General features: G+C 46.7%; 2 protein-coding genes across 2 annotated transcripts; one reads left to right on the top strand and one right to left on the bottom strand.

The window, feature by feature from the left end:
- Nucleotides 1–105,772: 105,772 nt before the first annotated feature.
- Nucleotides 105,773–569,222, top strand: LOC119957898 (ryanodine receptor 1-like). Its single transcript, XM_038786087.1, has 108 exons — nucleotides 105,773–105,873; nucleotides 148,363–148,482; nucleotides 157,225–157,329; nucleotides 167,656–167,676; nucleotides 182,202–182,276; nucleotides 186,502–186,580; nucleotides 189,090–189,202; nucleotides 192,367–192,466; nucleotides 198,511–198,607; nucleotides 202,539–202,613; nucleotides 203,529–203,685; nucleotides 205,770–205,934; nucleotides 208,521–208,642; nucleotides 210,397–210,583; nucleotides 212,259–212,394; nucleotides 216,335–216,430; nucleotides 217,982–218,100; nucleotides 218,679–218,812; nucleotides 220,502–220,743; nucleotides 226,099–226,291; nucleotides 228,560–228,776; nucleotides 231,879–231,983; nucleotides 235,070–235,173; nucleotides 235,274–235,357; nucleotides 240,898–241,057; nucleotides 246,732–246,879; nucleotides 247,662–247,867; nucleotides 249,408–249,582; nucleotides 250,868–251,076; nucleotides 254,928–255,289; nucleotides 256,069–256,195; nucleotides 258,429–258,589; nucleotides 262,273–262,438; nucleotides 266,678–266,764; nucleotides 274,661–274,887; nucleotides 276,569–277,478; nucleotides 283,853–284,053; nucleotides 285,413–285,524; nucleotides 287,504–287,647; nucleotides 303,195–303,468; nucleotides 307,209–307,323; nucleotides 310,343–310,475; nucleotides 340,897–340,991; nucleotides 345,418–345,553; nucleotides 352,046–352,232; nucleotides 357,120–357,228; nucleotides 359,160–359,280; nucleotides 363,129–363,298; nucleotides 365,018–365,238; nucleotides 369,208–369,298; nucleotides 373,031–373,171; nucleotides 375,806–375,969; nucleotides 381,188–381,266; nucleotides 387,147–387,236; nucleotides 387,383–387,526; nucleotides 388,807–388,884; nucleotides 390,490–390,565; nucleotides 396,609–396,732; nucleotides 397,967–398,082; nucleotides 400,587–400,654; nucleotides 406,488–406,609; nucleotides 411,234–411,283; nucleotides 414,050–414,110; nucleotides 414,451–414,689; nucleotides 420,117–420,198; nucleotides 423,083–423,213; nucleotides 427,642–427,962; nucleotides 429,207–429,447; nucleotides 431,443–431,530; nucleotides 435,247–435,339; nucleotides 440,652–440,669; nucleotides 449,402–449,572; nucleotides 450,749–450,808; nucleotides 452,468–452,605; nucleotides 453,665–453,777; nucleotides 458,639–458,735; nucleotides 468,813–468,919; nucleotides 471,634–471,685; nucleotides 474,448–474,513; nucleotides 476,881–476,980; nucleotides 478,273–478,352; nucleotides 478,862–478,938; nucleotides 484,048–484,121; nucleotides 484,472–484,489; nucleotides 488,836–488,856; nucleotides 494,235–494,315; nucleotides 499,749–499,837; nucleotides 500,375–500,503; nucleotides 500,784–500,888; nucleotides 502,963–502,992; nucleotides 507,284–507,313; nucleotides 512,954–513,035; nucleotides 516,036–517,330; nucleotides 518,145–518,212; nucleotides 522,607–522,892; nucleotides 524,376–524,462; nucleotides 529,132–529,374; nucleotides 532,462–532,592; nucleotides 538,510–538,552; nucleotides 539,447–539,577; nucleotides 541,018–541,078; nucleotides 542,044–542,190; nucleotides 542,328–542,462; nucleotides 552,797–552,953; nucleotides 556,453–556,517; nucleotides 561,542–561,642; nucleotides 564,720–564,771; nucleotides 567,218–569,222. The coding sequence occupies exons 1-108, from the start codon at nucleotides 105,826–105,828 to the stop codon at nucleotides 567,311–567,313; spliced, it is 15,285 nt and encodes a 5,094-aa protein (XP_038642015.1). The 5' UTR covers nucleotides 105,773–105,825; the 3' UTR covers nucleotides 567,314–569,222.
- msantd1 (Myb/SANT-like DNA-binding domain containing 1) lies at nucleotides 317,209–337,394 on the bottom strand. Its single transcript, XM_038786088.1, has 3 exons — nucleotides 336,830–337,394; nucleotides 321,602–321,880; nucleotides 317,209–317,960 (listed from the first exon to the last, which is right to left on the bottom strand). The coding sequence occupies exons 1-3, from the start codon at nucleotides 337,084–337,086 to the stop codon at nucleotides 317,702–317,704; spliced, it is 795 nt and encodes a 264-aa protein (XP_038642016.1). The 5' UTR covers nucleotides 337,087–337,394; the 3' UTR covers nucleotides 317,209–317,701.
- Nucleotides 569,223–576,716: the final 7,494 nt, after the last annotated feature.

Here is a 576,716-nt window from a genome sequence, read left to right as displayed (position 1 = left end):
AACTGGTTTCTTAAATACGACTAAGCTACTCGTGGCCAGAGCTTGAAATATACACTCCCACCCGGCAGGTATTGAGCCGGGGGTGGGGGTCGATGGGGAGTGGGGGAGGGGGGTGGGGGGGCGGGGGTGAAGGAGCGTGAAGTTTGAATGGAGAGGATTCCCTCAAGGATCCCACCCGCCCCCAACCTGGATGCGATTTTACAGTGGAACGGGTGGGGTTTTGGACAGGAAGCCCACCCTCGCTTCAGTTAAAGTCCTTAAGCGGCATTTAATAGCCTAGGCCCAATAGCCTAGGGGTGGGGGTGGCGGGGGGGCCGCCGCGATCAGAAGCCCCCTAGTGTCTACTCCATCTAATGCGTAATTGACTTCACGAGTCCTTTATCTTTCTGTTAGGGATACAATGCTGAAATCCCTCTTTTTAATGTTTCAGTACAATGCTGAGGAAGTGCTGCTCTGTCAGATGTGAGGCGACACTAAGGCCCATATTTTCCAGCCCCGCCCACCACAGGAATCGTCGCAGGCGGAACGGATAATTTTGTTTAAATACATTTAGAGTACCCAATGCATTTTTCCAATTAAGGGGCAATTTAGCGTGTTCAATCCACCTACCTTGCACATCTTTGGGTTGTGGGGGCGAGACCCACGCAAACACGGGGAGCATGTGCAGGGACGGATAATTTGACAGGTCAGCGAAAGGGCTTTTGACCCCAGGTGGGGATTTCTGGTCAAAACCCCGCCCGAGGTTGCCCCTGCCCCCATCCTCCCGTACCATCCTCCCCGGACAGGCGCCGGAATGTGGCGACTAGGGGCTTTTCACAGTAACTTCATTGAAGCCCTACTCGTGACAATAAGCCATTTTCATTTTCATTTTTCACCTCCTGCCCTTTCAGGTGAATGTCAAAGCCCGCAAGGGGTCAGAACAAGCGGATCCTTCGGGGCGCCTTGACCATTATTTATCACATTGCTGTATGTGTGAGTTTGCTGTGTGCAAATTGGTTGCTGCATTTTCTACATACCAGTGGCTACATTTCCAAGCGACTAAATTGACTCAAAAACACCTTGAGACCTGAGGTCACGAAATGTGCTTAATAAATGCAAATCTTTCTTTTGTTACAATGGGAATCTTTCTTTGCCTCTCAGTCACAATCATAAACGGAGGGTCTTATCGAGGTACATTATGTGCGCAACATTTGCAAAGCATTCCAAAGTGAGATTTTAATTGGCACCAAAAAAAAACTACTGGGGTAGGAACATGTTCCAAAGTAAGTTGCCCTGCTTCTGTCACATGTGAGTTCATTGTCAGCGCTGCTAATCTTTATTTATTTAAAAAGGGTCACATGTGTTTGCTATTGAATCAGAGTGTATTGCAAGATATTGAAACAATAAACTTCATAGTAATAGAAGTCAGCGTCTGCCTCACTGCCGGTGAGTGTGCGGGTGAGATCTCATACGCCTGAGTGCAGACTTATTCAGCTGCATCATGTTAGCACCTTGTTTAATCCATAATGAATGGCTGCCAGAGCATTCCTCCATGGCCGGATCACTGCGATCTGTTCCACTCATCATGGGCCCTGATTTTCATTTCTTTCACCTGGTGGAAATTGGGTGGCGAGTAGTTAAAATGGTGGGAGTCCCTCACCCCCACCCTTTTTTATTGATCTTGCCTCCACCTCGTATAAATCTGGGGCGGGATTCTCCACCCATCCCCCCCCCCTCCCCCCAGCCCCGTTTTCCAGCGCGGTGCGCCCCTGCCGGTGGCGAGATTCTCCATTCCCGCAGCCGGCCAAGGGGCTTCCCATTGACGCCACCCCCTCGCCGCGGGGAAAACTCACCATGGGTGCGCTGCCGGCAAAGCGGCGGGTCCCACCGGCAGAGAATTCCGCAGCTTTTCTTTTTCAGGACGCCCGCAAAAGGGAAGCAGTGTCTTGCTTTAAAGATGCACCTTCCTGCCTCCTAGTCAGCACCGGTCAGGAAAGCAGATGCTGTACTGACGCACTCTCAGAGATTTCATTATCGAACAACCAGGAGACTTCATTATTAACAAGTCATGCAAAACAATGCATGCTCTACAATAGCTCTGCCTTATGTGAGGTCCTCCCCCTGGGGTGATTCCCCCGCTCTGAGTCCCGACTGGTTACCCAGGCCAGGTCAGGTGACCTTACTCTGCTGTGTTGCCCTTAAAAAGGGACAATCACCTCAGATCCCCGCTCACACGATTTAAAGGAATCCCTTGCAGGTTCCTGGATGTTTTTTACTCTTCCCGTTAATGAAATCTGGAAGAGTTCCTTCAGTCGCGATTCTCAGATCCAAACCTTTAAACCTTTCACACAGAAATTGGTGAAAATACATCAGCCCTCACTTACCTCCTGATAATTCACAGAATCACAGAATAATACAGTGCAGAAGAGGCCCTTCGGCCCATCGAGTCTGCACCAACACATGAAGGACACCTGATCTGCCCACCTAATCCCATTTGCCAGCACTTGAATTTTCCTGGCATTTCAGCATATATTATAGAAGATAATTTTGTTGAAAAATAAGTTTGGAAAAATAAACAAAAGTAGCAACCAGGCGAATAAGCCATGTAACACATGTAATGTCCACCTACCAGTCTTCTAGATAACGTGCTCGTGCTCGTGCACTTACAATGCATCGTCTCCCATGGGCAAGCAGGACTCTGAAGCTAAAAGTGAGCAGCACCCAGAGAATATCACTGACCTACTTTCTCGAGCACAGATAGATATCCCGTTACTGAGGGGTGGAGCATTAGCACTGGTGCAGCAAAGGGTCTAGCCGGGTGAGAGCCTTTTTCCTTGGATGGTGATGTCCAGCACGAGGGGGCATAGCTTTAAATTGAGGGGAGATAGATATTGGACAGATGTCAGAGGTAGGTTCTTTACTCAGAGAGTAGTAAGGGCGTGGAATGCCCTGCCTGCAACAGGAGGGGACTCGCCAACACTAAGGGCATTCAAATGGTCATTGGATAGGCATATGGACGATAAGGGAATAGTGTAGATGGGCTTTAGAGTGGTTGATGCGCGATCAATAAGCACAGAAACGAAGGAGTTGTCCGAATCGAAGGCTTTAATCTACAAGAAGTGTGCCCAGCAGCTTGAGTACAGAAAGAACGACGGCTGCTGGGAAACACGGGTTCTTATACTCCACCTCATGGGCGGAGCTACCTTCATCTCGACCAATGGGAAAGCAACACTTGGGCCAATGGGCAGCGAGCCTTCGCCACCAATAGCAGCTCACACTCCCAGGTACCGTAGTATCTCTAGTCATACTACCACAGTGATTTCACAGGTCGGCGCAACATCGAGGGCCGAAGGGCCTGTACTGCGCTGTAATGTTCTATGTTCTAGGAGTGGTTGAAGTTAAAAGGATCGCAGACCTCAATGAACTTAGCATATTGAGGCACTTGCACCTAGGTGGCCATCACTACCGAAGTCTGTCATTGAGAGAATTGTTACAGGTAACAGTGAAGGGGCTTATTATTGCTCAAACTCATTCCCGGGTGCTTAATTTATGAAGAAAGGTTGGACAGGTTAGCACTACACCTATTGGAGTTTAGGAAAATGAGGGACAATGTTAATGATCCTGAGGGGATTTGACAGGGTGGGATCCCTGGGGGGGGGAGTTACCTCTTGTGGGGGAGACTACAAATAGTTTAAAAGTAAGCGGTCCCCATTTTAAGACGGAGGTGAGGAGAATTCTTTTCTCACAGAGTGTTGTTAGTCTGTAGAATTATTTTCCCCAGAGAGCAGCGGCGGCTGGCTCATTGAATATACTCAATACAGACAGTGTTAGACAGATTTCTGAGAGCCAAGGGAATCAATGACGGGCAGATGGAGTTAAGCCTACAAAGATCAGCCATGATCTTATTGGATGGTGGAGCAGGCTCGAGGGGCCGAATGGCTTACTCCTGCGCCTATTATGTTCCTAGATATCAGTTTGAGAAGACCCCCCCGGATGATTGATACGTGCGGAATGGCAGATGAGTAGTTTTTTCAAAGTATTTTTATCCAGCAAATCTTTTAACGATTTTACAATGCAGAACAACCCCAAACAAACTCCCCCCCCCAGCACACCCCACCCCCTCAGCAGGCAACGGTAACCAACTTCCGAAAGAGCATGATGAACAAACCCCACAAATTGTAGAACCCCTCACACACGCCCCCCCCCCCCCCCCCCCCCCCCATAACGCAAACTTCACCGTCTCCAGAGTCCAAAACTCCAGCAAGTCCTCCCGCCACGCCCAGGCACAGGGTGGAGAAGCTGTCAAGACCCCACCCCGCACCCGTCTGGGCAGATGAGCAGTTGATCGATATTCCAATCAGTGGCAAATCTGTGTTGACAGAGGAACCCTGTACAAATGACAATAGGTCCCGCATCTAAAAACAATACGTCCACCAGGAAATTGGGCCTGATGCATTTATGGAGAGGAATTGGATGTCATAAATGGATGCTGTCATGAACCGCAGCTGCCAGGGATATCAGCCTGTTAAATTCCCTTTTTTGTTTGATTGATGACAGAATGCTGGTACAGCGACACCATTAACAAAGCTGTCTGAGCAGTGACTCGCTGTGCTGACGGCAGTAAACAAGCTCAGCCTTCCTACCAGGAAAGCCTTCCTCTTCAAACAGCGGGTAGGATTGCCAATGGAGTTTCGAAGCTCCACCGTTTTCCACACTGTGGCTACTGGAGGTTGATGGCGTGATTGGCAGAGGGGCTGAAGGCTGCCAGTCCATTTTCACCGCAGCCTGAGAAGAGCCCTTAGATGCAGGGGGCATCAGGGTAGCATGGGGGGGCAGCAGGGTAGCACGGTGGTTAGCATAAATGCTTCACAGCTCCAGGGTCCCAGGTTCGATTCCCGGCTGGGTCACTGTCTGTGTGGAGTCTGCACGTCCTCCCCCTGTGTGCGTGGGTTTCCTCCGGGTGCTCCGGTTTCCTCCCACAGTCCAAAGATGTGCGGGTTAGGTGGATTGGCCATGCTAAATTGCCCGTAGTGTCCTAATAAAAGTAAGGTTAAGGGGGGGTTGTTGGGTTACAGGTATAGGGTGGATATGTGGGTTTGAGTAGGGTGATCATGGCTCGGCACAACATTGAGGGCCGAAGGGCCTGTTCTGTGCTGTACTGTTCTATGTTCTATGTTCTATGCAGCAGGCAAAATGGCGCACCCCCCCCCCCCCGGCCCCCGGCCCCCAAATCTCCCGGAGATGGAGGAGAATGCACTCGCCGCTGGGTCAAGCCATTCTTCCTCCCGACTGCCTGAATACCATCCAGGCTGAGTTCCATTGTGAAAGCCACATGGCCTCAGCATATGAAATGAAATGAAAATCGGTTATTGTCACGAGTAGGCTTCAATGAAGTTACTGTGAAAATCCCCTAGTCGCCACATTCCGGCGCCTGTCCGACGAGGCTGGTACAGGAATCGAACCGTGCTGCTGGCCTGCCTGGTCTGCTTTAACAGCCAGCGATTTAGCCCAGTGAGCTAAACCAGCCCCTAACCCAGCATATAGTTACACTCGCCCTGGCTTTCGGCACTGCACCTAGGTGTGCTGCTGGAGGTGGCTGGTAGGGTTAGCTAAGTCCTCTCCAGGACTGAAGATATCCCCCCAGTTAGAGCTAATTGTATCGGGTTTTTATTTTTTTTATGACTTTGAATTTTGAGAATCGTGCTTATCTCCTTTGAAAGCCCGGACGGTGTGTTTGTCTCTGTTCAGGCAATGTTCTCTTGTCCCCTGGTATACTCTTTAGAATGGCATTCAGTGCTGATCTGTGGCTAATGTTCCTGGGCTAGCACGGATGTTCCTCTCTTCGAGGGATTCTTTATTTCTTCTGGACAGCACGGTAGCTCAAGTGGATAGCACTGTGGCTTCACAGCGCCAGGGTCCCAGGTTTGAATCCCCCGCTGGGTCACTGTCTGTGCGGAGTCTGCACGTTCTCCCCGTGTCTGCGTGGGTTTCCTCCGGGTGCTCCGGTTTCCTCCCACAGTCCAAAGACGTGCAGATTAGGTGGATTGGCCATGATAAATTGTCCTTAGTGACCAAAAAGGTGAGGAGAATGTTATTGGGTTACGGGGATAGGGTTTAAGTGAGGGCTTAAGTGGGTCGGTGCAGACTCGATGGGCCGAATGGCCTCCTTCTGCACTGTATGTTCTATGTCTATGTCATGTGCTACTTGCAACACCTTCTTTCTGTACTCTACCGTCTGATGATCTTCTGCCCACTTTTAATCCCCTGAATATGTAAAGGCCACCATTTTCTCATCAAGACATCTTTTTCTACGGTAATAACACTCCGGTATACACTCAGATTCCTCTTCCGTATATGCTTTCTGATACATCGTTTCATTTCTATATCTTTCTGTTGTAACCTGGGTGAGCAGCGTGCTGTAATAAACACTGGTTTGGTTCAATAGGTTAAGAGGGGTGGGGAGGTTCCCTTATTGTTCCAGCTGGGGAGAGAATTGGCCCTCCTGCCAAGACATCCAAATGGGTGTCTTGATGATTCTTCTTCACTTCAGTGGTGTGGTCTCCTCGGTTCAGGTTGGAGTGAGTTTTCTACTGTTAGCAGGGTTGGTGCACTACCCTGGGTGTGGTTGATGACGTGCATGGCCGGCTGGGTGGTAGATCTTGGCGTGTGCTCGGTGTGTGGGAGGCACTGACTCCTGTGTGTCAGAGTATTGTTGCAACACCCTGGGCAAGTCAATTCCAGCCCCTCTCTACCCAGAGTCACAATACAAGTGAAGCAACCAATAATTCTTATAAAAGTCTCCAAGTCTTTGGCCTGTGGCTGCTCAATAACTAGCGACTGGATTTTTAAGTTGAAACACAATTACTGTTTATTTGCAACGAGAATGATGATGAAATATGCAGTAAATACAACTGGATCACAACAAGCCAACATACTACCCACTTTAACTATCCTACCCAATTCCCGCACACACAAGACAAACAAACATGGAAGGGGGGGGAAGGGGTAAATATAATAAGGACAAGGGTAGGGCCATCTAAAATGGCCTCCCGCAAAGAATGCTGGGAAATTTGGCCAAGCTTGAACACAGATAGGTTGCTGTCTGCAAACAGCAGGTCAGATTATGCAGAAACTAACACAGTAGTTTCAGTCACAGTAACAATAGAACTACCCTGTCAATCACATAGATACATAGATACATAGATACATAGAATTAACAGTGCGGAAGGAAGCCATTTGGCCCATCGAGTCTGCACCGGCTCTTGGAAAGAGCATCCTACCCAAGGTCAACACCTCCACCCTATCCCCATAACGCAGTAGTCCCACCCAACACGAAGGACAATTTTGGACACTAAGGACAAGTTGGCATGGCCAATCCACCTAACCTGCACATCTTTGGACTGTGGGAGGAAACCGGACTACCCGGAGGAAACCCACGCAAACACGGGGAGAATGTGCAGACTCCGCACAGACAGTGACCCAGAACCGGGATCGAACCTGGGACCTCGGCGCCGTGAGGCTGCAGTGCTAACCCACTGCGCCACCGTGCTGCCCTACTGTTATCTAATCTTAATTAGATAGACTAATCTTAATTAGTCCCTGAGCTGTGTTCAATCTCTCTCTTCTGCTAATACTTAACTGACTACCCGAGATTCCCTGAGCTCTTATATCTATACTGGGAACTGATGGTGCACTCCAGTGTTTGTAATACACTGAGATGTAACAATTAACCCTTTACTTCTATGCACATATACATATCATTACATTGCCGACAAGTGCAGTTTCTACAGGAAATACTATGAGCTGGATTCTTCCTCCCCGTCCACCGCAGGATTGCCACGGACGGGACGCGGACTATGTAAAGATCCATTCACCTCGTGCCGGGAATATCAGGTCACCAGGTGGACACGGATGGAGAATCCCACCTTACAGCTCTTGAAATATTTTGAAAGAAAAAAAAAAGAAAATTTCTATATTTTCTGGCTAGATTTACCAAAACAGTTCTGGTGACGAGAGATTTTAGCTGCAAGATTAGGCTGGAGAAACTGGGATTATTCTCCTTAAAGAAAAGGAGGTTGAGGGGAGATTTGATAGAGGTGTGCAATATTATGATGGGCTTAGATATAATAATCTTTAGTAGTGTCACAAGTGGGCTTACATTAACACTGCCTGGAGCTGGTTCAGCACAGGGCTAAATCGCTGGCTTTGAAAGCAGACCAAGGCAGGCCAGCAGCGCGGTTCGATTCCCGTACCAGCCTCCCCGAACAGGCGCCGGAATGTGGCGACTAGGGGCTTTTCACGTAACTTCATTTGAAGCCTACTCGTGACAATAAGCGATTTTCATTTTTCATTTTTCAATGAAGTTACTGTGAAAAGCTCCTAGTCACCCCATTCCACCGCCTGTTCGGGTACACAGAGAGAGAATTCAGGATGTCCAATTCACCTTGCAAACACGTCTTTTGGGACTGTGGGTGGAAAACGGAGTACCCGGAGGAAACCCACGCAGACACGGGGAGAACGTGCAGATTCCGCACAGACAGTGACCCAAGCCAGGAATTGAACCTGGGACCCTGGTGCTGTGAAGCAACAGTGCTACTCATTGTGCTACCGGGCTGCCAATGAAACGCTGATGTTCAAGGTTGAGGGAGTCAGTGATGTGAGGTTTTGGGCAAGCGATGAAGGGGGAATTTGAGAAAGAGCCTTTTACACAGTGAATAGTAATTGGATTTGGGAATTGCTGTCCATGAGGGTGGTGGAAGCAGAGACGATTGATTGTTTCAAGTTGAAACTGGATGGGCACTTGAAGGGAAATAAACTTGCTGGGTTACGGGGATAGAGTGGGAGAATGGATCTGATTGGATTAGTCTACAAAAAACCAGCATGGATTTGATAGGCCGAATGTCCTCCTTCTCTGCCGTAATGACTTTATTTCTTTCCTACTAGCAAAAGAGCTGCGGAGTTATCCTTGGTGTCATGGCCTATATTCATCCCTCGTTCAATGTCACAAACAAACTACCTGGTCGTTATCACATTGCTCTTTGTATCATAGAATTTACAGTGCAGAAGGAGGCCATTCGGCCCATCGAGTCACCACCGGCTCTTGGAAAGGGCACCCTACCCAAGGTCAACACCTCCACCCTATCCCCATAACCCAGTAACCCCACCCAACACTAAGGGCAATTCTGGACACTAAGGGCAATTCTGGACACTAAGGGCAATTTATCATGGCCAATCCGCCTAACCTGCACATATTTGGACTGTGGGAGGAAACCGGAGCACCCGGAGGAAACCCACGCAGACACGGGGAGGATGTGCAGACTCCGCACAGACAGTGACCCAAGCCGGAATCGAACCTCTGACCCTGGAGCTGTGAAGCGATTGTGCTATCCACAATGCTACCGTGCATTGCTGTGTGCAAATTGGTTGTAGCTTTTCCCGCGGCAGCTACATTGAGCCAGTAAGAATGAGAGGCGGTCTTATTGAAACCTACAAAATATATAAAGAGATAGACGGGGGTGGGGGGGGGGGGGGGGGGGGGGGGGGGGGGCGGGGGGAAGGTGATGCAGGTAAGATTGGCCTTGACTGGGTGCACAATTTCAAACTAAGGGAGAAGCCACTTGGAACAGAGCAGAGGAGGAATTTCTCCCCACAGAGGGTGGTGAATCTTTGGAATTCTCTAATCCAGAGGGCTGTGGAAGCTCAGTCATTGAGTACGTCTAAAATAGAGATTGATAGTGTGGGTGCAAGGCATTTAAATGTGCAACCAGCCATGATCGTTTTGAGTAGTGGGCAGTCTCGACGGGCTGAATGGCTTGCTCGTATCTCTATATTCCTATTTCAAAAGCACTTCTTTGGTGGCAAACTACTTTGCACCATCCTGAGTTTGTGAAAGGTAAAGACAATTTTTTTTTGAGATATCAACTAATTGTTTTGCTCCAAATACAGCTAAATTATATGTAAAATCAAGATCATTCAATTAATTCAATGTTTCCATATTGTTATAACCTGCCTGCTTACCATTGGCTGGGGACTAATGACAATCCCACAATCCTGTGGGAGTATGAGCTTCCCCAACGAGGGGGGCGGAGAAATCATTAGCAGACTCCCTGCATAAATAAAGCTGGCCAGTTTGGAACCAGCAGAGAGAGAGGAGTGAGCAGCAAGGGATGTTGTTGCTGTTGCTGTTGCTGTTGCCTTTTGGGTGCTCCGGTTTCCTTCGATAGTCCAAGTTCATAGAATCATAGACTTTACAGTGCAGATGAAGGCCATTTGGCCTATCGGGTCTGCACTACATAGATTTACATAGAACATACAGTGAAAATGGAGGCCATTCAGCCCATTGAGACTGTACCAACCCACTTAAGCCCTCACTTCCACCCTATCCCCGTAACCCCTCCTAACCTTTTATGGTCACGAAGGGCAATTTATCACGGCCAATCCACCTAACCTGCACGTCTTTGGACCCTTGGAAAGAGCACCCTACGTCTCCACCCTATCCTAATAGCCCCACCTAAGATGTGCAGGTTAGGTGGATTGGCCAGGCTAAAATTGCTCCTAAGTGTCCAAAGGTTGGGTGGGGTTACAGGGGTAGGGCGGAGGAATTGGGCCGAGGCAGGGTGCTCTTTCGAAGGGTGGGTGCAGATTCGATGGGCCGAATGGCCTCCTTCTGCACTGCGGGGATTCTAATCGGGAATGAAAAGCACTTAGAACTTGAAATATTTGGAATTATTCTGCAATAAAATGTACTCGACTACTCAAGAAAGATAAAGAGAAGCTAAACTCAGCTGCATAGTTAGACAAAGGTACCCAACCCGAATTAAAGTCCCTCACGACTGAATTCTATTGAACTTGTTTGATTTTAAACAGAAATGACACTGCATGGTTTAGACAGCAGTAATTTCAACGGCAGGAGTTTTGTAACTTAACCTGCAAATGTCTGTAACAGTGAAAGAAGATAAAACAGATTTTATCTCACACCTTTAATGAATAGGATTAAGGACCTAGAGGTTTCAGAATATATTACACTACAGTATCGCGTAGAGTGATGAAAACCGTACTCAGTCAGGGAAGCTATTTAAACCATATTCTGTCTACAGGTGCTCGTGCAAGGCAGAAGGTGCTACACACAGGCATATTGTTGCAATTGTTATTTTTATTGCAACCCCTGAAATTCTAATTTAGCCCGATAAAGTTTATTTTAATATATTCTCCCGTGCTCTTTATAAATTGTTCTCCATTCGATAATTGACACAAAACATAACAGTGTGTGGGGAAAGTTAGCGCTGTGCTTTTCAGAGCATGTAAGCTTTCTGCAATTCACTGCAAATGATTTCTCTATTAACAAGCTGAAAGAGCTGATAGACTGGTGCAAACCTTTGTTGCAAAATTTTCTTTGCAAAACTAATTGCCTTGCTTCACTTTGCTTTCATGTTACATCAGGTGTGCTCAGCTGGGTCAGAACTGGGAAACCACGATTGTTCGTGGTGTCTCCGGCTTTTTTGGAAAGGAAATTCATCGCCATGGTTGGAAAGTGTGGAGGGGACCACTTCCGCCCTGTTTGCGGTGTCATCTCCCAGGCCACCAGCCCACCTTGGAGAATGGAGCTGCTTGCCGGGGCCCTGGAGCCGGGTCGCTCACAACAGGAGCCGCATGACTTTGATGGGAGCTCAAATAGCTGCCACGCAACTGATCCCGGGGTCTGAGCTCCACCTCGGAGAGAGCGGTGGAGTAAACGGAGAGGGGCTTTGAAAGCTTCACTCATCTCCCACAGATCAGTGGAGAAGGGCTGAGCTCTCGCCCCATAGGAGTGGCTGCAGGAACAGGAGAGGCTGCCCGCTCTCAGGAGGTCAACGCATCCTTTCTCGCGCCATACTTTTACCCTGTGCCAGGTGCCATGAGGCCTGCTGGGCATGACTGCCTCAGTCACGGGGGGGGGAGGGGGGTCAGGGGGGTTGGGGGGGGGGTGGTTAGGGGGGTTGGGGGGGGGTCAGGGGGGTCGGGAGGGGTCGGGTCGGGGGGGGGGGACTTCATAACAATCGCAGTGTAGATACAAATCTTAAATAAAAACAGAAAATACTGGACAAACCCAGCAGGGTCTGGCAATATCTGTGGAGAGAGATAAACAGAGTTCCCATTTCAAGTCTACGAGCCCCTTCTACAGAACTGAAGAGAATTAGAAATGTGATTAATTATATTGTCGAAGAGGTGGGGCAGATATATAGATATAGAGAAATACAGCACAGAACAGGCCCTTCGGCCCACAATGTTGTGCTGAACTTTTGTCCTAGGTTAATCATAGATCATAGAATTTTGGGCACTAAGGGCAATTTATCGAGGCCAATCCACCCAACCTGTACATATTTGGACTGTGGGAGGAAACCGGAGCACCCGGAGGAAATCCACGTAGACACGGGGAGGACGTGCAGACTCCGCATAGACAGTGACCCAAGCCGAAATCGAACCTGGGACCCTGTAGCTGTGAAGCAATTGTGCTATTCACAATGCTACCGTGCTGCCCTTAAGAACAAATTAATCTACACTCCATTATTCTACCGTAATCCATGTACCTATCCAATAGATGCCTCAATGCTCAACGCAAACTGGAGGAACAACACCTCATCTTCCGATTAGGACATTACAGCCTTCTGGACTCAACATTGAGTCTGACAACTTCAGACTGTGAACTTTTCCCACCATCATTACCCAACCCCTTTCTGTTTTTGTTTTTTCGGTTCTCTTGGCTTTGCCAACCCCGGCGCTGTGAGGCAGCGATGCTAACCACTGTGCCATCGTGCCGCCCCAAGTTGGAGGTTGTACTTCAATGATATATGGGGTCATTGGGCAGCACGATAGCACAAGTGATTAGCACTGTGGCTTCACAGCACCAGGGTCCCAGGTTCGGTTCCCGGCTGGGTCACTGTCTATGCGGAGTCTGCACGTTCTCTCCGTGTCTGCGTGGGTTTCCTCCGGGTGCTCCGGTTTCCTTCCACAGTCCAAAGACGCGCAGGTTACGTGGATTGGCCATGGTAAATTGCCCTTCGTGACCAAACAAGGTTAGGAGAGGTTATTGGATTACGGGGATAGGGTGGAAGTGAGGGCTTAAGTGGGTCGGTGCAGTCTCGATGGGGCGAATGGCCTCCTTCTGCACTGTATGTTCGTATGTTCCCACCTCTCCCCCACAGGGCCACCTGTCACTTGTTTTTCGGTATTGCTCCAACTGAGCACTAATCTTTGTTCTCCTAGTAACGCATTCTGTTGTCTTCCCTCTTGCCACTCTTCAATGCTTAACGACACCGTTAACACCCCCTTTGCCTTACGTCCATGACACTTTTTGTCGACCTCTCCTTTGCTCTCGCCTACCCCGTCACCTCCTCCACTCACCTCCCCAACATTATCGTCCATTACATTTCCACCTCTCTTCAGTTCTGAAGGAACTCGATTACGGACTCGAAACATTTACCCTGTTTCGCTCTCCACAGACGCTGCCAGACCTGCTGAGTTTACCCAGTACTTTCTGATTTATTTCAGATTTCTGGCTTCAGCAGTATTTTGCTTTTATTAGATATAAATCTTTATTGGGAACAAACTGCAGCTGTAAAATTTGAGAACAACTAAAGTGATATTTGTTAAGATTACAAGAGGGGTCAGACAGGGTTGTGTTTTCTTCCCTGATTTATCCAAATTGTTTGATGAAAATATTTTTCAGAGAGATTTAATACCTTTCTGGATTATTATAGAATCGCTATTGTCCAGAAGGAGGCTATTCAGTCCTTTGAGTCTACGCCAACTCTCTGAATGAGCACCCTACCTAGGCCCCGTCTCCCACCCTATCCCTTTAACCCCATAACCCCACCTAACCTTTTGGACGCCAAGGGGCAACTTTATCCTGGCCAATTAGGGGCAGCACGGTAGCATGGTGGCTAGCATAAATGCTTCACAGCTCCAGGGTCCCAGGTTCGATTCCCGGCTGGGTCACTGTCTGTGTGGAGTCTGCACGTCCTCCCCGTGTGTGCGTGGGTTTCCTCCGGGTGCTCCGGTTTCCTCCCACAGTCCAAAGATGTGCGGGTTAGGTGGATTGGCCATGCTAAATTGCCCGTAGTGTAAGGTTAATGGGGGGGTTGTTGGGTTACGGGTTGATACGTGGGTTTGAGTAGGGTGATCATTGCTCGGCACAACATCGAGGGCCGAAGGGCCTGTTCTGTGCTGTACTGTTCTATGTTCTATGTTCAATCCACCTAACCTGCACATCTTTGGACTGTGGGAGGAAACCAGAGCACCCGGAAACCAGAAACCCACGCACACACGGGGGAGAACCCGGGTCCCTGGCACTGTGTGGCAGCAGTGCTAACCGCTGTGCCACCGTGCCGCCCCAAGTTGGAGGTTGCAACTTCAATAATATAAGACACGCCGATGATGCCGTTCTTACTCCCAACGCTGAAGAGAAACTGCGTAAAATTATGGATAGAGCAGCGAGTGAAAGTGAGAAGAAAGGGCTGAGCAGAAACTGTGAGGAAACATCGGGCGGGATTCTCCAGTCTCATCCGTGGCGGGATCTGTAACGAGTGAGAACGGAAAAACTGGCATTCCAGTCAAAACTCCATTCACTTTCGGCAGCGCCGGAAAATCCCAACCGCGGACGAGGGCGGAAAAACCTCACCCAAAATGTCCGGTGTAGTCCGAGAAGAAGCTCCTATCAGAATGTAAGATCACAGTGAAGAACGAAAGGGTCAATCAGGCAGACAAATTATTGCTGCTTGGGAAGTGTGTTAACAAGGGACGGAAAGTGTGAGCAGGAATAAGACGGAGCGTTGGAGTGGCCAAAAAGAATGAAAAAGGTTATGATCAACTCAGAATTGGCCATGAAAGCTGAGCGTCTTGGAAAGCTACATAACACTAATTCTGACATGCGGAAGTGAGTGTTGGACGATCAGCGAAGCAATGAGGAGAAGAATTAGTTATTGGTTTTGAGGCAAAGTAGGGGCTGGTTTAGCTCACTGGGCTAAATCGCTGGCTTTTAAAGCAGGCCAGCAGCGCGGGTTCGATTCCCGTACCGGCCTCCCCGGACAGGCGCTGGAATGTGGCGACTAGGGGCTTTTCACAGTAACTTCATTGAAGCCTACTCGTGACAATAAGCGATTTTTCATTTCAATTTCATAATGAAAATACCTCGGGCAAGTCGCACCACCAATGAGTAGAATCCAAGAGCAACACAATTCTCCTGGCCAAGCTCGGGAAGAGGCAGTTGGAATTTCACGGGCACTTAATATGGGCGGCACGGTAGCACAGAGGTTCACAGAGCCAGGATTCCAGGTTTGATTCCCGGCTAGGGTCACTGACTGTGCGGAGTCTGCACGTTCTTCCTGTGTCTGTGTTAGTTTCCTCCGGGTGCTCCGGTTTCCTCCCACAAGTCCCGAAAGACGTGCTGTTAGGTGAATTGGACATTCTGAATTCTCCCTCTGTGTACCCAAACAGGCGCCGGAATGTGGCGACTAGGGGAATTTCACAGTAACTTCATTGCAGTGTTAATGTAAGCCTAACTTCTGACAATAAAGATTATTATTATAATGGAAAATCATGGTTTAGAACAGGGGGCAGGATTCTCCCATTCGGCGGCAGAGTGTCCATGCCGTAGGAAACACCGTCGAGTTTCACGGCAACGTGAACGGGCCGCTGGGCGTACCGATTCTGGCCCCGACAGGGAGCCACCGCGGCGCTGGAGCGGCTCGCGCTGCTCCAGCCTGCCATCCCAGCGCAAACTGTGCACCGCGCCAACCCACGCATGCACAGTGGCACCGGCATCAATGAGGACATGCGCGGTGGCCTCCCTCAACGTGCCGGCCTCAACGCAATGTGGCGCGGGAATTCAGGGGCCGGCATGTAAGAAAATAGGCCCGGGCAACGGCAATCGGTGGGCCCCGATTGCGGGCCAGGCCCCACCGGAGGGCCTCTTCTCCCCCCCCCAGGGTCAGGCCCCCCCTCTCCCGAACACAGGCCGCCCCCCCCCCCCCCCGACCCTGCCCGCAGAGTTCCCGCCGGCTGCGACCAGGTGTGGATGGCGGGACTCTGCCTTTGCAGAGCGGAGAATCGTCAGCTCGGCTGCGTAGAGCGGCCCACAACCAGTGCCGCGCCAAACACACCGGTGCCAATGGCGCCAATTCTCCACTTTGCGGAGACTAGCGTGCCGGCGTCGGGCGGCGAGGCGCGGTTGCGTGGATTCTCCAGCCCGGCGTGAAACTGGGAGAATCCCGCCCAGGGTTTTTCACAGTGCGTGTCGCGACCGACCTGGGCGGGTCACAGAGCGATCAGTCGCGGTGTTAGAACATAGAACAGTACAGCACAGAACAGGCCCTTCGGCCCTCGATGTTGTGCCGAGCAATGATCACCCTACTCAAACCCACGTATCCACCTTACACCCGTAACCCAACAACCCCCCCCTTAACCTTACTTTTTAGGACACTATGGGCAATTTAGCATGGCCAATCCACCTAACCCGCACATCTTTGGACTGTGGGAGGAAACCGGAGCACCCGGAGGAAACCCACGCACACAGGGGGAGGACGTGCAGACTCCGCACAGACAGTGACCCAAGCCGGAATCGAACCTGGGACCCTGGAGTTGTGAAGCATTTATGCTAACCACGATGCTACCGTGGTAGTCTCGATCGTGGGAGAAGTACGATCTTTATAAAATGAGAACAAAATAAGGCTACGTGCAGTCTTCTGAGCATAAGCGGCAGCAGTGATCTGGTCAGTGTGTCCTGCACGTACACTTGACCTATATGTGCACAAATGCCCTGTATATAGGTGCTTTTGGCACAAAATCACAGAGGAGAGCTTCCCTTTTCTAGCTGCTAGCGAGAAAGGCAAGAGGACTGTGAAGATGGATCATTTTGTTGGAAGGAAGAAGCAGCCAGAGGCACAAATCGGCAGTACACCTGCTGGTTGGGATCTCACACCTAAATCTGCTGGAGAGAGCTGCCCAGGAGAATCCATGGCAGGGCAAGTAGTGCTAGTGTTAGCTCTGTACAGAGCTCCTGGCCCTGGGGTGAACAGCCTCCAAAGAAGAAACTTAACTTGGAACCGAAGCAGTATGGAGATAACTTCTTGCAGTATAGTTTTTTCAATTGTACCAATACAAATAAGAATGCAATGCCCATGTGTGTTATTTGCAGGGAAGTACTGGTGAATGAGAGGAGAGGTTTCAGATTTTGAAAGAGAAGGGGTGGGTGAAAAATTCTTTTTAAGGTTGAGACCCCAGGGTCAGTTATTAACTTACAGCCGACTCTAAATGAGGAGCCTAAGCTGCTGTACCTGACTTGTGCCAGCACATTAAAAACATGCCATGCTATCAGCTTCCTGGAGTAGCAGCTCTCAGGTCGCTACTCCAGTGCTGAGTAAAACAAGCATTTTGATGCTATTGCCCTTCACGACAACCTATATGTGCAAGGTTGGATTTTCCATTCTCATATAGATGAAGATGGCACAAAAGAATTGGCTGAAATCTTCGCCTGGTATGCACATTGTCCTCTCCTCCTGTGAACCTGATTGGACTGAGATCATGAGACTAAGTAGGCTCCCTTTTTGCATTAAATGTAAACAAACAGCCAGGGGCTGGTTTAGCTCACCAGGCTAAATCGCTGGCTTTTAAAGCAGACCAAGCAGGCCAGCAGCACGGTTCGATTCCCGTACCAGCCTCCCCGGACAGGCGCCAGAATGTGGCGACTAGGGGCTTTTCACAGTAACTTCATTGAAGCCTACTTGTGACAATAAGCAATTTTCATTTTCATTTCAAACGTAGCGTGTGTTGCGAAGGTTAGCTGGCGTGGGGCCTGAAAATAGAAAAGGAGAGAATCTCTGGGGGAGTAATCTGTAAGTCGCCCAATAGTAGTTCCACGTGGGGCACAGCATAAATCAGGAAATACTGGAGGCTTGTAAAAAAGGTACAACAATGTTCGTGGGGGATTTTAATATGCATATCGACTGAATTGATCAAATTGGCAAGGGAAGCCTCAAGGGAGAATTGATTGAATGTATCAGAGATTATTTCTTGGAGCAATATGTTGTGAAACCAGCCAGGCAGCAGGCTACGCTGGATTTGATATTGTAGAATCATATCTTCATAGAATTTACTGTGCAGAAGGAGGCCATTCAGCCCATCGAGTGAATTAACCTGAGGATCACCACACCTCAGGCGAGGGGCAAGGTTGAGAAGGCGGGGCCTTTATGAATAACCTCAGCCGGTACGGGAATTGAACCCGTGATTCTGGCCTCGCTCTGCATCACGAACCAGCTGTCTAGCTAAGTGAGCTAAACCGGCTGATCACTCTTCCCCTAACTATGAGGTCATGAATTAATCCCTCCTCATGACACCGGCCTTTGGAAAGAGCACCCCACTTAAGCCCACACCTCCACCCTATCCCCATAACCCAGTAACCCCACCTAACCTTTTTGGACACTAAGGGAAATTTATCATGGCCAATCCGCCCTAACCTGCACATCTTTGGACTGTGGGAGGAAACCGGAGCACCCGGGGGAAACCCACGCAGTCACGGGGAGAATGTGCAGACACCGCACAGAGTGACCCAAGCCAGGAATCGAACTTGGGGACCCTGGAGCTGTGAAGCAACAGTGCTAACCACTGTGCTACCGTGCCGCCCTTCATTGTGTCATGAGGAGGGATTAATTCATGACCTCATAGTTAGGGGAAGAGTGATCAGCCGGTTTAGCTCACTTAGCTAGACAGCTGGTTCGTGATGCAGAGCGAGGCCAGCAGCGTGGGTTCAATTCCCGTACCGGCTGAGGTTATTCATGAAGGCTCCGCCTTCTCAACCTTGCTCCTCTCCTGAGGTGTGGTGATCCTCAGGTTAATTCACCACCAGTCAGCTCTCCCCCCTCAAAGGGGAAAGCAGCCTCTGGTCATCTGGGACTATGACGACTTTACGATAGAATTTCGAACTCAATGTGAGAGAGAGAATCCCACACCAGCATTCTGGCATTAAACAAAGTTAATTACGTAGGCCTGAGTACAGATTTGGCCCTCGTGGACTGGGCAGGAAGATTGAAAGGTAGTTGATGAGCAGTGGCTTGTTTAAGGAGATATTCAATTCCTCCTAACTGAGATGTATTCCAGAGAGGAAGAAAGATGGTAAGAGGGGGAAGAAACATCAATTGAAGATAACATAAAGACAAAAACAGAGGCATACTATATTGCAAAAATTGCATACTATAGTGACAAGCTGGAAAATTTTAAAGATCAACAAAGGATCATGAAAAATCCCCCAAAAAGAGCAAAAGAGAACTATGAAAGTAAACTAGTGCATGATGTACCATCAATTGTAAGCGAGGCGAGTGATTTACCAAAGTCTGGCTTTAATTGACTAGAACACAGCTCTGCGATCGTCTACAATGGAAAGGGACAATCGTCAGGCGTCTGACCATTTATACCTCGTTAATAGAGGCGTGGTTAACTCAGCCTCTCGGCCAATCGGTCGAGAGGCACATGACCGACCAGGGCCAATGGTAAGCCGACGTTCTGGCCCAAGACGAGTATGCAGATCATATCACCACAGTGCAAAATATAAATAAAGGACAGCAAAAGCTTCAATAAGTGTATAAAAAGGAAGAGAGTAGCTAAAATGAATGATGGGCCCTTATTCAAAAAGGCGGGGAGGCAGAAAGTAGGAAACTGGAGACCGGTTAGTTTAGCTTCTGTCGTTGGGAAATTGTTCAAATCCATTATGAAGGAAGTAATAGGAGGGCATTTGGAAAGTCAAAACACAATCCATCAGCATGGTTTTATGACGGGTAAATTGTGTTGGACTAATTTTCTTGCATTCTTTGAAGATGTCACAAGCTGAGTCGACAATGGGGATCCTGTAGGTATTGTATATCTGGACTTCCAGAAGGCATTCGATAAGGTGCCACACAAAAGGTTATTAGACAAGGTAAGATCACATGAGATTTGGGGTACTTCATTAGCTTGGCTAGACGACTGGCTAACCCCCCGACGGCAGAGAGTCAGGATAAATGGGTGTTTTTCTGGTTGACGAGCCGTAACTAGTGGTGTGCCACAGGGGTCAGTGCTCGGGCCCCAACTATTTACAATCTATATTAATAACTTGGATGCAGGGATAGAAGGTACCACAGCCAAATTTTAAGATAGATGACACTAAAATAGGTGGGACAGGAAGTTGCAATGAGGAAATAAGAAATGGATAGGATGGGTAAGTGGGCCAAAATTTGAAAAACAAAAATGAAAATCGCTTATTGTCACGAGTAGGCTTCAAATGAAGTTACCGTGAAAAGCCCCTAGTCGCCACATTCCGGCGCCTGTCCGGGGAGGCTGGTACGGGAATTGAACCGTGCTGCCGGCCTGCCTTGGTCTGCTTTAAAAGCCAGCAATTTAGCTCAGTGTGCTAAACCAGCCCCTTTGGCCAATGGAGTTTAACGTGGATAAGTGCAAGGTTATCCATTTTGGTCGGAAAAATGGAACGGCAACTTATTATCTGAGTGAAGAGAAATTTCAGAGTACTTCAATGCAGAGGGATCTGTCTGCCCTCCTTTTCCAATCGCAGAAAACCCATAATAACAAAAGCAAATGGAATGTTGGTCTTTATAGCTAAAGGGACAGAATATAAAAGCAGGGAAGTATTGCTGCAACTGTACAAGGCTTTGATGAGACCGCACCTGGAGTACGGTGCACAGTTTTGGGTCCCTTATTTGAGGAGGGATGTAGTTGCATTAGAAGCAGTTCAGAGGAGGTTCACTAAATTGATTCCACAGATGAGGGTTTGTCTTCTGAAGAGAGAGCGAACAGTTTAGGCCGATACTCTCTCCAGTTTAGAAGAATGAGAGGCGATCTAATTGAGGCGAATAATAGGGGCACAGTGGTTAGCACTGCTGCCTCACAGCACCGGCGGCCCAGGTTCAATTCCAGCCATGGGTGCCTGTGCGGGGTCTGCACGTCCTCCCCCGTGTCTGCGTGGGTTTCCTCCGGGTGCTCCAGTTTCCTCCCACAGTCCAAAGATGTGCGGGTTAGGTGGATTGGCCGTGATAAATTGTCCAAAAGGTTAGGTGGGGTTACTGGGATAGGGTGAGGATGTGTGCTTAGATAGGGTGCTTTTTCAGAGTGTCGGTGCAGACTCGATGGGCTGAATGGCTTCCTTATGCACTGGAAGGATTTTACGAGATGCATAAGATGATAAAAGGTATTGACAAAGCAGACATAGAACGGATATTTCCTGTTGCGGGAGAATCTAGAACAAGAGCTCATAGTTTTAGAAGGGATAGTAGATTTTAAACAGAGATGGGGAGAAATTACTTCTCTCAAAGGGTCATGAATCTGTGGATGCTGGAACATTGAGTAAATTTAAGGGGTAGATAGACAGATTTTTAATTGAGACCCAGAGGAGATCAGTCGTGATTAAATTGAATGGCGGAGAGGGCCCGAGGGGCTGATTTGCCGACTCCTATGGGGGTAATAATGGAATTATAAATTGACAGGATGCGATAAAGTCGGGTTAGGAGGCGGCTCAAGTGTTGCATAAATATCCTCATTGACTTGTTGGGCAGAATGGCTTGTTTCTGTGCTGTAAACCTTTATGTAATTCAACGTCTTCCATGCAAAAGAATTTGAAACCGTGCAATGTTATTGCAGCAATGATATTGTCCCACTTACTGGTTCACTGATGGATGTACTGAATTGAACAGATGATGCAAGAAACATGGCTGAGATTCAACCCACAACCTCTGCACAATGTACAGTGCAAAGCAAAGGATCATAAATCTGACAATGAAATTGGAGCTCCACATTTGGAACTTTAATCCTGAGGGATATCAGTGTTCAAAGCTGGTTAGTATGGAAATTTACGTCAAATCTAGGAACTGATAACTTCGAACCAGAGGCTTCAACTCAATCTCTTTCCGTGAGATTAAAACATCATTCCGATTTTGGGGATCGAACATAGACACATGGAAAATCGGAACAGGAGAAGGCCATTCTGCCCTTCGAGCCTGCTCTGCCATACTTCATGATCATGGCTGGTTATCTAAGTCGGTAACCTAATTCCGCTCCCCCCCCCCCCCCCCCCCCCCCCCCCCCCCACCCCCCCATATCCTTTGATCTATTTTGCCGCAAGAGCTACATCTAACTCCTTGTAAACATACAGGGCTTGAACTCTTCCGCCCGGCCCACCGCAAGATCGCCATGGGCGGGACACGGACCATGTAAAGGTCCATTAACCTCAGGCGGAAATTTCCATTTGCTGGGCGGGCGTGGCCGGAGAATTGACGTCTACTTTGTCAATACCTTTTATCATCTTACGTACCTCAATTAGATCTTCTCTCATTTTTCTAAACTCAAAAGAGTTTAGGCCTAAACTGTTCAATCTTTCTACATAAGACAAACCGCTCGTCTCCGGAATCAATCTAGTGGACATCCCCTGAACTGTCTCAATGCAATAAGTAATAAGTAATGTTAATAAGAATTGATAAGTAATCTACAGGCCCAAGCTAATGCCATGGGGACACAAGGATATAATGTCAGCTGGTAGAATTTAAATTCAATTAATAAAATCTGGAATTGAAAGCTAGCTTCAGTAATAGTGACCATGGAACTATCATTAACAACCCACGTGGTTCAATAATGTCCTTAACAGGAAGGAAATCATAGATCATAGAATTTACAGTGCAGAAGGAGGCCATTCAGCCATCGAGTCTGCACCGGCTCTTGGAAAGAGCACCCTTCCCAAGGTCAACACCTCCACCCTATCCCCATATCCCAGTAACCCCACCCAACACTAAGGGCAATTTTGGACACTAAGGGCAATTTATCATGGCCAATCCACCTAACCTGCACATCTTTGGACTGTGGGAGGAAACCGGAGCACCCGGAGGAAACCCACGCACACACGGGGAGGATATGCAGACTCCGCACAGACAGTGACCCAAGCCGGAATCGAACCTGGGACCCTGGAGCTGTGAAGCGATTGTGCTATCCACAATGCTACCGTGCTGCCCCGACCAGAAATCTGCCGTCCTTATCTGGTCTTGCCTACATGTGACTACAATCGCTTCGCAATGTGGTTGATTTTAACTGGCCCTCTGAAGTGGCCGAGCGAGACACTCAGTTCAGGGGCAATTGGGGATGGACAACAAATGCCGGCCCAGCCCAGCGATGCACACATCCCATGAGTCATTTTTTCAAAAGATTCTCATTTGAGTAAAGAGGTTTTCCCTCAATTTTGTATTGGATTTATGAAGGACTGCCCTTCCTATACTTGTGGCCCTCAGTTTTGGATTTAAGATAGAGTGGTCATTTGAGACCAAAGGAGCTGGTTTCCCTTGCACCTTTTCAAATTGCCCCAGGCCCAAATAAGGGCCCCATGTTCAAGGGTTGGAGCCGTGGCCAACGGCAGAAGGAGCGGATTTTTGGAGGTGATAGCAGAAGAATTAAAACCCGACGAGACGACAGCTGATTACAGCTTTCAAGAAGAGGTCTTTAAGCACACATGAATAGAGCAATGGGAAACCACCTCATGGATTCTTTTCCTTAATCACAAGGGATCAGGGGAAGGCAGGAATGTGGGGTTGAGGCCACAATCAGATCAGCCATGATCTTATTGAATGGCGGTATAGGCTCGAGGGACCAAAAGCCCTAGTCTTGCTCCTAATTCATCTGTTTGTATGTGCGGTGATTGTCCCTTTAAGGGCAACACAGCAGAGTAAGGGTGATCTGGTCTGGGCAAGAGATGAGGACTTATAGCTGGGAATCACCTCAGAGTGAGGAGCTTCCTTGGTGCAGACGTATTCTGGAATTAGCCAAATGTGCAAGTGGAGATCACCTGTAAATAAATCCCTTTTTGTTCACTGCTTATGTCTCCGAAAGTGCATCATTAGGGGACTCATCGCCACTCACTTTCCTGTGACTAAAAAAAAGGACCCTTTTCTTTTCATAGAATTTACAGTACAGAAGGAGGCCATTCGGCCCGTCGAGTCTGCACCGGGCCTTGGAAAGAGCACCCAGGCTTCCACCCTGCCCCGTAACCCAGTAACCCAACCTAATCTTTTGGAGACTAAGGGGAAATTTAGCGTGGCTAACCCACCTAACCTGCACATCTTTGGACTGTGGTAGGAAACCGGAGCACCCGGAGGAAACCCACGCAGACACGGGGAGGACGTGCAGACTCCAAACAGACAGTCACCCGAGGCCGGAATTGAACCTGGGACCCTGGAGCTGTGGGGCAACGGTGCTAGCCACTGTGCCACCCTTCTCTCTCCTTCAACGTCCTGCACACTAATGTTTTCCAGCCTCCGTCATTTAGCCCACAGCAGCCAATCACACTATCACTCTGAACTGAAGGGGCAAAACAGTTCTGCCTGTGGAGGTGTCCGAACAGTGTGGGAAACGGCTTATCCCTCCCTAATTCAATTTTTCCTTTTAAACCTCAACCCACTCAGACAGCCTGGATGAGAATGCCAAATCTGCTCCGTGTTTGAACAAACAACCCATTTACAAATAATGCCCTTTGTTTTATGTGCAATAAAAAAAAGACTCAAGTTAATCGAGTCTCTGCAATGTCCAATAAAACAGGCATGTCTCAGATTTTGGTCCAGGAATCAGAGTATTCGGCAATGCGTTGAGGCTAAAATGATTTTTAATGGCCTAGATTATTAGTCATCAAGCCTTGCGCACTGACAGTTTTTTCAATATGGAAATAATAACTTGACTGAGAAGATTCACAATGCTGGCAGGGTTGAGTGGAGCAAAGGCATTTTATTCAGCTTTATTTCCAACTCTTAAAGGTTAGTTAAATATTTAGCTTAGTAAGTGATAAGTGGCTTTTCCAAATAATGTGTCAAAGACCAAGTAAATATATCCTTCTAACAGAGAGCGAAATGGTGCAAAATATTGACAGAGCGGGATTTTGTGTTGTGATGAGGGAGTAAGAAAGTCTGTGTTATTAATGATTTATTGGTAAATGTTTATATCTGCCAAACAATTAAGAATGGATGTAATGTGGAATTATTTGCCCAAATCTTCCTCGGCCAGCCTTTTGCATTATTAGAAAACATTGTATCGAGCTACGGTCTGGTGCCATGAAACTGGGCAGTCCAAATTGGTGCGTACATTTCAATAAAAATATATATGATTAAAAGCTCCCTCTCATTTTCGCCTCTTCTTTGATTCACAAATCCTTGTCAGCGACGGTGGTGTTTGCCGTGAGTTTGCCTCTGATTCATTGCCCCTGGTTTTGTTCATGATCAGGATGCTGCGAAGATCTCTTGAAGCCCTTCCCCGGACCTGTCCCTCCGAGACCCCAGCTCTCTAAGGTCCCTGTGTCAATTTCCCATTCCCGATCAAACTGACATCGGGGGCCAAGGATGCGGAAGGGGAAGGGTCGGGGCGGGGAGGGTATGAGGTAGTGCTGCGATATTTAAATGTGTTTCATGGGGCAGCAGGGTAGCATGGTGGTTAGCATAAATGCTTCACAGCTCCAGGGTCCCAGGTTCGATTCCCGGCTGGGTCACTGTCTGTGTGGAGTCTGCACGTCCTCCCCGTGTGTGCGTGGGTTTCCTCCGGGTGCTCCGGTTTCCTCCCACAGTCCAAAGATGTGCGGGTTAGGTGGATTGGCCATGCTAAATTGCCCGTAGTGTCCTAATAAAAGTAAGGTTAAGGGGGGGTTGTTGGGTTACGGGTATTGGGTGGATACGTGGGTTTGAGTAGGGTGATCATGGCTCGGCACAACATTGAGGGCCGAAGGGCCTGTTCTGTGCTGTACTGTTCTATGTTCTATGTTCTAGGTGGAGATGTCCCTCCCAACCATCTCAAAAGCACCCCCCAGTAAAAATTGGGGGCAGTGTTCCAACGTATCAACTCCATCTCCTGCCACGCCATCAAACACAGCCATCTAATTCGGCTGGTCTGTGTAGTGATATCATGGTTGTGTTGTAATTCACCGACTGACCACTAGGAGTCTCATTAGTATAAAAGTGAATGTTAGAGTCAGGTGACCTCATACTGACTGAAGAGCTGAAAGAGAGGTTGCTTGTGCATGGTCATACTGTTGTTCCTCTGTTGTTTTGTACATATCTGACCCACAGTTTAATGTTAATAAATCATTTGTAGCTTTAGCTACACGCATTTTTGGAATATACATCAGGCCATCCGACAAGAACATTACATTCTGGACAAGGTGAATCAGCTTGTCTCGTACCTTTGCAACAATCATATCACCCAACTCGCGAACTCCTTTCCCGTGAGAACATTTCTCTAACAGCACTTTCCAAACCGGTGACCTCTACTATAAGACCATAAGACATAGGAGCAGAAGAAGTAGGCCATTCAGCCCATTGACTCTGCTCCACCATTCAAGGAGATTATGGCTGATCTAATTCGTCCACTGCTCCACTTTCCCGCCTTATACTGTGGCACTGGAGACAGACTGACAGACAGAGAACGACATATAGGCCAAAATAGGAACTATTGAATAAGGCCCTGGCCGTAATCGGTATTGGCTGCCTGCCAGACCACTCAAGTCAACTCAGAACTTCATTATCACTAAACAGAACTTTATGATTACCCAGTTGCAGTTACCATGTTAACACAAAATAACAAAGACCATGCTACGAATATGTAAGTAGCTTTGAGGCTTTGCAGCAGGAAGAATGATAAACAAAGAGGCCATTGGACTCCGTAATGGGTTAATAGCTGGTCAGACATCAGTGTGCCAGAGGACAATGAATCTTGATTAAATTATCCTGGCTAAACAGCTGTATTTTGTTCATTTCTATTAATGAGTTTAAGGGCATGATTCAACGGCCTCGTCGTGCCCAACTTGGTGTCAGGACTAGACTGTTGAATCTCGCGAGAGGCACCTCGCGAAATTTGGGATGTTCGGAACGTCTCGTGAAATTCAACATATTCTCGGCAGACGTCGCAATGTGGATTTTTCTCTCACTGGCGTGACCCAGATCAGTGTATGCATTCGACCGATTTATCTGGCACCGGGTGCTCAACGACCATGCCTGCGAGACCTCACCAGGGCGCCATTTAGTACTGGTCCACACAAACATGGACCAGGCGTAACAGCAACGTGGGTGTCTCCCAGGTGGTCAGGTTCAGGGCAGGTTAGTACCTTGGCTCTTCCTCTGGCACCCTGGCAGTGCCACATCATCACCCTGGCAATACCACATTGGTACTGCCAGGGTGCCAGGCTAGTTCCAGGATGCCCGGGTGCCAGCTTGGCAATGCCAGGAATCGGGGCCTTACCAGGTACAAGGGTGTTCCTGGGGGCCAGCCCAAGGTTGGGGGGGGTTTGAAAGGAAGGGGGGGGGTGGGGGGAAGATCGGGGTGACATTCCAAAAAGATGCCCAATTAGCGAGGAGCCTTTCCTGCTGGTGAGTTTCAGCCTGCCAGCAGGAAATCGCTCTAAGTGTGGCCGCGGCAAAGAAAATCTCCACCAGGCCAAAAAAAAAACACCAAAGTAACATTGAATAGCGAGATCTTTCTGGGTGCTGCAGCCGCCGAGAATCATCCCAGCAAACGGGCCCAAAACTGGACATAAAATATTTTGGGTGAATCACACCCACAGTCTCAACAAGACAATAGCACTCAGACCAGGTATGTGTGTGTATATCATGTCTCAGCACTGGCAGAACCTGGATAAAAGAAGGAACGTCTGCACACATCATTACCGACAACCGAGGAGCAACCATCACGGAGAAACCACCCTCAGCTCGGTATTGCGCCAACAATCTCCTCATGAAGGTCACACCGTCACAATTTCCGGCCTACACATTCACCTGCACCACGAGGGTATTTTCCAGCGACCCACTGCCTATCACGTACCCACCTCCCACAACCCCTCCCGCAAGAAAATGCACCCTTTTATCAATTAACATTGCTTTCCCCTCCCCTGGAGACCTGCTATAGAACATAGAACAGCGCAGAACGTGCCCTTCGGCCCTTGATGTTGCGCTGACCCGTGAAACCATCTGAAGCTATCTGACCTACACTATTCCATTTTCATCCATATGTCTATCCAATGACCACTTAAATGCCCTTAAATTTGGCGAGTCTACTACTGTTGCAGGCAGGGCGTTCCACGCCCCTACTACTCTCTGAGTAAAGAAACTGCCTCTGACACCTGTCCTATATCTACCACCCCTCAATTTAAAGCTATGTCCCCTCGTGTTGGTCATCACCATCCGAGGAAAAAGACTCTCACTGTTCACCCTATCTAACCCTCTGACTATCTTATATGTCTCTATTAAGTCACCTCTCAGCCTTCTCCTCTCTAACGAAAACAACCTCAAGTCCCTGAGCTTTTCCTCGTAAGACCTTCCCTCCATACCGGGCAACATCCTACTAAATCTCCTCTGAACCCTTTCCAAAGCTTCCACATCCTTTCTATAATGTGGTGACCAGAACTGCACGCAGTACTCCAGGAGCGGCCGCACCAGAGTTTTGTACAGCTGCAGCATGACCTCGTGGCTCCGAAACTCAATCCCCCTACTGATAAAGGCTAGCACACCGTATGCCTTCTTAACAGCCCTATTAACCTGGGTGGCAACTTTCAGGGATTTATGTACCTGGATGCCGAGATCTCTCTGTTCATCTACACTGCCAAGAATCTTGCCATTAGCCCAGTACTCTGCATTCCTGTTACTCCTTCCAAAGTGAACCACCTCACACTTTTCCGCATTAAACTCCATCTGCCACCTCTCAGCCCAGCTCTGCAGCTTATCTATGTCCCTCTGTAATCTATAACATCCTTCAGCACTGTCCACAACTCCACCGACCTTCGTGTCATCTGCAAATTTATTAACCCAAAATCTAAGCCCGAGTGAAATACCTGGCTCATCCAGCCCTTTTGAAATGAAATGAAAATGAAAATCGCTTATTGTCACGAATAGGCTTCAATGAAGTTACTGTGAAAAGCCCCTAGTCGCCAAATTCCGGCGCCTGTCCGGGGAGGCTGGTACGGGAATCGAACCGTGCTGCTGGCCTGCTTGGTCTGCTTTAAAAGCCAGCGATTTAGCCCAGTGAGCTAAACCAGCCCCTGGGGCCTAGTCTGATCCCTCAGGTGGTCTCCTGCAGAGGCCCCACATTGGCCCTTAAATTCTCTAAATGAGAGAAAACTCTCCATTGTTTCACCGGGCCTCCCAGACCTCTAACGTTCCAAGTGACTGTTCCAATCGGGGGTCTCTCACAACCCACCCCCCCACCCCACCCCCCCCCCCCCACCCCCACCTCCTCCCCGATCCTTTCAAGTCAGCCATTTCCACCATGAGGAATTATCACATTCTAATCCCAAATTCCCAGAGCCAAGGCCCACCCAAGATGGCCACCAGCCCCGCCTATAATGTGAGACAAAGAAAAACCCCTGCTGACCATCAGCATTCTACCCTCCTACACACACCCCCACCCACCTCAAGAACCTTCAAACTACCTCCCACCGAATAATGCTCCCTTCTGACCATCTCCGTCCACACAGCAAACCAACACACTGGGAACATCGAAACCTGGCCAAACACGTCCAAGACGCCGCAGCCACTTCCCCCCCACCTCACTCCCATTCTCGTAACTCTAACTGTTAGTGCGGTAGCCCGTTGTCAGGGCTCATACCCAAAGAACAAAGAAAATAGCTCGAAACTCCCTCAGCCACCCCCGCTGCAACAGAATAACCAAAACCAAAGCCTCTACATTTCTCAACATCCCAACTTGGCCCACATATTGTCCACATTACCCTCGACTACCTTGCCCCTCCCCCCCATACTCCCCCCATACACTCCAATACGGAACAATAAACCCCAGTTAACCAAACGTATATACAAAAAACTGAAACATCACCAAAGAATCCCATCCCATCAACACCCATTAAAGTCCCATTCAATTCAGTCCACGTCCTTGTCCCTTGACCAAAACCTCCGCCTCCTCTACCGTGTCTGGAGAGAGGCCATCACGGTAGCATTGTGGATAGCACAATCGCTTAACCGCTCCAGGGTCCCAGGTTCGATTCCGGCTTGGGTCACTGTCTGTGCGGAGTCTGCACGTTCTCCCCGTGTGTGCATGGGTTTCCTCCGGGTGCTCCGGTTTCCTCCCACAGTCCAAAGGTGTGCAGGTTAGGTGGATTGGCCGTGATAAATTGCCCCTTAGTGTCCAAAATTGCCCTTAGTGTTGGGTGGGGTTACTGGGTTATGGGGATAGGGTGGAGGTGTTAACCTTGGGTAGGGTGCCCTTTCCAGGAGCCGGTGCAGACTCGATGGGCCGAATGGCCTCCTTCTGCACTGTAAATTCTATGATCTGTGATCCACGTGCTTTGAGTTTGGCAGAAGATTCGTTATTTCAGCCCACCAGCTGACTCACCAGAGAGTTCACACTGCCGAGCGACCTTTTAAATGCCCAGAGTCCAGGAGCGTTAGAAATGTTCTTGGGAACTGATGTCCCATCAACGTGTTCACTTTTGAGTTATGTGTAACTCTCAACCTCGCTGGGCACACCGCACCAAATCGCACTGCTCTTTTAAGGAGCACTGACTTATTAAAGGCCACACGCCTCTTTGCAAGCTCTGCCGCGACATCTTGATCAATTCGGATGCTGCTTCCTTCCCACCTCACATCCCGGTTCTCTTTGGCCAATTTCCAGACCTGTTCCATCTTCTGATAGTTGTGGAAATGAACCATCACCGCCTGCGGTGGCTAATTTGCTCACGGCCGCTGCCGGAGGGTTCGGTAGGCCCTAACCAGCTCAGGAACGGACATCCGGTCATCCCCCCAACAACTTTGCAAACATCTGGGCAAAATACTCGGTTGGTCTCGGGCCCTTCACCCCCTTCGGCAACCACGCAACCCTGAGGTTCCGCCTCCTCGACCTATCCTACAGGTTCTCGGCCTTTGCCCTCAGAGCCTCATTCCTCTCCTCCACCACCAGCATCTCAACTTCCAGGGAGTCTATCTGGTCGCTATGCCGCGACAAGATCTCACCCACCCCCTATAGTGCCTCTCTATTGTCTTTCACAGCCTCCGAGGTCCTTCCCAACTTTTCTCCTCTTGAGCCCAGTGGTCCTTAATGGACTGCGTGAGGGTCTCCATCATCTCCTTTCCTTGCCTTTCAAAGTCTTTGCCAAATCGTTTCTCTAATTTGAGTGTCATTGCCCAGTTAGCATTTGTACTGTGATAGGAGCGGCCCCACCCATCGAGGTCGCCTCCGCCATCTTTTCTCCGAGTGAGTTTGATGCACGATCAATAGTACAAAGACTTGAGTTGGGTACAACTGAGGCTTTATTGCTCTAAGATGTGTGGCCTCCCACAGCAGCTGGCAAAATGGCTGCAGCATGGGGGACACACATATTTATACTCCGCCGACTGGGCGGAGCCAGCAGGCAGGGACTACCAACGTACCTGTAGTACAGGTCCTACCATACACCACCTAATAGAGGTTCATCAGTGGTTTACCACAGAGCTTTCACTCTCTCAGTCCCGTCGAAGGACGACCACTCATACCCTTCTTTCCAACCATCTTTTTCAAGACTTTCCACATCCTTTTGTCAAATACAATTCGATGGGTTGGCTTTTTGTCAGCCAATTTCCACCACGAACCAAGCCAAAAGGACCAGAAACAAGGACTCTGGCGGGTGTTAACGTATGTGCAGCCTTCTGCTACACTCCACTGCCGGAAGTCATTAAAAGGCCTATGAAGACTGCCGATCACAAGCCGCAATGTAGAAAGGTTCTCTTTCCACAATGGTGGTTTGGCAACTGCGGCTATTTCTTTTATGAGGCTTGAGGCACCCCCTCCCCCCTGACCTGCGCGGCAACTCACAGCTCTTTGAGTGCTGGAGCATCTCCCATTGGCCCTCCGGAGTTCGAGCCCACCCGTCTTCTTTAATTGGACAGCGGTCATGCCTTCTGACCGTTAATTGGTTGTTCCTGCAAAACATTGTGTTGGGTAATTACCCCGACATGGTGTGGGCTTGGGAACGGGATTCAATCGTGATGTTGGTGGTCCCAACCCCAAATGGAAAATTCAGTCCCGGTATTCTAAATGCAGTCAAAGCAATAAAAGTGACAGGATTACCTCACTACTTTGGCTTTCTGTTGACCTTTTAATTCTTCCAAACATCTGATTTGTTTTAGTGCATCCCCACATTTGTTTCAACTTTATAGGATTAGTAAATTCGGAACTATGCAAGTAGGTTCCAGGCACAAAGAGTGAAATGGGGTAGAAAACATTGGCAGAGAAAGAATTCTTTTCTCGGGGCCTTTGATGAGTGACCAGGCGGAGGTCAGAATGAAAATGAGTGTATTATTGCCCACTTTTTGTACCTAAGAGTCAGTAGAGATGAAATTGTAGAAAATGTGTTGGTTGGTTCCACCACGTCCACTTGACTCCATTTAAATATGGTGGAGCTGCCTCCCAGGTGATCTTAAATGGATTTTGTGATGGTTTTAGATTCTCCAGGAGCGAAAGGTAACTGTTTTGGACAAGCCTCCAAGCATAGAGAGGCATTGGAAAAAATATATGCTTCTCTTAAATTACTTTTCTTGAAACATTTTTATCTTATCATTGTATGAATATTGAAGATGTTCGATTGGCCAATCAAGAAATAATTCAGGTGGGTCAGTAAATGTCTGCCTGCGATCCAATTAGTGTGGAAGAAGGTGTGGCATGAGGATGGTTGTTTTTGGAAGCCAATCGTGGGTGCAATGGGGCAAGACGGGGGTGGAGGTTGGTAGTGCGAGGTCATGTGATGAAACCCTCTGGTCTACGGGTGGTGCAACGTCACAGTGGTCAACACTGCTGTCTCGCGGCCAGCACAGTGGGTTAGCACTGCGGCCTCACGGCGCCGAGGTCCCAGGTTCGATCCCGGCTCTGGGTCACTGTCCGTGTGAAGTTTGCACATTCTCCCTGCGTTTGCGTGGGTTCTTTCCGGATGCACCGGATTCCACAGTCTAAAGATGTGCAGGTTAGGTGGATTGATCATTCTAAGATTGCCCCTTAGTGTCGAAAGATTTTGGGCCTCACGGTAGCATGGTGGTTAGCATCAATGCTTCACAGCTCCAGGGTCCCAGGTTCGATTCCCGGCTGGGTCACTGTCTGTGTGGAGTCTGCACGTCCTCCCCGTGTGTGCGTGGGTTTCCTCCGGGTGCTCCGGTTTCCTCCCACAGTCCAAGATGTGCGGGTTAGGTGGATTGGCCATGCTAAATTGCCCGTAGTGTAAGGTTAATGGGGGGATTGTTGGGTTACGGGTATACGGGTTACGTGGGTTTAAGTAGGGTGATCATTGCTCGGCACAACATCGAGGGCCGAAGGGCCTGTTCTGTGCTGTACTGTTCTACTAATGTGCCAGTTAGGTGGATTGGTCAGGTTAACGTTGTCTCTTAGTGTCCAAAGATGTGCCGGTTAGGTGGATTGGTCAGGCTAACGTTGTCTCTTAGTGTCCAAAGATGTGCCGGTTAGGTGGCGTTCTGGGGGAGCGGGCCTAAGTAGGGTGCTCTTTTGGAGAGTGAGTGCAGACTCGATGGGCCGAATGGCCTCCTCCTGCACTGTAGGAAATCTATGATTCTATACACCTAACTCTACTAGAATGGTTGTTAGCTTAAAGGACTTCTGGTGCACTGGACAAGGAGCGAGAGTGGGTCCGAGATGGGGAAGGAAGAGGTTAGAGGAGATCTGGAGAGGGCTAATGTATTGCTTTGCAGTACACGCACCACAGTTTAAACAAGGAGCTGAAAGGGCCACTCCAACCGAGACAAGGAAAATTTCCTTTCAGTCTGTCAGAAGGGCGGATTGGCCTTCCACAGAAAGCAGTGGAGGCTGAGTCATTGAATGATTGGAACAGACTCATAGGGCTGAATGACCTAATCTTGTTCCTCGGAATATAATATTCCCGTATTCCTCCTGGCTCCATATTTCAGTCAACCTTTTTTTTTTACAGTTTTCCTTTTTGGTGGAAGTCTCCAGTTTTCACTTTAAAAGCTCCTGGTTCAGTCTCATTTATCGTGACTAGCCCTGCTGTATACAGGGCAAACCAATTTCTAGATTGTGTCCTAAAACCATTGGCTCCTTCTTAGTGCAATCATGGACCAGTGACTGTTTGAGACATCTGCCAGGGCTCAAACCTATTTCTAACATCATTTGAGCACGTGAGGTTGGGCCTCTTTGAGAGGCATCTTGCAGCGGGGGAGGGGCGGAATGTGGGGGGAGGGGGGGTGCTCCGTCCCCGGGGGGGGGGTGGGGCCTCCGATGGGGTCTGACCTGCGATCGAGGCCCACCGATTGGCTGGCCGGCCACCCCCCCCCGGGCCTACTTTGTTGCGCATCCGGCCCCAGAATCCCCGAGCCATGTAGCGTTGAGCCGGCGCATTCCGTAAAGCCACCGCGCATGCGCGGGTTGCCACGATGCCACTGTGCATGCGCCCAGTGCGCCAGGAGGTGAGGCTGGAGCGGCATGAACTGCTCCCCCTGTGGGGGCCAGAATCACCAGTGCCCACGCCCGTTTCGCGCCATCGTGAAACGCGACGGTGTTCACGACGGCGCGGACACTCTGTCCCGCGATCGGAGAATCGCGCCCCCAGTTTGTGGTTTTGCACACAACCCTGATATTTCCGCAGGGAACACGCCCATGCTTTTAGCAGTTCCCAACCCAGTGGGTCGCACTCTCACCTCTGGGTTAGAGGTTGTGGGTTCAGATCCGTCTCCAGGGCGGCACTCCAGTGTGACACGGAGGGAGCGCTGCATTCCCAGAGGTGCCACCTTTCAGGTGAAACATGGAACTGTTCCTCGAGTGTGAACATAAAAGATCTCATGGTACAATTAAGAAACACCAGGGGAGTTCATGGGAAATTCTAGAATCGAACGCCGGGAATTCGGGATTCTCTATTCTCCGCCGCTGTGATCGGGAATTCTGATCAGGCAAAGAATGGAGCAACGGCTGAAAAATGGGATCAGCGCTGGGAGGCAGACCGGCCTCCCAGTCTCTCCGAAAGAGGTACGTTGGGTGAACTGGGGGTGAAAGAGGGTGAGGAGAGTGGTGAAGACCAGTCTGTGGCTGATGTGCCATCGATTAACACAAGACGAGTAGTGAACAAAACTGTGGCTTTAATAAGCTAAACAGAAAGCCTCCTGGCCACTGATCCCGAACTGGGGCAGGGTCGGAGGTCAGCCACCTTTATACCGAGCCCGAGGGGAGGCGGAGCCATCAGACAGTGGTTTACCACAATACATGTAGTACAGGAACAGTTTGCCACAATACATATCATACACTAACAGTGGTTTACCACAGTGGCTTCAAAGCAGATGGACATCACACTGAGAAAATTCAAGTAGGCCATCAGAGAGAAACAGGTAAGAGATTGGTTGGTAAGTAGAACATAGAACATAGAAAAATATAGCACAGAACAGGCCCTTCGGCCCATCGTGTCTTTGTCCGAACCTTTGATCTAAATTAATCATAGATTATCATAGAATTTACAGTGCAGAAGGAGGCCTTTCGGCCCATCGAGTCTGCACCAGCTCTTGGAAAGAGCACCCTACCCAAGGTCAACACCTCCACCCTATCCCCATAACCCAGTAACCCCACCCAACACTAAGGGCAATTTTGGACACTAAGGGAAATTTTTTTTTTTTTTTTTATAAATTTAGAGTGCCCAATTAATTTTTTCCAATTAAGGGGCAATTTAGCATGGCCAATCCACCTACTCTGCACATCTTTGGGTTGTGGGGGTGAAACCCACGCAAACAAGGGGAGAATGTGAAAACTCCACACAGACAGTGACCCAGAGGCGGGATCGAACCTGGTACCTCGGCGCCGTGAGGCAACATGGCTAACCCACTGCGCCACCGTGCTGCCCCTAAGGGAAATTTATCATGGCCAATCCACCTAACCTGCACATCTTTGGACTGTGGGAGGAAACCGGAGTACCCGGAGGAAACCCACGCACACACGGGGAGGATGTGCAGACTCCGCACAGACAGTGACCCAAGCTGGAATCGAACCTGGGACCCTGGAGCTGTGAAGCAATTGTGCTATCCACAATGCTACCGTGCTGCCCTTAAGAACAAATTAATCTACACTCCATTATTCTACCCTAATCCATGTACCTATCCAATAGCCGCTTGAAGGTCCCTAATGTTTCCGACTCAACTACTTCCACAGGGGGGATTCCATGCCCCCACTACTTTCTGGGCAAAGAACCTACCTCTGACATCCCCCCTATATCTTCCACCATTCACCTTAAATTTATGTCCCCTTGTAAGTATTTTTCCCAGTGCTCTTTTTTTGAAACTTGGGACAATGTATTAGTAATTGTAAGGTTTATTAGTAGTGTTAAGGTTTACCAGCAGTAGTAAAAGCTTTAGAAGTAGTAAGGTTTGCCAATTATAAATTAATTAAGAAAATATAAATTAATTAACATTTAAATAAGATGGCAGGGCAGGGGATGTGTTGTAGATGCAGTACTCGGGAGGTGAAGAAGGCCAGAAGTTTCAGAGAAACCACCTCTGCAATCAATGTCTACGTCTTGACGAACTTTGGCTCAGAGTCATCAAGCTGGAGGCCGAGCTGCGGACACTGAAAAACACCTGGGAGTTACCTGGACACTTTGTTCCAGGACGCACTCACACCCCTTAAGCTGGTGTCTCCAGATTTGGTCAGTAGTCAGGGACAAGGGGATGTGATGGTGAGTGAGGCAGATAAGGGGATCGAGGGGGTTGAATTGGAGGAGCCTCCGCCCTTGTAATTGACCAACGGGTTCAAGGTTCTTGCAGCTTGTTTGGATCAGAGCAGGAGGTGCAAGGTGGATGAACGAAATGACCATGGCAACGCGGTACGGGAAGCCAATCAAGAGGGGGAGTAAATAGGAATATTGTGCTGGCAGTGCCCAGTATAGTCAGGGGATAGGGACAGTACTTTGTAGCTGAGAGCATGAGCCCAGACTGTCATGTGAGAGTACCTTTAAGAAATAGATGTTTAAGCAATGTACCTTTAAGAAATGGAGCAGCACATATTACTGAAGTGATGTCAGAGAAGGCGGGGGGGGGGGGGGGGGGGGGGAGCTGAGCTCATATCACTTCTGCTTTTTCTGTTTTAATTTCAGTTTGAGAAAGCAGCTGAAAAGTGCCTGGCTAATTTGCTGTGAGCTGTTTTGAAAGGAGAAAGCCAGTTCTGAGAAAAGAGCTTGGGTGTGTCTGTGTTTGCAGGGAGCTGGATCTGCTGTGATCTCTGCCATGAAAGACTATCTCTGAATCATTTGGGTGATTTAAACTCATAATAGTAATGTCTTTAACCTGATGTGTTTCTGTTTAAAGGTGTTAAGTCTTTTGGAGGTTTGAAGGAACATTTTGAGGGATTAATTAGTGTTGTATTATTTTTGGGGTTATCTTTGAAGTCAGGGGTGTTAAGGGATCCAATGTTTATTTAAGAAGGTTAAGTTGAATTCATGGAATAAACATTGTTTTATGTTTAAAAACCCACATGTCCATAATTGTAATACCACACCTGGAGAACAAGCCGTGTGCTTCAAAAGCAACAACATATTCAAGTGGGGGTTGGTTGAACTCCATGATACATTTTGGGGTTGTGAAAACGCCCCTCCCATAACAAGATGGCTGTGCTGCCTACCCAATATCAGGGTTCAGGATACCTACTCGGGGTACCTGAAGTGGGAGGATCCTGTTGTCATTGTCCACATGGGTGCCAAGGACATAGATAGGACAAAGAAGGAGATTTTTCTTCGAGATTTCGAGCAACTAGGGACTTAATTAAAACAGAGAGAAAATTGGCTGGGGTGAATTGGATTTGAAAGTTGATTGTGCTGCTCACATACTGGCGTGATGAAAATTGGTTTCAATTCATGCCACCAGGGGGAAAGTGAGAGCAGTATCATTGGGACAGTTGTCACCTGGACCATGCTGGGGCCAATGTTCTGGTAAGTCATTTAACTAGGGAGGTAGAGACTTCCGGTTGCGGCTATGACTAGCTAAGTCGCACGTTTGGCGGCTCCTGCTACAAAGGTGTTTTCGGGCCGACTGGAGGGCCCCAACGGCGCTGGAAGGACAAATCCCGGTGGGGGAAGGCTCCCTGAGGAGAACCAGTCCAATTTTATGGTCGGTACCCGGAGTGGGGTGGCAAAGAAAGCAACAGCAGCTCCCCAAAAAAAGCGGGGGAAGAAGACCAAAATGGCGGCCGGTGGCGCACCCGAGGAATGGAGGAAATGGGCGGAGGAGCAGCAGGCCGCTCTCCTGCGCTTCTTTACGGAGCTGAAAGTGGAGCTCCTGGAGTCAATGAATGCGACGACCACCAGGCTGATGGGAGCCCAGGCGACCCAAGAGGTGTCGATTCGGGAGCTGCAGCAGGAGATGACTGCGAGGGAGGAGGAGGCCACGGTCCTCGTGGGAAAGGTAGAGGTGCACGAGGCACTCCACCTGAAATGGCAGAGCCGTTTTGAGGAGCTGGATACCCGAATGAGGCGGAAGAACCTGAGGATCTTGGGCCTGGCAGAAGGCCTGGAGGGGTCAGACCTCCCGGGATACGTAGCAGAAATGCTGAGCTCCCTGATGGGGGCAGGGGCCGTCCCTTCGCCCCTGGAGCTGGAAGAGGCCTACAGGGTCATGGCTAGGAGGCCAAGAGCAAATGAGCCCCCGAGGGCGGTGCTGGTGCGGTTCCAGCGACTCAGCGATCGTGAGAGAGTGCTGGAGTGGGCCAAGAGGGAAAGGAGCAGCAAGTGGGAGAACTCGACGGTGAGGGTGTACCAGGACTGGAGTGCGGAGGTGGCAAAGCGGCGGGCCCGGTACAACCGGACGAAGGCGGTGCTGCATGCAAAACGGATCAGGTTCGGAATGCTGCAGCCAGCGCGCTTGTGGGTCACCTACAAGAACCAACACCACTATTTTGAGTCCCCAGAGGAGGCGTGGGCCTTTGTACAGGAAGAGAAACTGGACTCGAATTAGACCCAGGGGATACTTGGCGGCCGTAGCCGCTTGGGTACTTTCAGCTGAACAAGCGGTTCTTTTTCGGCTGGGTCGGAACTGGGCAACCCTTATTGGAACGGTTTCCCTTTTTTTTTTTCTCTTTCTTTGTTTGGATCTTGAACTCTTGCTTTGGTTTTTCGTCGGAGGTTTTTCCCCCCTTTGCCAACTTCCCTTAGTTATTGTTATTGTGGTTATTCATGGTTATTTATGGTTATTTATAGTGTTTGGTAGAGGGCGACTGTTAAGTACATTGTTATTTGTTATTTATCTGTTATTTATAATGTTAAGTTGGGGAGGTGGGACGGGGGGGGAGAGCAGATCGGGGATATGGGCTCCTAGGGGGGGTTCTTTTACAGGCATGGGCGGGGACGGGGGTGGAACTGAAGATGGCGGGGTGGGGTGTGGCAGGGCGAAAGCGCGGGCTTTCCTCTGTTTTCCCGCGCGCGGGGCAGAGGAGGGGGGGAGGGGAGGAGCGCGGGGCGTGGCTAGCAATGGCGACCTTTCCCGCGTTGGAGCGGGGCCAGGGAGGAGTGGCAAGGGGGGGGAGGCCCCCCCCCCCCCGAGCCGGGAGGAGTCGGAGTGTGGCAGGAGCAGCCGGGTCAGCGTAAACTAGCTGACTTACGGGAGTACGATGGAGGGTACATCGCGGCTAGGAGGGGTCCTAGCCTGGGGGGGGGGGGGGGGGGGGGGGGGGGGGGCTAGGGAGGGACACCGGGTTGCTGCTGGAAAGACCAGGAACGGGAAGTGGAGGACTGGAGGGGTGGGGGGAGGGGGCCATCGCCATGGGGAGCGGGTCAGAGGGGGAGGGTCGACCCGGGGCGAGCAGGGAACAGGACATGGCTAATCGGCAGGGGAAGGGGGCGGGTCGTCCCGTGACCCGGCTGATCACTTGGAACGTGAGGGGGCTGAATGGGCCGGTCAAGAGATCAAGGGTATTCTCACACCTGAAGGGACTGAAGGCTGATGTAGCAATGTTACAGGAGACCCATTTGAAGGTAGTGGACCAGGTTCGCCTGAGAAGGGGGTGGGTGGGACAGGTGTTCCACTCTGGATTGGACGCAAAGAACCGGGGGGTGGCGATGCTGGTGGGAAAGAGGGTGTCGTTCGTGGCGGAGGAGGTGGTGGCGGATAAGGAGGGTAGGTATGTGATGGTGAAGGGTAAGCTGCAGGGGGAGAAAGTGGTGATGGTCAACGTATATGCCCCGAACTGGGATGACGCGGGTTTTATGAGGCGCCTATTGGGCCTCATTCCGGGACTGGAGGCAGGGGGCTTGATCATGGAGGGGGACTTTAACACAGTGCTGGACCCCGGGCTAGACAGATCGAGCTCAAGGACCAATAGGAGGCCGGCAGCGGCAGAAGTGCTGAGGGGGTACATGGAGCAGATGGGAGGAGTAGACCCATGGAGGTTTGGTAGGCCGAGGGCGAGGGAGTATTCCTTTTTCTCCCACGTCCATAGAGTGTACTCCAGAATCGATTTCTTCGTGTTGAGCAGGGGGTTGATCCCGAGGGTACGGGAAGCTGAGTACTCGGCCATTGCGATCTCTGATCATGCACCACATTGGGTGGATGTGGAAATGGGGGAGGCGCGGGACCAGCGCCCGCTGTGGTGGCTGGATGTGGGGCTGTTAGCGGACGACGAGGTGTGTAAAAGGGTCCGGAAGAGCATTGAGAGCTATCTGGACTTGAATGACACGGGTGAGGTGCAGGTGGGGATGGTCTGGGAGGCCCTGAAGGCAGTGATCAGGGGAGAGCTGATCTCCATAAGGGCACACAGAGAAAGAAAGGAGAGGCAGGAGAGGGAGAGGCTGGTGGGGGAGCTATTGGAAGTGGATAGGAGATATGCGGAGGCACCAGAGGAGGGGCTGCTGGGAGAACGGCGCAGCCTGCAGGCCAAGTTCGACCTGCTGACCACCAGGAAGGCAGAGACGCAGTGGAGAAGGGCGCAGGGCGCGGTCTATGAGTATGGGGAAAAGGCGAGCAGGATGCTGGCACACCAGCTTCGCAAACGAGATGCGGCTAGGGAGATTGGGGGAGTGAAGGAGAGGGGCGGGAAGGTAGTGCAGAAGGGGCAAGAAGTGAACGGGGTCTTCAGGGATTTTTACAAGGAGTTGTATCGGTCTGAGCCGCCGACAAGGAGAGGGGGAATGGAGGACTTCCTAAACAAATTGAGGTTCCCAAGGGTCCAGGAGGGGCTGGTAGAAGGGCTGGGGGCGCCAATAGGGCTAGAGGAGCTAGTCAAGGGAATAGGTCAGATGCAGGCGGGGAAGGCGCCGGGGCCAGATGGGTTCCCGGTGGAATTCTATAAGAAAAATGTGGACTTGGTGGGACCGGTACTGGTACGAGCCTTTAATGAGGCGCGAGAGGGGGGGTTCTGCCCCCGACAATGTCGCAGGCTCTGATCTCCCTGATATTGAAGCGGGATAAAGACCCCGTGCAGTGCGGGTCCTACAGGCCTATCTCGCTTCTGAACGTGGATGCCAAGTTGCTGGCAAGATCCTGGCAGCTAGAATAGAGGATTGTGTGCCAGGGGTAATCCATGAGGACCAGACGGGGTTCGTGAAGGGGCGGCAGCTCAACACGAACGTGCGGAGATTGCTGAATGTAATTATGATGCCGGCAGTGGAGGGGGAGGCTGAGATAGTGGTAGCGCTGGACGCGGAGAAGGCATTCGATAGGGTGGAGTGGGGGTACCTGTGGGAGACGTTGGAACGGTTTGGGTTTGGGGAAGGGTTTATTAAGTGGGTGAAGTTGCTCTACTCGGCCCCGACGGCGAGTGTAGTGACAAACGGGAGGAGGTCGGAGTATTTCGGGCTCCACCGAGGGACCAGGCAGGGATGTCCCCTATCCCCCTTACTTTTCGCACTGGCGATTGAACCGTTGGCGATGGCACTGAGGGGTTCAGGGGGGTGGAGAGGACTGACTAGGGGAGGGGAGGAACATCGGGTATCGCTGTATGCGGATGATCTACTGCTGTACGTGGCAGACCCAGAAGGGAGAATGCCGGAGATAATGGAACTATTAGCAGAGTTTGGGGACTTTTCGGGGTACAAACTAAATTTGGGCAAAAGCGAGGTTTTGTGATACACCCGGGGGACCAGGGAGAGGGTATTGGGAGACTCCCCTTCAAGCGAGCAGGAAAGAGCTTTAGGTACTTAGGGGTGCAGGTGGCAAGGAACTGGGGGACCCTCCACAAGTTGAACTTTTCCAGGCTGGTGGAACAGATGGAGGAGGAATTTAAGAGGTGGGACATGGTACCGCTGTCGCTGGCGGGGAGGGTGCAGTCAATCAAAATGACGGTCCTTCCAAGGTTCTTGTTTCTATTTCAGTGCTTGCCCATCTTCCTCCCTAGGGCCTTCTTCAAAAAGGTGACGAGTAGCATCATGAGCTACGTGTGGGCGCACGGCACCCCAAGGGTGAGGAGGGTCTTTTTGGAGCGGAGTAGGGACAGTGGAGGGCTGGCACTACCCAATCTCTCGGGGTATTACTGGGCGGCAAATGTGTCAATGGTGCGCAAGTGGATGATGGAAGGGGAGGGGGCAGCTTGGAAACGAATGGAGAGGGCGTCCTGTGGCAACACAAGCCTGGGGGCCCTAGTAACGGCACCATGGCCGCTCCCCCCCACGAGGTACACCACGAGCCCGGTGGTGGCGGCCACCCTCAAGATATGGGGGCAGTGGAGGCGACACAGGGGGGAAATGGGAGGTCTGTTGGCGGCGCCAATAAGAGGGAACCATAGATTCATCCCGGGGAACATCGACGGGGGATTTCAGAGCTGGTACAGGGTGGGCATACGGCAGCTGAAGGACCTGTTTATAGAGGGGAGGTTTGCGAGCCTGGGAGGGCTGGAGGAGAAGTTTGAGCTCCCCCCGGGAAACATGTTCAGATATTTACAAGTGAAGGCATTTGCTAGGCGGCAGGTGGGGGGTTCCCTCTGCTCCCCAGTAAGGGGGCGAGTGATAGGGTGCTCTCGGGGGTCTGGGTCGGAGGGGGGAAGATATCAGACATCTACAAGATAATGCAGGAGGCGGAAGAAGCATCAGGGGAGGAGCTGAAAGCCAAGTGGGAAGGGGAGCTGGGAGAGCAGATAGAAGACGGGACGTGGGCGGATGCACTGGAGAAGGTCAATTCTTCCTCCTCGTGTGCGAGGCTGAGCCTCATTCAATTTAAGGTGCTGCATAGAGCTCACATGACGGGGACAAGGATGAGCCGGTTCTTTGGGGGTGAGGACAGGTGTGTCAGATGTCTGGGAAACCCAGCGAACCATGTGCATATGTTCTGGGCATGTCCGGTGCTGGAAGGGTTCTGGAAGGGGGTGGCAAGGACGGTGTCGAAGGTGGTGGGGTCCAGGGTCAAACCAGGATGGGGGCTTGCGATCTTTGGGGTCGGGGTAGAACCGGGGGTACAGGAGGCTAGGGAGGCCGGAATACTGGCCTTTGCGTCCCTAGTGGCTCGACGAAGGATACTAATTCAATGGAAGGACGCGAGGCCTCCAAGCGTTGAAACTTGGATTAACGATATGGCTAGCTATATTCGGCTAGAAAGGATCAAATTTGCCCTGAGAGGGTCGGTACAGGGATTCTCCAGGCGGTGGCAACCTTTCCTTGACTTTTTAGATCAGAGATAGGCGTTCGGGGTCGTGGCAGCAGCAACCCGGGGGGGGGGGGGGGGAGGGGGGGGGGGGGCAGCAATGGTCGTGGGGGGACATGCACGACTGTAACGCGGGCAAGTCTGCTCGCTGCTCATGTCTGTAACTGTAGGCTGCCTTGTTGGTTAAGTTGTTGCTTGGGGGGGGGGGGTGGGGGGGAGGAATGGTGCGCGCGAGAGGGCGGGCGAGGGAGGGATATTTGCCTAGAGGGATTGTGTTGTAAATAATTTAAAAATTAGTATGGGTAAATGTCTGTATGGAAAAACTCTTTCAATAAAAATTATTTTAAAAAATCTAGGGAGGTAGAGAGGGATTTTAATGAAAACAGTGGGGGGAAGGGATAATGTGAGAGGGAATGCTGTAAGTCGAAGGGAAACAAAGATATACTAGAGCAGGGTAGCAGTTTGGGCAATAGGAACCCGCGCGTGACAGGAAGAGACAGGATGTACCACACATAAGAGAACACCAGGAGATAAAGCCAGAATTTGCAAAAAATGGTAAAAAGTCACAAAGGCTCTGTATCTGAATGTGTGCAACATTCATAACAAAATGGGTAAATTGCCAGGACAAATGGAAATAAATATATGCATGACCTGATAGCCATTACAGAAACATGGTAGCAAGGTGACCAAGGCTGGGACCTGAATATTCAGGGATATTTGACACTTTCGAAGGACAGGAAGCTAGACAAAGGTGGGGAGGTAACTATGTTAATTGAGGATGTCATTCGGTCAGTAGTGCAAAGAACAACGAACAAAGAAAAGTACAGCACAGGAACAGGCCCTTCAGCCCTTCAAGCCTGTGCCGACCATGCTGCCTGTCTGAACTAAAATCTTCTACACTTCCGGTGTCCGTATCCCTCTATTCCCATCCAATTCATGTATTTGTCAAGATGCCCACTAAACGTCACTATCGTGCCTGCTTCCACCACCTCCTCTGGCAGCGAGTACCAGGCACCCACTACCCTCTGTGTAAAAAACCTGCCTCGTACATCTCCTCTAAACCTTGCCCCTTGCACCTTAAACCTATGTCCGCCCCCCCCCCAATCTAGGTTCTTCAGTTCCCACCTAATATTGTTATAATTAGCCTTCCTCCAATTTCGCACATTCATCCTAGGACCACTCTTATCCTTGTCCACCAGCTCTTTAAAACTTACTGAATTGAGGTCACTGTTCCCGAAATGCTCCCCTACTGAAACTTCTACCACCTGGCTGGGCTCATTCCCCAATACCAGGTCCAGTACAGCCCCTTCCCTCGTTCGACTATCGACATATTGTTTTAAGAAGCCCTCCTGGATGCTCCTTACAAACTCTGCCCCGTCCAGGCCCCTAGCACTAAGTGAGTCCCAGTCAATATTGGGGAAGTTAAAGTCTCCCATTACAACAAACCTGTTGCTTTTACTCCTTTCCAAAATCTGTCTACCTTCAGCAGTGGGTCTACAAACTACTCATGCAATTTACCTCCCCCACCATTTTGGACACTGAGGGCAATTTATCATGGCCAATCCACGTAACCTGCACATCTTTGGACTGTGGGAGGAAACCGGAGTACCCGGAGGGAACGCACGCAGACTCCGTACAGACGTTGACCCAAGCCGGGAATCGAACCTGCGACCCTGGAGCTGTGAAGCAACTGTACTAACCACTGTGCTACTCTGCTGGAAGATACGTTCATAGACTGTATTTGGGACACTTTCCAAGAACAATACGATGCACAGTAGCACAGTGGTTAGCATTGTTGCTTCACAGCTCCAGGGTCCCAGGTTCGATTCCCGGCTTGGGTCACTGTCGGTGCAGAGTCTGCAGGTTCTCACTGTGTCTGCGTGTGTTTCCTCCGGGTGCTCCGGTTTCCTTCCACAAGTCCCGAAAGACGTGCTGTTAGGTGAATTGGACATTCTGAATTCTCCCTCTGTGTACCCGAAGAGGCGCCGGAGTGTGGCGACTAGGGGGATTTTCATAGTAACGTCATTGCAGTGTTAATGTAAGCCTACTTGTGATAATAAAGATTATTATTATTTGCACCAACGAAGGAACAGGCTATCTTAGACCTGGTATTTTGCAATGAGGCAGGTTTGTAATGAAGGCCCTCGGTGACAGCAATGACATCAGTTTGAAGCTGAGAAGTGTAAATCTAAGTCTCGGCAACTGTCAGCCATCATTTAACTGGTGCGTTCTCCATGGCAACGCCTCTACCAAGCTGAGCCGACCAAGCAGCAATGTCTCCTCGTGAAGCTAGCGGGGGACATAAAAAGTGACTAAAAGTTTCTATAGGTATGTAAAGATCGATAAAAACTAATGTAGGCCCCTTTCAGTCAGAAACAGGGGAATTCCTCACAGGGAACAAAGAAATGGCTGAGGAACTCGGGGCAGAATTCTCCGACCCCACCGTCGGGTCGGAGAATCGGCGCGGCGCTGCGCGAATTGGGCCACGCTGCCCCAGTGCCGGGACGCAACTCTCCGCAATGCGGAGAATCGGCACCATTGGTGCCGGCGTGGTCGGCGCGGTGCAGGTCGGGGTATGCGGCGACCCTCCGGCCCGGGCCAGCATGGGCCGGAGCGCCGATTCTCCGGGCCAGATGGGCAGAGCGGCCGTCAACAAAAAGCCGCGGCGCACCGGCGCCGTTCTAACATCCTCTGAGCCAGCAGGACCTCGGCGTTGAAGGGTGCGGGTGTGGGGGGGGAGGGAGGGTCTGACCCAGTGGGGGGGGGGGCCTCCTTAGTGGCCTGGCCCGCGATCGAGTGCCAACGATCGGCGGGCCGGCCTCTCTTCCCCCCCCCGGCCTCCTTTCCTCTGCGCTGGCTCCTGTAGCCCTGCGCCATTTGGCATCAGGGCCGGCCGGGGAAGAAGGCCACTGCGCACACGCTAGTTGACGCCGGCCCAACTGCTCATGCGCGGACCCTGCGGCGCTTGGATCGGCAGCTGGGGCGGCGGAGGCCGCTCCAGCATCGTTCTAGCCCCCTGTGGGCCGCAGAATGGGTCCCATAACGGGTGCCGACGCCGGAGTAAAACACTCCCGTTTTTTACTCCGCCGTCAGCACTTAGCTGCCCGTTGGGCGAATCCCGCCCTAAGTTCGTACTTTGCTTCAGTCTTCACAAAGGAAGACATGAGTAATGTACCGGAGGTTCAGTGAGGAGCTGAAGGAAATTAGCATGAGTAAAGAAATGGTTTGGGGAAAATTAATGGGATTGAAGGCAGATAAATCTCCAGGGCCTGATAATTTTTATACCAGAGTACTTAAGGGAGTGGCCCTAGAATTAGTAGATCCATTGATGGTCATTTTTCAAAATTCTTTGGACTCTGGAATTGTTCCTACAATTGGAGGGAGCGAATATAACGCCACTATTCAAAAAGGGATGTAGGGAGAAACAGGGAACTATAGACCAGTGAGCCTAACGTCGGTAGTAGGGAAGTTGCTCGAGTCCATTATCAAGCACAGCGTTTGGAAAGCAGTGGTTTAATCAGACAAAGTCAGCATGGATTTACGAAAGGGAATTCATGCTTGACGAATCTACTAGAATTCTTTGAAGATGTAGCTGGTCGAGTTGACCAGGGAGAACCAGTAGATGTGGTTAATTTAGACTTTCACAAGGCTTTCGACAAGGTCTCACAAAGCAGATTACTAATAATAATAACGATCTTTTATTGTCACAAGCATGTGAAAAGTCCCTAGTCGCCACATTCTGGCTCCTGTTCGGGTAAGCTGGTACGTGAATTGAACCCGCGCTGCTGGCCTTGTTCTGTATTACAAACCAGCTGAATAGCCCACTGAGCTAAACCAACCCTATGCAACATTAAAGCACATGGGATTGCAGGTAGAGTCTTGAGATGGACAGAAAGCTGGTTAACAGATAGGAAGCAAAAAGAGCAATTGGCAGGCGATGACAATTGGGTACCACAGGGATCTGTGCTAGGACCCCATCTGTTCACATTATATATTAGTGGTTTGGACGAGGGAAGTAAATGTATTATCTCCAGATTTGCAGATGATACAAAGTATCAGGGAGGGTGAGCTGTGAGGAGGATGCAGAGATATTTCAGCGGGATTTGGACAGGCTGAGTGAATGGGCATATGCATGGCAGATGCAGTATAATGTGGATAAATGGGAGTGTAGCGAGAGATCGGGATGCCATTCAAAAATGGCATCCCAATTTCTGGAGCACTCAAAGAGTTCCCCGAACCCCCCCCCCCCCCCCCCCCCCCCCCAAGCCCCAAAGCACTATGAGACGGTCGGGGATGGGCCCTGCCGCAGTACATGCCCTCTTCAACACCCGCGCAGGACACCCCCAGCCGGATCGCCACCGTGTGCAAAATGCTGGCGTAGCATCTTGGCAGTGCCAGGCTGGCAGCCAGGTGGCAGAGTGCCAGGTTGGCAGTGTCAGGGTGCCTGGGTGGCAGCGAGAGTGCCAGGGTAGCACCCTGTCTCCAATCCCCTGACAGACTCCCACAAGTGCCACCGCGTGTTTTATAGTGGCGGAGGTACCAGCCATTGACTGGTAGTTGGATTTTCCCGTCCCCATTGTCAATGCGGTTTCCTGTTGAATGCGCCCATCGCCGCCGGGAAACCTGCGGCCGGGTGCACCGCCCAGCAGGTCTGGAAGATCCCGCCGACAAGAATGGCCAGAAAATCCTGGCCTATAAATGAGAAGTAGAGGTTGAAGCACTTCATCATGTCAGCACCATGGGGCATTTTGCTGTGTTCAAAGCCTCCATAACAAATGCAAGTTGTTGTTGTTGGGAACACTTCTCTTGAGAAATATGGTGACGACTAGCTCTGATTGACTAATAAATGTCAGCAAGTTACTAATTATAGTCAGAAACATCCTTGATTGTGTCCGGAATTCTCTTTTCCCGCTGGCAGCCAACCCCTGCCCGTGGGTTTCCTGGTGGCATGGGGGGGGGGACATCAATGGGAAATCCCATTGACAAGCGGCAGGAAAAGAGAATCCTGCATCAGCGAACGGCGAGAAACAGGCGGCTGGGGGAGTGGAGACTCCCGCCCAGCCCACCAGGAATAATTTTTTATTCTACCAGTCCAAAGATGTGCGGGTTAGGTGGATTGGCCATGCTAAAAAATTGCCCGTGGTGTCCTAATAAAAGTAAGGTTAAGGGGGGGGTTGTTGGGTTACGGGTATAGGGTGGATATGTGGGTTTGAGTAGGGTGATCATGGCTCGGCACAACATTGAGGGCCGAAGGGCCTGTTCTGTGCTGTACTGTTCTATGTTCTATGTTCTACCATCGGGAACTGAAGACTTGTGCTTCAGAACGAGCTGCACTCCTGGCTAAGCTGTTCCAGTCCAGCTACAACACTGGCATCCACCCAGGGATGTGGAAACCGCACGGGTGTATCCTATCCACAAAAACGACAAATCCAACCTGGCCAATTACCACCCCATCAGTCTACCCTCGATCATCAGCAAAGTGTGGAAGGGTCATCGACAGCGCTATCAAGCAGCGCTTACTCAGCAATGCTCATGGACGCTCAGTTTGGGTCCTGCCAGGGCCACTCAGCTCCTGATCTCATTGCAGTCTTCACGCAAACATGGATAAAAGAGCTGAACTCCAGAGGTGAGGCAAATGTGACTGCTCTTTACATTATTTGACCGAGTGTGGCATCAAGGAGCCCGAGCAAAACTGGAGTCAATGGGAATCAGGCGGGAAAACTCTCCGCTGGTTGGAATCATACGTAGCACGAGGCAGATGGTTGTTGGAGGTCAATCATCTCAGTCCCAGGACATCACTGCAGGAGTTCCTCAGGGCCCACCCATCTTCTGTTGCTTCATCAACATCCTTCCCTCCAACACAAGTTCAGAAGTGGGGATATTCCCCGATGATTGCACAATATTCAGCAGCATTCATGACTCCTCAGAAACTGAAGCAGTCTGCGCAGCAAGACCTGGACAACATTCAGGCATGGGCTGACAGGCAGCAAGTAACATTTGGGCCACACAAGTGCCAGGCAATAACCATCTCCCACAAAAGAGAAACTAAGGGGCCTCACGGTAGCATGGTGGTTAGCATCAATGCTTCACAGCTCCAGGGTCCCAGGTTCGATTCCCGGCTGGGTCACTGTCTGTGCGGAGTCTGCACGTCCTCCCCGTGTGTGCGTGGGTTTGCTCCGGTTTCCTCCCACAGTCCAAAGATGTGCGGGTTAGGTGGATTGGCCATGCTAAATTGCCCGTAGTGTAAGGTTAATGGGGGGATTGTTGGGTTACGGGTATACGGGTTACGTGGGTTTAAGTAGGGTGATCATTGCTCGGCACAATATCGAGGGCCGTACTGTTCTATGTAACGATCTCCCTTTGACATTCAATAGCACTACCATCGCTGAATCGACATCCGGGGTGTTCCATTGACCAGAAACTGAACTGGACCAGCCATACAAATAACGCAGCTGCAAGAGCAGGTCAGAGGCTGGGAATTTTTCAGAGTACCTGACCTTTTGACTCCCCAAAGCTTGTCCACCATCTATTATGTACAAGTTAGGGTGCGATGGAATACTCTCCAGTTGCCTGGATGAGTGCAGTTCTAACAACACTCAAAAGGCTCGACACCATCCAAGACAAAACAGCCCGCTTGATTGGCACATCTTCCACTCCCTTTGACATCCACTCCATCTACTACTGACACACAGTGGGAACTGTGTTTGCCAGCTCAATGATGCACCGCAACAACTCACCATGGATTCTTTGACAACACTTTCCAAACCCACAAACACCTCCAAGAAAGACGAGGCCAGCAAGGTGTATGGGAACACCTGTAGCTAGGAGTTCCCCTCTGAGCCACTCACAATCCTGACGCGGAAGTACATCGCCGTTCCTTCACTGTCACTGGGTCAAAATCCTGTAACTCCCTCCCTAACAGCACCACGGCTCAAGAACATAGAACATAGAACATTACAGCGCAGTACAGGCCCTTCGGCCCTCGATGTTGCACCGACCTGTGAAACCCCTCTAAAGCCCATCTACACTATTCCCTTATCGTCCATATGCCTATCCAATGACCATTTGAATGCGTTTAGTGTTGGCGAGTCCACTACTGTTGCAGGCAGGGCATTCCACGCCCTTACTACTCTCTGAGTAAAGAACCTACCTCTGACATCTGTCCTATATCTATCTCTCCTCAATTTAAAGCTATGTCCCCTCGTGCTGGACATCACCATCCGATGAAAAAGGCTCTTAATGTCCACCCTATCTAATCCTCTGATCATCTTGTATGCCTGAATTAAGTCACCTCTTAACCTTCTTCTCTCTAATGAAAACAGCCTCAAGTCCCTCAGCCTTCCCTCATAAGATCTTCCCTCAGGCGACTTACCGCCACCTTCTCAAGGGGCAGTTAGGGGTGGGCAATAAAAATGCCAGACAAGCCAGCCACGATCACGTCCCACAGGAAAAATATTTTTAAAAGGTGGAATCGATTTAACTCCTCCAGCTGGTGATAACCTCCCCACTCCATTCCCATCCAATCTGCAGTTGAAGTGAATATAACGACAGCTGCGCAGGCATGACGTGCGGCTTTTTAGTACAATCATCGCTTGTGAGCGTTGGGCATTCCAGATGATGGCTGACGATCTGGAAGGCACTGGCTGCTTCCTGGGAAATAATGGTGAAGCGTTGAAGCATCGGTTTCGAACAGCGTGAGGGAAGGTCAACACAAGTTGACACAAGGCCAACACTGAGCAGACTCGATATTGGACCTTGGTCTCTATTTCAACATGTGCGTGGTGTCAATGAATTTCCAGGCCATAATCTCTCCAAGAGGGAACCCTGAAGCGCTGGGAAGTGTTGTAAACAGAAGGTCAAAGCAACACATTGATGTCACCATGGGCAACGTCAGACGCAGCCAATACAGCAGCTGCAGGCAATCCTTTATTTAATATCAGAGGCATCTTTCAAGGAATGTCAGCCTTATTGTCTGGAGCATGGCGCCTTCCTTTGCTTTCACATATGGAGGCTTGGACTTGTTTCATTTTGCTTTGAAGTTATTTTTTTTTTCTGTTCGGGATCCTGCTCTATATTCAGACAGATTTATCGCTCTCTTGTGCGATGAGCATTAGACACTTCAAAACAGATTTGGAGAATTATGCTGAGGAAATAAAACCGTCAAAAAACATCATTCGCACGTTAGATATCTCCTCTGCAGTTGGTCCCTGTGCAAAGTAGGGGACTGCAAGTCTTCTTTCTGAAATGATCAGACGAGCCTGTTTCTCGAGTTAAAATGAGCTCTTAACGTTAATGTTTTGCAGGAAAAAGGCTCATTAGCGATATGACAAACGATCAAAATTATGTACCTGCAAAAATGATTCTTTAATATTTTTTAAACGAATGCACGTCCTCCCCGTGTGTGCGTGGGTTTCCTCCGGGTGCTCCGGTTTCCTCCCACAGTCCAAAGATGTGCGGGTTAGGTGGATTGGCCATGCTAAATTGCACGTAGTGTCCTAAAAAGTAAGGTTAAGGGGGGGGGGGGTTGTTGGGTTACGGGTATAGGGTGGATACGTGGGTTTGAGTAGGGTGATCATGGCTCGGCACAACATCGAGAGCCGAAGGGCCTGTTCTGTGCTGTACTGTTCTATGTTCTATGACTAATTGAACAGTTTTTGCTGGTGGAAATGGAGCAAGAAATATCAGCCGGGACCCCAAGGGAACCTCCTGCCCATCTTCAAATAACAATCATTTACTTTTCCTGACTCCAAGATGGGACCTTGGTTTAACATCTCACCCTAAAGATCAATAGCTCAGTCCTGTACTTGGAGGATCCTAGATTACACGCTCACATCCTGGAGTGCGCCTCTGTGTACAGCTTTCTGCCTCAGATTGAAGAGAGTTTTTACCAGATGAATCTATCTGAAACTTGGTCGACAGGGCGGGCCACAAAAGAGGCGAATGGGTTTCTGGGTCTCACATATAGGAGTACTACATACAAAAACAAAGAAGTGATTTGGATTCATACAAGATATTGGTTAAACTAGTTGGACTATTGCTTGCGCATATGGGAGCCTCATTATGGAAAGGCCAGAGTGAGGACTTATTATAATACCAGGAATATTAAGTATGGACTAAGATACTTCCAGAATTAGCAAAGGGTTTGAGAGTGTTTGAGATCAGGAATGGTTGTTTCCATTATTGGCGATCGTGAACATTAAGGCCGAAACCATTGCCACTAAATGGTGGAAGGGGGAGTTTTTTTACACAGGGTTTAGAGGACGTGGCTAGCATTTTCAAAATATTTATTGAGGCAGATACTTTAGGTCAATTAAAAGGGAATGGGTTCAGTCTTTTAAAAGAAAGAGTACAAAAGAGCATGCAATAGACTAAATGACCTCCTGTGCAATCATTTCTAAGATTCTACAGCCTGTCAGCTCCTTTCAGTGTTAAAGGGTGAATTATGCAGGTCTCATGGACCTTTTCAATCTTGCCACCTCTCACTCATTGATTTAAGTTGATTTAAGTAGGGCAGCACGGTAGCATAGTGGTTAGCATAAATGCTTCACAGCTCCAGGGTCCCAGGTTCGATTCCCGGCTGGGTCACTGTCTGTGCGGAGTCTGCACATCCTCCCCGTGTGTGCGTGAGTTTCCTCCGGGTGCTCCGGTTTCCTCCGGGTGCTCCGGTTTCCTCCCACAGTCCAAAGATGTGCAGGTTAGGTGGATTGGCCATGCTAAATTGCCCGTAGTGTCCTAAAAAGTAATGTTTGTTTTGGGGGGGGGGGGGGGGGGGGGGGGGGGTGGGGTTGTTCGGTTAGGGTGGATACGTGGGTTTGAGTAGGGTGATCATTGCTCGGCACAACATCGAGGGCCAAAGGGCCTGTTCTGTGCTGTACTGTTCTATGTTCTATCTCAGCTGCTTGGACACTAACAATTCTACAATTTTTCACTCATGGCAACTCCTCATGATAGACTGAGACAATGGGGGGGGATTCTCCGCCAACGGCATGCTCCATTTTGTCGTCAGGCCCGAGGGTTTCCCAATGGCGTGGGGTTGCCCCCACAACGGGAAACCTCATTGGCAGGCCGGCATAACGGAGCATCCCGCCGGCGGGGTGAAGCAGAAACGTGTGCGTGGCTGGATGGAGCATCCCGCCCAATGAGTATCAACAAGCAGTTGCAATATGGAAAGATAATCCTTTCTTAAGCAAAATCAATGCTCAGAAGGGTTACTGTTTGTGGTGAATGTAACTTAGTAATTCACACTGTATTTACCAATACCATTGTAAGCGCAGTAGCGTTATCCGACCACTAGGGGGAGTAGATCTGGGAATGCTCAGGAGTTTGTACAGGGCTCCACCCTTGGTTCCGCCCACGACTCCTCCCTCTGGACTGCTGTATAAATACCCTTGTCCAGAGCCAGCCTGCAGTTCATCGAGAGTTCAACGGGTAACAGGCTGGCTCTGTAGTAAGTAGATTAAAACCACTGTTCATATCTTAAAGCACGTGTCTAGTGAATTGATGGTTCCATCACTGTTACTGAAGGTTACTGAATTCCTAAAACAGCCCCGATGAGCGGACTAATTGTAGTGACCAAAATTTTGATCAACTCCCCGAGTAACTAATCAGCTAAGTCAAGGCACCTATTGTCACGAAGCAGACTGACCTTATCTGCGAGGGTATCCCAACTTGGAAGACTAGTTTGTAGATATGTATAGTTTTGTTTTTGTAATGGAGTGAGGGGGACAAGGGAAACCCCAGTGAGATTAAGTAGCCCAGTCGTTGTGTAACAATTGTTAAAGATTATTTATTGAAGTAAGGACACATACACACGAACAGGAGTACTCTACACTAAGACAATTCATGGTATATGAATTACTAAACACAGACCCAGTTTATGTAGAATGTTCCCCGTGTTCCAAAATACATCTATGATTCCTGAAATCCTCAAGAGTTTCCTGCTTCCCCAAACATCATTCAAATTAAATAAATCTATGGGTTGAAACCAGCTTATAGTTACCATACAATTCTACTCAAGTCTGAGAAACGTCTTGGTTCGGAGAAGATATTTAAACTGCCTTTTACAAAGGTTTTCTGAACTGCTTTGACTCTAAGACTTTGAAGCTATTGGATGCAAAACCTGGCCTTCAGTCTTGGTGCTGGTAACTGGTTGGACTGCTTCTGAGCCTGCTAGGTGTTAATTGGCCTCCCTCACCACTAAGAGGCTGGCCAATTATACCTTTGTTCCACTTTGATATTGCGTTCTGTGCATTTGGCTGTCTGCACCTATCAAATTCCTTGACTCAAGACTTTATCATATATACATATATACACCTCATTGATCTTCCCAATCGTCTAAATTGTAAATAGTTTCTGCTCAGAATTATTCACATCTGATTTTATCTAAGATGCCTTCTCGTTACTGGGAGAGTCACATCCTATCCGGCCTTTTGAAAACTGGCTACTGCTGTCTCTAGGCAGATTTCTACCCGGTGCCGGGCAAGTTGCATCCCAGTATGTTCTGTTAAATTTGTTTTGCTGCTGTTGCTAGGCATGTTCATGACACTATCCTGAAATCTTCTGATCTCTATTGCTGATGATCCAGCAGAGAGTGGGCGGGATTTCCAGCCTTTTCCATCTGCCCAGTGTCTTGGCTGACGAGTCCAACTGGAAACGCTTTGAATCTAATTACAAATACGATAAAGTAAAAATGATTCATATATCAGCGTTCAATATTGAGTTAGCAATATTAGCGGTGTCAAGAGGTACCATTTTCAGGTGAGACTCAAACTGAGCATTTTCAGTAAAATATTCCACAGCACTGCTTCGAAGAAGAGAAAGGGAAGTTGTCCCAGGTGTCCTGATAAATATTTATCCCTTAACCCACATCACTAAAATAGCTTATCTAGTCATTATTACATGGCTGTGAGATGGACCTTGCTGTATGGAAGTTAGCTAGCGACTACACATTACACAAGAGACTGCATTTCAAACGAATAGAATTGGCTGAAAAACCTACGTCCTTTGGACATTTAGAATTTAGAACAGTACAGCACAGAACAGGCCCTTCGGCCCTCGATGTTGTGCCGAGCAATGATCACCCTACTCAAATCCACGTATCCACCCTATACCCGTAACCCAACAACTCCCCCCCCCTTAACCTTACTATTAGGACACTACGGGCAATTTAGCATGGCCAATCCACCTAACCCGCACATCTTTGGACTGTGGGAGGAAACCGGAGCACCCGGAGGAAACCCACGCACACAAGGGGAGGACGTGCAGACTCCACACAGACAGTGACCCAGCCGGGAATCGAACCTGGGACCCTGGAGCTGTGAAGCATTGATGCTAACCACCATGCTACCATGCTGCCCTACATGTTTGGAAGTCATCCTGAAGTCATGAAAGATGCTATATAAATAGAAGTAGTTATTTTCCTCAGCATTTAGGTTTTGTTTAAGTTGCCATAATGTGCGTTATTTATTGCCCCATTGTAACCACGGGGAACTACATGTAACAAATGTTATAAATTTATGTTGGGCACCACAGTATTCTATTGATTCGCCTTAATCAATTCATTGTTATATCCTTTATTCAGTCTGACTGAATCACAATGGAAGTGCTGTTTCTGGATATAATTGTGGAAAAATCCAACATTATGTCAAACTAGTCAGAGACAGGGTGGAAGTACTTTATGACTTTCCATTGTTCTTTCAGAATAATAAGATTGAAAAATGAAGAAACCCCCTCCATTTCGCTGGAAAGCAAAATATTCTGAAAATAATATGCAAAAATGAGTCCAAGATGTTTGGCAAGAGCAAGGCAAAAAAAAAGTTGAACCCCAGGGCTAAATTGAAGATCTGACAGGAGATTGCAAATAAGGCGAACTTGCTTCTTCAACCTGTCAGAGTGGTCCAGTGCTTAGAGTGACTTACTGTGGTCTGAGATACGGGGCCAACCCAATACAAGGCCGGAATGCCGCTTTGGACAGGGGGGAAACCACTGGAAATTTAACTTCCCACAATTTTTCCATGGAGTTCCAGATTATTGTGTTGCGGGGGATTACCTGCAGGAAGAAGCCACAGCCAGAGCATGTTCCACCACAAGCCTCAAGATGGACTGCAAATGCAACTTCCATTGGCAAGCAGGAGCAAATGCAAATGCAGCCTTCCCAGGACAGTATTGTTCAAAAATTTTCCATTTACTTTTTAAAAAGTGACAGCAAGGCAAGTTTTACAGCACAGGTGAGGCACAGTAAGCTGTGTCGATGGAAGAGGGATTTGCACAGGGATATGGACAGAGTGAATGTGGGAGATGGAATTCAATAAACTCAGGTCATCCACTTTGGATTCAAGGGAGACAAACTGGAATATTTTTTTCAATGGCAAGGGACTTAGGACTGTGGTGGAGCTAAGTAATATGGGTGTCTAGGTACACTAAAAGCTACGGTACAGATTTCTTTTAAAAAACGTACTGTATTTGCTGCTCCATTCTTTTTGCGCCTTGCATCTTACAGGCTGAAGATTATACCCGAATATTTCCTAAATAGTTCTTCTTAAAATCCTGGTAATCTTACAGTACGGTAAATAGAGTCATCAACAGGATAATGGAAATTTGGTCATTATTTCAAAGGGGCTGGAATACAAATGGAAGAAAGTTATGCTTCAGTTGCACAAAGCCTTGGTCAGATCCCGGGATGTGGGATTTTTCCGGGACGAGGTCCCGTGGTGAGGGAGGGGATGGAGAGTGTTTCACGCTGCGGCGGCCGCTGAGCAACCCGAGCCTTGGGCGCGATTCTCCGCCCCCCCCCCCCCCCCGCAATGCCGGGTGGGAGAATCGCGGGGGGGACGGGCGAGACCCGCCACGCCGCCCCGGCACCCGCACGCGATTCTCCCACCCCACCCAAAACGGGGCGCCGAGATTTCCGACAGGCCGCTCGGAGAATCGCCGCTCGCCGTTGGTAACGGGCGAGCGGCGATTCTCCGGCCCAATTGGGCCGAGCGGCCTGCCCAATACGACGGGTTCACGCCGGCGCCAACCACACCTGGTCGCTGCTGGCGTGAACAGTACGTGAACGTTGCGTGGGCGGCCTGTGGAGGGGTCAGGGAGGATCGAGCACCGGGGGGTGCTCAGAAAGGGTCTGGCCCACGATCGGTGCCCACCGATCGGCAGGCCGGCGTCTCTGAAGGACGCACTCTTTTACTCCGCCGCCCCGCAAGATCAATCCTCCATGTCTTGCGGGGCGCCCGTGGGGAGGACGGCAACCGTGTATGCGCAGGTTGGCGCCGGCCAACCTGCGCATGCGCCGGTGACGTCATTTACACGGCGCCAAGGCCTGGCGCGCATAAATGACGCAGTGCCGCCCCTAGGCCCCGGGGGGTGGGAGAATAGGGGGCGAGGAGCGGCCTCTGACGCCGGAGTGAAACACTCCGGTTTTCACTCCGACGTCGGCACTCAGTCTCCCGTTGGGAGAATCCCGCCCCTTATTCATTATGCAGTTGGGTGTTTCTTTGAGGGGGGGGGGGGGCAGACTGGATAGCCTCCTCGTCATTTCCAGGCACCATATTTAAAAGGCGCCCAGGCGGTAACCTACCCACAACACTGATTGAGGAGATGGTCAGAAGAGGGACACAGAGCCCCGGCACCCAAATTCAGCGATACCTCATTGGGCATTCTGCTGACCAAGTGGAAACCAGGAAGGATATCCTCTTTCCACCAGATGGGAGGAGGAGGCAAAGCTGGGATACTAACCACGCATGGCCGCATGTCTCCAGGGCAGTCAGTGCCCAGGGTCTATAGTAAAGGCCTGCCCTGCAATACCAAAAAAAGGATGAATGGCCTCATGCGCCCCACCAGGGTAGCATGGTGGTTAGCATAAATGCTTCACAGCTCCAGGGTCCCAGGTTCGATTCCCGGCTGGGTCACTGTCTGTGCGGAGTCTGCACGTCCTCCCCCTGTGTGCGTGGGTTTCCTCCGGGTGCTCCGGTTTCCTCCCACAGTCCAAAGATGTGCGGGTTAGGTGGATTGGCCATGCTAAATTGCCCGTAGTGTCCTAAAAAGTAAGGTTAAGGGGGGGTTGTTGGGTTACGGGTATAGGGTGGATACGTGGGTTTGAGTAGGGTGATCATGGCTCGGCACAACATTGAGGGCCGAAGGGCCTGTTCTATGTTTTATGTTCTAAGTGAGCCCTCAACTGCTCACAGCCATCTCAATGAATGGTGCAAGGGACACGGGTCTCAGTGGTACCATGATAAGGTCATGCCTCAGAGTGTCACTGCAATCCATCCACACTGCAAGTGGAGAGGCCTCTGCGGATCCCTCACCCTTCCACACAGAGTAGGGGGGGGGAGGGCGTGTTGTAGTCAGTGGGGGGGTGGGAAGGAGCTTAGGCATCAGGGGCACCTGCAAGGATGGGGTCACAGTGGCATAGTGGTATTATCCCGACACCCAGGGTAATGTTCTGGGGACCCGGGTTCAAATCCCACCTGGGCAGATGGCGAGGAATTTGAACTGAATAAAAATTTAAAGGCTAATGGTGACCATGAAGCCATTGTCGATTGTCGTAAAAACCCATCTGGTTCAGTAATGTCCTTCAGGGAAGGACATCTGCCATCCTTACCCGGTCTGGGCGACATGTGACTCCAGATCCAGCGATGCGGTTGACTCTTTTTTTTAAAAAATAAGTTTTATTGAAAAATTTTGAATTTATACAACAATAACGCACCATAGTAAAATACCAAAAATAACAATAATATTAACAATCATAAACATTCGCCCCACCTCCATGAACAACACAGCATTTTAACAACAACGCAAATTAACACAATATAAAGTTACAGAATAGACACTACAATACGGAACACCCCCCCCCCCCCCCCCCCCCCCCCCGGGTTACGATGCGGTTGACTCTTCACTACACACCACTGAAATGGCCTCGTAAGCCACTCAGTTCAAGGGCAACTAGGGATGGGCAACAAATGCTGGCCCAGCCCAGCGATGCTTGTATCCCAAGAACGAATTTAAAAAAGCCCACTCCCCCAGCCCAATCCCCATAACCCCACCTAACCGCGGGGCACTAGGGGGAATTTAGCATGGCGAGTCCATCTAACCTGCACACCTTTTGGACATCAGGGATTACTGTAGGATTCCCTCAAAGGGATGGATGTTCAGCACGTTGCAAAGTTATTCACCTATAGTTTCTTGTTATGAGGAGATCAAGTTTCTTTCAAGGTAATCTTGGAATAGGAATCAGGGTGGGAGACCTTTGAGATGTAACATTCTCCAGGGTTTTAAAAAGGCTTTTACTGACTTTGGCTGATGCTAATGTTCTCTTCACACAGTGTTCTTGTGTAGGCCGACTAATTGGTTCTTGGAATAGTCAAAGATTTGGTATCAGAAGTTAATTTCAGTCACGTGATGCCAACTCCAGGGCCTTCCATTGCCCACATCATGGGTGGTTGATACACAATGGGGAATGACTGGTAGCACGTTAACATACGAGCCGCAATTCATAGAATCGCTACAGTGCAGAAGGAGGCCATTCGGCCCATCGACTCTGCACCAACCCTTGGGGATCACTCCGTGTGCTCAAGCTTGTTCTGCATGAAGACAGTTTACGAGACAGGACGCGCATGCCAAACCAGATGATAAGGATGCCTGGCACGTGTGTGTGATGAATGGAGCCGTGGACGGAATGAGGAGGCGAGCCCGAGAGGATATGAGGCTGATGGAGATGTGAAGGCATGTGTGAGAGTGACCGGTGATGTTCCTTGAGGTGGTAGTGTATGAGATGAATGTGAATTTGTGATGGGCTGGTGACACCATGAGGTAAGAGTAATGGATGGACTTACCCTGAGGGCACTCATCCTCTTTCTGCACTGGGTGGTGGACCTCTTGTGCGGCAAGTTGATACCCACCATTGTTGTCACTGCCTCCCAAGCCAGAGTGGTGAGGCTGGTGGAGCTATGGCTGGAGCGGGAGTAGAGAACATCATGGTAGATCTCAACCACATTCAGCAGATAGCCCAGGGAGGCGTCACTGAACTTGAGGGCAGCAATCGTCTTTGGCTTTGGGCCATCTCCTTGCTGTGCATCAGTCCTGGTGTATCCAGTTGCACATGGTGCCTGGGGCAGGGCAGCGACGAGATCATGGTATGATGTTCCGGCATGTTTCCCATGGATCGATGGTTAATGAGCGGAGCAGTGGTATGGCACGAAAAGCCGCCATTGTGACTGGCGGGAAACTGACCATTTTCCATTATCGCTGTGGCACAACGTGCGCAAATTGGAAAATTCCTCCTGAAGGTTGGTGGTGGAGAGAGTGAATGTCTAAGGTGGTGAATGAGGTGCTAAACAAGTGGGGCTGCTTGGTCCTGGATGGTGTCGAGCTTCTTGAGTGTTGCCGGAGCTGCGCTCATCCAGGTAAGTGGAGAGTATTCCATCTCACTCCGGACTTGTACCTTGTAGCTGGTGGACAGATTCCAATTGATTTGGCATGTGGAAATAGCTTCTGACATATTGGGACAGATTCTCTGATTCTCAGGCTAAATGCGGAGGATCTCTGGGGCGCGATTCTCCCGAGTCACGAAGACTCGGGAAGCTGGCATCAAAAACGGGCGGGTTTGACGCCAGCATCCGCCCCCCCCGATCGGGAACCGATTCAGCTCCCCGGTCGGGGCTAGCATCGCGCGGCCGTGAACTCCGGCATAGCGGGCTTAACGAATTTCGTTAAGCCCGCTAGCCAGAGTTAGCGACGGCTGACGCGTCAGATGACGTCAGCCGCGCATGCGCGGATTGGACGACTCCAACCCGCGTATGCGCGGATGACATCATCACGCATATGTGTGAAACCCGCGCATGCGCGGGCCGGTATGCCCCTCAGCCGCCCCGCGAATGGATACAGCGGGGCGGCGGAGGAAGAAAGAGTGCGCGGGGTAAGTACCCGCTGCCCGCGATCGGTGCCCACCGATCGCGGGCCCATGGCACCCTTGGCACGGCCGTGGTATTACCGTGCCAATCGGTGCCATGGTTCACCAGATCGGGACTTTACGGCCGTTTTTACGAATGGTCAGACCAGGTGTGTTTTACGTTCATAAAATCGGCCGTAAAGGACTTGGAAATCGGCCCATCGGCCAGGGGTGATTTGCTGCTCGCCGTAAAAAAACGGCGGGCAGCGATTCGTGTCGGGAGGCGGGCGTGGGGGGGGGGGGGGGGAGAATAGCGGGAGGGCGTCGGACCAGCGTGGCCGTAAAAATTTACACCGCCCGCTATTCTCCGCCCCGTCGTGAGTGCGGAGAATCGCGCCCATGGCGTTTTACATGGAAATAATCCGATGCTGCTGCTGGTGAGGGGCTACCAGCCTCGACACGTAAAACCCCCGGCCTCCGCTAAATAAACAGCCGGAGAATGACCGGGTCCGTGGCCGTGCATGCGCACGGTGACGACCGACAGCGGACCCGACCTGCCAGATAGTGCCCCCCCCCCCCCCCCCCCCCCCCCCCCCGGGCCACCCCCACCAGCCCTCGTGGAAGCCTCCCCAACCAGCAGCATGGCTCCCACCCAACTGTGGCGGCACTGGACAGAGTCCGCAGCCGCCACGCCGGGTTCCCGCACGGCTGAGACCACAAGTGAACCGCTCTGTCGGGAACTCGGCCCATCGGGAAGGAGCGTCAGGGGACGGCCTTCAGGTGGCGCACTGAGGCCGACTAAAACGGCTTGCGGAGCGTGCTGCGATGACTCCGTTTCGGAGGGAATGGAGCATATGAAACAGGCACCGACCCCAATATCGGAGTCAAAAGTGATTCCCCGCCCAATCGGGGAACGGAGAATGCCACCCATGATTTACCACAATCATTAAAGTGAGTCATTAATCAAAGATTATTTCCAAAATGTATGCAATTCTCCAGGCAGTCTTTTTCTGCCAATGAACTCTCTTTCATGTAGTTTGTGGTGATGCCCCTGCAGATGGTGGAGTTTGCACAGTAACATTTTGGACTTTCAGAGATATGGGTTTCATGGTAGGGTGGGCTATGGGATGGCACAATGGTTAGCACTGCTGCCTCACAGCGCCAGGGAACTGGGTTCAATTCCGGCCTTGGTTGACTGTCTGTGTGGAGTCTGCACGTTCTCCCCGTGTGTGCGTGGGCTTCCTCCGGGCGCTCCGGTTTCCTCCCACAGTCCAAAGATGCGCAGGTTAGGTGGATTGGCCATGCCATGGAAAATTGCCCTTTAGTGTCCAATGGTTAAATGGGGTTATGGGGATAGGGTGGGGGAGTGGGCCTGGGTAGGGTGCTCTTTCGTAGGTCGGTGCATACTTGATGGGCCAAATGGCCTCCTTCTGCACTTCTATGATTCTATGAAGAGCTGTTACTGCAATAACTCCTGAAATTGTTTAGGAATCAGAACATCAACTGTAAACTCCCAATATTTTGCCCTAATACAATCCGGATTATGGAAACAATGGATATAAAAAATAGACCGTTTCTATAGCAGCGACAAACCCACAGTGCCAATCTTATGGCCAGCTGGCAAGGGGAAAACCTAGCCCAAAGTTCCCCGGCGAGCTCCCAAACCTGTTACTTCCTTTCTTAAAGGACAGGAGGCTGCCCAGGCCAACTTCACTCCAGTTTCAATGATTGATCGATGCCCGAACCTGGGATTTTAAAACAAGCCCCATTTTAAAAGCTGGTCTGTTTCCTCGTATTGTAGTCAACCCTGTTTCCTCCTTGACAGCGAAATATGCCACTTGATAGAAAGTTGTTGAGTCAAGTGTTGGTGATTAACATGCTTAAATTCTTGGTTGAAAGTTTGGTTTTTTTACTCATGTCCCGGGATTATACAGCTCATGACACTCTCGGGATTATGACTCATATTCAGCGGTTTAAAAAGTCCAACTATAATTTAAGTATTTTCCCGATACCTCAAATGCTACGTCAAATTGTTTCAGTGTGGATTATTGTAAATGGTTCTTCACAGCAAATAACCACAAGAGGGCACTGTGAATAAGCCACCTTGTTGAAAAAACACTTAAAACGGAACAGCAACTCCCAGTCTGAGACATCTGATTGGCAGGTGCCCGCCCTGTTACCTCTGGGATCTCTCAGCACCGCTCAAAACAACTGTCGCTATTACAGTCGTGGCAGCAGAAATGGAGGGCTGCCACCATGTGGCTGTTTAGCATCGCTGGCTTTGAAAGCAGACCGAAGCAGGCCAGCAGCACGGTTCAATTCCCGGAACAGCCTCCCCGAACAGGCGCCGGAATGTGGCGACGAGGGGCTTTTCACAGTAACTTCATTTGATGCCTACTTGTGACAATAAGTGATTTTCATTTCATTTCATGTCTGATGCCTCCTTGAAGATTTTTGGAGAGGAGGTCAGGCCAAGGATTGAAGTGTTGTTACCCCAGCACCAGCCGGAGCGCCCCATGGACCAGAATTATGCACTTCTGGACAGAGGTGGTTAGCGTGGTCGGTGTCTGCTGTATCAAATCCAGCACTTAGCTTCGGTGCTGGGAGAGTTGTATCCAAACTAAAGCCCTCGTCCAACATCCTGGGGGTTACCATTGACAGGAACCTGAACTGGACCAACCATTTAAACATTGCGGCTACAAAACAGGTCAAAGGATGGGAATCCTGCAGCGAGTAACCTCCTGACTCCTCAAATCCTGCCCACCATCTACAAGGCGCAAGTCAGGAGTGTGATGGAACACTCTCCACTTGCCTGGATGAATGCAGCTCCAACAATACTCAAAAAGCTCAACACCATCCAGGGCAAAGCAGCCCCGCTTGATTGGCACCTCTTCCACCGCCTTCAACATTCACTCCCTCCACTGCCAACCCACGGTGGCAGCCGTGTGCACCATCTACAAGATGCACGTCAGCACCTTCCAAACCCACAACCTCTCCCACCTGGAAGAACAAGGGCAGAAGATGCATGGGCACACTCCCACCTGCATATTCCCCTCCAAGCCACGCACCAACCTAACTTGGAGATATATCGCTGTTCATTCACGGTCGCTGGGTTAAAATCCTAGAACTCCCTTCCTTTTTTAAAAAAAATATTTTTTTATTCTCCTCCTTTTTCATATTTTCTCCCAAATTTACACCCAGAAATAAACAATAATCAGAAATGAATGTAATGTCAATCCCCATATCAATAACAACGATCCCATCCTTCCACCAAGCCCCAAATATTAGACCACATGTTCACACAAACAAATGACAAACAGGAATCACGAATCACCCATAGTCACCATTAACACATACAGTCCCCTTCCCCCCAACCCTCCCAGCCCCCAACCCCCCTAATGTTTGATGTGATCCAATTCTCGAAAGTGCATAATGAATAATGCCCATGAATTGTAAAACCCCTCCATCCTTCCCCTCAGTTCAAATTTGACCTATAAGAATTCCAGCAGATCCCCCCGCCACGCCAGGTCACAGGGTTGAGAGGTTGATCTCCCACCCTAACAGGAACCGCCCTCGGGCGATCAACGAGGCGAAGGCTACAACATCTGCCTCCATACCCGTTTCCAACCCCGGCTGGTCCGACACCCCGAATATGGCCTCCCGGGGGCCCGGATCGAGTTTCACATGCACCACTTTAGAGATTACCCTAAACACCTCCTTTCAGTAATCCTCCAGCTTTGGACATGACCAAAACATATGAACGTGGTTTGCGGGGTGTCCCCCGCAACGTTCACACACATCTTCTACCCCCTCAAAGAGCCGGCTCATCCTCGCCCTTGTGAGGTGCGCTCTGTACACCACCTTCAGCGGTATCAGCCCCAACCTCGCACATGAGGTGGAGGCATTCACCCTCCGGAGCACCTCACACCAGAACCCCTCCTCCATACCCTCTCCCAACTCCCACTTTGCCTTGAGCCCTTCAAGTGGCACCTTTTCCTCCTCCAAAATAGCCCTGTAAACTGCCGATACCAACCCCTTCTCCAGTCCCCCTGTCGTCAGCTCCTCCTCCAGCAATGTGGAAGCCGGCTCTACTGGGAAGCTCTGTATCTCCTTTCTGGCAAAGTCTCGAACCTCTAAATTCTCTAAAAGTAAAACCTCTAAAGTATCTAAATATTTCCCCCTGCTCCATTCCATACTTCACTCCCAGCTCCTTCAATCCCGCAAAATGACCCCCAAGAAATAATCGTTTAGTGTTCTAATTCCTTTCTTCTCCCATCTCCGAAAATTTCCATCCCACTTCCCTGGCTCAAATCTATGGTTCCCCCGAATCGGCATTTCCCTTGACCCTGCCCCCAACCCGAAGTGCTGTCGAAACAACCTCTAAATTCTCAACAAAGCTATTACTACCGGACTCCCTGAGTATCTCCCCGGGGCCGTCGGGAGCGACGCTGTTGCTAGCACCTGCAATCCCGACCCCCTACTCCAACTCTCCTCCATTCTGACCCATTGGGAGTCAACTCCTCTGACCCAGCTCCGTACCTTCTCCACATTCGCCGCCCAGTAATAATACATCAGGTTAGGAATACCCAAACCCCCTGCCTGCCTTCCTCTCTGTAGTAGCACCTTTTTAATTCTGGCCACCTTCCCTCCCCTTCGTCACTGTCACTGTCTGTGCGGAGTCTGCATGATCTCCCGGTGTCTGTGCGGGTTTCCTCCGGGTGCTCCGGTTTCCTCTCACAGTCCAAAGACGTGCAGGTGAGGTGGATATGCCATGCTAAATTGCCCTGTGTCCAAAAAAAGGTTAGATGGGGTTATTGGGTTATGGGGAGAGGGTGGAAGTGAGGGCTTAAGTGGGTCGGTGCAGACTCAATGGGCCGAATGGCCTCCTTCTGCACTGTATGTTCTATGTCTATGTCATGTGCTACTTGCAACACCTTCTTTCTGTACTCTACCGTCTGATGATCTTCTGCCCACTTTTAATCCCCTGAATATGTAAAGGCCACCATTTTCTCATCAAGACATCTTTTTTTACGGTAATAACACTCCGGTATACACTCAGATTCCTCTTCCGTATATGCTTCCTGATACATCGTTTCATTTCTATATCTTTCTGTTGTAACTCCACCAATTTTCCTGAACTAAAATTTTTAATCTGAGGTACACTCTCCTTATTATGTCCCATCAGGTCACCTTTACCTTTACCACTTGAGTATTTCTCTTTTCCCCAGTTTCTGTCCCTCACAGGCTGAATCTGATGTCGGAAACCAAGCTTTGATTTATGAACTAATTCATAATCATCTGCAATTTCTGCTGCTAACCTCGCAGTTTTAACCATTTGCTCTTCCACATGAGTTCTCACTACATCAGGAATTGAATATTTAAACTCCTCCAAAAGTATAATTTCTCTGAGAGCTTCATACGTTTGGTCTATTTTCAAAGCCCTTATCCACCTATCAAAATTACTCTGTTTGATCCTTTCAAACTCCATGTATGTTTGACCAGGTTCTTTCCTTAAATTCCTAAACCTTTGTCTGTAGGCTTCAGGCACTAGTTCATATGCACCTAAGATGTATTTTATCACCTCCTCATACGTCCCAGATACCTCCTCCGGTAGTGATGCAAACACTTCACTAGCTCTACCTTCCAGCTTTGTTTGAATCAGTGATACCCACATGTCCTGTGGCCATTTCATTAGTTTAGCTACCTTCTCAAATGAAATGAAAAAGGCTTCTATCTCCTTCTCATCAAATCATGGCAATGCTTGGACATATTAAAATAGATCCCCACCAAGCCTTCGACTTTGACGCTCTTTCTCTTTATCCTCGTCACTATCCTCAAACTGTACGTTTATCTCCGCCAATTTTAACTGATTGTCATGTTTCACGGCCATTTTCTGAAGTTCAAACTCTGTCTCTTTTTCCCTTTCCTCTCTCACTCTCTTTCCCTTCCTCTCTCTCTTTTTCTTTTTACTCACTCTCTCTTTTTCTTTTTCTTCTCTATCTCTTTCTCGCTCTTTTTCTTTCTCCCTAATCTGTACCTCCATTTCTCTTTCTTGTTGTTCTGCTAGGGCTATTCTTTCTCTTTCCCTCATTTTGTATTAAAGCTGCTTTAATTCTTTTTCATGTTCAAGTTGTTTAATCTGTAACTGAATTTTTACCATTTCTAATGAATCAGACTCCATCTCAGGCAATTTTAAATACTCAGCTATCACAGTAAGTACCTCTTCTTTTCGTATGTTGTCAGGTAATGCTAACTGCAATGTTTTTGCCAAATCTAAAAGCCTTTTTTTAGTCTCTGTCTGTAAGGTACTGCGTGTGACCTTCTCCACCCCCAAAAACTTCAGAGCCTCTGAAAGAGCCATTGTCCACAACACACTCCCTACTTTAACTGGAAAACCTCACCTGAAAAGCACCCACAATATGCTCACCCCTCACTGTCTTTAAGTTCACTAAGCCAACCCAATCACAAAGGATAGTCTTTTACCCCACAAGCCCGCAATTTATTACGGGCCAGGGTTTAGAGAACACCAAAGTATATCATGGAGTTCACCTGACCCACAACTTTTAATAGATTGTGGTGATGGGGTGCACAAGTCCAGTGGCTCTGACATCCATCATCATGAAGTGCTTCAAAAGGTTATTAATGGCACGAATCAACTCCAGCCTCCCGGATTGCCTTGATCCACTACAGTTCGCCTACCGCTGCAATAGGTCCACAGCAGAAGCTATCTCCATGGCCCTGCACTCTACCCTGGAACACCTAGATAGCAAAGACACATATTCCAAAACCATTATTCCTCCGAAACTCATCTCCAAACTCCGTGGCCTTGGCCTCGGCTCCTCCCTCTGCGACTAGATCCTGAACTTTCTAACCCACAGACCACAATCAGTAAAGATAGGCAACAACACCTCCTCCACGATCATCCTCAACACCGCTGCCCCACAAGGCTGTGTCCTCAGCCCCCTACTATACTTATAGACCTATGACTGTGTGGCCAAATTCCCTTCCAACTCGATTTTCAAATTTGCTGATGACACCACCGTAGTGGGTCGGATTTCAAACAATGACGAGACAGAGTACAGGAATGAGATAGGGAATCGTGGCAGGTGCGATGACAGTAATCGCTCCCTCAATGTCAACAAAACGAAGGAGATTGTCATCGACTTCAGGAAGCGTAGTGGAGAACATGCCCCTGTCTACATCAATGGGAACGAAGTAGAAAGGGTCGAGAGCTTCAAGTTTCAGATCACCAACAGCCTGTCCTGGTCCCCCCCATGCCGACACTATAGTTAAGAAAGCCCACCAACGACTCTAGTTTCTCAGAAGACTAAGGAAATTTGGCATGTCACCTACGACTCTCACCAACTTCTACAGATGCACCATAGAAAGCATTCTTTCTGGTTGTTTCACAGCTTGGTATTGAGCCTACTCTGCCCAAGACCGCAGGAAACTACAAAAGGTTGTGAATGTAGCCCAATCCATCACGCAAACCAGACTCCCATCCATCGACTCTATCTATAATTCCCGCTGCCTCAGAAAGGCAGCCAGCATAATTAAGGACCCCACGCACCCCGGACATACTCTCTTCCACCTTCTTCCATCAGGAAAAAGATACCAAAGTTTGAGGTCACGTACCATCCGACTCAAGAACAGCTTCTTCCCTGCTGCCATCAGACTTTTGAATGGACCTACCTCGTATTAAGTTGATCTTTTCTCTACACGTTGCTATAACTGTAACATCATATTCTGCAGTCTCTCCTTTCTTCCCTATGTACGGTATGCATTGTTTGTACAGCATGCAAGAAACAATACTTTTCACTCTATACTAATACATGTGACAATAATAAATCAAATCAAATCAAATCAAGGGCCCATTTTACAGGTGTGATGCAACAAAGATCTGAAGAATGTTTCAACAAAAACAATGTTTATTCTATGAATCCAGATAACATTTTATAAACACACAGGAAACATATTATAAACTACCAACACTGATAATCCCCACAGATACAATACTCTATAGGTAACCCTTAATAACTTTTATAACCACTTCCATAAGTCAAAAACCCTTTTCAACAAAGACAGTAGGTTTGCATTCCTTACAGAAACAGGTATTACTTTGAAATCATCAAGTGATCTGGAGACATTCTGTAGTAGGCAGAGAGAGAGAGACCTAAACACCTCCTTGGTTTCAATGCAGCTCCCCATCTGAAAATGAAACTAAAACTCAGAGCCAAAAAACTGCTTCCAGCTCAAACCAAAAGTAAAAAGCCAGAAACACAGCTCAGCTCGACCCACACAATGACATGACTGCAGCTATTTGATGAACACACTTTTCTTAAAGGGACCCTCACATGGCACCATGAAAATAGTTGATGTGTGGTTTTTATCTTTCAAAATTCTGTAGATTCGGGAATAGTTTCTGTAGATTGGATGGTGGCAAATGTAACCCCACTATTGTAAAAAAATAAGGGAGGTTGAAAAGAAGGAATTACAGACCGGTTAGCCTAGCCTAGACCACCACAGCGCGGTGGTTTCCTGACGGCGTGGGGTTTCCCCACAATGGGAAACTCCATTGAGCGGCCAGCGTAACGGAGAATCCCGCCGGCAGGTCGAGGCAGAAATGTGGCGCGGTGGGGCGGAGAATCCAGCCCCTGAACTCAAGGGGTGTGGTGAAAGTGGCTGCTCTTGATAGCAAGGCAGCACTTTGACCAGGTGTGGCATCAAGGAGCCCTGGTCAAACTGGAGTCAAAAGGAATCAGGGGAAAACCCCCCACTGTCATATAGCACAAAAGAAGATGGTTGTGGTTGTTGAAGGTGAACAATGTCAACACCAAGACAACACTGCAGGAGTTCCTCAAGGAAGGAGCGACCATCTTCATCTTCATCAATTACCTTCCCTCCATTATAAGGTCGGAAGTGGGAACGTTTGCTGATGATTGCACAATGTTCAGCACCATTCGCAACTCCTCAGATATTGAAGCAGTCCGTGCAGAAAAAGCTGCACAACATCCAGGCTTGCACTGATAATTGGCAAATAAAATTTGCGCCCCACAAGTGCCAAGCAACGACCATATCCAACAACAGAGAATCCAATTAATCTCCCCTTGACATTGGATGGCATTACATTCGCTGAATCTTCCACTGTCAACATCCTGGAGGTTACCATTGATCAGAAACGGAACTGGACCAGCCATATAAACGCTGTGGCATCAAGAGCAGATGCAAAGCTGTGAATACTTCAGAGGCAGCACGGTGGCATAGTGGTTAGCACAATTGCTTCACAGCTCCAGAGTCCCAGGTTCGATTCCCGGCTTGGGTCACTGTCTGTGCGGAGTCTGCACATCCTCCCCGTGTGTGTGCGTGGGTTTCCTCCGGGTGCTCCGGTTTCCTCCCACAGTCCAAAGATGTGCGGGTTAGGTGGATTGGCCATGATAAATTGCCCTTAGTGTCCAAAATTGCCCTTAGTGTTGGGTGGGGTTACTGGGTTATGGGGATAGGGTGGGGTTGTGGGCTTGGGAAGGGTGCTCTTTCCAAGAGCCAGTGCAGACTCGATGGGCCAAATGGCCTCCTTCTGCACTGTAAATTCTATGAAAAGATAACTCACCTCCTGACTCTCCAAAGTCCATCCACCATCTACAAGTCAAGCGTGTGATGGAATACTCTCCACTTGCCTGGATGAGTACAGTTCCAACAACACTCATCACGTACAACGGCAGCAGTGTGCAACATCTACAAGGTGCACTGCAGCAACTCACCCAGGGTTCTTCGACAGCACCAAACACGTGACCTCGACCACCCAGGACAGGGACAACAGATGCATAAAAACACTATCGCCTGCAGGTTCGCCCGCCAAGTCGCACACCATCCTGGAACATATGATGAATGTTATCAGTAGCTGATATAATGGTACCTTACCTTTAATTCATTGGCCCTTTAAGATCGGGCTTGGAACCCTGGGGGACTCCGCCTCTGGATCCGCCCCCAGGAAACGGTATATAAGATAAGGCTCACTCAGGCAACATGTGATGAGCACACTTCTCGGCTGCTGTACAGTTCTCAGGTGATTAAAGCCTTTGAATCATCTATCTTCTCTCCTGTGTCGTGATTGAGGGTATCTCAAAACTGTATCGCCATTCCTTCAACGTTGTTTGATCGAATCTGAACTTCATTCTCGAACAGCACTGTGGGTGTACCTACACCTCATGGACTGCAGCGGTTGAAGAAGGCAGCTCACCACCACCTTCTCAAGGGGCAATTAGGGGCGGACAATGAATGCTAGGGTAGGCAGCATTGCTCATGTCCCATGAAAATACATTTCAAACATTGTGTGACTGCTGGGGTTAACATACGAAATAGAGAGGTAACACAGAAATATGTTAAGTTTTTCAATGTCATTGCTATCATTCAAGTTGTAAGTAGTTACTGCAACAATTTAAAGAGGAATTTTAAGCAAGACAATAATAATGTGCCTTTTGATAATTTTGCTCCTTCTCTTTCGATATTAAAATTCAGGTCCATTCTTTTTCATGAGGGGATGAGCTCAGTCAATTGGGATCACGAATCCCTAGAGTGCAGAAGGAGACCATTCGGCCCATCGCGTGTGCACCGACCCTCTGAAACAGCACAGTATCCAGGCTCACTCCCCCCCACCCAACCCTACCCCTGTAATCTAACCTGCACATCCCTGTAAACTAAGGGGCAATTTAGCACGGCCAATCCAACTAAGCTGCACATCTTTGGCCTGTGGGAGGAAACCGGAGCACCCGGAGGAAACCCACACAGACACGGGGCGAATGTGCAGACTCCACACAGACAGTGACCCAAGCCGGGGATCAAACCTGGATCTCTGGCGCTGTGAGGCTGCAGTGCTAGCCACTGCGCCACTGCACTGCCCGTAATTATCCATAATTGCGTAGGTAGCTTCTTCCTGACTTTACCCGTGCTGCAGCAGGAAGTGACTATAAGGTGGAACACCTGTTTTGCCACTTCATGGACAGGTGACCAGAATGAAAATAACCTGCCAACCACCAGCCAAATGATGCCCATAATCAGAAACCCAAGGGGGAACACAGAATGAAATAAAAAGGTTATGGCATTCCGCTAATTTTTAAATATTCTTTCACGGGGTTTGAGCGTCACTGGCTCGGTCAGTATTTATTTCCCATCTTCAGTTGCCCTTGAGAAGGCGGTGGAGCAACTGAATGACTTGTTCAGCCATTTTAGAGGGCAGATCAGAGTCAAGCAGACTGCTGTGTGTCCGAGGAAGGACAAAAAAGGAAATTAATGAGCCTGATGGGTTTTTATGGTAATTATTCAATTTACTTGTTATCATTACTGACACTTTCTTTTCATTCCAAATTTAAATTGCCCAGCTGCCTAGGTGGGATTTGAACTCTTATCCCTGGATATTTTGTAAGCAGGGATGGGAGTGGAGGGACAAAGTGGCCATTTGATTATAGGTGATGTTTGAATGGAATTGCTCCTGTTAATTTCATAAACCCTGGTTCACTTTGGTACTTGATGGCGGTTTGTGCAGTTGGTTAGGAATCAGCTGGAAGAAAAACTGCCCCTCTTTACCTGGTGCTTCTGTGTCTTCTGGTTAAGCCCGTACTTTACAGGAGGCTTGTCCAACAGGAGGCCTACGGGACATAACCTAGCTTGCTAGGATATAATCTGGACCCAGAGGTGGAATGGGGCCCAGAGATGGAGCAGGGCCCAGAGATGGAGGAGGGCCTGGAGATGGTGCTGGGACCGGAGATGGAGCTGGGCCCGGAGATGGAGCTGGGCCCGGAGATGGAGCTGGGCCCGGAGATGGTGCTGGGCCCGGAGGTGGAGCTGGGCCCGGAGATGGAGCGGGGCCCGGAGATGGAGCGGGGCACGGAGATGGAGCAGGGCCCGGAGATGGAGCGGGGCCCGGAGATGGAGCGGTGCCCGGAGATGGAGCGGGGCCCGGAGATGGAGCAGGGCCTGGAGATGGAGCAGGGCCCGGAGATGGAGCAGGGCCCAGAGATGGAGCGGGGCCCGGAGATGGAGCGGGGCCCGGAGATGGAGCGGGGCCCGGAGATGGAGCGGGGCCCGGAGATGGAGTGGGGCCCGGAGATGGAGCTGGGCCCGGAGATGGAGCGGGGCACGGAGATGGAGCGGGGCCCGGAGATGGAGCAGGGCCCGGGGATGGAGCGGGGCCCGGAGATGGAGCGGGGCCCGGAGATGGAGCGGGGCCCGGAGATGGAGTGGGGCCCGGAGATGGAGCTGGGCCCGGAGATGGAGCTGGGACCGGAGATGGAGCGGGGCCCGGAGATGGAGCGGGGTCCGGAGATGGAGCGGGGCCCGGAGATGGAGCGGGGCCCGGAGATGGAGCGGGGCCCGGAGATGGAGCGGGGCCCGGAGATGGAGCGGGGCCCGGAGATGGAGCTGGGACCGGAGATGGAGCGGGGCCCGGAGATGGAGCTGGGACCGGAGATGGAACGGGGCCCGGAGATGGAGCAGGGCCTGGAGTTGAATCCACCAGGGGCTGGAGAAATGTGGGAGAGGACCACCAAAGTGGAGTAAGTGTATGTATGAGAGAGAAAGAGCAAGTGAGTGCGAATGTGTTGTTGCTCCTTTTACTGAGTGGAATACAATCCCACTAGCGCCCCCAATAATGTTGCCAATTAATAATGATGCTCTTTACAGTCACCAGGTATCAAATGATACCACCACAAGGTTCAACCAGATATTGATCAAAGACCCAACAACCAGTCAGTTAGTTCAAGTTCAATAATAGTTTATTTACACACAGGATTAACTCACACATGCAACATAAAAACACTACAAGCTAAATTATACCTAACGATACAACAACCTGTACTTAACTTCAGGCACCCGGCTTTGGCAGAGGAACAAGACCTTTGTTCGGATCTGGAGTGGCTGGGTCGGGAGAAGTAACTTCTGTTCTGCTGGGCTCATCCGTCTGGTAGCGATCGTTGATCTTGAACTTGCTTCTGGTCGTGGTTGGCTGCAGTTGGCTTCAGGTATCGACCGGGCCGAAGAGTGCCGGTGTGCCAGGACCAAAAGAGATCGAACACATGGCAGTGTCTCTCTTTTATCCTTTGGGGTTTCACGCTCACTTGGGCGGTCCTGAGCTTTGGACCCAATAATTCGGCAGGCTTCGATTACTGCCTTCGATTTGAGCCAATAAAGGGGCGGATGCCCTGATGGCAGGGCGTGTCCTGAGCGGTCATTGACATTGGCTGTTTGGGCTTCCTGGGTGAAGGGAGTGGCACCGATGTGTCTGGAATTGTATCTGATACCTGAGTACCAGTCCTTTGTCCTGGGGAAATGGGCGATTAGAATGTAAATCGGCTGGCTGTTTCGATACTGTCTGGTTCTCTGTCAGCAAATATACATTCAGGCTCTGAGTTTGCCTGAATCCTGTATTGGCCATATTTCCCTTGAATCTTTGCAAGTATCCATGTTTCCTTTGTAAGTGGCCATCCCAGATGGCTACAGTGTGAGAAAGATTGAGGGCATGTGTGTGAGAGTGTAAGCGTGTGTTTTTTTATATAAATTTAGAGTATCCAATTCTTTTTTTCCAATTAAGGAGCAATTTAGCGTGGCCAATCTACCTACCCTGCACACCTTTGGGTTGAGAGGGTAGGACCCACAAACACACGGGATCGAACCGGGTCCTCAGTGCCGTAGGCAGCAGTGCCGCCCCGAGCGTAAGTGTGATTGTGTGTGTGTTGGAACCAACAATTCTACGGACACGTGCTTGTAGGATTAGAATAGCGGTTTTAATATACTTACAACAGAGCCAGCCGGTTAGCCATTGAACTTTCGGTGAACTGGCCGGCTGACCATGTGGCACGGATCTTTATACAGCAGCTCCAGGGGGGAGGAGTCCTGGGCGGAACCAAGGGAGAAGCCCAGTACAATTCTCGAGCATTCCCAGAGCTACTCCCCCTGGTGGTCAGGTAGTGCAACTGCACTTACAATATAGACACATGTATATACAGATTATAATCCGGTGTGAATCACATTCACCACAGTGTGATAGGGAATGCATGTGTGATAGAGAGAGGGTCCGCGTGAGAGACAATGTATGTGTGGCTGTGAAAGAGTGTGTGCTTGTGTGTGTGAGAAAGAGTGAGGCTGTGTGTGAGAGAGAAAGAGGAGAGTGTCTGTGTGTGAGAGAGGATGTGTGTGTTAGAGAGAGGGAGTGAGAGGTGTGTATGAGCGTTTGTGTGATAGAGAACGGGAGCATGTATGTGAGACAGTGAGAATGGAGAGCATATATGTGTGGGTGAGAGAGAGAGGAGTAAATATATGTGTGTGAGTCTGCCTCACTCATAATCTCAGGGTTTACACTCTCTCTCAGCCCCACACACACCAACACATACACACCCACTCACACAGTGGGGTGAGGGCGAGTGAGCAAACACCCTCAGACTGGGAGTGAGCTGGCCACACACATACTCACACTCTCATGGCCATCTTTATTTATTACTCTTTTTAAATGATCAGTTTATTGCTTTTACGTTGTTTTATTTACTCAGCAAGTTGTTTTTTTTTAACATATCTTAATTTTTTCTTTGAAATTCAGTTTAATGTTGTGCCAAAGATTATCTGACTGAAATTTGCTCATCGGCCCCTCGGATGAGAAAAAAATGGAAATGAGGCCCCCGCATCTGAAAAGGTTGGCCGAGCCTGGTTTACAAAGTCAGATTTCAATCCAAGTGAACATCATACATTTGCATCGGTGCTGTACGTGAAGATGTCCATACAGATTTACTCACTGTCTTTGAAATGTTCACGCCGCTGGCTTGGACATCTCCAGTTAAGGTACTATTAAGAAATGTTCTCCAAAGCAAGTTTTCAAGATGGGTTCCAAGATAAAAACCGACCCATTTATCTCTCAGTAGCTTTGGGATGTTTAATCTCTTTACTAACAAACAAATTGCAGCGAGTGCCACAAAAAGGGGCAATTGGCTTCTGCACGGCTTCCCATCGCCGAGGTATCTTCCAATCACGACGATGGGCGGCAAGGTGGAACAGTGGTTAGCACTGCTGTCTCACAGCGCCAGGGACCGGGGTTCAATTCTGGCCTTGGCTGACTGTCGGTGTTGAATTTGCACAATCTCCCCGTGTCTTGCGTGGGTTTCCTCCGGGTGCTCCGGTTTCCTCCGCAAGTCCAAAGGCGTGCAGGTCAGGTGGATTGGCCGTGCTAAATTGCCCACCCGTGTCCAAAAAGGATTGGTGGGGTTACAGGGGTAGAGTGGGGGAGTGGGCCTCGGTAGGGTGTTCTTTCAAAGAGGGTCGGTGCAGGCTCGATGGGCCGAATGGCACTATGACTGCGTTCTGTCGGATCCTCCATTGGAAGATTGTCCAGAAAGATCGGAGGGAGTTAAATTATTTTTTTCTTGTCTGATCGGGGTTGGAAATAGGGGGCGGGATTCTCGCCGGTTCGCGCCGCTCCAGCTGCCGATCCCAGCACGAACCGGGCGCCGCGGGATCAGCGCAGGCGCAGTTGCGCCGGCGCCAGCGCGCACATCCGCAGTGGCCTCCTTCATCACGCCGGCCCCAACGCAACATGGCGCAGGGCAACAGGCGCAAAGGGAAAGGAGGCCCCCAGCCACAGAGGCCGGCCCGCCGATTGGTGGGCCCCAATCGTGGGCCAGGCCACATAGGAGGCCCCCCCCCCCGGGGTCGGACCCCCCCCCCCTCCCCTCGCCCCTCCACACACCGCCACCCGACCCTTCAACGCCGCAATCCCGCCGGCCCAGAGCAAGTTAAAACGGCGCCGGCGGGACTCGGTTCTTTACTTACGGCCATCCGGGCCGGAGAATCGGCGGGCAGGCTGCGTAGAGTGGACCACGACCGGCGCCGCGCCAACCACGCCGGCGCCAATGGCGCCGATTCTCCGCAGAGCGGAGAATCGCGTGCCGGCGTCGGTGCGGCTTGGCCCGTTCGCGGGGAATCTCCGGCCGGCGCAGGGCTGGGAGAATCCCGCCCAGGGTTCTGACCTTGATCGGAAGATTTGAGCCAATGCTTTGAAAAATGCAACAGGACTGAACCTGGTATGAGAGGGACATCTGTTGGAACATTCGCTGCACTGCATTCCTCCGAAAAGGAAGGGAGCATTGCCTAAATTACCCTCGCACACTGATATTGTGGGACTGCACTGTCCAGTCAAAGGTCGGTCATTTTTTTTCAAAATGCTTACGGACCGTTTGCTTTTATCACAAACGGTCTGAAGTACAAAGAGTTAGAAGTTATGCTGCATTAAATTGAACACTAGTTAGACGACGGGCTGGATTCTCATGCTTACGGTGACGGAAACACAAATCGCGATCGGGCGGAGAATCAAGGGTCTAGCAATAATTGAGGTTCGCGCCGGGCGTCGATCCGTGTTTTATGGCATGGCCGCTGCAGGTCATCGCCATGCGCATGAGTGGCCACGGACCCAGCCATTCGCCAGCCGTTATTGTCGTGGAGGCAGGCTCGGAGAGGCTTTCTGCCCCTCACCGGTCACAGGATGAGTGAGGGTTCGGCGCCGATGTTTCAGTCATAAAACGCCACAGTTCCTCCGCTGGCGTCAACACTTAGCCTCAAATGCAGTGAATCCAGCCCTTAGTCTCCCTAACAGAGAATCCTGCCCGACATTTGGGGTTCCGCAATCAGTTCTGACGACCGATTTGGATGGGGTGCAATGCAGATTTACCTGAAAGATATGAGGCTGAAAGGATAAAATGATGGTGACAGGTCGCCTAGGCTATCGGCGGGATTTTCCAGCGCATCGCCCCCCCCCCCTCCCCCCCCACGGCGTGTTTACCGGCAGCAGAGGCAGCGTGCCATTGGCTGCTAACGGGATCTTTCTGTTCCGCTGATGTCAACAGTGCTTGAAAGGTAAACTTTCAACATACAAATAACAGTAAAAATAGAAAACATTCTTGTTGTTTCGTATAGCAGAAGAATCATTTTGGTGGCAGGACTGATGATTCACAGATTAGATCAAACTTCTATATCACCGTATGCTAACTTTCCTTTTCATTTCTCTAGGTTTGCAGGGTTATATGAAGGCTGAGGAGGAGTATATGTGGCCAGTATGATGCTGGTGCTATTAGAAGAGTGACTTTGGCGTAAAACAGTGCCTCCCAAACTTTTTCACAACGTGACCCCACTTTAATACCTCAGACTTTGCCTGACTCCTGTTATAACTACAGCCAACATTCATTGCTGAGCAAGCCAGAACCCAGAGTGAGGAGTGTCTCACTAATCATAAACCTTTTCTTTTTCATTGTGAAAACAAAGAGGAAACACTACTGACCCCAAAAGCATAGAACCCGAGTAACACCTTTACAAATTAAAAAATAAAAAGAATTATTAAAAAGAAGAACAAATGTAAGCACACAAGATTAAAGTTACACAGTCAAACAGTCTTACAGAACAATTGCACCCCACCCCCCCAAAATAAATCTGCTTGGTCAGCAGTACACAAGTAAAATAACTTCTAGGCAACAACCTGTTATAGATTTTTAATCATAAAAATCCACTAATATTATCATGAGAATGTCACTTTAAGAAATGTTTGTCTGCTCAAGTTACTGCAGTGATGTCAGAGTGTGGGTGGAGCTGAGGTCTGGCTCTGTTTTTTTTTAGTTTCGCTTTGAGAGAAGCTTGGGTGTGTCTGTGTTTTGTTTTCATTTTGTTTTAGTGTTGCAGCTAGCCAAAGAAGGTGTAATGCCGTTCTCTCATCCATGTAAAGACTATCTCTTGATCATTTGGTGAATTCAGAGTGATAACTGTTCTCAGTAGAAAATTTAAACCTGATGTGCTTCTGTTAAAAGGTTTTTTTTATGTCTTATGGGTGTTAAAAGGAAAGTTTAAGGGTTACTTAGTGTTGTATTCTTTGGGGGTTGTATTTGAATTAATGGTTGCTAAGATGTTCACTATGTTTTAAAAAGGATAACTTGAGTTCATAGAATAAACATTGTTTTGCTTTAAAAATTACTGTTAGCTGTCTGCTGCACCACACCCGTAGAGTGGGCCGTGTGCTCCCCATACCACAATCTATTAAAAGTTGTGGGTCAGGTGAACTCCATGATACATTTTGGTGTTCTCTAAACCCTGGCCCATAACAATATTAAGCAAGTCAAGAAACTGTTGGTCTCTTTAATGGCGATATACCACACAACTTCTCCAGCACTTCCACACTGATGTGGAGGTTGAGAAACAAGCCGTTTTTAAAATACAAAGACTCTTCTGGCTTAGCGCTGGGTGGCTGTCGCAAATTCAAAACTTTCTTTTTTTAAAAATAAATGTAGAGTACCCAAATCTTTTTTTTTTCCAATTAAGGGGCAATTTAGCGTGGCCAATTTACCTACCCTGCACATCTTTTGGGTTTTGGGGGTGAAACCCACGCAGACACGGGGAGAATGTGCAAACTCCACACGGGCAGTGACCCAGGGCCAGGATTCAAACACGTTCCTCAGCGTAGTAGGCAGCAGTGCTAACCACTGCGCCACGTGCCGCCCTCAATTAAAAACTTTCACAACACCTCATACATAAAGGAGCTGGTCTTCAGAGCTTTCTCCCACAGCCACACCACTTAGGTAAACATCCCTCCTTAAATATCTTTTTCCCCTTTTATCTCAGGTTCCATTGTCCTCAACACCACTTTGAACTTAACGTCTTTAAATTTAAAAATCTTTCATGTTACTTTTTTGCCTCTACTTTAGAGTCAATAAAATTAAATACATTTTGACTTGTTTATTCATGTAAGATTGCTCTGTGGGATACAAATGTTCATTTTCTCCTCTGAACTCTGTTTGGAATTCAACAGCTGAAAACCAAGTTTTCCACTTATCTCACAATGCAAATTTTAGATCCAATTTATTTATTTGTAACTCAAACTCAAATAAATGTGGCTACGAGGGGATTTTCACAGTAACTTCATTGCAGTGTTAATGTAAGTCTGCTTGTGACAATAATAAAGATTATCATCGTTAGAAATTCATCATAACCTCTCATTACAAATGCATCAACCTAACACTTTTAACCTTTTATCTCTTAGACCTCACAGACATCCCATCTCTAGTTACCCACCACTGTTTAATTAACCCTGGACACACACAGGGATTTTCTTTACCTACACCTACCAAAATGGAGAAAGGTGACTAGTGGTGTTCCACAGGGATCCGTGCTCGGACCACTGTTGTTTGTGATATACATAAATGATCTGGACAAAGGTATAGGTGGTCTGATGAGCAAGTTTGCAGATGATACTAAGATTGGTGGAGTTGCAGATAGCGAGGAGGACTGTCAGAGAATTCAGCAACATATAGATAGATTGGAGAGTTGGGCAGAGAAATGGCAGATGGAGTTCAATCCAGGCAAATGCGAGGTTCTGCATTTTGGAAGATCTAATTCAAGAGCGGACTATATGGTCAATGGAAGAGTCCTGGGGAAAATTAATGTTCAGAGAGATCTGGGAGTTCAGGTCCATTGTACCCTGAAGGTGGCAACGCAGGTCGAGAGAGTGGTCAAGAAGGCATACAGCATGCTTGCCTTCATCGGACGGGGTATTGAGTACAAGAGTCGGCAGGTTATGTTACAGTTGTATAGGACTTTGGTTAGGCCACATTTGGAATACTGCGTGCAGTTCTGGTCGCCACATTACCAGAAGGATGTGGCTGCTTTAGAGAGGGTGCAGAGGAGGTTCACCAGGATGTTGCCTGGTATGGAGGGTGCTAGTTATGAAGAAAGATTGAGTAGATTAGGATTGTTTTCGTTGGAAAGACGGAGGTTGAGGGGGGACCTGATTGAGGTCTACAAAATTATGAGAGGTATGGACAGGGTGGATAGCAACAAGCTTTTCCCAAGAGTGGGGATGTCAGTTACAAGGGGTCACGATTTCAAGGTGAGAGGGGGAAAGTTTAAGGGAGATATGCGTGGAAAGTTTTTTACACAGAGGGTGGTGGGTGCCTGGAACGCTTTGCCAGCGGAGGTGGTAGAGGCGGGCACGATAGCATCATTTAAGATGCATCTGGACAGATTTATGAACGGGCGGGGAACAGAGGGACGTAGATCCTTGGAAAATAGGCGACAAGTTTAGATAAAGGATCTGGATCGGCGCAGGCTGGGAGGGCCGAAGGGCCTGTTCCTGTGCTGTAATTATCTTTGTTCTTTGTACACAGAATACCATACTAACATAATCCCATAAAAATGTTTTTAAAAATCTCACATCACACCCTTGGTGAAAACTGGGGCTGGGAGCTTTGTTGATCAGAGTTGGCACCGTTCCCGAGGAGAGTGAGGTGGGCTGGTGGAAAAAACAAAGACACCCTTATATGGCCTGCGATTATAGCAGCCATCAGGTCTCAGAAACTAGGTGATGAATCCACACCCATTGACGGGAAAGGACATAAATATTTAAAAGTGACACTCAGCTGTCAAATCTCAGTCCAACTCCATGGCTGTAATTGCTGTCCTGAGGGTCCACTAGGGGTCATGATCCAGAGTTTTGGAAGCCCTGGCATAAAAGTTAAATAACGGGACAGGATTCTCCAGTGGGCAAGTGGTAATTGAGTAAATCTTGATTTAGTTACAAATCACCAATACATGTTTTGTCCTTTATGCAGCTTAATCCCCACTATTTAAAACGTTCACATTCATAATGGTCAATTTTAACTGACCTGTCTCCGGAGATCACATACACATAGAACAGTACAGCACAGAACAGGCCCTTCAGCCCTCGATGCTGTGCCGAGCAATGATCACCCTACTTAAACCCACGTAACCCGTATACCCGTACCCCAACAATCCCCCCATTAACCTTACACTACGGGCAATTTAGCATGGCCAATCCACCTAACCCGCACATCTTTGGACTGTGGGAGGAAACCGGAGCACCCGGAGGAAACCCACGCACACACAGGGAGGACGTGCAGACTCCACACAGACAGTGACCCAGCCGGGAATCGAACCTGGGACCCTGGAGCTGTGAAGCATTGATGCTAACCACCATGCTACCGTGAGGCCCCACGTTCACTTATTTGCAAAACAAGCCAGCTTGCATGTTGTGGGCTCCAGTAGTTAATCAAATATACCCACCTGCTAATGCACAAACTGTGCCACAAGGAAGCTTCCAAAAAATCTATAGCCTGGCAATAAAAATTATTTTTACTGTTATTAACATTATGTAAGTCACCGTGAATGTGATTTGTAATCGTGTAAATTATTTTACATGAACACCAAATTCCCCTGCCGTTTCCAAGCAGAATCTCATTGTCCCAAACAGTGAAGGCAGTGAGACACAGATTAATAATGCATTGACATTTGATTTGAATTTGAATTTGATTTATTGAAACGTGTAGCGAGGTACAGTGAAAAGTACTTCTCTGTGTACAGTCCAGACAGATCGTTCCATAAATGAAAAACCATTGGACATACGATAAATACACAATGTAAATACATAGGCACAGGCATTGGGTGAAGCGTACGGAGTGTAGGACTACTCAGTAGAGAAGATGTGCGAAAAGATCAGTTCAGTCCATAAGAGGGTCATTCGGGAGTTTGGTAACAGTGGGGAGGAAGCTGTTTTAGAACATAGAACATCGAACAGTACATCACAGAACAGGCCCTTCGGCCCTCGATGTTGTGCCGATCAATGATCACCCTACTCAAACCCATGTATCCACCCTATACCCGTACCCCAACAACCCCCCCCCCCCCCCCAACCTTACTTTTTAGGACACTACGGGCAATTTAGCCTGGCCAATCCACCTAACCCACACATCTTTGGACTGTGGGAGGAAACCGGAGCACCCGGAGGAAACCCACGCACACACGGGGAGGACGTGCAGACTCCGCACAGACAATGACCCAGCCGGGAACCGAACCTGGGACCCTGGAGCTGTGAAGCATTTATGCTAACCACCATGCTACCGTGCTGCCCCATGTTTTTGAACCTGTTTTTGTACCTGTTTGTGCGTGTTCAGACATTTGTATCTCCTGCCCAATGGAAGAGATTGGAAGAGAGCATAATCCGGGTGGGAGGTGTCTTTGATTATGCTGCCCGCTTTCTAAAGGTAGCGGGAGGTGTAGACAGAGTCAATTGGATGCGAGGCGGGTCCGTGTGATGGACTGGCATGTTCACGGCTCTCTGTAATTTCGTACGGTCTTGGGCCGAGCAGTTGCTATACCAGGCTGTGATGCAGGAGATAGGATGCTTTCTATGGTGCATCTGTAAAAATTGGTAAGAGCCAATGTGGACATGCTGAATTTCCTTAGTCCAAGAGTTCACTTTCAAGAAGGCCAATCTGACTTCCGAAGCTGTGACGGTGGGTATGAGTATGTCCCAGGCTGCTCGGCAGTTGACGACGGTTTGATGGTTTCTTGCTCGAACCGAGCATAGAATGCATTGAGTTCAACGGGGAGGGTGCTGGTGCCGGAGATCCTATTCGGCTTTGTAGCCCGTTATGTTGTTTAAGCCTTGCCACACCTGACAAGAATCTATGTTGTCAGTCTGTGACTCTAGCTTAGTCTGGTATTGTCTCTTGGCGTCCCTGATGGTTTTATGGATTCGTACCTGTATTTCTTGTTTGGGTCAGGGTCGCCTATCTTGAACACCTCAGTCCTGGCCTTCAGTAGGGAGTGAATCTCCCGATTAAACCATGGTTTCCAGTTGTGGGACGTACATACTACTTTCTACACACTTGCTGATGAAGTGTGTGACGGTGGTGACATACTTTTTTTAGGTTGGCCGCTGAGCTCTTCAATATGGACCAGTCCACTGACATAATATACTGTGGACGTATTTGGCATAATCCATAATACCACACATAGAATTTCTCAATCACAAACTCTGTGACAGCCACATTTCTGTTATTCAATTACAGCAGGAACAAGGTGAAAGAAAGCACTAAACCAAATAGTATGTTACGAACGCATTTTCCAACTTATTGGGCGGAATTCTCCCAAAGGTTTTCCGCGTGTGGTGTCTGGTGGGAAACGAGGTGCAATTCCTACTGCCGCGGTCTGGATGGCAATCCACACACGCTTAGAAATTCTTATGGAGCTAGAGGTTCGTGCTGTGGGACCCCAAGAAGCTGGATCCTCAGAATGGCGTCTCAAACTCAGAATAATCCTACTGTGAGCCCCCCCTCCATCTCTGGCAAGACCATAAATATTGCTCACGTTGGCTACTGTTACAATTTTTGTCCGATACTGGATATTAGTATTCTGATTACTTTGAGAAAGTGAAATTGGATAGCAAATTGGATTAAAAACTGGAATGAAAGGTGAAAACAAAGAGTTTCAGAGCTGATTCAGTCGATTCTGTGTGTGTGTGTGTGGGCTTGAGCATTAGATATTATATGGTACTTGAATAAGGATCTGAAGGATCTGTACCAGGTTTGGCGTCACCTGGCCTGGGGGATGAAGATTAGATAGCACATGTTAGATGTGGTGGTATGATTAGCATAGCTGCCTGCCATTGGTGCAGAACACCGGCTTACCATTGGCCCTGGTCGGTCATGTGCCTCTCGACCGGTTGGTTCAGACCAGACATGTGACGGCTCTCCGATTGGTCGAGAGGCTGAGTTAACCCCGCCTCCAGGGCGGGGTATAAATACCCAGTACTCCCGGCGGTCGTCCTTCTACTGTAATCGACCGCAGGGCTTAACATCTAGTATATTAAAGCCATACGTTTGTTCAGCAACTCGTCTCGCGTTCAATTGATGGTACATCATTAGAGAGCTAGTCAGCATGGCAAAATAAATGATGATGTTCTTGTAGCAAACTGTGTGACTTTCAGTGTTGTTCGTTGAGTCAGAGATTTGACCAGTAATATCCCACTGAGTTTTTCCCTGTCACTGCTCCTGTTCAATGTGTATACCAGCGGGGGTGGCACAGTGGTTAGCCCAGTTACGTGGTGGTGTAGTGGTAATGTTGCTGGGCTAGACATCCAGAGGCCCAGGCTAATGCCCTGGGGGCACGGGTTCAAATCCCATCCCTGGCCGCTGGTGGGGTTTATGTTGAATCTGGGATTGAAAACTTGTTTCAACCGCTGATTGTTGTGGAAGGTAATGCCCTTTTGGGAAGGAAATCTGCCATCCTTGCCTGGCCTGGCCTACATATAACATACAACAGTACAGCACAGAACAGAACAGGCCCTTCGGCCCTCGATGTTGTGCCGAGCAATGATCACCCTACTCAAACCCACGTATCCACCCTATACCTGTAACCCCTCCCCACCTTACTTTTTAGGACACTACGGGCAATTTAGCATGGCCAATCCACCTAACCCGCACATCTTTGGACTGTGGGAGGAAACCGGAGCACCCGGAGGAAACCCACGCACACACGGGGAGGACGTGCAGACTCCGCACAGACAGTGACCCAGCCGGGAATCGAACCTGGGACCCTGGAGCTCTGAAGCATTTATGCTAACCACCATACTACCCCGCTGCCCACATGTTTACCCTGGTTCTGTAGTTTGTGGATGCTGTCAGTATTTGTTGCGACTAATGTCAGCGTTTTTTCACCGAAGTACCCTTTGCGATGGCGTTTAGTTTTGGGCAGCACAGTAGCATTGTGGATAGCACAATTGCTTCACAGCTCCAGGGTCCCAGGTTCAAATCCGGCTTGGGTCACTGTCTGTGCGGAGTCTGCACATCCTCCCCGTGTGTGCGTGGGTTTCCTCCGGGTGCTCCGGTTTCCTCCCACAGTCCAAAAGATGTGCAGGTTAGGTGGATTGGCCATGATAAAATTGTCCTTAGTGTCCAAAATTGCTCTTAGTGTTGGGTGGGGTTACTGGGTTATGAGGATAGGGTGGAGGTGTTGACCTTGGGTAGGGAGCTCTTTCCAAGAGCCGGTGCAGACTCGCTGGGCTGAATGGCCTCCTTCTGCACTGTAAGTTCTATGATCACTGCTGCCTCAAAGCACCATGGACCCAGGTTCAGTTCCGGCCTTCAGTGACTGTGTGGAGTTTGCAATTTCTCCCCGTGTCTGCATGGGTTTCCTCTGGGTGCTCCGGTTTCTCCCCACAGTCCAAACATGTGCAAGTTTGGTGGAATGTCCATGCTAAATTGCCCCTTCGTGGCCAGGGATGTACAGGTAAGGTGGGGTTATGCGGTTACGGGAATAGGAGGGGGGAGTGGGTCTTTGTAGGGTGCTCTTTCAGAGGGTCGATCCAGACTCGATGGGTCGAAGGGCTGCCTTCTGCAGAGTAGGAATTCTATGGTTCTAAGGTGTGCATGAGGTGGTTTCCACTAGGGTACTCTTCTTTGGGTCATCAGGGTGGCACAGCGTAGCCTCACACGCCAGGGACTCGGGTTTGATTCCTCCCTTGGGTTGCTGTCTGCGTGGAGTTTGCATGTTCTCCCCGTGTCTGGGTGGGTTTCTTCCGGGTGCTCACGTTTCCTCCCACAGTCCAAAGATGTGCTGGTCTGGTGGTTGGCCGTGCTAAATTGGGCTTTAGAGTCCATGAGGTTACATGGAGAGTGGGCCTAGGCAGGGAGCTCTTTCAGAGGGCCGGCGCAGGCTTGAATGGCCTCCTTCTGCACTGTGGTGTTTTTATGATTTAGTGCTGGGCGGAGTGGCATCCAAGTTTGCAGACAATGCAAAAGTTTTCCGGCCTTTCCTGTCAGCGGGGTCTTCCGGTTCCACCACAGGTGACCCTCCGCCATCCCCACCACGGCGGCGTGGCTGGTGAGTAATGCAAATTCCCATTGACATCAGCGAGACCGCAAGATCCCGGCAGCAGCCAATGGCAAGCCATCCCTACCGCCATGGGGAGAGGTGGGGTGGGGCGGGGACTGCAGTGAATCCCCGCCACAATAAACAATTTTGAGAGCCAGCCAAAGTCGCGCTGAGATACAGATAAGATTGTGAAATCGGCAAAAAATGAAGTGACAGAAGAAATTTTATTCCAATAAGTATGGGGCGGTACATTTTGATTATTACAAAATAGTAATGATCATTTTGTCATAATATTCACTCATGTATATAATGAGATGCAGACAGGCAGTGATTGACACACAGGATGGCCAATGAACACACAACACAGAACAACCAATCACCAGGCAGGACACCACCACTATAAAGCCCACAGGGCATTAAGACTCTCCCTCTCTCAGGACCCAGCTACTGAGACAGTCAGAGTGCACAAGTTAGTGAGCACTATTACCATGCGGCAGCTAGTAAGTCTGGTCAAGCCAGTAAGAGATCATCAGTTGGATTAGTAGAGTGTCAACCCACAGCTGAACATGTACAGTCGTTCATAGTTAAATAAAACAGTGTTGGATCATCTCCTGTGTCAGACGTTTGTTTCTAGCTTCCCAGCATCCAGTTGCAGTCAATGTCGAACCAACCCCCCTAACACATCACATTTGACAAGGAAGAAGTTGGGTGATGTGACAGAGAGATTTGGGAGCACAGATTCTCAAGACATAGAAAGCAGAATCTCAATTAGATAATGCTTTAGAAAATCTAATGCAACGCTAGATTTTAAACCAAGAGGCAAAGAAGTCAAGGGACGTGGTTTCTCTATCCCACTGCTCCCCTGCTGGCAACGGGATTCTCCGTCTCTCCCGCAGGCCAATGGGGTTTCCCATGGTGGGCAGTCCCACGCCGTCGGGTAATACCCGGGCGTAACGGAGAATCCCGATAGCAGAGAATACAGCCCCAAGATATCTCTCTAAAAACACACATAGAGCACTGTGTGGGAACTTTGGATTCCACTAGGATATGGAGACAATCGAGGCTGCATGAACTATTGTGACAAATTAATATTAATGGAATAGCTCTTAATGCAAAGCCAAGAATGGGATCTAATTAAATAAAACTGTAGAAAGACTCTGTATAGTGTGGGATTCACTAGGATGAGGAAATACAATTATAAAGTAACCTTTGAAATCTCAGTATAATATGCTCATGAAATGAAATGAAAATCGCTTATTGTCACGAGTAGGCTTCACTGAAGTTACTGTGAAAAGCCCCTAGTCGCCACATTCCGGCGCCTGTCCGGGGAGGCTGGTGCTGGAATTGAACCGTGCTGCTGGCCTGCCCTGGTCTGCTTTCAAAGCCAGTGATTTAGCCGTGTGCTAAACCAGCCCCTATCTTTGTTGTTCTCACACAGTTTTTAGTGTATCATAGATCGTATGATGACATATAAAGCACTTTGCAGAAGCATACCGACGGCAATTTGGGGTAAATTTTCAGCCTGGTACAAAGCTGGTTGACCATCCGTTATACGAACCAAGCTGTTGGCACCTTGTGGAAAAGGGTGGCAAGTTGTAAATCTAACCCTGTCTCACAGCAGCAAACGTTAGTTTGACCCCAGCAGGGGCAAATAACGGGCTTTAATGAATTCACAAACTTCAGACCGAGTCAACCAAGAAGTGCCACGAGGGAAACACGTCCATCTCCAATAGGTTGTTGCAAAAATAATTAGAACTAGTTAAAATGCACCGAGAGTGGTTATGGCTTTAAAGGAGTGCGGAAACAAGTGGAAGATAACATAGGAGGTTATAAACAGCAATGGTTTGAATTTCACCCCAAGGCACCTAAAATATAATTTCTTTAAAAAGGCAGTGTTGTGAGGAATTGGGAAAAAGAAGTGAAGTAAATTTAATATAATGATCTTCCAAACGGCGGGGTGGGGAATGAATGTAGCAATGAAATAGGACAGGCTGATTAGAGCAATAGGTTCTTTCCGGTCTGTCAGTTCTCATAACATCTTAAAACATGCCAGTATTTATTAATAACCATTGACCTGGCAGATTTGCCAGCGCTGCAGGCTGCTAAATGGAGGCATGAGAACATGTGGTATCCACCAACCAGCCAATATCATTAAGATTAACAGGGGGAATTGCTGACGACTTCCATGGAGAGGGTGGGGGAGTGGGCCGAGGCAGAGGGCCGGTGCAGGCTTGATGAGCTGAATGGCAGTGTGGGGGCCAATCAAATCGATACAAAGCACCAGAGAATGGTCAATGTGCGTCTGTTTATGCAATTGAACAGATTTGCGTGGATTTACAAAGATTCCACAGTGAACTAAATTCTGAGAATCATACTTAGCGATATCACAATAATTTATCTTCTTCTATTAATGCTATTAATTAAGTCATTTTTCATATTAATGTCATTGCACTGAGGAATTTATCATTACGTTGCAACTTCCCTCCATTTCTAGACCTTACGGGACAGATTTGTGGGTGAATTGGTGGTTGAAAGAATTCAGTCTAAGTTGCTAAGCATTCAATTGCACTTTAGATAATGTGAAAGATTGCTTTTACCATGAAAAATAGCATCAAAGAATGCTCAAGCGTTGTGTCCACTGTAAGTGGCTAGTACAGCTTCTGTCCATTGTCAGGAGGCTTCTAAAGCATGGAGATCTGATCAGGATAGTGAAGTGATAGAGGTTAAAACATGTTGGGATAGATTTTCATGGAGCCCCCGCCGTGTCCCGAATTCTCTGCCCCCCCGAGATTCGCCGGGGGTGGGAATCGCGCCGCGCCGGTCGGCGGGCCCCCTGCGGCGATTCTCCGGCCCGCGATGGGCAGAAGTCCCACCGCTGACATGCCTTTCCCGTCGGCGTGGATTGGAGGCGCGGGCGGGCTCCGGGGTCCTGGATGGGGGGCGCAGGGCGATCTGACCCCGCAGGGTGCCCCCACGATGGCCTGGCCCATGTTCTGGGCCCACCGATCGGCGGGCGGGCCTGTGCTGTGAGGGCACTATTTTTCTTCCAACTCTGCCATGGCCTTCACCATGACGGAGGCGGAAGAGACTCGCTCCCCTGCGCATGCGCCAGTATGACGTCAGCAGCTGCTGACACTCCGGCGCATGCGCTGACTTACTCTGGCCTGTGAAGTCCTTTTGGCCCTGGCTGGCGTGGCGCCAAAGGCCGTTCACGCCAGCCGGCGTGGGCCTAGCCCCTCAATGTGAGGGCTTGGGCCCTAAAGGTGCGGAGAATTCCACACCTTTGGGGCGGCCCGACGCCGGAGTGGTTCACGCCACTCCGACACGCCGGGACCCCCCGCCCCGCCGGGTAGGGGAGAATCCCGGCCCTGGTTCTAGAAGTCCTACGTCCATTTCTGCCAGACTTTATTTTCGCTGTTAGGTGATAAGAAATGAGGTGTGAAATGCTCAGGTGCAAATTGCAAATTGGTTGAGCCATTGAAACTCAGTGCACAAGGGCAAGCAGAGCAGAATTTTGCTCCAGAAATGGCCTCAACCTGCAGTGTGCGCTCCACAACCTTATTGTGGAGATATAACATGTTTGGGAAGGGCAGATGTGGTATCTAGAACTGTCAAGCTGCCAGGTTATTTAAATCCCTGGCCATTTAAACATTCTAAAATAAAACTACCTGATCTTGTTTCAGAATTGAAATAAATAGTTGCTGATTGAGTGTTAAAATTAAAATATTATCAATCCTTGGCTGCTCTCTATAACTTATAATAATTATTTGTTTTCTATAAATTTAGTGTACCCAATTCATTTTTTCCAGTTAAGGGCCAATTTAGCGTGTTCAATCCACCTACTCTGCACATTTTTGGGTTGTGGGGGCAAAACCCACGCAAACACGGGGAGAATGTGCAAACTCCACACGGACAGTGACCCAGAGCCGGGATCGAACCTGGGACCTCGGCGCCGTGAGGCTGCAGTCCCACCCCACTGCGCCACCGTGCTGCCACAAAATCTGCCATCTTTACCTTGTCTGGACTCCAGACTCTGAAATGTATCAAACTGCGACAAAGTCAATAATGTGGACTGAGGTGCTGGATAAAGAAGGCAGCTCACCACCAACCCAAGGGGCAATTAGGGATGGGCAGTAAATGCTGGCCCAGCCAGCGACACCCACATCCCGGACAGGAATTTTTACACAAGGGGCATTCCTCAGCTACTCAAATGTCATGGCTGGAGGGTCGGGGGGGGCAACAGCAGAAAGCTACAGAGGGAAGAGGGCAAAGGAGCGAGGTTGCACATGTTAAAAGCTGTACGGTTTTGCAAGACAAGAATATCACAACTCCAGTTAATTGAAGAGCAGTATGTCCAATGGTTCTGCTTCACCAGGGAGAGATTGTGACAGAGCTCCTACAGCAGCCCAAAAGCAGGTAACATACTTCAATGCTCGTAGCTCTGCGTTTCTTCAACACTGGTCTCATTAATGCTGCAGCAGGAGCCTCAAAAACCGCATTTCCAGACACGCCTCCATTTTAAAAATTTGTTTTATTTGATGTGGGCATCGATGGCTGGCCAGCGCTTATTGCTCATCGTTAATTGCCCTTGAGAAGGTGGTGGTGAGTCACCTTCTTGAACTGGTGCAGCCCATATGGTGTATGTACACCCACTGTATTGTTTTGGGAGTCCAGGATTGACAAAGGTCATGGGTGCACTCCCCTCAAAGCAATTTATGACACCCCTTTCCATATGGAGACAATAAATCAAAGACGGGGCTCTAACCTTTGTCAGGTTTGCAGGTCTACCAACTGCAAGATATAATTGATTGCACCTACCTAGCCTTTACTGCTCCATAATAAGACTCTGGAGTATACAAGAACTGGAACGGCTTCCAATTAGTGAGTCTGACAACAGCTAAGATGGTTCAAAAATGACTTGAGGTATTATTGCCTGGAATTATGCGACTTCGGCAAGACATCTGATTGTACATTGCACCTCAATGTCTTCCCGAGGCAGAGGAACGAGGCATGAGATTCAAGAAATAAGCTGTATGTTTCTCAGGAAGCTTGACATAAGGAGTATGTGGCACAGGCAACACTTTGAAGCAAGGAATCTTTGCACTGTCCACAACATGGATGGTACAGCTGACTGTCCAAGTTACTTTAAGTGTGGCATTTTACTCCTTCTTTAACGTCAAGTCATAAGAACAGAAGAAATAGGTGCAAGGAGTAGGCTGTTTGGCCGCTTGAGTCTGCTCTGCCATTCAATAGATCAGTGTTCTTCAAACTTTTTTTCCTGGGACCCATTTTTACCAACCGGCCAACCTTCGGGACCCAACCCGGCCGACCTTCGCGACCCACGGCAGCCGACCTTCATGGCCCACGCCGGCTGAACTGCGTGACCCACCATTTTCTCTTACCTTGTTTGCTGCTGACAAAAAATGGTTTTGGGTCCCTTTGGCCCTCGTACACGCTCCTCCAATGGAACCTGTTGGATGAAGGTGAAGCCTTCCGGTGTCGGAAAGTATGGAGTCTCCACCTGTCCAAAGTTCTGAATTTTTTCCTGTAAAATTTTATCAAATAAATTCCCCCCTGAACTTTTAAAACAATAAAAAATAAAATGAGTAAAATAAATGAAAAAAAAGAATAAAACCCCTGCGACCGTTTAAAAAAATAGCGGCCGCACTGCGCATGCGTGCCCGATTTGCGCATACGCACCGATCATTGTGCGCGGATGCGCAATGCAGCTGATTTTTTTTAAACCTGTTCGCAAAATGTGCATGCCTGCCGATCATCGTGCGCGCATGCGCAATGCGGCCAAATTTGTTTTTTAACATGTTCCCGACGGCTTGCAGCCGCAGTTTTGAAAAGCCGGCTGCTCCGCGGGGATTTGCGCGATCGGGAGCGCCGCGGACAACGGCTCCGCGACCCTCCCGACACCCGTCCGTGACCCACCCGTGGGTCGCTCCCCCGACTTTGAAGAACACTGCACTAGATCATGGTTGAGGCAGCATGGTAGCATGGTGGTTAGCATAAATGCTTCACAGCTCCAGGGTCCCAGGTTCAATTCCCGGCTGGGTCACTGTCTGTGTGGCGTCTGCACGTCCTCCCCGTGTGTGCGTGGGTTTCCTCCGGGTACTCCGGTTTCCTCCCACAGTCCAAAGATGTGCGGGTTAGGTGGATTGGCCATGCTAAATTGCCCGTAGTGTCCTAAAAAGTAAGGTTAAGGGGGGGTTGTTGGGTTAGGGGTATAGGGTGGATACGTGGGTTTGAGTAGGGTGATCGTTGCTCGGCACAACATCGAGGGCCGAAGGGCCTGTTCTGTGCTGTACTGTTCTATAGATGGTTAATGATCCTCTGAGAGGCGAAATTCCTTCTCATTGCCACCTTCGATGGAAGAAGTTTTAGTTTGAAACTATGCCCCCTTGTTCTCGATTCCCCTCTCAGCATCCACCCTTTCAAAGCCTTCTCTGGATCTATTTGCTTCCCCAGGTCACCCCTCATTCTTTTAAATTCTAATAAATATAGGCCCAACCTACTCAACCTTTCTCACAAGACAACCACTTCATCCAGGAATCAATCTAGTGAACCTTCTCTGAACTGCCTCCCAGGCAACTATATTCCTCCATAAATAATGGGGCCAAAACTGTCCACAGGAAAATGTAAATGTCCCAGAGGACCATCGGCTGCTCTCCTCTTCGAGAGCTGACCTCATCTGAGGGTCACCACACCTCAGATGAGGTGCAGGGTTGAGGAGGCAGGGCCGCCATGAATAATCTCATCTGGTACAGGAATTGAACCTGTTGGCGTAACTATTGAACCCTTAAGGTCATGTCTGCAAATACTAACAATGTTTCAAAGGATGTTCCATGTAAGCCCTACTAGGGCCGGTGCAAACTCAATGGGCCGAATGGCTTCCTTCTGCACTGTAAATTCTATGATGATGATATATGGATATGTTATTGTACTGAAGACACATTTAGCAAAGTGCAACACTCCAGGAACATAGTAAAGTTAGAGACTAGTCATGATGCAAAGGCTTCAACCGTGAGAAAGTGCGTGGGAAACTGTACTGTGTCAGGGAAATATTAATTAATCTTGATTAAGTGATTAATGTCTAATTAACCAATCACCTGTTGAGTGACTGACACATTTCTGAATGAATCAGGGTGTCTAGTTGAGAGTTAGAACCAATGAAAAATGAGAAAGGGACTAAACTATAGATAGGGATTTCTGTAAGAATATGATTGCATGATTAGTTGAGAAGAATTCTAGCCTTCCGAAATTCTGAAAGCATCTGTTGAAATTATTTTTTATTTTGAAGTTTTTTTTTACCTTTTTCTTATGTTTATGTTTTAGTAATTTTTTGCTGTCTTCACAAGTTTATGTACAGGTGGATTAAGTGGGCAGCATGGTAGCATAGAGGTTAGCACTATGGCTTCACAGCTCCAGGTTCCCAGGTTCGATTCCTGCTTGGGTCACTGTTTTTGTGGAGTCTGCACGTCCTCCCCGTGTCTGCGTGGGTTTCCTCCGGGTGCTCCGGTTTACTTCCACAGGTTCCGAAATACGTGCTGTTAGGTAATTTGGACATTCTCAATTCTCCCTCTGTGTACCCGAACAGGCGCCGGAATGTGGCAACTGGGAGCTATTCACAGTAACCTCATTGCAGCATTAATGTAAGCCTACTTGTGACAATAAAGATTATTATTATTAAGAGAATTTGAGCAATAAAAGTGTGTTTTGGACACCTCCAATCAACCGGACTGAATACCTTATATTTGAGAGAACAATAAGAGATCCTACACTCTTTCGGAAAACCATGCTAATTCTGCTTGATTGTACCATGGTTTTCAAAATGTCCTGTTACTACTTCTTTCAGAATTGATCCCAGCATATTCCCAATGGCAGATGTTAGGTGAATTGGCCGAGAGTTTCTACTTCCCATAGAATCATAGAATTTACAGTGCAGGAGGAGGCCATTCGGCCCATCGAGACTGCACCGGCCCTTGGAAAGAGCACTCCACTTAAGCCGACACCTCCACCCTACCCCCATAACCCAGTAACCCTACCTAACCTCTTTGGACACTAAGGGCAATTTATCATGGCCAATCCACCAAACCTGCACATCCCCGGATCGTGGGAGGAATCTGGAGAACCCGGAGGAAACCCATGCAGACACGAGAACGTGCAGACACCGCACAGACAGCGACCCCAAGCCAGGAATCGAACCTGGAACCCCGGCGCCGTGAAGCAACCATGCTGTCTTCCTCCTTTGCTGAATAGAGGTGTTACAGTCGCGATTTTCCAACCCTGTGATCTTTCAAAAATCTAAGGAATTTTTGAATTATTTGGATTATTTTAAGTTTGTCGTTCCATTTTGCCCCCCCCCCCACCGATTTTCTACTTTTCTTGAGATGCTTTTGTGTTTTCTCCCATGAAGACAGATACAAAATACTTGTCCAAAGTCTCTACCACTTTCTACTTTCCCATTATTAGTTCAACTGTCTCGTCCTCTAAGCCACCAATGTTTATTTTAGCTATACCTTTATTATATACTTGTAGAAGCTTTTACTGTCTGTTTTTCTATTTCTTCCTAGTTTATTCCTATATTCTAATTTCTCCCTTGTTGTTACTTTCTCAGTGACCTTTGCTGGTTGCTAAAACTTTCCCAATCTTCTGGTCTGCCACTAATCATTGCAGCATTGCATGCCTTTTCTTTCTGTTTGATTTGATTTGATTTATTGTCACATGTACTGAAGTACAGTGAAAAGTATTTTTCTGCGGCCGAGGGAACGTACACAGTACGTACATAGTAGACAAAAAGAATAATCAACAGAGGACATTGGCAATGGTCCATCAACAAACAGTGATTGGTTACAGTGCGGAACAAGGGGCCAAACAAAGCAGATGCATGAGCAAGAGCAGCATAGGGCGTCATGAATAGTGTTCTTACAGGGAACAGATCAGTCTGAGGGGGGAGTCGTTGAGGAGTCTTGTAGCTGTGGGGAAGAAGCTGTTCCTATGTCTGGATGTGTGGGTCTTCAGATTTCTGTACCTTCTGCCTGATGGAAGGGTCTGGAAGAAGGCAATGCCTGGGTGGGAGGGGTCTCTGATAATGCTGTTTGCCTTCCTGAGGCAGCGGGAGGTGTAGACAGAATCAATGGGAGGATGGCAAGCTTGTGTGATGCTTGTTGGGCTGAGTTCACCACATTCTGCAGTTTCTTGCGATCTTGGGCCGAGCAGTTGTCATACCAAGCTTTGATGCAGCCGGATAGGATGCTCTCTATGGCATATCTGTAGAGGTTTGTGAGAGTCGATTCAGACATGCCAAATTTATTTGGCTTTCGTAGGAAGTAGAGACGTTGTTCAGCTTTCTTGACTGTTGCAACGCTTCCTGAAGTCGATGATCAGTTCCTAGGTCTTTCCGATATCTTGGTATCATCCTTCCTTAGCAACAGATGGTACATCCTTCTCACAGAGACTTGCTTTCTCTATGGAATATATGTATTGAATAAAATATCTCCTGAAATGTTTGTAATTATCTTCATTTAAGTTTAAGACACAAGTTGCTGGTTTCTCATCCCAAACTGAATATGAAATTCTATCATGTTAAGCTCACTTTTGGTTTGATCTTACCTCATTACACATTACCAGGTATGTCATGTGGGAGTACCTTTAAGAAATGGGTGTTTATAAAAATATCTGTAGTGGATGTACCTTTAAGAAATGGGTGTTGATCAGTGATGTCAGAGTGTGGGGGGAGCCGGGCTGTCTGTCTGCTTTTAGTTTTGCTTTGGGCTTGCAGCTACAGGGTGTGTTTAGTTTCATTTGAGATTTGGAGAAGCTGCAGTCACAGCAAGATGTGTATGAATCTCTGCAAGCTTATGAATATTCATTTGGTGATTTCAAAGTGGTAACTGTTCTCAGTAGTGAAGTTAAACCTGATGTCTTTCTGCAAAAGGGTTCTTTTTGTCTTATGGATGTTGCAAGGAACGATTAAGAGTTACTTATAGAGTACTGTATTCTTTGGGGGATTTATTGGTGTTGATAGTTATTAAGATGTTTAGTGTGGGTTTATAAAGTGTTAACTGGTTTCATAAATAAACAGTGTTTTAATTTAAAAGTATTGTAGATTTCTGTTGCATCACACCTGCAGAGAAGGACCGTGTGCTCCCCATAACCACAATCTATTCAAAGTTGTGGGTCAGGTGAACTCCATGATACACTTTGGGGCTCTCTAAACCCTGGCCCATAACAGGTATAACATAGTCTGTTCCCTGGTTGGCTCCAGAGGTATAGTTTGAAGAAATTGCCCCAAATGCACCCTCTGAATCCAACCTGAAATTTGTCTTTGACAATTAGATTCATCCTACTTACACAAAGAAAATCACCAGAATTATTGCAATATCTTCCTTCCTTTCTTCCAAGCTTCCATTATTTCTTCCTTTGTACTCTGTCTTATGGTGTAACTACTGTTAGGATGCCTATAAACCACCCCGCCAGTGATTTATGCACCTTCTTATCTCCACTCAAATTGATTTTGCGTCTTGATCTTCTGAGCCAAGATAATTTCTCACTAATGTACTGATCTCGTTCTTTATTAACAGAGCTGGTCCACCTCCTTTCCATCTTTCCAAAATATTACGAGGTCTTGAATATCGATTCTAAGCCTTGGTCACTTTGCAACAACATCTCTGTAATGCCTATAATTTAATTTTGATTTATTTCTAATTGTACCATCAATCCATCCATCTTCTTATGAATGCTGTCTTTATGGTATTTTGCTTAACTAATTAAGGTTTCAGGTTTAGAACTATGTATTGTCGTTGTATTAAGGTGTTTAACTAGTTCAGTTATAAATCTACAACAGTATTTATAGCTTCCAGTACTACCTTAAATTATGGTTCCATTTTAGAGGGGAAAAGAAACCTTAACTCACCAACCAATCAGCTGCCAGCTTGCCTAATTAATACTCTATCAGCTCGCAGGTCTCTCTGTGTCTTCCTCTATTAGTTGGCCCCTTGTTCTGTTAAAGATTAGAACAGTAGCTCTTTCCTCACTGTAGAAAGTTTCTTCATCCTCAAATATACAAGGTCAGTACTCTGTCAAAACTACTTCATCAATAATGTAATAATAATCTTTATTAGTGTCACAAATAGGCTTACATTAACAATGCAATGAAGTTACTGTGAAAATCCCCTCGTCGCCACACCCCGGCGCCTGTTCGGGTACACAGAGGGAGAATTCAGAATGTCCAATTCACCGAACAAGCACATCTTTTGGGACTTGTGCGAGGAAATCGGAGCACCCGGAGGAAACCCACGCAGACACAGGGAGAACGTCTAGACTCCGCACAGACAGTGACCCAAGTCGGGAATCGAAGCCGGGTTCCTCGCGCTGTGAGGCAACAGTGCTAACCACTGTGCTGCCGTACAGCTGGCCCCCTGCAAGTAGTGGGTCTTGCAAGGTATGCAGCTTACCATTAAATACCATGAATAGCACACTAGTTGGATTGGCCTTTCATTAATACCCCCAATAAGTTGAAATTTGGTAGTACAGATTTTATTGTAATTGTACTTTTTATTGTTGCCCATAGAACTAGTTAAACGATACACATTTTAACTCAATTACTGTGTGCGATAACTTGCTTTTAGAGAAACGTCCCATAGCTTTTAATTAAAACCTGAACTGAGAACGTTTCCTCTAAAACATGGCTGTATTGACAATAACTATGAAACATTTTGAACCTTAAACCTTAGCCCTGAGCTGACAACCATTCATTATGATTTCTATCCACTAAACCACATTTAAATTTTCACCATCCTCTCTTTGCTCCTTTTTCTAATCACTATCACTTTGCATTCCTCAATAATAAGTTTCAAATAAAATTACCTGCCCGAAGTATGAACCAGTTTTTTCTTTCTTCCCTGCAATGCTCATAGTCCTTTTCACAGGTGAGAACACTTCTTACTTAAGGAACTCTGTACATTTTGATAGTGTTCCTCCATGCGCAGGTTTGCACCATTTATGTATTTGGGATTGAGGTTAGATTATCAAGTAGTAAATTATAGAATAATAGGAGTGACTGTCAAGAGGCTTGTCATGGTAACTTAGTGGTAATGTAACTGGTTTTGTAATGCAAAGGCCCAGACTAATTCTCTGGGGGTGTGGGTTCAAATCCTACCATGGCAGCCAGAGGAATTTAATTTTAATTAATTAATCCGGAATTAAAAGCTTGCCCCAGTTACAGTGATCATGAAACTATCATTGATTGTTGTAAAAAGGGCAGCACGGTAGCATAGTGGTTAGCACAATTGTTTCATAGCTCCAGGGTCCCTGGTTCGATTCCCAGCTTGGGTCACGTCTGTGCGGAGTCTGCACGTTCTCCCCGTGTGTGCGTGGGTTTCCTCCAGGTTCCTCCCACAGGTCAAAGATGTGCAGGTTAGGTGGAGTGGCCATGCTAAATTGCCCTTAGTGTCCAAAATTGCCCTTAGTGTTGGGTGGGGTTACTGGGTTACGGCGATAGGGTGGAGGTGTGGGCTTGGGTAGGGTGCTCTTTCCAAGAGCCGGTGAAGACTCGATGGGCCGAGTGGCCTCCTTCTGCACTGATAATTCTATAAAAAAAAACCATCTGGCTCACTAATGCCCTTTTGGGAAGGAAATCTGCTGCCGTTAACCGGTCTGACCTCCATGTGAGTCCAAAGTAACAGAAATGTGGTTGGCATTTAACTGCCCTCTGATATGGCCCAGCAAAGCCGCTACAGCATCTGACAGGGATGAAACTAGATGGACCACCAGGCATATTGACCGAGGCAGCAGGAGCAACAACGGAATGACCAGCCCTGTTGACCCTGAAAAGTCCTCCTTACTTACAGTAAGGAGCACCCTGGCCAAGCCCACACCTCCACCCTATCGCCATATTTAGCATGGCCAATCCACCTAACCTGCACACAGTGGCGGACTTGCCAGGGTGTCAGCTTGCCCAATGGCAAGTGGGCCCCTGATGAAGTGAGCCCCCTATATCAAATAAAAATGCAATAAAGAAACAAACACAAACAACTGTTTTAGTAATAAAAAGGAATAAGAAAAAAAAAGAGAACATGACACAAATAAGCAGTGCATGAAAAGGAACGAAGCAGGGGAGGTAGTGGAAGGATGTGGAATAGGGGGGCCCGGGTCTGGGCATAATTAAGGAAATTCCATGTTTTCAGCAAGAGTGTGTGAATTTAAAGATAAAGTTACAATTCGTGATTTGAGATGGTCGGCAACTTCAAAGGATTCCTGTAAATGAACCTACGCAAGAAAATGAAAAATCAATTACTGGAATCTTCCAATATCCATCACGAGCAAAGCTAAAACAGTTTTTTGCTGAACATCCTCTTCAGCCACTTGATGATCTGCCATTTGATGCTCATTTGTATGAGAGGAAAATTATGAATGACTCAGTCCCAAGAAAATGGCTAACATATAACAAAGAAAATAGATGCTTATATTGTTCATACTGCTTAGCCTTTGAGTTTCCCAACACTTGTAATCCATCACCTTTTGTACGTGGTTTTAGTGACTACAGGCGTATTAGCCAGAGCTTGACTTTACATAAATCGACAACAACACATGTCAGAAATGCTCAACAATATATCAGTGTGGTTAATGATGGCACCTTAGATAAATTTTTTGTTGCATCACTAACTAAAAGGAAAGAAGTATTGAAGCAGAGAAGTATTGTCATGAGGATTATAGACATCATAAAGATGTTAGGCAAGCAAACACTTCCTTTTCGAGGTCACAGAAATGAATCGGCCTACACTCTAGATAATGAGGTTCTGAATCATGGCAATTTTTTAGCTACAGTGCAGTTGATGGCAAAATATGACCCCATTATGGCAGCTCACATTTCTGCAGTGCAAAACAAGTCTAAACAAAGAATCAAATGATTAGAGCAACAAGGAAAGGCTCAAAGTAAAGGCCGTGGTGGACTTGTTACATACCTGAGTAAAACAACTATAAACATGTTAATCAAAATTATGAAGAATATGATACAAGAAAGAATTAGTCATGAAGTTTCTCAAGCAAAATATTATTCTATTCAGGGTGATTCAACACAAGATAATTCATCCATCGTTCAGTTTAGCATTATTATTCGGTATGTGCTTAAAGGTATTATCTGTGAGCGACTACTTTCAGTTGTGCCAAGTAATGATGGTACAGGACAGGGACTTTTTGATCTATTGATTGAAACATTACAGCATCTTAAAATTGACCCCCAAAAATGTTTATCTGATAGCACAGATGGCGCTGCAAGCTACCATGGCCAGTATAATGGTTTACAAAGTAAAATTGTTGATGTGGCTGATCAACATGTTCATATATGGTGCTATGCCCATGTCTTGAATTTGGTGATAACTGAAACAACAAAATGTTGTGTGCCTGCAGTTTCTTTTTTTCAATTTGCTCCAGAATATAGCAACTTTTGTGAAAGCATCATACAAGAGAATGGCTGTATGGATAGAAGTTGTTGGAAAACATCTAGGACAAGAAAAAATGAAACGATTAAAGCTAATTGGTGAGACCAGATGGTCAGGAAAATCCAATGCAGCAACAACTATATTTGGATGTTTTGATGATGCCGCTGCCAGTACTTTCGTAAATCTATTGACATGCTTATCAATGATACAAGATTCAGAAAAGTTTGATGCAAAAACAAAACATGAAGCAAGTGTTTTACTTCAAAGTCTTGAAACCATATTGACAGCATTTACTTACTTGTATATATTTGAAACTACAACCCCGTTATCAAGTTATCTACAGACAAGTGGTTTAGATATGTTTACTGCATGGAGTTTGGTAGATTCAGCTACAACAAAGTTGAAGGAACAGACAAGAACATTTGATAACGTTGACAGCAAGGCTTTGGAATTTGTAAATAAATGTAATGCCAGGATTTCACAGATGAATATGGATGAAAATCAAACATTGGAAATTGATGCGTTGGAAACAGCATTGCCAGTTAAGAGGCAGAGGTAGAAGAAAAGAATGGCAGATGAGCTTATTGATGATGAAAGAAATTCTTCAGATTCTCTAGCTGATTTTCGAGTAAATGTGTTTAACCTAATAATGGATGGCATTGTCCAGTCACTAGAATCACGCTTTGTACAACACAAACAGTTGTATAAAGATTTGTCCTGCTTGGACCCAGCAAAGTTTAAAACTATTGCAGAGAAGGGCCTTGAAGATGAAGCATTGGAAGGTATTATTAAGCTGTTTCCACAAATCAGCAAAGATCAAGTATTATTGGAATTGTTTTCTTTTGCTTCAAACTTTGATGTATTAAATCTATTGCTTAATGATGGTGAGAATATGGATTCCAGTTGCAACAATTGTAAAATTTGCAGCACTTGCCCATCGTGTGTACTAAAAATTCTGGCATCCAACAGACTTCATAACAAGGCATATGATAACCTTTATGAACTTTATAAAGTCTTCTGCACACTATCAGTTACTCAAGTCCAATGTGAGAGGACATTTTCAAAGCTAAAGATCATAAAGACAAGGTTAAGAAATTCACTGTTTGAGGTGAATTTGGAAACATACATGTTGCTATCCATTGAAAAGGAATTGTTAGATGAATTGGATGCAGAAGCAATTATTGGCAGATTCGCACAATCATCTAGCGAACACAAACGATTGCTCTTAATATAGTGGACTGCATGCAATGCTTTTGAACTATCTGTTAATGTGTAAATTGTGCAGTAAACTATTTAAAAATATCAACCAATTACTTAAAATTTTAAAAAAATTAATAAATAATTCAATTATAACATTCTGTATTTACATTTGGTATCTACTGCCAGTAATATGTACAGTACATGTACACTGTAATTACTAAGAAATACACATTTTTTCCACAAAAATTTTAATTGTACCCTTTTTTCCATATGTATTTTTTGAAAATTTTATTTATTCGTTATGAAAATTAAATGATAGCGTTTAAGTTGTGGGTGGGCCCCCTTTGTCTCCTGGCAACCAATATTTTTAGACCCAGTCCGCCTCAGTGTCCCAGCCTCTCCGGACAGGCGCCGGAATGTGGCGACTAGGGGCTTTTCACAGTAACTTCATTGAAGCCTACTCGTGACAATAAGCGATTTTCATTTTTTCATTTCACTGCCTGCACACCTTTGGACTGTGGGAGGAACCTGGAGGAAACTCCTTACTTACATCTGGGAGGGGGGGGGTATTGTGCCAAAATTTGAAAAGCTGTCCCGCAGGCTGGTCAAGCAACAGCCTGACATTGCCATACTCGCTTAATCATTCAAATAAAAGCAAAATACCGCTGGAAATCAGAAATAAAAACAAAAAACGCTGGATAAACTCATAGTTAATGCTTTGCTCCGATATGACCCTTCAAGAGAACTGAAAAGAGATAGAAATGTGATTAATTATATACTTGGAGAGGGGGTGGGGCAGAATGGTAGGTCAGATTTAAGAAGGGATTGACAAAGATGTCAAGGACATGGGGCAAAGGGGCTGTCCATGGTGCTATTAGGGACTGAAGAGTGTTAACCATGGCAAAGGTGGGCTAGCATAATGCCTTAATTCCGATCTACATCCCCAAGGCCTTTTTCAAAGCGCTGGACAAACATATCATGGCGTTCGTATGGGGGGGGTAAAAATGCTAGGATCCCAAAGAAGGTCATACAAAAAACAAAATCCAGGGGGGGGCTAGCCCTCCCGAATCTACAATTCTACCACTGGGCGGCAACAGCCGAGCGAGTAAGGGGATGGATCCAGGAGCCAGAAGCCGAGTGGGTGCGTGCGGAGGAGGCCTCCTGCATGGGAACCTCCCTCCGGGCCCTCGCCACGGCAGCACTCCCATCCCCACCCAAAAAACACTCCACCAGCCCAGTGGTGACAGCCACCCTCCAATCCTGGAACCAACTGCGGCAGCAATTTGGCCTGTACAAAATGTCGGACAAGGCTCCCATCTGCAACAACCATAGGTTCAAACCAGCACTGACCGACGCCACCTTCAAAAGGTGGAGGCAGGACGGGGGGACACTGACAGTCAGGGACCTATACACGGACGACAGGATCGCAACACTGGACGAACTGACAGAGAAATTTCAGCTAGCTGGGGGGAACGAGCTACGGTACCTGCAGCTCAAAAACTTCCTACGAAAGGAGACAAGGACGTACCCACAACCGCCACGACAGACACTATTGGAAGACCTACTGGACGCAAGTATCCTAGAGAAAGGGAACTGTAGTGACATGTATGACCGACTGGTAGATAGGGACGACACCGTACTGGACGCAACAAGAAGGAAATGGGAGGACGACCTGGGGATGGAGATAGGGTGGGGACTCTGGAGCGAAGCACTGCATAGGGTCAACTCCACCTCCACGTGCGCAAGGCTCAGCCTGACGCAACTAAAAGTGGTACATAGAGCCCACTTAACGAGAAACCGTATGAGTAGGTTCTTCCCGGAGGTGGAGGACAAATGTGAGCGGTGCCAGAGAGGCCCGGCCAACCACGCCCACATGTTCTGGTCTTGCCCCAGACTTGTGGAGTACTGGACAGCCTTCTTCGAGGCTATGTCCAAAGTGGTGGGGGTGAGGGTGGAGCCATGCCCGATAGTGGCGGTCTTCGGGGTTTCAGACCAGCCAGATCTATTCCTGGGGAGGAGGGCGGACGCCCTTGCCTTTGCCTCCCTGATTGCCCGCCGTAGAATCCTGTTTGGCTGGCGGTCAGCAGCACCACCCAGAGCTGCAGACTGGCTGTCCGACCTCTCGGAATCTCTCCAAATGGAGAAAATCAAATTCACCATCCGAGGGTCGGACGACGGCTTCCACAGAACGTGGGAGCCATTCATGCAACTGTTCCGGGACCTGTTTGTGGCCAACGTACATGAGGAAGAATAGTCGGGTGGCCAAGAACCAGGGGAAAATGGACGGGAATCGGGGGAAGGTAGCCGGGGGGAGGGGGGGGGGGGGGGGATACGGGCTCGGTATGGGGGTTTGATGGCAAGCCAAGGCCCAAAACCAAACTATAAATAAATGCCTATAAACATGTGCCTCGGCCATATTGGGGAATGTAAAATATGTATGCTGGCTAAAGGGGGCGGCCACAATTATTGTTATGAAGATGCTTACCTGTAAATATTCATGTTACATTTTTGTGTTTTCCTTTTTTTTTCTCTCTCTCTAATAACTTGTAATTTGTCATATATAAAATATGAAAACTCAATAAAAAAACATTTATAAAAAAAAAATAGGGAAACAGGTCAGTGGGAGCAAAACTGAACAAGGGAGCGGTGGGGCGCTAGGAGAACGAAATAAGTTGTTGTTGTCAATCTGCCGCCTCCCTCCTCACCAACGGCCCGCCCGGCACGCGGCATTCACCGCGCCCAGCCCCGCCCACCCCGCCAATCCACTCCCTTCCCACCACCAACCCACGTGGGTCTCCCACTGTTCCCCACCAACCCGGCCCCCGCCACTACCCTCCTGCCGTCCCACCCACACAAGTCCACCTCTACCAATCCGCTCTCGACGTCTGCCCACGGGCCCACGTGGGTCTCCCCCAAGCCCCGCCCTTACCTCCCTGCCCACCAATGGGGGGCGGGTGGGCGTGGCGCAGGTTTGAGCGGCGCGCGCCGGCCGGCGGCCGTTAGTTGAGCCCGGGCGCCGGACCGGGAGGGAGCGCGGAGAAGGAGAGACACACACACCGCGACCGCAGCCATGGCCGAGGGGGGCGAAGGCGAGGAGGAGATCCTCTTCCTTCGGACGGTAAGTAAGGAGGGGGGGAAGCTGAGGTTTAGCACCGGCTGGTGGGGAGTGAGGTGAGAAGCCCCCGTCCTCCCGCTTCCAGTCCCGGGGACTCAGAGAAACACACGTCGCCCGAGCTGCTGTGCTGCCGGCTCCCAAAAAAACAGCCATCATCATCTCCCTGACTCAGCCCCCGGCCCACACACAGCAATGCAATATATACCCCCAGCCCACACACAGCAATGCAACACAACCCCCCCCCCCCCCCACATAACAGCAACACAACCCCCCCCCACCCACATAACAGTAATGCAACACAAACTCCCCCACCCACATAACAGTAATGCAACACAAACCCTCCACCCACATAACAGCAATGCAACATAAACCCCCCACCCACATAACAGCAATGCAACACAAACTCCCCCACCCACATAACAGCAATGCAACACAAACCCCCCACCCACATAACAGCAATGCAACATAAACTCCCCCACCCACATAACAGTAATGCAACACAAACTCCCCCACCCACATAACAGTAATGCAACACAAACCCCCCACCCACATAACAGCAATGCAACACAAACTCCCCAACCCACATAACAGTAATGCAACACAAACTCCCCCACCCACATAACAGCAATGCAAATCCCCACCCACACAGCAATGCAACACAACACCCCCCCCCCACCCACACAGCAATGCAACGCAAGCCCCCCAGCCTGCACACAGCAATGCAACACAAACCCCCCACCCACAAAACAGCAATGCAACATAAACCTCTCCCCCGCCCCCCCCCCACCCATACAATACAACACAACCCCTCTCTGGGTGATGTATCCTCCCTCCCTGCAGACCCAACAGGAGGAGTTTACACTGCATCACATCCAATACTTTAATCCCAGGCACTCTCTCTTTCCTCCCCCCTTGTCTGTATTTGGGCTCCTGGTTTTGCTAACTTGACTTCTCCTCCTCCCCCCCCCCCCCCCTACACACAAACAATTTTAAATGTTATCCTTTTGCGGAGAGGATCCTTGGTCTGATTTAAAAAGGCAACAGGTGCTGTTGCCAGATCAGTGTGAATCTTGACCACCCTCTCCACCACCCCAACCTCCTCCTCCTCTTTCATTGGGCCAGGAGATACAAAAGTCTGAGAATGTGCTCTAACCGGTTCAAAGGCGGCAGCTTCCCCGCCCTGCCGTTACCGCGCTCCTGAATGACCCCCTCCTGTGGACTTCACTGATCTCTCCGTGCTTATTCTCGACTGCTTTGAGCATGACACTCCGTCTGCTTCACCTGATGTCTATGTATTTACCTCGTGTATCTATTGTATGTCCTATGTTTTTGTGTATGGGACGATCTGCCTGGACTTATTGCAGAACAATACTTTTCACTGTACCCCGGTACACATGACAATGAATCAAAATCTGACTGGACTCCTGAATGGCCCTCTAATGGACTGAACTGATCTCTCTCTGCATCCTCTCTACAATTGTGGTGCTATATTTCCTATGCTTCACCTGATCCCTATGTCTTTACACTATTCATTTATCGTGTGTTCTATGTTTTCACATCTAAGGCGATCCACCTGGACTGTATGTCACACATGATACATGTGACAAATCTAATCTAAACTGCACCACCCCCCTATTGTTTTGGTTTTCAATAAAACTCTAGTCCATTTGGGTGGCACGTCGAGGTAAGAAATAGCTGGCCCCCCCCCTCTCCTGAAAAAGAATTAAGCCGGTAGAATAAAATCGATGCGTTGTCGGTGGCAGTTTTGGCAGCTCACTGACACATGACTCGGGGGTTTAACCAGCATTGTGGCCGACCGCAATGGCGGTCTGGAAACTCACAAAGACAAGGGGGGGGGGGGGTGTTGTAATTAGTACCACGCCCTACACAGTGAGACCTCGGTCGCTGAAAGCGCTTTAAGTTTATCGCTGTGAATTAAAAATATTGCAGAGGTGTCATTGTGAAGTGTGGAAGGCAGCGACTTTAAACTTGTGGTTTCGGGGACTTTCCATGTTGAGTGATGTCTGGAACGTTCAGAAATCTCTTATCTGACGTACTTTATTTTTTTGCAGGACGAATACTTTAAATTAACTGTTTCAAGTTGCAACGCTGCGTGTGCTGAGAATGCACATTCTGTGTTATATATAGTTGCTGTAATAAATCTGCCTCAGGAGATCTTGCTGCCTGCTTTCCCTGCTCCCCTGTCAGCTAGATACAGAATTGTGCTGCTGCCCTCATTCAAACGTCATTTTTATTCTGTGATTTATGACCTGCAGACTTAAATTATCATTCGATCAGAGGCCATTAGTGGACCTCTTTCTCATTAGGGATGTTAATGATATCCCTTTTTAAAATTGTCATTTTCTTTCCCCCTTTTCACATCTCTTGAAGGCAATCGACAAACTCCTTGTTGGTATGCTTCCATGGACAGCTGCGTGCCTCGCCCAGGTGGCTGCTCTTCATGTCTAAGCCTTGGCAAAGTGTGTTGGCAGATATCAGACTGCAGGGAAGATGTGGCATCACGCATCGCCTGGAACCTGTCCTCAGCTGACATTCACATGCGTGTAATTCAAATTGGGGGTTGCTGAACAGGGATCCTAGCCCATGTTCTCCCTTTTTATATTAAAAAAAAAAGACATCAAAAGCTATTGTGTCATCCCTACTGTTGTTCCCACTGATAACAATTAACACAATTGCAACCGGGTATTGAACATAGGACTTGATCTCGACAGCTTGATTACAATTTAATTTGGTCTACTGTATTTGCTGCTCCTAATGTGGCCGCCTCTACACTGGGGAGACTAAATGCAGACTGGGTGACTGCTTTGCTCCTTCGCTCAGTCCGCAAGCATGACCCCAACCTACCCATTGCTTGTCATTTTAACTCGGCATTCGGTTTAGCACATTGGGACTAAATCGCTGGCTTTTAAAGCAGACCAAGGCAGGCCAGCAGCACGGTTCAATTCCTGTACCAGCCTCCCCGAACAGGCGGCGGAATGTGGCGACTAGGGGCTTTTCACAGTAACTTCATTGAAGCCTACTTGTGACAACCGATTTTCCTTTCCTTTTTTTTCATTTCACGCCTGCATGTCTGTCCTTGGCCTGCTGCAAAGCTCCAGTGAAGCCCAACACCAGCTGAAGGAGCAGCACTTCCCATGTTCTGATTAGGCCCGTTACAGTCCTCTGGACTCCGCATTGAGTTCAACAGCTTTAGACTGTGACTGTTAATCTCCATCTTAAACCCTTTTTAAAAAAATCTCTCCGAAATTTATTGTCTCCATGTAAAAATCCTCCCTTCTCCCACTAGGCCACCTGTCTCTTGTTGCTGCATCTTGTTGAAATCTCTCCCAGTTGCAGTATCATATCCAGCGCGTCTTCCTCTCTTTAATTTTGCTGAAGAGTTAAACGGACTTGAGACGTTTGCTCTGTTTCCTCTCCCCATTGATGCTGCCTGACCGGCTGAGTTTTTACAGCATTCTCTGTTCTTGTTTCAGTTTTCAACATCCATAGTACTTTGCTTATTTTGAGGCTGAATAAATTTTGATGAATGTGAGAAAATCATAAACCAGCATTTGCTAAATATGATAATTGTGTCAAACCCAAAATAAACCTAAGGATTTTTTATCCCTTGGATTGATCTTGCAACTTCTGATTATTATTAAGGTTTATGACGAAATGGATAGACGCACAAAAACGACTCCTGGTTTTCAGAAGGGTAATATGTAACGACTAGTTCATGGTGCTTTGTTATTTGACAGAAGATTCTTTGGGGTGAAAGCAACAGCCATTTTAAAACGTTTCTGACTTTAAAGTTTCAAGGTGCCATAACAAGTCACATAATTTCCACCTTGCTTGGAGAACTGAATAGGTCAAAGGTAATGTGATACTTTCTAAGGAACAGAAAAAGCAATTCAGTTTTGGAAAAACATGGTTTTGTTTCATAAGCCACTTTGGCTTTGAAAGCTTTTTTGCGAAGTGTTACATGCGTTTCTTATTCAAGTGACTCTTAAAAAGCCCTCAGAATACTATTGAAAGTGTGCCTTATTGTTAGTTAGTGTCACCTTAGCAGCACGGTGGCACAGAGGTTGGTTAGCGCTGCTTCCTCACAGCACAAACGGCCAAGGTTCAATTCTGGCCTCGGGTGACTGTGTGGAGTTTGCACGTTCTCCCATGTCTGCGTGGGTTTCCTCCGGACTAGGCAGGGTGCTCTTTCTGAGGGTTGGTGCAGATGCAATGGGCTGAATGGCCTCCTGGGCTACAGGGATTCTGTGGATTGTTGGTAGTAATATTTTTCATCCCAATATGCGAAAGTGGTGGTTTAAAGCTTCATTCTAGAGCTTGCTTGCATATGAATTAAGATAAGAGCATAGGTAGGCCATTCGGCCCCTCGAGCCTATTCAGCCATTCCGTAAGATCATAACTGATCTCACTTCAACTCCATATTCTAGAGCTCGCAAGCATACGAAGAAGCTTTTTCTCAGGGTGGAAAAGTCAATTACTAGAGGATATAGGTTTACGGTGCGAGGGGAAACGTTTAGAGGAGATGTGGAAGGGAAGTTTTTTGACAGAGGGTAGTGGATGCCTGGTACTCGCTGCTGGAGGTGGTGGTGGAAGCAGGTACAATAGTGACATTTAAGGGGTGTCTTGACAAATACACGAATAGAGGGATACGGACCCTGGACATGCAGAAAGTTTTGGGTTAGATGGGCAGCAAGGTCGGCGCAGGCTTGGAGGGCGAAGGGCCTGTTCCTGTGCTGTATCTTTCTTTGTTCTCCTTCAGGAATCCTATAACATTGACTCCCTCGTTTGTCAAGAATCTTATTGGCCCAACCTCTCGAGTTATCTGGGGCAGTAAATTCCATAGACACGGGATCCTCTGAGAGAAAGTGATTCTCTAATCTCTGAATTAACAGGGAGACCACTTAATTGTAAACAGTGTCCCTAGTTTGGTCTATCTCACAAGAGGGGATATACACTCTGGACCTTGTATGTCTAAATAAGGTACCTCATTCTTTTAAGCTCCAAGGCATTTGGGCCAGCCTGTTCAATCTTTCCCAAGAGGATAACTCCCCCACCCCCATCATCCCAGATATCAGTCGAGTGAACCTCTGAACTGTTATTAACACGTTTATATCATTCCTTGAATAAGGAGACCAAAACTGTACACAGTGTTCCAGATGCGGCCTCCCCAATGCCCTATAAAAAACCTGCTTTTATAATCCATTCCACTTTCAATAAATTGCAACATTCCATTTATCTTCTGAACCACTTGCTGTACCTGCAGACTAAGTTTTTGTGATTCGTGTACCAGGACGTCCAGATTTCCCTGTGCTTTAAAGAGTTCAGTAATCGCTCCCCATTTAAATAAGATGTTGCTTTTTTGTTCTTCCTGTCAAATGGACAAGTTCACATTTACTCAGCAAATTTAGCAACCATAGTCATCTTTATCCAAGTCATTGACATAAATTATAAATAGTTGAGACCCCAGCACTGATCTATTTGGCACTCCGCTCGTCATAACCAGCCAATGCAAAAATGACCCATTAGTGCCCACTGTGTTTCTTATAGAACATAGAACAGTACAGCACAGAACAGGCCCGTCGGCCCTCAATGTTGTGCCGAGCCATGATCACCCTACTCAAACCCACATATCCACCCTATACCCGTAACCCAACAACCCCCCCCCTTAACCTTACATTTATTTGGACACTACGGACAATTTAGCATGGCCAATCCACCTAACCCGCACATCTTTGGACTGTGGGAGGAAACCGGAGCACCCGGAGGAAACCCACGCACACAGGGGGAGGACGTGCAGACTCCACACACAGTGACCCAGCCGGGAATCGAACCTGGGACCCTGGAGCTGTGAAGCATTTATGCTAACCACCATGCTACCCTGCTGCCTTGTTAGCTATCCAATCCTCTGTCAACGTTACCCCATGCACTGTGCTCTTATTTTGCATAGTAGCTTTTGTGGCACCTTGTCAAATGTCTTCTGGAAATGTAAGTGTAACACATCCACAGGTTCCCCTTTGTCCACGTTGCTTGTTACTTCCTCAAGTAACGATTAAATTAATTAAACATGATTTCTCCTGCAGACAACCATGTAATGAGGATAATCCTTAATTGTCACAAGTGAAGCCGCAGCGCGAGGCGCCGTGAGGCCACAGCGCGAGGTGCTGAGAGGCCGCAGCGTGAGGCCCATTGTTGCCCTGATTGCATTGAGGTTTTCTAAGCACCCCAAATAACTTCCTTAATACTAGATTCCAGCAATTTCTTCTGTGACAGACTTTAATAACTGTATAATGCAGGTGTGTGCCCTTGAGTGTGGTCGTGGGAGACTGCTGCATGGTTGGAGATGGAATGATTAACCTGTTCAGATGCGTATTTAAAAAAAAACATTTTTTTTAATTTTGAAGAGTGGTGTGTTATCCCAATAACCTTTGTTATGGGCCAGGGTTTAAAGAACCCCAAAGTGTATCTTGGAGTTCACCTGACCCACAACTTTTAATAGATTGTGGTATGGGGAGCACACGGCCCACTCTACAGGTGTGGTACAGCAGAAATGGAAATTTTTAAAGTAAAACGAATGTTTATTCTATGAACTAAATTAACCTTTTTAAAACATAGTGAACATCTCAGCAACCATTAATTCAAATACAACCCCCAAAGAATACAACACTAAGTAATGCTTAATAACTTCCCAAACAACATCCAGAAGACAAAAGAAACACCTTTTAACAGAAGCACATTAGGTTTACATTTACTACTGAGAACATTTATAATTCTGAATTCATCAAATCTTCAAGAGATAGTCTTTTCATGGCAGAGAGATCAACAGCACCCCTGCTCTGTCTGGCTTCAGCTCCAACACTGAAAACGAAACTAAAACACACCCTGCAGCAAACAGCCTAAGATGAAAGTAAAAAGCTGACACAGTCCAGCTCCACCCCCACTGACATCACTGATAAACACCCATTTCTTAAAGGTACATTTCTTAAGCACCCATTTCTTAAAGGTACATTCACTGGTTCAGCTCACTGGGCTAAATCGCTGGCTTTTAAAGCAGGCCAGTAGCACGGTTCGATTCCCATACCAGTCTACCCGGACAGGCGCTGGAATGTGGCGACCAGGGGCTTTTCACAGTAACTTCATTGAAGCCTACTCGTGACAATAAGCGATTTTCATTTTTCACATGACACCTAGCCATTGCTTAACCCTCAAATCAAACCGCCAAATTAGATTTGTGGGTTACTGATCCTATTGCTGTTTGAGATCTTGCTGTGTGCAAATTGGCCACTACACGTGTCCACATAAATACACTTACAGTATCTCATTTGTGATTTTTTTTTTATTGTGACGTCTGAGGATATAGAATCCCTACAGTGCAGAAGGATGCTTTTTAGTCCATCGAGTCTCTATTGCCCCTCCGAAAGAGTACTCTTAACTAGGCCCATTCCCCTCCCCCATCCCGCAACCCCACCTAGCCATTGAACGCTTAAGTGGCGATTTATCATGGACAGTCCACCTAGCATGCACATCTGGACTATGGGAGGAAACTGGAGCACCCGGAGGAAACCCATGTGATGGTGTAATCCCTTTTTTCTATGTTTACTTGTTACTGAATTGCCACAGACATAACCAAAATGTTGGCTTTGCCATCATATTAAACGTTAAGATCTGCACATGGTATATTTAAAAATATCATGAATGCAGAATTCGATATTTGGGTTAACCAAGCAATCTTGACTGATTACCATTTGAAAAAAGTGGTGAAATTGGAGTTGGCTGCTTGGTATGGTTTTGACAATTTGCAAGGTAAGCAAAACGAATTACGGTATGATGGATATTTATGTGAGACATCTCTGCGACAACCAAAATGTACCAGCTAGGCCGAGGTGCTGTCTGTCAGCTGAGGCCCCATCTGCTTTCTCAGATAGATGTAAACTCTTTGTGACATTATTTTGAAGAAGAGCAGTGGAGTTCTCATTGGTGTCTTCACCATTGTTTATTTTAAAATTCCAGAAAAAGAGGCATGCTGTCAAAGCTTTTCATCTTGCACTCATCAGGACAGCTTAAAATAAATGATCAGTGGTGAAGAACGATTTATGTTGCAGGTGCTAATCAATCAGTTGCACTCGTCCCATGCAATATAAATCGTTCTCTTGTTACTGTTGGAAATTTGTTGTGAACAGTCCTGAGCAGTGCAAGATGGAAAGATTTGATAGCATGTCTCTTTTTCATCAATACTCCAGTCCTGCATGACCAAACAGCGATTGTTTATTTTAGATAGCATCATCTATTATTATGTCATGATGTTTGTGGCGAAGTGCAAATTTGAGGTGGTGTTAACATTACAAGTGACTAGAATTCAAAAGAAATGAATTGGTTGTAAAGCATTTTGGCCAACCTGAAGTAATAAAAGGTGCTTTATAAATACACGTCTTTCCTTAATTTGCCATATGAAATCACAAGCTAAAGTAACAGTCTCTGAGTTGGAAATTACATAGATACTGGAATCTAAATGGCAATCTCAGTTATTACTAACAGAATTTTCTCACACTTTTCATGAAAATTGAAAACAAAGGTATTGGGCAAAAATCGAAATGTATGTTTTTTTTAAAAGATGCACAAAAATAAAACTTTAACTGTAACTTTTGCTGGAAATAGATATAATGTGGTATTCTTAATTTCGATTCAAATACTGAATACAAGTTCATAAGAGAAGGAGCAGAATTAGGCCATTTGGCCCCTCGGGTCTGTTCCACCATTCAATCATGGCTGATCTCATCCTGGCCTCAACTTTACCGTCCTGCCTGTTCTCCATAATCCTTCAACCCATTACTGTCTGACTCCTCTTTAAATTTACTCACTGCCCTGCATCCCCCGCACTCTGGGGTAGCGAATTCAACAGTACACAACCCTTTGGGAGAAGGAGTTTCTCCTGAACTCCGTTTTAAATTTGCTACCTCTTATCCTAAGACTATGATATAACTGAGCAGCAACCTCACTTAAATTGACATACAACTAAAGGGCTTCCCTACCTTGTGTCCCCTCAACATAAGCATTTACAACTGCTTTTACAAAACATTAAGCAGTCAAACGGAACACACCAGAGATGATGGTGGAAACTCCCCAGACCTCCTGTGCACTTGAGTGCCAGACAATCTGGAGAGGAACCCCTATCTGTGCAATTGGAGAGCTTCATGCAGGTTTTTCACCTCAGTCAGCACTCTGTTCACAGAGTGCAAAGTTCTGCCTATGGGATGTGGGCATTGCTAGTTAGGTTATGGATTTTGATGGTTCTGTCGAAGGAGCCTTGGTAAGTTCCTGAGTGCATTTTGTGGATTGTACACACTGCTGCCACTGTATTGGTGGTGAATGGAGTAATGTGGAAGGTGTGCCAATTAACTGGGCTGCTTTGTCCTGGGTGATGTCGAGCTTGAGTGTTGTTGGAGCTGCACTCGTCCAGGAGATTGTTGCAAATGCTTCAGCCTTTTCTTTTGTACCTTATTACTGGGCTGTCCCATCATTGAGGATGGGGGTGTTTGTGTAGATTGCAGATCTGATCTGTTGGTTGTGAAATTGCTTAGCTCTCTACCACTTGCTGAGAATGCTGTTTGGCACACTAGTCCTGTGTTGTAGCTTCACAAGGTTGACACCATCTTTAGCTATGCCTGGTGTTGCTCCTGGCATGTCCTGCTACACATTATTGAACCAGGGTTGATTTCTTGGGCTTGGTAATGGCAGATTGAGGATCTGCAGGACAATGAGGTCACAGATTGTGTTTTTTCTATAAATTTGGAGTACCCAATTAAGGGGAAATTTACTGTGGCCACCCAGCCTTCGCACCTTTGGGTTGTGGGGGTGAGACCCACGCAGACAGGGGAGAATGTGCAAACTCCACACAGCCAGTGACCTGACATTGGGATCGAACCTGGGTCCTCAGCGCTGTGCCATGGTGCAATCGTGCTAATTACTGTGCCTCTGTGCCGCCCCCACAGATTGTGGTTGAGTACAATTCTGCTGTTGATGGTTCAAAGCACCTCATCAGACTGTGTTGTATCGTAGTTTGTTAGAAGGGAGCGATGTTTCTTTTACAACAACAGAGGGGCGGCACGGTGGCAAAACGGGTAGCATTTCTGCCTTGCAGGGCCGAGGACCCGGGTTTGATCCCGGCCCTTGGTCACTGTCCGTGAGGAGTTTGCACATTCTCCCTGTGTCTGCGTGGGTTTCACCCCCACAACCCAAAGATGTGCAGAGTGGATTGGCCACGCTAAGTTGCCCCTTAATTGGGAAAAAATAATTGGGTACTCTAAATTTATTTTTAAAAAAATGTTCTGAGATGTGCCTGCATGCATTGTGTGCTTGGCAAAGCAAGGGTTAACATGGGACTGGAATGTGACAGTGCCCGCAATGTCATTTATATACATGGCCAGAGAACAACCTAAAACTAGATTCTGTAAGCTGCATGCCTGCTTGGAACAGCTCCATGCACGATCATGCTTGGAACTGTACATGGTTAAAGCTTACCAGTAAAACACCCACTCTCAGTCTCGCACTTTCTTGTGCTTTTATCTTCCTGGATCCAGTGACATCACTGACAGGCAGGCATATGATCGGATGATGAATCTTTTAGTCTTCGTCCTACAACAAAGTCTGGTCTCCACTCGTCTCTGAATTCTCTGCCACTGGGCCAAGACCTCGCTTCGTTGGGATTGTGTGGTGGTTGGTGTGTAACGACCACCCCACGTTAAAAGAACCCACACGGAGGCATCTTCCACCCAAATGAATTTCGTGACCTGGAACATTAGGACTCTTGTGGACAACCCAAAAGCAATAGATATGTCGCACTGTCATCATAGCCCAGGAACTTCAATGCCACAACATTGACATTGCCACCCTGAGTGAGACACGACTGGCAGGAGGTGGCTAGCTTAAAAACAAGGTGGCCGATATACCTTCTAGAAAGACAAACCAGAAGAGGGCCGTCTTTACGGTGTTGGCTTTGCCATAAGTAACAAAGTGGTCGGAGATCTCAACGGGCCCCCCTGCAGGTGAGGCTCATCTTGGCCCAGAAACAGCACCTCACCGCTGTCAGTGCCTACAGCCCAACCTTAGAAGGAACGGACAAGACAAAAGAGGCATTCTACGCCAGCCTTGACCAATCGCTGTCCTGCATCCCAAAGGGGGGGGGGGGAGGGGGGAGAGAGTTGATTCTCCTTGGTGATTTCAATGCTAGAATCGGGAAGGATGAAAGGCGTGTCAGGCAGGGAAGGGAGACTTAGCAACTCGCTGACAACCATGATATGCGCAGCTGCTTCAGCACAATCAAAACCATCTACAGGCCAGGGGCCCACCCACTGAGTCAAAAATGGTGTTCATCAAAGACCGACATCAACATCCGCTGGACCTGGACATTTCCAGGACCTCCTCAACCAAGATGCAACCTTCGATACAAGCGTCCTCTACACCATCCCGCAACGTGCTACAGTCACCATCTCAGAGCAACCTCCGCTTTCCACGAGGTCAAAAAGTCCTCCAACAGTTGAAGAACAATAAGGCTTCTGGAACAGGTGGAATTCTGGCAGAAGTCCCGGCCTCCTCCTGCTTCTATTTTTCGAAGTACTAAAATGTGGCGGAGATGCACTCTTGACAAGAACCTGCAACCTCAGCATCCTTGTTTGGAAGGAAGCGAGCATGCTGGGTGATGCCTTAATTGTGATATCTTCAAGAAAAACCTTCATAGAATCTACAGCATGTCGACAGGCCCCTCAGCCCAAACTGGTCCAACACATGGGCAATCAAAAATCCCATCTAAGCTAACTCTACTTGGCCCATATCCCTCTAAACCTTTCCTATCCATGTATCTGTCCAACTGCCTTTTAAATGTCCCTGCCTCAACCTCTTCCTAGGCAGCTCAAGTTGCTCCTTGGGTTCCCATTATTTCTTGCCCCTCTTAACTTGCACCTATGCTCTCTCGTTCTCGATTTCTCCAACCCTGGGAAAAGGACTGAGTGCATTCATCCTATTCATGCCGCTCATGATCTTTTACATCTCTATAAGCATAAACCTCTGTACATGGCCGCCTTTGATCTCGCAAAGGCCTTTAATTCTGAGGGATAGTGGAGCACCCCCCACTAATTCAGCTGCCTGCAGAAATTTGTCACCATTCTCCGCCTGCTCCTTGATGGCATGCAAGCAGTGATCAGAGCCAATACGTGTGGAAACTGGGGTCAAACAGGGCTGCGTCATCGCACACCAACATTCTTCTCCACCTTCCTTGCAGCAGCCCACCATCCCAACACCCTGAAGCTCACCGCTGGAGTCAAACTAATCTACCGGATGTGACTTGTGTGTCTTGTATGGTAAATGAATGGTTAACAATTTAATATGAATGCATCCAACCACCTAGATGGTGATCAAGCGCATACACGTAGATCACGTGATACCCTTTATTTGGGGAATAGGGGATTAGGTGGGTGAGAGAATAGTTGTGTTTTCAGAAGTTCTGTACATAGAATAATAGTTTAGCTGTAGTCTTGTAAGCAATTCAAATCTATTTAATTGTAGTGTTAATATATTAGCTTTGTTAAAAACATCGCTTGATGTTCTTTGTGAGACACCACTTCAAAGCCATCCGCATTCATAAAGCAAATAACATCACACCGGACAAGCGGGTAAGTGTTCAACCTTTGCGTCCAGGCCAGAACCAAGACCAACCCGACCTCTGTCATCGAGCTGCAGTATGCAGACGGCACCTGTTTGTGTGCACATTGAGGCCGAGCATCGTCGATGCATTCACTGTGGCATATGAGAGAATGCGCCCAAGGCTAAAGATATAGAAAACAAAGGTTCTCTACCAGCCTGCTACTGCCACACAAAACATCCCCACCACCACCAACGTTTGTAGTTAGCCCTTGGGCAATGTTGATAATTTCCCATACCTCGGGAGCCTCTTCTGGTGCGAGGAGACATTGACATCAAAATCCAACATCGACTCCAATGTGCCAGTGCAGTCTGCGGACGTTTGAGGATTCGAAGACCGAGCCCTCAAACCAAGCTCATGGGTCTACATAGCAGCCGTGGACCCTGCCCTCCTGGAAGTATGAGTAATGGACAGTGTACAGCTGACAGCATCCTCTCCCAGGCCAATATCCCAGCATTGAGTCACTGGTCAGGCTTGACCAGCTGCGATGGGCGGGTCACATTGCCCCCCCCCCCCCCCCCCCCCCCCCACCCCCCACCACACATGCCTGACACCAAGACTCCCAAAACAAAGTGCTCTACTCAACTCTGCAATGGCAAATGATCACTGTGAGGGCAGAGGAAATACTACAAGGACTCTGAAAGCCTCCTTAAATAAATGCAACATCCCCACCAACATGTGCAAATTGCTTGCTTTAGAACGCACAAGCTGGAGAAAAGCACCTGCGAAGGTGCCAATCACCTCAATTGTAGTAGGGTGAAGCGCACGGAGGCCAAGCGTAAACAGCGGAAAGAGAACACAGAATCCAGAGCATCCCACCCACCCACCTCATCAAGCACCACCTGCTAAACCCTGGGGTCTGCGGATCCGGGATCGAACTATTCACCCACTGCAGAACCCACCTCCCACAGTGGTAGCAAGTCATCCCTGTTGCTGAGTACTGCCCAAGAGCGAGCAATAGAAGATCTCAATGAGCGATCACCACTGCAACATAACCTATATTAATTGCATAATATGATATGGTGGCATGATCTGAAAGTTTGGTAGTGGATCAAGTTGGGTCCCCAGAATTATTGCGTTAGCACCGGACCCCTGTCATATCAAAGGGAGTAAGTATCTGATCGACCTGTTATAGACATTGCTTCCACGGAGACAATGGAGATAAACTACCTGTGCCAGATGGTGTACCAGTTATTGCACTTCCTGTTACTGTAGTTCCTGTGGAAGCATCTCAAGACCACAGAATTATTCCGTTCTACAGAAAACCCCCTCGGGGCTTGATGTATAATTGCCCAACTCTATTGGCTGAAATTCTCTGGTCGTTGGCATCCCTTGTTCCCACTGCTCCTTCCTCGGAATGGAAGGAGCAGTGCTCCAAACGCTAGTGATTTGAAACAAACCTGTTGGACTTTAGCCTGGTGTTGGGAGACCTCTTACTGTGCTCCCCCCAGTCCAACGCCGGCATCTCAACATCGCTGTTCCCACTGGCAGCGTATCCCAAAACTCGCAGCAGACATGCTGTTGCTCTTGTAGATCCTTGTAAATAAATCCTTTGTTCATTGAAATCCCTGAAGTGCATCATTACATGTGGGTAAATGTTCATAATGTCATAGCACCTTAAAACATCCCAATAGGCTTAAATATTTAATGTGACAACATTTTATATTCATTGAGAACTTCCACTTTCACGTGTCTTTGCCGGATGAGGCCCTGTTGTGAGGACCCAAATTGCAAAGCCTCCTGATGAGAGTCACAACTGATTACCTGCTTCTCCCATACCGTGTTAAGTCTTTCAGTCATCTATGTAGATTTGACAATTAGTACCTGTTATGGTGGCTGCCTGTGCCGCCTGTTTCTTTCTAAACTGTTAACAAATGAAAGTGATCACAAGCTGGCTAGTTATCAAAATCCTCAAGAGAATTAAAACAAATGTGAAAGCTTTTATGATTGGAAACTAGGCAGTTCTAATGTGTTCTAGCAATTAGCAGGTTGGCTGAGAACCAGCAAAACTGACCAGAAGATAAAAGTGAATTACTGCGGATGCTGGAATCTGAAACAAAAACAGAAAGTGCTGGACAAGCTCAGCAGGTCTGACAGCACTTCTGGATCATAGATTATAGAATTTACAGTGCAGAAGGAGGCCATTCAGCCCATCAAGTCTGCACCGGCCCATGGAAGGATCACCCGACCCAAGCCCGTACCTCTGTTAAGTAATGGATTAAGAGACATTGCAATTAGTTGTCTCATTAATGTTGAGTGTTCAATGATTGACACTGATATGTAAAGGGGCTTCAGGTGGACTCTGGATCTCATGATGTGATGATTGAGTTTAGTGCAGAGTCTGTTAAGGAGAAATAAAGGTGTTTGTGAAAAGGAGCTGGACTTTTGTCTCTTCATACCACAGCATCCATTCGTTTAACAACCTCTACCCTATCCCAGTAACCCCATCTAACTTTTTTGGAAACAAAGGGCAATTTAGCATGTCCAATCCACCTAACCTGCACATCTTTGGACTGTGGGTGGAAACCGGAGCACCCGGAGGAAACCCACGCAGACACTGGGAGAACGTGCAGACTCCGCACAAACCCAAGCCAGGCATCGAACCTGGGGCCCTGGAGCTGTGAAGCCACTGTGCTACCGTACCGTCCATTGGTAAGCCAGATGGGTTTTTACAACAATCGGCAATGGTCTCCTAGTCTAATTGAGGATCTTTATGGAGTTCAAATTTCACCACCTGCCATGGTGGGATTTGAACCCACGTCCACGGAGCATTACCCATGGTCTTCGGATTGCTAATCCAGTGATAATACCACACAATACCGCTTCTCTATGGAGAGAGAACACAGCAAACATTTCGAGTCTGGATGGCTTTGTCAAAGCTTTGACAAAGTCATCCAGACTCAAAACATAAGGAAAGTCAAGCTTGGAATTTTAATGCCGATGATCTTAATTGAAAAATGAAACATTCTACTGTGACTATTCGTCCTCAACCAGGTTACTTAAAATAAGCATCAACTGGTTTATTTTCAATATTGATGTTCAGATATAATTAAAACAATAAAATAAATGGCTGCTTTCTAGTCATGGATGTGTTTAGTAATGTGAATTGTCCAATTTTAGAAATTGGTGATCTTGGATTGTTGAGCATGCACATTACTGAAAGAGGGTGTGGAAACGGAGGTGCATAATTACAGTTACAAAATGTTTATGATTGTAACATGCAGTTGAAAAAAATGTTGTAATCTGATGACTGCAATTATTTTCTCATTGGATTTGTTTATTGTCACGTGTGCTGAGGTAGAGTGAAAAGTATTGTTCTACGTGCAGCTCAGACAGATCATTCCGTACATGAAAAGATTTAAGTGACTCAAATTTCTACTGAATTTTAGTGTCGCAAGTTCCTCACTAATTCCGCATGGTAGATCTCTTACAGGAAAACAAAATACACAATGTAAACACATAGACACAGGCATCAGGAGTGTAGTACTACTCAGTAGAGAAAATGTGTGAAGAGACCAGCTCAGTCCTTAATAGGGTCTTTAGGAGTCTGGTAACATCTGGGAAGAAGCTGTTTTTGAACCTGTTAGTGCGTGTTCTTGGACTTTTGTACCTCCTGTCTGATGGGAGAGGTTGGAAGAGAGAGTAACCTGGGTGGGAGAGGTGTTTGATTATGCTGCCATTTTCCCAAGGTAGCGGGAGGTCTAGACAGAGCCAATGTATGGGTGGCGGGTTCATGTGATAGACTGGGCTGTGTTCACGACTCTGTAGTTTCTTATGGTCTTGGTTTGAGCAGTTGCAATACCAGACTGTGATACAGCCAGATAGGATGCTTTCTATGGTGCTTCTGTAAAAGTCAATGTGGGCATGCCAAATTTCCTTAGTTTCCTGAGGAAGTTATAGGCGCTGTTGTGCTTTCTTTGTCGTAGCATCGATGTGGGTGGACCAGGACAGATGTTTGGTGATGTGCATACCTAGAAATTTGAAGCTGTCAACTATCTTCACCTCGGCCGTTGATGCAGCAGGGGTGTGTACAATACTTTGCTTCCGGAAGCCAATGACCAGCTCCTTCGTTTTGCTGACATTGAGGGAGAGATTGTTGTCGTTACACCACTCTAATAGGTTCTCTATCTCCCTCCTGCATTCTGATTCATCGTTATTTGAGGTCCAGCCCACTATGGCCATGTCGTCGGCAAACTTGTAGATTAAATTGGAGCCAAATTTGCCCTACAGTCGTGCATGTATGTACAGGGGGCTAAGTACGTAGCCTTGCGGGCCCTGGTATTGAGGACAATCATGGAGGAGTCCTAACTATTTACATGAAATATGTAGCTTGACTTGTCAAAACACCAAAATAGGAAGTGCTATGCTTATCAAGAGCAGCCGCACCACTAAGTCACTATTGCTCATAATTGAAATGGTAACTTAGAAATTTAATGAGCTATATTTTTCTGCTATTATAAATATTCATACTGTTTTTGTCTCTTTGCGGCAAGCATTTGGGGAAAGGACTAGATCTGAAGTATTAGAGATACATAAGATTTTATATTATCCAGAAGTTAAATTTGCCAGTGAAAATAATTTTCCCATTCCTTTGCTTCCAAAAATTGGAACTGCCACCATCCCATTGTAGTTTGTACACCCAATTTCTAGATATTTGTTGTCACAAAAGATGCAGTTTAAATTGGTGCTAATGATAGCCCATCCATGTGGGGTGGAGAGAGTAGCAGCTGTTCAGTAATTCCTGTACGACTCAGCAATGGAAGGTCGTGACGTATTTCAGAAATGTGATACTTGATCAGCATATGGCCCATTGCCATTTGAAACACTTTCAGATACCGAAATCAGTGCCGTTCAGTGTGACAACATGCAAGCTTTTTTTTTTGCTAGCAGCAAGTTGGTCCTCAATGTTTGTTTTCTTTTGTGATCTTTTTTTAAAAGAAAAGCTGGACCCTTTGGTTTCTAATGGGCAGAATTAGTAAACAGTACTGCAGTCCTAGAGACATCTAGATTAACCAGAATTTGGCAACAATCTGGTCCCTATCTGTTCAAGTGGACACAGTGTATTAGATTATTTGAAGAACTTTGATTAGCAATTAATACTTGTCGACCAATACTGTAACATGCTGTCTGTTCTTAGTCATGTTGGTTAATGGGGATTTATAGGCATGTTAATAGGGTGGTGAAAAAGGCTTATGGGACACTTGCCTTTATCAGTCAAGGCATAGATTACTATCAATCAAGGCATTGATAACAAAAGCAGGGAGGTCATCTTGGCATTGGATAGAACTTTGGTGAGGCCACAGCTGGAATTCTGTGTGCAATTCTGGTCGCCACGTTGTGATTGAACAGGAGGGGGAGCAGAGGCGATTCACCAGGATGTTGCCTGGGATGGAATGTAAGTTATGGAGAGAGGTTTGATAGGCTTAGGTTTTTTTTGCTGGCGCAGAGAAGACTGAGGGGGCAACCTGATCGAGGTGTACAAGGTTGAGGGGCATGGACAGGGTGGATAGAGAACAGTTATTCCTTTTATTTGAAGGGTCAGTTATGAGGGGACACAGGAAGGAGATTTAGGGAAATTTGAGGAAAAACAGAGGGTGGTGGACCTCTTTAATGCATTTCCTGTGAGGGTGGTAGAGGAGTGTTCCCTCACATCTTTAAAAAGTACCTGGATGAATGCTTGCACGTCATAACATTCAAGGCTATGGGCCAAGTGCTGGCAAATGGGATTCGGTAAGCAGGTTGTGTTTTTCCTGCGTCGGTGCAGACTCGATGGGCCGAAGGGCCTCTTCTGTGCTGTAATATTCTGTGATTGGCTGACTGTCTACAAAAGTAATTGTCCTTTTAAAAAAAAAATGACAATACAATATTCTCACCTACTGTCAAATGTCAAGACATTTGCATATTTCAATTTCTAAGCTTTATTTTGGTTTGATGACCGTTAGCTGTTGCATTAAAAATAGTACAATAGTTTGTTCATGTGTAGTCCAGAATTAACATAAAGGTGGAGCTAAAATGCACAGCTTGCTAGCTTGAGTGGCAAAGCCTGGTAATTGAAATGATGTGATACTTCTGTTTGCTTTTACTTGGACTTAATACTTGGGATGTTTTGGAAAACTTGACAGACTGACTGACTTTCTCTGTTAGCCTTATGTTCCAAGCAATGAATGACATTGCTGAATACAGTGGAGATAGTTTAACCTTGAACCTTCATGCTCTCATCAGTTACATATGGTTACGTGTTTGGTAAGCAAAATACGTGTTACATAATGTATGAAAATAAACAAAACGAGTCTGATGAGAAGTTCAGAAGGTTATCTTTGTCACTGGCAGGGTATCGTCATTTCTAACTTGCACATTAACCAGACAAGGTAGGTTAAAAACTTTAGCTGGCATTTATTGTATTGCAGGATTTGCGTGCCAGACTTGAGCACCGTCATGATCAAAAGATTGTGGATTCAAACACTCACCGAGAGCCCGCAAATAAATCGGGCTGACGCCTCCAGTGGAGGTATGGAGGGAGTGCTGCACTTCTTAGCTACATTCTTTGGGTGAGATGGTAGACTGAGGCTTATTTGAAATAAAAGCACATGAAACTATTTGATGAAGAAACAAAGTGTCATGATTACCATCCTCACCTAATACCACCATCACAATGTCTGGCCATTTGATCTTGTTGATTGTGGGACTTTGCTGCGTCGATATTTGTCCAACATGTTTGCCTACATTGCTAAAGTATCTGCTTCAGAAGTACTTTACAGCTATTGCACTCTTTAGGATGTTTTTGGAATGCGGTAGGCACTAAACAGTTTATTTGTTCCTTAGTTTTCAGGAACAATAATTTGAAAATTAATGGTCTGTAACTTCTGCATCATTCCAGAATTAAGTTGCTGGTGCGCCGCACATGTGGCGTGATGACCCGGAAATGCGGGCGTTCAGCATGCACGCTGAAAGCACGTGGCGTTTAAACTCTCAGACCTTCTTTTCGGCTGCTTGAAGCCCTGCGCTGCTGATGAAATATCCAGCTGCGGCGTTAACTTGGACCACTTACCCAGATTAATTTACACATAGATATATCAGTCCAGCAGAGACCGGAGACATTTTTTTGGTAGTTGTTTAGCATTGAAAATACGTTCAAAATGAAAGGATTTTTAAAAAACTTTGGTTTGTCCTGAGGCTGTCGGGTGTGAAGTCTCAGGAGGTGTGAAAGATTATTTATTTTAAACTTTTTGGTTTGTCATTCGAATGTTAATTCCATTAAAGGATCTTTAATGGATAGAATGCGTTGATCACTCACTAACGGATATGATTGTCCACCTAAGATATTCAGTGTTACTGGTCACGGGTTCTGTGGGTTCTTGCATGGCTGACCTTAAATCACTGACTTGGCAGGAGTTTCCAAAGGTTGCATCTGTCTTTGGACACAGTTGTGGGTATTGCTTTCTCAGGATACGTTTCCAGGTCTCTTCTTGGCGCCGGGTATTCTCGAAGAATTGTGATCCTTCAATTAGGAGATTCCTCCCAAGTAGGTTCCTCTGAGCAAAGGTGTCCCTGGCATTGATGCCTATGTTTCATTTCTTCTTTTAAGATCTCAAGGTGTCTTTGAAGAGTTTCCTTTGTCCTCCGCTTGTTCAGGATCCTTCGTTGAGTTCAAGGAGATTTTCTTTGGCAGTTGGGATTCTGACAACGTCAGCATATGGGCAACCCAGTGGAGTTGGTTTCAGATGATCATGGCCTCGATACTGGTGCTAATGACTCCTTCAGGGACACTAATGTTAGCACGCCTGTCCTCCCAGCTGATTCAGAGCTAAAGTATATTTGGGTTTTGCAGTGTATTTTAAGCTGAGTTGTTTGAGTCTCCCTGATGTAATGTTCATCCTTGGAAGCCTCAGTGATTACTTCAAATGGTTTAACAAAGTTTAATGCCTTAGTTGAAACATGCAAGCCTCGTGTAAGCTAATGTGAACTATCTGTCTGACAGGTATTGCAGCGAATCACTCACCCGCCCCTAAGAGTGTACTACCAAAGGACATCCTGAAATGATGTCAAGAGGAGATGTGTGCCATGACACTGCGCTTCAGTAGCTGCTGCTTTCGGATGCTGAGCTTGTTGAATAACAATTTTCAAAACCCTCCCTTCCTTCCTTCTCTCCCTCCCCTCCTTTATTTTTGCCCTCCCTCATCCTCCTTTCTTTCTTTCTTTCTGCCCTCCCTCCCTCTCTTTCTTTCACTCCTTTTCTCTTTTTCTTTCTGCCTTTCCTCCCTCCCGTTTCTTTCTTTCATTCTTTCTTTCTGCCCTTCCCCCCCTCTTTCTTTCTGCCCTCCCTCCCCTCTTTCTTTCTGCCCTCCCTCCCCTTTTGTTTTTTTCTTTCTTTCTGCCCTCCCTCCCTTTTGTTCTTCTGCCCTCCCTCCCCTCTTTTTTGTTCTTTCTTTCTTTCTGACCTCCCTCCTTCCCTCACCTCTTTCTTTCTTTCTGCCCTCCCTCCCCTCTTTAGTTCTTTCTTGTTGCCATCCCTTCCTCCCACCCCTCTTTTGTTCTGCCCTCCCTTTCTCCCTTCCCTCTCTTGTTCTGCCCTCCCTTCCGCTCTCCCTTCCCTCTTTCATTCTTTCTTTCTGCCCAACCTCTCTCTCTCCTCTCTCTCTCTCTCTCTCTCTCTCTCTCTCTCTCTCTCTCTCTCTCTCTCTCTCTTTCTGCCCTTCCTCTCTCTTTCTCTCTTTCTTTCTTTCTGCCCTTCCTCTCACTCTTTCTCTCTTTCTTTCTTTCTGCCCTTCCTCTCTCTCTCTCCCTCTCTTTCTTTCTGCCCTTTCTCTCTCTCTTTCGTTCTGCCCTTCCTCTCTCTCTTTTTCTCTCTCTTTCTTTCTTTCTGCCCTTCCTCTCTCTCTCTCTTTCTTTCTGCCCTTCCTCTCTCTCTTTCTCTCTCCCTTTCTGCCCTTCATCTCTCTCTGTTTCTCTCTCTCTTTTGTTCTTTCTTTCTGCCCTCCCTCCCCATTTCAAATAGACAAAACTGTATTTAAGTGCGAAAATATATTTTATTGAAATACATTTGTAAAAGTTAACTGGTTTCAAAGTTTTGTAATTATAAAATTATTTTGTTAATAAATGTTTTGCATTTTACAAGCTTCTACAAATGTCTTACTGAAGCATCAGAACACAACATTTAATTGAGATAATTATAAATTAATATAATTGAAGTAAACAAGGCAAAAACATATTTAACATGGTACTGCTGCCTCACAACTCCAGGAACCTGTGTTGAATTCGGACCTTGGGTGATGGTGTGGTGTTTGTACATTCTCCCTGTCCTCAGTCACGGGGAGAGTGTGTAAACTCCACACAGACACTCCAGGCTGGAATTAAACCCAAGTTCCTGGCGTTGTGAGGCAGCAGTGCTGACTACCATGCCACCTTGCTACTGCTGTTTACTCTGGGTGTATGGATTTCTCCCACGTTACAAAGATGTGCAAGTTAGGTGGATTAGTCATGCTACATTTCCCCTCGGTGTCCAGAGGTTAGGTGGGGTTATGGGGATGGGTCAGGAGCATAGCCCTGGGTAGGGTGCCTCTTCACCGTGTTAATGCAGCCTTAATGGGCTGAAAGGCTGTCTTGCACTGCAAAATCAGATATTAAGTGGACTGTGACAGCAAAAAGCCGTGGGGCGCTTTTAAAATCCATGACTATAATCTAAATGAAAACATAAAGAGCAAAAAAACTTTGACATACCTTAATTGTTTAAATGCCTGTCCTCAATGTGTGTTCCCAAGCTGGCCGATTCATAAAGGTGTGAGGCTACACTCTTCTTGTGTCGCACTGAAGCCTGTACCGACCGGGGCGCTGGAGGCCCCAGGTTGGTGCAGAGAAAGGAAGCTTGGACGCATCATTGGAGTGCAAGTAAGTGTGCACATTGCTCTTTTTAAAATCGGTGACCCGTGGCATCCCATCAATAGCAGGAAATTGTGGCCCATTGTCTTGAAGGTTGTAGTTTTCCAAATATTGTCCTTGGTGTTCCTGTTATGTGAACGGTTCCATTTGACTGATAGGAAGATCTGAACAATGTGTTTTTGCCTAGACAGGATCGACGATGCTAAATTAAAATCAGTACTGTCATTTCAGAAAAAATAAAATATAACGTTACAAAAAAAAATGTAATAATACAATAATCTTTATCGTCACAAGTAGAATTACATTAACACTGCAATGAAGTTCCAGATACAAGCCCCTAGTCGCCACATTCCGGCGCCTGTTTGAGTACATGGAAGGAGAATTCGGAATGCCCAATTCACCTAACGACACGTCTTTCGGGACTTGTGGGAGGAAACCCACACAGACACTGGGAGAGGTGCAGACTTCGCACAGACAGTGACCGAAGCCGGGAATCGAACCTGGGACCATAGCGCTGTGAAGCAACAGTGCAAACCACTGTGCTACCATGCTGCCCGTACAGTAGGAATGAGAAATTGTGAAACATGCATTTTTATTATGAACAGTTGAGGGAGGAGTGATGGAGGTTTTCAAAAGTATTGGTACACTAATAACAAAGGAGCATTAACGCCAATTACCAAGCGAAAACAGTGCATTTTTACCATTTTTATTCTTTCATGGGATATGGATGTCTCTGGTTCATCCCTAATTGCCCTTGAACTGAGGGGCTTGCTAGGGCCACTTCAAAGGGTAGTTAAGAGTCAATCACATTGCTGTGGATTGTCATATAGATTTCCTTCCCTAAAGGGTATTAGTGAACCAGGTTTTCATGATAGACGCATGGTTACCATTACCGAGACTGGCCTTCCATTCCAGATTTTAATAACCACGTTTAAATTCCACCAGCTGTCATTGTGGGATTTGAACCGGTGTCCCCAGGGCATTAGTTTGAGCCTCTTCATTATTAGTTCAGGGACATTTCCACACCACCCCCTGCTACTGAAAATGAGTAGAGGTAATATCCTCACCCTTGTTTGTTACTCTGTAAACAATAAACAAAACTTGGTACATAAAGTACTGATTAGCTTTTGGCTCTGGATCTACGTCCTAGAATGTTTTTTCCAAGGATCCATTAAAATTATGGATAAGGCGCATTTGTTTTTTCTTTTAGAATGTTGTGGATTGTCTCAGCTGCTGTGGTGGAATTTGCCCCAGCTGTCAAAACGTGAGCAGAGTGTTCACAGCAGGTTGTTGGATGCTGATTGGCCTTAAATCCCCTCAAGTGAGATGCAGTTGTAGAGCTGGTTTTATAGATTGCAGTTGTGGAGCTGCATATTTGTAATAACGTTAACACAGGGTGGTGAAGGTCTGCTCTACTGAGTGCCCTCTTCAGTTGTCAGAGAACAAAATGTTTTAGCACAAGTGGATTTTAACAGATATTGCAAAAAGTTTGCAATATATAAGTACTGTTTTAAAAAAAAAAGAGGACAAGTGGATTTTAACAGATATTGCAAAAAGTTTGCTATATATAAGTACTGTTTTTAAAAAAAAAAAGAGGAAATTAATCCGTAGTATTGGAGTCATTATATTCAATGAGGAGCTTCAAAGAGCTCCCACATAGGAGATTGTTGACTAAGGTGGAGGCTCACTGGAGTTGATGGTAAATTCTTGGCATGGTTAGAAATTGGTTGAGTGGCCGGTGGCAGTGGGGATAATGGGTAAATACTCTAATTGGCAGAAGGTGACTAGTAGTGTACCACAGGAGTCTGTGTTGGACCCTTAATTATTCAGATTATTCATTAATGACTCGGTGATGGCATAGAAAACCACCAAATTTGCTGCTGATACAAAGTTGGGTGGTATCGTAGGCAGTCTAGATAGCATAACATTGGAAAGAGATATTAACAGACTAGAATGGGCACATTTGTGGCAAATGGGATTGAAATGTGTGCAAGTGTGAGTGCTCCAAAAAAAAGAGTACTGTCTAAATGGAAGGCGGATCAGTACAGTAGATATCCAAAGAGACTTGGGGGTTCAGGTGCATAGATCCTTAAAATGGCATGAATAAGCGCAGAAAATAATCAAAAAGGCTATTGGAATGCTAGCATTTATATCTAGAGGATTGGAGTATAAAGACACAGGTTATGCTGCAGTTGTAAAAAAAACCCTGGTTAGACCCCACATGGAGTCACTGAGCAATTCTGGGAACCACACCTTGGGAAGGATATTTTGGACTCTGAGGGAGTGCAACGTATGTTTGCTGAAATTACACCTGGACTATGGGGGCTGAGTTATGGGGCGCGATTACATAAATTAGGGTTGTTTTAACTAGAATTTAGGATAAGAGGTTATCTGATTGAAGTATTTAAGATATTAACAGGGACAGACAGGGTAGATAAAGATAAACTATTTCCACTGGTTAGAGATTCTAAAATTAGAGGACATAGTCTAAAAATTAGGCCCAGACCGTTCCGGGGAAGCGCCTTTTCACTCAAAAGGGTGGTAGAGGTTTGGAAATCTCTCTCACAAACATCAGTTGAAGTTAGAACAGTTTAGTTTTAAATCCCAAATAGATGGATTTTTGTTCAGCAAAGATATTAAGGGATATGGGCTAAAGGCAGGCATATGGAGTTAAGCCACAGATCAGCCATGATATCAATAATTGTTGGGACAGGCTCGAGGGGCTGAATGGCCTCCTGTTCCTATGAAAAGGTAAGTCAAAAATAATTTATTTCCAACTCGCAGCTCAGAAGTACAGCAATTAAACCACGCTCCCAGTCCCAGCTGGGGCCATCACGAGAGGCCGGCTTTTATCTTGGGGAATTAATGAGATCCAATCCCCCCCAGCAGGGGAGCTCGTATTCCACAAGCGCCGTGGGAAGATCATTCGGATCGTCGCCATGGGAATTACAACAGATAACAGTTACCCCGCCCCTTAAGTCCCTCTGTCGTGGAGAGTTAAGGTAGCTCTCTTCTCTGCTTTGCTCATGGTTGTGCCACTGGCTGTTAGGGGGGCTGGGTCATTGGGGGAGGAGGGGGGGGTGGCATGTAACATGTCAGGTAATGTTTTCATGTTAATTGTCTGGGGGGAGGGGCACAGTTGGTGACTGCCCCCTGGCAAGGCTCTCATCTTCCAAAAACAGGGATGCCTGACTCTTAATGTCGGATCCTGAATCCTCCATCTCGACATCTTGGGGGGTGATGTCCCCAATCCCCTTGTGCCGGGCATGCGGGGCTGGGAAACGGTTCCTCCCTTGGGGTTGGTCCTCCTGCTCCAGAGGTGTTCCAGATGCTTCCGCATCGTCCATTCTCCTGTTTTCATTATGTAAGATACCTGTCCAGTCTGTTTTACCATGGTCCCTGGAATCCAATGGACACCGTCTCCGAAGTTTCGAACGTGTGCCCTGTACCTCAGTTGGACATGGGCCCTATGTCCGCCTGTTTCGGTACTGCCGTTGGCGGTCTTGTCTCCATTCCCCTTTTCCACAGGAAAGTGAGGGAAAGATAGGCCATGACTGGTCCTTCAGTGAACTTGTGCGGCAGTGACTGGCAAGGTATTCATATAATTGAAGGTCGATTATGACCTTAGTGGAGGTGGGGGTATGTTGGCAACAGACTCAAGAGCGTATGCATTTGTAATACATGCCCAGGCGAGACTCAAACGTATACTTCTACTCCGCTAATAATAGGGCCCAATGCTGCATCCGGGCAGATGCTATTGGCGGAATTCCTTTGCGCCCTCAACAATCCGAGCGGTGGTTTGTGGTCCATTATGATGGTGAAACCATGACCGTACACATACTGGTGAAATTTCTTCACCGCAAAAACAATGGCCAACCCTTTCTCAATCTGACCATCGTTCCGCGATACATAGACTATAGGTTGCTCCGTTCTGTTGTCCATATGGTGGGATAACACCGCTCTGATTCCGTGGGGGGAGCTATCACAGAAGGGGCTTTAAGGGATCGTAGTGTGTATTTAAAAAAAAAACTCCGATGAGAGCCGCTGCTTCACCTTGGTGAACGCTCCTTCTGGAGGTGCTCTCTATGCTCATTCCTGGTGTTTTTTCAATGGAGTGGAGTGAGGATAAATTTCCTATAATAATTCACGAGCCCTAAGAACGACTGCAATTAGGTTGCATTCTAGGGTGTGGGGGCTTGTTCTTTGTTCGCACTTTTTCCTACTGGGTACCTTGGTCGACACGGTACCCAAAGTACGTCACCTCTTTTGTGTAAACAAAAAACCCAGTTTCCTCTAAACCCTGTCTCGGAAAACTGGCAAAGGACCTCTTCCAAGTTGCTCAGGTGCTACTTTCCGATGGCTCCGGTGAAGACGATGCCATCTAAGTAAACAGCCCATCGCGGTAGTCCTTGTAGGATGTTCTCCATCACTCTCTGGAAAATAGTGCAAGCCGATAACATCCCAAATGGCAACCTTGTATATTCGTAGAGGCCTCTGTGGATATCAATGGTTGTGAATTTTATGGAAGCTGCCTCCAGCTCCAATTGAAGATGCGTGACTCAGGGTGAGGTTCGGAAAAGTGCTCTCCAGCCAGCTTTGCATAGAGGTCTTCTACTTGCAGCATTGTGTATCTGTCCATTCAAGAGACCTTGTTCACTGTTAGCTGGTAATCTCCACACAGGCGGAAGCAGACTGCTTTATCTGACTTCAGTATCGGGACTACAGGCGCTGCCCAATATGCAAATTTTACTGACCCGATGATTCCTCGGCTTTCCAAACGGTTGAACTCATCCTCGACCTCTGTCAGCAATGCGGAGGGAGCTGGGTGGCCCTGAAGAACTTCAGTTGGACCTGAGGATCGACGTGAATCTTGGCCGTGGCACATTTGAATTTATCCAGGCCTTCCTGGAAAACCTCCGGGTACTTCCCCAGGACTTTGTACAATTCCCAGTACCCATCCTCGAAATAAGCTGCCAGTCCAAGTGAAGCCTCGTAATCACAGCCCAGCAGACTCATGCCGGGGCCCTGTACTATTATCAAGGGCAACCTGACGGACTGTTGTCCGTCGGCAACTGGGGTCATTGTTGTATCCGCAATGGTTACTGGTTCCCCTGTGTCCGTTGCCATCCTCGCCTCCGTGTCCCTCAAGTTCAAAAGCTGGATTCCTGTCCTGATCTTTTTGAACGTGTGCCGTGAGTCCGCAGCCCCTGCATCTAGTTCCATTACGAGTGGATGACCATTCACCTAGCGGTGACATTGATGGGGGTAACCTGCGACATGGCGATACAATTCAACTGCATGCACTCGTCTTTGGGCCGCTCTAGTTGGAGAATCCTGGCTCTCGGGCATATCCCTCGACCAGGCTTGTTGGCTGACCTGGCTTTACTTGTCCCTGCGCTTTCTCCGACCACAGGTGCTGCACGTCTCGAGTGCTCCAGTGATTTAGGGGAGATGTCTTGCCTGGCTGCAGCGGTGCTTGGCCAATGGGCCTGGCCCCAACAGTTTTAGGGCAAGGGCTGGGTCCGAGAGGTTTGTTCATACAGGTGCTGCTCATCTGAATGTGGGGTGTCCTATGCTCTTCACCTCCATCTCTGATGCACTCTGGAGCTCCTGGACTCCTCTGCTCTCTTCCATGAGAGGGAGATCTTGATGGCATTCTTTAGGTCTCAAGATGGTGCGGCCATTAATTTCCATCGGGTAGCCAATTGTTAACTCTACACACAAGGCGATCTCCTGGCATCTCTGGTTGGGATGGCCTGTAATCACAGTGCTCTACTAGATTTCGTAAGCATGCCAGAAACTCCGAAATCCCCCGGGGTGTTCTCAATGGCATTGAATTGGTATCTTTGGACGATGACTGTCTTGGGGTCATGGCGCCACCAATTCAACAAATGTGGTGGAGTCTGGGGCTGCCGGGTAGGTTAGGCTGTCTATGATGCTGTGGGGGCCCCACAGGTGGCCAAAAGAATCCCCCTTTGGTGGTCCTCCCCCGTAATGGTGCTCGTCCTGAAAAAAAAGTATGTATGCGCCCTGAACTATGCCCAGTCTTCCACACACACTCAGAAGTGTAATTTGTAACGAAGTGCAGTGTTTTTGAAACCGTGCTAACCTTGCTCCTCTGTGTTGAGATGCGGCCAAGGTCGGAGTGTCCGGCAGCGCTGCCTGTAGTTCCGTTTTATCCTCGTCGCCAATATTGCAGTCAGTGAGAAGCCCCGAAAAGTCAAAAGTAGTGTATTTCCTACTCACAGTTGGGAAATATAGAAACGAAGTGACACTCCTAGGCGAGTCCATTTGAGAAACTGGCTCCCTCTTGGGTCAGCTTTTATCTCCGGGAAATAACGGGCCCCGCTGTTGGGCCTCGGCTGCACAGCGAGGGAGCTTGTATTCCACGAGCCCCATGGGGAGATCGATCGGGTCAGCCCCATGGGTCTCTTGGGAGTTACAACAAGTAGACGGCTTGTGTTGAAGAGAGATCTCTGCACAGGCAAAACAACCTCTTTATATTTGTGCTGTAAAATCATAATTTTATAGCCCTGGATATTTAATTTCCAAGAAATTAGGGGGTTATTCCATAGAATAAGCATTAGCCTTTACTAAGCTATTATGTCTTTGAAAAGTAATAGACATAAATTATAGTGTGATCTAGCGTGACAGACAAATCAAATATCTTGCTGTAAAATTCAGTGAAATGATAGAGGGTAGAGGTTAAAATATTATCCAACGTCTGTGTTCCTAGAATGAACTGGTCCCATGGTGATATTGCGGTCCCATGGTGATATTGCGGCCCCATGGTGATATTGCAGTATCAGATGATCTAAGTACTGCTGGCACCAATGATATGAATGTTTGGAGATTTGAAACTTGACGTTCGGTGTAACACCAAGCAGCATTCTGACATTACAGTGTAAGTGTGGACAGCATGGGTAGCACTGTTGCTTCACAGCTCCAGGGTCCCAGGTTCGAGGTGGCTGAATGACTGACTGGGGAAAGTATACAGTGGGATTCCTCCGGCTTTTTAATCCAGCCTGATGGTAGTTGTAACGTGGGGGATGGGGGTGGTATGCTGAGCCATGAGGTTACAGACGGTGGTTGATTACAATTCTGCTGCTGCTGATGGCCCACACCACCTTGTGGATGCCCATTTTTGAGCTGGCAGCTCTGTTCGGAATCTCTCCATTTCACATGGAACGGATGAAGAGTTTGCTTAGTGAGAAGACTGGGTTTTGTCTTCTCAAGGCTTTGGGGTTGTCACTCCTACCTGTTGTGTCTTAGTGATGTATCTGCGACCAACCATCTGTCTATCCCAGCCTTAAATGTATTCAACGATGGTGCACCCACGACCTGTGTGGTAGAGAATTCCAAAGATTCACAGTCCTTTGAGGGAAGTAATTTCTCCTCATCTCAGTCCGAAATGATGGGCCATTTATCTGGAGGCTGTGTCCCTGTTTTTTTAGATTCCTCGACCAGCAGAAATAATCTGTCCACCCTATCAAGCCCTTTCAAAATCGTGAATGTTTCAATGAGATCATCTCTCATTCTTCTAGAGAATGCAAGTCCAATTTACCCGAACTCTCATTTTAGGACCATCCCTTGACATCGAGAACGAAATAGGTCAATCTTGCTTCTAATGCAAACATATCCTTAAATGTGGAGACCGTAACTGCATGTCTTCTGCCTCTCTGTATAGGCTTCCTTTTTAGCATCTAATCAATCCCACCATTCCTCTTTCCATCCTTTTTCTATTTATATCCTGATAAACATTTTCGATTCGTTTTTATATAAGCTGACAGTCTCTTGATGCTTTTTAAAAAAAAAAAGAAATCCATTTCCACTTCTCTGAACTTGTGATATATGGCTTGTTTCTCACTAATTATACATTTGACTTTGTCATTGAAATGCCCTCTTTTTTTCTGCTTTATCTTTCTCTACCTCTTTTGCCATCCAAGAGGCTCTGGTTTTGCCACTGTTGCCCTTCATGGAAATAGACCTTGACTGTATCCTCTGCCCTGAGGGCATACTTACCGTTTTCCTTGCCAATTTTCGACTTAATTTTACTTAGGAAGGAGCCATTTTTAACTCGCTGAAATTACTACTCCTTGTCCTTCTGGCATAACTAAACCTTGGGATGCTATGATCACTGTTCTGGCATTTGATCCACTTAACTGACCTAATTCCCCAGAACCAGATCCAGCAATGTCTCCTTCCTCAGAGAGCGAGAAATGGACCTTGAAATGGGTCATGATTTCAAGCTGAGAGGGGGAAAGTTTAAGGGAGATGTGCGTGGAAAGTTTTTTACGCAGAGAGTGGTGGGTGCCTGGAACGCTTTACCAGCGGAGGTGGTAGAGGCGGGCACGATAGCATCATTTAAGATGCATCTGGACAGGTATATGAACGGGCGGGGACAGTGGGAAGTAGACCTTGGAAAATAGGAGACAGGTTTAGATAAAGGATCTGGATCGGCGCAGGCTGGGAGGCCGATGGGCCTGTTCCTGTGCTGTAATTTTCTTCTTTGTTCTTTTTTGTTCTTTGATCCAAAAACTCTTCTTGAACACACTTCCAAAATTCCCTCTCTTTTCTGCTATTTACATTACTATCCCTGTTTACATTAGGATAATTAAAATCTCCATCATCACTCATAATCTTTATTAGTGTCACAAGTTGGCTTACATTATCACTGCAATGAAGTTACTGTGAAAATCCCCCCGTCGCCACATTCCGGCGCCTGTTCGGGGACACTGAGGGAGAATTCAGAATGTCCAATTCACCTAACAAACACGTCTTTCTTGACTTGTGGGAGGAAACCGGAGCACCCGGAGGAAAACCCATACCTCCATCCTCTCCCCGTAACCCAGCAACCCCACCTAACCTTTGGACACGAAGGGCAATTTAGCAAGACCAATCCACCTAACCCGCACATCTTTGGACTGAGAGAGGAAACCGAAGCACCCGGAGGAAACCCACGCAGACACGGGGAGAACGTGCAGACCCCACACAGACAATGACCCAAGCCGGGAATCGAATCCGGCTCCCTGGTGGTGCTACCGTGCCGCCCTACTCTATATTCCTTGCATGTCTCTAACCTCCCTGAAAGCTTGCTGCTTTTTCTTTATCCGACGAGTTGGTGGTCTATAAGAATACACCCAGTTGTGCAATTACATCTCTATTGTTTCTCAGCTCTAACAAATGTTACGACCACAGCAGATGTTATTGCTGAGCGAGCCAGACAGATCATAAAAACTTTTTTTAGTGTGAAAACGAGGAGGAAGAAACACAGCACTCCAATAACGTCTTTTGGAATTTGAGTTTTATTAAAGAAAAACAATCTGAAGCACACAAGATTGTCTTACCAGAACGACCCTACCCTCAAAATAAATTTAAAAACCCTGCTTGGTCAAACTACCTTCTTGGCAACAACCTACTGGTGGAAGTTAACCATAAAAATCCAGTAATATTATTCAAGTCCAGGAAGTGTTATCACTTCAATAAAGGTAAACCTCGCGACTTCGCAAACACTTCCGCCCTGATGTGGAATTCCAGAAGGAAGTTCAGGAAAAAAAGCTTTTTTGAAAACAAAGCTCAACACTGGATAGCTGCCTCCTGTTCAAAACTATCACAGCAACTCATACATGAAGGAGCTGGTCTTCCCAAGAATCTAAAGCCTTTCCTCCCGACACTAATGTGTTTACCTGCTCTATCCTCCTGTTTCTGTACTTGTGTGCGGGGGTGGGGGGAGGGTGGGCACTGGGATACATTGGGAATTCACAACCTTTTGCGGCTCTGTTTATTAATCTCCACCCCAGCTCCCTAAAATCTAGCTGCTTCCACTCCCTTTCTGCCTACGCCATTGGTACCGATGTAGCAAGTGACCTCTGACTATTCATCCCCGCCTCAGAATGTGATACATAAGAACTAGGAGCAGGAGTAGGCCATCTGGCCCCTCGAGCCTGCTCTGCCATTCAATTAGATCATGGCTGATCTTTTGTGGACTCAGCTCCACTTTCCGGCCCGAACACCATAACCCTTAATCCCTTTATTCTTCAAAAAACTATCTATCTTTACCTTAAAAACATGTATAAATTCAAGAAAACAACTATAGAATGTTGATTTGAGGTTATTCATGAAGGCCCAGCCTTCTGAACCTTGCCCCTCACCTGAGGTGTGGTGATCCTCGGGTTAAACCAGTCAGCTCTTCACTCCTTCCCCCCCCCCCCCCCCAACCCCCCTTGAAGGGGAAAGCAGCTAATGGTCATCTGGGATTATGGCACCTTTAACCTTGCCTATTGATTTTACTCTTCATTTTGTGCTGGGAAGTTTTTTGGTTACATGGGGTGAAGGAGAACTTCTAAAATATCAGCACGCAGTTTATTTTGAGAGAACTGTAACTTCTGTTTGCTATTTCTACATTCCTGAGTTGGTATAAACCATGACAAGTGTCAGAGCTGATATTCATATGGAGTAAAATCCTTTGCCATCTATTTCGATTTGGCTAAATAGTAGCTTTGTGCAAAGAGTCCAAGAGTAACCTCATGTTAATTAATGATGTGTCGCATTGACAGTCAGAGTTTGAGGATTCAGAAAGTCATAAGGTGAAGGAGTACAATTAGGCCATTTGGCCCATCGGGTCTGCTTCGCCATTCGATTATGGCTGATCTCATCCTGGCCTTAACTCCACGGTCCTGCCCGTTCTCCATCACCCTCCAACCCCAATTAAAAATCTAACTCCTTAAATTTACTCACTGTCCCAGCATCCACCGTCCTGTGGGGCAGCAAATTCCACCGATTCACAACCTGGGAGAAGTAAATTCCAGGCAGCGCCTTATGGGTTCTGTCACCATGTCCGCATTTATTGGTGCAGTTCAGTGCAACCAGGCCTCCCAGTGCCTCTGTCCCACAATGCACAGGTCTGGTGGAAAATGAATCCAGTTCTCACTCTGGAACTTCATGCTGCTGTCACCCTGTGAACTGGAGTCGCGGGGACAGGAATACTGTATGTAGTGAAGAGAGTTTGAGGTAATATTGGTTGGTCTGCTTGGCCCATGAAAATACAAATGTCGTGTTTTTTTTTCCTTTTTGAACTAACATTCCGTCTGCTTAAATTAACTAGAATACATCACTTCAATGTAAAATTTCAAACTATTTCCAGAGTCTGTGACACTATTTTGACCTTTTTCTTCAGATTAATTAGTAAGGTTAGAGTGGGTGGGGGGAAGGGGGGAGCAAGTGCAAGGATATTATGTATTGCTCATTCAAGTCGCAAAGCACAAATATCTCTTTGTTTTTACTTCAGGACTGTTATTAAGATGTCAGCTATTTTATTGGCTAAGTCAGCTTTGTTTAAATTTGTTCCGGGGATGTGAAAAAACCCCCAGCATTTTTTGCCCATCATTGCCTGTAAATGTGGTGGTGAGTCGTCTTCTTGAAGCACTTCAGCCTGTGTTGTATAGGTAAACATAAATATCTTTAGGGAGGGAGTTCCAGGAATTCGACCCGAGGACATTGCCCTGAAGAAACCCTGCAGCGGTGCCTTGGGGCTGAGGTGGTTGACTTCTAATAACAATAACCATCGACATTGAACATACAAATTTGGACCTGTAGAAGGCCACTTGGCCCCTCGAGCCTGCTCCGCCATTCAATAAAATCATAGCTGATCTGATAGTGACCTCAACCCCACATTCCTACCCCCGATAACCGTTCACCTCCTTGTTCCTCCAGAATCTATCCAGCTCTGTCTTAAAAATATTCAAAGATTGTGCTTCCTGCCTTTTTGAGAGACTCGCGACCCTCTGAGAGGAAAGAATTTCTCCTCATTTCTGTCTGAAATGTGTGACCCTTATTCTCAATTCTCCCGAAAGAGGAAACGTCCTCTCTGCATCCATCCTGTCCATACCCCTCAGATTCTTAAAGGTTTTGGTCAATTTGCCTCTTGCTCTTCTAAACTCTCATAAGAACATAAGAACTAGGAGCAGGAGTAGGCCATCTGGCCCCTCGAGCCTGCTCTGCCATTCAATTAGATCATGGCTGATCTTTTGTGGACTCAGCTCCACTTTCCGTCCCGAACACCATAACCCTTAATCCCTTTATTCTTCAAAAAACTATCTATCTTTACCTTAAAAACATGTAATGAAGGAGCCTCAACTGCTTCACTGGGCAAGGAATTCCATAGATTCACAACCCTTTGGGTGAAGAAGTTCCTCCTAAACTCAGTCCTAAATCTACTTCCCCTTATTTTGAGGCTATGCCCCCTAGTTCTGCTGTCACCCACCAGTGGAAACAACCTGCCCGCATGGATAAACTCTAATTTCTCCAACCTTTCCTTATAAGACACACCTTCTCTGAATTGTTTTTGATGCATTTCTTTCTTGAGATAAGGAGACCGGTACTGTATGCAGTCCTCCAGATGGGCTTTAGATTGGTTTCACAGGTCGGCGCAACATCGAGGGCCGAAGGGCCTGTACTGCGCTGTTATGTTATATGTTCTATGTTCCAGATGTGGTCTTACCAATGCCCTGTACAACTGAAGCATAACCTCCCTACTTTTATAATCAATTCACCTCACAGTGAACAAGAACATTCTATTCGCTCTCCAATTACTTACTGTGCTTGTATCCTAGCCTTTTGGGATTTTATGCACTAGGACATCCAGATCCCTCTGCACCTCCGAGGTCAGCAATCTCTTACCATTTAGATAATAAGATTTTTTTATTCTTCCTGCTAAAACAAACTTTCACATTTGCTCACATTATGCTCCATTTGCCAGATTTTGGCCCACTCACCTATGTCTCTTTGTCGTCTCCTTGCATCGTCTTCACAATTTATTTTCCTACCTATCTTTGTGTCATCAGAAAATTGACCGTACCTTCAATCCTTTCATCCAAGCCATTTATAGAAATTGTAAAATATTGAGGCTCCAGCTCTTGATCCCTGTGACGCACCACATCCTGCCAACTAGAAAAAGACCCTTTATGCCAACTGTTTCCTGTTAGCGAGCCGGTTTTCATGACAACATGTTATCCCGGACACCATGAACTTTTATTTGATAAATGACCTTTGACGTGGCACCTTATCAAATGCTTTCTGGAAATAAGCCCAGTACATCCACCGGTTCTCCTTTATCCACAGCACATGTGATTCCTTCAACACATGACTCCTTCACAGCGCTCCAATAAATTAGTTAAACATGATTACCCTTTCACCATGTTACTCTGCCTGATTGCCTTGGATTTTTCCAAGTGCCCTGCTATGGCATAGAACATAGAACATAGAACAGTACAGCACAGAACAGCCCCTTCGGCCCTCGATGTTGTGCCGAGCAATGATCACCCTACTCAAACCCACGTATCCCCCTCCCCCTTAACCTTACTTTTAGGACACTACGGGCAATTTAGCATTGCCAATCCACCTAACCCGCACATCTTTGGACTGTGGGAGGAAACCGGAGCCCCCGGAGGAAACCCACGCACACACTGGGAGGACGTGCAGACTCCGCACAGACAGTGACCCAGCCGGGAACCGAACCTGGGACCCTGGAGCTGTGAAGCATTTATGCTAACCACCATGCTACCGTGCTGCCATCTTTAATCAAAGCTTCTAACATTTTCCCTGGGCCTTATGTGATGAGGTCACTGAGATTCGTGACACTGGAAACATCTCGCGAGAATCAATCGACCCTCGTGAGATGTTGCGAATTGCATCTTGCCATCATTGGGCAAGACCCAGGTATACAATGGCTCATTTCAATATATCTGCATCCTATTCTTCCGGGGCCCGGGAACTAACGGCTATGCCTGGGAGAGCTCGCCAGGGCGCCGTTTACTACTGGCCCACACAAATGTGGACCAGGCATTACGGCACCTGGAGCGGTCTGCCAGGCCATTGGTCAGGCTCTGAGCAGGATGGTATCCTGGTACTGCCAGCTTAGCATCTTGGCACTGCCACCTTGGCAGGGGTACCTCCAGGCTGGCAGTGCCCAGGTTGCCCGTGCCAGGGGGCAGGCCAGGGGGTGCCTTGCCCTTAAGAGGTGAGGTATGAGGGGGCTTGAGGGTCCCGCAAGAGGTATCCTTGATGCCACATTCAGTTAAATACTGCCTTTGTGTCTCAAATTTGTCAGTTAGTCTTTGATAATTTCAAGATTGATTTTTATGCTTTTGTAAGTCGTTTTCAAAAATAAAATTGACATCCTTGTAAAGGCTTTTGGAAACTTGCGGCATTCCTCATTCGTGATGCAAGGAGGGTTTTCGGTGATCTGCCTGCAAACGAGAAGAAAGGACATATGGTCTGCTGATATAAATGCACACAGGAGATTGACGCTGCCCAGAATGCACCTACTGGACCTTTGACCGTTGCGATGCAGCCACCTCTGAGCATCCTCGGGCGACTTGCTGCTGTAGAGGACTGCAGTTTCGGGTGACCAGCAGCAGCTCTGTGATGGGTTTTGGTGGGGACAGAGGGAGGTGATGGTAAGTGGGAGCAAACAGCGATCTGTAGGAAAGGAACACCATCCCATTCCGGGAATTGTAGGCTACAAAACCTTTTAGTGTTGGTCAGTGGCGGTCCCTTTTCATCACTGCTGATTCGGTGGCATGTAGGTTAGGGGCATGTAGGTTTGGAGCATGTAGGTTAGGAGCATGTTGCATTAGGAACTGGTTTAGCACAGTGGGCTAAACATCTGGCTTGTAATGCAGGACGATGCCAGCAGCGCGGGTTCAATTCCTGCACATTCCGGCCTCCCCGAACAGGGGCTGGAATGTGCCGACTAGGGGCTTTTCGCAGTAACTTCACTGAAGCCTACTTGTGACAGTATGCGATTATTATTATGAAATGAAAATCGCTTATTGTCACAAGTAGGCTTCAAATGAAGTTACTGTGAAAAGCCCCAAGTCGCCACATTCCGGTGCCTGTCCGGGGAGGCTGGTACGGGAATTGAACCGTGCTGCTAGCCTGCCTTGGTCTGCTTTAAAAGCCAGCTATTTAGCCCTGTGCTAAACCAGCCCCTATGTATACCATACTGCATTTTACTGCCAAACGACAAACTAATTGATAAAGGAGACATCAAATGTGCACTCGCCTCCTATTTGCATATACATAAGCAGTGGACATTGAATACCTTTGGTTTGATTACTCTTGTTTTGTATTGTAATATTATGGTGCTGCTCTTCTAGTTCGGAATGCACATACATACGTATGGAATTGGACATGTTTTGTGCCCCTTTTTCAGCCTATAATATGGATGCAGCATAATCATATTTTCTGCCATCGTGCAGCTATTGCTTTAAAAAGCCTGCAGCTGCTTAAAGGGCCAGAAGTACACCAAATTTGGCAACAGATTGAAATAGAAGGAGGAACAACACTGAGTCAGCAGTGGCGAGGGCTCCCAATTAGACTCTGATATACTGCTGTACATGCTCTGTTGGCAGAGGTGAGGCAAGGAGAGATCATCCTCTTCTGTAGCTTCCTTTTGAGTGATGACCAGCTGTAGAAACAGTGCTGTTGGCCTGGAGGAAGGTAATGCAGGCTGGCATTGCCATTTTGACATCTGATTATACAGTGTTGGAAACAGTTTAAATGCATTTGAGGTTGGTCAAGGCAAGTGAAGCCATGAGTACTCCACATTCCGAAATAATGCTGGAAGCACCAGCTAGCTCCTCCATATCTATCACAGAGGAGCATAAAGATTGAATTGCAATCCTGCACTCAGAGCCTGCGCAGACCAGCTGGCAGAGGTGATCGCGGAAATCTTTAACCTGTTCCTACTCCACTCGGCGGTCCCCACCTGCTTCAAGAAGACCACCACCATACCGCTGCCAAAGAAGAACCAGGCGACGTGCTTCAATGACTACCGTCCAGTGGTCCTGACTTGCGTCGTAATGAAGTGCTTCGAGAGGTTGGTCATAAAGCGCAGCACCTCCATACTCCCAGAACGCCTAGATCCACAGCAAATCGCATATCGCGACAACCGGTCCACAGCAGACGCCATTTCCCTGGCTTTACACTCATCCCGACAACAAGGACTCTAACATCAGACTCCTATTTATTGACTACAGCTCCGCCTTCAACACCATAATCCCAGCCAAGCTCGTATCAAAGCTCTAAAACCTCGGACTTGGCTCCCCACTCTGCAACTGGATCCTCAACTTTCTGACCCACAGACCACAATCCGTAAGAATGAACACCAACACCTCCTCCGCAATAGTCCTCAATACCGGGGGCCCGCAAGGTTGCGTACTTAGCCCCCTACTCTACTCCCTGTACACACACGACTGCATGGCAAAATTTGGTTCCAACTCCATCTACAAGTTTGCTGACAATACGACCGTAGTGGGCCTGATCTCGAATAACGACAAGTCAGAATACAGGAGGGAGATAGAGAACCTAGTTGAGTGGTGCAGCGACAGCAATTTCTCCCTCAATGCCAGCAAAACTAAAGATCTGGTCATTGACTTCAGGAAGCAAAGTACTGTACACACCCCTGTCAATATCAGCGGGGCCGAGGTGGAGGTGGTTAGCAGTTTCAAATTCCTAGGGGTGCTGTAGCCATGTAAAATGGCCACCTGCAAAGTGTTATGGGCCAGGGTTCAGAGAACCCCAAAGTGTATCATGGAGTTCACCTGACCCACAACTTTTAATAGATTGTGGTATGGGGAGCAGACGGCCCACTCTACAGGGGTGGTACAGCAGAAATGGAAAACTGTTTTTGAAAGTAAAACTATGTTTTATTCTCTGAACTTTCTATGAACTTTTTAAAACATACAGTGAACATCTTAGCAACTATCAATTCAAATACAACCTCCAAAGATTACTCTAAGTAATCCTTAATAACTTCCCAAACAACATCCAGAAGACAAAAGAAACACCTTTTACCAGAAGCACATCAGGTTTACATTCACTACTGAGAACATTTATAATTCTGAATTCACCAATTGATCAAGAGATATTCTTTTCATGGCAGAGAGATCAACAATACACCTGCTCTGTCTGGTTTCAGCTCCAACACTGAAAACAAAACTAAAACACGCCCTGCAGCAAACAGCCTAAAACAAAAGTTAAAAAGCTGACAAACAGCCCAGCTCCACCCACACTCTGACATCGCTGATAAATACCCATTTCTTAAAGGTACATTTCTTAAACACCTATTTCTTAACGGTACTCTCACATGACAAAAGGACCATGGGAATTGTGGTCAATTTGGGACACAGACAGGTACACACCTCTGTGCATTGTGCAGAGAAACTAGACTTGACTGAAACTTGCATCCATTAAGACTTGCATCCATTTTCCCCGAGACAATAGCATTCGCATTAAGGACCATCGACGATAGTAGACTAACCAGTCCCACCCCCCTTATTTGGAAAGGCCTATGTGCCTGGGACAATGATAGCTAGGAACCCCACCGCCCCCCCCAGCCACCATGGTATCCGCCCCCAATTGGCTAAGATCGATGAGGGTGATCGAAAACCTATCGATCCATTGGACCTGGAGTAAGGACCGCGCAAAAGGGCGTGAAAGAGATGGAGGATAAAAAGCCCTGCGCACTAGAGATCGTCTCGTTTGGGACCGGCCTGTGCGCGACCAACTGTAGCAGAACAACTAAGTCCAAGGACCCTCGACTATTCCTGAAGGACGAGCCCAGCTGAGATGAACCCAACACACTTCCTACCGACCACGTGGACCCGGAAAAAGGCCTTATCTCGCACAGTGCCAGTCACTCGAAGTTAAGTAAAGGTCATCTTAGTTGTTAGGTGTAGTTTAGTACCGAGCTGCGTGTATTATTGCATAGAGATACAAGTCTTGGTCTTAATAAACTGTATTTTTGAGCTAATGTACTGGTTGTGTGGTCTTTTGGTCAATATAAGAAACAGCTTGTGGTTCACATAAAGGGTAAAACGGCAACAGTGCACATCTCCAAAAATCTGTCCTGGTCCACCCACGTCGACGCTACCACCAAGAAAGCACAACAGCGCCTATACTTCCTCAGGAAACGAAGGAAATTCGGCATGTCCACATTAACTCTTACCAACTTTTGCACTTGCACCATAGAAAGCATCCTATCTGGGTGCATCACAGCCTGGTATGGCAACTGCTCGGCCCAGGAACGCAAGAAACTTCAGAGAGTCGTGAACGCAGCCCAGTCCATCACACAAACCTGCCTCCCATCCATTGACTCCATCTACACCTCCCGCTGCCGGGGGAAAGCGGGCAGCATAATCAAGGATCCCTCCCACCCGGCTTACTCACTCTTCCAACTTCTTCCATCGGGCAGGAGATACAGAAGTCTGAGAACACGCACGAACAGACTCAAAAACAGCTTCTTCCCCACTGTTACCAGACTCTTCAATGACCCTCTTATGGACTGACCTCATTAACACTACACCCTGTATGCTTCATCCGATACCGGTGCTTATGTAGTTACATCGTATACCTTGTGATGCCCTATTATGTATTTTCTTTTGTTCCCTTTCCTTCCCATGTACTTACTGATCTGTTGAGCTGCTTGCAGAAAAATACTTTTCACTGTACCTCGGTACACGTGACAATAAACAAATCAAATCCAATGCAATTAGATAATCCCTTTCACCATCTCAGCTATTGAAGTACTTTTGAGATGTTGTCACTGTTGAAATGTAGGAAACTGGATGCAGAATTTGCCGCAGCAATTGGTAGATTTTTGTATTATCTCTGTTGGCAGGTTTGTGGGGATGGAGGTGGTAAAAGTTGTCGAAGTTCTTGATGGCCTTCCCCCTGGGTTCCTGCCTGACCCGACCTGTCGATTTTATGCTCGTACAGGCGAGGCCAGCTGGTCTGCTTTGGCCACAGTCGAGGCCCTCAAGTGCCAGTTATTGACCACTTACGGGCAGTTTCCTCACACAGCCTCAGTTTTTAGCCTGGCGAGTAGTGTTTAAGGGCATGTGGGTGGTGAGGGGGAAGCCTGAAAAGAAACCTTGTTCAGGCCTCAGAGGGAGACAGCAGCCTTCATTTTAATCATCTGTTGTGCCTCATTTGTAAGATGGTACCTCTAGCAATGGAACACTTCGATACCCCACTTGTGTCAGCCGAGATTTGAATCGAATGGAGTTTAAACCCAAAATATTGAGAGAGACTTTCTGCCGACGGCACACCTCCGCTATTGGTTTTCGGGTGATGAGGCGGATTCAATGGGAAATCCCATTGATCGTGGCGGACACACCGCTGCTCAACGGACGGGGGCCACCTGCTACCAAGAAACGTGCTGCAGGGAGGCCAGAGAATCACACTCGTTGCCCCAGAAGTGAAACAGTTCTCAAATTATAATTGTATTATAAACCTGAGAAAAATTATATGTCGTAGTGATGAAAAATGCTCCAAAATCTAAATTCTGATTGCAAAGGAAAAACATTCAATAGCAAAGATGTGCCAAGTGGCAGAGGCCATAATATTCCGGCTTAAGCACACACGAGATGCTGGAACTTCCTCAGCAGAGACCGGGGAGGCAATGGTGGACGTGAAAGGTATAAGCCAACTGCTGAAATACATTGATAATGGAAAAGATTGAATAGACCACAGTAAGTTCCTATAATCTCCAGAAATTCTTCTTCGTTCAAAGATTCATTGCTCCCTTGCGTTTTCCAGGTTGCAAGTGTCAAAGACCAGAAAACACACGCAATTTACCTGAGTTCTGAATGGATTTAAGTCCAAAATTGAAATGCACGAGCCCAAAGTTACTTTATTTCTTGTGTTTTGGAATGATTTCTGGGTTTTATTTCATGTGTGACTCTGTTAAATGACAGCCTGAGGAAGATCAGTTTGAAGAGCCACCTTCAGCTATGTAGCTTTACTTGCAAAAAAGATGGAATTTTTAATTAAATTTCCTGACTTTAAAATGTGACGTTATAGGACTATGGCTCACGGTCCATTTTCTTTTCGTCTTTCAGGATGATCGAGTAGTTCTTCAGTGTACAACCACCATTGTCAAAGCACAGATTAAGCTCTGCCTTTCGGCTGAAGGATTTGGAAATCGGCTTTGTTTCCTTGAACCCACATCAAACGCAAAGGTATTTCTACTCTCTTAAAGTAAACATGCTTGTACCAAAATTCCCTCCGAGGTTCCAACATGACTACCGCGTAAGAGTGGGGTTGCACTGGGTTTTCAGGGGAAATTGCCACGTAACTAATTTATTCTGTCACAATGCCTAAATCTCCTCTTGTGCTACGTCAAGTTGTGACTGCGAGAACATCAATCAGTTCAGTATCAAAACAGGCAGCGCGGTAGCATTGTGGATAGCACAATTGCTTCACAGCTCCAGGGTCCCAGGTTCGATTCCGGCTTGGGTCACTGTCTGTGCGGAGTCTGCACGTCCTCCCCGTGTGTGCGTGGGTTTCCTACGGGTGCTCCCGTTTCCTCCCACAGTCCAAAGATGTGCAGGTTAGGTGGATTGGCCATGATCAATTGCCCTTGGTGTCCAAAATTGCCCTTAGATGGGTGGGGTTACTGGGTTATGGGGATAGGGTGGAGGTGTTGACCTCTGGTAGGGTGCTCTTTCCAAGAGCCGGTGCAGACTCGATGGGCCAAGTGGCCTCCTTCTGCACTGTAAATTCTATGATAAAACGCCATCCCCCAGATCAAAGACCAGAAAACACACGTTTCCTCAATTTACCTGAGTTCTGAATGGATTTAAGTCCGAAATTTGAAATGCGTGGCCCAAGGTCACTTTTTATTTCTTGTGTTTTGTAATGATTTCTTGGTTTTATCTCTTTACCAGATTTGTGTGTTTTTATTTCCTATTTTAAACACTTTAATGGCATTAGAATTTGTTAGAATACAAGAGAAATTCTTACACACTTGCGTTTTCTTCATGTACAAGGTTTCAAACTTCAACTTTTATGACACCTTTCAGGCCCTCTGTCTCATCGAAGGTAGGTAGAGTATGTGCCATGCGTTCCTCGAGCTCTGATTTGGTCCTGCTGGTTTCAGCTTGTTTTAGCAGGGGGCCGGTTTAGCTCAATTGGCTAGACAGCCGGTTCGCGATGCAGAGCGAGGCCAGCAGCACGGGTTCAATTCCCGTTCCGACTGAGGGTATTCATGAAGGCCCCCGCCTTCTCAACCTTGTCCCTCCTCGTCTGAGGTGTGGTGATCCTCGGGTTAAATCACCACCAGTCAGCCAGCTCTCTCTCTCTCTCTCTCTCTCTCTCTCTCTCTCTCTTCCCCCCCCCCCATCTCTAAACGTTGCTGTTACAAACATTGGTGTAGAAACCAATCTGTAATTTGTATTCACATTAGTTCAAGGAAATTCCAACCAGTTGTGATGGTTACTGAAAAATTGGTAGAGGATAAGGCAAGTAAAATGCAGGTTTGAGTTACTGCTGATGAATTTTACGTTCATTGGGACGCAACATCATAGTTCTTTCCCCACACTTTTTTAAGTTGCTCTCCTTTTTTCTTTAATGTTTGATTATTCAGAGTTAAGAGAAAAGGCACAGCAGTGCAGTGGCTAGCACTGTTACTTCACAGCTCCAGGGTCCCAGGTTCAATTCCCGCCTTGGGTCACTGTCTGTGTGGAGCCTGCACGTTCTCCCCGTGTCTGCGCGGGTTTCCTCCGGGTGCTCTGGTTTCCTCCCGCAAGTCCCGAAAGACGTGCTGTTCGGTGGATTGGCCATGCTAAATTGTCCTTAGTGTCCAAAAAGGTTAGGTTGGGTTGCGGGGTTAGGGTGGAGGTGTAGGCTTAAGTAGGGTGCTCTTCCTGAGGTCTGGTGCAGACCCGATGGGGCAAATGGCCATCTTCTGCATTTTAAATTCTATGATTCACTTCCCCCATAGCCTTGCATTTTTTCCCCATGGGTGCTTATCCAAGTTCTCTTTTGAAAGTCATGATTGAACATAAATGGATCTGCCACCTTTTCAGATCCTAATACTTGCTATTTAAAAAAAAAAAATTTCTATCTCGTCATTGATTCTTTTGTCAATCGCCTTACATTTTGTCCTCTGGATCTTGGCCCTACTGCCAATTGGAGCACTTTTTTATTTCTTGGTCAGGGGGCTTAGGTCCAGTATAGGCCGAGAGAGGTGTCTGGAAGGCCTGAGGGGAAGGGCAGAGGCAGGGGTCTGGGGAGACCCAAGGCGGAAGGGAATATCTGAGATGGGATGCGAGTGCTCCGTGAGTCTAGTCAACAACCCCAACTGCCCCTGCCATCCAGCCGCTCCTCTGGTCTATTCAGCCCCACCGCCAGAGCTAGTAACGCCAGTGGTGAGACTGCTTAGCTCTGTCTGAAACCTGAGCATCAATCCATATACCTCTGCTATATTCCATATGTATGAATTTCACAATGGAGGATTTGCATTCCAAATTTCACTCCGTAAATGGATGTGGAGAGGGCTGTACCTCAAAAATATTGGGATATTATTGCTGAGATTGGGTTTCGCAACACAGTAATCCTAATATGAAGAATTTCCTATTAAAATATTATGTAAGAATTCCAATTTTTCATGGAATGATAGAATCCCGACAGTACAGAAGGGCCATTCGGCCCATCGAGTCTGCCCCGATCCTCTGAAAGAGCACCCTACTTAGGCTAATTCCCCACAGCCCCACCTAACTTTTGGACACTTAAGGGCCAATCCACCTAACCTAACCACATGTTTGGACTGTGGGAGGAAACCGGAGCATCGGGAGGTAACCCACGCAAGCCGGGGGAGAAAGTACAAACTCCATACAATTCCCCAAGGTCGGAATTGAACCTGGGTCCCTGGCTCTGAGGCAGCAGTGCTAACCACCGTGTCACTCTTCCTAATGTTCCTTAATGTCCCTAAACATCTGTAGTCATTTTATTACCACCCATTTAGCTATCCCTGGAGGTTTTTATTTCCAAGCACATCCTAACACGTACAAAGATTGAATGTGTGTTATTTTTATATTCAATCATTAAAGTAGGTCACGGTATCAAAAGATTGGTCTTTTTGAAGCAATTATTTTTGGGATAGTATTTTCTCATTTCAATTCTATTAATCGGAACTTAAAGGCAAGTAATCAATCTTGAGAGCTTTCTTTGTCGAGCCAGAGCTGAATTCTAGGCTTATGTATCTGCAGCACCTGTAATTAGCAATGTTATTTTCCAGAGATGGAAATGAACCAAGTTTGTCTGGCTGAATGTGGGACAGTCATTACTGAAAAGTGGAATGGAAGGAGAAAATTCATAGCAATCTATAGAAAGCCACTGGCATAATGTAGGTTTTCCCAAAGGAGTGCTGTGGCCTACTTAACTCCTTGTACTTCAAAGCACTTTAAGAACATAGGAAATAGGGGCATGTTGGCCATACAGACCCTCATGTTGACTTTGACGTGCAATAAGACCCCTGTGTCAACCCATTTCCCCACCCAAGGCCAAATCCCTCAATTCCCTTTGTACCCCAAATTCGATTGGTCTCCCTCTTGGGCATATTCGCCAACTGAACATCCCTAGCCCCCAGGAGCGAATACAAAAGATTAACAACCCATTGAGTGAAGAAAGTCAGCATCATTTCAGCTCTAAATAGTCGACTCTTTATCCTGAAACAAGGTCAGGAAAAAATATCTTGAGTGTGACTGGGGGAGGATGGACGGTCGATGAGGAGGGGGAGGCAGGTGGGAGAAGGGGAGTAGAAAGGAAGGGAACATTGATGTGGCTGGGAGAGGATTGTCAGTTAGATGGTCCGCTGACCTTGGGGGTGGTGGGGACAGGCGGAGGTTGGTATGGGGCATCTGAGGGTTGGGGAGGCGAAGCAGGGGCTTTGTGCTGATGGAGGAGATGAATGGTGGTGGAGCAGAAGCCTAAGCAGGGAGTTGGGGGCAAGGTTGGTGGGAATGATGCACACAGATGGGGAAGGATGATGGGAAGGGTGCGCAGAGGGTGTTGCAGGTTGGTGGGAAGGGTGTGCAGCGGGTGGGGCAGGTTCATGGGAAGGGTGCACAGAGATGGAGGAAGGTTGGTGGAAGGGTGTGCAGAGGGTGGGGGGAAGGTTGGTGGGAGGGTGTGCAGAGGGTGGAGGAAGGTTGGTGGAAGGGTGTGCAGAGGGTGGGGGAAGGTTGCTGGAAGGATGTGCAGAGGGTGGGGGAAAGTTGGTGGAAGGATGTGCAGAGTGTGGGGAAGGTTGGTGGAAGATTGTGCAGAGGGTGGGGACGGTTGGTGGAAGGTTGTGCAGAGGGTGGGGAAGGTTGGTGGAAGGGTGTGCAGAGATGGAGGAAGGTTGGTGGAAGGGTGTGCAGAGGGTGGGGGAAAGTTGGTGGAAGGGTGTGCAGAGATGGAGGAAGGTTGGTGGAAGGATGTCCAGAATGTGGGGGAAGGTTGGTGGGAGGGTGTGCAGAGGGTGGGGGAAGGTTGGTGGAAGGGTGTACAGAGGGTGGGGAAGGTTGGTGGAAGGATGTGCAGAGATGGAGGAAGGTTGGTGGAAGGGTGTGGAGAGGGTGCGGGAAGGTTGGTGGAAGGGTGCGGAGAGGGTGCGGGATGGTTGGTGGAAGGTTGTGCAGAGGGTGGGGGAAGGGTGCACAGAGATAAGGGAATTGTTGGTGGGAAGGGTGTGCAGAGATGGGGGCAGGTTGGTGGAAGGATGTGCAGAGAGTTTGGAGCAGGTTGATGAGAGGGTGCGCAGAGATGTGGGCAGGTTGGTGGGACGGGTATGCAATCACACAGGCTTCTCAGGTTGGCTTCAGGTGATTAATGTGCAGGAACATTTCCTCAATCCACCATTTTGCCTCTGAAGCTGCCAGGTTGCCTGCCCAGCTCTGGCTTCCGTTTAGGGCCTAAAATGAGGGTATTGGAGGCCGGTTTGTGTAGGGAAAATGCATTTTTGTCAGATTTTAACCTGCTCCATCCACCTCCAAGCTGGATTATTTATAGGTTAAAGTGTAACCCTATGCCCCTAGTTCTCGACTTCCCAGTGAAGGGAAACAGCTTCTGAACCTGTACCCTGCCAATTAGTGCTCTACCCTGCTGGTTGCATGACAAAAAACTTGAATATGCCTCAAATATGATTTCCCTTTCATAAAACCATGTTGACTGTCTCCTGAGCTCACATTTATGTCAGTCAGCTTGGAAAACTGTTTATCAAGTGGGATAGAAAAAAATACTAATTACTGTAAGTGCCTAAAAGGTCAAGAAATACCTAAAATTAAAAACAAATTATCCTTTTTTAATGAGCAGACATTTTACAAAGTTCAATCCACAACAGTTCCATGTGTTGATTTGAAAAAAGAGAATCAAAATGATTTCCAATTGGGAAAGCGTGGGGTTTATTTGAGTTCCTTGGTGCAAAGCTGAAGGAAATTTACTGACTGTTCAGATGAGGGGATTCCAGAATGCTTCCATTTTGGCTGTTTGCACCTATTGCAAAATTAATGTACTGCTCCGTTCTGACAAAGGACGCTATTGATGACCTACTTGCTACTGATACGTCCCCTGTGGCAGACTGGGAGGAATTAAAATCATGTTGCGTGGTAGTTACTGACATTCTCTGGCAAAATATATAGCCCCTGGTTCGGCGGACAGTGAACGTTGTAGCAGCTGGTTGCATAGGTTACCGACGGCCTGCCTGATGACCCGCAGCCTCCACCTCTTGTCAACTTTAACCTGGCAGTCTTCTCATGTGCTGGTGGCAAACCCTCCCGTTGCTAATAAAATGCAGGCAGGGGTGGGAGCTGGCCCTTAATTAGGCACTGAATTGCCACAGTTGGTCACCTTCAGGTTCCTGTCGGTAATATGCTGAGGTGTCGAGAAGATGTGGGTTTTAATCCCGACTTCCGTTGAAGGTATGCTGTAGAAGATTCATTACAATCTATTTGCTGTCGTATGCAACTCCTGTTCATCATACTTGAACATCATATTAAGGTACTTGATATATGCTCACGGTTGCAATTTCTGCCACTTGGTAAGAGACCATAAATTGAAAACTATATTGTCTAGCTAGATTTATAGAGCCACGGTTATTTATGACACAAATGGTCCACCTAGTCCATGCCAGATCCCCATGGAGTTATCCAGTCAGTCCACTGCCCCCAACCCCCATGAGATCCCCTTAGACTATAATTTAGCTTCCGAGTACCCATCCAATTTCCTTTTGAAATTATGGTTGTTTCTACTTCCACCACCTTGGTGGGCAGCAAGTTACCGATCGCCATTCACTGCTTTTTAAAAAAAAAAAGTTCTTCCTCACGTTCCTCTTTGCCCAAAATCTTAAATCTGTGCCTCCTATTCTTTGTACCAGCAGAAGAGCTTTTCCTTTCTCTCTCTAAAGAGAAAATGCTGGAAAATCTCAATAGGTCTGGTAGCATCTGTAGGGAGAGATAAGAGCTAATGTTTCAAGTCCAGATGACCCTTTCTCAAAGGCATGACCAGATTTGGCCATCTGGACTCGAAACGTTACCTCTTTTCTCTCCCTCCAGATGCTGCCAGGCCTGCTGAGATTTTCAAACATTCTCTATTTGGTTTCCAATTCCAGCATCCGCAGTAATTTGATTTTATCCTTTTTCCACTTTACTTTATCGAAGTATTTCATAATCTTGTACAACTCGAACAAATCTCCCTTTGCTCAAAGGGGAACGATCCCAACCTTTCCAACCTAACTTTTTGTAACTAAAATTCCCCATCCCTCGAACCGTTCTGGTAAAACTCCTCTGCGCCTTTGCAAGAAAATGAGCGCAATGGAGGAAAGAAATTGGCCAGAATTGGACCATTCGCTCGGGGAGGGATTCTCTGATCCCGCCAGCAGTTCACCTCACCCGTGAGTTTCCTAGCAACATGGGGTGGCTTTAATAGTAATTCCCCTTGACAGTAACAGAAGCAGAAAATCCCACCGCCTCCCACTGTCAAACACGCAGCCAGGCGGGCGGAGAATCCCGCCCATTAGCACTGACGATGGGAACCTGTAACATGTGAAACACTCGGGTGTAAAAGCATTTTAGTGGGGATTGTATTTAGACCCCCAAACTGTAGTGTTGACGTTGGGAGTGGAATGTGATGAAGGAAAATCGGCAACTATGGATAACTTTAATCTGCATGTAGATTGGGCAAACCAACTTAGTCACAATGCCAAAGAAGAGGAATTCCTGGAGTGTACATGGGATGGTTTTCTGGACCAATATGTTGAGCAACCAGCTTTCTTCACCCAGAGAGTGGTGAGCCTGTGGAATTTGCTACTGCAGGAAGCAGTTGAGGCCAGAACATTGTGTGTTTTCAAGATGGGGCTAAAGGGATCAAAGGATATGGAAGGGGAAAGTGGGAACAGGTTGGATGTTCAGCCATTATATTGAACGGCAGAGCAGGTTCAAAGGGCCGAATGGCCTACTATTTTCTATATTTCTATGACCTTCACATCTTTCCTAAAATACGGTGTTCAGAACTGCATGAAGTATTCTAGTTGGGAACTTTAGAAAGAATTCTGTGTAACTTGCCTACTTTTGTACTCAGTGCCTCTATTTATGAAGCCTGGGATGCCACGTGCTTTGCTAGCCGCCCTCTCAAATGCCCTGCCACCTTCAAGGACCAATGCACATGTATTCTCAGGTCCCACTGTTCTTGCACACTCTTTAAAACTGTGCAATTACGTTCATCCTGCCTACCATTATTCCTTTTGTCAAAATGTATCACCTCACACTTCTCCATCAGTCACTTGTCTGTCCATTTTTGCTTGTCTATCATCTGTCCTGTTTCAAGCAATTCACATCATCACACTAGGCCATAGTGGCATCGCTGGTAAATTTTGAAATTTTGCTCTGTATTCCAAGATACAGGTCATTTTATGTATAGCAAAAAGGCTAGTGGTCCCAGCACGGAGCCTTGCGGAACACCATTGCCTACCACTCTCCAGTCTGAACAACAACTACCATGACTTGCTGCTCTCTGTCCTTAAATCATTGTTAAAAAATCCAATTGGTCTCACTCTATCAATAGTGGCATTTCACTGGTGTTACTGCCTCATTCTTATCTGTGTATATAAATCCTGTTCATGTAGCTGATGAGCCTACATTAATTTTCTAAGCAGTTGACAACTATAGTCAAGGGTTTCTAAGTATGTTTATTGCCACCATTGGAGATCCAGGACTTAGATTGCCATGTAAACTTGTGTGAAGATATTGTGTTTCAAATATTTTGTAGCTATTCTTACATTTTGTACATTCCACCCAGTGACTGGAGCAAAGTTCCATACTTAAAAGAACTTTCCTCTAGAACACGCTGTCAAAAGCATTGTCAGAAAACTATACGGACAAAAAATTGCTTTCTCACAATCCCTGTCATATTCCAATTCAAGTAGATTGAATTATTGATGATTTTCTAAAGCACAAAATCAGTAGCAAATTAGAACAAAGAACAATACAGTACAGGCCCTTTGGCCCTCCAAGCCTGTGCCAATCACGTGTCCTATCTAGACCAACCGCCTGTATCCTTCTATACCCCGTCTGTTCACGTGCCTACCCAGATAAGTCTTAACGGTCGCTAACATATCTGCTTCATCCACCTCACCTGGCAGTGCATCCTAGGCCACCACCAACCTCTGTGTAAAAAAAAACTTCCCCCGCACATCTCCACTGAACCTTTTTCCCCCTCACCTTGAGCTTATGCCCCCTTTTAATTTTCAATTCCGTCCTGGGAAAAAATCTCCAACTGTTCAGATATCAGATTATTTAGCTTGTCAGTTTATTTCATGACTGCCGGTAATTAATATTGTAACTTTAATCTGTTGGTAAATCGATTTTAAATAATTTGACAACATGGAAATGGATCTCTCCGTTAAGTTTTGTAACAAACCTGTATTTCCCTTCTGTTTGTAGAATGTTCCTCCAGACCTTGCAATTTGTAGCTTTGTGTTGGAGCAGTCGCTCTCTGTGCGAGCTCTGCAGGAGATGCTGGCTAACACTGTTGAAAAGGGTAATGAGGTAGGTCTGCAAACTAGCTTGTTGAATGGAATATAATACATTTATTGTTAAGCAAAGTAATTGGGTAACAAGTATGTGTGAAAAACGTCTTCCTTTGAATCAACAATCCAAATTTGTCTTGAAGTTATTAGTTTGTTTATTATAGATTATTGAACTTTTGCAATCACCGATAGTAACATGAAAATTAACATTAAAATATGGTAATTACAAAATTATAGGTTAGAGAGAGAGTGCATAAGCTTGGTGATCTATATTTGACAATATTGGTGTGTGATCCAGGAACAGTTCAAACGTGCATGCAATGGGTAGTATTTAGATAAAGTAAATCTGTTTAAATATTTCTTCACCATATCAAATATGTGTTTTACCTTGAATTAATTCTCTAGCGTATTTCAATAATATGTCCACTGATACTGTGTGCTCGGTTAGTTAGAAAGATAAAGAATTTACAAATAGATTCATTGCTAGAATTGATGAGAGATGGGATATCTGATGTCACTGTGCTCGCCAAAAGTTGTTGAAATTTAATTCAAATTTAATGTTGGAAGGCGGAGGAAGTATGAAAAGCTTCAATCTATTAATAAATCGAAGACTTTCTTTTGAAATCTTTATTAAACAGTCTTTCTGGATGTAAAGCTTAAGAGATATCTAAATCCATAGCCTGCTGATGTATAAGAACTTGACTATGGGTGAGATTTCCGGGTTCCCCAGCCCTGTATCAGCGGCCCGCCGTTTGCTGGCGGTGGGATTCTTGTCTTCCCGCTGCTTGTCAGTGGGATTTCCCAATGAAACCACCCCACGCCCCAGGGAAATCCGAGGGCAGAGGTGCACTGCCAGCGGGAAAAGTGAATGGGAACAGCCAGAGAATTCAGGCCAGTATCTCTATCCCTGTCAGGAGTATAGGAGGACTGCATTCACATTGGGGCTTATATTGTTTGTCCATCACTTATAAAGTTCTGGTCATCTTACTATGTGCACGGAAAGAGCATGCCTGCAACTCAATAAAATGTTTTTTTTCCACTTGGAAACATTTTATTATCAACACTATTATTTTCCTATAATGTTGAAATATTTTTGAAATATTTTGACCTGTGTCGAAATAGGATAAAATAATAGATTTACTGCAGTTACTTGCAGATTTTTTTGAATGTTTTCGTCCAGCAATAATTTATTATTGTGTTCATCTGACATCTTTGTATTCCAGCACCCGATTGGCAGCTGGGGGAGAGGGAGGTGGTGGGATTCCTTGAGTAAAGGTGGAAATCTAAATGATAAATTGACTGTTTTAAATTGCTACTTTTCTATCTCAGTAACACACGTTCAGATTACAGTGTCTGCTGTTTGCCAACCTTCATACAAGTTTCAATACCAACATTATGATCTCCCATGTGTATGACAGACAAAAAATGTATAACGGAAAAGGAAATGAGTGGGAAAGTGAGCTATGGGCCTGGACTATTTTAAAGTTGGCGAAGTGCATGTGAAGTATTCAACAGTAACTGGTCCTCCACATATTTAGTGGGAACCAGGAGGGGGGAAATGATTCAATATATTTGTTTAGTCATTGCTGGTGTCACTAGTGAGTGCTTCCAGTATTGCAGTTCATTAAAATAATGAGTTTAACTCGAGTGTCTTCTGTAATGTGTTCAACCTAATGGTGTGATGACTGTGACAAAGTTCATGGTTTCCTATTACTGATCAAACCATAAATGAAACACCTCAGAGGTTTCTTAACTTATAAAAATAGTTTATAATGAGAACTTTATAATGAGAAATGTCTGAGGTGTTCTCACCCAAATTGACTGATGCCACCTCAAAGGGCTAGATGAAATAATGGCAAATTGTGTCATTCTCTTCTTCACACCCTGCAGGATTATAGCCTGGCTTAATTGGTTGTAGACAAACCATATGCTGAGCACACCTATTAAAAGGGCTCATGACACTGAAATCCTATTCCTGCATCCTGGTACCTAGCTTTTCTCAAGCTGAAGGCTCTTTGATTGGACTTCTACAAGTCAATAACTGTTTCTAATCTATCTGTAGATATAGGTAGATTAGTTCGATATTGCTTTTCAAAAGCATTACATAAACATGTCCATATTTCTTCCCTGGTATTCATGCCAAAGGCTTTTTAGACAATTAGTAATCAAGGGTGGCACAGTGATTAGCACTGCTGCCTCAGCACCAGGGACGCAAGTTCAATTCCGGCGTTGGGTGACTGTGTGGAATTTGCACTTTCTCCTCGTGTTGACGTGGGTTTCCTCTAGGTGCTCTGGTTTCCTCCCACTGTCCAAAGATGTGCAGGTTAAGTGGATTGGCCATGGTAAATTTCCTGACTATTTACATGCTAGTAGAAGATTTTTCTTTTCCCTTTTTATGTTGGCTTCCATTATTCCCATATTGTGTTTGTGTTTATGAGGGGCATAGACCGAGTGGATAGTCAGAGGCTTTTTCCCAGGGTAGAGGGGCCAATTACTAGGGGGCATCGGTTTAAGGTGCGAGGGGAAAGGTTTAGAGGAGATGTACGAGGCAAGTTTTTTTACACAGAGGGTAGTGGGTGCCTGGAACTCGCTGCTGGAGGAGGTGGTAGAAGCAGGGACGTTAGTGACATTTAAGGGGCATCTTGACAAATACATGAATAGGATGGGAATAGAGGGATACGGATCCAGGAAGTGTAGAAGATTTAGTTTAGTGGGCAGCATGGTCGGCACAGGCTTAGAGGGCCGAAGGGCCTGTTCCTGTGCTGTACTTTGCTTTGTTCTTTGACCTGCTTCTCATTGGAGAATTCACCTGATATGCATCAAACACCCTCTTTTTGTTGTTTCATTATTCTGTCCCTCATCATCCAAGGACCCTGTATTTGGTGTTCTCATCTTATGCCGTTGATCGAAGAATGTATCAATCATTTACATGAAACGTCTACCCATTTCAGTGCTAGAGTTGCTCTTCAAAGTGTCACCTCTTGAGTGCACGAGGTTTAAATAAGGATGGCCCATGCTTTTACCTTTGCGCTTGAGCGTTATTAACGCACTGAATGTCGTCAAAGTGGACTTCCAGTTTGTCAGCCTCCCAGTACAATTAACAGAGCCCTGCCAAGGTGTTATATGAAGATTTGTTAGGGTCGCAATAGGATCATATGCATTCTGTGCATTAAGTTCATCCTCCGCATTCCTCAGCGATGTCTTCTCTGTCCTGCAGGCTTTTCACATACATAGTTTTGAAAAGGGGACATTCTTAAATGGCCAGTTAGTTTCAGTAGGGCCTCAGATGAAAATGAAGTTGTCTATTTACACAGGTCCTGGGATTTCTTTATGGGAGACCTTGTCTAACTGTTGGGCAGCACGGTAGCACAAGTGGATAGCACTGTGGCTTCACAGCACCAAGGTCCCAGGTTCGATTCCCCGCTGGGTCACTGTCTGTATGGAGTCTGCACATTCTCCCCGCGTCTGCGTGGGTTTCCTCCGGGTGCTCCGGTTTCCCCCACAGTCCAAAGACAGCGCAGGTTAGGTGGATTGGCCATGATAAATTGTCCTTAGTGACCAAAAAGGTTGGGAGGGGCGGGGATAGAGTTGAAGTGAGGGCTTAAGTGGGTCGGTGCAGACTTGATGGGCCGAATGGCCTCCTTCTGCGCTGTATGTTCTATTGCTTGTTTCCAGTGTCATGACAGCAATTTTCTGTGTGCTCAGTATACGCTAACTTATCCAGCTAAGCTGTGTTGCTATGGTATGAAGACCCTTTGCAGGGAGTGCAATTTGGCTTTGTAGTTAATGTAAATGACGAAGTTTGAAAGTAGTCAGCCTAGTTGACGCCGCTGCATTTGTCTTTGAATTGTTCATTGCTATTACGTGCTCTGTGTATTTCAGGTTATTAGTCTTCGTTAATTTTTTTAATGATCTATATTTTTCTGGATAGAAACTTGAAATACATTCCAGCCTTTTCAAAGAGCTTTTCATTGAGCGTGTTGAATACATCACAATCATCGATTCATGCTTATATGTCGAGACACTGCTTTGTTAACCCTTTCATTTTCATTGCGATTTCAGGCAAAGTTTCATTGTGTCCAGTTATGTGTAGGCTCTATGCTATTCGGCACAATGGTGGCACCGTGGTAATGTCACTGGACTAGCAATCCAGAGGCCCAGGCTCATGCTCTCGGGACATGGGTTCAAATCCCCCCACAACAACTTGTGGGATTTAAAATCTGAATATAAAACTTGTATCAGTAATCATGACAACAATCGTTAATTGCTGTGTAAAAAAAAAAAATTTTTTTTAAATCTGGTTCATTAATGTCTTTTAGGGAAGGAAATCTGCTGTCATTACCCGGTCTGGCCTACATATGCTCCAGATCCATAGCAATATGATTGACTCTTAACTACCCTAGAAATAGCCTAGCAAGCCATTCAATTTAAGGGCAATTCGGGATGGGAGCAAATGACGGCCTCCCAAGTGACACCCACATCCCGGAAAACAATAACGAAATTCACATCGATGTGTCAGTGAAATATTAAACTGATAAGTGATAAGTCCAGGTAGCTGTTTTCCAGAGGGTTAGATAGGGTGGACAGCGAGAGCCTTCTCCCGCGGATGGAGGTGGCTATCACGAGGGGACATAGCCTTAAATTGAAGGGTAATAGATATAGGACAGAGGTCAGAGGTGGGTTTTTTACGCAAAGAGTGGTGAGGCCGTGGAATGCCCTACCTGCAACAGTAGTGAACTCGCCAACATTGAGGGCATTTAAAAGTTTATTGGATAAGCATATGGATGATAAGGGCATAGTGTAGGTTAGATGGCCTTTAGTTTTTTTTCCATGTCGGTGCAACATTGAGGGCCGAAGGGCCTGTACTGCGCTGTATCGTTCTATGTTTTGATAAAACTCTAATTTTTCACCTTACTCTTGATATTCTTGGGGGAAATGTTGTTTGCTTTAGTTCTGCTTTCCTGCTGATTCCAAAGCCCTGGCTCAGGTTCATGTTTGGCTTTAGTTGTGATGCACTATCAATTACGACGAGACGAGAGTAGAGAGTAATCGAGGCTTTATTATGCAGAGATGTGGAGCCTCCTGCAGCTGCTGCCGAAATGGCTGCAGCTCGGAGAGCCCACACATTTATACTCCGCCTACTGGGCGGAGCCAGCAGGCAGGCATCTACCCCCGTACCTGTAGTACAGGGGCCTTACCGTAATACCCTCGTATGCAGTATACACAATACAACAGCGGTGACTACCACAAGTTGGTAATCTCATTATTTCCTGACACAGTTCTTCAAACTAGGATTGAAAACAATTGACTGCAATACAAGTTGTATTATGGAAAAATTTTACACCTTATAAAATATATTTCTAACAGTGATCATTGAATAAATTATGTTTCTTACATCACAGAACACACTTTGTCTCAATTTTCATAAGTAGCATAGCTATTAAGAAATAGAGAGAGTGCAACCAAGTTATGTATGTATTCATGGGGGTTAGGAATAAGACATAGCTTTATGTTTAATTGAACATTTTTATTTGTGTGTGAAAAAGGTTAAACGTGGGTTTAGTTTCACTTCAGAGTGGAGACAGCAGGCTTATTGTATAACTTGCATTCTTCATGAGGTTTTACGACCCTTGAGCTAGTTTATGCATTTGATAAAAAAAGTACAGAAAAAACTTGTTGCCTAGCAACGGAGGTCTAGAGAGAGAAACGCACCAAGTCAGAACAGCGTTTTTTTAGTCCAGTTGGTAATTATCCTCTTAAGGTGAAGGGAGCAGTTTAAATCTCAATTTGGACATAACTAGCAAGCTGAGGAAAATAAGTCAAAGAGTCTTGGACGAGTTGCTCTAAAGTTAAAGAAACAGTGATTGTCAAGTTCAGTTCTGGATCTCGGAGGAAATACCCTATTGTCAACAGTCTACTGGGAGAGGGAACTGTAAAAGAAAGGTTCCAGGAACACCTTTCGCCTTTAAATTAAATTAAGTCAATGGAAAAGAACTGGAATCTGGAAAAGATCCTGTTCAGTGAGGTTACGAGTGAGGATTAGAGGAAGGCTCCCAATGCGAAAGCTGCAGGAAGCAGGTTTGAAGCAAAATTGGCTTGTGAGAAGGCTACAGATCCTAAGCGATGACCAAAGATCTATAACTCTTTACTATGGCCCGTAATGCAGTGGTGTTCTGTTGATGTGGCTCAATACTTGAGATAATGCGTAGAAAGCGAAGCTTGAATGCTTGTGGCAATGCAGGGGAGAGGACCATTGGAAGGAGAGATTGAAACCCTGGAGGTGGCCCCTTGTGGAAGGCATCGAGAGAAGGCATTGTTTGGGAGAAGATTCCAAAGCGAGCACTCGGAGCATTGAAATGGGAAACTCTCGTGTGAAGGACAAGAGTTCCAGTGAGACCAGTTGGCTAACCTGTGATACGTGCCTGAGGGGAGCTGCTGAGAGATCCATAGCATCTGTTTGGGCTGGCATCTGTCACTGGGTTTCAGAGTGTTGTGTACCTGACCACAGGTCATCTTTTGGATTACTGAACTGTACACATACTATGAGCATTAGAGTATTAAATGGCTTTGTAACTTGTGCTATCCTAACAAACCTGTATCTATCTGTAAAGGTATAGTTGTGAAGCGGTGGGTATAAGTTGTGAAGCGGTGGGTATAAGTTGTGAAGCGGTGGGTATAAGTTGTGAAGCGGTGGGTATAAGTTGTGAAGCGGTGGGTATAGGTGTGAAGCGGTGGGTATAGGTGTGAAGCGGTGGGTATAGTTGTGAAGCGGTGGGTATAAGTTGTGAAGAGGTGGGTATAAGTTGTGAAGCGGTGGGTATAAGTTGTGAAGCGGTGGGTATAAGTTGTGAAGCGGTGGGTATAAGTTGTGAAGCGGTGGGTATAAGTTGTGAAGCGGTGGGTATAGTTGTGAAGCGGTGGGTATAGTTGTGAAGCGGTGGGTATAAGTTGTGAAGCGGTGGGTATAGTTGTGAAGCGGTGGGTATAGTTGTGAAGCGGTGGGTATAAGTTGTGAAGCGGTGGGTATAAGTTGTGAAGCGGTGGGTATAGTTGTGAAGCGGTGGGTATAGGTGTGAAGCGGTGGGTATAGTTGTGAAGCGGTGGGTATAAGTTGTGAAGTGGGTATAAGTTGTGAAGCGGTGGGTATAAGTTGTGAAGCGGTGGGTATAAGTTGTGAAGCGGTGGGTATAAGTTGTGAAGCGGTGGGTATAAGTTGTGAAGCGGTGGGTATAGTTGTGAAGCGGTGGGTATAGTTGTGAAGCGGTGGGTATAAGTTGTGAAGCGGTGGGTATAGTTGTGAAGCGGTGGGTATAGTTGTGAAGCGGTGGGTATAAGTTGTGAAGCGGTGGGTATAGTTGTGAAGCGGTGGGTATAAGTTGTGAAGCGGTGGGTATAAGTTGTGAAGCGGTGGGTATAGTTGTGAAGCGGTGGGTATAAGTTGTGAAGCGGTGGGTATAAGTTGTGAAGCGGTGGGTATAAGTTGTGAAGCGGTGGGTATAGTTGTGAAGCGGTGGGTATAAGTTGTGAAGCGGTGGGTATAAGTTGTGAAGCGGTGGGTATAAGTTGTGAAGCGGTGGGTATAGTTGTGAAGCGGTGGGTATAAGTTGTGAAGCGGTGGGTATAGTTGTGAAGCGGTGGGTATAGTTGTGAAGCGGTGGGTATAAGTTGTGAAGCGGTGGGTATAGTTGTGAAGCGGTGGGTATAGTTGTGAAGTGGTGGGTACAGTTGTGAAGCGGTGGGTATAAGTTGTGAAGCGGTGGGTATAGGTTGTGAAGCGGTGGGTATAAGTTGTGAAGCGGTGGGTATAAGTTGTGAAGCGGTGGGTATAAGTTGTGAAGCGGTGGGTATAAGTTGTGAAGCGGTGGGTATAGGTTGTGAAGCGGTGGGTATAGTTGTGAAGCGGTGGGTATAGTTGTGAAGCGGTGGGTATAAGTTGTGAAGCGGTGGGTTATAGTCTGTGATGAAGCGGGGGTATAGTTGTGAAGCGGTGGGTATAGTTGTGAAGCGGTGGGTATAGTTGTGAAGCGGTGGGTATAAGTTGTGAAGCGGTGGGTACAGTTGTGAAGCGGTGGGTATAGTTGTGAAGCGGTGGGTATAAGTTGTGAAGCGGTGGGTATAGTGTGAAGCGGTGGGTATAGTTGTGAAGCGGTGGGTATAAGTTGTGAAGCGGGTGGGTATAGTTGTGAAGCGGTGGGTATAAGTTGTGAAGCGGTGGGTATAAGTTGTGAAGCGGTGGGTATAGTTGTGAAGCGGTGGGTATAAGTTGTGAAGCGGTGGGTATAAGTTGTGAAGCGGTGGGTATAAGTTGTGAAGCGGTGGGTATAGTTGTGAAGCGGTGGGTTATAGTTGTGAAGCGGTGGGTATAGGTGTGAAGCGGTGGGTATAGTGTGAAGCGGTGGGTATAAGTTGTGAAGCGGTGGGTATAAGTTGTGAAGCGGTGGGTATAGTTGTGAAGCGGTGGGTATAGTTGTGAAGCGGTGGGTATAAGTTGTGAAGCGGTGGGTATAAGTTGTGAAGCGGTGGGTATAGTTGTGAAGCGGTGGGTATAAGTTGTGAAGCGGTGGGTATAAGTTGTGAAGCGGTGGGTATAAGTTGTGAAGCGGTGGGTATAGTTGTGAAGCGGTGGGTATAGGTTGTGAAGCGGTGGGTATAGTTGTGAAGCGGTGGGTATAAGTTGTGAAGCGGTGGGTATAGTTGAGAAGCGGTGGGTATAAGTTGTGAAGCGGTGGGTATAAGTTGTGAAGCGGTGGGTATAAGTTGTGAAGCGGTGGGTATAGTTGTGAAGCGGTGGGTATAGTTGTGAAGCGGTGGGTATAGTTGTGAAGCGGTGGGTATAAGTTGTGAAGCGGTGGGTATAGTTGTGAAGCGGTAGTGTAATATCGTTCATCCTTTCTTTAATTTTTTTATTCTGTTGTTAAAAGTTCAGACTCTGACTCTGTTCAGTAGTCGCTCTTTGTGCTTCTAAAATAAATAAAAGTTGGGACCAATCAGGCCTACCTCCACCCCAGGATCTGACTTGGCCAGTAGTAACACCAGCTGTGCTACTTTTCCGAGCCTAAAATCAAAACTGGATCCATTTTGCTTTTATTATATTGGATCCATTTCAGTTGTGGCTTTCGGCGAATGTCGTACTCTTCCATCAGCAAATCAGAACTCGACTGTGATCCAGATAGATTTTGTTTAATTCACACTCGGGTCGAGAGTGTAACTGGCAAGGCTAGCATATATTGTCCTTGAGCGGTGTTGGTGAGCTTTCTACAACTCAGAGGGCACTAAGAGTCAAACATATTATCTGAGTCTGGAGTCACATGGAGACCAGACCAGGTAAGGATGGCAAATTTCCTCCCTTGAAGGGGAACCAGATGAACTTTTACAACAACCTGGTAGTTTCATGATCGTTATTAATGAGACTAGCATTCTATTCCAGATTTACTAATTAATTGCATTTAAATTCCTTCAGCTGCCATTGTGGGATTTGAACTCATTAATCCAGGCCTCTGGAGTAGTGCGGTAACATTACTGCTCTGTTACGATTCCCCATCAGTGTTAACATTTAGCATAGGGATAGATCTCATGGACATTATACGATGTGTACCAAAGTGTCTGATGTTAGCTGCTATTTGTAGGGTACATTTTTGAATTTTGGCATACACATAGCCAAAGAATATGTACAAAGCTGCTTGAAAGGTTCAGGTCACACAAAAGTGACCTAGATCCATATACAAGTAACCTAGATGTAAGCACAAGTGGTATATTTTATTTTGCACCAAAACACTGATGTTATATATTTGGATATCTGCCAAGTGACTGTATATCACACGAGCAGGGTTACGTTATGACTGATGTTTAATGACATGTTGGCTTTATCTGAAACCACAGCTTTTCTGCTCCTCAAGTTCTGATTCGAGAAGTCCCAATAAAAATGTGTGTTTGATAACTGCAGTACATGCTATCTTTTTATCCTTCACAGGAAACTATTTAATAAAATATTCCTGGAAGTGGTTCGATCAAGATTTATTTTACACCAATACTGTGGCTTCCCCATTTGTAGCAGTAAGCAGGGATTAAGTTGCTCTAGTTTCCAGTGATTAACGGTCCAACATTCTATGTAATCCTATGACCATTGTCATTGCATCACGATAACCACTATTTCTGGCTGTCAGATATTCTACTCATGTGCTTTATGTTAATTTGACCTATTGTAATATCTGCTTTGTTTTAAAACACTGTGCCAACCACGTTACTGTTGGCCACCGGAATAGTGGGTGGGGGTGACGGTCTAGAAAGTGGAGCAAATAGAAAATAATATACTTTTTCTGCTTTTCATTTTTATCCACTATGCAAGCCTCTTGATCTGGACAAATGGGTATGTTTGTGTGTCTGTACTGCTCTGTGGTTTTGTTGCTGTGTACCTTATAAAACATTTGAAATCCCTTGTTGTAGGTGATTACAAGTCAGTGCATGAGCTCTAACACATTTCACTTCACTCATAAAGGCCCTGTTCATACCTGACATAAAGATCTCATTTCATTGCATTCATTTTTACCACAATGTGCTAGATCTTTACTTGACCTCTGAAGTTCTGGTGTAAAATGGTGTCTGTGTTAAATAAGCACATGGTATTTCACAGGAAAACTGACTTATTTTAAACTATTTTTTGTGGTTCTGCTCAAGAGGTATAAAGAACAATTTCTCAACGTGTTTGTTTTTTTAATTATCAAAATCTTGACTCTTCTTTACATTCAGATTTTGCCTCTGATTTTCTCTGCGCTTTCTGTTCATTTTGCTTCATTTTTATCTTTCCTAACCGGAACAAAAATACCGCTTGGAAAAGCAAACTCTGATTTAGTGAGGTTGGGAATGAAGGTGAAATTATCTGCGATTGCACAAATATCATATGACCCAATAAATTTCTTGATACTTTCACAAGGTATTAAAGAGGAAAGATGAAAGCTATTAAAGAGGAATATCACTCTATGGGGAAAGTAACTTCAGTGTACAGTTCTATACAGACACACATTTTGCTACATCTGCCTGTAAGGAGATATTTACATGATCACACCAATATTTGCTGTTCATTTAGCTGCTGCAGAGCTCAATGGACATTTACACCTGTTCAACACTTGGATTGGACTCCTGAATCCTGCTCTCTGTGTTGAGACACATGTCACTGGTTCAGTTTTGGTTTCCATGTTATCCTACCTATGTATGCTATGAAGCCATACTATATTTGAACAGTGAACCACGGCTCTGGGGATCTTTTTGATTTGAAACAGCCATGAATTCCCCTTCCAAGGATGAAATGTTTTTATTAATTTCTCCTCCTAAATTTCGATGTCGCATTTTCTTCTCTAATATCTCTTCTTTCCTGAAGATGAACCTCATTGTCGACATCACTGGCCCTCTGGCACTTTACTATGAGGCAATGATCTGTTCAAATATGGCTGCTACCAAATCTGATTGCACCTTTATCATTGAACTGCACTGAAACAATTGTTGCAAATGAGCCTCTTGAGGTTGAGTGGGTCTTCTCTTCTAAACATAGATTTTCAATGTGACATTGCATAATAAACAGGAGCTCCTTGAACCTGCTCCACCATCAGTAAGGTCATGGGTGATCTACCTCCGCTCCACCCTATCCCCATATATCTTGATTCTTAGTCCCCGAATTCTAATGATCTCTGTCTTGAATAGAATCTACAATTGAAAATTCATGATTCCCTGAGGTAGAGAAATCAAACGATTCCTAACCCTCCGAAGAAATGTGCCCATCTCAGTACTAAATGGCTGACCCCTTACCTGAGGCTATGAACCCAATTCTAGACATTCCAGCCAGGAAAAACGTCCTTTCGGCATCTACCCTATCCAGAGTCCTCTAAGATTTTTACGTGTTCCGATGAGGTTACATTTCATTCCATTCTACTCTAGTCCATTTGAGGTGCGCTCTACTCTGTGGTCGAAATTCTGTTTGCTGACAGCGGGATTCTCTGATGTGGCTTCAGTGGGAAATTCCGCTGACAGCAGCGGGAGCAGATAACCCAGCCGCCAGCAAACGGCACACCGCCTCCCGTCACCGGGAAACATGTGGCTGGGAGGCCGGAGAATCCCACCCTATATCTCCTCATTGGACACCCCTTTAATCCCAGGATTCAACTGAGTAGATCTTTGTTGCACACCCCCTCTAAGATGAACATATTCTTTATTGGATAAGGAGACATAACCGAACAGCACTTTCCGTTCTCGTCCACCAAAATACTGCATAATTACATTGAAGGCTGCCTCCAGCTGGAAGACTCTACACCTATTGTTCTTACTCATGCATCTTTTACCTTTGTGACCAGTGTGCTGATTCTTCGCCTGTTCCTTCACGATGGCACCCAGGAATAAAGCAGTCAGATCTATCACATTTGACCAAAAAGGCATTACAAATAATTGATCATAAATTTCCCACTTATCTATTCTGTAGAAATATTGGCCATTAGCCAGAACAGTGTTCTTCAAAGTCATGGGCGCGTCCCGCGGGTGGGTCGCGGGCGGGTGTTGGGAGGGTCGCGGAGCCGTTGTCCGCGGTACCCCTGAGTGCGCAAATCCCCGCGCAGCAGCCGGCTTTTCACAGTGCCGGCTGCAAGCGGCCAGGAACATCTTTAAAAGAAAAAAAATCGACCACATTGTGCATGTGCACCGATAATCGGGCACGCATGCAGTGCAGACGCAATTTTTAAAAATGGTTGCAGCTTTTTGTTTTACAAGTTCTGTAGTGGTTTTTATTCATTTATTAATTTATTTTATTCATTAAATTTTCTTTTTTTTTTAATTTATTTTATTCATTTTATTTTTTTATTTTTTTAATAAGTTTGGGGGGGGCGGGGTTTATTTGTTAAAATTTACAGGAAAACAATTCAGAACTTTGGACAGATGGGTACTCCATACTTTTCGACACCAGAAGGCTTCACCTTCATCCAACAGGTTCTATTGGAGGAGTGTGTATGAGGGCCAGAGGGACCCAAACCCATTTGCTCCATTTTTGTCAGCAGCAAACAAGATAAGAGAAAATGGTGGGTCGCGAAGGTCGACCGGGTTGGGTCCCAAAGGTCAGCCGGTTGGTAAAGTGGGTCCCCGGAAAAAAAGTTTGAAGAACACTGAGCTAGAATATTAGGCGAAGGACTATGTTGTCCTGTCGGGTCACATTTGCACCTGATTTGCGCACTCAGGAAGCGATTCCCAATCCTTAGCCATGCAAATTTATGCATGGTGAGAATTGCGAGATTTCCCAAGAGAATCCTGCTATTGGGCTGCCATTTAGAGCCGGCCCAATTGCGAGATCCCGCGGTTAGCCATCACCCGTTCCACCCGCATGACGATCCTGAAGAGAGACCCCTGTCTGGAAGCTTCCCCAAGAGTCACAGCCCTACCTGGAAACCATTGAGCAGTCCAGACAGAGGCGGTGAAAAATGTTACTGCTTGAACACTCATCTGGGCAAAATGTCTGCTGGCTCAAAGACACGAAGCACTAGGTGTCAATTCCTGGAAAGAAAACCAGTCAGCTGTGTTTAAAACCCCATCAGATCTTTTGAGCTGCAAGGCAAACATTCGTTTCTCTTTCATTTTGATTTTACTGGCTGTTTTTGACAGTTTCCCCACACACAGCTGTAAGCATTGCTCTATTCATTTCCCTTCATGCTTGAGTAACTCTAAAGTGCTCCAACCTTAATGTTTATAAATATCAAGCTTTGATTGATAAGTCCTGGACCACTTCAAACTGAATTAAGTGATTTCCAGTCACTTCCCTTCATGCCTGAGTGATTCTGAAGTCGTCAGCTGGAAATTGACAGCACTTAACTCTGTTTGAAGTGGTGGGAGGGTGGGCCTCTGATGGAATTTGGGGGCAACTCCCTTAAAGAGTTACCTCCTTGACCCACCACGAGGTCCACTGCGTTAGGACCATGCTTGTCAAGAGCAGTAGCAATTCTCTTCCATGTGATTTCGGTCCAGAGGACCGGATTTCACGCAGGCCCGGAGAATATGGTCCCCGGCCCGCTAAGTTGATGTAAATGGGTTTTAATGACCCATTTGTATGCCTCTGCTAGCACGGGGTGTGAACCTTGATCCCAACGCCAGCATCAGAAACAAATCAGTGCCTGGAGCCAATCCCGTTTTCTTCACCGCCGCTGAATTCTCTGCCTCACTGGAACTCTGTTACCGGCGGTGTGAGGTGGGAGAATTTCGGCAATTGTAATTAATAGCTATCTTTTTCATGTTGTCTGGTCCCAAGATACAGGTATTCACAATTATGTTTGTCCACCCTTCAAAGCGGGTTTCTCCATTGTTGCAATTGTACATTGAAAATACTTCTATTCCCCACAAATAATGATGTTCCTCTTTAACACCACAGCTCCCTGATCAAGGAAGAAAGAGACCATGCTAATCAGAAGCTTGAAGTCTCCAAATTTGGAAAGGAGAATAATGAATTCCCTCCTTTGCTAAATTTATGCCCTGAATAACTGTGACGTTTTGACACTGCACAAGTTTGTTACTGAACTCCTACTTTAAAAAAAAATGACTTGACTTATGGAAGCAAAAAGCACATTCACACTATATATTGAACACACCTTTTTCCAATGAATTGCTGTAACTTTTTTTTACACCATTTCCTTGCTGTTCGAACATGTTAGAAAGATTGCCACAGTGAAGGCAACCCTCCATTTGGCTGAACAGGGCCACTTTTCCTCCCAGTGTTACAACCCTTTAGCAAGCCAAATACAGTACACGCCACATAAAAGCAGCTGGTGGTGGAAGCCAACTTTAAGTGCATTGATGACTGCATGTTGTTACACTTAAAAGGCAAACACCATATCTAAAGACCAATGCAAGGCCTTTTAATGGCTGCTCTCCCTATCGAAGATAGAAATTGTGTTTTACAGGAGAAATATAGCAATGTCAACACAGATATAGGTAAGCTAGCCAGTAGACGATATGAGTAAACTGTCTGGTTTTATCTGGTGTGTACTGTATTTCTGTTTATTGTGTTGTGGTGATTTTATAACCTGGTAGTTAAAGGGTTATTTAGCTAATAGAGATTACTAAAGTTAAAATAACATTAGTTAAATGTAAAATGGTTGTTATTATAACCTGATAACACCATTATTTGTAGAATGAAGGTGTGCGCATTGTTATATCAGGTAAGTAATTTGTAATTATTGTTTTTTCATACTTTAGTAACGGAAATCCGGAATTAAAACTCTCTTGATTTTGAAACCGTTTTACAGCCGTTCAAATTCACTGTTGATTACTCTTGAGCAGTTAGTAATTCGGTTCTTGCAAATCTAATTAGGAAATTTACCAAAAAAAAAGAATATTTTGAAGGGCATAAATGTTGGTGAGCAATTACATTTAGTGCCGATACAGCACTTAGGTTGATTTATGCGCTAAGTTATTAATCTCCCTTTTAAGGACTTTTTATTGTTGCATAGCTTTTTAATCATACGTCCCACAGCAGCCTAAGGCCGTAACAAGTGAACCCGCGTTACTGAATGGTAGAAAGAAATAAATGTTAATAGGATCAGAGCAAAACACTCCAGATGTTGGGGAAATCTGAAATAAAACAGGGCGTGCTGGAAATACTTAGCAGGGCAGGCAGCATTGTGAGGAGAGGAACAGGGTCAATGTTTCAATATCAGTGACATTGGGGATGAAATCTAATCAGAGAAGCAAGGAATTACTATTGGCATCAACATTTGAATAAAATTTGTAGCTTCATTCGCAACAAAGTTAGCAGTTTCGGGTAATGAAGTTCAGTTTTAGTAGTAGCATAAGTAGCTGATAACTAATTGGCGTCCCTCTTATGATCCCGGCTGGTACTGCTGGACAGTTGGATCCCAGAATTGAACCCTGGCTCACTAGATCATAACATTTAAAATTTTTTGTTTGGAAACTTGGATGACCAGGGTCACAGGGCTGCCAATGAACTTTGTAACAAAAGAATCAAACATTAATTGAGCATGGAAAGATGGAGTATGTTTTGGAAGAGGCGTTTTCAGAACCCCAAAATGTACCATGGAGTTCAACCAACCTCTCCCTTTAATGTATTGTTGCTTTTGAAGCACACGGCTTGTTCCCCAGGTGTGGTATTACAATTATGGACACGTGGGTTTTTAAACACAAAACAATGGTTATTCCATGAATTCAACTTAAACTTTTTAAATAAACGTTGGATCCCTTAACACCCCTTACTTCAAAGATAACCCCGAAAATAATACAACACTAAATAATCCCTCAAAATGTTCCTCCAAACTTCCAAAAGACTTAACACCTTTAAACAGAAACACATCAGGTTAAAGACATTACTATTATGAGTTTAAGTCCCCCAAATGATTCAGAGATAGTCTTTCATGACAGAGATCACAGCAAATCCAGCTCCCTGCCAAACACAGACACACCCAAGCTCTTTTCTCAAAACTGGTTTTCTCCTTTCAAAACAGCTCACAGCAAACCAGCCAGGCACTTTTCAGCTGCTCTCTCAAAACTGAAACCAAAAAAACAGCAAAATGGCTGAGCTAAAAACCCAGCTCCACCCACACTCTGACATCACTTCAGTAATATGAGCTGCTCCATTTCTTAAAGGTACTCTCACATGACAAGTATAATAAAATGCTCCTTCATCCCACCTATAGCTTCAGAGGTACACAGATTTTTAAAGGGTAACCCAAGCTATAAAATATATCTCGGACTATAATGTCCTTGCTAAGCACGTAGTCCATGTAAACCAACAGACTGTCTAGTCAGACATACTAAACTCTAAAAGCAAGTGACAGATTCCACCCAATACAACTTCTGTGGATTTCTCATCAAGTCCAGCCAGATGCTCAGCACATTGCGAGCCCACTGGACTTGCTGAAATCTGACTTCCCCTCGAGTGTTTCTGAACTCCACTCTCAAAAATACGCCACCGAAACGTCCCCCACACAATGTTTTCTCCCGGATACCTTCACCAAGTATCCTCTTCCAAGATTTCAGTCTCTTTTTTTCAGTATCCCTCTGAATTGAATTGCTACATTCATTCAAGCTTCCACATTGGCTGACAGATACTCAGCAATGCCAACAGAACATTACTGCTCACAGGCTGTGCTAAGATGTCACCGAACCTTTGATTTACCTCCGATGTTTGGTTTATCACTTTAAATCTAGTACTTCAGCTGCCTCTTTAACTCCGAGCTCCTTCTCTGCTTTTTGCATGAACTTCGCCCAAAAGGATCTTCTTGTTCAACTTCTTGTTGTGTATTCCTTTAACTTAATTATCTTCCTGAAACATACTTTTTGTCCCAACTGCATCTAAACTAAACTGAAGTCTTTAACCTTTCAAATGCAGGACCACAAAAATTCAACTTACTTAAAGCTATGCGTTACTTCTAATACCTGCAAAATACAAATATAGACTATTTAAAACTACCTCTATTTCCTGACACTCATACAACCCATTGCAAATTGTTTTCTAGTAACTATTGGTCGATGTTTAAAACTGTTGTCTGCTTTGCAACACCGCTAAACTCAAGTTTGAACCCCGATGTGGTAAATTTGGTGGCGGATGAGTATTTAATCAGGTGGGAAGTGCGGGCCCCACTGCCTTCCTGTCTTCCCTTACGATAAACTTCAACATTTTAATTTGCCTTAATCACCTGCAACACATGCACACTAACTTTTGGTGATTCATATAAAAGGACACCCAGATGTTAGACTAACTGGCATGAGGTTTCCAATTTCTACTATTCTTGGGATGCTTTTGTGTCTTCTACTGTGAAGACCGATATAAAATATTTGATTGGTTTAGCCAACACTATCCTGATACCATTGTAATTGCCTTTATTTAAGTTTAAGGCACTAGCTTCCGTCTCTCGTTTCCTGTCCTCAAACTAAATGTGAAATTTTATCATGTTATGATTACTCTTACTGAGAGGATTCTTTACCATGAGGCTAGTAATTGAATAAATTCAATGACCCAGCCTGCCCACCTTTCTGAGGAAAGCAAATGCCGTAGACTTTCCACCTTCTGAGAAAAAAAACCCCCTCATCTCTGAAAATTTATTTCTTAAACTTTGACCCCTAGTTCTGGTCTCCCTATGAGAAGAAACACGTGGAATCCATCAGATAACGTCTCTTCAGGATCTTTCATGTTTCAATAAGATCACCTGCCGATTTCAAATTTCAATGGCTATCTGCCCAACCTTACTTCATAAGATAAACCCTTCATCCCAGAATATGTCGAGTGAAGGTTATCAGAACTGCTTCTTCAAATGCATTTATATCCTTTTTCAAATAAGGAAACCAAAACTGTACCTGAGATGTGGTCTCACAAAGGCCCCGTACAGCCGCAGTAAAACCTCGATTTTCATATTCCATTTTCCTGGCAAGAGATGCCAACATTCCAATTGCCGCCTTAATCGCTTGCATACTATTCTTTTGTGATTCATGTACAAGGACACCCAGGCCCCTCTGTACTGTAACATTCCGTAGTCTATCTCCATTTAAACAGTAAACTATTTTTCTACTTGTCCTGCAAAGGTGCACAAGTTCACATTTTCCCACGTTATACCCTATCTGCCAATTTTTTGCCCACTCATTTAACCTATCTCTATCCCTTTGTCGACTCATTACCTCCTCTTGACAACTTCCAGAACCAGGATAGGTAGGAAAATATAAAGTAAGAAACTACATCGAATATACGCAATGGTTTAGGCAGGACCACAGATTCCTGCCCACTTGCTGTCCCAGATTTTCCGTCCAGCCGGCGATGGGTCCCGTTGCAGATGGACCAGAGATACCCGGCCTATGAATTCAACCTCCGGGCTGCCTTTGCCAATTTGATTTGTCCAAACTATATGAAGATTAAAATCTCCCACGATTATTGCAGTTCCTTTCCAAAATGTCTCCGTTATTTAGGGCCTCACGGTAGCATGGTGGTTAGCATCAATGCTTCACAGCTCCAGGGTCCCAGGTTCGATTCCCGGCTGGGTCACTGTCTGTGTGGAGTCTGCACGTCCTCCCTGTGTGTGCGTGGGTTTCCTCCGGGTGCTCCGGTTTCCTCCCACAGTCCAAAGATGTGCGGGTTAGGTGGATTGGCCATGCTAAATTTCCCGTAGTGTAAGGTTAATGGGGGGATTGTTGGGTTACGGGTTACGTGGGTTTAAGTAGGGTGATCATTGCTCGGCACAACATCGAGGGCCGAAGGGCCTGTTCTGTGCTGTACTGTTCTAAGTCTAAGTCTAATTTTATAATTTATTCTCTGTCTACAACGCAGCTATCTATTTAAGGGAGCTAATAAATTACTTCCATCATGACTTTTTCCTTTGCTATTTATTACCTCCGAAATTATTCTACAGTTTAATCTTCTGAACCAAGATCATTGCTCATTCTTTATCAACAGAGCTACCCTGATATCCCTGAATATTCAGGACACTGTCTTCGTCACTGCAACCATGAGCAGAGACTGCTGGCCTCTTCAGGAAAGTTGGCCAGAAGCCGACTTGCTCCTTGCAAGCCCATTTTGCGGCTATAACATGCTGCAGGCGGATTAAATTGGCTAACAGTGGAACGTCTGCCCTTCACTCAGGAGACTGTCTCATCCTCAGGAGGTGGCGGCCAATCTGATTGGCTGGCCAATCTTGCCAGCTGCGCAGCTCAATAGTGGGCGGTGCAGGAAGAAGTCCAAAGAGGACAAAGCTACGTTCTGGGATTTTAGATATGGGGAAGGATCCTACATCCTAGGAAGAGGGGTGTGGGGAACCAACTTCCGTTGGGCAGGAGCTGCTGAAGGAGGGGTATGGCATCTTGAGGGTGGTGCCCCCTTCCTTTCCTGCCTTTGTTCTTGTATATCATAAAACTCTGCCTGCCAACTCCTCCGACTGCCTGTGTCAGTCATATTATGGCACAGGCAGTGTATTATTCAGGTCAATAGGCTTGCCAACCAGCCTAATTGACCTTTATTTTATGACATATGGAGGGTGGGCTGCCAATTTCCAGCTCCCACCCACTTAGTGTATTACAGGCAACAGCTTGGGGATGGGCAGGAAGGTGGTGAGCTGGCCACCCAACCCATTTGATGTATCCCCTGCCTCCAGCCGAAAACAGTTGAGGAACTTAAAATCCAACCCTCTGTCTCTACAATGGTCATCATAACATATTTAGGGGCATATTATAAACATATTCAACATGTAACAGGGGCTGGATTGGCGCAGGGCTAAATAGCTGGCATTTAAAGCAGACCAAGGCAGCGCAGGTTCAATTCCCGTACCAGCCTCCCCAACAGGTGCCGGAATGTGGCGACCAGGGGCTTTTCACAGTTACTTCATTTGAAGCCTACTTGTGATGATAAGCGATTTTCATTTCATTTCATTTCTTATTTCTATTTGTGTTATCAATTCATCTATCATGTTAAATTCTTCCTTTTTGTTTTAGCCATTTTCCCTACTCTGACCTTATTTATTGGTACACTCTGGCTTTGATCACCCCTATTGCTGCCCTGGGCTATCCGCTTGTCCTTTCCTGACCTAAAACTTCCCCCAGCCCACCCAACTTTAATGCCCTCTCGACAGCCTTAGTTATACGATTCACCAGGACACTAGTCCCAGTGATGGTCAATCGAAGGCAATAAACTATGCCGTTCTAATTCCAGTGATTTCCCACTCTCTATAACCCTGACAATCCCCTATTTGTTTTCTGTATATGGGCCCTATTTTAGCATAGTTACATCCAAGAGCAACTATAGATTGGCTATGAGATCATCTTTTAAGCTCTCTCTGCTTGTTTCTCTACAGATAAGAATCAGAAAGGCTATGAACACCAGTAAAATTCATGTCCACTTGGCAGATTGTTGGGAAACTAACTATTGTACTACTGTTAATGTTAAATAATTTCACATGAAAATACAGCCAAACCACTTCATTCCTCTTGCCTATGTGACTTGTTTTCTGCACGACTGTAGAAACAGTCTGAATATGTTTGTATATTCTAATCTTCCATTCTTCCAGTGTTCAATCTCCATCTATGGTAGGATATTCATTTTCACTCACTGATTTATGAAGGGAGTTTCTTGAAAGGGGGAGTCCCTGGGTTATTTGTCATGGTGGGTTGCAGGTAACATCTTAATGTCATTGAGCTTGAACATTAACTGAAGAATGAGAAAGACAACGTCAAAGGTAGGTAATTTATAATTTCTCTTCCCCCCCATTGAATAATGCCTCCTGTTTATGGTGCATCCGTGTCAAAATCTAGGTGCTGTAAAAAAACTAAAATGTCACGTTCAGCAGATGTGTCACACTCGTATTAGTGAATCTCAGCACAGGATCTCCAAAATGGGAATATTTATCCTCACTGCTGCCTTTCTTATCGATGTGCTGTGTTCTGAACTGTAAATACATGAGGGAAAGTAACATTTTTGAAATGGAGGAATCATTTTCCCAACAGATTTGGCCTTCAGCTGAGGGGGGATCTAAATAGGTGATTTGTTATGGGCCAGGGTTTAGAGAACCCCAAAGTGTATCATGGAGGTCACCTGACTCACAACGTTTAATAGATTGTGGTATGGGGAGCACACGGCCCACTCTACAGGGGTGCCACAGCAGAAATGGAAAAGTATTTTTTAAAGCGAAAAAATGTTTATTCTATGAACTCAAGTTAACCTTTTTAAAACATATAGTGATCATCTTAGCAACCATTAATTCAAATATAACCCCCAACGAATACAACACAAAGTAAACCTTTAAGCTTTCCTTTTAAAATCCATACAACTTAAAAGATCTTTTACCAGAAGCACATCAGGTTAAAGTCATTACTGTTATTAGTTTTAAATCACCAGGTCTGAAAACGTAACTAAAACAGACCCTGCAGCAAATAGCCTAAAACAAAAGTAAAAAGCTCATGGACAGTCCAGCTCCATCCACTCTCTGACATCATTGCAGTAATAAACACCCATTTGTTAAAGGTACTCTCACGACAGATACTTATATACACACCCATTTGTTAAAGGTACGCTCACTACAGATCCTTATACACACACCCATTTATAAACACCCATTTGTTAAAGATACTCTCACTACAGATCCTTATACACACACCCATTTTTAAACACCCATTTGTTAAAGGTACTCTCACATGACAATATAATATTAAGGAGTATGGACAGGGTGGATAGGAAGCAGCTGATTCGCTTAGTTGAAGGGTCACAAGGGAGGGGGCATAATTTAAAAGCGTGGGGGCAGGAGGTTTAGAGGGGGTTTGAGGACATGTTTCACCAGAGGGTGGTGGGAATCTGGAATGCACTCCTTGGGAAGGTAGTAGAGACGGGAAAGCTCACACCTTTAAAAAGTGCGTGGATGAGCAATGCCGTAACATTCAAGGCGATGGGCCAAGTGCTGCAAAGTGGAATTTGTGTAGACTCGACCGGCTGATGGGCCTCTTCTGTACCGTATGACTCTGGCTACGACTTACCACACCTCAATCCTCCCATTTCTCTCTGCACAGGTTTACAGGATGATTGATTAGAAAGGCATAGATTGACCCATTTATTGAGTTGAAGGCACATTTTTAATAGATTCAGGTTGTCTTACTGACCTTTAATTACTGAAAAACAATTGATCATTTTGCTTCTTCATTTTACTTTTGTCTGCTACTCTTTGCGTTCTTTTGGATTTAATTCATTTTTGTTTAGTTTAATCCTTTTCCGTGTTTTTAAACCTCTTATTCCTCCAACCCGAGTGATGTTATAAATTATGGTTTGTAAATTGGGGCAGGATAATTAGTTTTGCATCGATGCTAGGATGAACCCAATATGTCCTCCGGCTATGTCCATTTTGTAGTATGTGAGCTGGAAGCATGTTTATTTCAGTACATTAGGAGTATGAAACATGTTGACAGGTAAACAGAATCAAGTCAAATGAAATTATGATCGCTGTAAGTAAAACGCAAGCTTTCTCCATACAGTCTTTACAGTATACAGTGCAGATTGTGTCCAGAAATGGACGTGCATCTCCCAGGAACAGAGTTTTGTATTATTATGCGTGGTACAAATAGAATAGTATGCCACGGGCTAACAATTACTGTACAACAAGTAGTCTTGGTCCACTTTTAGATAGAAGTTGCGTTTAGGCTGCTGTGATCTCCGGAGAGATCAATCAATCACTTTAAACAAGATATTTGAATTCCCAGTGGCCAATTTAAAGCATTTGCGTGACAAGATTTCAAGTTTTAAGACTCTTACTGTAACAAACTTTTTAAGAGCAACATTGACAAAACATACCAAGTAAGCAACTGCTGCTCTGAACTACTCTTAGCAATGCTTTAATGCAACCGATAGCTCTACGCTGTATACATGTACATTACAGCACATTCCCAGGATTAGAGTCTTGGAAACAGTCCACAGCCATCTCCAGTTTCTAATGGGCTCTCGCCGCTTATTTCGCCTGATTGTAATACCGAGTGACCGTCAATGGGCACTTCCCTCAGGTTCCAGAGAATTTCCAAGTCCAAAGACGTGCAGGCTAGGTGGATTGGCCATGATAAATTGCCCTTAGTGACCAAAAATGATAGGAGGGGTTACGGGGATAGGGTGGAAGTGAGGGCTTAAATGGGTCGGTGCAGACTCGATGGGCCGAATGGCCTCCTTCTGCACTGTATGTTCTATGTAAAAACTGAAGACCATGACTAAGAGTCGATGAGTATTTTTTTTTTAGTCCCCTTCATAAAACCTATGACCAGGATTTTCTGGCGGTGAAGGCGGCTTGTCATTTGCCAGCGGCGGGATTTTCACGTCCCGCCGAAGACGATGTCATTTTCCACGGCCTACAGGCTGCCAGGGAACCTGCCACCCATTGGCGGGTCAGCTCCGCTGCTGGAAAACCCACCGCGTGCAAAATCCCAGTTTATTTATATTGGAATTTGGATTGGTGATAGATTTCTTTGGTTTAACAATATGAGACTTATTGTCCTCTCTCCAGTTGGCAGCTTTGTATACGTTAGCATTTAGAATAGAACAGTACAGCACAGAACAGGCCCTTCGGCCCTCGATGTTGTGCCGAGCAATGATCACCCTACTCAAACCCACGTATCCACCCTATACCCGTAACCCAACAACCCCCCCCCTTAACCTTACTTTTTTTTAAGGACACTACGGGCAATTTAGCATGGCCAATCCACCTAACCCGCACATCTTTGGACTGTGGGAGGAAACCGGAGCACCCGGAGGAAACCCACGCACACACGGGGAGGACGTGCAGACTCCGCACAGACAGTGACCCAGCCGGGAACCGAACCTGGGACCCTGGAGCTGTGAAGCATTTATGCTAACCACCATGCTACCGTGCTGCCCAGAGGGTAGCTTTATGTATGTGGACAACAATAACACTGAGAGAAATCCAAAGATGTGCAGGTTGGGTGGATTGGCCATGCTAAATTGCCCTCAGTGTCCAAAAAAGGTTAGGCGGGGTTACTGGGTTACGGGGATGGGGTGGAGGCCTGGGCTGAAGCCGGGTGCTCTTTCCAAGAGCCGGTGCAGACTCAACGGGCCGAATGGCCTCCTTCTGCACTGTAAATTTTATGATAAGTCAGCTAGCTAGAAGGATCGTATATTTCCACCTGCCTTTAGCCCAATCTGTAGATGCAGATTTCTCCGGGCAGCTCAGAATATTCTTCATCCCAGCCGTCAGGTCAGTGAGATTTTTTTAAAAATGCAGTTACTTGGGTCAAATCACCTTACAGGCGCTTTTATCTGCCGTCGCATTAACAAATAAAAATCTGTTTTGTTACAGAGTACATATTGGGTTTAATTCCTTTCACTGGTATCTTTGTCAGGTATGTCAAGCATTGATTTGTGAAACTCATAATGTCTACCCTTTTTGTATGCAGTCGTCCCAGGGAGGAGGCCACAGAACCCTTTTGTATGGTCATGCTATTCTACTCCGACATTCCCACAGTGGCATGGTAAGTCACGAGCATTGAGACAATAATTCTTTTTTTAAGGTTGCATTTTGTCCTTTTGTTTAAAATGATCCTCAGAAGGTTTTGCCTTTCTCTAAAAGAAAGCTCGCAACAAACTTGGTGAAATGCATTGCCATTAATTGGCAGGAAGAAAATCAGACGCAGTGGCTGCCAATAGAATAGAACAGTACAGCACAGAACAGGCCCTTCGGCCCTCAATGTTGTGCCGAGCCATGATCACCCTACTCAAACCCACGTATCCACCCTATACCCGTAACCCAACAACCCCCCCTTAACCTTACTTTTATTAGGACACTACGGGCAATTTAGCATGGCCAATCCACCTAACCCGCACATCTTTGGACTGTGGGAGGAAACCGGAGCACCCGGAGGAAACCCACGCACACAGGGGGAGGACGTGCAGACTCCACACAGACAGTGACCCAGCCGGGAATCGAACCTGGGACCCTGGAGCTGTGAAGCATTTATGCTAACCACCATGCTACCCTGCTGCCCCCTGCTACCCTGCTGCCCCGCAGTGTCATTTCTCAGAAAACCTATACATTTTGCCTTTCAGAATATCATGAAGCAATCGGTTTCTGATTGCTGCATGTTTACTGTTTAGACCTGCCATTTAGCTCGCCCATTGTAGGGATACTGAGGGATAACCGCAACATCCTAGGGATGCTATTTCATCTGGAGAACCTTTCCTGATAGAATTAAGGGCATCACTCAGTGAATTACTAGAGAGCTGCAAGACTATTTTCATTGTTAGGAAAAGCTTATAACGGGATGTCTAGTTTGGCAAGCCATTTGATGATTCCCTGAGATAGTAATAATAATCACTTATTGTCACAAGTAGGCTTCAAAGAAGTTACTGTGAAAAGCCCCTTGTCGCCACATTCCGGCGCCTGTTCGGGGAGGCCAGGCTGGGAATTGAACCCGTGCTGCTGGCATTGTTCTGCATTGCAAGCCAGCTGTTTAGCCCACTGTGCTAAACCAACCCCTTTGTCAAGTGGACACCAGGTATTTCTCGTGACGGATCTTGTGGGCAGGTTGATGGGACATGTTTCATACCCTGAGGTGTATGGGCATAATTACACTTCGGGACATCCTTCATCTTCCATTTGTATAGCAGGTGGTATTGCTTTTGGTCTCTGGTGTTGATGCCAACCTGCACACCTCCCTGTTGTCTGCTAATTCATTGAGAACTTCCCCGTGAATGTTGTCAATAAGGCACAGTGCCTGAAAGTGGCTTCCCAATCTGAAAAATGAAGAAAGAATCGAACATCTCAACCACAGTTCCATTACAGGGTCAACCGACTGAGTATCCTAATATACTTTCAGGTAAAAAAAGATAACACCGATATGAAATTTCATGAGGCTATATTTTTATTGTGGTTTGTGGGATAGAGATTTGAAAGGTACATTCTCCCCTAAAGGTGAGGAGGCCATTTGTTTAGAGACTGTTTGCCAACATTGATAATGGAACTGTCTAAATAAACTTTCCACGATGTGATCACATCGCCATTTCTGTTGCCACCCCAGTTTCGCTTCACAGCGACAAACACCTAAGCTGCAACTCTCGCGACTGGTTTTTCAGTACCATGGGAGGGAAAGTTATGGAGCCAATTGAGTGGGAAATGTGGTTACTTAATTGGGTGTGGTGCAAAATTTCAGTTTTCCCCACAGCAACATTTTTGCGGCACGTCGAAAATTACGCCAGCTTGTGGTGGATTTGTATTTGGAATACGTTTTCATGCCATGAATACTAACTAACCTGGAACCTTTTTCGGTAAAGTCCTGTAAGGTGGATGGGCACAGTTCAAGCAGGAATTGCAAGATGGATGAAGGACCTAAAGGGTGGGGGGGGTCAGAACTGTTGATGGTGGGGTCCTGAAGATCATATTGACTATGCTGCTTGGCGGAGGGGACAGTCGGAAAGAGAAGTTGTACTCCATACAGGGACAGGTCCAGTCCAGTGTTGGAAAGTCAGGTTGGGTCACAGGAGCATGTATCCCCATCGCACATACTGGCCAGTCATTCACATGCCTTTTGTGTGCAGAATTCCAGAAGCTTTGGCCAAAATTGCCATATGACACTAAGGCTGATCTCTCATTCACTCTTCTCACATAGCTGGCCTCTCACAGACCTACATTATTGACGATTACATGAGAGACTCCTGTTGAGGATATGGCACTGGCATGTACCCTTGAGGAACCTGAACAGGTCACTGGCCCGTTTCCTGCACTGGACCTAGGTTCGCCAGGTGATCTCTTGTTGCTCGCCACCTCTGTCCAGGCTGCGTTGGTCTGGTGAGAGGGTCGCCTTTTGCCGTCTTCAGGAAAGAGCCCTTCCTGCCTTTCGCTGGAGGAGAACATGCAGGGAGGCATCACTGAACTGTGGGCCTGATCTGCTTCGGCAGTCAAACATCTCACCAAAACGTTTGGTAGACTCGAACAGTGGGGAGTCCTGGCTGCACAGCCTCCCTGAAGATTCTTTAATAGGTCATCCGCATTGTCAGCCGATGGTGTGTTTCAGCAACGAAAGCCTTCTCCATTGCTAAATTGCTTGTGCATTGCATGCTGTGGGCATTTTGAATTTTAATTCTAATTGTGTGGGAAAAGGCAAGAGAGAAAATGGAAGTGGTGCTCCGTTCCAGTTAAAATGTTGGGAATGACACGCTGCCAGCAAAATTCCAGCTATGGGTTTTATTTTGCCACCAAAGTGGTTCATGTGAAGGGTATGTCTGCTGGCAGAAGGCAGAATGTGAGGTCAATCAGATACAATCCTGATTGATGCCAGTACTCCCATTATTGGAGCTCAACGCTTCAGTTAAGGCTATCTTTTAAATACAAACACCTGGAATACATTCAGCAATAGCGAGGGCCCCCACCAGTTTTATTTAAAGAAATCAGTGGCCACTTTCAGGTTAATTGTTGTTGGATTTCTGTTGGCTCTGGCTGCGTTTGTAGACATGTTTCATGGTTTCTAGAGGAGTTTAGAGTGGCTGGAGTTTGCAGGGAGTATGGCATGTGTTCGAGAAGTTCTTGACTTCAAGGATTCTGCAGAAACCACTCCCCAATATGGGTGTAGCAGTTTGCATCCCCCTTGGAATGCAGCATGCCAGGGAGAATGAACACAGGTGGCACAAGGACAAAATTTCGAGAGCGAGAAGGGCCCTCCGGAAAGGCAATAGTTACTCAGCTAGCAATTCTCCCACCTCAGTGAGGAATAATAGGTCAGATGTCTCTCTTTCACTAAGAAGATCCTTGCAAATATTTTTCTCCGTCTCCGAACAGGGCAGGACAGCATTGCCCGTGTCCTGAAGGTAACTAGCTATGAACCTGTGTGCATCTGACTCATTCTAGGCTCAAGCAGGGGTTATTTGCAACATCTCCAAGTTTGCCATCCATGGTTACATCGGGAGCTGCCACTGAAGCCAGGTGATAGAGCAAGCTTGTAGTTTAGTGAAGTATTGTTGCTTTTCCCATGGCGCGGGTACCATTGGATACATGAATATTACTTGCTGGCACTACATGCCAACTCTGTTAATGCCCCATGTCCTGGCCGTAGTCACAATGGTTTTGTCTGCGGCAGTCTGCAGTCCTTGGCTGCATTTGAGCCACATCGACTAACCAAAAAAGAAGTTGATTGTAGAAAACCTGACCAGAAATGGGATGTGCTGGTTGCATCCTTCCGTCCTTCCCTCTCTCCCATTTTAGGTGCTCCTCAGAATACTTTGGAGCAGCCAGGCAGCAGAAGACCCATTGGACTGCTCAATCACATTTTTTAAAAAATGGTGACATAGCATTCATTATACGCATGCTGCCAATGCGTGTGTGGTCTGCACATTGTGAGTCACAAGCCACAAAGGATAACCCTTGGCTTGCTCCAGATGCTTTTGTTTGCTCCAAACTGGAGCATGCAATCCAGTTCCCCATTCACCAATTGTCCTGCACCTTAAGTGGAATATTATAGCCCCTCCTGTGAGCCAAAGTCAATGGACATTTGAGCGGCTAGCCACAAAGTGCTGTAAAATTCCACCTCTTACCTTGCCTCTGTCAATGTAGCTTTTAAAATGTTTCATCATTCTTGTATAGCTAAAGTTCTGTTAATCGGGTTATAATTATAAATCTGATGCTAAGAGTGGATGTAGTTCCAGACTCGAATGTTCAGTATTTCCACGACGATTGGGCCATAATCCTTCTCTTCATTTTGTTTCCAGTATTTATGTTGCTTGACCACCTCGAGGTCTTTGACAGACAAATTATCCTTTGATGTTGGGCTTCAAGAAGATGCTTCAGGTTTGCCTGAATGTTTTAATTGCTTGGCTACGTCTGTTTTATGTACTAAGGGGCAGAATTTCCGTGGGAAGGCTGGTTCATGACTTCCATCGTAACTTTGGCAGCAGATCATGGAAACACTGAGAGATGCCGTAAACAGCTGTTTACATTCTGTTTTCAGGAATCCTGTAGTTTTTTTAAACTGACGGTACGGTGACAAAAATTATTACTGTCAGAGGTATTTATTTACAAAAAGATGAGGGGAAAAGGATAAAAGTCGGAATCAGGCCCATTACTTTATTGCGAAAGGGCAATTTGTTTTTTTGTTTCAAAGAGCAATTCTGGTAATGTGACTTATTAAGCAACTCACTAAAGAACACAATTTACAGATTATTTGTGACAGTTTGACACCTAACAAGCATGTAGTCGATTTGTAGCGACGGCTGCATGCCCTTGTGTGGAATACCTTTTTCAGATGTCATGGGCCAGGGTTTAGAGAACCCCAAAGTGTATCATGGAGTTCACCTGACCCACAACCCTTAATAGATTTTGATTATGGGAAGCACAAGGGCCACATTACAGGTGTGATCTAAAGTATTTTTAAAGCAAAACAATGTTTATTCTATGAGTCCCGGTAACATGTAATAAACCCACAGTAAACATCTTACCAATTGCCAACACTGATAACCCCCCCCCCCCCCCAAAAAAAGAAGTATTACTCGATTGGTAACCCTTAGTAACTTTCCGAACAACGTCCATAAGCCAAAACACTTTCTAACAAAAACGGTAGGTTTGAATTCTCTACAGAGAACCGTTATCACTTTTAAATTATTAAGTGATCTAAACACCTCGTTTAACATACAGAAAGAGAGACCAGTATACAGCTGCTTGGTTTAAATGCAGCTCTCCAATTGAAAGCGCAATTAAAACACAGAGGCAAAAAGAGCTTCCAGCTCAAAACGAAAGTAAAAAGCAGAATCACATTCCAGCTTCACCCACACAATGACATCACTGCAGCCATTTGATAAAACACACTTTTCTTAAAGGGACTCTCACATGACACAAGCCTCTGTGCATGCTTAGAAGCCTAAAAGCTTTGAACTGCATTGTCTACATTCAGTTTCATTGTCCACTGCCTTAAAGTTTGTTCATGATAACCTTAACTCCACGTGCACTGCGGATGGGCCTACACCTGAGGCACTGCCGCAGTTCATGAAGGCAGATCACCCCACCTTCTGAAGGACAACTAGGGATGGACAATAAATGCTAGCCTAACCAGTGGTGCCCACATCCCGTAAATTAATTAAAAAAAAAAATCCCAATCTTGGTTTTGCTCTCTGAATTATTTTTTAAGTGATTTAATTATTAATGCTTTTAATTTTCTGACTGGATGTCTGAGAATTCTTTAATATGGTTGGCTACTTGTACAGCATGATCCCAGTATGGGCAGCACGGTAGCAAAGTGGTTAGCACAGTTGCGTCACAGCTCCAGGTCCCAGGTTCGATTCCGGCTTGGGTCACTGTGCGGAGTCTGCACGTTCTCCCCGTGTCTGCGTGGGTTTCCTTCGGGTGCTCCGGTTTCCTCCCATAGTCCAAAAATGTGCAGGTTAGGTGGATTGGCCATACTAAATTGCCCTTAGTGTCCAAAAAGGTTAGCTGGGTTCACTGGGTTACGAGGATAGGGTGGAGGTGTGGGCTTGGGTAGGGTGCTCTTTTAAGGGCCGGTGCAGACTCGAAGGGCCGAATGGCCTCCTACTGCACTGTAAATTCTATGATTCTATGAATACTATTAATTACATGTCGAGAGTTAGTAATAATCGCTTATTGTCACAAAGTAGGCTTCAGTGAAGGTACTGTGAAAAGCCCCTAGTCGTCACATTCCGGCGCCCGTTCGGGGAGGCTGGTACGGGAATAGAACCCGCGCTGTTGGCCTTGTTCTGCATTACAAGCCAGCTGTTTAGCCCACTGTGCTGAGTTACAGTCTTTGTCACAGGAAATGGCTAGAAATCAGCAGATCTTTTATTGCGAAAACGGTAAGCACTTTTGGTTTGGCAGTGGCTGCACAGTGTACGTGTGTGATTATGTCAACTTACGTTTACACAATGTAAAGAGGGCGTGAATAAAGTGAATATCAAGTTACTTCAATCTTAATGGTCTGGATTCCCCGGCCTCCCAGCCGCGTGGTTCTTGGCAGCGGGCGGCGTCACGCCATTCTCTGCTCCCGCCGCTGTCAATGGGATTTCCCGTTGAAGGCCCCCCCCCCCAATGCCGTCGGGAAACCCGCGAACGGGGGCGCGCTGCTGGCGGAATTCCAGTGAACAGCCGGAGAATTCCGGCCTATTTCTCGGAGACAATTGAAATGCGTATGGTGGGTGTGTGATTTTCTTCATAGCCTTTTCTTTTAAAAAAAAAAAGAAATCGGTGGGAATTGAACTTGTTCATCTGTAAATGTTTTTGAAACATTCAATTGAGTTGTAAAAATGCAAGAGGTTTCCCACCCTGAGGCTTGTTACTGATGTGATGTGTGCAGGAGAAGCTTGCTGGTGGACCATTCATCCAGCCTCCAAACAGAGGTCGGAGGGTGAGAAAGTACGTGTCGGTGACGACCTCATCCTCGTTAGTGTGTCTTCTGAAAGATATCTGGTAGGTTTCTGCTACTTATTTACTGTTTAGATTCTGGGGTATAACCATGTCATATTTAACGTAGAAATAGCTGTCATGGTGCTGAACGTTGTGGTGTATGAAATATTTAGAAGAAATAAACTGGAAAAGGATGTGTAAACCTCCAGCATTGTTTGGGGCAGTGAGACAAAACTTTATTTAGTTTAATATAATTTTCTTACCGTGAATAATTTAAAAAAAATATAAATTTAGAGTACCCAGTTAATTTTTTCCAATTAAGGGGCAATTTAGCGTGGCCAACCCACCTACCCTGCACATCTTTGGGTTGTGGGGGCGAAACCCACGCAGACACGGGGAGAAGGTGCAAACTCCACACGGACAGTGACCCAGAGCCGGTATCGAACCTGGGACCTCGGCGCCGTGAGGCAGCAGGGCTAACCCACTGCGCCATCGTGCTGCCCAGCGTGACTAAATTTATTGTAACATCCATATAGTGCACCCATTAGGTACAAAAAAGTAATCAAAGAGACACGTGGAATATTAGCCTTTGGAAATCGAAGGCTGGAATATAAAGGGGAGGAAGCTGTCCTGAGTCCCAGTCAGACCACGTTTGGATTATTCTGTGCAGTCCTGGGCACCAACATTAGAAAGGATCATTGGCCTTGGAAGAAAATGCAAGGCCGATTCACCAGAATGGATTGGCAATGCTAAATTGCCCTTTAGTGTCCAGGGATGTGCAGGTTCCGTTGAGGGATAAGGGGATAGGGCGGAGTGGATGGGACAGTGGACCTGGGTGGGGTGCTCTTTCAGAGGCTCGGTGCAGACACGATGGACCGAATGGCCTCCTCCTGCACTGTAGGGTTTCCATGATTGCTGCCAAGGCTCCAGGGGCTAATGTGTGAGGGGAGATTATCCTTAAATCCTAACTGGAGCCTTCCCCCAATCATTCGTAAGATCATGGTTGCTTTGACCTTGTCCTCAGATCTACTTTCCTGTCTGCGTCTCACTGTAACTCCGCGTCTCACTGTAACTCTTCACTTCACTTCCCCATTGTTCAAGAGTCCTAATACATTCAATGACTCGGGGCTGGATTCTTCCGGCCCACCCGGCGTAACATCGCCACGGGCGGGACACGGACCCTGTAAAGGTCCGTTGACCTCGGGCGAGAATTTCCAGTCGCCGGGTGGGTGTGGCTGGAGAATCCCGCCCTCAGCCTCCACCTACAGGTCTCTGGGGTAGAGAATTCAAAATATTCTTGAGAAAATCTCAAAGGAATTCCTCCTTATTTTGTCTTAAATGGGAGATCACTTATTCTGAAACAGTGCCCCCCCCCCCCCCCCCCCCCCCACCCCCGGTTCTAGATTCCCCTACGAGGGGAAACATCCACTTGGCATCGACCGAGTCAAGTCTCCTCAGAATGGTATATGTTTCCGTTAGATCACCTGTTTTCCTTCTAAATTCCAATGAGTATAGGCCCATCGCTGCTTATTCTATCCTGGAGTCTCCTGACTAAAGTTCCTTGAGCCTCCTGATTAAAGTAAGTACATCACTGCTTAAGTGAGGAAGCCAAAACTGCGCACACTACCCCAGGGGCTGAAGTCTCATTGAGCTGAGAAGACAGGACCTGAGGCTGTTGTGCTGGGACTTTTCATGCCATTGGCCAGAATTTCCCACCTCCGGTGTATTTGCATGGAGGCTGCTTTGGTGTGGGGTTGAGTGATAGTTACCCACCTGCTGGAGGGGGCCTGTTGACGGCATACGTGAGACACCGTCTGGAATTTTCCAGATGGCGTGTGGGATGCCATGAAAGCTGATGAATGGAGGGGGAAGGCCAGCAGCGGTGATGGGGTTAGCGCAGAAAGGCCTCCTAATTCCGCTCCCCTGTAGCCACGATCGCCAAAGGGTCGCAGCTGCGGCGCCGCAATGATGGCCTGGTATCTGGGGGGTGGTCACCCTTTTTGTTTCATTCTTCAAAGGGTGCCTCCACCTTGAGACGCCCTCCCATTCTCCTATCTTCATCGGCCCTGGTCAGTTCTCCTGTCTACACATCTTAGGGGCTGGTTTAGCTCACTCGGCTAAATCACTGGCTTTTAAAGCAGACCAAGCAGGCCAGCAGCATGGTTCGATTCCCGTACCAGCCTCCCCGAACAGGCGCCGGAATGTGGCGACTAGGGGCTTTTCACAGTAACTTCATTGAAGCCTACTCGTGACAATAAGCGATTTTCATTTCATTATTTGCCATCCTTAATTGGGTGGGGCTCCCAGAGACGGCCTCTTAATCCCAAATCTGCATTGGGATTCCACCTCCACTTTTTCGGGTTCCCAACCCACATTACATCATGGTGGTGAGATTGGGACCAGGAAATTAAAATCCAGCCATCGGTGTCGTCAATATCCTGTATAGTTGTAGCAAGAACTCCCTACTTTTCTACTTGTCACATTTGCCTTCCTGATTACTCGTTTTAAGACAAGTAAGTTAGGCTGGTATTCCCAGGAATAAGAAGATTGAAGGGTAATTTGTTTGATGCTTTTAGTATTTTGAAAGTAATTGATACAGAGAAACGTTTCCCCTCAACTGATGTAGGAGACTAGGACAAAGGGACATATCTTTACCAGAGTTGGACCATTTAGGAGAGAAGTTAGGAGAGACTTTTTCATGTAGAGGATGATAGAGTGTGGAACTTGCCATCATTATAGATACTACATTAATGAATCATTTTAAATCTAAGATCTGTATATTTTTATTAGCCATGGGTGTAAAAGTGTATGGAACCAAGCCAGATGGATGAAGAATACAGGTCAGCCATGATCTCATCAGGGTTTGAGATGAATGGGCCCCTCCAGTTATTCTTAACAAACCTCCAAAATAGTTTAATTAGTACCTCTGCTTGAGTTACTTGTGGGGATTTTTTGATTTGCTTGCCATAGAAATCCATCAGAAAATTAAACTCTGTTAATGTTAGCTAGATTAAAACTTGCTGTTTTTGTGCTAAAGTTCCCACGGTGTTCAGTCGATTGTGAAGCAATTGTCTTTGTGGTAAAGCCAGCTCCAACATTTATAACATTGTGAAAGTAAATTGGACCATGGAGCACAGAAAATCTATTATGTGTTCCTAGCATGGTGCGAACCATCGAAAACTTGCTGCTGCTGATTCCTTTAAGTATCCATTCTTCTTTTCTCTCAGCATTTGTCTTACGCCAGCGGAGATTTACAAGTGGATGCCTCCTTCATGCAGACACTTTGGAATATGAACCCAATCTGCTCAGGCTGCGAGCTAGCTGAAGGTCAGTAATGAAATGTACCATGTGACCAGTTACTGCACTAAGTTGTTAACTTTACACGCCATAAGATTAATGTTTTAATTCAATGGACCCTAATTGGAACTGTGTGGTTACTAAGCCAGCAAGGTTTAATTGGTTGCAATAGAACTCAAGGGCATTTTGATGGACATTTGCAATTGGGAAGATATTTTATCTTGGATGCTGTGTCAATGTGAACTGTTTTTCAAACCGGCTCGAGATTTGTTTGTGACTTTAATGACCTAATTATTAGTCTGGAAACTCTTGGGTTATGTGTAGGGCAGGATTCTCCGTTCTCCCCCACCTGGTGTGCTCTTCAGCTTCCAGGCATAGAGCTCTGTGTGGGGGTACTATGGGTGCATAATTTGCATTGTGGGGGGAGAGGGGAACCCTCCAATGGACTTTGGGGGGGGGGGCACCTACGTTACACGCTTACTTCCTTGACCCACCGTGGAGCACACCCCGTCAGGGCCACGCTTGGAAATGCCTGCAGCAATCCACACCCACGTGAATCCCGGCTGAGATGCTTGGACCATCATGAGGCAGTGGCGAATCAGGTTTCCAGCCCGTTACTAATGACCAGAGCATCAGAATGAGGCGCCAATCCTGCTTTTAGCCAACGCTCGATTCTCTGCCGGAACGGGGAACCCAGTTGCCAATGGTTGGCGGCGGAGAATCCAGCCCATAATGTTTTTGAGGCAAATATCACAAGACAGCGAGATGGTCGAATGGAGCTAGTTATAATGACTTACCAGTGTTACTTGGAGCGAATAGTTCACCGTCAGTGGAGGAAAATGGAGTCTTTGATGAAAATGTTGGCTAATCTAGGGATTGAGCAGCTGCTGAATTAATTGGCAGTGCTGTAATTATGTAGTTTAAATCCACCCACATTGAGGTTATAATAGGAATCATGACCGTGCTTCAGGATTATTACTCAAAGCGTATGAACGCTTTGTTTAATCACATTCCCAAACACCTGTTCATACTATTCCTAAATAAGAGGAACATTTATGACATTTGCTCCATAACGAGCAGTCCTCCGATTGATGCTGGAGAAAGGGGTCGAAACAGTTCAGCCAATTCACTAATGATAAATAGATTTACGCTGAATAAATGTGATGTAAGCTCAAAGCAAGTGTCTATTTTGAAATATCTTTTATAAATGTTGAAAGAATTTGAGCTTGATTCCTCAAAATGTACTGAAAGTATAATAGAATCATAGAATTTACAGTGCAGAAGGAGGCCATTTGGCCCATCGGGTCTGCACCGGCTCTTGGAAAGAGCGCCATACTTAAGCCCTCACGTCCACGCTATCCCCGTAAACCAATAACCTCACCTAACTTAAGGGCAATTTAACATGGACAACCCACCTAACCTGCACATACTTGGACTGTGGGAGGAAACCGGAGCACCCAGAGGAAACCCACGCAGACACGGGGAGAACGTGCAGACTCCGCCCAGACAGTGACCCAAGCCGGGAATCGAACCCGGGACCCTGGAGCTGTGAAACGACTGTGCTACCGTGCTGCCCACAAGGCATTGGCAAAACCATAATCAGCAACTAGGAAACAAGAAATGTCTCAAGGTGGTCAATTGTAACCAAAACCGACATTTTAATCTTGCGTAGACCAATGATGATGATAATTATAATAATAATCTTTATTGCCACATATGGGCGTACATTAACACTGCAATGAAGTTCCTGTGAAAAGATCGTGGCCATGATGAGAATGGTATAGTCATGTTTGCAACTCTGCCCAGTTTTGATTAACCTACTTTTGAAAGAATACTGATGAACTTGCAGAAGAGGAACAGCGATCATTTTGAGACGAAGGACATGTGGCACATTTCTCAAGATCGCTCAGCTTAAAAAGCAGGTTATTTTAAGAATTCTGATCTTCAGTGTCGCCTATGGGATCATCAGAAAACAGTTTTTCTTTGAGGTGATTCTGAAAAATGGGGCAAATTGGATTTGCTGTCCGAACTATGAAAGAAAATTTTAAGTGCTGTGCATTTGTGTCCTTCTTTACTACTTGCATTTTCTGAATCCAAGACTACGGATATCAGTCTATAAAATGTAATATCAAAGAACCACGTTTGTACTACCTGTTGGGAGTTGAAAATTGTATTTGGCTCCATACGATGTTGTAGGGCCCCAAATCGAATTAGCTAATTCGCCTCACGATTGTTTTTGCTGTGTGATTGAACTGCCCATTCCAAGGCCCTAGCTAAATTGCTGGAGACCCCAATGTCAATGGGAATGGGCTGTAAGTGCTGTGTTACCATTTAGATTTTGCTACTGCCCAGCTCTTGCCTATTGAGAGGAGGAAAATCAACTCAATGGGTCGGATTTTTCAAAGTGGGGGCAGCAACCTGGTGACCAGAACCTGGTGACCAGAACCTGGTGACCAGAACCTGGTGACCAGAACCTGGTGACCAGAACCTGGTGACCAGAACCTGGTGACCAGAACCTGGTGACCAGAACCTGGTGACCAGAACCTGGTGACCAGAACCTGGTGACCAGAACCTGGTGACCAGAACCTGGTGACCAGAACCTGGTGACCAGAACCTGGTGACCAGAACCTGGTGACCAGAACCTGGTGACCAGAACCTGGTGACCAGAACCTGGTGACCAGAACCTGGTGACCAGAACCTGGTGACCAGATGAATTCCGATGATCGGGGCTGTGGAGTCCTGCTGTCCACTTATTTCAGGGCGGTGTGGGCAACTTGCAGCGAGGAATGGTCAGTGATGCTCCTCAGCTACTGCTTGTGTCTGACTCCTCCGCAGCTCATGTCTGAGTGAAGTTCCGCGCTTCATTCCTTTGACCCTTTTTCACCACGGGGGGGGGGGAGAAGAATTAGGGGCAAGGGTCTAGGCTTCACCTGAATCATGCCCGAGTCCTATCACTGAATAAAACATTCGCATTGAGAGCGCCTAACAGGCTGGCGGACATGATGGGCCAATGAGCACAACTGTGCCCCTATGAGGAGAGGTGCCATGCTAATGGGAGGATGGTTAATGTGGCGAGCAACAATAACATGTAATTTAGCAAGAATTAAAAAAATGTACAAGTGGCAGTGTCCCGCAACTACTGGTGCCTAACTTCACCCATGCCCACGTTGTTCCCCTACAGTTCCACAGACTCTCACTACATCCACATGCGGTGGCTCCTCACTCTTCCCCTCGCAGGCCACCTCGCTCTAAGGCCCGCTCCTGCTCCTCCCCGGTGAGTTCCATGACGCGCTCCTCAAAAGGAGTCAGGATCTTGAGCGCTGGCATCCCATCGTCCATCATCTCTCACTCGTGGCGGTTTTGGGCAAGCTTATCCTGCAGGAGCACAAATGGGGATGTGAGCTGGTCTGATGTTGATGATAATGAAATGAAAAATGAAAATCGCTTATTGTCACGAGTAGGCTTCAAATGAAGTTACTGTGAAAAGCCCCTAGTCGCCACATTCCGGCGCCTGTTCGGGGAGGCTGTTACGGGAATTGAACCGTGCTGCTGGCTTGCCTTGGTCTGCTTTCAAAGTCAGCGATTAGCCCAGTGAGCTAAACAGCCATGGGCAATTGTGGGTGGGCATTACGTGTAGGCAGGGAGGTTATCTGAAGAGTACCTGGGGGTGTGAAGAACCCTGTGGGAGGTCGGGTGCTGGGGCCCTGCGAAGTGGCAGCATAAATGATGGAAGGGTGACAGCAAGATGGAGAACTCGCCCTGGCGGAACAGAGTAATTCGCTCATCATCTTGTGGCATTGCACCCCAGTCCTCTGGTGCAGGCTGCTTGCGCAATGCTGGGATCCTCTCCCAGGTGGCATTTGTTTTCCTGCTGGAAGTTCTATTGTCAGTCTGAGGATAGATTTTTACCTGTCAGTCCTCCATCGCATGCGGGTGAGGGCCCCCTCGTGAGTCGGGAGCAGGCTTCCTCGCTGTCATCCTCCTAGCTGGAATGAGAGCAAGTGCCATGCAGCCGTTTAAATGCAGCTCTCCCTTGATCAGAGCGCTCAGGTGGTTTTCAGGACAGACAAACCAGGCGCTTTGCGCCCCAGCGCGTTTTACACGTGGGAAAAATGTGTTTTTCTAAATGCCTAGAAATTATGGTCTGGATTGCGCTGGTGGGAATCTCTCCATTCTTTGTGCCAAAACTGATACTTTGCCACTTTTGGGAACATTCCACCCAAAGAGTCTACAGGCGGATATAGACAGGTTAAGTGGCAGCACGGTAGCATGGTGGTTAGCATAAATGCTTCACTGCTCCAGGGTCCCAGGTTCGATTCCCGGCTGGGTCACTGTCTGTGTGGAGTCTGCACGTCCTCCCCGTGTATGCGTGTGTTTCCTCCGGGTGCTCCGGTTTCCTCCCACAGTCCAAAGATGTGCAGGTTAGGTGGATTGGCCATGCTAAATTGCCCGTAGTGTCCTAATAGTAAGGTTGGGGGGGGGAGTTGTTGGGTTACGGGTATAGGGTGGATACATGGGTTTGAATAGGGTGATCATTGCTCGGCACAACATCGAGGGCCGAAGGGCCTGTTCTGTGCTGTACTGTTCTATGTTCTATGTTCTAAGTGAACGGGAAAGCATTTGGCAGATGGCATGTAGTCCAGGAAAATGTAAAGTTGTGCACTTTGGTCGGAAGAATAAAGCAGCTGAATATTATTTAAATGGTGAAAGACGGCCGAAAACTGCAGCACAGAGATTTTAGGGGTCCTCGTGCATAAATCACAAAAAGCTAGCATGCAAGTTAATAATAATTTAATAATCTTTATTGTCACAAGTCGGCTTACATTAACGCTGCAATGAAGTTACTGTGAAAAGCCCCTAGTCGCCACATTCCGGCGCCTGTTCGGGTACACTGAGGGAGAATTCAGAATGTCCAATTCACCTAACAACGCGTCTTTTGGGACTTGAGGGAGGAAACTGGAGCACCCGGAGGAAACCCACGCAGACACTGGGAGAACATGCAGATTCCGAGCAGTCAGTGACCCAAGCCGGGAATTCGCACCTGGGACCCTGGAGCTGTGAAGCAACAGTGCTACCCACTGTGCTGCCCCTAGTTAAGCACATTGTTGGGTAGGCAGATGGATTTTACCCTTTATTTCAAAGGGAATAGAGTATAAAAATAGGGAAGTCTTGTTAAAATTATACAAGGCTTTAGTTAGACCACACATTTGTGAACAGTTTTGGACCCCTTATCTAAGGAAAGATATACTGGCATTGGCGGCAGTCCAGAGAAAGTTCACTAGGTTGATCCCGGATCGGAGGAATTTTCCTGTGAAGAGAGGTTGAGGAGGTTAAGCCTGTGCTCATTGGAGTTTAGAAGAATGAGTGGCGACCTAATTGAGGCATGTCGGATTCTCGGGGGGTTTGACAGGGTGGATGCTGCGAGGTTGTTTCCCCTTGTGGGAGAGTCTAGGACCAGAAGGCAGAATCTCAGAGTGAGGGTGTCGCCCATTACAGACAGAGATGAGGAAGAATTTCTTCTCTCAGAATCTGTGGAATTCTTCATTGCAGAGAGCTGTAGTGGCTGGCTTGTTAAGTATGTTCAAGGCTGAGGTAGATTTTTAATCAGTAAGGGAATCGAGGATTATGGGGGTAAGGCGGGAAAGTGGAGTTGAGGATTATCGCACCAGATCAGTCATGATCTCATTAAATGGTGGAGCAAACACGATGGGCCGAATGGCTTACTGCTGCTCCTACGTCTTAAGGTCTTACAGAACGCCTGAGGCGGAAAGCGTCTGAGGCATGAGCTTGAAAACTTTGAACTACAAAATATTGATCCGGCCTTTAGCATGTCCTCAGCCTGTGGAAGCACAGAATGGTGACAGCACTGAAACAGTCATTGTCCACGCTGATGTCTGCAAAAACAACTCGGTTAGTTCCACACCCTCTCGCTAAACATTTTCTTTTCTGCTTGCTATCCAATTCCCCCTGAACCCGATTTTATGGAGTGCAAAAAATATATATTTGTGGATATGTTGAAATGGCAGTCTGGTATGTTTCTTGGGAGTTATTTGGATATCCCATCAACTTTATAGGATTCCTAACTGGTGGGCACGTGCTGCGCCTCTTTCATGGTCACATGGATGAATGTCTCACGGTGGCAGCATTCGATCAGGGTGAAGATCAGCGCAGGTCAGTTCGTCCATTTAATATTTCTCTCGTGTCCAAGATACTGTTGCGGCCTGTAAAATTTCTGTTTTTTTTTAAAAAAGAGTGATAAAATATCTTTGAAAGTTGACCTTGAATAATATAATGTTGTTAAATTAAGCACTTGGTGTAACACTGGGTGACTAGGAAGACTGCAGGATGCTCCCAGGTTTATTTAGTTAGCTACTTTGAGCGGGGATAACAGCGGGGGTCCGTAAACTGACCAGTAGCTCCAGGCTATAAGGAGGGGAAATAGTTGATTCAACTTCTGTAACTGCTTATTATTCAGCAGCTTGCTGGAGACTATCTTAATAATCTTTATTGTCACATGTAGGCTTACATTAACACTGCAGTGAAGTAACTGTAAAAAGCCCCGAGTCGCCACACTCCGACGCCTGTTCGGGTACACAGAGGGAGAATTCAGAATGTCCAATTCACCCAGCAAACACGTCTTTCGGGACGTGTGGGGGGAAACCGGAGCACCCGGAGGAAACCCACGCAGACACGGGGAGAACGTGCAGACTCTGCACAGACAGTGACCCGAGCCGGGAATCGAACCCGGGACCCTGGCGCTGTGAAGCAACAGTGCTAACCACTGTGATATCGTGCTGCCCTATAGGGGAAATTTTAACCAAAGTAAAACGTGCCGACTTGGCTTGGGTAAGGGAAGGATGTTGAAGTTTTAAAAACTAGAATTCCGACCCAAACCCACGTCCAACCTGTCCACTTCTAACTTTAACTGACCAAACTGCTCCAAGGACGAGAGTTGGCACTTCAAATATTATAGGAAGGCCATGAATCTCATTGTCGAGTGCTGGATCCAGGAGCAAACACCCTTCACAGCTACATACCGGATCTAGACTGCCTGCTAGGCTGAACCCTGTGATTTCCCATTCCAACATCCCCCATGAACCACTCAGCAAGTCTGATGAAAGGTCATCGACCTGAAACATTTGGGCAGAATCTTCGCAAAAACGTTTTAGCTCATACTGAGCGAGATTGACACCGTGAGCTGGAGGGGCGGGCTCTAAAGGTGGCGACAAGGTCAGGAATCCCAAGATCAGGGTGCTGTTTTTAAAGGGCACCCGATCTCCGACATAAACAACAGACCATGTCTCTCTTTCTTTCCCTTTCCTGAGGTTCGGTGGCCGCCGAGAAAAGGGGTAGGGCTGGTTTAGCTCAGTGGGCTAGACAGCTGGTTTGTGATGCAGAACAAGGCCAGCAGCGCAGGTTCAATTCCCGTACCAGCTGAGAATTCTGAATTCTCCCTCAGTGTACCCGAACAGGCGCCAGAGTGTGGCGACTGGGGGCTTTTCACAGTAACTTCATTGCAGTGTGAATGTAAGCCTACTTGTGACAATCAAGATTATTTACATTTACATTAGTGGCCTTTACGGGATTTGCACCCACGATCAATGGGGCCGCTAATTCCTGGTCAACAACTCTATTTCTTCGACGATGCTGTTAGACCCCCTGTAGTTTCTGTTCAGCTTGCTTCCTGACTGCATCCCAGCATGATGTAGTTACCAGTTTCAAGCTTGATGGTTTTGCTATAATCCACACGAGACCCAGGGATTGGAGCAATCTGTCACCCCATGAATCTTGCCGAGCACGAGCTCCCCCTTGAAAAGGGCAGGAAACCCGAGGATATTGGCCAGGTATGGAACCTACATAGCAGACCCAACTGGGATCTGATGTATATTGTAAATATAAATGCTTTGCAATAAATATCGGGCGCGATTCTCCCAAATTGGAACAAAGTTCCATAGAGAGTGCAGAGAAACACATGCCTGTTCACCGCGACTCACGTTGTATAAGGGGCCTGAATGGGGAAATGTGCAACCCAAGGCGGCACGTAGCTCTGTTCTGTACACTGGGGAACTCTCCATTTGGAATCCCGATATCCAAGGCCCCCCGAAGCGCCCCAACCTCTTTCTCCCCCCAGCCCCCAGCTCGGACGCACTATGGGAGGGTCCCCGGCCCCCCCCGCGCCACTACCCAGCACCCACGCAGGGCACCTCTGGCCCGATCGGGCGAGCGATAATTGTTTCATCGCTGTTTCTTGGCAACTCCATTTGTAATGAGGTCTTGTTTTTGAGTTGCATCTTACGGTAATAGAACATACAAAATGAGAGAAACTAACATTCCACCTTGATTGCCTCCAATTCCTCAAATGTGGAGCAAATTTTGAGAGTGGGAAAGACTTTAAAATTATGCCAAAACTGGGAGCCTCTGTCTTTTTGATAGCTTGCTCTTGCCGTTCTCATTTTATTAAGTTCAGCTGTTACAGACACTACCTTTTAGAACTGACACTAATAGCCTTGCCGTGTTTATTACGGAAATAATTTGAGCGCTCTCAGCAGAGATTTGATTTCACTGCTGATATGAGACCTGCTCGATGGCCAGCAGAATTCATCCACCAGTTGTCACTGGTAGTTACCGCAGCCCAAGATCTGGTTAATCTGATTTATGCCGGGTGTTAACAGGCACTGTTGTATAAAATGTTTGACGGTGGAGAAACTAATGTTGGATGGAAATTCAGCCCTTCATGGCGTGTTGGTTGACTTCCACTGACATGCCTGAGAAAGCTGAACCTGTCTTTCATTCCTATGCACGTGGCATGTATGCATTCAAATGAGGGTAACGTATCTGATTGTTTGCCTTCCCGTTCTTTTGGTCTCCCAGTGACGTGCACCACTGTAATAGAGAAAATCGGAAAGTAATTTTTAAAGGCTTTTAAATTGTCGCTAAGCACTAGGAATGGCAAAAGATTGTGTTGGTATCATTCTCCTAAATTTTTCCTTTGCTCGTGCTAAATTATGTCTGCACTGTACACAATGGGTGGGATTCACTGCTCTTGTCCATGGCCGGACCCGTTACAAGCGAGGGCGGAGAATTTGGTGCTGCAGTCAAAACTTCATTCACTTTCAGTGGCACCGGGGAAATCCCAGCCGTGACCGAGGACAGAGGTTTTCGACCATTGCCTCCGATACTAATAATATTCACACCATAGAATCGCGACAGTGCAGGAGGCCATTCGGCCCCTTGAATCTGCACCAACCCAACGAAAGAACACCCTATCTAGGCCAACTCCTCCACCCCACAACCACACCTAACCTACATATCCCTAGACACAAAGGGACAATTTAGCATGGCCAATCCACATAACCTGCACATCTTTGGACTGTGGGAGGAACCCGGAGCATCCAGAGGAAACCCACGCAGACATGGGGAGAACGTGCAGACTCCACATAGACAGTGACCCAAGGTCAGAATCGAACTTGGGTTCCTGCCACTAAAAGACAGCAGTGCTAACCACTGTACCACCGTGCCGCCCAACATTGTGGACACAACTTTGATCAATTGATAAAAATAGTCAATGAAGAATATCTCTTGAGCCTTCTGTGCACATTTTACTAGCTACAGCATTTATGGCTGCTTACAGGAAAACTAAACTTTTCTTGTACAAACATGGGCTTTCAGTATTTTTGTTCCTTATTTTGCTTCCATGTTTTTCTAAAAATAAAACTTTTCAACAAGTATTAAGATATCTGACAAAGAAAATGCACTGAACTAAGTTGAAGTGAGGCAAGGAGTTCTCATAATTGATTGTCGATCAGATCAACAAAACCTACTCAACAAGCCATGAATAAGAGTTGTCTTTTTGAAATCCCTCGTCAGTCATATTACTGTTTGAATTATGAATAATTTATATTCTGAATTAATATCCTTTTCATACCCTCTAGGTTGGTTCACTATGAAGGGGGCGCAGTGTGCAGCCAAGCAAGGTCCTTATGGAGACTGAATTAATATCCTTTTCATACCCTCTAGGTTGGTTCACTATGAAGGGGGCGCAGTGTGCAGCCAAGCAAGGTCCTTATGGAGACTGAATTAATATCCTTTTCATACCCTCTAGGTTGGTTCACTATGAAGGGGGCGCAGTGTGCAGCCATGCAAGGTCCTTATGGAGACTGGAACCGTTGCGCATCAGGTAAGGAGATTGGACCTGGTTTGCAGAAGTGACCGTGTCAGTTCCACATAATTTGAGGGGAAAAACCTAAGCTAGGTAGTTCATATAATCAGAGAATTATGACAAAAACAAAATCGTGAAGTCGTGACCAACGGAGTAAAGATTTATAAAAATGTCCTTTTTTTTTCTTGAAGCCTTTCAAGTTTCATATTACAAATTGTAGATGAGAGAATACGCCTGCTAAAACATCTTTAAATCAGTAACTAATAAACTTCAAATAATGGCAACATGAAGGTTAATTTTAGGCAACGGTACATGTTGAACCTACGTTGGAAAAATGTTAACTACTTCATACTATTTGACCAATAAGATCAATTATAGTGATCGAATGGTTACAAGCAGCAGAAGAACATTCATTTAACTCTAGACCAGTTGAATATTTTGTCGAAATGTCGAAATGCAAATTACAATGCTGACAAATATTATTCGCGCCCCAATTTGTAAAAATAATAACCCAGGTATAAGCTGTTCTGACAAACTATGTGCACTTACTAAGACTATGCTTGAATATCTAAAGATGTCGAATTAACATCCTTTTTTAGCGAGTAGCGCAACTATCCCTGAATCATAAATCCGTTTTGCCAATGTTACTGTACCGGTTACATAAATGGCAATATTACTGCAGAGTTAATTTTAAACCCTCCTATGTAGTACATTCATTCTGATTATGACGTAGCTTTGGGCGTTCAACGTTTCATACGTTGTAATGAATCGAGTATTTGTATCAAATGCAATATGGAAACTTTAGAAGCTGTTGACAGGCAGCTAGATTATGAATAAATGACTGGTAAATTTCAGCTGCCTTCAACCCGTGTTGGTGGAGGTGTTGGTTTTCGTCCAACTTCTGAAGAATTGATGCTTTTTCCCCCCCAACAGCTGGAGTGGTGGCCATATGAAGTGGGGTCAGTATTTCCGTATTCGTCATGTTACCACAGGCAAATACTTGGGCCTGGATGAGGAAAAAGGACTTTTACTTTTTGATCAAGAGAAATCAAATATCAAAATCACCTCATTTTGTTTCCGAATTTCAAAGGTGAGAACAAATTGTGGGGCGTGGGGGGGAAATTATTTTTATTCCACCTGCTCATTTGTGTCCGACTTTCTGATCGATGCTCAAACTCGAAAGTTGTCATGGTCTTTCGCTAATTGACTTGATTTTGGGTGGGATAGATGAGGATTGGCACAAAAGGAGAGTGGAGCCTCTGGTGTTGGAAGGAATGGGAATAATCGGCCAGAAGTACTGCTGCTCTAATCCCTACTGTTCAAAAGGAGGCCATTCAGCCCATCGAGTCTGCACTGGCCCTCTGAAAGAGCACTCTACCTAGACCCACGCCCCCACCCCATCCCCACCTAACCTTTTGGACACTAAGGGCAATTTAGCATGGTCAATCCACCTAACCTGCACATCTTTGGACTGTGGGAGGAAACCGGAGCACCCGAAGGAAACCCACGCAGACACGGGGAGAACGGGCAGACTCCGCACAGACAGTGACCCAAGGCTGGACTCGAATCTGGGTCCCTGGCACTGTGAGGCAGCAGTGCCAGGCGCTGTGAAGCAAAAGTGCTAACCACTGTACCACCATGTTGCCCAATTGAACCAGGGTAATGCGTCATTTGCAATCTCTTGTCAAACATGAGATTAATCTTCTTTTGGAGAATTAAAAATGACCAGATACTCATAAGCGGGATCTCTCAAACTTATTTTTGTTTACTCGTTCATTCTGGCACTCCATTTTTAACACTACACAATCTCTCACCTTCTCCCACTTCAAACTTGTTCTGTTACTTTTTTGTCACCCAAACAGTCCCTCATAGCTCCACAACAACTTTTATTTTCTGCTGCTTGTGCTAATTTCTTAGTACCCCTCAGTTCCACTTGAGTATTGTAGCTGAGGGCAGCACAGTGATGCAGTGGTTAGCACGGCTGCCTCACGGCGCCGAGGTCCAAGGTTCGATCCTGGCCCCGGACCACTGTCCATGTGGAGTTTGCACATTCTCCCAGTGCCTGCGCGGGTTTCACCCCCACAACCCAAAGATGTGCAGGTTAGAGGTATGGAATAGAAGGCCCTTCGGCCCTCGATGTTGTGCCGAGCAATGATCACCCTATACCCGTAACCCAACAACCCCCCCCCCCCCCCCCCTTACTTTTTAGGACACTAAGGGCAATTTATCATGGCCAATCCACCTAACCTGCACATCTTTGGACTGTGGGAGGAAACCGGAGCACCCAGAGGAAACCCACGCACACACGGGGAGGACGTGCAGACTCCGCACAGACAGTGACCCAAGCCGGGAATCGAACCTGGGACCCTGGAGCTGTGAAGCATTAATGCTAACCACCATGCTACCGTGCTGCCCAGTGGATTAGGTGGATTGGCCACGCTAAATTGCCCCTTAATTGGAAAAAATAATTGGGTACTCTATGAATTTTTTTTTTTTTAATTGTGACTCTTCAGCCATTTCCCCGTATTTTTCTTGGTGAATAGGGCAGACAGTGCTAATGGATGTGGAAGCATCTTCCCCCATTTTGTGATAGGCCGGTAACTGTACTAACTTAGGTCTGATGCTTACTGATAAATGGGCGAATGCATTTTAATGACGTTAAAACGAGAGGAGCATATCCTCCTTCCAATCTTTCTCTCTTTCATTTCCTCTGCCAGAACTGCGAAGAATGTATGGGACTTCTAGGTAGACATAAAATAAATATGTATTAATGGCGCAGTGCATCCTCTGAGAGCCCCATATCCAGATTGAGTGATTTGCAGTAGTTTGTTGTCACAACAGCTAAATGTTATTCTTCTGGTTTACCTTCTCAAAGCCAGATAAATTGTGAATTGGTGACCCTCTTCAATCTTGGCTATCAATACACAATGCTACTTCTCCCACTCCTATAAACGTTGATAATACTGGGGAATTTGCTGCACTTAACATGGAATTTGTAAAAGAAATAGCCTTTCCCTTCTGCTCTGGAATGGTACAAACCATTATCAGGAACACAAAAGAACAGTCAATCACTCTCAGGTTGACAGCCTTTTATATATATATATATGTATATTTATATCGCTCAATGTACAGTACACTGAAATGGGACTGAACATAAATTCTCTACTCCCCTAGGATAAAATCGATGCAGGTCCTAAAAGAGATATAGAAGGCATGGGAATCCCTGAGATCAAGTATGGTGAGTCGATGTGCTTTGTGCAACACGTGAGCAGTGGACTTTGGTTGACTTATGCAGCAGCTGATACTAAAACAGTCCGTTTGGGACCCTTGAAGCGGAAAGTAAGTACATGCTCTTGCCAGTTGGTATTTAGAACTGAAATAAGATCGTGGGCGCGATCCACCGGTCACGGTGGGCTTGCAAAGTAGCGTGCTGCGGTGTGACATGGCCGGTAAACGACGGGGGACCCCCGTCCCGGGATCTAGCCGGCTTGCCAAGCCAAGTGAGGTCACGTTGGCTCTTGTGACACATCGCAATGTGAGGCCTGTCCATTGTGGGCGGGATCACATTTTGTTAAATCTGCATATTAAGCGAGACAGCTCATCACACTCTAATATCCAGTTCCCTTGGGTAACCGAGGCGTTGAGACCTATCCCTTTTCCTTGGAGACCTCGGGGAAGCGCCGTTTCGAACTGGTCTGCACTAACGTGGACCAGACTGAACAGCACCCATGAGGGTCTCCCAGGGGATTGGAGGCCCCCCCAAGGTGCACACCGTCTGGGCAGGGTGGTACCCTGGCACTGCTGGTGCCACCTGGGCACCCTGGCACTGCCCAGGTAGCACTGCCAGGGTGCCAGTCTGGCACTGCCAAGGTGCCAAGCTGGCACTCTTTGCGCGGCAGTGCTCAGGCGGGGTGGGATGAGTGCCCGGTGACCCCTGACAGTGAGTTAGGACTTGTGGGTCGCGTCGGGGGCTCGAGAGCTCACGACGGCATTTAAAAAAAATCTCCCCCTGCACTGAGGCGTTTCGGCGACTGGGGCTCCTCCGTGCAGGAAACGGGATTAAGTGCTGTCTCGGCTGCATCTAACCGGAGTCACATTAAATAGTGTTGTGTTTCTAGGTGCTGCGAGCACTGGGAAACACGCAACTAAACGCGTTCGCTATGGGACATAGTTCCTATTTGGTTAAATCACACCCCAAAATTCGATAATACATAAAGGCTCCAAACTCCGATCCTCAGCTCCATCCCTTTCTCCAGGCAACAAACCACTGCTTGCAACCTCGGTGCCACCTTTGACCCTGGGATAAGCTTCCGACCTCATTCATACCATCACTAAGAGCGTCTATTTCCACCGTAACATCACCCAACTTCGCCCCGTCTCAGCTCATTTGCTGCTGAAACCCTCATTCACACCTTTGTTACTTCTACACTTGATTGTTCCACTTCCCACATTCTTATCTCGTAGCAAGTCCTGTTTTTCCCCCATCAGTCCTGTGCTCCCTGAATGCAGTGGTATCAGTCCAACATGTCTTGATTTTAAAGTTCTCTTTCTTGATTTCCAACCCTTCACCTTCCTATCGAGTTGTCCCCTCCAGCCTCACAACCCTCGTAGGTGTGTGCACTCCTCTAATTCTGGCCTCTTGTGCATCTCCGATTTTAATCATTTTACTTTTGACCTCCTACGAAGTACCTTGGGCTGATTTATTATGTTACGTGGTGGTATATAAATAAAGATTTTTTTCAAAACTAGGGATTATTGCTGCACCTTGAAACATGAACCATGGTTACATAGAACATAGAACAGTACAGCACAGAACAGGCCCTTCGGCCCTCAATGTTGTGCCGAGCCATGATCACCCTACTCAAACCCACGTATCCACCCTATACCCGTAACCCAACAACCCCTCCTTAACCTTACTTTTTAGGACACTACGGGCAATTTAGCATGGCCAATCCACCTAACCCGCACATCTTTGGACTGTGGGAGGAAACCGGAGCACCCGGAGGAAACCCACGCACACACGGGGAGGACGTGCAGACTCCGCACAGACAGTGACCCAGCCGGGAATCGAACCTGGGACCCTGGAGCTGTGAAGCTTTGACGCTAACCACCATGCTACCCTGCTGCCGGTTGAGTTACGTGTTGTCTGTTCGCTATTGACACAAAACTTGCTCCTGCTTCTCTTCATCTGCGTTTGGCTAGCAATTGCCTGCCTAATAGCAACTTTAACTAATCTATGAATTTTGCTACACAAGGATTGTTTATGTATAGTTTTATTATGTATTTGTGAGTGTCCTGATGATTCTCCATATCCAGAATAATCAAACGCATGTATGTACATTTGAGACTCATGTCAACTTAGCAAATGACATTGAGTCCTATTAAAAATAGCTTCGCCATTTCATCTTCTGTAATGTTTATAATTCCAGAAGAGACCGAGTCTTCATTTTTAAAAATAGGATAGATATTTGTCATGGCAGACCCCTGTCATGATGTTTAATTTTATTGAAGTCAATCGAACTGGGCATCAGATGGGAGCTGTACATGTGGCCGCCGATTTGATGCTACCTGCTTAGCTCCTGTGGTGATATAACCACTGTAGATATGTGTACTTGCAGTAGGGGGATGTACCTGTAATACAGGTTCCTCCGGTAAGCCCCTGCCGGCTAGCTCCTCCCACAGGGAGCTTGTGTATAAATATGCGTGTGAGTCACTCAGATCCTATTCTACAGCTGCCGCCGGAGGAATAGCATCACACAGCAATAAAGCCTCGATTGTACATGTCTCGAGTCTTTGTGTGCAATTGTTAGCGCCACAGCGCCAACCCCCAGATTAGGTTTCTACCCCTGTATGTGTCATCAAAGACGATCAAGTAAAACCTTTCACTCCTGAAATGGATAACTGTTCAAACAAACTTTGTCTTAGGCTATACTACATCAAGAAGGACACATGGATGATGCACTTTCATTATCGCGTTCACAACAAGAGGAATCCCAGGCTTCTCGAATGATCTACAGCACAAATGGTCTCTTCAACCAATTCATTAAGTATGTGTTCCCCCCCCCCCCTAATGTTTTATGAAGAAAGGTTGAGTAGGTTGGGACTAGACCCATTGGATTTTAGGAGAATGAGATCTTATTGAAACATATAGGATTCTGAGAGGACTTGACAGGATGGATGCTGGGTGCAAGTTTCCCCTGTGGGCAAGTCTAGAACTAGGGGCTTCATATTTGAAAATAGGAGGTCTCCCATTTAAGATGGAGGGTCGTTAGCCTTTGGATGCCCTTCACCAGAAAGCACTGGAGGCTGCGTCATTGAATATATTCAAGGGGGAGTTAGGCAGATTTTTGATTGACCTGGGAGTCGAAGGTTATGGGGAATAGCAGGAAAGTAGAGTTAAGGCCACAATCAAATTAGCCATGATCGTGTTGAATGGCAAACTGACTCAAGAAGCCTCCTTTTTCTTATGAACTTATTTTATCATTGCCTATTTTTCTTCTGCCTTTGTCGCTATGGAATGCAAAAGCTGTAGAAAATGACTCCGTTAAGAGGCATTTGTAACACCAGGAAATCAAGTATTACAGATACTATAAATCTGAATAAATGCAGGGTATTTTGGAAACCTACAGCAGAAGGACTGGATGAATTTCTGAAGAGAATAGGCAAGTTCTGAGGTGAGACCTGAAATGTGAACTCTAGTTCTCTCTCTAAAGATGCTGCCAAACCTGGGGAATATTGCCAGCATTATTACGTAGTGCTATTATTACTGGGATAGTGATCCAGGGACCCAGGTAATGCTGAGGGAGCTGGGTTCGAACCGACGGCAGATGGTGAAATTTGAAAGATAGGCGGCACAGTGGTTCGCACTGCTGCCTCACAGCTCCAGGGACCCAGGTTCGATTCCAGCCTTGGGTGACTGTCTGTGTGGAGTTTGCACTTTCTCCCCGTGTCTGCGTAGGTTTCCTCCCGCAGTCCAAAGATGTGCGGGTTAGATGGATTGGCCATGCCAAAATTGCCCCTTAGTGTCCAAAAATGTGCAGGTTAGGCGTGGTTACGGGGATAAGGCGGGGGATAGGGTTGGTCTGTTGGTCCAGGGGTATGATTGTCGCTTAGCGGATAGGGCAGGGGAGTCGGCCGAGGTAGGGTGCTTTTCAGAGGGTTGGTGCACACTCGATGGGCTGAATGGCCTCCCGCACTGTAGGAATTTTTATGGATCCTTCTAAAATATTAAAACAAAATCTCCTAGTCACTAGGATTCTGATACGAATACTATCTGAATTGAAAAAAAAGCTCATAGGAAATAATTGTGTCTTCATTGCTCTACCATAATTTGGGATAATTGGATTAAATTGTGACTGTGGTGAATGAGATTCACACGGTATTATAAGTTACCAATGTCACTCTGTTCCCATTGTATATATGTACTGTACCGATATTGTAAGTGCAGTTGCACTACCTGACCACCAGGGGAGTAGCTCTGGGAGTACTCGAGAGTTTGTACTGGGCTCCCCCTTGGCTCCGCCCAGAACTACTCCCCCTGGAGCTGCTGTATAAAGATCCGTGCCACAGCCAGCCAGCCAGTTCATCGAAAGTTCAACGGCTAACAGGCTGGCTCTGTTGTAAGTATATTAAAACCGCTATTCTAATCCTACAAGCACGTGTCCGTAGAATTGATGGTTCCATCAGTGACCATGATAACTATACGCTCACTGGGGCACTTAATTAGCCATTGAGTGTATAGAACTGTGCTTTTTCAAATTATTCTCCCATGCTCACAGTAATTTTAATATCTTTAACAAAGAGGCCTGGACATGCTAAGTGGGAAGAATAAATCTTCAGCTCCAGTGAACCTCCCGATTGATATGATGGTGTTGAGTCTTCAAGACTTGATCAGCTACTTCCAGCACCCCGAGGAAGAGCTTGCGCATGAAGAGAAACAGACTAAATTGCGCTCACTGAAAAACAGACAGAATCTATTCCAGGAAGAGGTAAGTTGACAAAATGTTGGAATCGGGGAAGAGGAGGGGGTGAAATTGGTCTTCAGTAGTAGCATGCGAGGCGCAAGGTATTTTTATTTTAAATTACCAGCGGATCCAGACCTGAATTGTTTATTCTCTCAACCGACATTGACCTTCTGTATGTTTGCAACACTTTTGGCATTTGCAACAGTTCCTGATTGGAGCATTTACCTGAGTTTATTACTGGATTCTGTTCAGATATACTGGGGTCACATATACAATAACTAATTTGCAGCTTGCTCTACACCTCTCTATTTATTTTCCATTGATTTCAAGAATATCAATTCCAGCCTCACTTATTTATGTGCAGGTAAAGGGATTGAATTACTCACTGGTCTTATTGTAGAAGTTGAGCCAGGTTCTAAATGCTTATCATAGATGTTTATCATAGAATTTACAGTGCAGAAGGAGGCCATTCGGCCCATCGAGTCTGCACCAGCTCCTGGAAAAAGCACCCTACCCAAGGTCATCACCTCCACCCTATCCCCATAACCCAGTAACCTCACCCAACACTAAGGGCAATTTTGGACACGAAGGGCAATTTATAACGGCCAATCCACCTAACCTGCACATCTTTGGACTGTGGGAGGAAACCGGAGGAAACCCATGCACACACGGGGGAGGATGTGCAGACTCCGCACAGACAGTGACCCAAGCCGGAATCGAACCTGGGACCCTGGAGCTGTGAAGCAATTGTGCTATCCACAATGCTACCGTGCTGCCCCTTTTTATAATGTATATCAATATCGCTCTGTCTATCTAATCGAGCTCAGGTGACCTCGGATCGTTGCTGCAGTGTGAAGGTGCCAACCGGCGAGAGTAATGTTGCTTTCATGCAGCTTGAACCTAACTGACATCCTTTTGGTAGGCCCCTTTCTTCTGCCTCACCTCTGGGAGGGGAATTACCAATGGGAAATCCATTGGCGCCATTTGTGATGCTGCATAATTGGCTCAAAGGCTCATGACAACCCAAGAGAGAAAAATTAAGAGATGACCGATCAGACATTACCTCAGAAGTTCCACATTACTGTTCATTTGGTCCTTACATGCTGGATGTCTATCATATTGGTGTCCAGCATAAATGTTGCAGATGCTGGAAAGCAGAAGAACAGTGTTCCTTTTCAATGTTCATGCAAAATGCCTGCCGGCTTTTAAGCAGGAGCTTTCACTCCCTTTCCATTCAGCCATCAGAAATGTGCACGGGGCAGCACGGTGGCGCAGTGGTTAAGCGTTGCTGCCTCACGGCGCCAAGGACCTGGATTCGAATCCCGGCCCTGGGTCAATGCCCGTGTGGAGTTTGCACATTCTCCCCGTGTCTGCATTGTTTTTCCCCCACAACCCAAAGATGTGCAGGGTAGGTGAATTGGCCACGTTACAAATTGCCCCTTAATTGGTTCCAGGTTCCCTCTGTCCAGGAGTTGGGGTTGGATAAAATAATTGGGCACTCTAAATTTTAAAAACAAGAAAAAAAAAAGAAATGTGGACGATGCACAAAAGAAGGAGCGGTCTGGTGCCACAGATCTCCATGCTGTACTTTGCTGTCTGTAGCACCTTGCATGATGCACCAACTCCAAAGCTAAAGAAGCAAGCTTTGATTTGATAGAAAATGTGATCATTTTTAATAACTGTACTTCGTCTATTCCAGGGCATGATCCAGTTGGTGTTGGATTCCATTGATCGACTGAATATGTACAACAGCGCAGCTCATTTCTCCGAATTCGCAGGAGAGGAAGCGGCTGAATGCTGGAAAGAAGTTGTTAATTTCTTTTATGAGCTACTTGGTATGGAGTTTAAGCACGTTCTTCAGAAAAACAGAATTGCTGATGACAGTAACACAATTGCCGTAATATGTCGTCATACCACTGTTACCTGGTAGAAGTAAATCCCTGGCCTAATTGTATCCTGTTATAATAAATAATGACCGCTTTTACCTGGTTTGGATAAGTGAGGGAGGGTGGGGGCACGAGGTTGGGTGTAACCAGCATGATGTTCCCTCGACCGTGTCGTATCTGACGCCATGCGACTTCATGGAGTCCAGAGTTGAGGCTGAGGGCAACCCTTCCCAACTGTATACCACTGTGCTGCCACCTTTGGTATGTCTGTCCTGCCAGTGGACCGGACCTACCCAGGGACGGTGGTTGTGGTACCTGTGATGTTGTCCGTAAGGTCTGATACCATAAGTACGATTGTCAGGCTGTTGCTCGACTCATCCGTGGGGCAGTTTTTTCTCAATTTTGGCACAAGCCCACTGACTTTAGTCGCAAGTACTTTCCAGGGTTACTGTAAATTCTATGATAATCTATGAATAGCTTTCTGGGCCATTTCAGAGGCCATTTAAGAATGTGCCAAGTTGCTGTGGGTCTGGAGTCTCATTTAGACCAGATGCCTTTGCATGCCAAATGACAATGTTTCATGGTCACTATTACCAAGATTTCCTTTTAATTCCAGATTTATTAATTGAATTCTAATCCCACCAGCAACCTTGTAGGATTGAAACCTATCCCAGGGCATTTAAGGATTTAACCTGGATCTCTGGATTACGTGCCCAGTGACATCACCCCCTCCCACCCCCAGAACTCTCTTTTTATTTGTTTGTTGGGTGATATTTATTTATTGACCAATTTTAGTTCCCTGGTTGGGAAGGTGATGGTGGGCTTTTGCTGTGAAATACTGCAACTAAAATGGTGTCACTCCCTGACAAATTCCAGCATATTATTTCAGTGATAGTGAAGGAATGGCGGCAATGATGGTTTGTAACAAGGAGGGGAGCTTGGCTGTTGCCATGACATAGCACCTTTAACCTTTTCAATCGGAGAGATCACGGGGCAGAAGGTTGCTGTCACAGTAACCTTGTTGAATCATTGCTGTATGTTATTTAAGCCATTCAGCCTGCTGACACAGTGTATAGTTTCATTTCCCAACAGATTCAGCAACAAGATGTTTCCCTGCTACAATAGCAAAATGAAGGGATACATTGGACAGGATTTATCAGATCTGTCATGTTATTCACCCTGGGGTAACACGGACTGCAACACGATGCAGTGAAATGATCAAGCATGCACCAAGCTTGGGCGTTGGTTCAATAAGATTTATTGAACTTCAGTAATGAAGCACACAGCTACCTGTGGGTTGAATCTCTACTACTCTAAGTAAGCTAACATTAACTATCTAGACCAGGCTAGCTCTGATCCACGTGAAGAAGGTACACCCTGACTGTCACTACAGTTGTCACCAGTGGAAAGAGGCAGAGTGCTGATGCCTCGTGTGTTTTATAGTTGGAAGCCCCCCTCTGGTGTTCTGTCTGGTGATTGGCTCACCTGGGTGTCTGTCACTGCCTGTTCTTGCCTCATGATGTGCATGGGTTCATATTATGACAAGATCCATTAGCCACACACACAAAACCCTGTCATGGCCGCTAAATCTCACAGAAGGGCTCCTGGGGTATCAGTTTAAGACCTCCCTGCACCCCACCGGTGACGTAATCAGGATGTGAACTGATTTGCATGAATTTATATCAGTTGAAGTATAATTAAACGTCTTTATGCCATAGCTTTGGCCCCGTGTAATACCCTTCTTCTCCCCCGGCACCGTGACTTCACGCTGACCAGCATTGCTGCTGGTTTTAGAAAACAAAAACCAGTGGTAATGACCACGCCGGGGGTGCGAAGGTGCCTGGAGGTCCCTGGGTCGAGGTGGGCACTGCCAGGGGGCTAACCTTCCTCCAGTGGGCAATGGAGGATACCCTTTTGCGTGTGATTGGGGAGGGCGGGGAGGAAGAGGGATGCGCACCAATTACATCACAGAGGTTTTGGGGAGGGGGGTAATGAGTGTCTTTCGATACTTCCGTGGGAGGGGGTGGGTTCTTTCGTTTGGGTTGGGGGAGGGAATTTCTTTCTTTCACAGATTGGGGCGCCCTTTAAAGATAGCGTCCCCATCTCTGTGAAACCAGGCTTGCTGGCTCAATCAGGCCCCGCCCTGCCACAGCCACAGTGCAAAATACGTCCCCGATTTTGTCTTGATTTGACAGGAATGTCAGAAGATCGGGTCAGAAAACTTGTCTGTGTTTCGAGAAACGTGCTGGTTTCCAGTCAGAACCTGACACTTTGCTATTTTTTGGGGGAAATTTCCACCCACTAACTCTTTCTTCCCACAGATGCTGCTTGGCCTTCTGACTACTTCAAGCATTTTGTCTTTATTTATGATTCATCCCTGTCCTTGCATAATCTACTTGTCTCTCCGTTCCCTTGCTCCATTTGTATGTCACTGCTAATTGTAGACCACTCAAGCTGTGCAACTTTGCATTCTGTTTGACTTTCAATTGCATTTCAAACTGCATGTCCTATACATCATCAAGATTACTTACTTATTCCTCTGATATCATCGATTCAGTAAGAAGTCTTACAACACCAGGTTAAAGTCCAACAGGTTTGTTTCAAACACGAGTTTTCGGAGCGCTGCTCCTTCCTTCACCTGAGGACTTTAACCTGGTGCTGTAAGACTTCTTACTGTGCTCACCCCAGTCCAACGCCGGCATCTCCACATCATCGTCGATTCAGTTCCACTGCTGGAATCTTCATGCACGTTTTTTTCATCTCTATGACTGCTTTCTAGGGGCTGGTTTAGCTCACTGAGCTAAATCGCTGGCTTTTCAAGCAGGCCAGCAGCACGGTTCAATTCCCGTACCAGCCTCCCCGGACAGGCGGCCGAATGTGGCGACGAGGGGCTTTTCACAGTAACTTCACTGAAGCCTACGTGTGACAATAAGCGATTTTCATTTAATTTCTTATCCACCTCACAAGATTCTTCAGTTGCAACTCCAACAACACTCAAAAAGCTCGCCAGCATCCAGGACAAAACAGCTTTATTGGCACCCCATCCACCGCCTCCAACACCCACTCTCTTCACCAATGATGTGCAGCAATGTGTATCATCTACATGATGCACTGCAGCATCTTGTCAAGCCCCCTTTGAAAGCCTGGGGTGACGAGGGCAGCAGATGCATGGGAACAACACCACCTGCAAGTTCCCCTCCAAGCCACTCACCGGACTGACTTGAACCAATCTCATCATTCCTTCGCTGTTGCTGGATCAATACCTTCTCTAACAGCACTGTGAGTGTACCCACACCACGTGGGCGGCAGCAGTTCAGCAAGGCTGTCCAGTACTACCTTCTCGAGGCCAGTTGGGGACAGGCGATAAAAATGCTGGCCGGGCCTCTGTCCAACTCCTTCAAAACACAGCTGCCTATATCCTACCATGCACCAAGTTCTATTTGCCCATCATTTCTGTCCTGGCTGATTTACACTGCCTGACCCGCCCTTCAGCTAAATGGATTTAAACAGCCTGCCCTCATCTTGAAATTGTTTCATGATTGGATCACCCTGCTTGAAACCTTCACATTTCCTTCAATTCATCTGATTTTGGCCTTGTAAGCATTAATGCTCCCTTGACTTCACAATTGGCGATGAAACTTTCAGCCGTATCGCCTTCATTCCCTGGGGTTGCTTTTCTGGACTTCTCAGCTTTAAGCTTCGTTACCTCCTCTTCCAGGTTCCACGTGGTTCAGTGTCTTCTCTTTTAAGTGCGCCTTCTGTAAAGCATTTTCAGACAGTTACTACTTCTGTGAAGTATCTTGAGATAGTTACTTTGTTATCAGCATAATATAACTGTGTGTTCCCTTTGCTTTATCAGTTTTATTGTGACACCTTTCTCTTTGAATAGCTTCCCTCATCCGTGGCAATCGCAGAAACTGTGCTCTATTTTCTGATAATCTAGACTGGTTGGTCAGCAAGTTGGATCGACTAGAGGCTTCCTCAGGTACCTTACAGAGACACAATAATTATAATAACCAGAGGTTTACCTTTCCAAGCATTTGTGATGCTACCCTTGTTCAAAATGGGGAGAAGGATGAACTTAGCATCTCATCTTAAGGGCTGTGAAATAGTCATTTGCATCGAGGAAGCCATTAGAGATATTAATCCATGGAACAGTTAAAGATACTTGGGCGAGTAGGGACTGATAAAGAAGAGCCAGCTTGGATTTGTTCAGAGCAGATCGTGCTTGGGAAACTTAATCTGCTACTTTTGGTGAGATAACAGAGGATGATTGAGGGCAGTGCAGTTAATGTTTTCTATAGGGATTTTCAACAGGTGTTTAATACATTAGCAAATTTATCAGCACAGCAGTTAGCACTGCTGGCTCTCAGCGCCGGGGACCTGGGTTAAATTCCAGCTTTGGGTGACGGTCTCTGTGGAGTTTGCATGTTCTCCCTGTGTCTGCGTGGGTTTCCTCCGGGTGCTCCCGTTTCCTCCCACAGTCCAAACAATGTGTAGGTTAGGTGGATTGGGGTCACGGGATAGGGTGAGGGAGTGCGCCTCGGGTCGATGATGGGCTGAATGGCCGCCTTCTGCACTGTAGGATTCTATGGGCTTGTTAACAAAATTGCAGGGTAAAAGGAGCAGTATCGGCTTGAATATAAAATTGGGACTGAAAACAGTTGTGGCAAATGGCGCTTTTATGACTGGAAGGAGGCATACTGTCATTATTTCAGATTTATCAAACTTAATTGTCGACAGTTCTACGACAGTTTTGTGCTCACTTTTCAGTCAGTCATATGGCTACTGGTCTCACACCCACTCCTTCCCACTGCCCTATGCAACCTAGCGCCCCACTACACGAAGATAATTATTATTTAACCTGTATTTTAGGTCATTCTGTTAACAAACAAATGTTTTGTCCTCCCTGTCCACCAGTCTGGGTAGTCATGCCTTCTGTCCGCTCGATTCCATCTCTCAAATTCCCCCTTAAACCCTCCGAAGCCCACACATCTTTGGGAACACAGGATCCTATGACGAGACGCTGAGTAAATTCGGCCTGGAGAGCTGGAGTTTGGAAGAATCCGAGATGGTCTTATTGAAACATTTAAGATTCTGAAGGGGATTAATCTGATGGACGTTGTCGCTGTTGTCCCTGGCAGGGGAATATAGAACATGGGGGCACAGTCTCTGGATAAGTGAGCGATCATTTAGGAGTGAGATGAGGAGATTCAAAGGAATCTTTAGAATTCCCCACCCCCCAGGTGTGGTGTGGATGTTCAATCACTGAATATATTTAAGGCTGGGGTCTCGAGAGCAGGTGAAAAAGTCAAGTTGAACTGAAGGTGATCATATTCAATGGCAAAGCAAGCTGGACAGACCATAGCATCTACTCTTGCTCCTATTTCTTTTCTTTTATCTTCTTTACTGAAGCATTTGTAACCCCTCTGAGTATCATCTTCAGTTCAAAGTAGTATTCTTCCTTGGATTGTTGTGGAAGATGCTACATTATTGAAAATTGTTGATGGATGTTTCCTGTCATGTGCTGCTATAGGTATCCTCGAAGTGTTGTACTGTGTTTTGATTGAAAGTCCTGAAGTTCTGAATATCATCACAGAAAACCACATTAAATCAATCATCTCTCTGCTGGACAAACATGGACGCAATCACAAGGTACGTGCACCTATGAAGGCTGCTAATGCAGGGAGGTGATAAAATGACGGATAATTTTATATTTCAAATCTTGGGGGTCCTCAGAAATTAAATGAAATAAAAATGAAAATTGCTTATTGTCACAAGTAGGCTTCAAATGAAGTTACTGTGAAAAGCCCCTAGTCGCCACATTCCAGCGCCTGTTCGGGGAGGCTGGTACGGGAATTGAACCGTGCTGCTGGCCTGCCTCGCTCTGCTTTCAATACCAGCGATTTAGCCCTGTGCTATACCAGCCCCTGGTATAGGGACAAGAATCACTGCTGAGGACATTTGTAGTAAGTTCCCATTGTTCTGCTCCACCAGATCAAAGCCAGTTTAGCTCAAACATAGTCATTGCTCATCTGTATCTAAGCTATTTGGCTGATTAAGCTCAGTTCTTTTTGATGGGGCATTGATCGCCTACCCACCAGGTCACGAGATTACCTTTAGAGCTTCCACTTATCCCCTAAATTTGCAATCTACCACTCAAAACAAACGCCTTCCGGTGCCAAAGAAAATTGTTAAGTTCAGTTTTTATGTCCACTTTATTATTGTTGCAGGTGCTGGATGTATTGCGCTCTCTCTGTGTCTGCAATGGTGTAGCTGTACGCGCCAATCAAAATCTTATTACGGAGAATCTCTTTCCAGGTCGTGATCTGTTGCTCCAAACAAACCTGATTAACTATGTCACCAGGTATAACTCTCAAAAGTTTGCAAAATTGCTGAACATGCACACTGCTTCAGTTGGTTTTCAGGATTTTCTTTATAAAACTATATCTTCTTTGCTGACGAGGAGGCATGGTACTTCCTTTACCCACCTTCGTATATTATACTGTACGCATTGCCATCTGAGATGACCCAATAGGCTGCAGTGAGCTCAAAGCGCAGCCAAAGGCTTATGACACAACATTCTAGAGAAATAAAGTTCCATTTAAATGGCCCCTCTGAATCCTGGCAAAAAAAAATACCCGGGCAACTTATCTTTGAGCACATTCAGGCCTCAGAGTCCCGATCTCCCAGAGGCAGCCGCTGAAGGCTTGTTTCAAGTTGTGAAGCACCAACGGGAACGGTCTAAGGCAACTGATGAAGGCCTCACTGGAGATTCTGGTGATTAAGCTGGCTCACAGTTGTCTGATGGTCTTGGGCAAAGTCGTGGTGGGCACTGGTGAGTGCCCTCTGAAGAGAAACTGTCTTTTAATGTTTCTCCATTCTAAATGACATGAGTGTATAGACATGTCCCAAAACGTGCAGAAAATGATTCAATTGGGTGAAAGTTGGTTAGAGATTTTTTTCCCTTGTTTTTCTCCCAAAGGGGCTCTACTGTCAGATGACTGGTTGATTCATCCCCATCTGTCATAAACTCTTATCTAATTTACTCTCGTGGACCGAGGGAACATTTTTCCCATAAAAGGAAATATTCTGATTTTTGCTTTGACTTATCTAACGTTTAGGGCGCGATTTAATGGCCACGCTATGCCCGGAAAGCAGCTCTGGCGTAGTGTGGCCGTTAAAAGTCAGGAGACCCCGCTCCTGGGATCTACCCGTCTCGCAACACCTCGCAGGATCGCGTTAGACTTGGCGATGTGAATCCCTCCCATCTGCATATTAAAGCGAGACAGCTAGTCTCAGTTTAACGTATCGATTCCTGAGTTATCCAGGCGTGGGATCAATCTCACTCGCCTCGGAGAACTCGGGCGAGCGCAGTTCAGTAACGGGGACCAAACGGATCAGCACGCGTGGGATCTCCCAGGAGACCGGAGGCCCGGAGGTGCATACCCTTTGGGAAGGAGGGCACCTTGGCACTGCCAGCTAACACCCTGGCACTGTGCCTGGCACTCTGGCAGTGCCAAATAGGTGCCAGCCTGGCACTGCCCAGGTGGTACTACCAGGATGCCAGGCTGGCTTGCCAAGGTGCCAAGTTGCCATTTTTTCCACGGTGCGATCTGGCTGGGGTGTCCTGTGCAGGTATTCGGGGGGGGGGGGGGGGGAGAGGGGGGGGGGGAGAGGGGGGGGGAGAGACCCTCCCCTATTGCGTTGGGGCTTTGGGGGGGGGGGGGGGGATGGGGGGTTGGTGTCGGGGTCGCTTTGGAGGCCTCAGAGATCAGGACACCATTTTTAGATCTCTTGCTACACTGAAGAGTTCCGGTGAGCGGAGCTCCTCGCTGTACAAAGGGCTATGTGTGGCCTTGGCCATCCCCTTTGTGGCCCCTTATCAAACGCAAGCCACATTCTCTGCACTATAAGGGCCAGGAAACACATGGCTAAATGCGCCGTGGGATTTTGTTCCCATTCAGTTAAATCGTTCCCTTCGAATCGAACTACAATAATTAAATACCCTATAATCAACAGCAGTTAACACTTTGATTTTTTTTATAAATTCCAGCATGAGGCCTAATATCTTTTTGGGCACATATGAAGGTTCTACACAGTACAAGAAATGGTACTTCGAACTGATAGTAGATTATGTGGACCCATTTGTGACACCACAGGCTACTCACTTGCGAGTGGGCTGGGCTTTAACAGAGGGTTACAGTCCTTACCCAGGAGGAGGTGAGGGCTGGGGGAGCAACGGCGTTGGAGACGATCTGTATTCGTACAGTTTCGATGGACTTCATCTGTGGTCAGGTCAGTGATCCTTCTGCTCTTTGGGTTCTGTTACTCATTACAAGGACTGTTGTTTCTGAGCTTGAAATGAAATGAAAATCGCTTATTGTCACAAGTAGGCTTCAATAAAGTTACTGTGAAAAGCCCCTAGTCGCCACATTCCGGCGCCTGTTCGGGGAGGCTGGTACGGGAATTGAACCCGTACTGCTGGCCTTGGTCTGCTTTACAAGCCAGCTATTTAGCCCACTGTACTAAACCAGCCCATTGACTCCCATTAGTCTGTCATTTAGATTGTTTGATGATATGTTGATGTGTTGAATGGATATATTTGCATATAAAGAACACTTATTTCCTGACAGGTGCACAAGGGGTGGCACGGTAGCACAGTAGTTAGCACTATTGCTTCACAGCGCCAGGGACCCAAGTTCAATTCCCGGCTTCGGTCACTGCCTGTGCGGAGTCTGCACGTTCTCCCAGTGTCTGCTTGGGTTTCCTCCGGATGCTCCGGTTTCTTCCCACAGGTCCCAAAAGATGTGCTTGTTAGGTGAATTGGGTATTCTGAATTCTCTCTGTGTACCGAACAGGCACCTGAGTGTGGCGACTAGGGGCTTTTCACAGTAACTTCATTGCAGTGTTGATGTAAGCCTAATTGTGGCACTGATAAAGATTATTAATTATTATTACGTGGGGGGACACGTTAGGGATTGAGATGTGTTCATCTTTTTTATGTTTGTACTTCCTTTTACATTATTCTTTCAGAATTTATAATTCTTGTGTTCTTTGGTTCCTGAAATCTGAAGGTCCGCAAGGCAGAAATAGTCATTTAGTCGTACAGTACTTGAGTATTGCTGAAAAAGAAGACATTTTTGTAGAAGCTTTTTGTTGACTTCTTTTACATCGTATTCTTGTGACTGTCCTGATGAGTGCAATATGAAAAGCTTCCACAAAATTTTTTTTTTTTTTTTCAGCAATACTCAAATTGACTGATAGGATTAACATTGGATTTATTTTGTGATCTGCCAGAGAGGCTCATTTATAACAAATATAATAAAACATATTCTTAAAATGTCATTGCTTCTCTAACGATCCAGTGGATAAAGCCTTAAGTTGTAGCATATAGTGTAGAAGGTCCTAATTTAGATTCTGCTACTTGCAACAGTTTGCCTTTAAGACCCTGGGATTAAAGAGGGGAAATATCCAATGGAGTTTCTTCTTTACGTTGTCCAGATACATTTGTTGTAAAATGTGCATGGGTGAGAACAGCATCTGGCTGAGCTCCGAGTCCCTCCATGGTCAAAAGGTTTCCTGATGCCAAGGGTAAAAGCTCCGCTGATTGGAGACAGGAGGCCGGGTAATTTCTCTTCTAAAGACGGTGTGGCCTGGCAGCTTTGGCCTTTTTAAAATTCAAGATTTTTCCAAGTTTTTCCGTGCTGCCCGTCAAGGTGGGTGGTGCTCACCTCTCTCTCCCTGCTCTCCCTTCCTGTCACCGCAGGTGACAGCACCTTCCACCCTGGTGGGTGTCTTTGGTACCCTTCAGCTTTGAGAGCCTGCCAGCTGCCCTTGATTGCCTGACGCGGAGGTGACTGTTCCTCAACAGAGAGCAGGTTTGAGACCCTGAGTAAACCTAAAATCCTGCTGGAACTATCTGGCCTCAACCAGGAGAATATCCAATTGCGAAGACGCCATAAGGTCAACACTTTGTCTTTTGTTCATTCAGGTCTTAACGTTTTTACGTAATCAAATAAAATTGAAGATGACGTAAGAATAATAATTGAAAAAAGGGAAAATTAAAGATAAAATAAGAAAAGCAGGATTGTGAATGCTGACAAGTAAAAACAGAAAATGCTGGAAATACTCAGCAGATCAGGCAGCATCTGTAGAGAGAAAAAAAAAAAGAGGCGATGGTTCTGATGAAAGGTCACGCACCTGAAACGTGGGGCAGGGTTCTCTGGTTCCCCCAGCCCCGTGTTTTTTGGCCACGTGCTGTTCGCTGGTGGCGGGATTCTATCTTCCCGCCGAGTGTCGATGGGATTTCCCATTGTAACCACCCTATGACACCCAGAAAACTGCTGTCAGGGCTGTGCTGCCGGTGAGAAAATCGAATCGCAATGCCCGGAGAATCCCAGCCGTCATCACTTATCGGAATGATGACTTCATAGAATTTACAGTGCAGAAGGAGGCCATTTGGCCCATCGAGTCTGCACCGGCTCTTGGAAAGAGCACCCTACCCAAGGTCAACACCTCCACCCTATCCCCATAACCCAGTAACCCCACCCAACACTAAGGGCAATTCTGGACACTAAGGGCAATTTAGCATGGCCAATCCACCTAACCTGCACATCTTTGGACTGTGGGAGGAAACCGGAGCATCCGGAGGAAACCCACGCACACACGGGGAGGATGTGCAGACTCCACACAGACGGTGACCCAAGCCGGAATCGAACCTGGGACCCTGGAGCTGTGAAGCATTTGTGCTATCCACAATGCTACCGTGCTGCCCCGATCTGTTATCAAAATTGAAATCAAAGTTTTACTGCTCTATACAAGTGTTAATGCAGTCTGTCTGGTAGCATCTGTGGAGAGAGAAACCGAGATAACGGTTCGAGTTTCAGATTTCCAGCATCTGCAGTATTTTGCTTTTATTATCCTGATGCGGTCTGTTTGATGTGGGAAAGTAGAATTATACAATGCTTACAGCATTGGAGGAGGCTGTTTGGCCCATTGTGTCCATGCTAACTCTTTGCAACTCACCTCGTCCAAATCCTTCTTTTTCCTGTAGACCTGCAAAACTTTCTTCTTGGATAATTGTCCAACTCTCTTTCAAAAGCCTCGATTTAATCGTCCTCCACCACACACTTGGGCGGTGCACTCTAGATCCTAACTCGCTGGGCAAAAACATTTCTTCAAATGCCAGTAATGTATTATGGGCCAGGGTTTAGAGAACATGAAGGTATATCATTGGGTTCACCTGACCCACAACTTTAAATAGATTTTGGTTATGGGGAGCACGAGGGCCCACTTTACATGTGTGATGCAACAAAGAGCTAAAGTATGTTTAAAACTAAACAATGTTTATTCTATGAATCCAGTTAACGTTTTATAAACACACAATAAACAGTTTATCAACTCCCAACCCTGATAACCCGCCAAAATATGCGGTATTCTATAGATAACCCTTAATAACTTTCCAAACAACATCCATAAATTAAACCCCTTTAACAAAGACAGCAGGTTTAAATTCTCAACAGAAACATGTATTACTTTGAAATCATCAAGTGAGCTGAAGACATTCTTTAGCTTGTAGAGAGAGATCATTACACAGCTGCTTGCTTTGAACACAGCTCTCCAACTCTGAAAACAAAACTAAACACACTGCAGCTCCTAGCTCAAAAACGAAAGTAAAAGACAGACAGCCAGCCCAGCTCTGCCCACACACTGACATCACTGCAGCTATTTGATCAACACTCATTTCTTAAAGGTACATCCACCTGACAATTGCTTCATTTCCCAGTCACCTGAAATCGGTGTCCTCTCTGGTTCTCGACCCTTCTTTCACAGCGACAGTACTCTGTATCTACTCCGTCCAAACCTTATGATATGAACACCACTATCAAACCTCCTCTTAATCTTCTCTTTACAAAGAACAGCCCACATTTGTCCTATCTATCCAGGTAGTTAAAGTTCCTCATCCCTGTGAATCTTATCCACACAGTCTCCTGTGTTTCCACTTCCTTTTTAAACTATGGTGACTAGAATTGGACCCAATAAGCAAGTTGAAGCTGAATCAATATTCTTTATTTACAGATTCATTGTAACTTCCTTTCCAGTGTATTCCTGCTCCTACTTGTAAAATACAGGATCCCATATGCTTTATTAATTGCTTTCCCAATCTGCCCAGCCACTTTCAATGATTTTACACCCCGAGGCCCCTCTGCTTCTGCACCCCTTTTAGAATTGTACCTTTTTATTTTATTTTGCCTCTCCCAAGTCTTCCTACTTTAATCACAGGAAGAAGTCTTACAACACCAGGTTAAAGTCCAACGTGTTTGTTTCAAACACAAGCTTTCGGAGCACTGCTCCTTCCTCAGGTACATTCACCTGAGGACTTCTTACTGTGCTCACCCCAGTCCAACGCCGGCATGTCCACATCATACTTTAGTCACCACAGACGAGTCCAAGGCGAGTGGTGTGGCGAATGTAATTTAGTAATTCACACTGTATTTACCAATACCATTGTAAGCGCAGTAGCGTTATCCGACCACTAGGGGGAGTAGCTCTGGGAATGCTCAGGAGTTTTTACAGGGCTCCACCCTTGGCTCCACCCACGACTCCTCCCCCTGGACTGCTGTATAAATACCCTTGTCCAGAGCCAGCCTGTCAGTTCATCGAGATTTCAACGGGTAACAGGCTGGTTCTGTAGTAAGTAGATTAAAACCACTGTTCATATCTTAAAGCACGTATCTAATTAATTGATAGTTCCATCAAGTGGAGAAAGAGAAACTAGTTTTATTGTAAAGGAATTTCAAAACTCATCAGGTCCCAGCAGGGTCTGAGGTGTCACTTCCAAATCTGGCCGACTTTTATATCAATGTCTATTACCCTGTCCATGGGCTCCCTGCCCCTCAAGCGGGGGATCTTGTACTCAACAAGGCTCATGGAAGACTAATTGCTCCAATGCCGTGCAGGTTATAACACCCACCAAAATGAATCATTTCCCATTACTCCGCATGAAATTTACATCTGCCCATTCCACCAACCTGCCTGCGTTCTCTCCACTTTTATCACATTCAGAGTTCACAGTACTTGTGTCATCCGAAGATTTTACAAAAAATATAAATTTATGATACCCAATTCATTTTTTCCAATTACGGGGCACATCTTTGGGTTGTGGGGGCGAAACACACGCAAACACAGGAGAATGTGCAAACTCCGCACCGACAGTGACCCAGAGCCGGGTTCGAACCTGGGACCTCGGCCCCGTGAGGCGGCAATGCTAACCACTGTGCCACCGTGCTGCCCGTCATCCACAGATTCTGAAATTGCGGCTTGTACCCCAAGGTCTAGGCCATTGATATATGTTCGGACAAGCAGTACTTCTCGCATTGATCACTGGGGAACAACTTGTACCCTCCTGCAGTCTGAAAGAACAACCGTTCACCACTATTTTAATTTTGGCACTCAACCAACTTCATATCCGCGCTGCTGTACTGTCACTTTTGTTCTGTGGGCATGGTACAACATATAAAACAGTCGTAATTGTTCCTTAGACTGTTATTTCTTAATACAGATCAGAGAGGTGTGACAGGAAATGTAGGCAGACATTTTATTGGGTTACGTTGAAAACAGCAAATTTGACTTTTCCTTTTGTGTGTACAGGACATATTAGCAAGGCAGTCGCTTCACCTGATGCACACATGCTCGCTGCTGATGATGTTGTTAGCTGCTGTATTGATTTGAGTGTCCCCAGCATCTCTTTCCGGACGAATGGCCACCCTGTGCAAGGCATGTTTGAGAACTTTAACATCGATGGTCTTTTCTTCCCTGTGGTTAGCTTTTCTGCAGGAGTCAGGTGAGTGATGGCTCTGATATATTCCTGATGCCTTGCTTTAAAATGCTTAATTATAGAATCTTCAGTTTCCTGCCTTAAAAGATATTTGTGAGAAAACATTGCTTTGAAATTCGTCAAATCTAAGTTGTAGCTGTGTTATAACCACAGTTTCTAATTCTTAAAAAAGCCCCTGTGGATCAGGTGGTGTATTGTGTTAGAATGCTGTCATTTTGAGTTTGAATCTAGATCAGTCAGTCTAGATAAGAGCCTTTAAGCTGTCTTGCCAGATCTTAATTGGCCTAGAAATATTTACAATTTCATTGCCCATTTGAGTAAGTACTATTTTAATATCCTCTGTGTTTTCATCATCATTCTTCTTTGTCTGTCTTCACTGCTTTATGGGTATCTGAAAGGGAAAAAAAAAGTAGAAGGTTAGAGCGGGGCACGGGGAGGAGAGTTGGGAAGGTATGAGGATATCTTCATCCTCCATGTTTTCAGCCCTGCCGCTGGGCCTGGCCTCAGGAATGGCTGTTCCAATCGTGACAGCACTGTCACCTCGACAGAAATAAGGACAGCAGGTGTTCCTGACCCCCTCCATTTGCCTCCTGCCTCCTCCCAATTGTACGCCTTGTCTGAAAGAAAGACAAAGGCGTGACTGGGGAGTGTTGTGTAATCCGTTTAGGAGATGTGCCTGATATGATTGAATCGCTGGCAGTGTGTTCAAGCTGTAAGGTGTGGGTGTGATGCTTGCAGCAGTGCTGTATTTTTGAGGGTGAGGTGAAGCACATCAATGTTAGGTGTAGGCTTGGTTAAGAGTGCCCAGTGATAAACATTACTTGCACACGATGATTGGGATGTGGCGAAATAAGCTGTGGCTGAGGCTAGATGTGCACTTTGTAAAATGTGGCATTTGAAAATGCATTCACAGACCTTGACCACTTGTGCGGTTATTGAACCTCTTGGGTCACCGCACCGTGGTCGTCTGCTTGACCCTGCGTTGCCCTCCACGTCTGTCTGTTCCTACCGTGTTCTGAGTGCGAGTCTGGAGGGTCTCCTCACTCTGTGGATGTCGGACATCCCTCTTCCTTTCCAATTCTTCGAACTATCTGGCCAGTGCAGCATTCGAAAACCCTTGGCCCTGGTTTCTCCCATGTTGTGCCGTCCACTGTGTCCCAGAACCCGCTCATTTTCTGAATGACTCCCAACATCTGTGGCATTCACTGCGCAGGCTATTTTTAATTGGTAGTCGGAGATGATGGGTGCGATCTACCCGAATGAGGACAGAGTCCCGCGAGATTAAGTGGGTGTTCCCTGGCACTCGAAACGCCAAGGAGGACCCCGCTATCGAGTGCGCATCCGGGTAGATAGGGGGCCTCAGCGGGGATCTTTTGAGCCCCCAATGTGACTCCAGAACCCCCCCCCCCTTGCCCCAACCCACTATAAGGCGGTCCCCAGGCACCCCACACCCACGCAGGGCACACCCTGGCCCAATTACCACCACGCAAAAAATGATAGCTTGGCTCCCTGACGGTGCTCCTGCCAGCTGGGCAGTGCCACCTAGGCACCTTGGCAGTGCCAGGCTGGCACCCAGGTGGCACTTCCAGTGTGACAAGTTGACAGTGGTAGGGTGCTCAGGTGGCACCAGCAGTGCCAGGGCACCACCCTGCCCAGAGTTGGTGCCTAATCTCCTGGGATTGACCCACGAGCGCCGTTCCATTTGGTCCCCGTTTGTGCAGACCAGCACTGAACGGCGTTCGCCAGAGGCTGTCCAACGCAAGGGAGTTGGATCCTACGCCTTGGTTAGATCTCAGTAACGCATACTAGAGCGAGGCGAGCTGTCTCACTCTAATATGCCAGAATTTGCCAGAAAGTGATTCCACCCAAAATGGGCGGGATTCATATGGCGTTAGATGTCGCACGGCGCGGCAATTTAACTCCCAGCATTTGTTTACTAGCTACAGTGTTGCCTCACAGCACTGAGGACCCGGGTTCGATCCCTGCCCTGGATCACTGTCCATGTGGAGTTTGCGCATTCTCCTCATGTCTGCGTGGGTCTCGCCCAAGCAAACCAAAGATGTGCAGGGTAGGTGCACATTGGCCACGCTAAATTGCCCTTAATTGGGGAAGAAAAAGAATTGGGTACTCTGTATTTAAAAAAAATTAAAATTAACTAGCTACTATGGTTTAGCAGGCCGTTCACGACTGTCATTTCTGACGTGGTCAATAAATGTTAGATCGAGACTGTTTTATGTAGATTTTATACGTGTTTTATATCTTGCTGCTTTGCAGGGTTCGATTCCTGCTGGGTGGCAGACATGGAGATTTCAAGTTTTTGCCGCCTCCTGGTTATTGTCCTTGTTATGAAGCACTGCTGCCGAAGGAAAGAATCCGAATTGAGCCCATCAAGGAGTATAAGCATGACTTTGATGGTATTCGAAACCTCCTCGGACCCACACAATCGCTGTCACACACCGCATTTGCTCCCTCGCCTGTGGATACAGCTCAGGTAATTGGATTAAATATCCATCCTTCAACTTTCCAACTGTTATTCTTCCCATCTTTCCTCCAAATGCTGGATTTGCACGCACTAATTGAAAATTCCCAATTCTTGAAGCTACAATATAATCTCACACACCTCTAATTGTAGCTGTCCAAAATTCTGTAGACCTTGACATCCTATAGTCACACGTGTGAGTTGTATTTCATAATTAAAAATTTATAATGAAATGTAATTTTCTTGATGTCTACACATTCAACATTGTTAAATAAATTTACTTTTTCTTAGCAGTGAGCTTGAATTTAAGAATCGTTTTATTATTTATTTAATTTAGCATAATTGTTGAGCAGATCTGGTTGCACCGCGTTAAGCAAGCAGGTCTTGCTTTCCGTCACTAAAACTGCTCATTATTTAAGATAACCCTGAGCGGGATTCTCTGAGCCCACGCCGGGTCGGAGAATCGGCGGGCGCCAATCGGGCGACGCCGTCCCGGCGCCGGTCCGCCGATTCTCCGGTGAGTGGCGAATTGGCGCAGCGCCGGTCGGGGGGCGCTCTACGCGGCCCTCCCGGCGATTCTCCGCCCGGGATGGGCTGAGTGGCAGCAAGAAGAATCTGAGTCCCCGCCGGCGCCGTCCGCATGTGGACGAGACCCGGCGGGACCTCGGCGTGCATCCTTTCGGAGGCGGCCTGGTTTGGGCGGGGGGGGGGGAAAGAGGGGGGTCCGTTCCGTGGGGGGGCTCCGCTGTAGCCTGTCCCGCGATTGGGGCCTAACGATCTCGGGCCTGCCTCTATGGCTGGGGGCCTGTTTTGCTCCACGCCGGCCCCTGTAGCCCTACGCCATGTTACGTCGGGGCCAGCGCTGAGAAGGAAGCCGCGTGCATTCTCGCCGGTCGCAATGTGCATGCGCAGACCCGTGGCACCCTTTTGAGGCTGGTATCGGCAGCTGGAGCGGCGTGGGTCGCTCCAGTGCCGTGCTGGCCTCCGTAGGGCTCAGAATCACTGCTCCTGGGGCCTGTTGACTCCGTCGTAAAACGCGACGGTGTTTACGACGGCGTCAACACTTACGCCTCAAGACCAGAGAATCCCGCCCCCTAATCTTCTCCTCCCCATCGCAAATCATCTTCTGAAGCAATATCCTCATATTCCTCTGCTAGCTATTATTTCTCTCCCCGCAGATACTTCCTGAATTGCTGAGTATTTCCAGCACTTCCACGTTTAGTTCAGATTTCTAGCATCCACAGTATGGTGCCTTTATTCTCCTACTCCTTCTCCACCGTCAAGTCCAAGTATGTGCGTAAAGAGTTCATGAATGTTTTTTGCCGGAAAAGCAAGACCATCAGATCAGTTTCCTTTTCCACTACCTTCCTTATCTTCAACCTGTTGAACGAAACTTCCCTCGAATGTTATGGGGCTGGTTTAGCTCACTGGGCTAAATCGCTGGCTTTTAAAGCAGACCAAGCAGGCCAGCAGCACGGTTCGATTCCCGTACCGGCCTCCCCGGACAGGCGCCGGAATGTGGCGACTAGGGGCTTTTCACAGTAACTTCATTGAAGCCTACTCGTGACAATAAGCGATTTCCATTTTTCATTTTCATTTCCTGCTGCCTCTAACTCCACAACTTTCCTAATCATAGGTTAGGTAGTGTTATTGGGTTACGGGGTTAGGGTGCAAGTGAAGGCTTAAGTGGGTCGGTGCAGACTCGATGGGCCGAATGGCCTCCTTCTGCACTGTATGTCCTGCAACTCCAAAAATGTTCTGATCTCAACTTATCCATGAGATTGATCTCATGTCGGCTTGACTCTGTTCCCACTGAATTGTTGGCCGCCCAGCTATCTTGCCTTCCATGTTGGTTGGGGCAGAATTTTGCTGCAGGCTTGGGGGCCCTGCCAACAGGACAAAATGGAGATCCCGAGCCTATTCTTGCTCACAGCAGGATTGGCTCAGCGATTTTATTAGAGGCTGTCTCCTAATTGGCCATTCCTGGGTTCACGGTCCAATTAAGACCAGTGGACAGGATGTCAAATCTTCTGGTCCAATCAAAGAGCCCCATTAGGAAAGGTAGGTGCTACTGAGGCAGGTTGGAAAACAAGAGGTTGGATAGGTAAAATACAAAATTTAATCTCCGAGGCCCCTCTAGATATCCCATTGAGGCTGTGACGTGCTCTTCCCCGTGAGCTTCCAGATCTAATTAGACACTCCCTCCCAAAATCAGTTATCAAAGTCACAAATTACATTCTGTGCGACAGTAACGAAGGTAAACAATCCCTCCTCATCTTTTTAAAATTAAATTGTTTTTGTTCCAATTAGGGGGTAATTTAGCGTGGCCAATCCACTACCCTATCTTTGGGTTGTGGGGGAGACCCGTGCAGACACGGGGAGAATGTGCAAACTCCACACGGACGGTGACCCGGGGCCGGGATTGAACCCGGGACCACTTGCACTCTTCATTCACAACTTGCAGTCCTCAACGCGATTGATCCACCAATATCCTCCACCAATGCTTCTTCTCCATCACCCAGCTATGTGGATCTGAACTCGCCCGGTCCCATTTTTATCTGGTCATAATTAAGGGACCCACATGCAGTGGTTTCTCTTCCTGTGTCTGTATTGTTAATCTCTAGAGATATCCAGAGCTCTATTTATTTCCCATCCACATAATGACCCTTGGCGACTTCATCTGAAAATATGGTGTTAGTTTTCACATGCCTGCTGGCAGTGTTCAGCTCTATCTTACCCTGCCCCTTCCCTGTCACTATCTGACATCCAGTATTAGATGAAAGCAGAACATTTTTCCACAGAAATATTGGAAAGCACAGAGTCATTGGGCTGAATTTTTGTTGCACGAGAAGGCAGGACTGGAGTTGGGCACAAAAAGGGGGTTAAGATGGCGGGGTAAGGTCACAATCTTAAGGTGGTGTTGAGCTCAATGTTTAGTCCTCAGGGTTGTAACATGCCGAACAACGTTAATGATTTGACATTATTTATAATTTTTATGAAATAATTAAATTCTAGGTTTCAAACATAACTGCAGTTCTATTGATGAATTATAGTTTATTGATTGGCATTAAAATGAAGGCTCAATTTCAGTAAGTGTTTTTTTCCTCTTTCTAGATTGTTCTACCACCTCATCTGGAACGAATACGAGAGAGATTAGCTGAAAACATCCACGAACTTTGGTCTTTAACAAAGATCGAGTTAGGTTGGACGTATGGAACAGTAAGAATTTAATTATGGTTTTAATTATGTTGCCTGTATTACATTATGTTGCTTACATCCCTGCTTTTCGTTATATTGCTTCAAGTGTAAGAATTAATTATATGATGAAAATGTTAAAGAATAAAAGAACAAAACAATTACAGCGTAGGAACAGGCCCTTCGGCCCTCCAAGCCTGCTCCGGCCATGCTGCCCGTCTGAACTGAAACCCCTTACCATTCCGGGGACCTTATCCCTCTATTCCTACCCTATTCATGTATTTCTCAAGACGCACCTTAAAAGTTAATGTCTGAGTAAGTATTCATGAGCAGTGTTTCGAGGGTGACGAAACTGAAAGGTTAATTTGTTGCCCAATTATTTTTTGGAAAATATTAACATTGAACTGAATTTAAGGCGGCATGAACTCATTTAGAAGGTGCTTACGTCACATTCGTACCAGAGGAACGTTGTTATTTGTCATAAAAAAACCAGAGCATCAGGATAACAGCACGGTAGCATTGTGGATAGCGCAATCGCTTCACAGCTCCAGGGTCCCAGGTTCGATTCCGGCTTGGGTCGCTGTCTGTGCGGAGTCTGCACATCCTCCCCGTGTGTGCGTCGGTTTCCTCCGGGTACTCCGGTTTCCTCCCGCAGTCCAAAGATGTGCAGGTTAGGTAGATTGGCTATGATAAATTGCCCTTAGTGTCAAAAATTGCCCTTAGTGTTGGGTGGGGTTACTGGGTTATGGGGATAGGGTGGAGGTGTTAACCTTGGGTAGGGTGCTCTTTCCAGGAGCCGGTGCAGACTCGATGGGCCGAATGGCCTCCTTCTGCACTGTAAATTCTATGAAATAACAGATGATAAAAAATGAGTTTGATCTAATCAGTATAATACTGCGACTGTCCAGGCATTTGAATGAAAAGTGCCTTTCTACCACTCCACGCTATGGTGCACTTAATCTTCAATGGAAGCTCCAGCCTCTGGAGTTTGAGTAGATGTTTAAACCCTGATCTGTCCCTGTCACATAACATAGGTTAATCATTCACCGAAAAGGGAAAAATAGCAGTAGAACCCAAATCTTATTATTGAAAACATGTATTCTGATAGGATTCTATACATGGATTTTCCAGTGATATTTTGAAATCATTATACAATGCTTAACGGGTGAATTTTACATTTTTCAGTGGGATGCTGACTCCTACCCCCACCCTTTATCCAACAAAGTGCTTTGTGGCCAGTTAGCGGCCGCCCAGCAAGAAGCCAGCCAATTACCCCATAGGCCGCTTGCTTCCTGATCACAAACCCTTCCCAGTTTTTATTATTTGTTCCGGCACTCTTCATTTAACCAGGGTTGATAACCCTTCCTTTATGGTAATGGTGGATTTGTGGATATGCCAGGCCATGAGGTTACAGATTGTAGTTGAAAGCAATTCTGCTGTTGCTGGCTCCTCTGGATGCTTGGTTTTGTGCTGCTAGATCTGTTCGCAATCTATCCTATTTAACACAGTGGCAGTGACAACAAAATCCTCAGTGCGACGGTGAGACTTTGTCTCCACAGAGACTATGTCGTGGTCACTCCGACCAAAACGTCATGGACGCTTGCGACAGGTACCATGTTGAGGATGAGGTCAAGTAGGTCTTTCCCTCTTGATGGATCATTCACCACTTGCTGCCAACCCAGTCTAACAGCTATGCCCTTTAGATTTTGGCCGGCTCGGTCAGTAGTTATGCTATCGGGCCACTCTTTGTGATGGACATTAAAGCTGCCCACCAGTATATTCTGCCCCCTTTCCTCTCTGCTTCTTCCATTTGGAGGCGGGGTGATAAGTGGTAAGAGCAGGAGGTTTGCTTGCCCGTTTGACCTGATGCCATGAGACTTCATGGGGTCCAGAGTCAATGTTGAAGATTACCCAGGCTACTCCATCCCTTCTGGATGCCACTGTGCTGCCACCTCTGCTCGGTCTGTCCTAGACCGGGACCATCAGTCTGACATCCTAGTGCCGCCTTGTTTCACCTTGGCCGAAATTGGACACCCGAAAAATCCACCGGGGTGGCACGGTGGCACAGTGGTTAGCACTGCTGCCTCACAGCATCCGTAACCCAGGTTAAATTCCAGCCTTGGGTCAATGTGTGTGTAGAATTTGCACTTTTCACCCTACATCTGCAGGGATTTCCTCTGGGTTTCCCCCATAGTCCAAAGATGTGCAGGTTAGGTGGATTGACCATGATTAAAATTGCCCCGTAGTGTCCACGGATGTGCAGATTTGGTGGGGTTACGGGTATAGAGTGGGTAATGGGGCCTAGGTAGGGTGCTGCTTCAGAGGGTCGGTGCTGACTTGATGGGCCAAATGGCCTCTTTCTGCACTGTAGGATTCCGTTGTTCCAACGTAAAATTGTTATTAGGTTGTTAACAAGCTTAATCGCTGGTTAATTAATTTTTTTATAAATGGCTGTTGGGATGGCCGGTTTTGCTGCTCGCCTGACTTCCATGTTATCAGAGATCAGTGTGGTGATGTTGGGTTGGCTGCCCTTTGTCATCCTGCGGACCTTAAGTAAGCGCGAGGGGTTAGCACGATTGATTTCCAAACATAAAATTCATCCTTGTGTGAAGCGAGGGCTTTTTTTACCGTCTTCATAGAACATACAGTGCAGAAGGAGCCATTCAGCCCATCGAGTCTGCACTGACCCACTTAGGCCCTCACTTGCACCCTATCCCCGTAACCCAATAACCCCTCCTAACCTTTTTGGTCACGAAGGGCAATTTATCATGGCCAATCCACCTAACCTGCACGTCTTTGGACTGTGGGAGGAATCCGGAGCACCCGGAGGAAACCCACACAGACACTGGGAGAACGTGCAGACTCCACAAAGGCAGTGACCCAGCAGGGATTCGAACCCGGGTCCCTGGCGCTGTGAAGCCACAGCGCTAATCACTTGTGCTACCGTGAGGATGAATCTTTTAGAGTGCACTCAGGAAGCACTTAATCACTTTAAATTGGAGGCACATTAGGGCGCCTGTTGTGCAAGTTGACACTGCTGCAACAGGTTTTAATATTCTCACAGTGGAAGAAACATGAGACTGCTCATCATTGCTTTTCTTTCCCTGCAGATTCGAGATGACAACAAGAAGCTGCATCCTTGTCTTGTGGAGTTTTACAGACTGCACGAACCGGAAAGAAACTACAACTTGCAAATGTCAGGCGAAACTCTAAAGTCAGTACCGTGCGATTCTGAACACTGCACATGATCTTCAGCTCAATTAGATGAATGTTAAAAACTATATATTTTTTTCCCTTTAAACATCTCTCCTCAGAACCCTGTTAGCATTGGGTTGCCATGTTGGAATGGCCGATGAAAAGGCAGAAGAAAACCTGAAGAAAGTAAAACTGGCCAAATCGTAAGTTTTGCTTATTTTAGCAATCGTTAAAAATATCTCTCAATTACATTTGCGTTGATTGAAACACAGTAAACCAGCAAGTGGCCTTATGTGTCCGCAGTTCCTTAAAGTGGGAATGATGTTTCTCTGCAGAATAAGCAAAGCAGATGCTGCCTTTTCCTGGAGATGGTTGCACAGATTATAAGGGGATATTTTGCGCACTTTCTCGTAGTTTTGAGAGCCCATTGCCTATCTGCTTTTTGATGGAATAATTCAGGTATACTAGAGTAACTTTAAAATCCTGAAAATAGAAAGGGAAGCCATTATCAAGGATTTTATAGCAGAGCATTGAGAAAATAGTAGCAGGATCGGGCTGCGTCAGCATGGATTTATGAATGGGAAATCATGCTTGACAAAACTATGGAATTCTTTGAGGATGTAACTGGTCGGGTTGACGAGGGGGAGCCAGTGGATGTGGTATATTTTGACTTTCAGAAGGCAAAGTCTCGCACAAGAGATTAGTGTGTAAAATTAAAGCACATGGCATTAGGGGTAGTGTATTAAGATGGATAGAAAACTGATTGGCAGACAGGAAACAAGGAGTAAGAATTAGAACATAGAACATAGAACAGTACAGCACAGAACAGGCCCTTCGGCCCTCGATGTTGTGCCGAGCCATGATCACCCTACTCAAACCCACTTATCCACCCTATACCCGTAACCCAGGGGTCACAGTCTGAGGGGATGAGGAGAAATGTCTTTACCCAGAGAGTGGTCGGCCTGTGGAATTTGTTTCCGCAGGAAGTAGTTGTGGCCAAAACATTGCATGTTTTCAAGAACCAGTTAGATACAGCACTTAGGGCAAAGGGGGATCAAAGGATGTGGCGGAAAAGCGGAGTTAGGCTATTGAGTTGGATGGTCAGCATGATCTTAATGAATGGCGGAGCAGGCTCGAAGGGCTGAATGGCCTCCTCCTGCTCCTATTTTCTATGTTTTCTATTACGTGTTGAAGTCAATATTTTTCCCGCTTCTGGACTGTGATAGAAAGATTCAACAACGCTCGTTAAGAAAACAAAACAAGGCTTTATTAGCGAATTACAACTGCATGCAGAAATGGCTGAAACTTGAAGTCAGGGAGCAGTCAATGCAAACTGCTGTTTCCTTCCCAAGTTTGCGTTTTCACAGAGAATCAGCTCAGTATTTATACATTATCAGAATCAAGATTACGTAACTTGAGTTTGGTCAGGAATTCGATCAGAAGTACAAATATAAACAATATCATAAAACAGGCGTCATCTTGCTGACCCTTCAGGACGCTGGGTCTCATATCATTATCTTGTCTTTTGATCGCATGTTTAAGAATCAGCGGATACTCGTCCTGACCCTATCTTGTCGTATTTAGACTGCTTTGGGTTATGACGAGTTAGTCTTATCAGAGTTTACAGAGCCCAGGCACTTCAGAACAACTTGACCTTCTCTGATTGTATTTGTGCTTTAGTTCATGCGAAGTCAGTTTTAATTTCATTGTACCCAGTATTTTGACCAGTTTTCCCATCATGCCATTATTTACTTCGTACAACATCACACATGGATCCCCAAAAAGAGTGGGTTTGAGACGGGGAGCGGGGGGAAGAAAAAGGTTTTTCTCCACTGTAGTTATACGATTAGCTTTTTGGGTTTTCAGGGCTTGAGGAAACCTGTCAGCTGAAAGGAGATGAGGTCAGCTGCAACAGAGCCAATAACAAATCACCCCAGCGATCACACTGCCCAAGACTCTGGCGTTCCAATTAACTCCCCATTTTCTCATGGCCCACAATCTAGTAACAACATGACCCAGTCCCCCATGATCCTCCCCAAGCAATCTACTCTTCCCTTCAGGATACCCCTCTGGCTCAATTACTCAATTCTGAAACCTTATCCCCAGCTCCCCTGAGCTCTGAAACCTCTTCAACGATCACCTCCTACCTCCCTAAATATACCCCAGCCAGCCCCACAGTGATCTTCTCCAATCTCCCTGAGCAGCACCCACCAAACCATTCCTCCTTCTCCTCCAGCTATGCGACGTGGCCTGTTGCTGAAGGCCTACCCACCGGGAAACCACCCAGTCTCACCATCTAGCAGGCTGTGGCCAGGAATCAGAACCTTAATTATAGTTAGCGGGTCCTGCTGAATTTGACAGTGTGACGAATGTTTTCTCAAAAATCAGCTTCTCAAAATATTTCTGCCATACACGGGGCAATCAGGAGCACAGTTGTGGAAAGTAATATCTAACTGATTGGTTCTAACCTTTATTTTTGTTTTGTGCTCCAACCGATCTGACTGGTTCATATTGGGGACTTCCAATATTAGTGGGAAGAAAACCTTCCTCCTGAAGTGCTGACATTGACATGTGTTAGTTTAGGCATGAATGATGAATTGTACCATGTTTTTGATTTTTAAGTGGCAGAATCAAAAACATTACTATTTATCAACATACAGTTTTTGTGAAATTGTACTAAATTGGTTGCTATCATTATTATGCGGGGAGATCTATAATTGACTTGATCATAAAACATAGAACATAGAACAGTACAGCACAGAACAGGCCCTTCGGCCCTCGATGTTGTGCCGAGCAATGATCACCCTACTCAAACCCACATATCCACCCTATACCCGTAACCCAACAACCCCCCCCATTACCTTACTTTTTAGGACACTACTGGCAATTTAGCATGGCCAATCCACCTAACCCGCACATCTTTGGACTGTGGGAGGAAACCGGAGCACCCGGAGGAAACCCACGCAGACACGGGGAGGATGTGCAGACTCCACACAGACAGTGACCCAAGTCAGGAACCGAACCTGGGACCCTGGATCATCTCATACTGGTAGCTGCATCAGTCTGATAGCTGCACGGAAATGCTATAGCAAAGGAGATCACTGTTTATTTACCGATTTCACCAAGGAATTTAGCCGCACGAACAGAGGCGCAACGTTTTTTTTAAAATTTAGAGTTCCCGATTTATTTCTTTTCCAATTAAGGGGCAATTTAGCGTGGCCACTCCACCTAACCTGCACATCTTTGGTGTTGTGGGGGTGAAAGCCACGCAGACACGGGGAGAATGTGCAAAATCCACACGGCCAGTGAGCCAGGGCCGGGATTCGAACCCGGGTCCTCAGCGCCGTAGTCCCAGTGGTAACCACTGCGCCACCGTGCTGCCCTTGAGGCTCAACATTTAAACTGCTGCAGAAAATTGGCTGGCCTGAAGCGGCTCTGTGATCTCCACTTTCCATGACAACATGCTGGGCAAAGTCAACTAAGGTGGGGCAAGGTTGCCACTTCTGAGGCTCTGAAGCATGCGAATTCCATCAGCGTGCACATCACTAAGCCAACAACGTCTACACTTGTCCTGTCATGTTTACCATATGGATGGGCGCCATATACTTTTCTATAAGGCGAACTGGCCAGTGGGTCATAACCGCCTGGGTGACCATCCTGCCACTGCAAGGGCACCTTTCAACGACAGAACGAAGATGATGGACATTGATACTGAAAACTGGGAGACAGTCGTGGCTGGCCTTGACCTCTGGTGGCTGACGGCTTTGGAAAAAAAATGAGCAGAAATGAAAAGCCCTCAGCTGGCCGACAAGAGGGCCCAGGGAAAACATAGGCTGGCGAATTGCGCATCCTCTCAGTCCACTGTCTCCCTCTGCAGAAAATGAGGCAGAGAATCCCGAGTCACGCCAGCCGATGCTTAACACAGAGTTGGCCACTACGACACAAACCTTCATCTGACGAGATGGAAGGCAGCCACCGTTAAGCTTATTCTGAACCTATCTCCATGGTAACCTTTTGACTGAAGAATCTTAAATCATGTAGGCATGTATGCTTGTGATTTAAAATTAGATACTTCAGCTACACTAAGCTTCAGGCTGATAATCAAAGTACTGCCAGTAAAGAATTATACGCTATTGGCTTCCCACGGCCAGACTAAATCTGTGTACGTGACTCCCGCTAAGAATGTGGATAGAGCACAACTGTCAATCTACCAAGGTTCAGGTATCAACACTCGATACAATGGCAATCATTTGTCTTAGTGCCATTGTTATGCAGGAATAAACTTATTTAAAATATAAAGGTTAATACCTGTAAAAATAATAACACATCGGAATTGTGGTACAAGTGGTTTGAATGTGAATACATGAACTTCATCATATTCTGATCCCAGACCACACCCCAACAGTGACTAGGATACTGGGCAGAAACCCCAATATTTTATTTTAATTTTGTAAGATTGTGAGGGAAGGATACCTTGCTCCAAGAGTGATTCCACGATAAGTAAGGATATAGTATATTAAAACAAACTTTATTACTAATACAGTATTAAAATATCTTCAACATCACACCAGGAAATATCTTGCAATTACTCCTTAATCTATGCTAATTAATACATTGAATACAGTAACCCCCAACAGTTAACTATATTCCGGCACAAACAACAAAAAAAGTTAAATACTTTTTAAAAATAAATTTAGAGTATCCAATTCATTTTTTTCCAATTAAGGGGCAATTTAGCGTGGCCAATTCACCTACCCTGCACATCTTTTGGATTGTGGGGGTGAAACCCACGCAAACATGGGGAGAATGTGCAAACTCCACACGAACAGTGACCCAGAGCCGGGATCGAACCTGGGACCTCGGCGCTGTGAGGCAACTGTGCTAACCACTTGTGCCACCGTGCTGCCCTAAGTTAAATACCTTTAGCATTCAGGAATACGTGCTTCACCGAGATGTCTGGATACTTAGTCTTGAGAAAGAGAGATCTTTTGACACGGCCTTAAAGAAAAGACCTCACTCATGTCAGAACCATGCAGAAACTCTGGCTGCATTCTTCCGAAGCTGCTTCTCAGCTTGTTTCAGCTCACCTTCTAACCAGACAATTCTGAACTGCTTGGAAGGAAACTGCTTATCTGTCAACAGACATATCTTTAATCAAACTGCAGTGAGAGCAAAATACTTGACTTCTGCTCATAGCTCCATCTAGATCTCAACTGAACTGCTTTTCTGCAAATCGCCTGATACTTTAGCTGTACCCAGTAGCTACATTAATCTTACCAAGCTCGAACCTAATCAACTCCACAGGGACCTCCCCTTAATCCAAACAAAACTGCATTAGCCCAAGCTTTTGCAATGGCCTGAACGCAAACGCACCCCTAGCTCCCAACCTTTCAAACCAGGATTTTTGAAAAACATGACTGCAGCAGTCATACACACCCACTCTTTACTCCATCAACTATCTGTAATACAATATAAAAACTGGGTTTGCTCAGTGGGCTAGACAGCAGGTTTGTAATGCAGAACTATGCCAGCAGCGCGGGTTCAATTCCCGTACCGGCTTACCCGAATAGGCGCTGGAATGTGGCAACGAGGGGCTTCTCACAGTAACTTCAGACTTGTGGCAATGAAAAATTATTATTATTATATCGGAAATTCCTACATTCATCACAAATAATTGGACTGCCTTCCTTTGGCATCACTTCATTATTTTAAAATTAAAAACTCTTTTTTACTTCTGTCCCAGGTACCTGATGTCAAGCGGATACAAGCCTAGTCCACTTGACCTCTCCCATGTCAAACTGACTCCAGCTCAAAATACTCTGGTGGAAAAACTGGCTGAAAATGGCCACAATGTCTGGGCAAGGGACCGCATCCGTCAGGGATGGACGTACAGTATTTTGCAGGTAAGAGGCTGCGAATGAATCTGGAAAGTTGCTTGACATTTAAGAATGCACGAATAATAAAATACGGATGATTAGGCTTCAGAATACTTCAGATATATTCTCATCTCCTATTTCTTGAAACCTCAAAGGTATTATGTACTGATTTTCTTGGATTGGAGTTATACATTGAATTGGTTTGCGAATTAACTTTCAGGGTATTTGTCCGCTGTTATTGGAAGGAATCCAGTGCAGAAATACTGTTTTCTCTGTGTAGTGTCCTGAACTGAGCAGGTATTAAAGGAAAATGCTCAAGTGTTGTTTCCCAAAATTATCAATGGGACCAACCATTTAAAAAGGGACAAAGATTTATTAAATTATTTTTTACATTATCCAGAAAAGTAAATAGCAATAAGTAAATTTTCATCCAAATCTTCTGAAGGGTATAAATTTCCTCGGCTAAGAAGAAGGATCGCCAGCCTACTCCATGCCCGCTCGGTCACTGTCTGTGGGGAGTTTGCACGTTCTCCCCGTGACTGCGTGGGTTTCCTCCGGGTGCTCCGGTTTCCTCCCACAGTACAAAGACGTGCAGGTTAGGTGGATTGGCCGTGATAAATTGCCCTTGGTGTCCAAAAAGGTGAGGAGTGATTATTGGGTTACGGGGGTAGGGTGGAAGTGAGGGCTTAAAGTGGGTCGGTGCAGACTCAATGGGTTGAATAGCTTCCTTCTGCACTGTATGTTCTATGTACTTGATCCTGATTATTATCCAGTGTCCTCTGGGGGATATTTCAACCCACATAATGGCCGGGATTTTCCACCCCTGCGCCGGGTCGGAGACTCCCCGGGGGGAGGCACGAATCCCGCCCCAACGCCGGCTTCTCTATTCTCCGGCACTCTATTTTGGGCGCTGGCCGGTCGGGAGTCCCGATGGACCGAGTGGCTGATGTGTTTTGCCCAGTCTCTGGCGTGGATTACTCACTTTGCACACGACGGGACCCCGACCCCCCCCCCCCCCCCCCCCCCCCCCACCGTGGCCTGGCCTGCGATCAGGGCCTACTGATCTGCAGACGGGCTGGTTCCGTGGGGGCCGCCTTTCCTCCGCGACGGGACCCTGAAGGCTCCGCCATATTGCCCGGGGGCCAGCGCGGAGAAGGGAACCTCCGTCTGCGAAAATACGCCCGCCGTTCTGCACGTGCATGGAAATACGCCCGCCGTTCCACGCATGCGTGAACTCGCGCCGGCCCTTCACCGCCGGCTGGAGCTGCGGGAACCACTCCGGCGTCAACCTAGCCCCCGAGAAAGTGAAGAATTCCTCACTTTCGGTGACCGTTGACGCCCGGAGTGGTTGGCGCCGGTTTTCACACTGGCGTGGGGGACATAGCCCCATTATTGGAGAATCCCACCAAATGTCTGGTTTGGCTTGGATTGAAGTAAAATGTAAAAAAAAAAAAATTAAAACACATCTCTGACCTTCCTTGCTCTCGTTCACTGATGGTTTTAACAGATGTGGAACCAGAGATGGTCGACCAACCCTCTCTCTGGAGGCAGGTCCTTCTGAACCAAACTGCAGGCCGCCATTTTAATAAAAGGTGGCATTCTCCCATTTTGAGACAAAGTGCACTGGCGGCAGTGGGATGGTGAAATGTTTCCTGCTGCAATGGCCAACGGGAAAACGAGTCATATCCTCCGGTCCAGATCTTGTTCAGAGTTTTTTTTATGCAGTAGTCAGTGGTCGGGTAGACCTGGATGGTGCGTCGTCCACCATTGTGTCCGGGTCCTCTAGGCAGGATTCTTCGGCCTCCCAGTCCCATGTTTCCCAGCGGTGCGGCATTCGCTGGCGGTGGGATTCTTTGCTCCCGCCGCGGTCGATGGAAATTCCCATTGAGGCCACCCCGGAACCAGTGGGAAACCTGCTGGTGGGGGTGCGCTGCCGGCAGGACTGACCAGAGAATTCAAGCCAATGTTTAAAAGGTGTCCAACATCACTGACTCGCTATTGAAGAAAGAAATGGACCTCCGGAGGATGAAGATGGATCTCCAGGAACATTGGGCTGGATTCTCCGAAGTGCCGATGCCGGTGTGGGAACAGTGGCGTTTTACGCCAGAAAAAAATGGCGCAAAAGCTGCACCGATCCTCCGTCCGGTGGGAGGCTGGGTTCGTGGCGGCGCATGCGCCGTGCAACATGGTGCCGGCCGCGCGCGGACCTGGCCTGTCAAATAATGTCCCCAGTAACTCCCAATAACTGGGGAGAATTCTGCCCAAAGTTTCTATTTTAAACGGTGGGCAAAATTTTCCTGTCCTCTGCTATGGGCCAGGGTTTAGAGAACCCCAAAGTGTATCATGGAGTTCACCTGACCCACAACTTTTAATAGATTGTGGTATGGGGAGCACACGGCCCACTCTACAGGATGGTACAGCAGAAATGGAAAAGTATTTTTTAAAACAAAACAATGTTTATTCTATGAACTCAAGTTAACCTTTTTAAAACATACAGTGAACATCTTAGCAACCATCAATTCAAATACAACCCCTGCAACACTAAGTAATCCTTTAAGCTTTCCTTTTAACATCCCTACGACTTAAAACACCTTTTTACTAGAAGCACATCAGGTTAAAGGCATTACTGTTGTTTGTTTTAAATCAACAGGATCAATTTACAGTCTTGAGATTACAGAGAGAGATTCATACACCTTCTAGCTGTGACTGCTGCTATCCAGCTCTGAAAATGAAACTAAAACACACCCTGCAGCAAACAGCCTAAAACAAAAGCAAAAAGCTGACAGACAGCCCGGCTCCACCCACACTCTGACATCACTGCAGTAATATGAGCAGCCAAACATTTCTTAAAGCGACATTTCTTAAAGCGACATTCTCATGACACCTCTGGGAGGAAACATGACAGATAAAAGGAAGTGAGAAGGGCTGGATCCCTTTTTACAGCGCTACTGTCTGCCACAAGCGGTTAGGTTGTTTTCTCCAGATCCAACAAGCAAACGCTGCAAATCTTTACCCAACCTCTGTTGACCAGAACATCCACCGTCTGATCTGCTCCCCTCTACTTCAGCGATGTGTAACTCCCCCCCGCTATATCTCCTCCCACCCCACCCCAGCACCTCATAATCTACATCACAACACGTTGTTTAATCTGAGCCTTATGCTAATTTCCCCATTCAAAAGGCAGACAAGTTCTCCAATCAACATGGCATATGACCTGGGAACCGAGAAAGAAGACTGAGTCAACAGCATAGCATTCCATAGTTCGTGACAATACCTCCCCACCGCAGTTAATATTGGCTTCTTTATGTGAGGATATCAATTGAGGAAATTATTAGATTCAGTTTTGATGACAATCATTGACTCTCAACCTACCAATGCTCAGTGCATGCACCCATCCGTTAATAAGTGGCCCAGAGTTTGCTGGAGCAAGGCATATCACAACACCCTATGTTCGTTCGGTTTGTTTCCACATCTCTCCGGATCACTCAACATCCAAGCTCAGAATGGTGCAACAAGGGCAAATAGGGCATCTGAGAACTTAATTAATCACTGGCCATGAGTCTATCTTTTAAATTTTATGAGCCTCTAACAACAATTCACTCCCTACAGTAAGGAGACTATACGCTGTCAGTTGTTACCTTTGTTGGCCTCCAGGTTGCAGAGTCCTAACTCTCACTGTCAAAAGTATCCTGTCATCATTTCGAATCAGCCCTAACTTTCTTATTATCCTTATTTAACTTGGACGGCCCAACTACAGCAATCTCTTGAACTACACTGAGAGTTTGACGAGGACCTCCATTTCAGTGAAGCTTGTTGTGTTAGCTACACTGATATAACACTGGCTGCAATTGGATGCAGCTTACAACAAAGATACTCCAGACCTAGAAGTTAGTTCAACCACGTTTATTGAACTAATAGCACAGTTAGCACAGTTCTCTATGAGTTCGACTCTGCTAACTTAAGTGTAGTTACTCTGTCTGACTGAACCAGACTAGCTCTGAGCCACGTGCTGGAGGTGTGAGATTGTAACAACACCCTTGACTGACTCTCTAGATGTTCGTCAGTGGAAAGAGGTGGAGTGTGAGTGCCTCGTGTCTTTTATAGTCAGATCCCATCCCTGAGTGTCCTACCTGCTTATTGGTCATGTCTTGTTCTCTGTGTCCATTAGCTGCTTGTCTGTGCCTGCCTGTATATCATTATGTGTGTGTCTGCATATCATGACAAGGCTAACGGCAGAACAATGCACATTGTCCAGCAACCTATTTCAATTTGAAGCTCTCAATTTACCATTCTCCTTGCCACAAGTTTCTGGATTATTTTTACACTTGTAACAATGGGCGGGATTTAGTGGGCTCATTTGCCCCGGGTGCAAATTCTGTCAGAGCTGCTAAATCTCATGGGAGGGCCATAACGGGAGGTGCAATGGCGAGATCTTAGTTTGTGATCTTCTTCAGAAAGAGCATGAGCCTGATTTCCATCCTTTTAAATATATTTATGTATGCTTGGCATCGTAACACACATTATCCTTCCACCTAGCCAGCGTGACCAGCACGAATCACTACTTGGTTTTCAAAAATGAGAGCCAGTTGTGATGGCCACACAGGGACGTGGAGTTGAGTATCGCTGTCGGGTTGTGAGGGGGCATGGCTGGGCAATGCCTTGGCACTGTCTCCTGGCACTGACAGGCCTCTAGGGAGCCCCATGATTGTTGAGGATCGGGATGGGTGTTGTGCATGTATTGGGGACGTGCGGTGCCAGTGATGCAAAGGGTGGGTCGATGCCAGCGGGGGCGGGCTGGGCGGGGAGAGTGCCCCGATGCCGGGAATGAGGAAATCGGGTCACCCCGATACTTGCATGGTTGGGGGGGGGCTGATCTCTTTGGGGGGGGGGGGGGGGGGGAGTGAGATCGGGGTGCCCTTTCAAAGCGGTGTCCCGATCTCAGAATCCCAACGTTGCCAGTATGTTGAGTGGCCCCTAAGCTGGTTGTGGGATCCTCACCAGCACTTTGCAATTGCACAGAGTGCTGTTAAATCAGGCGGGAAAAGGCATTTGCGAAGCCAGCCAGGTTCACACAGCTTTTCTCGCCTGATTCAGCACTCTGTGCAATGTGGGTAAAATTGTGTCAATGTATGAATTATGCTCGTCATTATTTTTCCAGCAAATTCGAGGCCCACCACTGTGTTTTGGGAATATCAGAGCGCTCGTGACATCCGCACAACTTTTTATACCTGCATGAAGCTACTCGAGACCAATATTGTACTCAACTGTCTTGATTGATTGGAGGCGCAGTGGGTTAGCCCTGCTGCCTCACGGCGCCAAGGTCCCAGGTTCGATCCCTGCTCTGGGTCACTGTCCGTGTGCAGTTTGCACATTCTCCCCGTGTTTGCGTGGGTTTCACCCCCACAACCCAAAAAGATGTGCAGGGTAGGTGGAATGGCCACGCTAAATTGCCCCTTAATTGGAAAAAATGAATTGGGTACTCTAAATTTATTTTTAAAAACTGTCTTGATTGATGGGAGAGTAATGGTCTATGTTCTTCACTGGTTTCCAATTCTGAGTTAAGGACAGGAAAGAATACTATTCTAAAGTGCTGTAGTGGTGAGCAGCATTACTGCTATCCCATTTGCAAATCAAAATGAAATCTCGACCCAATAAACTTCTCATTTTCAGAGCTATATTTTTGCTCCTTTTGTGCTTGCAGGATATTGGTAACAAGAGAAATCCCCGCCTTGTACCGTACAACCTCCTGGATGAGCGCACGAAGAAAACAAACCGAGATAGCCTGTGTGAGGCTGTCCGCACCCTGATTGGTTATGGCTACAACATTGAGCCGCCAGATCAAGAAGCCAGTATGTAAACCTGAAAGAATTATTCAGTTTGAATAGATCGGCTTTTACGACTAATACATTATCCAACTTTGTCAGTGGACGACTAATCCAGAGGCCTCAGGCTAATCCTTTTGGGGCATGCGTTCAAAACCCATCATGGCAGCTGGCGGAATTTGTCTTCTGTTAATAAATAAGGAATATAAAGCTCGCCTCAGTAATAGAGACCACAAAAGTAGCATCGATTGTGGTAAAAGCCCATCCTGGATCACTAATGCCCCCTTTAGGGAAGGGAATCTGCCGTCCTAACCAGGTCTGGCCTACATGTGACTCCAGACGCACAGCAACGTGGCTGACTCTTAACTGCCCCCCTCTGAAATGGCCCAGCAAGCCACTCAGTTCATGGGCAATTAGGGATGGGCAACAAATGTTGGCCTTGCCAGCGATGCCCACACCCCGTGAAAGAATTTCCAACCTGTATCCAACAAAAATCCAGGGAGGTGGCTTCAGCAGTGTAGACAGCTATTCACTTTAACCCTCGTCGCCAGTTTTGTGAGGGCCACGAAGAATCCAGCACGAGTTTTCAGGATACAAAGAAATAACATTTATTTACAATAAACATTTACAATAAATATTTTAAAACCGCAAATTGGCAGTACTGGAATGATTGTTTAATTCTTGGTTAGTCTCCATTTGTACTCCCTCAGGGGTATGCTTCACTCGTTAAAAATATGTTGGGAATTAAAATGTTGGCGACTTAAAAATTCTATCTTTAAATCCCCCATGTTTGTGTTTTGTTGTGTAAGCTGCCCATATTCCAGGTGTCGGTCGCAATGAGAAAGTACGGCTCTTCCGTGCTGAAAAGTCCTATGCAGTGAAGACTGGGAGATGGTACTTTGAGTTTGAAGCTGTGACTGTCGGAGAGATGAGGGTAGGATGGGCACGTCCAGAGTGCAGACCTGATCTACCATTGGGTGCAGACGATCTCGCCTTCGTGTTTAATGGATTTAAGGTCTGTTGTAACCTCTGTCTTTCTAATTTTCTCTCCATCTCTCGTGAAACTAACTTCACACTCTGGTATGGTTCCAAGACGGTGAAATTCTTCTCTCATCCTGTGAGGTTATAGTGTCACTTGAGAAAATCTTTAAGAAATGGATGTTTATCAAGTAGCTGCAGTGATGGCAGAGTGTGGGTGGAGCTGGGCTGTCTGTCTTTCACTTTCGTTTTTGAGTTGGCAACTACAGTGTGTGGTTTTGTTTTCAGAGGTGGATAGCTCTGGGGCAGCAGGGTAGCATGGTGGTTAGCATAAATGCTTCACAGCTCCAGGGTCCCAGGTTCGATTCCCGGCTGGGTCACTGTCTGTGTGGAGTCTGCACGTCCTCCCCCTGTGTGCGTGGGTTTCCTCCGGGTGCTCTGGTTTCCTCCCACAGTCCAAAGATGTGCGGGTTAGGTGGATTGGCCATGCTAAATTGCCCGTAGTGTCCTAATAAAAGTAAGGTTAAGGGGGGGTTGTTGGGTTGCGGGTATAGGGTGGATCCGTGGGTTTGAGTAGGGTGATCATGGCTCGGCACAACATTGAGGGCCGAAGGGCCTGTTCTGTGCTGTACTGTTCTAAGTCTAAGCTGCATTCAAAGCAAGCAGCTGTATAATGATCTCTCTCTCTACAAGCTAAGGAATGTCTCCAGATCATTGATGATTTCAAAGTAATACCTGTTTCTGTAGAGCATTTAAACCGGCTGTCTTTATTTTAAACGTGATCTATCTTATGGATGCTGTTTAGGAAAGAGTAAGGGTTACTTATAGAGTACAGTATTCTTTGGGGGAAGTATTTGAATTGATAGTTTCTAAGATGTTTACTATGTGTTTATAAAATGTTAACTGTATTCATATAATAAACATTGTTTTGTTTTAAAAGTACTTTAGATCTCTGTTGCATCACACCTGCAGAGTGGGCCCTTGTGCTTCCCATAACCAAAATCTATTAAAAGTTGTGGTTTAGGTGAACTCCATGATATACTTTGGGGTTCTCGAAACCCTGGTCCGTAATATCCAAGCTTGACAACTGGGGTTTATACTTTCTCCAGGAACAATCACTGGACAAGTGAAAACACTGGTTGATTTCATCCACAAGTAACCAGCTTGGCCGTTACATTTCAATCAGCAATTTACAAATCAAAGAGACGCGTGTAAACCAGAGTGGCAGAGCTCACCACTGATTATTTGAATTGCTTTTGTTGATAAATATCTGTCGAGCATGAGGCAAATTCCAAAGATTGAGTTTATAATTTTCTGTGCGTATGAGCATGATCATAAATCACTCATTACTTTAGTCGATGAAGAGCACTTTCAAATACTGTGATGGAAAATTTTAACAAGTCTCTTGCTTGTCATGAACTATAACGTTTTCATTTTGTACTTTTCAGTTCGTGTTCAATCTGTTACCGGTTCAGCAAAACCGAAAAACAAATTAGGTGCATGCTGGTCAGAAGCTCCTAATTATCACCCGCAGTGTCAATGATTCCTTTGCCCTCTGTCAATTCTTTGTGCCGCAGGGTCAGCGTTGGCATGTAGGGAGCGAACCATTTGGCCGTACCTGGCAGTCCGGTGACGTGGTTGGTTGTATGATTGACTTGTACGAAATGAACATCATGTTCACGCTTAATGGAGAGATGCTGATCAGAGACTCGGGTTCTGAGTTGGCTTTCAAAGACATCGAAATAGGCGATGGTAAGTTCTGGCTGGGATTTGGAAAGTTACGGAGAAGGATTTACTCGGCCGGTGATGAATAGCTTAATTCCTTGAACAATACTAGCCCCCCCCCCCCACAGTGAAGAAAAATGCGGACTCCTTAAGTGACAAAATAAAAGCTCTGAGGTAACGCTTTCCCAAACAAACTTCCAGAATCCCGATTCCAATTTCTAACTCTAATGATTGGAAATTTTGGGTGGAATGTTACGCCCTGTCATGGTAGCGACGCAAATGGAAAATGCGGCGAGCCGTTCAAAACTCCATTGACTTCGGTTGGACCGGAATATCCCACCAGTGGGAGGGCCATAAATTTCACCCTGTCGTTCAACCAGTCTAACAGATAAGATGAAAGAAAAGTTCACGGTATTTACTTCGTATACAGGCGTTCGTAACCACGATTTCAGAATCTAGCTTGAATTGGTTAATATAGCAAATTAAAATGGCACCTGCACAATATTTCATCATATTCTGTAACATAGTAATTTGTAGATCAGCCCAGTTAGGTATTCAAGCATTGGAAGCCCAGATTATTAAGCTGCGTTTTATAGGGTTGAAGACTCTGTGGTTAGCACTGCTGCCTCATAGAGCCAGGCACCTGGGTTCGATTGCGGCCTTGGGTGACTGTCTGTGTGGAGTTTGTACGTTCTCCCTGCGTCCGCGTGGGTTTCCTCCGGGTGCTCCGGCTTCCTCCCACAGTCCAAAGATGTGCAGGTTCGGTACATCAGCCGTGCCAAATTGCCCTTAGTGTCCAGGGATGTACAGGTTACAGGGATAGGGCAGGAGAGTGAGCCTCGTCCTCTTCTTCACTGTAGGGCAGCACAGTAGCAGAGTGGCTGGGCAGCACGGTAGCACAGTCTTTAGCTCGGTTGCTTCACAGCGCCAGGGTCCCGGGTTCGATTCCCGGCTTGGGTCACCGTTTGTGCGGAGTCTGCACGTTCTCCCCGTGTCTGCGTGGGTTTCCGCCAGGTGCTCTGGTTTCCTCCCACAGTCCAGGTTGTGCAGGTGCGCGTTAGGGAGATTGGCCATGCTAAATTACCCTTCGTGTCCAAAAAGGTTAGGTGGAGTTACTGGGTTCCGGGGATAGAGTGGAGTTGTGGGGCTTCAGTGGGGTGCTCTTTCCAAGAGCCGGTGCAATCTTGATGGGCCGAATGGCCTCCTGCACTGTACATTCTATGGTCTATGATTATGTGACATGCTATTTACTCCAATCTTAAAAATACAGTAGTATTTAAGTAGTATTTTAAGTTGTGTTGACCTTTTTCAGGGTTCGTTCCTGTGTGCAGCCTGAGCCTTTCTCAGGTCGGACGCATCAACCTGGGCCAAGACGTGAGCAGCCTGAGATATTTCACCATATGCGGTTTGCAGGAAGGCTTTGAACCCTTTGCTGTAAACATGAAACGGGACATCACAATGTGGTTCAGCAAAAGTTTGCCTCAGTTTGTTCCTGTTCCCTCAGATCATAGTCACGTTGAGGTAAGGCTTGAAGTTATTCAAGTGTACAAGTGATGGGAGTTTACTGGTGATTCAACTATAGAAATTATCAAAATTTTATTGTGAATCCATAATATAACATTATGAATGTGGATTACTGAGTGCAGGTTGGGCTTCATACTTTTGGAAGGTTGTTGAATAATCTGGAATAAAATAGAAAACTCTCGAAGCACCCTAAATGGGGCGACATCAGTCTCGAGAGAAAAGGAGGAATTTCAACGGGAAGTGAGCCTGTGGAGGGTTAAATTGGGAAACATTCCAAGCATGTCAGGAAGCCATCTCCAATTTGCTGGCTTCCGGGTTTTACGAAGGTGGAACCCGCTCCCAGCAGGCAGGACGGGAGCTTGAGGCTGGCGGCCTTTGATTGAATCTGCTTTGTCGGCTTTGATTTGTGGACCTAGAGAGGACAACTGGGACTTCCAGGACTCGGGGGAGACCCAGCAACCGTTGGGAGAAGTTAAATACTTTTACAACGCTGCTTGTAGGCCAAGAGAATTTTGCCAAACCAGCCCACGCCTGCATAGATATCAAGGCCTTGGGGGCTGGGGAGCGCACCTCGCCCTGGATTGAGAACGAGACGCCCAGCACACCCCTCCCCCGATCATGACTTGGACCTACCTGGTCTGAGTACTCCCCGTCTGGTTGGAAGCCAAGCCAGACAGTCAGGCCAACATCTGAGTGGGGAATCTGTCAGGGTCAGAAGAGACATGCTGTGGAATTGAGAAATCCAGACATTTACATTACCCGTTCGAAAGTCTGTCTTTACCTCCCCTCCTGCCTCTGTACCCTGCCCTGGGAAATATCCAGGCGAATGTTTCCAGTTAATGACCTTTCCTAAACCGATCTGAATGCGGCGCTGATTTTTAGGCACTGCTAGTTTATTCTCCAGAGATATTTATTGGAATGGGTGTAAATCCAGCAATCCACCCAGTGACGTTAGTACCCCACCAGCGGAGATGGGTTAAAATCACCTCTATCGAATCTGACTCTCTCTTCACAAATTGCTGCATCAGTGGTTTTAGCATTTAATTGTCGATTGGTTTGAAGAACGATTTGAAAAACTGGGGCTGTTTTCATCAAATTGAACAGTGATTTGGGTAACCCTTTTACACAGATGGTTCTGAGGCAGTGAAGCACGCTATTGGAGTTAATTATTGAAGCACAGGCTGTGCAAACATTCAGGATATATTAAATAGATGATTGAAAAGAAGAGGGGTAAAGAGATGCGGAAAATGGTGGGCACAGGGGAGTATGGCTACGTCTCCTTGGAGGACGTTTGGATCGAATAGCTTCCTTCTGTTGTATAATTGTCACATTGCGATGTTTCCCTTGCATATTTCTTTGCTTTGATTGAATTTTTGTGGATTTTATGTCTAGTTAAAATCTCAGTGTCGGGATTCTCCGATTGCCGACGCCGAAATCGCGTACGGCGATTGGCTGGAGAAACCATTTGTAAGCCGAAACAGGGGGTGGCGCTGATTTTCCGATGCACCGCCCCCTCGAAAACAATATACTCGAGGGGTACGGCGCATGCCGTCGGGACAGCCTCAGGACGTCACCCGAGGTCCTCCCCCGATGTTCCACCCCTGGTGGGCCGACTTCCCGACAGTGCGGGATACGTGTCCTCTCGCTTTTCGCCAACCTCGCGTGGCGGCTGCGGACTGTGTCCAGCGCCTCCACAATTGTGGGGGGGGGGGGGGGGGGTGGAGCGCCATTCCGCCTGCGGGGGGGGGTGACGAGGGGGTTTTAGCGGGGGCAGTTTTTGGCAGGCCGGGTCCGTGTGTGACCACGCCATGTTATATGGCGCTGCCATTCTGAGTCTGTGTCGGCGGGTAAAGCCGGGGGCTTTACCTGGCGCGGCTGCTTAGCTCCCCACCGGGAGAAGCGAGGTGCGGGGGCGGCTCTGACTTTTCGGTCGTAAGACCAGACGGATCCTGCGGACATAGCCGCAGAATCGGAGAATCCAGCCCAAAGTGTTTTGAATATGGTTTGAGTACAAACACCAAAAAGGACAAAAAGAATCCAATGGTAGTAGTTAGAAAGAATACGTTGGAAGAATCCAGAATACAGATTGAAGTGGATGATGTAACACTGGAACAGGTAGGTGAGTTTGTCCATTTAAGACAAATGATAACAAGATGGCAGATGCGATGCAGATGTTAGAAGAAGGATATCTATAACCAGATTAATTTCATGAAATGGAGGATGACAACAAGAAAACTCAAACTAAGACCATAAGACATGGGTGCAGTATTAGGCCATTCAGCCCTTCGAGTATGCTCCGCCGTTCAATCATGGCTGATATTTTTCTCATCCCCATTCTCCTGCCTTCTCCCCATAACCCCTGATCCCCTTATTAATTAAGAATCTATCAATCTCTGTTTTAAAGACACTCGGTGACTTGGACTCCGCGGCCTACTGCGGCAAAGAGTTCCACAGATTCACCCACCCTCTGAAGAGTTTCCTCCTCATCTCTGTTTTAAAGTATTGTCCCTTCAGTCTGAGGCTATGCCTTCAGATTCTGGATTGTCCCACTAGTGGGAACGGCCTCTCCACGCTCACTCTATCTAGGCCTCTCAGCAACAAGGAAACAAGCTCAGGATGCAACATTCTGTCCACGTTCCTGTCTACCTCATAAACCTGCACAATAAGCAAAGACCTGTGCAAGAAAATAGTGGCCGTTGTAATCTGAATGCTAAGACGTAAATTAAACATACAGTGCAGAAGGAGGCCATTCAGCCCATCGAGTCTGCACCAACCCATTTAAGCCCTCACTTCCACCCTATCCCAATAACCCCTCCTGACCTTTTTTGGTCACAAAGGGCAATTTAACATGGTCAATCCACCTAACCTGCATGTCTTTGGACTGCGGGAGGAAACCGGAGCACCCGAAGGAAACCCACACAGACACGGGGAGAACGTGCAGACTCCACACAGACAGTGACCCAGCAGGGAATCGAACCTGGGACCCTGGTGCTGTGAAGCCACAGTGCTAATCACTTGTGCTACTGTGCTGCCTATGCTAAAAATTCCATATACGGACCATAAGACAAATGAAGAGGTACTTGAAATTGCAGGAATAGAAATAACACTTTTTTTAAAAAAAAAAGTACTTTTTCAGTTCAGCGCTGAAAGGTTGGAGATAATCTGTTGTGGAGGGCAGCAGAAAGTGGGGTTGTCCTGGGGATAGTTTGATGCCGGATTTAATTTGCAGACGAGCTACAGTGTAGTGTGAGGATGGTGCAGGACAGATGAGTGTGACATATCATGACAGCTGACCAGTAGGACTGAGCTGCCTGATTCTATGGAATTCTCTGAATATTATTGATGTGACTATATCTATGGGTAATCGTGATCGTTCTGACATTATGAATGTTTGTTTTTTTCTTAACTCAGAGTACCCAATTAATTTTTTCCAATTAAGGGGCAATTTAGTGTGACCAATCCACCTAGCCTGGACATCTTTGGGTTGTGGGGGCGAAACCCACGCAGACACGGGGAGAATGTGCAAACTCCACACGGACAGTGACCCAGAGCCGGGATCGAACCTCAGACCTTGGCGCCGTGAGGCACCAGGGCTAACCCACTGTGCCACCGTGCTGCCCTTAGACATTATCAATGTTATTGGAGCTGACGCTTAACCTCTGCATAACACCCATTAGTTGAAAGTGAGGCTAGTTTAAAGGCCAATGTCCTCTTTGGAAACTTGCCCTCAGCACGAATGGAAATTAGATTACTGTAAGAAGACAAGTTAAATTGTACTGGCGTATTGACTTCCTTGAGTTTAGTTGTGGCACATTTAACTGTAAAAATTGAATCTGTTTTTAATGCAGGTTACAAGGATTGATGGAACAGTTGACAGCCCTCCTTGCTTGAAAATCTCTCACAAAACCTTTGGGTCTCAGAACAGCAACACCGACATGCTGTTCTTCCGTCTCAGCCTGCCTGTTGAGTTCCTTGATACATTCAAGTGCACGCCCGGGACTACGCCATTGACCAGAATGACCATCCCAGAAGAAGAAGTCGAAGATATCGATGTGGATTCGGAGTTCGAAGTCCTCAAAAAATCAGCCAGCCGGACTCAAACTGAAACACCCGCCAACGATAAAGAGGGCTCGAAGGAAACACCCAAGGAGGTGGCCAAGGCCGAGAATGATAAAGATTCCTCCTCTGAGAAAAGTAAACATAAAACTAGGTTAGTACTTGTGAGGCTCTGTGGATCGATCAAGTTGGTTGCTGAGAAAAACGAAATGAGTACTGATTGCCAGCGAAGTTTGTTGTTGTTGTATTGGCGGCAGGATCCACAGAGGAAGTAGTAGGATACCTTTCAATATGACTGAAGATATTCCCTTCTCAATTTGAAGCCGTTTGTGAATTTCAGCCTTGTGTCTTCAAATTCCATGTCCCTATATTTGTGTATCATAAAAATGGTTCACCATATACCCTTTGGAATGCCCCATCTTTCCAGCCTGAGAAACCATTTGGGCCGAATTGTGAGTGCGCCGGGTTGGTGTGCACCCGACTGCAAGAGTGTGAAATAGCACGTGGTGACGTTGGCTGTGCGTCCTGACGTCATCCCGCACTCGTGTGATATTACAGTCACTTTAATATGTGTAGCTGCAGCTATGAAGTACAGATGTACAAATTTTGACCTGTCCCCATTTCTTCCATTGCCAACCGAGGAAAATGATGGGGTTTGGGCGCAGGACTACTGGATTCTGGTCACTGGCGCCATTTTCGCAACGACAGAACTTCCCTGTGCAAGAATTCAGACCTTAAAACAGCGCCTCAAAATTCTTGTGCTATTTTTCACCACAAAAGTACTTCCCCATATACTCTTACCCTTTTCAAGAATGATGCTTTGGCTTGATGAAACCATTAGAGAGAATTTGTCCATAATTGTGTTGATTTTTCCATCCTGATATATATAATATTCAAAGTCACGGCTCCTCTTATTCATTTGCTGCATTGTAGGTTCCTGTTCAAAAAGAAACCAGCCTTCATTACTCCACCTCCAGTGATACCGACTGTGCCCCGACTGATAGAGGACGTTGTGCCAGATGACAGGGATGACCCGGACGTTATTTTGAACACAACAACGGTAAATGGTCAACTAGAAACGGTAAAAGAATTACAAACTGACAGAAACAACTAAACCCCATTTCATTCAAAGCTACTGACTGTGGGTTGAAGGAGCCGAAAGTTACAAAGCATTGTTCTCACGGTGGCACATATTGTGACCTATTTACAAATATGGTTTAGCTATTTACATACAACAGAGTAGGCCTTTTGGGCCTTCAAACCTCCTCCATTACTCAATGAGATTATGGCTGATCTGATTGTGGCCTCAGTGCCACCCTCCTGCCTACCTATTTTGACTCCCTTGTTGGACTAGAAGTACTCTACCTCTGCCTTCAAAATATTCAATGCCCCATCATCTTTTGCTCTCTGGAGAAGAGGGTTGCACAGACTCTTGGGCCTCTGGGAGAAAAATGGTTCCCATCTCCATCTTAAACGGGAGACCGCTTATTTTTAAACTGCCCCCTATTTTTAGTCTCTCCCATTACGGAAAACACCCTCTCAGAATCTACCTCAGGTGATCCCCTCAGGGCCTCATGGCCGTGACGTAACGGCCTCGCCGCGCCCGACTTGGTGTCGGGACGAGGCCGTTGAATCTCTCGCGGGATTTTCGGCATTGAAACGTCTTGTGGATGTAACGAGCCCCGCAAGTCGTCGCGATATGAATCACGCCCTCACCGTGCTGCCCCAGATCAGCATATTTAAATGAAACGAATGAAAATCGCTTATTGTCACGAGCAGGCTTCAAGTGAAGTTACTGTGGAAAGCCCCTAGTCGCCCCATCCGGCGCCTGTTTGGGGAGGCTGGTACGGGAATCGAACCGTGCTGCTGGTCTGCTTTCAAAGCCAGCGATTTAGCCCTGTGCTAAACAGCCCCTGTTGAATGAGCCAGGAGGCGATCGGAGCAGCCAGATAAAATGGTGCCGGGATCTGTGAGGCGTCTTTCCTGCTCGGCTCGCCGGCAGGAAGTTATGCTGTGCGGCCTTGGTGGAGAGAAACTCCCCAAGGCCAAAAGAATTGGCAAAGTGCCATTGAATAGCGGGATTGTTTCTTGGCGCTGCCGGTCCTTGGGAGGCTCCGGTGCGAACATATTTAAGTGAACCTAACTGCTCGCTTAAATATACAAATCCCTATCCCGCCCAGTGAGCTCTCATTAGATCTCTCGAAGCGTTATGAGTGCGCAAATCTTGCGAAATTTAACAGCCTCGTCATGTCCCAGGTCAAGCACAGCAAGGCCATCCGATAGGGCCCTCTGTGTTTCAATAGATCAGCTGTCATTCTTCCAAAGTCTAATACAGAGTTGTCCAACCTTCATCCTCGGAGTCAGTCAAGGAAACCTTCTCTGAATGGCTTCTGATGCAATGATGTCCTTTCTTAAATACTGCAGTACACAATGTGGTCAGATGATTATAACATTTTATTTTCCTTCACGTTCCCTTGAACTGACAATCTGTCAGGACAATACGTGCTATGGAATTTTGGGGTTGTATACTCCCATACCTCAAAACCATCTAGACTTTGAGAGCAAAACGTGGACCCAGCAATTCTCGCTGTTTTATAGAACGTTACAGCGCAGTACAGGCCCTTCGGCACTCGATGTTGCGCAGACCTGTGAAACTCCTCTAAAGCCCATCTACACTATTCCATTATCATCCATATGTTCATCCAATGACCATTTAAATGCCCTTAATGATGGCAAGCCCACTACTGTTGCAGGCAGGGCATTCCACGCCCTTACTACTCTCTGAGTAAAGAACCTACCTCTGACATCTGTCCTATATCTAGCTCCTCTCAATTTAAAGCTATGTTCCCTTGTGCTGGCCATCACCATCCGAGGATAAAGGCTCTCACTGTCCACCCTATCAGATCCTTTTAGTTCGGTATGCCGACTGTTTGTTCCCATGCCAAGGTGTATCTTGCCCTTAGAGAAGATTAAGGAACCGTCTCATATGTGTCACAACCAAGGCTGGACTGAACCATATAAAGGTAGCAAGTGACTTTTGATGGAAGGCATTATTAGCAAGCCAATTTTTACTGGTGCAATCCCACAAGTTGCTTGATTTATGGAATTCAATTTCACAACTTTGGAGTGGTGTGAGCGCTCAACCTCTGAATTGCCCATCCAGTTTAGCAACCAATACACTACTGTGATTGTGCAATACTCCAATCGACCTCTCACCCATATTGTAACACATGCCCATGGCAAACCCTAATCTAGCATTTCTGGTTTCTAATTTTGATGCTTTCCTTTGGCAGTATTACTATTCTGTGAGGATATATGCTGGGCAGGAACCAGGAGGAGTGTGGGTTGGCTGGGTGACTCCCGACTTTCATCAATACGATGGCAACTTTGATCTAACTAAAGTTCGCACAGTAACGGTCTCCGTGGGAGATGACCAAGGAAATGTCCATGACAGGTATTTTGAGTTAATACACTCATTCATAACTTTTTCCGAATCATCAAGCACTTTTCTATTCCTGTCTTGCAAACAAATTAAGTTTTTGATATAAGTTCTGATCTCTCAGGTTGAATCAATCGCTAATAATATGTGTAACTTACATTTCGGGGCCATACCTTCCGTGGAATGGCAAACACAGGATTGCTTCTCCATTCCTTGTTACTTACCCTGAAATTAAGCTGTACCTTTCGCTCCTGACCCCCGGGAGTCCCGGATCTGGATGGGTCAGTACTGCAGTTACCAAGGAATTAAAAGGGACTTTAATTCTTCTAACGTTTTCTGGATAACTATTACTGCAAGACAGTCGGTTTAAATCCGAGTTTTGAATGGTTCTCATTGCTAGGCAATTGCCCAACGAACATTTTAACTTTCTGGCCAATGGGAGTGCAATTCTTACATGGGGACCTCCCGCGCTCTCCCCAGCGGATCATTGGAGAACCACCCTGGGTTTAACACCCCACGGTTGGAAATTATGGGCTACAATATTTCAAGATTAAAGTCTATAATTACTTCCAATAGTATTGCATTGTTTGTACACTTGAGACTTAAAGTTTGTTGGAACATTTTGCTTGGGGTAATGGGCTGCATTGCATCAATTTAAAAAATAAATTTGTTCATGGGATGTGGGTGTCGTTGGCTAGGCCAGCATTTATTGTCCATCCCTGAGGACAATTAAGAGTCAACCACATTGCTGTGGGTCTGGAGTCACATGTAGACCAGACCGGGTAAGGGCGGCAGATTTCCTTCCATTAGTGAACCAGATGGGTTTTTCTAACAATCGACAAGAGTTTCATGGTCATCTTTAGAGTTTTAATTCCAATTTTTAAAAAAAAATTGAATTCAAATTTCACCATCTGCCAAGACGGGATTCGAACCAGGGTCCACAGAGCATTACCCAGGCTCTCTGGATTACTAGTCCAGCAACAATGCCACTTCCTCCTCTATTAGCAATATAACTTGCTAAACAATGTCAGCAATCTAGCAAATTAAATGTCAAATCTATGTCTGAATAAACTAACGTGTGAAAAAGGCCTATTTCCCTCCCTCCAATTTGACAAAACAAGCTGAAAATATTAGCTGCATGAAGAATTATTGAACTAAATTGTGAAAAATACAAGATTGGCAGATAGAATTATAAATGGGATAATTAAGGTCGCAAAGGTCTGGGTGATGAAAACCATTTGAACAATATTGAGCAACATTGGTAAAGCATAAGGGCAGAATGATAAGCGGTCAATCTCATAACTTCAGCCATGAAACCTATGAAATGTATGCAAGTGCAACACCTGGTTTGGAATTTGAAAGTTTCCTGTTCAAAGGTAGATAGCTACTTCTCATAAACTCTCCAATATTTACATAGAACAGTACAGCACAGAACAGACCCTTCAGCCCTCGATGTTGTGCCGAGCAATGATCACCCTACTCAAACCGACGTATCCACCCTATACCCGTAACCCAACAACCCTCCCTTAACCTTACTTTTTAGGACACTACGGGCAATTTATCATGGCCAATCCACCTAACCCGCACATCTTTGGACTGTGGGCGGAAACCGGAGCACCCGGAGGAAACCCACGCACACACGGGGAGGACGTGCAGACTCCGCACAGACAGTGACCCAGCCGGGAATCGAACCTGGGACCCTGGAGCTGTGAAGCATTTATGCTAACCACCATGCTACCGTGCCGCCTATTCTTGCAGGACTTTACTGAAACAATACATGTTAACCACAGTTTTGATAACGAGTCATCCAGACTCAACTTTCCGTCTCTCTGCACAGATGCTGTTAGCTCTGCCGAGATTGTCCAATGTTAATTGCATGTTGATCACGCACATGTTGCAACATTATTCATTTATTTAAGCCAAATGAAACTAATGTCGAGGCACTGGAGAGGATGTACCGATGCTGTAAAGGGACAAAACCAGAAATGTATGTGTATAACCCATCAGGAAAAGATTAACCGTCTCTCCTCGCCCCTCTTAGAAAAACGAAGACTGAAGGTTGACCTAATAGAGGACTTTAAAATGATGAAAGGTTTTGATTGAGTGGGTACAGTGAGAATATTTCCTCTTGTGGAGAAGCGCATAACTCGAGGCCATCAATGTAAGATAGTCACCAAGCAAATCCAACAGGGAATTCAGATGAAATGCCTTCATCCAAAGAGTAACAAGACTGAAGAACTTGCTATTACAGTATGTGGTTGAAGCGAATAATGTCGATACGTTTGAGAGAGATGGAAATAGAGGGTTATTATGATAGATATAGTGAGGAAGGATGACGGAGGGGGGAGCTGGAATAGAGTATAAACATTGGCATAAACTGGTTGGAACAAATGGCCTATTTCTGTGCTGGATATCCTATGTAACCCTATTTTGCTGAAGATAGCAGACACTATATTTAAAGTCAATATTGTACATTATTTGAAAATTCAGAACTACTTTTCATATTTTTGAATACAATTACATGTTTTTTAGGGCAGTTTAAACTATTGTACTTGAAAGTGCAATTTAAAAACGGGGTGAATTGCTCACCGTGTTGTTCACTAGGAGCTCCTGGTGCCTACTATCACCGAACAAGAGTTAAAACCAGCACTTGTTAATAGTTTAAGTCACAATAACTTGGTAAGAAGTCTTGCAATACCAGGTTAAAGTCCAACAGGTTTGTTTCGAGCACTAGCTTTCGGAGCACTGCTCCGAAAGCTAGTGTTTGAAACAAACCTGTTGGACTTTAATCTGGTGTTGTAAGACTTCTTACTGTGCTCACCCCAGTCCGGCGCCGGCATCTCCACATCACAATAACATGAGGAGATGAGTTGAGCCTGTACGGAATCATAAGTAGCTTCAAGCTGAAATTTGTAAATGAATACTGTCGGCAATCAGTTCAAAGCTAATCTTTCTTGCAACGAAGAGCAGACTGAGCAGGCAGCTTGATACAATTTAAGATTCTTTTTGCCATGGTACATTTGTTGTCCATTCTCAGAACGGCCCGGAATTCTCCGAACGTTGGGATTCTCTTCCCGCCGGCGACACAGGTCTGCCCGCAGGTTTCCCGGAGGCGTGGGATGGCTTCAATTGGAAATCCCGTTGACACGCTACCGAGAAGCACGTGGCTGGGGGACTGGAGAATACAGCCCCACATCAATAGACTGCATTGCAAAGTTTGCTTATTACCCGTGGCCAGATTGAGTTTTGTAAAAACCATTTACCATTTCTGCACAATCGAGCTGTAGGCGAGGCTATGAGTACTGTTTTATGTTGATGCACTTTGGTAGATGGAGACCACCAAAATGAATTTTATTGATTTATTTTCTATTCCAAGTCCAACAGATGTACAAATGGTGCATTTAGAAAAGAACTGTAACCATACCGTGAAGCAGTTTCATTTTGCGTGACAGTGCAAACTTGGTGTAAATGCATGACTTGGCAGTACAAGCATGAGATTCACTGGGAGTGGTAGTCTCACTTTGTTCACTTTTAGAGTTAGCCTGGACCTTCATACCTAATTGCACCCCAGTTCCCATGTCTAATGTAGTTTCTCAGCACTGTAAAGCATGTGGAGTTTGTACCATAAGACACTGAAGTTCTGTTTTTGTGGCGAAATCAAGATCTTTGGACACCGTTGATGCTTTTTCTCTCCACAGCATGAAGCGCAGCAATTGTTACATGGTTTGGGGAGGTGAATTCTGTAGCAACACTCAGCAAGCAAGCCGCAGTAATGTTGATCTGGAGATTGGCTGCCTTATCGATTTGGCCACAGGTCTCATGACTTTCACGGCTAATGGAAAAGACATCAACACCTACTACCAGGTAATGGGAATTTCTTGATAATAGGCAGATGAGAAATTCAATTTTTACTCGAGTCAACCAAATGCATAATCAGGAACATAAGATGGAATTTTATGGCCTACTTTCTGGCAGGGACAGGACTATAAAATGTAGCGAGCCATTCAAAAACTCATTGACTTTGTCAAGACTGTAATAATCAGCCCACAGCAACCATAATAGACTATTCAGCCCGTTAACTCTCTTAATTTTAAAATAATATTTATTGTCACATTAACACTGCAATGAAGTTACTGTGAAAAGCCCCCAGTCGCCACACTCCGGCACCTGTTCGGGTACACTGAGGGAGAATTCAGAATGTCCAATTCAAACAGCACGTCTTTTGGGACTTGTGGGAGGAAACCAACACGGGGAGAACTTGCAGACTGCACAGACAGTGACCCGAGCCAGAATCGAGCCTGGTGCTGTGAAGCAACATTGCTAACCACTGTGCTACCGTGCTGCCCATAAGGGTTTGAGATTAAGGTTATGTCACCTTGTCCCCTACCAATGAAATGTATGATGTTTTACAAGAGTAGGTCAGAGGCTGGGAACTGTAGAACAAGTAACTTGCCTCCTGACTCCCACAGAGCTTGTCCACCCTCTATAAGGCACGAGTCAGGAATGTGATTGAATACACCCCACTTGTCTTGGTGAGTACAGCTCCATCAGCACTCAAGAAGCTTGACACTGGCCAGTACCAGCAGCCCCACTTGAATAGCAACCAATCCACAACATCAAACATTAACTCCCTCCACCACCAGCACACAGTGGCCGGACGGTGTACCATATACATGACGCACTGCAGCAACTCACCAAGATTTCTTCAGTACCACCTTCCAAACTTGCAGCCTCTACCATCTAGAAGGACAAGGGCAGCAGGTACATGGGAAACCCAACACATGCAAGTTCCCCTCCAAGCCACTCACTATCCTGTCTTGGAACCATAACCCTGTCACTGGGTCAAAATCCTGGAACTCCCTTCCTCACAGAATTATCGGTGTACCTGCACCATATGGACGTCAGCGGTTTAAGAAGACCATCATCTTCTCGAGGACAATTAGTAACGGGTAACAAATGCTGACTTTCCAGCAACACTCGACTTCAGGAAGCATAGTACTGTACACACCCCTGTCAGCATCAACGGTCCGAGGTAGAGATGGTGAGCAGTTTCAAATTCCTAGGGGTGCACATCACCAAAAATCTATCTTGGTCCACTCATGTCGACGCTATCACCAAGAAAGCACAAAAGCGCCTTTACTTCCTCAGGAAACTAAGGAAATTTGGCATGTCCACATTAACCCTTACCAACTTTTACAGATGCACTATAGAGAGCATCCTCTCGGGCTGCATCACAGCCTGGTATGGCAACTGCTCGGCCCAGGACCGCAAGGAACTTCAGAGAGTCGTGAATACCGCCCAGTCCATCACACGAACCTGCCTCCCATCCATTGATTCCATCTACACCTCCCGCTGCCGGGGGAAAGCAGGCAGCATAATCAAGGATCCCTCCCACCCGGCTTACTCACTTTTCCAACTTCTTCCATCGGGCAGGAGATTCAGAAGTCTGAGAACACGGACGAACAGACTCAAAAACAGCTTCTTCCCCACTGTCACCAGACTCCTAAATGACCCTTTTATGGACTGTCCTCATTAACACTACACCCTGTCTGCTTCATCCGATGCCAATGCTTATGTAGTTACATTGTATATCTTGTGTTGCCCTATTATGTATTCTCATGTATTTTCTTGAATTCTGTTCAATTCCCTTTTCTTCCCATGTACTGAATGATCTGTTGAGCTGCTTGCAGAAAAATACTTTTCACTGTACCTCGGTACACGTGACAATAAACAAATCCAATCCAATCCAATCCACTCTCATCCCATGACAGAACCCACCAGAATTTTTCCGACTTCAGACTGGTTTCCCAATGAGTTCCCAATGAGTCCAATAGCAGCTATTTGGAGATAACCTCCCAGCAGTAGGCCTGGAGGCCAGCGAAGCCTCCCCTCATTGTCCCAGTGAAGATGAAAAGGCCACATTCTAGCGGCAATCACTCCTGTGGAGGAGTATACTGATGGTGCTGTCAGCTGCGGTCCTTTATTTTTAAATTCTACGCAGGCAACTAGAGTCCATGACCTCTACTGGGCTGGTTTAGCACAGTGGGCTAAACAGCTTGCTTGTAATACAGAACAATGCCAGCAGCGCAGGTGACCAAGGCAGGCCAGCAGCACGGTGCGATTCCCGTAACAGCCTCCCTCGAATAGGCGCCGGAATGTGGCGACTAGGGGCTTTTCACAGTAACTTCATTTGAAGCCCTACTTGTGACAATAAAGCGATTTTTTGTTCTTTACAGAGGGAAGTAGACCTTGGAAAATAGGAGACAGGTTTAGATAAAGGATCTGGATCGGCGCAGGCTGGGAGGGCCGAAGGGCCTGTTCCTGTGCTGTAATTTTGTTTGTTCTCTTTGTTCTTTGTTCTAACTGGGACTCCCACATCGCTGTTTCATCTTTAATTGATGTCGCCCATAAGATCGTGGTGGAGGAGGTAGAAGTCAGATAGCAGTGTGATTGAAGAAGATAGATGATTCTGATGCAGCCCCGCTGGTTGCTACTTCCAGAGATAACGGTCTCTTACATGGCACCTTGTCAAATGCCTTTTTGAAGGCCTTCTAGATACAGACATCCCTGCCCACTATTTTAGTCCCATCCTCAAAGAGTTAGTCACGAATGGTCATTTTCTTTAATTAGCTCTAGTTAAAGTCACTCTGAGACTGCATCCAGATGCACTCCCTCCTTGTACGCTCCTGGTCTTCATTATGGCAGACTATTCAGTAACCCTCCTTGTCTTAATTTGTGTCTAGTTCCATGCCACTTGTCCAATGGAGTCAGCACTTCTCCAGCAATGCTTTCTTCTCCTAAACCTGTACAGATACCACAGGGATCCATTCCATTCTTAGCTCTCCCCTCTTCTTCAAACCTGTCTTTAGAGCCATACGTACAGTTGTCTCTCCTGATCCTACTCCACTTGATCTCTGTTCCCTCCTATGTGAAGTCTCTTGGGGCATACTGTTACCTCCAAGGCACGATACGGAGTTTGGTGCTGGCTTGAGTAGTTTTGATCCTCTGCTATACCAAATGTAAAAAATGGTGTGTTTATTCTCACTGGAGCGACGGAGGTTGAGGGGCGACCTGCTACAAGTCAACAAAATTATGAGGGTCATGGACAGATTGGATAGTCAGAAGCTTTTTCCAAGGATGGAACAGTCAATTACTAGGGGACATAGGTTTATGGTGTGAGGGGCAAAGTTTAGAGGCGATGTGTGAGGGAAGTTTTTTTACACAGGGGGTAGTGGGTGCCTGGAACTCGCTGCTGGGGGAGGTGGTGAAAGCAGAGACGATAGTAACATTCAAGGGGCATCTTGACAAATACATGAATAGATGGGAATGGAAGGATACGGACCCCGGAAATGTAGAAGGTTTTAGGATAGAAGGGCAGCATAGTCGGCACAGGCTTGAAGGGCCGAAGGGACTGTTCCTGTGCTGTACTTTTCTTTTGTTTTTGCTGTGATTCAATGAACACTCCTCAAGATTTGAAGGAAGAACGCAAACATATCAGATTTTCTGAGTTTAGAAACTCAAGTGTTAGCTCAGGTTAGTAAAGATGCCCTTGAACTGATTTCGAAAGAATAGCGACCTAGCAAATGGGATTCCACAATCTTGCCAAGCATGGTGAGTTATAATCAACAACGTTTCTAAGAACAAAATATTATAAATGTTTCAGAGAAGGAGATTTTCCAATTTTTGTAAACTCGATATTTGAGAGATGTAAACATCATTGAGCCAGAATGTGAAGGAACTCAATGTCCTTTGTCACAAAATAGCAGGATGAAAGTTTACAATGCCATGGCACTGCTTAAACTAGTCATCACTTTCACTTATCATCGCTTTCGCAACAATTTATGCATAAATAATGTAATAAGTGTATTTAAAACAAATTGGACAAATCTATTTTTATTTACTCACCTGAGGAAGGAGCAGTGCTCCGAAAGCTAGTGATTCCAAGCAAACCTGTTGGACTTTAACCTGGTGTTGTCAGACCTCTTACTGCGCCCACCCCAGCCCAGCGTCGGCATCTCCACATCATGGCTATTTTTATTTGTCGGACTTCAGCTGCAATTAACGTTTTTAATGCTGTTTGCTTTGTTTTATTATGTTGAATAGGTTGAACCCAGTAAGAAGCTATTCCCTGCTGTCTTTGTTCAGCCTGCCAGCCAGCACATGCTCCAGTTTGAGCTTGGAAAGCTGAAGGTATGTATGACATTGGGATATGGGACATGGAACTGCTATTACAGCTTTACAGAGCTGATCTTCTCGGACACCATTACCCTCGTTTCATGTTTTGTCACAAAAGCAGCGGAAATTCACGCACTCGAATTATGCAGTGAGGGTTCAGGGTCCTGGGTGTTTGAAACTCTGTTCATGGAGGGAGCATTTGGTTATTTTTTTTAGATTACCCAATTAAGGGGCAATTTAGCGTGGCCAATCCACCTACTCTGCCCATCTTTGGGTTGTGGGGGCGAAACCCACGCAAATACGGGGAGAATGTGCAAACTCCATGATGGAACCATCAATTCACGAGACACGTGCTTTAAGATATGAACAGTGGTTTTAATCTACTTACTACAGAGCCAGCCTGTTACCCGTTGAACTCTCGATGAACTGCAGGCTGGCTCTGGACACGGTTATTTGTACAGCAATCAAAGGGGAGGAGTCGTGGGTGGAGCCCTGTACAAACTCCTGAGCATTCCCAGAGCTGCTCCCCCTAGTGGTCGGATAACGCTCCTGCGCTTACAATGGTATTGGTAAATACAGTGTGAATTACTACGTTACATTCACCACACTCCACACGGACAGTGACCCAGAGCCGGGATCGAACCTGGGACCTCAGCGCCGTGAGGCAGCTGTGCTAACCACTAGGCCACCGTGCTGCCCTGTCAGGAGCATTTGTGCTGGTGTACATGTGATTCAATACAGTCCAGCAAAACTCTGAAACTCATTCTTCTACTTGGGCAAAGCAGCTTGTGAGAAAAACACTCCCTGGAACCCAGTTATGTCACAGGGCGGGATTGTCCAGCCGAGCGCTTGGGGTCTCGAGGATCCCGAGGTGGGTGCCAGAAGTGATTGTCGGTCTCCCTCCTTCCCCACTTTCTGACAGCGATAGCAATATGGATGGTATTGCTGAACCCGCGGCAGCTGCCCTCGTGGAGCTGGTGGCAGCCAGACGCCGGAGAAGATGGCGGCAGCAGCATCGATGGAGGGTCAAGGCGGCAGCTCATGTGCAACGCCTGCCGCACGCCCTGAGGACCAAGGCGCCCATCAGGCCGGGAAGGGACCCAGAGGGTCTCGCCAGCGACGGCTCGAGGTGGACAGGTGTCGTTGGTCGTTTGAGCAGAGGTCGGACAGCATGTGTCGCAGGAGGCTCCGTCGCAGCAGGGAGACGGTGCGGCACCTGTGCCACGTCCTTGCAGACTCGGCACCACGTGGAGGAGGAGGATGCCTACCCTGGGTGCCCGTCAAGGTCACCACAGCCTTTGGTGTCAATGCTAGGGGCTCATCCCACATTGCGAGTGGGATTTGAGTGGCATTTCCCAAGCTGCAGCCCACAAGGCAGCAGATTGCATAAACGTTGAGCCGGACCAAGCTGACCAAGATGCCTGGGCAGCAGGATCCTCCGCCATCGCTGGGATGTCTCAGATCCAAGGGGTGATAGATGGCACGCATGTCGCTTTGCGCAGACCATGGCAGCATGGAGTGCCCTTCATTGAGAGGAAGGGGTTCCACTTCCTGAATGTTCAACGCGTGTGCAACCACCACCTCCAGATCATGCATGTGTGGCACCATTCCCAGAAAGTTGCATCCTGGCACACTCTGGGATCCCCGGCGTCGTCGAGGCCCAGCCCTGGATGACGGGTTGGCTCTTGGGGGATAAGGGTTAGCTGCTGAGATCCAGGCTAATGACACCAGAGCCCAGGCCGGCGACCGATGCGGAGACCCAATATAATGAGGCCCATGGTGCCACCTGTGCTGTCATTGAGCGGTGCATCGGGCTGCTGAAAATGCAGTTCCGATGCTTGGACTGGTCTGTCGGTGCACTACAGTACCCCCTCCCCGCCCCCCAAGAGCCAACCCGTCATGGGGGGGGGGGGGATGTGCTGGAGGAGGAGGGACATGTGGCCTCGTCTGGGCCAGACCAGGAGAGCCTGGGAGGACCCGCGGACGCAGCCGGAAGATGGAGGACAGGTGGCGACGAGGATCCAACATGCCCGGAGGGCGAGTGTGACCCTCATCTTCTCACGCCTCTGTCTGTCATGTCACGCCCATTGGCCCCGCCCCTCTCTATCCCCCCGCCCCTCTCTATCCCCCCCGCCCCCCTCTATCCCCCCCGCCCCCCTCTATCCCCCCCGCCCCCCTCTATCCCCCCCGCCCCCCTCTATCCCCCCCGCCCCCCTCTATCCCCCCCGCCCCCCTCTATCCCCCCCGCCCCCCTCTATCCCCCCCGCCCCCCTCTATCCCCCCGCCCCCCTCTATCCCCCCCGCCCCCCCCTCTATCCCCCCGCCCCTCTCTATCCCCCCCAGCCCCCCTCTATCCCCCAGCCCCTCTCTATCCCCCAGCCCCTCTCTATCCCCCAGCCCCTCTCTATCCCCCCGCCCCTCTCTATCCCCCCGCCCCTCTCCAGCCCCCCGCCCCTCTCCAGCCCCCCGCCCCTCTCCAGCCCCCCGCCCCTCTCTATCCCCCCCGCCCCTCTCTATCCCCCCCGCCCCTCTCTATCCCCCCCGCCCCTCTCTATCCCCCCCGCCCCTCTCTATCCCCCCCGCCCCTCTCTATCCCCCCCCGCCCCTCTCTATCCCCCCCGCCCCCCTCTATCCCCCCCGCCCCTCTCTATCCCCCCCCGCCCCTCTCTATCCCCCCCCGCCCCTCTCTATCCCCCCCCCGCCCCTCTCTATCCCCCCCCGCCCCTCTCTATCCCCCCCCGCCCCTCTCTATCCCCCCCCGCCCCTCTCTATCCCCCTCCGCCCCTCTCTATCCCCCTCCGCCCCTCTCTCTCCCCCTCCGCCCCTCTCTCTCCCCCTCCGCCCCTCTCTCTCCCCCTCCGCCCCTCTCTCTCCCCCTCCGCCCCTCTCTCTCCCTCTCCGCCCCTCTCTCTCCCACTCCGCCCCTCTCTCTCCCACTCCGCCCCTCTCTCTCCCTCTCCGCCCCTCTCTCTCCCCCTCCGCCCCTCTCTATCCCCCTCCGCCCCTCTCTATCCCCCTCCGCCCCTCTCTATCCCTCCAGGGGTACCCCCCCTACCACACCAGGGGCTTTTGCTTCAGGTCACCGTTCCCGGCCCAGGGGGGAGGGGAGTGGCAGAGGCTTCACGACTGCCAGTTATTAGGTGTGTACACTCGAAGCCCTTTTGGTCCCCAGCCACACATGGCAACCCCCCCCCCAGTGCTCTCTGTGATCCTCTATCTTCATTTCCTGTGCTCTGCTTCTATGGTCTAGGTGTGGCCCCAGGTTGTACATCAGAGGTGGAAGCAGACTACTGCGTTTCACTCCCTGTGGCCCCAAATGCTTTTAGCGGATTTCTTCTGGAGGGCCTGGGGCGGAGTACCAAAGCCACCTTACCAGTGACACTGGAATCGCCGTGCCACCATGTCCTGCCCACTGACCTTGAGACTTGCTGGGGGAGTGGGGGTCCTCCTTCTGACGCTGTCCGAACTGATAGTCGCTGTCACTGCCTCCCAGGTGGCATTGGTCCTCCGACCCCCTCGGGTGACAAGGGTCTTACCTCCACAACAACCCAGCAGCCTGGCCAATTTGGCAGCCCCGAAACGTAGACCTGCTCTCCGAGCTGCCGTGGCCGGGAGCTGAGTGGAGTGTGTCCGGGGGAAGCGTCTGTGTGTAGCTTCCTCTTGTTGAAGGGGAGCTACCAGGCGCTGTCTGGGTGAATCAGCTGGCGGGGTGGCTTGCCCTGGCATGGAGCCAGTGGGGGATGATTTCTGCCACTAAGTGCCTTTAAATACTGGCTCGCTGACCCAGCCACCGGGAAACACTCTGGAACATCCCGACGTTAAATCAAGCCCCTCGTCTGGGGATCTTTGTAAATGCATCTTTCTACCTTATGTGTTCCTCATAGACATAACGCACTTAGCATAAGTCATGTCTCAAATACTGAAGCTCTCTCAAATGATCTTTTGAAAAAAATCTCTCAAATTTGCAATTGAATGAATCAACGCTGCTTGCTTGTGCTTCCCCCCCAGATTAACCACTTGGCCACGACTAATCCAATCCTCTGCTATAATCCCCTCAACCATTCTAGTTTCTCTTGGTTTCTCTCTTTGCACTTTCAGTATCCTTTCTGAGCTGCTGTACATAGCATTCAGTGTGGTTGCCGTAATGGTTTATAAAGTGACAGGATTGCCACCTCATGCCAGTTCAATGGTGACTTTTTAACGCGTCAGATTTGTTTTACTGAATTGCCACCAGGCATTGTTGCGATAGCTTCAATTTATTGCCAAATCAGGATCCCTAAGGTCTAGAAACTTTAACATATGCATTTAGCTCACTGGGCTAAATCGCTGGCTTTTAAAGCAGGCCAGCAGCACGGTTCGATTCCCGTACCAGCCTCCCCGAACAGGCGCCGGAATGTGGCGACTAGGGGCTTCTCACAGTAACTTCATTTGAAGCCTACTCGTGACAATAAGCGATTTTCATTTCATTTTTTCATTTCCTTGGCTCTCCCTTTAAATATTAACGCCTCCCTAGACTTTATATAAACCACTTTGATACACGTGCCATCACTGACCACAAGACGAGTAGTGAACGTAACTGAGGCCTCCTGGCCTCTGATCCCGAACACGGGCAGAGGCGGAGATCAGCCACCTTTATACCGAGGGAAGGCGGAGCCATCAGGCTGTGGCTTACCACATTACATGTAATACAGTAGCAGTTTACCACAATACATATAATATACCAACAGTGGTTTACCACACACTTGCTTCATTTCTTTTTTTTAAAATTTAGATTACCCAATTATTTTCTCCAATTAAGGGGCAATTTAGCGTGGCCAATCCACCTACTCTGCACATTTTTGGGTTGTGGGGGCGAAACCCACGCAGACACGGGGAGAATGTGCAAACTCCACACGGACAGTGACCCAGAGCCGGGATCGAACCTGGGACCTCAGCGCCGTGAAGCGGTTGTGCTAACCACTAGGCCACCGTGCTGCCCCACTTGCTTCATTTCGACAGCCACCTATCCGCCCAATTCCCAATTCTGTTTATCCATCGTGAGCAATGCTCTGAGAACTGACCTTTGGTGAAGCAAATGGCTTCACGCTCGTCAGGGGAAAATGAGAATTAAGTCTTTTCTCCTTGTTAAGACTGATCAAAGATTAAACATGAAATGAAAATCGCTTATTGTCACGAGTAGGCTTCAATGAAGTCACTGTGAAAAAGCCCCTAGTCGCCACATTCCGGCGCCTGTCCGGGGAGGCTGGTACGGGAATCGAACCGCGCTGCTGGCCTGCTTGGTCTGCTTTAAAAGCCAGCGATTTAGCTGAGTGAGCTAAACCAGCCCCTGAAGAACGTCCGCAGCATTAAGGAACTATGAAGGCCAACCAAACAAATTCAATATGCTTGATGTCAAGGCGCTGCTTGGATTGGGATAAAAGTAGCGTTGCCGGCCCGCATCCTGCTTTCCTGGCTCCATTGGGATCCCCGGCCATTTTTGTGACGGCAGGATGCGCGGAGTGGTGGCAGAGTTACTCGCCTGCGTACTTTGTGTCGCCAAAACTGTTCCTTAAAGTCCTGTTAAAAAACATTCTAACAAGTTCTCTAAAGTGTGAGTGGGGCCAGCTTGACTTCCTGGAGGCGAGCCAAAGGCAGCAGGCTAGGGTTCTCGTGTCCCAGACAGCCCTATCTGCCTGTGCACAGTTGTGAATATGGTTAGTAATGCGACCACCAACCAGCTGGTGGCGATAGAGATCCATCATGTGACTAGTTACCCAGCAGTTGGTAGTAAGACGTACACGAAGATAGTTGCACTTCGAGTAGCTCCAGGAGAATGCACTGAATTTGTTTAGTAGCCATCGTCTGTATTATAGTTCGTCGGTTACCTTTGCCACGCGTTTATTGGAAATCACCTTTATAGTTAAATAAACTATATGCTCCGTGTACATCATTGCAACGACTACATCACCAAACACAAGACTAGAGGCCCCCCCTGTCTGAAGAAGTGCTGCAGCAGTCTCCCTGTAGCAGGGCTCACCCAGGAAGAGGGCACAACAGTTCAAAGAGCACAAGAGGCAGATCAATCGCAACAGAAAATGAGTCGATGACCGGAGTATGACCAGGAATGTTGCATGATGATGTATCGGAAAGATTACTGCAATTAAGGTGGACATTATGAGCCATGGTGACTAGTATCAATTAAACGAGGAACTGCCTTATCTGTAACAGTAAAGAGCACCGCATCACCTTGTAGGTATCCACAGGTGGCTGTTATTAGGAAATGATGCATTTTATGCAACGGTTCATTGAAGTAGTAACTGATACTCTGAACAGGATTTTTAATGTGAGCTTGGGACCCTGATGTTGGGATCATCACTGGGACATCCCCAATAATGAGGGCAGAATTTTACTTATCATAGTATTTACAGTGCAGAAGGAGGCCATTTGGCCCATCTAGTCTGCACCGGCCCTTGGAAAGAGCACCATCACTGGGACATCCCCAATAATGAGGGCAGAATTTTACTTATCGTAGAATTTACAGTGCAGAAGGAGGCCATTTGGCCCATCTAGTCTGCACCCAAGGTCAACACCTCCACCTTACCCCAGTAACCCCACTTAACCTTTTTGGATATTAAGGGAAATTTAGCACGGCACCTAACCCGCACACCTTTGGACTGTGGGAGGAAACCGGAGCACCCAGAGGAAACCCACGCAGACACAGGGAGAACGTGCCAACTCCTCACAAACAGTGACCCAAGCCAGGAATAGAACCTGGGACCCTGGAGCTGTGAAGCAACCGTTCTAACCACTGTGCTACTGTGCTACCCCACTTGTCCTGAGTGAGCGTGTGCTCAAGCCGAAAGAGTGTAAAATTAACACATCCTGATGTCATCCCTCGCTTGCGTGATATTTAGTTGACAGGCACACATGCAGATCAGCCCCACTGGCAATTATGGAGCTGTTCGAAGGGATTATCTGCCGTGTTGCCTGGAATATTACTTTACCCGTGAGATTTTTAGGCCATCTTGCAGGGGCTGGCGGGAGATCTGTTTTTCAACTTTCCTCAATCACGGAAGAAAGGGTGAGGAAGGAAGACCTGGGAGCTCTGGTCCTCCCTCTCCTGGCCCAGCCCCAATGTACGATTCCTTCCCCCTGACCCCTTCCCACCAGGCAAAGTGCTGCAGTGCCTCTTCCGACCATTGCAGCGCTGTGGCTGGAGAGCAGTTGGCCAATCTGATTGGCTGACAGCTCTCCAAAGGTGGGACTTCTTTCCAAGCCCCGCCCACTGCCTATCAACGTTCAATTGAGCAGTAAATGGCAGTGGGCCACTGAGAGTCACTTGGAGTGCTTGCCATCCTAAAAATGCTACCCTATATTTTTGTTGATTAGCTCATTGAACCAGAGGGTCAGTGGCTGCAGCTGTAGCCATGTTCCTGCCCCAGTAGCAAGGGCAACGTGCCTTAAAATGCTTCAGGTGCAGGCCCCTCTCGTCCGCCGCTGGGAGGCTGCCTCCATTCACCAGTCATGAGGTCCAGTAATGGGACCATGTTGGCAAACCGGGTAATCCCGGACCCATCCGCCTCTGTTCCTGGCCCGGCGGGAATCTACAACTCCGCCCTCCGTTTTAGCCGCGTGTCAACTTTAAAGGAAATACTGCAGATGCTGGTAATCTGAAACACTAATAGAACGCAGCAAGCCAGCTTCATGGTCCACACAAAGCCTTTCATCAGAATCAGAAGCTAATACAAATAACTGAATTGTGAGGAAAAGGAAGAAAAGAGATGCACATCTAATTAAAGTACAAAGAGCAGCAACTGTAAAAGATATTAAGTGTGTGATTTACGACTAGTGTGATGGGTAGGGCTTTGGTGAAGGGGTTGCTTACCCTTGATGGTCGATAAAATGCTTGATTCTTCCTTTTGTATTTTACAGAACATTATGCCTATTTCAGCGGCTATGTTTAAGAGTGAAAGGAAGAATACCATCCCTCAATGTCCCCCCAGGCTTGATGTGCAAATGATCACGCCGGTAGTGTGGAGTCGGATGCCCAACGACTTCCTGAGCGTGGAAACTGGACGAATCAGTGAGCGGCACGGTTGGATGGTGGAATGTACAGACCCACTCATCATGATGGCACTGCACATTCCCGAGGAGAACAGGTGAGGGAATACTAAAGCGGAGGCTGGGAATCAGAAATAAAAGGGAAATACTCAGCGGCTCAGGCGGCATCTGTGGGGAGAGAAACGGTGGACAGGCGGAATTTGACGGATATAATGGCGGGGGGGGGGGGGGCGGGGGCGGGGGGTTTCGCCGCCCTGAGAGCCAGCAAGTCTCCTGCGTCACCCCTTTCGGGGACGACCTGCCACATCAAAGGCTCCTCTGGATCAAGGCCCAATGGGTAGATGCCCTGCCCGGAAAGAGCTGGCTCTCAATCAAAGCCCGACACTGCTATTAAATGGCAACGTTACCGGGAAACCCTACACAGGTTTTCTTGTCATGTTCCCGCATGCTGAGGGCCCGATTCAACTAATTGGAAACAAAGACCCATGGCGAGGCCGAGGAATAACATGGCTAGAGTCACATTGTATAAGGGACCTCAGCTGAGTATGCGGCCGAGGCTGTACATAGCCCCGTTTTGTACATTGGGAGCTCCGCTCGCCGGAACTCCCCAGTGTAGCAAGAGATATTGAAATGGCGTCCTGATGTCTGAGCCCCCTGACGCTTGGCAGTGCCACCCTGGCAGTGTCCATGCCAGCTGGCTGTGTCACCTTGACTGTGCCAAGCTGACAGGTGGCATTGACAGGGTGCCTGGGTGGCACCAGCAGCACCAGGGTACTCCACACCCTAAGGGCATGCACCTGGGGGCCTCCGACCTCCTAGGTGATCCCCAAAAATGCCGTTCCATCTGGTTCCCAGTTTGTGGAGACCAGTGCTGAGCAGTGCTCGCCCGAGGTCACCGAGGCAAAGGGAATGAATCCCAAAGCCTCGGCTACCTCAGGAATCTGTACATTAGAGTGAGAATAGCTGTCTCGCTCTAATATGTAAATTTTCCAAAAAGTGATCCCGCCCACAGTGGGCGGGACTTACCAGTGGAGCCAGGAACAGAGATCTAACACCACCTTGCGCGGCGTAGCGAGCTGGATAGATCCCAGAGGCAGGGTCTCCCGACTTTTATAGACCACGCTTCACTGCGGCGCACTGCTTTTCGAGCACAGCTTGACCATTGGATCGTGCCCCCAGTCTTCTGCCTCTCACTGGGTGAATATTGGCTGAGACGTTGAAGTGAGCATTAGTGCCCCATTTTAGGGTCGTAATTGGTGGTCAGGCGGAATGGCAGTCGACAGGCATACCTGGCCTGTACTTAATCAAGATGGCGGTAGGAAGGCAATGCGATTTCCTCCCCCCACCCTCCTCCCTAAGTAAATAATGTCCCACCCCCACCATCATTCAGCCACTACCACCAAATTTGCCACATGGGATGGCATTAAATTCTGCCCAACGTTTCGGGTCTGGATGAAAGGTCTTTGCTGTGAAACGTTGGCCTAAAGTTTCCAGTCCATCCTTTGACTTCAGGAGGAATTTTCCGATCCTGCCCCCCTCTTCACAGATTCTGCTGAGTTGTTGTATTTATTTCAGTTCAGAAAACACTTGTTTTGTAGTCCATAAAGAATTTAATTTAATTGCATTTTAACTACCTTTGACAACACCGCAGTAGTATTACATTTTGTTTTAATCATGGTTGTTATTCGGCGGTTGTGCATTTTTGTCTAATTTTGCTTGTCATAGCCGCATTTGTAATTCTTGTCAAAGTGAATATTAATGTTTATTATTTTCATGCAGGTGTATTGACATCTTGGAGCTGTCTGAACGTAAAGACCTATTGAAATTTCACTACCACACATTGCAACTGTACTGCGCCGTGTGCGCGTTGGGCAACAACCGGGTTGCCCATGCCATATGTAGCCACGTTGATGAATTTCAGTTACTTTACACGATTGAGAACACATACATATCAGGCCTCCTACGGAGCGGCTACTACGATCTACTTATCAGTGTCCATCTAGAATCAGCCAAACGGTCTCGATTGATGATGAATAATGAGTTCATTGTCCCAATGACTGAAGAAACCAAACAAATTACCTTGTTCCCGGGAGAGAACAAGGTTTACGGCCTCCCTGGTGTAGGGATTTCCACGTGCTTGCGACCCCCTCTACACTTCGCCTCTTTATCTTTTGTTGGCACCAGTGATGACCGTTACCAGTTCAGTCCTGAGATCCCACTGAACGTTCTTAAAATCAAAGCTATTAACATGTTGACTGAGGCTGTCCAGGACGGTGGGCAGCACACGAGGGATCCGGTGGGTGGGAGTGTAGAGTTCCAATTTGTGCCAGTACTAAAACTGGTCAGCACGCTCCTCATCATGGGGGTCTTTGATGACGAAGACGTTAAACACATACTCAAGATGATTGAACCCTGCGTGTTTGCCGAGGTCAAAGAGGAAATTGAAAAGAGTGAGGTTGAAAGTGCGAAGGAAGAAAAAACGGCAACCACTGAGGCAGAGGAAGCAGGAGAGGCAGAGGGAGATGAAGAGGAAGCAGAAGAAGCTGAAGAGAAAGAAGGAGAGAAAGATGAGCAAGAAGAGGTAGACGAGCCGAAGGAAGACAGGATTGTGGAAGAAGGAGAAGTAAAGGAGGAAGAACTGGAGGAGGGACTTCTTCAGATGAAACTGCCTGAGTCTGTCAAATTACAGGTATGAAAATACATTGCTCCATTTGGATATTGATATATATTTAAACAGTAATATATAGCTGTCACGGCAATCATACATGTACGTCTAGATGTTTTGATATGAATGAAGCTTCAGTGCTCACCATTACGAAGGAATAAATCGGGCAGCAACTTCCAAATCGACATGTGTGCAGTTCAACATCAAAATCTGGAAGTTGATGTTCAAGGGAGCCTGCAAGTTGGGAGTCGGGGATACTGGCGGCAGTAAAAAGTGGGGTGATGAATTGGGGATAGTAGCTGGAGTGTGGTTGGAGATTTCTAAGTCGGGGGAAGGGGTGTTGGAGATCTTTGAGCTGCTGGAGAGGGAGAATATCAATCTCTGGCTCAGAAGCCATGACGATTGAGAGGTTCTTTTAACATGGAGCCAGGAATACTTCTGTTCTGTGGCTCTTTATTCAGGTAAGTAATTCATCTTTTTTTCTGCTGCTGGCATTCTATAGGGCAAATCACTCTTCCAGTAGGACTTCAGCCAGTCATTAGGCCTCTATTTGTATATGCAGAGAATTTAATACATGCTTCAGGTTTGGGCAGGGGCTATCCCTATGTGGCCTTTATCCAATATGGCTGAATGGTGCACCTCTGGTCAGAAGTGTGCACTGTTTCGGTCATCAAATTTGGGGACTTAAAAGAGGTGAAGGATGTTATGTGGCTCAGTTGCTCGGCCAGACAAACAAGCTTTCACATCAGCCGAGTATTTGTGTTCTACAGAAGGTCGATGCTCATCTTTACGGATCCCCTCACAACAAGTCTTGGGGAATTCCATATTTTCTTGAAGCATTTTTTAAAAATGTTTTTAAATTGTGTATTGTGACTCTGAAATGATCATTAATGATAAATTGTTAAATTAATTGCGTATGTCGAGTGTTATCTCAAATATCTAATTTAACAACATTTAAAATACATTTTGTAATTAAATAATTTGTTTCTTTGAATTACATTTCTCTGAATTACATAACATATACAGGAACAGGCCAACTAGTTTTTGTTTCCAATTATGCTCAATTCAAGTTTTTCTAATGACTATCACCATAAACCACTTTCTTTATGTACACATCTAGCTTCTCCTTAAATGCATTTGTGTTATTTGTCTTAACTATTTCCTGTGGCAGAGTTTTCCACATTCTCACCATCCTTTCAGTAAAGCAGTGTTTTTTAAGCTTTTCTGCCCGAGACCCATTTTTACCAACCTACCATCCTTCGCAACCCACGCCGGCCGACCCTCACGACTCACGCCGCCCCAAACTTCGCTCCCCACCATTTTCACTTCCCTTCAATGTGGCAGGTGAGCTGCTCGGCCCTCACGATCTCACTCGCTTTGTTATTCAATGTTCCATTTCTGATAATGACTCCAGCTGATGATTTAAGATCTCGCTGCATCCGTTGAAGAAAATAAAGAGCTTTGTCCTTGAACTCGCCATGTTTAGACTGCAAATGTCTTTGAAGTTTTGAGGGTTTCAAACTTCCATTTGCCAGTGCTTTCCTGCATTTAACACACATGAACTTTGAACCCTGATTTGCAGAGTGACAATTACTAACCCACGCCCCAAGTAATCACCCTTAAGCTGCTTTGTTCCTGTTTTCAGCTTTTCATGAGTTGTTCACCAGAGTTCACACCAGCACTGGCAGCTACAAAATGGAGGAATCTCGCTCCCGCCCAGAACGCGTGACATGAATGTTCAGGGTGCGCGATCTGCTCTCTGCTGCCGTTCCAGCAGGAAAACTCGAGCGATTTAAAAAAAAAAAAAAAAAAAATTTAATAAATGAATCTGCTTCTGGATCAGCACACTGACATCAGGAAGTGGCGGTCTTCCCCACTGGGCTCAGGGCCTGCGCACTACTGAGGGGCCACGCATGTGCGGAACGGCCAGTATTCCGAAAGCCTGGTGCGGCTATAATTATTACAAGCCGGTCACACCGTTGGGCACTATTTCCACGTCGGGAACGCCACGACGCATGGTCCTGCGATTGGGAACGCCGTGCCACATGGCCCCCGAACCTCCCAACACCCACCCCCGACCCACCCAAGGGTCGCAACCCTGGGTTTGAAAATGACTGTCGTAAAGATCTTCCGAAGCCATGAAATAAAAGTAAAGTACAGCGGACACTGGAAGTCTGAAATAGAAACTGAAAATGCTGGAAGAAGTCAACAGCACTAGCGGCATCTTGTGGAGGGAGAAAACGTTTTGAGTGCAGATGGGAGTCGTAGATACTCAAAATGTTAACTCTTATTTTCTTCAACATTTCCTGTTTGTATTTCTTGGTGACTATCTTATGCTGGAGACCTCACGTTTTGCTCTTTTCCTCAAGGAAAACATATTCTGTGTCTCTGTGCCTACTTGATCAAAATATTTCTATTTGATTACCGTTCGTTGTCTTTTTATCAAGAGAAATATACCCAGGTTGTTCATTCTTTCCTGATGGGTTTAACCTCACAACTCTGGTCTCTTCTTCCAAACTTCCCTATTTTAATATTAATTTTAATTCTCCCACGTGTTTACTTAATACATATTCTTTTCTTTCCCCATTTTCTTTTCTTTTCCTGACTGTTAACAAATGGCCTTCATTTGAACACCAGTCCCAAAGGTAGATACCAGTTTATTGTGCATCTTTGCAAAACCAGAAAGGTTCTTTCATGAATTCCCTTCTCCAGATTTCTTTGGCCTTAATTATAGTTATTGGATTATTGGCCTTGTGTGAGATTGGTAACCATATTTTCCAACTCAGCGGCCATGTTGATTGATATTTAGAACATAGAACTTACAGTGCAGAAGGAGGCCATTCGGCCCACCGAGTCTGCACCTACCCACTCAAGCCCTCACTTCCACCCTGTCCCTGTAACCCAATAACCCCTCCTAACCCTTGGTGGTCACTAAGGGCAATTTATCATGGCCAATCCACCTAACCTGCGCGTCTTTGGACTGTGGGAGGAAACCGGAGCACCCGGAGGAAACCCACGCACACACGGGGAGAACGTGCAGACTCCGCACAGTGACCCAGCAGGGAATCGAACCTGGGACCCTGGCGCTGTGAAGCCACAGTGCTACCCACTTGTGCTGCCATGTTGCCCATTTCCTACATATTGGGCTATCATGGTCCATTGGTCGAGCTCATTAATAATTCCTTATCATTTCTATATGTACAATGTTCTTCTTTCGGCTTATCCCGTTTTACTTGCTTCATCACTCTTCTCCATCTTCTCCTGTCAGTCACCCACCCATTCATCTTTCAATCCGTCTGCATTTAAGTATCTTGCCAGTGCATCCCTTCCACCTGCTCTTAGGTCTTCCTCTCTTCCTCTCAGTCCCATCTCTGTCACTGGCATCATGACATCCCTCTCTCTCTCTCTCTTTCTCTCTCTCTCTCCACACAACAGGCAACATTGGGTTACTCATCTGAGGTAAATTCCCTCACCATTCCATGTACCTCTGGCCATCATGCGTGTCGGCCACAACCATTGTGGATGTCTTGTTGGTCTCCAATAAAGTTACAGAGCACCTGTTGGCCCCTGCTCTCCTTGTGACTTGGATTTGGAGTATCTTTGACCCATCATTAGCTTTTACAGTCCATGCTCAGTGAATTTGCCATAACCTCTCTTTTTGTTCTTTGAATGCTCATGGACTGGTAAATCACCAACTTCTGCTATCACTTGTATCTCTCTATTGCTACCCGATGCCACGTATAAAATTTCCAATACTGTTCCTGACCTAGTTTTCTGTGCTTTGTTGCGGAGCTCAGACAGTCTTGATTATTCAGGCATAGAAACATAGGCAACTATAACAATTTGCATGTTTCTCAATACTCATTCTCTACTAACTTTCATAACTGTTCTGAGGTGTTCTGAGGATATTTTTTGTTGAAATCTGATTTTATCTTGAAATGCAAATTAAAAACTCACTGTGAAAACTTTAAAGATTCCTCTCTGATGGGCGTTCTTGCCTGTCTGAATATATTGAAAATAAAAACAACGCCCTTTTTAATAGCCCAAAATATTTTTATGCAAATACTATTTGAGAGAAATTAATGTTTGTGATTCTGGATCAATGTTTGTTATCTATATAATTTAGTCCACATTAGATAATCTTTTGTCAATCTTGCTCTGCGGGGTCACTATTCTCCCAGTGAACAAAAGGGATCGATTGTTATGGCATGGCTATCGAAATCTCAAAGGGAAACTTGAACAAGCTACCACAACAATTTTCAATTTGTATGTTTATACTATTGATCGTATTTAAATGTATCTGAAGTCAGGTGAAGTAACTTTTATGCCACTTTTGAAGATTTTAAATATTACATTTGAATATTTCTTAAAATAAAGAAAATAACACTTAAAGACACAAGAATGCTTTTGCACAGTTAACAGTACTTCTGCAAGCATTTCCTAAACTATTTTCACGTAAGTAAACTCTCAGGTGAATCCTCTTTTTCGATGGCAACAGTCATCATAGATTTTTAATCTATAAAAAGAAATTCCAATAATATTACCACCCACTACACTGCTGCTATAGGGGAAAACAGGCTATTCCTTCTCACTCATTCAATACCGAGAAGACAGACCTTGTCTCAAAGGTCATGCAGACAAACACATGATTCTCTGAGGGTGTTGGCAGCTGTGTTCACAGGTCTGTCTCTAGTGCACACTGTCTTGTCAGGATCGCACAGCCTCACACACTACAGTCTTCGATTTGTCTAAAAAACATGGTTCTTTCTTTGTTCTTCCGCTATATTGATTCGACAGTTCTTCAGAAGTTCTTCTTCCCAGAATTTACCAATCTTTCATGTTACTTTATGGCCACTATTTTTATTACAGTAAACTTGCTTTTTTGCCTCATCCATTTATAAAGACCCACTTGTATATATTCCTCTTGAAATACGACAGTTATATTCCGCTGAATATAAACTCGTATTCGTGCAATCCCTCCCAGCAATCCATTTTAGCTCTTTTCATTTCCACTTCGACCATTTGCTTTCACAACTACCCCTTATTGATGCTTTGATCCTTGAAGTTTAACTGTCTTCAGTTTAATTAAGCCAGTCGCTCCATGCTCACACTCACAAGCCTGTTTCATTGTAAATGACAAGTGATATTGAAAAAGTATTGAGAAATCTCGGGCGCATTTTGCGGAGTCTTTCACTGCTCCTGCAGCGCCGAGAACAACCCCGCTATCAAACAAGACTCTTTTGTTTTTGGCCTCGGTAAGGAACGCCCTGCCAAGTCTGCACCTACATTATTTCCTGCACAGGCTCGTCTTGTCAGTGCAGGAAGAGATTGTGGCACTGTTTTTAAATGTCGCCCTGATCTCCTGATCCCCCATGACTTCCAGATCCCCCCCCCCTCCAAAAACCCCTAATTACCTGTTAGGAGGTCCTTAGGCTTCCCCTCACCCCACGTCATTTCATTTAATGGATTTTATAGTGCAGAAGGAGGCCATTCGGCCCATCGAGTCTTCACCGGCCTTGGAAAGAGTACCCTACCCAAGCCCATATATCCTCGTAACCCGGTAATCCCACCTAACCTTTTTGGCATTAAGGGCAATTTAGCACGGCCAATCCACCTAACCTGCACATATCTGGACTGTGGGATGAAACCGGAGCACCCGGAGGAAGCCCACGCAGACACGGTGAGAATGTGCAAACTCCGCACAGTGACCCAAGCCAGGAATCGAACCTGGGACTCCGGAGCTGTGAAACAACTGTGCTAACCACTATGATACCATGCTGCACTCCACTATGGGCCCGATCCCTGGCATGGGCACCTTGACGCTGCCAGCCTGGCACCCTGACAATGCCCCGGCCAGCCCTGGCAGTGCCACTCGGGCAGTCTGGCAATTCCAGTGTAGGACTGCCAGGTTTTGAGCCTGCCAGCAGGATGCCAGGATACCACCCTGCCCAGAGCCTGACTGCCCAGTGGCCTGATGGCCTGGGAGAACCCCAGGTGCTGTTAGGCCTGGTCCACGTTTGCCTGGACCAGAGTTAGGAGGTCCTTAGGCCATGGTAAGGTCTCCCAGGCGGAGTGCTCGTTCCTGGGCCTTGGGAGCATCGGGCACCGACATAACATTAAATATGTAAATCTGCATCTCGCCTCGTGCGATCTCGTTAGATCTCTCGAGATTTAACAGCCTCTCCGCGTCAATTGGGCGCAATGAGGCCATTTGATCGCGCCCCTCTTTGTTCTCACGTGGTTTTAAATACTGAAAGTCGATTATGCAATATTTAATTTTTTAAAAAATCATGTTACATAAATATTCTTTTCAGCATGGTTACTCTGACAGATTATTAGTACTTAAACGAAAAATGAAATGTTATTCTTTTCCTGACCAACTTTCTCGCTCTACGCAGATGTGCAAACTTCTCCAATTCTTCTGTGACTGTGAACTTCGACACCGAGTTGAATCAATTACTTCATTGGCTGATAAGTTTGTCAATTGTATGCAAACAGACCAGAGGGAGCGCTACCGGGAGCTCATGTTATGCTTTAGCATGTCTGCAGCTGAAACTGCCAGAAAGACGAGGGAGTTCCGCTCACCACCCCAAGAACAGGTAAATCCTTGCTGTGTTATACACCATGGGAAGTGCAGGTTGGATGTCCAAAATCCAGCTGTCCCAAAACGGGGAGCTGTTTGTAAACTGGACATTTTAAAAGATGTCTGTTGGGCCTAGTTACCTTAGTGCTCCTGGGCGACTCGGATGACCTTTGACCCAACCTAGCCCAAACCGTCCAACCTCTACCCAAGCACTGTTAGTGCTGTCAATGTACCGTATCATTTTCCTGAGGTGGGCGACCTGATTTTATTGTCCAAAATCTGGTAAAATCTAATTCCGGCACGGCCTCGTTCCCAAGAGTTTTGACAGCCAACAAATAGTCAAAAGCTTATAAAAAGTATAAAGTGATTTTTTTTTTGTAAAGAAAGCAATGCTTTTGCAGTACAATTTTACTGAAGTGCAACAAAACATTTTATATTTGCACTATAGGCACTTTCCAAATGCATTGGACACCTGAGGACCTACAGCTGTCCAGTGGGGACAGTGCGGTAAACATTGTCAGTTCACATTTCCATGTTGAAGTGAGGCTGCCGCCCAAACCCAGCTCATGACCTGGCCAGGGGGTGGGAGGGAGATTTCAAGATGTTGCTGTTTGGTGCCTCAGGAAGGCTGCTGGGTAGTCGATTGGAACGGGGAGGAGTTCAGAGGTGAACGTGATCAGTGAGAGAGGGCAAGCCTGGGCCTGGGAGCCCCAAGGCTTCCTTGAGGAGTCCAGAATTGCACTCAACCATTAAATTAGCTACTTGGGTCTATCCTGTCCCGTTACCTTGCTGCCAGCTTTCTCTATGGCTTTGCATTCTGCAGGAGGCACGTGACTGGGTTAAACTTAGGTCACATTTGCAATGTATGACCCTAATCTTTGCATGTTTGAGGCCCAGTTGCCTATTAGTGTCGCGCATCTCATAGATCTCCCTAAATTCTGGACTTAAAATAGTGGCAAGTGGAATTACTGAACATGCAGGGGAGATAAATCCTCCGAGGGCACCTTTTTTTCATCTGGCCTGAAATGAATGAAAGTTGCCACTGTCTCCGAGGGCCATAGGCTGCATTCCCCTTTCTTGAGAGAGAGCTGGTTGGTCGTGATTTTACCTGAGGGTCACCATGCCTCGGCGAGAAGCAAGGTTGAGAAGGTGGGGCCTTCATGGATAACCTCAGCCGGTTACGGTAATTGAACCCGCACTGTTGGCATCGCTCCACGTCACAAACCAGATGTCCTGCCAACTGAGCTATTGGTTTGAAGTTGGCTCAGATGGTAAATGAATCTTCATTTGGCATGTTTAGTCACTGAAAATACTTTAATGAACATCATTTCAAAAAGTCAAGAGTTCATAATTGGAATGGGTGTATTCATTTCAGATTAACATGCTGATGAATTTCAAACTGGGGCCAGACGAAGAGGCATGTCCTCTCTCTGATAATGTGAGGGACGTGTTGCTCCAATTCCACACCAAACTTCTCACTCACTGTGGTAAGTATGGGAGCCTTGTTTAAAACCATTTACCTTCGCAAACACCATTCTGACGCCAGAATCGCGATTGTCATTATTTTGAATATCTCGCATAGTTTTGAAGCATTGCTTCCTTTTCTGTCGATTTGTATCCAAATCAGAAACCTGAACCCAGGCTGCTTGACAGTTTCTTTACACAGCTAGCATTGTTTAAAATGCAATAGGTGGGGTGATCACATTTGCCACTCACTGATTTTTGAGGAGATTAATAATAATAATGGCTTATTGTCACAAGTAAGCTTCAATGAAGCTACTGTGTAAAGCCCCTAGTCGCCACATTCCGGCGCCTGTTCGGGGAGGCCGGTACGGGAATTGAATCCGCGCTGCTGGCCTCGTTCATTACAAGCCAGCCGTTTAGCCCACTGTGCTAAACGAGTCCCGGCTTGACTAAAGTTTCATAGAACGTAGAACATTACAGCGGAGTACAGGCCCTTCGGCCCTCGATGTTGCGCCGTCCTGTCAAACCCCTCTAAAGTCCCTCTACACTATTCCCTTATCGTCCATATGTCTATCCAATGACCATTTGAATGCGTTTAGTTTTGGCGAGTCCACTACTGTTGCAGGCAGGGCATTCCACACCCTTACTACTCTCTGAGTAAAGAACCTACCTCTGACATCTGTCCTATATCTATCTCCCCTCAATTTAAAGCTATGTCCCCTCGTGCTGGACATCACCATCCGAGGAAAAAGGCTCTCAATGTCCACCTTATCTAACCCTCTGGTCATCTTGTATGCCTCAATTAAGTCACCTCTGAACCTTCTTCGCTCTAACGAAAACAGCCTCAAGTCCTTCAGCCTTTCCTCATATGACCTTCCCTCCATACCAGGCAACATCCTTGTAATTCTCCTCTGTACCCTTTCCAATGCTTCCACATCCTTCCTATAATGTGGCGACCAGAACTGCACACAATACTCCAAATGCGTCCGCACCAGAGTTTTGTACAACTGCAACATGACCTCAATTCCTCTACCAATAAAAGCTAACACACTGTACGCCTTCTTAACAACCCTCTCAACCTGGGTGGCAACGTTCAGGGATCTATGGACATGGACACTGAGATCTCTCTGCTCGTCCACACCACCAAGAATCTTACCATTAGCCCAGTACTCTGTCTTCCTGTTATTCCTTCCAAAATGAATCACCTCACACTTTTCTGCATTAAACTCAATTTGCCACCTGTCAGCCCAGCTCTGCAGCTTATCTATGTCCCTCTGTAACTTGTAACATCCTTCTGCACTGTCCACAACTCCACCGACTTAAGTGTCATCTGCAAATTTACTCACCCATCCTTCTACGCCCTCCTCCAAGTCATTGATAAAAATGACAAACAGCAGCGGCCCCTAAAGTTTCAGAGAATCAACATTTTATGTTATCATTTATATTCTGGGCCCAAAGTTGATATTGCATCAGAAATGATAGTCTGCTGTCGTCTTATACTGTCCCTGATCTTTAATGTTGCATACGGAAAGATTTGAAACTAGACCTATCATCATTTATTTTTAAAATGGGAGGACGACATTCCATTGTCTTGCCGTCTCTGTTGCATCCAGTTTGAGGGATCAAAGTACCCTGAAACTTGGTGGGAACTGTTGTGCTTGGTATTTTAACCAACAGATTACCTCCCCATTATCCCACTGAACTAAATTGAGTTTTATTTGGATCATCTTCTGTCGGAAGCCACTGGGTATTTTAATTTCTGATAATTGCCGGAATTAATCTGGAAGTTGATATTGTATATGGCCCACAGTGTGGGAAATTGCATTATTCCTCAGGATTTCTATATACTATCTGTTAGTGCTGCAGAATGTTTAATCTGGTTCGTATATATTTTCCAAATCATGAGATAAGGTCAGAAAGGCCGAAAACAATTCTTTCCAGCTACAAAACTTAAATGGCCAGTTTTCCACACCCCTAAGGAAGAATCATTTTCCCCCTCCAGGTATTCAAATAGAAGAAGAGGAGGAAGAAGAAGAAACCGATACATCACTCAAAGGTCGCTTGCTAAGTCTTGTTGACAAAGTCAAAAGTTTTCGGAAGAAGAAAGAGATAGAGGACACTCCATCTGAAGAAGAGGAGATGCCCAGTGAGTATTATTTTGATATAACGTTAAAGGGAGAGTCTTGAGTATTGGATTGCTGTTGTATTAAAGAACACTCATATAAGAGTAGGCCATCTGGCCCCTCGAGCCTGCTCCGCCATTCAATTAGATCATGGCCGATCTTTTGTGGACTCAGCTCCACTTTCCAGCCCGAACACCATAACCCTTAATCCCTTTATTCTTCAAAAAACTATCTATCTTTACCTTAAAAACATGTAATGAAGGAGCCTCAACTGCTTCACTGGGCAAGGAATTCCATAGATTTGCAACCCTTTGGGTGAAGAAGTTCCTCCTAAACTCAGTCCTAAATCTACTTCCCCTTATTTTGAGGCTATGCCCCCTAGTTCTGCTTTCACCCGCCAGTGGAAACAACCTGCCCGCATCTATCCTATCTATTCCCTTCATAATTTTATACGTTTCTATAAGATCCTCCCTCATCCTTCTAAACTCCAAAGAGTACAGTCCCAGTCTACTCAACCTCTCCTCGTAATCCAACCCTTTCAGCTCTGGGATTAACCTAGCGAATCTCCTCTGCACACCCTCCAGAGCCAGTACGGCCTTTCTCAAGTAAGGAGACCAAAACTGAACACAATACTCCAGGTGTGGCCTCACTAACACCTTGTACAGCATAACCTCCCTCGTCTTAAACTCCATCCCTCTAGCAATGAAGGACAAAATTCCATTCGCCTTCTTGATCACCTGTTGCACCTGTAAACCAACTTTTTGCAGCTCATGCACTAGCACACCCAGATCTCTCTGCACAGCAGTATGTTTTAATATTTTATCATTTAAATAATAATCCCGTTTACTGTTATTCCTACCAAAATGGATAACCTCACATTTGTCAACATTGTATTCCATCTGCCAGACCCTAGCCCATTCACTTAACCTATCCAAATCCCTCTGCAGACTTCCAGTATCCTCTGCACTTTTAGCTTTACCACTCATCTTAGTGTCGTCTGCAAACTTGGACACTGCCCTTGATCCCCAACTCCAAATCATCTATGTAAATTGTGAACAATCCCAACACGGATCCCTGAGGGAGCTACTGATTGCCAACCAGAGAAACACCCATTAAGCCCCACTCTTAGCTTTCTATTAATAAACCAATCCTCTATCCATGCTACTACTTTACCCTTAATGCCATGCACCTTTATCTTATGCAGCAACCTTTTGTGTGGCACCTTGTCAAAGGCTTTCTGGAAATCCAGATATACCACATCCATTGGCTCCCCATTATCTACCGCTCTGGTAATGTCCTCAAAAAATTCCACCAAATTTCGTAGGCACGACCTGCCCTTTATGAACCCATGCTGCGTCTGCCCAATGGGACAATTTCTATCCAGATGCCTCGCTATTTCTTCCTTGATGATAGATTCCAGCATCTTCCCTACTACTGAAGTTAAGCTCACTGGCCTATAATTACCCGCTCTCTGCCTACCTCTTTTTTTAAACAGTGGTGTCACGTTTGCTAATTTCCAATGCACCGGGACCACCCCAGAGTCTAGTGCGTTTTGGTAAATCATCACTAGTGCATTTGCAATTTCCCTAGCCATCTCTTTTAGCACTCTGGGATGCATTCCATCAGGGCCTGGAGACTTGTCTACCTTTAGCCCCATTAGCTTGCCCACCACTACCTCCTTAGTGATAACAATCCTCTCAAGGTCCTCACCTGTCCTAGCTTCATTTCTATCAGTCACTGGCATGTTATTTGTGTCTTCCACTGTGAAGACCGAACCAAAAAACCTGTTCAGTTCCTCAGCCATTTCCTCATCTCCCATTATTAAAACTCCCTTTCTCATCCTGTAAAGGACCAATATTTACCGTAGTCACTCTTTTTTTGTTTTATATATTTGTAAAAACTTTTACCGTCTGTTTTTATATTCTGAGCAAGTTTACTCTCATACTCTATCTTATTCTTCTTGATAGCTTTTTTAGTAGCTTTCTGTTGCCCCCCTTAAAGATTTCCCAGTCCTCTAGTCTCCCACCAATCTTTGCCACTTTGTATGCTTTTTCCTTCAATTTGACACTCTCCCTTATTTCCTTAGATATCCACGGTCGATTTTCCCTCTTTCTCCCGTCCTTCCTTTTTGTTGCTCCGGGTGCAATCTAACCCCCCCCCCCAAAAAAATCTGAGTCTGTTGTAGTGCCAGGAATAACCCCACTATCCAACAGCACTTTGTTGCTACTTCTGCCTGTGGAGGGGGGTGCCGCCCCCCCCCCCCCCCCCCCCCCCCCCTCCCCCCAAAGGCCGCACGTAGCGTCACTTCCTGCACAACCAACTGGGCATCCCGAGACCCAAATGCCCGACAGGAGCAAAATGGCAGCTTAACATGTTGGCCACGCCAGCCTGGCACTGGCAGGGTGTTCTGGCTGGCAGTGCGGGTGGCGCCAGAGTGCCAGCCTCGCCAGACGGCGAACACTCGGAGGCTTCTGATAACCTGGGGTGATTCTCTCTCTCTCTCTCTCTCTCTCTTCCCCCCCCCCCCCCCTCCCCCAACCCACAGTGCCGTTACGCCTGGCCTCCGTTTGTGGAGACCAGTACTAATCAACTGGGGTCTCCTCGGCAAGACTGATAGATGCCGGGTGGCCGTTCCACGGCTAAGCGAGTTTTTTAGACTCTCTTAACCGTGCGGGACAATGAGCAGGACGCAGATCGCATCGTCTGACGAGATCTGGTTCGATCTCTCGAGGTGTAATGGCCGTCGGGAATCCCAGGAGAGGCCACCCCCTGGGATCTACCAGCCGTGACCCACACCGATTCCAGTGGGACGCAGCAGGCAAATAGCACCCTCTATGTTGTAGGCTCGCGATGTGATGCTCAGGACTATGACGTCTGAAGATTTAATGGAATATCTTGACGATAATATTAACTGCAAAAACGGAAAGGTCAGCTGGTACCCGCTAAGGCAGGCTGGGAAACCCACTGGTGGCCAACGTGAAACTGATTTGCATCCCGCTGATGGGGTGCAGAACGTGGTGTTCAGAAGTTGGAACTCGCCTGGTCAATGGCTGGGCCTGCCTCTGGAGTTTGCGATGCAGGCTGCCAGCATCCCTGGACTCGCATAGCATTGGGCGGGTGGGGGGGCGCATCTACAGATGGATGTTCCAGATCCAGTGTCGTCGAGGAGGTCCATCTTCCAGCCTTAAAAGTGTTCTTGGAAATCTATCTTTTTAAAGAGATACATATTTTTTTCTTCAGTGGTGGGTGATGTTGGGCACCTTTTCAATATGGCACCCAGGTAGGATGGCGGGACGCACACCTTCATGTCCATCCCACCACTGATTATGTGCTAAACCTCTGGGGGCGTAATTAATGAGGTTGCGGCCGGGAGATATGGCATGGTTTCCCGCCATGGCTGCAGTGGGAAACAAGTCCCCCGCTGCGGTTCCCACAAGACCTGGTCCCAGATGGGGCAAGGGTCCCACCCTTGTCTCTGCACAATGTCACATTCCAATCTGCATAGCGAATCCTTCTTTTGTCAAAACCAAATTATTTTATCATCCACAAAATGGAAGTTAACTTCCATCAGGGCAAAAAAAAAGAGGAAGAGGTAGCTGTGAAGTGAAGCCAAAACATTTATCCTTATCTAATATACTGCATTGGTTCATTTAATGCCGAATATCATTAACAGAAATTCTGCTGTCCGAATGGGGGAGTTTTCATGCAGGTTATCTGTGAAGAATTGAAACATTTCTCACCCAAATGTCTGAATGTAGACTTATGAACATTGAAGAAACTGGCAATCTGTTTTGTGTTTATTATGCGCTCCCTGTGCCAAGACGTTGGATTGTGTCCTCCGTACAGCTTGGAGAACTCTGGTTGCCTAAAATCTACTAAATTAGATTTCCTACCTCCGTTGACTGATAGTGTTCCACCCACCATAAGGAGGCAAGTTGCACCAACAGTAAAACGGACAATGTAGATTCGTGGCCCTCGTCATCTTCTGCAGAAAGAGCCGGCTGTGGTGGTATGATTTGCATAGCTGTCTGCCATTGGTGCAGAACACCGGCTTACCATTGGCCCTGGTCGGTCATGTGCCTCTCGACCGATTGGTTGAGACCAGTCATGTGACGGCTCTCCGATTGGTCGAGAGGCTGAGTTAACCACGCCTCCATCCCGAGGTATAAATAGTCGGAACGCCCGGCGGTCGTCCGTTTTATTGTGGTCGACCGCAAGGCTAAATTCTAGTTTATTAAAGCCTAACTTTTGTATAGCAACTCGTCTCGTGCGATTGATGGCTCATCACCGGCGACAAGAGGCCTCAAATTAAGAGGCACTTTCTTGCCCACTTTTTAGCCCTTCGACTGTAACCCGCTGCCTTGCAGTGTGTCTACAGATGAAGGCATACGAGTCATCCATAGGAGTCCCTTGTGACAGGAGACAGTGGTGCATGGTCTCTTGGTTGTATCTCACTCACCTGTAACTGGTGTCGGCCTTTCTTTTCATTTAAAGGCCATCAGACATGGGTTTGGATCCAATCAAATGTATTCTGTTGACTGTACTTATGGAGAGGCATTCCAAATAATGAAACTCTCCTCAAATTCCCTCTAATACTCATGTAATCTTGAAGGCCATAGACGTGGGAGCAGAAGTAGGGCATTTGGCCCATCGAGTCTGCTCCGCTACTCAGTGAGGTCATGGCTGACCTGATATAATCCTCAGGTGCACTTGATGCAGGTGCACCCGCCTTATCCCCACAATTCTTGATCCTTTACTGATTAAACAATCTGATTATGTCAACCTTGAACATGCTCAACGACCCAGCCTCTACCGCCCAACATGCTTGTGAGGTGAATTGGACATTCTGAATTCTCCCTCTGCGCACCTGAACAGGTGCCAGAATGTGGCGACTAGGGGTTTTCACAGTAACTTCATAGCAGTGTTAATGTAAGCCAACTTCTGACACGAATAAAGATTATTACTGGCATCAAGGGTCATCGGCTTATTTTTGGAAGATTTTGCTGATCCTAAACTGCATTTTGTACAAATATTTTCAACGCGTGTGACAGCTCCAATTTAGGTCAGCTTGGAGTTCTATCCTGTACTAATTTTAAATCCTGAATTTTAATGATCCAACTTTCCTGAAACTGCTTTGCGTTAATGAAGAAAATGACCCCGATTACAGCCATCAAATGGCTCCTCCTATTCCCATTACAAGGGGAGATGATGTTAACTCCAGTTCATTAGTAATTCCCCTGCTGATTTTCAGGAACCTGGTGAGATTCGCAGCATGTTTCTCTGCCTACATGACTGTATTGTGAGCATACGTACATATGAACATGCGAATTAGGAGCAGCTGGAGTAGGCCACTCGGCCCCTCGACTGTGCTTCGCCGTTCGATAAGATCGTTTGACTGCAACCTGAACTCTCACTCGCTTATCTAGCTTTGCCTTCAGAAAGTGCCAAAAACTCACCACCCTCTGAGAGAATAAATTCTCCTCATCTCTGTCCTAAATGGATGGACTTCATTCTCTCTATGTTTACTGTCCTTGCAGCTGTTGTGTGTGATGAATATTGGCAGCTGCTGGCACTGCAGGGTGGAACTAACATAGCTGCACTGTGCAAAATGCGAACAGAAAACCTACCTCTCATTTAATATACCTCATCAAAAAGCCCACTGAACAGAGGTCAAATTGCAGCTGCCTCCGACATTCCAGTGGTTAAAAAATAGTTCAAAGGCTCAAACCACCAGGAGTCCATCTATGGTCAGCTGCTTTGAAGTATGCTTCGACTAGTAGGCACTGGCTAGAGCAGGCAGTCCGTCAGCTGTCAGCATCACTTTCTGTGTTCAGTAAACCCCACAGTGAAGAGGAGAGGGAACTGATCCTTTCGGGCGGCACAGCGGTTAGCACTGCTGTCTCACAGCGCCAGAGATCCCGGGTTCGATTCCGGCCTCGGGTGACTGTGTGGAGTCAGCACGCTCGCCCCATGTCTGCGTGGGTTCCCTCCGGGTGCTCTGGTTTACACCCACAGTCCAAAGATGTGCCGGTTAGGTGGATTGACCGCCATGCTAAATTACCCCCCTAGTGTCCAAAGGTTAGATGGGGTTCTGGGGTTACAGGGATAGGGTGAGGGATTGGGCCTAGGTTGAGTGCTCTTTCGGAGTGCGGGTGCAGACTCGATGGGCCAGTGGCCTCCTGCGCTATCGGGATTCTACGACACGCCCAAATCAATTAATTCTGCTTCAAAAATAGGATTTTTGAAATGCTAAAGAATAGAATAGTGATTAGCTAGAATTGTTTGACTGTGAAATTAAACAAGTGCGCAGGGATTGCCACTCATTGTGCATGCTTCCAATACAGGCAGCATGCAAACTTCAAGCTGCCTGCCAATTCAAATCATTGTAATACACAAGCTTTGCAAAGGCAGTGGGATCAGATAGCTGTGGCAGTTAATGCCACGAGTTGGGCTCAAATGACCTGAATACAGTGTCATAAGAGGGTCAATGACCTCGGCGGAGTTCCACCCAGGTCGGTCAGTGCAACTCCAAATCCCACATGCCAGCATCTGGACCACCACTTCACGGAATGCTCAAGGCTCCACACCCCTACCATTCGTAACTAACTCATAACTTCACCTTGCTCTTGGAAACTTAACTGTGCTGCAATCCTCACAGCCACATCTCTCAGCCTGTACACACTGCTAGCTATTGAACAAGTGCTACCCGGGTGGCTTCACCATGGCTGGTGTAACAGGGAAAACTGCACATGACGTTTGCAGAACGACCCCTGGTATGTTTGAGCCGTGGCGATCTGGCTTCAGGTTGAATCACCTTGGTATGGATGGCCAACTGACTGGCATCAGCATGGACACCATCAGGTTTACAGCAATGGGAGAACTAACACTCTTCTCCTGAGGGAGAACTTCAGGCTCTTGTACCCGGGAGCCACTGGCTCTCTCCTGAGGCAACCTTAATCGGCTCGTGCACAGATTGCTGGACTTCTGTGAGTAACTTCCTGTGTTGGAGCACTGGTAGTGACCGCCAACCCGTCAAATCAACTGAGCTGGCATGGCAGCAATCCGGGTTTGCATAGTGAGGATCATGGATCCTTCTGAACATCCACTGCAGCACTCACATGTTGAGCAGCTTCTGCCTGTGCTGCAACGGAAGCTGAGACAATACCCACCACACCTGTATCAAGGTTGGATGTGCAGGTGCTACCATGGAATCAGCCATGACTTCCAAATTGGGAAGGTGCAATGGGCGGCACGGGGGGGGGGGCACAGTGGTTAGCACTGCTTCTTCTCAGCTCCAGGGACCTGGGTTCAATTCCGGCCTCGAGTGACTATCCATGTAGAGTTTGCACGTTCTCCCTGTGTCGACGTGGATCTCCTCCGGGTGCTCCGGTTTCTTCCCAGAATCCAAAGACGGGCAGGTTAGGTGGTAAATTGCTCCTTTGGTTCCAAAAGGTTAGATAGGGTTACTGGGTTATGGGGATAGGGTGGAGGGTAGGGTAGACTTAAGTAGCGTGCTCTTTCCAAGGGCCAGTGCAGACTCGATGGTCCGAATGGCCTCCTGCAGTGCAGGGATTTGATGATTCTATGATAACAGGCCTGCCTATGAACTGAGCATTTCTGTGAATGTGCCTTTTAGCTATTCCTGAACATCACCCATCAACGTCCTTATCTATGTCCTGAACCTGTCTGTGACCTCGCCCTCTGGCGAGATGGCACCACTACATCACGCTTCCTCCCTGACTTAGCCGCAGCCCAATTGTACCCAGTGACTCACCATGGGCTGATCTTGCCTCTAACTTACCTGTTAAAGTGCGTCAGTGGCCGTACCTGAGTGATAACGGAGGGTGTCTGTGACTCTGCTGCTTCATCAGGCGTGTGCTCTTTCTCATGCTCTTCACAGTGAGGCTGCACCGACAGTTTTGGGGTATCTGAAAACATATATGGCAAAAGGGAGGGTGAGATTATCAATTCCAATAATTATAAATGGAGGAAGAAAAAGTCTAAAGTTAGCCTGTACCATAAACAGGTTTATTTCCAAGATAGCAAAGTCACAGACTCTCCCAGTTTCTCTTCCCCTCCGTATTCCGGCTGTGTCCCCTTTTATTGTGGACAACTACGATCACCGGTTTAACAATGCAATTGCCATTCAACCTTAACAATGTAAACAATATAGACAGTGACCGAGATGAAGGAAAGGGGGTTTGTGTGGAAAGCAAGAGGTCTATAATCACAACGTCCGCAACTTGCGCTTCACGCCAGATTGTGTGAGATGAGGGCGAAGTTGAATTTTAGACGGTAGAAATATTGGGCGCGATTTTTAAGTTAATTTGTGGCCGGTTTTTCAGGGAGTTTCCCGCCGGCTCTGTCGACTGGTTCCCCATCACTATGCAGTGACACTTAGGAGTTTCTCACCAGTTTTGCCCACATTTAGAATTTATTTTAGCACTGGGGAGCTGAACTTCGAGTCCACTCTGGCGCCCTTGCACTGCCACCCTGGCAGTGTTCCTGCTGGCGTGGCAGTGCCAGGGTGAAAGCTGTCGGGAAGCTCGCGGCAGACCTCTCCCGGGATTCTCGGGTTGTGCTCTCGCTCGAGCGCCACGTGGCCAGCGAATCACGCCCACACTGTCACCCTGGTTGTCACCCTCCGTGCTCTCTCCTGTTTGCCATCATGTCTCGCAGGGAAGTGGTGTGAGTGTAAGGGAGTGTTTTGCATTGTCTTTGGAGGATGTGCCTGTCCTAGCTGAATAGCTGGAAGAATGTATGTGCATATGAGACTTGCAGCAGTGGTAAGATTGCAAAGGTGATGTGGAGTATATGAATATTGAGCGTGAGTCCTTATTGCTGTTAAGTGAATGATATCTGTGCATATTGAGCGGTGTGAGAGGTTGGTGGTGAGGGAGATCTGCCATTTAGTGACCATAACTAATGGGAGGTCATTAGGCTTCTTTTGGCCCTACAGCCAGGTCCTTGGAGGTGCACGTCTTGAACTGAACTCTGAGGTTACCTGTCCTCTTTGCATTTACAATATCTGCCTTGTGGGCCTGCTAGGCTCCTGAGGAATCCCAACACTCTGCCTTTCCAGCTCCAGACTAAGACATCAAGCATTGCATCAGAGAACCTGGGAAGTTCCCTCTCTGGCCTGAAGCACTTAAAAGGCTATCCCAGTGAAGTTTCTGGTCAGTGGTAATCCCTAAGATGTTGATGGTGGGGGGATTCAGTTGTGCTAATGCCGTTTAATGTCACGGGGAGATGGTTAGATTCTCTCTGGCTGGAGATGGTCATTTCCTGGCACGTGTGGCACAAATGTTATTTGACACATCAGTTCAAGCCTGAATGTTGTCTGGGTCTTGCTGCGTATAGACACGGGCAGCTTCAGTATGTGAGGAGTTGGAACACTGCGCGATCATCTGCAAACATCTCCACTTCTAATGATGAAACCAGTTGAAGCTAGTTGGGCCTAAATCACTACCCTGAAGAGGCCCTGCTCTAATGTCCTGAGGCTGTGATGAAGTGAAAGTGAAAATCGCTTATTGTCACAAGTAGCCTTCAAATGAAGTTACTGTGAAAAGCCCCTAGTCGCCACATTCCGGCGCCTGTTCGGGGAGGCTGGTACGGAAATTGAACCCGTGCTGCTGGCCTGCCTTGGTCTGCTTTCAAAGCCAGCGATTTAGCCCTGTGCTAAACTGGCCCCTGATGATTGACCTCCAACAACCAAGACTGTTATCCTTTGCGGTAGGTATGACTGCAACCAGTGGATACTTTTTTTCCTGATTACCATTGACTTCAATTTTGCCTTCACTCTTCCTTGCAGAAGTTGAGAGGGAGAATTGCTGCCTGAACACTCAGAGCAGATATGGCCTCCTGAGAACCCTTTTCTTCCATCCAACCCCCCAAACCTTCCATCAATCTGTCCAGCTCTGTCCCCTCTGCTTATTAGCAGAGATGTACCCGACTGTGTCCATATCTGGGAGCAATCGTGGTCCGTGAAGAATCCTACAGTCAGAACAATGTCCTGTTGTGCATTACAAACCACTCGCTGCACGATTCAGCAACTTCAAAACATCTCTTCAAATCCCCAAATACTTGTATAGCTGCAGCAGCAATCAGGAGACATCATCAGCAACTAATCTAAAATTAGTTGATGATCCCTTTTAAATAGCGCTGGTGAAGGTCCTTCCTGCAGCTGAACATATGTTTCAGCTGTGCCAAGCTGGGGGGGTTATTAACTAAAGCATTAAGACAGCATTTCGCACTGATCAACATCAGGATCTGCCTACTCTACATTTTACACGGGACGCTCCTTGCCTATGCATTATCATCCTTGCCAAAATGGTAGAAAGCGTGGCCAGCGCCAGAGGTTTGTGTGTGTGATGGGGGTCCCACTTTGGGAGCAAAACCACACTCATAACAGTGAAAAATCCAGATGGAAAGGTGTCGAGTTTCATGGCCTTGGTATTCAATCCTAAAATTGATACATGAAGGTTAATTGCTGCTGTTGATTATGTATCATCTTGCAGAGGATCTTGAGTCAGATGGAACTGTTCCATGGTGTGAGTCATTAGCGACTTCAGTGGCTTGCGTTCTTTGCAATATTGACATATTTAAAGATTTTTTGTAGAGCACTCGTACACTGCAATACTTTACTGCTCTAATATAATGTCCCACAACATTGTACCCCTGGATTGAAAAATTGCCAGTGTCACTCCAAATATTTAGAACAAAGAACAAAGAAAATTACAGCACAGGAACAGGCCCTTCAGCCCTCCCAGCCTGCGCCGATCCAGATCCTTTATCTAAACCTGTCTCCTATTTTTCAAGGTCTACTTCCCTCTGTTCCCGCCCGTTCATATACATGCCTAGATGCCTCTTAAATGATGCTATTGTGCCCGCCTCTACCACCTCCGCTGTTAAAGCGTTCCAGGCACCCCCCACCCTCTGCGTAAAAAACTTTCCACGCACATCTCCCTTAAACTTTCCCCCTCTCACCTTGAAATCATGACCCCTTGTAATTGACACCCCCACTCTTGGAAAAAGCTTGTTGCTATCCACCCTGTCCATAACCTCTCTAATTTTGTATACCTCAATCAGGTCCCCCCTCAACCTCCGTCTTTCCAACGAAAACAATCCTAATCTACTCAACCTTTCTTCATAGCTAGCACCCTCCATACCAGGCAACATCCTGGTGAACCTCCTCTGCACCCTCTCCAAAGCATCCACATCCTTCTGGTAATGTGGCGACCAGAACTGCACACAGTATTCCAAATGTGGCCAAACCAAAGTCCTATACAACTGTAACATGACCTGCCTACTCTTATACTCAATACCCCGTCCGATGAAGGCAAGCATGCTGTATGCCTTCTTGACCACTCTATCAACCTGCGTTGCCACCTTCAGGGTACAATGGACCTGAACTCCCAGATCTCTCTGTAAATCAATTTTCCCCAGGACCCTTCCATTGACCATATAGTCCGCTCTTGAATTTGATCTTCCAAAATGCATCACCTCGCATTTGCATGGATTGAACTCCATCTGCCATTTCTTTGCCCAACTCTCCAATCTATTTATATTTTGCTGTATTCTCTGACAGTCCTCCTCGCTATCTGCAACTCCACCAATCTTAGTATCATCTGCAAACTTGCTATTCAGACCACCTATACCTTCCTCCAGGTCATTTATGTAGATCACAAACAACAGTGGTCCGAGCACGGATCCCTGTGGAACACCACTAGTCGCCCTTCTCCATTTTGAGACACTCCCTTCCACCACTACTCTCTGTCTCCTGTTGCCCAGCCAGTTCTTTATCCATCTAGCTAGTACACCCTGATTTTTAGAAGGGTTAGCGATATAAACTGGGAAATGATCGGCCGACTAGTCTACCATCAATTGTAGGCAAATGCCCAGTATTTGTTTGGGATGGTGTGACTTAGCATTTAAACAGATATGAACTAGTAATCCAGAGGTCCAGGCTAATCCCCGAGGGTGATGGGTTGAGATCTCAGCACGACGGGCACAGAGAGACTGAAGAGGTTGGGGTTATTTTCCTTCAAGCAGAGGGAATCGTTAGAGGCCTTTGAAATCAGGAATGGTCGTAGTTAAAAACTACTTCCACTGGCAGAAGAGTCAATAACCAGAAGTCAGTGTTGCAAGGTGTTTTGCAAAAAAAAACAGGGAACCTGATGAAATTTATTTCTATTTGACACAGCGAGTTCTTGCGATCCAGAAGATTCAACAGTAACTTTCAAAAGAGAACTTGTAAATACTTGAAGGGGTAGGATCAGTAAGTTTGCGGCTGACACGAGGATTGACCGGGTGAATAACAGTGAGATTGAGTGTCTTGGGTTACAGGAAGATATAGGCGGGATGGTCAAGTGAACAGAAAAGTGGCAGATGAAATTTAACCCTGAAAAGTGTGAGGTGATACAGTTTGGGAGGAGCAATACGACAGGGAAGTATTCAATGAACGGCCTGACACTGGGATGGTCCGAGGAACAAAGGGACCTTGGCGTGTTTGTCCACAGATCTCTGAAGGCAGGCGGCCAGGCTAATATGGCGGTGGAAAAGGCATATGGGACGCTTGCCTTTATCAATCGAGGCAGAGATTACAAACGCAGGGAGGTCATGTTGGCATTGGATAGAACTTTGGTGAGGCCACAGCTGGAGTACTGTGTGCAATTCTGGTCGCCACATTATAGGAAGGATGTGATCGCTAGAGGGGGTGCAGAGGTAATTCAACAAGATGTTGCCTGGGATGGAACATTTAAGTTATGAAGAGAGGTTGGATAGGCTTGGGGTGTTTTCGCTGGAGCAGAGAAGACTGAGGGGCGACTTGATCGAGGTGTACAAGATTATGAGGGGCATGGACAGGGTGGATAGGGAGCAGCTGTTCCCCTTAGTTGAAGGGTCCGTTATAAGAACATAAGAACTAGGAGCAGGAGTAGGCCATCTGGCCCCTCGAGCCTGCTCCGCCATTCAATTAGATCATGGCTGATCTTTTGTGGACTCAGCTCCACTTTCCGGCCCGAACACCATAACCCTTAATCCCTTTATTCTTCAAAAAACTATCTACCTTTACCTTAAAAACATGTAATGAAAGAGCCTCAACTGCTTCACTGGGCAAGGAATTCCATAGATTCACAACCCTTTGGGTGAAGAAGTTCCTCCTAAACTCAATCCTAAATCTACTTCCCCTTATTTTGAGGATATGTCCCCTAGTTCTGCTGTCACCCGCCAGTGGAAACAACCTGCCCGCATCTATCCTATCTATTCCCTTCATAATTTTAAATGTTTCTATAAGATCCCCCCTCATCCTTCTAAATTCCAACGAGTACAGTCCCAGTCTACTCAACCTCTCCTCATAATCCAACCCCTTTAGCTCTGGGATTAACCTAGTGAATCTTCTCTGCACACCCTCCAGCGCCAGTACGTCCTTTCTCAAGTAAGGAGACCTTGGACACAAGTTCAAGGTGAGGGGCAGTAGGGATTTGTGGGGAAATTTTTACCCAGAGGATGGTGACGGTCTGGAATGTGCTACCTGGGAGGGTGGTAGAGGCGGGTTGCCTCACATCTTTTTTTTAAAAACTACCTAGATGTGTACTTGCACGTCATAACATTCAAGGCTGTGGTCCAAGTGCTGGCAAATGGGATTAGGTCGGCAGGTCAGGTGTTTTTCATCTGTTGGTGCAAACCAGATGGGCCGAAGGGCCTCTTCTGTACTGTATTCTGCAGTCCAAAGATGTGCAGGTTAGGTGTATTGGCCATGCTAAATTGCCCTTAGTGTCGACCTAAGAAAGTTAGATCAGAGTACTGGGGCTGGTTTAGCACAGTTATGGAGATAGGGTGGAAGTGAGGGCTTAAGTGGGTCGACTGGCCTCCTTCTGCACTGTATGTTTTATATGCCAGGCGATCAGGAAATAGTAAAGGAGTGGGATGAGTTAAATAGCTCTACCAAAGAACTGGGAACAATAGACTGAACGATCTCTATCTGTATTGTATTATCCTATGAAACGAGACTGTTAATAAAAATGAGATTGCATGGAGTTGGAAGTGGATTTTCTGTCACAATGGAAAATGAGTTAGGAGGCAGGAGTCTGTGTGGAGACGTAGGCAGAATTTGGTGTCCTCCAGAAATCAGTACCCAGACCACGGGAGGCAGCGTGATTCTGTGTTCCTGCCGCTGTCGATGGGAATTTCCATTGAAGCCACCCCACCCCGGGGGGGGGGGGGGGGTGCTCTGCCAGCGGGACCACAACATTCCACACCATGTGCATCCAGAGATGCATTTGCTTGAATGAGCGGACAAAACTGTGGGGTGTGGGGTTCACTGTGGTAATATGTGTGGTAATCCTCTTTCGACCTAAGAAAGTTAGATCAGAGTACTGGGGCTGGTTTAGCACAATGGGCTAAACGGCTGGCTTGCAATGCAGAACAAGGCCGGCAGCGAGGGTTCAATTACCGTACCGGCCTCCCTGAACAGGCGTCGTAATGTGGCGACTAGGGGCTTTTCACAGTAACTTCATTGAAGCCAACTTGTGACAAGAAGCGATTATTATTATTATTATTATTATTATTATTATTACAACATGGTGAGAAAATTACAAGAACTTTATCCGTTTAATAGTGGGTCCGTTCTCGGTGCTGCAAGTGCTGGACACCTGCTAAACGCGCCCAAAAGGAACTGTGGTGATGTGCATCACTGTAGTTACACAAGGGTTAATGTACGTACACGTAGACGAGCTAGACACTAGAGGGAGCACCAGAGACCTGACACACGGGCACTCAACCAATAGGTCAGTAAGATAGGACACGACCAATGGGCATTCACGATACACACAGAGGTGACACTTCCACAGAGGGGCATTACACCGACCCATATATAAAGGACACAGCACACATGATCTTCCTCTTTCCAGTGGAGACATTCAGTGAGTACACACACAGGGTTGATTCAACATCACGCCCACCACGTGGATTGTAGCAGACTGGTTCGTCAGTCTGAGTAGCTATAGAAGGATTAACAGTAGAGGCGATCAGAGTAGGAGAATTGTTAATAGTTTAATAAACGTGTTGAAGTTATCTCCACGTCTGAACCTTCCTTTGTCGGAGTGATCAATGAAACAGCTTATGCTATGCCAAGAGCAAAACAAGACAGGAACTTTTTTTTCTTTCATTGCATCGTGCCCGAGAATATTATTGGGACAACTTAGAGGAAAATAAATGACAGCGGCAATGCCTAACCTTACCCTGGGCAGCCAACACGTTTCTTTACCAACTTCTGGCCGGAGTTTCAGATGCTCACCTTTCAGATGAAAGAAACCTCTTTACACTTTGTGAGAAGGGCTAGCCTTGTTGACAAGGTGAGCACTCTCCACAGCCAGTCCAGATATGGTCAATCTACAGGCAAATTCAAATCCCAAATTGCCAATGTTTGCAGCTAATAAGTACCAAATCAATGAAAAAAATCTTTAATTCTGTAGGAAATTCCGTTTTTAATAGATGACGTCCCAGAACAATAGTATTTTTTGTGCATTTTATGTGGTTTCCGTTTACCGAGTTTGTTACTTCCTGCTAAAGGTACGCTGCAGGAGCTGATCTCTCACACCGTGGTGCATTGGGCCCAGGAAGCCTTCATCCAGAACCCTGAACTGGTGCGGTTGATGTTCAGCTTGCTGCACAGACAGTATGACGGCGTCGGTGAGCTAATCCGCGCTATGCCCAAAGCGTACATCATTAATGCTATATCTGTGGAGGACACCATGAATTTGCTGGAATGCCTGGGCCAGATCCGCTCATTGCTCATTGTCCAAATGGGTCCAGAAGAAGAGAGGCTTATGATTCAGAGCATTGGGTACGTAATAGGAAATCATTACTTAGAATTACATATTCATGCAGTTCCACCTGTCCGTGTATCATTCTATAGTTGAGGAAACCTAGCCTATTCATCAATTTCTGATGGTTATAAGTTTGCAATTTTGGTATCATTCTTCTAAATCGCCGAACCCTCTCTAATGCCTTTGTTCTTTTTAATAATATAGAGAACAGACCTACACAGCACACTCCCAAGTATGGCCTCACCAAGATTCGAATTAGCATAATTTCTCTACTTATTAATTTTATCCTTCTAGAAACAAACCCGCGCACTTGATTCGCTTTTTAAAAAAATTTAGTGTGTCCATTTCATTTTTTCCAATTAAGAGGCAATTTAAAAATTATTATTTTTTTTTAGAACAGTGCAGTACGGGCCCTTCGGCCCTCGATGTTGCGCCGACCTGTGAAACCATCTGAAGCCTATCTGACCTACACTATTCCATTTTCATCCATATGTCTATCCAGTGACCACTGAAATGCCCTTAAATTTGGCGAGTCTACTACTGTTGCAGGCAGGGCGTTCCACACCCCTACTACTCTCTGAGTAAAGAAACTGCCTCTGACATCTGTCCGATATCTACCACCCCTCAATTTAAAGCTATGTGTTGGTCATCACCATCCGAGGAAAATTTAGCGTTTTCAATCCACCTACCCTGCACATCTTTGGGTTGCAGGGATGAAACCCGCGCAAACACGGGGGGAATGTGCAAACTCCACACGGACAGTGACCCAGAGCCGGGATCGAACCTGGGACCTCGACACCGTGAGGCAGCAGTGCTAACCACTGTGCCACCGTGCTGCCCTTAGTTCGCTTTTTAATGGCTTTATCGACCAGCATCGCTGATTTGTGATTTCTGTATTTGTACTCCCGGATTCCTTTGCGCCCGTGCCCCATGCAGACCCATTCCCGAAGCGACATGTGGCCTCCTCATTTTTCTTGCCAACGCGCGAGGACCTCACACTCGTCAATTTTGAAATTCATTTGGCAATTATAAGCCTATTCCGGAGGGTTGTTTCCTGCTCTCTTGTAAATTGTTGCATTTCTCCTCCGTAACAGCCTCTGCGTAACAGGCGCCGGAATGTGGCGACTAGGGGCTTTTCACAGTAACTTCATTTGAAGCCTACTCGTGACAATAAGGAATTTTCATTTCTCTACGGTGTGGCCCACAAATTCAGAAATTGCATAATTTATTCCAGAGTCTCAATTGTTGATTAAAAATTGTAAAGCACAGTGGTGGTGCCAGCACTTACAGGCACCTTATCGATCACCAATTCCCAGATGCTGCCATTAATAGCTGCTGTTCGCCACTCTTCTCTAGTTTCTGTGTTGCAGGTAGATAATTATCTATTCTGCTGATGGTTCCCTGACTCCACATTCAGTCTATTATGTGGTACAGCAAGTCCTTTCAACATCTAGGTAATCCGCATCTCCCCCGGAGGTGAAATTCAGCCAGTCCTTCCCCGAACACTTTTAGTTCTCTATTTGTAACTGCATCAATTAAATTTGCTTCTGAACCTACATGTGAGGAGGTGACTTGAGTATCTGAAAATACAATGGGTAACTTTAGTCCCAGAGGCAGGTGGAATAGGGACTGTGAATTAAAGTTATGAACATTTCAAAGCAGACTCCAATCCGCCAACTTTCAGTTTTAACAGGCTGGAGACCCGTTTGCTCTCGAGTGGAGGCTTGATCAGCAAAGTCTTTGAGGCTGCCTAGGTGCATCCATTTTTATATTCTTTCCAATTTTTTTCCACTGAGGCTGGGTTTCTTGGATATCAGGAAATGCGGCAGGGAAAAGCAAACCAGGATCGTAGGATGGTATCCAGTTCCCTTGTGAAAGCTGCCATGGAATCAGCCTCCCCAACCTTATCAGGCATTGCATTCCAAATGCCAACCACTACTTATTTTTTTTTTACATAGAATTTACAGTGCAGAAGGAGGCCATTCGGCCCATCGAGTCTGCACCGGCTCTTGGAAAGAGCACCATACCCAAGGTCAACACCTCCACCCTATCCCCATAACCCAGTAACCCCACCCAACACTAAGGGCAATTTTGGACACTAAGGGAAATTTAGCATGGCCAACCCACCTAACCTGCACATCTTTGGACTGTGGGAGGAAACCGGAGCACCCGGAGGAAATCCACGCACACACGGGGAGGATGTGCAGACACCGCACAGACAGTAACCCAAGCCGTAATCGAACCTGGGACCCTGGAGCTGTGAAGCGATTGTGCTATCCACAATGCTACCGTGCTGCCCCGTTATGCGGCAAGTTTCTACACGTGTCGCTTCTGGTTCTTTCGACAGTCAGCGTAATTCTTGTTATCGACCTCCCAACCATTAGAAAGAGTTTCAATTATTTTACTCTTGTTTGGAACCCTTAATGATTTTCAGAGTCCCTATGAATTCTGACTTTCGCCTTCTCTGCTGTAAGGGGAACAGCTTCTCTGGACTATCCAGGTACCTGTAATCCCTCATCCCTGGACCTGTTCTAGTAAGTTTCCTCTGTGCACTCCCCAATGCATTTGCGTCCTTTGTAAAGTGTAGTGAGTACCAAGGATTGGACTCCAGACGAGGGCTGAATTGGTGTTGAAGGGTGTAAGAGTTTTCCTGCCAGACCGCTGTAAGCTGACATGTTTTCCTCCCTGTCAAACCGCCCAGCCATCTCTGACCAACATCCGACCATTATGATCTCCAACCCCCTGCAACCGGTTTATATACATATGGATATCTATATTTATTTTTAATTTTTCCAGTTTAAGGGGCCAACCCAGCTACCCGGCACATCTTTGGGTTGTGTGGGGTGAAATCCACGCAGACACGGGGATAATGTGCAAATTCCACACGGACAGTGACCCGGGTCCGGGATTGAACCCGAGTCCTCTGCACCATGAGGTAGAAGTGCTAACCACTGCGCCACCAGCCGGGCCTACATATGAAGATACTGGCCACATTCCGCCAGAATCAAGATGGGCTGGTAGATCCGGTGAGAGGCCTCTTGCCCAGCTCGCCATGCTTCGCGAGATCCCACAATGGGTGGGACCAGATCATGCTAATCTGAATATTAAAGTGCTGCAGCAAGGTACACTTTAATGTGTGCTCGCCGGACTTACCCAAGATGCGGGATCTCACCTCTCGCCTTGGAGACCCCGAGCAAGCGCCTGTTAGTACTGGTCTCCACAAAATGGGTCTGAGCCGGGGGGTCTCCCAGGGGATCAAGGGTCCCTGGGTGGCTGAGCTCTGGGCAGGGTGCCACCCTGGCACTGTGAGGATGCCCAGGTGACTTTGTCAGTCTGGCAGGGACACTACCAGGCTGCCAGTGCAAGTGGCATTTTGCACATGCTCGGGATCGGGCCTGGGGGCTGCCCTGCCCTCCTTAGACGGGGTGCTCTTGAAATCGGGGCACAATTTTCTCTTTGTGCTCTGATGAACAGAGCTCCTCTGCAGAAAATGAGACATGCCGAGTCTCAATGGGTCATTCCCCAAAATTAAACACAGTCCCGTTAGATAGCGGAGTCTATCCTGGCGCTGCGAGTTCCGGGAACGACCCAGCCAAACGTCTTCGACACGGGACTCTGTTTCATTTCCGCCGGATCACGCCCACTATTAATAATTAAAATGACACCACTGGATAAATTGCAACCTCAGTGCATATTTTCTGAGAGAGGCACAAGGTGAAGGAGTTTCTCTGACGAATGGTTGGCGTTCTCTTTACAGGAACATTATGAACAATAAAGTCTTCTATCAACATCCAAACTTGATGCGCGCTTTGGGCATGCACGAAACTGTTATGGAAGTCATGGTGAATGTGTTAGGAGGTGGTGATTCTAAGGTATTAATGTGTACGACTCGGTTAATCTGAATTTCACACAGTGTCACATTTTGTCAGTTATCTGGCACTTTATTGCACAAAGAGTCCACGGTTTCAGTGAGATGTTTTTTGACCGATTGGATCGAACATTTTAGCTGCTAAATGAACCCATCAATATGTTAATATGTAAACTTGCATCTAGTTCATGCTCCGTTTCATTTCAGGCATCAGACCTAATTACTAGTCAATGGCTGGAATGCCTCGATCAGAATCCACGGAATAACAATTACAGACATACGAACATGAACTAAATTGAAATACATATTTTTTTGAGAAATTTCTTAGCAGCAAACTCTTACTAAATTGAGAACCTAAGTTTGTAATATATTAAAGGCATTTTTTTAAGTTACAATATTTACAAGAATTATATTAAACCCAACTAGTATTTTATGTTTGTTAAAAATGTGTCAAAGATTTACACAATCAAATATTTATGACTTTCTGAAGCAACTTGGAGGCTAAATTCGCTGGGAACCTGATTAGAAATATGTGTCTGAGCGGGATTCTCTGTTTCAGCAACTCAGGGCGGGATTCTCCGGCCCCCCCCAGCCACGTGTTTCTCTGCAGCGGGAGGCAGCAGGATTCACTACTGCCGCCGTTGTAAATCGGATTTCCAATTGAAGCCCCCCCTCCCCAATGTTGCCAGGAAATCTGCGGGCAGGGATGCGCTACCAGCAGGGCCAGAGATCACCGCCGTCAGCGGACGGCCAGAGAGAAGTCTGGCTTAAGAGCTCCCAGAGAATTGGGGCTACTGTCCTACTGGCGCTAGGAGCAGTGCCGAGGTGGTATTCTCATACCTTTACTGTGCACAATTATGCATAGCAGCGAACGCTGCACTTACTGATCTCAAGCTGCCAACTGTTGACCCCCCCTCGTGCTAACAAGAGGAGCATCCCCAGCCCCTCAAGGTGGAGAAGGTAGTCAAGAAGGTATACGGCATGCTTGCCTTCATTGGCCGGGGCATTGAGTATAAGAATTGGCAAGTCATGTCGCAGCTGTATAGAACCTTAGTTAGGCCACACTTGGAGAATAGCGTTCAATTCTGGTCGCCACACTACCAGAAGGATGTGGAAGCTTTAGAGAGGGTGCAGAAGAGATTTACCAGGATGCTGCCTGGTATGGAGGGCATTGGATATGTGGAGCGGTTTAATAAACTCGGTTTGTTCTCACTGGAACGACGGAGGTTGAGGGACGACCTGATCGAGGTCTACAAAATTATGGTAGCCATGATGTGGAGATGCCGGCGTTGGACTGGGGTGAGCACAGTAAGAAGTCTTACAACACCAGGTTAAAGTCCAACAGGTTTGTTTCAAACACGAGCTTTCGGAGCACGGCTCCTTCTTCTCCTTCAACCTGGTGTTGTAAGACTTCTTACTGTACAAAATTATGAGGGGCATAGAAAGAGTGGATAGTCAGAGGCTTTTCCCCAGGGTAGAAGGGTCATTTACTAGGGGGCGTAGGTTTAAGGTGCGAGGGGCAAGATTTAGAAGAAATGTACGAGGCAGGTACATGATTGAGGGTAGTGATTGCCTGGAACTCGCTGCCTGAGGAGGTGGTGGAAGCAGGGACGATCGTGACATATAAGCGGCATCTTGACAAATACATGAATTGGATGGGAATAGAGGGATACGGACCCCAGATGTGTAGAATATTTTAGTTTAGATGGGCAGCATGGTCGGCACGGGCTTGGAGGGCCGAAGGGCCTGTTCCTGGGCTGTACTTTTCTTTGTTCTTTGTTCATTGAGAAGGGGCACACCCCTCCACCATGGGAATAAATGGGTCCCAGTTTCAATTCCGGCTTGGGTCACTGTCTGTGTGGAGTCTGCACGTTCTCCCCCTGTGTGCGTGGGTTTCGTCCGGGTGCTCCGGTTTCCTCCCACAGTCCAAAGATGTGCAGGTTAGGTGGATTGGCCATGATAAATTGCCCCTTAGTGTCCAAAATTGCCCTTAGTGTTGGGTGGGGTAACTGGGTTATGGGGATAGGGTGGAGGTGTTCACCTTGGGTAGGGTGCTCTTTCCAAGAGCAGGTGCAGACTCGATGGGCCGAATGGCCTCCTTCTGCACTGTAAATTCTGTGATAATATTTTGCACTCTGTACATTCCTCAGAATGCAGAACTTCTGAAAAGCAGACAGACTTTACTTTCATTCTCTCAAATATGTCTACAGCATTGTCTAATTTTACTGCTTGTTCTAATCTCTATAGTCCCTTCTCTAATTTACCTGCTCACTGTCAAATTCTCTTAGGTTTCATTTGAGTCCCTGTCCTGTTTAATCGTTAACCCAGTTTTTGGAATATTAACGAGCAAATCAAAGTCTTGCCTTAATTGATGGATCAGAAGATATGTTAAAATCCCAACAGGATGGTGGCTTTGCGATTCTATTAATGGGGTCCAATTAAAAATGGGAGTATTGGGAGGGCTGTTTACAACTGCTGAATTGCAAAATTGAACTATATTTTCTATAGCTATTCCTTATGGAGTATGCAAACGCCATGCAATGCAAGTGTACAAAGTATAACTTTGTCCTTCTGTTTGCTTTGCCAAGAATAAAAGGAAGTAAATAATAACTTTGGTTTTATAATGTCTTATCAGTCCTGTATCACAACGCACTTCAAATGAAGTAATTGCTAATATGACAGTTACTTGTTATAGAGACAAACTATTGTGCATTTTAAGGTTCCAAATAAGCAAATGAGACAAATAACTATTAATCTATATTTTGGGTGCTGTTGGGTGAAGAGTAATTGTGTTAAACAATCTCATTGTATTTTTTTGAATAGAAATCGATATTGACAAAGGCCCTTTAGTGCTGTTATATTTTATACATTTAACTCCAAAACTGAGACTATTAAACTTTTTCATCTTTAACTCAAATAGATATTTGTTGTGACAGCTGTAAATGTCAGCGGTATATGTAAATTCTATAAATGTAAAAAGTGCTCATTAAACTTACACTGAGATGTATCTCCTGTTCTTGTAGGAGATACGGTTCCCCAGAATGGTGACAAACTGCTGCCGATTCCTGTGCTATTTCTGTCGCATTAGCCGGCAAAATCAGCGAGCCATGTTTGATCACTTAAGCTACCTACTGGATAACAGTGGCATTGGACTGGGTAAGGAATTCATTTAGTGCTGATAAGACGATGGTAATTGTTAATGTCGTTGAGCAGACGAAAGTTCAAATCTGGCAAGTTCAGATTTTAAATAGTGCATTTCTGATTAGCTTCTTTTGCGGTGAATGTAGTACTTTTGTAGAGTTTTCCTTCAGCTCTTGGAAGAATTTAGAACTGTAAATCTTGATTTTGAGCATCACTTGGCCAAGGCGCAGCACTTGAGGTCGATCCTCATTCTTGTGGTAAAGTAGAATCGCCATAGTCCCAGATGACCGTAGGCTGCTTTCCCCTTTGAGGGGGAGAGCTGATTGGTGGCTTAACCTGAGGGTCACCACACCTCAAGCGAGGGGCAAGGTTGAGAAGGTGGACCCTCGTGAATAATCTCAGCCGGTACGGGAATTGAACCCACGCTGCTGGCCTTGCTCTGTATCACAAACTACTGCCCAACAAATTGAGCTAAACCTCATTACTATTTAAGGTTTTCAAATTATTTCTAAAATGGATGCTTCCTGGTGACTAATTCCTAGTTGTGTTGTTTTCCAACAGTTTTCCAAACTTTATAAAAATAGCCTACTGTATAGGTTAATTCAATGAAGGACAGTCATTCAAATCAATGTCTTCACTTTATTTTTCATGCAAATGGTTCCTCCAACAAGACCAAATACTTAACAATAGACCAAATGGATGGAGAGCTTACACTCTGGTACACAGCTTCAGTTACAAGTAAACTGTGCTACGGGCTCGCGAGATACACAGATTCTTTCATTTGAAGCATATCTGATAATACTGATTACACCTCTGATTCTAACTTTCGGAGACGTAGTGGTGCTTTTGGGAAAACTTGAGAAACTAATTTCTGTTGCCAGATCTTTCTGCCTCTGGAAACATCGTCTTCGAGTCTTTTCTCCAAATTGGTCTTGATTGCATTTCCTCAGCTTTGTAAGACTTTGCAGCTAATGTGGCAGAGATTGTAGCAATCTATTTATTAGCCTGTTTATACAGATAAATATGAATCTATTTATACAGCCCTCCCAATGCTCTCATTTATAATTGGACCCATTAATAGAATCGCAAAGCTACCATCCTGTTGGGATTTTAGCATATATTCTGATCCATCAATTAAATGACACCATTGATTGATGTCATCAAAAGTTGTCTGAAACTGTTGCCTGGGTTAGTTTCTGCAAATCAGCCATAACTAGTGGGGATATAGTAAGATGCCAAACAAGATATCATGGGCGCGATTCTCCGACCCCCACGCCGGGTGGGAGAATCGCGGGAGTGCCGGGCGATTCACGCCACGCCGCCCTGGCACTCCCATGCGATTCTCCCCCCCCCCCAAAAAACGGCGTGTCCCGTTTTGCAACAGGCCGCTCGGAGAATCTCCGGCCAGGATGGGCCGAGTGGCCTGCCTAATACGACCGGTTCACGCCGGCGCCAACCACACCTGGTCGCTGCCGGTGTGAACAGCGCGCGACCACTGCGTGTGGGGCCTGTGGGGGGCGGAGGGAGGATTGAGCACCAGGGGGGTGCTCAGGAGGGGTCTGGCCCACGATCGGTGCCCATTCTTTTCCCTCCGCCGCCCCGCAAGATCAATGCCCCATGTCTTGCGGGGCAGCGGAGGGGAAGACGGTAACCGCGCATGAGCGGGTTGGCGCCGGCCAACCTGTGCATGTGTGGGTGACATCATTTAAGCGCTGCCGGCTGCTTCATTCAGGCGGCGCTGCTTTTACGCAAGTGTCAAGGCCCGGCGCGTGAGATTGATGCGCTGCTGCTCCTAGCCCTGCGGGGGGGGGGGGGGGGGGGGGGGGGGGGGGGGGGGGGGGAATAGGGGGTGAGGAGCGGCCTCTGATGCCGGAGTGAAACACTCCGGGTTTCACTCCGGCGTCGGCACTTTGTCTCCCTTTGGGAGAATTTCGCCCCATAAATCTCTAAATGGATTTCCATAGAATCCCTACAGTGCAGAAGGAGACCGTCTGGCCCTCTGAAAGAGCACCCTCCCTTGGCCCACTCCCCCACCCTCCCCTGTAACCCCACCTAACCTGCACATCTTTGGACTGTGGAAGGAACTGGAGCACCCGGAGGAAACCCACGGAGGCACGGGGAAAACGTGAAAGCTCCACACCATCAACCAAGGCTGGAATTGAACCTGGGTCCTTGACGCTGTGAGGCAGCAATCGGATGGGGAAAGCTATTGCTGAAAATGGTGTACATTGGAGAGAAACTTCTTTTAACTGGACCTTCTTATGCCACTCAATTAATAACTACTGTTTCGTCCCCAGTTAGAATGATGTACCTTGTAATTCATGACATTAGTCGAAGAATCCATATCCAGGACTTAATGGGTAGGACATTTTGTTTCCAGGGTATCGTCGGGATGAAATGCAGTTTGGAAATCCACAGTGGGGGACCCAGAGGGTGATTTTTGAAGAGGTGGCAAATTAAGTGGCTGCCTCCGGGTGCCCCATCAATTAAGGATGGTGGGCAGGCTCCTGAGAATTAAGAACCAACAGGGGGCGGCAGCTGTACTGTCAGTGCTGTGTGCTGTTGAAGTATGGAGGTTATGTGATGCCATTTTTCATTCTTATTCACCAGCCACTAATGGGGTAAATAAGAGAGCTAGAAGTGCTTGGGGCTGTCGGATACGAGGGGGAAAGCCCCATCACCTGCCCTCCACAGTACAGTAGCACAAGTGGATAGCACTGTGGCTTTACAGCGCCAGGGTCCCAGGTTCGATTCCCCGCTGGGTCATGTCTGTGCGGAGCCTGCACGTTGTCTCTGTGTCTCCGGGTGCTCTGGTTTCCTCCCATAGTCCAAAGACGTGCAGGTTAGGTGGATTGGCCATGATAAATTGCCCTTAGTGACCAAAAAAGATAGGAGGGGTTATTGGGTTACAGGGATAGGGTGGAAGTGGGGGCTTAAGTGGGTCGGTGCAGACTCGATGGGCCGAATGGCCTCCTTCTGCACTTTTTGCTCTATGTTCTAAAAGGCACTGCCATAGTTGCGCTTGAGTATTTCAATAATTTTGGCACCTTCTGCATTGAATGGAACCTCTAGCTCTGATGTTTACCCAGCCTGGTGCTGAGAGGCCTTCTGACACGTTGGGTATCCTGCGCGTCAACTTGATAGTTCATGTTGTGATAATGCCCTTTGATGAGCCCTCAAGGGGCTTAATTGTTCCTTCCATGATGCTGTCACCCCAACTCCTTCATAATCCCACGGAGGCAAGAACGTGTCATGGAGACAGTTCAGTGTGTTTTCCCTCCCAGTTTCACCATTCCCCACCTTGTGAGCACAGGCCTTTGAAAATTCACCTTATTTTTGCCTTTGATGCAGGAATAGGGGAGCAGGAATTTTCTTGAGTTTGCAATCCCGCTCCCATCCTGACAGTGCATATCCACTGTATTTCCATCTTGTGGCAAGCACGGACTGGTGACGATTCTGCCGCCAGCTGTTGCATGCTGGGATGGCAATGGAATTGGGAAAATCCTTAGCCCTCCAGCCCTCACCCCCTCCACCAAAACCTCATGCCCCATACATCTCACTCGTGTATTCGCCATTCCCACTTTTTAGTATGCACGAAGTACAGAACCCTTGAGCCCTAAAGCAATACTGGCATTTTAAAAAATCAGGCATTCACCATTCGCTTTGGGGAAAAATGCCCTTCTTATAATCTCATAAAATTTTCAATCAAACACAAGTGAAAGTTCCATTATAGAAATCTTCAATCCCCATTCGCACATCTTAATCAAATAAACACACAGGCATTGAAAACCCACTTCATAGAAAGCTACAATTATTACAGGCTCATAAAACTGTTAATCAAGCAAAACCAGCAATTTTATTTGTAGCGTGGGTATCTGGGGAAAATACGTATCTGGCCATCTGTTGAAACTGCTTCTGTTGATCCAGTTGCCAGATGTCCTCATTATGAATGCTTGGCTGAGCTCCAGGAATAGAGGGACCTGTTTACACAACTTGAAGAGTCTGGCTAGATTTGTGTGATTGACGACTTTAATAACCTGATCTTTATTTGAAGAGATTATCTCAATGTCTGGATGTTTATTTGGACAGGATTAAGAGGCGTAAAGGGGAGTGAAGGTTTCCACAATAGGGCTTACATTGCCTGTGTTTTAGTGCCCTTCTTAACATCGTCATAAAGCTGTCATTTTTTTCAGAGGGAATATTGAGTGGCCCACTTGTTGTGTATCTGGTGCATACTAGATGACGGGTCATGGAGAGGATGTGGGACAAATGGAGGAGCAATGGGTTGGTAAGAGGCAGAGGGCTGAAAGGTTGAGATTGGGTTGACGTCCCAATGAATGGTGGTGTGTCGTCAACCTGCAGGCTGCGCCATCTGCCTGCCTCTGAGGTGGTGGAGCACTTCCAGCCCATGCACACCTTGCCAACGCTAAGATCGGGCTGACGTGCTCCTCCAGTTTGGAGAAGGGTTCGCAGAGTTCGGGAAAATTGCCAATTCCTGCTGCTTGACTAAATACTAGACTAGGCCGTATGCTGAGGTGCTAGCTCTATTCCTTATGCACGCCACTAATTACAGCATGCTGCCTCAAAAAATGGCTAATTTATCCCTGCTCTCTTGATTTCTGTCTGTTAACCAGTCCTGAAATTATGCTACCCCAATCCCATTCATTAATAATAATAATAATAATATCCTTGTTAGTTCGGGGTTTCTCCCCTCATTTTTGTGTTCTGTTCCCAGCTAAAAGGCAGTTTCCACAAGCAAACTATCTCCAATAATCAGCTCCTTTATATTGCATTGGATTTGCAAACCATCATTAACAATACGCCTTTGAATTCTGACGTATCAATTAAAAGTACATTTATCACCGCGGTCTCACCTCTCTTGCAAAAGACAGAAAATAACACACATTCAGACCAACGTGTAAAGATTAAAATGATTTGGTCAAGATTTATTTACAAGCTGAATAACGGATAGAAACCAGTGAGGTGTATGTAGCAAGGTACCGAAAGGGCAGACCACTTTAATAAAACATACGATCACAAAATAAGTATATCTACTTCAGAATGTTTTTTCAAGGCTGATGAACAATAGAACTTCTTGATGAAGGTGAAGTTTGTCATTTTAAAGCACAGTTTAGATGGACACTGGAAGTTTCAGCTCCGATCTCTTGCAAGAGCCAAAACTGAGAAACAGCAATTTGACCAATAACGTGGGATGTCTTTAACATTAAAATTGTTTCCTGAACAGAAACGAGCAGACAGATACTTTAATAGTTTTTATGCCTGATGAGCTGAGGTGTTAATGTCTGAGTACTGCTGCTTCCTCCAGTAGTTTTGCCTGTACGGCCCAATCACCATACATAGATAAAAGCAAACTACTACGGACGCTGGAATCTGAAATAAAGACAGAGAAGACCTGACAATCTCGGCAGGATTGTGACAGCGTCTGTGGAGAGAGGAGGGAGCTAACGTTTCGAGTCAGGATTACTTTGACAGAAGGGTCACCCAGACTCGAAACGTTAGCTCCCTTCTCTCTCTGCAGATGCTGTCAGACCTGCTGAGAATGTCCAGTATTTACCATTTATAGATTATTCCACTCTCTTCAATACACAAACAAGTTAACATTTCAAATAAACTATTCTGGTCGCAAACCACTGTTTGATTGCCAATTGATTGAAACGGAAACAAAAGTCATCTTAATATTGAATGATATTAATATTATAATATTTAATATACTTAATATCGGGTAGCATAGTGGTTAGCACAATTGCTTCACAGCTCCAGGGTCCCAGGTTCGATTCTCGGCTGGGTCACAGTGTGTGCAGGGTCTGCAGGTTCTCCCCGTGTGTGCGTGGGTTTCCTCCGGGTGCTCCGGTTTCCTCCCACAGTCCAAAGCTGTGCAAGTTAGGTGGATTGGCCAGGCTAAATTGCCCTTAGGGTCCAAAATTGCCCTTAGTGTTGTTTGAGTGGGGTTACTGGGTTATGGGAATAGGGTAGTGTGGGCTTGGGTGGGGTGCTTTTTCTAAGAGCCGGTGCAGACTTGATGGGCTGAATGGCCTCCTTCTGCACTGTAAATTCTATGTAAATTCTATGAATATGATGACTGGATGTGATTGCATGCAGCCAGCTTTGTATATGGGTTGCCACAGGACAGTGCGATCTTTCCAGAGAAACGGATAGCCGAAGCTAGTTTAGAATAGGATTTATGCCAACTTTCACTTACATCAACTAAAACAAATCTTTACTTTTTGTCACGGGGGTGCCAGTTGTTATTTAATTTAATAATGTTGACTGTCACAAGTAGGCTTACATTAACACTGCAATGAAGTTACTGTGAAAATCCCCTAGTCGCCACACTCCGGTGCCTGTTCGGGTACACAGAGGGAGAATTCAGAATGTCCAATCATCCTAACAAGCACGTCTTTCGGGACTTGCGGGAGGAAACCGGAGCACCCGGAGGAAACCCACACAGACACGGGGAGAACGTGCAGACTCCGCAGACAATGACCCAAACCGGTAATCGAACCCGGGACCCTGGCGCTGTGAAGCCACAGTGCTAACGCTGTCTAGTCCTTCAAATATAATAGTAAGAAGTCTTACAACACCAGGTTAAAGTCCAACAGGTTTGTTTCAAACACGAGCTTTCGGAGCGCAGCTCCTTCCTCAGGTGAACACCTCGCCATTCACCTGAGGAAGGAGCTGCGCTCCGAAAGCTCGTGTTTGAAACAAACCTGTTGGACTTTAACCTGGTGTTGAAAGACTTTTTACTGTGCTCACCCCAGTCCAACGCCGGCATCTCCACATCATGGCTTCAAATATAAGTAACAGCATGACTTATTTGTCACCCTCAAATGTATGCTTTACTCCCATTGTGACTGTACCTGCCTCAAAGAAAATGCAGATAAAACACAATTTAATTGGTGACAAAGGGAGAGACAATAAGCAAGCAGTTTGCGTGTTTAGTAGATGAGGGTTCAGCCATCTCTACCAGTGAACCACTGCATTTCCTCTACTGACCTTGGGGTGGAAGAACATTGCAAGATGACCTATTATTGTTTAATATTGTTGCTGCATCTATCTGATTTAAAAAAAAAAGTATTTCCTGTGCTGAACAGAATACGAAGTAGAAAATCAGGATTGCTAGATTTAAATCCTTGAATATGTTGCATGTAATTGACCATATGCACACTAGTTTGTCCCCTCTCTCATTCAACATTAGATATCTAAATACACGCAGACCGCACTTAAAAAACATTTGGCTTTTTGGCACCATGCTGGCAAACTACTTTTTCTAACAGATGTAGCATATGCTTCTGCAGCTGTAAGCTTTGATTTAATAAGAGAGTTTGTTGGTCAAGGATTCTCTGCACCTCTCTGTTTGTTTCTTCCACGGCTGCACTTATTTTCTTTTGTTCTTCCAACATTGATTCCATTAGTTTTATACGCTTCTTGTGCAGCTCAGCATTGGATGTTTTCCTCTTTTTAATGGGCGGTGGACCATACCTGCAATGATAAAGCAGAGATGCAGAGTGCCTATCTATAATGCATGTGCTAAATTAAAGATTCAGCGCCTACATTACGACTGCTTGTTTGTGTATTTAAAGCTGATGTCGACCAAACTAAAGATCTTGTAAGGCTGTTTGAGATATGTTTAAACTGCTGCGTAATTGAAATCGCTTTGCAGAGTCTCTCGTCCACTTCTTTATTTTTCTGCTCAAAGATATCTCTCCAGTTTTGAACGATTGAGGTGAGAAACAGTCAGGCAGCAGTTCAGAATCACACGGCATGTGTGGGATGAAGTAACCAGCTTGCGCACTTGATGGCGCAAGTTGCTGGAAAGTGACATTTCATCTTTAGGAAACACATGGGTTCAAATCTCGCCCAGACTTGCATTCACGTTTTTTCCTTCGCTGTAGAGAGGGATAGGAGTTTGGCAGCCTGAACTCAGTTTTCAGTACTTATTCTTTTCTAATAATGTGTGACAACGGACCAAGGTCTCCTCCACAACTCCAGCCGAAAGGGGGCAGGATCGCAGCAGAGAACAGTGAAAAACGTGTGTGGTGACACTCGGGGACGCGATCGAGCGGCCAGACTGCGCCTGAAAAGCGGCTCGCCGCTCCCGGGCTGCGGGACGTTGCAATGTAAATCCCACCCTCTGTGGGCGGGATCACTTTTTGGCAAATCTGCATGTATGTTGGAGAGAGACAGCTTGTCTCTCTCTGCATTATGCAGTTTCCTGAGGCCCCCAAGGTGTTGAGATCCAACCCCTTCGCCTCCGAGACCTCGGGGCGAGAGCCATTCGGTATGGATCTCCACAAACCAGACGGAACTGCACTCGTGGGAGTTTCCCAGGGAGTTTGTGGCCCCAGTCAGCATGCCCTTTGGGCAGGGTGGCACCCTGGCTTTGGTGCCACCTTGGCACTGCCTCCTAGCGGCTGAGGGGGTAGGGGCTGAGTTGGGGGCTCCAGAAATCAGGATGATCTCTTGCGACACAGATGAGTTCCGCGAAGGCAGCTCCTCAGTGCATAGAATGGAGCTAAGTGCAGTGTCGGCCTCATGTTGCCCACTGAGGCGCCCTATCTAACCACGAGAGCCGTTCTATAGCGTCGTGTTTCTCGGCGCCGCGAGCGCTGGGAAAAGGGCAGCTAAACGCGCTCACCACGGGACTTTGTTCCCATTTAGTTAAATCACGCCCTTAATGTCGCCATGCAGAGTTGACAAAGATTTACCGCCTCCTCAAGTTTCATAGATTATCATAGAATTTACAGTGCAGAAGGAGGCCATTCGGCCCATCGAGTCTGCACCGGCTGTTGGAAAGAGCACTATACCCAAGGTCAACACCTCCACCCTATCCCCATAACCCAGTAACCCCACCCAACACTAAGGGCAATTTTGGACATTAAGGGGCAATTTAGCATGGCCAATCCACCTAACCTGCACGTCTTTGGACTGTGGGAGGAAACCGGAGCACCCGGAGGAAACCCACGCACACGCGGGGAGGATGTGCAGACTCCGCACCGACAGTGACCCAAGCCGGCATCGAACCTGGGACCCTGGAGCTGTGAAGCAATTGTGCTATCCACAATTCTACCTTGCTGCCCTTGCTACTGCAATTGCTACTGCAATTGTCCAGTCGTTTCCAGTGCAAATGGTAGCAGGGTGGTTGCCTGATATGCAACAGTCTGGCCACCATAGTTGCTGTTTTGGGAATGTGGCAGTTTGTCCCAGGAAACAGCAACAATGGCTGGGAGGTTAATTCCATGAAGAATGAGGACCATACAGTGACCTCTGTTTCTTTAATCTTGTCCCCATTTGATTCGTCTTTCATCGCTGCTGAGCCCCATCAGGAGGCCAGTCAGCTGACCTTTGACCTTGACCCCATTTATCTGGTACCCTCTTGTGGTGCCCAGCAGCAATCCTGCTGCTATATCACAGGTATGTTCAGTCAAGCGATAGGATTAGTCCTAGAAATCCAACTGGAAGGCAACCATGCATCTGGGATGAACCCCAACCCACTTTCTGATGTTGGGGCAGGGATGAAAGGACAGGGGAAGCAAGTCTGGCATCACAAGAATACGGTTCTGGCCAAAAAAACAAAGAAAATAGCTTGAAGATGTATTCTTTAACACGCGTGCCATACAGATTTATAATATCTAAAAGATTATATTCAGTTCTAAACAATAATAGAACAATTTTGCAAGTTCTGTGAGGCTGCTGCTTTACTGATTGAAGTGACAAATGGCTAAGATCCAATTTTAGATCACTTCAAAGAGCAGCCAATGCAAGTATTTTGCTATCTCCTCATCTAAAGTTTAAATTCCATGCCTGAATTGAATTGTGATTTATAAATGCTTTTAATTAAATGCTCTTATCAGTATAGGGCCATAAATAAATTGGAAAAGACAAGACTGAAGTCACGAAGGGAATTAACCAATTGTATACAGAGGGTCCATTTTGTAAAACCACGGAGAGCGAAGATAAGGTGGCAAAACAATTGTGCAGAGACAATTTAAAGAATAATGGCCGGAATTCTCTCGTGTTTGCGAGTCACTTTTCCCGCCGGCAGCGCAGCTCTGTTGGCGGGTTTCCGGGAGGTGTGGGGTGGTTACCACGGGAAATCCAGTGCGGCGGGAGGATAGAATCTCGCAGACTGCGAACGGCGGACAGCTGAGAACCACGCGACTGGAGGGTGGGAGAATCCAGCCCAATGTGTTTCCTCTAAGAAATCATGAATTTACAGGGGATAACATTAAATCAACAGAAATCAGACGAATCATGAAGTGTATGGAGAAATTCCAAATAAATCAGTGGGAAATTTGCTGGTCCTACAATAGGGGAGATGCAAGTTGGTCTAGCGTGAGTCCAAACCGTGAAATGGACAAAAATGGCCTTTTCTCACTCCGAGTTTAATGTTCCAGGATTAAGCAAGCTTTCACCAGGATATTGATTTGTATCTAGATTCCGTTTTATTTTACTTCTTCTATAATGTGGTCAATAACATGGCTAAACTTTATAACCTTCACCAAAACGTTGCTTCGGATTATTGGTCAAGTATGAAAGCGTGGGGACGAGTCTGAAAAACGTGCACGACCATCGGAAGGATTTTGTTGACTGGTCTTTAAGAAATGGGAATCAAGGAAATCTGGTATAACGGCATCAATTCGGAGAATTTCCATTTAGGAATTAAAGTTTGGACCCCAATTTTGACTGGATTGTTTTCCATTCGTAAGTCACTTGTCAGTCGCTCTTAAGTAGGGGAAAAACTGACAATCAGAGGATATATTAGTAAATTTGAAGATTGTGTTCAGTAGAATTCCCTTTCCCCACTGGCAGCGTACCCCTGCCCACGAGTTCCCCGGCAGATTGAGGTAGCTTCAATCTGAAATCCCATTGACAAGCAGCTGGAAGAGGGAATCCCGCCACGTGTTAACTGCGCACCGTCGAGAAACGCCGGGCACGGTGGACTGGCGAATCCCGCCCAACATCATTTCGTCACCAGGTTAACCAAATGCGCCAAGCAAAGCTCTTAGTAGCAACAACTGAATTGGCAAGCGACCAGCTAACTGGATGGTCTATATGTAATGGTTGAGAGTAAAGAAACCCAATTTGGATTCAGCCCACAATAGCGTTTGCATTTGCCTCACCTGAGTTGTGAAGAATGAAAACTGGATGAGTTTTCTATCAGATCAGACTCACAAGAACTTCCCTCGGATATCAAGATGTCATCAGATACGTTTGGCAGTGATGTTGGTTTTGGTGGGGGTGACGGAGCTTCTGATTTGGAGACTGAAGGTATCTGTAATCCACTTTCCGATATACTGATTTCGTCCTGTCCAGGGAATTGAGCGAGCATGCTGTGGATAGCTTCGTAATATGGCCAGTATGAAGACGAAGCAACACTTCCACATGTAGCTTTGAGTTTTCTAATTGGAATACAAGACATGTGTTTCAAACATTTTTGTCTTATGGCTCAGAGAAAGAAAACAATACCTTTGCTTAACTAAAATAGGATATTTCATTGCTATTTGGAAGGTAGAAATTTTAATTGATTTGCGCGGTTAAGATAGAAGCACAAAGGCAACCTCTCTCTCTGAGATAACAATTGCAGAAGGAATTGCACAATGAAAAACAGCCTTAAATATTATTCCAAAGCGTCACATATTTAATGTTATAGCTGCAGATAAAAAGAAATTGCCCCTTTATAATAGACATATATGCTTATAAACAGTGGTTTAGTAGTTTAGAAATGGAGGATTGCTGAAAGACTGCAAGATGCAAAACAATAAATATATATTTGATAAATTAAAATCCTCCAATAAATGACTTGTGAATCATTAACTTTTTTTGCATGAAACCTTGCCAAGCAGAGGTCAAAATATATGACCTGATAAGCACATGGTCAGAACCCACAGGATGTGTCATTCTGCTGTAATATTTAGGCCTGTTAAGACTACAAATATTTTTAATTTTGATTGCCCGTCAAGCTGAGGTAAATTTAATCCCCCCCAATGTAGAATTTCAACATGGAGTCGAAGGGCAGGATTTTCTGTTTTGTCGGGACCTCGACATTGTGGCTAGGGATGACATGTGGCAAGGAAAGTGGAAAGGTCCTCAAAGTCAAGCTGCCCCCTCCCTTCCCACCCACTGGCTATCTGCTGGGGAGGCTGCTTCCTGTCATCTGCTGTGCCCTTGATGCAGTGGAGGGTCTGTAGGCTAACTGGAATTTTTCAATCGGCTTCTGATAAATGGCTGTAAGCTTGTGGATGGATAGCCATTCCATGACTTACCCCCAAAAAAGATTAACTGCCCAGCCACCTCAATCATAGAACATAGAACAGTATAGCACAGAACAGGCCCTTCGGCCCTCGATGTTGTGCCGAGCAATGATCACCCTACTTAAACCCACGTAACCCGTATACCCGTAACCCAACAATTAACCTTACACTACGGGCAATTTAGCATGGCCAATCCACCTAACCCGCACATCTTTGGACTGTGGGAGGAAACCGGAGCACCCGGAGGAAACCCACGCACACACGGGGAGGACGTGCAGACTCCACACAGACAGTGACCCAGCCGGGAATCGAACCTGGGACCCTGGAGCTGTGACGCATTGATGCTAACCACCATGCTACCGTGAGGCCCTTAAATCAGCCTCCAAAAATACCTGTCCCAAGTCATTCATTGCATTATGTAGAATTCATGTATGGCGTATGTTACAATCCCCATCGAGACCAATAATTCTTTTAAAAAGAGATTAATTTTCCAGCAACCAATGGAAATTACTAATGTCATAATATACACCAGTATATCATGGTGCAGACACACACTGATGGACACACACAGGGACTAATCAACATGTACAAACACCCCAGCCAATCACTAGTTAGAATACACACACTATAAAGGCAGAGGGCACCACGGTTCCCGTTCATTCTGGGTGCTGCCTCTTAGTGTAGCAAGAACTCGCCCAGCCCAGCACAGACTTACAACACGTGCTGAGAGAATCAACTGGGTCAGACAAGGCTTAGGTCTCTAGTTTAAGTTAGCATCATTTAGACCCACAGTCATCGTGTGTTAGTTAGTTAGGTTAGTTAATAAAATTGAGTTGAACCTTCATCAGTGTTGGAAGTGTCTGTTCACCTCTCAAGTCTACACTAGCCAACACTTCAGCTAAAGAACAGCATTTCACAGTTTTGAGCAGTTTACTGCAACAACCAAACTAAAATAATCATCGATCAAACATTACTTAACGGGCAACTATTAATAACTGCACAAAGATAAAGAAAAGGTCCTTTGCGTTAACTAATCAGGATACATCTTGCAACTCCTTTTGCTGCTCCGTTTACTTCTGGCAGATGTATAGCATCACAAGAACAAGTCCAAAGTTACTCTCCCATCTCCAGCAGGCTTGCTTCTCTCTGCCAAATGAGGTTGAAACTTCCAGTGTTCCTTGAAAGTTATTCCACTTGGCCTGAGGTTTCCAGATCTGACTCGAACCAGCAAGACCCCCCCCCCCCCCCCCCGGCAACTCTTTGCTCTTTAAATCTCCAAAAGCTTCATCAATTCTCTCCCCTTCCTTTTGACAGGAAACCTACTCGCCCAAGTATCCTGTTTAGTTGCTAATGGAAAACAATCCCTCTCTGCTCTTCACAGCAGCGTCTGCTTTGATTCTCACCCCGAACGTATCTGCTTTGTCTCAAAGCTGAACCAGGTGCTAAAACCGCCACTAGATTTTTAGTTTACTATTTGAGTTTATTTCCATGTGTCCGCCTTTGGGTGGAGGTGTTTAGCCCACACGCATCATCCCCTTTTCCAGAACGTTCTGTTTCATCTTGTGTTTTAAAATGTCCCCTTTGACCTAATGGTCAATGATCCAACATGTCATAACACATATAATTGTTAACATAGATCTAGTTACGCGGACGATGATGCTTTTTGTAATAGCGTTCCTACTCTGAATAAAGTGCTTACTACAGAGCATTTAGAGTGGCATTCAGCAGTAGTGAAAGGATGTTGCACAGACTTCCTGAAATTTGTCGGTTGTTACCAGGATTCAAAGCTATTCCCCTGCCTCCTTATCTAGTAAGAAGGAGGTATTAAGAGCTGTTATGACACCCTGGGCTAGTGCGCAGTCAATCCCAGCTCCACTTGATCCGGAGTTGCAACACAGTTGAAATATAATTTTTTGTTTTAAAAGTAGCCGAGATCCCTTTGGCTGTTCAATAATTACAGTCACCAGGTTTGTAAATGTAAACACAATTGACTTTCATTATTAACAATATCTATAGTTCAATAAGCAACAAATACAACTGGTCAACAATCTAATTTATATCCCCCCCCACCCTTTTTAATTCTCCCCAACATCGAAACACACGGGACTCTTAAACAAAGGGGAAGGAGGGCTGTAAAAAAATATATATATATAATAAAAGGATAAAACCCTCTTTCTGATGCAAGTCTTCCTGTTAGATTCCTCCTTCAGACTAAGCCTACAGTTGGATGATACCTTTGCCTTCATTCACAACACCCTGGGCTAGTGTGGCCCAGGAGTCACAAAACGTGAATGAACCAATAATTTGTATAAAATTCCTGATATCTTTGACTGCCCAATAATATATAGCCACCAGGTATGTAAGTTGAGCACATTAACTGTTTACTTTTAACAAATAAAGTTGAACTATGTAGTAATTATAATTGAATAATGACCAGCTAACCTACTACACCCCCTCTCTTTAACCGTTCCACTCTCTACCCGCACACATACAAGAGAGACAAATGCAGAGGGATGAGGGGTAAAATAAAGAGGGATTAAGATTAAAAGAAAGGCTGGAATCCTTGCTTCTGATCTTGAAAGTCATTGCAAAAGGCTGTGTTCCCAGAATGCGGAATGATCAAAGCCACTGAGTGATGATCTTCTGGCGATAAGATTCAGTCAGTACTCCCAGACAATATGATTTGTTCTGGGTAGGGGCTGGTGTAGCACACTGGGCTAAATAGCTGACTTGTAGTGCAGAACAATGCCAGCAGCACGGGTTCAATTCCCGTATCGGCCTCCCCGAACAGGCGCCGGAATGTGGCGACTAGGGGCTTTTCATAGTAACTTCACTGAAGCCTACTTGTGACAATAAGAGATTATTATTATTAGATTCACATTAACCTGAATCTTCACTCAAAGTAACAGCCTCAGGCACGTTTAATTCTTTAAGCCTCTTTGTCTCACTTCAGCCCAACTCCAGCCTGAGTTTCAATCTTACTTGGTTTCCAGCTTAACCAGAATAACCTCCAGCCTCACTTGAGGAAAGAATCACACAGGACTTTTCGGAGGGAGAGAGAATCAGCCCTGATCTCCAAAACGAAAGAAACCAGACCGCCTTACTGTGGGGAATATCGAATAGCTCCTTCACTTGGTTTTGTGTCAAACCCTGACTTTGACTCACGGCTTGACTTTATTTATTTGCAATTCAGTCTTGCTCTGTAGAGGGAGACGTTTTTACCCCGGGTCTTTGGTGAGAATCCATTAGATGAGAGAGAGAGAGAGAGAGAGAGAGTCAGACTGCTTTCTCCAGGCTTCTAAACCATACTGAAAGTCAGAAAAAACCTGGTCTCTGGGCAGCATCGTGGCACAGTAATTAGCACTGCTGCCTCAAGGCGCCGAGGATCCCGGTTTGACCCTGGCCCCCGGTCACACTCTGTGTGGAGTTTGCACATTCTCCCCCCCCCCCCCCCCCCCCCCCCCACAACCCAAAAAGATGTGCAGGGTAGGTGAATCGGCCACGCTAAATCATAGCTTGCCCTTTAATTGGAAAAACGGATCGGGTGCTATAAAATTTAGTTTTGAAAACCTGGTCTAACTGAGGATAATTCCAGAGACAGCAGAACCAATCATTGCCCGTCCCCCGAACAGGACCCAGCTTTCAGGTCACTTCATTGGTCACCAGCCAAGCCAGTCAGTGCAGGGCATCACTGATGTCAGACCAAAACTCCACATGCTTCTGGGTTTCCTGGTGACGTAAGAGAAACTGCTTGGCGTTAAAGCCATTAATCATCGATGGACAAATATTGTAATAGCAAAAAGAATAATGGCAATTAAAAGGAGAAAGAGGGAACACGCAGGGATTAAACAGGAAGATCCTTGCACTTCAGTCTGTAATGGTTTTCACTATAGACTCATCAGAGTCGTCTGCCTTCAGACAGTAGGCGGCTGGGAGAGACCGAGAGAGCTGCTTCCACCTTGAGGATCCAGTGACTTCTCTGTAAGTTTACAGTAACAGCAAACAGCCAACGTTTGAGAGAAAACGATAGATAGAGCAACGCAGCTTCCCTTTAGGAGTCCAGGAGCTTTCTGCTGGCTCCTCTGAAAAGCCCACCTGGTAGGACCCAATTATTGTCCGTTGCCAGGCAGATTACTGTCCCTGGCCAATCCATTGGCCACCAGTCAACCAAACTGACCGAATCCCTCCGATATCCCGGGTACCAGAAAGTCTGAGTTCTTCTGTTCAAAAACTTAACTCCATAGCACAGTGTATTACTTTGAACCTTTTGCGTTCCTCACTTCCTCTGCTCGACTTAAAGGTCTGCCTCCATTAAAGATCCATGGACCAAAAATTATACTGACAAAATAAAAGAAATAGGAAATAAGGGAATCAATAGAAAGGGCCTTCACAGAGCCAAGTCATCTAATCCTCCAAACTGTAAGTGAAATTCCAGCCCCATTTTGCTAAACACATGGATGATCTATGCACCTCTCCATTATATAAATAATTCAAACAATAGTCAGTAAAACCTATTTAACTGATTAATAGGGTACTCCAATGCAAGTTTATCTCCATGATTGAACTATTAGCACAGAAGAAGGCTGTTATACATAATGCAAGCTGCATTTCGGAGCCGATTCCACCTACTTGCTTTTTTCCACAGGCACCGTATTCTTCAAATGTGTAAATCCGTATTAAATACTGTGCTGTCTCAGCTTGACTGGTCAGATAAGAAAATGCAATAGGAGTGTGCATACTCTCCATTTTCCTGGATAATTGCAGCTCCAGAAACATCAGGAGCCCAACACCAGCCAGGGAAAAATAAACCTGTTTGATTGGCACCCCATCCATCACATTAAACGTTCGCTCCCTCCAAAGACGGCAATGTGTACCATCTACAAGGTGCACAACAGCAACTCAACTCGGATCCTTGAACAAACATGTGGCTTCTGTCACCTAGAACAAGGGCCGCAGGCACATGGGGAAACTACCACCTTCAGGTTGCACACCATCCCGACTTGCAACTATCATAGAATTTACAGTGCAGAAGGAGGCCATTCGGCCCATCAAGTCTGCACCGGCTGTTGGAAAGAGCACCCTATCCAAGCCCACACCTCCACCCTATCCCCATAATCCAGTTACCCCACCCAACACTAAGCGCAATTTTGGACACTAAGGACAATTTATCATGGCCAATCCACCTAACCTGCACATCTTTGGACTGTGGGAGGAAACCGGAGCACCCGGAGGAAACCCACGCACAAAAGGGGAGAACGTGCAGACTCCGCACAGACAGTGACCCAAGCCGGGAATCAAACCTGGGACCTTGGAGTTGTGAAGCAATTGTGCTAACCACTATGCTACCGTGCTACCCAAACTCTGTCGCTGCTCTCTCCAAGTGGAATTTAACAGCCCAGGTGGCAACAAGGCCACTACTGTGGGGAAAACCACCTACTGTTCTTAAACCAAACCCATTGCTGTCCAACCCCATTGCTCTCCAACCCCATTGCTGTCCAACCCCGTTGCTCTCCAACCCCATTGCTCTCCAACCCCATTGCTCTCTGGCAGGAGCCTGCCTGACTGACCTTGACGAATTCCCGCACCCAATCCAGTGTCACTTTCTAGTGTTCCATGGCTATTCCTTCTCCCAAGGCTTGCCGCCAAAGGGGTTGTGAATAATCCTCCATGTGGTGCGTTGGTACTGAAGAGCCTCTGGCCTCTATTTAGCCAGCAGCTCTAAGAGACAGGACCCCCCCCCCCAAACAATTTAGGCCTTTGGAACCCCAGGGGCAATGGGAAGGTGCCTAGTTGGCTTTCAGTGATGGGAATGGCCTCAGCCACTGGCTCACCAGCAGGTGAACGGGTTCATCACCATGAGCATTAAATCCAGCCCCCAGTTGCTGGGTCAAAATGCTGGAACTCCTACCCAAAGAGCTCTATGAACAGGAACTACACCACATGGATCGGAGTTCAAGAAGAGGCTCACCACACCTTCTCGAGGACAATTGGGCATCTGCATTAAACGGTGATCGTTCCAGTGATGCTCGTGTGACACAAATGAATTTTTAAAAACCCATATTCTAATAATCTTTTTTTTTTAAATCTTGCCTTTCTTTGGGATAATTGTGAATTTAAACCCTCATGTTTTTGAGTCATTGACAAAATAACTTCAAACTATTTATCCTCCCAACTTCTTCCAAACTTTGAACTCTTCCTTTGGATCACCTTTAACTTTCATGTTATAGTGAACCCAATACAATGGGCGCGATTCTCCGCCCCCCCACGTCGGGTGGGAGAATAGCGGGAGGGCCTCACGACATTTTTCACGTCCTCCCGCTATTGTCCCCCTCCCCACGCCACGAATGGCGAGCGGCGATTCTCCGAGGCCGATGGGCCGAGCCTTCACACCCGTTTCACCACGGCAGCAAACACACCTGCTCGCTGCCGTCGTGAAACGGGCGGCAGATGCCCGTTTGGGGCATCTAGAGGCCCGATTGGCACGGGAGCCACACGACTGTGCTCGTGAGTGGACAGGCCCGCGATCGGTGCCCACCGATCGTTGGGCCAGCGTCCAAAACAGATGCACTCTTTTCCCTCCGCCGCCCGGCAAGATCAGCCGGGTGGCTGAGGAGAAAGACGGCAACTGCGCATGCGCGGGTTGGCGTTGTCCAACCTGCGCATGCGCGGCTGACGTCATCGGTCGCGTCAGCCGCCGTGACGCTTGACGTGCGGTCGTCAAGGCCATGACGCACGGGGCCACGCTCCTAGCCCCGTCCTGGGGGGGGTGAATCGGCCCCGGAAGAGGCCGTGAAGTCTGCCGTGGGTCACGGCCTGTCCCACGGCAGCCTTTACGATTCTCCGCATTTGCGGAGAATCGCGCCCAATGTTCTCAACTTCCATCATGATTCCATACTCTCAATGGTGTAATTCTAGTGAATCGACATCGTGTTTATCCACGACTCCAACACCCTTACAGGGGGAGATGGTTGCGCAGTGCTAATGTCACTGGACTAAAAATCCAGAGGCCTCTGGTTAATGCTCTGGAGGCATAGGTTCAAATCCCGTCATGGCAGCTGGTGAAATATGAATTCATTTTCATACCGGAATTGGAAACTAATCTCAGTAACGTTAGGGGCAAATTTGCGTCTGCGTTTGGCGCGTGAATCGGGAAACTAGGTTCTTGACCGGGAGATCTCGTTTCCTGATTTTGCCGCCCCTCGCCCGTGATGTAGCGAGGTTCCCTCCCACAGTTTAAATGCATTTTAATGAATTTAAATATTATTAGAGGGCCTACAGGTCACATCATTCCCCCCCCCCCCCCCCCCCCCCCGCACCTGCTCACTGAAGATTCAAACCTTGCCAACGTGGCATAACGTTGGCGAGGTTCACAGCAGCTTTATGATGTTGAGAAACAGTCAACGGGATCCTGCTGGGGGGGGGGGAGAGGCTGGCACAGGCACAGCTTGGCCTTTAAAGGGGGACACCACACAGTGAAGGGGGTGTGCCAGGTGAGACCTGGCAGCGAGGGAGGGAGTGCCGGCAACACTGGTGGTTGTGCGGGGGGAGGGGTGGGTGTGAAAAGAACACCCCCCCCCCCCCAATACCTCTGTGGTGAGAGAGGAGGTGGGCGTTTCACCTCAGTGCTGAAGATGGCACCTCAATCTTTGTGGAGCTGGCCTTGCTGACTCTTATAAGCTTCCCCCCCCCCCCCCCCCCCGGCCAGACTGACGGCGTAAACCATGCTCCCCATTTTTTTGTTTCCCCAAGAGTGGCTCGAGATCTGGTCTGAGAACTCAGCAGTGACCCGGAAAAGATAGGGAACGGTTTTCAGCCAGAGCCTGACACTGACAAATTATGGGAAAATTCCACCACTTTCACAAAGGGTCATCCAGACTTGAAACATTAGCTCTGTTCCCACAGATACAGTCAGACCTGCTGAGATTGTCCAGCATTTGGTTTTTGTGCGCGAAATTGTCATCGATTGTCATAAAACTCCACACCAGCTGAGGAACAGCAGATTTCCTTCCCTGAAGGGCAACAGTGAACCAGCTGGGCTTTTGTAACAATCGATAATATGGGCAGCACGGTAGCACAGTGGTTAGCACAATTGTTTCACTGCTCCAGGGTCCCAGGTTCAATTCCCGGCTTGCGTCACGTCTGTGCGGAGTCTGCACGTTCTCCCCGTGTGTGCGTGGGTTTCCTCCAGGTTCCTCCCACAGTCCAAAGATGTGCAAGTTAGATGGATTGGCCATGATAAATTGCCCTTAGTGTCCAAAATTGCCCTTAGTGTTGGGTGGGGTTACTGGGTTATGGGGATAGGGTGTTGACCTTGGGTAGGGTGCTCTTTCCAAGAGCCGGTGCAGACTCAATGGGCCGGATGGCCTCCTTCTGCACTGTAAATTCTATGGTTCAGGTCATTAGACTTTTAATTCCAGGTTTTTTTCTTTTTTTAAATAAATTTAGAATAACGAATTAAATTTTTCCAATTGAGGGGCAATTTAGTGTGGCCCAATCCACCTACCCTGCACATCTTTGGGTTGTGGGGGCGAAACCCACGCAAACACAGGGAGAATGTGCAAACTCCACACGGACAGTGACCCAGAGCCGGTATCGAACCTGGGATCTCGGCGCCGTGAGACTGCAGTGCTCCCATCGCGCCACCGTGCTGCCCTAGTTTTTTTTCTTAATTCAAATTTCACCAGCTGGTGTTTTTCTGCTACTGATCTTCTTTGAGACTTTTACCATTTAAGTTGTATTGTCATTAAAGTTTTTTCTTTAACCCCAAAATGTACTACAGAACTTGGGTTTGTACAGCACCTTTAACAACTTCAAGATGTCCAACAGGCTTCACTGCCAAGTCACTGTTGTAAAGTAGCAAGAAGCAGTGTTATAAGCAACAGTGACAGAAATGTTGTTGTGATTCTGCCAAATTTTAGTCAGGATACAGAAGAGAATTACCTTGCTATCCTTCGAAATAGTGGCATATAATATACTCCCTACACACACGCACGACTGTGTGGCAAGATTTAACTCCAATTCAATCTATAAGTTTGCAGATGATATGACTGTGGTCGGTTGTATCTCAAACAGCGTCAAACCAGACTACAGAAGGGAGATAGATCATTTGGTTGCATGGTGTACCGAAAACAACCTCTCTCTCAATGCTGGAAAGATCAAGGAACTGATCATTGACTTCAGGAAGCGTAGTACGACGCAGCCCTCTGTCTACATCAATTGCTCCGAAGTGGAGATGGTCGATAGCTTTAAGTTCCTGGGGGTCACCATCACCAACAGTCTGTCCTGGTCCACTCATGTTGATGCAACAGTCAAGAAAGCCCAACATCGTCTCTACTTCCTATGGAAGCTAAAGAAACTCAGCATGTCTGCATCGACTCGCACAAACTTCTACAGATGTGCGATAGAGAGCATCCTATCCGGCTGTATTACAGCCTGGTGCGGCAACTGCTCGGCCCAAGATCGCAAGAAACTGCAGAGTGCGGTGAACTCAGCCCAACGCATCACACAATGTCATCCTCACATTGATTCTGTATACACCTCCCGCTGCCTCAGGTAGTCAGACAGCATTATCAGAGACCCCTCCCACCCAGACATTGCCTTCTTCCAGATCCTTCCATCAGGCAGAAAGGACAGAAGTCTGAAGACCCGCACATCCAGACATAGGAACAGCTTCTTCCCCACAGCTACTAGACTCCTCCACGACTCCCCCTCGGACTGATCTGTTCCCTGTAAGAACACTATTCACGGCCCCCAATGCTGCTATTATTTGGCCCTTGTTCTGCACTGTTACTAATCTCCAATTGTTGATGTACCATTGCCAATGTACTCTTTTGTCTACTATGTGCGTACTGTGTACGTTCCCTTGGCCACAGAAAAAATACTTTTCACTGTACTGAATGAAAATGAAAATCACTTATTGTCACGAGTAGGCTTCAAATGAAGTTACTGTGAAAAGCCCCTAGTCGCCACATTCCGGCGCCTGTTCGGGGAGGCTGGTACGGGAATTGAACCGTGCTGCGGGCCTGCCTTGGTCTGCTTTCAAAGCCAGCGATTTAGCCCTGTGCTAAACAGCCTCAGTACCTCGGTACATGTGGCAATAAATATCAATCAATCAATCAATGGGCTGAGACCTGAGACAGCAGGACTCTGTTTAACATCTAACCGAATCAATAGCACCTTTGACTGCGCAGAGCTCTTTCAGCACCTCACTGAAGTGTCAGCCTAGATCATGTGCTCAAGGCTTTAAAATGAGACTTCCCTCACAAACCTACCATTGAGCCAAAGCTGACACCTTTGATCTGAGTTTGCCATATATGTACCTGCAACCTGTTTGTAACTCTTCATAGTCGATTACATTCTCCTTTGAAGTTTCATATTCGGGGCCTCACGGTAGCATGATGGTTAGCATCAATGCTTCACAGCTCCAGGGTCCCAGGTTCGATTCCCGGCTGGGTCACTGTCTGTGTGGAGTCTGCACGTCCTCCCCGTGTGTGCGTGGGTTTCCTCCGGGTGCTCCGGTTTCCTCCCACAGTCCAAAGATGTGCGGGTTAGGTGGATTGGCCATGCTAAATTGCCCGTAGTGTAAGGTTAATGGGGGGATTGTTGGGTTACGGGTATACGGGTTACGTGGGTTTAAGTAGGGTGATCATTGCTCGGCACAACATCGAGGGCCGAAGGGCCTGTTCAGTGCTGTACTGTTCTATGTTCTATATTCTAATTGGCTGCAGTGAGAAAATTGATATGATTCCTTGTACGTATATAACTAAAGAACTTGTGTTTAAGGAAAATAATAGAATCCCCAATACAGATGTCCCCAGCAATGTGGCGTCAGGACCAAACAAAATTATGCCCTCTAAGTAACCTATCTTTTTGAAGGAGGTGGGATGGAGAAAATAACTGAATACTAACTACCTCATTGCAATTTGCTCTCAAATTTCTTGTGTTATTCTATATATCCTGGAACTCGGTGCTTAAAAGGATGATATAAGTGGAGGCGATCAATAATTACAGAAGAAAATTACCAATTTTCAGAACGTGGATTTATATTTACTCTTCGCTGTTTTTCATTTGTCCACTGTGTCGCATCCATTGCGATGTGTTACATGTCGCTATCAATTTTTTGAGCAATTAATGTGTCACATCTACTGCATTGCCTTTATCATACTTTGTAATTCCTTGAAAAATGTGATTTTACTCAAACATGACCTACCCTATATAATTGTTTTGGTCTGTCCCCAATTTTCCACAACTTTCTAAGGATTCATTCATGCTTTCTTTTGCAAAGAATCCCTTTGAGGCTCAGTCTCCATGCTCCAGATTATTCCTTTCCAGGTTTTTGAACAGGGACGTAACAATTGGCACTTATTTGGCACTTAGTGGGTGTCACTTGCTTATTCCACAATATCACCATTCCAAGTTTGATAACAGGGTCATTACAGCTGAGAAGAAGCCCATTTCTAATGGAATAGTGTCGATGGGCTTTAGAGGGGTTTCACAGGTCGGCGCAACATCGAGGGCCGAAGGGCCTGTACTGCGCTGTAATGTTCTATTTTTCTATTGTGCATTCGGCCATTAAGCCTATGCTGCCTCTCTGTAGAGCAATCAGTCAGGCCCTTCCCCTCATCTATCCCTGGACCCCTGCAACTTATTTCCCTCAACTAACACATCCAATTTTCTTCTGTAATTATCGATCGCCTCCACTTCCACCATCCTTTTGAGCACCGTGATCCAGGATATATAGAATAAACACAAGAAACTTGAGAGCAAATTGCAATGAGGTAGTTAGTATTCGGTTATTTTCTCCATCCCACCTCCTTCTAAAAGATAGGTTACTTAGAGGGCATCATTTTGTTTGGTCCTGACGCCACATTGCTGGGTACATCAAAACAGCGATTTTTTTCCCCCCGCCTGTCAATTGACCGATTCGTGGCCACAGCACATGCCATCCAATTAATGTAAATGGGTCAGCTCATGAAGCTGAAACAAGAGGTCCTCCAGCTTTAAAGAGAAGCAGCCATTTCAAGTAAGAGAGGTGGGGGTGTGGGCCGTGCCTTCACCTTGAGGCACCCTCTCAGCAACCTTTCAGTTAAAAAGTGGTGAGGAAACGCCTCCGCCGACTGGCCTATGGCTGCAGATTTGGTCAGGCAGGTGAGGACTGGAATACCGAACCCCTGGTGGGAGACTGCGCAAGGCAGCGGGGCCTGAATTCCTGGTGGGAGACTGCGCAAGGCAGCGGGCCTGAATTCCTGGTGGGAGACTGCGCAAGGCAGCGGGGCCTGAAGCCCTGGTGGGAGACTGCGCAAGGCAGCGGGGCCTGAATTCCTGGTGGGAGACTGCGCAAGGCAGCGGGGCCTGAAGCCCTGGTGGGAGACTGTGCAAGGCAGCGGGGCCTGAATTCCTGGTGGGAGACTGCGCAAGGCAGCGGGCCTGAATTCCTGGTGGGAGACTGCGCAAGGCAGCGGGGCCTGAATTCCTGGTGGGAGACTGTGCAAGGCAGCGGGGCCTGAATTCCTGGTGGGAGACTGTGCAAGGCAGCGGGGCCTGAATTCCTGGTGGGAGACTGCGCAAGGCAGCGGGCCTGAACCCCTGGTGGGAGACTGCACAAGGCAGCGGGCCTGAACCCCTGGTGGGAGACTGCGCAAGGCAGTGGGTCTGAATTCCTGGTGGGAGACTGCCGTAAGGCAGCGGGCCCTGAACCCCTGGTGGGAGACTGCGCAAGGCAGCGGGGCCTGAACCCCTGGTGGGAGACTGCGCAAGGCAGCGGGGCCTGAATTCCTGGTGGGAGACTGCGCAAGGCAGCGGGCCTGAATTCCTGGTGGGAGACTGCGCAAGGCAGCGGGGCCTGAATTCCTGGTGGGAGACTGCGCAAGGCAGCGGGGCCTGAACCCCTGGTGGGAGCCTGTGCAAGGCAGCGGGGCCTGAATTCCTGGTGGGAGACTGCACAAGGCAGCGGGGCCTGAATTCCTGGTGGGAGACTGCGCAAGGCAGCGGGGCCTGAATTCCTGGTGGGAGACTGCCGTAAGGCAGCGGGGCCTGTTCACAAAATTACCGTTGGGCCTGCCTATTGATGGGATAATTCCAACTGACATCTGATAATTGTCCTTAATAGACCATTAACTTACCTTAATTAAGTGGCTACTATTGCTGGGGGTGGGAGGTAGCCCTTCTGCTCTCGATCCCACTCTGGATAAATGGTCCAGAAACTAGAAGCTGCTGGTAAGCTGGCCAGCAGCGTACATTTTTGAGCTTGCCTGTCTCCAGCTATACAGCCCCCACATGAGGACAAAGATTCTGTCCAGACTATCCAGTAGTACTGGAGTCCAAGAAAGCAAAACATTTGGTAGTCAAATAATAGGAGGCCTTGATAGCATCCCATACCTCTGGGTTCAAGTCCCACTTCAGGAATTGATGGCCATGCGTTCATATTGCCCTTAGTGTCCAAAATTGCCCTTAGTGTTGTTTGAGTGGGGGTTACTGGGTTATGGGGATAGGGTGGTGTGGGCTTGGATATGGTGCTCTTTCTAAGAGCCGGTGCAGATTTGATGGGCCGAATGGCTTCCTTCTACACTGTAAATTCTGTGATTAAATAAACATGGCCAAACAGGTTGGTTATCAGCCTGTAAGTCCTTCAAATGCTCCTGATGGCTGGGGATACGAGTGGGAGAGTTTCCTGGTCAGTCATATTGCAGAAGCAAAGGGCAAACCACTGCAGTACTTTGCCAAGCGTAACCACGGCCCAATCCGGTGAAAGCCCATGGTCATCAACACCCATTGGGGTTGGTACCTGGAGGAGGAGCTGAATGATGAGCCGCTTGATCCAGTTAAACAATTTGATGGAAGATAAATTTGACCAAACGTGTCCACAGGTGACACACTTTGCTTTGAGGATCCTTGATTTATCCCTAGTCTGTAGCTGAACATTTTCTGGAATCCTGCATTAGAACTTGCTTTCACAGAAAGACAGCTTTGAGCATTTTGCAGAGATCGATTATTCATCACATTAATGAACAGCACAATATTAATACAGAGAAGAAACCCTCGAGGGAAAGAAGAATTTAAAGGCTTAATCATATTTTACAATACATACTTTGCGCTTACCTGTACTGGAAGGTCAAATTAGTAACTTTGGTTCTGATTTGGTCCTTATCTCTACTTATCCCAGTCGCTTCGAAAAATTCTTCGGCTATTTTTTCATACACTTTCGCATTTCTCTTGGCTGTTCGAAGGTCTGATAAATATTCATTCCATATTCGTATCAGGGCACTTGTTTCAACCTCCGTCCAGTTACTTGATCTCTTTGGTTTGTCGATCTGTGCAGCTAAATTGCTGTTGCTGCCACTGTTGCAGGCTGCCATTTTGGAAATACATCAACATATCGTGAGAGGAAGGCTTTAAACATCTTATCTCTGAGAGTTCATGACTGATGACTAATTGAAAAGCTTTTAGATTCTGGCAAGCTTTCCTGAAACCTTTTTAAGAAAGCGTTCAAAAGGTTTCTGATAAAAGGGTTGGTGATGGATGACTAACATTAAGTTCTTTCAAGTGAATGCTTTTGGATGAAAGCTTCTAGGATACTACCTTCTGTCAAGGGTGCAGGGTTTTGGCATTCTGTTCTGTATTTAAATACTTAAAGCTTTTTGAGCTGGTGCCTGTTAGCTCTTGCAGTAAAGTCGGCGTTGCCAGGGTAACATTGTATCAGTAATGGTCTCGCTGATGATGCTACTTTGCCTAAAAGCTTTTAATTGGTTCCCTCCATGCATTGAAGGTTGCTCTTTAATTCTAAAAGCTCTCAGTTGAAACCTTTGAATTAACCATCTGTCGGAAGTGCTAATTAATGTGATTAAGAGCTAAAAGTCTGAAATAGATTAATTCCGTGTGACTAGCCGCATTGTCCACCCTTTCAGTCATTACCAATGGAAAAATACTGTAATTTAGCTTCAGAAAATGCTACCCTTGTGGACAGTCAGTATTTGAAGTGTTAATTGAATTTTACAGCATGTTGTTGCAAGATGTATTGCTGATACAACTGATGCATTTTTGATCTTGAATATGACATATCCTGTTAGTTTTCGGTGCTTTTGACAGCTGGGGTTCCCGAATAAATAAATATATGCTACAAAAGATGCTTTATTACAACAGTTTACGACACATAATGTGGCCCGGTCAAATCGAGACCAGGCAGAAGAATTAAAATCCTCGGTATATAACGTTTAAAAACAATAGCTATTCATTTTAGCTGTTGGGTACCGTTACGTTTGCACTTCTGAATTGCTGTAAAGAACTTTGCGACAATGCAAAGGAGTGACGGTATGATCGGAGCTTGTCCCAATCTTGGGTGCTTTTAATGACATCTTGTGATAATGCAAGCTCCTCAATTTTATACATTTTATACAGTTTGGGCTTGACACTGATGGAGGATAGTGCACTGTTAGGCGAGTTTTAAATAGGATCCAGGGGTCTGTTGACCTTTGCTGGCACCTTTGTTGGGTTACTGGTATAGGGTGGATACGTTGGCTTGAGTAGGGTGATCATTGCTCGGCACAACATCGAGGGCCGAAGGGCCTGTTCAGTGCTGTACTGTTCTATGTTTCTCTCCTGCCCATACCCAGTACAGTTCCAAATTGTCAGCTGAGAGTGCAGCATTTACAGGTTTCCCTTTTGTCTGGGAGAGTGATGCTTGAAGACGGGCAGTATAAATCACACTTAGCTGTTGATCGATAACCTAGCGACTGATTTTAGTGCAATTACAGCTTTAAAAGGTCTTGTTGCTACTGCTGGCTTTTCATGTCCACTGTTCTTGCATTATCAAAACTAATACTTAAGAAGCAGAAATGTTCAAGTTGCTGTGCCACGGTGATGACAATGAATTTGCCAATCCAATGTGAAATACTCCCAGTAATAGATCATGGTGTAATATTTGTTACAAATGATCTATTAAACAAAGCTTCAACCACAAGGCTATTTCACAAGGTTATTTGAGGATTAGAAATTGTGCCGAATGAATATTTGAATGTTAAATAAGTCAAAATTTAGCCTTTTATTGATTTTTACAGCAACATTTTACGTAGAAATCACATAGAATTTACAGTGCGGAAGGAGGCCATTCGGCCCATTGAATCTGCACCGGCCCTTGGAAAACACCCTATTTAAGCCCACACCTCCGCCCCATCACTGTAACCCAATAGCCTCACCCAACCTTTATTGGACACGAAGGGCAATTTATCACGGCCAATCCACCTAACCTGCACATCTTTGGACTGTGGGAGGAAACCGGAGCACCCGGAGGAAACCCGCGCAGACACGGGGAGAATATGCAGACTCCGCACGGACAGTGACCCAGCCGGGAATCGAACCTGTGACCCTGGAGCTGTGAGTCAACTGTGCTAACCACTGTGCTACCGCGCTGCCCACATTTATTCTTCTTCATATTGCAAAAGAAAAACAAATTGCCGCCCCTTTTTTGCCACCAACTGCGGAGGATCCTGCACACACGCTGGTGGTATATTCCCAGTGCTTTGAGGACTGAACACATCGAGGAATTTAATCGCAAACATGCAGAGGCGAAATTGAGGCACAGGAGAGAGCGCACGAACTTCCCGACATCTCATCCAGCCGACCCTTCCAGCACCATTTTCCCCGGCATGTGGTAGAAAGCTGGCAGATTGCACGTTAAACTTGTAAGCCATATCCAAACTCTTCAAGCCAGAGTGGGAAGCAAGCCATCCTCGATCCCGGAAGACTGCTTAAGAATAAGTTATAGATGACTTTCAATCTTCCATTACTACTGAAGGAGCATTTTCCAGTGCTCGTGGTCCTCCAACTGGGAATCTTGCGGGATCATTTCCTCCAGTCCTTTAACACATTTACTTTAAATGTTAACACAGCCCCCGCTAATTTGTTAAAGAAAAAACAGCATATAATAATTCATCCTATTTCTGTGTAAGTGTGAAGATGATTGACATTATAAAAGCTACAGAACTGTAAGATTTTGTTTATTGCTTCATTCTGTGAATGCTAAAGATAGGCCTGTTCAGTGGCACAGCGGTTAGCACTGCTGCCTCAGTACCAGGAACCCGGGTTCAATTCCAACCTCGGGTGACTGTCTGTGTGGATGTGGAGATGCCGGCGTTGGACTGGGGTGAGCACAGTAAGAAGCCTTACAACACCAGGTTAAAGTCAAACAGATTTGTTTCGAATCACTAGCTTTCGGAGTGCAACTCCTTCACTTGATGAAGGCTAGTGATTCGAAAAAATCTGTTGGACTATAACCTGGTGTTGTAAGACTTCTGTCTGTGTGGAGTTTGCACATTCTCCTCCCGCCTGCGTGTGTTTCCTCCGGGTGCTCCGGTTTCCTCCCACAGTCCAAAGATGTGCAGGTTAGGTGGATTGGCCACGCTAAATTGCCCATTAGGGTGGATTTGCAGGAATAGAGTGGGGGATTGGGCTGAAATAGGGTGGTTTTTCAAAAGCTTCGGTGCAGAGTCGATGGGCCAAATGGCCTCCTTCTGCACTGTCAGGATTCTATGATCTGTTCCCCATAGTGTTACACAGAGGGTGGTAAGTGCTTGGAACACGCTGCCAGGGGAGGTTGTGGAAGCGGAGTCATTAGCGGCATTCAAAAGGCATTTCGACAGATACATGGATAGGATGGGTATGGAGGGATACGGCACAAGGAAGTGCTGAGGGTTTTGGCCAAGTGTGACATCATGACCGGTAGAGGCTTGGAGGGCTGAAGGGCCTGTTCCTGTGCTGTATTCTTTGTATCCAGTATCTATGGATCGACTACACTGCTTTCATCGAGGAATTGAGTTATTTCACATTGAATTGCTCATTTTGACTTATTTAATATTCAAATATTTAGTGCAAATTTCCAATTCTCAAATAATCTTGTGCTGTTGCTCATTGTTAATTGATTAATTGATCTTGGATAATAAATGTTACAAAATTATCTATTGCTGAAAGTATTTCACGACGGATATGCAAATTCACTAATATCCCCATGATACACTGACTGTGTGGATTTTGATAATGCAAGAAAAGTGATTACGAAATGTTTGTAATGATAACAAGATCACTAATGCTACTGCAGTCCATCCAAAGTTGATGCTGTTACTTGTACCTCCAAGAGTTTATCTTGTTTTAATGAGGTTTCTCATCCTCCTCAGGTATGCGAGGATCCACCCCACTCGATGTTGCGGCAGCTTCGTGCATTGACAACAATGAACTTGCCTTGGCTCTGCGGGAGCCTGATCTTGAAAAGGTAATAACGCTGTAAAGTTTCCATATGTTTGCAGCCAGCATTAATTATTGAAGCTAAACGGGACTTGAGCTTCAGACACGCCACCGTGATGACACGGGAACTGAATCCTTCAGTGTCGCTGGGTCAAAATCCTGGAACCCCCTCCCTAACAGCACTGCGGGTGTACCTACGCCACATAGACAGCAGTGGTTCAAGATGGGCAATTAGGAAAGGGCTACTAAAAATGATGGCCTGGCGAGTGACACTAACATCGCATGAAATATTTTTTTAAAGGACAGTATTGTGAAAGAATGCACTGTTTTGCACGTGGGTTTCGAAAATTATCTGTTGAGTAAGCTATTGTATTCCATTTTACATTGGGCACGATCTACCGGCCACATCGCACGACAAGGCTATTAAATCTCCCGGCCACATCACATGACAAGGCTGTTAAATCTCCTGGCCACATCACATGACAAGGCTGTTAAATCTCCTGGCCACATCACATGACAAGGCTGTTAAATCTCCTGGCCACATCACATGACAAGGCTGTTAAATCTCCTGGCCACATCACATGACAAGGCTGTTAAATCTCCTGGCCACATCACATGACAAGGCTGTTAAATCTCCTGGCCACATCACATGACAAGGCTGTTAAATCTCCTGGCCACATCACATGACAAGGCTGTTAAATCTCGCGGGTTTTACGACGCTCGTTCTCATGAGCATCGCGATCTGGAACTCGTCCTCAATGGGCGTGATGCAGATTTGCAGATTCCAAGTGAGTAGTTAGTCTGACTTGAATATATATCTGTGCCGGAGTTACCCAAAGCGTGGGATCGAACGGTCTCGCCTCGGAGACCCTGGCGTGGTGACGTTTAGCACTGGTTTCCACAACCATGGATCAGGCGTTATGGGGGTCTTCCAGGCGATCGGAGGCCCCCCAGATGGGTCGGGCCCTGGGCAGGGTGGTACCCTGGCAGTCCCGATGACACCCCGACACCTTGCCAATGCCAAGGTGCCTGGATTCCAGGTTGCCCGAGCCAGGGATTGGACCCAGGAGTGCCATGCTCTTATGAGCTGGGGTGAGGGGATTGGGAGAGGGGCGGGGGGGGGGGGGGGGGGGGGGGGGGGGGGGGAGGGGGAGGGGAGGAGGGGGGGGGCTCGAGGACCCTCTAATTGGTAAGTTGGGGGGAGGGCAGAGGTTGCGGGGGGGTGCTGAGAGTTTGATTAAATGGCGTCCCAATCTCTTCCTGCACGATGAGCTGAGGTTGCAGGAAATAAGTCTGAAGTGCATCCTCGCCGGGTCCCAGTAAGGAAGCAGAGTCCTCGCTACGATCGACGGAAAACACCCGCTAAACACACCCAAAATGGCACTCGTCATTTTTATTAAATCACGCCCTTTGAGTATTTGGTGTGTTGGGAAAAATTATGTTTCTGCAAGTGTTATGGGCCAGGGTTTAGAGAACCCCAAAGTGTATCATGGAGTTCACCTGACCCACAACTTTTAATAGATTGTGGTATGGGGAGCACACGGCCCACTCTACAGGTGTGGTAGAGCAGAAATGGAAAAGTATTTTTTAAAGCAAAACAATGTTTATTCTATGACCTCAAGTTAACCTTTTTAAAACATACAGTGAACATCTTCGCAACCATTCATTCAAATAAAACCCCCAAAGACTACAACCCTAAGTAAACCTTTAAGCTTTCCTTTTTAACATCCATACGACTTAAAAACAAAACCTTTATCAGAAGCACATCAGGTTAAAGTCACTACTGAAAACATTTATAATTCTGAATTCACCAAATGATCAAGAGATAGTCTTTTGATGGCAGAGAGATCAGCAGTGCGCTTGCTCTGTCTGGCTTCAGCTCCAACACTGAAAACGAAAGTAAAACACACCCTGCAGCCTGCTCAAAAACGAAAGTAAAAAGCTGACAGACAGCCCAGCTCCACCCATTCTCTGACATCACTGCAGTAGTAAACACACATTTCTTAACGGTACTCTCAGTACAGATATTTATATACACACCCATTTATAAACACCCATTTCTTAAAGATAGACTCACATGATACAAATTTCAGCATCCTCCAGGTACTGTGGAATTGGGAACAAGCTAATATCACGTTCCACTGGGAAAATATCAAACCCTATCGCCCTTACCCAAACGGTTGACATCAGATTTCCAGGGAATATTCTGCATGATTTTCTTCCAATAAAACTGTGTTTTGAAATACCTGACCTTTAACTTGGCATTTTACATTGAGCAAAATGGATCAAGTAAATAAAGCAGCGCGAGAGAAGATTTATAGGCTTAATTTTCAACTCGGCAACGTTTGGCGTGATCAGAAACATTCTTAAATTATGCATCAAATTTCGAAAATGATTTTCTGATTGTTGAGTCCCTGTTGGGAGTTTAAAGCTGTAAAATTATCCTTTTACATTAACTCGGTTTGCACTGAATTTAAAAAGAAACTAGCTGAGGGTGAGACAGTGGCTGATCTTTGTTGGAGCTGAAGTATAGTCAAAGAATGAAATGGGCCCTATCTAAGGAAAGGTAGGCCTCAAGGGAAGAGACCACTGCCTCACTGAGCAATGTGCGTGAACTTAGAATAAAGAGAGAGTTCTGGAAATACCCAACAAGCCTGGCACCATTTGTGGAGAAACAGGGTGAAATTCTCCACCTTCCTCCGCTGGTAGCGGAGTTCCCAATGAGGCGGAGAATCCAACGGTTGTGCAGAAAACGGGATCGGGGCCCATTTCCGAGGCTCCTGCCGGGCGTATGTACCGTGATTCGCACCGTAGTGTTTAAGACCTATTTTCATCCTCTCCGTGATCGAGCACCATATCCTCCGGGCCTGCGCGATTCTCTGGGGGTCTCTGTAGGGGGAGGCGGTCGAGTCATCCCCGTACTGCGGCGGAGGGGCAGGGACGGCACCTAGAAATTCCAGGGGTGGAGGGCTGAATTGTGCTGTGGGGGGGGGGGGGGGTCGAATTGTGATGCGGGGGGGGAAAGCGGTGGCTAGCCGCGGGACCTCGCTATTGGGTTGCCCTCTCAAAATGGCGGCCTTATAGCACGATTCCCTAGGGAATCCCTCGCTAGCCTCGCCACGCATAAATTTGTATTGCTCAGGATTGGGAATTGCATCCTCATTTGCGCTCCCAAATCAGGTTCGATTCAGCTCTGACGGGAGAACGTTGGGCTGGATTTTCCGGTCGCCGACCCCGGAATCGCGTTCGCCGACCGGCCGGAGAATCCAAATTTCCGACGAAATCGGGGGCGGCGCCCTCTCCAAAGCGATGTACTCGCCACCTATCCACGGCCTCAGGACATTGCCTGAGGCCCCGCCTCCACTGCTCCGCCTCCGATCGGCCGAGTTCCAGACGGCGTGGGTCTCTCGTGGTCTCACCCATCGGGAACTCGGATGGTCGCTGCGGACAGTCCAGCGGCGCCACAGTCGGGAGAGGGCCGATCCGCGGGCGGGGGGGCATTATTCGGGGCTGAGGGCACTGTGTGGGGTTTGGTCTGGGGCGCGCGAGCTGACCGAAGGAGGGGGGCTATTTCGTGGGCCGGGTCCGCGGGCGGCCGCCGCCATGTTGCACGTCACGGCCGCTGCAGGCTGCCGCCGTGCGCATGCGCGGCCACGGACTGGCCAATTCTCCGGGGCGTATCGGCAGTGATAGCCCGTGCTTTATGCTGCCGTCCTGCTACCCCTCAACAAAACGGGGGATCAATGGCTGTTTTGCGCCAGTTTTTCCGGCATAAAACGCCACCGTTCCCACGCCGGCATGGGGACATGGCCCCAGAATCGGAGAATCCAGCCCATAGTTTCCCAAAGGGAGAATTTCATCCGCAGTGTTAACATTTCAACCCAAATGTGACTCTTAATTCTCTAATTCTAAAGTAAAGTCATATTTGACTCAAAACTTTAACTTTGTTTCTCTCTCCACAGTCGGTTAGCGACGCCAACAGCGCAGGTTCAATTCCCCGCACCGGCTGAGGTTATCCCTGAAGCCTTCTCAACCTTGCAGCTCGCCTGAGGTGTGGTGACTCTCAGGTTGAATCACCACCAGTCAGCTCTCTCTCAAAAGGCGAGAGCAGCCTATCGCCCTTGGGGACTGTGGCAATTTTCATTTCATTTCAATGCCAGACATGCTGAGGATTTCCAGCACTTTCTATTTATACTCCAGATTTCCAGCATCGCAGTACTGTAGTCATCTTTTATTTTAGTGGATGAATGCGAATTTGGGTAAAAGTAACTTTTTTTTTAAATTGGAGAATGAGTGACTTGGAATGTGACGATGTGGTTGACAAATTATTCTGACTCTTGTATTCTTTAAGTTGCCCACTAAAAATTTCAATGATGAATGTCTGGAATGACGGTCTGCAGCTTTTAACATCATCATTTATTCTCTTGGATTTTGCCTTTCATCTCCAATTTTAGGTGGTGACGTACCTGGCAGGGTGTGGATTGCAAAGCTGCCCCATGCTTCTGGCAAAAGGATATCCAGACATTGGTTGGAACCCTGTCGGAGGGGAGCGTTATCTCGACTTTTTGCGGTTTGCTGTATTTGTAAATGGTAAATAGACCGCTTTGGCAAACGTCAGTAAAGGATGAATAATGGCGTTTTTCGCTACAGTTGTAGAGTCACGGTTCATATTGTACAATAGATTTGAGAAAACTGGCACCAGTGCAGATGGTACAGATATATCATGTGGGTGCAATCTGCTTGCAACAGTTGTCATATCTCATTAACAGATCTAAGTAAACAGCCAGTTGATGCAACAACCTGCCCTGCTCGCCCTTTCCTTCACATTGATTGTCAAACAGCTTACAGGCAGCACAGTGGTTAGAACAGTTGCTTCACAGCTCCAGGGTCCCAAGTTCGACTCCCGGCTGGGTCACTGTGTGGATTCTGCACATTCTCCCCATGTGTGTGTGGGTTTCCTCCGGGTGCTCTGGTTTCCTCCCACAGTCCAAAGATGTGCAGGTTAGAATTGGCCATGCTAAATTGCCCCTTAGTGTCCAAAAAAAAAAGGTTGGGTGGGGTTATTGGGCTGCAGGGATGGAGTGGAAGTTTGGGGTTAAATAGGGTGCTTGTTCCAAGGGCCGGTGCAGACTCGATGGGCCGAATGGCCTCCTTCTATGGAATAATATAGATGCCAGGAATAAATAAATACAAATTGTTTGTGGAAATAGTAAACTCTTAGCGACTGGGTAATAAAAATGACTTCCTGAAAAATTGCATGTCACAATCAAAGGTTTTCCCAATACCTGTTGCTGCTTCACTTTTCCTGTGGATTCCCGAAAGTCTGGATATTGATTCTCTTCTTCCTTTTAAACATTGTCTGCAAAATGCGTGAATAGGAATATAATCCAGACGAAAACATTATCTGCTCATAGCAAGCTTCCTTTCTGCCCCTTTTAATGGAGGTATTGACCCATGTACAATGAGTGGGTTCACGCCTTTGATAAAACTGCAGAGAAAGGAATTTGTATGCCCACACCACACAATCACAGAATGGTTCCAGTAGGCCATTTGGCCCACCATGTCTGTACCTGTCTCCAAAGGAACAATTTAACTGGTGTCATTCCTTGGCCTTGCATGTTCTAAACAGGGGCTGTTTAGCTCAGGGCTAAATCGCTGGCTTTGAAAGCAGGCCAGCAGCACGGTTCAATTCCCGTACCAGCCTCCCCGAACAGGCGCCGGAATGTGGTGACTAGGGGCTTTTCACAGTAACTTCATTGAAGCCTACTCGTGACAATAAGCGATTTTCATATTTCATATTTTTCATTTCTTCCCTTTTTGGATAATAAGTCAATTCCCTCTTGAATGCATTGACTGAATCCGTCTCCGCCAGATTCTCCGGCAGCGCATGCCAGATCCTAACCATTCACCATGTGAAAAGGTTTTTCCTCACCCCTCCATTGCTACTTTCACCAACTAACTTAAATCTGGGTGCTCCCTCCTCCTTAACCTTTTCACCAATGGAGATGTTTTTTCTCCAACTACTCTCTCTGGACTCCTCAGGAATTTGAATTCCTCTTGACCTTCTCTTCGAGGAAAACAGTCCCAATCTCTCCAATCTTTTCATAACTGAAGTTCCTCGTCGCTTGGAACCATTTTCATGAATCTTTTCTGTATTCTCTCTAATGCCCTCACCTCTTTCCTAAAATGTGGCACCCATAACTGGACAGAGTAATCCAGTTGATGCTGAATCAGCGTTTTATACAGGTTTAACATAACGGCCGCGATTTAATGGCCACTTTGCGCCCAGTAAAGATCCGTGCTGGCCAATTAGATTATGGGAGGTGTCCAAACCGGGAGCCACACTGGGCGGCGGGTGTTTTGTGATCCATCCAATCAGCTCCCATTGGCGGGATCCGATCCAACCTAGACACGGTTCAAAGCCAATTGAGGCCAATCTCCATCTCATTAGCGTGTTGGAAGCCCAATCTAACGGCCTCCCGTGTTCTAACTGGCTCTCCGATGAGCGGTAACACGGCCCTGTTGAGCACTCCTATTTAAAAGCGGGAACCTAGCACAATGGCGTCTGAGGGGATCGGAGGAGGTGAGCAGCCACCTTCAATTTTTTGGCATGCCACCCAGGGGCAGTGGGGCAGTCCGGGCAAACTAGCTGGCAGTACCGCCATCTCCGGCGTGGATCCCATGGGGGATTATTTCTGGCACTAAGTGCCGTTAAATATCGTCAGCCGTCTCACTTATATACTCCTAACTTTTTACGAATATTGACCAGGTTACCATCTAAACATTGCCTGCTTTTCCTATAGACATCAGTCACTTTCCAATGGCTTGCCTAAGTGAACAACTATTGTTCATTAGATTGGATAGTGCTTGTTGGCAGAATGCAGCAACATAGAGGGCCTTAAAACTGAGTTTCAGGCACACGCACCCAACAGGAACCACTAGCTGGAGACCAGATGGTGAAATTCTAACCTAGGGGTACTCGGCTGCATTGCACCACCCTTTCCACTGTCCTGACAGACAACATTTAACTCCATAGAGATGAGGGACTGAGTCGTTGTCTGTCTGGTCAGTACGTCGTAAATGCTTACTTCTGAGCGACCAGATAAACTTACAAAAAGGTGAATCAAATATATCATAGAATTTACACTGCAGAAGGAGGACATTTGGTCCAGTAAGTCTGTACTGGCCCTTGGAAAGAGCACCCTACCCAAGCCCACACCGCCACCCTATAAGAACTAGGAGCAGGAGTAGGCCATATGGCCCCTCGAGCCTGCTCCGCCATTCAATGGGGTCATGGATGATCTTTTGTGGACTCAGCTTCACTTTCCGGCCCGAACACCACCGCTGGAGGGATACAAGATAGCCAGGAGGGAACTGAAGAAAGGGATTAGGAGAGCTAAGAGAGGGCATGAAAAATCTTTGGCGGGTAGGATCAAGGAAAACCCCAAGGCCTTTTACACATATGTGAGAAATATGAGAATGACTAGAGCAAGGGTAGGTCCGATTAAGGACAGTAGCGGGAGATTGTGTATTGAGTCTGAAGAGATAGGAGAGGTCTTGAACAAGTATTTTTCTTCAGTATTTACAAACGAGAGGGGCCATATTGTTGGAGAGGACAGTGTGAAGCAGACTGATAAGCTTGAGGAGATACTTGTCAGGAAGGAAGATGTGTTGCGCGTTTTGAAAAACTTGAGGATAGACAAGTCCCCCGGGCCTGACGGGATATATCCAAGGATTCTATGGGAAGCAAGAAATGAAATTGCAGAGCCGTTGGCAATGATCTTTTCGTCCTCGCTGTCAACAGGGGTGGTACCAGAGGATTGGAGAGTGGCGAATGTCGTGCCCCTGTTCAAAAAAGGGAATAGGGATAACCCTGGGAATTACAGGCCAGTTAGTCTTACTTCGGTGGTAGGCAAAGTAATGGAAAGGGTACTGAGGGATAGGATTTCTGAGCATCTGGAAAGGCATTGCTTGATTAGGGATAGTCAGCACGGATTTGTGAGGGGTAGGTCTTGCCTTACAAGTCTTATTGAATTCTTTGAGGAGGTGACCAAGCATGTGGATGAAGGTAAAGCAGTGGATGTAGTGTACATGGATTTTAGTAAGGCATTTGATAAGGTTCCCCATGGTAGGCTTATGCAGAAAGTAAGGAGGCATAGGATAGTGGGAAATTTGGCCAGTTGGATAACAAACTGGCTAACCGATAGAAGACAGAGAGTTGTGGTGGATGGCAAATATTCAGCCTGGAGCCCAGTTATCAGTGGCGTACCGCAGGGATCAGTTCTGGGTCCTCTGCTGTTTGTGATTTTCATTAACGACTTGGATGAGGGAGTTGAAGGGTGGGTCAGTAAATTTGCAGATGATACGAAGATTGGTGGAGTTGTGGATAGTGAGGAGGGCTGTTGTCGGCTTCAAAGAGACATAGATAGAATGCAGAGCTGGGCTGAGAAGTGGCAGATGGAGTTTAACCCTGACAAGTGTGAGGTTGTCCATTTTGGAAGGACAAATCTGAATGCGGAATACAGGGTTAATGGTTGGGTTCTTGGCAATGTGGAGGAGCAGAGAGATCTTGGGGTCTATGTTCATAGTTCTTTGAAAGTTGCCACTCAAGTGGATAGAGCTGTGAAGAAGGCCTATGGTGTGCTAGCGTTCATTAGCAGAGGGATTGAATTTAAGAGCCGTGAGGTGATGATGCAGCTGTACAAAACCTTGGTCAGGCCACATTTGGAGTACTGTGTGCAGTCTGGTCACCTCATTTTAGGAAGGATGTGGAAGCTTTGGAAAAGGTGCAAAGGAGATTTACCAGGATGTTGCCTGGAATGGAGAGTAGGTCATACGAGGAAAGGTTGAGGGTGCTAGGCCTTTTCTCATTAGAACGGAGAAGGATGAGGGGCGACTTGATAGAGGTTTATAAGATGATCAGGGGAATAGATAAGAGTAGACAGTCAGAGACTTTTTCCCCGGGTGGAACACACCATTACAAGGGGACATAAATTTAAGATAAATGGTGGAAGATATAGAGGGGATGTCAGAGGTAGGTTCTTTACCCAGAGAGTAGTGGGGGCATGGAATGCACTGCCTATGGTAGTAGTTGAGTCGGAAAATTTATGGACCTTCAAGCGGCTATTGGATAGGTACTTGGATTAGGGTAGAATAAGGGAGTGTAGGTTAACTTCTTAAGGGCAGCACGGTAGCATTGTGGATAGCACAATTGCTTCACAGCTCCAGGGTCCCAAGTTCGATTTCTACTTGGGTCACTGTCTGTGTGGAGTCTGCACATCCTCCCCGTGACTGCGTGGGTTTCCTCCGGGTACTCCGGTTTCCTCCCACAGTCCAAAGATGTGCAGGTTGGGTGGATTGGCCATGAAAAATTGTCCAAAATTCTTTGATTAACCTAGGACAAAAGTTCGGCGCAACATCGTGGGCCGAAGGGCCTGTTCTGTGCTGTATTTCTCTATAACCCTTAATCCCTTTATTCTTCAAAAAACTACCTATCCTTATCATGGCCAATCCACCCAACCTGCACATCTTTGGACTGTGGGAGGAAATCGGAGCACCCGGAGGAAACCCACGCACACGGGGAGAAAGTGCAAACTTCGCTCAGACAGTGACCCAAGCCGCAAATCGAACCTGGGACCCTGGATCTGTGAACCAACTGTGCTAACCACTGTGCTGCCCCTACCTCATTTTTATCATATTCATTGCATATTTATATAATTTTCACTTCAGGTAAATCCATTTCACAAGTGTTTCTTCCTCCTTTGGTTGTTCACTTCCCGAAAATATACTTTTTAATAACAAAGTTTATTTCAATATTGCTGAAGGTGAGCCATTTTTTTGTCAAAAAGAGCCTTTTTTGTTTCAGCAATACTCAAGTCCTGTACGATCAAACATCGACATGTGTTTCTTTGATGTGATTTCAAAAACCAGGCTTCCGAGCCCAGTCCTTGGGCACCATTTACCCCACAACTAAGGGGCTGGTTTAGCTCACTGAGCTAAATCACTGGCTTTTAAAGCAGACCAAGCAGGCCAGCAGCACGATTCGATTCTCATACCAGCCTCCCCGGACAGCGCCGGAATGTGGTGACTAGGGGCTTTTCACAGTAACTTCATTGAAGCCTACTCGTGACAATAAGCGATTTTCATTTTCAACTCGCCGCTGGTGGGAGGTGACCCGCCATTGGCCGGCACTGGGATGTTCTGGTCCCACCGTTGTCGATGGTGTTTCCCATTGAATGCACGCCGTACCATCAGGAAACCCACTACGTGGGTGCGCCATCGACAGGCGGGGAAGAAAACGGCCGAAAAGTCCAGCTCGTGTCAATTCTTCCACCCCAGCTAATGGCCGAGAATTTCACATATTGTCCACATAAGGGCAGCACTGTAGCACAAGTGGATAGCACTGTGGCTTCACAGCGCCAGAGTCCCAGGTTCGATTCCCAGCTGGGTCACTGTCTGTGCGGAGTCTGCACGTTCTCCCTGTGTCTGCGTGGGTTTGCTCCGGTTTCCTCCCACAGTCCAAAGATGTGCAGGTTAGGTGAATTGGCCATGATAAATTGCCCTTAGTGTTCAAAAAAGTTAGGAGCGGTTATTGGGTTATGGGGATAGGGTGGAAGTGAGGGCTTAAGTGGGTTGGTGCAGACTCAATGGGCCGAATGGCCTCCTTCTGAATGAAAAATGAAATGAAAATCGCTTATTGTCACGTAGGCTTCAATGACGTTACTGTGAAAAGCCCCTGCACTGTTTGTTCTATGTCTATGTCTATATTTCCTGCCAACTATACAATTAGATTGTTTCATCCAAAACAATTTTTTTAAGTAAATTAATTATTACCTAAGCAACATCACATGAGGAAAGATCCCAGAGAATACGTGACTAGAATTAATGAAAACTATTTAATCACTGCAAAAGTAATCAGCGAAGTGGAGGAAGACTGGATATACTTAATGCATCTGCTTCCGAAGTGACCAAAAACAATAGTTTTTGACATTTTTTCATTCCTGAATATGGTAAATATGTTGACACTTTCTTGTTTTGCGTTCTGACCCTCGTGCTTGTGCGATGCTTTCTGTGTGATTGCAGGTGAGAGTGTAGAGGAAAATGCCAATGTTGTTGTGCGTTTGCTGATCCGTCGCCCCGAGTGCTTTGGGCCTGCCCTCCGGGGTGAAGGTGGCAGTGGTTTACTCGGAGCCATTGAGGACGCCATCAAGATCTCGGAGGATCCTGCCCGTGATGGACCAACTGTCAAGAAAGACCGAAGGCGGGAATTGTAAGGAAATAGCTTCACCCAATACAGCACAAGTGTTTTTCTGTCTCTTATAAGACTCCAAGGACTGAAAATTTGGGGACCTAAATCTCGCCTTTTTGCCTCGGGTTGTCCAAGCTGAGGAGATCATTGGCACCAAGCTCACTCTCACTCTTACCTCTATATCTGACCACAATCCAAAGGACAACATATGGGAAGGACCAGAAATGGTCCCTCCCACCTCATTCAAATGAGTATAATGGGCCTACACCTAGTCTGCCTCACTCCCAAGAGCAGAGCAAGATAAAGGGCAGCGATCTGTTTCATATATAGGAATTCCCTCCGAATTCACTGGTATGCACTTGAATAAGAACATAATAAAACTGAGAAACAAAATATCAAACAATACGTAAAAAAGTCAAGCAAATGGCAAAAAAACATATGCTCAAAATAAGTCACTTAAACACAAACAAACAGATAGATGATTCAAGAATGCAGGAACAAAGGACCTCAACCATAAGGGAATTCTTATCTTTTGTTTAACCCCTCGTTTACGGTCATTGGCTTCTGAGTCCCAGCTGAGACCTCCTGGTTTGTTCAAATGAATGTTTGTTTCTGAGAGGATAACTTATTGATCAAACATTGGACATTACTTAAAATTGACTGGTGCCTATCAAATCTAGCTTAGCGTCTGTGGGCACAGTCTTCGGAAAAGTACTGGATACGCTATGTTTCCTATGGCCTAGCTAGAATTGATGGAGAACAATCCGCTCTCAGTACTGAATACACTGGAATACAATGGTTAATTAATTATATAAGAAAATGACTGGGTTCCCACAGTCAAGACATTTTTAATATTTTGCTTCTTTAGCTATATGCATTCAACTATCCCCTATATGAATAATACTATACTCCATCAGTGATGAGCCACTTTCCAGAACCACTGAAGTCCATGTGTTGCAGCGATACCCCCAATGATGTGAGGAATGGAGTTCCAGGATTTTGACCCATTGACAGTGAAGGAATGGCAGAATGTTGTGTGGCTTGCAGGGGAACGTGCAGGTGGTGGTGTTCTATTCATCTGCCCTCATCCTTCTCGGCGGTAGAGGTCACAGGTTTGCAAGGCACTGTCAAGGAATTGAGTTCCTGCCGGCCCCCTTGTGTATGGTATACACAATTGCCACTGCATTGGTGGTGGAGGGAGTGAATGTTTAAGGTGGTGGATGGCGTGCCAATCAAGCGGGTTGCTTTATCCTGGATGGTGTCACGTTTATTGATGGGGTTGTTGGAGCTGAATTCATCCAGGCTAATGGAGAGTATTCCACCACATGCCTGACTTGTGCCTCGTAGGTGGTGGACAGGCTTTGGGGGGAGTCAGGAGGTGAGTTACTCTCCGCAGGATTCCCAGCCTCTAACCTGCTCTTGTAGCCACAGTATTTATAAAGCTGGTCCAGTTCAGTTTCTGGTCAATGGTAACTCCCAGGATGTTGATAGTGGGGGATTCAGCGATTGTAATGCCTTGAATATCGAGGAGTGATGGTTAGATTCTCTCTTGTTGGAGATGGTCATTACCTGCCACTTGTATGATACAAATGTTACTTGTCAGCATAAGCCTGGATGTTTCCCGGGTCTTGCTGCATTTGGACATGGAATTCTTCAGTATCTGACAAAATGTGCTGAACATAGAAACATAAATAGGAGCAGGGGAGGTCATTCAGCTTTTCGATACTGCTCTGCCATTCAATATGGTTATGGACGATCCTTTAGCTTAGTGTCATAACCTCACTGCTTTTCCCATAACCCTGGAATCATCAGCGAACATCCCCACTTTTTCCCTAATGATGAAGCAGCTGAAGATGGTTGGGCCGAGGACACTACTCTGAAGAACTCCTGCAGTGATGTCCTGGAACTGAGATGATTGACCTCCACCAACCACGGCCATCTTCCTTTATGCCAGGTATCACTCCAACCAGAGGAGAGTTTCCCCCCTTGATTCCCATTGGCTCCAGTTTAACTGGAGCTCCATGATGCCATACTCGGTCAAATGCTACCTCAATGTCGAGGGCAGTCATTCCCACCTCACCTCCGGGATGAGGTCAGGAGCTGTGGCCCTGGCAGAACCCAAACCGAGCGACAGTAAGCATGTTATTGCTATACAAGTGCCACTTCATAGCACTGTTGATGACCCCTTCCATAACTTTACATAGAACATACAGTGCAGAAGGAGGCCATTCATCCCATCAAGTCTGCACCATACGACTCAAGCCCTCACTTCCACCCTGTCCCAATAACCCCTCCTAACATTTTTGGACACTAAGGGCAATTTAGCATGGCCAATCCACCTAACCTGCATGTCTTTGGACTGTGGGAGGAAACCGGAGCACCCAGAGGAAACCCACGCACACAGGGGGAGGACGTGCAGACTCCACACAGACAGTGACCCAAGCCGGAATCGAACCAGGGACCCTGGTGCTGTGAAGCCACAGTTCTATCCATTTGTGCTACCGTGCTTGACTAATGATCAAGAGTAGACTGATGGGATAGGATTGGCTGGGTTGGATTTCTCCTGCTTTTTGTGTCCAGGACATACCCTGGCCAATTTTCCACATTGCTGGAAATCATCCTTCCTGAAGACACGGTTACAGGGATGGGGAATTTTAGCTACAGGGTTAGATTGGGAAATCAGTAATTGTTCTCTTTGGAGCAAAAGAGATTGAGTGGAAATGATAGTGGTGTACAAGATAATGACAGGTTTAGAAAAGGTAGACAAATGTGCAAGGACTGGGTGGAGGGTGAAAAATGAAATGAAAATCGCTTATTGTCACAAGTAGGCTTCAAATGAAGTTACTGCGAAAAGCCCCTAGTCGCCACATTCCGGCGCCTGTTTGGGGAGGCTGTTACGGGAATTGAACCCACACTGCTGGCCTGTCTTGGTCTGCTTTAAAAGCCAGTTATTTAGCCCTGTGCTAAACGATCCCCTAGGGGCAGCACGGTAGCATGGTGGTTAGCATAAATGCTTCACAGCTCCAGGGTCCCAGGTTCGATTCCCGGCTGGGTCACTGTCTGTGTGGAGTCTGCACGTCCTCCCCCTGTGTGCGTGGGTTTCCTCCGGGTGCTCCGGTTTCCTCCCACAGTCCAAAGATGTGCGGGTTAGGTGGATTGGCCATGCTAAATTGCCCGTAGTGTCCTAAAAAAAAAAGTAAGGTTAAGGGGGGGTGGGGGGGGGTTGTTGGGTTACGGGTATAGGGTGGATACGTGGGTTTGAGTAGGGTGATCATTGCTCGGCACAACATCGAGGGCCGAAGGGCCTGTTCTGTGCTGTACTGTTCTATGTTCTAAGATGCAGGGAGAATATGAGAAAGAACTATTTTCTGCAGCGAATGGTAGTGACCTAGAACTCGCTGCTAACAAGGGTGATGGAAGGGAAAACAATCAATGATCTCAAACAGGAACTGTCTGGATACTTAAAGGAAATAAACCTGGGACTCTGATTTACTGAATTGCTCCACTGAGGGCCAGTATAAACCTGATGGGCCGTGAATGACTTCCTTCTGTGCATTTAATGACTGTATGGGCGGCAGGGTAGCACAGTGATCAGAACTGTTGCTTCACAGCTCCAGGGTCCCAGGTTCGATTACCGGCTTGGGTCACTGTCTGTGCGGAGTCTGCACGTTCTCCCCATGTCTGCGTGGGTTTCCTCCGGGTGCTCCGGTTTCCTCCCACAAGTCCCGAAAGACGTGCTCGTTAGGTGGAATGGACATTCTGAATTCTCCCTCTGTGTACCCGAACAGGCGCCGGAATGTGGCGACTAGGGGATTTTCACAGTAACTTCCTTGCAGCATTAATGTAAGCCTACTTGTGACATGAGTAAAGATTGTTATTATTATGTTTGCTTTCCCAATTTGGCCACATAAATCATCCTCCATAAGTTACATACTTCCTCATTAGAATGACTGGTTTATGGGAAAAGGACTCAAATCGAAATGGAATTAAAACAGAAAATTCTGGAAAACCTCAGCCGGCCTGGCAGCCTCTGTGGAGAGAGGATCAAAGTTAATGGGCGGGATTTACCGAGCAACCCGCCGCGCGAGAGACGGCATGCCGTTGGCTGGCGGCCGGATCTTCTGGCCTCGCTTTTGTCAACGGGGTTTCCTGTTGAATGCACCCATCGCCACCAGGAATCACGTGGCGGAGGTGTGATGTTGAAGGGCCTGGAAGATCCCGTTGGCATGAACAGCCGCAAAAATCCGTCCAATGATTTGAACCCGTATGCCTCCCTCAGAACTTCTTTGAAATCAGAATTAATTATTTTGTGTAGACGCCTATGTGAATACAGATTGTGATTGTAATGCAGACATGATAGGCTTATGAGCAGCAATGTCTAGGAACGTTGGGACTGAAATTAGGCTTGGGCAGTAGTGCGGAATGGATGCTTACATCTGCTTTACACTCTTGCCCAAATCCACTTTTACCCCCTTTGGGTTCACCTCTTCCAGCTATTTGATGCGATTGGTAAACAAAATAAAAAGATATTGCCAGTACATTTCATAAAACACAATTTGTCCCTATAGACCGCCGTGGACTATCAGTCTGAGCTCGTCATAACTAAGTAAAAAGTGCTAATAATTTCAACAACCCTGTCTGAATCAAAGGGACCACTAAGGCTGTAACGTGCATAAATTCTCCACAGCCGAGCAAAATAAAAGTCAGTACGGCTAAATAATGTGCTGTGAACCATAGCGGAAATGAAGCAAAATGCTGGAATCTGTAACACAAACAGAAAATGTTATAAAAAAAAAACATTCAGCCAATCTGGCTGCCTCTGTGTGAGAGAAACAACATTACCATTTTGAATCTGTACGGCACTTCTTCAGAGTCAGTAAATCATAACTTATTTTTTCACGTATCTAGGTTTGGTGAAGAGGCACATGAAGAAAATCGTGTACACCTGGGTAATGCCATCATGTCCTTCTATGCCACACTGATTGATCTGTTGGGCAGATGTGCTCCAGAGATGCACGTAAGTAATGTCGATGAACCAATAATCCATTACACCCCATATCGCCATAGTTGTATTCAAAGTCCATTTTTTTGTACGTTTTGCAGGCGACTGTCACACTTCAAAGTGAATCAATTGTGTGCAAAATAACTTTGCTGATTTAGAGATTAATCTGAAAGGTTGGGCAGCACGGTAGCATTGTGGATAGCACAATCGCTTCACAGCTCCAGGGTCCCAGGTTCGATTCCGGCTCGGGTCACTGTCTGTGCGGAGTCTGCACATCCTCCCCATGTGTGCGTGGGTTTCCTCCGGGTGCTCCGGTTTCCTCCCACAGTCCAAAGATGTGCAGGTTAGGTGGATTGGCCATGATCAATTGCCCTTAGTCTCCAAATTTGCCCTTAGTGTTGGGTGGGGTTACTGGGTTATGGGGATAAGGTGGAAGTGTTGGCCTTGGGTAGGGTGCTCTTTAAAAGGGGCAGCACGGTAGCATGGTGGTTAGCATAAATGCTTCACAGCTCCAGGGTCCCAGGTTCAGTTCCCGGCTGGGTCACTGTCTGTGCGGAGTCTGCACATCCTCCCCCTGTGTGCGTGGGTTTCCTCCGGGTGCTCCGGTTTCCTCCCACAGTCCAAAGATGTGCGGGTTAGGTGGATTGGCCATGCTAAATTGCCCGTAGTGTCCTAAAAAGTAAGGTTAAGGGGGGGTTGTTGGGTTACGGGTATAGGGTGGATACGTGGGTTTGAGTAGGGTGATCATTGCTCGGCACAACATCGAGGGCCGAAGGGCCTGTTCTGTGCTGTACTGTTTTATGTTCTATGTTGATTTAAAAACAGAAAGCGGGGCACCGCTGCTAGGGAGGACGGGGAATTAGGCCAGGCTTTTCGCTGGCGGCGGGATTCTCTACTCCCGCTGCTTGCCTGGGGAACCCGCGGGCAAGTGTACGCTGCCGGCGAGATCAGAGAACCCCACTGCCAGCCAACGGCTGGAGAATTTGCCCATTACCGTCTAACATAACGTAAAAAGACATTTTTGTTGAATTGCATTTTATTGAATTTGAATTGCTGAGGAGGAGTCAGAGACCAGGAAATATAATATGATGGTGCCCAGCTGCCACCAATAGTAGAGTAACCTTTTTAGGCTGCCAGACAGGTGTAAGTGTGTCACATTCCCTCATCTTTCACTGAGTTCTGGAATTAATCTGGGCTCCATTTGTCCTTTAAAACGAGACAGTCGGAGCCAGTTGATAAAGCGTGCCACCTTTGTAAGTTATGGGACAAATCATAGCTGGCGGAGCAAGCTTTCATATTCATATTTGTTCATATGTGTTGCCTTCTTGAGAAATTTGTAAATCTGGATCTCACCCAACAAGGGCAAGATCCATCTAGCGAGATCTCGTGAGGCGTTCCGAGCGTCACAAACCTCGCGAGATTTCTTTTTATAAATTTAGAGTGCCCAATTATTTTTTCCAATTAAGGGGCAATTTAGTGTAGCCAATGCACCTACTCTGCACATTTTTGGGTTGTGGGGGCGAAACCCACGCAGACACGGGGAGAATGTGCAAACTCCACACAGACAGTGACCCAGAGCCGGGATCGAACCTGGGACCTCAGCGCCGTGAGGCGGTTGTGCTAACCACTAGGCCACCGTGCTGCCCTACCTCGCGAGATTTCATGGTCTCGCCGCGTCACCGAGTTGGCCACAATGGGGCCATTCGATCGCACCCATAATTTTTCATTTTGGTTAACAACAAAACAATATCAAACATTGCATTGGAAAATCGCCCGTTCCATAATAACGGGCCGTAAATGAGTTTTCGAAGCATGAGTGAAATCTGGCCCTTCGCTTGAACAAATAACATTGATTTAATAGATGATGTGCTGGCTTGCTCTGCCTTAGGCAGAAAAGCAGTTTGTAAGATAACTTTGTTCTGTTGGGCATTTCCTTCTTGCAACAGCTGATCCAGGCTGGAAAAGGTGAAGCATTGAGAATCCGAGCAATCCTGCGATCCCTGGTTCCTATTGAAGACTTAGTTGGTGTTATCAGTTTACCGTTGCAGATACCTGCCTTTGGAAAAGGTAAAGACGAATTGCTAATTCTGGTGCTTGCCCAAATCTTGGATTGTTTGACCTGAATTGTTTGTTCACATCATTTGCATCACAACAGGTGATGGATATGTTTGGGACCGTTTGAGGGAAGGTGGTGGTAATGTCACTGGGCTAATAATACAGAGGCCCCAGGCTAAGGCTTTGGGGACACTGGTTCGCAGCCCACCATGGCAACTGGTGGAATTTAAATTCAATTAATGGCCGTGAAACCATTGCCGATTGTTATAAAAACCCATTTGGTTCATTAATGTCCTTTTGGGAAGGAAATCTGCCGTCCTTACCTGGCCTGGCCTACTGGTGACTCCAGACCCACAGCAATGAGGTTGCCCTCTGAAATGGCCAGCAAGTTAAAGGGCAACTAGAAATGGGCAACAAATGCTAACTTTGCCAATGACACCCACAATTCCAATAGAACAAACGTGCTGTGCTCAAGACTGATTTCTGATCCAATAATTTTCTTTCGATACCTTGGCTAGATGAATAATAATACCTTTAATTCAATTAAGAGGGAGTAATATGCTGCAACCTCATCTATCCTGTTACTTTATTGAACGTTCTTCTACATTTTCACCCTATCTTTTTAACGATACCTTGTGTAAGGATTCATAATAATAATCGCTTATTGTCACAAGTAGGCTTCAATGAAGTTACTGTGAAAAGCCCCTAGTCGCCACATTCCGGCGCCTGTTCGGGGAGGCTGGTACTGGAATTGAACCCGCGCTGCTGGCATTGCTCTGCATTACAAGCCAGCTATTTAGCCCACTGTGCTAAACATTTATAATCTCAATACTTTTTTCCTGATTCCGGTGTGCTCGCCTGAAACGAAAGTTAACCACAAAGCATCTTTTACTGGTGATACCTTGAGATAGATTTTATTGAATCTGTTTAGTGGCTACTATTTAAGATATCAGGGTGAATTTTCCCTTTGAGAGACTAAGCGCAATGTCGGGACTGAATCGTGAGTGTTGACAACAGCGCTGCTGTTCCCGGAGAAATTCAGGACCCGTTAGACTAGCACCGCCGCCATGTGGAACTAGTGCAATCCCAATGCATGACTGATGTACCATCAATTCGACTCGAGACACATTTAGGATCCGAACTGTGGCTTTAATCAGCTAGTTGTTAGCCCGGTGGTCGACTGCAGAGAATGACCGACCGCCGGGAACTCTGGGTACGAGGCGGGGCCTACTTGCCTCTCGACCAATTGGAGAGCAGTCACATGACTAGTCCCAACCAATCGGACGAGAGGCACATGACCAGCCAGAGCCAATGGGGAGCCAGTGCTCTGCACCAATGGCAGTGCTCATATCCATACCACCACAATGACAGCATCTTATTCGCTGGGGTTGGGACCAGCAGTTGAGAGTCTGACAAGCTGCAGCCGCATATAAGCACTACACTCCCCACACACACTCATTCCAGCGAACAACATAACACCCTGAAGAGCAGCACCTACCTTCCACAAGGTCAGATGTCTCCCATCGGATCCCGGGAATATCCGGCCGCAGCCGCCGACCGAGGAAGCGAGGGAAATGCGGCGGTCTGCAGGTGAGACTGAAGCAACGCGGTTTCAAGACTCCGCTCCCCAGCATACCCCTGGCAAACGTCCAAGCGGCGAAAACAAGCTGGACAAACCTAACGCTAGACTTACCTCTCAGAGGGAAGTTAGAGACTGCTGTGTGCTCTGTTTCACAGAGACATGGCTCATCCCCGCCTCACCGGACTGTGCCATACAACCTGAAGGCTTCTCAATTCACCGGGCGGACCGCACGGCATCTTCGGGCAAAGCGAAGGGTGGAGGGGTTTGCCTCCTCATCAACTCCTCCTGGTGCTTGGATCTGGAGACCTCCTGCTCCCCAGACATGGAATACCTGACCGTGAAGTGCCGCCCATACTTCCTTCCATGTGAGTTCACTTCAGCCATTATCACAGCCATCTACATCCCACCCCTGGCAGAAGTGAAGAAGGCGCTGGATGAACTGTACATAGTTATAAACAACTACAAAACAGAACACCTGGAGGCCTTATTCACCGTGGCCGGGGACTTCAACAAGGCCAACCTCCAGAGTGTACTGCCAAAATTCCACCAGCACATCTCCTGTCCCACCAGGGGCGACAACACTCTTGACCACTGCTACTCAAAAATCAAGGGCGCCTACCGTTCCATCCCCCGACCGCACTTTGGAAAATCAGACCATAAGACGGTGCTCCTTCTCCCGGCTTACAAGCAGAAACTCAAGCGGGAGAATCCAGCTAGGAAGGTCGTGTAGTGTTGGTCCGAGGAGACAGAAGATCTCTTATGTGACTGCTTAGAGACAGTGGACTGGTCCATATTCAAGAACTCAGCAACCAAACTAAATGAGTATGCCACCACCATCACAGACTTCATCAGCAAATGTGTGGACGACTGCGTGCTAAAGAAAGCAGTACATACGTTCCCCAACCGGAAACCATGGCTCAACCGCGAGATTGACTCCCTACTGAAGGACAGGTCTGAGGCGTTCAAGTCAGACAACCCTGACCTATACAGGAAATCCAGGTACAGCATCCGCAAAGCCATCCGAGATGCCAAGAGAGAATATCAGACCAAGCTAGAGTCACAGACTAGCATTACAGACTCGTCGGTTGTTGCAAGGCCTGAACAACACAACGGGCTACAAAGCGAAGCCGAGCAGTATCCCCAGCATCAGCGCACCCCTCCCCGATGAATTCAATGCATTCTATGCTCGGTTCGAGCAGGAAATCATCGATTTGCTGCCGATGACCCCAGCGGCCCATACCCACTGTCACAGCTTCCGAAGTCGGAAAGTGAACCCTTGGCAGGCGACGGGTCCGGACGGGATCCCTAGTTCTGCACTCAGAGACTATGCGGACCAGCTGTTAGAGGTGTTCGCGGACATCTTTAACCTGTCCCTACTCCGCTCCGAGGTCTTCAGCTGTTTCAAGAAGACCACCATCATACCGGTGCCAAAGAAGAACCAGGCAACGTGTCTCAATGACTACCGCCCGGTGATCCTGACTTCAGTCGTAATAAAGCGCTTCGCAGGTTGGTCATGAAGCGCATCAACTCCATACTCCCAGAACTCCTAGATCCACTGCAATTCGCATACTGCCACAACCGGCCCACAGCAGGCGCCATTTCCCTGGCCCTACACTCAACCCTAGAGCATCTCGACGACAAGGACTCCGACATCAGACTCCTATCTATTGACTCGAAGCATTTCATTGCGATTGATGTTCCTTGGCCCCTTGTTCCCCGGGGGTGGAAAGGCAGCTGCCATCCACAGACATCAACCGTACCTGGGCGCAGGTGGCAGAGGCCGTGGGCCTGACAGCCAGGACCAGCCAGCAAGGCAAGAAGCTGCAGAATGTCCTTGGGGCGTCCACGGTGAGGAATCAGGCCCCCCCCCCACCCCCTTCCAAGCGGCCCCACCAGGTGGGCAACACTGGGCGCGAGTGGGCAACGCCCCGGGTCAGCCAGTTTGAGCCACCACCACCATCCCACACACCTGTAACCCCATCTTCTACCCCCCCCCACCCCCCCGCAAGAGGGCGATCGAACCCCACCTGCCAGCAGGCCACCCCACCCCCACACCACATGCCAACAACCATATCGCGTGAGAAATTCCAATGAGATGTATTGCCTAAGCAAGATAAGAGGAACTTTAAAAATGCAACAATGCTGCTCTATTTTCTGGTCTCGGCACATGGACTTGGGCTGTGTGTGAAAATTAATAAAGCAAAATTATTTTCTGGTATAACCGTCAATCTCTTGCTGCCTGCATCCCTGATTTTGATTGCTTGTTTGTGATTTCCAGATGGCAACCTTGTTGAGCCTAAAATGTCAGCCAGCTTTGTCCCCGACCATAAAGCCCCCATGGTGCTGTTCCTGGATCGTGTCTACGGGATAGAAAATCAGGATTTTCTTCTTCACGTACTGGAGGTTGGCTTCCTCCCTGATATGAGAGCTGCTGCCTCCTTGGATACTGTAAGTGATCTTTAAATGCTAATTTTCAGTAAATTGTCTCCAGGTTTTCCTCCTCGAGCCACAGTTGTAGTCAGGTGTTTTGTCCATCGCAGCCGCCACAATCAGATGCGCCAGTTATTTTTACATTGGAACAAGAGTATGTTAAGGCTCGGGCTAGAACAAATCCGTGTGAAAAGTTTATTTCGATAAATGAGATAGCGGATGGCTTCTGAAAGTCAGACAATTGAACAGTACTGACGTCCCTGAAGGTTTTTCATAGAACTATGTAACCAGCAGATTATTGGACTCTGGAACTCTTTCATACCAAGCTCCTAAATTTTAAAATGTGCCTGTTAATATTAGTCTTTTGCCCTCCTGTGTCACACAAACATACATACAAGCACACGTATTAGGAGCAGGAACCCTTCGAGCCTGTTCTGCTGTTCAGTAAGATCATGGCATACCCAATTTGTTATACCGTCAATTCACTGTGAGACCGTGAGAACCACTGAATATAAGGCTTTATCATCCAGGAACCCGCCTGCCAGTGTCGGCTGTACAAATGAGCGCCACCCACAGGTGGCTGGTCTATATATCCCCCCGGTGAGGGTGGAGCCAGAGGCGGAGCCCACCGGGGTTCCGGTACAGTACCTGGAAGTAGACCGTATTATCATTTCCAGGTCATAGGTCACAGCACTATACGGACAGTTCATACTTAGGTGAATACATTCACCACACAATTGTAACTTCAACCCCGCATTCCTCAGATAAACTTTCACTTCCTTGCTAATCAAGAATCTACCTAGCGCTGACTTGAAAACCATCAAAAACTCTGCTTCCACCCCCCTTTTGAGGAAGTGCGCTCCCGGCCCTCTTGAGGGAAAGATTCTCCTCATCTCCACCATAATTGGGCGAACCTTTATTTTTAAACAGTTCTAGTTCTAGATTCTCCCACAGGAGGAAACATCCTCTCCGTCTCCATGGCCCACATTTAGTTGGCAACGTAGAATGACCTTGTCCTTAAACCTGCCACTGAAAACATTTATTTCATATCAAGAAGAATGCTGTTCAGAACTGGATAAGCATCTTCTGTTGATACTTTCCAGAGATGTTCCTGCGTAACACGCCCTGCTTAGTTCGGCAGGTAAGCTTCAACAGCTGGTTCTATTGACTTTAAGAGTACTTACAGGTGATCTGATGGATGTATATAAAACAGTGAAAGGGGTTTGCAGGTCACGTGAGATTATTTCAGTTTCTTTTCCCGGAGAATAACTTATCTCCGGAATGCATTGTATGTGCTGACTCACTGCAAGCCTTCAGAAGAGAGCTGGACTAGTTCTTGGTTGGAGCCGAGATCACACCTAATAAAAGGTGAAGGAGCTAATCAATGTCATCTCCTCGATTCGGTTTGATCTCTTTGAGGGTGGGAGGTAGAGAGATTTTCCAGCTTTGCTGTTCTGCTGTTAGGCTAGAGGCTTTTTAACTGTGGGTTCTGCCCCTCCCCGAGATGTAACATGGTGTTGGTGGGTGGGAGCTCCAACCATTCCGAGGTGGGCCAGGCATGATGGACTAATTGGACCTTCCGGCGCCCATCGTTGTGCGTGTCCCGGTTCAATTCAAAATTGAGATTTACAAATGAGTTGTGAATCGTGTTAGTCAACGAATTGCTCGCGCTCTGCTGTGTGCAACATGGGGTTTGGCTATTGTGCAACAGGTCTGACTCTCCAACTGCCTTCCCAGGTTGCTTTCAGTACCACTGAGATGGCCCTCGCTCTGAACCGTTACCTCTGTACTGCAGTCCTTCCTCTGATAACCAAGTGTGCGCCGCTGTTCGCTGGAACTGAGCATCGAGCCATCATGATCGATTCCATGCTGCACACCATTTACCGGCTGTCCCGCGGTCGCTCCCTAACCAAGGCACAAAGGGATGTTATTGAAGTTGGCCTCATGGCATTGTGCAGGTAAGCATATCGTTGTGAAGCACAGGGGGAAGGGGGGTGGGGAAAGAGTGGTGGGTAGCGTGCCCATTTAGGGCCCAGTTGGCTCTCTGCAAATTGAACCCAAATTTGAACAAGTTTTGAAAAGTGTTTTGTTCCCACCCCCACCCCCTCAAGTTTCCGTTCATACCTTTTGCATATCACAATGTAAAATCTGCCATGAATCGATGCAATGAGCTGCATTTTAGAATAGAATTGTTTCTTAAACAAATCTGCTTCAAAACAAAATGTATTCACTGGCATATTTAAGTGCCATCAATTTTGTGCCATAGGTGGCACAGTGGTTAGCCCTGCTGCCTCACTGCGTCGAGGTCCCAGGTTCAATCCCGGCTCTGGGTTACTGTCCGTGTGGAGTTTGCACATTCTCCCCGTATCTGTGTGGGTTTCGCCCCCACAACTCAAAGATGTGCAGGTTAGGTAGATTGGCCACGCTAAATTGCCCCTTAATTGGAAAAAAATGAATTGGGTACTCTTAATTTTTTTTTCAAATGAAAACAAAAAATTTTGTGCCATTTTATGAATACAGTTGAGAATGGGCACAGTTCTCCAGACGCAATCTCAGTAATGCTCTGTTCTGTTGGCAGAACGTTAATTTGCACTGGATAGAATTGTCATTTGACATTCCGTGATTGTTTTCACTGGTTTAGCATATTTAGGTACAAGGGCAGCCTGAAGGGAACTGTAGCACAGTGGTTAACACTGTGGCTTCACAGCGCCCCCCAGGTTCGATTGCCCGCTGGGTCACTGTCTGTGCGTTGCCTGCATGTTCTCCCTGTGTCTGCGTGGGTTTCCTCCGGGTGCTCCGGTTTCCCCCCACAGTCCAAAGATGTGCAGGTTAAGTGGATTGGCCATGATAAATTGCCCTTCGTGTCCAAAAACGTTAGGAGGGGTTATTGGGTTACGGAGATAGGGTGGAAGTGAGGGCTTAAGTGGGTCGGTGCAGACTCGATGGGCTAAATGGCGTCCTGCATTGTATGTTCTATGCGCAAATCAGCAGAAGCGCCATACCACGTCCTTCCAGGTCAAACTTTGTAGTTTGGATGTCATTACTAGTGTTGTTTATGCGTCCAGTTATCAAATGTTGATAACTAATACGGTATGGACATCTTTACACGGGTTCAAGTCCCACTCCAAAGATTTGAGCAAGTGATCCTAGACAACAATTCAAGAGCAATATTCTGGGATCGCTGCACTGTCGGAAATGCTTCCTTTGGATGAGCCATGGGCCGGGATTCTTAACCCCCCCCCCCCCCATGGCGGGTTTTCACGCGGCAGAAACGGCTCGCCATTGGCCACCAGCTGCATTGTTGGCCACGCCGCCGGGGAACCCGTTGCAGGGGGGGGGGGGGGGGCTGTCTAAGGGCAGTAAAATCCCACCCATGGAAGGCTCATTCTGCTCCAGAAGGCGGATGTAAAGGTTCTCATGCCGTTATTTTGACAAAGAACTGGAGAGTCGCCCCCTGTATCCGGTCTAATATCCATCCCTGTCTATCTGGCCCTGGACTCTTGCTAATTACAGGACAGAGTAAGTAAATGGCACTTTACTCTGCATTTAACTAGCAGCACCTGCCTTGGAATTATTTGATGCTGGCCAGTGAGAAACCGAAGTTCATAAAATGTGTTTTATTGCACAAAATTAACATCATTCACCTTGATCAGCACCAATGTAGCAAGAATTAAAATTATAAACTCATGGATAAATAATTACATCTTCAGCAGGAAAGGTTGCTGCTGTGTAGGTTTAATTGGTAATTGTAACCCATTATATCACTATATAGCAAGCAATATAAATTCTCAGTAAAGTTAAACGCAGCTGACTCTTCTTATGAATTGATAATACTTGATTAATGGAACAGCAGCTATTCACACAGCTTCATTTTGCCGAGGGACTTCTTTACTTCTGAATTACAAAATATAAAATGGTAGATTTAACTATCAGGAATAGCAACAACCAGCTGGCTTTTGGTGGTTATGGTAAATCTAGTCAATTTTTTAGCCTTTTACTATATAACGGATGGGTTGCAGATGCCAATACAGTGTTCAACCGCAAGGCAATGGTGCCTGGATGACTCAGTGTCAACAGCTCAGTGACTAACATGGTTGGAATGACGGATGGCTGTGTTTCCATGCATCTTCTACCCTTGTCCTTCTTGGTGGTAGAGGTTGCAGGTTTGTAGGGTGCTGTCGGGGGAGCCTTGGTGAGTTTCTGCAGTGCATCTTGTGCAGCAAACATCAGTAGTGGGGGGAGTGATTATTTAAGGTGGGTGCCAATCAGGTGGACTGCACTATCCTGGATGGCATTGAGCTTCTTTAAGTGTTGTTGGAATGATGCTGAACCAGACAAGTGGAGAGTATTCCACCACACTCCTGACTTGTGCCTTGTAGATAGTGGACAGGGTTTAGGGAATCGGGAGACAAATTAATCGCCAGCGAATCCCCAGCCTCTGGCCTGCTGTTGTAGCTACTGGGCAAAGTTTTCCCCAGATTTGTCAGCGTCAGGCTCTGAATGAAAACTGGAGTGTTTCTCCCGGTTTTCAGACCAGCTTTCTGGCACTTAGTGCGCAGAACGTTAGTGGGCATGGTTTATGGTATCACTCCGGCGGGTGGGGCACCACCTTTTAAATTGCCCCGCTCCCCCACAGACATGGAAGGACCACTCCCACAAGCTTCGGAGCAACCCCATCCCCAACCACGGATGTATCGGGGCCACTCTACTCCGCCCCCACCCTCCTTGCGATGTAATCAGCTCTCCCCTCTTACCCACCCCCCCCCCCCACCACACATAAAGGGAACCACCATCCTAATGGAGGGGGGGTTACCCCCTGGCAGTGCCCACATGGCATTGTCCCCTTGCAGTGTCCACTTAGCACTGGCACAGTCAGGGGGAAATTTCCACCCATGGCCCTCAACCCTCTGGGCCTAATGGCACCTCTGCGCCATTTAAATACATTTAAACTTAATAAAATGTATGGAAATCAGGTTCATGCCCTAATCACATGATCGGCGGGGAAGTTCTCAAATCAAGACGTCGCCTCAGAAAATCCAGTTTTGATCCTTGGGATTTGCCGGCCATAAAGGGATTTATGGCTGCTAAATCTCAGCCACAGCATTTATAAGGCTGTTCCAGTTTCCAAGGGGCTGGTTTAGCTCACTGGACTAAATTGCTGGCTTTTAAAGCAGGCCTGCAGCACGGTTCAATTCCCGTACCAGCCTCCCCGGACAGACGCCGGAACGTGGCGACTAGGGGCTTTTCACAGTAACTTCATTGACGCCTACTCGTGACAATAAAGCGATTTTCATTTTCAGTTCAGTTTCTGGTCTATGATAACCTCCAGGATGTTGAGAGCAGTTGATTCACTGACAGTAGTGCCATTGGATGTCATGGGGAGATGGTTAGATTCTCTCTTGTTGGAGATTAGCATTACCCGCCACTTGTTTGGCGCAAATGTTATTCGGCACATGTCAACCCAAGCCTGAATATTGCCCAGGTATTGCCCCATATTGACATGTGAAACTGGGCACATGCACAGTGTACATTCCAGTTGTGGCCCAAAATGAGCCTGGGTCCTATGTCCATCATATACCAGACCCAAGTATGTCAAACGATCCGTGCCAACGGCCTACTGCTGACTCAAACGGTCTTGTGACCGGATGATGGCTAGATTGGGAACATGAGAGTAATTTCTTTCCACCATCGTGGGTATGTTACTGCTGTGCCTCCGTCTCGTGGCAGTCATCAATACCGCCCTGTCAGAGTTAGCACTTTGTCAGAGAACTCTTTCAACTCGGTTGGGTGCTCAGCTGATATATGGGGGCTTCAAAATTCTAGGAGCTAACGTAGATGGCAATTGTCAAGTTCCTGGACAGTCCTAATCCATTTGTTCCACAAATATTCATCTCGTTAAGACTAACAATTATCTCTGCTTTTTACAGCTATCTCCGCCCATCAATGTTGCAACACTTACTCCGTCGACTGGTCTTTGATGTACCAATATTAAACGAATATGCTAAAATGCCGCTGAAGGTTAGTTTATCCACCACCTCTGTTTCTAATGAATATGCTGGTGGCAGTGTAGCGTCGGCAATTTCTGGATCTCCGTCAGAATATCATTCAAAAGTTTGCTTTCCGAAAAGCTTAGTTATGTACTTCTTTGGGAAATGTAAGTTATCTACAGAGATTTGCGTGATTTGCTGCTTTTTTTTGTTACCTATATGCCAGACGTGGTCAAATGCAGATTTTGTAGCACATTTTGCTCATCTTCATGACTTTGCCGATGCTTCTCACCTGGGGCATCAAGAGAAGCCCGTCAGAATTTTGGCCTCTGTTGTGCATGATTTACCAACCATTAATTCCTTGAAAAGCATAAACAGCAAAGCTCCCCACCCCGGAGCACAAATGCAGATAATTAATTATCTGTGTATATGAAAGCAGATTTGCACAGTAATAAAAAATTTAATTTGCTGGGTCGGTGCAATGGGATCACTTTCATGGAAATAGCTCCATGTGTGATGTGTCCTGCATAATTCTTCTTGAATGTCTCCCTCAGGGCATCATGGGCGCGATTCTCCAAAAAAGTTTATTTGTGGCTGGTTTTACAGGGAGTTCCCTGCCGCTACTCAATGACACTTTAGTCATTATTTTGGGCCCTGGGGAGTTTCTCACTGGTTTAGCCCACACTTCTAATTTTTTATTTTTATTTTTTGCCCTGTGGAGCTTAACCCTGAGAAGGGGCTGCCATTTTGAAAGGGTGCCCCGATCTTCAAGTGGGCTTGTGGGTCCCCCCCCACCCCACCCATGGGCAATGTCACCTCCCACACATAACCCCCCCCCCCCACCTCCCCCAAGTGAGGACATGCTACCATGGGGTCCCGCCTCTTCATGCCCCCCTTACAGCACCCCCTCCCTTCCGGGATCCCCACTAATCAGTCCTCCAGGCTCCCAGAAGCCCCTACTTACCTGGCCTGCACACCCCCACTTTTCAACCCCCCCCCCACCAACCCTCCTTTCATGGGCATGGCCCCCCTCTCCCTTGAACTGCCACCCTGGCCCCCGGGCAGTGCCCCTGTTGGCTTGGCAGTGTCACCGTGCCCACCCAGGGGTCTCCGATGGACCAGGAAATTCCTGCGGGTACCTTTAGGCCTGGTCCATGTTTCTGTGGCCCAGTGCTGATCGGCGCCCAGCGGTGGCCTCGCTGGGGAGGTCGGTACACCCCGCGTCGCCAGTGGATGCTGGGTAAGTTTGCCCGGTTTAAAAACGGGTTCGGCACCCACCGTTTGGTCACGCCCCTTGTGACCCATATTTCAGATTCCGACGACTCCGCAGAACTTGGTGAATCCCGCGAGGCCCGAAGACTGTCGGGAAGCCTGTGAGAGGGCTCTCCCGGGATTCACCGGCCGCACCGCACTCCAGGACAGCACAAGGTGGCTGGTGGATCGCATCCCATCGCATTCCATGTATCTGTAGAAAAGCAGAACTAGAATGAGTTGTTATTAACTACAATTAATCGTCGTGTCCACAATGAAAAATCAGCTTTCTGATCTTTCTTTAACTTTGGGTTCTCATACAACATAGAAAAGGAACATACAGTGCAGAAGGAGGCTATTTGGCCTTTCGAGTCTGCACTGACCCACTTAAGCCCTCACTTTCACCCTATCCCCGCAACTCAACAACCCCTCCCGACCTCTTTGGTCACAAAGGGCAATTTAGCATCACCAATCCACCTAACCTGCACGTCTCTGGACTGTGGGAGGAAACCGGAACACCCGGAGGAAACCCACCAGACACGGGGAGAACGTGCAGACTCCGCACAGACAGTGACCCAGCAGGGAATCGAACCTGGGACCCTGGCGCTGTGAAGCCACAGTGCTATCCACGTGTGGTACAGTGCAGCCCTGTGGATCAATGATTTCTTTGCATATGATTTAAAGTAATGGTTCCCAAAAAAAGGGGTCTGCGAATACTTGTGGTCTTCTAAGGGATCAGCAATGTGGGGCCACCCTTACAGGTGGATTTTCATATTCTAATGAGGGAAGCATCTTGCAACAATATGCTAATTACCTACATTAATTAACTTTGATATTGCTCCCACCACCATCATCCAAATCTGCCACCACTTCCTCCCATGGTCTTGCTCCCTCTGGGCTCTTTGTTTATCTGTGCTCTGCCCTCCCCCTACTTCTGCTATCTCTGCTGTTCCCCCTTGCTCAGTTCGTGCTTTCCCTGTACCCTGCTGTTTGTGAACTCTTGGTCCCGCTCTATTCCTGCCATGGAAGATCCAGGGACACACATTTCACGGGCGAGATTCTCCGCAAATGCGGAGAATCGTAAAGGCTGCCGTGGGACAGGCCGTGACCCACGGCAACCTTCACGCCCACTTCCGGGGCCGATTCTCCCCCCCCCCCCCCCCCGGGCGGGGCTAGGAGCACGGCCTCGTGCGTCACGGCGGCGCGGCCTTGACGACGGGCGTCAAGGCCGCATGTCAAGCGTCACGCCGGCTGACGCGGCCGATGACGTAGACCGTGCATGCACAGGTTGGACAACGCCAACCCGCACATGCGCAGTTGGCGTCTTTTCCCTCAGCCGGACGTGGCGGTTTGATCTTGCGGGGCGGCAGAGGGAAAAGAGTGCGTCCGGGGGCCGTGGTACTGCTGTGCCAATCGGGCCCCCAGATGCCCCAAATGGGCATCTGGCGCCCGTTTCACGACGGCAGCGAGCAGGTGTGTTTGCTGCCGTGTTGAAACGGATGTGAAGGCCCGGCCGCTCGGCCCATCGGCCTCGGAGAATCGGCGCTCGCTGTTTTTTGCGGCGATTTGTGGCGTGGGTCGGGGGGGGGGGAGAATAGCGGGAGGTCGTGAAAAATGTCGGGAGGCCTTCCCGCTATTCTCCCACCCGGCGTGGGGGGGCGGAGAATCGCGCCCCACATCTTTCAATAAATATATGTTTTTTTTAAAAGCTTTGTTAACACACACGTTGCAGGAAGAGCTTTAATATTAAGAGTTTTGCTTAGTATTATAATTTTGATGGCTTTCTGTAATTAATGACCCAGCTGGAGAGAGGTCAAAGGCAATGGAGTATAAAAGTAGGAAAGTCTTGATAAAACTATACAAGGCTCTAGTTAGACCACACCTGGACCATACCTGGAATACTGTGAGCAGTTTTGGCCCCCTTATTTAACAAAAGATGAACTGGTATTGGAGGCAGTCCAGGGAAGGTTCATGAGGTTGATCCCGGGTGTGGAGGGATTTTCGTGAGGCCTGTGCCCATTGGAGTTGAGAGACGACCTTATTGAAACATATCGGATCCTCAGGGGGTTTGAGAGGGTCGATGCTGAGAGGGTGTTTCCTCTTGTGGGAGAGTCTGGGACCAGAGGACAGAATCTCAGAGTAAGGGGTCGTCCATTTCCGACAGAGATGAGGAGGAATTTCTTCTCTCAGAGGGGAGTGAATCTGTGGAATTCTTCACCACAGAGGTTCGTTAAGTATATTCAAGGTTGAGATGGACAGATTTTTAATCTGGAAGAGAAGGCGGGAAAGTGGAGTTGAGAATTATCACATCAGGTCCATCATGATCTCATTGAATGGTAGAGGAGGGTTGAAGGGCCGACATCTGCTCAACGTCTTATAGGTTTTTCAACCAGAAAGGTTGAGCAACCATTGTAAAGTGCAGCATGACTGTAACATTGCGCCATTACCTGGATATGTCAGATGCCTCGTCACGTTGGCAGCTAATGATTTTCTTATGTTGATTCCACTCTAGTTGCTCACAAATCACTACGACAGATGCTGGAAATATTACTGTCTTCCATCAGGATGGGCAAATTATGGTGTGACCTCTGAGGAAGAACTCCATCTAACCCGTAAACTCTTCTGGGGAATCTTTGAATCGGTGTCACAGAAGGTACACTGGGAAGGGCCGAGACCTAGCTTAATATAAAATACTGAAATGTCAAATAATATATTTTTTGAAGGTAGAGTGGAAATATTTGTGCGTATCGAGATGTTTATGTTGGAGAACCCTCCCGCCCCCAAGACAAAGTGCTGATGGCCAGTCAGGAACTTGAGTTGATTGTCCTGGACTTGCATTTGTAATTGCGCTAATTCATTTAGCACAGCCCTTAAATCAGAAAGAGTATCAAAATACTTCAGTACCTCCATCCCTGGCTCTGCTCAACACCAGGGTTCTGCTATTAGAATATAGAACATACGGGGCAGAAGGAGGCCATTCGGCCCATCGAGTCTGCACCGACCCACTTAAGCCCTATCCCCGTAACCCAATAACCCCTCCTAACCTTTTTTGGACACTAAGGGCAATTTATCATGGCCAATCCAACTAACCTGCGCATCTTTGGACTGTGGTGGGAAACGGGAGCACCCGGAGGAAACCCACGCACACACGGGGAGAACGTGCAGACTCCGCACAGACAGTGACCCAGCAGGGAATCGAACCTGGGACCCTGGCGCTGCGAAGCCACAGTGCTAATCACGTGCTACCGTGCTGCCCTTTTCCCACGCCTTTTCCCCCTGGGGAGGGTGGGGGAGATGTGCTTGTTTAGGGAGATCTAATTGAAAGTGGATCAAAGCAAATGGTTAAAATGACTTAAAACCCATCCCTGTCATTGAGTCACAAAGACAGCCCTCAAGGGACCTGGCTTGAGAGAGGGCATAGCTTCAGGGGAATTGAGCCTTGCTACTGGGCCTTTCTCTTCCACCGAGCTGATGGATCCACACTGCAGGGGACAGCAGGTTCCAGCTCCCACCGACTGAAAAAGTAGGAAAGTAGTTGGAAATGCAGTCGGCGATGAATGCTTCCACTGCACTGCTGACGGCAAAATTCAGGACATCTGTTTTATTTTTAACTTCTCCAAGTACAATCTCTTCTTGAAATGCTCGTCTTTTGGTAATCACTCAGGTGGTCAACCGTGAGCAGAGTTTCAGGACTCTGATCAAGAGTAATGATCCTTATCTGTTTCTCTCTCCTTAATTTGAGTGCTTAAAGCCTTAATCACTGTCCCTGCTGGGACCCGATCATTCATTAGACTGTGGATTGAACTTTCGTTTAATGACCAAGGAAGTCATTGGTAGGAAGGAAAAGATTCCTTTGCTTTTAACAATAATCAGTCCACGGCAATAATTATCCACAATCACAGCCCCCGTTGAGACAATCAAGATGCCGATCCCTGCTCAGGCCGGCTTTTATCCTCGATTCTAACGAGCCCAAGGTGGGTGTGCTGTCGCCCCCTACCTGAGAAGCTCATTCTCCATGAGCCCCACAAGGAGATCGATGATGGTTTCCCCGTGGGCCTTGTGGGGGTTATGACATTTAGCCAAACGGGTCAGTTATTCACCATAATAAACGTTCTGAGGCAATAGGAAAATCAAGGCTGACACTCCAGTGTATTACTGAGTGTACGCACTGTTGAGGTTCCATCTTTCAAACGAGATGTTAAACTGAGACCTCCATCTACCTGCTCAGGTGTATATAATAGATCCTACAGCAAAACTTCAAAGAAGGGTGGCATAGTAGCACAGTGGTTAGCACAGCTGTTTCACAACTCCAGGGTCCCTGGTTCGATTCCCGGCTTGGGTCACTGTCTGCACGTCCTCCCCGTGTCTGGGTTGGTTTCCTCCGGGTGCTCCGGTTTCCTCCCACAGTCCAAAGATGTGCAAGTTAGGTAGATTGACCATGATAAATTACCCTTTGTGTCCAAAAAAACGTTAGGTGGGGTTACTGGGTTATGGGGATAGGATAGGCTGAAGTAGGGTGCTCTTTCCAAGGGTCGGTGCAGACTCGATGGGCCAAAGGGCCTCTTTCTGCACTGTAAATTTACATAGATTTACATAGAATTTACAATGCAGAAGGAGGCCATTCGGCCCATCGAGTCTGCACCGGCTCTTGGAAAGAGCACCCTACCCCCTATCCAAGGTCAACACCTCCACCCTATCCCCATTACCCAGTAACCCCACCCAACACTAAGGGCAATTTTGGACACTAAGGGCAATTTATCATGGCCAATCCACCTAACCTGCACATCTTTGGACTGTGGGAGGAAACCGGAGCACCCGGAGGAAACCCACGCACACACGGGGAGGATGTGCAGACTCCGCACAGACAGTGACCCAGCCGGGAACCGAATCTGGGACCCTGGAGCTGTGAAGCGATTGTGCTATCCACAATGCTACCGTGCTGCCCAATTCTATGATTCTATGATGAAGACCAAAGGGTTTATCCCCAAGGAAGACCAAAGGATTTATCCCCAATGTCCTAGCCAATATTTAACCCTCAATCAACAGCATTGAAACAAATCGTCTCATAATCAGATTTCTGTATGTGGATGCTTGCTGTGATATACCTGGCTGCTGTATTTCCCATGTTACAATAGTGATTACATTTCAAAAAGTACTGTTTGAGATGTTCAGTGGTCACGAAAAGTGTTGTCGTGAGTCGTGCTTCCTTTATAGTTGGGGAATTTATATTATTAATGAAGAGTTTATGGGGAAATATAGATTACAACAGATTGTATGTGTTTTGCAGAAATATGACGTTGACCTATTCAAGGCTGTCATGCAGTGCCTGTGTGCAATAGCCGGCGCTCTACCGCCAGATTATGTTGATGCCAGCTATTCCTCCAAGGTAGAGAAGAAAGCTTTGGTGGATGCAGAAGGCAACTTTGACCCGAAGCCCGCGGACACAATGAAGTATGACTTTCTTTTTGACTTTCTTTTCTCAGCTCAAATTTCACCGTGATTTAACCTGTGTTTGGAATCACATCGAAATAGGTATCGGTAGTAATTGAAGGAGAACAATGCGGCGTTCCCATTGCTTGTTTCAGCTCATTTTCTTGCATTCAGCAGTCTTTTGAAGTTTGCTCATTGATTTTCCCACAATGCACGTGTGTTTCCAATTATGGACATGAACCCTCTTTCCGACCACAGTATGTCAAGTCATTCAATGCGATGAAAGTGCTAATTGTCATTTCCTCGATGAGAGCTTCCTAACAGACCAGTCACATACGTCAAAGTGTGACCTTCACTTCTGTGGGAGAAATACAGAGCAGATAATAATCTTTATTGTCACAAGTAGGCTTACATTAACACTGCAATGAAGTTACTGTGAAAAGCCCCTAGTCGCCACACTCCGGTGCCTGTGCGGGTACACGGAAGGAGAATTCAGAATGTCCAATTCACCTATCAGCACGTCTTTTGGGACTTATGGCAGGAACCGTAGCACCGGGAGGAATCTCACGCAGACACGGGGAGAACGTGCTGACTCTGCACAGACAGTGACCCAAGCTGGGAATCGAACGTGGCACCCTTGCACTGTGAAGCAACAATGCTAACCACTGGGCTCACGTGCCATCCATCTGTGTGGCGCAACACTAACAACCGGCAAAAGAGGCCCTTTCTATAGACAAGCAAGGAAAGAATAAATGATTCTTTGCAAGCACCATAAAAGATACCCTGCCCTTTTTATAAATCAGATAATTCTGAAATCTGTCAGGCAACTAACCATAAACATAACTTTTCACTCTCTACAGAGCGGCTGATTAAATTTGGTGCTTGAACTTGTAGAGCATAATGCAATGATTATTATTATAATTCATCATATGCTTTTCGACTCTAATTTTGTTCATGCATGTACCACAAAAGTAAATATCATAAACTGTTAACCTTCAAAACCTGCTTATTTCTGTTAACCAATGAATTGGAGGCACTGTTGGGTGGCACAGTGGTTAGCACTGCTGCCTACGGGGCTGAGGACGCTGGTTCGAATCCCGGCTCTGGGTCACTGTCCGTGTGGAGTTTGCACATTCTCCCCATGTCTGCGTGGGTTTCACCCCCACAACCCCAAGATGTGCAGGTTAGGTGGATTGGCCATGCTAAATTGCCCCTTAAATGGGAAAACAAAAATAATTGGGTACTCTAAATTGTAAAAAAACATTTAAGGCACTGTTACGGACGCCTGGTCAGATCCAAACAGCGGCTAAGATACTGGACGAGAACCGCAGCGTTCAAAATATTTTTTAAGATTGTGCGGAAAGATCGATTTGCTCCAGGAGTGATTGCATAAGAAATAGAACTTGGTTTATTTACAAACAAAACTCTATTGAAACAAATGTGTGGCAATATTTAAACTCCAAACCTAACAAGAACAGATTACATGTATCTCTTAACCCTAACTCACAATTTTCCATTAAACAGCACGTAAAATGAACATACAGCTCTCAACTCCACTTATGCAGGCAAGCAAAAATCATACTTACATTTACAGAAAATATTCCTGCTGTTAGTTTAGCTCCTTCAGACCCCTTTCTGAAAGGCCGCCTTTGTGGCATCTTTTCATGACCTCTCGCGGTGGTTTTCCAAATCCTTCTGTCCCCTCCTGTTCAAACAGGATTCTTTTATCACTCTGAGCTCTGCCTAGCCCCTCAAAGATGGTTCTGTCCGGGCATGCACTCATCATTGCTATTGGGGTTTTGATTGCCCACTCCCATTTATATGAAAGAACAGAGCCATACTATGAATATTCAATTAACCTCCAATTTACAGACAAAAGGGGCTGTCAGACTCTGTAATGGGCTAATGGCTGGTCAGACCAGAGTGCCCCGGAGGACAATGGATCTTGAGTGAATCACCCCAGCTGAACGGGGGTATCCTTTTTTTGTGTTTGAATTCATTTACGGGGTGTGGCCGTCGCTAGTTAGGCCAGCATTTATTGCCCATTAACGAGTTTAAGTCTGAATGGGACAATGTATCTCAGGCCAGATGAGCACTCTGACTACGGTGCTCGCAGTTTTACCCTCAGTCTGTTAACCCCTAAATTGCCCACTACAACTTTGATCCACATCTCCCTATCACAATGGCACATACATATATATATGATCACACATATATGTAAGAAACTCGGGACCATCCAGGACAAAGGAGCTCTTGATTGGCACCCCTTCCAAAAGCATTCACTTGCTCCACCAGCGATGCACAGTCGCAACCGTGTGTACCATCTGCAAGATTCTCTGCACGAACCTACCAAAGCTCCTTAGACAGGATCTGCCAAACCCACAAACATTATCATGAAGAAGGGCAAGGGCAGCAGATGCATGGGAACACCAATACCTGAAAGTTCTCCTCCAAATCCTGGAACTCTCTCCCTAACAGCACAGTGAGGGTACCTATGCCACATGGACTGCAGCGGTACAAGAGGGTAGCTCACCACCACCTTCACAAGGGCCATTAGGGATGGGCAACAAGTGCTGGCCAAGCCCACGAAGCCCACATCTCGTAAAAATGAATTTTAAAACAACTTCCCTATTTCATTAGACCCATTTCAACACCATATTCATAGAACATACAGTGCAGAAGGCGGCCTTTTGGCCCATCGAGTCTGCACTGACCCACTTAAGCCCTCACTTCCACTCTATCCCGGTAACCCAATAACTCCTAACCTATTTTTGGTCAGTAAGGGCAATTTATCACGGCCAATCCACCTAACTTGCACATCTTTGGACTGTGGGAGGAAACCGGAGCACCCGGAGGAAACCCATGTAGACACGGGGAGAACGGGCAGACCCCACACAGACAGTGATCCAGCGGGGAATCGAACCTGGGACCCTGGCACTGTGAAGCCACTCTGCTATCCGTGCTGCCTTCCTTGGTATTCAATAAACACAAATGCTGCTTTTTATTTTTGCAGAGGGGCAGTAACTTTACAACATCATAAACTAAAAATGAAATTAACTGGAAGGCTGAAATAAAATATTGGGCTCAGATTTTTACTGTTAGGTTTTTGATTAAAGGTTTTGTGCATCCAGTCAGCAAATTGCTGCACATTGGCAAACAGTGAAACTTGCAAAGGTTTATTTCAGAAAGTTACCATAACACAAAATACAGCGCATGTTGGCATATTTATAAATGTCCTGTTTGATTTTACATTGAATGAAGTTAATGTATACTGCACAGTACCACATCTGTCGAGCATGCATTTAAAATTATTTTCGAAAGAAAATGCAAAGTATTATCGGGGTCTAATTGAAATCTGGGTGTTCCAGTTTATATTGCATAATCAGATTGTGTTTTGTAGTTCACCAAGAGAAAATATGGCTTTTTTTATTTTTCCAATTAAGGGACAAGTTAGCGTGGCCAATCCACCTACCCTGCACCTCTTTTGGGTTGGGGTGAGACTCTCGCAGAATGTGCTAAGTCCCCACAGACATTGACCCAAGGCCGGGATTGAACCCCAGTCCCTATGCACCGTGAGGCAGCAGTGCTAACCACTGCACCACCGTGCCGTCTTTATGCCAGATTTATAACATTCAATATCAATTATTAATCCACAAGAGAATCTCAAATGTAACAGTAAGAATATGCTGTCACTTAAGTGTGTAATCAGATATTAATGGATGTAAAATCATCAGAAAGGTTAACTAAGAGCTTTGTCAATCAAGTGGTTTTAAGAAGGAGCCTGAAGGTGAAGAGGTGAGGGGTCGTGGAAAACGTATTCCAGAACGTGGGGTCTAGATAGCTGAAGTCACAGTTGCCAGTGGAGAGGCCAGAGTTGAAAGAGAGTTCTGGAGGAGTTGTAGGGGTGGTAGAGGTTACAAAGATGCGGTGTGGCAAGACAGTGAAAAGATTTAAGCACTAGGATAAGAATGTTAAATTGGATGCACTGGGAGCTTGCAGCTGGGATGGACTGGCTTGAACAGAAAACAAGGTAAGTGAGACTGGGAGTTGTGGGAAAGACATGCATGGATCCACGTTCAAGGAATTTGAAAAAGAAACATGTTTAGATATGTTGGTAGGTTTTAAGGACATGGGAGTCATAGATGAGCTTTTTGAAATGGTGGGAGAGTTTGCTCGATGATGATTTTAAAAGTATTAAGTTCATTAATAGTGGCCAGTGTGGTATTGTTGTAATGTAGGAAAATGTGGAAACTGGTTTGCCCACAGCAAGGTTCTACTTCACCAATCTTATTATAATCAAGGAATCTGCTTTAGTGATGTTAGCCAGGTGTTTCTATAAGATAGAGGAGCAAAAAAGTTGACAGAGGAGTCAGGCGGCACGGTAGCACAGTGGTTAGCACTGTTGCTTCACAGCGCCAGGGTCCCTGGTTCAATTCCCAGCAACCCAATACAGTTCAAATTCCCCTTATAAATAAAGTTAACAAAACAGGTTACCTACTTATCTCTGTATAGAGACTTTTGGAGAAAGGTCCTTTCCAGAGAAGATCCAATACACTTTTGCTCAACGTAACAGCATTTGGAAAAACTGCTGTTCAACTTAAAATCCTATAACAGATTGCAAAACCACAGACAGACCTGGCTCCTCCCCATTAATTATATCATCTTTATCCCCAGTAGGTTCCATGGCCTGCTCATCTACGACTACAATCCCTCATAGATTATCCACTCCAGAACATCTCCAGCAATCGATACACTATTCCATTAGCCCTTTATCTGTAACCAATTAAGTGATCAAAATCAATAATTACCTTACCGTTACAACTTATTAATTACAGCTTTAGTCGATACACTACCTGTATGTATTTAAACCAGAGTTTTTAATAATATTACTGAAACAGAATATAAAATATAATACATGACAATTTCTACATTCATCACAATGTTGAAAGGAAGATCAATGGTTTGAGGCAATTTCCAGCATTTGCTTCCAGGGATGTATGCAGTTGAAAGTCTGGTTGCAAAAGGATGTGGGATATAGGTGGCGAGGAATACTGGGAAGTTGTCAGAGTTGGCTTTGCCTGTGATTGAGACCAGGAGAGATAGCAAAGTAGGCTTTGGCAGGCAGTATAGGGAAGAGACTTGTTTGGAGGAAGAGGAGGACCAGTAGATTTTTCAGACCTTAATTTGTGAGTCAACCTGTTTGGTGACATGTGACTATTTTTTTTTTTTTTTTTTGCAGTGTCATAATTCCTGAAAAACTGGACCCGATTATCAACAAGTACGCAGAGTACACGCACGACAAGTGGGCCTTTGAAAAGGTATTTCATCGACTTTCAGTTTCTTACTTTCAGTCTTTTACTGTACCAAACATCTTCAAGCAGATTTTTGTACTGTAAAATCTCTCATCTGTACAGAGTATTATATTGTTTTATTTCAGATCTCCAGCATCTGCAGTATTTAACATAAATGTTTTTATGGAGGCCCTTGTAGGTGATTAAACAAGAGTTTATCGTAGAAATAAAAAGCAGCTGCTATGGTGGCGTACACGCAATAGGTCCCCGTCGGGACTACCAGAATGCCTCTCCGGGCCGGTTTTTACATAATGAGTCCAAGCTGGGCGGGCCTCCACCCACTAGCTTGTGTTCCATGTGTCCCATGTGGAGATCGATTAGGATGTCCTTGTGACGGTTATTACGGTGTTGCTTTTAAAATTTATAATCATAAAATGATAATTTCTGCCAAACCCGTGATTGGTGTTCACCCCGTCTTAATCAGGGCAGCACGGTAGCATTGTGGATAGCACAATTGCTTCTCAACTCCAGGGTCCCAGGTTCGATTCCAGCTTGGGTCACTGTCTGTGCGGAGTCTGCACATCCTCCCCGTGTGTGCGTGGGTTTCCTCCGGGTGCTCCGGTTTCCTCCCACAGTCCAAAGATGTGCAGGTTAGGTGGATTGGCCATGATAAATTGCCCTTAGTGTCCAAAATTACCCTTAGTGTTGGGTGGGGTTACTGGGTTGTAGGGATAGGGTGGAGTTGTTGACCTTGGGTAGGGTGCTCTTTCCAAGAGCTGGTGCAGACTCGATGGGCTGAATGGCCTCCTTCTGTACTGTAAACTCTATGATTCCAGCTCTTTTGTGTTCACAGCAAAAACACATTTAAGATCAAAGCTCTTTTGAGGATTATGAGGAGAGGTTGAGTAGACTGGGACTGTACTCGTTGGAATATAGAAGGATGAGGGGGGATCTTATAGAAACATTTAAAATTATGAAGGGAATAGATAGGATAGATGCGGGCAGGTTGTTTCCACTGGCGGGTGACAGCAGAACTAGGGGGCATAGCCTCAAAATAAGGGGAAGTAGATTTAGGACTGAGTTTAGGAGGAACTTCTTCACCCAAAGGGTTGTGAATCTATGGAATTCCTTGCCCAGTGAAGCAGTTGAGGCTCCTTCATTACATGTTTTTAAGGTAAAGATAGATAGTTTTTTGAAGAATAAAGGGATTAAGGGTTATGGTGTTCGGGCCGGAAAGTGGAGCTGAGTCCACAAAAGATCAGCCATGATCTAATTGAATGGCGGAGCAGGCTTGAGGGGCCAGATGGCCTACTCCTGCTCCTAGTTCTTATGTTCTTATGTTCTTATGAATGATGATTTTCTCCTTTATGCCTGCCTTCTACAAGATATATGCCAAAGGACCAACAATTGTCCTTTATTTTCGGTATCACTGAACTTGTAGGATGCCTGCCGTGCTCTGGTCTCTACTCCATGAGGCATTAATTACCAAATTGTCAGACTATTATTTGCAGTCGAAACTAAAGATTTATTTCCTACTTCTGCTTGCTTGTAAGACGGAAGAAATTTCTTAAGTGCAGTAAAGATAAAACCAGTCCAAGAGGTTAAAATATCTCCAGAACTTGGTTTACAAAGAAGAAAGAAAAGTACAGCACAGGAACAGGCCCTTCGGCCCTCCAAGCCTGTGCTGACCATGCTGCCCGTCGAAACTAAAATATTCTACACTTCCTGGGTCCGTAGCCCTCTAATGCTTTGAACCGTTCGAGTCTGAGCAAGATGTTTGATCAAAACCGTCCTTCACAACAACCTGTTTGGAAATGGATGCGGTGATATTCCCGTCTGCCACAGGACTCCCCAGGCCCGAATTGCTGCTCCCGAGTGAGGAGTTCAGGGACAGGAAAATTCCCAACTCCGAAGACCCAACATGGGAATAATTGCCCTGAATGGTGTGGTTGCAGGGATGACAAGGGATCCAGCCCGCCACCCTCGGGAGTAGCTTGGAAGCAGCCACAAGGCCTACCAAATGCCAAGGCAGGCTGTTTAAAAGCCTTTCCCGTCAATGCTCTCGGAATTCAGTTACAAAAAGCAGCCCTCTAGCCCCCACACCTCGCAGTGGTTCACACTGACGAGGACAAAGATACATGTATTATGGCCCAGGGTGTAGAGAACCCCAAAGTATATCATGGAGTTCACCTGACCCACAAGTTTTAATAGATTTTGGTTATGGGGAGCACAAGGGCCCACTTTGCAGGTGTGATGCAACAAAGAGCTAAAGTATTTTTAAACAAAAACAATATTTATGCTATGAATCCAATTAACATTTTATAAACACGCAGTAAATAGTTTATCAATTACCAACTCTAACAACCCCCCAAAAGATGCAGTACTCCATAGATAACCCTAAATAACTTCCCAAACAACATCCATCAGTTAAACCCTTTTTAATTAAAGACAGCAGGTTTAAATTCTCTACATAAACCGGGATTACTTTGAAATCATCAATGAGCTGAAGACATTCTTTAGCTTGTAGAGAGAAAGATCAATACACACATGTGCTTGGTTCACATGTAGCTCTCCAACTGACGGTGAAACTAAACACAGAACCAAAACCAGCTTTCAGCACAAAACGAAAGTAAAAAGCAGAGTAGAGCCCAGTTCCACCCACACAGTGACATCACTGCAGGTATTTCATAAACACCCATTTCTTAAAGGTAAATCCACCTGACATATGTAACCACCTGCCTAGAAAGTCACAGTCTCATTCAGCACTGGTTCACAGTCATCTACAGCTCCCTTCACCTCTACCTATAGATCCTGCGTCTACTTTATCGCCCTCATCCCTCCCTCAAATCTCAGCCCTTCGAATGAATCGTGGAATCATCGAATTTACAGTGCCGAAGGAGGCCATTTGGCCCATCGAGACTGCACCGGCCCTCGGAAAGAGCACTCTAGCCAAGCCCACACCTCCACTCTAATCCAGTAACTCTGCCCCGCCTTTTTTAGGGGCAATTTAGCATGGCCAATCCACCTACCCTGCACATCTTTGGACTGTGGGTGGAAAGCGGAGCACCCGGAGGAAACCCACGCACACACGGGGAGGACGTGCAGAATCCACACAGACGATTCCCAAGCCGGGAATCGAACTTGGCACCCTGGAGCTGTGAAGCAACTGTGCTAAACACTGTTCTACCGTGCTGCCCATGTGCAAGCTGTTGCTCCTTGCCTCCAATGGACTTTTTTTTCTGAGGGAGCAACATCTTTTGCCAGCTACTCCCATCCTAATGCTCCGGCGGAATCACGTCCACTGCTCTGGTGCCAGAAAGATGTTGACTCCTTTGTGCTCAGTAGAAATAGAATGCAAGAGCTCTTCAACAGAGCAAACTATGCATCTCTTATTCCCACTTCAGTGCGGCGAGCTTGCTGACGGTCAAATCTCAGGCAGACTTCTGCTGGAGCCCCATTCATAAATCAGCATCCAATGGTGCAGGTCCTGGGGCTCTTTCCATAACAGCAGTGCAGTGCTGCGAGAAGGCGGCTCTACCAGCACCCTTTCAAGGGAAAAGTAGGGATGGGCAATTAATGCTGGCTTACCAGTGATGCTGACATCCCACATATCATCCCATTGCCAGTTCAACCTGCTCCTGAGCCACCGCTCGGCAACCCAGTGAGGCCATTGAACTTAAGTGAAAAACCTTTTCTTCATGGGACGTGAGCAGGATTGCTTTTTGGCGTCCCATAATGCAAAGTAGAGCTCTGCCGACTTGGACTCAGTTCCCCGAGATTCTCAAATCAACCCCGTCTTGGGACATTTCATACTCTCTATTATCTTTCCTCTCTCACAACACCCTGGGCTAATGTTGGGTCAATTCCAGCCCCACCTGATGCAGAGTCGCAACACGGGTGAAATTAGATTTTATATTTGTATCCATCTGTGGTTGAGTTAAATTGTGTACAGTCACCCGGTTTGTAAAATTTAAACACAAGTAGACTGATTATCCACTATCTGATTCAAACCAACACCCATCTTTCTAACTATCTCCCCATTGTCTGCGCACACACACACACACACACACACACACACACCGACAAACACACAGGGTAAAGGATGGTTGAGTGGTAATGAAAATATAATAAAATAAAAGGATAAGGATCTTTGATTCAGATGGATGTCTTCCAGTTAGTTTCTTTCTCAAGATTAGGCCTTCAGTTGGGTACTTTCTTTTTATTCAGCTGCCATGATCTTCACAGACAGCAGGCAACCGGTAGCAGAGAGATGGGGAAACACAGCTCACTTTCCTCCGAGGGTCCAGAGGCCTTCTGGCAGCTTCTATCCAAAAAAAAAACCCCCGGCAGGAACCAGTCACTGGCTGTTGTCAGGCAGAACACTATGCCTGGCCAATGCACCAGTTGCTAATTAGCCAATCAAACCTACACCCTCCAAAACCGGTTCCTCAGACCCACTCAGTGCTGACGAGTCTGGTTTCTCCTCTCCAAAATACAAAACCTAGGAACACACTGTCCTGGAAAGCAGTCTTCTGCTTAAAGGCACATTCCTATTATGGGCCCACCACCCAAAAATGATAAAAGAAAAGAAATGGAAGCAAAGGAAATAAAACAGGATCATTGCGTGCAGTTCTGGTCGCCACATAATAGGAAGGATGTGGAAGCATTGGAAAGGGTACAGAGGAGATTTACAAGGATGTTGCCTGGTACGGAGGGAAGATCTTATGAGGAAAGGCTGAAGGACTTGAGGCTGTTTTCGTTAGAGAGAAGAAGGTTAATAGGTGACTTAATTGAGGCATACAAGATGATCAGAGGGTTAGATAGGGTAGACATTGAGAGCCTTTTTCCTCGGATGGTGATGTCCAGTACGAGGGGACATAGCTTTAAATTGAGGGGGGATAGATATAGAAACCAGACTCGTCAGCACTGAGTGGGTCTGAGGAACCGGTTTTGGAGGGTGTAGGTTTGATTGGCTAATTAGCAACTGGTGCATTGGCCAGGCATAGTGTTCTGCCTGACAACAGCCAGTGACTGGTTCCTGCCGGGGGTTTTTTTTTTGGAGAGAAGCTGCCAGAAGGCCTCTGGACCCTCGGAGGAAAGTGAGCTGTGTTTCCCCATCTCTCTGCTACCGGTTGCCTGCTGTCTGTGAAGATCATGTCAGAGGTAGATTCTTTACCCTGAGAGTACTAAGGGCGTGGAATGCCCTGCCAGTGGACTCGCCAACACTAAACGCATTCAAATGGTCATTGGATAGACATATGGACGATAAGGGAATAGTGTAGAGGGACTTAAGGGGTTTCACAGGACGGCGCAACATCGAGGGCCGAAGGGCCTGTACTGCGCTGTAATGTTCTATGACTTGCATCTTGATCTTCATTCCTGGTTTTAAGTCACTGCCCAATACAGCTGAGCAGTTGATCAGCCTATCAAAATGAGATCCAGCAGTTGAAAACTGCCAGCCTCCAGCTCAAACTTATGAGCAGAAATTATGCCTGTCCTCGTCGGCTTCCCAGAGGATGTTAAAACTGGCCCTATTGGGTGATATTCTCTGGAACCCCCTGGCGTGTTTCTTGGCAGTGGGAGGCGGCCCGCAGCAGGATCATCTTGGTCCTACCGCTGTCAATCAGATTTCCCATCGAATCCACCCCGCATTGCCGGGAAAGCCACGGGAAGGTGCGCCATCAACGGAATAAGCAGCCGGAAGATCTTGCCCATAGTGTTTGTGTGGTTAGAGAATGTTGTCCAAAATTAGCAGTACAAATAATTAGTATAATGTACTATAATAGCAAATGTTTTCAGGCGTGTCAGTTAACAGTGCAAAGGAAGTTGTGTTTCTGCATAAATAAGTCTTCAACTCTACAGTGAGTTATAAGCGCAATGTAAATTGCAGTCTCTATTTCATTGCAGATACAAAATAACTGGAGTTACGGTGAAACTATTGATGAAGAAGCCCAGTGTCACCCATGGTTAAGACCATACAAAACATTCTCTGAAAAGGTACGAGCATTGCTACATCCAGGGTCTCGAGTCAAATCGTGTAAAATGCCTCATTTATGTGCCACAGTTAATACAGCGTGCTGGATTTAGTCTGAAAGAACGAGTTGTAGGTTATAACTTTTAACAAATAACATGAATGCTCCCAGGACAGAGAAATCTATCGATGGCCAATCAAAGAGTCCCTAAAGGCAATGATTGCGTGGGAATGGACGATTGAGAAAGCAGGCGAGGGAGTGGAAAAGAGCGAGAAGGGGGAGAAGAAGGCCCGTAAGATTTCACAATCCGCCCAGGTAAGAGAAGCTTTCAGCAACCTGTGAGTGACATTTGCCCAACTAATATGGTCTCCATTCAGTATCAGAAATGGCTCAACGAAAACATCACAGAAACAGGGCTTTTGACCACACAGCCTTACGCTACCAAGCTTTAATCCCTTTTGTCTTGTTCTTCTCTCGGTTCCCCTTAAATACAACAGAATCGTGCTTTTTTACCTCTACTATTTTATGTGGTATCTTCTTGAATCCCTTATAAGATAGTTGCGAATAAATGTAATATTTATGGCTCATACTTTTGGGCTCCTCATAAGTGGACGATTTGTTTTTAACCTACACCCCATCAAAGGGGAAGTGGCGTAATGGCACAAGTCACTGGATTGTAGTCCAAAGGACCAGGTTTAAATGCCAGCAGAGTAGAATTTAAATTTATTTAATAAATCTGCAATTAAAAGCTGGTCTCAGCAATGGCAACCGTGAAACTATCATTGTTTGTGGTAAAAACCCATCTGGTTCACTAGTGCCCTCCAGGGAAGGAAATCTGCCATCCTTACCTGGTCTGACCTACATATGGGGCTGGATTCTCCTTTCCGGGGACCAAGTCCCCACGCTGGCTGGAGAACCGGTGCCCCAACCACTTCGACGTCAACAGCACCCGAAAGTGCGGAATTCTCCGCACTTCCGGGGGCTCGGTGGACGCCGGAGGGGTTGGCGCCGCTCCAACCGCCGCTGAAGGGACTGCGCGAGTTCGCGCACGCGCCGAAGGGCCGGCGTGATCTTGAGCAGACCGGCTGGCGTATTCTGGCGCGTGTGCAGGGGGTTGCCTTCTCCGTGCCAGCCATGGCAGAGCCCTAAGGGGGCTGGCGCGGAATGAAGATGTGCCCCCACGGGCCAGGCCAACGTGCGCCCCCACCCACCCCGGGGTCGAATCCGGGGGCAGGAATCGCGCCACCCCCCCCCCCCCCCCGGTTTCTCTGACCTGGCGGGGGGTCGGAGAATCCCGCTGCTGACTCCAGACCCACACCAATGCGATTGACACTTAAATGCCGCCTTAAATGGCCTAGCAAGCCACTCCGTTGTATCAGACCGCTAGATGTCAAAGGAATGAAATAGGTCAGATCACCTGGCATTGGCTCAAGGACTGGAAACTTCAACAGCAAACCCAGCCCCGGATAGAGTGCCAGCGATAGTTGAGATTGACAGAGATGTTGTGGGCAGAAAGATATTATTTTTATTATAATTTCATTATATTTTCATTGATTTGTTTAACGATATATTTTTCCTATCTCTTTTTGTTTCAGGTTGTCTATGACCCTAGTCATGGATACAATCCGCAGCCCCCTGAGCTGCTGAATATGACATTGTCGCGTGAATTGCAGGTAGAGGCTTTGCCTGGTTTCTGCTTCAAACAATTTTTCGTTCTGTAGAATAAAAGTTACTATTTCAGTGCGTTCTCTTAACTGCTCAGCAGCCGGCTTTTTTGCTGGTCACAATTTATGCAAAATGACATGACTTTGGCAGTGAATTGTGGCATTGCAATTACAAGGTAAAGCTGGAAATTCTTGGGGATGTCGCACCGTATCAAATGACTTGTCCCGTTGATTGCTGTATTCCCGGAGTTGGGCGTTAGACAGTGCAATATGTGTCCATAAATCTTCACAGCACACACGTGATTGCAAATTTGATTACAATCGCAATATGTCACCGATGTTAGCAAAAAGGATTGTGGGCAGGATTCCGCCATCATCCAGCCGCGTGATTCTCAGTGACGCAACATCCGCTGGCAGCAGGATTCCCTATTCCCTGCCAATGGGAGTGACAAGTGGCAGAATGAAAAGCTTGCCGTATGAGGAGCGGTTGAGGACTCTGGGTCTCTACTCGTTGGAGTTTAGAAGGATGAGGGGGGATCTTATTGAAACTTACAGGATACTGCGAGGTCTGGATAGAGTGGACGTGGAGAGAATGTTTCCACTTGTAGGAAAAAAACTAGAAGCAGAGGACACCATCTCAGTCTGAAGGGACGATCCTTTAAAACAGAGATGAGGAGGAATTTCTTCAGCCAGAAGGTGGTGAATCTGTGGAACTCTTTGCCGCAGGAGGCCAAACCACTGAGTGTTTTTAAGACAGAGATAGATAGGTTCTCAATTAATAAGGGGATCAGGGGTTATGGGGAGAAGGCAGGAAACTGGGGATGAGAAAAATATCAGCCATGATTGAATGGCGGAGCAGACTCGATGGGCCGAGCGGCCTAATTCGGCTCCTATGTCTTAAGGTCTTATGGATTTCCCAATGAAGCCACCCTTCGCTGCCAGGAAACCAGCGAGCACGGGTGCGCCGCCGGCTGAAATCCTGACGACCAGAGAATTCCGGCCAATGCCTCAACACCGTTGAAAAAGCTAGCAGATATCAGCTCAGGTGCCTACAACTTCAGACACCAGACAGCGCCCCCCCCCCCCACCCCCCTCCCCAACTCATTGGGTGGGCTGTAGGCCTCAAAGCCACCCTTCTGCTTAATGAGGCCCAATCCACGTATTAGCAGGTAAATTCCGAAGGTGGGCCTGAAAGTGGAAACGCCGTTGACTTCCGGGTGCAGAACACTTCAGTTCTTCTTCAGTACCCCCGAGGATTATTCAGTCCGCCCTATGCGTTTATATTCTTTTGTGTTGTATTATTACAGTTAGACCAGTAAATGGAATAAAGTTCCTCAAACCTTGAAAGTGTTTGATCATCTGATATAGCTCTAGCCTCTCAGCTCAGGTTTCAATCTGTTTACCCTTCACGAAAGCCCCTTCAAAGATAAAAATGTCCCTTTTATAGCGCATATTGTGCAAAATGATCTATTTAAATCTGAGATTTTAGTGGCTTATAGCTATTTTTAAGTTGAAACGGGTCGTGTTTTAAACAAAGTCAATCCTATGACCCAAGCATTACACAAATTGAGGCATTCTATCTGTACTTTAAATAGATGCTCTTGTATTTTATAGTCAATGGCAGAGCAACTTGCAGAAAATTACCACAACACCTGGGGCCGTAAGAAGAAGCTGGAGCTACAGGCCAAAGGTTAGATTACCGTGAAAATCATGTTTCGTGAGTTATTGAAATAACCTTCCGTGTGTTCTGTGCTTTGCTTGTCACCATAACCTCATTAAATTAATTCCGCCTTCATTTTTAAAAATAGATTTTTTTCCTTTAGTTTCTTGACCCAAATTAGGGTTAGGGTTAGCTCTTGTGCTTTTTACTTCCAGATATTCGGTCTTTGTCGTGATTATATTAGCTGGCACAGACAGGGTGAATAAGAATATAGGAGCAGGCCATTCGGCCCTTTGAGCCTGTTCCACCATCCAATATTAACTTGGCTGATTGGTTATGGTCTGAACACTTTCCTGTCTCTTCCCCCCCCCATAAACTTTGGCTTCCTTGCCTTACCAAAAGATGAGGGGTCTGAAGTGAAATGAAAATCGCTTATTGTCACGAGTAGGCTTCAAATGAAGTTACTGTGAAAAGCCCCTAGTTGCCACATTCCGGCGCCTGTTCGGGGAGGCTGGTACGGGAATTGAACCGTGCTGCTGGCCTGCCTTGGTCTGCTTTCAAAGCCAGCGATTTAGCCCAGTCTGCTAAACCAGCCCCTAGTGTGATTATGGCTGTGAGTCTCGGATGATAGAACACTTGACATCAACCTACCCATTAAAATCTGTTTCAAGAAGGCACCTTTTTCTCTACTCAGTGTTATATTCTATCGCTACTTCTGGTAGCATGTTATATTACTGGGTTTAAATAATATATGTCGTTACTAACTGTAGATGATGTTGAAGAACACGCGAGTGTTCTTCAAACTGAAAGAATTTATTAAGTAACGATAAAACTAATAAATGTGTTTGACACTCCACTGAACTAACTCTAGCAATAAAGTAAGGATAACTAACTGTACAAACTGTAATTAAGATACACGTGTCTAGGCTGAGATCTTCTCTACTACACTGCTGTTCTCTGGTCACTCCTGCATGGAAAAGAGAGCTAGAGCTTCTGGGAGCTCCGTTATGTAATGCCCTCTAGTGGTCGTGCCACAGATAGGTATTGTGATTAACCCTTTAATTACATGTCTGTCTTCATATCATTGCACTCAGCACATCAGGAAGCCTTTTGAAAGGATAGCCAAACTAAGCATCCCATCGTCAGCTTTTCTCCTCATACAAAACATGATGGACAGCGAGCCTCCAGCAGGGAGGTGGAAAAGGGATGATTAATTCCGCAGTCTGAAGTGCAGTGGTTAAACGGTGTGATAATGAGCTAGCCCTGGAATTAGCTACGTTTGTGTGAAGTAGATGAAGAGACTTCATCTCTTTTCCACCCACAAAACAGTTGTTTGAGGGCCACCTTGTTGAAGCTCAAGAATGAAACATTAATTGCTCAGCCGGAGGAGCAATGGGCGTGTTGATAGTCGGTTCACACTCCAGTGGAATGAATCAATCTCCTTCCTGGTCTTGTATGCTAGTTAAAGAACAGTCATTATGTGCAACTTCAGTAATACATGAATCACCTCTGATTAGAATTATTTCATTGCAGATTGCTCACTGAAGTATCCTTGACCCTTCCCTGCTGTTTCCCTCCCTCCTGAGACAATGCTTTACTTCAAAGATGCTTTTACCATCTAATATTCTCTTCATGCTAGAAAGAAACTGCCAGGAAACTGATGCCAATACAATTGCTTTAACTGCAGCTTTCTAGTAAATGGTTCAGTTTTCAGTAATCTTTTTGCGTTATTTGCAAATTAGTTAAGTTCAGAATATTATATTTTTGTGTATTTACTAATGTGCGACGTTATCTTGCAATTTATTAAATGCTGTTACTCACTGCACCATTTCTTCAGAAGGTGAGGTAAGTTTGACTGCCCTCGACATAAAAGAAGAATTTGACCAAGTACGGCATACAGGAGCCCTAGCTAAACTGGAGTCAATGGGAATCAGGGGGAAAACTCTCCACTGGTTGGAGTCATACCTGGCACAAAGGAAGATGGTTGTGGTGGCTGGTGGTCAATCATCTCCGCTCCAGGACATAATTGCAGGAGTTTCTCAGGGTAGTGTCCTGGGCCCAACCATCTTCAGCTGCGTCATCAATGATCTACTTTCCATCATAAGGTCAGACGTGGGGATGTTCGCTGACGACTGCACAATGTTCAGCACCATTTGCGACTCCAAAGATAATGAAGCAGTCCACATGCAAATGCAGCAAGACCTGGATAATATCCAAGCTTAGGCTGTAACAAGTGGCAAGTAACATTTGTGCCACACAAGTGCCAGGCAATGACCATCTCCTACAAATAGGATCTATCCATCTCCCCTTGACATTCAATGGCTTTGCCATCCCATCCCCCATAATCAACATCCTGGGATTACCATTAATCAGAACCTTAACTGGACTAGCCATTTTAATACTGTGGCTACAAGGGCAGGTTAAGGACTAGGAATCCTGTGGCGAGTACTCACCCTCTGACCCCCCCAAATGCCTGTCCGCCATCTACAAAGCACAAGTCAGGAGTGTGATGAAATACTCTCCACTTGCCTGGATGAGTGCAGCTCCAACAACATAAGAAGCTCCACACCATCCAGGACAATGCAGCCCCGCTTGATTGCTCCCCCTTCCTCAAACATTCACTCCCTCCACCACCGACAAACGGTGGCAGCCGTGTGTACCATCTACAAGACGCACTGCAGTAACTCAACAAGGTTCCTTAGACAGCACCTTCCAAACCCACAACCACTACGATCTAGAAGGACAAAAGCAGCAGATACCTGGGGACACCACCCCTTCCAAGTCGCTCACCACCCCAACTTGCGCGGTATATCAAATATATCGTTGTTCCTTCACTGTTGCTGGAGCAACATCCTGGATCTCCCTCCCTAACGATGTTGAGATGCCGGCTTTGGACTGGGGCGAGCACAGTAAGAAGTCTTACAACACCAGACTAAAATCCAACAGGTTTGTTTCAAATCACTAGCTTTCGGAGCACTGCTCCTTCCTCAGGTGAATGGTGGGGGGGTGAATGTAATGCGACATAAATCCAAGGTCCCGGTTGAGGCCGTGCTCATGTGTGCAGAACTTGGCTATAAGTGTCTGCTCGGCGATTCTGCGTTGTCGCGCGTCCTGAAGGCCGCCTTGGAGAACGCTTACCCGGAGATCAGAGGCTGAATGCCCTTGACTGCTGAAGTGTTCCCCGGTTGGAATGGAACATTCCTGCCTGGCGATTGTCGCGCGATGTCCGTTCATCCGTTGTCGCAGCGTCTGCATGGTCTCGCCAATGTACCACGCTTCAGGACATCCTTTCCTGCAGCGTATGAGGTGGACAATGTTGGCCAAGTCGCACGAGTATGTACCGCGTACCTGGTGGGTGGTGTTCTCACGTGTAATGGTGGTATCCATGTCGATGATCTGGCACGTCTTGCAGAGATTGCCATGGCAGGGTTGTGTGGTATCGTGGTCGCTGTTCTGAAGGCTGGTAGTTTGCTGCAAACGATGGTTTCTTTGAGGTTGCGCGGTTGTTTGAAGGCAAGTAGTGGGGATGTGGGGATAGCCTTGCCAAGATGTTCATCTTCATCGATGACATGTTGAAGGCTGCGAAGAAGATGTTGTAGTTTCTCCGCTCCGGGGAAGTGCTGGTCGACGATTCTTGGACGCACTCATCTCCATCAAGGACGGTCACCTCAGCACTTCGCTTTACCGCAAGCCCACAGACAACCTCACGATGCTCCACTTCTCCAGCTTTCACCCAAAACACATTAAAGAAGACGTCCCCTATGGACAAGCCCTCCGTATTCACAGGATCTGCTCAGACCAGGTGGAGTGTAACAGACATCTACAGATGCTGAAAGATGCCCTCGTACGAACGGGATATGGCGCTCGACTTATCGATCGACAGTTGCAACGCGCCACAGCAAAAAGCCGCACCGACCTCCTCAGAAGACAAACACGGGACACAACCCACAGAGTACCCTTCGTCGTCCAGTACTCCCCTGGAGCGGAGAAACTACGACGACATCTTCGCAGCCTTCAACACATCATCGGTGAAGATGAACATCTTGCCAAGGTCATCCCCACATTCCCCACTACTTGCCTTCAAATAACCGCGCAACCTCAAACAAACCATTGTTTGCAGCAAACTACCCAGCCTTCAGAACAGCGACCACGACACCTCACAACCCTGCCAGGGCAATCTCTGCAGGACGTGCCAGATCATCGACATGGCTACCCACCATTACACGTGAGAACACCATCCACCAGGTGCACGGAACATACTCGTGCGACTCTTCCAACGTTGTCTACCTCATACGCTGCAGCAAAGGATGTCCCAAAGCTTGGTACATTGGCGAGACCATGCAGACGCTGCGACAACGGATGAACAGATATCGCGCAACAATCGCCAGGCAGGAATGTTCTCTTCCAGTCGGGGAACACTTGAGTAGTCAAGGGCATTCAGCCTCTGATCTCCGGGTAAGCGTTCTCCAAGGCAGCCTTCAGGACGCACGACAACGCAGAATCGCCGAGCAGAAACTTATAGCCAAGATCTGCACACATGAGTATGGCCTCAATCGGGACCTGGGATTCATGTCACATTCACCCCCCACCATCTGGCCTGGGCTTGCGAAATCCTACCAACTGTCCTGGCTAGAGACAATCCACACCTCTTTAACCTGGGGTTACCCTAATCTCTGGATCTGTAAATACTTAATTACCTGCAAATGCTGGCATTCAAAGCGTTGTCTTGCAACTTTTACTTTGTCTACATATATGTTTCTGGAACCTACCTCTTCATTCACCCGAGGAAGGAGCAGTGCTCCGAAAGCTAGTATTTCAAACAAACCTGTTGGACTTTAATCAAGTGTTGTAAGACTTCTCACTGTCCTAACAGCACTGTGGGTGTACCTACACCTCTGGGACTGCAGCGGTTCAAGAAGACAACTCACCACCATCTTCTGAAGGGCAACTAGGGATGGGCAATAAATGCGGGTCAAGCCGGCGACGCTCACATCCCGTAAATGAATTTTTAAAAATGTCCGGTTTGGTTTTTGCGATGAAACAAGAACGCCATTTGAGAGTAACGCCAAGTGTACCGGCTAGTGCTTAACACCGCGTTTTCTCAATTATAAAGGAGATACACTACAAATGCACCATTATCTTTTCGTGAAATGGTGAAAATCTCAACAAACCCTAAATGATGAAATCATTCGGAATGCCTGTAACTTTCTTCATGAATTCCTAACCTATAACTGCAAGAGCCCTCGGAGCACTACCCACTTCTTCCATTTGTATGTTCCTAGATGTAATGGTTATGGCGCTATTGTCATTCAGCATGGAAAAAGGTCCTTCGGCCCAGCTTGAATTCCTTTAATTTATTTCAGTGACAATGTTTTGTAACTCTTTTAAAATTTTTTGTCTTAAATCCCTTAAATTCAGCTTGCAATCATAGAATTTATAGTGCAGAAGGAGGCCACTCGGCCCATCGAGCCCGCACCGGCCCTTGGAAAGAGCACCCCACACCTCCACTCTATCCCAATAACTCTACATAACCTTTTTGGACACAAAGGCACTTTAGCATGGCCAATCCCCCTGAGCTGCACATCTTTGGACTGTGGGAGGAACCTTGGTGAGTTGTTGTGGTGCATCTTATAGATGGTCCACACGGCTGCCACTGTTTGTCAGTGAATCATAGAATTTGCAGTGCAGAAGGGGGCCATTCGGCCCATCGAGTCATCACTGGCCCCTGAAAAGAGCACCCTACCCAAGCCCACACCTACATCCAATCCCCGTATCCCAGTAATCCCACATTTTTGGGACACAGGGCAATTTAGCATGGCCAATCCACCTAACGAACATGTCTTTCGGGATTTGTGGGAGGAACCCGGAGCACCCGGGGGAAACCCTCGCAGACACGGAGAGAACGTGCAGACTCTGCACAGACAGTGACCCGAGCTGGGAATCAAACCTGGCACCCTGGAGCTTTGAAGCATCAGTGCTAACCACTGTGCCTCCTATCTATGTTCTCTATGTTTATCTCAGATTCTGTTGTATCTATTTTCTATTTCTAACTTTCTTCATTTGTTTTTATGAGGTGGTGGAACCCATCCACTTTTAGTTCCATATGATACGCTGACTGCTAAAGAGAAAGCCCGGGACAGAGAGAAAGCCCATGAGTTGCTCAGATTCTTGCAGATGCATGGCTACGCTGTAACAAGGTAAACTGATCAGCCAATAAATTAAGCAAAATATATTGAGAACCTGGGTTTCTATCTGATAGAATTAATCTGTTAATTTATTAAGTCAGTTGAAGACATAATCATGCAAATTAAGTTGGTATCTTTTTACTTAAAAGTCGCACAATTTCTGTGAACTAATGAATTGACCCTTGAGGCTCCTCATTAAAACATGGTGGGGCTGAGGTGAGATGAGGTTAGAGATGGGTGGGCTTGGAATACCGCCCCACCAACTGAAGTTGCTTTTCTGGCTCCATCCTGTCCCTGGGCCATTTTCACTTTGACATGATGGGCAAAAAAATACCATTAGTAAAATGACATTAATTACATCATCTAATAATAATAATCGCTTATTGTCGCAAGTAGGCTTCAATTAAGTTACTGTGAAAAGCCCCTAGTCACCAAATTCCGCCGCCTGTTCGGGAAGGCCGGTACGGGAATTGAACCCGCGCTGCTGCCTTGTTCTGCATTACAAGCCAGCTGTTTAGTTGACTGTGCTAAACCATCCCCTTTGCCTGTATTCCACAAAGTACCATGACCTGCTTGGCTGGGACTAAACACCAATTCCCCCATAAATTATCTACACTCCAGGGAATCTCCAGCAATCAAACCATGATTCCATTAGCCCTTTCTCTGTAATCAAATAATTTGTTGGAATCAATCATGACCTTCCCTTTTATCATAGAATCCCGACAGTGCCGAAGGAAGCCATTTTGCCCATCGAGTCTGCGCTACATCCCTTCGAAAGAGCACCCTACCTAGGCCCAATCCCCCGCTCTGGCCCTGTATCCCCACCCAACCTATGGACACGAAGGGGCAATTTAGCACAGCCAATCCACCTAGCTGCACATCTTTGGACTGTGGGAGGGAACCGGAGCGTCCGCAGGAAACCCACGCACACACGGGGCAAACGTGCAAACTCCACACAGTCACCCAAAGCTGGAATCGAGCCCGGGTCCCTGACACGGTGAGGCAGTAGTGCTAACCACTGTGTTGGATGAGGGCTGTAATTGAGGAGAAAAATGCGGGAGAGCTGAGGAATATTCTGGTTCAAGAGTCGAAGAAGAAAGCCTGTTGAAACAGGAAGGAGAGATAGTTGGTCAGTTGGCCTTACTTTTGCGGCAAAGATATCCATGACTTTACAACAATTTCCTTCCCTGAACAGTTTATATTTTCATTCACCTCAAGTAACCCTTTTTTTGCAAAACTTTTACAGAGGTTTGAAGGACATGGAACTGGACACGTCATCAATTGAGAAGAGATTTGCCTATGGTTTTCTGAAGAAATTGCTACAATGGTTGGACATAGCGCAAGAGTTTGTTGCTCATATAGGTATAACTGGTGAAATAACTTGATTCATATTTGCATATTATTGTGTAATAAAATATATTCAATTTGGTACCGGTATACTCAGAGTATGGTGTTCAGCTTCCATCTCTCTTATCATGGGGGATGGATACAGAGGCCCAGAAGAACTATCGAGAAGATGATCAAAATATTTTGGCACTTGTTCACTAAGATGGAGTTAAAGAATTGGAGTTGATAACTGCTGAGCTTTTTGATATGGACGATGTATGATTGAGGATTATATCTTGTTGGATAGATTGTCTGCGTGGGTTTCCTCAGTGTGCTCCAGTTTGCTCCCACAATCCAAAGATGTATAGGTTCGGCAGATTGGCAGTGATAAATTGCCCCTTAGTGTTCAAAAAAAGATGTGTAGGTTAGGTGAATGAAAATGAAATGAAAATCGCTTATTGTCACTAGTCGACTTCAAATGAAGTAACTGTGAAAAGCTCCTAGTCGCCACATTCCGGCGCCTGTCCGGGGAGGCTGGTACGGGAATCGAACCGTGCTGCTGGCCTGCCTTGGTCTGCTTTAAAAGCCAGCGATTTAGCCCAGTGAGCTAAACCAGCCCCAGGTTAAGGAGTCATTGGGATAGGGCGGGGAAGTGAGCTTAAGTGGAATACTCTTTCAGAGGGTTGATGCAGACTCAATGGGCTGAATGGCCTCCTTTATCTATGATGCTAGATTGGCTATTTTATTTTGTAGTCCGGCGTTGTCCTCAGGAATGAGACACAGAGTGTGTGGTAATTACGGAGTGACTTTAGTTGAAGGCTGTATGACACTTGCATACCAAGGGCTAATATGCACATATTGAATAAATGCAGCCCTCCATGAATTAGTAAGACAATGCAAACTCTAAAACCCAAGGAGAAAATTGAGGGAAACCACTGTTAGAGATACAGGAGCCTAAAAATGGTGGTAAATGATCATTAGAGGTGGAAACAGGAAATACAGAGGAAAACCCTTTCAGTAGTGACGTGGCATCGGCAGCAATCACTACTGTCTCCACAAATGGAGACCAAACATGATGACCATGCCTGGGGGGCTCAGGGGCCATAGTGGCCTAGGGGACATGGGCGACACCCTGGTTGTGCCAACCCGCCGGTGATTGACACTTGGTCATCTTTTGGGGGGGAATTGCGCCCTGAATCTCTTCATCGTTCAAGAAAGACTGAGTCTGAGGGTCAATTAAATAATTCAGCCATGATTATGAAGACAAAACTTGTAGCACAATGGGATGCTGAGGCCCTATATTTCACCGTTCATTTTGCATGGACGTGTGCTGGAGGGACTATATATTGACTAGTATCCATTTTGAAAAAAGGGAAATAGAGCAAAACTGGGTAGTTACAGGCCAATTAGCCCAACACATTAGTCGAAGGAAATCCTTAATGATGAAATCGCCACATTTTAAGTATAAGAAATTGGAAGTTGCCACGCAATTTTCAAGATTGACAGTTGCATTTGATGCGTCTCCTGGGATTTATGTTGGCGGTGAATAGACGATAAATGAAGGTAGTGCAGTGGCTGTAGTATTCAGGAACTTTAGAAAGCCTGATACTACACGGGCGATTACTAGACAGGATCAAGAGGCATATTGGGGGAGGGAAGCCAGTTGATTTTAAGATTGGTTCGAAGGGCAAAAAGATGTAATAAAGGGTTATATATTCTGTAATATTTAAAAGTCGCATTGGTATACACAGAAGATAGGAGCAGGAGGAGGCCTTTTGGCCCTTCGAGTCTGCTCCGCCATTTATCACGATCATGGCTGATCATCCAACAATCCTGCTTTCTCTCCATAGCCTTTGATCCCATTCTCCCCAAGTGCTAGATCCAGCTGCCTCTTGAATATATGCAATGTTTTAGCATCAACTACTTCCTGTGGAAATTAATTCCACAGGCTCAGCACTCTTTGGCTGAAGAAATGTCTCCTTATCTCTGTCCGAAATGGTTTACCCTGAATCCTCAGGCTATGACTTCTGGTTCTGGACAAACCCATCGTTGGGAACATCTTCCCTGCATCTCCCTTGTCTAGTCCTGTTAGAATTTCTATGAGATCCCCCTTCATTCTTCTGAACTCCAGCGAGAACAATCCCAACCTAGTCAATCTCTCCTCATGAGACAGTCCCGCCATCCCTGGAATCAGTCTGGTAAACCTTCGCTGCACTCCCTCGAGAGCAAGAACATCCTTCCTCAGAGAAAGAGACCAAAACTGCACACAGTACTCCAAGTGTGGCCTCACCAAGGCCCTAGGTTTCTATTCTGAAACCGCTTTTATTCACTATTTCAGTGATTTGGATATAGGAATCCAGAACAAAATACAAGTTTAAATGTAAGATATTTAGCCCATTCAAAAATAACAATACATACAACAACCAATTTGTCATTAGTTGGAGCAATTCCTATCTTGGCACTGAATTGATTCATTTGCGTGAGAGATAATTGTCAATCATGTTTCTCTCCTAACGTTATTTCTTTCTTCCACAATGCAGAGGCTGTTGTAAGCAGTGGAAGGGTTGAGAAATCCCCCCATGAGCAGGAAATCAAGTTCTTTGCAAAGGTAAGTATGAAAACCTTACCATGAGCTCACTACCATAGGACGAGAAACAGAAAATGCTGGATAAACTCAGCAGGCCCGGCAGCATCATTGGGGAGAGAATCCGTGTTAACATTTTGAGTCCCTGTCACGCTTCTTCAGAACTGAAGAGGGTGGAAATGTGATGGACTATATAGTTGGAGAGGGGGGGGGGGGGGGGGGGGGGGGGGGGGGGGGGGGGGGGGGGGGGGGGGGGGGGGGGGGAGCTGGGGCAGAGGCAGAGAGAAGGTCAGAGATAGGCCGGAGCTCGGGAGAGAATGACAAAGATGCAAGAAAACGTGTGCTCGTAGTAGCATTAAGGATTAAAGAAGTGCTGATAGTGGCACTAAGAAAGCAGACTGTGTTAATAGGCGAACAAAAGTCGGTGTTAAGTGAAAGCAAAACAAGTGGCAGATGGCCCTGCGGGGGATTAGTGGGCATCTACATTGGGACAAAGGAACTAAACGAAAAACAACACCGCGTCACACACAGCAGGGAAGGTTCAAATCACTGTTAAGCCCAGAAGGCTGTAATGTACCTCCTATTAACACTTCTGCTGTCTCACCTTTATGCCTTATATTGGTGTGATAAGCAATAAACTGGATTGTGTTACAGATTGAAAGGGTATTTCATTCTGCCTTACAGCAGGACAAGGCAAACTCTTTAATAAATGCCAAATACAGTGAATGCTGGAGATCTCAAATAACAACGAGGTGTTGGAAAAGTTCCGCACCTGTTGAGAGAGAATTAACTTTTGCAAGTCCAATATGTCTTATTCGGAACAGGACAAACTCTTTAGTGTTCCAACCAGTCCCACACTCTGCAGCCACAACACATCAGATTAATACAATAAGCTCAATCCGCTACAGTGCAGTGCAGAAGAGTTCTACCATAACTGGGCTCTACTCTGATGTTCTGATTGTATGTAGACCAGAAAGTTACTACATAACCTAAATAATAACATTGGGGTTGAAAAATGAAAATGAAAATCGCTTATTGTCACGAGTAGGCTTCAAATGAAGTTACTGTGAAAAGCCCCTAGTCGCCACATTCCGGCGCCTGTTCGGGGACGCTGTTACGGGAATCGAACCGTGCTGCTGGCCTGCTTGGTCTGCATTCAAAGCCAGCGATTTAGCCCTGTGTAATTGCTAATAATTATAATAACCTTTATTGTCACAAGTAGGCTTACATTACATTTGGGGCCTCACGGTAGCATGGTGGTTAGCATCAATGCTTCACAGCTTCAGGGTCCCAGGTTCGATTCCCGGCTGGGTCACTGTCTGTGTGGAGTCTGCACGTCCTCCCCGTGTGTGCGTGGGTTTCCTCCGGGTGCTCCGGTTTCCTCCCACAGTCCAAAGATGTGCGGGTTAGGTGGATTGGCCATGCTAAATTGCCCGTAGTGTAAGGTTAATGGGGGGATTGTTGGGTATACGGGTTACGTGGGTTTAAGTAGGGGGATCATTGCTCGGCACAACATCGAGGGCCGAAGGGCCTGTTCTGTGCTGTACTGTTCTATATTCTATATTAACACTGCAATGAACTTACTGTGAAGAGCTCCTAGTCGCCACATTCCGGCGCCTATTTGGGTACACAGAGGGAGAATTCAGAATGCCCAAATTACCTAACAGCACGTCTTTCGTGATTTGGGGAGGAAACCGGAGCACCCGGAGGAAACCCACACGGGGAGAACGTTCAGACTCCGCACAGACTGTGACCCAAGGCTAGAATCGAACGTGGGACCCTGGCGCTGTGAGGCCATAGTGCTAACCACCGTGCTACTGTGCTGATAATCCTTATTAGTGTCACAAGTAGCTTACATTAACACTGCAATTAAGTTACTGTGGTACATGCCAACTGTGTGAAAAGGGCTCATAGTGAATGGGCATCTGATCTGCTTTCCACCGACATTGACAGAGTTTCTGATCACCTGTGTCATTTTTGCTTGATTCGAAATATACTGTGAGCCCGTTCTGTGCTCCTTGTCTTGACCAAGTTCACCACCATGATGGCGCTAAATCTTGAGATTTAAGGGACCAAATGTAAGAGACCAAAATCTGCAGGGTATTTCACAATCCGCTGGAAATTTGATGGAAACTTCGAGAGAATTGGTTTAATTGTTTCTCCAGAGTGCTACCTGTCTCCTATTGAATACTACTGCAGATCACTAGATCAATCTCTGAAAACTACCCCTTGGGGCACAAGTTGGATTGACTAGCGATGCAACCACTTTGAAATTCAGATGAAATTCCAACCGCAGTGATTATCAGCAGGAGATTCTCCCGTCCTTACAGTGGTGCGTGTTTGCAGATGACATGATAATAAGGGCAAAAAGGCTGCTTGCCAGAAATTCCAATATTTATATGAGAATTGCACCTGGCTATGCTAGTTGAAAAGAGAGTGATGGTACCTGCTTGACATGTCAAATCAATAAGTGCTTGAATCATAGAGCCAGCATTTTACCGCAGTCTAATCTTCAGGACCAGATGGAGTCCCAAAGCTGTGCTTGCTAACTGGGAGCAGCTCGGCAATCTTCCAGAGGCAGCCTCCTAGTCAACCACTTCCAGACTCGCCGTCCATTTAAGGATGGTGGGTTGGATGTAGATGCTGTTGAACATCTCTCAATCCTTGTCAATCCCACTGACGCAGGTTGACGATTGAGAGAGTGCCTCAATTTTCAGGCCCACTCTGACCCATAAGTAAAATAAAACTCAAGAGGGGCAAAGCAGGTGAGCCCCTTCATTTGACCCTTTGGGGCCATGGGGCCAGACTTCCCTCCAGGCTCAGTTGCACTTCCCCCTGCCTGGCCCAACTGCCCCATCCCAGAAGGCACAGGGAGGCCGCCTGCATGAAACTAGCGGTCCCACACACTGGGAGGTTTCTCCACCAATGGCAAAATTGACTTTAATAGGGCTTTTAATCAAAATTGGCCGCTTGACTTCATTTGGCAGATAGCCAATCCTCACCCAGTCCTGCCAATCTTGCTATCTTGTAGCAGAACCATGTGATGAAACTGGCCCCTGACTCCCAGCCCACCATCCCAGGAAAACCCGATACGAAGAGTCACTGCGCCCAGAAAAGAAGGTGCACCACCCCATCAAACATTGGCTGCTCTGATGAATGATCAAGTTCTCAAACTCTGCATTCCCCAGGTCTGTCCTATTATAAAGACCGGATGCTGACCTATTGTGCCCCGAATGTCCATGTCTTGAGGCGTCAACTTGAAACGCAGCCATCGGAAAAATCTACCCTCAACTCTGAAGGCGTCCTGCAAACTTTGTTTCAGACAGGCAAATGCTGTGCTTCCCACTTTACTGCTTGAAGATCTTACTCAGGGCCTTGTGACTGGGTTAGTTCGAGTGGTGGCAGATCTGGAGCATGAGAAAGAGGAAATAGGGGCCATCCAACAAAGAGTAAACTTTGACGATATCTTTTCATCAGAGCCTCCCTCGATGTTGGAGGCATGGAGGTGACTTCTGGCCCATTGAAAACAACACTCGAGCATAGAAAATAAAGAACCCTGGACTTAATATCGAAGCGGTTTTAATGTACACATATATATTTACAACATGCTCTTTTTACTACTGCACCATTCCTGTTGCCCCTCTGTGCCATTCTGAGACCTCTTCTGATACTATCCAGGGCCAGGAATGGCATGTTGTTGGTGCTGTAGCATCATGAGCCTCGCGCTACTGAGGTGGTATTGATTCAGGGACCTCAGAGTCTTGAAAGGACTCCATGTTATGTTGCTACTGCAGCTTCATCCTGTATCCTGCCATCACAATGATCAAGAAGCAGAGGGGACTGGAAAAGTCTCTTGCGTTGTCAGTGGGAAAGAGGGCAGTGGCACCTTGTCACTTGTGTGGAGTGGTGGACCTAATTTCTTACTGATCCAGCGAGAAGGCAGAACCTTACGACATCTCTGAGAAATCGATGCCCCAAATTTCCTGGCGCAATTAGATATGCTGCGTTGTTGATTGTTCAAATCTGTTAAATTGTTGTTTCTGGATAATGTGAATTCAGTGTCTTGTGCATAATGGTTCGGAGCTTTTATTTAGTTGTTGTGCTGCTTCCCCCCCCCCCCCCCCCCCCCCCCCCCCCCCCATGCAGTTCGTCTGAAATCAGTGCAGCACATGGAGCTATTTCATGCAAAAAAAATTACACCCAGTGCAAATTGAGTGTTTGCACTAGTTTAAAAACAATAAATTGCGATAAACCAGCCCTGGCCAAAAAGGCTGGCCGCATTTCCAGTTTCCATAACGTACACCCATTTGCAAACCTTCGGTGAGGCTCTTAATTAACCGTGTTTGCAGGCATAAGGCCACTACTGGGCGCATTTTAAAATAGTGTATTTTAAAATTCACCGATAAACTGACTATACCAATATAGCCAGGGAACGATTCTGAATAGATTTTTTAAGACAACTATTCAGTTGTTTCAAATCAGTTTGCTGGACCGGACACTGATCCAAAAAAATGTTTTTTGTGATAAACCTATCTTCAGATATATTAATAATAACCTTAATTAGGGCAGCAGGGTAGCATGGTGGTTAGCATAAATGCTTCACAGCTCCAGGGTCCCAGGTTCGATTCCCGGCTGGGTCACTGTCTGTGTGGAGTCTGCACATCCTCCCCGTGTGTGCGTGGGTTTCCTCCGGGTGCTCCGGTTTCCCCCCACAGTCCAAAGATGTGCGGGTTAGGTGGATTGGCCATGCTAAATTGCCCGTAGTGTCCTAATAAAAGTAAGGTTAAGGGGGGGGTTGTTGGGTTACGGGTATAGGGTGGATACGTGGGTTTGAGTAGGGTGATCATGGCTCGGCACAACATTGAGGGCCGAAGGGCCTGTTCTGTGCTGTACTGTTCTATGTTCTATGTTCTATTAATAGTCATTATTAACAATAATAGGCATTACTAATAATAATCTTTATTCAAAATAATAATCGTCATTAATAATAATCTGTATTAATAATAATCTTTATTAATAATAATCTTTATTAGTGTCACAAGTAGACTTAAAATTAACACTGCAATGAAGTTACTGTGAAAAGCCCCTAGTCGCCACATTCCGGCGCCTGTTCGGGTACACGGAGGGAAAATTCAGAATGTCCAATTCACCTCACAAGCACGACGTTCGGGACTTGTGGGAGAAAACCGGAGCACCCGGAGGAAACCCACGCAGACACGGGGAGAAGGTGCAAACTCTGCATAGCCAGTGACCCAAGCCGGGAATCGAACCTTGGACCCTGGGTCTTTAATGTGAATAACATGTTTTTTTAAATTTAGTGCACCATTTTATGCTTGCCAATCTGGAAATGAATTTGAGCAGAAACATTTCTGAAATCTTGTGAAATGTACACCTAGGTTGATGAAAACTTGACCAATGTCTAAAGGAAATAGGGGCCGTACAACAAAGAAGAAGTTTCATCGATATATTATCATTAGAGTCTGCAGATCTTACCTTGATGTCGGAGGCATGGAGGTGATCTCCTACCCCATTGCAAAGAGACTTCACTGTATTTTTCTACCAAATGGTGTTTGCCCAAACTTTCATTATAGCAATAAAGCAAATTACTAAAAATCAGCGGGAACAGTTGCATTGGTACAAAGTGGCTACTTTTATGGAGCAAATATTGCATAACATTTTACCACCAAGTATCAAATATGTTGATTGTATTAGAGTGTCTTGATGATATGTGTGAGTTCATTTGCTGTCTGGAAGCATATTGAATACATTGATTAACAAAGTAATTGCTTATCTCATAATGATGACATTTCCACACTAAATTTCTTAAATCTCTAATCCATTCGTTTTTGTTCCTCAGATTTTGCTCCCTTTGATAAATCAATACTTCAAGAATCATTGCTTATACTTCCTTTCCACTCCAGCTCAACTCTTGGGCAGTGGAGGGCATTCCTCAAACAAAGAGAAGGAAATGATAGCCAGGTATGTGCGATAGGTTATGATGTAAATTATCCAGTGCGGTTAATGTTTCAGCCAGCTCGATAAACCGTGAATATGGAGGCTGATAGTTTCTGAAACTTTCTTTCTGTATGCCTTTTCTTCAGTCTCCTTCGACTATCCAGAAAATCCCTATGCTGCAGAAGGAGGCCATTTGGCTCACCGAGTCTGCATTAACCCACCGAGAGAGCATCCTACTTTGGCCTACTCCCCTGCCCTCACCCCATAACCCCACCTAACCTGCAAATCTTTGGACACTTAAAGGGCAATTTAACACGGGCAATCCACCTAACTTTGGGAGGAAACCAGAGCACCCGGAGGAAACCCACGCAGACACAGGGAGAACATGCAAACTCCACGCAGTCAGCCAAGGCTGGAATCAAACCCAGGACCCTGGCGCTGCAGAGCAGCAGTGTTAACCACTGTGCCGCTGTTAACTCAAGAAACCACTTTAGTTCTTGCTAATGCTGCACTCCATTCCAACTGTAAGTAAATATCTCGCAAATGGAGTCAGTCATTGGTAATTTTTGCTTCCACTGGCTTTGTTCATTTAAACTGGCAAATGCCTCCAAAACTAACAATCGCCTACATATTTACCATGTAGGTTCCAGAGCTCAGCAGCCTGACATTTTGAACAGTCGAAAGCTTTAACTACAATGCTGCATAATTCTCAACTTGATTATTTAAAAGCTGCATTCATACTGAGACTGACTCTAGACTCTATGGTCTTTCAAAGTTCACCGGCTTTATGTGGCTGCTATGATTATGATGTAAATACAGCCCAAGATAGCATCATCGTAGCAGATTTAAAACCAAATCCGAATTAGTTAAAAATGTAGTTGAATAATGTGAGAAGCAGTACATTTTCGAGGTTTTGAGTGATAAGCTACATATTTCATCATTTTTACTGCACAAGAGTCAAACAACGCGCACACTAAATAATCACCTATACGCGAAAGCCAGAATCAACACAAGTTCAGTCTTAATCTCAGTCAGAACGCCCTTCAAAATTCAGTCTTTGTGATGAGAATTTCAGATCTGACAGATTTACCCTGATCCCCAGCCAACAGCAGTGCACAACCAATCTGAGTTCCATGGACATAGTCCACGCCAGAAATGTCTGCAGAATCTCCTCGTCTCTGCGTACGATGGGGTCTGGATGACATAGATCCGTCGATGCTATCATCTAGTAGCAGAATCAGCTGTAGCAACTGTAAATTTTCCCGTTCTCAGATTCTGGATCTGGCCTCCCTCTTCTTCAACCTGCATGTACTACACCATTGGAATCATCCAATTACTACTTTTTTAAAATATAAATTTGGAGTGCCCATTAATTTTTTCCAATTAAGGGGCAATTTAGCGTGGCCAATCCACCTACCCTGCACATCCTTTGGGTTGTGGGGGCAAAACCCGTGCAAACACGGGGAGAATTTGCAAACTCCACACGGACAGTGACTCAGGGTTGGAATAGAACCTGGGACCTCGTTGCCGTGAGGCAGCAGTGCTAACCACTGCGCCACCGTGCTGCCCCTCGTCCAATTACTTCTGAGCTTGGATGGCTGAGTGTCCTTTTATATGGTTCAACAAGTACCCCAGAAATTTTTGTTCCCAATTTCAGTTTCAGATTTCCTCGCCTTTAAAAATGTGAAGGTTCTGTTTCCTTTCTCAGCTTCTCTTTTCATTTAGGATCTGTCCCAAAAAAATACAATCGATGATAGTTTCATAGTCACTATAACTTACACTAGCTTTATATTCCAAAGTTATTAGTTAAATTTAAATTTGACCAACTACCCTCGTAGGATTTGAACCCTTGACCCCAGAGTATTAGCCTGGGCCACTGGATTACTCTGCCAGTGGCATTACCACTACCCCACCATCTCCCCAGTTCCAGATGCATTTCTGAAATGTAGGGTGGAATTTTCCCAAAGTGTAGCAATGGCGAAGTGTCAGGTACAGTCAGAAAATCGGCATCTTTCGGACAAGTTTCCCAATTAAATCGTCCCACGCTTTTCCATTTTTTTGAAGGGGGCGTGTGTTTTGCACCATCATTGTGAGGGGCAGGGCCTAAACAGACCAGAGAGATTACGGCTCCTTTTTTAAAGAAGTCAAAGTCAAGTTAAAGACCCGCCCCCACCTCCCCGCAACGAACATAGATCGCTGGCACGAACCTCCCCAAGTGGGTTGCACTTCAAGCCCCAGCCACCTGGCAGCACCAACCCGACGCTGCCAGGTTGGCACTGCCAGTGTGTTGTTGCCAGGGTCTGGCATTGCCTTGCCATGTCCCTGAGCACCCGGTGGCTACAATGGCCTCCGTGCCCCCAGCGTGGTCGTCACATCTGGTCTCCGTTTGTGGAGACCAGTAGTGATTCCCGCCAGAGCCAAGTCACGTAGCATGTTCCCGGAAGATTTGACATTAAGCCGACTATGAATATTAAAATAGACGTAAATGAGGGATGTGAACTTGATTACATCTGCTGAGAGGACCTGGGAACATTGCAAGCCGCAGCTGTCAGGGTTTGTATTTTCACTTGTGGATTGCTTTGATGGACAAGTGTGGATTAGGGAAAAAAAGGTAGTATCTAGTCGTGCAGTTTCAATACTGCTTTGTGTTGACATTTCCACAAGGGTTATCATTATCTTATTACGGACACTGGACTGGTTTTCAAAAGCTACAGTTATCCCAGTTACTTTTTGAGTTCACAGTTTAATTAATAGCTTAATGAGGATAATCAAGGATTAAATGTCATTGATGTGGGAATCGAAGTTTGTTTTTATAAGGGATTAAGCACTTGAGAAGCTTTAAAATGACAATGAATGGCAATATTTTTCATGATCATGTGTGTCTGAGTGAAAGCTGTATTTCATCTCAGCATGGCTTCTGGGATCTCTCCAAAATGGATACTGGGTGAATGGCCATGAAGGTGGAATGGAGGGTATGAGGGTCCATTGGGGTGGTTGGAGATGTATGAGTTGGCATTGGGTTTGCATGGAGGACATGAGCTGAGCGCTTGAGGGCCTAACAACTTCCAAAAGAACTGGGACAAAATTCCAAAGAACCGAGCTGGGCCTTCTAATCGACCCACCTCAGCACTTGTCCACCCTCGTGACCAACTGTGCTCTGTTCCGGTGTCAGTGGGCCTGACTCTCCAACACCTACCCCTAGGTCAGAGCGCAAGCTGCACATTTTGGGGTACTTTTTAACCAAGTTAAATTGACGAACTCAAGCCACTTGTCTTGATAGCCAGAATCGGCCCCATTAAGTCTGTTTCTTGATCCACAGATGCTACCTGACCTAGTGAGTCAACCCAAAGCACGTTGATCACCTTTTCTTCCAAATGCGGCTGGCTAATGATTGCCTTTCCTTGAAACATTTTTTCAGAACTTCGTTAGTTAACTTGCCATGTTAACTTAGAGTCATTTCACTGACAAAAGATAATTTGCCCTACGGATTAAATGTTTTTGGAAAATAAATAGATTAGAGATAAATCTCTTTATGCAGGCATGCTTGGTCCTCCAAACAAGTTGCCTTTCGACCAGATGGTCATAATAATGAGCCTCTGCACCCAAAGGGGGACCTCTGCATGATCAAAATATGGTTTTAGAACTTGAGAACTCTGTTTTAGGTCGACCTGTCCACCAGTTGACACTTAACCTTGCTGTATGTACATCTTTGATCTCCTGTTATTGAATATACCTTCAAAACATCCAATAGTACTGAAAAATTGTAATTATATCCGGATTGCTGAGAAGCTGTCGAAGCTTTTCGGCTTGCACTCATCAGGACGGTTCACAGGAATATCAAATTGTAAAGGGAACAACATTTTTGTACTGCATGAGAAGGGAGTGCTGATTGGTTGGCAAGTTGACTCTGGTCGAGAACGGCGTTGCCATAGAGACTACACCAGTTAACTGACAACTAATAATTAATTGCCGAGATTTGTTTAAATTTTAACCACTCTTAGGTAGTCAAGGTATTGCCCTGGAGAATGAGCCAGGGAATGACGATGCCCGTTTTGTTTAGTTGAAAAAAAGTGCAAGGTGTGTATCTGTTCCATGTGTCTGCAAGGAACAGGGCCCTGTGTGTAGAAAATATGTAGCTTCTAGCCCGTCACACTGTGAACCCAACTGATAATCTTAAACTGATTGTCAGTGTAATTCTTAACACACTCAGGATCGTTCAGTAAGTGCTGCCCAGTCACAAAATCACATCTAATGTTGGGCAATTCTGAGAGGGCTGTTATAGTAAGTTATTGTGTGCTAAAGTGACATAAGCAAAAGGACCATAAACATTGCAAAAATGTATTTTTGAATTGGCGCTCTTTATGAAACATTTGTCTTGCCGATGAATGAATCTTACCATGGTGACCTGGGCTGATAGTTAACGCAGCATTGCTGTTCAAGCAGCAACATTGTCCACTAGAGACTTTTTAACTTTAAAAGTAAAATACATACCTCTAGCTATAGGTGCACATGGGGGGCACATTTTAAACCAGTCCAGCCTGATCTGCTTCAGGCGTCCCTCATTGTTAATTCCTCTCTAATGATGATTATTGCTGCCAGTTCTCATACCTTCTCACTTCTTTTCTTCCTGATTGTTTCTCTGCTTCAGTATCTTCTGCAAACTCGCAGCTTTGATCAGACATAGAGTCTCCCTCTTTGGTAAGCGGCATGGAGTGTTGGAGCATAGTGTTTGTTACTTACTGAAGCTTGTACTGTTAAGTCACGCTGTCATTCTGTCTGTAGCTTGGGTTAGTTTTCTTTTCGTGTAAAAACTTTACTTTCCCCCGACAAACAAATGTTGCAATAATATTGTGGTGAAATAACAACATGAAATCCAAAAGCAGTGTACTTCTACTCCGTCTTTATTCTCTTCAGCACGTTTCAGCTCATCGTATGTTGGTCTTTTAATTCAGATTCTGGGAGGCCAACATTTAAGGTTTAAGCCTTGAAATGTTTGGCGCTAACCCCTTTAGATCCAGTTTTATGAAATTAAAAGATCAACATAAAAGCAGCTTTTTGCTTGTCTCAAAAGCTCTCCAAAGAAAGAAGGGGACTTCACCTTCCCAGTTTTTTGTGCCTCATTCTCCGTTTCTTGTGCTGTAAGCAGGTTGTTAGATGGCATTAGTTTCTGCAACTAGCATATTTGTTCATCTTTATGTGCTTATAGTGTGGTGTGGACATGCAAATACGATAGAATGTCACTTAACTATTTGGTGTGAATGTGTCACGATAGCTTGGATTGAAATGTGCCTCACTTTAAATAAGCTTTATTGTCACAAGTAAGCATGCATTAACGCTGCAGTGAAGGTACTGTGAAAAGCCCCTAGTCGCCGCATTCCGGCACCTGTTCGGGTACACAGAGGGAGAATTCAGAATGTCCAAATTACCTAACAGCACGTCTTTCGGGACTTGTGGGAGGAAACCGGAGCACCCGGAGGAAGCCCACGCAGGCACGGGGAGAACGTGCAGACTCCGCACAGACAGTGACCCGTGCTGGGAATGGAACCTGGGACCCTGGCGCTGCGAAGCAACAGTGCTAACCACTGTGCTATCATGCCGTCCTTAACAATTGGAAAAACAGAAATGTTATTTCTAAGTTAAAGCAAGAAAATTATGCAAGTGAAAAAGACTTTGCTCCACAAACTGAGATAACTTGGATAAATTAATCTTTTCAAACTGCGAGTGTATCTGTATATAAGTGCCTCTACACTTAAAATATGTATTAAAAAATCTATTTCTGCAACTTGGAAGAAAGTTCATTGTCCATTTATCCTTCAGGACTATATATTAAAAGGTAACATCTTTCAATTGTATTAAAAGAGGAAAAACGTACTTTTTTTTAAAATAAAAGAAATTTATGGATGACCCTTGGGAGCATTAAATTTATTAGCTGTTCTCAGGAAATTAATACAATTTGTGTCTCATCGAGTTGAGTTGGCAGAAAGCATATCTGCATCGGATAACACGTGCATCAGCTCATGTTTTAACAATAATCCATTTCTAAGTATTGTCGACCTTTTAGTATTTCTAATATGACTAACAAAATATTTATTTGATGAAAAAGAATATATTAATCATTATTGACTCCAGAACATGACCTTTTTTGAGTTCACATTTCACAACTTGAGGCTAATATCTTAGTCTGGTTGCTCAGAAAGACACCAATCGTACAATATAAATGATGGATATGTGCAGGGTAATTCAACAGTCCTATCCAACAATAGTTTCACCTCCGAGTTTCACGGGTCAAATTATCATCAGTACCGATTATCATCAGCACTTCTGTGAACTCTCTGTCCCTCAGGTAATGACAGTCTTGATGTAGCTTTCCAACCTTCCTTTTCCAGAAATTTCCAGAAAATTAAACTTCCTTTTCAACTGACCTACTAACCTAGTTCACAGTTTGGCCACTTCTAGGAAAACACCAATATATGTAATGTTTACGAGCTATTCAAACATTTTCCAGATTTTCCCTTTTTAGCCAGTTCACATGGTAAATAGGAGAGCTCTCTTCTCCTTTTACTGCCAAACAGAAAAACTGACCTACTCCTGAGAGTGATTTTCTGTTTCCCCTCATAATTTTGCGTTCCTCCTTCCATCTCTGCCTGCTTTCTCTGGGCCTGCATCTGTGCACTGATCATCTTCACCCTCCAGCTCCTCTAGTTGTAGCTCCCCTTCATTTCTGCGGTGCTCCTTTGTCTGCCAGACACGCCGCTTTCTCTTAACCTCCTTCCCATTGGTACTGCTTCCAGGTCAGGTTTTACCAGGCCACCTGCATCAGTATTTTTTAGTATCCAAGAAAATTAAAATTGATCCCTTTTGAATTGATGCAAAAGTCTTCAAATTCCGTTTCAAAAATTGTCGAAAACAATGCAGAACTTTTGAAGAAATTACAAGTGCAATGTTTTCTTTCGTCTCGCGCCCAATCTTCGACTGATCATTTTTCTTTCTCACATTATTGGGTTCAGCACAGCACCATATCTGTCCTCTTATTAATCGTAACCTTATTTTAAATAAATAAATGATTGCATTTTTGAATTTGTCTTCGAAATGCCGTCACTTTTGCAACATTGGCATAGGTAGCAGATTAATTGTTCAAGTTTCTGAATTGGTTCTGTCGGGCCTCGACTCGGAGGTGAGAGTATTAACTAAAGCAAAATTTAAACACCAATATTCAAAGAACCAGGCAAAGTATACACCCTCGTCCCGATTTTTATGACTTTTTAAAAGAGCTGTTGATTTCTGAACCTTTCATTACTCTGGCATGTACAGATATTGATATTGTTTTTAGTGGGAGCTAAACGTGTGCGCACTTTCTCACCGCATGCACAGTTTTGATACAAAAAGTATTGTTAACACAACAGGCTTCGAATAAATTCAGCACTTATCTGGGTAACTGTCCAACTGTTTTCATTTGTTAAACAGGTACTGATGCCCCTGCAGTCATAAACTGTTTGCATATATTGGGAAGATCTTTGGATGCCAGGTGAGTGCATTTTTCACTTCTCAAAGCCCTGGGTTTGACCTGTGCCTTGAGCACGCTTAACAAACTCCTCTTATCTGACAGCTCAGCTCTGGGGCTATTCTTTTTCCTTTGCAATTCTTTTTTTATTATGTTCTGACTTAATTTTATCCTCGCCACGTCCCAGGGTACTGATGTCCTGGTCGGGGTAAGTGTCTATGGGCAACGGACCACCCTCCATGTTTTGCTCATGTAGCTGTTATCTATCTGAGTAGTGTCAACTATTGGCAGGCATTCATGAAAAACAAAAAATGTTGTCTTGTTAGAAATTTGAAGCATGTACATGTCCCCTTGCTGTCAACAGGACTGTAATGAAATCGGGTCCTGAAATAGTGAAAGCAGGGCTGCGGTCTTTCTTTGAGGGCGCCTCTGAAGATATTGAGAAAACGGTGGAGAATCTGAAGCTCGGCAAAGTCTCACACAGTCGAACACAAGTGAAAGGAGTTGCTCAGAATGTCAACTACACTACAGTGGCCCTTTTGCCTGTACTTACCTCGCTGTATGAACACTTGGCACAGCATCAGTTTGGAGACGATATCATGTGTAGGTTTTGAGAAGTGTCGAAGCGATCATGCTCGCAGCTATGTACATGTATTTTGCTCATTAATGAATAATGAATTGCTTTATAAATATTTTAAGAATCTTCTACCGGAATGCACTTCTGCCAACTGTTTCCATTATGAATTTCCATGTTCACATTTATAATGGGAAACTATCTTTGTATAGTTGTCACACTGTAATTAAATCCTCCTGCCAGGAGGCATGCTGAAACCCCACTATTGGCAGGAGAATGTCATTGCAAAGGGCGAGATCTTCCGCCTCTTCATGCCAGCAGGATCTTCCCGTTCCCCCCGGCAGTACATGTATCCCTGCCACATGTATCCCAGGGGCATGGGATGGAATCAATGGCACATCCAATTTATCGCTGCAGGACCAGACGATCCCACCAACAGCCAATGGCCCTGCCACCGAGAAACAAGCCTCGGAAGGCCAGAGATTCCCGCCCATCATAAGTTTAGATTTAGATTTATTGTCACGTGTACCAAGGTACAGTGGTAAGTATTGTTCAGCGTACAGTCCAGGCAGATCGTTCCATGCATGGAAAAACATATACAGTAAATACACAATACATGAACACTGGCATCGAGTGAAGCATATGGAGTATAGTACTGCTCAGTAGAGAAGATGTGTGAAAAGATCAGTTCAGTCCAAGGTCGGGATTCTCCCTTACCCGGCGGGGCGGGGGGTCCCGGCGTGATGGAGTGGCGTGAACCACTCCGGCGTTGGGCCGCCACACCTTTTAGGGGCCAAGCCCTAACATTGAGGGGCTAGGCCCGCGCCGGAGTGGTTGGCGCTCCGCCGGCTGGCGGGAACAGCCTTTGGCGCCAGGCCAGCCGGGGCCGAAGGGACTTCGTCGGCCGGCGGAAGTCCTCGCATGCGCCGGAGCGTCAGCGGCTGCTGACATCTCCCCGCGCATGCACAGGCAGAAGGAAAAGAGTGCCCACACAGCACAGGCCCGCCCGCCGATCGGTGGGCCCCAATCGCGGGCCAGGCCACCGTGGGGGCACCCCTCCGGGACCAGATCGCCCTCCTCCCCCCCCCCCCCCCCCGGAGCCCGCCCGCGCCGCCTGGTCCCGCCGGTAAGGTAGGTGGTTTAATCCACGCCGGCGAGAGAGGCATGACAGCGGCGGGACTTCGGCCCATCGCGGGCCGGAGAATTGCCGGGGGGGGGGCCCGCCGACCGGCGCGGAGCGATTCCCGCCCCCGCCGAATCTCCGGTGCCGGACAATTCGGGACACGGCGGGGGCGGGATTGACGCCGGCCCCCGGCGATTTTCCGACCCGGCGGTGGGTTGTAGAATCCCGCCCCATAAGTGGGTCATTCAGGAGACCCGCTAGCAGCGGGGAAGAAGCTGGTTTTGAATCTGATAGTGCGTGTTCTCAGACTTTTGTCTGCCCGATAGAAGAGGTTGGAAGAGAGAATAACCTGGGTGGGAGGGGGGTCTTTGAATATGCCCCCCGCTTTCCCACGGCAGTGGGAGGTGTAGACAGAGATTAGGTGAATGAGATTTTCCGCTCCTGTCAAAGTCAATAGATTTTTGAATGGCTCGCCACATTTTCCAGCCCCACCCCCACCATGACTGGGCCGTAAAACTCCGCCCGTAGTTTTCATTATAAAAGTGAAGAAAGAAATTAATTAAGAGCATTAAGTGAAATGAAAGGCAGAATGCATGGGTATTAAATGGGTCTGAATGACATATAGATATAGATATATACAACAGCACAGAACAGGCCCTTCGGCCCTCGATGTTGTGCCGAGCAATGATCACCCTACTTAAACCCACGTAACCCGTATCCCAACAATCCCCCCATTAACCTTACACTACGGGCAATTTAGAATGGCCAATCCACCTAACCCGCACATCTTTGGACTGTGGGAGGAAACCGGAGCACCCGGAGGAAACCCACGCACACACAGGGAGGACGTGCAGACTCCACACAGACAGTGACCCAGCCGGGAATCGAACCTGGGACCCTGGAGCTGTGAAGCATTGATGCTAACCACCATGCTACCGTGACATGATAAGCCTGGTCACCTATCTCTAACCCTGCTTCATTTGATGACCACACCTGAATTGCCTTGTGTGCAACGTCACAGGGGATCAACTAATGGCGTACGTAAACTTCATACTTGGGTCAAAGGTCGCATAACAGACGGATGTTGCATTTATCCCAGAAATCCACGTTCTGGCCTTGCTGTTTGGTAAACAATTTAAAATGTACACCCACTCCTCAACGCAGCAGTCCATATTTACAAGTGCTGCCAAATAAATATTAACCATATAATCACAACTTAGGCAGTATTGAATGGCTTCTACTGTACGTGATGCAGCCAAGGTTTTTATTTTGAATCCACAGGACCGATGTTGAGTAACAATTTAATAGTGAAACTCACAAAGGTTACTGTAATGACTCAATGAGCTCGCTCCTGTAAACGGCGGTGATAGCAAGTTTGACACTGAGTTTGCGCCTAAATTAGCTGGACAAGCTAATACATTTGAGTTGAACTCGGCTTGTGAGGAGATAGTTGTCTAAGGCCCCTGCTGCTGGTTGTTATTGATCCTAGTTTGTTTGTGAACTAGGTTGGTGAGTTTAGTATTGAGCTTTTTTTGTAATTCCTCCTTTTCCTCTTCTTTTTCCCTGCCCCATGTTTCAAAAGCAACACGAGTTTAACCATTAAGATGTAAACATTAATAATGGTTGTGATTAATTTCTGGGGTGCTACTAGCTGCTGTCATCAGTTGCTAAGTTTCCACACTGGTGTCCCTAGGTTTTAGTGCAGATGAGCAAAGGAATGGTATTATCCAAAGGAGGTTCTCCTGAGTGAATCAGAATGGTTGCAGCTCAGGATGAGGCCATTCAGCCCTTCGAGTATGAGCAACTCGACCAGTTTGATTCACTTCCTCTTTCTCTGTGGCTCTGCAATTATTTTCCTCTTTGGCAACATCCAATTTCCTTTTAAAAACCAGATTTTAATCTTCCACCATCATCCTTTAGGTGGTGAATTCCAGATCCCAACCACTTGCTGCATTCAAATGTTGATATTGCCCTGGGTTCTTCTGTTATTCACCTCAAAACCATGTCCTCTGGTCTCAACCCTTCTGCGAATGGAAACAGTTTCTCTCTAACTTACTCCTTCCTGATCCCTCATGATTCTGAACACCTTTATCAAATCACCTTTTAACCTGCTTGGATCAATAATGGTTTATGATGGAGAAATAATACAGCAGCTTGTGTTCTATCTTCAACAAGTTTATTCTTCAGACAGCTCCGTTTAGGGTTCTCCCAGACCAGATTTTCCAGCTCTGTCCGTTTATACTTGGTTGAGCCAATGATCATCGCCTGTCTTTCAAGGCAATTAGTTTATCAAATTATTTGCTCAAGCATGCACTTGCTGACACTGACAAACCTTCTCTTCTCGTAATGAGAACCGCTCCAGTTTATTTAATCTGCCCGTGTTACTGACGTCCCTGAAACCATCCTCTCAAACATTCCCAAACATGATGTCTGGAACTGTACACAATGGGGGAGATTTTCACGACGCCCCAACGCCGGCGCGCGATTCTCCGAGGTGTAGGCCGCTCTGACACGACAAGAGTCCCGCCGGCGCCGTTCACCCCTGCTCACTGCCAGCGGGAACTCGGCAGGAACGCTTGGGGAGCGGCCTGTGGGAGGGAGGTTCCTTCACCGATCGGTGGGCCGGACTCTTCCCCCCCGCCCCGGGCCTACTTCCTGCCCCTGAACACCGACCCCATGTTGGGTCGGTGCAGGCGCGTGTAAGAAGTTCCCCGCACATGCGCAGGATTGAGCTGCCCCAACTGCGCATGCGCGGGTTGGCGCATCGCCCATTTGGCGCTGCGTAAGGAGGCTGGAGCGGCGTGAACCCACAGAGGGCCAGCACGGCACTGGAGCGGCGTGAACCACTCCAGTGCCGTGCTGGCCCCCTGTGGAGGCCAGAATAGGTCATGCCCGGGCCCTGTTCGTGCCATCGTGAAACGCGACGCCGTTCACGACGGGGCGAACATTTGGCCTCAATATTTTTTTTCATAGAATTTACAGTGCAGAAGGAGGCCATTCGGCCCATCGAGTCTGCACAAGCCCCTGGAAAGAGCACCCTACCCAAGGTTAACACCTCCACCCTATCCCCATAACCCAGTAACCCCACCCAACACTAAGGGCAATTTTGGACCCTAAGGGCAATTTAGCATGGCCAATCCACCTAACCTGCACATCTTTGGACTGTGGGAGGAAACCGGAGCACCCGGAGGAAACCCACGCAGACACGGGGAGGACGTGCAGACTCCACACAGACAGTGACCCAAGCCGGGAATCGAACCTGGAGCTGTGAAGCGTTTGTGCTATCCACAATGCTACCGTGCTGCCCTACAATATCACCCCCAATACTCCAATTGAGACTGAACTAGTGTTCTATAAATGCTCATCAGAACTTCCTTTTGTACACCCTGCCCCTATTTGTATAAATTTCAGAATTCTGGGTAACCTTTTAATCACTTCTCCACCTACTCTATTAGTTTCTATGATTTGTAGCCCCAATTCTCTCTGATCCTGCTTCCATTAGTCATTTGTATTGCCACTCCTCACTCTTCCTACCAAAATGCAGCATTTTACACTTAATCCGGCTGGTGAAATTTGATGCGGAGGTCTGTCCATTGCACCAGCTCGTCTACGTCCTGTTGCAGACTCACTATTAGCTGCAGTGAAACACTGATGAAGTATTTTCATTTGTTCTGCAGAGACTGGGCCAGCTTATTTCTGAATCCTTGCTGGGGTGCCGATCAGCTAACCACACTGGCTCAATAAACTTAAGTGGAGGTGCATAGGATGGATTGGGCAGGCGAAGGGAAATGGAAACAGCCGCAGGCTTTTGTGATGCACAGTGGGAGGCAGAAGTTGCTGGAGGATCGTTTATCCGCTTTTGCTGCACTTTGCGTGTATTTCCATCTCCGAAACTTTACTGACATAGGGCTGGATTCTCCGGCCCCCTTGCCCCGTGTTTCACGGCGGTGCGCTGTTTGCTCGTGGCGGCATTTTCTACTCCTGCATGTCAATGGGACTTCCCAGCACTGCTGGCGGGAATAGATAATTCCAACGGACAGGGAGTTCCGGCCAGTATCTTTCATTATAGGTGTGATAATTGGCAAAGTAGATTGCCTATCCTTTATAAAACCTTGCCAATATTTATTCTATTGAAATTCATTCCACTCCCAACAGTTTACCTTCTAGTTGGTGACAAAAATATATCACTCTTAATTTTGATTAATTATAAAACACATAACTCTGGTATGTCCTCAAGAAATAAGTGAGCTAGATATTTTTTATGGAACAGAACTGTTTATATTTATACCCCTATGAAAGCTATGTGTTAAAATTGTTCATTCTTATTTTTCAGTGGATGATGTTCAAGTCTCTTGCTACCGAATTTTGTCCAGCATTTATTCTCTGGGAACCACAAAGAATACATATGTGGAAAGGTATTCAAATTGACATGTCGGGCGGAATTCTCCGCAAGGCCCGACGCCGTCGTGAAACCCGGAGAGGTTCACGACGGCGTCGGAAGCCTCTCCCGGCCCCCCATTCTCCCCTCCCCGGGGGGATAGGCGGGCCGTACCGGGAAACTCGGTGGCCGGGCCTTGTCCCTGGCTTCAAGGCACGGCGCGCCAAGAATGACGCGGCGGCGGCGCCCAATGACGTCAGCCGCGCATGCGCGGGTTGGACAGCTCAAACCCGCGCATGCGCGGTTGCCGTCCTTCCCCTCAGCCGCCCCGCAAGACGTGGCGGCTTGATCTTGCGGGGCGGCGGAGGGGAAAGAGTGCGTCCCCTTGAGACGCCGGCCCGATGATCGGTGGGCACCGATCGCGGGCCCGTCCCCTCCCGAGCACGGTCGTGGTGCTCGATCCCCGATCCACCCCCCCCTAGGCCCCAAACTTACCTGGCACGCCATGTTCACGACGGCAGCGACCAGGTGTGGTTGCCGCCGTCGGGAACGGCAGGCTGCTCGGCCCACCCGGGCCAGAGACGGCGGCCCGTGTTTCTCCGAGCGGCGTGTCGCAAAACCGGACACGCCATTTTGGGGGGGGGGGGGGGGCGGGGGGTGGGAGAATAGCGGGATGTGCGGGAGCGGACCTCCCGCTATTCTCCCACCCATCGTGGTTGCGGAGCATCGCGCCCGTCAAGTCACACTTATGGAGGGGCAATAGGAAAAACAGTTGGTCAAGTCAGGCTGTCCGTTTTGAAGTAACCAGTCTTGCCTAGTTACCCTCTCCTGATAAACTTTCACTCCCTTTTGTCTCTAGCTATGCTCCTGAGTTGATGTACAAAGCCCACTTCAGTGATGTCCTCTGGCTACATTTTCTTCAAGCTTGTTACCCTGTGAATGAAAATGCTACTTGATTTCACGACCTTATTCCTTGCCGACAAATTTTTAATTTGCATCTTTAAGAACTTTGACGATTTTCTCTGGTGAATAATTAGCCCCGACAAATTTATCAGCTTCCGTCGTAACCCATTTTTCAATATCATAGAATTTACAGTGCAGAAGGAGGCCACTCGGCCCATCGATCTGCACCGGCTCTTGGATAGAGCACTCTACCCGAGGTCAACACCTCCACCCTACCCCAGTAACCCCAGCCAACACCTAAGGGCAATTTTGGACACCAAGGGCAATTTATCATGGCCAATCCACCTAACCTGCACATCTTTGGACTGTGGGAGGAAACCGGAGCACCCGGAGGAAACCCACGCACACACGGGGAGGATGTGCAGACTCCACACAGACAGTGACCCAAGCCCGAATCGAACCTGGGACCCTGGAGCTGTGAAGCAATTGTGCTATCCACAATGCTACCGTGCTGCCCTTAATATTGCTCCAAGGAATCATAGCATTTACAGAAGGAGACTATTCGGCCCATCGAGTCTGCCCCAGCCCTTGGGAAAGAGCACCCTTACTAAGCCCACGCCCACCCTATCCCCGTGGCCCAGTAACCCCACCCAACCTTTTTGGACACTAAGGGCAAGTTAGTATGGCCAATCCGCCTAGCCTGCACATCTTTGGACAGTGGGAGGAAACTGGAGCACCGGGAGGAAACCCACACAGACACTCTGAGAACAGGCAGACTCCGCACAGACAGTGACCGAAGCCGGGAATCGAACCTGGGACCTTGGAACTATGAAACAACTGTGCTGACCACTGTGCTACCGTGCCCCCCCACCCCCCACCCCCCTCCCCTCCCCCCACCACAAAGGTCATCCTTTACAAAGGGATCAAGCCTGACTTCCTTAATCTCTTCTCATGACTTGGATTCCGGATGCACACAGACCAGTTTAAAATGCATGCTTCCTGTGGGGGCCTCGGCTATCGGCAGGAAATCACAGGCCCGCTGTTCATAGTTACCTGCTATGCACTGTTGCCAGGTGTAATCGAGCAGATTCATGATTATTTATTTTTTGCTTGATGCAGATTTCACCGAGTTGGTCCTCCGTGGTCACCTCCAGAGTTGAGTCGCTCAGCTCTGTTTTCTCATGCTCTGAATTTCAGACATATGGTCACAGGTCAAAGAAGACTATGATTTTGGATTTATTAGTCATTTGGCACAGTGAATTAGCACTGCTGCCTCACAGCACCAGCGACCCGGGTTCGATTCTGACCTCTGATGACATTCTCCCCGTGTCTGCGTGGGTTCCCTCCGGGTGCTCCAGTTTCCTCCCACATTCCAAAGATGTGCAGGTTAGATAGACTGGCCATGCTAAATTGCCCCCGAGTGTCCCAAAAAGGTTGGGTGGGGTTACAGAGATAGGGTGGGAGATTGGGCCGAGGTAAGGTGCTCTTTCGGCGGGGCTGGTGCAGACTCGATGGATTGAATGTCCTCTGTCTGCAAGTACTGTAGAGATTCTATCGTTACCAATCCCTCGATGGTGAAGATGCACAGCTTGGCTTCTAATACGATGAGCTGTGTAGATTTTTTTTACTGGTGAAATCAAATTGTTTTCATTGCTCAATATGACATATCTGACAGAATGAGCCCACAAATAAATAATCTGCGATCATACCAGCAGAAAGGATCTTCATCTGACAAGTATGTTTTCCTAATGACCAGTCTGAATTATGATTGTTTCCAATTATCAAAAGATATGGGTGGTGATAGATATTACAGCTGTCATATATCGCTGCACATCCAGATGTATTGGTCCTCCGCTACCATGGCAGCTTTATAGTGTAACAATCTGATCTTCACTCCCATTATTTTTAATATGGCTGTAATATAGAAGCTGCAATATAATCCTTTAGACTCACTGTATTCTTTTACTAAAGATTTTCAGAAGGTTTTTGATTATAAACCTTTTGGTCCTTTTGCACAGGCAGCGTCCCTCTCTGGGCGAATGCCTTGCCCAACTTGCAGCTGCGATGCCTGTGGCGTTCCTTGAGCATCATCTAAACGAACATAATGCATGTTCGGTTTACAACACCAAGACGCCACGGGAGAGAGCCAGTAAGTACTGAAACCCTATTGCATTTATTATAGCTCTTTGTATTTTGTGGATTTGTTCATTGGGGAGAATTAATGAAAGAGCGAAAATATAAATGAACAAATAGGTCTGAAATCTTGTTTCAAACTTTGCTCAAACTAATAAGTAAAAGGTATCTATTTCCTTGCCTCAAAAGTATTCCATATGAAACAAACTAGGGCAGATTCAGCAGTGTTCTAACTGCACACGGGCCCACGGCACGCAGTAGTTGCTAATTCTATACTGATTAGCAAGCCTTGTTTTGCATTTAGGCATGCTATGGTCTGTGTCGCGTTGCTTGATGCTGTCACTGTGTGCCCGATTTGAGGAAATATTTGCTTTTCCAACACCAAAAAATCTCACATCTGGAAGTGCACAAAAATCCACCAAAATGTTATGATGCGGAGCATTTCTAGGCTGGTTTAGCTCAGTGGGCCAAACAGCTGGTTTGTGATGTAGAACAAGGCCATCATTTCAGGGCTGGTTTAGCTCAGTGGGCTAGAGAGCTGGTTTGGGGCATCACGGTAGCATTGTGGATAGCATAAATGCTTCACAGCTCCAGGGTCCCAGGTTCGATTCCGGCTTGGGTCACTGTCTGTGCGCGGAGTCTGCACATCCTCCCCGTGTGTGCGTGGGTTTCCTCCGGTTTCCTCCCACAGTCCAAAGATGTGCAGGTTAGGTGGATTGGCCATGATAAATTGCCCTTATTGCCCAAAATTGCCCTCAGTGTTGGGTGGGGTTACTGGGTTATGGGAATAGGGTGGAGATGCTGACCTTGGGTAGGGTGCTCTTTCCAAGAGCTGGTGCAGACTTGATGGGCCGAATGGCCTCCTTCTGCACTCTAAATTCTATGAAATTAACGATAAGATGTCGCCAAAAGTAAAGGCCAGCAGCGCGGGTTCAATTCCCGTACCAGCTGAGAATTCTGAATTCTCCCTCTGTCTACCCGAACAGGCGCCGGAATGTGGCGACTAGGGGCTTTTCACAGGAGCTTCATACTTGTGACAATAAAAGGTCATTGTTATTATTATTTCTTGCACCTGAATCTCCAACGTACAAATCACCAAATGTTCATAAAAACCGAACCATGCAGAAAAGCCAGAAGCAAGGAGGGAAAAAAATTGGCAGCTTCCAGATTGTTTCAAACTGAGAATCAGTCTAGAAACGTCTCAACATGGGAAGCGATATATAGAGTGTGTGCTATTATTTAAAATCCTGTCTTGTGACATCTCTGGAAATTCAACATAATGTTTGTGTTGCTGTGTTCAAGTAGAACCAAAACATCAAGGAGGGAAATATTTTTCTGTTGTTCTTATTGACTTAGTTTTCCTATAAATGTTCAGGAACTACTCCCGTCATTAGTGCAATAACATAATTATGCCCTTTTGTTGCATTTTAATACATCAGCTATATAATTGAAAGGAAAATCAACAATTACATTTTTTTTACACCAAAGCAAAGACTGTCTCAGTGTGAAGTAATCGCTCCTCTTCTGAACTGTTTTTAATTGCCCTAAATTTCAGAATCTTTTCTCTTAAGTCTAATTGCAGTAACTACCAGTATTTAACAGCAGACAACATTTCCATTTCGAAATAAGTGATTTGGACTCGGGAAGTACAATTTTAAAATTTGCACCTGACACCAAATTGGATGGTACAACTATTCAGGCAACAGATGGAGTTTAACCCTGATAAGTGCGAGGTGATTCATTTTGGTAGGAAAAATTTGAATGTGGATTACAGAGTCAATGGCAGGGTTCTGAGGAATGTGGAGGAACAGAGAAATCTTGGGGATCATGTCTACAGATCTCTGAAGGTTGCCACTCAAGTGGACAGAGCCGTGAAGAAGGCCTATAGTGTGTTAGCGTTTATTAACAGGGGGCTTGAGTTTAAGAGCCGTGGGGTTATGCTACAACTGTACATGACCCTGGTGCGACCACACTTGGAGTATTGTGTGCAGTTCTGGTCACCTCACTATAGGAAGGATGTGGAAGCATTGGAAAGGGTTCAAAGGAGATTTACCAGGATGCTGCCTGGGTCGGAGGATAGGTCTTATGAGGAAAGGTTGAGGGAGCTAGGGCTTTTCTCTTTGGAGCGGAGGAGGATGAGAGGCGACTTAATAGAGGTTTATAAGATGATGAGGGAGGATAGATAGAGTGGACGTTCAGAGACTATTTCTTCGGGTGGATGTAGCTGTTACAAGGGGCATAACTATAAGGTGGGTGATATAGGAGGGATACCCGAGGTAGGTTCTTTACTCAGCGAATGGTTGGGGTGTGGAATGGACTGCCTGCTGTGATAGTGGAGTCGGACACTTGAGGAACTTTCAAGCGGTTATTGGATAGGCACATGGAGCACACCTGAATGACAGGGAGTGGGATAGCTTGATCTTGGTTTCGAACAAGGCTCGGCACAACATCAAGGGCCGAAGGGCCTGTTTTGTGCTGAGAAAAAAAGATAACAAATTCAGGGAATAGACGAGTAAATGCAAAATTAGCTTCAATACAGTCAAATATGAGTGGCGGTGCAGTTTGGCAGGGGAAATAGAGAGGTCGCATAATCTTAGAAAATAGGAGTCAAAATGGGTTACTGATCTAGGCATTCTGATTCACTAATCATTAAAAGTAGGAACACATGTTAACGAAACCATAGAAATTGCAAGTAAAACATAGGTTTATATCTAGAGGAAGAGAATTGTAAATAGAGATGTTGTGTCAAACTTGTATCAGACTTTTGTCAGACTGCATTAATTATGCTCAGAATGATGTGATCATTTTTGGTCTCCATATTAAAAAACAAAAAGGGAGACACTGGAAAAGGTGTGAAATGGATACACAAGAATAGTACCAGAACTGAGAGTGTAGAACTGTCAGAGAATACCGAACAGATGGAGACTGTGTCTGTCGGCTGACTTAATAGAGGCCTTTAAAACTGTAAAGGGGTTTGCAAAGATAGATGTAGAGAAAGGATTTCCAATTGCCGGGGAATACAAAATTAGGCCCGGGATTTTCAGACCCCATTCAACCATCGACCTCTCCTGGTTCCACCGAAAAGTCAATGAACGTTCCTCGCGGCAGATCCCGCCAAGGACAAGACCTCATAAATATAAGATAGTCACTAGTAAACCCAGTGAGGAATTCAAGAGGAACCTCTTTACGCAGAGAGCAATTAGAATGTAGAACTTGTTTCCTCACGGAACAATTGAGGTGAACAGCATAGCTGCACTTAACAGGGAGCTGGATAGTACATGAGAGGGAAAGAAATAGAAGGATATGATAGGGTTTGGTGAAGTGGGGCAACACGGATCACTTGAGCTCAATGGACTATTTCTATGCTATAGCTATTATATCGGGCTAAAATGGTTAGATCGAAAGATGCAAAGAGACTCCAGCACTACTGGTAACTTGACTTCTTATTGCCCATATCGTTATTTCAAGATACCACACACAGCAAAAGTTCCCAACCCTTCCCCAATGTATGTTGTGGCCCTGCCTGTGCTCCCCAGCCCTGCTAGCTACCTATCTTATGTACCCCAGGGAATGACTCGAGGATGTAACATCAATCCCTAGACCCAACAAAGTGTGCAAAGCTCTAGCAGGTCACACAATGCGACCTGTATTGTAAATCAAGGAAGCATCTAGGTTTTCCTGAAGTCTTTGAATTTGAAGTAGGTTTTTTTTTAAAAACAGTAATTCATCAATTAAAGCCTCACTTTCCTACACTCCCCTACGGGGGAGGAGTTTCCGAGCTTTTCATCCCAGCGGGATCTTCTATTCCCGCCAACAACGCATCCCCACCGGGCGTTTCATGGCAGCGAGGGGTGCAATTAACGGGAAACCCCATTTACAATGGCGGGATGAGAAGGTCCTGTTCCCGGCCAATAACAGGCTTCCTCCACTGCCGCCCAACATGTGGCAGGTTGCTCGGAAATCCCACCTCTGATTTTTTTTTTCCTGTGACACGTTTTCTTCATTTACTAGTTTTCTCTGCTAAGTTTCCTCTCTCCTCTTCTGACTCTTGACTGTGATCCAGGTCCATAGAGGTAACCATGGTTACCTCACCCATGCGGATATTGTCCATGTGTGGCACGGAAAGCCAGCAGTTAATTGTCTTTAAAAGGCATTACAGCCAAGTCCAGTTCTCCATTCACTTTGTATCCAGCTGTACAAACCTTGATGGAGTTTTCCCTTGTCTTAACTCGGGGTGCTCTAATTCTAGCTCCCCCATCGTCACCAATGAAATAAGTTCACTCAGGTGCACACGTGTCTTTCTCTATGGCTTAGGCACCTCTGGAATGCTCTTGAGTCACTGAAGGAAAGAATATAGAATATCGCTCTTAAGTTGTATTTAAACACTAAGTTGACCATTATGTTCAGAGAACTGATTGAATTTTAATATCTTTTCTCTCAACAGTTTTGGGTTTGCCAGGCAGCGTTCATGAAATGTGTTCAGATATTCCTGACTTGGACTATCTCATGAAAGAAATTAATGATCTCGCCGAGTCTGGTGCCCGCTACACTGAGATGCCGCATGTTATTGAAATTACGCTTCCCATGCTGTGTAACTACCTGCCCCGATGGTGGGAACATGGGTGTGAGAATTATGCCGAGGAAGACCAACAATGCTGTACCAGTGTCACCTCTGAACACCTCAATGCCCTGCTGGGAAATATTCTGAAAATCATCGTCAACAACTTGGGTATTGATGAGGCATCGTGGATGAAAAGACTTGCAGGTACCGTGATAAGCGAGACAACATGTTGTATACTTAGAAAGAGTCATTATTTAACTTGCTATGTTTCACTCGAGGGGAGACGCGCCATGTATGAATCAGAGAATCCCTACAGTGCAGAAGGAGGCCAATCGGCCCATCGAGTCTGTACCGTCCCTCTGAAAGAGGGCCCTTCCGGGGCCTAATCTTCTGCCGTATCCCCATAACCTCACCTAACCTTTTGGACAGTAAAGGGCAATTTATCACGGCCAATCCACCTAATCCGCACATCTTTGGTCTGTGGGAGGAAACCAGAGCACCCGGAGGAAACGCATGTAGACACGGGGAGAACGTGCAAACTCCACAGACAGTCGCCCGAGGCCGGAATCGAACCGGGTTTTTGGTGCTAACCATTGTGCCACCTTGCCATCTAAGCTTTTTGTCTTACACTCACCGGGATAGCTTGCACGAAATCCCAATTGTAATGCGGTAACAATTTATACCGCATGAGAAGAGAGTGCTGATTGTTGGCAAGGGGCTGGTTTAGCTCACTGGGCTAAATCGCTGGCTTTTAAAGCAGACCCAGGCAGGCCAGCAGTACGGTTCGATTCCCGTACCAGCCTCCCCGGACAGGCGCCGGAATGTGGCGACTAGGGGCTTTTCACAGTAACTTCATTGAAGCCTACTCGTGACAATAAGCGATTTTCATTTCATTTCATTTCATTTTCAAGTGGGCTCTGATTGGTGGGGGGTGTTGCCATGGAGAATGCAGTATGGAACAGTTAGCTGCGCAGTTTTGTTCAGATTCAAAGCAGACAGGTCGACTCTGATTGGTCAAAGGGGAGGGTTTGGATGGGGTGAATGGTTGGATAGGTTGCAAAGTTGTTGAGTGGGTGGGGGAGGAAGGGGCAAGAGACTTGAGTTGAATTTGCCCTGAAAACAAGCAAAGATTTACCTTTTTACAGTCTGGGGTAGGAGCAATCCGGCCTCAGAAAACAGGCAAGTCAGCCACACCCACCGTCAGAAACAAAACTTAACATTGAAAATGGCCTTGCAGCTATCAAAACTCGAGTTCCACAGTTACTGCCACTTGAGCTCGCAATCCCAAAATCTATTCCCAACGACCCCAGTATATGGGGGCCTCTGTGTTAGATGGTATGAATCAATCTTGTATGCAAAAAGGTACAATGCCAAGACCAATGATTTGAACATATCACATAAGACAATTGATCTCTTTCTTCGCACATGTTTTGTTTCACTCCATCTAGTTTTTGCACAGCCAATTATCAGCAAGGCCAAACCTGAGCTGCTGAAATCCCACTACATCCCGACTATGGAAAAGTTAAGGAAGAGATCAGGAAAGGTGGTGGCCGAAGAGGATCAACTGCGCATGGAGGGAAAGGGTGACACCGTGGAGAGCGAATTACTAATTCGAGACGAATTTTCTGTTCTCTGTCGCGATTTATACGGATTGTATCCACTGCTGATTCGCTATGTGGACAATAATAGGTGACTATGCCGCTGTTTAATGTCAAACGTTTTGGATTTTAATTTAACCCCACAGGAAGGGTGGGAGGGGTTGGTAACATTTCAAAATGGGAAATGCACCTCCAGTGCAGCCACTTCCAGTTTTAACAGAAGGATTGGGCCTTCGTGTCTAACATCCTTTCCTGAGGCGAATCCAACATTAAAATATTTCAATTTGATTTGATTTATTATTGTCACATGCATTGGTAGACAGTGAAAAGTATTGTTTCTTGCATGCTGTACCAAGAATGGGAATATAATGTTACAGTTACAGCAAGGTAGAGAGAAAAGATCAACTTAATACGAGGTAGGTCCATTCAAACGTCTGATGGCAGCAGGGAAGAAGCTGTTCTTGAGTCGGTTGGAACGTGACCTCAAACTTTGGTATCTTTTTCCTGACGGATTAAGGTCCATGTCCGGGGTGTGTGGGGTCCTTAATTATGCTGGCTGCCTTTCCGAGGCAGCGGGAATTATAGATAGAATCAATGGATGGGAGGCTGGTTTGCGTGATGGACTGGGCTACATTCACGACCTTTTGTATTTGCCTGTTTACCTTTAAGTTTAACTTTGAGTTTTGATGTCTGCTGGCTGGATTTCCTGGGCCTCAAGAAACCCAACAGCTGAATGGGACTCGGAAATCTGATCCATCAGCAAAGTGTCTTTTCAATTACACTTGTGAATTGTATCGCGATGCATCTGATGAAGGAGCAGTGCTCCAAAAGCTAGTGATTCGAAACAAACCTGTTGGACTTTAACCTGGTGTTGTAAGACTTCTTACTGTGCTCACCCCAGTCCAACGCCGGCATCTCCACATTATGACTTGTGACTTGGAAAGATTTCAAATGCTTCCCATGGCCCTTCTAGCTTACCTGCTTCCCTCCTCACAATCGGGCACCACTCACAGCATGTCGTCTCCTCCTCCCTTTTACCCACTGTCTTCTCTAGCTCACCTTATCCCCGACACTAATCACAGCCAGACCAATTTGTTTGCCATCCCATTCGCCCTGCACATTTTCTCAGCACCCCATCCGATCCCCACTCTGCTATATCAATCTCTTTTCGGAGTGGGGAGCCACAATGTGCCCACTCCAAAGTCTGCCCTCCTTTCAGGTCTTCAGTTATGGTCTAGTGCAGCAGGCCTTCACGCCAAGTCGGCCTCTCAGTCTGGCTGACGGCCAGCTGGGAAACATAGTCAAAAGCACCTGAAAGAGACCCTGCCTTTGAATTCAACAGGACCTCTGGGTCTCCTGTACTTCACACAGCATACAAAAATGATGGATAAGTATAAGACCCAACTCCTCCACCAAGCCTGCCCTAAAAACATGATGGCTGAAGAACATTATTAAGACTATTACGCTTCCCATGGTGGGTCGTAATTGCCTAATCGGACTGTGTCAAACAACAACAATGCATCTGTTTGAACCGTCGACTTTTGAATTCTGCTTTCTGCTCTGACTAGACCAAGAGCAGCAATATTATAGTACAAAAGTGAGCTATTTTATTGAGCACATGAGATTTTCCCAATGTTAGTGTAATCTGAACTAAAGGTTGAGCAACTGCAGTGAAATATGCTGCAAATAATTTGCACAACAATTGTCGGTCATTAAGTGGAAAGTCATCAATCCACATTTATCAAGTAATAATTTGCGGTTGGCTACGAGGAAATAAAGCCGGGCCGGGATTCTCCTTCCGTTTACACCGGCGGGATTACCCTGTCCCACTGGAGTGAACTGGCTGAGCGCCAAATTGTCTGTTGTCGCTCGGAGCAGTGGCAGGCGAATGCAGATTGGAGAATCCGGCCGCAGTTAATAGCGTCTGTGTAGACTAGAGTTAAAGCTGTACAGTAATTTTATTTAACACCGCTTTCCAATTCATTTTGGACAAACGTTTTCCTCGTTTAACAAATACATTTTTTCCCTTGCCGAAACATATCACATCTCTCTGCATTGTTATTTTTGGTTTTGTCTGTATTCACAGGGCCAGGTGGTTAACAGAACCAGACCCTGATGCTGAAGAACTCTTCAGAATGGTGGGGGACATCTTCATATTGTGGTCAAAGTCACATGTAGGTGATACAATCTTCATCAAACTGAATCAAGATTGAGGCTCTACACGGTGCTGTTTTCCACATTAATTGTCGTATACGATTGGTATCTAGCGTATGCATTTTCCAGTGAAGAAATATCATACAATATTAAAAACCTGCTCCAAAGACTTAGTGCAAAACACATCTTCATACTCTCATTGGAATCTGCATCTATTCTTCAAACTGGTATTTCACACACATTGCACCAAATTTGAAGATATAAAAGCATATTTCAGAAGATCGTTTCCTGAGTGTTTGATTGAGGCTTAAATAATGTTTCTGCTGTTGGTTCTATTTAAATGAACAGCCTCTGGCATTATCTGAAGCACAGTGGACATCAGAAAATGGTTTGAAGACAGGTTTGTGAAATACAAGTAGAAATCGGTCCATTTCTTTACAATTATACAACTTAATACCACGAATTGCATTTTCCAAGATAGGTATTTCGGAAGTCTAGGTACACATCATAAGACTTTACTGTCAATGTGGCTGTTGAACATTGTCGATGAATAATCCTATCTGAAGCTGTTAGGGCTGGCGTAATAGTTTATTTCCGTAGAGGTACTTTTCCACTCTTAACTTTGGACTATTAATCTCATATATTCCTGATTATGATTATTGTGATCAAGCTAATGAGCCCAGAATTGTCAAGTGTGACTCTATGTTCCGCCTTGAATGGGAGCTACATCTTTAGAACAGTACAGCACAGAACAGGCCCTTCAGCCCTCGATGTTGTGCCGAGCAATGATCACCCTACTCAAACCCACGTATCTACCCTATACCCGTAACCCAACAACTCCTCCTTAACCTTACTTTTTAGGACACTACGGGCAATTTAGCATGGCCAATCCACCTAACCCCGCACATCTTTGGACTGTGGGAGGAAACCGGAGCACCCGGAGGAAACCCACGCACACACAGGGAGGACGTGCAGACTCCGCACAGACAGTGACCCAGCCGGGAACCGAACCTGGGACCCTGGAGCTGTGAAGCATTGATGCTAACCACTATGCTACCATGCTGATTATAACCTGTTGAAACCACCCCAGTTCATTGAATCTTAGTCACCAACCATCATTGTTTTCGGCCTGTTTTCCAATTGTTAAGGCACAGCTGATGGTAAATGCTGAACTGTCCAAATCCCACAAGGGAAACCTGAAGGAACTGCTTCACGTTTGTTTGTTTTTGCGATTTAGATTGCACGAGAAGACGTTTTGAAATCCAGAAACTTTGGGTGGGATTCTGCGGTCTCCCAACGCCAAAATCGCGTTGGGCCGGAGAATCCACGCCTAAATCAGGGGCTTTGCGATGCCCCGCCCCCTTCAAAACGCTGGAAGTCAGGACATAGTCTCCACATCGGAGAATCCAGCCCGATATCTCCGACTACATGTGATGATTTTACAGTAAAGTAACGTTTATCAAGAAGTGGGAAACAAATGAAATAAAATCAAATCAACGCTGCAACACAGCAATGGCTTCGCACAGTACCAACAGAAGCACAGAATTCCTGCAGTGCAGAAGGAGGTCATTCGGCCCATCGAGCCAGCACCAACCCTCTGAAACAGCACCATACCTAGGCCCACTCCCTGCCCTCGCTCCCATAAACCCACCTAACCTTCACACCTTTGGGCACTGAGGTATAATTTAACGTGGCCAATCCGCCTAACCTGCACATCTTTGGACTGTGGGAGGAAACCCAGAGAAACCCCATGCAGACACGGTCAGAAAGTGCAGACTCTACACTGATAGTTACCCAAGGCCAGAATTGGACCCCGTTCCCTGGCGCTTTAAGACAGTTCCACACAATCTTCATTTAACTGCCTTCAGAGCTAATCATCTGTTCAGCAATTCCTGTAGATTTTTAAATCCATAAAGGTCCAGGAAATGATGTAAGCGCAGTCTCGGCGAGACGTTATTCGCCATGGCCAGAAAAAATGGCAAAGTGTCATTAAATAGCTGTGTCTTTCCCGGCACTGCTGGCGCCAAGATACACCCGCTAAGCGTGCCCAAAACAGGACTCTGTTTCTGCCCCATTAAATCGCACCCTCTATTTCTTAAAAATTTTAAATAAAAGCAAACTCTCACGATCCATACTTTGCCTGCAACACCTTTCTTTCACCCTGCATATCTTCTCCTTTGAACCACAACAATGCATCCAAATCTACTTCTGTTCAGTTTAGCTCGCTTGGCTGGTTCGTGATGCTGGTTCGTGATGCAGAGCGAGGCCAGCAGTGCGGCTGAGGGTATTCATGAAGGCCCCCGCCTTCTCAACCTTGCCCCTCGCCTGAGGTGTGGTGACCCTCAGGTTAAACCAGTCAGCTCTTCCCCTCAAAGGGGAAAGCAGCCTATGGTCACCTGGGACAATGGCGACTTTACCTTTATCTTTTACTCCTGTTCTATAAACATACTTACTAAATAACCTTATGTAACGATCTATGTTAAGTATTACTCGGCTCATTACAACACACAGTTTAGATTCGCACGTCACTCCGTCCCTTACTTTAATTACCACTCACATGCTTCCAACGGTTTCAAAAAAATGCCTTGCAGCACCAGGGATCCGCCTTCTCCTCCGGCCTTGGGTAACTGTGTGGAGTTTGTACGTTCTCCCCGTGTTTGCGTGGGTTTCCTCCGGGTGCTCCAGTTTCCTACCACAGTCCAAAGATGTGAAGGTTAGGTGGGGCGGATTGGCCATGCTAAATTGCCCCTTACTATCCAGAGATGTGCAGATTAGGTGGGGTAACGTTGATAGGTCGGGGGAGTGGGCCTAGGTATGGTGCTCTTTTGGAGAGTTGGTGCAGACTCTGTGGGCCAAATGGCCTCCTTCTGTGCTTTAGAGATTCTACGAATGTTACCAACAGAGAAATATTGCAATTTGTTGGGTTTTGTGGACACCATGTCGACAAACCTGGGTTATAACTCGTCTGTCGTTAGAATTTCTTTAGACCTCAGCTTTACTGATGTCAGAGATTTGTGTTTGGAATATTGTTTGTTCCAATACCTCCAACAAAAGGTAAATCAGTATGCTTCTGTCTCCTGTTTATCGTCACTTTTAATTCCACATGGATTCTTAATGGTTTCCCTGTACAGACACAATAATTGACTGTACTTCAGAGCCAAGTCAAGTACTGAGTCTGTCTCATTCAACCCTGCACTTAATTGACTTACTGGTCAAAGAATAATGGACTGATGATGGTAATTAGAGAGTGAAGTCACAACACAGATATTTTGCCTGAGTACTTTAAGTTGATTGCAGCTCTAGGACTGAAGATGTCGTAGAAACACCTAATTAGGTAGGATTCAGGGTACATGCATCATCCAAATAGAAGTGCAGTAGGGCAGCATGGTAGCTCAGCGGTTAGCACTGTTGCCTCACGGCGCCGAGGTCCCAGGTTCGATCCCGTGTGGAATTTGCACATTCTCCCCCTGTTTGCGTGGATTTCGCCCCCACGACCCAAAAGAGGTGCAAGGTAGGTGGATTGACCATGCTAAATTGGGCCTTAATGTTTTTTTTTAAATGAATTGTGTACTCTTGAATTTGTTTATAAAAAAAAACAAATAGAAGTGCAGTTTAAAACTTTATGCTTCATCTTCCTTGCAAGTTAGTACTATTCTGGGCATAGATGGTTCCATGAATTAAATGGTAGCTGAAAACTGGCCCTTCTGTCCCTCAACACTTTATTTTTCTCTCTCAGAATTTCAAACGAGAAGAACAGAACTTTGTGGTGCAAAATGAAATCAACAACATGTCATTTCTCACTGCAGATAGCAAAAGCAAGATGTCCAAGGTAAGACACCAACTTAACCCTGCCGGCCCTCTGTTTCCACAACGGACGCACCATTTCGCAGAGACTCTGTGGTTTTATGCAATGTTATATCCATCCATAATGCTGCAATGCAATATGACGGTGAAATGAAGTGAATAGGGTTGGCTGAATCACGGTTTTGTCCATTTCTTCAGTAAAATTCATCCACTTGCCGTATCTAATGTGATTTGCTATAATTAAGTATGCCCCAATATGACTTTTCATTGACTTCATTGTGAAATGCCATAATACCTCAATAACCTGGAGGTCGTTGATTGTACATTTTTCTTGCAAATATTTTAAATATATATATATTTTTTTTAAACAGTCTTTTTTACTCAGATTAATATAATACTTTTAAAACATGTAGCCCTGTAACTTTTTACCTCCTGTTTTCAAGATGTTTATCTTATTGCAGTAAAATTAACTTCCTGGCTGCTGGCAGTTGTGGGATGTTCTCAATGGAGATGCTGTAATAATCACCAATATTACAGTGACAAGGCTCCTCGCAGATTTCCCCCTTCCACATCCCGCGTCCAGTATCTTTTGTGGAGGTGACTGCCATTGGCAGGATATGGGGTCCTCCAGTCCAGTCGCTGTCAATGGGTTTACCCATTGTTTGCAGCCTCCGCCGTCGGGCAATCCGCGGCGGAGTGCCGCCGTCAGCGGGACCAGAAGGTCCTGCCAGCCGGAACGCCCGGAAAAATTTCGGCCCCAAGTTTCCTTTTCCCCAAATTTTAAGAGCTGTTCACTTCAGCAAGTTAACTTGAACTCGGTTGTAATCATGTCATTCCGGGCGGGGACTCATTTGCACACATCAAAATGGAAAAGCATTCTGAAGATCGGGCTCAGGTCAGCACATCTGCAGTGCTGGAGTAGTAATAGTTACCTTAAAAGATAGCAGCGTTTAATGCACACTGGATACATTCGCATTCTGCATCTTTGTGCAGTCTCTGAATGTGGGACGAGGGCAAGTGTGATGGAAAAGGAGGATCCGATATGGGGATAGTGTCAACTTCAATCATTTCAGCCCTGCTCTGGGTGTAATCCCAGCAATGGCCATCCTAATTTTTTTTTAAATTCTGTCACAAGATCACTGTCTAGGCCCAACATTTGTTGCTCCATCTCTAATTGCCCTTGAGAAGGTGATGGTGAGTCCTGAACCGCTGCAGTCCCCTGGTGTAGGTACACCCACAGTGCTGTTAGGGAAGCAATTCCAGGATTTTGTTTTGGGGGGGGGCTATTCCCATGCTTCTACTGCACTTGTCCTTCGAGGTGGGAGAGGTCACAGGTTTAGAAGGTGCTTTGGTGAGTTGCTGCAATGTATCATGTACACTGCTCCACTGTGCGTCGGAGTGGGTATTTAAGGCGGTGGATGGGGTGCCAATCAAGCGGGGCTGCGTTGTCCTGGATGGTGTCAAATTTCTTGAATGATTAGTACTGCACTCGCCCAGGTAAGTGGAACATATCCCCTCACAGTCCTGACTTTCACCGAATAGATGGTGGACAGGCTTTGGGAAGTCACGTGGTTAGTTATTTGACACTGGATTCCCAGGCTCTGAACTGCTCTTGTAGTATTTATATGGCTGGTCCAATTCAGTTTCAGTGTGGATAGAGGAGGCATTCAGCAATGGTAATGCCATTGAATGTCAAAGGGAAATGATTAGATTCTCTCTCGTTGGAGCTGGTCCTTGCCTGGTTACTTTGTGGTGCGAACGTTGCTTGTCACTTATCAACCCAAGACTGAATGTTGTCCAGGCTTCCTACATATGAATGTCGACTGCTTCAGTGTCTGAGGAGTAACAAATTGGACTGAACATTGTATTCAGCAAACATCCCCACTTCTGGCCTTACGATGGACGAAAGGTGATTTGATGAAGTAAGTGAAGATGGTTGGGCCGAGGACAATACCTTAGCCCTGTCATCAAACCCTTCTTTCAAATGATGATGATTGATGGTAAGCCAGATTTGTCCTGATTATTGTGATCAGGTACCTGGACAATTTTCCTCATTGCCGGGAATATGCCAGTGTTGTAACTGTCCTGAAACATCTTGGGTGGGGACACAGCTGGTTCTCGAGCAATGGAGAGATCCTTTCAATGGGCTATGAATGGATCCGACCCAGATAAATTACTTTGCCTTGGAAGAAGATATTGCTCGGATGATAATGAAAAATGAGGTAGTTGAAGCACTTGAAGGGTTTCATATTGATAAGGAGGTGGTTTTGGACAGGCTGTCTGCAATTGACCTTGATAAGGCACCAGGATTGGAAATGAAAATGAAATGAAAATCGCTTATTGTCACGAGTAGGCTTCAATGAAGTTACTGTGAAAAGCCCCTAGTCGCCACATTCCGACGCCTGTCCGGGGATGAGATGTATCCAAGGATACTGAAGGAAGTAAGAGTAGGAATTACAGAGGCACTGAGCATATATTTCTAATCTTCCTTGAATCCAGTTACCTAAGTGATTTGAGGGACGGCACGTCACCTTTCGATTAGGCACTGCCAGACTCAGTACTGAGTTCATTTATTTCATGCCGTAAACTCTGGGCACATCTTTTGTTTCTTTGTTTGTTTTCTTGCCCCATCACCTTTGGCCCTGGAAGACTGACCCTTCTGTCATTTTGCAGACCTTCCTTTCGTCCCTACACCTTACTGAAATCCTATTACATCTCTAACTTTTCCCAGTTCCAATGAAAGATCTTCGACCTGAAACATCAACTCCGTTTCCCTCTCCACAGGTGCTGCCTATACTACTGAGTATTTCTTGAATTTTCTGTTTTTATTGCACATTGCTAGCATCCGCAGATTTCTGCTTCCTGATGTGGCGCTGTGGGTGTTTAGCTCTTGCTGCACCCGCCAGATGAGCTCTCATTCTTGGAAGTGTTTAGAACCAAACACCAGTTGGAGAGTGAAATTTCAGGTGAATAATACTATTAAGAACCAGCACTACCTGCCTGCTCCTTCTTGATTGCCCCTCTGCCTACACTCTCGTAAGCTGCAAGCTGACTCCATCCAAAGAATATGCTATCCACAGAGCTCTCCACCTCAGATCCACTGCAGTGATGCCAGCTCTGCTGGAGCTCCAAAACCCAATGCTTTAGCTGATGTAACTTCCTGGACATATGGTTCTTCCGTCCAGGAAAAGCATCTTGGATTTCCCAAGTGGAACAGGATATGCAGTACACCAGACCAAGATGCCCTGTTTACCTCTACCAATAGTGAAGCTTGCTAGTTGAGTCGTGGGAGTGTGGTGATTTGAGCAGTGGCTGAAGCTATTGGTGCAGTTGATAGGAAATATCGTTCCACAATGCATTCGCTGATCTTGGTCACTCATGTGAGGTTGTTGAATTTCTTCGGCACTGTATCAGGGATTGTCCACTGGCATTGACCCCCACAGCCTAATTATCATAGATTACCATAGAATTTACAGTGCAGAAGGAGGCCATTCGGCCCATCGAGTCTGCACCGGCTCTTGGAAAGAGCTCTTGGAAATTCTCCTCTTCAGCCTCGACTTTTGACTGCCGAAGGGCCTGTTGCTGTGCTATGTTGTTCTTTGTTTTCTTTTGACTCTAAGCCCCTTATCCAGCAGCATTCACCCCCTCATCTGCTCGCTTTGAAGTGGTACTACAAACTGGGTACCCCGCTGATGCATCTAGCTTAATGAATAGATTGGTTAGCACTGGCTGCAAGCACAGTTCATACAAATAAGCTTGTACCACGAAGGTGATGTATCATCTACTCTGCAGTCAGTGGGTAAGGATTAATTGCAATTGTGATACAAGCATTTATTTTCAGGGCTATCCCCTTTAGTCCCTAGGTTTTCCAGCCGTTCTAACAAAACTACCGTGCAGATATATTCACAAGGAATCAGCTGTGTGTTCGTCAAAGATATGTGCATATAGAACATAGAACATAGAACAGTACAGCACAGAACAGGCCCTTCGGCCCTCAATGTTGTGCCGAGCCATGATCACCCTACTCAAACCCACGTATCCACCCTATATCCGTAACCCAACAACCCCCCCTTAACCTTACTTTTTTTATTAGGACACTACGGGCAATTTAGCATGGCCAATCCACCTAACCCGCACATCTTTGGACTGTGGGAGGAAACCGGAGCACCCGGAGGAAACCCACGCACACAGGGGGAGGACGTGCAGACTCCACACAGACAGTGACCCAGCCGGGAATCGAACCTGGGACCCTGGAGCTGTGAAGCATTTATGCTAACCACCATGCTACCCTGCTGCCCCTTCATGTTTATATAATCATGTAATTATTCAGGCAGCATGGTGGCAGTGGTTAGCACTGCTGCCTCATAGCACTGAGGACCTGAGTTCGATCCTGGATCACTGTCCATGTGGAGTTTGAACATTCTCCCCGTGTCTCACCCCCACAACCCAAAACAATGTGCAGGGTAGGTGAAGTGGCCATGCTAAATTGCCCCTTAATTGGGAAAAAAAAATTGGATATTCTAAAGGCTTTTTTTAAACCATGTAATTATTAGTGCAATATGAGAAATCAATCAACATTTTTAGGTAATACTCCTTTCAGCAAGCTATTGTTCCTGCTATAGTTAACAAATTTGCCTTAAGCCATGCTGTCTTTTAATAAAATACAGCATTCGGCACAGTCACATTCTCCGTTGCTTTAGAAAAGATTGTACATTCCACTAGTGTGAGGTTTAGAATCGATAATCGATCGACTGAGATCGCTACAGCAATGGGCCGCTCGAAATCAAACTACTGAAATAGTTCCCCCTTTGACTATTTATGAAATGAGATGAAATGAAAATCGCTTATTGTCATAAGTCAGCTTCAAATGAAGTTACTGTGAAAAGCCCCTAGTCGCCACATTCCGGCGCCTGTTCGGGGAGGCTGGTACGGGAATTGTATTTAATGGACTGTTGCACTGTAATTTCCTACTGAGGAATGAACGATGTGGCAACTTTCCTGCAACTTGACCATCAGAAATTAACTTGCATTGAATTTGAAATCTAGGGTATGATTTTCGTTTACCTGTTGGGTATTAATGGAATTCACCGTTTCCAGATGTCCCACAAACCCATCCAGCCAGAAATGTTTTTCTGTCTTTTCAGTGAAAGTTGCTAACTAGATTTGTTTGTATTTCATGTACTCCGTCCAGGTTTGTATTCTGTATAGGTTTGATATTTTGCCATATTTGACAATACTTATGCTGTGATTTGGAAATAAGTGAATTCACTAATAATCTGCTAATTTCGTATCTTTTTTCTGGCATATTGATATCTGCGGTCGTGTCTGCCTGAATAGGCTGGAGAGGATGGACAGGTCAGAGGGCATGATGATGTAACTGTGCATTCGCTGTGCAGCTAGCTTTGCACTGCTGATGCTATCGTCCCAGATTCTCCTGCTAAGACCCTCTGATTAGCCATGCTGTTTTAGTTTCTATCACCAGGCTCATGGACTCGGGCAGAGTTTTATTGCTTAAGACGACGCGCCATTGCATTTCTTACCATTTAGATTGACCGAAGGCCGCTGCCATTCGCTGGTTAAATTTGCTCTGGGAAACCAAAAAAAAATTGTTCTTCAGCAGCCAACATAAGCCAACTTCAGACTGGTGACAGAATAGACTTAAGTGTGACTTGCTGTACAATGTTGGGCTTAGAGCCATCAGCCACTACCAAGCAAGAGCAGAATAGCTCTGTGAAATCTTGAACAGCCCTCCGCACCCATTATTGATTAATGGATTGGAAGGAAGATGAAACCTGTTACGATATGCGAAAGCCACTTGCAGGTGTTGATGAATGCCTTAATTGTCAGCGCTAGCACGTTGCTTTCATCCGTTAGCAAGATTACAATGTTTTTCATGTCAGGTTTATTCTTAAAAAAATGTGTTTACCTCACAAATGCCTGTGTTCGAAATTATTGCCAGTGACCAAAATAAGTACGGGTAAATATCAGACGATACAAAATCCCTGATTCAGCAGTCCGACGTTAAAATAAATTCACTCCTACATTCATTCCTGTGGGCTTGGGGGACCAAAGATTGCAATTCAGTTTATAATAAAAACGGCAAATGCTGGAAATACTCCAAAATCAGTCAGACAGTTTATTTAAGGGAACACGGTTAGCCTTTCAGATTGATGACCTTACACCAGAACATTTCAATTTGCTGATTATTAATCAACCTAAACCGTCCAATATATTTGCAGTGTTTGTTAATATTTTAGCACCAAAACTTAGAATTTTTTTTGTACCAAATAACGCCCCAGAATTACTGAATGACATAAAAAAAAAATCAGGAACTAATTTCATGCTCCTGACCAGGTAACTATTTGGTAACCCAAGGCCCAACCCTATGGTCATATTATTCAACAAGATATGTTAACCCAGAGTGCTGCGTGTCACTTGGGCCGATCTCCACTGTCAGCAGCTATAACGTTCATTCTGATGACAGGACGGAATGGGAAACAAGACTATAATCTGCTAGAATTCAGAACACTCCCATGTTACGACTCCATATCTCTCACCGCAGCGATGCTAAGCAACTACAATAGTTCAACTACAGTTCTTCCCTAGGGCAGAAAAACATTTGAGGTAAAATAAAAGATGTAACCATTTCTCTGTGGCCTGTTCCTACACTGCTACAGCAAAGGGGATGATTTGTCTTCAGTCTGAAGAAAGAGATTATTTAACTACTATACCAACTTTTCACCACTAAGTCAGATTTATGAATCAGGCTATTTGTATGACAGAGCTCGGCATCAATTTATAAGCTTTTATATATTTCAAAATTCATAAACTTCCCCTTATATTTACACATTTGTTCCTTTTACTTCTCTGAAATGAAACACTGTCATATCTATTCATGATACAAGGTTGACTTTAATGAAAAAGAAAATGGCTTGAACCTGTAAAGGGGACAGCAGATTCACCATTGTTTGTATTTCTCCCCTGTCAAAAAGAAAAAGACGCAAGCTGTAGATTTAAAACACCACTGCAAAAGGTGAAACCCAAACCCTGACCATAATTCCATGCTCACAATTGGAAAGCCTTGGGTTGCCTGCATCACTGGCCTATCGGTAAATCTCGGCAGAGGGAGCTGACATGGACCCCAGGCGAGGGGCTGGCTATGACTAGGAGCACTCCTGTCCCCTGATTCCTGAAGAACAAGTTTTTTTTTTTTAACAACATTTTTCAAAATACCCACGTTCAGTTGCTGGCTGCCAAGCCATTGAGTGGCTAAGTACATTTCTAAAAGTGGATAAAAGCAAATTACTGCAGATGCTGGAATCTGAAACGAAAGGGAAAATGCTGGAAAATCTCAGCAAGTCTGGCAGCATCTGTCGGGAGAGAAAAGGGCTAACGTTTCGAGTCCGATGACTCTTTGTCAAAGCTAGCAGACAGAGAGAGTGGGAAATATTTATACTGTGGAGTAGGAATGAAAGATGAGTCATAGCCACAGAAACCCAGGGAAACGGGTGCTAATGGCCACAGATACCAAGGGGAAAGAGTGTTAATGGCAGTCCCCAGAGAGGACAAAAGATGTGAAAGGTCAAACAGCAGGGAAACTAACGTCAGAGGATGAACTGTAGGTGTGGGGGGAGGGAAAGCAAAGAGGAGAAAGGTGCAGGAAAGAAAGAAATGGTAAAAGACAGTTAAAATGAAATGAAAACAAATGGGTGGAGGTGGGGCTGATCATCTGAAGTTGTTGAATTCGATGTTCAGGCCGGAAGGCTGTAGCGTGCCTAACCGGAAGATGAGATGTTGTTCCTCCAGTTTGCGTTGCGCTTCACTGGAACATTGCAGCAGGCCAAGAACAGACATGTGGGCATGGGAGCAGGGTCTTTTGTTAAAATGTCCTCCCTGGCGACTGCCATTAGCACTTCTTCCCCTTGGTTTCTGTGGCCATTAGCACCCGATTTCCCTGGGTTTCTGTGGCTGTGACTCATCTTTCATTCCTACTCCACAGTATAAATATTTCCCGCTCTCTCTGTCTGCTAGCTTTGACAAAGAGTCATTGGACTCAAAACGTTAGCTCTTTTCTCTCCCTACAGATGCTACCAGACTTGCGGAGATTTTCCAGCATTTTCCCTTACATTTCTAAAAGTGTCACTTTGACACTAATCACCTTTTTTAGCCTGGGATTGCACAAAAGGGAGGTGGACATTCAAGTGCTCACTGCCCGCCCCATTGGCCAGTGCGTCTTTTCTACATCTAATTTCACTCGAGCAAAGAGGAAGGTGACATCTGCAGCAACTAATCTTCCACGTTATGCAGCCCCAGCCAAATTCGAACTATTTATTCCATGCACCCGCATTGCTCTGGCTTTTCTCGGTGAAGCTAATAATTTACTGTTAACTTAATCGGAACACATCAAACTGTCGTTGCTTTTGTAGCACAAGCCTATACCCACTTTTTTGATTCCAAAGAAAACCCTTTAACCATTTGCCCCATTATTTCATTTGGATGTGGAGTTTAAAAAAAAATACGAAGTGGGGCAGCACGGTGGCGCAGTGGGTTAGCCCTGCTGCCTCACGGCGCCTGAGGTCCCAGGTTCGATCCCGGCCCTGGGTCACTGTCTGTGTAGAGTTTGCACATTCTCCCCCGTGCTCGCGTGGGTTTCGCCCCCACAACCCAAAGATGTGCAAGGTAGGTGGATTGGCCACGCTAAATTACCCCTTGATTGGAAAAAATGAATTGGGTACTCTAAATTTATAAAACAAAATACAGAGTGCATTTAGACATGGAGTGAATCCAAGCTTCTTGTAGTTAAAGTATAAAGCAGACGATTGTTTTTGTTCTACATCAAATAGATACAATTATACAGTGTTTTTTTTTAAATTTAGAGTACCCAATTAATTTTTTCCAACTAAGGGGCAATTTAGCGTGTTCAATCCACCTACCTTGCACATCTTTGGGTTGTGGGGGCGAAACCCACGCAAACACGGGGAGAATGTGCAAACTCCTCACGGACAGTGACCCAGAGCCGGGATCGAACTTGGGACCTCAGCGGCGTGAGGCTGCAGGGCTAACCTACTGAGCCACCCTGCTGCCACAATTATACAGTGTTAGTGAATGATCTGGACTTGCTTCAGGATTCAAATGATCCATCAAAATATATAAAATTGACCAGATTACAGACTGGCAGTCGATGTGAGTTGTGCCAATTAGACTGAAGTTGCATTGTACAATTACAGCAAGTGAACAAAATACAATAAAAGGGTGAATGTTGTTCTTAAAATGCCAGAGGAAATTTCATACAAACGCGTTAATGCATTTAGAGGTCACTACTGCGTAGGATGGTTTGACTCCCAATTAAATTTATTCATGAGGGAGAAAGATTAATTGTGAAATAGCTCGGCTGATAAAGTCAAACGTTAGTGCTTTCGAGTCTAAGCGGGATCTAAATTGATCGTAACGATAGAATATGCTGGCTTTTGTTTTATATGCAATTACAGTCAATCTGTGTGATTGAATTTTGCAAATTGGGTATTTCACTGTAGTGTGCTACATTGATATTCCTGACAGTAAACATGCCATTTGAGGCCCTTTGATCACCGTAACAATCGGCAGCAATAATGACAATCAGTGTAAAATGGCGCAAAACGAATGTGGGATGTTAAGAGCCCCATAACTCCTAATCAAACTTGGACCAAGTGCGTTTAGCAACAAAGAAAAATAACAGGATTAAAAATAATCCTTAATACTGTGATTAATATCATAACAGCCTTGACATGCCTGCTTTGCACAGAATGAGTAAAAAGGATTTGAGAGCAAGGACTTGCCCTTCTAAACTCCTGATCATTTGACCTTTTTTTTAATCCCTTCCCTGAATACGAGAATGAGATTGGTTTTTTTTTTTCTGATTAAAACACTGCAAGTCTCCGAATAACTAATCAGTTTTGGTTAAAGCTAAAAGGCAAAGCAAAATAAGTGAAGTATTTTCCAATTGAAGAGTGCAAGACCAGTCTGTTCTTAGATTGTTCACGTCAGCAGGAATTGCTACGACGTCTCCAAATATCAATACTTTTAAATGTCAGTAAATGTATCTCAGTATTTTACAGGCGCTTCAGGAAGTGTGCAGGATTATGATGGATAAGATACCAAAGCAGCAGTTAACTCTTATTTTAGAGGGGCAGCATGGTGGCGCAGTGGGTTAGCCCTGCAGCCTCACGGCGCCGAGGTCCCAGGTTCGATCCCGGCTCTGGGTCACTGTCCGTGTGGAGTTTGCACATTCTCCCCGTGTCTGCGTGGGTTTCGCCCCCACAACCCAAAAGATGTGCAGGTTAGGTGGATTGGCCACGCTAAATTGCCCCTTAATTGGAAAATGAATTGGGTGCTCTAAATTTATTTTTAGAAAACTCCTATTTTAGCTACCATGTTTTGATTTAATGAAGTTAATTCCTTCTGATGGAGTGCAAACTATAGATGCTATAGTTAACTTGATCTGACGTAGATATTTAAAGGGTGACGCAGAGCCTTTGTGGTTAAGCTCATTTTTGAAGAGCCAGCATTAATGTAACATACAGCAGACTTGTGGGTCACAAATCCAAACTAGTATCGACTAAATAATATCAATTCACACAGTCCATTTTTCCTGATAAGTGAATAAATAGTGGAAGGCATGATTAGACCTCCAACACGTAACCACCACATTCTTAGCCAAGTATTTCTTATTTTTGACTTGTTTCCCCCCCCCCCCCCCCCCCTTATCAAAACGCAACTCTGAGGAATGTCAGTGCACTCAGACACACGGGTTTGAGTAACGTGCTCGTAAATTAGGCAGCATTGTGGATAGCACAATCGCTTCACAGCTCCAGGGTCCCAGGTTCGATTCCGGCTTGGGTCACTGTCTGTGCAGAGTCTGCACATCATCCCCGTGTCTGTGTGGGTTTCCTCCGGGTTCTCCAGTTTCCTCCCACAGTCCAAAGATGTGCAGGTTAGGTGGATTGGCCATGATAAATTGCCCTTAGTGCCCAAAATTGCCCTTAGTGTTGGATGGGGTTACTGGGTTATGGGGATAGGGTGGAGGTGTTAACCTTGGGTAGGGTGCTCTTTCCAGGAGCCGATGCAGACTCGATGGGCCGAATGGCCTCCTTCTGCACTGTAAATTCTATGATCTATGATCTAACTTTCAATCTAACCTCATTCCATGCATTTGCCGTTTACTTTAATGAACAGGATAAAATTGATCTTTAGACGTTGAATGAGTGATAATGAATCGGCAGCCTTTTTAGGATAAAAGGCAGAGAGAGAGAAGAGATCATTAGGCCAACCAGTGCATGCCAGTTTTACACGTGCTGTTGGGAAAGAAAGGACAGGGTCCCGAACAGTATACTGCTTTTTTTTTAATCACCTTTTTTGCGCTGCTGTTAATGACTAATTTCACCCCCCCCCCCCCCCCAGAGTTGTCAACGCAGTCTTTGGTTTTCAAACGTTGAATCGACTTCAATCCCATCACCATTCTCGTGTAATCTCTCTCACACAATTGTCATTACTGCAGTGTCTTATTATAATGAGATCAAGGTCGTGAATGGAAATTTATTTCTTAACGTTTTTTTAAAAATGAAACATAAAACCACAGTTCGATTCGGCAATAAAATACAATGCTGCAAATGCACAACAGGTCTGTTTGCATCTGAAAAAGAAAGGTAGATGGCTGACCTGTGAATTTCCAAATTTTCTGTTTTCCTTCAGATTTCCAGCATTTGTTTTTTTTTCTCGTTTCGTCTATAATTAGCTTAAAAAAGTGCGTGCAGGAGTTGAAATAAGGGTAGAGTACTTAATATCTCATCGGAAGTGCCCAACATTTTAACCTGAGTCTCAGGGGGCATATGAGGCCCTCGCGACAGGCAGGTAAGGGCCCCCTAAATATTCATGAAGTTTGGGTCAGGTAGCATTATTCAGACCTTGACATTTTAAACCCCGTGGCGCGCACACAGTGACGTTCAGATGTGTCGCGGAGAACCCCAGGCCAGTTGAGGTCCACTGAGGAAAGTTTGAGCGCATTTTTAAATGGTTTGCTTGTGAGCCAGATTGGGGGGAGGGGGAGCAGGAGTGCTTCCCAGACCTCACAAGAAAACCTCGAGCCATCCTTGTTCCCGGTTTCCTCTGATCATAATCACCTGCCACCATGGTCAGGCAGGAGACTCTCCTGAAAAATAGTAATGATGTGGAGATGCCGGCGTTGGACTGGGGTGAGCACAGTAAGAAGTCTTACAACACCCGGTTCAAGTCCAACAGGTTTGTTTCAAACACTAGCTTTCGGAGCACGCCTCCTTCACTGCTCCTACTGCACCTGTAGTGACGTGGTACTAATTCGTATCTTTGGTAGATTAAGGTGAAACCAGGAGAAGAATAAGGCAATCTCTTTGCCAAAGTTACAGGTGTTTACTACTGCTCATTCACCTGAGGAGGGAGCAGTGCTCCGAAAGCTAGTGTTTGAAACAAACCTGTTGGACTTTAACCTGGTGTTGGAAGACTTCTTACTGAAAAATAGTAAAGTTGCCCAGGTGTTTAAAATGGGCTAAGTGCTTACTTGTTGCGGCATATTCTGCATCTCCTGCGCTGCATTTTGCCTTAAAATTGGGCTAATGGCATGAGAATTAAAAAGCAACAATGTTGTGAACTAATGCAATACGTGCTTGGACAGAGCAGAAAGGTCTTTGGCGTGACCCGTGTATAACTAGGCCCCGGTTTTAATTCCAAAGGGGTTTTGGATGGCTGGGGAGCAACATCGAGGGCTGCAGAAATGAGGCCTGGGCTATTTGAACTCCTTAATGGAATGAGCAAGCCGTGGGAAATCAGCCAGGCCACAGCTTGCCATTCATCCGTGATAAAATCTGAAGGGACACATTGCAGTGGTTCCGCGTTTGGGAAGGGAGGAGAATTCAAAGCTGTAGAGGCCTAAGTTTTCCCTGTGGTGCTTGAAGGAAGACCTGCTCCTCCCATACCGATAAGGGAAATAAAGACATTTACCTTTTTTTTGGCCTCTTCTGCAGGCTAAAACCTCCTCTGGCCTGGGTTGACCTGGCAGCAGATTCCTCACTCGCCCTCAGTTTACTTGTCGATCTGTTCCATTGGCTGATCTCCTATCCGGGTCGGTACCTGGATCTCAATGTTCCCGGCCCTAGGAAGACCAGAAGAGTTTCAGCTTCAATTAATTTCCCCCCTGGCCTCTGTTGGAACGACAAGCGGTTCAGGCTGAGCCGTTACCCTCCTATTGTTAAATAACTCGATGATACTCATTTTGGAGACTTGCACATGAAGATTGGCCACTCGGATTGAGGCATGAGAGAGAAGTTGGCACCTATAGGGACCTGGTACTAATCAGTACCTTGGGTGGATTAAGGAGAAAACAGGAGAAGAATAAGACAGTCTTTTTGTCAAAGTTGCAGGTGTTTAAAGTCTATGTTATGCCCATACTGTGAGTGAATGCATGTGTGGCATTGTGTGTATATAAACAGGGGTTCAGATAGGATACCGCTGCAGGAAATTCTGGAAGCCAATGCTTTTATTTAGGTTCTGTAAATTATCTAGTCGTAAATTAATAATATTTAGTCAAAAGTTGAATGATTTGTGACTCGAATTCTTATCTTAAGCCCTGTATAAATATATTTATTCTATGGGCATTGTTGTTATATTTGCAGTTACTGTGAAGATTATTTCCCAACAGTTAAGGTAAAAATATGACATCCATATATGAAAACATCACCTAATAGCTCGTGTCCCATGACTTTTTAATCCCAAATGAACAATACGAACAAAATATATGGAATATTATACCAGGTAATGGTTAATTCTTGTGCATGAATCTCAGTCACGCCCGATTGTTGAAGCACTTGAACCATCACTGGTTCAATATCCTGTATATTTTTCCAAATGTAACACCATGGGGATGTTTCATAAGATTCTATTTGTGTGCACTGGGTCCTTTTTGATAACATACCTTTGCACCTGCAACTTGGGATTTGCACCTTTAAAACTGTTGCCTTAAGAAAGATGCCGCGTATGATTTGAACGTGATTTTTGTAAACTGTTTTCACTGTTAACTTCAGTCCGGAGGCTCTGATCAGGAACGAACAAAAAAGCAGAAGCGAGGTGACCGCTACTCCGTTCAGACATCACTCATTGTAGCAACCCTTAAAAAAATGCTTCCCATTGGCCTGAACATGTGTTCACCTGCTGATCAAGAGCTGATTAACATAGCTAAAACAAGATATGCCTTGGTAAGTGATGAATTTTCAGGAATGTTTGCAGTAATGAGTGTATCAATGAAATGCTTGACAATAGTATTTCCGGAATTAGGAATTAATCATTGGAGATCTGCGCTGTAGGGATTCTATGATTGATCTATCAGTGAATGTGTGGTGAACTAATTAAATGCTAGTCGAATGCTAAATTGTACAGGGAGAACTGTAAGATACAAGACACCATATCTTAAAGTGATTTACCATACACTAAGCTGGTCCTACAGAGAAACCTGTTCTTGGTCACTGTATCAGAAACAAACAAATATATGTATTGGTAAGGGTACAATTAAAGGCGTGAGGTCAAGGGGCAGCATGGCGGCGCAGTGGTTAAAACTGCTGCCTCACGGCGCCGAGGTTGCAGGATCGATCCTGTCATAATATACACCAGTATATCATGGTGCAGACACACACTGATGTACACACACAGGGACCAATCAACATGTACAAACACCGCAGCCAATCACCAGTTAGAATACACACATTATAAAGGCAGAGGGCACCACGGTGCCCGCTCATTCTGGATGCTGCCTCTGAGTGTAACAAGAACTCATCCAGCCCAGCACAGACTCACACCACGTGCTGAGAATATCAACTGGTTCGGACAAGGCTTAGGCCTCCAGTTTAAGTTTGCATCATTTAGACCCACAGTCATTGTGTGTTAGTTAGGTTAGTTAATAAAATTGAGTTGAACCTTCATCAATGTTGGAAGTGTCTATTCATCTCTCAAGTCTACACTAGCCAACACTTCAGATCCCAGCCCGGGTCACTGTCCGTGTGGAGTTTGCACATTCTCCCAGTGTCAGCGTGGGCTTCGCCTCCACAACCCAAAGATGTGCAGGGTAGGTGGATTGGCCACGCTAAATTGCCCTCTTAACTGGAAAAAATGAATTGGGTACTCTAAAAAAATTTTAAAAGGCATGAGCCCAAAGGGAAATTAGAATAGCTTAAGCACATTGGTGTTTTTCTCATTTATTCTTTCATGGGATGTAGGCATTACTACTGGCTAGCCCAGCTTTATTGCCCACTCCTAATTGCCCTTGACAAGGCGGTGGTGAACTGTCTTTTTGAACTGCTGCAGTCCACCTGATGTCGGGAGTTTGATGCTTTGCGGCACTGACCTACTCTCTCTCTCTTTTCTAACAATCCTGGCAGAAAGACACAGATGAAGAAGTACGAGAGTTTCTTCAGGGCAATCTCCACTTGCAAGGAAAGGTAAAATAATGTCATTTCAAAATGAGATGAAAGACATTTCTGTGTTTTTTTTTCAATCATCAAGATAACTCCCATGTTTTCTCAATCTCCAGTTGGCTCCAAGTTCAATCGATCGCCGCTCATATAGATTTTCCTGAAATTTTAGTGAGTGCCTTTGGATCGTCTGTGCCGAATGCATGGGGCAAAACAGGGAATATTGTCCGCCACAACTGAATTTACCGGATTTTCCATCCAGTTAACTTATGTGTGAAATACTGGATGATTAGGCAATGTTGATACCTGGGCCTCTTTATTGGCTCCATAATATTAACGTCAAAGTCTGTAACATGAAGTATCGTCATTCCCTATGATCTCCATGAAGAAGTGTATGAAACAAAGCAAAAGAATCCAGAGTTATTGCTGTTTTCTCCAGCAGAGGAGCCATTTCTCTCCTCTTCTCTCCCCCCCCCCCCATTTTCGGGGACCCATTTTTATCAACCGGCCAACCTTCGGGGCCCAACCCGGCCGACCTTCGCGACCCACGGCGGCTGACCTCCGCGACCCACCATTTTCTCTTACCTTGTTTGCCGCTGACAAAAATGGAGGAAATGGTTTTGGGTCCCTTTGGCCCTCATACGCGCTCCTCCAATGGAAATGAGTAAAATAAATGAAAAAAAATGATTAAACCCCCCCCCCCCCCCCCGAACTTGTAAAAAAAGATAAAATGAATTAAATAAATGAAAAAAATGAATAAACCCCCCCCCCCCACCCCGAACTTGTAAAAAAAAATGAATAAAATAAATGAAAAAAATAAAAATTAAATGAATAAAATAAAGGAATAAATTAATAAAAACCACTACAGAACTTGTAAAATAAAAAGCTGCAACTGTTTAAAAAAAATTAGCGGCCGCACTGCGCATGCGTGTCCGATGATCGGCGCGCATGCGCAATGCGGCCGAATATTTTTTTTCCCACATGTCCCGCGGCCGCTTGCAGCCGGCATTATGAAAAGTCGCTGCTGCGCGGGGATTTGCGCGATCGGGAGCGCCGTGGACAACGGCTCTGCGACCCTCCCGACACCCACCCGCGGGTCGCGCCCCCGACTTTGAAGAACTGTGCTCTTGCAGACTGATAAACCCACCCAAGCTCGCACAAGCTCAGACCCCTCAACAGCTACCAGTAAAACAATTAGGTGGATGGAAGGCTTATAAGAACGCTCTGTATTCAAAACGACACTGACAGACGTGAATCCAGTGCTCAGAAGCCAGGAAACTACTCACTGAGCAAAAAGACCCTCCTGACGATTTGAAGAAGTGGTGTTGTCTCACAGGGCCAGGGACCCGGGTTCAGTTGGGACCTCGGATGACTGTCTGTGTGGAGTTTGCGCGTTCTCCCCGTGTCTACGTAGGTTTCCTCCCACAGTCCAAAGATTGCAGGTTAGGTGGCTTGGCCATGCTAAATTGCCCCTAAATATCCAAAGATGTGCAGGTTCGGTGGGGTTATGAGGATAGGGCAGGGGGAGTGGGCCTTGGGAGGGTCGGTGCAGATTCGATGGGCCGAATGGCCTCCTCCTGACTGAAGTGGTTCTGTAATTCTTCAGTGAATGGTGGGAGGAGCTTGGGTTGGGCCAAATTGTGAAGTGATTGGACGTGAAGCAAGTTTTATAAATGTGTTTTGCAGTGTGAGAATGCTTCATCTATGCGATGGCAGATGGCTCTGTATAAAGACATGGCTGGAAAGGCTGAAGACAGCAATGACCCTGATAAAATTGTCAAACGCGTGCAGGAAGTGTCTGCTGTCCTGTTTCACTTGGAGCAGGTACAAACGTCTGTGACTAATATGTTTTGAGTTTGTCGTCTGTATTGTTAAGGAAAACTCGCATCAAAGATGAAAGATTAGCAGTAATCCCCGGTCATGGGTCCCATGTATTTTTTAATGTATTGTTAATCTTTGACGATCGGCAACATTCAGAATGTAAAACCATAAAATGGTACAAAACCATTTGGGTTTACTCTCTGCTGATTCGCCAATCTGGGTCTAATTGCCTTAGCGATGTACTCACCTTGTCTCAGCTCAGACCCCGTGATCTTTGACCTCCAGCACCCCCATGGGCATTACCCCACAGCCCCCCAAAAGAGGACACCCCGCTATGGGGTCGCTGAGAGGCCCCCTTTACAGGCCTCCCCACCGCCTTTCAAGATACCCACCCTTAACGCCCTCCATACCCACCCTTCACTCCTCCCTTTCATAACCCCCCCCCCCCTCTCATTCCCCCTTTCATGGGCATGGCCCTCGAGGGCCCTGACCCTTGGCAGTACTGCCCGGAAACCTGAGCACTGCCATCCTGGCAGTTGCCCTGCCAGCCTGGTAGTACCACCCAGGCACCCTGCCAGTGCCATGCTGACAGTGTCTGGATGCCAGAGGGGGAGCCAGGGAGCCACTCTGCCCTATCCACGACCACTCTAGGGTCTCCAATTGTCTGCGAAGCCCACCAGGTGCCATTACACCTGGTCCACGTTTGTGTGGACCAGTACTAAAGGACGTCCGTTCAAGACCTCACTGGGGGGAGGCCATTAGTTCCCGGGCGCCTGGAGAAAATGGCGTGTCGGGCTCCTTTTAAATATGCCGATTTGGATCTCACCCGATGAGTGCGAGATCCAGATCGCGGCTCCTCACGAGGTTCGGTTGAATATCGCGCAAAGTCTCAAGAGTCGCGGATCTCGTGGAAGGCCTCTCGCGAGATTCAGCGGACTCATCGCGTCACCAAGTTGAGTGCGGTAAACCCCTCCCTAAAATGGCTCCCATATTCAGGGGGACCATGTGCATTTTATGTAATTCGTCACGTCAGTAACGCATTGGAATTGATTTGTTGATTAGACAGAGCATCCTTTCAAGTCCAAGAAGATGGTTTGGTACAAGCTCTTGTCAAAACAGCGTAGGAGAGCTGTGGTAGCGTGCTTCAGAATGACTCCACTGTATAACCTACCAAGGTAAGCCAACATTCAACGTAGTACAGAAAAGGGCTGCTGGTCTTTCCAGGTATCAAGCCACAGTATATATCTATTTAAAACTGCTGGTACTAGACACTATTTTTAGCCCATTAATAATGAAGGAACGATAAATCTAGCTGAACATTTTTTTTTGCATTATTTCAAGACAGTAATTTGTTCCTATAAATCGTTAGCTCCAGTAAATTAAATCGTAGGAGAATGTGGTAAATATTGAGTGATAATCTATTCAGTGTTGTGTGCCCCCACAAGACAGCTAAGTCGAACAGAAACTGGTACAAAAATAGACATGGCCTGGAAGATTTGGAAACTTCGAGATAACGGTTACAGTGTTCTTCTCCCCATGGTCGAACCGTGTATATTTTGGTTTGGTTTAGCAGTGGAATAAAACCCAGACTTTTTTTTCTTTTAACAATTTTTCATTCAGTGAACATCACATTCATAAGCAAAACTTGTGTGGAAACAGCTCTTCAGTGATATTACGCAAGATGTTAATGCCCTGACTTTGTCTGATTTATAATTCTGCCTACCTGTTGTTACTGCAGACTGCAATGATCCTTAAAGTTAATGTGATGGTGATACTGGGCTGGATTCTCCACTTCCTGACACCAAAGTCAAGTTGGGCGAGGGGGGGGTGGAGAGACGTGCCGCGTATTCCATTGCCTGAGGCCCATCCCGCGATGCTCCATCCCCGACCGGCCGAGTCCCCGACAGCGTGGGACACGTGTAGTCTGACCTACGTGAACTTAGCGTGGCGGCTGCGGACTCAGTCCGGCAGCGGGGGGGGGGGGGGGGGGTGGTTTCATTTGGGCTGAGGGCCACTGTGGGCGGGCATCCCCCGGGACGCACGAACGGCCAAAGGGGGGGGGCACTATTTTTGCGGTCCGAGTCCGTGGGCTGAGTCCGCCCTGAAGCACGGCACGGCCGCTGCATGCCGACGCCATGCACGGCCACGGACCCGGAAATGCTTAAGGCCGTATCGGCATCTAGAACTGCGAGCTCTATGCTGCCTCCCTGTTAGCCCACAGCTAAACGGTGAATCGGTGGTCATTTTGCGCCAGTTTTCCTGACGTGGGGACTTAGTCTCCCAAATGGAGAATTCAGCCAACTGTCTTTCTTTGCGATTAGAACATAGAACAGCACAGCCCAGAACAGGCCCTTCGGCCCTCGATGTTGTGCCGAGCAATGATCACCCTACTCAAACCCACGTATCCACCCTATACCCGTAACCCAACAACCCCCCCCCCCCCCCCCCCCCCCCCCCCCCCACACACACCCCCGAGAGGTTTGGGTGCAGAATTACTGCCCCAGTACAGAAGCGTACTGACTGTCATCTCATTAACAATTTGAAAGAAAGTGCTTGCTTTTATGTAGTGTCTTCTGTGACCTCGGAAGCTTTTGTGACTTCAACGCTTCACTTTGATAAAAACTGGCAGATTGACATAGTTCACCCTGTCATTTGCTGCCTCCTCTCTGGTTGGCTTTGCACCGCCGATGCGATGCAGAGATTCTTTTTGAATCTACCGTATGATCGTTCGCACAATGGGATTTGTTTGTAGTTACCTATGTCACAAAAGGACATTTTGAAATTATCTTTAGCTTTTTTGTTTTTGAGCCTCTATATGTAATAAATGAATCTAAACAGAGTGGTTTTGAAGAGGGCGGGGGGGTAGAGTTTTTTTTTCCTTGATTGTCACAGGCTGATTGAAAGCTATTTATGGAAAAATGCATTGCAAAGGTAAAGTTGCCAAACTCCCAGATGGCCACAGGCTGTTTTCCCCTTTGAAGGGGGAGAGCGGACTGGTGGTGATTTAACCTGAGGGTCACCACACCTCGGGCAAGGGGCAAGGTTGAGAAGGCGGGGCCTTCATCAATCACCTCAGCCGGTACGGGGAATTGAACCCACGCTGCTGGCCTCGCTCCGCATCACAAACCAGCTGTCCAGCCAACTGAGCTAAACCGGTCCCGAAATACGATGGCCCCTAAAAGAGAGTGAGTGCGTGCGTAACTCCGAGTGAAACCTGTTGCTAACTGACCTAACACACAGAGAGAACTCTGAGTATAATCACAGTCAAAAATTCAGGAGCAGCTCGAAGATTCATTCTGTTGCCAATAAAAGAGGAGAGGAAAAGCACGGCAAAATCAAATAATTATTGACTAAACCATAAATCATCTGACCAGCCGTGGGCGATGGTCAGTGATAGATGTTCCACCCCTTAGAAATGTTAGTTCGATTTTTGGTTGAGTTTCCCAACATTTCGATTCAGCAGTTTGGAGGAAGTACAAGCATTTGCTTTAAATTTTGTGCTGCATTCAAGCTTGTTCACTTTTCCCGCCGGCCAGAGCGCTCGTGCCCATGGGTTACCCGGCAGCACGGGTGGCTTCCATGGGAAATCTAATTGACAAGCGGTGTAGAATCCCACTAACAGCGAGCCGCCGGGAAACATCCAGCTGGAGAACGGCAGAAGCCAGCTCGTGCTGTTAGACACCCTAAATGTCAGAGGCGTGCTGATAGTGTGCATACTGAAATTCAGGATCGCTCCCTGCAGCTGAATGAACAAATCCAAGGAGTGCCTGATATTCGATCCAGGATTCATTTTTATTGAGCTGGTGCCTTGCAGACAACAGGAACCATTTCTAACCCACAGTTTTATGGTACTTTTAAACATGGAAAAAGCACTCATCCTTTATCTAACGAAGCTGGTGGTGGGTATATTTTTTTTCGCCAGCACACTGCCATCCTCCTCAAATTATCCCATGTCCTGTACCAAGGCAGTTTTGCAGTTTAGTTTTTAAAATGCATACAAAGGTGCTTTTTATTTCACAACTTTAAAATGCTCTGTGGTAGGGCAGCACGGTGGCGCAGTGGGTTAGCCCTGCTGCCTCAGGGCGCTGAGGTCCCAGGTTCGATCCCGGCTCTGGGTCACTGTCCGTGTGGAGTTTGCACATTCCTCCCGTGTTTGCGTGGGTTTCATTTCCACAACCCAAAGATGTGCAGGTTAGGTGGATTGGCCACACTAAATTACTCCTTAATTGGAAAAAATGAATTGAGTACTCTAAGTTTAAAATAAATAAATAAAATACTCTGTGGATCACTGACTGTTTATTTTTTTTATAAATTTAGAGTACCCAATTTATTTTTTACAATTAAGGGGCAATTTAGCATGTTCAATCCACTTACCTTGCACATCTTTGGGTTGTGGGGATGAAACCCACGCAAACACGGGAAGAATATGCAAATTCCACACGGAAAGTGACCCAGAGCCGGGATCGATCCTGGGACCTCGGCAGCGTAAGGCATCAGTGCTAACCATTGCACCACCGTGCCACCCCGGATCACTGACTGTTCAGCAATATGCTGGTTGGAGTACTTGCTTTGTTACCTTAACAGATGTATACCAGAGTTGTAACAAACTAATGTTTGGACCTTCAGGATTTGACTCTGCTTTTAGAGCTACAGGAATGAGTCTTGAACTTGGGAGAACATTGCGAAAATAATAAAGCCAAATATCAAAGTTTTTTTTACAACCTTCACACTTACATTATCTTTTCCATTGAGTGAGCATTGAAAGTGCTATTGTGTTTAACTGCACCCCTTTTGTTCTCAGTACCCAGTTGTGATTTATGTTGGTGTCTGAACAATTTCTGCAACAGCCATATTGCTCAGAAAGACTTGAATGTAGAACATTTATCCCCTTCTCTCAGACACAAAATTAGCTATTACTTCATGAACGCCTATCGAGAGTTGTGGCTTCGCAGAGCGTGTGAGGAAATGGACTTTGCAAGTCTAGTATACCTACTGATGGTAACGTAGGCTTTGCGTGACCACCACTGACACTAAATCTTCGTTAGCAATACACATGGTCCATTGACAAGCATGTTGCACAATTACTGCAGCGCCTGATTGGTCAGAGCAGCAAAACACTGCGGGTACTGGGAATCTGAAACCAGAGCAGAGTGTGTTGGGGAAAACCCAGTAGGTCTGGCAGCATCCACAGGGAGAGAAGGCAGGGTTAACCGATGAAGAGTCAAAAGGCCTCGAAATATTAATCTGCTTCTCTCTCTCTCTCTCGCTCCCGCTACAGATGCTGCGAGACCTGCTGCGTTTTCCTAGCAGCCTCCATTTTTGGTCAGAGAAACGAGCTGAGGATCTGAAATTATCCTTTAGCTCCGCAGAAAACCAAACTAATGGGCGTTCTATTTAGTAGGAATTATCCCAATGAGTATTTGGTTTGAAAAATGTGGGGGAATGACCAACGCCCGTAAGGCCGAATTTTTAAAGCGCTTTCAGCAAGGATTCTAAAAGAAATCGGATAAATTGCGGTGAATTTATAAACTGCCTGATATATTTTTACCGACTGTAAAATATTTCCAACCTTGAAATTGCACGTTGAATATTCTCAAGTATTAATGCCACATGTCAAGTGACAGTCAAAACAGATTTCTTGTGAATGCATTGAGTGATCAACCGGTTATATTCACGCTGTGTAATTTCAAGGTCCCCTCTATCAATGCTACAATTTAATTACATGATGATTCATTTTTTAAAAATGGCTACATTTTAGAAGGTTTTGGGCGTAGCCTACCTCACATTTCTGATTGGAATCTCCTACGAAACATGGTCGTACTCCTCTATTGTGAAGCCAGCAGATCGATAAAGTCAAGCTGGTTAGCATAAAAAAACATTTTGAGGTCTTTGTTTACACCTTCCTGTGTCCTCTGACCTATCAGCCGAGCAGAATTGTGCAAGTGCCAACTCTAACAGATGTGTGATAAGAGTGTAACCGCTAAAGTCGTGTCTTTATTCCCAACCCCTCCTGTTTTCACTCTTGCCCTTCCTCAGGCACCGCGCATCTAACCTCTTCATCGAAAGTTATAGAAATTCCTGGATTGACACCGAGGAGCATTCGTTTGAAGATAAACTAATAGATGATCTGGCTGTAAGTACTGGTTTCTGTGAGCTGGCGTGCAGCCGTGCTGTACCAGTACGTACAACCCTGTTTCTGCACCATGTGCTGTCGCTTGTATTTTTGCGTCCAGTCTGTGGCAGAGTTTTGCCTTGTCTCCTGTCACTCTGTGTCGCATTCCTGAACACTGGAAATAGATGAGTCCATGGAATGAAGTCTTTCGTATAAGAATACATTTCAGCTGAGAACTCTTTCACAGCAAAGCCTGTAGGTCATCCTTCTGTTATACATTCTCTCCCATCTCCTTAACTCCTGACATCTGAAGGACCAGTTTCACTAGAACCAGCAGAAATGTGTGCACCAGACCCAGTGGATCTGTGCTCACAAGCGAGATCAAAGAATGACGTGTAAAATGAACGAAGATGATGGATTGATTCAAACTGGACAAAAGCAATGTTTTGGGTAATGAACACTTTAATAAACTGCAAAGGATATTTGTGCAGGTAAATAATTTGTATTTAGGGCTGGGTTAGCTCAGTGGGCTGGACAGCTGGTTTGCGATGCAGAACAAGGCCAGCAGCGCGGGTTCAATTCCCGTACCAGTTGAGAATTCTGAATTCTCCCTCTGTGTACCCGAATGGGGGCCGGAATATGGCGACTCGGGGCTTTTCACAGTAACTTCATTGCAATGTTAATGTAAGCCTACTTGTGACATAAAACATGGAACATACAGTGCAGAAGGAGGCCATTCGGCCCATCGAGTGCACCAACCCACTTAAGCCCTCACTTCCACCCTATCCCAATAACCCCTCCTAGCCTTTTTGGTCACTAAGGGGCAATTTAGCATGGCCAATCCACCTAACCTGCACGTCTTTGGACTGTGGGAAGAAACCAAAGCACCCGGAGGAAACCCACGCAGACACGGGGAGAACGTGCAGACTCTGCACAGACAGTGACTCAGCCCTGTGAAGCCACAGTGCTAGCAATAAAGGTTATTTATTATTTACATCAATTCAATTGGTGTCTCTCAATTTGCATATGCTCCACAAATATCAACCCTCTTTCTCTTAACCAAAGTAACCCTGAACTCAGGCCTTAATTATCACATTTGGGGCCTTATCCAGCTGTTGCATCTGTATAATTGAAAGTTTTGTGCCTATTAAACTGTCTTGTTCTGTAATTATATAGGGCCTCAGCTTTGCTAAATGGTTCATGCCAACCCCCTGACAGGCACCGGAATGTGGTGACTAGGGGCTTTTCACAGTAACTTCATTGAAGCCTACTCGTGACAATAAGCCATTTTCATGTACTCATCACAGGCCAATCATGGAATCATCCTCAAAATTACTTCATAGTTTTCATAGAATTTACAGTGCAGAAGGAAGCCATTCAGCCCATCGAGTCTGCACCGGCCCTTGGAAAGTGCACCCCACTTAAGCCCACGCCGCCACCCTATTCCTGTAACCCAGTAACCCCACTTAACCTTTTTAAACTTCTATGGGATGACAATTTTTATTTTTACTCTACTCTCCTGAATTTAGTTTTCTATTCTTTTAGTTATTTTTTTAATGTATTTTGCCATTTTATAATATTTTGCCACAAATGATCAAGTCTTGAGACACAAATTCCTGGATTGACACAATCACATAAGCATAAACTACCTGATGATCTGCCTTAAGTGCTGCTTTCTAAGAGCTGCCCTGCAACCATGCGTACCAGTATGTGCAAACCTGCCTTGCCTAACATGAATCTCTATCCTTCCTCTCCATCGCTACTAGATTTTGCACAATGCTGTGTATTTCACTTGCTCAGCATCTGTGCTTCACATGACCCAGACCTTCCTTCTTTTGTAAGCAAGGCTAGGCTGTATGCTCGGGCCTTGGATAGTTCATGTCTTTGCTCATCCTTACCAGAATTGCCCATCTGTGATAATAATAATAATCTTTATTGTCACAAGTAGGCTTACATTAACACTGCAATGAAGTTACTGTGAAAAGTCCCTAGTCGCCAGTTCAGGAACACGGAGGGAGAGTTCAGAACGTCCAATTACCTCACAAGCACGCCTTTCGGGACTTGTGGGAGGAAACCAGAGCACCCGGAGGAAACCCACGCAGACACGGGGAGAACGTGCAGACTCTGCACAGACAGTGACCCAAGCCGGGAATCGAACCTGGGACCCTAGCGCTGTGAAGCAACAGTGCTAACCACTGTGCTACCATGCTGCCCTACTAGTAGACAAAAGGCAGTTATATGAAAAGAGAGGCACACTTGTAATAATGAACCCAACTTGATTGTGGGACCATTTTGCATCATGATCAATTTGCCACAATCTGCAAATCAAAATATTAGACCAATTTCTGTGTAATATCTCGTTTATGAATACCATATTTCTTGGTTTCTAGGCTAGATATTGGCTGAAATTCACTGCTGTTGGGATTCTCTTTCCCTGCGCATCCCCATGCAGATTTCCGGATGGTGTGGGGTGGCTTCAGTGGGAAATCCCATTGATGAGTGGTGGGAGTGGAACTTCCACCAGGGAACGGTGTGCTGCCGAGAAATACTAGACTGGTGGAACACAGAAACCACACTATTATTTCAAGAGTAACATCACGAGTGTACACACTGCTTACAATCCAGAAGGTACCCCTTTGGTCTAATACCTAGATAAATAATAGTGAGATCTAGGGGCGCCGTTTAACTATAAGGGATCCAAGTCCCATAGTGAGCATATTTCAACGCGTGTTTTCAGGCGCACACAGCGCCAGGAGGCACTGGCTTTCAAACATCTCCAGCCCGATAGCCAGCACACACAAAATGCCAGCTTGGAACATTCGCAGTGCCAACCTGGCAGTGCCCCTGGGCACCTTGACAGTGCCTGGCTGGCACTGTTAGGGTTCCTGGTTGGCACCAGCAGTGCCAGGGTGCCACTCTGCCCAAAGGGCATGGTCCTGGGGGGGGGGGGGGGGGGAAGTGTGTGGTCCCGTCTGGTCCCTGTTTGTGGAGAGCAGTACTGAGCGACGCTCCCAAGGTCTCCGATGCCAAGAGGATAGATCCCCCGCTTCGGGTACCTCTGGGATCTGCACATTAAAGTGACACTAGCTGTCCCACTTTAAAATGCAGATTTGCTAAAAAGTCATTCCACCCCCAGGTGTGAGCCGGGTAGATCCCGGGAGCGGGGTCTCCAGGATTCTGTCGGCCACACGGCGTTACAGCGAGCTGCTTTTCAGGCACAGCGTGGCCGTTGGATGGCGCGCCCTAGGAATCAGACTAGGGAACCCTTAATCGGTACATCAGCTATTAGAATGTGTTTCAAGTGCCACACGATTCTATTTGGTTCAAAGGATTGACTAAATATGCACTCTTACCAATGCTAGACTTTTTCAAGCCATAAAATTACACTGTATTTACAGACCAAAAGCAGGGCTTATGCTCCACAAATTCCTCCTCCCACCCTTCTTCATCAACCTCTCCTTCAATGGGCAAAATCTTACCAGAATGGGCTCAGACTGAAAACTGGCATCTCACTCTCCAGTTGTACAGACCAAATTTCCCACCAAATGGTGAGCATCTCCGAGGGGGAGAAGAATGAGCGGGCATGGTTTCTGTCATCAGTCTGTCAGGCGGAGCCTCAGAGCGCATGCAACCAACTCCACAGAGATTCACAGACATCTTTAAAGGGCGTCCGCACATCGTGCAGCTTAACAGCCCCCGTCAGAGAGGTAGCAGGGGATCCCACCCACCCCGACACTCATTGCCAGCATTGCAGACCCCCCCCCCCCACACCAACACCATGGAAGTATCGCTGGCTCACCTCAACCCCCCTCAGTGTCCGCTCACTCTCTTTCCCCCCCTTCCCCACCACCAGGAATAAATGCACTGCCCCCGGTGGGCATGTCCCTCTATCACCACATACCACCTCTGCGCCCCCAAAGGAATCCCCTTGATTGCTTTGCACCCGGCCAAACCTGTTGTAAACCTCACCGATGTAATATGAACATTTAGCATGCGGAGGACCCGCTAACAACATTTAAATTCATGAAAATCTATTAAAATGAGGTTCATGCCTTTTATGAGAGCCACGAAGAATCCAGCACGAGTTTTCAGGATAGAAAGAAATAACATTTATTTACAATAACATATGTATATATACAACAGCGGCAACTTCCCTTGCTGATCACTCCTCTCTCTCTGCTGGTTCCAAACTGGCCAGCTCTATTTATGCAGGGAGTCTGCTAATGATTTCTCCGCCCCCCTCATTGGGGAAGCTCATACTCCCACAGGATTGTGGGATTGTCATTAGTCCCCAGCCAATGTTAAGCAGGCAGGTTATAACAATGCCCTTTGTGGAGAAATGGTTCTCAAATCTTTTTTTTTTCTCTGTGACAGAGAAGTTGATATGAGTGAACCTCTGGTTCTCCACTCCACCAAACCTACTGTGTTCGATTATTCAAGTCCAGCCCTGATCTCCAGAGGGGTAAAGATCAATAGAAACTCGAAAGCGAAGCTTGAGTGATCACCGCATAACTTGAGCGAACAGACTCAGGGCGGGATTCCCCGGCTGTTTGCTGGTGGAGGGATTCTCTGGTCGGCAGCACCCCCACCCCCTTCCCGGTGGCGTGGGGTGGCTTGAATTGGAAATCCCATTGACCAGCGCCAACATTCTCCATCCTTGCTAACAGCGGTAACGGGGTGGACCCGCAACGGAGAATCCCGGCCTTGAATCAAATATTCAGTTTATAACCAGGGTATTCCTGCTATTGTGATCAACCCCAATATCAACAGCATTTAGCTGTACAGTACCTACGCCATACATGTTCAAATGGAGGAAAAAGCATTTCAAAAATTGTATACATGTGACAGCTGGTGTATAGAATTTAGTTATCTTTCATCTCCAAACTTTGCACACTTATGAGAGTTTAATCTACAGCATTAACGGGATGGGAAGGGACAATGGAGCTTGGGGCATTTAGATTGGAATGTTCATGTATCTCAGTCACCCTTTTGTCTTTACCCTTGTTTATAGTGGTTGGAAAGTGAAGTCAGGAGACACATCAGACTTGCAGAAACAACAAATAACTAGAGTTTCTTGTAGTTTGGCCTAACTTTACTTGAACCCTATTTGGTGATAAACTAGCAAAATAATGCAATCTCATTGGTATATACTATGGCTTAAATTTTAAATATTTGGCTGTGGTGTATTGATCCTTGGGGAAAATTTGATGACCTGTCTTGTGGTGAGTTTAATATCGGGATTGGGGCAGGGAGAGGTGGGCATTTAATCAAGTGGGGGTTTAGTGATGGGGAGCTCCACAGCCTTCCGGCCACTACCTTGATTAATTCTGTGGTTAGAAGGTCCGTGGACGGCCTTTCTGCCCCACTGCCAATTTGAGGCCTTTAAGTAGGCAATTAGTGACCACTTAAGAGTCCCATCGCACCACTACTGATATCATGGAGTTGCTTGCTGGCTTTTAGGAGAGCCCTTGTTCAACAGCACTCTGCCTAAACGAAGGACATGACATCAGGAAGGGAGGGCCTGTTGAGAGCCATCCCTGCCCTTGTTACCGAACCCACTTGCCCACTGCCCTCATTCCGGGACCTCACTTACCATCACTCAACGGTGGCCTGGATTCCACTGACAAGTGGCCTTGCGTGGGTGTTGTACTGGTAGCAACCACTGCTTGCCCGTTGGTGCTGTTACTCAAATAGGCCGACATCTCTCAGCGTGTGGGACACCCGCCCTCCGGGTGCATGATTCCAGGCAGTGCTCACTGCAATCCAGCAAAGTGCCCGAGCGACATTTAACACGGCTTTCCTCTCACCGACTCTCCAGCCAGCAAGCTCGGCTCCTATCGTTTGCATTAAATACCACTTGTAAAGTCATAATGGCCCAGAAGGAGGCCATCAAAGTCCATGCCAGCTCTCATAGAGCAATCCAATGAGTGCCATTCCCCCACTCCTCATCGGTACCCCAGCAAATTTCTTTCTTTCAAGTGCTACTTTCTATTAAATTCCTGCTGCGACTTGTCTGGTCAGTTTGCCTATCTGTGTCTCCTTGTGGTCAATTGGCATCAGCCTGACTTTTGGCATGTCTCCAAGATTGGTATCATCGGCGACATTTGAAATTTTACTCTGTACTCCAAGATTCAAGTCATTTCAATATCACTAAAGCAGTGCCCGAAGCACTAATCCTTGGGGCAACTGTCCGCCATTCTCAAAATCTTGTGCCATCTATTTTGGCATATTTAGCCCCTGATCATCCATTTTCCTTTAATTTATTCCTCAAACCATTTTCCTCACTTAACCTACTTATACTTCTCACTTCTCGTTGTTTTATAATTATTTTTTCCTTCACATCTTTAATATTGTAGTCTACTATATATCTTGGAAACAAATTGGGTCTGCCAGTATAAGATCAGCCATGGAAATTAGTACATAATCAAAATATTTTGAATATGATATGACAGGGCATTAAGATAACGAGCGGCATGGTGGCACACTGCTGCCTCACAGCGCCAGGGACCTGGGTTTGATTCCATCCTTGGGTGACTGTGCAGAGTCTGCACGTTCTCCCCGTGTCTGCCTGGGTTTCCTCCGGGTGATCTGGTTTCCTCACACAGTCCAAAGATGTGCAGGTTAGGTAGATTGGGCATAATCAGGGTCGGGGAGTGTGCCTCGGTAGAGTGCTTTTTCAGAGGGTCGGTGCAGATTTGATGGGCCAAATGGCTTCCTTCTGCTCTGTAGGGCTTTTATTTTTGTGCCGATGTAAAGTAATTAATGGTTACAGGGATTCTCTGCTAATTCTGGGTTCTAGAATGCTGTACCAACATGACACCATCCATTTGGGGCAATGCACACTGGGCTATACGGTACATATATGTGTAAAAGTCACAATACGAAGACGACATCTTCAGGCAAAAAGTAGGGCAGCTGACTTTTACACAAGTAATAGCTTAGCGGTTGAAATCCACTCTCTCACATTGAGCGAGCCCAGAGTTGTCAAGTCGGACATTGTTCCCACCAACCCCACCCCCAGCTGTAAGACTTGATGTCTTGACACACAGCTCGACAGCCACCCGCAATGGTCCGATATCTTGGTGATTCTATCAGTGAGTGGGTTTGCACCAGAGGGAAGTTTGAATTCAGCAGTGAGCGGGTGGCATGTAAAAGAGTTGGGATCTTTTGGCTAAAAGTCAGAGTCAATTAAAATGCATAATATTTGGAAAATGACTGATTTTTTTTTGCCAAAGTTTGGGGATTGACTTTAATGTGAAATTGACCATTAAGCTGGTATATACAGCATTACCCGCATGCACTGCCTCATTATTACATTCCCTGGGGCTCTGCACACACAAGCTTGAGTGCACATCCTGTGTGCTGATGTCTGCACATATTTGTTTGCTTCAGTGCACTCAGATTCTGTTGCAATTAAATTAATTCATTATCGCATTAATGTACATTGTTTGTCCTCTCATTTTAAAACTGATGAGAGATGATCTGCTTAATAATTTTGTAGCCAATTTGATTGTTCAGTCTGGCTGATGATTGCTTTCTTTCTACACCAGAGGGTGATTTTGTACCATTGTCATGCTATATTGTCAATAATCATTTTGATGCAGATAACAAATGCTATGGGTTGTTCTCTTGAGGGTGGTCTTGCATCTAAAGCAAAACAGCGAGCCAACATAACTTCATTGAGTAACATGTGACTGGGCATCAGTAATAGACAGCAAAAGAAAAGGAATACTATAAGTGGTTGTGATAAGTGGGGCAGCACGGTAGCATGGTGGTTAGCATCAATGCTTCACAGCTCCAGGGTCCCAGGTTCGGTTCCCGGCTGGGTCACTGTCTGTGCGGAGTCTGCACGTCCTCCCCGTGTGTGCGTGGGTTTCCTCCGGGTGCTCCGGTTTCCTCCCACAGTCCAAAGATGTGCGGGTTAGGTGGATTGGCCATGCTAAATTGCCCGTAGTGTCCTAAAAAGTAAGGTTAAGGGGGAGTTGTTGGGTTACGGGTATAGGGTGGATACGTGAGTTTGAGTGGGGTGATCATTGCTCGGCACAACATCAAGGGCCGAAGGGCCTGTTCTGTGCTGTACTGTTCTAAATTCTAAATACATACAAAATAGTTTTAACGTTGATCGTACATTTGTCGCAAGTTCCTTTTTGTGCATGAAGATTATTTAAAAATAAATGATACATTATAAAATCAAAAATCTGAATGTTCTGTCTCAGAGGCATAACATTAAATGATTATTGCAGAATGACAGCAGGTTAATGAAATATTTTCTCTTTTGCAAATTATTTCAAATCTGTCCCCTCTACTCATTGACCCTTCTGCCACTGAGGGGGTTTTCCGTTCCAAGGAGAATAATCCCAACTTCTTCCGTCTCTCTCTACTGAGGGCCTTTGCGCCTGGTATCATTGTCATAAGTAAGAAGTCTTACAACACCAGGTTTGTTTCAAATCACTAGCTTTCGGAGCACTGCTCCTTCCTCAAGTGACCTTCATTCACCTGAGGAAGGAGCAGTGCTCCAAAAGCTAGTGTTTGAAACAAACCTGTTGGACTTTAACCTGGTGCTGTAAGACCTCTTACTGTGCTCACCCCAGTCCAACACCAACATCTCCACATCATTCTCATTAAGCTGTCCTGTACCCTCTCCAAATCCTTGAAATCCTTCTTAAAGTGTGGTGCCCAGAAATGAGCACAATACTCCAACAGATCTAACAAGTGGTTTTTAATGAAGGCTTAGCAATGAGTCCTTTGCTTATCCGCTTTATACTCTTATTAGTAAAACCAAGAATCGCAAATCACAGTCTGCAGGTCATGAAATAGATTCGGGAAAATTGTCAGAAAATCCAGCTATCACCTGCAGTAATTCTGTGCTGTTCTTACTCCGCCTCAAACTGATTGGGGTAAATTTTCGGTTTCCCTCCATGGTTAGTGATGGAACCATCAATTCACTAGACACGCGCATTAAGATATGAACAGGTTTTAATCTACTTACTACAGAGCCAGCCTGTTGCCCGTTGAACTTTCGATGAACTGGCAGGCTGGCTCTGGACAAGGGTATTTATACAGCAGTCCAGGGGGAGGAGTCGTGGGCGGAGCCAAGGGTGGAGCCCTGTACAAACTCCTGAGCATTCCCAGAGCTACTCCGCCTAGTGGTCGGATAACGCTACTGTGCTTACAATGGTATTGGTAAACACAGTGTGAATTACTAAGTTACATTCACCACAGTTAGTAATCTACGTCAGCTGCCCAGTGCAAATTCTACCTGATTGTTCACTCGTAATTTCAATGGAATGTAATTTGGGTGGCGTCTAAAGGCTGGCTAGGATCTGCATTGCCAGATTTCCTCCCAGACAGTCAGGGTGAACATCTACCCCATTGCCTGTGTGATTATCAGAGACCCATTCCAAATGATGGACAGAATCCCTGCCTTGTTAACTATCTTTGAAACGGTTTGATTTGACTTTGTGGAAAACAGACAGCTCAGAAACATGGGCCAGCTCATCAGCGGAGGTTTTATCTTTTCCCTTTGAAATAATTAAATGTGAAAGTACCTGTTGTATACTGCACAAGAAAACCGTTCTAAATGAAAAGGGTACGGAAATACAACAGGTAACGTTTCACATCAAAGGACTGTGGAAGTCCCATGGCATGGAAAGTCTCAAAAATAATTTTGTTTTTAAATAAGCGAGCTGCTTGGGACAATTTTATAAAATCTCCTGCAAGGTGTTGCCTTCCAGTGCAACTAACAATGTATTAACAGTGCTGCATGTGTGCATGCGCACCGTGTCCACCCCTGCAAAATGTGTGTCAGCCTGTCGAAAAGGTGGTGTTACATGTGCAAAATGGTTGCGATTTGTGTGAGATTGAACATGAAAGTTGCGTTCGCAAGTAGAGGTTTGTCGTTTTAAAATTCTTCAAGCACTGTTGACATGAGTGGTGAACTGTATCTTTAAAGTGCGGAATTTTAATGCAAGATTACCTGGGTACAGCCTGGCGTGATAAAAGGTTTTGCATCATGTTGTGTGTATAAATGTGCACTTAATAGCACGTTTGAAAAGTTTGTTCAGGTTTTTATCAAAGTTGTGGTCGATGTATGAACAGAAATCAGGCGAAGAGGAAGAGGAGGAGGAAGAGGCGGAAGAGACGAAACCTGATCCACTTCACCAGTTGATTCTACATTTTAGCCGTACTGCCCTGACTGAGAAAAGGTAGAGATTTACATAATATTCTGTGCAGTTTAGCGCTAAGAATTAATTGCAGTTTTATTAATGTTGCACTGACAGTGTTCAAGAAATTGAGTTTGTGTTCTGGCCTTTCACATTCAGGTTGAAAGACCTTTGGGAGGAAAGTCATCTGTCTGATTTGAGGGTCTGAAAATCTGACCATCTGAATCTATTTCCTACTGGGCGTGGGCCACAACAGAGCCCTGTAGCCTCACTCAAAACAAACGGAAGGGCTGTTGATGAAGAAAATCAGTGGCGGGAGGGGGGTTTTCCTGTTCTTCCTGCCAACGGGATCTTCCAGACCCGTCAACGGTGAACCCCCCGCTGAGGGGTTTCTTGGCCGGGGAGGGGTGGATTCCAAGGGAAATCCCATTGATAGCGGTGGGACCAGAAGATCCAGCCAATGGCGGACAGTCGGGAAACATGCCACCGGGGGAGGGGTGGCACGGAATATCGCACCCCCCACCCCCAAATCTCAGTTAGGGTCAAGACGTATTGTTGGGCCAGAGTATTTATTTGGTCCCTAACTGATCTGGGGGTGCTGGTACAGGAAGCCTGAAATGAGAATGAATCCCAATATAAGCAAATAATGTGGCAGCCCCAGAAACAATCAGTATAGTTTTGAGTGCAAAGGTTAGACTGCAGAGTTGGCGATGTGCAAAAGGTTCCCTTATTTACTTGAATTGGAAAAACATTCTCAATATAGAATTATATAGAGCACAACAAACAGGCCATTCGACTCAACTCTATATTTGGATGCAAGAATCCTCTCATTCCATTGACCTGATCTCAGCCTTCTGCCTCATCTTTCTGTTCCTTTTTCTCTTCTGTACTTGTCTAGTTTTCATCTTTCTGTTCCTTTTTCTCTTCTGTACTTGTCTAGTTTTCATCTTTCTGTTCCTTTTTCTCTTCTGTACTTGTCTAGTTTTCATCTTTCTGTTCCTTTTTCTCTTCTGTACTTGTCTAGTTTTCATCTTTCTGTTCCTTTTTCTCTTCTGTACTTGTCTAGTTTTCATCTTTCTGTTCCTTTTTCTCTTCTGTACTTGTCTAGTTTTCATCTTTCTATTCCTTTTTCTCTTCTGTACTTGTCTAGTTTTCATCTTTCTGTTCCTTTTTCTCTTCTGTACTTGTCTAGTTTTCATCTTTCTGTTCCTTTTTCTCTTCTGTACTTGTCTAGTTTTCATCTTTCTGTTCCTTTTTCTCTTCTGTACTTGTCTAGTTTTCATCTTTCCGTTCCTTTTTCTCTTCTGTACTTGTCTAGTTTTCATCTTTCTGTTCCTTTTTCTCTTCCGTACTTGTCTAGTTTTCATCTTTCTGTTCCTTTTTCTCTTCTGTACTTGTCTAGTTTTCATCTTTCTGTTCCTTTTTCTCTTCTGTACTTGTCTAGTTTTCATCTTTCTATTCCTTTTTCTCTTCTGTACTTGTCTAGTTTTCATCTTTCTGTTCCTTTTTCTCTTGCGTACTTGTCTCGTTTTCATTTGATCCCATCCATTTGTCTCAAACATTTTCTAAGTAAAGAGGTTGTTCCTCATTTCCCGATTGGAATCATTGTTATTTATCAGCTTATATTTACGCTGCCCGACTTTGGATTCTCTCACAAGTGGGAACATTCACTCCACATCTACCCTGCCCAATCCATTCAGAGGTTCAGAGATCTCCATGAAATCTGCTTTTCTCCATGGCAACACCTCAGCCAATCCGAGTCAGCTTGCCATTTCATCAGCAGATAATTTGAACTTGCCCAATGCCATGTAAAGGAAACACATGGTTTACTGTTTTTCAAAAGATAACTGTTTATTTTTATGTATTCCGACAAGTGGAAATAGAACGAGAGGTCATCGATATAGTTTGAGAGGCGGCAGATTTAGAACTGAGACGAGGAGGAACTACTTCTCGCAGAGGGTGATGAATTTGTGGAACTCGCTGCCCCATATTTCTGTGGAATCTTAGACATTAAAAAGTTTCAAGAAGGAGATAGAGATATTTCTGATGAAGAACTGGTTTAAGGGATATGGGGAACAGACAGGGAGGGATCAGAGACCAGGAAGGGATCAGCCATGACCTGAGGGCAACACGGTAGCATTGTGGATAGCACAATTGCTTCACAGCTCCAGAGTCCCAGGTTCAATTCCGGCTTGGGTCACTGTCTGTGCGGAGTCTGCACATCCTCCCCGTGTGTGCGTGGGTTTTCTTCTGGGTGCTCCGGTTTCCTCCCACAGTCCAAAGATGTGCAGGTTAGGTGGATTGGCCATGATAAATAGCCCTTAGTGTTCAAAATTGCCCTTAGTGTTGGGTGGGGTTATGGGGATAGGGTGGAGGTGTTGACCTTGGGTAGGATGCTCTATGCAAGAGCCGGTGCAGACTCGATGGGCCGAATGGCCTCCTACACTGTAAATTCTATGATAATCTATGATTGAATGGTGGAGCAGGCTCGAAGGGCTGAATTTCCGTTTTCTGCATATAATTCCTATGTTTCTAAATCTGACACGTGGATGTGGGAGTGTCAGCATTGTGAGGGTGAAACGTATATTTTGTTCTTGTCCAATGGTAAGTAGCTAAAAAAAAAGTCACTGCACAGTTATAAATTTGTGACTGAGCTAACTCCGATAAAATGGCACATTTTTGAAGGTGTTGTTTCAATTGCAGTTTCATTTTGTATTTAAGTATGTGTTAAAAACGCTGTTTCTTGAATCACCCAGCAAACTAGAAGTGGACCACCTCTACATGTCATATGCTGATATTATGGCAAAGGTCAGTGCACGTTTATTCTGATAAATATTTAGAACAACTTCAACAAAGATGAGACACTCTCGCACGCTGCGGTATTGAACAGTAGTAAACTTATGAAACTGCACCATTTATACAATTTGACTTCAAAGATTTGTCACACTTGAAAATCCAAAGGTGGCCAATATTCCCTTTTAATCAGTCGCTGCTTGTCATGCTCTGTATCTCGTGACTGTTCCTCTAAACCAAAACCCCTGAGGAACGCAGAAAGAAATTCAAGCTCGTCACTCCCTGGTTACTCAGCCTGGTTGACGTCCCAGAGTGGACGGTCCATATTCAGTAATGTGATAGCGTGTTTCCCAGGCCACCTGTAGCCACAGATCCTGACTCCATCCCAAATCGTGTGGGTCCGAGGTCATTAGTATGTTCGGGAAGAGTTCTTCATGCCTGCCAGTGCACGTCAGTGACAGAAATTCCAAACGTACAACAGAAATGGCAAGTGATGCGCAGCCAGTGCATAAGGGCCCCCTGGCGTCTTTTTTCAATGCCGAGATTCTGGTTTCTAGGGATCTCCAGCTCCAATAAGAGCCAGAACTCTGTTACAGTAAGCCAACAAATTTAATCTAGGATTTATTACCTGGCAGGATCCGCGACATCAGCAAAATTCAAGTTCACTCTCCTTTAAGCGGGCACTTTAACATGCCTCCTTTAATGAGCACAGAAGATCTAGCTGTGGCCTTCTCTGCTCGAATAATGCTACTTGAGCTGAATAAATCTAGGCTGACCCTCCAGTGCAGCACTAAGAGAGTGTTGCACTGCCAAATGTGCCAACTTTTGGACGAGATGTTAAATCATAGCCTCATCTGTCTGCTTGGGTGGATGTTAAAGATCTCATTGCACTATTTCGAAGACGAGTAAGGGATTCCTCCCTGGTGTCCAGACCGAGATTTACCCGAGATTTGGCCTCACGGTAGCATGGTGGTTAGCATCAATGCTTCACAGCTCCAGGGTCCCAGGTTCGATTCCTGGCTGGGTCACTGTCTGTGCGGAGTCTGCACATCCTCCCCGTGTGTGCGTGGGTTTCCTCCGGGTGCTCCGGTTTCCTCCCACAGTCCAAAGATGTGCGGGTTAGGTGGATTGGCCATGCTAAATTGCCCGTAGTGTAAGGTTAATGGGGGGATTGTTGGGTTACGGGTATACGGGTTACGTGGGTTTAAGTAGGGTGATCATTGCTCGGCACAACATCGAGGGCCGAAGGGCCTGTTCTGTGCTGTACTGTTCTATGTTCTATGTACCCCTCGTCTGACAAGAAAACAGATTTTCTGGTCATTATCGTATTACTATTTGTGGGAATTTACAATGTGAAAATTGGCTGCCGCATTTCCTAAAGTACAACAGTGTTGACTTATTAACCTTATTATACCCTTTGTTTACCCTGACTTATTACACCCTTTTAATAGTTGCCTCTGAAGCACTTTGAGGCATCCAGTGTTCTTGTAAAACACAAAGTCTGCCTTTCTTTTCGAAATGGGGTGGAATTCGGATGCAACCAATTCCTTCTTCAGTCCCTTGACTGGAGATCTGCCAAATTGTTGCCCTGATAAACCACGTAAGCTCAGAATTTTGGGGGGTTTCTTCCCCCCCGATCTGCTGTGTTGGCTAATTTCTCAGCCTGGGCAGTGGCTGGGTTACTATCATCGGCCTAAAGAATCATGAGGAAAGTTAATTAGTTTCCCCTTCCTGACCGCTATCCAGTGTCCTGCTGGAGGTCCATGGGGGAAGATTTTCCTGGGTATGTTTTGTGGAAGCGACCTACCATTGGCAGGTGGCGGGATCTTTCGGTCCCACCACTGTCTCTGCAGTTTCATGTTCTCGTTGGGGAACCCGCAGCAAGGGATCTATAGTCTATTGACACCATCGAGGCTCATACACAAATGATGGCCACAAGGATATTTTCATGGAAACATAGTGAGTCACAAGAGTGGATTGAAAAAGTATTCAACCTGATACAATCATCCTCAGTTGTTATAATTTAACCTATAACTTTCTAAACATCTGAATTTCTGTGGTAACTATCAAAAAAAACAAGTATGTGTGTCGAAGAAATTATAAGTCAGCACTTTCAGTTTTCGCCAATGGTCCTTCAATTAAATACCAAGTTCATGGTGGGTGGGTGGGGGGGGGGGGGGGGGGGTTGGAGAGACCACAGTCATTCCAAATGTCCCTGCTTTACAGAGGTAAAGGCAGGCAATTTATATGATACAGTGAGCAATATCTAGGACAGAAAGCATTCTTTAGATTAGCAAGAGACAGAACAATGAGCAGGCCGGAGTTAGATTTCAATAACAGGCCTTGTGGTCCTTGCCTAAAAAAATAAGAATTGTATGCTGTCAGCAAAACAACGTGCAGCTGTACACTTGTTCACATTATGTGACCTTCTGACTATTTCATACAGAACTTCTTGACTGAAATAAGGCTAAATAGCCATCATGCTTTGCCAGGTGCTTATTTCCATGAAATATAGGCAAGCAACTGGTTAAAATGAATACAGGAAATTAAGGCAACTAATCCGCCAATTAAAGTCCTTTCGACAATGTGTTTCCATCCCACAGCTATGGAATTATAGTCTGTCAATTAACTTGTACAAGTTATAAGTGAAGTATGAATTTATAGAAACCTGACATATTTTGCGTTAATTTTGTAGCTCAAATCCTACTCTGACCCTTTCTAGTGTTAGTGCTAATAAGTTACTGATTAGGACTTACCTGTCAATTTTTTGATTTCAGAGTTGTCATATTCAAGAGGAAGGTGGTGAAGAGGAAGATGAAGAGGGTGTAGAGCTTACCTTCGAAGTAAGTCTCTGACGGACTGCAAAGTGTCCAAACAGTCGAAGTTCTGAAATTCAGTTTCCAACCACCAATTAAAGCGATCAGACGGACAAAAGAATTTCTGGGGGCGATTCAGAAGCCTCTAACTTGGTGTTGGGACAAGGCCGTTGAATCTCGCGAGAGGCTTCTCATAAGATATGCGGCATTCGAAATGTCTCGCGAGGTTGCGTTGACGTCACTTTCTGTTCCTCACTCTCGCTGGGCAAGATCCAGACCTGAATATTTAAATGAGTATAATTGCTCATTTAAATATCTGGACGCCGCCGGGGTGCCATTTAGTGCTGGTTCACACAATCGGTCGGAACGGCACCGGGGGGTGAGTGGGGCCTCCCAGGCCATTGGAGATCCCCGGGTGGTCAGGGACAGGGAAGGGTGGCATCCTGGTTCTCCCCTGGCACTTTGGCACTGCCATTCTGGCACCCTGGTAGTATCGCCCTCGCACTGTCAGTGTTCCTGCGTGGCAGTGCCTGGGTGCCAGGTTGGCACTGCCACAGATCGGGCCCGGGGATGCTTTGCCAGTTAGAGAGGGGTTTCAGGGGGGTAGATGAGTGGGGGGGGGTCATAGAAACAGGAGGGGGGTGCCGAAAGGGGGGGGGGGGGTGGACGAATCGGAGCAGCCTTCCAAAATGGCATCCCGATCTGCAAGGAGCCTTTTCTGCTGGCCTTGGCAGAGGCAATCTCCCCGAGGCCAAAGCAAATGGCACGTGCTGTTGAATAGCGGGATGTTTCTAAGCGCCACACCCCACTAAACGCACTGTCCAACGGACTTTAACTCAAGTCTGCTGAATCGCGTCCTCTGTGTGGCTTTACACTGACTGAAAATTGAACGTTCCAGGCCGATGACGATGTAGATGCAGTTCCACTGTAAAAAGTAACACATCAATAGTACACACATTAATGTTAATCCCATTATCTATGTAGCATGATTACTTAGAAAAATGATAGGAACATAGGGACAGGAGGAGGCCATTCAGCCCCTTGAGCCTGTCCTGCCATTCAATGAGATCATGGTTGACCAGTGGCCTAACTCCAATTTAAATTAGTCGCGCTTCACTCACTCTTATGCATGTACCTCACTTAGCAGACCGATTTGTAATCAGTAAGTGAATCAAAGGTTATGGGGATAAGGCGAGAAGGTGGAGTTAAGAATTATCAGATCAGTCACGGTCTCATTGAATAGCGGAGCAGACTAGATGGGCCAAATGGCCTACTGCTGCTCCTTCGTCTTACGGTCATAGCACAAATTCAATCATTTATCCTGCGCAATGAATTCTAAACACAGTGGTTAGCACTGTTGCTTCACCGCACCAGGGTCCCAGGTTCGATTCCCGGCTTGGGTCACTCTCCGTGCGGAGTCTGCACGTTCTTCCCGTGTCTGCGTGGGTTTCCTCCGGGTGCTCCGGTTTCCTCCCACAAGTCCCGAAAGACACACTGTTAGGTGAATTGAACATTCTGACTTCTCCCTCGGTGTACCCGAACAGACGCCAGAATGTGTCGACTAGGGGCTTTTCACAGTAAATTCATTTCAATGCAAGTCTACTTGTGACAATAAAGATTATTATTGAAGGATTAAGCAACACAGACATAAGACCAAAGTGCCGATGTTGTCCTCTCTGAGCAAATGTATAACATGTGTCCTTCTGTCCTTTAATGAAGTTTCTGTTTTGTTAATACCCCCAGTATCCCCTCCACCCAGCTCCCTGATGCATATGATCTTGACCTGGTGACTTTTCTATTTCGAGTTGAAATAACTTGTTTCATAAAACGTTATGTGGAATGTTTCTCTCCACCAGTGGCTCCTCCAGTCCTCCTGTATTCTCACGTCCCTCTGCACAATTCAGTCCGAGTAACCCTAAATCATGTTTATAGTACAGCGCAGTAGAGTTCGATCGCACACCTCAACTTTACCTACATCACGCGGGCAGCACGGTGGCGCAGTGGATTAACCCTGTTGCCTCACGGCGCTGAGGTCCCAGGTTCGATCCCAGCTCTGGGTCACTGTCTGTGTGGAGTTTTCACATTCTCCCCTTGTCTGCGTGGGTCTCGCCCCCACAACCCAAAGATGTGCAGGGTAGGTGGATTGTCCATGCTAAATTGCCCCTTAATTGGAAAAAATGAATTGGGTACTCTAAATTTACATAAAGAAAAAAATATATATTTTTTAAAAAAAACTTTACCTGCATCACCACTGAGCTATTGAGGCTTTGAAGCAGTCAACGCGCATTCATTGTCCTGTTTCCCACACCAAATTAAGCTTCAGGGCCTGCAAGAGAATTAATATTTTCTTCGTACTAAACTGAGAAAACTCATGCCTTCGTGTTCTTCTCCTAGGAAAAGGAGATGGAGAAACAGAGACTTCTGTACCAGCAATCCAGATTGCATAGCCGCGGAGCGGCGGAGATGGTTCTGCAAATGATTAGTGCTTGCAAAGGTACAGATTTTCAAGTGTGTGATCTTTAGAGTACGTCTTATTTTTCAATTTCACCAATTTAATGTGGCCAGTGTTGAAAGAGGAAGACATGAAGTGGAGATGCCGGCGTTGGACTGGGGTGAGCACAGTAAGAAGTCTTACAACACCAAGTTAAAGTCCAACAGGTTTGATTCAAACACGAGCTTTCGGAGCGCAGCTCCTTCCTCAGGTGAAAGAGGAAGAGTGTAAGGTGCCAATGACCCCCTACCTTGACCTCCTTTATACCTATCGATTCCTGCTGTACAAAATGTAAGCTTCATCTTGATCAACCAGTTCTTTTGTTTTGGGCCGTGGAAGTCAGGACCAGTGATTCAGCGATTGGGAGATCAGTTTAAAGTGGGGTCAGGAAAAGCACTCGTACTCCACCTGACCCCACAGCCAGAGGAACATAATTGAGCGTTTTTGTTGCAGAAAGGGGCAGCAGGGTAGCATGGTGGTTAGCATAAATGCTTCACAGCTCCAGGGTCCCAGGTTCGATTCCCGGCTGGGTCACTGTCTGTGTGGAGTCTGCACGTCCTCCCCCTGTGTGCGTGGGTTTCCTCCGGGTGCTCCGGTTTCCTCCCACAGTCCAAAGATGTGCGGGTTAGGTGAATTGGCCATGCTAAAATTGCCCGTAGTGTCCTAATAAAAGTAAGGTTAAGGGGGGGGGGTTGTTGGGTTACGGGTATAGGGTGGATACGTGGGTTTGAGTAGGGTGATCATGGCTTGGCACAACATCGAGGGCCGAAGGGCCTGTTCTGTGCTGTACTGTTCTATGTTCTATGTTCTAAGTCTTAAAGGTTTAGTTCCACCGGGAGCAGCAAGCAATGGGTGCTGTCTGCCTCAGAAAAAACAACTCACCTTGTTGCGAGGACATTTACACCTACCTAACCTGCTTCAGGGGTGGGTAAGGAATACCCCACGTTCACCCTAGGCTAAATATGGAGGGAGGGGCACTTGCGATTAGAAATCTACTCACTCTTCCTGACAACCATTTTGGGAAGCTATGTTGCCCCAGTGCCTGGGCCAGTAAGCCTTCTAAGTTGTTTTATTGTCCACAATGCAAATTGAAGTAATAAAGTAGTATAATGACAGTGCAAACAGTGTACTTGCCTCTCAGAGGTTACTTTATGAAAATGCAAATAATCTATTAAACTGAATCTTAAAAATGTGGTTACAGCAGTAGTGCAAGCTCATTGGCTTCAGTTAAATATATCACTGAAAAAGCAGCAGATGACTTTTTTCCCCCAATATTTTTCTTCCCCATCTTTCAGGTGAGCAGGGTGCAATGGTTTCCTCAACCCTGAAACTTGGGATTTCCATTCTGAACGGTGGTAACTGTGAGGTTCAACAGGTAAAAAATAATATTGCCTTATTCAACATTTTCATATCGAATGTTATCATAACTGCACAAATGTGCAAAAGTTGAGGTAAAACATATATGTGGCTGATTTGTGATGTCAGAAAAATACAATCGCTGCCGAACAATTAGGTTACGATAACCACAGAACGTTGCAGTTGTCAATGAATTGGTGCTAATTGTATTTTATTCAGAAAATGTGTTCGCAGCCCAAAGGCTGAATTGCCGTGCGGGTTGGGTCAAACAATTTGCACGTACGCTAACGGCGGGATTCTCTCGCCTCTCGGCGGCACGATGCGGACCGCCATTGGCCAGCGGCGGCCTCTTCTGGGCCCGCTGCCGTCAATGGTATTTCACGTTGAATCCACCCCACACCGCCGGGAAACCCGTGGCGGGCGGGCGCCGTCGGCGTTCCCAGAAGATCCCGCCGGTGTGAACAACCAGAAGATCTCGCCCTAAGTAACCAGGTTTAAGACATTGAAGTATTTGTACTCTTTGTTTAGAAAATGCTGGACTACCTGAAAGAGAAAAGGGACATTGGTTTCTTCCAGAGTGTGCAAGCCCTCATGCAAACCTGCAGGTGAGTGGGCTCGATATCGCGTGGTACACTGTGCGCATTATAGCCAGAAAGTTCAGTAGTCGAGGTTGTCAATTTGGTCAAACCGTCATCAGCACAAGTCATCGACTAAGCTAATGCCCTGCCATTAGGTTCACGTGGGGTTGCTGCCAATTCAATCACTTCCGCCGGGATATTCCCGTCCCACCGATGGGCCACAGGCTGCCCGGCGACGATGGGTGCAGTCGCTAGGAAATCCCGTTGATAATGGCAAGGTCGGTACAACCCGCTGGTGGGCCGCATCCTCCACTGAAAAACAGGCAGTATATCCCGCCCAGAGTTCTGGTGAGACAATAATGGGCAGGATTCAACCGAGAAATTTGTAAGTGTCATTTTAAACGGGTTAGCCGGGTGATTTTGGCTGGCTTATTGGGTGACATCCACACCGCTATTCAACCGCAGTCATTTCTTTGAGCATTGAAAGGGTGCCCCGATCTCTAAGTGAGCTGGGCTCTCCCACACGCCCCCATCCACCGACCATCACACCCCCCGCACCCCACCCCGGCCTGCCAAGTGAGGATATCCCGCTATGGGGTCGCTGAAGGCCCCTCCCTTTTCAGGACCCCCACCCTTAATCCTCCCAACCTGTATGAGACCCTTTCAGACCCGTCCTTCACCCACCCTCCATAACCCTCATGCCCTCTTTCATGGACATGCCCCCCCCCCTCCCCCTCAGGCCCTAACCCTTGACAGTGGCACCCTGGCACTTCCCTAGGCACCCTGGCAGTGCAAGGGGGGGGGCAATGCCAAGGTGCCATACTGGAAGTGCCTGGGTCCCAGAGGGAAAGCTGGGGGCCATCCTGCCCTATCCCCTACCACCCGGGGATCTCCGATGGCCCAGGAAACCCCCAGGTGCCGTTAGGTCTGGTCCACGTTTGTGTGGACTAGTACTGAATGGCGCCTGCTCAAGGCCTCACTGGGGAGGCCGTTAGTTCCCGGGCACCGGGAGAATCTGGCGCAGATATGTTCGGCTCATTTTGTTATGTTCGAATATCGAAACCAGAATGGTGCCAGATATGGAAATTAGTAAGAGAGGTTTGAGCTACTGAAACTATTCCCACGGGAACAGAAGAAGGAAGATTTAACACAGGTTTTTTCGGAGTTTTCACTGAGCTGTCTTTTTGCTCCCCATGTGGGGGTGATTACGGAGGTGGGTGGGTGTCACTGTCATCCGGTTTGTCATTGTCCCGAAGCGGGATCAGGGTGGGAAGATCTACCCCACCCGCAAGCAACATCTAGCCACTTAAAGGGACTTGTGGGCTTATTAAGGCCAATTGATAGAGGCTGACTGAATTTTCCAGTTGGTCCACTGTTGCCTATGGAATACTCTGGAGGAGGCGGCATGGGGAACCTGTTGCTCCATGACAAGGGAATGTGGAAATTTTGGGAAATGGATGAAGACCATTTGACCTTTGATGCAGGTGCGGGCGATGCCTTTGGATGGCAGGTAGCTTGGTCGCCAGCTGCTTCTGACCCATAAACAGTGGTGCCTTGAGCTGCCAGATTTCCCCAGGCCTGAAAACCCCAGAAACCCTGTAATATGGGTTAAAGTGTGAGGGACCCTCCTCCACTGTTTAAATAGGGAGCCCACCTCCTCCGAGCTGGTGGGCTGCTTGACCCCCTGCTCGACCCCCTGCTCTGCCTCACTTCAACCCTGATTGGGTTGGATTTGAGATTATAAAGAAACTTCCCTTCTCAACCAACACTAACACACCAGTTGCTTGGGGTTAAAGTGACCCTTATAGACTCAGCTTGTATAGCTATTAGAAATGGTAGAAAAATGAAATCTGAATATCTACAGCATCGAGAAAGCAAATCGCTATAGTAATGTGAGGTATACATGAGAAATGAAAATCGCTTATTGTCACGAGTAGGCTTCAATGAAGTTACTGTGAAAAGCCCCTAGTCGCCACATTCCACCACCTGTTCGGGGAGGCTGGTACGGGAATCGAACCGTGCTGCTGGCCTGCCTTGGTCTGCTTTCAAAGCCAGCGATTTAGCCCAGTGTGCTAAACAGCCACTACATGATTAGTGGAAAAGTTTTTAGAGCAGAATGGATGGAGAAATAAATACTTCACACAGCGTGTACGTTCTCGGCAGATATTCCGATTCCTAGCCAGGACTTTACACGTCAACGATAGGAAATAATTTTATCAGCTGATCCGAAAGTAGATTTTGATTTTCCTCCGCACTCTTCCCACTCATTCTATAACTGTAGTGTTTTATAATGAGCACCATGCTGGGTGTGATTTGAATCAGATCTGATGAGAGCTTGGACATGTCAGTTGATGCACTGTAAAAATAGTAAGCGTCCCGGTACTGTTATCCGTCACCATGATGAGCAGAGTCATGAACACTAACAAACATCCGTCCGTTCCTTTCCTCTCGGTAATTTTTTTGGACAGTTTTGACATTTTCAGGAACAGTTGCCACAATATGCAAGTCATTAATATATGCTGCCAATCTTGTGATGTACCTGTAGATACAAGGATTGGTTTCACTGGCACTTACTAACCATGTTCATTCTATGTTTAATGGTGTTTGTGATCATATCAACAGGATTTGAGCACTAGAACTCTGAGAGAACTGGGGCAGCTCTTGCTGGTGGCATGTATTGAGCCAGGAAGGGCCTATCTTTTGCTGGAATGGTGGCATACAAGGACCTCGCCTCTGGGAGGGAAGGCCCCATGGCCAAGCTTCCTGCCCCACTGCCCCAATTCAGACCCTTAATTGGCCAATTAGTGACCACTTATGGGCCTCATTCCACCAATGTTGCTGTTAACCCAACTGCAGGTGGGCTTCTCGCCATGTGGCATGCAATAGGCAAGCTTCTGGCAAGGGGGGGTGTGGAGAACAAAGACACTCGATCAAGAAGGGGGGCGGGCAGTGGCTAACGAAAACCACCTCCCTGCGACCCCCCCCGCCCCCACCCTGTGAGACAACCCCCTCCGCCCCACGTGACCTACCTATCGCTTGATCTGTTCTGCAATCCTGAGATTCCAGACCCTGTTCTTCCAGCATCCCTCTTGGTGCTGTTGAGCACAAAGAGGCCGGTAGCTATTGGTCGGCGAGACCTCGCCTCCGGGGTCTTGGTTCCGGGGGGGGAAGGCCTGAAGGCTGGCCCCAGTGCCTGATTGGCGTGTGGTTTGGTGGGCCTTCCAGAAAAGAGGCAGCATGGATCTCTCAACTGCTCTCCATCCAACCACAAAGACCCCTGACACCTCGCCAAGGTTGCACCGTAGATTTGAAATTCGTTGTACCTCCATCGAACCTTCGCCCGAAAATCCTTGATAAGAGCACAATAATGTTTGTAGTCAATGAAATGATTGTTCCTGAGTAAGGCAGACATGTCCAACCTTGTACAGTCCAGATTGTTGCATTAGAAAATAAGAATTTATCTGGAATCAGACGCAACGGATTTCTCATTTTATAGACCCATCCTTTACAACACACAAAGCCATTCGCTCATTTTTTAAATTGGTGAGTGCCAAATGATTTTATTTAAACACACAGGCCTCTTACATTTGTTCACGCAGATGTGTCTGTGTGGTAACCCGAAGGAACCCACTTATGTGTTGCCTGCACAGGAACTTCCAGGTTGCTGCACAGTGGGCTAAATAGCTGGCTTGGAATGCAGAAAGGGCTGGTTTAGCACACAAGGCTAAATCGCTGGCTTTGAAAACAGACAAAGCAGGCCAGCAGCACGGTTCAATTCCCGTACCAGCCTCCCCGAACAGGCGGTGGAATGTGGCGACTAGGGGCTTTTCACAGTAACTTCATTTGAAGCCTACTCGTGACAATAAGCGATTTTTCATTTTTCATTTCATTTCAGTCACAGGGACCTCTTAGCTAAGCCATTCGAAGACTAACTCCACAACCCTGCGCTCTCTCTCCCCCATAGCCCTGTATCTTTCTCTGCTTCAGCTACTAATCTGAAACTATTTTTATGCCTCTTCCTTTTACTCCAATGAAAAGAAGCAGCACGGGGGCACAGTGGTTAGCACTGCTGCCTCACGGCACTGGGGACTCGGGTTCGATTCCCAGCTTGCGATACTGTCTGTGAAGTTTACATTTTCTCCCCGTGTCTGTGTGAGTTTCCTCCCTCAGTCCAAAGATGTGCAGGTTAGGTGGAGTGACCATGCTAAATTGCCCCTTAGGTTGAGGTTACAGGGTGGGGAATAGGGCCTGGCTAGGATGATCTTTCAAACGGTCGGTGCAGACTCGATGGGCTGAATGGCCTGTTTCTGTACTGTAAAGATTCTATGATTCTATTCTACAGCACCGGGGAGCAGGGCCAGGTGAAGAGCGGGAACTCGGAAATAAAGAAAAAGTGTTTTGCCATCCCCTCTGACTTCGATATGTTGAAGCGTAGGGTAAACAAGTAGCTGTTAACTTTTAAGTTCAATTCCCGTACCAGCCTCCCCAAACAGGCGCCGGAATGTGGTGACTAGGGGCTTTTCACAGTAACTTCATTGAAGCCTACTTGTGACAATAAGCGATTATTAAACTGGGCTGGTTTAGCACAGTGGGCTAAACAGCAGGCTTGAAATGCAGAACATGGCCGGCAGCGCTGGTTCAATCCCCGTACCGGCCTCCCCGAACAGGTGCCGGAATGTGGCGACTAGGGGATTTTCACAGTGACTTCATTGAAGCCCGCTTGTGACAATAAGTGATTATTATTATGGGCAGCACGGTAGCATAGTGGTTAGCACAATTGCTTCACAGCTCCAGGGTCCCAGGTTCAATTCCTGGCTTGGATCACTGTCTGTGCGGAGTCTGCACATTCTCCCCAAGTCTGCGTGGGCTTCCTCCGGGTGCTCCGGTTTCCTCCCACAGTCCAAAGATGTGCAGGTTAAGTGGATTGGCCATGCTAACTTGTCCTTAGTGTCCAAAATTGCCTTTTGTGTTGGGTGGGCTTACTGGGTTATGGGGTTGGGTGGGGATGTGGGCTTGGGTTGGGTGCTCCTTCCAAGAGCCGGTGCAGACTCGATGGGCCGAATGGCCTCCTTCTGCACTGTAAATGCTATGCAAATTCTGTGTGTCTAATTAGCTGTGGAAATTATTTTCTCATAGTGTGCTGGATCTCAATGCTTTTGAAAGACAGAATAAGGCTGAAGGCCTCGGTATGGTCACAGAAGATGGAACAAGTAAGTATTATGGCTCCAAACTAAAAATCTGAAATGTGGAAATAACAAAATAATACCTGTGGGGCTATATATATATATTGAAGTTGTGTAAATGCATTGGTGTAGCAGAGAATTTATTATTTTCATCACAGACCACATCCTAATATATTTTACTATAATTCTTTCACATGCTTTGCGTTTTGTTTGCTTATTTTCTCTAACTTTGTAGATCAGTTAACCAGTATACTCTTAATTTATAATTCAGTTCATTTTATTTCAATAATATTTACTGATTGATTAATTGTTTGTTTTCTATTTTTTTTTAACTCATCTTCCGCCCTCCTTTCCTTTCGCTTTTCTCTGGCCCACAGTCATCAAACGTGAAAGTGGTAAATAATTGTTTAGGTTTTTTTTTCCTTTATTTTTTTTTTATTTTTCCTCTCACGTGATCTTTGTGCAGGTCAAAACCAACAAAACAGCTTCTGATCCCCTGGCCATTTGCCTGGTAAATGTCAGCAGCGCAGACCTGGCGAGGTACCGTCGCTGAGATTCGAAAGAGCCTTTAGCCTCAATTCGATTTGTTGCTTCAGAATCAAATGAAAAGTGACCCAGTAGGAACAAAGCATTAGAAATAAAAACCCGCCCAGGTCAATTTGCAGCACAGTGATTGTGACACAAAATTCTGAAGAGGCCATCAACTTTTTTTTTTGTGAGGGGGAGGAGGGGTGGGGTGGGGGAGTGCAAAGTTGTTTCACTGAGTTCATAACCCAATCGATAACTCACCTGTTTCTCGTAGCGAAAGCTAGACTTCGCTGGTTAAGTCTAGCAAATTAACCAACACTAGGTTGGGGCCTCACGGTAGCATGGTGGTTAGCATCAATGCTTCACAGCTCCAGGGTCCCAGGTTCGATTCCCGGCTGGGTCACTGTCTGTGCGGAGTCTGCACGTCCTCCCCGTGTGTGCGTGGGTTTCCTCCGGGTGCTCCGGTTTCCTCCCACAGTCCAAAGATGTGCGGGTTAGGTGGATTGGCCATGCTAAATTGCCCGTAGTGTAAGGTTAATGGGGGGATTATTGGGTTACGGGTATACGGGTTGCGTGGGTTTAAGTAGGGTGATCATTGCTCGGCACAACATCGAGGGCCGAAGGGCCTGTTCTGTGCTGTACTGTTCTATAATTCTAGACTTTCCACCCCACCCCCCCTCCTCCTTTCAATCTTTCCTTCCTCTTGAGCTGAACCATTAGTAGCTGAAAGGGCGGCCAGGCGCCCTTATTCTTATATCTTATTGAGGCAGCACGGCGGTTAGCATGGTTGCTTCACAGCTCCAGGGTCCCAGGTTCGATTCCCGGCTTGGGTCACTGTCTGTGTGGAGTCTGCACGTCCTCCCCATGTCTGCGTGGGTTTCCTCCGGGTGCTCCGGTTTCCTCCCACAGTCCAAAGACATGCAGGTCAGGTGGATTGGCCGCGATAAATTGCCCTTCGTGTCCAAAAAGGTTCGGTGGGGTTACGGAGATAGGGTGGAGGGGTGGGCTTTAAGTCGGGTGCCCTTTCCAAGAGCCGGTGCAGACTCCATGGGCCTCCTTCGGCACTGTAAATTCTGAGGTAGTCTGGGTTGGTTGTCCTGCACTGTTTTTTGCTATCCCTTCCAACAGGGAACACCCATTTATGGTACAATGCAAAATGGCCACATCTTGTACTTCAAGGAAGACTACGTTCCTTTACTCCAGTCACGGCATTAAACTTTAACTTAAAATTGAATTGAGGCCATTTTTAAACACCCAGGTCAAGGAGTGAGGAATCAAAAATGGGAGGCAGGTTGGGAAATATGGCGGGTTGGCTCATCTGACCTCACAGTCAGTAACCATGTCCAGAAATTTCAGCCCAGTCCTACCGCTAAATTCTGCGGGACCGGCAAAAACCCTCATTCCTGAGAGTCCAGCCTTTACGTCTTCCCCCACTCTCATTCCCTCCTCCACACACCTCCTTCTGACCATTAGCTGGGTAAGTGTAATAGTTTACTAAATGTTCCTGTTTCTTATAGACACTGAAGAGTCACTATTAGACTGCTCCTGGGGACGAGTGGATCAAGATGGCCAAAGGCTAAGTCACAAGACCATGGGCAGCACGGTAGCACAGTGGATAGCATTGTGGCTTCACAGCGCCAGGGTCCCAGATTCGATTCCCCGCTGGGTCACTGTCTGTGTGGAGTTTGCACGTTCTCCCCGTGTCTGCGTGGGTTTCCTCTGGGTGCTCCGGTTTCCTCCCACAGTCCAAAGATGTGCAGGTTAGGTGGTTTGGCCATGCTAAATTGCCCTTCGTGTCCAACAGGGCTTAAGTGGGTTGGTGCAGACTCGATGGACCGAATGGCCTCCTTCTGCACTATATGTTTTATTTTTTTAAAAAGACTCCAAGCTCTGAATTCATCCCACCAAACTCAATCTTTCTCTTTTATTTAGTCTTCTGTGCGATATAGGCTTTGCTGGCTGGGCTAGCATTTGTTGCCTATCCCTATTTGCCCTTTCAGAGAGTGGTGAACTGCCTCCTTAAACTGCAGAAATACATGTTATAGGAACACCTACAAAGGTATTAGGGAGGTAGTTTCAGCAATATTGAAGGAACCTCGACATGGTTCTACGTCAGGATGGTGTGTGACTCGGAGGGGAACTTGCAGGTTGTAGTTCGGTGCACATTTAGAAGGTGCTGTCGAAGGAGCCGTGCTGAGTTGTTGTAGATGGTACAGTAGCAAGCACTGTTGCTTCACAGCGACAGGGTCCCACCTTCGATTCTCAGCTTGGCTCACCGTCTGTGCAGAGTCTGCACGTTCTCCTCGTGTCTGCGTGGGTTTCCTTCGGGGGCTCCGGTTTCCTCCCACAAGTCCCGAAAGATGTGCTGTTCGGTGAATTGGACATTCTGAATTCTCCCTCCGTGTACCTGAATAGGCGCCGGAGTGTGGCGACTCGGGGCTTTTCACAGTAACTTCATTGCAGTGTTAATGTAAACTACTTGAGACACTAATTATTAATATTACTGTGGGTCAGTGGTGGAGGGAGTGAATGTTGAAGGTGGTGGATGAGGTGACAATCAAGCGGGGCAGCTTTGTCCTGGATGGTGTCAAACTTCCTGAGTGTTGTTGGAGCTACACTCATCCAGGCAAGTGGCGAGTATTCCATCACACTCCTGACTTGTTCCTTGTGGATGGTAGACAGGCTTTGCAAGTCAGGAGGTGAGTTGCTGAAGAGTTCCCAGCCTCTCACCAGCTCCTGCAGCCACAGTATCTATATGGCTGGTCCAGTTCAGTTTCTGGGTAGTGGTAACCCCATGATGTTAATAGTATGGATTCAGTGATGGCCATACCATTGAATGTCATGGGATGATGGTTGGATTTTCTCTTGTTGGAGATGATCAATTGCCTGGCAATTGTGTGGCCCAAATATTGCTTCCCACTTATCAGCCCAAGCCTGAAGGTCCTGTTGCATGAGAAGTGAATTCCTTCAATATCTGAAGAGCTGCAAGTTGTGCATCTACTGCTGGCTCTTCCATGTGGCTTTCATAAATGAGGTCCTACTATTCAAATCAGTAGGAAATCCATGCTATTCCCTCACCTTCCCATAAATGTCAGAGCTAGAATATCAACATGCTATTTGACTGGTATTACTATCAAACCCAACCTTAAACTCACGCAATGGGCGGAATGCTCTCCTCCTTGCCCCCAATGGAATCTTCTAGTCCTGCCAAAATTAACCCAATGTAGGCTTGGGTGAGGAATGTAAATTGCCATTGACTTCGGTGGGACCGGGAGCGGCCAATGATGAGCCACCTTTGCCATGGGAAAACCTGCCACAGTTAGGGGGGGGCATGGAGGATTTTGACCAATGTCTCCGCAAATGCATTGTCGACCATGCCCCACTGGATGGTGACCAGGGTTGGAGAACTGCGGCCAATTCCATCCCCCACCCACCAAGCCTGAGGGCACTGAGGCCGATTTTCGGGCTTCAGTTGGCCAAGGTTGGAATGACGTTCAGGGTTCCGGTATGAGTAGGAGTTTTCGAATTTCACAGTAGGTATCTGTGTATCACCTTCATCAAATTAACGTAACAATCGGCTGAATAACGGAGAAAAAGGCCGTTTAACTTTCCGATTCGCAAGAACATTCCAGTAGCTTTCCGTGGCATTTTAAAATAACACATTTGCTTTATCTGGGGAAAAAATCCCAACAGAACCAAGATTTCTGGAACACTTTTCTCAAAATTATCGAAGGAGTCAAGTGCTGAATCTCTGGAAAGCAATGCAGGATGATGTGACCTAAAAAGATTAAGCCAATTAACAAAATTGTGAAACTAAAATTGCATTTGGAAGAAACAATTTCAAATCCTTGAATTTAATCTTTTTAAAACACCATCTCATTGTTTTGATCAGATAGTTGCTTTTTTGGTTAACTATGATCTGCAGTGCATGTTTAATAATACTTTGAATGAATGGGTTTCTGATTTTGCTGGGTACATTTTTATAATCTTGAATGTGTCCAGATCCAGTCCATTGCCAGGTGAGAGTTTCTGGTGTGACTTGCGTGCATATATAACCTCGGCCAAGTTGTGTGTGTCCATTGCCTTAAAATTAACAATCGAGTTATTTTAAAGCATTTATGAGAAGGCGTTAACTTTTAAATGATTTGATGAGTACTAAACGTACAGTAGTCAATTATGTTTAACCACCCCTATTGGTTAATCTATTTTTCAGAAGGCAAACAAAACGGTTCTGGTATGTTGATGAGGATTGCCAGTAAAAGGATTGTTGCATTGTGTGTTTTTATTTCTGGAACTCTCACTCACCTACTCATCCATTCTCCATAGAGTAGATTTTACCTCATAAAACCATGATTACCACTGTCTGTAACTAATTCATCCCCGTTCACGTTGAGTGGCTACGATTTTTCTTCATTTTAATACTGTTTAAAAACAGTGGGCCAAATTTTCACCCCAAGGAGGAAGGCTCAATTCAGGCTAATCTAATTCCTGCAGCTAGTGCAAATGTCGTGTTTGTGGCAAGTCAGCGCATTTCTGCTGTGTTTATCTCATTGCTTTACCAAAAACAAAGAGCGGGGGGGGGGGGGGGGGGGGGGGGGGGGGTGCCTGATAAAGACAGAAAAGGCCTCTTTGCATTAGTAACCTTGGCATCCCTCCATCTTAAAAAAAAAACTAAGCAAACTGCAGATCGAACCGGAGCTTTTAGTATGCCTTCTAAAAGCTGCTTTTGTATCGGAAGAAAGCAAATTCACATCAACAGCATGATGGCAGTCAAATATTTTAGTGGCAGAAAAAAAACATAGCTGTGCTTGCTTTTTCTGCTGTATTTGATAGCCTGCCATCTCTGGCGAATCTCAAGAAAACGACGCGACTGCAAACCATCTGTGTAGCTGTCTCATTAATATATTTCCAAGTGGTAGCTCGCAATTGGGGAAAATAGAATGGCTCATTCATTATATCCCACAGTTAGCCATCCGAAATGGCTGATCCATTTTGAGCAGAGTACTATTGTGGTGGTTACACTACTGAACTAGACCCCCGAAAGGTGAGAGCCTAGATCCTGCAATAATGTTGTGAAATCAAACACGGTACTTACCAAGAAAGGGCCTGTTGGGCCACTAATCTTGTGCTTATTGACAGTCATTTCTGTTTGCTACCTGGAACACAGTTGATTTCTGCTCCGTGAGATATCGGAATGGGGTGAAATCCCTACTTTTGGCCAGGACGTGAAATGGACTGAAAGGGATCAGCCACTTGTTAGGCGCCCTGCTTGATTTTCCATTCCATTGAAGTCGCTGAAAATTGAGCCAGGTGTAACATGGACAGCCAGACCACTGTGGTATGTTTCCATGCCCTGTTGAAATCAAAATGTATCCCCCTGTGGTCGTATGACTAGAGGAAATACGGTACCTGGGAGTGCTGAGCCACTATTGGTGGAGAAGGCTCGCTGCTCATTGGCCCAATGGTTTGTATTTCATTGGTCAGAGTGTAAGGTAGCTCCGCCCAGTGAAGTGGAGTATAAGAGCCCGTGTTTCCCAGCAGCCTGCCTTTTCTGTACTCGAGCTGCTGGGGAAACATCTTGTTGATTAAAGCCTTCAATTCGGACTACATCCTCGTTTCAGTAGTTATTGATTGCGCATCACCCTCATAATTGCCGGCAGGAATAAGCAGTTGGCTCTGCAATACTCAAACCATCCACTACACCAAATAAAGGGATTAAACAAGGGACTTGGCAAGGTGCCCATTATTCAGCTACTTTTTTGTAACCCCAGGTTATGAAATCTATTTGGCAAGCAGCTACGAGAGAAACAACAGCCAAGTACAATAAGGTACATGCTGTGCTGATACCGATAGGCTATATCGAATCTAGGTTTCTGGATCGTCTCGGGAATCTCAGATCACCAAATCTCAACACCTGCAGTAGTTGCTGTGCGCTGAACATTTTTGCTTTGCAAAGATGCCGGACTCATGCCACAAGCTACGAATAGTCAAGACTCCAAACGTGATGATCACAAACCACCTGCAGCCTTTCCAAATCAGCAACGAACACTCGTATGTCACATATGCACTCATTAAAGTTTCCTGGAAAATAACAATGCAGTCCATCCTCAAATATCTCAATCGCACATCCTTCCTCACTTGCTTGCCCTCTCCTTCACATACCAGCTCTTGCCAAATGTCTAATCTGTTTGACATCCTGCACTAAACCCAGTGCGGTATTCAATTATAAAGTGATCTTTTTACATTAATAGATACCACGTGAATTTTACTCCTGGGCCAACCTTCTGGGGAAATCACTAACAGTGCTGTTAAATGGCCCTTGCATGGCTGATTCTGGTCCTGCCAATGTTAAAATTTCCTGACAGCGTAGACCCCACCACGTGGTAAACACATAACAAGAGTTGGAAGGTATTGAGATGTTAGTGCCGGGTCCTCCGTGTAAAGTAAATCCACTCAGAGAAGATGTTGTTAGTTCCACGATATGAAAATTTTGACCAGATTTTCTTTTCCCATTTTTTTATTGAAGTGATTTTTTTTCCTTAACATTATCAGTGTTACTAATGTACAAAGAAACGAGAGAGCGCCAGTTAACCAGTCAGTGTTCATTTTATAGTTTCATCATCAGCACAGCACTCTTTCTCCTTCATGTCCCACCTCCTCACCAGGAAATTATTACGGGTTAGAAAAAGTAATTGGGAGACGGATCAGGTGGGCATTTGGTGGCTCTATCAACGGGAGAGAGGTTTTTGGATCTCCTTCAGGGTGGGGAGAGAGGTGTTGCCAGCGATATTTGTTTCGGGAAAAATTCCTGCGCTCGTCGTCGTTGAAGACCGTCACCGGTCACGAAGCAAAGAATGGTACCCCAGTCAGAAGAGGGGAATTTGAAAGCTGGGCTCTATATCTGTCAGCGGCTGTAGAGTTATCTTGTGTGGTGAATATGTCACCACTATAATCCACACTGTACATTACTGGGCCCCATCTGTGAGCCGTTGCACGGCTCTGCCCACAGGGGGAGGTGAGGAGCATGTACAGGGCTCCGCCCTCGGCTCCACCCCCTTCAGGAAGTATAAGTGCTGCGAGTACACCTTCAGTTAAGTATAGTCGCAGGCAGGCTCAGTTGTAAGCCGATTAAAGCCACAGTTTACTTCAACTCGTGTCTCTGAGTGAATTGATGGTCACACCATCTTGGGGTGAGAGATTTGTAGAATTTGAAATCAATGCGCTGAGAGTGAGGGAGCCAGTAAGAGAGTGACAGATCAATGAGGTTGAAATAGCATCATCAGCCACACAACCTCATGAATCACAACAGCAACCGTAAGCCACGGCAGTGAAAGGCACTTAATTTATAAACATCGAAAGCATAAGAATATAATTGTCCCACACATTTCGAGACCCCCTCGTGTAAATGTCTATATGTACATCGCAGCCCTAATTTGTTTCTAAACAAATTACTAATTCACTAGTTGTTGTTGGGGTTGAATACCGTTAACATCTGAAAAGTTGTGTCAGATAACACGTGCACAGATTTGTGGTGGAGAATTTGACTTATCCCCACCCCCTCCCCAAAAGTCTCTCAAACTTATATTTGTGAACCTTACCCCACTGTTTACCTTTGGTGAGGACAGTACCTGCTGTGTGGCTTCTGGTTCTTTACCTTAATAGCTGACCTACATATCAAGATGGTGACAATTCCAGTCAGACAGAGCAAGTATTTGTAAATTATAAGCTAATGTGATCGGTAAAACAGGAAAACTGTGCATGCACCAATGGGCTGTTGTATAATCCACTTCTCCATGACAGCGACCCATCAGTCCTGTAAACTGGTGCAATGAAGACGGACAGACAGGCAACACCTGGGTTAATTCACCAGCCTCCATGGTGGGAAGGTTAGATTGTAAATTTCAAGGGTGCAACTCATCAATAAAAGTAGATTTGATTGTTAAACTGCCATTTTCTCCCCCCCGTTTTCTCCCCCCCCCCCCCCCCCGTTTTCTCCTGCAGACCATGATCAGGCCCATTCCGCTGATGTTCGCTACCCTCCACCACTCTGCCCAATTGCCCAGACTGGATTGCGGGTAGCCCCATTGGCGATATCGCAACCCAGCCTGATGTCTCCCCTATCTAATATCTATGTGTGCGTTCTCGCAATAGGTAATCGGGGAACAGCCGTCAGCAGCAGAAATACTGGCTGAAACTGTTCTTTCTTTTCACCTCCTCGTTCACCTGGAATCACTGAGGCTTTATAAATATCTTGCCTCAACCTGTGTCGAGATCAAAAAATTCAGCACAGGCCAGGAATCAAACTCGGATACCGAGAAATCAGGATGCTCGGCTCCTGTTTATCAGCAAGCAGGAAACGTGTCCACTCTGACTGAAAATACACTGCTCCACCAGATTGGGTTAAGGAACAGATCCATACTTGAAGCCAGTGTTGGCCTCGTTGCACATATAAATAAGAACCCTATTGCCTGCTTGAGGTCCCTGCGCCAACATTGGTTTGCAACTGATGCCAGCCCCACCGTTGACAGCATTCAACGAAACAAAGAGGACAATTACTCGCCTCTGAATATGGATTTGGGATGACCATAAATATTCCTCTCGACTCCACTTTGCATTCACCACTACACCCGGCCTCGAGATTCCCTCACCCCCTTCCCCCTCTCATTCTGGGCCCTGACCTCTGGGCTCACCATCCACTGTCCTTCACCCTCAGTTCCAAAAGCCAGACTGTTTTATCACTCATCCCAACCCAAAACTTTGTATCTCCCTTTCCCTCCACCCTACCCCCATCTCCTGCTACAATATCCCTTCCCCACTTTCTCCCTGACCCTCCCAACGATTATGAACTTCCCCCTCTCCTGTTGCTTGAAATTCTCCCTCTGCCTCAGAAGCTATAATGCCCCCCGATTGTCCCCCGCCTGACCTCTTGGGTCTCCTTGTGAGCTGTTCTCACACGATTGAGGTCCAAGGCCAAACAACCAAGAAACCTTGAACGCTGGCGTTCACAGACACGTGAACACTCTACACGGAGGTAGTGTCCTGGTTCTCTCAGCCGGCCCAAACTCGGTGTGCTGGCCCATGAAGCCGTTGTGGCAGCTCCATTTAAACTTGCAACTTTTGGTGGTGTGGGCCAAGGTGAACTTGCGTGGGGGCATCCCCCACTCAACTAGAATTTCTGTGGCCCCTCTGCTGAAGTTACGATGGGCAAGCAGGAAAACCCCGGGGCAAGTTCTGCACTACTTCACGTCTGTTGTTCTGTGTGACGTTTTCTCTTTCTCTGATCCCTGTTTGACACTAGGAGCAAGGTAATACTAAAGAGCTATTTGCATTCCAATAGACTCTCCTGCCAGCTGCAAAGGTAACTGTCTAAAGAGAGAGTGAGTGTTGGACAAAATGGGGCCCCCACATCTTTTGATAAATTCTGAAGTAGGTTAGTTTTTTTTAGTTTTACTTCAACAATGTAGTCACTACATACATTTCTATGGTTTGATATTGAAGCAGTTATAACAACTCAGTGCACAATCAGTACTAACAACAGCCTGCGTAAAAGAGATGTTCATTTCTTATGTGCCATGTTTCTGCTGCAGGATAATAATTTGTCTTTCTGTGTAGGTGAGAAGGTGATGTCGGACGATGAATTTACACAAGATCTTTTCAGATTCCTCCAGTTGCTCTGTGAAGGACACAATAATGGTATACAATATTTGTGTTTCCACATTCTAAACACCTCCATTCTTTTAGAAAATACTTTTGAGTACAAAAAGCATTTCTACCTCGGGTATAATTTCCATTCCAATTCTCTTCCTGCTCCGAACGGTGCACCAAGACGAACCTTTGTCTGTTCCCAAAGCCAGTAATTCCGAGGACCAGGCCGCTAGTCTGTCACCAGGCGCTTTTAGTTAGACAGGGAGCCATTCCACATAGAACAGTACAGCACAGAACAAGCCCTTCACCCTCGAAGTTGTGCCGAGCTTTGCCCGAAACCAAGATCAAGCTATCCCACTCCCTGTCATTCTGGTGTGCTCCATGTGCCTATCCAATAGCCGCTTGAAAGTTCCTAAAGTGTCCGACTCCACTATCACAGCAGGTAGTCCATTCCACACCCTAACCACTCTCTGAGTAAAGAACCTACCTCGGACATCCCTCCTATATCTCCCACCCTGAACCTTATAGTTATGCCTCCTTGTAACAGCTACATCCACTCGAGGAAATAGTCTCTGAACGTCCACTCTATCTATCCACCTCATCATCTTATAAACCTCTATTAAGTCACCTCTCATCCTCCTCCGCTCCAAAGAGAAAAGCCCTAGCTCCCTCAACCTTTCCTCATAAGACCTATCCTCCAAACCAGGCAGCATCCTGGTAAATCTCCTTTGCACCCTTTCCAATGCTTCCACATCCTTCCTATAATGAGGTGACCAGAACTGCACACAATACTCCAAATGTGGATTAAACTCAAGCCCCCTGTTAATCAACGCTAACACACTATAAGCCTTCTTCACGGCTCTATCCACTTGAGTGGCAACCTTCAGAGATCTGTGGACATGAACCCCAAGATCTCTCTGTTCCTCCACATTCCTCAGAACCCTGCCGTTGACCCTGTAATCCGCATTCAAATTTTTTCTACCAAAATGAATCACCTCGCATTTATCAGGGTTAAACTCCATTTGCCATTTTTCGGCCCAGCTCTGCATCCTATCAATGTCTCTTTGCAGCCTACAACAGCCCTCCACCTCATCCACTACTCCACCAATCTTGGTGTCATCAGCAAATTTACTGACCCACCCTTCAGCCCCCTCCTCCAAGTCATTGATAAAAATCACAAATAACACAGGACCCAGCGCTGATCCCTGTGGTACACCGCTGGTAACTGGTCTCCAGTCTGCAAATTTTCCATCCACCACCACCCTCTGTCTTCTATGTGATAGCCAGTTACTTATCCAATTGGCCAAATTTCCCTCTATCCCACACCTCCTTACTTTCTTCATGAGCCGACCATGGGGAACCTTATCAAACGCCTTACTAAAATCCATGTATACGGCATCAACTGCTCTACCTTCATCTACACACTTAGTTACCTCCTCAAAGAATTCAATCAAATTTGTGAGGCAAGACTTACCCTTCACGATCCCGTGTTGACTATCCCGGATTAAGCTGCATCTTTCCAAATGGTCATAAATCCTATCCTTCAGGACTTTTTCCATTAACTTACCGACCACCGAAGTAAGACTAACTGGTCTATAATTACCAGGGCCATTCCTATTCCCTTTCTTGAACAGAGGAGCAACATTCGCCAGTCCTCTAGCACTATCCCCGTGGACAGTGAGGACCCAAAGATCAAAGCCAAAGGCTCTGCAATCTCATCCATTGCCTCCCAAAGAATCCTTGGATATATCCCATCTGGCCTAGGGGACTTGTCGACCCTCGGGCTTTTCAAAATTGCTCATACAGCATGGGGCTGGTTTAGCTCACTGAAATGAAAAAATGAAAATCGCTTATTGTCACGAGTAGGCTCCAATGAAGTTACTGTGAAAAGCCCCTAGTCGCCACATTACGGCGCCTGTCCAGGGAGGCTGGCACTGAGCTAAATCGCTGGCTTTTAAAGCAGACCAAGCAGGCCAGCAGCACGGTTCGGTTCCCGTACCAGCCTCCCCGGACAGGCACTGGAATGTGGTGACTAGGGGCTTTTCACAGTAACTTCATTGAAGCCTACTCGTGACAATAAGCGATTTTCATTTCCTTTTCATTTCATTTCATTTCACATCCTTCCTCAGAACAACTACCTCCTCCAGCCTACCTGCCTGTATCACACTCTCATCCTCAAAAAATGACCCCTCTCCTTGGTGAACACTGAAGAAATGTATTCATTCAATGCCTCCTATTTCTTCTGACTCCATGCACAAGTTCCACCGGCCCTACCCTCACACTGGTCATTCTTTTATTTCTCACATAAGAGTAAAAAGCCTTGGGGTTTTCCTTGATCCGACCCGCCAAGCGACCCAACTGAACCTTGTTTTCTCATCCTTACATACTCTTCCTTTTTCCTCTTGACAAGACATTCAACCTCTTTTGTGAACCATGGTTCCCTCACACACTCACTTCCTCCCTGCCTGACAGGGACATACCTATCAAGGACATGCAGTATTTGTTCCTTAAACAAGCCCCACTTTTCATTTGTGTCTTTCCCTGACAGTTTCTGTTCCCATCTTATGCTCCCTAATTCTTGCCTAATAGCATCATAATTACCCCTCCCCCAATTATAAAACTTGCCCTGCCGTATGGCCCTATCCCTCTCCATTGCAATAGTGAAAGACACCGAATTGTGGTTACTATCTCCAGAGTGCTCTCCCACAAACAAATATAACACTTGGCCCAGTTCATTACCCAACATGAAGCATGTCTGACCGGGAGTCTCACCCGCTGTTCCTGTCTGGGTCACTATCTGCACGTTCATAGAAATCATAAAATTTACAGTGCAGAAGGAGGCCATTCGGCCCACCGAGTCTGCACTGGCCCTTGGAAAGAACACCCTATCCAAGCCCGCACCTCCACCCTATCCCCTGTAACCCCAACTAACCCCACCTTTATGGACACTAAGGGCAATTTATCATGACCAATCCTCTGAACCGTTCTCCCCATGCCTGTGTGGGTTTCCTCCGGGTGCTCCGGTTTCCTCCCACAGTCCAAAGAAGTGCTTGTTAGGTGGACTGGCCATGCTAAATTGCCCCTTAGTGCCCAAAAAGGTTAGGTGGGGTTACGGGGATAGGGTGGAGGCGTGGGCTTAAGTAGGGTGCTCTTTCCAAGGGTCGGGGTAGTCTTGATGGGCCGAATGGCCTCCTTTGTATATTCCATGATTCTATATCGCCAGCCATTGGCGTGTTTGGAAGGATTTTGCAGGTTGACACACTCGCCCTGTTTGACCGCGTTACGAATGCACCGTCCTTGACCGTCAAGTCCTGGCAGGATTTGAAACCAGAGTTTCTGGCTGAGAGGTGGGGGCGCTAAAACACTGCCCAACAAACCTCCTCCTCATATGTAAACAAGTGTTTAATTATTTAAAGGTTGAATTTCAAGGGGAAATGTTCTCTTGCTTGTAGTAAGTTTGAAACATGGCACTTACCAAGGTAAACCAGATTTTGCACGGGGTTGACAGTTCTGGATCAGGCGTGATACAAAATAAGAAATTAGTTGCTGGTGATCAGACTTATGACTGACTTGAGTTGTAGTCAGGGAAAACTGGAGTTGAGGAAAGTCTGAATCAGGCTGGGAGTTTTAGCTGTCTGCAGAGCATTGGAAGACCCAGCAGGTTCCTGACACAAGAGTCTCTGGGAGATCCAGTTCCCGGCTTCGGTCGTTGTCTGTGCGGAGTCTGCACGTTCTCCCCGTGTCTGCGTGGGTTTCCTCCGGGTGCTCCGATTTCCTCGCAAAGTCCAAAGATGTGCGGGTTAGGTGGATTGGACATACTAAATTGCCCTTAGTGTCCAAACAATGTTAAGTGGGGGTTACGGGGATAGGGTAGATACCTGGGTTTCAGTAGGGTGCTTTTTGTGAGGGCAGGTGCCGACTCGATGGGCTGAATGGCCTCCTTCGGCACTGTAAATTCTATGACGTTCACTACATTGGGTCATTTACCTCTGGCCGGTTAACGGAAAAGAGATAGCTGGCTGGCAAAGTGGATGGTTTACAGCTCACCGCATAGCGCACAAGTAAGTCATGGAGGGGGGGAGATCGTACGGCAGGGTCAGCAATGCCATGAACCGGGTGCAGCAGCAGCCCAGACAATGTGCTGCTCAGCCCTGCACAGCTTTCCTGCTCCCTTGGCACCTGAAGAATAAGTATTAAACTTAATTTCTAGGGCATATGCCCCTTTGCCAAAATGATTTACTGAATGAGGTGCCTGCACAAGTATGCACCCACTCAGTCAGTATGCTATTCCATTGGGTTCCTATGTACATCATATAACCCCAGTTCGTATCTTCAATGAGGCTCTTGCCTCACTCACTTAGAAGCCTGAGCTCCTCACAATGAAGTTAAACCTGGTGCCAGGTAAGAATTGAAACCCAGTAGAATTGCTTGATTGAAATCCTGTCTCTGCCCTCAGTTGAGACGGGGTTCGGGCAGGGGAGTGGGCCTGGGTGGGGTGCTCGTTCAGAGGGTCGGTGCAGACCCGCTGGGCCAAATGGCCTCCTGCACTGGAGGAATCTGTGATTCTATGTGCTCGGCCTGTCATACCAATTCCTTTATTGTCTGATTGCCATTTGAACACCATTCTAGTGCTGTACCATACAGTTCTAGATTATGCATTCCTACAGACACCACCATTATGTTGTGTGGCACCACAGCAGAAGTTGCTCAATGTGAAGCACTGTGGGCCATCAGGTTTGTATTCAACTGCTGAACCTCAAGTTCTGGCATTTCCCTCATTTTACCATCTAACGAGGGGACAACCCCTATTTCAATAGGAGTGCAGCGGAGCATGCCAGGAACAACACCAGGCATACCTAAAAAATGAGGTGATAACCTGGCAAAGCTTTAGCAAAGGGCTGCATGCTTGCCAAATGGCAGAAGCAGCATATTATAGGCCGATCTAGGCTCGTCCATAACCAGCAGATCAAATCATTGCCATTGCAGTCCTCTTATGTCCAGTTATGAAGGGTGGTGGATGTGAATGTAAAGCGACATGAAACCAAGGTCCCGGTTGAGGTCGTACTCATGTGTGCGGAACTTGGCTATGAGTTTCTGCTCGGCGATTCTGCGTTGCCGCGCGTCCTGAAGGCCGCCTTGGAGAACGCTTACCCGGAGATCAGAGGCTGAATGCCCTTGACTGCTGAAGTGAACATTCTAGCGAGTCAGCGACTGCCCATTAGGCGCCAGCTCTCGGGATGGCGAGCGCTGATCGCTCACTGTGCTTAAAATCCTACCCCATATCGTACGACCTGTGACGACAATGTAAAGATTTTCTGCATGTGTGACTTTGGTGCATTGACTAGAAAGGGGTGAAAATTGCTTTCTGTGAACTTGAAGCCCGTACAAAACTCATAGCTTCTTACATTTGTGAGGATGCTAAAAGAAATGTTACTCTTAAGGAAGGGCTGCACTAACACTGAAAATGCATTTTAATTTCAGATTTTCAGAATTACCTTAGAACTCAAACAGGTAATACAACGACCATCAACATCATTATTTGCACTGTCGACTACCTGCTTCGCCTACAGGTACTAACATCTTTTGGTTTTTGAAGCTCGGGGAGCTTTTATTTGACTGAAGATTATAATGAGAAAATGCGTAACAATCAAGCCTCAGTCCGTTAAATGTAGCATATATCCTATTTGGGGCCATGTGCATAGCTACACAGTGGCCGGAATTCTCTGACCATTGGGATTCCCTGTTCCTACCGGCAGTGCACCCCTGTCCGCGGGTTTTCCGACGTCGTGTGGTGGCTTCCATGGGAAATCCCATTGACAAGCAGCGGGAGTGGAGAGGCCCATTGCCAGCAAATAGCGCGGTGCCGGGAAACACGCGGCTGGGAATCCAGCCCATAGTTGCAACTATGCACATGTGCACAATGCAAAAAAAAAATTCAAAAGGGAAACCGTTTACATGGATTTTATCTTGTATCTACAGAAAAAAGATCGCCCTTGTCGGTAGATGTATTTTTCCATTCTCAGGAAAGTCTGCCATCCATTCATAAAGAAGGGAGAATAGTTTATATTTGTGAAATGATGTTTCCCTATTGTCTCTGTCTGGCCTAGGAATCTGTCAGTGATTTCTATTGGTACTACTCTGGGAAAGATGTTGTTGATGAACCAGGGAAAAGGAACTTCTCCAAGGCCATGGCAGTGGCTAAACAAGTGTTTAACAGCCTGACTGAATATATTCAGGTAATAAAGCGTCAGCCATCATTAAAATCTCCATCCAATATTAAACGTAACCTCTGCTCCAGTAAAGCCACATTTTCTCTCTTTCATTCTCAGCATGCCTTTTGTGAGTTGTTTCTAACTGTCCATAAATGACCCTATGTTCTTATTTAAAAATACTTCAAGTGAATAAGTTCTTATCCATTGGTTATTAACATTGCCAAAATACCATGTGAGGCTAAGGACTCCCTTAGAGTGTCAATTGGACTTGATGCGAGTTACATTATATCAAACTCTGTTATAGGGTCCATGTACTGGTAACCAGCAGAGCCTCGCTCATAGCAGATTGTGGGATGCAGTTGTTGGTTTTCTTCATATCTTCGCACACATGATGATGAAGCTCGCACAGGTACGTGGGTTATTTCAATTACAAATCTTTTTTTCCCCCGCCCTTTTAGAACCACGTATCTGAATGTCATTCTGTTTTTCTGTAATGCCCAGGATGGAGTGTCGCAGTGTAGGAGAACAGTCTGTTCACAGTTAAACTGCAGCCCCCAGATAGTCGAGTTGAAAGTTTCTTCTGGAATGTTCTTCAGGCTCCCAGCCCAAATCACTCTCAGCAATATTCTCTAACCTGAATTGGGTGTTGCTGATTTCTTTCTTAATTCCAGTTTGTAACCAGAATACATGCACACGTTGGCATGCTAATTTGAAGGAACCATTTCAATGCCGTTTTGGTCATGTTAGCGCTCCACCTGTTTGTCGAGATCATCATGCCTGGATATGGTCCTCTAAAATGTTCTTGTGTTTATTTTACTAATTAGCTACTTTGGCCTACATGAAAGGAATGGCTTCAATCCTCTGAAATTGGCACTGGAAAGGGTCCTGCGCATAGTCAATGGCTGTTTATCATTCTCCCCATGTCTGCGTGGGCCCCCCCAAGCAACCCAAAGATGTGCAGGGTAGGTGGTTTGGCCACGCTAAATTGCCCCTTAATTAAAACGAAAATGGCTGTTTATGCCTCCAGATATCTAACCCCGCTAGCTTAGCTCTACTGGTGGTGTGTGCCGTTTCTGGCAGCGAACTCTAATGAGGCTGCTGAATGAATTCAAAACCATAAATTATGACATTACTGTAAAGATTAAACGTCACTATTTCCACAATAAGACACCGCAGCATTCACCGATAGTGAGGAAATAATGTATTTATAAATCTGGGTTCAATCTGTTGAGCCCTGTGGATATTGAGTTAAGAGTCAGTTACCGAAATGTTGTTCTGCTTTACACTCCATTTAAGAGTGTAAGTTAAGAACAGCGTTATATCGCGTTACTGGTGCAGCCAGTTATCCCTCCCGAGAAACGGTAATGTCACCAATTTGTTCATCTCATGAGTAGTTAGGCAAAACTGCAATGTCCTGCTTCGAAATCAGCTGCAAAAACAAGCTTTTGGGAGCCATTTCTCAGTTAACGTGTTGGGAGATTTTAAATGCTGTTGACCCTAGCTGCAAAGTGCATTGGCTGGCCAGTGAGGGTGTGGAAAAACGAGATGGAATGATTGAAAAAAAAAAAGAGGAATAACCTGCCAGGAAGTGTAGGACTACACATATTCCGTTCCCGTAGCAACCTCCCCGAACAGGCGCCGGAATGTGGCGACTCGGGGCTTTTCACAGTAACTTCATTTGAAGCCGACTTGTGACAATTAGCGATTTTCATTTTCATTTCATGTACATTATTAATAAGTAATACAGTAATTAAGGTACCTGAATATCAATATTTTTACTGTAGTAGGTTACTCTTGAGCCTTGAAAGGCGTGAAGTAAAAAAAATCACAAGACCAGACAAGAAGCATAGAATTTCCTGGGATGCCAGAGTTAGTAGAACAGCGAGTAGATGTCCCACAATGTTGTCTTGCAGACTGCCCATCAATAAGTATTTTAATATTTTCTAGCGTTTTTGTCGGGTCACTGGTTTCACAGAACCAAGATTGTAACGCAGAATTTTTTTTTTTAAGTGTAAGGGCTGGGTTCATCTGCCCCGCCCGCCGCAAGATCGCCAAGGATGGGAAGCGGACCATGTAAAGGTCCATTGACCTCGGGCGGGAATTTCCGGTCGCTGGGCGGGAGCGGCCGGAGTACCCCACCCTAAATGTTTGTTTTACCAGAATCCATGCATTCTTTTAATCAAATTCTGAGGGGAAATGTGCCTCCCAGTAGCTTTATGCCATCATTGCTTGTTCTAGAATGTCCAGGGAAGCATTGCGACACTGATATTGGCAGAGGTACCCCTGGGAAATAACTGTGTTCCTCGAGCTTCTCTACACCAAACAAAATTGCCGTCCACTTGAAGGATTTGTTTCTGTATAAGTACCGTGTTTGGATAAAAGATGATGTACTTGTAAAAGAAAGAATTGTGGGGAAGGTGAATGAATTCAAAACATTTCCCGCAAAGTGTCTAAATATCATTTTTATTCTGATGAACAAACAGATGCCTGATAATCGAAGATCCCGAAATAGCGTAAGAATTTTATGTACCACTGCTACCATCTCATGCAAATCGTTTGCCACGAACGCTGTCATTTTAATTTTTCATTTGGGCACGTAACTCCGTCGTTTCCTTTTTATGACCTGTTTCAGTGGTACATCAGACTTAACTTTCGCTTTCTATCTATCAAAATGTTCGAGTCACCCTTGCAGTTTATATAAAATGATACCCAATCGCAAGACACAGCGGAGGGAAGGTACACATAACAAGCATCCATTTCAAGAACTGGGACTTCATTCTTCGCAGCGTACTTTTAAAAAAAAAAAGTCTTTTTTATTTAACCAGTTTTCTTGCCACACCACCGCTCTCCCTGTAAACTGTGGGAAATGACCGAAGTAGCTGTCTCTGGAGTCACATATAGGCCAGACCAGGTAATGACGGCAGATTTCCTTCCCTGAAGGACATGAGTAAACCAGATGAATTTTCACGACCATCGCCAATTCCAAGTCGGCTTTTAATTCCAGATTTCTATTGAATTCAAATTTCACCATCTGCAGTGGCGGGATTTGAACCTGGGACCCCGAGGGGTTCTCTGGATTACTAGTCCAGTGGCGATACCACTACGCCACCGCCTCCTCACAAGTACTATCACCTCAAAGTCAATGATACATTATCGAGCTTAAAATGCTACCATGCATTTCACAGGAACACATTGTTGTTTGCGAAATAAATAATTTGACCTCTTTTTTTTATTAGAAGCCTTAATTTATGTCTTTGCTTTTATAATGGTTTCAGTGAAATCTAATTTTTGGTATCAAAACGTCCCCTTAGCAGATTGCTTTATATAATATGAAATGGATGTAGGAACGGTGTACTTTCTGTTTTGCGAAGGCTTCATTCATGTGTCTGTAGTGATGCACTATTGCAGTTTGTCAGACTATATGTTGTGCCTAATTCCGCTCACCACCCACCTGCTATACATTTTCTTTATCATCCTCCATCAGGAATGTAAAACAATCTAGGCAACCAATACTGTTGACATTATTCCATGATCACACAACAGGAGGGGAAGCAGTTGTGATGTTGTGATATTTTGTGCATTTCACCACTATTGTTGGAAACAGATTTGAGTAGGAGTCAACCCCGGAATTAAGACTCGCAGCCACCATGTAATGAAGCCAGCGCTATTACTTTGAGGCTATCAGGCTGATATGTTAACTGCACAATTGCTTTGATCTCTAACACACACACAAGGAATGACGATTTATGTTATTGCGTATCTTCCATTTGCTCCAATGTCTACTTTTGCGTCTGGATAATCCATTGTAAATCCTTGCGTTAACCTTTTTAGTGCATCTGCATCATTTCAGAACAAGAAATTATCGTCAGGTTTTTCAGTGCACTGGAAGAATATTAATGACATTTACCGCATCTTATAACTAGGGGACATAGCCTCAAAATAAGGGGAAGTAGATTTAGGACTGAGTTTAGGAGGAACTTCTTCACCCAAAGGGTTGTGAATCTATGGAATTCCTTGCCCAGTGAAGCAGTTGAGGCTCCTTCATTAAATATTTTTAAGGTAAAGATAGACAGTTTTTTGAAGATTTAAGGGTTATGGTGTTCGGGCCGGAAAGTGAAGCTGAGTCCACAAAAGATCAGCCATGATCTCATTGAATGGCGGAGCAGGCTCGAGGGGCCAGATGGCCTACTCCTGCTCCATGTTCTTATGTCATAAAATATCTTTTGGAATCATTTTTTCAAATATTCGTATTGATTATGGGATGGGATTATGACCTGAAAGTTATTGAGATTCATGGTACAGTTTTAGTCCAAACTTTGTGATGGCAAATGAACAAACAACTTAGTGTGATGCTTTAAAACTGCAGTGGGTTATGCTTGTCCTGAACCTTTAGCCCTACATTTGTTTGACCAAGTGTGTCATCGAGGAGCCTTGGCAAAACTGGAGATCGATGGGACTGTCTAGATTGGAGTCGTACCCAACACAAAGGAAGATGGTTATTGGAGTCACTCATCCTAGTTCCCAGACATCAGTGCAGGCATTCCTCAGGGTGGCACGGTAGCACAATGGTTAGCATTGTTGCTTCACAGCTCCAGGGACCCGGGTTCAATTCCCGGCTTGGGTCACTGTCTGTGTGGACTCTGCGCAATCTCCCCATGTCTGTGTGGGTTTCCTCCAAGGTGCTCCGGTTTCCTCCCAAACGTCCCGAAAGACGTGCTTGTTAGGTGAATCGGACATTCTGAATTCTCCCTCAGTGTACCTGAACAGGCGCCAGAGGGGATTTTCACAGTAACTTCATTGCAGTGCTGATGTGAGCCAACTTGTGACACTAATAAAGATTATTATTATTATAGTGTCCTAAACCCAACCGTCATTAGCTGCTTCATCAATGACCTTCCTTCCATCCTAAGATCAGAAATGGGAATGTTTGCTGATGTTCAGCACCATTCACGACTCCTCGTACACTGAAACAGTCTATATCTAAATGCAGCGAGTCCTAGACAATATCGAGGATTGGGCTGACAAGTAACATTCGTGACACACAAATGGCAGACAGTCACCATCTCCAACAAGAGTGAGTCTGTGGAATTCCCTGCCCAATCATAGAATGTACCGTGCAGAAGGAGTCCATTCAGCCCATCAAGTCTGCACCATCTCTTGGAAAGAGCACCCTACTTAAGCCCACACCTCCACCCTATCCCTGTAACCCAGCAACCCCATCTAAACCAAGAGCAATTTAGCACGGCCAGTCCACCTAACATGCACATCTTTGGACTGTGGGAGGAAACCAGAGCACCCGGAGGAAACCCACGCAGACACGGGGAGGATGTGCAGACTCCGCACAGACAGTGACCCAAGCCAGAATCGAACCTGGGACCATGGAGCTGTGAAGCAATTGTGCTATCCACAATTCTACCGTGCTGCCCAGGTCTGGCAGCATCTGTGGAGAGAGAAACAGAGTTAACATTTTGACTCCATATGGCTCTTCTTCACTCTGTCACGTGGAGTCATAGAGGCCCAACTTGTCCATGCCGCCCAGTTTTTACCTCTAAGCTAGTCCCAATTGCCCGCATTTGGCCCATAACCCTCTAGACCCAGCTTTCCCATATCACTGTCTAAATGCTTTTTAAAAGACAAAATTGTACCCACCTCTACTACTGCCTCTGGCAGCTCGTTCCAGACATTCACCACCCTCTGTGTGAAACAATTGCCCCTCTGGACCCTTTTGTATCTCTCCCCTCTCACCTTAAACTAATGCCCTCTAGTTTTGGGCTCCCCTACCTTTGGGAAAAGATATTGACTACCTATCTTATTTATGCCCCTCATCATTTTATAGACCTTTATAAGTCTAAGCCTCCTACACACCAGGGAAAAAAGTCACAGTCTATCCAGCCTCTCCTTATAACTCAAACCATCAGGTCCCGGGTCGCATCCCAGTAAATCGTTTCTGCACTCGTTCCAGTTTAACAATATCCTTTCTTAATAGGGTGGCATTCTATTTATATTGAGAGTTGACAATGCCTACGACTCTCTCGCAATTCGCTTGTGTGAAACATCAGTCAGAAACTTTCTGCAGTGTTTTGAAGTTCGGTTGAATCTGAAAAAGATTTTGCTGCACTTTGCGTTCTGCAGAGTAGTCACCCATCCACTATGTAGTGAGACACCCAGAAACCCTTGTGGTCATCCATATTTCTAGGAGAGCTGTGGGAGCTTTGAGCAATGTTTGTTTGTTTGCCATACAAAACAAATGTGACCACGTATGATGGCACAAAATGGATACCTTTCGTCGTTTGAATAAACCTTTTGTGACGATATCTCCATTGTACACGGTCACGTTCCTCCTCTCAGTTGACCGATTCCCTCCCCACCTCCCGCAGCACCATTGCTTCTGGGCAGTGTGTTCAGAGAGTCACATTTCAGATGCTTCACCTGATTGAGTGCAGGTAGACTGGATTGAGGGCGCACTATCATACATGATATCCTATCATCTTAAAAATGTAGAAATGGGAGCTCAGGAATACTGACTAACGAGATTTATATTCAGTATTTCTTTTACAATTTCAAATTGGCATTCAGTATTGTGTTTGAAGTCATAATAAAACCTCCAGGTTACAATATCTGCTTTGAAAGATGTGCTTCTCTTCACTGGGCAAGGTTTGGAGGAAGTCAGACTGACCTTTATGAGAGGGAACGGACTATATAATTTCACCATGAACAGCATGAAAGAAATATCATTGTATAACCTCGAATGTGATGCCATTTTAATGCATAATATTTATTATTTGTTATCATGCCAAAAAAAAGGAAAATTTTTGGATTAAAACACGACAGGAGGTGAGTTTTAAACACCAGGTACTAAATTACACTGCTTCACCAAAGCCTAACTTCTTGTGATCTCTTTTTTTAATGTTTAAATTTTGTGGTATACCTTCAGCAGCATTTTAAGTAAAAAAAAATAAAGCCTGAAGATTTATTGATGCCAAAGCAGTTGTTGCTTGAAAAGATGGTTCTTTAATATTTGGATGGTATTTGAATGTTTTTCTTCTGTATGTGATCAAGACAGTGGGTTGATGCCATAATTAAAAATACCTCAGATTCACAGGCAAAGAGTTACATTTACAACCAAACTCAGCTACGTCTAAATCTGCTTGACTCTCCAGTAAAAGCATCAATCAAGTACTTCTAGATGTGGTTGACGCACCTTCAGCTACATTTTCCTTCTACGCAGCTGGTTTGCTGGTGAAATCGCAATGATAGCATCAACTAAAATTACCTTGAATTACCAAGCTTAGTCTGGAATGACTCCTGAAACTATTGATGCAATGTTGTGTTAAATGAATTCATGCTGATTATACGTTACAGAGAAAATGCAGTTGTTGATAAAAATGTTGCTGTCGGACAATCTGTTGCTGAAGATAATATTATAAGAAGTCTTACAACACCAGGTTAAAGTCCAACAGGTTTGTTTCAAATCACTAGCTTTCGGAGCATCCAAATCATCAGGTGAATCCTGAAGGAGCAGTGCTCCGAAAGCTAGTGTTTGAAACAAACCTGTTGGACTTTAACCTGGTGTTGTAAGACTTCTTACTGTGCTCACCCCAGTCCAACGGCAGCATCTCCACATCATGAAGATAATATAGCATGGGTGCAGAGGGGAAAGAGCAGGAGACTATGGCTAGGGAGGAATAGGTGGCAGGACTTGAGGATCACTGCTACCTGAGACACTGCAGGGAATGCAGATCTATCCGTTATCCGTATCTCAAGGAGAAATAGTGTGTACACGAGGCAGTGCTTCACTTGTCACTCGGTCTCCTGCTTGTGTCAGGTCCTCACATCTCGCCCGTAGCTGAAGAGCAGTGTCCAGAAGCCAAGTATTCCATACAGGCACCCAACTATAGACTTCAATAGCACCAATTTGTGTGCAGTTCGCTGCTTATTCATAGATTAATTATACCACATGATAGCATACATGGCTCAGCACTTGCCCGCAACATTAATGGCTCTCCTTTTCCCAATCGATTATCTTTCTCAGTATCTTTCAACCGAAAAGGTTAATGTTCTTGAATCTACTGATGAGCCCTGGCAAAAAAAATGATGCAAGTAATACTAATCTCCTGGCAAATACTTTGACATACATTTGCTGACTGTGTCAAAGATGGCCAGTCCCTCAATTGTCTGGTGGAGAAAATAGAGTGAAAACGTCGTTCCTGAAGACGGCTTGCTTGTATCAATGTGTTGATATATCAATAACTGTTACAATTTAGTTTTATTTGTGTCCAGGGCAGATTTTCCTTTGCCATGTGTTGGGGGATCTTTCAGGGAAGGGAGAGAAAGACTCCTGGATCTCCCCACAGGGCACAATGTAGCAGGAGCAAGTCAACTGCAGCTATTTCAATGAATTGGGAAGGTTGTTTCTGTTTACTGCTGGGAATCTGCTAAGTGAACAACTTTGGTACAGGATGGCTATGAAGGAGCAAGGGAAAGTTTAGGAGCAAAGTACCTGGCGGGATTCTCCGGTTTCGGCGACAGGAGGCGCTGCAACATTCATTGGCAACGGGATTCCCTGCTCCCGCCGTTGTCAATGGGAGTTCCCATTGAAGCCCCCCCCCCGCCCCCAACGCCACCAGAAACCAGCGGGAAGGTGAACGGTCGGAGAATTCCAACCACCATTCCCCCCCCCCCCCCCCCCCCCCCCCCCCATTCTGCCCCAGGACAATTTCTAGCACGTGGAGCCTTCAGGATGCTAATCTCCAGCAGCAGCCAGAAGGCCTGCACTTTTCTCTCATTGTTTCGTAAGCAGCTAACCAGTCAGAACACGGACTTAGGCCTGGCTTCTGAAACCCGCCTGGAGGAACAGAAATAGACTAGCTGCTGCCTTTACAAGCAAGGTGCACTGTGTCTATCAACCCTGTAGTGGGTGATGTATCAATAAGAAGTCTTACAACACCAGGTTAGGCTTCTGAAACCCGCCTGGAGGAACAGAAATAGACTAGCTGCTGCCTTTACAAGCAAGGTGCACTGTGTCTATCAACCCTGTGGTGGGTGATATATCAATGTTTGTGATGCGCGCTACGGGGAAAACGTTACCAGCCCATACATCCGTCCCTCAATGTGGACATACCTTTCTGCTCTAATACCTCTCTATAGACTATCCCTCCAAAGTAACTTATTAGTTGCAAAGCACTGGAAGCTCTGATCATGAAAGGAGCGATACAAGTGCAAGATTTATTTTTTTCTCTGAGGGAGACCATGTCATGCAGGTTTGTAGTCAGTTCATGAAACTGATTTTTTTCCCATTCTGCCCGAAGGAGCTGCGGCAATCCACATGTCTTAATGTTGGGCTATTGTAATGTCCTCTTATACTATGTGTACTAATGCGCACACTTTCTTGTGTACTACTCACAAGCAGTGCCTTCCTAAAATAATTTCCTTAGAGGCCTCCTGAGTATGCGTGCATATCATATTCCTTCTGACTGCCCACCTCCTATCTGACACAGACCAAGCAAATTAGCCTTTGTGCCAGGAATAGCCTATCTCGTACCAGCTACGGAGGGGAGGGGGAGGGGTGACCTGTGTAGGTGTATTTCTGTTATATTCCCAAATTCACGTGCAGCCAGGAGGCTAGTGGCAACTTTAAGAGACGCCCAGCTCTATCTGTGCTTCTCAATGCACGCACGAATCCTATCAACACCAAACAAGGAAATGATACCATTATGAGGCTGCATTCATGATCAGCAATCAGCTCTCTGATTTGCCAACACTCTTCAAATCAGCTTACATTATTGGTGTTGAATGAGGCAAGTGACAAACGCTTATTGTCACAAGTCGGCTTCAATGAAGTTACTGTGAAAAGCCCCTAGTCGCCACATTCTGGCGCCTGCTCGGGGAAACCGGTATGGGAATTGAACCCGCGCTGCTGCCTTGTTCTACATCTCAAGCCAGCTGTTTAACCCACTGTACTAAACCAGCCCCTGTATACATCTTCACCAGTAGCTGGGCAGGAAGGATCAATTTTACTGGTAACCCTATCAAGTGAGAAACACAGGCAATATAGCAAGATTCCACATGCCTCCCTTTAGCAATAGCAAGCCCTTCTTTACTCATCGCTTCTGCCCTACCACTTCAAGAGGGCCAGCATAGACTTGACGGGCCGAATCTCGTACTTCTGTGCTGTAACCGGTTTAAACTCCGATCCCCCAATATTTCACAGTCTGGACCACGACCTCATCATATTTTGTGGATTAAGGAAGTGCTGAGATGATTTGCAGCCTAGCAGCATCCTCCTATGTTCCCTGTCTATCCGTGACAAACAGATGTCACATGATGAATATCTGGCCTTGTGCATACTGCTACCTTGATGACGGTGAATTATGTCTTGCAGTAGGGCACAAATTTAGCTTGAAAGCCAGTCAAGGTCAAAATCATTGTGGTCAATATAAGCAATTATCACTCGCCCCACCCAAAAAATATTGCCTCCCTTGTTCACCAACTTCAGAATTCCCCAGAATCTCTTTTGCCGCCCAGCTCATGATCTGCATGAAGTTTTGGCAGAGTGGGTCTTGCCGAGTCTTGCCCATTGTCCATACACTGACGCCTGTTGGAAGCAGCTCCATTCTCCAAAGGAAAGCACAATATGCATTGTACAGGAAAACATTCTTGAAAGAAGAATCAAGACTGAAGACCACAATATCTCGTTGGGCACAATAAAATTAGTTGTTCAACATCTCACTATTGAATCTTCAATTGGCAAAATGAGCACTTTGAATTCAAAGTAGTTAATCATCTCTTTCCCGGCTTTAGTTCCACAAATCTTTCCTTTGGAGTCTTCTAACATTTCCATAATATTACTGTTAGTTCTCTTCACTTAATCACCTTGAGCACGTTAATGGATTTAGTGTAACTTTTCACAGAAGGCACATATGGCTGACACCTGCAAAACTCCTCAGATAGGCAATTGCAGCAGTGCAGTTTAATTGACGATCCTCTTCGTTGCTTATAATAACGCTGATCTTCGAATCAAACACCAGTTGCAGCAGGATTGACACACCAGGGAGAGTTTCACATTTTCGTGCAATCTCTAGAAAATGGCATCCCCACAGGTAGTCGACCCATTTTATTTCTTGGTTGATCGTCTGACTAATGGTAAACAGATTGCAATTCCTTCATTTTTTAAAATAAATTCAGAGCACCCAATTCATTTTTTTTCCAATTAAGGGGCAATTTAGCGGGGCCAATCCACCTAGCCTGCACATCTTTGGGTTGTGGGAGCGAATCCCACGCAAACACGGGGAGAATGTGCAAACTCCACACGGACAGTGACCCAGAGCCGGGATCGAACCTGGGACCTCGGCACCGTGAGGCTGCAGGGCTAGCCCACTGCCCCACCGTGCTGCCTAGATTGCAATTCCTTCATGACCGTTAATCCGATGGGTCTCTTCAGTGAACGAATCTCTCCTTGCGAAGCACAACTTCATTGGCACACTGAGAATTATTTAAATGCCTTTGAGGCCTCCTGGCTCAATTATTTCAGCAACTGTTCTGGCCGATCTTCGACCTTGGCTTGTCTGTATTCCTGCTGTCTGTACCCGATCCCACCACCCTGTTGTATCCACCTTCATCGTTTCTTATCCACATTGGCTCCCAGTCCCTAAACCTCAATTTAAAATTCCATCTCTTGAATCTTCAACCCCGCAAGAATTATGCAATTTCTTCCAGCCCGACAATTGCCTCTCCCCGTACTCTTCCTCTGACTTTGTCCATGTCCTCCCATCATCGTAAGGTTGGTGGCCATCCTTCCAGCCACCTTGACCTGTTTTCTAAACTCTCCATCTCCTTCTCCGCTTTCAAACTCCCATTTTCCCCCTGGCTTCTCTAAAACCTCAGTCGGTGTGTTTTTTCTTCTACGTTTCGAGGTGTTGACTGTGATAGTCGGTGAATGTCTCAGAGCATTATCGCAGTGTGTTCAGACCCGCTTCCAGTCGTGAGTTAGTGGAATTCTCACCAGTGTACTGAGTGGAATTGTGCATTTCTGTGAGTTTACCGATTAAAAGGAACAAGAATCAACTCTCGCTTAACACAACCTGTTCACTGAGACGCCGTTAACCCCCATATCACTTCCAAACATTTTTATTAGTCCGTCTCCAGAATTCTTCCCAGGAGCACGATTCTGAGATGTTGCTCAGGCCTCAGTAACAGGTTCTCATTGTCTCTTTTGTGTGGGTTTTTTTTATTACTTTGAGTGCTTACTCCATTGAAAGAAATTCCTTAATACCTCCAAATAGTTAAACAGATTCACTCCCAGGAAAATGATTTAATAAAGCTGCTCGTCATCCCATCCTGTTTGTATTAGTATCATAAAATGTAACTAAATGCTACTTTTTTCCCCCCTCGTTCAGATGGAATGTTCATAATCTTTCATTCATTTGGCCAGATGACTCTGAAGTTCGATCTTAATATTGTTACATTTGTTGACAGGATTCCAGCCAGATTGAATTGTTGAAGGAGCTCCTGGATTTGCAGAAAGACATGGTGGTGATGCTGCTTTCTTTACTGGAAGGTATACACTGGGCTGGAATGGGGGAAGGAAACTCGAGCTCAGGCTTAATTCATAGAACGTAGAATTTACAGTGCAGAAGGAGGCCATTCAGCTCCATCGAGTCTCCGCCGACCCTTGTGAAGAGCACCCCGCTTAAGCCCTACACCTGCACCCTATCCCCGTGACCCAGTAACCACACCTAACCTTTTTGGACACTCAGGGTAATTTATCATGGCCAATCCACCTACCCTGCACATCTTTGGACTGTGGGAGGAAACGGGAGCACCCGGCGGAAACGCCACGCAGGCACGGGGAGAAGGTGCAGACTCCTGTTATGGGTCAGGGTTTGGAGAATCCCAAAGTGTATCCTGGAGTTCACCTGACCCACAATTTTTAATAGATTGTAGTTTGGGGAGCACACGGGCCACTCTACAGGTGTGGTACAGCAGAAATGGACGAGTATTTTTTAACACAAAACAATGTTTATTCTATGAACTCAAGTTAACTTTTTTTAAACAAACTGAATATCTTAGCAACCATTAATTCAAATATACCCCCCAAAGAATACAACACTAAGTAATCTGTATGCTGTTATTTTAACATCCAAAAGACTTAACAAACCTCTAAACAGAAGCGCATCAGGGTTTACATTCAATACTGAAAACATTTATAATTCTGAATTCACCAAATGATTAATATGGTCTTTGGATGGCAGACTTCAGATGTAGCTCACTGAAAAACACAGACACACCCAAGCTTTTTCCTCAAACTGCAACTAAAAAGCAGAAGTAGAGCTCAGCTCCACCCACACTCTGACATCACTGCAGTAACATGAGCAGCTTCATTTCTTAAAGGTACATTTTTTAAACACCCATTTCTTAAAGGTACTCTCACATGACCCTCCGCACAGATAGTGACCCAAGCCGGGAATCAAACCTGGAACCCTGGTACTGTGAAGCAACCGTGCTAACCACTGTGCTACCTTGCTGCCCTCACTCATGCTGTCATGAACTAACCACTCCCTTCATGAACCAGACTTGCATATAGCAGGACAAGTTGTACCATTAGTGACCGCCAAGACTAAAAAGAGACTTTTGGGATATTGTGTTGCACTTGTGCAGGTCTTTGTTGAGATCGCACCTTAAATGATGTGTGCAATTCTGGTCTTCACACTTGAGAAAGGATATACTTGTAATGAAGGCAGGAAGTGAAGGTCCATTGGTCTCTGAAATGAGAGGGTCCTGTTATGGGAGATTAAGTAAATTGTGTCTATATTCCCTGGAGTTTAGACGAAGCGAAGATCACATTGAAACTTACAGAATTCTGAAGGGGATTGACTGGGTCGACACTACAAGTTGTTTCCCCTGACCGGGGAATCTTGAACATGAGGCACATTTCCTCACACATGATACCATTATATTCCAGAATCAACTGTGTCATTCTTCTCTCCAGCTCCTACAAATTGGAGTACAATCTCAGACCAGACCCCACAGTTCATAGAATCTATACAATGCAGAAGGAGGCCATTCGGCCCATTGAGTCTGCACCGACCCGATGAAAGCGCACCCTACCTAGGCCCGCTCCCGTGCCCTATCCCCGTAACCCCACCTAACCTGCACATCATTGGATGGGGGAGGAAACCGGGGCACCCGGAGGAAGCTCACGCAGACTCGGGTAGAACGTGCAAACTCCACACAGTCGCCCAAAGTCAGAATTGAACCCGGGTCCCTGGAGCTGTGTGGCAGCAGTGCTAACCATCTGGAGCTGTGAGGCAGCAGTGCTAACCACTGTGCCACCATGCTGCCCCTTGCTTGGATACTGGACAGAAACCCCAATATTAATCAATTTGTAAGACTATGAGGAGAGGATACTTCGTTCCAGGAGTGACTCTCCGCACAAATAGGGATATGGTATATTAAAATGAATGTTATTCCTAACATAGGATTAAACTATCTTCATCATCACACAGGAAATGGCTTTCAATTATCAGTTAAACAATGCTTAACAATAAAATGAAACTCTTTAACTCCTCACTGTTATCTTCTTATCCCCAATCAAGCAAATCCACGTCAGGTCAAAACCTACTTTTAATTAGAGGTAGCAAACACAGGATTATTTGCCAAACATTGATAGAGATCTTATAAGACTGCTTTGAGAGAGAGAGATCCTTCAGGAAACAGCATGCCAATTCTTGCTTGTTTCAAACTACTTTTTTAACTTCCCAGCATTTGACAAAAAGCTCATGTTCTGTTCACAAGTTCTTTAACTGAAATCTCAACACCTGACAGCTTCGGCCCTGGCTCCTCCCATTAACCACACCATCTCTATCCCTCTAACTAGGTTTTGTCCATCTTAATAAGGCTAAATATAATGTCTCTAATTATCTACTCCCCAAGGAACCTTTTTTTCTCTCAACAAAATTCCATTAGCCCTACGATGGCAAACAATATCCATGGCTGGAACGAATTATGATCGTACTTTTACGGCATCTTAATTGCAAATTCTGTAACTAGTGTGTCTACCTGTCTTTTAAACCTAGATTTTTAAAAACATTACTGCGGCAGTCACATACACACACACTAAACCAGGCTTTTAACCATGGCTGCACCAGCTACATTAAATACAATATATGAAATTCTCACATTCATCACAAACTGGCCGGTTCCAGCCTGACGTTTCAACTTCTACCATCGGCAACACCGGACTCTTCACCCCTACCTTTCCCAGTTGTCTACTTTCTCAATTTTGGCTTCAATTCATTTTGGTGAAAAGTCCATTAATGTCACCTATCCTGACATCAATCTATGCATGGTACCCTTTTTTATATAAGATATTTTGCAGCACTATTTAATCATTAAAATTTAACCATGGTTAGATTTTTGATGACCTACACAATAAATGCACATCCAAAATAAGAATGGGGATAAAGCAGCGGGACATTTTTGTCTTCAGCCTTGCACTGCAGCTTGAAGTATTTCATTTTTCTAGAATATGATGCACCTTCTCATTTACTATCTTCAGGAAATGTTGTGAATGGAACTATCGCTAAGCAAATGGTGGATATGTTGGTTGAGTCGTCCAGCAATGTTGAAATGATCCTGAAGTTTTTTGACATGTTCCTCAAACTGAAGGACATAGTGGCTTCCGATGCATTCAAAGATTATGTGACTGACCCCAGAGGGCTCATCTCAAAGAAGGACTTCCAGAAGGCAATGGACAGCCAGAAGCAGTACACGCCTTCGGAGATCCAGTTCTTGCTCTCGTGCTCAGAAGCAGATGAGAATGAAATGATCAACTATGAGGAATTTGCAAACCGGTTCCAAGAGCCAGCCAAGGACATTGGTTTCAACATAGCTGTGTTGCTCACAAACCTGTCGGAACATGTGCCCCATGACACGAGGCTTCAGAACTTCTTGGAATTAGCCGAGAGCATCCTCACCTATTTCCAGCCTTTCCTCGGCCGCATTGAAATCATGGGTGCCAGTAAGAAGATCGAGCGCATTTACTTCGAGATTAGCGAGGCCAACAAAACTCAGTGGGAGATGCCTCAGGTCAAAGAGTCCAAGCGGCAGTTTATCTTTGATGTGGTAAACGAAGGTGGCGAGTCTGAAAAGATGGAGCTCTTTGTCAACTTCTGTGAGGACACCATCTTTGAAATGCAAATTGCTTCAAAGATCTCTGAAACCGATGAGGGGGAGAAGTCAGAAGACGAGGACGAGGAAGGGGAGAATGTTGAGGGGATGGAGGCTGAGAAAATATCTTCTGCGGCTGAGGCGCCATCTGCCGTCGCAGCCTTCCTCAGCAGCATTGTTGACTTCTTCAAAATATTCACCTTTAAGAATATCAGAAAAAAGTACCGGAAAATAAAGAAGATGACAATTAAAGAGATGGTCATGGCCCTGGTGACCTTCTTTTGGACTTTGTTTGTGGGCATTTTGCAATTTATCTACAGCATCTGTAGTGGCTTCTTTATGATAGTATGGAACACCTTGTTTGGTGGTGGCTTAGTTGAAGGGGCCAAACACCTGACAGTGACTGAACTCCTGGCTAGTATGCCTGACCCGACTCAGGACGAGGTCCACGCTGACCTTCCTGACATTAGCAAGGCCGAGGTTGAGGAAATGGCTGTGCAATCAGAGTTTGAAGATCAAGCGAAAGAAGAGGAAACATCCGAAACGTCCGACGCAAAGCGGGAAAGTGGCCAATTTAGAATGAGCTCACCGGAATCCAACCTCGGCCTTGGTGACATTGTGGAATCCGCATCAGTGGAACCCCCGACCCCGGAGGGAACGCCGCCCAGTTTCAGGAAAATAAGGGTAAGCACCTCGCAATTCTTTACAGCTCAGAAAATATCAAAGCCAGTTCTCCAATTTCATTCCTGTCGCGAGATAAATGTTTAATAGCATATGTAGATTATCTGTTCCCAGTCACTTGTCTTTTCTCCTTGAACTAACAGTTGAATAATATGCCCATGGTATTGAAGAAAAAAAAAAAAACCTTTTTTAAAAAACATTAGGGCATCACGGTAGCATAGTGGTTAGCACAATTGCTTCACAGCTCCAGGGTCCCAGGTTCGATTCCCGGCTTGGGTCACTATCTGTGTGGAGTCTGCACGTTCTCCCCGTGTCTGCGTGGGTTTCCTCCGGGTGCTCCGGTTTCCTCCCACCGTCCAAAGATGTGCAGGTTAGGTTGATTGACGATGATAAATTGCCCTTAGTGTCCAAAACAAGTTAGGTGGGGTTACTGGGTTACAGGGATAGGGTGGATGTGAGGGCATAAGTGGGGCGCACTTTCCTAAGGGCCGGTGCAGACTCGATGGGCAAAATGGCCTCCTTCTGCACTGTAAATTCTGTGATCACTTTATTTTTGCCCTTCCCAAATAATTAGACTCAAAATAACTTGTCAAAATTAATCCTAAATGCCTAAATTGCTGGCTGGTGGAGGGCGAGCAAAGAAAACTACGATGCCCACCATAATCTCTCCATTCTTGACATGTTCATGTTGCAACCCTCTAACCACTGTTGAGGCCGCTGTATAGACCTCTGTCAAAGAGTTTTCGTTCCAAACGCCTGGTCCCACAGTTAAAAGTTCCTGAGCCAATCGTAATATGAGCTTTTGTCTTTTGAATAGCAACAGATTGAAGCTCAGGTTGAAACCAAGGTGGAAGATCCACTCCAGGCCGAAGCTGAGAAAGCCGAGTAAGTCTTTTTAACGTTTTTAATAGTTAATTTTGCACAGATGAGCATGTGAGCATGTCGACAAAATAGAAATGTTTGCTTTTGTTACATCTCCCCACCCTCCCAACCTCTAGATCATTTAAAAATAACTTTGGTAAATTGGTCTTCACGTGCATCCTTCCACAAACACAGATGAACAGGCTGCACCGAATGTAGAGTAATCACACATCGTGATTCCCCCATGGAGATGTCCTTTCATACTCCCTGATCTCCATATTGTTGGGGTATAGAGGGGAGGAAAAGGTTTGCAAGGATGATACCAGAAGGGGGAGGTTATCTCCGGCTGTTTTCTTCTGAAATGAGTTGGGTGAGAAATGACCAGATTCGAATTCTTTCGAAGGGTTGACGGGGTAGAATGTAGAGACGGCGTTACCAGATGTGGTGAAACCAAAAATGAAGAGTTCTAAATGTGAGACGGTGACCAATAAATTCAGTAACGAATTCAGAGGAAACCAAAGAACCCGCTACCACAAAGAATAGTTGAGGCAAATAGCAGAGGCATTTAAAGGGAAGCAAGATAAAATAGCAGAGGCATTTAAAGGGAAGTACAGTGGTTAGCACTGCTGCCTCACATCGCCAGGGACCCGGGTTCAATTCCGGCCTCGGGTGTCTGCCTGTGTGGAGTTTACAAGAGCTTTGACAAAGTCATCGGACTCGAAACGTGAGCTCTTTTCTCTCCCTACAGATGCTGCCAGACTTGTTGAGATTTTCCAGCATTTTCCCTTTCGTTGGAGTTTACACTTTCCTCCGGGTGCTCCGGTTTCCTCCCACAGTCCAAAGATGTGCAGGTTAGGTGGGGTTACAGGGATAGGGTGGGCCTGGGTAAAGTGCGCTTTCAGAGGGTCGGTGCAGACTCACTGGGCCGAATGGCCTCCTTCTGCACTACAGGAATTCTATGATTCTGTACATGAGGCAGAAAGGAATAGAAGGATATGCTGACAGGATAAGATGAAATAAGGTGGGAGGAGGCTGTTGTGGGATATAAATACTGGGAAAGGTCTGTTCCTAGAATCATAGAATTTACAGTGCAGAAGGAGGCCATTCGGCCCATCGAGTCTGCACCGGCCCTTACAAAGCGCACCCTACTCAAGCCCACGTATCTACCCTATCCCCGTCACCCAGTAACCCCCACTTAACCTTTTTTTGGACAAGGGCAATTTAGCATGGCCAATCCACCTAACCCGCACATCTTTGGACTGTGGGAGGAAACCGGAGCACCGGGAGGAAACCCACGCAGACACGGGGGAGAACGTGTAGACTCTGCACAGACAGTGTCCCAGCCGGGTATCGAACCTGGGACCGTGGAGCTGTGAAGCAATTGTGCTAACCACTGTGCTACCGTGTGCCTCTGTTGAGCGAGATGGCCTCTTCCTATGTAATTGTATGTAGCTGTCCTCACAGCTTCTCCAACCGAGATTACTGACAGAATTACTGTTTGTGCCAGTTCCTATTTGAGAGATAAGTATTCGTAACTTTTAGACGAAAGTAGTTGGAAAGAGAAAAGTAACTCCGATTTATACAGCAGCTTATTAAATCCCCGGTATTTCCCAAAGTGTTTCACAACCAGTGAATTACCTTTCATTATGCCACCTTCATTGCCTCAGTGCACTCCTGGCCTTGCTGTGCAATGGGGATTGTGAGTGAAGCTGCGAGAGCTGAAGCTCCTGGCTGCAGTCAAAGAGAAGGCCCAAGCCTAAAGACTGCTCTGGCGAGGGAGGAAACTTTGACAATTTGAAGTGAGTTTTTGTCTTGCATCTTCAAGTTGCCTGTGAAACGTCAGCAGGCATCTGCTCTACGGGAGACTCTGTGTTACGGACGTCTGCTCAGCTCTCAGCAGTAGCTAACATACTGGACCAGAGCCTCGACCTTTTAAAGTTCTAATGTGGTGCGGAAAGATCAATTCGTTCCAGGAAGGATGACATAAGAGATAGGGCTTGGTTATTTTATAAAACAAGCTTTATTAAAACAAAAGCAAAAATCAAATTTTAAATTTCAATCTTAACAATAACACATTACATGTAATTTCTTAACTTTAACACAAGAGTTCCCATTAAACAACACTTTAAATGAACATGAAGCTCTCATTCCACTTGCACAGGCAAGATAAGATGATACTTGCATTTACAAAGCAATTTTTCTTCTGGTAGGGAAGTTCATTCAGAACTCTTTTTCCAAAGCCTGCCTCGATGGCAACTTTCATGATATCTCTCAGTCGCTTTCCAAAGCCTTTTCCTCCTCCTGTTCAAAAACAGGATTCTTTTGCTCTCTCTCTCTCTCTCTCTCTCTCTCTCTCTCTCTCTCTCTCTCTTTCTCTCTTTCTCTCTTTCTCTCTTTCTCTCTCTTTCTCTCTTTCTCTCTCTCTGAGCTCCATCCAGCCCTTCAAGCAAAGGTTCTCTCTTGGGGTTTGCAGGCTTGAACCCAGGCGTTACCTTGGCTGTTTGATTGACCACTCCCGTTTATACAAAAGAACAGAAAGCCATGCTATTGATATGCAACTAACCTCCCATTGATGGACAAAGAGGCCATCAGATTCTGTAATGGACTAATGGCTGGTCAGCCTGGAGGGCCCCGAAGGACAATGGATCTGGGGCATCTTATATATTCCCACTAACTGGTTTATGTCTCAGTGGGACAGTGTAACTCAGGTCAGATGTGGGCATATCACTCTGACTCAGTGCTAGCAATTTTTTCCCCTCAATCTGTTAACCCCTAAATTGCCTGCTACAGTTTTGTTCCCATCCTGCGTCCCAGTTCCTAATATTTCCCTCTCTGCAACATCTGGAACAAGGCCCACCATCGCCACCAGCTTTCTCTGGGAGGCCCGTGTATGTGGGGAGGCCCCGGAAATCTTGGACCAAATGTTCTGCAGGGATGTTTGACATGTAGATCTCGGCCCTCATTTCCAATTCACTATGCCTCAATACTGAGCATTATCCAGATGTAACAAAGAGGGAAACAGCCCTGTGATTGCCCCCGTTTTGCCCTGAACAACCTGGATGTAGGGTGGTTCAGTGGGTTCTCATTCTCTTATTCCTACCTTTTCCCAGTTGCGAATCCAATACCCTTTCGTCGAGCCTTTGCACCCTTGTTTCCAAGTTCAATGGAGTTTCATAAAATTTCCACTTCTACTTGGCATTTTAAATAATGGAAAGCGCCAGAACCGTGATCAATGGTGGAGCAGCCACCTATATCCACACAAAAGAGTAGTCCTCGATAATCTGTGACCCACACAGCTCAAACTTTCCAAGATGCACACCAAATCTTGACCCTTTTTAACTTCCCGAATTGCCGGAAAATAAAACGTTTTTCATTTTGCAATTATAACTGTGAACAGTTACTTCATAGAATTTACAGTAAAGAAGGAGGCCATTCAGCCTATTGAGTCTGTACTGGCTCTTGGAAAGAGCACCCCACTTAAGCCCACACCTCCACCCTATCCCCGTAAACCAGTAACCCCACCTAACGTAAAGGCAATTTAGCGTGACTTATCCACCTAACCTGCACATCTTTGAACTTAGAACATAAGAACTAGGAGCAGGAGTAGGCCATCTGGCCCCTCGAGCCTGCTCCGCCATTCAATGAGATCATGGCTGATCTTTTGTGGACTCAGCTCCACTTTCCGGCCCGAACACCATAACCCTTAATCCCTTTATTCTTCGAAAAACTGTCTATCTTTATCTTAAAAACATTTAACTAAGGAGCCTCAACTGCTTCACTGGGCAAGGATTCCATAGATTCACAACCCTTTGGGTGAAGATGTTCCTCCTAAACTCAGTCCTAAATCTACTTCCCCTTATTTTGAGGCTATGCCCCCTAGTTCTGCTTTCACCCGCCAGTGGAAACAACCTGCCCGCATCTATCTATTCCCTTCATAATTTTATATGTTTCTATAAGATCCCCCCTCATCCTTCTAAATTCCAACGAGTACAGTCCCAGTCTACTCAACCTCTCCTCGTAATCCAACCCCTTCAGCTCTGAGATTAACCTAGTGAATCTCCTCTGCACACCCTCCAGCGGCAGTACGTCCTTTCTCAGGTAAGGAGACCAAAACTGAACAGGGGAAATACTTCAGGGAATTAAATTGTGACCTTGTAAGACCGTATTAATTACTACAAACCTGTTGGTAGGTAATAACCTACCAGGAAATAAGTTTTTAATGAGGGATTATTTTGCACGGATTTGTAAAGAAATTCAATTACTTGTATGTATTATACAATTACATAATCACAAAATGTTGCTATCTCGAGGGGTTTCCACTCGTCCTCAGCACTATCCTGGTAATTGTAATTTAGATCATTGTCATGCAGCTTGTTGATGTGGCACTGCATGTTTATTCTTCATTCTGCCTCATGAAGCACAGAGAATGGTGAAAAGGCCGAGAAGGATATCAAAGAGAAAGAAGTATTGGAACAACCAGAAGTAGGAGGAGAAAAGGCGGAAGGAGAAGGCGAGAAGGGAGAAGGAGAAAAGGGGGAAGGCGAAAAGGGGGAAGGAGAAAAGGGGGAAGAAGGCGAGAAAGAACAAGAGCCTACACTAGCAAAGAGGGTTCGGAAGAAAGCCAAACAGGAGAGCAAAAAGGAGGAACCAGAGGCAGTGATGGAGTTCTGGAACGAGTTTGAAAATTACAAGACTAAACTCTTGGTAAGTACGAACAATCCTCAAAAAGCCGAAAATGAATCTGTTGAAAGTCCTGTGTTAAACGTGGATGTTAACTGGGTCAGTTAGTGGAAGACGAATATTCCCTCTCGTAAACATGTAAATGTTTTCCCAATTTGTTATGCTACAATTAAATTTAATAAAATTAGTGAAATTGATATATTACGGACTGACTCCTGGAAAAGTGCCACCTATATGTGCTGGGTTGTCGTAAAAGCCTGACTGATTGATTCCTCACGCACTCAGGACAATTAGGGATGGCCAATGAATGAAGCCTTGCTGCTTGTGCCTATATCCACCAGGACTGAAAAATAACATAGAACACACAGTGCAGATGGAGGCCATTCTGCCCATCGAGTCTGCACTACTCCACTGTGACCCCCATTGTCAATGCTGGGTAAAGCTGCATGAAGCAATAACGGAGTAGTGCCAGTTGTCAGGGAGCTGCCTGCAAGGGGCATCTTGAACTGACCTGTGGTCTGTTTCCTTTGCCAAATGGAACCTACCATCAGAATCCGCCTGTCGTAACAAACTCAATTCAGTTGAGTTGAAATTGAGGCCCCCCCCCACCCACCCCACAGTGACGGGGTTCATATTTGGTGATAATTCTGCTTTCTCCTTCATGCGTGAACCATGTCCAAAATCATCCCGCACATGTCCCATCAGTGACAGAACTATACACGTGACTGCAAATCTTTGTGCCTGTTTCACACCTTTTCCACAAACTACCCCTTGATTTTCATGCGTCAGGTTGTGCTTTGGCTCCCAGTCTACGTGGGTTTTCTCCAGGTTTCCTCCCACAGCCAAAGTTGTGCATGTTCGGTGGACTGGCGATGATCTATGCGCAGGATTACAGGAATAGGGTGGGGGTGTGGGCCTGGATAGAGTGCTTTTTCGGAGGGCTGGTGCAGACGTGGCGGGACGAATGGCCTACTGTGCATTAGGGATTCTATTCTAATATTCTATTCCATAGAAGTTATTTTTGGGACTCCCAAACGGTTGCATAACTACATAGCCTAGTAGCCAGGAAGGATATTCAAATCCAAGTGAGTGTATGACCCAAGAGTGTTACATAGAACATAGGACACTACAGCGTAGTACGGGCCCTTCGGCCCTCGATGTTGCGCCGACCTGTGAAACCATCTGAAGCCTATCTGACCTACACTATTCCATTTTCATCCATATGTCTATCCAGTGACCACTTAAATGCCCTTAAAGTTGGCGAGTCTACTACTGTTGCAGGCAGGGCGTTCCACACCCCTACTACTCTCTGAGTAAAGATATCAGTACCGGCTTTCTTGTCCCGACTTGCAGAGTTGAATTTTGTTCAACAATACGCATAATATAATGGAATTCTCTGTTTGTCTACATGCAAACCCATTGATGAATTTAGTCACGGTGAAAATACAATTACATGTGCCACTGTGTGGAATGAGATAAGTGACATCCATATGCCGTTTTATTTCAGAATTATTTGTCGAGGAATTTCTACAATCTCCGCTTCCTGGCTCTGTTTGTGGCTTTCGCAATCAACTTTATCCTTCTCTTTTATAAGGTAAATCTACTCTATCAAGGTAAAGGTAACCAGGTGACCATGGGCTGCTTTCCCCTTGGGGAGGGGGGGGGAGGGGGGGAAGAGAGCTGACTGGTGGTGATTTAACCTGAGGGTCACCACACCTCAGGCGAGGGGCAAGGTTGAGAAAGCTTCATGGATAACCTCAGCCGGTACAGGAATTGAACCCGCGCCGATGGCCTCGCTCTGCATCACGAACCAGCTGTCCAGTCCCCTGCGCTAAACCGGCCCCAAGAATCAAGGTATACCTCCACTGAAATCCACTGAAATTTCCTCCTTCAGAGCAGCCTGGATTTCACACCTAAATTGCACTCGATGCTATGCCCCTTTTGCCCGTGTCCAGTTAATTCCATGATGTGGAGATGCCGGCGCTGGACTGGGGTGAGCACAGTAAGAAGTCTTACAATACCAGGTTAAAGTCCAACAGGTTTGTTTCAAACACCAGCTTTCGGAGCACTGCTCACCTGAGGAAGGAGCAGTGCTCCAAAAGCTCGTGTTTGAAACAAACCTGTTGGACTTTAACCTGGTGTTGTAAGACTTCTTACAGTTAATTCCAGGTAATCCATAGCTATCTGAAGCTGAATTCACCTATTTTCAACTCTGTGTCCTCATTGACATTGTGCTTCCAGCCCCATATTAATTGTGTCACCAGATCAGCCTGCCGCATAATATCGCCTATCTACTTTTCACAGTAACTTCATTGAAGCCTACTTGTGACAATAAGCGATTATTATTATTACACCTCCGACTCTTATTGGCTGCTGGAACCCTAATCAATGCCTTTATCTCTAAGCGTGACTATTTCAGCGCTCTCTTGGCCTGCCTCCCATTTTCTACATCTCATCCAAAGCTCTGCTGCCCATTATCCTAATTCGCACCAAGTCTTGTTTGCCAATCACCCCTCTGTTATTTTGGACCCCAGACCAAAATTTCCTTGAGCTTAAAATTATCATCTTAGTGTTTTGCTTCTTCCATGGCATCATCCTTCCCTATCTCTCACTTCCTCCAGCCATACGACCCACGATGTCTGTACGCTCTTCCAAATTTGACCTCTCGTGCATCCCCAATTTCCATTACCCCACAGCTGTGTCTTCAGGTGCCTCAGTCCTAGAACAGTACAGCACAGAACAGGCCCTTCGGCCATCAATGTTGTGCCGAGCCATGATCACCCTACTCAAACCCACGTATCCACCCTATACCCGTAACCTAACAACCCCCCCCCTTTACCTTACTTTTATTAGGACGCTACGGGCAATTTAGCATGGCCAATCCACCTAACCCGCACATCTTTGGACTGTGGGAGGAAACCGGAGCACCCGGAGGAAACCCACGCACACAGGGGGAGGACGTGCAGACTCCACACAGACAGTGACCCAGCCGGGAATCGAACCTGGGACCCTGGAGCTGTGAAGCATTTATGCTAACCACCATGCTACCGTGCTGCCCAAATTCCCACCCTAGACGTCTCTGTCTCTCTAACTCCATCTCTTCCTTCCAGGAACACTTTAAACCCCACCTCTTTGACCACACGTCATATTATAGAATCCCTACAGTGCAAAAGGAGGCCATTTGGCCCATCGAGTCTAGACCGACCCTCTGAAAGAGCGCCCACTCCCCCTCCCTGTCCCTGTAACCCCACCTAACCTGCACATCTTTGGACTGTGGGAGGAAACTGGAGCACCCGGAGGAAACCCACGCAGAAACGGGGAGAACGTGCAGACTCCGCACAGTCACCCAAGGCCGGAATTGAACCCGGGTCCCGGGCTCTGTGAGGCAGTAGTGCTAACCACTGTGCCGCCCACTGTTTATCTGCCCTCTGGTTGCTTTTGTGATATGTTATCAAATTTTATTTGGTAAAGCTCCTGTGATGCACCTTATGGATGTTTTGATTTTCTTTCAAGTCACCATCTAAATAATAAGTTGTTTTTGTTGTTGTTTTAAATGATGGATGTAAGTCATCGCAAGCATCAGGACCCCATGAAACACCAAACCCACCCCAGTATGCGTCCCTCTATTGGTGTCCAGTGTCACCGTATATACACTCTGGGTTGTTAGCGAATGATTTTATCTTTCTCCTGTGCAATTCAGATGCAATCATCTGAAGTATAATGCTGACGGATCCCAACTAGGCTAAGTCAATAGGCTGAGGTTTTGAGCATCACTGGAGTGCACAATTTAGAACATAGAACAGTACAGCACAGAACAGGCCCTTCGGCCCTCGATGTTGTGCCGAGCAATGATCACCCTACTTAAACCCACGTAACCCGTATACCCGTAACCCAACAATCCCCCCATTAACCTTACACTACGGACAATTTAGCATGGCCAATCCACCTAACCCCGCACATCTTTGGACTGTGGGAGGAAACCGGAGCACCCGGAGGAAACCCACGCACACACGGGGAGGACGTGCAGACTCCACACAGACAGTGACCCAGCCGGGAATCTAACCTGGGACCCTGGAGCTGTGAAGCATTGATGCTAACCACCATGCTACCGTGAGGCCCCTTTTTTGGAGTGACACTTTACACAGTACTAAAGTTGTGCGTACTGTCAGAGGTGTAATCCGTCAGGTCGTACAGTAAACCTAAGGACGACCACAGTAAGTATGCTTCAAAAATAACAACAGAAAATGCTGAAAATACTCAACAGGTCTGACTGCATCGATGAAGCAAAAAACAGAACTAAGGTTTTCGGTAAATGTCTTTTCATCATTTTTAAAAAATTTTCTTTGTAAATTTAGAGCAGCCAATTCTTTTCTTTTCCCATTAAGGGGCAGTTTAGCGTGGCCAATCTACCTACACTGCATATCGTTGGGTTGTGGGAGTGTGACCCACGCAGACACGGGGAGAATGTGCAAACTCCACACGGACAGTGACCCAGGGCCGGGATCGAACCTGGGACCTCAGCGCCGTGAGGCAGAGCTGCTGGCCACCATGCTGCTCCTAATAGAATAGAACAGTACAGCACAGAACAGGCCCTTCGGCCCTCGATGTTGTGCCGAGCAATGATCACCCTACTTAAACCCACGTAACCCGTATACCCGTAACCCAACAATCCCCCCATTAACCTTACACTACGGGCAATTTAGCATGGCCAATCCACCTAACCCGCACATCTTTGGACTGTGGGAGGAAACCGGAGCACCCGGAGGAAACCCACGCACACACGGGGAGGACGTGCAGACTCCACACAGACAGTGACCCAGCCGGGAATCGAACCTGGGACCCTGGAGCTGTGAAGCATTGATGCTAACCACCATGCTACCGTGAGGCCCTTAATGTCTTTTAATCGGAATTAAGTTCTGCTGAAAGGTCATCAACTATTTTAACATAGCTCTATTTCTTTCCCTACCTGTCTTGTTGAGTATTTGCAGCATTTTCTATTTTAAGATCAGATTTGCAGTATTTTTCAGTTCAAGGTATTGACTAGATGTGTACATTGGGGCACTGTGAAGAAATGGAAGTTGCTCTATAAGTGGAAACATTAGTGACCACAGACAAGTCCGAGGTGAGTGTCTCATAGAATTTACAGTGCAGAAGGAGGCCATGCGGCCCATCGAGTCTGCACCGGCTCTTGGAAAGAGCACCCCGCCTAGGTCCACACCTCCACCCTATCCCCATAACCCAGTAACCCCACCCAACACTAAGGGCAGTTTTTGACACTATGGGCAATTTATCATGGCCAATTCACCTAACCTGCACATCTTTGGACTCTGGGAGGAAACCGGAGCACCCGGAGGAAACCCAAAACCCACGCAGACACGGGGAGAACGTACAGACTCCACTCAGACAGTGACCCAAGCCGAGAATCGAACTTGCGACCCTGGAGCTGTGAAGCAATTGTGCTATCCACCATGCTACCGTGCTGCCCAAATGGGCAGGTTAAAGTGGTTAAAGAGAAACCAGTTATATTACAAAGTAATAATATGTGCAGTACTCTTCAGATCCCAGTCGTGTCTGAGGTGCCGGTTCCAAGTCAAGCCGACTTTTATTTCACCGGTCATTAGACTGTCCGTGAGTCGTCGTTCCCCCCCCGCCTGTCCCCGTGCCCCCCCTCCCCTCCTCCATCTCAGTGAGGGAGCTCGCACTGAACGAGAAACGTGGTGGGAGGCCGGAAAATCCAGCTTCCTATAATAGAACATAGAACAGCACAGAACAGGCCCTTCGGCCCTCGATGTTGTGCCGAGCCATGATCACCGTACTCAAACCCACGTATCCACCCTATACCCGTAACCCAACAACCCCCCCTTTAACCTTACTTTTTAGGACACTACGGGCAATTTAGCATGGCCAATCCACCTAACCCGCACATCTTTGGACTGTGGGAGGAAACCGGAGCACCCGGAGGAAACCCACGCACACACGGGGAGGACGTGCAGACTCCACACAGACAGTGACCCAGCCGGGAATCGAACCTGGGACCCTGGAGCTGTGAAGCATTTATGCTAACCACCATGCTACCGTGCTGCCCACCTAATCTTCCTCCTAAATTTAGCATAGTCGTGTACTGCACGATTGATGCCTGTTGAAAACCAGCAAATGGAAGATATGGCTGGCTGATTGGCATATCCGGCCTGAATAAGTCTTCAAAATTTGACAAGTGCTGGTCGGTGTCAAATTGTCACCACTCTTTCTTTTTCCTACGACAGGTGTCACAGTTGGAAGACGAGGAAGACTTTGAGGGAACGGGCTTGGAAGACGACATGATTAATGCTGGCTTTGGAAATGGAAATGGGAATGGCGATGAAGAAGAGGAGGAGGAGGATGAGGATTCATTGGTTTATTTTGTCCTTGAAGAGAGTACGGGTTATATGGCGCCAACGTTGAAAGCACTTTCCATTCTTCACACGCTCCTTTCCTTTCTCTGCATAATCGGATACAACTATCTAAAGGCAAGTGCAAAAACTGAGTGGTAAAGCCAATCTTTTGAGGATTTTTTCCAGCACCAACAACACTCCAGATTCAACCACAAGTCGGAATGATTTTTGACTATTTTTTAATACACGTGTTTTACAAGCAAGTGTGTCCTTTCAGAGTCTTCAATCTGATATCAGTATCCATGCGGCTACCTGGAGAATGTTGTGCTCAGATTTTAGTGGGGTTTGTAAGGTTCAAATATGGCGTCCCGATCTTCAGACCCCAGATGCGACCCTCAAACTCACCCAGAAGAGGGTCCTGGGGGGGGTGGGGTGGGGGGGGGGGGGGGGGGGGGGGTGCCCGCAACCCCCCGCACCCCCCCGCACAGGCCCGATCCACAGCTGGGGGAGAATGTTAGTGCCAAGGTGCCACCCTGTCTAGAGGGCAAGCACCTGGGGACCTCCGATCCCGTGGGTGACCCCCACGAGTGCCGTTCCGTCCGGCCACCGTTTGTGGAGGCCAACACCAAACGGTGCACGCTAGGGATCTCCAAGGTGAGGGAGTTACATTCCATGCCTTGGGTAGATCGTGGGAATGCATATTAGACTGAGACTAGCTGTCTCACTCTAATATGCAGACTTCCTTTAAATAAAAGTGACCCGCCCGCAATAGGTGGGATTCACATTGCGACGTCACGTTAGATCCGTTAGCTCTTGCGAGGCGTGGTGAGCCAGGTAGATCCCGGAAGAGGAACATTCCAGCATCTACTGACCATGCCAGGCTGCCATTCCGGCTGGTAGATCTTGCCCAATGGCTTGAGTGCTTTTAATTAATATTTTGTTGGCAAGTTTGGAATTCTTGTAATTCGGTCTAAGCCCATTGGGAAGATTTGCCGCTGCATGTTTAGGATGCTTAAAAGTTTTGTGTGACAAGTTGCTGCAAGTTACAAGTTGATAACGGGACAGCAAGGAAGGCCAGACTACTGAAACCTTTATTTCATACTCTTTCATGGGATGTGAGTGTCACTGGCGAGGCCCAGCATTTATTGCCCATCCCTAATTGCCCTTGAGAAGGTGGAGGTGGTGCAACATTTTCTTGAACTGCTGCAGTCCATGTGGTGTGCGCACATCACTGTGCTGTTAGGAAGGGAGATCCGGAATTTTGACCCAGCGACAGTGAAGGTACGGCCGATATTTTTCCAAGTCCGGATGGTGAGTGGCTTGGAGGGGAACCTCCAGGTGGTGGAGTTCCCCATGTATCTGCTGCCCTTGTCCATCTAGGTGCCAGAGGTTGTGGGTTTGGAAAGTCTTCGCGAAGAGCCTTGGTGAGTTGCTGCAATGAATCTTGATCATAGAATACACTGCTACCCATGTGCGTCGGTGGTGGAAGCAGTGAATGGGGTACCGATCCAGCTGGATGGTGTCAATCACCTTGAGTGTTGTTGGAGGCACTCATCCAAGTGAGTGGAGAATATTCCTATTTGGATAGGCTTTGAGGAGTCCGGAGGTGGTTAGTCAGTGCAGAATTCCCAGCCTCTGACCTGCTCTTCGTGCAATATTATTTGTATGGCTGGTCCAGTTCAGTTCCTGGTCAGTGGTAGCTCCCAGGATGTAGATGGTGGGAGATCCAATGATGGTGATGCCATCGAATATCCAGTGTTGATGGTTGGATTCTCTCTTGTTGGAGATAGTCATTGCCTTGCGTGGTGCAAATGTTACTTGCCTATTGTCAGCCCAAGCCTCAATGTCGCCCACCTCTTGAGTTCAGCTCCTTTGTCCATGCTTCATAGACCACACAGTGCAGAAGGAGGCCATTCGGCCCATCGAGTCTGCACCGACCTACTTAAGCCCTCACTTCCACCCTATCCCCGCCCCTCCCTAACCTTTTTGGTCACAAAGGGCAATTTACCATGGCCACTCCACCTACCCTGCACGTCTTTGGACTGTGGGAGGGAACCGGAGCACCCGGAGGAAACTCACGCAGACACGGGGAGGACGTGCAGACTCCGCATAGACAGTGACCCAGCGGGGCATCGAACACACAGTCCTATCTACTTGCGCTACCATGCTGCCCAAATGCTTTGATAAAGGCTGTATTGAGATCAGGAGCCGAGTGGCCCTGGCAGAACCCAAACTGAGCGTCCGTAAGCAGGTCATTGCTGAGTAAGGGCTGCTTGATTTGTCAGAACTCTTCACGGTCCCCTCCATCACTTTGCTGATGATCAAAAGTAGACCAATGGTGCGGTTACTGACCTGAGTGAGCAGGGCAAGCATCTGCGTAGCACCAAGGCAAGCACCTTAAAGGATTGTAAAATTAATAGCGCAAGGACTGCAAAGGAAGTGTAAACTGGGACGAGTGAACTCATTGCCAAATCAGGTACAGAGAAGGAAATGAAGTGAAGCAAAGAATGACTGAATTATGAGAGAAAATAAATCTATTATGAGAGAAATCTTCAAAACAATTGAAACATGAGGTAATGTCACTGGATTAGTAATCCAGAGGCCCTGGTTACTGCCCAGGGTTAATAAATCTGGGCTATAAAGCTAGCCTCAGTAATGGTTACCATCAAACCCGCATTGATTTGTTTTTAAAAACCCATCTGGTTCACTAATGCCCCCTTTAAGGAAGGAAATCTGCCATCCTTACCCGGTCTGGCCTACATGTGACTCCAGACCCGCAGCGATGCGGTTGACCTTTAGCCCCTCTGAAATGGCCGAGCGAGACACTCAGTGCAAGGGCAATTAGGGATGGGCGGCAACCGCTGCCTCATCAGCATCGTTTAATGGTACGTAGACCGAAATGGACAAGATTTAACTTTGTGGAGAGCGTGAAAGTGCGGCAACTTCACGCCGTTTAAATCATTTTAATGGCGTGGCGTCTTTGCAAAGCTAGCATATGTAACAGACGACAACTTCTGGCTTTCTGAATTTGATCCTGAATGTGCCTCTCCTGAAGTTGCGTGTGTAAACAGCGAGAGCTGTTAGCTGCACTGTCGTTTCTATTGACAGAAATTATGGGCCTTGTTGCGATTTGGTGACCTAATCAGCCAAAGGTCGTTTTGGAACTCTGCTTAAATCGCTAAATTAACATGTGAATTCATTTCATTTTCTAAAACGCTTTAGGTTCCTTTAGTCATCTTCAAACGGGAGAAGGAGCTTGCCAGGAAGTTGGAGTTTGACGGTTTATACATTACCGAGCAGCCTGCGGATGATGATATTAAAGGGCAGTGGGATCGGCTAGTCCTCAATACGCCGTAAGTGCTGAAACACTCGCACGTTTGCTGCTTCTCGACACTGTGCAAAACCGCCAAAAAATGCAGCAACGTACAATCAAACAGTGGAGTTTAATGTTCAGCCGTGTGTCACTTATGTAAGATAATAATAATAATCGCTTATTGTCACGAGTCGGCTTCAGTGAAGTTACTGTGAAAAGCCCCTAGTCGCCACATTCCGGAGCCTGCTCGGGGAGGCCGGTACGGGAATTGAACCCGCGTTGCTGGCATTGTTCTGCATTACAAGCCAGCTGTTTAGCCCACTGTGCTAAACCAGCCCCTGGTTTAAACCAGATTTGTATAAAGATGTAGTTATCGGGGCTAATATTCTGGATGGACACCATTACGGGTGTTCAGCAATCATAGACGCGTCTTTAATTTCAACAGAAGGAAGGGTGTGGCGGTCCGAACATACATGGCCGACGGCAAGGTTCCACACCAGCAATGCAAAGTCAGAAAATTGGCCCCTTACTGATCAATTTCCACTTCACAATGATAAGCAAATGGGCAGTATAACTTCAGTCCAGTCGCATAGTGTGGAAAGTAGCGAGGGACTGGGGTAGGGGTGGGAGTTAGTTCCAAGTTACACACTTGATCTTCACACCTGGTAGGTTGTAGCTCTTGCACAGTATGAAACCAGAGTAAAATAGTGTTCAGGATTCCTTCGACCCCCATGGGCATTTTATAATCTGGTACTTGTCTATTTCGTAGTTTCAATGATTTTTAATAAAATAAATAAATAATCTTTCTTGTCACAAATAGGCTTGCATTAACACTACTATGAAATTACTGTGAAAAGCCCCTAGTTGCCACCTGCTCGGGTACGCTGAGGGAGAATTCAGAATTCTCAGCTGATACGGGAATTGAACCCGCGCTGCTGGCCTTGTTCTGCATCACAAACCAGCTGTCTAGCCCACTGAGCTAAATCAGTTCTTTGTTCCTTAAGATTTGCTGTCTAGGAGCAGAGTTCAGCGTGTGTGCCGTCTTCACTCGTGGTTGTGGTCACAGATCGTTGGCTTCAATATAAGTACATCTTCGAAGCAGCTCTGTGAAACCTCGGCAGCTGTTACATAGAGGGGGGTTTACCCAGAGGCCACTGGCAGTAGGAAAAGCAGCTTTGAGCCCATTGGCGGCAATGCCGGCTTATCCCACCCTAAAGCTTGGACGTAGTGCCAGACATTGGCATTTAGGGGTTCCGTGCCGTATCACCGATGGGGCGGCCTTTGTTTCGCACTCCCTCCCCACCATCCCCTCAGCATTGCAATCATCCGGGCGCCACATCTAAAGGCCATCCCAGCACACAGCAGCCAGGCTTCGTGGGTCAGCAGGAAGTGATGGCTGCCGAGAAATCCATACCCAGCTTTTCAGACGCCTCCCTTGAGAGACTCCTAGATTCAATAGCGGCCTGACGTGATGGCCTCTACCCAGTAAACCCAGAATGGGAGGCAGTGGTCAGTGCACTATCGCCCTGCAGAAGACAGCCATCCAGTACATGAAGAGGATGAATGATCTCCAATCTGCCAGGGTAAGTCACTCTTCTCAACACTCACCTCGCACGCACACACCCATCACGCATCCACGGCAATCTCACTAACTTCCAGCTCAAGGCACACCGCCATTCGCTGTGCCACACATATCTTCATCTCCCCGGTGGTCATGTCCTCATTACCTTGCTGATCCCACTCACAATCCATCACATGCCAGGTATCTGTCACCTGCCCTGGGATGTGTCCTGGTTACACACTCTCCATCTTTTATGCAGGGAACGTTTGCTCACAACAAGAGAGATTGATATCCCAGATGGGTGGAGGAATGCCAGAGCTGAAGCACTTCACGGACTTGGAGGACAGAACCATCCAGTTAGCCGGGGAGGACGTCGATCGTTCCTGAACTGATGCTGAGGTCAATGGCGATAAACTAAGCGAGGATCCATCTCTGCAACATCCATCAGGCAACAATACTGTGTCATGAGTCCTGTTCCTCCCCTGCTAGGCACTAATGAACTCTCCTTTCTGCTGCAGGCACCTCTGGGAAGCAGCGGAGGGAGCCCACTCACCAGGTCCCCGACTCCGAGGGCAGAGCAGAGTCACAGACCCCGACATTGAGGACCCCTCACAATGTGCACCTCACCCACACCCGCTGCTAGCACACAGACACACACCTTGGCAGGACCTAGTCTTGGAGCAGACTTGGGGTCACATCGTACTCCCAGATCCACAGCAGGCGGGGGCCAGGACATCCCAGGGTGGACTCCATCATGCCTCAGTTGCTCCAAAGTCAAACTCTGGCAAATCAGGACGTGATGTCTGGGATTGAAAGGCTGCATGGAGAAGCCCGTCTGCCTCCTGTCCGAGGTGACACTGCAATGCAACAAGGCCAACATGGTGGCGGACGCTGTAGAGACCTTGATGCAAGATCTTTCTCCTGCGCTGCTGCAGGACATGCACTCCATGGTGCAGATACTTGCTAGGATCCATGAGTGCCAACTCCAGAGGACGGTGGGGCTTCTCGGACTCGTGTCCCACTGCCCCTCTACCCCAAAAAGGAAGCCGGGGCCCTCAGGCACCCATCGGAACGAGGGCCGGCTGGTGCACAGCCCAGGGTCATCCACCCAAGTCGCTCTGGGAGTGTTCCCCCATCCGAATCCCTCCTTCCTTTGATAGCTTCAGCTCTAGCTCCACAGAGCTAGAGGGTGGCATTGGCACACAACAGGACCCTGACAGCAGAGCGGGGGCCTCCAGTTCTTAGCCCTTCAGAGGACCCCAGGCAAGGTGGTCACAGACAACAGGGTGTGGCAGACAGCAGGCAGCCTCTACCTCACTGTTGATGTTGGAGACGTAGCGACTGGGCTGGAAAGGTTAAGAAGCTCCAGGTGCACGGGTGTTAAGCACTTCTACCTAACGTTCAGCTCTGTAAATAAACCCTCGCTAATTGCACCCTTTCTGTGGCTCCGTATTCTGATGAGCTCTGGTTCTGTAGTACCAACCTGAAAACTGGATTGCTGCAACAGTGTTCAGTCCCGGGCTTCCTCCATGTGCTTTGTGCAAGGTTTCCAGCACGTTGGAGGCATCCGTTCCCAGTAACTGAACACACCAGTCATGCCTGGGTCTCGTAGGGAATGAGGATGTCTCCCACAATGTACTGCTCTAGCCTCACTCATTCCAGTCACTGACAGCGTGTGTGGTCTCTGCACCTTGGAGAGCAGCTGGGAATTGTGCACTCAACTGGAGGGGATACGTTTGGTGTGACCGCAGATAAACTGAGCATTCGGCAAGTGGAAGCCCTTACCGATCACGTGCGTCCCAGCTTGAAGCCCCGGAGATCTGAGTGCCACACGAATGCAGTCGATGGCACCCTCCCCTGTGGTAAGCCAGAGATTGGTGCAAAGCTCCTCGTTCTTGCCTCCTGGATTTCCTGGTTGAAATGGACGGAGTTGTGTGCCCTCTGGACGATTGCGTCCGTCACCGCCTCGATGCATTTGCATGCAGAAGCTTGAAAAAGCCTGCTGAGGTCAGCCGTGGAGCCAGACAGAACAATTGAGAGCCGCAGTAACTTTCAGTGACACAGGTAATGGTCCCTGTGATGATATGATCTGCATACTCGTCTGCCATTGGGCCAGAACATCGGCTTACCATTGGCCCTGGTCGGTCATGTGCCTCTCGACCGATTGGCCGAGAGGCTGAGTTAAGCACGCCTCTATTAACGAGGTATAAATGCTCAAACGCCTGACGATCGTCCCTTTCCACTGTAGACGATCGCAGAGCTGTGTTCTAGTTAATTAAAGCCAGACTTCGGTAAATCACTCGCCTCGCGTGCAATCGATGGTACATCAGTCCCCCCCCAGGTTCCCATGGTGCCACATCCTGCAGAAGGTGGCAGATGTGACCAACCGGTTTCCTGAACAATGTAATCTTTGATGCTGGACACTTAGTCATCTGCAGGTATGTCAGGTGCAATCTGTACACCCTGGGTCAATCAGGGTGCGGCCAAGTGATGGCTCTCTGGGATTCATCCTCTGATTGGAATTTAACGCATTTTGGGCGCAAATAGCGGGCTATTTCTCGACACCTGCAAACGCAGAGAACAACCCGCTATCAAAGGGGACTGTTTCATCTCGCCTCGGTCGGGAAAGCCCTGTCGAGGACGTACTTACCTCACTTCCTGCGCTGACGAGCTCAGGCATTTTTAAATGCCGCCCTGATCTCTTGACCCCACCACAGCCTCCAGAACCCCCCCCGGCCCAATGCCCCAACTTTCCTCTTATGGGGTCTTCAAACCCTATCTCCTCAGAGCAGGGCACCCCCCCAGGCCCGATCCCCAGCACAGGCACCTTGGCACAGTCTGACACCCTGGCAGTGCCTAGATGTCAGGGTCGCTGTGGAAGTGCCAGAGTAACACGTTTGTGTGGGCCAGTGCTAAATGGCACCATGACGAAGCCTCCTAGGCATGGGCGCTCATTCCCGAGCCTCGGGAGAATCGGGAGGTGACATATTTAAATGAGCACAATGGGCCATTTAGATATGTAAATTTGGATTTCGGGCAGTGAGCCTCATTGCGTCAGCGAGTAACGAGGCCGTGTGCAGAGCAAACCCTGCCGGCCCTTCCTCCTCACGGTTCTGCTCCTGCCTTTGGTAAGCAGGGTGCCTCAGTTAAAGTCATCTTCTCTCCCGCCCATGAGCACGGAGAATGACATTGCGTTCACCAGGCGCCATGTTTAGTATGTGACCTCGCTGCAGTTAACTTCTGTCTCCTGAGGACCTCTCTTTATCCATTCGCCGTCAGAAGCTGCCACTCAGAGCCCACTGATTCATGTCCTGGCCACCACGTGGATGCCCAGTCCTTCATTCTCATGCAGGTTGGGCAGGAGCCCACACCACCCTTGCCTCGCACCTTGTGACAGTAGCCACAGCTTTCGTTTCAGGAGCAGGCATTGTCCCAAACGTTCAGCCAAAGGCCTTGCGCTCAACCTGATCCATGATGGGACGCACTTGTCAATGCGTACCTCAGCACACAACCAAAGTTCAGGAGCGCAATTCTCGGGCATTGCCCCATTTTCCCATTCGGCCAATGGTACAGGCGCACCATGGCAGTCAACGATTGTAGAAGTGAGTGTGCCAAGGGTTAACTGCCGAGCAACCATCAGTGGCACTCGTACGTTTAAGTGGTGCTTGGCTGGGCATCATTGCGTGTGTTGTTGGACTCCAAACATGTCAATTGAATTACAGCTGATAGGTCTCAGCTGCATTGGGGTACTATCAACCGACATGTTTTTCCATTAGCCTTGCCCTTGTCAACAGCCCACCTCCAGAGACCTCTGTTACCCCCAGATTTGAATAGAATCGTCATTGCACGATGACTGCCAACCACCCATCGCACTGCCCCAGACTTTTCTTCCCTCCGTGAGGCCTTTCCAAGTTGCCCATGGCCCAGTAAGTTAAGGCAACCACCGGAACAGTGCTTTTCGCACGTGACAGTCTTCCCCGAATAAACCCCCCTCTCCCCCCAGTCCCCCCCAGGTCTAACGGCTGGACACCCACAGTCAGAGCTGGTACCCCAAGTCAGCCCCCTTAATACACGGAAAATCCAATTCCAGCCCATGTTGTTTCCTCTTTATTTATTTTTTTGTTCCCTCACACAGGCAAAGTAAGATCGTACACTGCTCATCAGACACATCCAAGTCAGCTCGGACCATATAGTCCTTTAGACAAATTCCCACTTTCAGCCGTCAGAAATCCTCCGCCTTTCCCCATGCGAACTTTATGAATAATACAGGTCTCGCCATCAATTTGTTCTCACCCTCCTCTCTAGCTGTTCTATTTTGTTCCGCATGCACTTGCTAAGTATCAATGTTTCGGTAGGATCAAGCATTGACAAGATTTCCTTTTCTCACCCTCTGTAGGTCATTCCCACACAACTATTGGGACAAGTTCGTCAAAAGAAAGGTAAACATGTAGCTTTGAACACTAATCACAAATATGGCTTAAAATGTGCCTTTTTTATTTAGTCTTTTCATGGGATGTGGGTGTCATTGGGCTGGGCCATCATTGGGCCATCCTAATTGCCCTTGAACTGATTGTCTCGCTCGCCCATTCCAGAGGGACAGTTAAGAGTCAACCACATTGCTGTGGGGTCTGGAGCCCCATGTAGGCCAGACCGGGTAAGGACGGCAGATTTCCTTCCCTCAGGGATTTTGGACGAGATGGGTTTTTTTTTAAAAAACTCATTCGTGGGACATGTGCATCGCCGGCTCGGACCGCATTTATTGCCCACCCCTAACTGCCCTTGAGAAGGTGTTGGTGAGCAATCGACGATTGATTCACGGTTACCATTACTGAGATTAGCTTTGGAGTCCAGTTTGTATTTATTGTCCTGTGGTGGGATTTGAACCCGTGTTTCCTTGGCTTTTGGATTGCGAGGCTACTGACATTACCGCACCATCCCTGCCACCCCCCCCCCTCCCCCCAGCCCATCCATTCCCCCCCCCCCCCCCCCCCAGCCCATCCATTTACCCCCCCCCCCAGCCCATCCATTCTTCCCCCCCAGCCCATCCATTTTTCACAGTAAGAAGCCTTATAGCACCAGGGTAAAGTCCGACAGGTTTGTTTGGAATCCCCAGCTTTCGGAGTGTAGCTCCTTCCTCATGTGAGTGAGTGACAATGCAATGGCATTGACATACAATATTTGCGATGGGCTGTTTGGTACTCTGCGCATGCCGTGAAAGTAATCGTAACGCACTTTTATAACAGTGCATTGGAAACAAATCTCGTCGAGGAGAATTTTAGGAGCAAAGATTGAAGCAACGACAAAAGCGTTCATATTTTTTCCTGCCTTTCTAGGTGCTGGATAAGTATGGTGATATCTATGGCAGGGACCGTATCGCAGAGCTGCTTGGAATGGATATGAGTGCCTTGGATGTCACTGTCCCCCAGGAGAAAAAGCCAGCAGCTGACAACTCTGTTCTCTCATGGTTAGCACCTGTTATTTCACACTTTCATGGGATGTGAGCATTTCTGGATATGCCAGCATTTGTTGTCAATGCCTAATTGCCCTTTGAGGGTAGTTAAGCATCAAAGTGCATTTCTGTGGGTCTGGAGTCACATGTAGGTCAGGCCGGGTAAAGACGGCAGATTTCCTTCCTGGAAGGACGTTGGTGAACCAGATGGGTTTTGAATTTTTTTTTTTAGCAACAATCGGTGATGATTTCACAATCGCTATTACCGAGACGAGCTTTATATCCCAGATTTCGTTAATTGAATTTGAATTCAGCCAGCTGTCGTGGTGGAATATGAGCCCATGTCCTGTGTCCCTGCAGCATAAGCCTAGGCTTCTGGATGACTAGCCACGTGACATTATCACTAGACCATCTCCTGCTTTTATTTTGCAATGAGTATCAAGCAAAATGGACCGTTTTGTTCTGCCAGAGAGCTGTAAATTGCGCTCCAATAGAACAAAGAAAAGTACAGCACAGGAACAGGCCCTTCGGCCCTCCAAGCCCGTGCCGACCATGCTGTCCGTCTGAACTAAAATCTTCTACACTTCCGGGGTCCATATCCCTCTATTCCCATCCTATTCATGTATTTGTTAAGATGCCCCTTATCATCCCTGCTTCCACCACCTCCTCCGGCAGCGAGTTCCAGGCACCCACTACCCTCTGTGTAAAAAGTGTTTTGTTGAGCGTACTGATTTTTTTGTGTATATTTGATGAAAAATATTCTCCTTTCAAGCACCAAGGTTAAAGCTATGAATGGTGAAGCAAGAAGGAGAATATGAGCAATAGGGGGCAGCACGGTGGCGCAGTGGGTAGCACTGCTGCCTCACGGTGCCGAGGTCCCAGGTTCGATCCCGGCTCTGGGTCACTGTCCGTGTGGAGTTTGCACATTCTCCCCGTGTTTGCGTGGGTTTCGCCCCCCGCAACCCAAAGATGTGCAGGGTAGGTGGATTGGCCGCGCTAAATTGCCTGTTAATTAGAAAAAATGATTTGGGTACACGGGGGCCTCACGGTAGCATGGTGGTTAGCATCAATGCTTCACAGCTCCAGGGTCCCAGGTTCGATTCCCGGCTGGGTCACTGTCTGTGTGGAGTCTGCACGTCCTCCCCGTGTGTGCGTGGGTTTCCTCCGGGTGCTCCGGTTTCCTCCCACAGTCCAAAGATGTGCGGGTTAGGTGGATTGGCCATGCTAAATTGCCCGTAGTGTAAGGTTAATGGGGGATTGTTGGGTTACGGGTTATGTGGGTTTAAGTAGGGTGATCATTGCTCGGCACAACATCGAGGGCCGAAGGGCCTGTTCTGTGCTGTACTGTTCTATGGATACACTAAATTTAGAAAAAAAAGCGAACACGCACAAAATAGAGACCCCAGATACCAGTTATTCATTTCCAGCATTTGCTTTCTTTTGCTTTGTTTGTAGGATCACATCCTTGGATATCAAATATCAAATTTGGAAGTTTGGGGTGATCTTCACTGACAACGTAAGTAAATGCACGACACACAGCCCATTTTTAATTAGCAAACTTAAAAATATTTTCAACAAAGCTCGTTTTTATTCTTGCTGTTTACGAAAACCAAGCATCAATTAATTGTGGAGGATTAGGCATCGGACTGCAAAAGATTTACCCCGAACAGAGGGCTGGATTCTCCAATTTTGAGACTACGCGCTGACGCCGGCGTGGGGTTTTACGACCGTGAAAAAACGGCCGCGGATCCTCCGTGTGGTGGGGGGGCCAGCAGGCACGCAACGTAAAGCCCCTGGCTCTAGCTGCGGATAGGACTGGAGAATTGCCGGGTCCGTAGCCGCGCATGCGCTTGGCGGCAGCGCGCGGACCCGGCCTGCCAAATAATGGCCCCCTTTGGCCAGGCTGACCACCTCCAGCCCCCGCCAAAGCCCTACCCCCCCCCCCCCCCCCCCCCCCCCCCGGCCCGCAGACCGGCTCCCCAGACTTTGCCACCGCTGGACCCAGTCTGCAGCCACCACGCCGAGTTCCCGGAAATGCATACCACCCACGACCGATGCCGTCAGGAACTCGGTCCATCGGGGGCGTTGCATCGGGGCGGAGGGCCTCGGGTAACGTCCTGAGGCCGTCCATACGACGTGGGGCGGAAGTACGCCGATTCGGAGGGGGCAGAGCAACGCTCCCCGATTTCGGCGCCAATGTGGATTCTCCGGCCGGCGATTCTTCGGCGTCAAAAACCAGAGAATCCTGCCCAGAGTCTTGACTTCCTCAGCCTTGTGTGTACGTACCGAGGTGAAGTGTACGGATTTTGTGAGGGAAGACTACGTTTTACTCAAAGTTCTCCATTTCGTAGAAGAAATCTTTACCCTGGAGAACGTTTTGACTTTTCTTTTTAAAAGGACCAACATCCTTTAAGTAAGATTTGTGTTGGCTAATTCTTCAGTGTGATCAGATGTAATTTGTTGTTTTTGTTTTTCCGTCAGTCTTTCCTATATCTGTGCTGGTACATGTTGATGTCTGCCCTTGGGCATTATAACAACTTCTTCTTTGCTGCTCACCTTCTGGACATCGCTATGGGTGTCAAGACCCTTCGGACCATTCTATCCTCCGTCACCCACAACGGCAAACAGGTGGGGCTTACTATAACCTCTTACTTTCTGTCAACTTCCGATGAGAAAGAGCAGCTGTCGCTCTTTGAATTCCCCAGTTAAAATGTTGAATTCTCCCCAGCAAAGCTTTAAGCCTGCCTTTGTCTCGTTGTGTGTAGCTGATGATGACGGTGGGCCTGCTAGCTGTCGTGGTATACCTCTACACGGTCGTGGCTTTCAACTTCTTCCGCAAGTTCTATAACAAGAGCGAGGATGAAGATGATCCAGACATGAAGTGCGATGACATGATGACGGTATGTTTTCTAAAACAAGTAAAATTGTTTATCTTATATGCATAGCCGAATTGATGGAACCATCAATTCACCAGACACGTGGTTCCGATATGAATATAGGCTTTAATCTACTTACTACAGAGCCAGCCTGTTACCCGTTGATGAACTCTCCGTGAACTGCAGGCTGACTCTGGACAAGGGTATTTATACAGCAGCACTAGGGGGAGGAGTTGTGGGCGGAGCCAAGGGTGGAGCCCTGTACAAGCTCCTGAGCATTCCCAGAGCTACTCCCCCTAGTGGTCGGGTAACGCTACTGTGCTTCAAAGACACAGCGTGAATTACCATGTTACATTCACCACACGAATAATGTCTGATGGGAAAAGTGATCGAGGCGTTGGGAAGCGCATAAGCTTTACAAAGCATGTTGGGCCTCTTTAGAAATAATAACATGGGCGGGATTCTCCAGTTCCCCCAGCCGCGAGTTTCTCAGCGGCACGTTCGCTGACGGCGGGATTCCCTCTTCCCGCTGCTTGTCAATGGCATTTCCCATTGAAGCCGCCGCCGGGAAGCCCACGGGACTCTGCCAGTGGAAAAGAGAATCGCGACAGAGAGAGAATTGCGGCCTATCTATGGAAGGCAGATTAAAATGCTGCATCTGCTCAATATGAAAATGAAAATCGCTTATTGTCACGAGTAGGCTTCAATGAAGTTACTGTGAAAAGCCCCTAGTCGCCACATTCCGGCGCCTGTCCAGGGAGGCTGGTACGGGAATCGAACCGTGCTGCTGGCCTGCTTGGTCAGCCAGCGATTTAGCCTAGTGAGCTAAACCAGCCCCTTACATTGCTCTGTGGCTGTGAAAGTTGGGATATAGATAAGACAGTAGAACTTAAATATAAAAGAAACAGGGATGTGGGAGGGAATTTGATGTCACTATCAAGACTGGGAAATGTGTGGTGCGGGGTGATTTAATTAGTCAGGACACAAGATTTCAGTTTCTCACTGGTGGGTTGAGATATAGAGATAAAGTTAGCGGTGTGTATACATTACGTCAGGCTCTGGCGGGCTTGTATGTAGAATGCATTTGAGCACCATGAATACTCATTGACCCAAAACAGTTTACAATAAAGTCCTGCCCTCAGATTGACGTCAACATCGTACATGAAGCTCACAGCACCTAGTTCACAATCCTTTTAATGGGGAGCACGGAGGCACAGTGGTTAGCATTGCTGCTTCGCAGCGCCAGGGACTTGGGTTAGAATCCGACCTTGGGTGACTGTCCTTGTGAAGTTTGCACGTTCTCCCCGTGTCTGCGTGGGTTTCCTCCGGGTGCTCCGGTTTCCTCCCACAGTCCAAAGATGTGCAAGTTAGGTGGATTTGTCATGATAAAATTGTCCAAAGATGTGCGGGTTAGGTGGGGTTTATGGGGTACGGGGACAGCGCGAGAGAGTGGGTCTGGGTAGTGTGCTCTTTCAGAGGGTCAGTGCAGACTCAGTGGGCTGGAATCCTTCTGCACCTAGGAATTCTATGGTGTGAACCAGTGAGCTTTGTGCAGGTAAGCCGGTTTCTATGTTGACCTCTGTGGCGCAACGTGTTGAACGATTGGTGTCTGAGTGTGGGAGGTGCAGTGGAGGGAAGGGAGGGTGGACAGAGGCTGCGGGAAGGTGGAGGGGAGGAGGTGGAGTCCTGGATGTAGGGCCATCGAAGGGATGGGAGTGTGCAGGGAGTGACCTAAAGGGATCAGTGCTGTCAATATTAGGGTGCTGAGAGTAAAGTTACGAGTGCTGCTTATCAGTGGGAAGAGTCGCAAAGGCAGAAGCTGTACTCAGTATGGGGACAGGTCCAGACTCAGGACTGGATATGGGAGGGTCCCCTGGTTTGGGTCGGTCACAGGAGCGAGCAGAAGAATGGAGATGGATAACGGGAGGGTTCAGGATTAGAGTGGGCACTGATTTAGATGCATAAGAGAGAGACGGAATGTGCAAGGAAATGGTAATGGGTTCCGGGATAATGGGGGTAAATACAAGGGTAGCAGGAGAGAGGAAAGGTTTAGTTGTGTGGATCAAGGGTGATGGGGAAAGTGTGAGGGTGACAGGGAGGGTGGAATGAACACATACTAATGCCCGTGGCTCGCTGTAAACGCCTATTCGGTTACAAGAATCACAGATTGAAGTTGGAGGTGTCATCCTGGGTGGGTGGAATTCATGTTGAGCACAACTGATCGATTAAAGAAACTCCCAAATGACGAGTTAAATAGATGAAAACCATGGGCGAGCAAGCTCTCGCATGCAAGTCGGCACCCTCACAAGCTGCCTGGTTCCCATTCTCCCGATATTCCTGCAACCTCGGGAGAAGGAAGTGAGAATGTGAAAGGGAGAACCAGCCTTGCTGGCCAACAGCAGGCGGCGCTAGAGGGGGAGGCTGGCCCAGCTGCAGACATCCAGGAAACGACATTGGCAAAGACGGGCACTGGTGGATTAATACATCCAGTGGACAAGAACAAACTGGCTCCAGATGTCAGAGAGACAATGCCAGAGACATCTGAGAATGTCCCGGGGAATGGTCGCCACGATATATTGCATTGTTCATTAGGATGTGCAGCCACGTGCATTTGGGGGGGAGCCCCAGAGCAGTGGGACTCAGAATTACAGTAGCACTAAATTTCTGCACCAGTGATGGCTCGCAAGGTACAACTGGCCATATTTGTGGCATCTCACAGGATGTCACACACAGGTCCATAAAGTAGGCAATCGATGCCCTATTTAGTTGTGCCAATGATTTTATCCTCTTCATCACCAATGAACACAGCCAGGCAGCAAGGTCAGCCATGTTTTATGTCATCAATGGGTTTCCCTGAGTGCTAGGTGTAATGGACTGCACACCTGTGGCCATAAAATCTCCCTGGGAACAGCCAGCTGCATTTGCAAATTTGAAAGGCTTTCACTCCATCAGAGTACAAGTTTTATGACCACAGCAGAAGAATAATGTTGATCTATGCCCGCTTCCCAGATTGATGGATGGGTCCTTCGTGACCAGAGCTATCCCATGCGAACACTGCTGATGACTCCCGTGAGGCATCCTCCAAGCGAGGCACAAGCTCAAGACTCCACATGAGCCATCAGAGGCACGCCATTGGGCTTCTTAGAATGCGCTTCCGCTGCCTTGCGCAGTTGGCAGAGGCTCTGTAATACACACCCCAGAGGGTGTCACGAATGGTAGTGGTCTACTGTGCACTGCACCAACTGGCTGCAACACAGGCAGATATTTGAGGGGAAGATCATCTTTCCTCAGGTGATGATTTGTCAGTGCATGAAGAGGAGCCCAGAAATCTAAACGAACCTTTCATGGATGCCAATTTGATCACATGGTTCACATAACAATGAAGGTTTTGCATGACCATCGCTCCATCGTCTTCCTGGGCTGTAGACTAGCCCTTGCCCAGTTTACTCTCAACTTATGTCCACTGCCACCTAAAAAGAACACGGAGCGGAGCGTTGTCCCACACACTTGCTAGTGAGTCCTGGTACAAAGGGAATATAAGGGCGACGTAGCCATCTATGTAACGGCCCGTCTTGCCCAATCTTTCTGATCCGGCGCCCTCGTTCAAGTGTGTTGGAAGCAGCTATACCTACCTTATTTATGTCTGCTGAGAGTTAAGTGGATCAGTATCCTCTGTAACCTGCAGTTTTGCCTGCATTTAAAGCCATGTTTCATCGAGTGATCATCACAGAAGTAATAATTCACATGGACATGCAATAAAGGATGCACGGAAATGCAACACCTCATCGCACATCATTCACAACTAACACAGCTGCCATCAAATTGTCTTCAGACTAATTGCCATTTTTGTTCAAATAATCTTTTCACTTTGTTTAAGATCCTCTTCAAATTAGCACTGTCTGGTGACTTGACTTGTTAGCAGGCTTCTGCCAAGTCCGATGGGCGGGATTCTCCAACACCGGCATCCCCACATCATTTTCAGCATGCATATATTCGGGCAGCACAGTAGCATTGTAGATAGCACAATTGCTTCACAGCTCCAGGGTCCCAGGTTCGATTCCAGCTTGGGTCACTGTCTGTGCAGAGTCTGCACATCCTCCCCGTGTGTGCGTGGGTTTCCTCCGGGTGCTCCGGTTTCCTCCCACAGTCCAAAGATGTGCAGGTTAGATGGATTGGCCATGATAAATTACCCTTAGTGTCCAAAATTGCCCTTAGTGTTGGGTGGGTTATGGGGATAGGGTGGAGGTGTTGACCTTGGGCAGGGTGCTCTTTCCAAGAGCCGGTGCAGACTCGATAGGCCGAATGGCCTCCTTCTGCACTGTAAATTCTATGATAATCTATGATATAGACCATTTGACCCAACAGGTTCATTCTGGTGTTTAGACTCCACATGAGCCTCCTGGAACCTGACTTCATCTCACATACTCTCCTGTACCTTTTTCCTTCATGTAATTACCCAGCTCCCACTTAAATATATCTGTGCTGTTCACCTCAACCGCTCCTTGTGGTAGCAAGTTCTACATTCTTGGAACTCTCCACATAGATAAAGACGTTTCTCCTCAATTCCTCATGGAACCTATTAGCGACTATCTTATTTTTACGGTCCCGCTTTTTAACAAGCAGAAACATCTTTTCTAAGTTGACTCTGCCGAACCTCCCAGCAATTTATAACATTTGAGGCGATTCTTCATTGCATCGCATTTACAACTAACACTGATCACATCAAATTGTCTTCAGACTAATTTGCATTTTTCTTCAAATAATCTTTTCACTTTGTTTAAGATCCTCTTCAAGTCAGCACTGTCTGGTGACTTGACTTGTTAGCAGGCTTCTGCCAAGTCCGATTTCCTTTCACAAGAACAGAGAATGTTGAGAAAACTCAGCGGACCTGACAGCATCGATCATAAAATAAAATAATCTTTATACTTAATGTAAGTTTGGCTTACATTAACACTGCAATGAAGTTACTGTGAAAATCCCCTAGTCGCCACATTCCGGCGCCTGTTCGGGTACACGGAGGGAGAATTCAGAATGTCCAATTCACCCAACAAGCATGTCTTTGGAGACTTGTGAGAGGAAACCGGAGCACTCTGAGGAAACCCACGCCGACACAGGGAGCACGTGCAAACTCTGCACAGACAGTGACCCAAGACGGCAATCGAACCTGGGACCCCGGCGCTTTGAAGCAACAGTGCTAACCACTGTGCTGCCGTGCCGCCCTGTCAGGAGAGACGACAAAGTTTTGAGTCATATGTTCTTTGTGAGGACTGAAAGGAGGGAGAATGTGTCAGAGCTACAGAAACTGGAGCAAGGAGTAGCAATTTTAAGAATGGTGTGAGAGGGGAAAGGGGTATTTTACATTGAGGCAATACAGGTATGGAATATGAAAAAGACAAAAGAAAGGGGGGTTTAAGATGGAGGTGAAAGGTCAAAATCTGAAGTTGCCGAACTCAATGTTGGGCCCTGAGGTTGCAGGGCGCCCAATCGGAAGATGAGATGCTGCTCCTCCAGCTTCCGCTGTGCCGTACTGAAGCACTGCAGCAGGCCAAGGACAGCCATGTAGGCATGAGAACGAGGTGCTGAGTCGAATTGGCCGCAACAGGAAGGTTTCTCTTTACTCAGAGAGTGGTTAGGGTGTGGAATGGACTGCCTGCTGTGATAGTGGAGTCGGACACTTGAGGAACTTTCAAGTGTTTATTGGATAGGCACATGGAGCACACCGCAATGACAGGAAGTGGGATAGCTTGATCTTGGTTTCGGACAATGTTCGGCACAACATCGAGGGCCGAAGGGCCTGTTCTGTGTTCTATGCTTGCGGACTGAGCGAAAGTATTTCATTTTTGTTCGATCTTCGGATGTGAGTGTCACTGGCAAGGTCAGCATTAATGCCCATCCCTAATTTTCCTCGATAAGGTGGTGATGAGCCTGCCTTTCAACAGCTGTAATCCTACAGCAACTGTCTGGCGTGTTAGGCCATTTCAGAGGGCAGTTGTGGGTCAACCACATTGTCGTGGTTCCAGAGTCACATGTAGGCCAGATCCCCTCCCTAAACGACGTTAGTGAACCAGATAGATTTTTAACAACAATGCAGGTAGTTTCCTGGTCCGCTGTCTCGGAGACCAGCATGTGATGCCAGATTTATTAATTGAGCTTAACCTCCCCCAGCTGCTCTGCTGGGATTTGAATTTGCGTAAATCTGAACCTCTGGATTTCTAGATTTTCCCCCAAAATGTTGGGCTCGCGACTAGAAAGTGCGCAGGAGCAGTGATCCGTTTTGTATCACGCATTTTGAGGGAGTCAGTTGATGTTTCTCAATGAAGGCACAGCACAGCCAAGATCGAGAAAGAATTGTGGTTAGTACCACATTTTCTCATCTGCGGAAACAGAACGTGCGGTAACTGCAAAACGGGTTCCTGTGGGACTGAAAAGACAGGTTTGTGCTTCTGGGCACCATTCCAAATAGAACATAGAACAGTACAGCACAGAACAGGCCCTTCGGCCCTCGATGTTGTGCCGAACAATGATCACCCCACTTAAACCCACGTAACCCGTATCCCAACAATCCCCCCATTAACCTTACATTACGGGCAATTTAGCATGGCCAATCCACCTAACCCGCACATCTTTGGACTGTGGGAGGAAACCCACGCGCACACGGGGAGGACGTACAGACTCCACACAGACAGTGACCCAGCCGGGAATCGAACCTGGGACCCTGGAGCTGTGAAGCATTGATGCTAACCACCATGCTACCGTGAGGCCCCAATGGCAGGTCTGATCAAGTTTCCAGTGAATTCGCAATCTGGCGAATGCCTACTTTTCAATCAAGTGTCACGCGGTGGACTCTATCCCAAATGTCGGCAAAAATGCGGTCATGCTAAAGAACACGGCCTCACCGTCAACCCCTTTACCTTGCGGTCAATGGCGATTTACATTCCTCGCCCACGCTGACATTGGGGAACCCACAGCATGGGTCGACTTCAGCGGAACTGGACAATCCCGCCAACAGGGAGGGCTGGAGAATTCCACCCATTAACTCTGTTCAGTCTGCCAGACCTGCTGAGGATTTCCTGTTTTTATTCCCGCTTTCCAGTGTCTGCTGCCTTTCTAATTAAAGCTAAGTTCATATGATGCCAGGTATGAGACAGGCTGGATACTTGTCAGGACCAGGCTTGATAGACCAGAATCGCTGAAAGAATATATTGCGTGGACGAGCCAAGAGGAAGGAAATAAGTGGCAGGACTCCAAGATTGAATTGAGGAATATCTACAATACAGACGAGCACTAATGGCTAAATCGATCGACTGAGCAAATACGATCATGATTCTAAACAACATGAGCTTCCACCTTAAACTCAATCAAAACTTTTTACTGTAACTTTTTCTCTGATAGGCTTTAACACATACTCAGGAGGCCGCTCCTGTTTTTCTCTGGATCTGGCTGCACAGTACAAGCTCAGATTTCTGGTATATCGCTGCCAAAACGACCTCCAAGTCCAAGTATAGGAGTCATTGGCAGCCATGCACCATGACCCACCAAACACAAGTAGACACTCCATTGGTGTCTATTCTGTAGCTGGATGCTTCCTCTCTTAACCAAACTACTTGGTCCTTCCCGGTTCTCTGGTCAAACGCAACTGGATGTCTGTAAAATCCAGCGAGTTTCTCTTGCACTTATTTTTGGGGGGTTTTTTTTGAGCATTGCTCCACCCTCAGGAACTCCATTGTAACCTCGGGGCTTTCTTGCTTCTGAAAGCCTCTACGCTGGATCGAAAGGTTCAAGCAGACTTAACCAAGCTGAAAGCACGAAACTTCCAAATCACCCGAAACCAAAACCAAACTCTACATCCGCAACCCTTAATATAAACCACAATAGAGACAGTTCTAAACAGGCCATAATTATGTAAACGTCAGTGCATTTTATCCACTTTTCTTTCCCCTCTCCTGGCTCTCTCAAGCCTTTCTGCCAACTCTTCTGGCCCCATCACCACCATGTTACCAATGTATTTGTCCGCTATTTGCTTGCTGCATCAATAACCTCTCCGTGTAACATGAATCGGAGCATTTGCAGTGCAGCTTCAAGTGGGCAAGGACCTCATAGAATCATAGAATTTACAGTTCAGAAGGAGGCCATTCGGCCAATCGAGTCTGCACCGGCTCTTGGAAAGAGCACCCTACCCAAGCCCACACCTCCACCCAGTAACCCCACCCAACACTAAGGGCAATTTTGGACACTCTGGGCAATGTAGCATGGCCAATCCACCTAACCTGCACATCTTTGGACTGTGGGAGGAAACCGGAGCACCCGGAGGAAACCCACGCGCGCACACGGGGAGAACGTGCAGACTCCCCACAGACAGTGACCCAAGCCGGGAATCGAACCTGGGACCCTGGAGCTGTGAAGCAATTGTGCTGACCACTATGCTACCGCGCATAGCGGAACACTGCCCCAACCTTGGACTGAATGGCAATTACCATTCCGATGATTCATGTAAGAAATGGGTGTGAAGCAGAGTTTTGCTCTGGGAGTGTTGGATGCTGAAACGGAAAGCACACCGGGGTTGAAATGATTCCTTTCCCCCGAATGCTAAGGGTGTCTATGGTAACTTAATGGCTTATACTCTGTTCGTTAAAGTTTCAAATCCTATCTTGATAAATTGTGACGTTGAATTCAACACATTTCATAATGTGTCTGCTGGCACCAAACAGCACAATCATTAATGTTCTACTGCTCTAAAAGGCCAATTAGTTTCCTAATTCCGTCAGTGGAAAGTGTCTACCACCCCTTCCTGATCACACATACATGTGACTCTGGCCCCGAACTCTGCAGGTGACTATACCTCTGGGGCAGCGAGGAATGACCAATATATATTGCTTTGCAAATGACGCCCACATAACAAGCATTTGTAATTTGATGTCAACGAAATGCAAGTTTCGTATATGTGGCCGTGAATGAATAGTAATGAATGTTAGTGTTAAGGATATTAATGGCCAGGGCGGCACAGTGGCGCAGTGGTTAGCACTGCTGCCTTACGGTGCAAAGGACCCGGGTTCGATCCCAGCCCCGGGTCACTGTCCATGTGGTGTTTGCACATTCTCCCTGTGTCTGCGTGGGTCTCACCCCCACAACCCAAATAGATGTGCAGGTTAGGTAAATTGACCATGCTAAATTGCCCCTTAATTGGAAAAAGAGAACTGGGTGCTCTTAAGTTTAGATTTTTTTAAAAAGATATTAAAAGCCATTTTGACTTATATAGTTGCAGCTGCATATAATACAGCCATAAGTCTGTTGGTACTGCAGTGCAACTAAAGCAGATACTGGCACAGTGGGTGCAGCAGAAGCCTGTCGGATGCTCATAGTTGGCACCATTGCGCTTGTTCTGTGCGTATCATGCACCAACTGAACAGCGTCAAGGTGCCATTTTGTGCATAGCTGGACAAATAAGTCCTGGATGATCAGCTGCTCCCAAAAACCGGTCCAGCTGACTTAACTTGGGACACACGAATTGAGCGCCGCCAATCGATTGTTCAATATGATGTATACGTAGAACATAGAACAGTACAGCACAGAACAGGCCCTTCGGCCCTCAATGTTGTGCCGAGCAATGATCACCCTACTCAAACCTACGTAGCCACACTATACCCGTAACCCAACAACCCCCCCCCCCCCCCCTTAACCTTACTTTTAAGGACACTACGGGCAATTTAGCATGGCCAATCCACCTAACCCGCACATCTTTGGACTGTGGGAGGAAACCGGAGCACCCGGAGGAAACCCACGCACACACGGGGAGGACGTGCAGACTCCGCACAGACAGTGACCCAGCCGGGAACCGAACCTGGGACCCTGGAGCTGTGAAGCATTTATGCTAACCACCATGCTACCGTGCTGCCCCATACATAGACTTGAATTGTAATCACAGAACAGTGGAATGCGGTCAAACCAGTTCTGTCCACATAAAAAATTTATCATTCTCTTTCGTTTTAGTTTCGGTGGAGAAAATATATTTTATTTTCTGGTCAATCGTTGAGAAACAGATTGCCTGAGTTTTTCTTTATTGAAAACAATGGAAACAGAATGGAAACAGTATGCAATGCTATTCCGTGACTGCTCCTGTTGTGTCGCTATTATTCAACTGGGAGATATTGTAACAGGCGTTGACAAAATTGCCGGGTAAGATTCGGTGATGACCTATCAAGGGGTGTGACACAGACTTGACATTCCTACAGAGCTTTGTACAAAATGAGATGATTTGAAATTTCACTTTGTCGCACTTGCACCTCAGATTGTGTGTGTGTATAGAAGTTGAAAGGTTCTGTTGCTGTTCTAACCTACATCCGTCTCTCCACTATATATAGTGTTACCTTTTCCACATGTATGTGGGTGTGCGAGCTGGTGGTGGCATTGGTGACGAGATTGAAGACCCAGCTGGGGATGAATATGAACTCTACCGTGTGGTCTTTGATATTACCTTCTTCTTCTTTGTCATTGTTATCCTCCTGGCTATCATCCAAGGTATGACCGCGGCTGACTGTCAGGAAAATTGGGGGGGGGGGGGGGAAATGTAGTCTGATGAAGTAAACGGTGATTCTAACACTTTCCAGCTCTGGGAATGGGGGTGTCCAACAGTCACATCAAAGTTTCAATCCTACCTTCAGTCAATTCTTCTTCATGCCTAGGGCAACAAGGTGGTGCAGTGGGTTAGCCCTGTTGCCTCACGGCGCCGAGGTCCCAGGTTCGATCCCGGCCCTGGGTCACTGTCCGTGTGGAATTTGCACATTCTCCCCGTGTTTGCGCGGCTTTCATCTGAGGTTGAGACAGTACGATCAGATACCTCTCCCACTTCTCTCTGTTACTCTAGCCCTCTTGGCCAACCTTCCTTGTAAGTCCCCCACTGCCCAAGCCATGATCTCCCATCGCTGTCTTCTTTAACTCCTCTCTCCCCTCGTGCCTTCCCCGAACTCAACTCTTGCTCCCTCTATCTCACCTCCTTCAAACCTTCCCTCTGATTCCCGTGTTAATCAGCATTGTAGATTGTCCTCTTTGCTCAGATGTTACCCATCTAAATTTTCCATCACCCCTTGTCTGAAAAAAAAGAGTCTTCAACCCCATTGTCCTTGCAAAATACACCCCATCTCCAAGCTCTCTTTCCTTTCCAAAGCCCTTTTCTGGAATGCCATCTTTGAGCACTTCCAATTAGATTTCCTCTCCTATCACAGCAGTGAAACCTCTCTTATCAAGCCACAGATGATATTCTACGTGACTGTGACAAATGTAAACTACCCCTCTGAATTCTTCTCTACTGTTCGCAGCCTTTGAACTGGTTGACTACACCATCTTCCTTCAATGCCCCTCCACTGTCATCCACGTGGGAGGGACTAGTTCCATTCTTACCATGTCTAATCATGGTCAAAGCATCAACTGCAGTGATTTATCTGCCGCATCCTAACCTGTTACTACTGGTGTCCCCCCAAGGATGTATCCTTCTATTTTTCATCTCCACGCTGCCCTTTGGCAATATCATCTAAAAGCACTGTTAGTTTTCACATGTGCGCTCCCGACATCCAACTCCTGTCTGACCACCACCTCTCTTGACCTCTGCACCATTGCCAAAGTGTCAGACTTCTTATTTAACATCCCGAATGGAGGTAATTGCTCCCAGTTAAATATTGGGAAGATTGAGGCCATTGTTTTCCGTCTATATTCCAAATTCCATTCCCTGGGCACCAACTCCATTGCAGCCACTAGAAACTGAGATTAAACCAGGCTGTTCACAACTGTGGTGTTACGTTGATACTGAGCTGAGCTTCCAGCCATAATCACACTGTCCCCGAGACACCTCCATAACATCGCCCAACAATTGTTTAAATTGTAAAATGTATACATTCAAACCAAATGTCTCTTGTAAAAAAACTGATTAAACTATCATTCTCCCTCCCTGGCCGTCACCAAATTCGTAAATCAGGATATTTGTGTTTCAATGCGGCTTGAGGACCAATCCGATGATTATGAACGAGGCCGTTTTGCTCATCTTAATTCATCCAGCAAGAAATACCCTGCAGTTCCGTCCAGTTGTTTCACACAGCTGGAGTTTTGCCCATTATATCTGGCAATCTCATGTGCTGCTCACTCACTGTGCAAAGAAAAATGTCTCAATATCAGTCCTCATTTCCTGTCACTGGTTTGAACACCCATCTCTTTGTCCAAAGCCCAGAGTTTTCTTAAAATTAACTTTCTGGATTTATCAGTTGCACGCTTGCAACTACTTCATATGCCTGCAACTACTTGAAAAAAAATTAGTCAAAGCACTTATTTATCCCGGAACAACACGTCATCAAAATATAACAGAATATTTTAATGTCTGCTCTGTAGGCAAGTAGAATATTCTCTGCCAGAAACGTCTCACCAGTAAAAATGCGACGATTGAAAGGTGTTTTGGGGAGAAGAGAAAATGTTTCCCCCGACATCGAAGAGCAGGAGCTCTTCCTCAAAAAATGCTGAAGAATCATCAACAAGATCCTGGACCCCCCCCCCCCAAGCCTCGCAGCAACCTGAGTTGGAATTGTATCTCGTTCCCTTTCTGCCACTGGGTCAGAGTTCGGGAAGTCCCTCCCTAACAGCACTCTGGGTGTACCTACACCACATGGACTGCTGTGCTACAAGATGGCGGCTCATCACCACCTTCTTAGGGAGCGGTTATTCAGATTATAAATGTCCAGCTGTTTTGCTTTTGTTTTTCTCTCGAGTGCTTCCAAAGAAGCAAAATAGGCTTTTGGTTAAATGTTTAACATCGAGAACATAGAACAGTACAGCACAGAACAGGCCCTTCGGCCCTCGATGTTGCGCCGAGCATTGTCCGAAACCAAGATCAAGCTATCCCACTCCCTGTCATTCTGGTGTGCTCCATGTGCCTATCCAATAACCGCTTGAAAGTTCCTAAAGTGTCCGACTCCACTATCGCAGCAGGCAGTCCATTCCACACTCTAACCACTCTCTGAGTAAAGAACCTACTTCGGACATCCCTCCCGTATGTCCCACCCTGAATCTTATAGTTATGCCCCCTTGTAACAGCAACATCCAACCGAGGAAATAGTCTCTAAACGTCCACTCTATCTCTCCCCCTCATCATCTTATAAACCTCTATTAAGTCGCCTCTCATCCTCTTCCGCTCCAAAGAGAAAAGCCCTAACTCCCGCAACCTTTCCTCATAAGACCTATCCTGCAAACCAGGCAGCATCCTGGTAAATCTCCTTTGCACCCTTTCCAATGCTTCCACATCCTTCCTATAATGAGGTGACCAGAACTGCTCACAATACTCCAAATGTGGTCTCACCAGGGTCATGTATAGTTGCAGCATAACCCTGCCGCTCTTAAACTCAAGCCCCCTGTTAATAAACGCTAACACACTATAAGCCTTCTTCATGGCTCTATCCACCTGAGTTGCAACCTTCAGAGATCTGTGGACATGAACCCCAAGATCTCTCTGTTCCTCCACATTCCTCAGAACCCTGCCGTTGACCCTGTAATCCGCATTCAAGTTTTTTTCTACCAATGAATGTTTTTATAAGTTCATATACAGGATGTGGGCGTCACTGGTTAGCCCAGCATTTATTGCCCATCCCTAATTGCCCTTCAGAAGGTGGTGGTGAGCTGCCATCTTGAACCGCTGCAGTCCCCTGAGACGTAGGTACACCCACAGTGCTGTTAGGGAGGGAATCCCAGCGACGGTGTAGGAATGGCCGATATGTTTCCAAGTCAGGGTGATGAGTGACTTGGAGCGGAGGTGGTGGGGTTCCCAGGTATCTGCTGCTCTTGTCCTTCTAGATGGTAGTGGTAATGGGTTTGAAAGATGCTGTCTGAGGCAACTTTTTGAGTTACTGCAGCGTATCTTGCAGATGGTGCACACGGCTGCAATTGTTTGCCGGCAGTGGTGGGTTTGTGAATGTTTGTGGAGCGCTGGACAGAATTTGATATGTGCGACGGAGTAACACCATAATTTTATTCTCTCTTTCAGGTTTGATTATTGATGCCTTTGGTGAACTGAGAGATCAACAGGAGCAAGTGAAAGAGGACATGGAGGTAGGAATAGGATAAAGTAGCTACCGTCTAGACATCCCTGTACTAAAAGAAGCATGATATCTTATAAGAAAGAAGAGTCGGCAGAGATGAGGCAGATTAAATAGATATAGGGATTAGGAGAGCTAAGAGAGGGCATGAAAAATCTTTGGCGGGTAGGATCAAGGAAAACCCCAAGGCCTTTTACACATACGTGAGAAATATGAGAATGACTAGAGTGAGAGTAGGTCCGATTAAGGACAGTAGCGGGAGATTGTGTATTGAGTCTGAAGAGATAGGAGAGGTCTTGAACAAGTATTTTTCTTCAGTATTTACAAATGAGAGGGGCCATATTGTTGGAGAGGACAGCGTGAAGCAGACTGATAAGCTTGAGGAGATACTTGTCAGGAAGGAAGATGTGTTGCGCGTTTTGAAAAACTTGAGGATAGACAAGTCCCCCGGGCCTGACGGGATATATCCAAGGATTCTATGGGAAGCAAGAAATGAAATTGCAGAGCCGTTGGCAATGATCTTTTCGTCCTCGCTGTCAACAGGGGTGGTACCAGAGGATTGGAGAGTGGCGAATGCCGTGCCCCTGTTCAAAAAAGGGAATAGGGATAACCCTGGGAATTACAGGCCAGTTAGTCTTACTTCGGTGGTAGGCAAAGTAATGGAAAGGGTACTGAGGGATAGGATTTCTGAGCATCTGGAAAGGCATTGCTTGATTAGGGATAGTCAGCACGGATTTGTGAGGGGTAGGTCTTGCCTTACAAGTCTTATTGAATTCTTTGAGGAGGTGACCAAGCATGTAGATGAAGGTAAAGCAGTGGATGTAGTGTACATGGATTTTAGTAAGGCATTTGATAAGGTTCCCCATGGTAGGCTTATGCAGAAAGTAAGGAGGCATGGGATAGTGGGAAATTTGGCCAGTTGGATAACAAACTGGCTAACCGATAGAAGACAGAGAGTTGTGGTGGATGGCAAATATTCAGCCTGGAGCCCAGTTATCAGTGGCGTACCGCAGGGATCAGTTCTGGGTCCTCTGCTGTTTGTGATTTTCATTAACGACTTGGATGAGGGAGTTGAAGGGTGGGTCAGTAAATTTGCAGATGATACGAAGATTGGTGGAGTTGTGGATAGTGAGGAGGGCTGTTGTCGGCTTCAAAGAGACATAGATAGAATGCAGAGCTGGGCTGAGAAGTGGCAGATGGAGTTTAACCCTGACAAGTGTGAGGTTGTCCATTTTGGAAGGACAAATCTGAATGCGGAATACAGGGTTAATGGTAGGGTTCTTGGCAATGTGGAGGAGCAGAGAGATCTTGGGGTCTATGTTCATTGTTCTTTGAAAGTTGCCACTCAAGTGGATAGAGCTGTGAAGAAGGCCTATGGTGTGCTAGCGTTCATTAGCAGAGGGATTGAATTTAAGAGCCGTGAGGTGATGATGCAGCTGTACAAAACCTTGGTCAGGCCACATTTGGAGTACTGTGTGCAGTTCTGGTCACCTCATTTTAGGAAGGATGTGGAAGCTTTGGAAAAGGTGCAAAGGAGATTTACCAGGATGTTGCCTGGAATGGAGAGTAGGTCATACGAGGAAAGATTGAGGGTGCTAGGCCTTTTCTCATTTGAACGGAGAAGGATGAGGGGCGACTTGATAGAGGTTTATAAGATGATCAGGGGAATAGATAGAGTAGACAGTCAGAGACTTTTTCCCCGGGTGGAACACACCATTACAAGGGGACATAAATTTAAGATAAATGGTGGAAGATATAGAGGGGATGTCAGAGGTAGGTTCTTTACCCAGAGAGTAGTGGGGGCATGGAATGCACTGCCTGTGGTAGTAGTTGAGTCGGAAAATTTATGGACCTTCAAGCGGCTATTGGATAGGTACTTGGATTAGGGTAGAATAAGGGAGTGTAGGTTAACTTCTTAAGGGCAGCACGGTAGCATTGTGGATAGCACAATTGCTTCACAGCTCCAGGGTCCCAAGTTCGATTTCGACTTGGGTCACTGTCTGTGTGGAGTCTGCACATCCTCCCCGTGACTGCGTGGGTTTCCTCCGGGTACTCCGGTTTCCTCCCACAGTCCAAAGATGTGCAGGTTGGGTGGATTGGCCATGACAAATTGTCCAAAATTCTATGATTAACCTAGGACAAAAGTTCGGCGCAACATCGTGGGCCGAAGGGCCTGTTCTGTGCTGTATTTCTCTATATATGAAGTAGAATGACAGTCCAATGTTTGTGCAATGAAATTCTACAGAAGGGTCGCTCACAATAATTTCTCCTTTGCAAAATAGTTAGGAGCGCGCGTGTCGGGAGAGAAGATGCTTTTTCTTCAGAAAAGAAGATGTTTCTGTTAAGTGTTATGGGCCAGGGTGTAGAGAACCCCAAAGTGTGTCATGGAGTTCACCTGACCCACGACTTTTACTAGATTGTGGTATGGGGAGCACACGGCCCACTGTGGTACAGCAGAAATGGAAAAGTAATTTTTAAAGCAAAACAATGTTTATTCTATGAACTTGGTTAATCTTTTTAAAGCATACAGTGAACATCTTAGCAACCATCAATTCAAATACACCCCCCAAAGAATACAACACTAAGTAATCCTTAAACTTTCCTTTTAACATCCATAAGACAAAAACCCTTTTTACAGAAGCACATCATGTTTAAATTCTCTACTGAGAGCAGTTATCACTCTAAATTCACCAAATGATCGAGAGATAGTCTTTAGATGGCAGAGAGATCAAAATTACGCCTTCTTTGGCTGGCTGCAGCTCCAACACTAAAACGAAACTGAAAAACACACACACCCAAGCTTTTCCTCAAAGCGAAACTAAAAGGCAGAGCCAGAGCTCGGCTCCACCCACACTCTGACAGCCACTTGAGCAGACAAACATTTCTTAAAGTGTCATTCCCATGACATAAGGAACAAAGAAACATTTCAACTGGCGACAGAGAGTCACTTGGTAATCGGGAACTGGAATATTGCTGAAAGGAAAGGCACATTGGTGTGGCTTTTTGTCCTGCCATTTTTGTCGCGGTCCTGATGAGTATGAGACAAAAAGCTTCAAAAACACGTCTCTGCCTTCAGCAAGAATGACAAATTGCTGGGGTCGCAGGTCCGGCGATGAAGTAGTACTTTTTCTTTCATGGCGTCCAACCGGAATTGCGCCCCAGTGCTAAGTTGAAAATGATTCCGAGGATCGAGGGAAGCCCAGGAGAGACCATCAGTCAGGCAATAATGAGTGGCAGTTGGGAAAAGCGAAGGAAACCAAGAAGTGAAATGTTCTTATTGAGTAAAAATGTCTTTAAAAATCGTGGCTCTAAGAAGTCAGGGTAAAAATACAAGTGATTTATCCATGACTCATACTGATCACCTGCATTAGAAAGATAATACAGCCAAGCTTATTATTTATGGCAGGATGACCTTCACAATCTAAATCAGGAAGTTGTACGGTGCTTTAAGCCTTTAATAGATCTGTAACAGCATACAGTAAACAGCAGCAGCCTCCAGAAAATGCAATCTTTCTGCATTGAAGAAGTACTAAACTTAACCCACCGGAGGTATTTGAAGGTGCAGTCCTATACTGCTGGCCAGTTTAATGGAGAAGGCATCCTCCCAGCGTAACTTGCTGGAATTAGCCAATAGCTTGTGAGGATGTTATTTCCCAGTTGTTTAAGTGAGTTTTAAATGTTCCTGCATGTTCCAGGCAGCAACTAACCACCTGATGACGTCCTGGTGTTACAAACTTCTCTTAATCCCTGTCCAGAAAGAATTGACAGGATCCAAACTGCTTGGTGAAGCGGAAACCAAGACACACCTTTCCTTTGTAGAGAGTGTATTGACTTTATTTAGTGTCACAGCTCTCCAACTACCCAAACCAGTGCCCCAGCTTTCCCCTGTTTATACATAAAGAACTAAACAGTGCCCTACACCTGTGTATCCTAAGATTACAATTAACATGCTATTCCCAGAACAGGAAAGTCTTTGCTGTGCAGAATGATTTGGTGTTCTTCAAAATATATAACCTCTTTCTGTGTTCAACGAAAAACCTTTCTTTCTTTCACTTATTGCCCACAATTGGCTGGTGTTATTTCTTTTCTTTTTTTTTTATAAATTTAGAGTGTCCAATTCATTTTTTCCAATTCCAATACCGTGGCCAATCCACCTACCCTGCACATCTTTGGGTTGTGGGGGGCGAAACCCACGCAAACACGGGGAGAATGTGCAAACTCCACACGGACAGTGTCCCAGAGCCGGGATCGACCCTGGGACCTCGGCGCCGTGAGGCAGCGGTGCTAACCCACTGCGCCACCGTGCTGCCCTGATTATTTCTGACATCCTTTACTGTGGCTCTTACTGCAGTGTAGGAGTAATTCTGCGAGTGTAAAGCCATGCGAGTTGAAAGCCTAAATTGGGCTTGTGATATTAAGTTTCCAATGTGTAATCCCAGCACGGTAGCATTGTGGATAGCACAATCGCTTCGCAGCTCCGGGGTCCCAGGTTCGATTCCGGCTTGGGTCACTGTCTGTGCGGAGTCTGCACCTCCTCCCCGTGTGTGTGTGTGGGTTTCCTCCGGGTGCTCTGTTTTCCTCCTACAGTCCAAAGATGTGCAGGTTAGATGGATTGGCAATGATAAATTGCCCTTAGTGTCCAAGATTGCCCTTAGTGTTGGGTGGGGTTACGTGGTTATGGGGATAGGGTGGAGTTGTTGACCTTGGGTAGGGTGCTCTTTCCAAGAGCCGGTGCAGACTCGATGGGCTGAATGGCCTCCTTCTGCACTGTAAATTCTATGAATCCCTGATGTTCCTGCCACTGGCAAAACCTCGCCCACAGAGGAGCCTTGCAAAATGATCCCTGTCTTGCGAGAGTCTTGTATACGTTCCTTCATCACTGGTTTGCATTTCAACCTTGCATCAATCCCAAGCCTTCAAAAAGAATTCAATTAACGTCCAAGCACTCTGTGGGAGATTGTTGTGCATTAATGATTTGTATCTCGCGCCTTGCTGTTGCTTTGATAATCACACCTCTGTCTCTGGTTAACCCAACAGACCAAATGCTTCATTTGTGGTATTGGCAGTGACTACTTTGACACCACGCCGCACGGCTTTGAAACTCACACGTTGGAGGAACACAATTTAGCAAATTACATGTAAGAAAAAAGCTTTGCGGGTCTGCATGAGCTATAACGTTAAATATTGTTTTAATGCAATACGTCATAAAAGCAGGATTACTAAAAAGTATGTAAAAATAGCATAATAGAGAAAGGTTATACAGTTCAGCCAATCCAGACTGTTTACTCTGCACTCACGTCCTAATCCAATCTGCCTACCCCATTCCCTACCCTTATTATTCCGCTCTCCCTTGACTATCTATTTGTTAAAGTTGACATGAATTCCACTTCAGTCATGAACTCTAGCTTTCCAAAATCTCTTAACGTAAAAAAAATTCTCCTGCCTTCTGTTCAAAGTCTCATGCATTTATTCTTGCTTCTGTGCGGCGTCGCAGTGGTCAGCACCGCTGCCTCACGGCACCAGGGACTTGGGTTCGATTCCGACCTCGGGTGGAGTTTGCACGTTCTCCCCGTGTCTGCGTGGGTTTCCTCCGGCTGATCCGTTTTCCTCCCACAGTCCAAAGATGCACAGGGTCGGTGGATTGGCCGCGATCAATGTACGGCGTGAGGAGGCTGGGGCAGGGAAGTAGAATGTTCTTTCAGAGGGTCAGTGCAGGCTCAATGGGCCGAATGGTCTCCTTCTGCACTGTAGGGATTTTGTTCCCTTCTCGAAACCCTTCCAAGCATTGGAAACAATGAAGACGCTTTTCTGCTGTACTTCAAATCTGTAAAAAAAAAATGAATGGACACAGTTTTCTTGCGCATATTTAAACAGCAGTGAAAAATGGTTTAAGATCAGGGTAATTCTGCAATGCACTGCTGTCAGTGAGGAGGAGCCCAGTGCTGCAGTTTTAGCACTGTATTAAATCAAACATCCCTGCACGTTTGGCTTCCCATTAGGATTATGGGATGATCCCAACATTCTTCTGTCCATTATTTTAGATGAACTGTCCCATTTAAAATATAAAGACAGAAATCGGAGCAGAGGGAGGCCATTCAGCCCTTCGAGTCTGCTCCGCCATTCGTTGTGTTCATGGCTGATCATCCGATTCAATAGCCTGTTCCTGCCTTCCCCACGTAACCTTTGATCTCTTTCACCCAAGCACAATGTCTAACTCCTTCTTGAAAACGTACAATCTTTAGGCCTCCTCTGCTTTCTGTGGCAGCGAATTCCACAGGCCGAACACTCTCTGGGTGAAGACATTTCTCCTCATCTCTGTCTTAAATGGTCTACCTCGTATAACTCAGATTGTGACCCCTAGTTCTGGACTCTTCTCTCTTCCCCCCCCCCCCCCCCCCCCCCCCCCCAACCATCAGGTGTATCCTTCCTGTATTTATCCTATCTAGTGGCGTTCAAATTTTATAGGTTTGTGTGAGACCTCGCCCCCTCATTCTTCTGCACTCCAGCGAATATAATCATTCCCAATTCCATCTCCCCTCGTATCTCAGTCCTGCCATCCCTGGAATTAATCTGGTAAACCCATCGCTCCATGGCAAGAAAATCTTTCCTCAGATAAGACATAATCTTAGACATAATAGCGTAATTAGGATGGGAACGTTACCTGGCAGACATGCCTAGTCAAGGTGGGATACCTCCCCATTTGAAGGGAGGTTCAGACAGTGGGGTCAGTATATCGGAGTCTGCACTCTGATAGATGCCTCTTGACATGTTACCAGCTTCTTCTCTCGAGCAAGACATGCACCTGGGACAGGTCGGTCCAACTGGAGGGTGAAAACAGGAGATAGCCTGTGTGGGAATACCTGTAATAGGTCAAATCCGTTACATGGATGGGAATGGATCCACAAAAATTGGTGGTGTTGCTGATAGTGAGGAGGATAGTCTACGGCCACACTGGGATTGGTCAGCTGGCAAGTTGGACAGAGCAATGACAGATGGAAATTAATCCTAATAAGTGGGAGGTGATGCATTTTGGTAGGTCTAATAAGGTTAGGGTATACACAATGAACAGTAGGTCCTGAGGGGCGTATTGGGGATCAAAGGGACCTTGCTGTAGAAGTCCATGGACCCCTGAAGGTGTCAGCACAGGTAGGTAGGGTGGTGAAGAATGCATACAAAGCGTTTGTCTTCATTAGATAGGGCAAAGAATATAGGAGCAGGGAAGACTTAGTACAACTTTGGTTGGGCCGCAGGTGGAATATTGTGTGCAGTTCTGGTCACCGCACCTTCAGAAGGATGTGATTGCATTGGAGGGCCTGCAGAGGAGATTCGCCAAGATGCTACCTGGGAGGGAATGTTTCCGCTATGAGGAGAGACTGGATAGGCTGGGTTTGGTGTCCTGGAGCAGAGAAGGCTGAGGGGGGAATTGATAGAGATAGAGGCATAGATTGAGTAGATCCTCAGAATCTTTTCCCAATGGCAGAGGTGTCTAAGGCCAGAGGGCAGAGGTTTAAGGTGAGGAGTAAGTGTTTTAGAGGGGGATCTGAAGAAACATTTTTTTTAACCCAGAGGGTGGTGGGAATATGGAACATGCTGCCTGAGAGGGTGGGAACTTTCGCTACTTTAAAAAATAATTTAGAGTACCCAATTCATTTTTTACAATTAAGGGGCAATTTAGCATGTTCAATTCACCTACCTTGCATACCTTTGTGCTCTGGGGGCGAAATCCACGCAAAGATGGGGAGGATGTGCGAACTCCACGTGGACAACGACCCGGAGCCGGGATCGAACCTGGGGCCTCGCCGCCATGAGGCAGCAGTGCTAACCACTGCGCCAACGTGCTGCCCCATCGCTACGTTTAACAAATATATGGACAAGCGCTTAAATCACCAAGGCAATATAGGTACAGACCAAGTGCTGGTAAATGGGGTTAGTATAGACTGGAATGTGATGGTCAGCATAGAGACGGTGGGCCGAAGGGCCTGTTCCTGTGTCCCCCGCCCTGACAATTGCACATGTGGAGCTTCATCAGCATCAGAATGGACACTGGGGCCTAAATAGGCGAGTGTGTACTCCAGCAACTAACTTCCAGATAACAGCTTCCAGTAGCTGCTGTCCAAGGCGTGCAGGTTTCTCCTCAGCTCTACGGCTGGTACGTCCTTTCAATGCCACTTGAGTCATCTCATAACTTTTTGTCTTTATAATCTCTCTGTTTCAGGTTCTTCCTAATGTATCTGATTAATAAAGATGAAACTGAGCACACGGGTCAGGTATGTAGTTTTTCCTGCCTTGCCTCCATGTAGTATTTACACCAGTAGCCTGCTTTGAAAATGCTTTGTTAACTGGGTAGGTATCCTGGCCGATATCCAAGTATTTGCTATGGGTACAACTAGAATAATAAAAAATATCAATGCTTGAGCCTGCTGCCAAAATGACCAGAAACATTTGGAATTACATAAATTTGACATGGAAACATAGTCAGCCACACAGTTGAAAGACGGGATTGATTACAAGGAAATGGCTAAATCTCGAAATAGAATCGATAGGTTGGTTCTCTTCCATAGAATCAATCACAGTTTCTTGGAACTGAAGAAACCCGTTCATCAATTTACCGAATCTGCAAATGATCTTGTTTAAGAAAAGTTTGAAGTTATCAAGAGTGAAGAAGAAGTGGTTTTACTGTCACTTTGGCTGTGATTGCCGTTCCTCAAAGTAAGATCGGCCTGTCATTTCCCAAAGAACCTGCAACCGACCATCCCTTTAAGATACACGTGTGCAGAACCGGGCTGCTTTAAAGGGAACCAGCTGTGCGGCAAACAGGCCGCATGGTGGAAAATAATGTCCACAAGACTGATCCCTCGGCCCCGCCATTGACAGGGTCAGGTTTGGTAAATGGGCGAGTGGATCCCATGTTCTGTAGAGATTTAACCCCCCCGCAGTATCTGATTTTATTTTTAAACAAGGTCCCTTTCCGAAAGCCAGACTGATTAACAGGCGTGTCTTCCAGTCATGGGTGGAGCACGTCAATGCAGATCACAGGAAAAGTTGCCGGTCTGCAGCACTGGGAGTGTTGGGGTAGGGTGGGGGGGGGGGTAGGGGGTTGTGGTGGTTTGATTCAAATGTCGACCCCCCAGGGTGGGGTCCAATCACCGCGAAGGTCACCTTCGAGATCCAGGGAGTTGGGTAGGAGTTGGAGAACATATTTTGCCTTTGAACCAAAGGTAACCTTGCCTTCCTTGAGCTGCCGTGTTTCCTGAGGCTGGGGAAATAAGGCTGGGCAGACCTGAACCTGGAAAGAAGGGTGTGTTTGAGGCTACCCCCACTTATTAGAATATTTAAATGGACAACATCTGGGAGCTTGTGACTACCCACCTCATTCCCTATCCATTAAAACCATAGGTGGGCCTAAGGTATTCAAAATGTTGACATCCCACCCAACCATCCCCCTTTCGTTCTCGCCCCTCCCCCCCCCCCCCCCCCCCACCCGCCCTTAGTGTGAAAAGTCTGAGTTACGTGCAAACCCTTCCGAAAGCTGGGCGTTTCAGGCTGGAAACAAATGTTTGTGAGGTGAGGGGTACGTGTTTTCCTAAGATGGTTCCCAAATTGGAAAATACACATCTGGAATATTTTAGTTAGATAATGGGGACGATTCTTCCCAAAATTGATGGCGTGCTGGATTTTCCATTCTGGAGACAAAGTGCTTTCCCCCCCCCCCCCCCCCCCCCCCCCTCCCCGGAAGTAGAATCACCCCTGGTCTCCGCGAGGACTAGGAGCAATTTCCCCTCCTCTTCCCTGCACATTTATGCATGGAGGAAAGCTCGCAGGATTCTGTCAGAATCCTGGTGTCGGGCCGCCAGTATGAGTGGCCTAATACTGATGTGCTTCCCCCCCCCCCCCCCCCATGCAAATTTAAGACATCAGTGTATGCCCCTGTCAAAAATCCACCCCAATCCCCTATCCTCCGTGGCCAACCCATGGGATTCATTTCCCACTTACCTCTTGCCCGCACCAGCTGGTGGAATCCAGTGGACCGTTCCAATTGGTGAGCCGCTCCAAACGTGCAAGTAATCCTCCAATCAATGCAGCTCGGACGTGACCGTTGAAAGTGGGCCATTTGCACCTCCGGTGCAGAAAGACAAGTTGTTGTCCGAGGACAACGTTGGGCAGGGGGGAGTGGTGGATATATATGCAGAAGGGATAGGGAGGGTGCTCTCGTGGAAGAAGTCAGACGTGAGTTGGGTGGGTGGTGTGGGGGGGGGCAGAGTTGTGGCTGGAGGTGTGGTGGGAAACCCTGGGGAGGGTGAATTCTTCATCGGCATGTGCGGGCTTAAACCTCATCCAATTTAAGATGGTGCAGAGAGCCCACATGACGGTCCCGGGCGTGGAGGATAAGTGTGGGCGACGTGGGCCGGTGAACCGCGAGCATATGTTTTGGGCACGTACGAGGTTGAGGGGGTTCTGGAAGGGTTCTATGGGCAGGGTGAGTTGTTAATTTTGTTACCTGTTACCGAGGTTTGGCTTTTGTATTTCTATAGATATGAAAAATGCCTTGAATAAAAATATTTCTGGGGAAAAAAAACCAGAAAGTGGACCAATTGCAGTGGGAGGTCTCAACTCCCCGCCGCCCATCCACTGAAAATGATCGGATGACAGCCCATCCACATGCTCTGCAGTGAGCTAAACAGCTAACCCAGCCTTCTCCCCAATTTGTTGCAGGAATCCTACGTGTGGAAGATGTACCAGGAACGATGCTGGGATTTCTTCCCTGCCGGTGACTGCTTCCGCAAACAATATGAAGATCAGCTGGGTTAAAGGAGTCACTCTAGCTGATGACAGTAGCTGCCAGAATATTGCACTCGAAACAACCTGCCAATTCTACCTGGTTCCTTACTAACGTTTCTGGAATGCGAGTTGCCACTTTTTGCTGCCGGACAAATGCTTGTAAAAAGAACAGATACCTGAAGTGGATTTTATTACATATACAGTGTCTTTTTATTTTCAAAGAAAAAGATACCTGGATGGGACTTGACTGCATATGTAAACTGGACATGCTGCTTTTTGCATACTCAAACCAGTTGATGAGCCTTGATATACATTTGTACTTTAGTATACAGTGAAAAGCCTGGATAAATATTTTGTCCAACTTTTTTTGTGAATGGGGAGAAAGGTTGAAAATAAGTGCCTTAGCCTTATCCTGTTGTAAGTTATGTAGAACAAAGGCCTTTTTATCTTTTCTGCTGTGCTGATATGGGGCTGCCACACTTGCGGCAATTTTGATGGTATACCTGGAACCATAGTAACTGCATCCTACTTTTTTTGGCAGTACTAGTCACTGAAATAGCCATTTAAATTTAAGCAGTTGTATTGTACATGCAACTGCTTGTACTGATTGTAGTGTCCTTTAGTGTGGTGTTCCCTATTGACATCAAAAGACATGCTAATTAGAGCAGGCAATGTGTTCACAAGACCAGAAACAATCAGATATCTTAAACTTTATACCCAAAAGCTCCGCGTCTGTTCCATAATGCCTCGAGCACACTTTTATAACGAACACATGGATACCAAAGCTGGTAGTATAGGTCCCTGCACGTGAAGACCAGAATGTACTTTTAAACAAGTTTTTAAAATGTCCTCTCCAAGTTTGAATAGCACACTGGACTCCTGAGAACGTTTTAACTTGATTGTTGTAATTGAATTAATTCACTTTGTGGCGGTATCTTTAATCAAGTATTTATTTAATTTGCTGCTGTGGCGACTCAAAATGCTAATTGTACCTTTTCTACGTTTATGATCTCTTTAATGAAAGCCATTGACAGATCCACCTTGTGCATCAGAGGCGATGGGTGTGTAACGTGTTGCTCAGCAGCCTGCTGTCAGAGCACAGCTTTACAAAGTGGCTGCAAAATGTTTCCCTTCTCCTGGTTGTTTCGGGAAGGAGTGATAGCTGTAGCGCTTAAAAGCGGTAGCTTGATTTGCAATTTCCAAAAGGGAAGGAATGCAGGGGGTTTTTTTTTTTTCTCCCCAAGTGATGCGTCTACTTAGAATTGAACGTTTGTGAATGTTCCTCTCTAAAGGCCGTCTGGAAAACAGCAGGGGAAAGCATACCTCAAACAGCGCGTTCACATAAATCCAATTAAAGGCGTTTTTTTTAATTAGAAAGAGAAGTGTTTACATGTTGAAAACTGCTCATGGTAGAAAAAGACTCAAAGGCAAACCAGCTGCTATTAATGCACTTCACAAATAAGGATAAAGCTCCAGTCTTTGGCCTTTCCCGTGGTGTGTCCAGATCCAATTCTTTAGCCTTTGGATCTGAAAAGTATTCAAACAATGTAGGTTGCCTTTCCAGAAATGTAGCAAAGTTCAACAAGTCAAATTGTGCGATTGGATTGAATAGAACTTGCTTGAATGACTGCACTCATAATCCATACAGAGTATAACTCTGGGGAAACTGTCTTAGTTCCTATCGCCACTTAAACAGAGTAAAAAAAACTTTGCGCGTCATTGATTATTCAACTAGAAAATGATCAGGGCAGCAAATACGCCTCATGGTGATGAAAGAGTTTCAAGGGTTCGGTTTGATTAAGCAAAGATTGGTACTTCATGTCAAGCATTTTTGTGTTACCTTGTATTGGAAATTCTGGAGGAGTTGGTGCACAGACTCAGTGACGCAGATTTACAGCTCAAAGCACTTCGAAATAAACTGCTTCGACTCTGCAAACTATTTTTCTGCATTTATAGTCTCTCATGATTACACGGTTTTTCTGAATGTCAAAGGTTTGGGAATTTGTATCTGTTCAGTCCTGGATTGCCTCCTGTCAACGTCACAGGAAACTCACCCAGGGTGACATTGATCTTCGACAGCTGTGCTAGAACCTTTCTCTCCGACAGCACCTCCCAGACTCGGGGGGGGGGGCTCCACCACCATTGCCAAGTTCATCTCCAAATCTCTTGTCGACCCTGCCCTGGAAAGATCTCGCTGCTCCTTCGATCCGAAATGGGTCAAAATCCTGGGACTTCCTGCCCAACAGCACTGCTGGGCCACCGTTATCCCACCCACACACTGCATCAATTCAAGAAGGTGGCCCAACATCAACTGTAAAGCAACTAGGAATGGTCAATAAATGCCAACCTTGGCAGCGATGCTGATTGCCCAGTGACTCGAGTAGTAAGCCCATCCTGGATGGGGCGGGGTTAACATAGAGATGCAGCAACAGAATAAGTGGCAGAAGACCCATCCGTCTTTAGGTCAATTGAGGCCCTTAATTGGCCAAATAATGGCCAATCAATTCCCCCTTCCTGCTGCCACTGGTATTTTACCAGCGTCAGGGGAACCTACATCATGTGAGAGGCCACCAGGTAAATCCTGGCAACCTGACAGTCCTGCTGGAATCAGGGAGGGCAGTTCTGCTGACCAGCCGCCCTTCCTGAATGCCCTCTCAGCGACGGTCACGCGACTGAGTCCGAAGAGCTGCTGGTTCTCTGGTTGGCAGAGGACGACCTGCCTCAAGAGAGGCGGAAGCCCCAACTTCAGGCAGCTAAGTACCCAAGGATCAGAAAGTCAGACCTGGCAGAGGTGAGCTGGTCCCTGACTTTGCAGCCAGTGAAAGGGACCAATACCTTTTGTGCTAAATTCTGAGAGTGAATCGACCGCCCAGTTTGCACCCTGCCTGATTCTCTGTCCCATTGAAGTCAAGCCAGGAGTACAAGGGTTAGTGTACAAGGCATCAGAATACTGAAGAGTCACAGCCAATTGATGGGAGCTGTGCCATTCCATTATGTAGGTTACAGGAACATGGAGCAGTCCAGAACCTTTTATGAAAAATAGAACAATCCAGTTGCCCATTCCCGTGCCACCTTCCAGCACCTGGTCTGTAGCCTTGCATTTTAGATGCAGATCCAGCTACCTTTCCAATGAGATGAGGGTTTCTTCCTCAACCACCAAGTCAAGCAGCAAATACCACCAGCTGGGTGAAGGTTTGTCCTCGTGTCCCTCTGATCCTTCTACCAGTCACCTTAAATTTGTGCCCCCCCTGGTAATCCCCCCACCACCCCCCCCCCCCCCCCCCCCCCCCCCCCGCACTCTGGAAGACAGGGCACTGCTGAACTTTGTACACCTCAATTCAGTCACCCCATTCAGCCTCCTCTAGTTCTAAGGAAAACCAACCCCAGCCTATCCGATCTCTCCTCATAGCTGCAATTTTCCAGCCCTGGCAACATTCTAGTAAATCTCCTCTGCACTCTCTCCAGTGTCCAGTGGTTAGCACTGCAGCCTCGCAGCACCAGGGACCCGGGTTTGAATCCGACCTCGGGTGTCTGTGTGGAGTTTGCATGTTCTCCCCTTGATGTGCAGGTTAGTTGGATTGGTTATGAATCTAACCCCATGCTGTACCTGTCCTGGGAGTGTTTGATGGGGACAGTGTAGAAGGAGCTTTACTCTGTATCTAACCCCGTGCTGTACCTGTCCTGGGAGTGTTTGATGGGGACAGTGTAGAGGGAGCTTTACTCTGTATCTAACCCTGTGCTGTACCTGGCCTGGGAGTTTGATGGGGATAGTGTGGAGGGTACTTTACTCTGTATCTAACCCCATGCTGTACCTGTCCTGGGAGTGTTTGATGGGGACAGTGTAGAAGGAGCTTTACTCTGTATCTAACCCCGTGCTGTACCTGTGAGCTGGTTTAGCTCACTGGGCTAAATCGCTGGCTTTTAAAGCAGGCCAGCAGCACGGTTCGATTCCCGTACCAGCCTCCCCGGACAGGCGCCGGAATGTGGTGACTAGGGGCTTTTCACAGTAACTTCATTGAAGCCTACTCGTGACAATAAGCGATTTTCATTTCATTTCCTGGGAGTGTTTGATGGGGATAGTGTGGAGGGTGCTTTACTCTGTATCTAATCCCATGCTGTACCTGTCATGGGGGTGTTTGATTGGGACAGTGTAAAGGGAGCTTTACTATGTATCTAACCCCGTGCTGTACCTGTCCTGGGAGTGTTTGATGGGGACAGTGTAGAGGGAGCTTTACTCTGTATCTAACCCCGTGCTGTACCTGTCCTGGGAGTGTTTGATGGGGACAGTGTAGAGGGAGCTTTACTCTGTATCTAACCCCGTGCTGTACCTGTCCTGGGAGTGTTTGATGGGGACAGTGTAGAGGGAGCTTTACTCTGTATCTAACCCCGTGCTGTACCTGTCCTGGGAGTGTTTGATGGGGACAGTGTAGAGGGAGCTTTACTCTGTATCTAACCCCGTGCTGTACCTGTCCTGGGAGTGTTTGATGGGGATAGTGTGGAGGGTGCTTTACTCTGTGTCTAACCCCATGCTGTACCTGTCCTGGGAGTGTTTGATGGGGATAGTGTGGAGGGAGCTTTATTCTGTATCTAACCCCGTGCTGTACCTGTCCTGGGAGTGTTTGATGGGGACAGTGCCGAGGGATCTTTACTCTGTATCTAACCCCGTGCTGTACCTGTCCTGGGAGTGTTTGATGGGGACAGTGTAGAGGGAGCTTTACTCTGTATCTAACCCTGTGCTGTACCTGTTCTGGGAATGTTTGATGGGGACAGTGCAGAGGAACAAACCCTTATCTCAACCAGCACAAAATTTACCTTCAGAAATCAAGGCCGATTTTTAGGATCAGGAGCAATTTGTGACTTTTATGTAATTTGTGGATTGGGTTCAAAGTGCACAATGCCCTTTTACAAATAAAACCATAGAATCCCTACAGTTCAGAAAGAGGCCAATGCGGCCCATCGAGTCTGTACCGACCCTCTGAAAGAGCACCCGAGCCAGGCCCACTCCCCCCTGCCCTATCCCCGTAACCACACCTAACCTTATACATCTTTAGACTAACCTCTTGACAGTTTTATCTTGTTATTTCCAGGGTCAAGCCTTGGTAATATGATACACACCCATTGACTATTATGGGGTGGCAAAGTTTGGACGAGGTACAGTAAATAGCTGAGACGCTAACTGTTTCTACATTGATTTCGATGTTTCACTCTTTGCTTTCTGAGAATCCAGATGTGGTATCACCTGGGCAGGTAATTCCCTGGCCACTTTATGCCTTTGGCAGCGGTCTATTGTTTCACTTACCCCTTTGCTGGGCCACCTCAGCATGCACACAAAGCTCCGTTTTCATTGTGCAAATCAGGAAGACGTGAGCAATGGAAGTGGGGCCTGTACCTGTCGGGCTTGGGTCGATGTGAATGCCTGGTGGATGTGGCATCCTTGGGCGAGCTGGCTCCACAGGAAATCCGGAGAGGGGTGGGTACCTGTCACCTGTCAGTAGCTCCGATCGATCACTAGCCTGATTTAAAAACTAACCTTACTTTGTTTAGGGGCAGGATCTTCCAGTACCGAAAGTCAACAGAGCCCGGCTGCCCTCCATATCTTCCAAAACGCTTATAAAACGCTTCACAACTCCGGGGCTCTTTATCCAATATCATTGCACCTTGTGGGTGTTTGACACTGAAGAGAATCTTCTTTGTAAGAATCACTCTGACTATGGCATCACAAGAGCTTCCTCATAACATCATAAAGCGACTCAACCTCGTCATGAATGGAGGCGAATGTGTTGCCAGGCACTTTGACCCCTGATTTAATTTGAACACATTGGGGAATTGATGACCACCCCCATGGGGCCCTCAACTCTCCAGTGACCTGCCAGCACGAGGGATCGAAGTACCTGTGGAATTGGCATCGTGCCACCAGCCTGTGCAGTGCCAGCCTAACTCACTATGCCGCCCATGCCAGGCTCCCGTACCCACTAGGCCCTCACTGCTGTTTTCCTTTGCTCCCTGCTGGACGATAGAGCACCATCATTTCCAGAAATATCGCCGATTTCCCCACCCCAGTCCCCCGTCCCCATCCAGTTTGCCCTGTAAACAGTCATATGTCAGGTAGGACATGCGTGTCTCGAACCCGCAAGCAAGTAGAAATATTTCAAACCGTTCCAGATTTTTGCTTTGAAATGTATTTGTGCACGGGATGTGAACTTCGCTGGCTAGGCCAGCATTTATTGCCCATCCCTAATTGCCCTTCAGAAGGTGGTGAGTCTTGAACCCGCTGCAGCCCCTGTGGCGTAGGTGTGGCCACAGTTGCACCATTTTGAGCCAGCGGCAGTGAAGGAACGGCCGATGTAGTTCCCTCAGCAGAGATTGTCAATGGGATTTTGAAAACAGGACTTGCAACCATTCGCTTTCTGAAATGACCGTTCCATCAAACCAAGACGAGCTTGTTTATTCGCTTCCCTCGTTTTCTGCGCTTCTCATTCTGTTCCTCTGTTTTCCATCGCTTTTGGTTCTGTTTGTTACCTCTCACTTTCTCGCTCTCTCTCGTACGTTCCGTTGTTTGTTAACTCAGCCACAGCTCCCTCTCTCTTACCCCCGTCTGCCCCACCCCCCACCATAACCATTACCCGCGGTGTGCCCCAACCACACTCCCCTCTCGCCCTCATCTGCAGGCCCAGCCCTATTTCAGGCCCCAGCCACGCTCTCGACGACCTCTAGCTGCCCCCACACTGAATGGCAAATTCATACAGTTGCCGGTGAAATGACCTGACTGCGGTTTGGGAACGAGTTACGGCCAGTGTGGGCCCAGGATGTCTGCCGTGAGAGATGATGAAATTCCCCAGTGGTTGACTGGGCCTTCAAGAGAGGAGGCCTGGGAATGCCGTGTGCTGCAAGACTGTATTCGGAAACGGAAGAATGGGCTGATTACGGGGGAGAAGAATGGCTGTAAGTGAATGACCAATCCGGGAGCAGGTACCGACACGATGAGGTGATTGGCCTGCACCTGCGCCGTGGCAACCCTGTGATAACAAAGGTGTTTGGCGGTAATACTTTGAGGCGACGGAATGTTTAGCAAAAGGCCGAAAAGTTGTAAAATTGAGTTGGGACCGATAAACAGGCGTGTTTCAAAGCTGTGCTTCATTTCGATGCCCAAGATAGAACTTTAGTTCAGCTGCTCAAAGACAAATATTGTCATGGGGCCAAATTGTCAGGGAAATTAAATATTTTGAAAACGGAGAGAGGAGAGTGGTGCAAACTGACATTGAGCGATGATGACCGAGTTTGTCGTCTTTTGAAATGCCGAAGAACCATCGCCTTTTCATCTCCTTTCTCCGACAAACTCTCTCCGTAATGTTCCAAACACCAATTAGGAAGAAGCCAGTGATTTGATTATCCTCTGATTCTGAAATGTGTGGAGGAGACCCGGAACGGAAGGTACTGTCATTTTCTACTGATAAGGATGATAAAAGCATCTGCAGCATTCACTGGGGATGGAATTACTGAAGAAGTTTCAAACCCAGATGTAGGACTCGAGGAGCCGCTAATATCATAGTTTGAGCAAAGAATCAGATGCTTCATTGAGGGAGCTTAAGGTGGATTTTGAGAGGACAGCACATCGCAAATCTATTAAGACATTCATGTTGGCATCGCTGGCCTGGGCCACCATTTATTGCCCATTCCCATGAGGCTTGAACTGATTACCTGCTAGGTTATTCCAGAGCGCAGTTAAAAGTCAACATCTGGAGTGACATTTAGGAGAGCCGGTTTCTTTCCCTAAAGGTTTTTAATTTGAGGTTTTTATTGAATTCAAATTTCACCTCTGCCAAGGTGGTATTCGGACCCTCCTCCGCCTCTGGGTTACTAGTCCAGCGACTGTACGACTACGCCAGCACCATCCCCTCTCAGCCGTTCTCAGGATTCTCGGCCGGAGTGCACTGTTTCCGTTGGCAGCGCCCCCCCCCCCCCCCCCCCCGCCAGTGGGTTTCCCAGCGATAGAGGTGACTTCAATGGGAAATCCCATTGACAAGCGGGGGAGTAGAGAATCCACTCCAGTAGAGAAGCGCGTCACCGAGAAATACGCAGCGAGGGGATCGGAGAATCCACCCCCCCCCCCCCCCCCCCCCCACATGTCCAAACAATAGAGTGACCAGTCCGGAGTAAACGGTTACATCTTCGAGGATATGTGCCGGAACAATGCCAGGAATGATACGTGGAGAGACCAATGAAACTGGAAAGGTTTTCCTTCGGAGAGGGGTTAAAGTGAAATTTAATTAACCTGTTCAAACTTTTGTTTCGAAAGCATAAGGTAAAGAGAGAATGATTCCAACAGGGGTTGGTAACCAGCGGACAGGGAGTTAAGATCATTGGAGACGGAACGAGGAAGGTGAGGAGAATTTTGTTTGACACACTGAGTTGTGCGCAATGATAACTTCCTGACGTAATTGGACGGGTTGTGAAGAGGGAAGAAATTGCTGGAATATTGGGAGCCGGAGAGTGGGACCAATCGGAAGGCTCGTTCGAAGAGGCGGTGCAGACACGACGGGGGGAGTAACCTCCTCCTGTGCTGTCCGACGTTTATGTTTCCACGTGCAGTGGAAAGGATTGTTCCGGATTAAAACGAAGAAATCCTGGGCAGACTGGAGAGAGATGAACTCTTCGCTGAACCAGATCTTCACCTGATCAGGAGATGGTGTCAACGGAATGGCCATTCCTGACGCTAACATCCCTAAATGGCGCCAAAGGGCTAGAATAATAGAGATGACTGTAGCACAGATGGAAGCCATTCAGCCCAGGCCTCTGTAATAGTGACTCAACCCGTCCCACTCCCCTCCTGTTCCCGTATCCCGACACAATCCTTCTCTCTCCAGGTCCTCATCTAATTCCCCTTTTGAAAGAAACGATTGGACCCGCCTCCTCCACACTCTCAGACTGTGCATTCCAGATCCGGAACACTCACTGTTCACAGTGGGCAGCACGGTAGCATGGTGGTTAGCATAAATGCTTCACAGCTCCAGGGTCCCAGGTTCGATTCCCGGCTGGGTCACTGTCTGCGTGGAGTCTGCACATCCTCCCCATGTGTGCGTGGGTTTCCTCCGGGTGCTCCGGTTTCCTCCCACAGTCCAAAGATGTGCGGGTTAGGTGGATTGGCCATGATAAATTGCCCTCAGTGTCCTAAAAAGTAAGGTTAAGGGGGGGGTTGTTGGGTTACGGGTATAGGGTGGATACATGGGTTTGAGTAGGGTGATCATGGCTCGGCACAACATCGAGGGCCGAAGGGCCTGTTCTGTGCTGTACTGTTCTATGTTCTATGCGTAAAGGTGTCTTTCTCCGTCTCACCTTTTCTTTTTGACATATCGGTGTTCTTTCTCTGGTTTCATAGGAAATAGAAACAGGAGGAGGCGGTTTGGCAGGAGAGGCTCTAGGGGCGGAACGGCCT

The sequence above is a fragment of the Scyliorhinus canicula genome, chromosome 27, assembly GCF_902713615.1.
Source record: "Scyliorhinus canicula chromosome 27, sScyCan1.1, whole genome shotgun sequence".
NCBI lineage: Eukaryota > Metazoa > Chordata > Chondrichthyes > Carcharhiniformes > Scyliorhinidae > Scyliorhinus > Scyliorhinus canicula.
This window is presented reverse-complemented; position numbering and strand designations above follow the sequence as displayed.

Bases quoted from the DNA above. Each gene is read 5' to 3' on its own strand.
- LOC119957898 (XM_038786087.1), top strand. From the start codon at position 105,826: ATGGCCGAGGGGGGCGAAGGCGAGGAGGAGATCCTCTTCCTTCGGACG. The intron at 231,984-235,069 runs GTAAGAATTTAA...CTTTCCCTGCAG, and splicing joins TAGGTTGGACGTATGGAACA to ATTCGAGATGACAACAAGAA. The intron at 518,213-522,606 runs GTAAGTCTTTTT...TGCCTCATGAAG, and splicing joins GCCGAAGCTGAGAAAGCCGA to CACAGAGAATGGTGAAAAGG.
- msantd1 (XM_038786088.1), bottom strand. From the start codon at position 337,086: ATGGCAGCCTGCAACAGTGGCAGCAACAGCAATTTAGCTGCACAGATC. The intron at 321,881-336,829 runs GTAAGCGCAAAG...TATTCCAATTAG, and splicing joins AATTTGACCTTCCAGTACAG to AAAACTCAAAGCTACATGTG. The intron at 317,961-321,601 runs GTGAGGCAAATG...TTATCATTGCAG, and splicing joins TTTCATTCTTCACAACTCAG to GTATGGTCCACCGCCCATTA.